We start from the raw sequence: 525399 nt of genomic DNA, 5'->3' as shown, positions 1-525399 counted from the left end.
CATGAAAAGTCATCAAAATGTGCACATACATGCGGAAAAGTGTAAATTTTGATAATTTTGCAACGTTGCAAAAAAATGTTACAAAATGGCTCAGTGGCGCCCCCTTGAAATTTTAAAATTGGCCTATAACATTAGGGTCTGTCAGCGTAGAGTGATTAAATTTGGGCAAAACTGCTCCAAAAAAGCATTTACACCCATATTCCAAACCCCACAGGAAATCGGTTATTTTGGATCGAATATGAAATATTTATCGATTTACAGTGTGCACATTTGAGACCTTTTTGCCGAGGGAGTTAGTTGGATCATCTTCAAAATTGGTGAGACTGTTCAGGAGACATGTGCGGTATCCCACCCTTAACACGAGTGCATTGAAATATTACCCATTAGGCCTAGCGCCCCCTAATGAGAACAGGTAATGCCTTTTTTACGAGACAAATTCCTCCTCCAAGGGAAAAAAATCTGTTGACCTCAAACCTGCATCGGGGAGCCTTAAGACCTGTGTTCAGATGCCTGATGAAAAATATTGGGGTTTCGTTGAAGCGGAGGGGTCCAAACAGGAAAGTGAAAATGACCGTCAACAATTTGTCACGCAAAAAACTTTGAAAAGTCATACCTCAGCAGACATACAACATACCTGCGCCAAACTTCCCGTGCTTGTTGAGAGTCATACCCTGAAGGGTCTTGTGGGGGTTATTTGCATCAACTCTACTGTGCCAACTAGTGGCGACAGAAAGGAGTTTTAAAACAGGCCTTTCCTATTGGGTTTTTTCAACATAGAGCAATGAAATTTGGGGAATCCATACCTTATGCAAAACTGTTCCAAAAGGTTTCTTGCACCCATTTTCCAAATCCAACAGAAAATCGGGTATTTTGGATCGAATGTGAAATTTTTATCTATTTGTAGTATAGTTTACATTTGGAGGCCTGAACATACACGAAAACTCAGCAAATTTTGCACAAACATGCGGCTTTGCATGGATTTCGATAATCTTGCGACATTACACAAAAATGTAACAAAATGGCTCAGTGGCGCCCCCTTGAATTTTTCAAAAAGGCGTTTCCTATTAGGTTTTTTTTAACGTAGAGCAATGAAACTTGGGGAGTCGATACCTTGTGCAAAACTGCTCCAAAAAGTCTCTTGAACCCATATTCCAAACCCAACAGGAAATCGGGTATTTTGGCTTGAATGTGAAATTTTTATCAATTAACAGGGTGCACATTTGAGACCTTGTCACTGAGGGAGTTGGTTGGATCATCTTCAAAATTGGTGAGACTATTCAGGAGACATAGGGGATCTAAAATTTTCAAAATGGTGCGTTTTAATTCATGGGTCTGACCTGGGCGTGGTGCCAAAGTCTGCCATTTTTTCGGCAAAATGACAAATTAAGTAAAACACAACTTGACACAACGTTCAATCTTTTTCATATCTGGCATGTATGTGCGGGATCCCACCCTTAACACGAGTGCATTGAAACATTACCCATTAGGCCTAGCGCCCCCTAGTGGGAACAGGAAATGACTTTTTTTTTTTTTTCACTAAACAGGCTCCTCCTCCAAGGAAAAAAATATTTTCACTTGAAACCTGCATCAAGGGAGCCATAAGACGTGTTCAGGTGCCTGATGAAAAATACTGAGGTTTGGTTGAAGCAGAAGAGTCCAACAGGAGAAGTGAAAATGACTGAAGCCATTTCGTCTCACCACAACTTTTGAACAGTCATAACTTCTACAACATATCTGCGCCAAACATCTCGTGCTTGTTGAGTCATACTCTGAGGGGTCCTGTAGGGGTCATTTGCATCAACCCTACAGCGCCAGCTAGTGGCAATAGAAAGTCACTCATTTTTCTAATATATGTCCAGTTCTTTTCAGGTTGGTCATTGTAGTTTCAAGACCTTTTGAAATACTTATTTTACAGCCCATGTCCACATTTCTCTGTCTGTTGCCGTGACGACCCTTTATTCGCTCCTTTTTTGTAGTACTCTCTCCAATAGGGGTTTTTATCTCTTTTAGGTGTGTGAATGTAAAGAGGCGACTTTCGAGCATGTTAGGTTCTAATGAGATGATTAGAGAGGACGATCTGCCACCACCCTGACCTGCACACTGTCCGAGTTGCGTGACGTCCAAGTTGCGCTAGATTGCGAGGGCCCGTTCAGTCCTACTTGCAGGCCTAGTTATATGCATTATTCAAAATGTCTGTCATTTTTAGCTTAGAATCAATAATTGATGTCTAATATTTCATTAAAAAAAAAAAAAGATTAAAAAATTATTCACTTGCATATTTTAAAATTATAAACAAATGACGTCACAATGAAAAAAAATGGCGTCTGTAAAAAAGTCACGGATATCTACCTCATAACTATCGCTTAATTGTCGGGGCGTAACGGTACACAAAAATCTCAGTTCGGTACATACCTCGGTTTTGAGGTCACGCTTCGGTTCATTTTCGGTACAGTAAGAAAACAAAATGCGAAATATAAATGTGCTAGCTGTTTATTACACACTTTTGTGCTTTCAACAATAGGAACATTAACCTATGCAAATCTAGAATTCTGCTAAAAAAGTAGCAGGTATTTAAAGACCATCCAACAACAATTTGCCTTTCAGACCCCGCGTATTGGTCAGCTTTCTTTCTAAAAGAAAGAAGAAAAAAGAAGTCCTGAAGATTTTAACATGTATTTTACGAATGAAATGCCTCAATGAAACATTTTTTTTCTTATGAACGGTTTTCAAAAGCTTTATTGGTGCATTTTCTCAAGTTGAAGCGCCACACAGAAATTAATAAATTTAACTGTGTAAGCAGGATGTGTGTTTTATTGTTATTATTTAATTACAGGTGTTTTAGCTCATTTCAATTTATTTAAATGGGCTATTATTTATTTTATTAGGTGTTTATAGTTTACAAATGTGATGTAGTATTCATTTATTTTGTATATTTTATGTTGTATAACTTTAGTTCCTATGTGAATATTAGTTCCTACTTGTTTTGTTGTGGTAGGAGGGTTTTGTATTGAACACAGGGCCGTGTTGGTTATTATTATAGCAGAGAAGACAGCAGTAAATCAACAAAGATAAGTCAACTGTGCCCCGATCTACCACTCAAGAGATCTGTTGGACTCAAATAGTAGGTTACGATTGCATATTAGTTTGAAAATTAATCGGATCCACCGTATTTCTACACGAGTGACTTCCGGCCCGATCCTAGCTACCGGTAGTAGTATTGACACAGGAGGGCCGCATCTCGCGTCAAATAATAAACTCTGCCGTTCTTTTCTTGTGCGTCGCGTTGCAGCCGCACTGCGACTGGTGTGCATTGGCTGAGTGACTCTAACGCCCGTGTTTACAGCGTTCTTGTGGCAGCCACGTTGTCGCGCCGTTGACGTTTCTGGGTTATACTGTCCTACCGTGTTGGTCCTCATTATAGTAGAGAAGACGGAGTTAATATAATTTACACTAGAGGTCACGGAGCCGCGGACCTCGGTCCGGTTCCGGACCCCCAAGCCGTCTGGACCGGATCTCAAGCTGTCGCGACTAATACACGTTGCAACAACAAAAATCATTTTTGTCTGCGGGTTTGCAGAGCAGAGGTGGGCAACAAACAAAAACCTTGGCGGTGACGCGCGTGAGCCAGCCAATCAGAGTGAAGCATTTGAAAGTTATTTTTAGGACAGCATGTCTCACACTCGCTTTCCAGACTCCGCGGAGTGACAGCCAAATACTGAGCCGAATGAAGTTGGAGGAAGATGTGAAAAAGGTACGACAGATGGCGTGCTCAAAACTACGCAAGATTGATGCAGAAAACAGAGTGTTTAAGGAGGAGTGGACCAACACATTTTTGTTCATTTTACCTGGCGGCAGCACAAGACTGCTATGGCTCATCTGTTCAGAGACGGTAGCGCTTGTAAAGAGCAGCAATTTGAAAAGGCACTATGAGACGAAGCACGCAGCTTTTTCGTAAAGTTTCCCTATGAACTCTGCAATCCGTTCTCAAAAAATAGCGGAATTAAGGGCACCTCAAGGCTCATGGTTCATTCATTCACTGCACAGCAACGAGCAAATGAATGCTACCTCAGAATAGCGTGGATATTGGGTCAAAACAAAAAGACTTTCAGTGACGCACCGATTGTCAAAGATTGTATGAGTGCAGTTGCTGAAACTTTGCTTAGTGGAAAGCAAAAAGAAGAGGTCGGTCAAAAAATAAAGCAAGTCCCCCTGTCAGCATCCACAATTAAAAAAAAAAAAAAAGTCTTGAACATGCTCTTATGTTGCTATTTAATGATTCAAATAAAGCACTTTTTTAGCGCCACGTACCAAAACGGTTCAATACTATTACATGTACCGTTACACCCTTACTTAATGTATTTTTTTGTTTCTGTCGCATTTTCTCCGATATGTTAGATGATAAACAATTGATCCAAACAAATAAAAATAAAAAATAACATGTTGAAGGGTAAATATATGAAAAAGAAAATCTCGACCACTCCTTGATGTCTGCGATTTCTGCATCGCGACCCTTGTTATATTGCCATATTTCACCCATAAAATCCCCAAAAATTCAGCTGTGGACATTCACAGCTGTGTATTGACACTCAGTGATACATGCGACATGGAGTTTTTGGATCGAAAAAAGGTAAGTACGCGATAATATCTCGTTAAAGTCATGGTGTCTGCAATTCTGCTCCTGTTCAAAATTTTTCTTCCCCCAGAAAATTGAGATTTTAAGCTTTCCAATGCTGTATTACACATGCATATAGGACAATTTAGAAATTTGGCCAAATTGGGGGTCTCAGAGCGGAACTTGTTTTCCGCCATAATTATTTGAAAGGCTAAATGATCAATGCAAAATAAATCTGTATTGACTTATACTAACTTTCATATGTATTAGTTCAAGTGATACATCGTTCGATTCAAACCTTTGTTTTCAAAAACTACAAAAGAAACATTTTGAAAACTTCCAGAATAAATGCCTGGATTTTTTGTTTGTTTGTTTAGCAAATTTAAATTTTAATATTTGAACATAAAACATCATTTCAATTATATTATCATACACAATAATGGCTTAACTATCCAGGAATGCAAAAAATAAACAATTGTCTTAAGACCACTTAACATTGTCTAAATAAATTAAATATAACTGAAAAAACGACTTAGTTAGGGAATACCAAAAATAGAACCTACCTTCAGGAAAAACACTACTGCTTTTGTCCACAAACACAACCAAACTCAGCAAAAAACATGTCATCAGCTATTCAAACGTGTTTGAGGGCGGAAATTGAGGGGGACATTCAGGAAGTGAAAAGGGGTAAATGTCAATCTGAACATAAAGAAGGTAATTCACTTAACAATGGTGGGGTCAATTCTATCCTTACAACATATGGGAGTCTGGATGTTCATCAATCGACAGTCAGAGAAGTTGTCTACAAATAGAGTTTGGCACTGTTGGTCCTCTCCTAAGGAGTTGCTATCCACCAAAGATGATGCTAAGAGTTCAGCGCAGAATACTCCAAGAGGTAAAAAAGAACCCTAGAGTGTCTTTTAAATACTCACAGAAATCACTGCCACAGTCCAATATTTCTGTGCACAGATCAACTAAATGTAAAACTATGGCCAGGAATGGTGTTTATGGGAGGGCTCGGTGAAGAAAGCCACTAATTTAAAATAAACAAAAAAACATTGTTGGTCGCCTAATGTTCGCAAAAAGGCACTTGGACACTCCACAGAAGTTTTGGCAAAATATTTTGTGACTGATGAAACCAAAGTTGAATTGTTTGGGAGTAACACACAACGTCATGTGTAGAGGAAAAATGGAAAAGCTCACTAACATCAACACCTCATCCCACCGTGAAGCATGGTGGAGGGAGCATCATGATTTGGGGCTGTTTTGCTACCTCAGGACCTAGAGAATTTGCAATCATTAATGGAAAAATTAATCCAAAAGTTTATAAGGATGTTTTGCAGAAAAACCTGAAGCCGTCTGTCAGACAGTTGAAGCTAAAAAGAGGATGGATGCTGCAATAAGACAATGATCCAAAACATAGAAGTAAATCGACTTCAGAATGGTTTCAGAAGTACAAAATACACGTTCTGGAGTGGCCAAGTCTAGACTTGAACCCCTTTCAGATGCTGTGGCATGACCTAAAGAAGGCGAATCATGCCAGACATCCCAAGAATCTGACTGAACTACATCAGTTTTATAGAGAAGAATGGGCCAAGATTATTCCTGATCCATGTGTCAGACTGAGCTGCAGCTACAGGAAGCGTCTGGTTGACGTTATTGCTGCCAAAGGGGGGAGGCACAAAATATTAAATGTGATGGTTCACTTAGTTATTTTTCCCCCTTCTGTCATTGTTTGGATACTGTCCTCATTAAAATATGAAACTTAGATATGTTTGGGTGGTTTTAGGTAAAGCAGACAGTGTTTTTTTTTCATCTGTGTGATTTTGACAAAGATCAGATCGCATTTAATGGTGATGTGAGAAATTCCAAAAGGTTCAGTTACTTTTTCATACCACTGTACATATAATCGGAAAGTTATTAATATTGTATCGAAATGTAAAAGTAAGTCATCAATGGATTATAATGATTTCAATGTTAGAAATAAAAAAGATTATATTAACCATTGCGAAGCCCTACTTTATGTCTGTAATTTATCATTTCAGTTCGGTTGTTTTCGGGGGGAAAAAAATTGAAAATTTCGAAAGTAATACCAGCATTCAAAAGCAACTATAAACACAATTTTACAACCTATAGACCAATTTCTTTATTGCCTCAATTTATGTAAGTTACATAGCAACACTTGGTAACTTCTCAGTTTTGGTCGATTTGAGGAACGCCGGTGGACAAACTGGTAGTGTTTCGCCCTAAGGTAGACTGGGTTTCCCATGAGGCCCAGCGCATGAGTGCAATGTGTCGTAAAATCCTCATATATCGTTCGCCTGCAGATGGATTAAACGACATTTCTGTTTTCAGTGACTGTGAGACGGAGGAATAGTACCGTATTGGCCCAAATATAAGACGGTGTTTTTTGCATTGAAATATGACTGAAAAAGCGGGGGTCGTCTTATATTCGCGGTCTAGACATTATACCCATTCACGACGCTAGATGGCGCCAGATGTCATTGAAGCAAAGTTCTGTTGTGACAGATCCCAGCTACTCTCAAGTTTAACCAGTTTGCATTATTTTATTGCAATGTTTTTCCTTATTCAGATTTGTTTCAATACTACAGTTACATTTAGACCTTACTTTGATGGTTAATGCAGTTATTGCAATTTTGTTGTTTTATCACAATAGATTGATTTACATTTCAAAAACCAGAAGCCATTCATTTACGAATGTGACTGCACTTTAGTTTACATATTTAAATGTTCAGATATTAAGATTTGAATGAGGCAAAATACCATGCTTTTTCTCTGAAATATATTGTTATAATCGTTTGTTTCAGATGTACTGTAATTATTTTTTGTATAAAAATTAATTTGGTGTTCAAAGTCTTTTTTTCAAACTTGAGTCTTGAAAAAGAGGGGGTCGTCTTATAATCAGGGCCGTCTCATATTCGGACCAATATACGGTAATTAGGTGATGAATCCAGTTGTGGCTAAACAATAGCATACGATGGTTAGCAACAGGGATGGTTAGCAACAGTGTGGCTTCGTGTGGGTAACCCCCTCCCCACCCAAAAGACATTTGATTAGTTGTCAGTGGACATATAATCACAAATGTTCTAAAAATATTTCATGAAGGCTGAAGTTACCTAGTGTTGCTATAATTAGATGCAATTTACTTCATTATTTCAAGTTTTATGGACTCAAATTAACCTTAATGATTAGATTATAAAATTGTTTATTTTGAGTTTTCACCAGTACGCAAAATAACTTTAGTGCTGCTCATTCATCATATGCATGTGAACTTCATTTTTTAACCTGAACTAATTCTAATTATAATAATTATTGTGGTTCTTATTGTATTGAACAGAACACATATGAGATACAACAGCAATCACTAATCTCAGTTGTGGTTGCCAAAACTACCCATCATCCATTGCAGTGGAACAGATCAATAACAGTCGTTACAATATTTTACTCTTTTATAAACTGTCCCCCGACGATTGGCTGGCAACCGATTCCGGGTTCCCCGCCTACTGCCCATAGTTAGCTAGGATAGGCTCCAACATCGCAGAAACTTTCGTGGGGATAAGCAGCTTGGAAAATGAGTGAATGAATGAATAAACTGTCGTGGTGCTGCAAAACAACAGTTTATAAAAGAGTAAAATATTTACTCACCAAATCAATGTGAAGTGAGTAAAATAAGTGAAAGTGCTGAAGAAAGCTTTGTTTAACAGCACGGTTCACTGTGGATGATTGCGGGAATGTTTTGGTGTCAAAAAAAACCCCGCGAAATAGACGAGGCAGATCTGAGCATGTCTGAAAGAACGCCCAAAGAACACTTGGTAAAAAAAATATTTTTTTTTAATTTGATTTAACTGAGGTACTGTACATCAAGTTAGGCATGTTTTAGAGGCCCAAATTACTACTTACTTGTTTTTAAAAAATAGTTTTGACAACAGGTTGATTAAAATTAATTTTGGTTCTCTTATCATATTTAATTAAGTTTTATATTAGCATTTACAGTGTAGTGTGTATAATTTATATGAATGAATGATCAAAAAAAATGAATGAATGACAAGAGGTTTTTCCAAACATAGTTCAATTAAGTCGATCAAAGAAGCAGCCAGTTTTATTTGATTGTACTGTATCATAATCATGGAATATAAAGTGAGCCTGATGTTTTACATTCACCATTAAGCCATAAGAGGGCAGGACTGCACTTTAATATATGGCTACCATCCCATAATACTCTGCAACGGAAAAGAATTTCAAAGTTGTCAGATAATGATTTTTTTTTTTAATTTACCTTCATTATGAACTACGATACATTTAAGAAACCTTTCATTTGACATTGTTTAAATTATATCCGTGAAGTCTACTTCGACACATGTATTTTCGTAAATGTGTGTGGGTGCACATGTGTGTGTTTGGGGGATGTCACACAGATAACGTCAGACAGATTAAAAGAGCAGCGGGTTCCAAGCTCAGTTCAAATATTGGAGAGGTTTTAAAGTTATCTTTTTGGGAACAATTACTGAATCTAAAAATACATTAGGCTATAATCATCAAAAATTATGAACAACAGTGCTTTGCGTTTCAGCTACCTCCTGATGGTACTAAGTGCAGTGGAAGCTGGTACAGGTAATTTGTATTCATCTTTGACTTGTATGTGTTTTTTTGTGTGTGTTTGTTTTGTTCTTTTTTGTATATTTAATTCAATGAAATTTGAATTTGTCGTGTTTGTATCACAAATTCAAAATACAAGTCAGAATCAGCATTGTACTCACTGAAAAGACGGGATCTCACATTTCCTGCTTTTAAATCTTCAGTTACCTATTTTGATCACTATAAATGAAAATGCATTGATGTTGATAATGTCTTTAGTATGATATTAATGTTTTATTAGCTGGGCTAACGCAATGAAGAATTGTGTTTTAGAGGAAATGAGAGTTGAAAATATAAAACAAGCACTAAATTTGTCCCCCAACTTAATGTTATTTAAGGTGCTGTGTCATTCTGGCGGGAGAGCTTCACTATGACATGTCCCGAAAATGGGACCTGGTTCAAATCAGATAACCCCGTTCACAGTGCCAGCAAGGACTTCACAGTTACTTATAATGGCAAAAACAAAGGCCTATACTATTGTGAATATGGTGAAAAGGTCAAATATTATTTCTATGTGGAAGGAAACGGTAGGTGCACCAAATGGACTGTATTTGCTCATGTGATCTTTGTATATGCTAACGTCTCTCTCACTGTCCATCCCTCCTCCAGTCTGTTCTGATTGTTTTGAGCTGGACGCAACACTGTTTGCCTTGGCCATTGTTGCAGACATGAGCATAACACTTATATTGATGTTACTTATCTACAAGTGCACCAAGAAGAAAATTTCAAAAGATACCAAAGGTAAGAAGCAGTGTAACAGAATGGCTTTTTAAAAATAAACTTGCGTTGAATCATCTTCCCCCCCCTACAAACAACTAAAATCCTAAAGTCGTAACTTGAAGAATCCAATATAGGGGAGACAATATTGTGGACTTTGAATAATGTAATTCATATTTAGTTTTTTACACAGTTAATTTCAAAGGCACTTTCAAATATTTGTATTTACACAGATTAAAAATTCAAGAGTTCATGGATATCTTTTTAATTGCATTTTTTTTTTCACATTGAAAACGTTGGGGGGGGTTTTCAAGTTTTTTATATATTTAAATATTTTGGGTTTGGATTGTGTCCAGGTTCATGATGTGTAACCACATTTCTGTGTTCTTCTTTTAGTATCCACAGGCCCGGCCCAGCCTTCTCCTGACTATGACGTGAGTAAAGGATTACATAACATATTTTCCACACAACATGTTCTCACAAGACTTCAGTTGGATACAACATGATCATTAAACTTTAGAATACTCCTCGATCTCTAAAGATGAATAAAATCAGCTCAGGGACATTCACGTTAACCTCTGCCTCCGGATTGAAAATGTTGGAAATGTCAAGCAGTTGTAAAAACACCTACCATTGATTGTTACATTAAGACTACAGAGTAAATATTCCTGATTTTTCTTATAACCTGCCTTAATGTTTATGCCTTCTGTGTGACATATGTGAAATTTCCATTGCTTACAGTGTATCATAAAAGTGAGTACACCCCTCGCATTTCTGCAGATATTTAGATACATCTTTTCATGGGACAACGCTGACAAAATGACACTTTAACCCAATGAAAAATAGTCTGTGTGCAGTTTATATCATAGCTAATTTATTTTCCCCTAAAAATAACTCAAAATATAGCCATTAATATCTAAACCCCTGGCAACAAAAGTGAGTACACCCCTAGAAACTACATCCCTAAATGTCCAAATTGAGTACTGTTTGTCATTTTCCCACCAAAATGTCATGTGACTCGTTAGTGTTACTAGGTCCAGGTGTGGATAGTGAGCAAGTGTGTTCAAATTTGTAGTGCAGCTCTCACACACTCTCATTCTGGTCACTGAAAGTTCCAACATGGCACCACATGGCAAAGAACTCTCTGAGGATCTTAAAAGACGTATTGTTGCGCTACATGAAGATGGCCAAGGCTACATGAAGATTGCCAACACCCTGAAACTGAGCTGCAGCACAGTGGCTAAGATCATCCAGCGTTTTTAAAGAGCAGGGTCTGCTCAGAACAGGCCTCAGGTTGGTCATCCAAAAAAGCTGAGCGCGCGTACTGAGCATCACATCCAAATGCCTTCTTTGAAAGATCGTCGCAGGAGTGCTGTCAGCATTGCTGCAGAGATTGAAGAGGTGGGGGGTTCAGCCTGTTAGTGCTCAGACCATACGCCGTACCCTACATCAAATTGGTGTGCATGGCTGTCACCCCAGGAGGAAGCCTCCTCTGGAGAAGGTACACAAAGCCCTCAAACAGTTTGCTGAAGACATGTCAACAAAGCGCATGGATTACTGGAACAATGTCCTTTGGTCTGATGACACGAAGATTAATTTGTTTGGTTCCGATGGTCTCAAGCATGTGTAGCGGCGACCAGGTGAGGAGAACAAAGATAAGTCTCTTATGCCTACAGTCAAGCATGGTGGTGGGAATGTCATGGTCTGAGGCTGCATGAGTGCTGCAGGTGTTGGAGAGTTACATTCCATTGAGGGAAATATGAATTCCAACATGTACTGTGAAATACTGTAGCAGAGCATGATCCCTTCCCTCCAGAAACTGGGTCACAGGGCAGTATTCCATCGTGATAATGACCCCAAACACACCTCCAAGAGGACCACTGCTTTACTGAAGAGGCTGAGGGTAAAGATGATGGACTGGCCAAGCATGTCTCCAGACTTGAACCCAATAGAACATCATTGGGGAAACCTCAAGCGGAAGGTTGAGGTGGCTCAAATATCCAGCAGCTCCGCAACGTTGTCATGGAAGAGCATTCCAGTGGCAACCTGTGAATGAAGCTCTGGTCAACTCCATGCCCAGGAGAGTAAAGACAGTTCTGGATAATAGTGGTGGCCACACAAAATATAGGCAGTTGACATGTTGTATGTTAATGTTGACAACTTTCACTAAGGGGTGTACTCACTTTTGTTAAATATAATATAAGAATAAATTAACTATTATATAGGATGCACACAAACTACTCTTCATTGTGTCAAAGTGTCATTTTGTCAATGTTGTCTCATAAAAAGATATACTTAAATATCTGCAGAAATGTGAGGGTGAGGGTGTACTCACTTTTGTGATACACTGTATATGTCTTTTCCCTGATTATTCTCCTTCATCTGACAAAAAAAAAAAAAAAAACATGCATATCAGTGTAGGTAAATTTACAGTACACTGAGGCCACAACTTTTTCAAAGCCTAATTCTAATTCCATGTCAGCATTCTATTTTCCCTTCTGCAATTCTTTTTTTTCAACGGTGACCTGGCTGCAGACCAGTGTTGTTTAGGCAGCCCATTTAATTTTCGACTTGGTCTTTTGGATGAAAATACTTTTTAGTCATAGTCATATTTTAGTCAGTAAAAAATGTGTTCGTCCTTCGTCTACTTTTAGTCAACGAAAACTCAGACAAATTCAGTCTCGTTTTACTCAACAATTACTCAAAATGTTTTTGTCTGTAAACTTGTGTTATTCTATAAATAAATAAAAGGTTTCCAACAACTTCAAATGAACATTGACAGACGGGCACATAATTGTAGAGTCTACAAGGACATCACCATCTTCGTGATGATAAAACAGTACATTATTTTCAGTTTATTAAACTTACCTGGACACCACGAACAGTACCCAAAAAAGTTTTACAAGAGTTTAAGACACTAACCGCGCTAAATGCTAATGCTACGCGAAGTCTTTGCTAACGCTACAAGTTACATTTAGTGTGTGATGATCACTCAGCACAGACCTTAAAAGACTAAAGCGACATGGCATATCCAGCCAAGAAAAGAAAACAAAACTTACAAAGCAGCATCTGACATGTTTCACAAAAGTCTGGAGCCTGGAGAAGACACCGGTGAGTAAGCCTGTGTGTGGGACCGGTGTGGTGGACGCAGCGTGAGTGATACGACCAAACAATGCTACGATGCATGCGAAGTCCACATACGATAAGAAAATGTCCCACATTGTGAAATTATGACGGAAACTATGGCGACTTTTCATCTCGTCTCGTCTCGTCAGACGAAAACTGGCATTCGTATCATTATGTTTTAGTCTCCCAAGCAGAGGTTGCGCTAGACTTTTTCGTTGTCTGTCATTTTGACTGACAGTGTCATAAAAATCCGGTCATAATCTATTTTTACCCGTCACTTACATTTTTAAAATGATTATAATGACATATTCAATAGTATTTAGTTTTCATTCATTTTTAATTAATATTCTGTCCGAACAAGCTTAACAAGAGGCAGACAGACAGCGGAGTGCACCAATCAGCGACGGGCAGACGTGCCGTTAGCAAAGCGACGAGGGCAGGATGAGGGACTTGCGCGCGGAAGTAAACATACGAGGAGAACGGAGTTTATTCAACATGGCTAGCGCGAGACAGACTGTTGTCAATGTCTCGTGTCGTTGTGTTTTAGCTCATTTAAAACTGAATTTACCGCGGATTGGAACATATTCTCGGCTCTCCCGCCATCCGTGTTGTTGTAGAGACGACTTTCGGCGCGCAAGAGTGACGTTGCTCGTGAAGAACACGTCACGCAAATAAACAAATCTGATTTGTCGATTGATTTTGTACCTACTCGAGGGCTGTGTCCCAGACTTTTCTCTCACTGTTTGAAAAATACAGGGAGAACATTCTGGCCGTGACAGGCAAACACTCAGTTGCCTTGACATTTTTCCGAGTAAGGCCAACGACGTCATGCATCAAGAGAGACAAAAGCTAATTAATATGCTCACTCGCCACCCTGTGATCTGGGGTGTGAATTGCAACCTGTCAAAATGACAGATGGACTTCAGTTTTTTCCGTCACCGTTTTAAAAAACCGGTCAACGACGGAAAATATTCGGTTAACGCGACCCCTGCTCCCAAGATACATTTTTAGCTCGCCATCGTCACATTATCGTCATCAAAAATTGTTCGACGCCAAAATATTTTCGTTTTCGTCATCATTGACGCAAACAACACTGCTGCAAACAGTAGAGTAAAACATGCCAAAATAAAATCAAACAAATCAGACAGAAGCACCACGGCAAAACGCCCCGCTAAAAAATGACTAAAAATATCAAAATGGCTTACGTCTTCGTCCTCTGCAGGACCATGACCCCCAACAAAATGTTTACTCCATATGAAGGTGAATGGCTTCACCTTGCTGGCGTTGGACATCCACACAAGTTGATCCATTGTTCACATTTTTTCCAACGTATGAAGAAAACATCTTTCATATGTTGTAATGTCTAGAGTCGTTTCTACAAGTTCCATAGCAGTAGTGTTTACTTGGTATGTTCTTTTTTGAAAAATTACCGGCAGAAAACAAGTGGTAATAATATGAGTTGTATGCGAGGGCGTATCTATGTTGACTCACTTCCGGGTTACGATGGTGACGTCACGGTATAAAAATAGCATTAACGCGGTACGCTATTACACAGAGCAAAAGAAATAAATTCTGAATAAAAATCGGAATATTAATATAATAATAGCAATGATAATAATAATACCTGCAATAATGAAACAAATCGGGTTCTAATGTGGCGGTTGTGTTTTACGTGGTGTACCTGAACACACCGCATGGCTGACTTGACAGATTGAGAGAGGACTTTTTACTTTCACTTTTCATGTTCAGCTGCGGCAGACAGTAGGCATGTTGTGTTACATAAGTTCTGAAATAAATAATTAAAAACCTGACAAAGCTGGTGATTTTACCACAATAATAATTGTCACTTTATGTTATAAAGACTTGGGAACGGAGGTCAGAGATCGTAGACATTCTACGGCCGTATTTTAAAGCCAGTTCGTTCAGCAAGCTCATTTGTCGAAGCGATCGTATGTCGAGGTACCACTGTATACAACCAACTGTATAATATGATGCACACAAAACTAGGTCACAGCAAATATTCAGCAGCAAGTTCAATAATGATTGTGGTGTTTCATGAGGAATAATGCAAATGTATTGCAACAATGACAATTCGATAGTATCGATCGCAACGAGACATAGGAAAAAAGTAAGGATAGAGTTGGTACCATAAAAATATTTTTTGGTCCAAAGCGTTTGAAGAGTCCTGGGTATGAGAATCCCAATGGCATGTCACGGTTGTATGAATTTTCTATTAATTTTTTTTTTAATCCCTTACTGTCATTATAATCCTTCATGGGAAACCAACTTACGCAGTGATGTATACAGTATTTATATTGGACACCAATTTAGAGAACAAGATGACTCACATGCAGGCACGCAGGGAGTGAAAAGGTGCGGCTGAACAATACTGCTCTTCGCAAGCTGTTGGCCAGGGTTTTTGAGGCTGAAATTAATCAACTACTGCATCTGTGGTGTATATTAGAGTGGAACCAAGTGACCTTGAAACTACTTGTTATGTACTCTGCCTTTTGAGCTGCTAACACTCTCCTTATGGTATCATTGACAGCGCCTGAACACCCACTCCCAGGATCCATATTCTTTTCTCAACAATAGCAAATCAAGATGAGGCACCTGTGACAGCTAACAAGTTGAAGCATTTCATCTGGGAAGACAAACAATTGAATATAAGAAGGGCAGCATTGCAACATTTTAATGCTAGAATTCTTTACACGCCATACAATTATATTCACTCGAGCAGTTGACTCATTTCATCATAAACAACATTAAGGTAAGCTCATGACAGGAAGAGGAAGTAAAGTTGGCGCCCAAATTGGTCCCATGGAAAAGTATTAAAAGTTAAATCTAATGTCAAAATTTGAATAGTTTAGCACAATATGAGTGCTCATCCATTTTCTACTGCTACATAATAAGTTAATGTTATGTCAATTTATTGTTGCTTTAGCCATATTGTTCTGAGCAGCGAGGACAGTTATGTCACTTAGACAACTGTTCCATGCCTCAAAAGTTCACAACAGAACGAGAGTGGATTGTCCATTATTGTATGCTGAGATGTATGTAATTATTAGTATGTTGTGTAAGATTATAAGTATTGTCGTTGGACCTCCTTCACTGATGTCCAAATCAGTTTTCCAAAGGGAAAGAGTAGTTAATCCTCATCATGGTCCTGTTTTATGAATGTGTGGCTATCATGACACATTTCCTCCTAGTTATCACTTTGCCTTATGTGGTGACTTAAAAAAAAAAATCTCCTGCAGTGTTAGTCCTTTAGATCAATGAACATCAACATGGCACCTGCAATCACCAGGAAGCCCCCAAAGGCCACATGAGTAGCCCTGTTCTAATGATAGCTCACCAGTGAGTGGTAGGACGTCCCTAGAAATGTTGGAGATGTGATTATTTAAGAAATAAAACAGCAAATTTACAAAAATCTACATTAAATGTTTTTTAATATTAATGCTTACAGCATCCGTTTTCAACCACATTAAATACTTTTATGATCAGTGTCTTCACATAGATAAAAATCACCATTTACTACCATTAACAAGTAATGTAAAGGAAATTTCAACAATTTGGTGTATATTAATCAGTACCAGGGGCGGAACTACTGTAAGTGTGCAACTGTACCCGGGTTGTTCAGAGCTGTAATATAGTGTTTAAAGTAGAGATGTCCCGATTGATCACGTCATTTTCAAAGTATCGGAATCGGCAAAAAAATATCGGCCATGCCTTTTTTAAATATACAGTATATATATTTTAATTAAATCGTTTTCTAATTGTATTTAACGTTACAGACATAATATGTTACACTCATCCAGCGTCTTTAGTTTAGGCTTAAGGTAGGGTTATCAAAAATATCCCGATAACGGCGGCAATAAATTTATTAAAATCTGTGTCACGTTAAAATATTTAACGCTATTAATATATGTGCTGCACGACCCTCTCACTCATTGTCGCGATCAATCTATATTGACACTGTTTTACCTATATAGAGAGATAAAAACAATGAGCAGAGAGAATTATGGCAGCCTTCGGAGCCTTTCTTTAATTGGCCATAACCTTGTAATCTCTCCCCCTATAATTAGAAAGATGATGGGATGAAATGTGGGGAAGCAAAGTGGCAAATGATCTGTGTCACATTACCTTAAGTTATTTCTCAAAGCAGAGAAGATATATCCATTGTTAGCACGACGCACAGTCATGGTTTTACTTCCCATCATGGTTCCACTTCCCATCATGCATTGGAGTATCATTTACTGAAAGCTCAACAAATACGCTAGATGGCAATATTTAGTCACAATATAATATGATTGTCACAATATGCAAAGTCACAAGTCTTTCTATCCATGGATCCCTCTCACAGAAAGAATGTTAATAATGTAAATGCCATCTTGAGGATTTATTGTCATAATAAACAAATACAGTACTTATGTACTGTATGTTGAATGTATATATTCGTCCGAGTTTTATTCATTTTTTTCTTAATGCATTGCCAAAATGTATATGATCGGGAAAAATTATCGGGAATGATTGGAAATGAATCGGGAGCAAAAAAAAGCAATCGGATCGGGAATGAGAGATACTCAAACTAAAACGATCGGGATCGGATCGGGAGCAAAAAAAACATGATCAGAACAACCCTAGTTTAAAGTGTTAGATATCTCTGCCAGACCCCATCCCCCGCTTGGCCGGTTGTCTGGAGGGTCCCACAACTAATTGTCCACTAGCACCACACTGAAAATCCACTCAGGGGGTCTCTTTAATTCTCATTGCACCCGGGCCCCGTTCACATTTGTTCAGCCACTGATCGTTACCCAAGATCTTGCTATGACCATTTGTTGGCTTAAATAGAATATGTTTTCCATAACACAAGATTTTTTTTTATTTGTAATTGCTTCCATTTTAAATCGAATCATGTTTTTTGCTTTCTTAAATGTAACAAATGTATTGAAATGTACATTTTATACTGTCTGTATCAAGTATTTCTCAAAATAATCTGCAATTTTTTTGTAGTCGGAAACATACCTCTGATACTTATCAGAAGTGTAGGTTCATCACGTGTGATGCAGCCTCAAAGCCGCAGCTCATATCCGTTACAGTTACACCCCTACGTTCACCCAGACATGCGGCCCATCACCTGCCTTTGTGAGGTGGAAAGAAGAGAATATTGCAGTAATGTTTTGTCTGCTTATGGCTTTTACTTACTCTTATACAGTGGGGCAAATAAGTATTTAGTCAACCATCAATTGTGCAAGTTCTCCTACTTGAAAAGATTAGAGAGGCCTGTAATTGTCAACATGGGTAAACCTCAACCATGAGAGATAGAGTGTGGGGGGGAAAAAACAGAAAATCACATTGTTTGATTTTTAAAGAATTTATTTCCAAATTAGAGTGGAAAATAAGTATTTGGTCAAGACCAAAAGTTCATCTTAATACTTTGTTATGTACCCTTTGTTGGCAATAACAGAGACCAAACTTTTTCTGTAACTCCACTATAGTGTATAAAATTGTATCCACCAGTGCATGTTTTCCCCAGTGCCTAAAACATGACATCATTTCAATGTCACAGTTCTCTGATTAGCTTACTAATGAATTATGAGTTATAATTAGAACTCACACTTGCTGCTTTGTTGCGTATGTAACTGTTTGCTTTTGCCATTATAAGGAACTGAAATATGTTAACAAGAAATATTTTGGAATTAAAACCACTCGATTATTTGACAAGGACTGACTTTATTTTTAAAACCATTTCTCTCCTCCCTCATTTTTCCATGTAACTCCCTCATTGTATACTAGTATGTTTGTTAACGCTAGAAAATCTACATCAGTATTTCCTTGTGTTCAACCTGTCCTATGTGTTTGAATGCATTTTCGCTCACATAGTTTTGTAAAACAACTAAAGGTTCTTATTTCTGGACAGGAAAACACTCCTTTTTGAGGATATTGTGTTATAATTTATATTTGTATTCTTGACAAGATGTGTTTTTGTGTATTTAATTGTGTCATGTGTAGTCAAAAAGCCCCCCTCTCCTTAAGTAAAACATTCCTTATTCATAGACGTCACTATCAGTTGACATGGCTTGGGGCCGATCCTCAGGGGGCCTATTTTCAAAAACTTATAATACAATTATTTTTTAAACCAAAGCCGCTAACGACCTAAAACAAAAACAGGCACCTCCCTTAGGCATTTATGAGTCTCCGTGAGCAGCGACATAAAAATATTCAAAGTCGTCCCCCTAATAAAATCCCGATTAATTATATGGCTATAAAATTCTCAAATTTTACACTAGTTGCACAAAAATCACCAAATGCAGAGATAATCACTTATATTTTCAGGATCAATAGCAATATTTAACATATCATATAGGTTTCTATAGATATTAACATAAAACAGTCTAGATTCTTGGTTAAAAGAAAAAAAAAACAGGCAGATACCATTCATTATACGTAAGTATTTCAAGCCAAAGTTACGGTATTGTGTAATCCAACATGGCGGCCGTCACGAAACAAAGTTGATTCCTGTAAGTAAATGCTAAAATTGCAGAATTTCTGCAGATATGAATGTTAAACACTTTAGATTCTTGGTTAAAAGTAAAAAAACAGACAGCTATCTTTCATTTTACATAAATATATCAAGCAAAAGTTACGGTATTGTCTAATCTAACATGCCGGTTGACAAAAAAAAAAAAGTTTTTTGAGTTGAAAATCCTTTTAAAGAAATGCTTAAATTGTGGAATTTCTATAGAAATTAATGTAAAAAAGTATAGATTATTGGTTAAAAGCAAAAAACAGGCAGTTATCATTCATTTTGTGTAAATATTTCTAGCCAAAGTTACACTAATTGTATCCATTGATATTTTTTCACATTTCAAAGTGCATGCATGGTGCTATTTGATATAATAATTCCTTGGAATTCTCGACCTAATCACTCTTGAGTTACTCCTGCCTGCTTCTACACAGTAAAACCTTCGTCCTATTTCCACCTAAATCCGGCGTTAGAACGCAGCGTGTTTGAGTTTATCATAGTGAAAGCCAACGGTCTGCCTGGGTCGGCCCCTTATGGGAAGGCGTGGCACAATGTCTGAGGGAGCAGTCTTGTCAACTGATGGTGTAGTCTATGCCTTATTTTCATCACATTACTGAGTACTGTCAGAACAACTCAATGTTATTTAGAGGAATATACTGTATATCTCTTTAAGAGCTATCACAGTTGCAAAAAAGGGTACATAACGCCAGCTAAAGACAATGTAACAACATCATTTAAAGGCGGAACAAAGTTAAACAGTATAATAAAAAATGAATAAATGAATACCCTGGATTAGGTGGTGGATGGATGGATGGATGGATGGATGGATGGATGGATGGATGGATGGATGGATGGATGGATGGATGGATGGATGGATGGATGGATGGATGGATGGATGGATGGATGGATGGATGGATGGATGGATGGATGGATGGATGGATGGATGGATGGATGGATGGATGGATGGATGGATGGATGGATGGATGGATGGATGGATGAATATACTGTATATACTGTAAGTGAGTGACTAAAAGGATGAATGAACAAATAAAGCTGTAATTGCCAAAGAATAAAAAATGATTTCACTCATAAAAATAGTGAAGGAGGCTTCTTTCCTGATGTGCAAAGGAAGGTTGTTTCATGGTTTTGGACCAGCAACAAAAAAGCTCAGTCGTCTTCGTGCTTCTGCTTAAATTTCAGAACCTCCAGAAGCAGCTAATCTGCTGACCTGAGGGATTGGCTTGAGCAAAGGGCAAACCATTTTTGAACTTAGAAGAAAAAATTTTAAAGAAAATTTTTAAAATAAACTCTTAAGTTTATAGCCAGCCAGTGGAGCGAGGCCAGAGCAGGAGTTATGTATTCCCTCTAACTTGTTCCTGTATAAGCGCCCACGAACAAAAAAAAACAATTAATTTAGGAAACTGAATTGCTGCGATTGGCTGGCGATCAAGTCAGAGTGTACTCTGCCTATGGCACAGAGTAAGCTAGGACAGGCTCCAGCACCCATGCAACCCCCGTGAAGAAGTGACACGGAAAATGAATTAAACTATATTGTTTCAAATGGCATAGTTCAGTATAGCAAGCCCACGTCATGATCATAGAGTGTGCAAGCTCTTAAAAGTATATGTTGCTGATGTCCTGGCAAATTAGGTTTTTTAGTTACATACTGCATAGTACCTGTAGCTTTTTCCCCCCATATTCCATTCATGTTCTACAGAACCTGTTCACATATAGAGTAGAGGAAACATGAAGACTTTTACCAGATGACATTACACGAGAGTCAAAGCACACGCTGGCATGGTCGCCAGTCAATTACAAGGCACACACAAACAACGATAATACACTAAAACACAAAGTCTTGGGGGTATTATGTTTATTAACATCACCACACAGAAAATGCAAGTAAAAATGGGAGTGAAACATCTACACAATTAAACAAAGACCTATTTGTATAAATTTGGACTCCAGAACTTGTATTTAGTTTCAAAGATTGACTATATTTTATTCAGTTGGGCAAGCAGGCTATCATTTATCAGAGAGTGTGTGGTATATTTCTCTGCGACCATCTTTGTATTTTAGCTGCGGGAAAACCAGACATGAACATCAGTTATTGCTTTTCCATTGAGAAAACTACAAATGACATTTTAGTGTTCTGGAATTTAGTTTACCTCCTGGTACCCCTCATTTGGGACTCGCCTCTGTGTCTCGTTTGATATAAGATGTTCCCTGTCAGATCCTGCAAGGAAATATTTATTTAACACAAAACAGCAGCGTCAAGGAATATCAACAGTTTTCAGCTCGATGAGTGACGTTGAATAATTGCAGTATATTTTTTTATCTATATGATGCACAGCAAGTGTATTCATTTTTATTTCTCATCTTAACCCTTTCAGGGTCAGTGGTCATTACATTAGAGATCTGTTCAAAAGTTTAAACTTATGACATTAAACTCTTTATAGAGCAAGACACCATTTTTGGTCATTAAAAAAATGCATTTATTTTTTTTTTGTTTAATATTTTATATTATTTTCATACGAGTATAAATACATTAATTAATTAATTAATTAAATTCATATTAATAAAAAACGAAATACACTTGCTACAGCCCCAAGATTTTTTTTTTTTTTTTTAGCTAATTGCATACCATTGACACCGACAAAAGTCCAATTCACTTACACCAGGACTAGCCATGAATGCTCATCTTTCAATGCCACTGACGGCGCTAGATGTCCAATCTATTTTGACTCGGAGAGATACATGAACGACCATTAATTCGCCCCTCCCAGACAAAATGGATCGGATGTCTAGTGCCGTCGATGGCTGCCAATGAGTTAAAGAAGTGCGTAAAACTAATGAAATATATATTTTTTTTAATTAAAAATCATAATTCATGTGTGAAAGGGCTAAACATCACAGAGGTGTAGATATTAACAGTTCATTTCTTAAAAGCTGAACTTTTTCAATGTTAAAAGTAGAACATACAGTATATGTGAAAATATTTACTTTTGTGTCGAGAGGTGGCTACAAAGGCATGAGTGTGTGATGCAACAAGATAGACAGCCACTCCGAGCACAATGGTAGCCATCAAGTCCCCAACAGCAAGACCTGATATGGAAACCAGGTCAAGCTCCACACAGTTTTCACAGGCTGGATACAAACAAACACAACTATCAATGCAACTGGTTTTGTAAGTAACACATCGGACTTAATTTGTCAATTATATTTTTTAGTAAAAGCCTTCATCTAATTTACACAATAAATAGTTTAGTAATTTAGTTGGTGCAGAACTTACTTCTGAACTTCACGTAGATTTTTTGTCTTTGTTTGCCTGTTCGATCAACACATTGGTACTCTCCAGTGCTCTCGTCTTTATACTTTAATGGGAATGTTACATTTTTATCATCTTTTGTCACTTTGTTGTTTTCACCACACAATAACGTAATCTCCCCGTATGTAGATCTCACAGTAAAATCTGTGTTCGATGCTGTTGAGAACAAAAATGATTAATTAAATCATTATACATGATACTGCCATTTAGTGTCTCTTTAAGTGACAATTTAACAGAATCCCACCGTTGGCTTTACCTTTATCACACCAAACAAACTCTGTGGGAGAATTTGGAAAGAATGAACGGTAGAACTCATTAAAATTGAATGAAGGGTTTCCCAACAGATAATGAAGAATTTAAAAAATGAATAATAACTTACCATTAAGTGTCAAAATAACAAAATAATAGAGTACAATTTTGCAGCCTTTCATTGTGTCATCTGAGTGGTGCTGTTTAAATAAGTAAAATGTGTTCATCATTGTGTGCTCATAAAATAGAATTCACCAAAACAAAAAGATACAACTATTTTCATATCAAGATAAAGTATTTATGTGAACAAGAAACTTATGAAAACACCGAAGTATTCCTTTAGAGTCATATTTAACAGTAAACAATTAAAAACAAATACAACATGAATAAAAATATTACCATTAAATATACTGTACAGCAGTCGCTCTCCTGGTGTTGTCACTCTATCTTGTTGAAGATGAAGAGTGGGAGTAGGAAGTGAGTGTGATTGGTTAACCCAGCAGCTTAGCTTTAATATACTGTATACTAGCGGTCTGGCCCGGCATTGCTTGGGTGAAAAAGTGCAAATTGGCATTTTCTATGATAATTTTTGGAGATTCAAATTAATTTCCTGCTCTAAACGGAGGCCTATAGAGATAAAATCCATCTAAGAACCCTCCCAGACACATGAAGTACAACTGTGTAAAATTTCGTCAAAATCCGCCCAGCTGTTTTGTAGTCCACAGGGAGCAAACACACACAGACACGCACACACAGTTCCATTTATATATAAGCAGAGGTGGGTAGAGTAGCCAAAAATTGTACTCAAGTAACAGTAGTGTTACTTCAAAATAATATTACTCAAGTAAAAGTAAAGGTAGTCATCCAAAAAACTGTACTCAAGTACAAATAAAAATGTATTTGGCGAAAAAAATACTCAATAATGAGTAACATTGTAACTGCTTACGAAGTTTGATGTTTTTTAAATAATGATTGTTTTTTTTTTTCGCAGCACAGTTATGAATTGTGAATTGTTCCTTCGTGAACTGTTCCCTCGTAGTTCCTATTATGCAATTAAATGGATCATATCTCCAGTTTTTCGTGGTCAATCGGTTCCAAACAAATAACTGGGAGAGAGGTTAAAATCCGCACTTTCGAGTCATGTTGAGGGCAGCGCTCTATTTCAAATACTTAATTTTTTACGGTGCTATAATGACGACACGTGATTGAACAGGTCAGGTTGATCATAGAACGGCAAGCTTGAGTCTGATTGGTATAATCGAGGAATGTGATTATTATTGCCACATCTCATTGGTGAAACTAGTAATGGTGTCGCTGGCAAAAAACAAAAAAGGAAAATCTAATATGTAGAATTAATATGTAGAATTAAGACGAAAAATGTAACAAGTAGTGCAGCCCAAAGTAATGGAGTAAGAGTAGCGTTTCTTCTTCTCAAATATACTCAAGTAAAAGTAAAAAGTATGGCTTAGTAAACTACTCTCAAAAAGTTACTCAAGTAAATGTAACCCGTTACTACCCACCTCTGTATGCAGTGTTGTCAGTTACGTGTTACTAAGTAACGTGTTACTGTAATCTGATAACTTTCTTTCCGTAACGAGTAACCTAACGCATTCATTTTTCCAAACCAGTAATCTGAATAAAGTTAGTTTCCTTAGTGTTTGTGCATTACTATTTTCTTATTGCCTCATAATGTACTGTATGTAGAATGAGGAATATTGTAGTCATGTACGAAGAGCATTTTGAATAGAAAATGCTGAAAAGGTTCCCGGAATGTTGATCTGTCTACATCTATGAATGAACGGGTGTATTTTTCCTCCATTCTGGAGGGTTCCAGTGATATGTTGGAACCGCTACATGCGCGGCCATTTTGTAGCTTTTTGCCTTTGCAATGACGGGTAGTCATCTCTCCAAGTTGGCAAGCATTGTTTACATCATATTCGTGTTGCACATGTACGTATGCCATGAGGTGATGTGTTCGTTCATAACAAAAAACATGAAAAGACGTGATCATAAACCTAGACAGGACAACACTTACCAGTGCTTGACAGTAATAGTTGAAAAAAAAAAACCTCAATAAATCAAACATTTCCAGTAAGCAGACAAAATAGCTGTTGGTTAACATTTTAAATGGCAGAAGTGTTTCAACCTAGCAAATGCGAGCATTTCAGATAGCTAGCCATCACTCGTGATGTAAGTTATACCCACAATTTCATAGGCTATTGAGATTGTGAAAATAAGAAAGAAAGAAAGAAAGAAAGAAAGAAAGAAAGAAAGAAAGAAAGAAAGAAAGAAAGAAAGAAAGAAAGAAAGAAAGAAAGAAAGAAAGAAAGAAAGAAAGAAAGAAAGAAAGAAAGAAAGAAAGAAAGAAAGAAAGAAAGAAAGAAAGAAAAGGAGAATGTTGTGTATTTTGTTTTACTGATGTTGGTGAAGTATGATCTAATTTGCCGTAGTTTGGATCGGTGTGTCATAATGCAAACTGCTGTGCTCCAAGTGGTGTAGTGTATTTCACACACTTATTTTACTATGGAAAAAGAAACAAACAACCATTCATGCACCATCTCATACCTAGGGACAATTTGGAGTGTTCAAGCACCCTACCATGCATTTTTTTTTTCCAGATGTGGGATGAAACCGGAGTCATCCCACACAGGCACAAGGAGAACATGCAAACTCCACGCAAGAAGGCATGTGTTATGATCGTGAGCAGAGAACCCTAAAGCAGGCATGTGAGCTGGCGTGGTTAGGAAGTCAAAAAGTTTACTTGATCCAGAGCCGTGGTGTTCTTCGATGTAGAGAGCCTGGGCAGAGATAACAAAGACGTGAGGCGTTGGCGAGATCCTAGGACAAAGCAAGGAAGGTCGATGATCAGATAAGGTCGCTCAGAAATATTTAAAACGCGAGAAGGCACTACCGTAATTTCCCGAATATAAGGCGCACCCGTGTATAATGCACACCCCAAATTTAATTGTAAAATCCAGGGAAAATTATTGTACCCGTGTATAATGCGCACCCTAATTTTAGCACCAATAAATAGAAGAATACAAGAAAACAGAGCTCGTGTACAGATACAGAAATGTCATTTTACTGACTGGTGAAACACAACACAAGCATAGCACATTGGTTGTTTAAAACATTACCATAAACTGACAATATGTACAGTAATAATATGATCTGATAACGTCTTCAACTTACCAGAATCCAGGAGAAAACAAAACAGATGTGATTTTTCTTTTAAAGGCTGCTGTATAACTTGCTCGTTTCATCATGATGAATAAATGTTTCTTCCATGGATTGATACGGTAAAATAAAAATGGTGATTTAAGTCAGAAATCAGAAGAGCGCATCGCTGTTGACTAGACTGTAACAATAGGAACTATTGTTATTTGGATTTGAGTTTCCCGAGGGACAGATATATTTGACGGGCACAGAAAGTCTGTGTTGTGTTACGTTTGTTACGGCCTGAGTTGCAGAGCTGCAATAAACGTTGACTCAAATGATTTCAAGAAACTAAATTCTGTGCTATATGAAGAGTGAAAAAAGCAGAATTTAACACAGACGAAATCATCGACCAATCAGAGTGAAGTATTACCATGTAGTGTATTATAACAGAATTCACCGGCGGAACTTATGTTGGCATGTTGTATAGTTCCCGGGGGAGGTATTTTGTTGAGGGAACAGCCGGAAAGATAGTTATATTCCGCGGGTTGCATGTGAGACGGACATTGCTAACGTATTTTGTTGCAGCCTAAACGTCAATAAAGCAACGCGTATTTGCTCCATTGCTTGATACTCCGCCTCCGCCTCCTTCCCTAGCTCGCCACAACCGAAACAAAATGGTGACGTCACGTACCGTAATGGTCGGCAGCGGATCGCCGCTTACGTTTCTTCAACACAACATGGCCGTGTCAATAAAAAAAAAAAAAAACAGTCTTTTTATATATATATATATATATATATATATATATATATATATATGTATATATATACATATATAATATATTTATAATTTTTGTCTCCATCCCTGTACCCATTTATAATGCGCACCATGATTTTACAAGTTGATTTTTGGGGGAAAAAAGTACGCGTTATATTCGGGAAATTACAGTAATAGTATACTGAAAGAGGCGATCCAGCGACGTGGTGGAGCTCTGGCTGGCTTATGTGGGCTTGTGATGGTGATTGCTGACAGCTGCCGTCGCTCCACTCATGAGGTGCTGGGCCTGTAATTGGATGACAGACACACCCACACACCTGCCCAGCCCGGGGCCTGACAGTACCCCCCACCTCTACGAGCCCCTGGCGCGTGACGCAAAGAATCTGGGTGGGCCCGATGGAAATCCCGGATAAGGGAACAACAGAGGATCTGGCGCGCTGGGACCCAACTACGCTCCCCTCGGGCCATAGCCCTCCCAATCCACCAAATACAGCAGGCCGCGGACATCCAGTAGCCCCTCTACCCTGAAGGCCGGATGCCCGTCGACCGATAGAGGAAGCGGAGGGGGCAGAATAGGGGGAGGGCAAGGGACTCACCCCGACAGGTTTCACCTGGGACACGTGAAGGGTCGGCTGGACCCGGAGGGCCGCTGGAAGCTTAAGGCGTATGGCGCATGGGTTAACCACCTTGACGATCTTGTAAAGGCTGATGAATCGAGGGGCCAACTTCCTTGATTCAGTATTGAGCGGCAGATCCCTGAAGGACAGCCAGAACTTTTGGCCAACTTTGTAGGCAGACGCTGGGGCACGGCGACGGTTGACCTGTTTCTGGGTACGTTTAGATGAACGACTGAGCACAGCACGGGCTTGATCCCAGACCTTGGCACACTCGGCAAGGTGTGCTTGTACTCAAGGTAGGGCTATGTCTGCTTCCATAGATGGGAACAAAGGTGGCTGATAGCCGAGTCAGCACTGAAAGGGGGGCAGATTGGAAGATGCGTTAGGTAGCGATTTATGTGCGTACTCAACAGTGTTAGGCACGTTACTTTAAAAAAGTAATTAGTTACATTACTCACTACTTCTTCCAAAAAGTAACTGAGTTAGTAACTGAATTACTCTATAGTAAAAGTAACTAGTTACCAGGGAAAGTAACTATTTCCGTTACTTTAAAAAGAACTTGTTGTATGTCAAAGAATTGGAAATTTTCTGAGCAGTAATCAAGTCAGTGGAATAGAGAAGAACAGACAGGTAGTTAACTTGTTTGTTGCTTCAGCAGATTTGAATTGCTTACCACAAAAGCTTTGCCCCGGGACATAAATTACACATTACACGCAGGTTCTTTCCTTTAATTTCGACAAACTTGAAATAGTATCTATATCTCCACCTCTTACAGGACAGTTTTTCTTCTGAATGCTCTGCCATCCCGACCCTGTGCATCTGTTTTGCGTGTGTGTGTTTGCCGCACGCGCTGTTCCGGTTTGCTTGTGAAATCACTGGCTCTGATTGGCTTACCACGACACATGACTCTAACCCTCAGCCAATCACAATCACTTCCATCGCATCTCTCGAGGGGCTGTATTCAGGTAGGCTCGTTTCCCGACAATTCACGTCACCTTCAAAGCGTCTGCCGTCCTCAAGATGGAAGCAGAATTATTGCTGGCTCACACTAGGAGAAGGGAACGAGGCTAGCATCAGGTGTAGCAAACACAGAAACGTTACCAAACTTTGGAAAGCATTGTCTAATCGAATGAGCTGGGACAAACAGCTTGGAGTCAGAAGTACGTGCGCTATTCTCGAACCTGAATGCACCCCAAGTCTTGGATGACAAATCAACAGAGCAGAGAGTCGAGAGTGGTAGTTTCTTCAATTTATTCAGAATAAGTAAGGCACCGCTTTTGACCGTCAGCAACGGTAACGGCGTTGTAACAGCAGAAAAAGTAATTAGTTAGATTACCCCGTTACTAAAAAAATAACGCCGTTACGTAACGGCGTTATTTATAACGGCGTTACTCCCAACACTGGTACTCAACCCAGGGCAGCTTATCACTTCAGGTAGTCGGACGGGCCTTGGTGGTGCAACGGAGCGCTGCCTCCAGCTGCAGGTTCGCGCGTTCACACTGTCCATCTGTCTGGGGGTGAAAGCCACAGGAGAGGCTCGTAGCAATACCGAGAGTGGAGCAGAAGGCTGACCAGACGTGGGAGGTGAACTGGGGCCAGTGGTCTGAGACTATGTCGACTGCAATCCCGTGTAGGCGAAACACATGCTCGACCAGTAAATCTGCGGTCTCCTTGGCTGTGGGGAGTTTTTGGAGGGCGACAAAGTGAGCAGCTTTGGAGAAACGGTCAACAATGGTCAAAATGACAGTATGACCCCAAGATGACTGGAGTCCAGTTGCAAAGTCTATGGCAATGTGAGACCAAGGATGGCTTGGTATCGGCAACAGGAGGGGCAGGACTAAACTCGGCTTGGTGGTCGACTTGCTACGGGCACACACGTGGCAGGCAGAGACGAAGGACCGGCAATCCTCCCTCATGGTTGGCCACCAGAAACGCTGGCACAAAACAGCCAAGGTTCGGGTGATGCCAGGGTGGCAAGTCAGGCGGGAGGTGTGTGCCCATTCCAGCACCTTGGGGCGGAGTGATTCAGGGACAAACAACAGATCACTCGGCATTGCCTGTCGGGGGTCCGGATACTGGCCGTGAGCCGCCAAAACCTCGGCCTCCAGGTCCGTCATTGCTGCAGCTGCCATGCAGTATGGTGGGAGGATAAGTGCGGGTACCTCTTTGGAATCGACGGGTTGGTACAGGCGGGACAGGGTATCAGCCTTCCCATTCTTTGAGCCTGGGACATATGACAAAATCGAATTAGCTAAAAAACATGGCCCACCTGGATTGACGGGGGTTCAGCCTGCGGGCTGGCTTGAGATATTCCAGATTTTTGTGGTCTGTCGAAATCACAAATGGATGTCGTACTCCTTCCAGCAGGTGGTGCCATTCCTCCAGGGCCAACTTTTCCGCCAGCAACTCACGATCCCCAGTGGCGTAGTTGCATTCTGCAGGAGTGAGCCTATGGGAGAAGTAGGCACAGTGGTGTACATTCCCATCCCCCAGCCTACACTGTGAGAGGACAGCACCCACCCCCAGCTCAGAAGCGTCCACCTCCACAATGTATTGCAGTGCGGGGTCCAGATGAGCGAGCACAGGAGCCGACGTGAAGCGGGCCTTAAGGTCACAGAAGGCAGTCTCGGCGGCATCCGACCACCGGTATGGAGTGTTGGTAGAAGTGAGGGCCGTGAGAGGGGCCACTACCTGGCTGTAGCTGTGTATGAATCGCCGGTAAAAGTTCGCAAACCCCAGGAAGCGCTGCAGCTGTTTCTGGTCGCCCGGCCTGGGCCACTGAGAGACAGCGGTCACCTTTGCGAGACATGGAAGGCACACTTCTCTGCCTTCACGTAGAGGCGATTCTCCAAGAGCCTTGGAGCCTGCTCGTGTTCTGCAGGCGTACGAGAGTAGATCAATATGTCGTCCAGATAGACAAAAACGAACCTGTTCAGCATGCCCCGAAAGGACGTCATGACGAGGGCCTGGAATACCGCGTGCGCCCCTGAGGGCCTCTGCCCAGCTTGGGGCCTGACAGCATGAGTCTGGGATTGAACTGGATTGATCTCAGAACTGTGAGGCAGATTTTTTAAACACATACACTCCAATGTGCCTCCTGGCGACAGCAAAGGGAAAGAAATGTTAACTTTAAAAATAATAATAAAATAAAAAGTGAAGAAATACATCTAAAATGATACCTTTCAAGTTAGTTCATAACTATCAAAGGCATAATTATACTGGAAACTGAAAAGAACACTTCTATCTGGTATCGCAAATACAAAATCAGGATGTGTGTTCTCATCATGACTCATAAATATTGTTTCCCCTTTGCATTTGTGGCAAAATGCATACAACCAGCTTTCCAAATTAGATGTGTTTTTTACATGAAGCAAAAACGTTCACCCACAGTACACACAAGCTTCCTGTCTCAACTGCTGCATTAAACCTTTTGTGCCACAAACAGAAAGCACCTGGTTGTCTGCTCACTCACACGTTGTGCATATCCCCTCATTTCAAACACATGGAATATTATTCTACAGTTCCAATTCTGTCAATATAAAGGCTCAATGTTTTATACACACAACGTATTGCAACGTATAAATCATATAGTTTTACGTTTCAAATTCACGTACTGCACAATAGCCACAATCGTCCCCCCTCTGATCACTTGACACAAGTGCGTAACTAGAGAAGGAAACAAAAAGATTTTTAGCACCCCCTCGTGGATTCTAGTTGGGCCATACTCCAGGCGGATCATCATTCATGTTCACTTTATTCAATACCATACCATGTTTTCTATGCATACATGTACATATGCAGAGTTATATACAGTGCATGTCATGTTATATAACATGTATAAATATATTTTTTTCTCAATTAATTTGTAAAATCCCACATACAGTACATGGCCTTGGATATTCTAGAATATGCATAGCAGAATAAATGCATTCCAGTAATAACAGCAAGAAATAGGACACTATGAAGAAGTGGTTATAGATGGTATAACAACACATGACTTTTAGAGTTCACACACATTTTGTTTTCACTTATGTTGAAGCAGTGATACTTTGTATGATCCAGAGACATATTTTATGCTGATTTGATGGCTGTGTAATGAATAACTGTTGCAGATTCTTTGTTATATTAGTCATGCATGCAATTTATAGCCAAGTGTCGTCTTTAAGGTCAGTCAGAGCCAGATCTCCTCACTGCTTGTGCTATTCACTTTGTAGATGTAGCCCACCATTGGATATCTGGCGAAGCCTGGCAGAAGAGGACAGCACCATTAAAGACACACATCTTAAAATAATAAATGCGAATGTGCCACCTGACCTCTGGCAGCATAGGCTAAAGACAGATCTTCATCCTCCTCATTTTTCTTCTTTTCTCCCCCACTGACTTGTGTGTTCTCTCGAGCTTTGGAAATCAACATATGAGTAGTGTAGCAATGGAGGAAATACGAAATGGAAATATATTACATTATTATTGGGAATATTCATATAAATATACATATACACTGCATACTGAATGGTCTACGTGCTTGTGTGGTTTTCTCAGAGTACAGTGGTACCTCTACATACGGAGTTAATTAGTTCCAGAACCTTGTTTGTAAATCAAAATGGTCGTATGTCGAGCAGGATTTTCCCATAAGAATACATCATAATTCCATTAAGTCATTCAACAGCCCGAAAACCTACACTAAATCCGTTATAAATACTGCTGGTACCATAAGAAATGGCAATTACTCATGGCAAAACAAATAAATTATGAATAAAAATTGGAAAAGTAATACAATAATAATTCCTGTAATAATGTAATGAATCAGGTTCCTATGTGGCGGACGTGTTTTGCGTGCTGTTCCTGAACGTAACGTAAGAAAGGTGCAGCTAAAATTTTACTTTCTCTTTTAACACTCTGTTGTTGCTGGTACCTGCAGCGGACAGTAGGTGAATTGTGTTCTGAGTTCTGAAATAAATAATTAAAAAACAGACAAAGCTGGCGGTCTCTTTGGCAATGGTACCACAATTATAATTGTCACCTTAACTTATGAAGACTGGTTAACGAAGGTCGGAGGAGGAGTGTTGTCGAGCCACACCACACTCATATTTTTCTATCATTTCCATCTTCACCTTTTTACTTTATTCACCACCTGCACTAACCTTCTTGGAACCCGTGTTGATTTCTCTCTCAAGAAAATCCGCCGTACGGCCGTCTTGCGGCAAAAGACACTGTGGCACTGTCATAAATCGGCGTATTTCGATCATGTCATCAGATGAAGAAAAAAATAGCGAGTCAAACTTTACGTCGGATGTCGAAAAGATCGTGTGTCGAAGGGACCGTATGTCGAGGCATTACTGTCTTCGGTTTTCTCTCACATCCCAAAAACTCAGTGGTGTGTAGATTTATATCCATTATAGATTTCAAAATAAATATGTATGCAAAGACAAATCATTGTTTAATTCAACTTTACTGTGAAAACCTCTTGAAATTAATAATTTAGTACATTAAATTAATAATAATTTAAAATTAAAATTAATATTTCTGTAGCCTATTACGTTCACGGTGCTCATGGGCGAAGTGGACTTTAATTTCATGACTTAGGGCGAGAGGCATTTTACAATTACACCAGTCTACAGTCAATTACTGAGTCACAGACAGACAAATAAAGATTCACACTCAATTAACTCACTGTACCTGTTCTTGGAATGTGGGATAAAACCGTAGTACTGGAGGAGCATGTGATGTTTGCATAACTGTGCAATTAATATGTTTGATAATGAGTAGAAAACATAATATGATGAATAGTTTACCCTTTTTTAAAGTCATAAGGTCGTTAAGCTGCATATTGGAAGGAAGAGACATGTTCTCTCTCGGGATGTGAGTTCTTTCTGCTTTCAAACTGGTTGAGTCACTGTGTCGATAACACAGACACAACAAATGAAGTTCAACTGATACTAGTCAGTTGAGGGTACACAACATATTCATACAATGACACGAATCTGTTTTAATCAGGACAGGGAAACCCTACAGCGCCGATGTACAGTCTATAGACCTCCGTGAAGTTGGTCCCCCTATCAAATGGAAATTTATAGAAAAATTATGTAATTCATTTTTGCTGGATTTGTGCTCGTTTGTGCTGAAAAAACATTTCATTTGTTCTGCTACCGATGATGAGATATTGATCATTTTTCTTTTATAGATCAATCTGACGTCAAATGGGGGGCAGTAAATGGGGGGCTTGAGATATTAATTTCGAATGATGACTCGCAGGCCCCATTTACTGGAAAATGGACCCGAAGGGGTGTCATTCATTTGTGCTACGTTTGCCCTAGTTGTTGGTACGCCCTTCTGTTATTGAGAGAGTTGGTACGATTCGTCAGCCGCGACGGAGGTGCTGCGATTGACGTCATCACTCAAAATTAATATCTCAATATCTATACATCGATAACAGCACAAACAAAAACTTTACAACACAAACGGAGCATAAATGAATGGCCCCGTTTCGGGTCCATTTTGCAATAAATGGGGGGCTGCATGACCTCATCACTCGAAATTAGTATCTCAAAAACGATAGCAGCACAAACGAAAATTTTTACAGCACAAACAAGCACAAATGTAGCACAAACGATTGACACAATTTTTAATCAAATTGAGGGGTTGAAGGTGGGGCCAACTTTACGGAGATTCAGTATAGCACTGATTGATAGTAAGAAAGTATGTTTAATTGGTAATAACATTCCCAGTACGTCTGATCATCAAGTACTTTTACACTTGTTGAGTTGATGTACAAAGAACGCAGTTGATCCCCAATAAGGAGCTGAACTACAAATTCCAAAACAGGTGTTTAGTCAAGCAATGCGTTACCTAGTTCAACTGGAATTCCTGGATTTAAATCGTAATCTTCAGAACCTCGTCATAGAGACGCTTTTAACAGAATGTTCGCATACTAAAGTGGTCACTGAGCTGATATAAAAAAATGTTAGAAATGCTAGTGTAAAAGTAAAAACGTTGGATATAATGACATTAATATTTGGCGGGTACTCAGAATTGTTGGCTGAAAATAAAATCACCTTTTCCTAGTCATTAGAATCTCCACAGGTTCATCTGCAACAGAAAATACAGTAAAGTATGTTGCACTACTAAAGCATTGTCACAAGCACACAAGGGACCGAATCATGTCTTACCAATGGACTTGCTTGTAGTTTTTTGCATGAGGCAGAGGACTATCAGGCTGAGGATAAGAAGGGCCATGAAGGCCATGGAACCTCCAGTTACAATTCCCAGCATTGGCACTTCCACACGAGACTGAAGGAACTCTGGAGAAGAGACAGTAGCCATTCAAAAAAAAAAAAGTACGTTAGATACAATACAATAACTCTTGTCCTCCCACCGCCAATTACCTGTCAGTGTGATATTGCTTTGCGTTGTGCCCACACTGTTAGTGGCATTCAGCGAGATATTTCCTGATAAACTACTGAGAGTGAGCCTCAGTGTGTGATTGGTCAGCCAGGGGTAATGGGGCGAGTCGATGATGAGGATGTCTGAGGTGTTAGCCAGCAGCATTCCGGACTGATCCGCAAAGGTGAAGATTGCAGGTGGGTTGGACTGAACCAGAGCAAAGAGTACTAACAAAAGGCCAGGGTCTGAGGTTTCACTGGATTGTGCGTTGACCCTGAGGATCTCAGGCTGAACTAAAAAATAAAGAGTTAAAGAGAAGAGATTACAGACCATGCCAACTGCTAGCCTATACAGTAGGGGTCCTCAAACTGTGATGGGGTAGGCCGGACAACAGAATTGTATGATGCCGATGAAACTGACCATTATCAAGCCCTATTGTGTTGTAGAAATTATTAAACATCGTTTATCGTTACTAGGTGTTTGCATAAGTAGTATGTACTGTACTTAACGCTTTGTTTATACAGTGGTACCTTTACTTACAAAATTAATTGGTTCTGGAAGTAGTTTCGTAACTTAAAATTTCTGTATGTAGAGTTACATTTTCCATGTAAATGCCCTAATCTGTTCCAAGTCCCCAAATATTCAGACATAAATCTTTTTATAATGCATAAAAATGCATCAAGACATGTAACAAATACATGCTACAATTAGATTGTTGCTCAATAAACATAAAATCAGAGTTGTGCATCATGTAAAACACCAAGAACAGAGTAAATAATAAAAGTTAATGAACTCATGTAAAGCTCTTGGAATGCGAGAGGCGAATAAAGAGGACGCTAGGATACACACATACACATAGAGGTCCCTCTTAGCCAATTGGATGCCAGGAATGCTATACAATAGCCAATGGCAGAGCAGCTTTAAGTATGTTATGTTCAGTAAACTCTGGGAGCTGCATGTACCAGCCATACTGTATCTTTGCCTTTGTTATCCTGAAATTTATTTCGTAACAATCTTCCCCTTGAGGCGTGTAAACCTGACCTGAAATTTCCTATGTAGATGTTCGTAAGAAGGGGTACGACTGTATTTTAATAAACAGATTTCCTATTCTTGTATAGAAGAAGAAATATCAAGGTTAGAAACTCAAGAAGCATGGTGGTTGACACTGGCAAAATTGAGTGAAAAAATACAAATTGCAAGTAGGCCTGTTGCTATAAACAATAATAAAATCAACAATTTTATTAATAATAACTGAATACAGCACTTCATAAAAGTCACATGAATTGGAATAATTGAAATTATAATCTGGAAAGTATGGTAGATTTGGAGTGTGAAGTTTGAAATCCTGCTGTCTAAAATCACCCGCAGTGCTATGAAGGCTTGCGGACCGTATTTTATGGATCCCCGCTAACCACAGCATACTATTTATCTTCACTCCAAGCCCATTGTGCATTAGTTACTCTGTAGCAGCGTACCTGCAAACGTTTACACATTTTTACCACAGACAGTACATTGGTATTAGAGATGTGAGAGTATATGTGATACGTACATCATGATAATTAGGATCCCAATAGATTATCGATATGCTCCTGCCAAGAATCAATATATCGTTTTAAAGAGGTGTCACTGTTTAATAATAGAACCAACAGGTTGCTATGGAAATTTTCCATGACAAGTGTCTATGTTAAGACTTAATGGTTTACGAAAATGCTGCTATATTATAGTGTTGCTGTATTTATTTACATAAATATTGCACTGAAATGTTCTCATATTCTATGAGGGAGACAGTTTTTGACAGATTGTCTGCAAAATTGCTTAAAATAAACATTGTTCATTGTTGCATTTATAAATACTGTAGCTTGTTTTTTTCTTCAATTGTTGTTTTGTAGAATATTATAGTCAGGGGTGCACATAAGTGGTCCGCATGCGCGCATGCGTACTGGACGTAGACAAACGCGCTGGCCCTCAACGGTTTCCATACGCTTTTGCGTACCGATGGCTGACCACTGTATTTGCGGCGGACACGAGAAAATAACTTCTCAAAATGTCGAAGAGGCAGGCCACACTGAGTAATTACTTCCGTGTTCCCCGACCCCGTCAAAAGACAGACAGACAGACGACAGAGACATCACCGGAGCTACCGAAAAAAAGGACTTTTGCTGAAAAGTGGCTACTGGAGGTACCATGGCTAGAAGCAAATGATGCTCGCACGGAAATGCGGTACAAAATGTGCCGTGAGAATCCCAATGTCGCCGATAAGAGCAGCACATTTTATGTAGGGTCAAAGAATTTCAGCCATCCAAACTTTGAAAAGCACGAAAAAAACAGAGCATGTGGCAATTAAGCAAACTATCGATGTCAAACAGGACCCCACTCGCCCTATGGACAAGTGGCGGAAAAGGGCGAAATAAAGGTAATGAACAGCGACATGCACTGACAAACGTGTTTTTGCTCGCATTTTACAAAGCTAAACATGCACGTTCAATGAGGTCTTATGAGGAGGACATCCCACTTTTAAACAGGCTTGGAGTTAATGTGGGAGTCGCATAATGCCCTTTATTTTGAATTGGTGCTTTTTATTTCTTTACATTTCACTTCAAAGTAATGGCAATTTTGTTGTGCCAGTTGATGTTAATCAAGCATTAATTGTTAATATAATTAATTAAAGTTAATTGGCTCTAAGTAAGGCTTGTCATAAATTTATCGCAACAGGCGGGTCGGCTCTCAAGCTCAATGAGGACCAAGTCACATCTCCAGGTCCTCCTCTGAGAACCTGGGCAAAAAAAATATGTGCACCCCTGATTATAGTAGACGTAGTAGTAGTAAAATATTGTAGATTGTTTCCATACCCAATTTATTGATAATTGTTACATCGTTATATCAAAAGATAATCTTTATCGTCAGCCTTGTATTGTATCAAACATATCGAGATGTCCCCAGAGGTTCCCACACCTGATTGGAATGATGGTCAAAACTAAAACAATGCATTATTGATATCTGCCTGATCACGACACGTAACACTTTTGCCTCACAGTTCTGAGTTGAAATCTCAGTTGCAGCTTTCCTGCGTGGAGTTTACATGTTCTCCCTGTGCTTGTGTGTAGTTTTTGTTTGTTTGTTTGTTTGTTTGTTTATCCGCAAAACACGCATTAAAGTTTAATGGAAGACTACATCAACAAAATGTACAGTATATACAGTGCCTTGCAAAAGTATTCGGCCCCCTTGAACCTTGCAACCTTTCGCCACATTTCAGGCTTCAAACATAAAGATATAAAATTTTAATTTTTTGTCAGGAATCAACAACAAGTGGGACACAATCGTGAAGTGGAACAAAATTTATTGGATAATTTAAACTTTTTTAACAAATAAAAAACTGAAAAGTGGGGCGTGCAATATTATTCGGCCCCCTTGCGTTAATACTTTGTAGCGCCACCTTTTGCTCCAATTACAGCTGCAAGTTGCTTGGGGTATGTTTCTATCAGTTTTGCACATCGAGAGACTGACATTCTTGCCCATTCTTCCTTGCAAAACAGCTCGAGCTCAGTGAGGTTGGAACAGGAGTCTTCAGCTCTTTCCACAGATTCTCGATTGGATTCAGGTCTGGACTTTGACTTGGCCATTCTAACACCTGGATATGTTTATTTTTTAACCATTCCATTGTAGATTTGGCTTTATGTTTTGGATTATTGTCCTGTTGGAAGATAAATCTCCGTCCCAGTCTCAGGTCTTGTGCAGATACCAACAGGTTTTCTTCCAGAATGTTCCTGTATTTGGCTGCATCCATTTTCCCGTCAATTTTAACCATCTTCCCTGTCCCTGCTGAAGAAAAGCAGGCCCAAACCATGATGCTGCCACCACCATGTTTGACAGTGGGGATGGTGTGTTCAGGGTGATGAGCTGTGTTGCTTTTACGCCAAACATATCATTTTGCATTGTGGCCAAAAAGTTCAATTTTGGTTTCATCTGACCAGAGCACCTTCTTCCACATGTTTGGTGTGTCTCCCAGGTGGCTTGTGGCAAACTTTAAACGAGACTTTTTATGGATATCTTTGAGAAATGGCTTTCTTCTTGCCACTCTTCCATAAAGGCCAGATTTGTGCAGTGTACGACTGATTGTTGTCCTATGGACAGACTCTCCCACCTCAGCTGTAGATCTCTGCAGTTCATCCAGAGTGATCATGGGCCTCTTGGCTGCATCTCTGATCAGTTTTCTCCTTGTTTGAGAAGAAAGTTTGGAAGGACGGCCGGGTCTTGGTAGATTTGCAGTGGTCTGATGCTCCTTCCATTTCAATATGATGGCTTGCACAGTGCTCCTTGAGATGTTTAAAGCTTGGGAAATCTTTTTGTATCCAAATCCGGCTTTAAACTTCTCCACAACAGTATCTCGGACCTGCCTGGTGTGTTCCTTGGTTTTCATAATGCTGTCTGCACTTTAAACAGAACCCTGAGACTATCACAGAGCAGGTGCATTTATACGGAGACTTGATTACACACAGGTGGATTCTATTTATCATCATCGGTCATTTAGGACAACATTGGATCATTCAGAGATCCTCACTGAACTTCTGGAGTGAGTTTGCTGCACTGAAAGTAAAGGGGCCGAATAATATTGCACGCCCCACTTTTCAGTTTTTTATTTGTTAAAAAAGTTTAAATTATCCAATAAATGTTGTTCCACTTCACGATTGTGTCCCACTTGTTGTTGATTCTTGACAAAAAAATTAAATTTCATAACTTTATGTTTGAAGCCTGAAATGTGGCGAAAGGTTGCAAGATTCAAGGGGGCCGAATACTTTTGCAAGGCACTGTATATTGTGGATGGTTGTTTTTCTACATGTGCCCAGCAATTGGCTTGTGACCAGTCCGTATTGTCCGCTGTGAGGGACAGCAACTGGGATTGACTCCAAACATACTCAGGATAGGCAGTATAGAAAGTCATGTTTTCAAATATTAATGAAGAGGGTAAAGTTATCAAATGTTGACATCATTTTGATGCACTCCAAAATTATTCTCAAATCAAAATGTTATGCTTTCCATGAATGCCTGTACATGCCTGTAAAATGTTTAGCAGTTAACAGACTTGCTTTGTCCTTGGCAGAGGTAAAATTGTCGTTGGAGGAGAAGAGTAGATAAATAGTTCCCTGCCACTCACATTGGACATTGAGTGTGACTGTGGCATTGTAGCTCTCCCCGGATTTGGGGTTTAATGCCACACACACCAGCTCTCTGTCCCATTTTCTGGCCCACAGGGAGAATGTGCTGTTGTGATTGACTCCAAGCTTTTTGCCCTTAGAGCCTTTTAGGGGTGACATCACCAGACCACCTCTGGCAGAGAGTGACCTCTGCCGCTCACCGTTCAGGTACCAGCTCAGCGAGATTGGTGCATGCGGATGCCAGCCTTCTGAATGACAGTTGAACCTGTGTATCATGTTTTCTCTTAATGTCATTGCTGTCTGACGATGTCCGTCAATTTTGGAGGTAGGTTCAACAGCACCTGTGGGCATTGAAACCAGAAGTTTTTTCCCCTAAATATTTATCTAAAAAAATTGTAAAATAATAAAAAATAATGTCAACTAATTTATAGTTTAATAATTTTATACATGTCATATGTACTATGCAATCCGCATGTGTGCGTGCATTTGTGTGTTTATAGGTATGTGTATGCGTGTGCATATAGAATGCGTGCAGTTCTTTACCTGCACAGGATAATGCAAGTGTGTGAAGAAACACCATGGCCTGGGAGCCTGATGACCACCTTCTCTTGCACACATTATCCATACTCCTTCAACATGAACTCATCTACCTGAGGGAGGGATTGAGTTGGTTCTTAAAAACAGGCTACTGCAGTGTTTTCACATTTTTATGCAGTCAAAGCATATTTTACATTAGAAAAATCCCTCTTGTAAACATAAAACAAAACAAAAATTGAGGTATAAAAATGCAGAAGTGACTTACTGTTTTTTCTGTATATCTGCTAAAATAGTAACGATCAATTTACTCACAAACATACCCAATGTCAAAACGGGCTTTTAAACATAAAAGTTGCACAAAAAGTAAATTGTGTTGCATTAATAGCAAGAGATAACCAAAATGGTTAGTGGGTGGTTAGTAATTAATGGTTCTGCTGTTTCAACTGGCATGGCTAGATCCAAGATACCTACGGTAATCTGTAACTATAGTGTAATAATCCCTTTTTGACTGATTAAATCAATAAGATGATTTCCTTTGACATTCTAGATGATCTTTAATGCTAAACAAATGCACCGCTGAAAGGTTTTGAGAAGCAGTGGGGAAAAACTGAAGCTTACTGAAAGTCAGAAAAAGTCCTTAACTCAAGTTTCCAATTTTGTCTCATGAAAACAATGAGTTGCGCTTTAAAAAAGCAAAAACAAAAATAATTGTGGAAAGTAAGTCAACCATTCTGTTTGAAAGAAGATAAAGTTTTTGTTGTTCTTTCATTATTATTATTAATATACTTTTATGAAACAACATATTAAACATTGCCAAGCAAACTTGTAGGGTGGAAGAATAGTTTTTAACCCAGAGTCATTAACTCTCTAAATGCAAACATGTAACCAATGACCTTGTTGCATTATTGTCGCTGGTGCTACTATGCTACTATTATCATGGACTGCTGCTATTAATGATTCCTGGTTATCATATCTATTTATTTATTTCAACATCAACACTGTACTTCCTTCATCACTGTACACTGTCTAGTTGTTTTATTTTATTTTTTAGTTTTAGTTCATTTTATTTATGTTATTTATTTGTATAAGACATTAATTCATTGTTCGATGCAGAGAGGGAGTTGCTTTTCATCTCATTGTACTATGTATAATCACAAATAAACTCTATTCTATTCTGTTCTATTCTATTCTGTTCTATTCTATTCTATTCTAAATTATGAAGGTTTTGAGTTTTGATTATGACAGAGTATGATCACATAACTCAAACGTATTGATGCTTACTCGAATATAGGATGACTCTGACTTAAAGTCTTTAGATACAATATTTTTATGGTGGTGACCTGATTTAGGTGTTACCATAATTTTCGGACAAAAAAACACTACTTTTTTCCCTCATTTTGAATCCTGCGGTTTATAGTCTAGAGCAGCTTATTTTGTTGATTTATTGGGTTAATAGATAACACTTTGTTTGATAGTGGCGTTATAAGACTGCCATAAGACCGTCATAGTAATGACACTATCGTGAGCATTAATGAATGCAAATGACAGATTATCATCACCAAATTATGTAACTAACTCAATTTATTTCCAGCTTGGATATTTTACATCCATTCAAAAGTGAGATAATTTGCCAGGTAACACAAAACGATATCTGTCATAAGCATTTATTAAGTCCCATGTCAGTGTCATGTCATAATTATGATGGTCTTTTGAGAGTCTTATGTCGCCACTGTCAAATAAAGTGTTAACAAATACCATAACTAGCAATGAATGAAACAACCGGAACAGTAACTGAAGTAAATGGCACAGAACATGTATTTTGATTGTTATTAACATCTGTATGGCTGCATTGCATGCTAGGAGGCATGTTGGACGACAACAGTGTTGGCAACTGGTAGCAGCAGATGTTAACCGAACTCCCTCAAGGGAGCAGTGATGGCCAAATGAAGCCTTGCAGCCAATTGATTCAAAGCTTCATGGTGGTTCATTTGGTCTTATGACAGTCTGATGACGCCGCTGGCAAATAAAGTGTTACCGGTTAATATCTTTTGGTGTATATATCGATAATACAGTGAGGACGGCTGAGGCTTATAGTTCAGTGCGGCTTATCTACGAACAAATGCCGTTTTTGTGTCAAATTTGGCGGCTTGTGGTCAGGTGCGCCTTGCAGTCCCAAAATTACGATATTTTTGCTTTATTTCGCAGAGCATTTGAAACCAGTACTCAGCAAGATTATGTAGGAAGCACATTATTCCATAGCGCAATGTTTTACAGGAGGAACTAACACCACTGGAAAAAAAAAATGCATCTGTGCATAATGTAATTGCAGTGACTCTCATTGTTATTTGGGCCATTTGTGCATTCGTAACGCACACCTAGTAAACATGATAATGAGCAAGTCACCACCACCCACTAGGCCTCCAGCAGTTAATGCTTGATTTACACACAATCAATATTGTCCCACACACATCCAGTACACAAGGCTGCATGCATGTTAGTACATCATGTTTGTGCTTTCTACATTTTAAGCCGAATGCTCCTCAAGCTCACACACAGTGTTACCTCAGCCCTTTCTGCAGACTTTGCTGTGATTCAGCCAGCCGGAGCTCCATGGCAGCAGAGGAGCGAAGGATGGTGATGAGAGGAAGGCAACCTTTCTGACTCATTCGCCCGCCCATCTGTGTCCACTCATAGCTGCACACACACAAACGTTTCTCAGCAGGAAATTGAACCTTCAGTAGCAGCATTCACTCACTGGTGAAGCTAGCTGACTCAGGCGGTCACGCCGCCACCGCTGAGAGGAGGGGAGAGTGGGAGGAGGGAAAAGGGAAGTTGATGATGTGAGTGAAAGGAAGAGGAGGAATGCATAGATGAAGAGATGGATGCTCGGAATTAGGAAGGAAAGTGAGTTGATGATGTGTTTAACTGTGACAAATAGAGGAATGTTATGAATATATTTTGTTTTCCTTTTTTTTTTTTTTTTTTAAACATCAGTAAACATGTTAAAGTAACAAGCAATAAATGGCACTCACTTGCTCGGTGTTCTATTATTTCGGGCTGCAATATGTATCTGCGGTGCAGTGCGGCTGAACAGACAGAAGCAGCAGCATGCAGAGCACCACAGCCTGAAAAGCTGAAGAGGTGCAGGCAGATCATTCTTTAGTTTGACTTTGTTGTCAGGTGGGGGCCCATTTTGTTATTGCAATCAAAAAATAAACCAAAGGAGAAAAGGATTTGTATCAGTCAACCCTGTGAGCATTTCGACTTCCAATAAAGATCATTTGTTCCCTATCCATCACGAGGGTCGTGTGTTGATTTTAGAATCTCACTTCATTCCCTCAAACTAGGACACTAATTCATTTTCCATTAACATAATCTATGTAAAACACACTTGTATGAATAAAAAAAAAAAAGAATCCAAAAGGACTGTGAGTCTCATAGTACGTATAGCAGATGCCTTAATACAGTGCCTTACAAAAGTATTCGGCCCCCTTGAATCTTGCAAACTTTCGCCACATTTCAGGCTTCAAACATAAAGATATTTAAATTTATTTTTTTTGTCAAGAATCAACAACAAGTGGGACACAATCGTGAAGTGGAACAACATTTATTGGATAATTTAGACTTTTTTAACAAATAAAAAACTGAAAAGTGGGGCGTGCAATATTATTCGGCCCCTTTAATTTCAGTGCAGCAAACTCACTCCAGAAGTTCAGTGAGGATCTCTGAATGATCCAATGTTGTCCTAAATGACCGATGATGATAAATAGAATCCACCTGTGTGTAATCAAGTCTCCGTATAAATGCACCTGCTCTGTGATAGTCTCAGGGTTCTGTTTAAAGTGCAGAGAGCATTATGAAAACCAAGGAACACACCAGGCAGGTCCGAGATACTGTTGTGGAGAAGTTTAAAGCCGGATTTGGATACAAAAAGATTTCCCAAGCTTTAAACATCTCAAGGAGCACTGTGCAAGCCATCATATTGAAATGGAAGGAGCATCAGACCACTGCAAATCTACCAAGACCCGGCCGTCCTTCCAAACTTTCTTCTCAAACAAGGAGAAAACTGATCAGAGATGCAGCCAAGAGGCCCATGATCACTCTGGATGAACTGCAGAGATCTACAGCTGAGGTGGGAGAGTCTGTCCATAGGACAAAAATCAGTCGTACACTGCACAAATCTGGCCTTTATGGAAGAGTGGCAAGAAGAAAGCCATTTCTCAAAGATATCCATAAAAAGTCTCGTTTAAAGTTTGCCACAAGCCACCTGGGAGACACACCAAACATGTGGAAGAAGGTGCTCTGGTCAGATGAAACCAAAATTGAACTTTTTGGCCACAATGCAAAATGATATGTTTGGCGTAAAAGCAACACAGCTCATCACCCTGAACACACCATCCCCACTGTCAAACATGGTGGTGGCAGCATCATGGTTTGGGCCTGCTTTTCTTCAGCAGGGACAGGGAAGATGGTTAAAATTGACGGGAAAATGGATGCAGCCAAATACAGGAACATTCTGGAAGAAAACCTGTTGGTATCTGCACAAGACCTGAGACTGGGACGGAGATTTATCTTCCAACAGGACAATGATACAAAACATAAAGCCAAATCTACAATGGAATGGTTCAAAAATAAATGTATCCAGGTGTTAGAATGGCCAAGTCAAAGTCCAGACCTGAATCCAATCGAGAATCTGTGGAAAGAGCTGAAGACTGCTGTTCACAAACACTCTCCATCCAACCTCACTGAGCTCAAGCTGTTTTGCAAGGAAGAATGGGCAAGAATGTCAGTCTCTCGATGTGCAAAACTGATAGAAACATACCCCAAGCGACTTGCAGCTGTAATTGGAGCAAAAGGTGGCGCTACAAAGTATTAACGCAAGGGGGCCGAATAATATTGCACGCCCCACTTTTCAGTTTTTTATTTGTTAAAAAAGTTTAAATTATCCAATAAATTTTTGTGGTTTTGTTTTCACATGAAATTTTATCAAATTTTTACATGGCAGCTTTATGTAAATTTGTGATAAGCATCATGTAAATACATGATACTGGACTTTTTTTTTTTTTTTTTGTGCGGCAGCAATATTAATCTGTACAATATATATGGCGGAAAACACTCAAGTGAGCTGAGTGTGAACGTCACAAAGGAGCTCTGAAAAAGTTGACAATTTAAAAGAGGTAGCGACTTAATGAATTTATCCCTGGCGATACATTCCCAGTTAGCAGAGTCAGCTTAAAAAGTAGAAAAAAATTGCCCGTCACCAAGATAAAATATATGGCGGAAAACACTCAGGTGACTTGAAGTTCCGCTCTGAGACCCCCAATTTGGCCATCTTTCAAAACTGTGCCATATGCATGTGTGATACATCATTGGAAAGCTTAAAATTTTTGAACAGGAGGGCATTCAAAAAAAAAAAAATTTAAACCCCTAAACCCTAGCTGGACGTGAGAGCATGAGAAAGCATTATTTAAGACACCATGATTTTAATGAGATATTATCGCGTTCTTACCTTTTTTCGATCCAAAAAGTCCATGTAGCATGTCTCACTGAGTGTCAAGACACAGCTGTGAATGGCCACAGCCAGACTTTTTGGGGATTTTATGGGTGAACCACAGTAATATAACAAGGGTCGCAATGCAGAAATCACAGACATCAAGGATTGGTCGAGATTTTATTTTTCAAATATTTACCCTTTTAAATGTTTGTTGGTTTTTCTTTTGGATCAGTTATTTATCATCTAAAGAAAGTGCGACAATAACAAAAAAATACAAGTAAGCAATAGTTATGAGGTAGATCTCCGTGACCTATTTACAGACACTATTTTTTTTCATTGTGACAAAATTTGTTTAAAAGTTTAAAATATGTGAGTGAATAATTTTTTTGTCTTTTTTTTTTTAAACTAAATATTAGACATCAATTAATGATTCCAAGCTAAAAATGACAGACATTTTGAATAATAAATATAATTACTTACCTTTTTTTTTTATGGCTGAGTTGAAACAAGCGGTTGCGCTGTGTCTGTAAACAGGGGTCTCCAGGGTAAAACGGACAGATTAAAAATAGTTCGGGGGCTTAATGCGCCATGAAACTACTCTGGCAGCATATAGACATATTTTCAATCAAACACAACCGTTCTTTTGGCTTGAAATACAGCAGTCTATTTTAAAGAGGGGTGTAAGAGCAGAAACTGCTTTTTCAGCCTTGTTTGTGTTTTCCGCCATATATAAGTGTAAAAGCTATTAGGCCCAAATATTTATATGTTAAGAGGATTTATTTGTTTCATTAATTTTAGTAGTTATTCCATTGGTTTACCAATATTCACATTTTAATGTGATGAATATAAAGTAGTCCCCCCAGAAATCCACGATTCCGCAATTTACAGCAGATTTCAGTTTCTGTTGAAATCAAAACAGGGCGCAGTGCAGAATATTAAATTTTACCTGTAGTTTTCATCACGGCAACAAGATATCGCCGTTAATTAGCAGAGATGTACCAAGGGTCCCCGGGGTCCCCAGGCAACAAGCAACATGGGGCCCTTCAAGCGTGTGTAAGTAGAGGGGGACAGTTGGACTTGGAGCAATAGCATATTTAATAAAAGTATAATAACGCCTCGGTCTCATAGAGCGCTTTTTAGGACACTCAAAGTGCCTGGCCTCTACTACATTAGGACATAAAACTAAAGTAACATAGTACACTCACTGCTGTCTTGCTTCCTTTTCGCCTCTTCTGCTTTTTTTTCTGTTGTCGCTTCCAGAAGGATAACTTCTCTTCATTTTGGATATACGCCAATTATAAAAAAGCCAGATCACTGCTCACTCTCACTCTGAGTCACGGGGGGAGGGTGGGGGTGTTGGGAGAGTGAAGAGCGAGTGAGGGGGCTCCTTTAGGGAACTCAGACACATGGCTTTCACTGGCACTGTGGCACTTGTCGCTCCGACAGTGCAGTAAAGCTGCATGTGCTAAATCTGTTGGCCCTCTGGGGGCCCCTGCTGGCTGGGGGCCCTAGGCAATTGCCTCGTTTGCCTAATGGGACGCGACGCCTCTGTTAATTAGTACCAGTCACACACAGAAAAGAAACTGCATTTAATTGCCGGACTGAATGTTTATATTTTTTGTAACAGTCAGGAGTAATCTTTATTTAAAAAATTTTAAAAAGTGGAAAATTACACTTAGTTTCAATCTTTCCTTCAATATCAATGTTTACACCTCTTTATAAGTAAAAATAAATCCGACCCAAGGTGAGATAAGCTAATATTGATATTTATTCACTTATAACCACAATGTTTCACAGTGATTTTGGTATTGCAAATAATTTCATAAGATAATTTTTACATCAATATTGTAAATTTTCTTTATAACTGGTCATTTTAGTTTTTTTCTTTTTTCAAATTGCCCATGAAAAAACAACTTTCAAGCCAAGTAATCAAAAACTGCTCCCTGCATAAACAGGATAGTTCTCTGCGGAATCAACATGTTTCATCACAGATTCCTGGGGGAAATAATGTAACAAACTGTAATTTTAAAAGTTTTTTTATTACCGTATTTTTCTAACTATATGTCGCACCTGAGTATACGTCGCACCAGCCAAAAAATGCGAAATGAAAAAGAAAAAAACATATATATAAGTCGCACCGGAGTAAAAGTCGCATTCTTTGGGGGGAAATTTATTAGACAGAATCCAGCACCAAGGACAGACATATCATCTTGAAAGGCAATTTAAAATACAATAGAGAACAACAGGCTGAATAGGTGTACGGTATGCTAACATTACATGACGCTAGAACAAATGCGGGGATGCGATGCGTGGTTGCATTTTGTGACATCACGTTTGTGACAATGCCGGTGCATATATGCATAATGATAACAAATAAAGCCTTTCTTTTGTAACGAATTCTTCCAGTTAAACAAGACTATAAGATGGATATTCAATAAACATTTATATCTTTTATATTTGCGTGTCTGTTCTAACAGGCGGATAGTGGATTTGACATTTATTTTAATCTCCTCGAGTTGGCAGAGAAAAAACGCAAATTTTCTCAATGTTTAAATAGTCTACATATTTTTTATGATCATTATAAAAGCATTTACACAACAAAATAACGCTGGAAAATTTGTTAAATATTTTCCTCGTGTGAGACCAAAGCACCACATTTGTTTACATTCAGCGAAGCCGGCGCAGGTTTCTGTATAGCATATTCAAGAATCAATTTGAATCCTTTCCATATCCCACTCCTACCGCAGTTGTTTGCTTTTTATTTCCCGTCTTTTGTTTTTCACTCCTATAGCGGCTCCATATCGAAAAGGAAATACCAGGATGCGCGCGGAGGGTGCCAGGGCACGGGAGCGGAAGATTGAAAAGAGAACGGGGCCACTGCGTTCACGTGCGCAGGCATGCACAGTGCCTCCTGTTTTATCCAAATTATTTGTTTTATTCAAAAATCATACATAATTTTAGTATAAATATATGAATATATATATTTATTTTTAAATAAGTTAGCGAGATAAGTCGGCCAGACCCGACCGTAAATAATCACACATAAGTCGCTCCTGAGGATAAAATGCACCCTCTGCCAAATTATGAAAAGAACTGCGACTTATAGTCCAAAAAATATGGTACTACAATTCAGTAAAAGGATCAATACCGATCACTTCTCTGGTAAAAAAACAAAAAAAAAACAAAAAACACTGTTCTATTAGGAGGTCAAATAAATTGAACAACCTTCTTGATTCTTTACATATCAAAATGGGTTACGCGCATTTCACTGAGCAACAATTCGGGGGAAAAAATGTTTTAGGTGTAACAGCTTTTGTAAACATAGATTTGGGTGAAGAATCATAAACTGATTTTAGTTCCTCACAAACACAAGTTCTTTCACTGGGTTACCTATTTAAATGTCATTACTGCATGCATACCACTAGCCACATCCTTTGTAAAAAACACATACCGTAGTTTTCGCACTATAAGGCAAACTTGACTGTAAGCCGCCACCCACCAAATTTGGCATGAAAATGGCATTTGTTCATACATAAGCCACACTGAACTATAAGCCGCAGCTGTCCTCACTGTATTATGGGATATTCACACCATTATATATTAACCGGTAACATTTTATTCGACAGCGACATCATACGACTGTCATAAAACCAAAAGAACCACCATGAGATATAATGAAGCTTCATTTGGCCATCACTGCTCCCTTGGAGGTGACAGTCAACCTCTGCTGCCACCTGCTGTCAACAGTTGTTGTCCAACATGCCTCCTAGCATGCTTTGATGCATGTTCTGTGCTAATTGTCTTCAGTAACTGTTCCAGTGGTTTCATTAATTGCTATAGTATTTGGTAACACTTGGTGCCATTAAGACTGTCACTAGACAATCATAATTATGACGTGACACGGTCATGAGCAACAATGAATGCTTTTAACAGATGTCATTTAGTGTTATCCGGCAATTTTTCTCACCATCGAATGGATATAAAGGATCCAAACTGGACGTAAATGGAGTTAGGGACATAATATGCCAGATGATACTTAATGACATCTGTCATAAGCATTCAGTAATGCCCATGATTGTGTCATGTCATAATTATGACGGTCATATGACGCCGCTGTCAAATAAAGTGTTACCGATTAACCCAAATAAATCAACAAATAAGCCGCACTGGACTATTAAACCGAAGGATTCAACATGAAGGAAAAAAGTGGCAGTTTATAGTCCGAATATTAAATTATGGTAAATAAAAACATGCACGTATATTTTGGTTCAGGTTTTTTTCCCTTGAATTTTCGGATCTAATAGTTAGCAAAACTTGAAACGAGGTAAAAACAGTTGCAGGGCCTAACATACCAAAAATTGTGTTCAAATCGTTTTCAGCTTAATTCTTGTCACAATTGTTCGGCATTAATAAAAAGCTGCAGAGCCATAGCATTTTAAAGTATTTCTTTATTTATATATATATTTTTTTATCTTAATTTGGTTGATAATCTTTTTAGACATTGTTGCAATTTAGTATTTTTGTACTCAACAAAAATGAAAAATAAAAACAAAGGCAAAATGAAAACAAAACAGAACCAAGAGCCTTGCAGAGAAGGAAAGGCTGAGATGAGTTACACATACACTAGAGGGCGGCATCAAGGAGGCAGAACAAAAATGAGCAATGAGTTGAATCAGTATGACGAGGCAAGCAGCACTCCCCCACTCTGCTGAATCACGTGCATCCCTGCAATTCACTGGCACTGAGCCTTTTTGTAGGTCTCCTTCCCCAGGTTTAATTTCTTGCATTTTACTCCACTCGTGTCCTTCTCAATGCTCTTGAACTTGACACAGAGGCCAGTCGCACAGATCTGATCAAGGAATCAAGGCCATTTGGAGGAACAGAGACCTTTGGAAATGTTCATAGAATCTTCATAGGGAGTTACAGAGTGCAAATGAAAAGCACAAGTGAAACATGACATGAATGTTTGTTGGTTGCAAAGTTAACTGTGCAGTCTGGTATTGTGCAATTGGGCCATTATAAACATTTACATTTAGATCTGAATGTCTATTATCTGCAGAAATCTGGAGTTGGCATGAAAGAAGGGAAAATGTGACATTCACACTTCAACATAGGAAAAGGAAGCGGTTGATACCAGTTATTTATTTTTTAATATTCTGCTGTGGTCCCCAGTGTGCTTAGCTTCCATCTGGCACTGCCTAAGACCGCCAAACAGCTTACTGCATATTAACGGCAGGCTCATATCAAAATGCCTAATATCTAAAACTCATGTGCTATTGAGATCAAATTTACTTTTAACGCATCAATCAACCTGCAATGTTTCTTTTTGATCGTTTGGAGAAGAGTGCGGAGTCTGCACAATTCCAAGTAAGAGAGAACGAGTGATATTTCAAATGTGATATCCATCCGGGCCAATGTGTAAAAGGAAGACAAGAGTGATCACAGCAGATTTTAAGGGTACAAAGAAGAGGAAAAAGTGTTCAGTCTTTATGATTTCTATATTTTGGAAGATATGTCAAGTTCCCTTTGTTAATTTTTGTATTTTTTCCCCGAGTATCAAGTCTGTAAACCTCAAACCAACCCGGACAAACCTGACCCTGTATAGCGTGCCACAACTATCTCAAACAAAAACAGGCGCAACAACAATACAAATGACAAACAAATGAAATACTTTATAAAGCAACAAAAATTATTACTCTCTTCTTATTCAAGTGTCTCGATATAATATTAAAACAAATACGAACAATCGCTTTAAGACATAGAAAGAGCACTGTCTCTCTTCTCTGTCCTCTTTTGGCAGGAAATTTCAAGGTTCATAAAGCAAAAACTCAACATTTTGAAAACATTGAAAAATAAAAATGACATTAAAAAAGCCTCTCTAACAACAACGAAAAAAGACAAAAAAACTGCAGAAATAGCAAAAGCGGTCTATACATGGTATCGCTGTACAAGGAAAGGAGCAAAAATCTGGTAAAACTACGCACAATGCAATACAATGTCACAGACATGAGAGAAGGTTGGGAGATATGGTAACACCAGGTGGGGAAAAATAAGGATGGAGTGGTGTTTGAAGGGATCCAAAAAGTAGTACGACATCATGAAAGAGAGGAATAAGGAATAAGGTGGGGTGAGTCCAAAGTGCAGAATTCAGTTTTTTCTCTTAACTGTTGTCCCCCTAACAACACATAACTGTTTTCCTATAATAATGTCACCTTGATAACATTTTACTGGAAACCGTGGTAACAACAGTAACGATATTGAACATTATGTCTAACATGGAACATTACGATTTGACAATAAAATATATTTAAAAATTAAAATAAAAAGAATAATAAAGAAAGGGGCGGGTTGACGGCGGGAGCAACATAAGAAATGAGCTGGTTTGTAACTCTGTGTAATGACACTGAGCTGAGTCTTTGGAGGGAGCAGAGGAGACAGACTCCAAAAACACTAATGCAGAGATTCTCGTCCAGTCTGAAAAGCTCTGCAGTCTGCAAGTAGGAGGGGAAAAGTGTGTGGGGGGCTGTGTGCAGCTTCAAGAAGCCTTTCTTTTCCACGCCCCTCAATGCGCAAGCGTGCACATAAATGATCTCACACACACAATGCGAATACTTTGGATCTGTTGCAGCAGTGTGTCCGTCTCACAGCCGGCCCAAAACAATGTGTGCGTGGGTGACGGGATATTGGTGAGGAGTGGGACAGTCTTGATAAAGAAGAATCCACTGGTAACAGATGATAGATGTTTTGTGCAGGAGATGGTGGCACTTTGACCTTTTTAACCCTGAATGCCCAAACTTTTATGTTTTTTTTTTTCAGCACCCACACTCTAGCAGAACACCATCCCTCCCCCTACAAACAGATGGTGAACAATGGATAGATGGATGATGTTGGTTTGGCATGATGCAGCGCAACTCAAGTCAACAAGTCAGGATGCTTGAATTTGACCTCTGTACATAGGATACACCACATCCTGTAGAGAACAAATGAGAAAAAAGGAAAACATTTAACATGAAAAATATTATTAGAAGTTTATACGGGCATATCGAATGGTTTTGGTGGTTCTTTTAAACAATATGATAGAAAAAAACAAAGGTGAAACAAGTGTACAGTAGTAAAATGCTGTTTGATCCCAGACCGAAAGTTCAAGTCAAGTAATGTATGGTAAAACCTCAAATTGACATCACAATCCATTTGATGCGTGACCAACAATTCTATTTTTAATTATACAGTGGGACAAATAAGTATTTAGTCAACCACTAATTGTGCAAGTTCTCCCACTTGAAAAAATTAGAGAGGCCTGTAATTGTCAACATGGGTAAACCTCATTCATGAGAGAAAGAATGTGGGGGAAAAAAAACAGAAAATCACACTGTTTAATTCATTCATTCATTTTCCATGCCGCTTTTCCTCATGAGGGTCGCGGAGGTGCTGGAGCCTATCCCAGCTAACTACGGGCAGTGAACTGGCTGCTAGCCAAATGCAGGGCACAAGGAGACATACAACCATTCACGCACACAATCATACCTACGGTCAATTTAGAGTGTTCAATCGGCCTACCATGCATGCTTTTGGGATGTAGGAGAAAACCGGAGTTCCCGGAGAAAACTCACGCAGGCACGGGGAGAACATGCAAACTCCACACAGGAAGGCCGAAGCCCAGGATTGAACCCTTGATCTCAGAACTGTGACGCAGACGTGCTAACCAATCAGCCACCGTGCCAGCAAATTGTTTAATTTTTAAAGAATGTATTTGCAAATCATGGTGAACGGCAATGGTCATGGTCATGGCAAACCATGATGTTAAGTATTTGGTCAATACCAAAAGTTCATCTCAATACTTTGTTATGTACCCTTTGTTGGCAATAACAGAGGCCAAACATTTTCTGTAACTCTTCACAAGCTTTTCACACACTGTTGCTGGTATTTTGGCCCATTCCTCCATACAGATCTCCTCTAGAGCAGTGATGTTTTGGGGCGGTCGTTGGGCAACACGGACTTTCAACTCCCTCCACAGATTTTCTAGGGGGTTGAGATCTGGAGACTAGGCTAGGCCACTCCAGGACCTTGAAATGCTTCTTACGAAGCCACTCCTTTGTTGCCCTGGCTGTGTGTTTGGGATCATTGTCATGCTGAAAGACCCAGCCACGTCTCATCTTCAATGCCCTTGCTGATGGAAGGAGATTTTCACTCAAAATCTCTCGATACATGGCCTCATTCATTCTTTCCTGTACACAGATCAGTCGTCCTGGTCCCTTTGCAGAAAAACAGCCCCAAAGCATGATCTTTCCAACCCCATGCTTCACAATGGGTATGGTGTTCTTCGGATGCAATTCAGTATTCTTTCTCCTCCAAACACGAGAAGCTGTGTTTCTACCAAAAAGTTCTATTTTGGTTTCATCTGACCATAACACATTCTCCCAGTCCTCTTCTGGATCATCCAAATGCTCTCTAGCGAACTGCAGAAGGGCCTGGACGTGCACTGGCTTCAGCAGGGGGACCCGTCTAGCAGGGCAGGAGTTGAGTCCCTGGTGGCGCATTGTGTTACTGAGCCTTTGTTACTATGGTCCCAGCTCTCTGTGGGTCATTCACTAGGTCCCCCCGTGTGGTTCTGCCGTTTTTGTTATCATTTTGACGCCACCGGGTAAGATCATGCACGGAGCCCCAGATCGAGGGAGATTATCAGTGGTCTTGTATGTCTTCCATTTTCTAATAATTGCTCCCACCGTTGATTTCTTTACACCAAGCGTTCTACCTACTGCAGATTCAGTCTTCCCAGCCTGGTGCAGGTCTACAATTTTGTCTCTGGTGTCCTTCGACAGCTCTTTGGTCTTGGCCATAGTGGATTTTGGATGGTGACTGACTGAGATTGTGGACAGGTGTCATTTATACCGTTAATGAGTTAAAACAGGTGCCATTAATACAGGTAATGAGTGGAGCCTCGTTAGACCTCGTTAGAAGAAGTTAGACCTCTTTGACATCCAGAAATCTTGCTTGTTTGTAGGTGACCAAATACTTATTTTCCACTCTAATTTGGAAATAAATTCTTTAAAAATCAAACAATGTGATTTTCAGTTTTTTTTCCTCCACATTCTGTCTCTCATGGTTGAGGTTTATCCATGTTGACAATTACAGGCCTCTCTAATTTTTTCAAGTAGGAGAACTTGCACAATTGGTGGTTGACTAAATACTTATTCGCCCCACTCTAAGAACGCAATAGAAATAAGTAATTCAGTTCCAGGATCAAACCATAATGACATTAGATGGTCACTATGTTATATTCAAATTAAATATTGGCAATACAGTTGTTCAAGTACAACATTTGTGAGTGAATTCGTCTCACAAGAAAGCAGGCTGAACGACTTTGGCTTAGGACTACTGAGTACACTGTAAATTTATAACGTCTTAATTTGATTATTTTTCTTGAATCTGGTCAAATAATTTTCTCCATCTTGTTTTGAGTGTTAAAGACTGGTTAACAGAATAATGCGTCAGATTATTCCACTTACTTTAGGTAAACATTATACTATTTGTTCTTATTAAGCCCATACATCTAAAAGTTTTTTCACCTAAATCGAGAAAAATTTGCCTTTAAATGTTTTGGACAATATCGATTCTTCAATTAAGAACATTTCTGAAAAACAAGCTTTTTTTAAAAAAATATTAAACATGGTAATTTATTGTTTAAAAGAAAAAAAGTCTTAAGCTTATTTTCAGCTAGCTATTTTTCTTATTTCAAGAAATATAAGAGTAAAATTCACTTGATGCACTGGCAGATATTTTCAATTATTTCTAGTAGATTTGAAAACAAGGGAATTCAACAGTTTTAAGTAGGTGTGTTTTTGCAGTGTACATTTGCGTGCAAATTGTATGATTTTTATTTACCTGATAAAACCCAACTCTGACCGGCCAGAGTTATTTTTCCCAATTCCCAAAACTTTACTACATTTCATAGATGTGTATTTTTTTTTTTTTTTTTTATATTAACAGTGGCTGCATTGGTCCTCCTGCAACAGAACTAGCTATACTGGACTGTTATTGAAATAGCCTCTAGCGTGGTCTAAAGTTACAAGCCCGCTGATGCCGTCTCGTGTGAAGAGCTATACAGTCTCGATGGAGAGGAGATGAGGGATGCGCAGCGGCAACTAGATGGGTTGAGTAGCAATACTTTTGACAACCCAACATATCGTATTTCCATGAACACAAGGCACACCTAAAAGTAAAATTCCATGTGGTGATATTGTGTGGACCGAGTACCAAGGCGGACGTAAGTGAGAGACGCATGCGAACCTTAAAGAAGGTTGCGTGTGATGGGGCATGTGGTTAAGCAAAACAACATCGGTTTGGCATAGGACCCCTGAAAATGGCTTCTACGGCAAAGAGACACACTTACGAAGCCCAGTTCAAACTTAAGACTATCACCTACGTGAAGCAAATTGGGAATCGAGCTGCTGCGAGAGAATAGAATATAAATGAGTCGATGGTTTGGAAGTGAACAAAGCAGGAAAATGAGCTTCGCCAAGTTAAGAAAACATAAAGCTGAGTTTCTGCTGAAATAAGGCAGGTGGCCCGAGCTAGAAAAATAATAGAACTCTTACGGACATCGGTTTAAACCGGGCATTTAAAGTCAAGTTGCGTGCGGCGAAGGAGCAGTGGATGATAGAGGTGTGCATCGACACCGCCCTCACGATTCGATTCGATTCGGAAGGCCACGATTCGATTCGATTCAGAGGGTCACGATTCGATTCGGTTCGATTCGGCAATGCATTGCGATGCATTAAAGCCTGGGATGCATTAAAATTCTAAAGCAAAGCATATTTTTTGTGAATCATGAGCCAACACAAGCGGACAGACATTAAACAACTTTTTATTGGCTCTTGTGTCACTCCTGGTCGAAGTCAAATGAAAATAGTATACTTTCATATATATCTTTAAAAAAAAAAAATCAGATCACAGCATTTAATTAGTTCTTATAATGAGACCAGGGCTTTCTCTTTTTTTATTTTTTACACACAGTAGCAGCCTTTCACACAGTGCAACATCTGAACTCCTGTGCAAAATCAGTAATAACAGTCACTGTATTTTAGTCACAACGACCCATCAATAAAAATATTCAAGTAAATATTAAAGAAAACGACAAAGAAAATATTGTAGTGCAGCAGCATCTTTATCGCAATGTCAATCCAGGGATCAGTTCAGTTGCAAACAAAACATCAACTAAATTGCAATGTAGAACAAAAGTAAAATGTAGGGCTAGCCAATCTTATATCTATAATACTTCTCGCTCCCTCTTTCTCCGTTTCAGCCATTGTTATGTTATGTCCTATCTCTCTGCTCTCTCGATTACAACTGCGCTTGTCTGTGACGTTACTCCGGTAAGGAAGCGGATTTGGGTTCCTCATCCCCCCTGCATAGAGGTTAGATCTTGTGCCCGAACCCGACCCGACCCGAAATGTTAAGCATTCACGTTTCGGTGGGTCGGGTCGGGCCGCCGCGCCGGACTAATAAAGTATTTAAAAAAAAAAAAAGAAAGAAAATGCGCAGAGGGCTGTGGCGCAGCCCTCTTTTTCTTCTTCTCCTCCCGTTATTTCGTTGTGTGAATGCTTTTATAATTCTCGTAAATATATGTAGACTATTTAAATATTGAGTAAACTTGCGTTTTTATCCTGCCAACTGACAATTCGTTACGAAAGACACTTTTATTTATGCACACGAAGGCAAATGTGATCCTTTTGAATCTTCTCCTCTGTGTCTGTAAAAACGTTTTTTTTTTTTTTAAATCAAACTTTCCCAGAGTTATTTCGTTGTGTAAATGCTTCTATAAATTTCATAAAAATATGTAGACTATTTAAATATTGAGTAAACTTGCGTTTTTTTCCTGCCAACTGAGAATTTGTTGCGAAAGACACTTTTATTTACGCACACAAAGGCAAATGTGATCCTTTTGAATCTTCTCCTGTGTGTGTCTGTAAAACCGTTTTTTTTTTTTTTTATCAAACTTTCCCAGCGTTATTTCGTCGTGTAAATGCTTCTATAAATTTCATAAAAATATGTAGACTATTTAAATATTGAGTAAACTTGCGTTTTTTGTCTGCCAACTGAGAATTTGTTGGGAAAGACACTTTTATTTATGCACACAAAGGCAAATGTGATCCTTTCGAATCTTCTCCTCTGTGTGTCTGCAAAACCGTGTTTTTTTTTATATTAAACTTTCCCAGCGTTATTTCGTTGTGTAAAGGCTTTTATAACTCTTATAAAAATATGTAGACTATTTAAACAGTAAGAAAACTTGAAGAAATGAAAATAAATTGCTGCTGCTGCTGCGTTTTTTTTTTCCCCGCATCACTCGGCTCGGGCATGCAAATCTATAGTTAATTGATCTGGCCGGTCGGGCTTCAATATCAACAGGCCGTGTCGGGTTGGGCTGGAATTTTTTAGGCCCGATCTAACCTCTACGGGCTTGCTTTGAATGTAAAGTAGCTCTCTCTACAGGTAAACATGAGAATAACAATACAAATGGGGAAACCAAATCCATTGCATCACCGGAATTGCGCAGGGAAGATTTTTGAACGTACTTATATATTTTAAAATGCGCTGAATCGATTCAGCGTGTTGCCCGCATCGAATCGAATCGTCCCTGCCCCGCATCGGGATGCATCGCCGCATCGATTATTGTTGACACCCTTAGTGGATGACGGATGGCGAACACAGCTTTATAAAGACTGGGAGGAAGCGTCCGGCGAGTTACACCACAATTTGCTAATGGATTGTGGACGCTTGGGCTAAGGTTTGTGTTTGCGCTGTATATGCTTTCGCCATTTCTGAGGAGGAGGAGATGCACGGCAAGGACACCGACTCTGAAAACGACGAAAGGGAATCTGCCGTGTTTATGGATACCTAGCCCAGCTGTTCAATTCGGATACAGAAGATGAGGAATTTGATGGCTTGATAAATATTGCATTGAGTACTTTGTGAAATTCTATAATAAAGTACATTTGAACTGTTTTGCTGTTGCTGCTCTTGCTTTAAAAAAAAAAAAAAACACTAGCGTGCATGCTAGCGTGTTTTACATGCTGCCAATAATACGGTGCACCTTGTGTGTGTCTTAAATACAAAAATATCACCTGAAATTGAGCCTCCGCCGTTTAATACGGTGAGCCCAATGGTCACGAAAATACGGTACATATACACTCACGAGCAACTCACAGTAGATCATCTTGACCATGCCTAAATGCCTGCATGTATTGAGTTTGCCTGGTATACCAGACTCACCGCTGTTCCAGCGATTGAGTCTGGCGATGGTCCAGCGGATCAAATTCTGAGGGCGGAGCAAGCCATAGCAAACAGAGAGCGGAGTGGACCAATCAGCGACGGGCAGACGTGACGTTCTTAAAGCGACACGTAATTAGCATGAACGGAGAATGGAGACGTTTATTCAACATGGCTAGCGCGAGCCATGTTGACTGCTGTCAATGACTTGTGTCGATGTGTTTTTGGTAATTTAAAACCGGTTTTACCGCGGATTGGAACATATTCTCGGCTCTCCCGTTCGCCATCTGTGTTGCTGTAGAGACGACTTTCGGCGCGCAAGAGTGACGTTACTCGTTAAGAACACGTCACGCAAATACACTAATCTGATTGGACGGTTGATTTTATACTTGTTCGAGAGGCCATTAATGGGCTGGGTCCCAGACTATTTCTCACAGTGTTTGAAAAATACAGGGAGAATAGTCTGGCGGTGCCAGGCAAGTATTGAGTTGCTCCCATGGTATGGGCTAATTAGTAATTTGCGTTAACGAACTGTTGGACAGAAGTGCCGAATAAAGTGGCCGGAGAGTGTACTTAGCAATTTTTTTTATGAATTCAAATATGGCATTCGTTGGCCCAATCAAACAGTTAATGTTAACTTCATTTGCACGGTCCCTTTAAGCTTTCATATTTCAGTCTTGATATTTAAGGTACGTCCACCTTTTTGATGTACAAATTCAAGCATTTTTTAAGGACTTTCAAGACCAATTTTCAGTTTTCCCAGAACCTTTTAAACATCCCTTTTTTATTATTATAATCAGGCAGATATAAAATTTAGCGCTTTTTCAGAAGTATGCAAACGTCTCCCAAAATGTTCTACTAACCCGGAGGCAGGAGAAATTTAGTTTCATAGGTGGCGATTCTGAAGACCCCCTAGGATGGTGCATTCCCAATGTTTTTTGACAAACTCTGACCGTATCCAATAGCAGGGGTGCTGGCGTAATGATTGAATGCTGTTCGGTAGACACAAAAGTCACCGCCGAGGACGCTCGAAATATGGCTCTCTCCTCCAAATGGTAAACTAAATGATATCTTCATGACTGTTTGTAGTTCACAACAACAACAAAACAAAACTATTGCGTTCTCGCCAAAACTAGTAAAGCTCTTTACAAGGCTGTTACTCTCTCCTACTCATTAAAAGAAGATAAGTGGCTACTTTGTTGTGCAACAAGGGGTGTCGAAAAGGTTCGCAACTGAATTAAACGGCGACTAACAGAGGGGGTGTTGAGCCTCCACACCTTTTTTTTCCCGCCGTCTCCACAGTTGAGGTCGCGAAAAAAAAAAATGACAAAAAGAGGAACTTATCGTGAGATAAAAGTATTGTACTAAACCAAAATAAATGCACGTTTATGCATTTAAATCCTATTCTATCTGTATACTGTTCGCTTGATTAAACTCCAAACTACTCACACACACACTCAAATGCACTGTACTCTTGGGAGCGATGATGTGACACGGGACAGGAAAAGCAGCTTCAGAATGAGCATGTAGCAGCAATGAAGCAGATTTATTTTTATTTTCCTTCATTTAATGATTTATATTTTTAGACAGGGTGCTGAGAAATATTGTGCGACTCACACTTCTATGCATTTTCAAGGAAGTTACGCAAAATGCAAGCATTTTTTAAACCCTGGAAACATGACAGCAAAATCCAAGCATTTTTAAGGATCTCAAGGACCCGTACAAACCCTGGATATTCTGGACCACCCTTTCCTGAAGAATTGTTTGTCGATCAGCAAAACTGGGAGATTAAGTCGCTTCGGATCATGGAAATTTCGGTACCTTTTTGAGATCTTCTGGGCAATTTATCTTGCTACACGGGTTCTTTCAGTGCTTTCTTGATTGAATAGGTCTGGAGGTAATCAGGCTTGGATGTGATCAGTGAAAATGAGCTCAGGTTTCCATGAAATATTCTTAGCAATGCCCAATTTATGACTGAATGAGGGGGGCAATTATTTTTCACATAGGGTTAGATTGTAATATTTTCATCCTTTGAAGAATAAAATTACCATTCAATACTGTTAATGCTTGGTTTAAGACCTACGGTTATCTATTTTCCCCCCTTAGCCCCTTTATGAACTACACATTTGAAACAACTTAATTAAAGTAATGCTAACTTGACACATAACAAATATTTTAAATCAGTTACAAAAATGTTGCACTTGGCCTGATGAATGGATTTACGTACCATTGCTAAACACCAGCCTGCTCCATGCTGTACTGCAGGTCAGGAGGCTTATAGCTGAGAAGCATATCAGTGGTGCAGGAAGAGGGATAGCAGGTCGTCGCATGGAGCTCACCTTCAACGTCACATGCTGCTTGAAATACACATTTTATTATTTTTAGTCAACATTAATTTAAGTTTTACTGCTGACCTGATTCTTCCCGCTGGTGCAGTTGCTGACTTCCTGACAGTGACGTCTGGCTAAGAATGTCTGACATACGAGCTGAACTTAACGCCTTCCCAGCCAACAGGCTCATCCCGGACATAGACTCTGTCTGGTCCTAGAAAGAAATGTAGTCATTCATGAGAAAAAAAATAATACAACGTCTCTATCAACGTTATTTTCAGGTTACGACATGTTTAAATAGGACAATGTTGCCTGTTGTAAAGAAAGAAATTTCAGGTTACGAGAGGCAAAAATACTATACAATATTTTAAAAGATACATTCCTGCTTAAAAAAGTTGCACCACAAGATCCTGCTGCCCTGTTGGTCATAATATTTCCCATCATGCCTCCGTAATGGGAGTCTCCTCTCCCATTGGCATATTGTTGATGACGTATCAATTTGGGTGTCACACTATGATAAGGTGTGCACAGGCGTAACGGTGTTATTGTGGCTATGAGCGAATGAGCACAAGGCTCCTCGTGCTCGTGTTTCTGTTGTTTTTTAAGTGCATAGACGGTTAAATACTGTCGTAGCACATTACAGCATAGTTCTCCTCACGTTTTTGTGTCACTCACGAAGTGTCATTGGCACCATCGATCTTGTGAAAGATATTTTTTTTCTTTGCATTTTGTTCTATTATATACATCACTACAGGTATGAACGGTTGGGTTAGAAATATGGAATGATTCAAATGTGTTTGGCTGTTATTTTATTCCTGTTTTACCCCAATTGTAAAATTTAATGTGGCGTGTCAGTATTGCTTGGAACAGATTAGGGCATTTACATGTAAATTTACAAAATTGTCAGGTTACGCGGCTACTTGCAGAACTAATTAATGTCATAACTGGAGGTACATCTGTATGTATATTAGACATAACGATTTGATTATGATTCAGAGGCTACGGTTCGATTACTGCTTTTAATGTTTCGTACATTAGTTCCAAAATTGTTCAAAAATCCTCTCAGGCTAAACCAAACTACGATTTCAATATCAAGTTAACAGTTCAAAATAGTTAATAAAATACTCAAGTCCTCATTCTGTATCAGCAGCTTTAAACTTCAATTAATTTAATGTTGTGAATCAACCGTTAAAATTGTTAAAGTTGCTCTCGTTATTCCATCATTTCCGTTCTGTTGACTTTCGACATGTGAACGTTTTAAAACAGTTTCATTATTTAAAGATAGAGTCAAGTCTAAGATTTTGCCGATTTAGGAGCATTTTAGATACAAAGTTAATTAGGTTAGCTACAAGAGAGCCTTCCAGAGAAGTCTACTGCTTTAAGACTGCTTTAAGCGGCTGTTTACTAATGTCGGCAAGTCTGTCATTTCGCATCTAGTTCTATATATATGTGATATCCACCATAGCATTATGTGGCCGTATGTTTGTACCGGCCATCGGCCGAAGTCAGGTGTTATTGTTTTTTAATCTAGCGGCATGAGTTGAACATGATATTTACTCTCGGTCCGTTCTTCATTGCGTCCCGAAGACCGCACTGACTGTGTTTTAGTTCCACTTTACCTGGTGTAATTAAATAATTGGAACTTGGATGTTTGTCTGAAGTATGCTCAAACTGTTAGCTCTTTTAAATCAGGGCTAAAAACGCTTTTGTTTAGCACTGCATATCTATAACTGTCTATATATTTCAATCTACCTGCTTTCTACTCCTCTTGTTTTTATTTTATTTTTATTTTATTTATTTATTTTTATTCTGTGATTAAATGCGATCTTCTGTCTTCGTTTCTACGTTGTGTTGATTTAAATGTGATTTTTATGATCTTCATGTGATGTAAAGCACTTTGAATTGCCTTGTGTTGAATTGTGCTATATAAATAAATTTGCCTTGCCTTGCCTTGCCTTTGTTAATCGTTCTCGAATCTTCCACGACTGAATCGCGAATAATCTAAGAATCGGAAATTTCGCACACCTCTAATGATATATATATATATTAGAGGTGTGCAAAATTTCCGATTCTTAAGATTATTCACGATTCGGCCGTGGAAGATTGGAGAACGATTCATAAACACCCAAATTCCGATTATTGAAATATGCCAAGTAAAGCGAAAGTACAACACACTCAGCGCGCCGCGCGGTCTTCGGCACAATGAAGAACGGAGCGAGAGTAGCTAAACATCATGCTTCTCATTACCCGGCCCCTCGGGTAATGCCAATGCTCAACTCACGGCTCTAGCTCAACTCATGCCACGAGATAAAAAACACAACAACATACCTGACTGCTGCCGAAAAGCTGCTACAAAGTACATCCACATAATGTTACGGTAGATATCATTTATATAGGACTAGATGCATTATAGATTCGATAGCGTTAGCAGCACATCTACAAAAACCTAGATGCGGGCGTTAGTAAACGGCCGCCATCTTAAAGCAGTACACTTCCCTTCAAGGCTGTTGTAGCGAACCTTCCAAGCGAACCTAATTAACTTTTTACCTAAAATACTCCCAAATCGGTAAAATATTGACTTGAATCTATCTTTAAAATAGAGCAATTTTAACAACTTTAACGGTTGATCCACAACATTAAATTAATTGAATGTATTTTAAAGCTGCTGATACAGAATGGGGACTGAGTTTTTTATTTACTGTTATTTTTGTATATTTGTTTACTGCTATATGTTAACTTGATACTGAAATAGTAGTTTGGTTTAGTCTGAGAGTATTTTTGAACAATTTTGGAACTAATGTACAAAAAATTAAAAGAAGGGCCGTGCATCAATAATCGTTTTATAATCGAATCGGAGCCTCTGAATCGTAATCGTAATCGAATCGTTAGGTGCCCAAAGATTCCCAGCTCTAACATATATGTGTATATATATATATATATATATATATATATATATATATATATACACATACACTGTATATACATGATACTGAACCAGAATCTTACATTTTTTTATATGACACAAGGTGACAGAAAAATAAAAATGTAAAAATCAACATGTTGTTTTTCACAGCAATGTTTCATCACTCACATATGCATCATCACAGGTCTGAATGGTGTGGTGGCGCTGAAGCTGTCCTCGGGACCTATAAGCTTCCCCCTGCTGACCTCGTGAATATCCCAAGCCATTATGATCAGGCACCTCCATGGATTGGCCCGTCTGTCTGCACTCTACATGTTCAGATTCTGATCATTAAAAAAACAAAAACAAAATCATAATAGACTTCTAGAATAATCCTCATAATGAGGAAAATTCTGAAAAACATTCCAATTAAATTTGGGTAAACCAACCTCTAGCTGCTGGAGGACTCAGACTAATGTAGCCACGTCTGTGTGTAGGGGAGTTGTAGGGAGGGGTGTTGCCTCTTGGAGGACCAAGGAGTTCATGACCTTCTCCAGCTTTAGCCAGCAGGCCCTCATGCGTGTGGTGGTAGCCAGATGGTACCTCATCTTCCTCCATGCTCTCTGAGTGGGGCAAGCTGGGACATGGTGATTGGGCAGGGTGCTGTGGCTGAACTTCTGGCGGTCGGATCTGGAGAAGGTGGTGGTAGTGTTTGCCTGCCGAAGGGCCTTGGGGCGGCTGAGGTTCCAAACTCTCACCCTGGCTCAGCTGACGCAGAAGTAACATCTCTCCATATTCCGGTGTAGTACTACTGGGTGGCGTTGGTGGAGCAGGGCATGAGCGGGGACTCTGCCTCTTCAGCAACGCAGCTAGGTCCTGTGGCGGTAACCGAGGATCTGTGTGGCCTGTTAAAGAGTGCCGCGGAGACAGGAGCCCCTGTAGAGTGGGTGTTACATGCTGTTGCGGGGGACGGTAGTCCAGTGGAGTTGGAGAGAGTAACGCTTGCTGTAGTGCTGATGGGGTGCCGTATGTCCCGGTCCCCAAAGCCCCACTCTGGTAACCTTCTAGGCTGGGTACGTTGAGCGAGGCCCCCTGCAAGTAAGGGCTATAGGAACCCAGCACTCCAGCGGTACCCCGTGTGGCTGCATCACCAGAAAAAAGGTGGGGATTGAACTGAGCCTGGTCATAGGCTGACGTGAAACGTCCGAGGCTACGACTGCAAAGAACCAAGAAAAAGGATATTCAGCAACTTGATTGTGAACATTTTATCAATCCTTCTCACACTAATAATCGACTGTGGTTGAAAAATAAAGCAGTTCAATACATAACTAAACAGGGGAAGGTTTCAGAATACGACAGATTTTCACTGAGAGACATTTGGGCCTTTCCAAAGGAGGCTTTCTCAGTAAGGACTGATGCAACGGTGGTTACACATTCTCTCAGTGAAGGCTGTGAAAGGGTGTGAATGTCAGGAACACCATACAGATCTCCTACTGAAACTATTAACACCTCTACATGTGCTACCACAGCACATACTGTACTCTCTCTGTGTAAACTCACCAAATACATGGAGGTGGAACAAAGAGCTGTTGTTGTCATCTTATCAATGTCCATGAAGCTTTTCCACTTACTGTTTTGTCAGTGATGGTAACTAATGTCCTTGCTACCTGTACTTGTATATAAAATGTATACCCTAAGTGAAAATGTTAAAGCATTGTTAAATTTGTGCTCATAAATTGAAATGTGAAACATAAGTCCTGTGAAATGAGTCCTTGAAGTTCTGATACACTGTGAAGTAAACGTCTTAGTCCTTTGGCATTGTAGGCTTTTGATAGTCACTGCACAGGAAGATTTTGCATGTCACCTGTGTGATTCTGCGTTGTCTGCACTCAGCTGCTTCCCGAGAACTCTGTGTCCACATGGTGTTGACAAAAAGTTTCCTTGTCTCTGTGGCCCACCTCCTAATTCAACTTCCTGTACCTGAATAGTCACCTGAATAAATTACACATAGGTAAATAAATAGATTAGATTCAGAAAACAAAAAGGAATAGATGCACATATTCAACATACTGAGTAAGTCTCATTGTTTTCAAAGAGCTGCCAAAACACATTCCCTGTGAGTTTTGAAGGATGCATTTGTACATGTTCCTGCCATATTTAATGCTAAACGCCTTCAAATGGTCACGGATTGATGAGGATGTACACTTCAACACAGCAGATCTGCATTTAGTCGTAATTATCATCATGCAGTCTACAAGAAAAGTTTTTACATTCAGCCAAATTGGATGAATCAAAATGATTTTATGTGGGGTGAATTCATATTAGATAAAGTAATCAAAAAATGAAATTTATGACCATTGACCAGATAACATAAAGCTCCCGTGATGGGGAAATATCATTTAATATGGTGCAATATTGTCGTTTAAGTTGTGTGTGTGTATTTGGGGGGGTCCAAATGTTGTGGTACTCCCAACTAGTGTTATCACAAATATTAAATGTTTGCCTTACTGTAGTATATTCCGTATACTCTAGACCAGGGGTCCCCAAACTTTTTCCTGTGAGGGCCACGTAACTTTTCCCTTCTCTGATGAGGGGCCAGGTCAGTTTGTAACAGAAAAAGTGTGACGATTGCAGGAGTGCCTAAATGTAAAAATGTATTGTTTTTCAGAAAGCCACAATCAAATAACCCTTTCTGGATTCTTCATGGAACAAAAGTAAATAAAATAAAAATATAATATAATATAATATAATATAATATAATATAATATAATATAATATAATATAATATAATAACACTATTAATTAGATAATTACCAAATAACCCTCTTTAGGTTCTTCACAGAAAAAAGCCAGGAAATAAATAACACTATTGAAGAAAAAAAAAAAAAATGTTCAGGGGGCCGGATCAAATTCTGAGGCGGGACGGCCAGATAGCCGTAGTTTGGGGACCCCTGCTCTAGACCTTCAAGGCAGGAATAAACTGGTAAATAGAAAACAAATAGAACTTTGTACAGTGTTACCTCGACATACGATCGTTTTAACATACGATATTTTCGACATCTGACGTAAAATTTGACTTGCCATTTGCCATTCGCCGACGACATGCTCGAAATGCGACAATTTATGACAGTCCCGCAGTTTGTTTTCCAACAAGACGGACGCACGGAGGATTTTCTTATGAACGAACTCAAAATGGGTTTCAAGAAGGTTAGTGCAGCTGGTAAAAAAAAAAACTTGACGCTTACCATTGAAATAAAAATGATAGAAAAATAAAGCGTGTTGTGTGCGTCCGCAAACTGGCTTAACAATAAGGCCGTAGAATGTCTACAATTTCGACTGTCCTCCTCCGACCTCCGTTTGCCAATCTTTATAAGTTAGGTGACAATTATTATTGTGGTAATATGGCTAAAGAAATCGCCAGCTTCGTCAGGTTTTTAATCATTTATTTCAGAACTTGTGCCACACAACACGCCTACTGTCCGTCGCAGCTGACGCCAACAAGAACAGAACATTAAAAGATAAAGTAAAATCTCTTCCGCATCTATCTTACTCTGTCACGTCAGCCACATGGTGCGTTCAGGTACAGCACGCAAAACACATCTGACACATTAAAAGCTGATTTGTTACATTATTACCGGAATCATTATTGTATTATTATTACGATTTTCATTCAAGGTTTATTTGTTTTGCTATGTGTAATTGCCATTTGTAATTGTACATGCAGTATCTGTTAAGGATTTAGTGTATGTTTTCAGGCTGTGGAACGAATTAATGGAATTATAATGTATTCTTATGGAAAAATCCTGCTTGACACACGACCATTTCGACATACAAATAAGTTCCTGGATGGATTAACTTTGTATGTAGAGGTACCACTGTATTTGTATTTTTTTGTTGTTGTCTTTTTATGTGTTTAGAATGCTATTCCTGGAGCATAGAAAATTGATGGTTCTCTTAATGCTATGGTGACTTAGAAAGAAGAGGCTATTAACATTTGCACTGAAATTCAGATCCATAGAAAAATCTTTGTCAAGGACTGAAACTGCATGGTTTAAGGCTGTGCACTGTGTTTAGCTATAACAAACAGTGCCTCTAAGAATAGAACAAATAGGAAGGAAATGTATCAATGCTAAATAATTCACATCGAGTTTGAAATACAGGGAGTGTGTGTGTAATGTAATGTAAGGTGTGCAATTTCGTCAAAATCCGCCCAGCCGTTTCAGCGTCCATAGAACATTAACATACATACAGCGACAGACAAAAATCTCCCTTGTGGAGATAATAAGATATCCGGCCGAAATGAATTTCTTAGTAATATTCCGGAAAATTGTACCTTTTTTTTTTTTTTTAAATCCAGCGCCTTGTTATGGAGTACTTAAGGCCACAACGGTTTAACAGCACAATAAATTAAACAATTAAATTTGTACATGAAGCCGTAAAGTTTGAAAGCCAACGGCGACACTGCAATTGCAAGAGATGCGTCTTCTGTCCAAAAGATGGCGCTGTCGCCTCAACAATCAGCGATTTTCTATGCTAATTTTTGGAGTTTCGCATCAATTTTCCACACTAAATGGAGGCCTACAAAGATCAAATCATCAAATAACATTCTCAGAAACAAAGTACAACTGCTTGCTATACATATTCACATGTAAATAGATAATAAAACTTAAAAATGATAATTAAACGGGAACTCGAAATGTCGCTTCGGTATTAGTACTGGTAAATGGTGCACTGTCATATGAATTTAAACAAACAGAAGTCTCACTTGCTGCTGTTGAGGTACACCCTGGGCCAATGGGCCCGAAGGGTGGACAGATGTTGACTGTTGATTGGCTGGTATAGACACTCTTGGAAGGGCTGTGGGAGGTGGGCTACCACTCTGGCCCTGGTACAGTGAAGGAGAACCATGTTGATACGGTACTGAGGCTGGACCTAAAGTGGGTGAGACAGAAATTGCTTGTTATAAAATTTCACATGAAATGGAGAAAGAAGGAAAATGTAACAAGGCAATTATTTCCTGGATTAATTCTTGAGAAGTGTTTGGTTTCAGAATAGAATACCAACTCCTGATTTTTTCTTTTTTTTTTTTTTTTTTTTTTTTTACCATAAAGTGCATACATACATACTACATGAATTGTCCAATAACGCAATCGTGTTCTAATATTTAGGTAAGTAAGTGTCAACTGCTGACACAGAGAAGTAAAAAACTCAGCACAAGCACATCTCTTGACATTACTCTTAATATGGTTTTAATTCCAAAATAACATTTCAAGTGGCCTCATTTTGGACAAATTGCAAGCACACTATTCTGTGTGAAATTAAGAACGCATTACATGAAACAGAACATGTACATTACTCCACAGACATCCCCAGAAATTGTAACAAGTTTGTAATTAATCACACTCTACTGTTCAAAAGTTTGTGGTCAAAGCAACCCCAAACTTTTGAACCGTAGTGTACATAATGAAAAATCCCATACAATACACTCAAAAGTGTGGGGTCATTTTGACCCCAAACCTTTGAACGGTGGTGTATGATTACAGTGTTACTACTAACCGTGCCCTTGCATTATGCCTGCAGAGCCAGGCGGAGAACTTTGATTTGGCTGTCTGAAGAGGTGGTTGCTCGGATGTGTTGGCGGAGGACTGGATGGCTGGATACGCAACCTGAGGGAGAACAAGAGGGAAGAGATAAACACCAATTGTGCACATAACACTTTAATTGAGAGCTGTGTTCCGTGAAGTCAAGTTAATTTTTTACTGGTTGCATAGTCAGGCCAAAAGTTGACTGCATATTTTACCTCTGGAGCTGGTGGGTTAGGTGACTTGGATGACTCTCTCCATGGCCTAAAGACAAACCCTGCGGAAAACATTTTTGAAATTATCTTTTAAAGCTGCTTCATGTGGCAAATTTAAGGATTTCAGTTGTCCAGTACCTGTGGAAAGGTAAAAAATACATACAAATTTCATGCACTTTTACCTTTCTTGTTTTCTATTGTAGCAGAGGAATTTATAGACTCATTTTTTGTATAAAATACTGGTGTTCAGATACGGTTCCTATCTACTATAACTAGTTTCTGGATAAGGACGTATCGAGCATACCTGGATTTGCTGGTGGATGATTTGTTGCTCTTGCTGGTAAAGGATATGCTGTTGCTGGGTGTGCTCCAAGAACCGCTCATCCTGCTGGGCTGCATACATTTTCTGCAACTGCTCACACTCCTGTAAAACAATCAGACAATTTATAACATTTACACTTGCATTGATAGCATGGGGTAAAGTTCAAATGTTCTCTTTTGTGGTCATACAATTTGACTACCAGTACATGATTAATTTTTTGAAATTATGCATTCTACTACATGTAGACTCTTTGCACAGAATGCCTTGACGTCACATCCGCTGCTCATATTTATTCATATTCATATATATTTTCAGTTTCCTCCCGCCACTGCCATTCGTTTTCTTGAGTTTGTAGTCGGGTTTGAGCCTTCATAAATACAATAGTTTTTGGGGGGGTTGTGTGTGTGTGTGTGTGTGTGTGTGTGGGGGGGGGGTTGTTAAAACAACAAACAAGTCTATGAATATTGATTTGTTTCAGTGTGCACATCGTCAACCGTTACCGCAATGTTAACATGCAGATTCCCAGCTGTGTCACATTCAAAAGTGATTGACTACACAGTGGGGCAAATAAGTATGTAGTCAACCACCAATTGTGTGTCAACATGGGTAAACCTCAACCATGAGAGAGAGAATGTGGGGAAAAAAAACAGAAAATCACATTGTTTGATTTTTAAAGAATTTATTTACAAATTAAAGTGGAAATTAAGTATTTGGTCACCTACAAACAAGCAAGATTTTTGGCTGACAAAGAGGTCTAACTTCTTCTAACGAGGTCTAACGAGGCTCCACCCGTTACCTATATTAATGGCACCTGTTTTAACTCATTATCGGTATAAAAGACACCTGTCGCCAACCTCAGTCACACTCCAAACTCCACCATGGCCAAGACCAAAAAGCTGACGAAGGACACCAGAGACAAAATTGTAGACCTGCACCAGGCTGGGAAGACTGAATCTGCAATAGGTAAAACGCTTGGTGTAAAGAAATCAACTGTGGGAGCAATTATTAGAAAATGGAAGACATACAAGACCACTGATAATCTCCCTCGATCTGGGGCTCAATGCAAGATCTCACCCGGTGGCGTCAAAATGATAACAAGAACGGTGAGCAAAAATCTCAAAACCACATGAGGGGACCTGGTGAATGACCCACAGAGAGCTGGGACCACAGTAACAAAGGCTACTATCAGTAACACAATGCACCGCCAGGGACTCAAAACGTGCACTGCCAGACGTGTCCCCTGCTGAAGAAAGTACACGTCCAGGCCCGTCTACGGTTCGCTAGAGAGCATTTGGATGATCCAGAAGAGGACTGGGAAAATGTGTTATGGTCAGATGAAACCAAAATAGAACTTTTTGGTAGAAACACAGGTTCTCGTGTTTGGAGGAGAAAGAACACTGAATTGCATCCGAGGAACACCATATCCACTGTAAAGTATGGGGGTGGAAACATCATGCTTTGGGGCTGTTTTTCTGCAAAGGGACCAGGACAACTGATCTGTGTAAAGGAGAGAATGAATGTGGCCATGTTTTGAGAGATTTTGAGTGAAAATCTCCTTCCATCAGCAAGGGCATTGAAGATGAGACGTGGCTGGGTCTTTCAGCATGACATTGATCCCAAACACACAGCCAGGGCAACGAAGGAGTGGCTTCGTAAGAAGCATTTCAAGGTCCTGGAGTGGCTGAGCCAGTCTCCAGATCTCAACCCCATAGAAAATCTGTGGAGGGAGTTGAAAGTCCGTGTTGCCCAACGACAGCCCCAAAACATCACTGCTCTAGAGGAGATTTGCATGGAGCAATGGGCCAAAATACCAGCAACAGTCTGTGAAAAGCATGTGAAGATTAGTGGTTGATTAAATACTTATTTGCCCCACTGTATATGCCCCGTGACGTACCCCTGCTGTGCATAATTATGGTTATTTCTCTACTATAAGACGTACCTGATTATAAACCGCTCCTACCAAATTTTACTTTTTCTTTCATTTATTACCCTCAGGAGTCAAAGCAGGGGGAAAACAAATAAAAGCTTATAGTCCAGAAATTATAGTAAATAAAATCGAAATTCGAAATAAGACTTGTTCAAGAGAGAAATCCCATAACATTTATGATAACATTTACCTTGGATTGCAAAGAAGTGCTGGATCCGATGACAATATGCACTGATGAAACTAGTTTATCATGAAGTGAAAATGCCCTTGATGTTATTCACACTGACTTTTTTTCGTGCTCCTTCATGGACACCTGACAGCCCGGTCACATCCTATGTGTATCTGATTTTGTTTTACATATCAAATACATTTTTCAATTATGTACAAAACAACTGTATGCATATTGTACTCAAATAATTGGAAATACAACACATTCTATCAGTAAACTGGATTGTTTATTTGCAATTGATCAGCATTAAGAGTAACGGCCATTTTTTGTTAAATTGAAAAATAAAGACCAAGCAGCTTTTGGACACTACGGGAATTTATGTGCAAAGTGCACATAATCATTTTAAGATTGGAAACATGCCAAAAAAAAAAACTAAAAAGACCTGGCGTAATCTCTGTCAGGCAGAAAGGAAATGATAAAGTTAAAATTTTACATTGGCAAAAGCCACATTTAAGACAATTTAAGATTAAACTTTGATGTACCTGCTTCAGTTGCTTAATGAGGCTACTGTTCTCTAGATGCGTTTTGAAGGCTTGAATGGTAGCGGCGCCGTCAGAGAATCTTCTGACAGGTGAAAAGCGTTCCATAGGAAGATGAAGTGTGTTACAGTCTTTATAGCTCGACCTGAGAAGCAGATAGAAGAGAACAAAACAAATCGTACAAGCACACAATAAGCGGGCGCACACACAAGACCACATATATCACACAAACATTTTCGTTCAATGACAAAGACAATGGACACAGAACACAATGGACACAAAAATGAAAATTAGGAGATATAATTCATGGAACCCAACATAAAATTCATCATACTATCAAAACAACTTATAACGCAATAAAGAAAAAAAAAAGTGACCCGAGTGTTTTTCTTTAAATCAGTTTAATAAATCAAGTAGCTGATGCTTGCTTTTATATGGTTAAAAAAAGTAGATAGATTTATCTTCACCCAAACACGTCTCACACTATTAGAGGTGGTTATTGTTAGGGACGTTCCCGATCCGATCACGTGATCGTAAATTGGGATTATCGGGCCATTTTTCAGATGATCGGAATCGGGTGAAAAGGATCGGGATTTTTTTTTTAAATGCATTTATTTTTTTAAGGGCTAAAAAGTAAATGAAATAATCCAGAAATACAACGGCATTGCCAAAAGAAACAAAAAATATACGTTTTATACCAGCGATGCACGTCTAATGCGACGCGATGTCACCGTTTTAACTAAATAGCTCCCGCGACGCCCTCTGATGTCTGTTGAATAATGTTCGCGCCACATGAAGATGACTTGCGTTCTTTGGGCGACAAATATCAGCGACGATGAGGAAACAGCCAATCAAATACTTTTTCTTATTCATGTGACTTCAGCTACCACGTAACTAGCTGCCACAGCAGGAGCACTGCCTCAATCACCGGTGAACAAAAGTTCAACAGTGCAACAGAATATTAGAGTGAATAAAAAATAGGAATATGAGAATAAAGTTGTAATATTATGAGATGCAAATAGCAATTACACAGAGCAAAACAAATTATGAATAAAAATCGGAATAATAATATATAATAGTCATAAGAATAACAATACCTGTAATAATGTAACAAATCGGGCTCCAATGTGGCGGATGTGCTTTGTGTGGTGTACCTGAACCATCGCGTGGCTGACTAGACACTTGACCGAGTGAGGGAGGACTTTTTACTTTCACTTTGTTTAGCTGGGGCGGGCAGTAGGCATGTTGTGTTTTACAAGTTCTGGAATAAATGATTAAAAACCTGATGAAGCTGGTGATTTTTTGGCGATGTTGCCACCATAATAATTGTCACCTTAACTTATAAAGACTGGCAAACGGAGGTTGGAGGAGGACCATCAAGATTCTGAACATTCTACGGCCGTATAGTCAAGCCATTTCACGGACGCGTCCACCATTCTTATATTTGTCTATCATTTCTACCTTCATTTCAATGGTAAGTCTTACCTTTTTCCTTTTTTCGCCACTTGCACTAATATTTATCAAACACATGTTGATTTCTCTCACAAGAAAATCCGCTGCGCGTCAGTCTTGCGGGAAAACAAACTGTGGCGTTGTCATAAATGGTCTTATTTCGAGCATGTCGTCGGATTTAGAAACAAATGGAGAGTCAAATTTTACACCTGATGTCGAAAAGATCGTGTACCTAAGCGATCGTATGTTGAGGGACCACTGTGTTACGAAAATGAAGTCATTTATTGTTATTCGACGAGATAAAAGTCGAATATTACGAGACAATCGTAATCGTAATTACGAGATTAACGTTGTTACATAATGTATTTTTACATTACATTATGAGAAAAAAGTTGTAATATTCTGAGTTCATTGAACTGGAAGTTGTTTAGTTTCACGCGCGTTGACTTAGGCGATGTGAGCTGTGTGTGAACACTAAACGGGTATAGCGTGAGCAAGGTGTTGTTGCGGTTTAGCTTTGGTATGCATGCAGCTTTAGATCTACAGGTCCTTCTAAAAAAATGTGCATATTGTGATAAAGTTTATTATTTTCTGTAATGTACTGATAAATATTAGACATATATTTTAGATTCATTACACACAACTGAAGTAGTTTAAGCCTTTTATTGTTTTAATATTGAGGATTTTGGCAAAAAAAAGTCAAGAAAAACCAAAAATCCCTATCTCAAAAAATTTGCATATCATGAAAAGGTACTCTAAAAAAGCTACTAACCTAATCATCTGAATCAATGAATTACCCCTGCGAAAGATTCCTGAGGCTTTTAGAAACTCCCAGCCTGGTTCATTACTCAAAACCACAATCATGGGCAAGACTGCCGAACCTGACTGCTGTCCAAAAGGCCATCATTGACACCCTCAAGCAAGAGGCTAAGACACAAAGAAATTTCTGAGCGAATAGGCTTTTCCCCAGAGTGCTGTATCAAGGCACCTCAGTGGGAAGTCTGTGGGAAGGAAAAAGTGTGGCAGGACAACCAGAAGAGGTGACCGCACCCTGAGAAATATTGTGGAGAAGGGCCGATTCAAGACCTTGGGGGACCAGCAGAAACAGTTGACTGAGTCTGGAGTAGAAACATCTAGAGCCAACGTGCACAGGCGTTTGCTGGAAATGGGCTACGGGTGCCGCATTCCCCAGGTCAAGCCACTTTTGAACCTGAAACAGCAGCAGAAGCGCCTGACCTGGGCTACAGAGAAGCAGCACTGGACTGTTGCTCAGTGGTCCAAAGTACTTTTTTCAATGAAAGCAAATTTTGCATGTCATTCGGAAATCAAGGTGCCAGAGTTTGGAGGAAGACTAGGAAGAAGGAAATGCCAAAATGCCTGAAGTCCAGTGTCAAGTACCCACGGCCAGTGATGGTCTGGGTGCCATGTCAGCTGCTGGTGTTGGTCTACTGAGTTTTATTAAGGGCAGGGTCAATGCAGCTAGCTATCAGGAGATTTTGGAGCACTTCATGCTTCCATCTGCTGAAAAGCTTTTTCAGCACGACCTGGCAACTGCTCACAGTGCCAAAACCAAATAGTAAATGGTATACTGACCTTGGCATTATTGTGCTCAATTGGCCTGCCAACTCTTCTGACCTGAACCCCATAGAGCAGGGGTGCCCAAGTCCAGTCCTCGAGAGCCCCTATCCAGCTTGTTTTTCATTTCTCCCTCCTCCAACACACCTGACTCAAATAATCAGGATCATTATCAGGCTCCTGCAGAGCTTGCTGATGAGCTGATCATTTGATTCAGGTGTGTTCAAGGAGGGAGACATGGAAAACAAGCTGGACAGGGGCTCTCGAGGACCGGACTTGGGCACCCCTGCCAAAGAGAATCTGTGGGATATTGTGAAAAGGAAGTTGAGAGACACCAGACCCAACACTGTGGATGAGCTTAAGGCCGCTATCGAAGCATCGTGGGCCTCCATAACACCTCAGCAGGCCACAGGCTGATCGCCTCCATGCCACGCCGCACTGAAGCTGTCATTTCTGCAAAAGGATTCCCGACCAAGTAATGAGTGCATAGCTGATATAATTAATTGAAGGTTGGCTTCTTTTGTATTAAAAAAAACTTTTTTGTATTGGTCGAATGAAATATTCCAATTTTTTGAGATAGGGATTTTTGTTTTTTCTTGACTTTTTTGCCAAAATCATCAATATTAAAACAATAAAAGGCTTGAACTACTTCAGTTGTGTGTAATGAATCTAAAACATATGAAAGTCTAACGTTTATCAGTACATTACAGAAAATAATGAAATTTATCACAATATGCTAATTTTATGAGAAGGACCTGTATTTACTGTACTGGTATGTTAGTGTATGTTAGTGATCTTTGTAGTGGTACTTTGAGAGCCAAGTATGTTTACTTTTTAATACTCGAAAGACATTGGAAACTAGTGATGTAAAACATCTACTGAGTATAAATTTCTGCATAATCTTGGAGAGTGGGAAAGAGGCATAGAGAGCGAGAGACTAAATGTGAGGGACAGACAGCGTAAGACACAGAAAGATATCTTTTGAAAGAAAAATGGTGGTGGGTTGACAAATTTTCCAACAAAAACATCTTTCCGATATCCACAAAAAGCCACCAACCTCGTTGGTAGCTCAAAACATTAATTTTGACAAACCAGAAAAGATCTATATGCGAGAGAAATTAACCAGACCAAACACCCAAAATGTCAGAAAACGGTATTAAATGAACTAAAAAAAAAAGTACATATGAAAGTTGTTTTTGCTAGAAGAAATTTCAATGCTGCTGTGGCAATACTTAAAACACTGCATCCAACCTAACTATTAAAAAATTCCTAACTGCATGAAAGATGCAGTCATTTTTCAGAAATGCGTGTGATCAGTACTGATGACTATGCTACTTTCTGCTAGAGCGACTACAGAGTGCTGGTTTGAGTGGGTTTGTGCATAACATAGCACGTAGTACATGCGTCCCCTCACCGGGTGTGCGTTTCAGGGGCCCAGGCCACCCTCTGGCGGGCGCCCTGTGACCGCTGGGGCTCTGCCGAGGGATCGCCATGCGATGTGCTCATGAGTGCGTGCGTCGTGTGCCGCTTGCAGCGGTTCGCCAGGTACCTGGGCCGCAGGGAGGGGGAGGATTGGGGTGCAGGTGGGAGACAGGAAGCAGTGCTGGTCAGCTCACTGCCCTTATTTGCAACTAGAGACAGGGGGATAGCCCTCCCATTCCCACCACTCCCAAATAGGGATTTCATAACATATTGCCAAACTGTAAACAATTGAAACCACAGATTGATGTTATAATGTATGAGCAATGTATACCAAATTTAACAAATAAAGAATTTATACTTGATAAGCTTTGCAAGCTTAGAGATAGCAAAGCTGCATGAGAAAGGGTGAAAGAGTGTCTCATTTTGTATATACTGACATAGGAATCAGATAAAGCGATGGCTTTAAGAGTTTGGCTTGAATTGTTGGCCGAGTTGAAAGCCAGAAAAGAAGGCACTTGCACGATGGTAAAAGGTATAGAGACAGGGTGAACGCCAGAGAAGAGTGGCCAGCACCCATGGGAAAAAGCAGAGCAGCCCAGAGGAACACACTCCCAGCAACCCAGGACACCAGCAAACGATACAGACAGCAGAACAAGGGCTTTACCTTAACCAAGATTCCAGCACTAACAAAATCCTAACATGCCACTGACACTATTCTGTGTTGACAGAGCCACTCTACACTATATCCCACCACCAAAGCCTGTCATGTTACCGTTGTACGGCTTCTTGGTCTGGTTCTCCATCTGATCCCTCTTCATCCACTGGAGCAACAGCAGGAATAGGGTGCTGGGGAGTTTTAAAGTCACAATAATATCTATTAAATTGCATGGCAACTTAACTACAATAAAAAAATTAATAAATGAAGAACAATAGGTAAAAATTACTCACTGGACTGGCAACAAGAGGCGAAGGCCCACGGGGCCTTTTGAGGAGCTGAGCATGTAGTTGGATATTGGCACCACCATCGGAAGCTCTTCGACCCAAGGGCCCCATGCCATTAAGTAACTGCAGAGTGGGTGGTTGCAGCAGTGATTGCTCCTGAAGTATGAACATAACAACACAATAGATAAATAAATGAATCATTCACTGAAGCTATTACTTTGTGTTTCACAAATTCTCTGACATTTCTAATTTTTAACTAATGACTTAAGGGGACTCAAATTGAAACGCGCAGGACAATGCAAATGTTTGTGCAGGCCGAGTCTGCCAAACTTGTTCATTTCATGCTGATGTAAACCAGACTTAAATTACTGCTCGCACCTTGTATTCCAACTGCTGTGTGGGCTGTAGGCTCTGTGTTGGCATGAGAGTATGCATTTGCCCCATTGTAGGCGTGAGTGGAGGAAAGTGGACCTGCTGTACTGCTCCCCTCGGGAAACCAGGTGGCAGTTTCTGGAGGTCTTCTTGCATTTCAGTCCTATAGTTACAAGAGAAAAATAGCCAACAGCTTTTAAAATCATTTTCATGACCAAGATCTATTTGGGTGGCTTAATTATGAATTATAATATGAAAAAGGTCATGTGAAAAATACAGTTGAAGCCAGAAGTTTATATACGCTTTGCAAAAACAGACTGGAGTCAAATCAGACTAAACCTATCCTGATTCATCTTAGTCAGGATTACCAAAATCATTTAAGTTTGTTGAAATGCCACAATAATGACTGAGAATTTCTTAGGGGATTTTATATTATTGTCTTCGAGGTCATAGGTTTATAGCCCTTTCCCTAGAATCGAGTAGCATTTCCTTTGAACTGCATGACTTGGGTGAAACGTTTGGGTTTAACATTCCACAAGATCCTAACAGTACTGTGCTGGAATCCTGGTCCATTCCTCCTTAAACAACTGCTGTTACTGAGTCCGTTTTTTTGGTCACTTTGCTCGCACATGGCTTTACAGATCTGCTCACGAATTTTCAATGGGATTTTAGATCAGGGCTCCAAAACATTGACTTTTTTATCCTCAAGCCACATTTTAACCACTTTGGCAGTCACCGTCCATTTGGAACGCCCATTTGCCTGAAGTCTGGATTGTCAAGATATTCCTTTCTTATCAGTCTACTATTTCTGTGTAACATTTCTGTAAATATCCCATATTATGATATTGAACCATGTGGATTAAAGTTTTATAGTTAAAGGTATAGGTAGAGCGTATATGGTTTTTTTCTTAACATTTGGTTAGTCAAGCTTATAGTCAAGTGCACTCTACAGTCCAGAAATTACAATAAGGACTAGCCACTGAGGCTGGTTCAGCAATAAAGGAATACAGTCGATAGCATTGTGACAGTTTCCACACTAACACTTTAGAAAGCATTCTTTGAATATTATTGTAGTACAGGGGGCGGCAACCCAAAATGTTGGAAAAAGCCTTATTGGACCAAGTAAACAAATAACGAAGATGTCTGGAGCTGCAAAAAATTAAAAGCCTTTTATAAGCCTTCTAATGAAAGCAACACATGCTGTTATGTGTTATATTAGCTTACTATCAAAATGACTAAAAGCTGGCAACAAATACATAATGGGCCTTCATGATTAAATGTTATTTTCCCTGCAGTGCATCCTATCAAGAATGACGCACCATGTGACGACTTTGTCGTACGATGCTGCCTCAAGTTTAACTTCATTACAATATTAATGAATTAGAAGAAAGTTTGTGTCATGTTTGTCCTCCTACAGAAACAATATTAAAACAAACATGTATATCCCTCCCCCTTCTTTTTCCTTTTCAAACATTTTTTAAGCTCCATTGAGCCACTAGGGCAGCGCTAAAAAGCCGCGGGTTGCTGACCACTGTTCTGGTCGCTAATACACTGCAGTCAATCCCAACTGATTGATCAGTCCATTAACTGACTGGTCAACAGTTATTCATAGGCAATAATTGACCAACAACCACTCACAAATTTACAACTACAGAATAAATTAGCATCTTCTATTAACTTACCTTTTTGTATTATGACTCAAGTTATTAACACCAACAATGCCCCTTGGGTGACTTTATTCGTAGCAATAAATTGTAGAGTGAAGGGCATCACTATTACCTTTGGTCTGGTACACCGACAGTGTGCCGCCTCATTGAGAGGTAACGAGCCATGGCTTCAGGAGATGGCTCTTCACCTTCATCACTGTCTAGTGCCATATTGCTATCCGGCTAAACAAACACAACAACATATATTTGATTATTAAATGATTTCTCTAAAACCTCTCAAAGCAAATATGCTATATAAATTAGGATGAACAAACTAAATCTGCTTGTCAAATTTCTTATTTCGAAACATGATTCTATGTCTGTTTAAGTTTTACTGCAGGTGGCTGCTCTTTAATGTTTATGTTCATGATATCAGGGACTTATACTGAATTATGAGAAAAGCTATCATCAGTTGTTACCTCTGGTTTGACATTTTTCCCCCATACAAATTCAATTGTAACATTTATGCAACATTCAAAAGAAAATTGACGTGGCATCAAAATGAAGATTCAGCGAGACTAAAGATTGATGACGAATGCGTAACTAGGTGTATACAGAAAATCCTCCACTCACCTCAACAATTTGGTTCTCCGGGTTGATAAGCTGGACATGAGGAACAGTTATGCTAACTGGATTACCCTGGGGATCCATCTAAGCAAGCAAACAGGGAAACACAAAGGTCAGATGAGGATTGCACTCATTTTTGAAACAATCCTCTTAGAGGGGTGGGATTGGCACATTTGCTTCAGGTCAGTCAAATCCTTTTAATACAATAGCTTTAATACTATCATTTGACAGCATAAGGTGATGCTGAAATAACCCTTTTTTGCGCAAAATCACACATATTAGTTGGTAGGCTCTGGTTATCAAAAAAAAAAAAAAAAGATCACTTTCACTAGGCATTCAGAAAACATACTATAACATGTGGTGCAAACTACTGGCACAACAACACAACAATGTGCATGGTTTGTAAAGTGGATTCCTTAAGAAATCATAAAAAGGTAATTATCTCCAAAATACATGTATTTGTAGTCAACATGTAGTTGAAAATTCCACAAGCAACGACACATTTTGAAGCATACATCATTCTTGGTGGGAACACATCTATAAACTATCGGTACGCAACGTATCATCATCATCTGTATCACCAAATATATAACCATATCAGGCGGAGGCAATTGCTCTAAGACTGCAAAGGAAGCTTAGCTTCACCCAAAATGTCAAAAAATAAGCGATAAAGTGTATACTATTGTGTGTACATGTCATTGACTAAATACTAAATATTAGCATATTGTGATAAAGTTCCTTATTTTCTGTAATGTACTGATAAACATTAAACTTTCATATATTTATATTCATTACACACAACTGAAGTAGTTCAAGCCTTTTATTGTTTTGATATTGATGCTTTTGGCAAAAAAAGTCAGGAAAAACCAAAAATCCCTATCTCAAAAAATTTGCATATCATGAAAAGGTACTCTAAAGAAGCTATTAACCTAATTATATGAATCAACGAATTAACTCAAAACCCCTGCGAAAGATTCCCAAGGCTTTTAAAAACTCCCAGCCTGGTTCATTATTCAAAACCGCAATTGTGGACAAGACTGCTGACCTGACTACTGTCCAGAAGGCCATCATTGACACCCTCAAGCAAGAGGCTAAGACACAGAAAGAAATTTCTGAGCAAATAGGCTGTTCCCAGAGTGCTGTATCAAGGTACCTCAGTGGGAAGGAAAATGTGTGAAAAGGTGACCGCACCCTGAGAAAGATTGTGGAGAAGGGCAGATTCCAGACCTTGGGGGACCTGCGGAAACAGTGGACCGAGTCTGGAGTAGAAACATCCAGAGCCACAGTGCACAGGTGTGTGTGAAACAGCGGCAGAAGCCCCTGACCTGGGCTACAGAGAAGCAGCACTGGACTGTTGCTCAGTGGTCCAAAGTACTTTTTTCAGATGAAAGCGAATTTTGCATGTCGTTCGGAAATCAAAGTGCCAGAGTTTGGAGGAAGACTGGGGAGAAGGAAATGCCAAAAGGCCTGAAGTCCAGTGTCAAATACCCACAGTCAGTGATGGTCTGGGTGCCATGTCAACTGCTGGTGCTGGTCTACTGTGTTTTATCAAGGGCAGGGTCAATGCAGCTAGCTATCAGGAGATTTTGGAGCACTTCATGCTTCAATCTGCTGAAAAGCTTTTTCAGCAGGACCTGGCGGCTGCTCACAGTGCCAAAACCACTGGTAAATGGTTTACTGACCATGGCATTACTGTGCTCAATTGGCTTGCCAACTCTCCTAACCCGAACCCCATAGAGAATGTGAGATATTGTGAAGAGGAAGTTGAGAGACACCAGACCCAACACTGTGGATGAGCTTAAGGCTGCTATCGAAGCATCCATAACACCTCAGCAGTGCCACAGGCTGAGTGCCTCCTTGCCACACCGCTTTGAAGCAGTCATTTCTGCAAAACGATTCCCGACCAAGTATTGAGTGCATAGCTGATGTAATTCATTGAAGGTTGACTTTCTTTTGTATTATAAAACTTTTTTGTATTGGTCGGATGAAATATGCAAATTTTTTTAGATAGGGATTTTTGTTTTTTCTTGACTTTTTTGCCAATTAATCAATATTAAAACAATAAAAGGCTTTAACTACAGTGGGGCAAATAAGTATTTAGTCAACCACTAATTGTGCACGTTCTCCCACTTGAAAATATTAGAGAGGCCTGTAATTGTCAACATGGCTAAACCTCAACCATGAGAGACAGAATGTGGAAAAAAACAGAAAATCACATTGTTTGATTTTTAAAGAATTTATTTGCAAATCATGGTGGAAAATAAGTATTTGGTCGATACCAAAAGTTCATCTCAATACTTTGTTATGTACCCTTTGTTGGCAATAATGGAGGCCAAACGTTTTCTGTAACTCTTCACAAGCTTTTAACACACTGTTGCTGGTATTTTGGCCCATTCCTCCATGCAGATCTCCTCTAGAGCAGTGATGTTTTGGGGCTGTCGTTGGGCAACACGGACTTTCAACTCCCTCCTCACCCCGTGGCGTCAAAATGATAAGAACGGGGAGCAAAAATCCCAGAACCACACAGGGGGACCTAGTGAATGACCTACAGAGAGGTGGGACCACAGTAACAAAGGCTACTATCAGTAACACAATGCGCCGCCAGGGACTCAAATCCTGCACTGCCAGACGTGTCCCACTGCTGAAGAAAGTACACCTCCAGGCCCGTCTGCGGTCCGCCAGAGAGCATTGGATGATCCAGAAGAGGACTGGGAGAATGTGTTATGGTCAGATGAAACCAAAATAAAACTTTTTGGTAGAAACAGGTTCTCGTGTTTGAAGGAGAAAGAATACTTAATTGCACCATACCCACTGTGAAGCATGGGGGTGGAAACATCATACTTTGGGGCTGTTTTTCTGCAAAGGGACCAGGACGACTGATCTGTGTCAGGGAAAGAATGAATGGGGCCATGTATCGAGAGATTTTGAGTGAAAATCTCCTTCTATCAGCAAGGGCATTGAAGATGAGACGTGGCTGGGTGTTTCAGCATGGCAATGAACACACAGCCAGGGTAACAAAGGAGTGGCTTCGTAAGAAGCATTTAAAGGTCCTGGAGTGGCCTAGTCAGTCTCCAGGTCTCAACCCCATAGAAAAACTGCGGAGGGAGTTGAAAGTCCGTGTTGCCCAACGACAGCCCCAAAACATCACTGCTCTAGAGGGGATTTGCATGGAGGAATGGGCCAAAATACCATCAACAGTGTGTTAAAAGCTTATAAAGAGTTACAGAAAACATTTGGCCTCCGTTATTGCTAACAAAGGGTACATAACAAAGTATTGAGATGAACTTTTGGTATTGACCAAATACTTATTTTCCACCATGATTTGCAAACAAATACTTTAAAAATCAAACAATGTGATTTTCTGTTTTTTTTTCACATTCTGTCTCTCATGGTTGAGGTTTAACCATGTTGACAATTACAGGCCTCTGTAATATTTTCAAGTGGGAGAACTTGCACAATTAGTGGTTGACTAAATACTTATTTGCCCCACTGTACTTCAGTTGTATGTAATGAATCTAAAATAAATCAAAGTCTAGTGTTTATCAGTACATTACAGAAAATAATAAACTTTATCACAATATGCTAAATTTTTGAGAAGGACTAGTATGTGCTACAACACGCTCAACTTTTAATTCAGAGTAAGATTATCGCTGGTTACCATGCGGCTTGCTTTTCATTCATTCGCGCAGCTTCACAGGCCTTCAACAGTGTGGAAGCTGTGCGTATCCATTGCTGAGAGTACATTGTTCCACTACAGTGAAACGAGACAAGTCAAAGGCTGGGTTTATCGCACCCAACGGAAGCTTTGTGTCTCTGGGGGCGTACGGACAGTGAGAGGATCTTGGCTGGCCCGCATGCTCTGGTTCTCTGCATGATGATTCGATGATCTGTCTTATGCTGAATCCCTTTTTGATTGACAGGTAAATTAGCGACTTAGTGATCTTGTCGTATTAATATCTGCGGGAAGCATTTATCAATTTCCATTCAGTTGTTCTGAGTTGAATCGGCGACTTTTATAATCACCGTAGTGACACTTGCTATGTTGAAAACGACTAGCGAAAAATTTAGCTTATTTTTGTGTGGGTTTTTTTTTTCCATTTCTATCTTCTGGCACTCTAGTTTCTTTCCCTACCAAGCAGCGGGTGCCACTCAGCCCCGCCACTGTTACATAGCACTCACAGGCGGACACACTTTGAGCTTCCCTACACTGAAAGACCTGCATCCACCACTGACATCAAGATTCTGTTATGCATGTAGTTACAGTACAATAATTCATATGATGGCAATGTTTTAATGTTACTATTGCTGATTTGAAATTCCGTTGATTATTTTAGAAACAATTTCTTGCAATTACACCAAATTATAAGTCTGCCTTTCTCACAAGGCAGATCAACTTTGGAGGTTCTAATGTATGAAATTGAAAGCATTTACCTGTACAGCATTAAGGGGATAGCTAATGGAGCGTGCTGTAGGTGGAGCAACTCGCAATGTCTTGTGTTTCTTGAGACGGTCAGATAGCAAACTGTAGATGGCACTGTAGTGATCATATGCATCGGTTTGTAGGGACTGCAGAGTGAAAAAGTGGTATATTTTTAACAAAATTATTACTTTTATTACCTAAACTCTATTTGATAAAAAAATACAGCATTATAGCCCAACTAGCCACAATACTGAAACCCAGTGCAATATAATTAATGTAAAACCTGAATAGACATTTTGTCTTTGCAACTATAACATTGTTTAGATCATATTAGGGGTATTTACTCAACAATGTTAATTATATAACTGTACTGCTGTGGCCAGTTAGTGTCATATTAATGAAATCTATAATTACAACATCTGACCTGTATTGTGCGTTCTCGGTCCAGGCCCATCTCAGACATAGCTATTAGGATTTGCTCATTGATAAGCTCCGTTTCTCTTTCAGTCTTAACCAGCTCACACTCTGTTATCAACTGGATGGGAGAGGGAGAAAATACATCAGGACTAGAATCAGGACATAAAAAGATAATCATGACCGTAAACAAAAAAGATTTGCTGTCAAAATTTCATGTCATTTGGAATAACAGTGTTGTAATTTTGTTATAATACAAAGCATCAATTTCAATCTTTTCCAAAGCAAATCGAAAAGGATACAGAAACAATGCTATGGCAAAATCTTAAAAGTCTAAGTCTCTTTTATTTCCGTCTGTCAGATACCGCAATACTTTTCCCGTATCGATATAAGGTGGTACTATGCTGTATAATTTCCAAGTGAAACATTCAGGATAATGCCAATAACATGGTTCTTCCTGGTATTCAGATACACAATAACGATAGTTTTTGAGAAATCACCCTGTCAAAATCAGTGTCTGGATCCCCTTGTCTCATCCATTTGTTCTTACAGATCTGTTCCATTGTCAGACGTCTGCTGGGCTCCAGTACCAACATATGTCTGATCAAATACTCACAATCTGTTAAAAAAATAGTACAAACACACACACGTAAGTATTAACACATTTAATTATATACAGTGGGGAGAACAAGTATTTGATACACAGTCAATGGGAAAACCCACTGGCAGTGTATCAAATACTTGTTCTCCCCACTGTATGTATATGTTAATTGTTAAAAGATTCCAAACATACAGTGCACATTGCAGAGGCAGGAAGATTAAAATTTGTGGATTTTGTTCAAATAAGTAGCGCAGGCTCGAGCCAAGCACACTTTGGCAATCTGTACTTTTAAATTTCATTCATTATGTGTTCGTCTACTTTATATGACAATGTTGAGTGTAATTTTTCACAGGACACAGTGAGGCTTTTGAGTTTTTTGTTGAATATTTGAAAAAGAAAAAACTGAAGAAATATGAGAAGATGGTTGATTTACTGATTGTTCCTAAAGATGGATTCACTAGAGCTGTAATCTACCATCATGTTGCGATTACATGTCAATGAATAGGAGGGCTACGCTTGGATTTTTATTCCTTTCTCAGCAACTACTTATTAAGTTCGAAACAGTATTTTGAAGACCCATGCTTCCCTGATGAAAAAACAAATACTTGTACAGTACTTAATCTTTTTAAAATTACGATGTAACATTTGCATACTGATTGCAATGTTTTCAAACTACAGTACAGGCATTCTAGACTACCACAGTCATATTACATTAAATCAGTTTACGCATCAATAACATGAATGACAACGACATCTTATGTGCCTGTGTTCACGTCGCGTACTTTATGATGTCTCATCACTGATGTGTGAGGTCATCCTTTGTAGAGCCACTGGCAGATTGACTGTATATGCCAGACTGTTGTTAATAGAGAGCTGTGTAGAACTAGCTAACCATCGTAATGATGCTGCATCTCAACGTTCCACTTGTTGTTCAGCCATCATTAATACAGTCTCTCACCATATATTCTTGAAATAGTTTGCATTGTGATCTATGCACTTCGTGTGCGCATGCAAATATCTAATACTATGGTGCAACTATTTGGTGTAGAATAATCCCTACCTGTAGACATAAAGAAGGGGATACGGAACTTGCCACTTAGAACACGTGCTCGCAAATTCTGTAGAGTGCTGCCGTCAAATGGTAGGGCACCACACACCAAAACATACAAGACCACACCTAAGCTCTGAACAGAGAAAACAGGTTTATTATATAGAAAATGATAGGGAGAAAAGTATCAATAGCATTCACAACTTTTAACTGTGAGGGACAAAATGTGGGGAAAAAAGTACAAGAAATTCAATCTTAAGAATTTGAGAGAATTTATTTGTAAGTTATATGAAATATTTATAATACTGATCATGGAAAACTTTAATGGTAAATGGAGTTAAACTTGTATAGCACATTTCCACCTTTAAGTTGCAGTTTTTCAAGCTTTTAAATATTAAATCTTTAGTACAATAAAATATATTTCATTTATGCATAATGTATCGTACCTGTGCATAAATCTGAATCAATGCAATAGAAACAACACTTACAGTTTCATATCCACTCTGAATTTAATTTCAAGGTTTGAACGAAGTAAATTTCACAACCTCTTTTGAAAGATAAGTGTGGAGTGTGCTAATGTATCAACTCACCCATATATCTACTTTCGGGCCGTCATACTCTTTTCCTTCGAATAGTTCTGGTGCAGCGTAAGGAGGGCTGCCACACCAGGTCTTTAAAAGCTGCCCTCGGGAAAACAGGTTACTGAAACCAAAGTCTGATAGGAAATGGAGGGGTGGTTAATTTAATTCCCTGGCCAGTGGCCACTTGCCTGGGCATATGGAAAATGTGAAACTGGTGCCATACTCACCGGCTATTTTGATGTTGAGATTGTGGTCCAAAAGCAAGTTCTCGGCCTTCAAGTCTCTGTGGACGATGTTACGGCAGTGACAAAAATGGACTGCTGCCACAATTTGTTTGAATTTCTTCCTGGCGTCCTTTTCTGCCATACGACCATGGGCCACCAGGTGGTCTGGACATGCAAACACAATTGAGTTGCGAAGTTCCCAAAATGATTCCTCTGTACAGCTAATGTAATGTCATTGTTTAAAAACAAAAAAATGACTACTGAATAAATGCTTGATAATTATTAAGAAGCAAAAATATTGCTAGATTTCCCATTTAAAGAAATATTTAAATAAATTAAAGCATGCAAGAACGCAAAAAAAATGCAATAGCAAAAGTAATTCAAAACATTGCCTTACCAAAAATCTCTCCACCACTAGCATATTCTGTTACCAAATAGATCATTCTTTCTGTCTCCATCACCTAAAGACAAGAATAAATAATGGATGGATATGGAATGGATATTTTATCAACAGAACATTAGGCAGAAAATGCCAACCCACCTGGTACAGACGGATGATGTGCGGGTGCTTCAGCAACTTCATGATTTGAACCTCCCTAAAGATTTTTTTCAAGTTTTCATCATCGAGCTGGGTCTTGTCCACGATTTTTATAGCCACCTAGAAATATAGAAAACAAGATCGGTAAAGATGAGAAGGCAATGGAGAAAGGAAATAGAAATATATATATACTCTTATATAATACTTGACCTCTCGCACACCAACATTTCTCACAGTCACTATTTCTGACAACAGGCTCAAAATTAACTTAAAAAGGCAATTTTGACTGGATAAAATGATAAATATAGAAAACATAACACATTAATGAATTCAGGAGTATCGGATGGATTTGGATCAGAGAAAGCACCCCAACTGAACTGCAATGTAACAAACAGGTAAAACCAGAGTAGGGCACACCTGAGATGGAGGTGTTGTGGGCTTTTCAACAAAACACCAATAAAGGAGGGTGCCCACCTGATGACCACAGTGAAGTCTTTACCCCCATTCTACTCCCAACCAAGTGCTTATTTTCTAAGGAATTGTACCACCAAGTCCTATTAGCTCAGGGGCTGTATTTCTGGAGAAATACAGTGACTGCACTTTCAGTGCAGTGGGCAACATGGGAAAAAGCCATGCGATGGCTGGGAAAGACAGCTGACAAGAAAGAAAGACTCCAAAGCGAATGTCATGGACTAGCTATCCATGATGGCAGACTGTATTTTAAAAAGTGTGCCAAGGCCACACATGGTTGCTACAAAAAATTCAAAGAGGAAAATACCCCTAGAGTCTGCGAGAGCGGGGACGAAAGATGACTCATTGGCTGATAACTCGGTAACTGACCCTGGAATGAATATTGTGATGGAACAGAAAATCAGCACAAAACCAGTAACATCAGCTGAAAGACATGAGCTCCAAATATTTAACTGCAGCTGGTTCAAGGTGACATCAATCAGTGGCCTAAAGGCTGATTTATGATTCTGCGTTGCAGTGACGGCGGAGCGACAGTATAGACCCTACGTCGTCATTGAGCATTCAGAGTAATTAACTGCCAAGCCACTAGAGGGGTGTGGCTTCGTCTTTGTACGGTTTTGGGGGACTCTTGTCAAATTCCTTTAGTTTTTTCACGTCATAGACAGCAATGGCAACAAAGATGGAACACATACGTATATTTGGAGCTGAAGCCAATCAATATTTTATAACAAATGATGTAAATTCAAATGTTAATTTTTTGCGTGTAGCTCAAGAATGTTTGAAAATAGTGTCGTTTTGCTGACCCATAAACAAAGTTCTGAGTGGACCAATCAGATTCCTTTGACGTTCACCTCACAATGCGTTGACTTGACGTGTAGTCAGGATTTTTTGAGGCGCACGTCAGGCTACGGCATAGGGTCCAAATCGGGGTCCGTGTAAACGGCGTAGGTCCGCCGTCACCGTATCGCAGAAGCATAAATCAGCCTGAAGAATACATCAGGGGTGGATGAAGTTTCATCTTGCAGGAGTTATGCTCGGTGATAAATGAAATGACAGCCACGTGGTTTTGCCAAGAATTTTGTTGGCCACGTATCTTATTTTCAACAACAAATGCCACTCGTCAATTTCTTCTGGGAATCTCAATACTTCTCTGTCACAACAAGCTTGTGGAGTTTAGTTGTGGAGACTTCAGCCTTCATTATTCCCACAGCCTTGTCTCCCTGTAATGCGCATGCGCACTGCCCACTTTGGCTCACGCGCATACGGCTCTGTTTATCTTGCGAGTCGACGCAAGCCAATATTACGTCGAGGCAGTATTGAGAAAGATGGGTGATTCAAGTGAGCCTGAAATTGAAAACCCTCTGTGCACATTTAGTTTTTCTCGGTCGCTTTAGTATATTTCTCAGATCAGCTCCGTTCAACCTTCATAAAATTGTGTCACTTATGAACATCAAAAAAGTAGTTTCTTGTTTCTTTGAACAAGTTGCAAATGCATTGGTACATCCATGCAAATGGTTCTGTATAATTCTCTGTTTTGAACATTATCTATTGCTTATGTCACATTGCTCAACCCGCCCCCCCCACACACACAATATTTAGACATTACTTCATTGCATGCGACTTCACATGCAAAATGGCTGAACAGGCTGTCATAATACATCAAGCATATTTCTTAACATTGTTATATTTTCTAAGTTGGTCATGAAGGGGTAATTTGCTCCCAGTGAATCTTAACTTCCTCTACTAAAGACAACCCAAAGCATTATGTTAAGTGTATATTTCTTTTTTTAATTATTCTTTTTTGGGGTGGGTGGAGAATTGTTATTTTTGCATTATTTAGCATATTAGTGGTAAATTCTCCGATGATTTGTTTCATAAAATGTTAGTATTAGTTTTTTTCCCCACATTTAAAAAAAAATCGTTCTGTGTATTGAATCGTTGTCCCAAAATCGTGAAATGAATCATATCGTGTTTTTGTATCGTTACAGCCCTAATAAACACAAACATAGATACAATCTTTCTTTGATGTTGTAAAGGTAGGAAAATTATAAAAATAAAAAACGATGCGTGCTCCCAGACCTCAACCATGACCTTTGACAGTGAGGTTATTGCGTAATTACAGAGTCCGCAACAATAGGATCAACAATGTGGAAGATGATGCTGTGTGACAAATATTTTCTCTGCCACTTAGAAATGGCAGGATTCCTTTCATGATTTAATCAAATGGATCTAATGGGATTGTTCAAAAACTTTCTGCTTAAAACAATTGCTTGTTGAAGTTTGAGAAAATTTAATGTGTCCAATGTTGAACACACATCACAAGCATCCTCTGTCAAATTCTGTTATGTGCCATTCCAACCTCTTTTCCTGAGAACCAAGGAACAGTGCACTGGCAGCCTGACAACACAGACTTCCTGTGGCAGACAGGAAGGGGATGTGAGGGAGAGTAGAGAGAGGGCTCCTGAGATACCAAAAAACGATGTGAAAAAATATGTATTTTTATGACATATTAATACATGACAATCAGCGACTCGTGTACAATGATAGTTTTCGTAAAAGAGAAATTGTGTACCCTTTAATTCGTGCTTCTCAGCTTTGGCCAAAAACCAGAAGGAATAAAAATGATTTGGCCTTGAACCAAAAAAAATGCACTCTCGGGATGAGGATTTGATTATTCTTTCACATGGGAAATGACAACTATATAGTGTGAAAAAAATGGTTTTGTTTAACTGCACACGCAAGACCAATTGCTTGGTGTCAAATTGTCAATGTTCCCCAAATATTACTGCAGGACTTTTAGATGACACAAAAAACTGAGTAGTGCATTTTTACAAAAATATTTTTACAACAATTATTGTTTGTAATGCCGAGGTCGGGGGTCAGCAATATTTTATTATTTTTTATTTTTATTTTTTTAGAGTCAGCAATAATTAACCCACTGCTCTGGAGCTGCTTTAGCTCTGCCTTAGAGGCTCCCTAGAGTTTTAAAAAAAATGTTAGAAATTGGAAAAAGATTGGGAAGGTAAATATATTTTTTGTTTTAAATTGGTTTCTGTAGAAGGACAAGCATGATTCGAATTCAGTAATATTGTAATGAAGTTGAGGTGGCATCGTACCACAGAGTTGTCACGTGGCGCGTCATTCTTTATAGCAGGGGTCAGGAAACTATGGCTCGCGAGCCAGATCTGGCTCTTTTGGCGGCTGCATCTGGCTCGCAGACAAATCTTTATTATTATTAAAAAAAAAAAAAAAAATTGTTAGACTCCTTTGCGCATTGCGCGAAACGGCGACGGTCACATGATGGTGTTGTGCAGTAATGAGCAGACGTGACTTTTGCAGTGTATGTTAACTTTTTCAATGCTCCGACAACACTCGCGCAAGTCGCACTAGAACAAACTAAACAAGCTTCTCTGGCAGGATTAAAGCTTCAACGCCTGTTAATCATCGGTAATTTTAACTCTAGCTGTCTGCTGACCAAGAAAAGCAGCAGGAGGGAAAGGGAGAGGCTGTACGAGCATGAAGCAGAAAAAAAAAAAAAATTAAGAAAAAAAAAAACATCCTTTGCACCAGATTCCGATCCCTTGAAAAATGGTGCGATCGGCCCGATTTCTGATCACATGATCGGATCGGGACATCCCTAATAAAAATATAAGGTTTCAGCTTTCAAATGATATAAAAAAGAAAAAATGAATAAGTATCAACAAAATTACAAGCAAGAGAAAATATATATAGTTTCTTATGGCAGAACCTGTAGCTTAATGATTGAATGGTATGTAGTGGCATGAAAAGGGTACTCAAACATTTGCTGTATTTATAGAAATTGAAAGTTAACAATGGTTCAATGAATGCCGAATGACCGCCAAAGCATTCTCTATGGCGGAATTGGACAAAGTCGTTCCGGAAAGGGAAGTCTGGGCTTCCCTGCTGAAGCTGTGACCCCTGCAACCGGACACGACCTTGGATAAACTCTAATGAATGAATAAATGGAGAAATTGATGGACGGACGGACAGTCCTCTTTGCCCATCTTTGCCATGTTTTTCATCCACGTCGCAAAGGCTAGGTACTTATTGCAGCCAACCACACTGAACATACAGTGGGGCAAATATGTATTTAGTCAACCACTAATTGTGCAAGTTCTCCCACTTGAAAATGTTAGAGAGGCCTGTAATTGTCAACATGGGTAAACCTCAACCATGAGAGACCGAATGTGGAAAAAAACAACAGAAAATCACATTGTTTGATTTTTAAAGAATTTATTTGCAAATCATGGTGGAAAATAAGTATTTAGTCAATACCAAAAGTTCATCTCATTACTTTGTTATGTACCCTTTGTTGGCAATAACGGAGGCCAAACGTTTTCTGTAACTCTTCACAAGCTTTTCACACACTGTTGCTGGTATTTTGGCCCATTCCTCCATACAGATCTCCTCGAGAGCAGTGATGTTTTGGGGCTGTCGTTGGGCAACACGGACTTTCAACTCCCTCCACAGATTTTCTATGGGGTTGAGATCTGGAGACTGCCTAGACCATTCCAGGACCTTGAAATGCTTCTTACGAAGCCACTCCTTTGTTGCCCTGGCTGTGTGTTTGGGATCATTGTCACGCTGAAAGACCCAGCCACGTCTCATCTTCAATGCCCTTGCTGATGTAAAGAGATTTTCACTCAAAATCTCTCCATACATGGCCCCATTCATTCTTTCCTTTACACAGATCAGTAGTCCTGGTCCCTTTGCAGAAAAACAGCCCCAAAGCATGATGTTTCCACCCCCGTGCTTCACAGTGGGTATGGTGTTCCTCGGATGCAATTAAGTATTTTGTTCTCCTCCAAACACGAGAACCTGTGTTTCTACCAAAAAGATTTATTTTGGTTTCATCTGACCATAACACATTCTCCCAGTCCTCTTCTGGATCATCCAGATGCTCTCTAGAGAACCGCAGAGGGGCCTGGACGTGTACTTTCTTCCGCATGGGGACACGTCTGGCATTGCAGGATTTGAGTCCCTGGCGGCGCACTGTGTTACTGATAGTAGTCTTTGTTACTGTGGTCCCAGCTCTCTGTAGGTCATTCACTAGGTCCCTCCGTGTGGTTCTGGGATTTTTGCTCACTGTTCTTGTTATCATTTTGAGGCCACGGGGTGAGATCTTGCACGGAGCCCCAGCTCGAGGGAGATTATCAGTGGTCTTGTATGTCTCCCATTTTCTAATTATTGCTCCCACACTTGATTTCTTTACACCAAGCATTTTGCCTATTGCAGATTCAGTCTTCCCAGCCTAGTGCAGGTCACAATTTTGTCTCTGGTGTCCTTCGACAGCTCTTTGGTCTTGGCCATAGTGGAGTTTGGAGTGTGACTGACTGAGTTTGTGGACTGGTCTTTTATACCGATAATGAGTTAAAACAGGTGCCATTAATACAGGTAACGAGCGGAGCCTCATTAGACCTCCTTAGATCTTGTTAGAAAACGTTAGACCTCTTTGACAGCCAGAAATCTTGCTTGTTTGTAGGTGACCAAATACTTATTTTCCACTCCAATTTGAAAATAAATTCTTTAAAAATCAAACAATGTGATATTCTTTTTGTTCCGCATTCTGTCTCTCATGGTTGAGGTTTACCCATGTTGACAATTAGAAGCATCTCTAATCTTTTCAAGTAGGAGAACTTACACAATTGGTGGTTGACTAAATACTTATTTGCCCCAATGTATGTCACACAGTACCTAGACTTCTTCGGACTTCTAAGCACCCAGTTGACGTAATTATGGATCATAGCAGGAGGGCACATACTGTACTAGTTACCGGGCATAATTAACCTGGCATGGCTAACGTTTTTTGAGGCACATTAAAATCAGTCAAACTAATATGCAGAAATGTAAATATTTTACCTTCTCTCGTGTCTTTCTGCAGCTTCATAGTGTGTATTCAGCAGCAAGCAACATCTATATTTCAAATCACAATCATTACATGTTCTTGTGCTCACCTTGTATTTTATTCTGAATCGATCCCACACGTTCGTTTTCTGTTTTGTTTGTTTTCCCCACTCTTAATCTTCAGTGCCATGTTCCCTCTCCATCACCCTAATAGGTTCACTTCCAACTTCACAACCTTTACCGTATTTTTCTGACTATAAGTTGCAGGTTTTTTTTCATAGTTTGGCTGGGGGTGCGACTTATACTCAGGAGCAACTAATGTGTGAAATGATTAACACATTATGATATCATTTCACATGTTGTTTTGGTGTATGGAGTGACACTGATGGTTTGGTAAACTTGTTAGCATGTTCTTTATGCTATAGTTATCTGAATAACTTAATAGCTATGTCCACATTCGCGTTCTGCCTTTGGCAATGTGTGTTCAATTGTATTATTGACATTTTTATATTGAAATGCATGCTTTTAGTTTGTGGTGCTTCCACGCCAACGTGGGGGCACACTCGTACTTGTTTACGTGAAGAAGAGCGCTCAGAGAGAGAGAGAGAGAGAGAGAGAGAGAAAGAGAGGGTGAGCGAGCAAGAGAGAGAGACACGGTTGCAAACCTACGTTCATTGTTTATGCTTGTAAAATATCTCTACAGAGGCAACGCCTGTGTGTATCGTCTGTTCTGTTGTTGTTGTGTGTTTTCCACCCACGATCGGACACATAGAGCCAGTTGTGTGGTTGTTTGAACGATGTGCTAATGCTAGCGAATGCATGCTAAGCATTTGTGTCATTGCTGTAATAGCACCTAATTATCATTTATTTACGTTGATGCGAACCTGTTTGGTGTCGAGGACGAAATTGATTCAGCAAATTATACGTACATGTAGCATCGTCATTTGGGAGTTTAGCTCGTTGTATAGCCAGGACGGAGCCGTAGCGTCCTGGTGAGGACAGTTTATTCGCATTTCCTTGTTCATTTTATGGCTGATGCGACTTATACTCCGGAGCGACTTATAGTCCGAAAAATACGGTAGGTCATATTATAGCACCCCTCTGCAGTTTTGCAATTCAGTGTGCTCGCATGACATGCAAATTTTGACTTATGAATTGTAGTGCAAGGCCGCTTATTTCCAGCCTTTTGAACCGCTAAAATAGTTATGTTTCTTAGATTTTTAGTTAAAACAACTGTTCTCTTCCATTCAACAGAAGAATACCATCCACTATCACATTTCAACAAGGAAAATGTTATTAGAATTTTGACATTTCTCATTGCAAGACACACCACATCATGGCAAGACACGCTACACAGTACAATGAAAGGAATAATCGCATTACATTAATAACATGCCTCACGGGCCTGTATAAACTTCAATCACACAAAAACAAAGTCTGCTAGTTAGTGTAAAAAATCTGAATAATGTATTGCAACGAATCACTCAATTAAAAAACAACCAGTAAATTTCACCCCACGTTCACCGCATTAGATCTCACGAGTCAAATGGTCTAACATTACTGTATGAGAAGGTGTTGCCTTGACCTTACAAGCCACAAATGCAATGCAATGCAAAACAGACTTGACCTACAGTATGTCGGTGTGCATATAACAAAAGCATGAGCATGACGGTTAGTACAAAGTGCCAAACGTAACTCTACATATAAAAACTGAAATTCATTAAATAGGTTAAGGAGGCACGAATGTCGTTTTTCAACATTTTAAACTGTTTCGTGCATAAGATGGGACTGCCCTGGTTGAAGTATTTTACGTGTGTAGTTTCTTATTTAATTGCAATCGTATTTGCAAGTTAAATTATTTTGTATGTTGTAGGTTTTGAAATTGGTCACGGTGTGACATCACACCGAGCCTTAATGCAAATGCCTGCCCTCTTCGTTCTTCCTACACGCCCCGTAAAAGCGGAAGCACCAAGGAGGCAGGCAAGCTTGCCGCCACTTTGAGGTTTAAACTGAGTCGAATCAACAAACAGCATATAAATAATGCAGTATTTAAATCATAGTTGTGCATTTACTGAGGTTTAGTACAATACTTTTGTCACATGACCAGTTCCTGTCTTTATCCCATTTTTTCCCAGTGACCTCTGTTTAACTGGCCAGGATCCACTTTTCTTTGCTTGCGGGCCGGCAAAAATCAGCCTTCTTCAACCAGGTCTTGGATCGACTTTATTTCCCCTCATATCTTCTGTGCATCGCCTCCAGACACCTGCAAGACTATAACCATGACCGACGGCCGTGCGAGTGTCTTAGCGTTAAGTAAGTGAATGTTTTGAGTAGTAATATTCAAAGAATACCTAAGCCTCTTGGAACCACAAGTCTTAGCAAAAGCTTGCCTCCCGATTTAAATACCCCTATCTGTGTGCGAGCGTGAACAAAAACCAACTCAAGCAGGAGTGTAAAGTAAGTGAATATTTAATCTATATATACTGTGAGTTAGGGCTGGGCGATATGGCCAAGAGTTAAGTGCCTATCACAGTAAATTGAGCAGATTTACCTCGATAACGATAAATTCGCCCAAGCGGACTGTTATGCAATTTGAAAATCTGAATCACTGCATGAGATACGATATGATGAAAAACTAACCAATCCCATTGATTTATTTACCAGCTTCCAATTTAACATATTTAACAATTATACATTTAATGTAAACATTAAGTATATAAAAAATATCTTGAAAACAATAAGCCTTCAAGTACAAAAATGTCATTGTAACACAAATGACTTACAGCAAGAGGGGCTTGAACAGTGCACAACAGTACAAAGAGAGGACCGAGTATCAGACAAGTTATTGTTAATGGCTGCTGTGACAGTCATGCAAGACAAGTGTTTACTTCAAGTTTTCAGGGTTTTTTCAGAGCTTTTTCTGAAATACATGCGCAAACATTAAGCTATACTGCTCTAACTTTTATGCCAATGAAACATCTAATATTTTATGATGGCAGTAATGACACAGTATAAAGCAAGTGCATACAGAAAAATAGCTGTGGCCATATTATAAACTACACTGTTGGATTATACTTTATGCTGAATTCTGAGCTGATCCATTGTAAATTGTACCATCATAAAAGTTATCAGAGAAGTCACACACACACACACACGTACTATCATAAAAGTTATCAGAGAAGGCACACACACACACAAATAGATACAAAATAACACAACATACTGATTGCTAGATGCAGTCCATGCCCAAAGCACTGCTCTCGCATCCACTCATTGAGTTCATCCGCTTCAACAAGGTTTGAGCCATTGTTGGAGGTGATGGCGTCTTCACATCCCATGCAGAAAGCATTGTTTCAGGGCCTGAGCGATTACTTCGCCGTGTGGTCGTCCGGGAAATAGGCTGTATCCTGCACCCGGTTGCGCAGCTCCCACATGTTGTCCATGAAATGGATCGTCAAACTGATGTAGGGCTCCATGGTTGTCCTTCGCGAATCCAATTTTTTTCCAAACAACTGATGTCGAGTTCTTCTTGGCACCAACGCCACATTAAGAATGTCGACTAATGCCATTACCGAAATGCCTGTGGCCAACCAGTAGCAGTTTCACTATTATCCGACTCCATCACGTGCACTTGTAGCGTTAGCGTACCAGTTGATAGCAACATGCTTCTCTTTGATTTTCTCTTGCTACATGACTTCACACGTAAGCACACAGGCTGTACTTTCTTAAAGGGGAAGGAGCATAGCCGAACAAAACATAGTCAAAGCGGGCTAAAAAGACTTATGTTTCCTTTCCTGTTGCACCAAATGTTTTATCTGCTGACAAAGCACAATACCTGTTGGTTTTTTTTGTTTTAGATCAGTGCTCATTGTTCAGGGGAACACATTGTCAATGCTATTGACTGATTGATGGTGATTCTCAAATTATATTCATTTGAAAAAAATAATATGGGCACTTTATTTGAAGTCAATACTGTTGTCTTTGTTTTGTTCATTATAATAATAATGTTCATGTCATCATGAAAATTCTGGTTCGGTCAAAGGCAAATTTATGCTGAATCAACCACTAGTATTTTTTTTACCTATAGGTGTTCAAAAACTATACATTATACAATACAAAATATACAAAATATATATTGAAAAATTATATATATATTATTGGTAATCGTATCGGTATTGGCCTTGAGGAGCAGGAAGTTATAGATATCGGTATCGGTTTCAAAAAATGGATATCGTGCACCCCTAACAATGAGTCAATGTCACCACATGCATTGCCAACGCCCACGACCTCCTAACCAACACATCCAATCCACCAATGGCCAATGAGAGCAAAGCGTATTCAAATTAGATCCAGTCAACTGCATAATGATAAGAAACAGCACATGAACAGAATAGCTCCAAAAGGACCAACTAAAGTAGCTTGAAAAATAAAATTCTACATTTAAAAATATAATTTTAAAAAATAAATAAAACATTAGTGCCAATTTAAATAACACTGGACTGTTGGTTTGGTTGTTGGCAAGAGGGCCCAACCAGCCCATCGCGAGCTACTAGTAAACTGTGGACGAATGCCAAATCAGCCACGGGCAGAGTATTATTATGACTTTTTTTTTTTAAAAAAGGGAATTGAAGTTTAAAGCAGAAATGTGAAGTAATTTCATAACACACCAAATAGGGTCACAATTAAAATACTTAAACATTGTCCAACAAATAAAGCATGAAAAAATAATTTATATCTTGTTGTATATTTGACAAAATAATCGCGTTTCCGAAGTTCGAGCCTGAAAGGGGATGAACCCAGAAGTGATACGTCACACCGAGAACAGCGATGGCAGCGCTCCATACATACGGCCGCCATACAAAGCCCTTCAAACAATGATTCAAACAGCGATATAAGCGATAGATCGAGCGCAAGGGAGGAGATCAAGTTTTTGAAGAATTGGAGGAAGAAGAGGAGGTTGGAATTTCATGTTGGACCTAACATGTATTAGCCAGACGCTAATCAGGATGCAAACAATGTGCCTAGACTATCTGACATGGAATGGAGACAAGACCCATCGAGATTACAAGATTGGTAGGATATAGGCTGTTATTATTTTCATGATTTGAAGATGCAGGCATTTGTACATAATTTTATGTTTTTGTCTATCTGATGACATTGTGTAAAAAAATAATAATCAGACTTCATGTTCATTTTGGCAGATCCGGCAGCTCTCGTGCATATAAAATAATAATATAAAAACGTTAGGGGGAAAGAAGGAGATGAGTCGTTGATGGCTTTTGCTTCTCGCTGATCTTCCCCTCGCCTCCTACTACTCACAGCTCTCCAGTCCCAACGTCTCTTAAACAGATCGTACATAGTGTCTTTGTATGAGCTTTTTGTTGACAAAGGCATCGAACACAAGACGTGCTGACAAATTTGTTTCTTTATTAACACATGGAGCTAACAGTACGAACACAGCTTGGGGCTCTCGGCAGGAAGTGGCATCTAATAGCGTGAGGAAATGTAGTTTTTTCACACAAGCAAACAGATTACAAAGCACCACTTCAGTGTTGTCCCGAGACTACATTTCCCATGATTCACTGCGTGCTCGCTGATTCGCTGCGAGACATTAAAACCAACACGCTTGTTCGTCAGCTGTCACCTGTCAGCGGCTCTCGTAAAACATAAACTAGAAGGCTATTAAGCGAAGAAACGCCGAACCGTACAAATGCAATGCAGTGCTTGAAGCATGAAGGTGGAAATACATAATACAAATAAATGTGCACAAACTCACCGGCGGTGTGTGTCTCTTACGGAAACGTGACCGTGAATTACCGCGACGCCGACCCGCTTATATGCACATCCACACCCCTTTCCCGATTGACAGTGGATTAACCCTTTCGGACAAGATCGTAGATGAAGCACAATTTAAGCACGCTTAATCTAGCGAACGCAACAACAACTATGATCGGGGATTGCCACGAGTTAGCTTTTGGCTAACGTCGCTAGCTTCTACGGTTCATTCCACAACAGTTGGCAGCTCTGCTTTGACAAAGTCATCAGTCATCTATCCAAAAATCACACTTACTTTTTGGCAAATCCTTGATCATAAGCAGACCGGTAAAGGAAGCAGGCATCTTCGAAGTGTTTGTAGCAGAGAACACTACTCGATGATGGCGTAAAATTCATTCGCTTCGTGCGAACGAAAGATGTCCATTTACGTGCCGTGCTATCCTTTGGCCGCTCATACAACTTTTCGTTTGAGTGAGAACAAAACATCGCCACACACCGCCGTGGCATCTTACCGAGAAGCAATGCAACAAACAATACTATTCTATGGCGGACTTCCCTCGCACTTCTCAGTGTGACGTAATTTCCGAAGATTTCCGAAGATTGCTGAAGAAAAGCATTTTCGTTGTCAAGGGCGTTGCTATGGGTTAAACAAAGAATCTGGAAGGGTTGCGTTAAAAAAAATAACGAAAATATGTTTATAATTGTTTAGCCATTGATATTATTCAAAAACATGGTTGGCCAACCTTCACATTTCCACTTTAAATTTTATTGTATTTATTTTTTCAAATATAATAATGTTTATCACAGCCTCTGCATCGTATCCCTCTCATGTTCACCAAACAAATATTTAAAAATATACTGTATATAAAACGGTGAACTATCTGCTGGACAGAAATTTGTCAGTGGCAATTAGGAGCATCGGCGTTATGAACATACAGTATGTCTGTGGTCACGAATACGCACTTTTGGTATGGCTGCGAAACAAGCCAAAACATATCATTTTCATGTCAAGTGGGATGAAGATGATTTTTTTGTTTATTTGCATTTGATGACCATTTGTTTAATCTGGTGAACAAAGAGAATCAGAAGCGCAATTTTGGAACTGTACACGGTCTGGTTTATTTTCAGTTTGGTTCTTAAGGTCAGATATGGCTATTGTTCATCATGAAGAATGGCATGTGTGTGCGTCCATGTGTAAGTATGAGATGAGCACACGGAGAGCGATCTGATGTCAAATTGGTTTGTATGAAATTTAAGAATTTGCTGAGTTTAGTTGCTGCAGTACAGGAATAATGTCTTTGGCTTTTCAATGTTGATACAGATTTGGTAGATCTCGTGAGGATGGCTACCTGGAAAATAGGTCTTGGGTAAAAAGAAAGGCCTCTTAGTTCCACGAGCAGGCTTCCTACTGTGAGCATCCAGCAATATCACACACTAATCACAAATTTGCAATGCAAAGCAGTTCTTTTGCGTTTGCATTATGAAACTAAGAATCTTGTCGAACAAAGCAATTATGTTGTCTTTTGAAATAAAAATCGTAGCCTGAAATCAAGCATAAAAGTCCTTCTTAATATGTCCCAGCACACCTTTGACGACCTCCTTTACTGGTTACAGAACAGAACACAGTTTATGAAATAGAATACAACACACCTATATGTCACAATATTTACAATATCATATATCAACATTTTAAAACTGCCTCAATATGGTCAAGGTCAAGGTCTTGTAGTGGTATAAAAGTAAGAGCCGTTGCTGTTTGATTTAGTAGTTTTGGGTTGGCTTTAGGTGAAAGCAGGCACCCTATGCAGGTATGCAACAGCACTCTTCTGTAGCAATAACAGTTTTGAAGGTAAAGCAAAGGAAAAACCTTTGGACACACCAAATTCATTGCAACACATGGTCCCAACCGAGTTGATAAAGCAAAGGCATAACTGTGAAGTCAGAATCGTTTCAGGTGACTACCTCTTCAAGTACAATGAGAGAATGCCAAGAGTGTGCAAGGCAGTAATCGGACTCAGAGCAAAGGTTGACTACTTTAAAGAAACTAGAACATAAACAATGTTTTCGGTAGGGGTGCAACGGTTCAGTCAGCCCACGGTTCGGTTTGAACCTTGGTTTTGGGATCACGGTTTCGGTTCGGTATCGGTTTGCGTTTTTTTTTTTGTTTTTTGTTTTGTTTTTTTAACTGCCTTTCTTTTGCTTTTAAGAAAATGAAATAAACACTTAAAATGTAAACATTTTTGACTGTTAAAATGCCTCTTAGCTCTTTGGCTAGTGTAGTGACTGACTACTGAAATATACACACAGTATCAAAAAAAATACTTGCCAAAGTAACTGGTGTTACGTTTCACCAAAAACATAGTAACCTTTGCTATGTTTGGAGGTCATTTAATGTTCTGAATCAACTGTTAAAGTTAATAAAATTGCTCCCGTTTTTGCATTACTTCCCTTCTGTGTCAGGAATGAACGGGCAGGCAGGCAGGTTGTTATGGACCCAAATGCAGGGAAAACGAAAAAGGCAGCGAGGCAGGTGGCAGAGAACTCAAAAAGGCTTTAATGATAACTAACAAAAGGCACAAAGTACAAAACAAAGGCTGTGGTGATCAAAAAACTATCAACAAATAACTTAGGTCACTAACAAAGGCTGAATATCAAAAACTTACTGAGACGAACACGAGGGCTAGGACAGGACTTCAACTTTGACGCAGGCACAGACATTGACATAGACAATGACGCAGCAAGGAGTGAACAGAAAATGGGAGCATATATACACAAGCAGACAAGGGATAACGAGACAAGGAACAGCTGGGTAACACAGGTGGATGCAGATTGCCGAATACACTGGGAAAACACACACAGGTGAGAGCAATGGGTAATCACAGGACAAGTCACACAAGGAGAAACCAAACACAAAACCTAACAGTACCCCCCCCTCAAGGGACGGATCCCAGACGTCCCGAGGAAACAAAAAGTCAGAAGGTTGCTCGGAGGAGGGAGCAACACCAGCCCGTCACGGCCAGTCAGGCGGGCGTCCAGGACGCCAGACGTGGGCCGATCGCACGGGTCGATCGGGAGGGCGCCCGGGGCGCCAGACATTGGGCGACCGCACAGGCAGATCAGGCGGGCGTCCCCGACGAGGTAGTGCTCGGTTGTCCATACCGCCACGTTTTGGCAGGAAACGGGGAGCAGCATCATCGGGGCGAGGGTCCGGAACAGAGTCGGAGTCGGAGTCGTCGTGCGGACCAGGAACAGAGTCGGAGTCGGAGTCGTCGTGCGGACCAGGAACAGAGTCGGAGTCGGAGTCGGAGTCGTCGTGCGGACCAGGAACAGAGTCGGAGTCGGAGTCGTCGTGCGGACCAGGAACAGAGTCGGAGTCGGAGTCGTCGTGCGGACCAGGAACAGAGTCGGAGTCGGAGTCGTCGTCGTCGTCGTCTGCTGGCGGGACAGCAGCGGTGTCGTCTGCTGGCGGGACAGCAGCGGTGTCGTCTGCTGGCGGGACAGCAGCGGTGTCGTCTGCTGGCGGGACAGCAGCGGTGTCGTCTGCTGGCGGGACAGCAGCGGTGTCGTCTGCTGGCGGGACAGCAGCGGTGTCGTCTGCTGGCGGGACAGCAGCGGTGTCGTCTGCTGGCGGGACAGCAGCGGTGTCGTCTGCTGGCGGGACAGCAGCGGTGTCGTCTGCTGGGGGGACAGCAGCGGAGTCGTCTGCTGGCGGGACAGCAGCGGAGTCGTCTGCTGGCGGGACAGCAGCGGAGTCGTCTGCTGGCGGGACAGCAGCGGAGTCGCAGGAGACTGCTGGCGGGACAGCAGCGGAGTCGCAGGAGACTGCTGGCGGGACAGCAGCGGAGTCGCAGGAGACTGCTGGCGGGACAGCAGCGGAGTCGCAGGAGACTGCTGGCGGGACAGCAGCGGCGTCGCAGGAGACTGCTGGCGGAGCAGCAGCGGCGTCGCAGGAGGCTGCTGGCGGAGCAGCAGCGGCGTCGCAGGAGGCTGCTGGCGGAACAGCAGCGGCGTCGCAGGAGGCTGCTGGCGGAACAGCAGCGGCGTCGCAGGAGGCTGCTGGCGGAACAGCAGCGGCGTCGCAGGAGGCTGCTGGCGGAACAGCAGCGGCGTCGCAGGAGGCTGCTGGCGGTACAGCAGCGGCGTCGCAGGAGGCTGCTGGCGGAACAGCAGCGGCGTCGCAGGAGGCTGCTGGCGGAACAGCAGCGGCGTCGCAGGAGGCTGCTGGCGGAACAGCAGCGGCGTCGCAGGAGGCTGCTGGCGGAACAGCAGCGGCGTCGCAGGAGGCTGCTGGCGGAACAGCAGCGGCGTCGCAGGAGGCTGCTGGCGGAACAGCAGCGGCGTCGCAGGAGTCTGCTGGCGGAACAGCAGCGGAGTCGCAGGAGTCTGCTGGCGGAACAGCAGCGGAGTCGTCGTCGTCTGCTGGCGGAACAGCAGGAACAGCAGCGGAGTCGTCGGGCACTGGAACGAAGGTCAGACGGCGAGGCGCCGGGACAGGGACTAGGCGACGAGGCGCCGGGACGGGCACCTCGGGCAGCTTGGACTTTGGCGCGGGCACTGGACTGCGTGGAATCAGCGCAGGCACTGGAACGGAGGCCAGACGGCGAGGTGCCGGGACAAGGACTAGGCGACGAGGCGCCGGGACGGGCACCTCGGGCAGCTTGGGCGCCGGGACGGGCACTGGACTGCGGGGAGCCGGCGCGGGAGGAACTGGACTGCGGGGAGCCGGCGCGGGAGGAACTGGACTGCGGGGAGCCGGCGCGGGAGGAACTTGACTGCGGGGAGCCGGCGCGGGAGGAACTTGACTGCGGGGAGCCGGCGCGGGAGGAACTTGACTGCGGGGAGCCGGCGCGGGAGGAACTTGACTGCGGGGAGCCGGCGCGGGAGGAACTTGACTGCGGGGAGCCGGCGCGGGAGGAACTTGACTGCGGGGAGCCGGCGCGGGAGGAACTTGACTGCGTGGAGCCGGCGCGGGAGGAACTTGACTGCGTGGAGCCGGCGCGGGAGGAACTTGACTGCGTGGAGCCGGCGCGGGAGGAACTTGACTGCGTGGAGCCGGCGCGGGAGGAACTTGACTGCGTGGAGCCGGCGCGGGAGGAACTTGACTGCGTGGAGCCGGCGCGGGAGGAACTTGACTGCGTGGAGCCGGCGCGGGAGGAACTTGACTGCGTGGAGCCGGCGCGGGAGGAACTTGACTGCGTGGAGCCGGCGCGGGAGGAACTTGACTGCGTGGAGCCGGCGCGGGAGGAACTTGACTGCGTGGAGCCGGCGCGGGAGGAACTTGACTGCGTGGAGCCGGCGCGGGAGGAACTTGACTGCGTGGAGCCGGCGCGGGAGGAACTTGACTGCGTGGAGCCGGCGCGGGAGGAACTTGACTGCGTGGAGCCGGCGCGGGAGGAACTTGACTGCGTGGAGCCGGCGCGGGAGGAACTTGACTGCGTGGAGCCGGCGCGGGAGGAACTTGACTGCGGGGAGCCGGCGTTGGCGGAACTTGACTGCGGGGAGCCGGCGTTGGCGGAACTTGACTGCGGGGAGCCGGCGTTGGCAGAACTTGACTGCGGGGAGCCGGCGTTGGCGGAACTTGACTGCGGGGAGCCGGCGCGGGAGCTTCGGGAACCCACGACGTCAGCACCGCCGCCCGCCGTCGGCGTTGACGGCCACGCCGAGGCTTTTGCTGAGGGCCTTCAGGTGGCAGGGGCGGCAGAATAGCCCCATTAGGCCGCAGTGAGCCTGGGCGTCCCCGCAGACCACCCCGGGGGGGTCCCCGATAGATGGCCCACCGGGATCCCAGGTAGGAGTCTTTGGCCAAGATTTCAGAACGGGATATAAAGTGCGACGGGTGGAAAGAAAAATTACCAGGGGAAACGGAGGGCGTGAAATCAAAATCCAGGTCGGAGTCGGAATCAGAATGGAAATCATATGAATCGTGATCTTCAAAATCAGAAAAATCTGAATCTAAAAAAACGTGGCGAGGCAGAATATAATCAGGGGAACATGCGGATGGTCGTCGGCGTGTACGCCGGTGCTGGATTTTTCCCGCTGGGTCCACTAGTGGCTGCGTCATTCTGTCAGGAATGAACGGGCAGGCAGGCAGGTTGTTATGGACCCAAATGCAGGGAAAACGAAAAAGGCAGCGAGGCAGGTGGCAGAGAACTCAAAAAGGCTTTAATGATAACTAACAAAAGGCACAAAGTACAAAACAAAGGCTGTGGTGATCAAAAAACTATCAACAAATAACTTAGGTCACTAACAAAGGCTGAATATCAAAAACTTACTGAGACGAACACGAGGGCTAGGACAGGACTTCAACTTTGACGCAGGCACAGACATTGACATAGACAATGACGCAGCAAGGAGTGAACAGAAAATGGGAGCATATATACACAAGCAGACAAGGGATAACGAGACAAGGAACAGCTGGGTAACACAGGTGGATGCAGATTGCCGAATACACTGGGAAAACACACACAGGTGAGAGCAATGGGTAATCACAGGACAAGTTACACAAGGAGAAACCAAACACAAAACCTAACATTCTGTCTACTTTCGACATGTGAAAAATTTTAAACTGTTTCATCCTTTAAAGATAGACTCAAGTCAAGATTTTGCCAAATTAAGAGTATTTTAGATAAAAAGTTACTAAGGTTGCTAGGAAGGTTCACTACAACAGAGCCATTCTGAGACGTTTACTGCTCTAAAATGGCAGCTGTTTACTAACGCTACCAAGTCTATCATTTTGCATGTAGTTCTATATGCAGGCAATATCTAGGCGTAGATTGTAGGCTGTTGGCTACAGTCATGAAATATTGGAGCCACCTAGCCCAGCATCGCGTTTGCTACAGTGTCACAAAGAACACTCTTCCCTCTCAGTGTCTCTGACTTTTTCTCGCATCATACAACCAACGTATTAACGCATATTGTCTCGTTGCCGAAACGTTGACAAAATCCGAAGGGAGGAAAAAAAAACATAATGCACGAAAAAGGTACAGGTTTTGAAAGTAACGTACGGCGTACACATTTAAAAATCAGTGCTCTCTTGTACAAATTACGACGAGACCGTTCAACTTGAAAGGTATGAATTATAGTGGACCGTCACAGTTAGGTAGTAGCACTCTGTAGCACGGGACGTCCAACTATCAGTGGTCAGGGCGAAACTATGTGCTTTAGCGAAATCATCTTCGATGGCTTTGCGTGCCATTTCATAAATGTCGGGGATTACGTTGTTGGAGAAGTATGTCCACGAGGGAACAATGTAACGCGGGTCAAGCGTTGCAAATAAATTAACGAAGCCCGCCGTGTGTTTTCACTGGTGTCATCTTCGGGGTTGTCCTGCTCTGAGAAAGTGATATCTGTGGGTGATGCCGGCTGACGTGCCGGGGTCATGTTATAAGTGTTGCCGTTAGCATAAGGAACAAGCGTTGAGCAATGCTTGCAAATTGTTTTTTTTTTTTTTTCCAATATTTTCTCTCTCCGCATTGTAGTCCACGGGGAAACCGAAATGTTGCCACACCGCAGATTTGAAAGAAGCCGGTGCTTCCTCAAAATTCGGTCTCTCCACTCCTCTGATCACCATAGCTTTTTGTTTTCTTTCTTGTTTCACTTTCCCTTCGCTCGTAAGCGAGAGAGGGTGTTACTCGGCTTCTATTACACAGGTGCTTGACAGCGATCGGACATTTACTTGCGGGGCGGGAATTTCTCCACAGCTCTGCTTTGCCCCACCTCTATGGTGAACTTTTTGCTTTCTCATAATAATCAAAAGAATTACTGTGTCATGAGATTCAAATCGTGACAATACAAAACCGTTAGATTCACATTTTATAATAGCCCTAGGTAGAACACAATAGGACGATCCACTAATTTAATTTTTTGGGTAATATGGTTTGTGCAGAATATACCATACATCATATCAAGTAGTCATTATTAGTGAATTTTCGACTTGAGAAGAAGACAACTCAGAGAAGCGCTGCTTATATCAACAGCTAGCATGCTTTTCTTTGGAAAGCCTAATTTTATCTACCACAGGATGTTTAGAGTGTTAATGCCCAATTTGTCGGGGGGGGGGGGGGGGTGTGAATTGTTACCTACAGCATAGGACAAAATCTTTCATTACGGACTGTGCCTTATTATCTGCTTGAACCCCTTTATACATATGACACGCATAATCAAAGTGAAAGGAGAGAGGAAATAATACCTTTGCTGTGGTGTGAACAAGGAAAAGTTTTCCTGTTTGACCAAGTTATGCAAACGTGAACAGCACACCGTTGACTTTTATCACATGAGCGTCAACTTAAATAAATCTTAAATTAGGCAATTCCTTCTTTATAAATTTGTTGAGTAATGACTATCAGTTCGCTGGTTGCTCATGAACTCTAATTTTTACCTATGATTTCTCCCATCACCTTTTCAGTCTGTGACCAATATTAATACTACTGTAATTCACTGTTGCTACTTTTCCTATTACTTTTTATTGGTTTTACAATAAGGCATCACACTTTTTCAAGATGGTCAGGCGCAATTGTGAGGAATGTTATTGCACGAATAAGTGTTATCATATATTTAGTGCGACTACATAAACGATGTTAACAAATGAGTCTCCTTTTCAGAAATGGTCAGATTTTTAAGAGTGATGGGTAACTTGATTCAACAGAATATTGATCACGTTTGAGTTCACAGTAGGAAAGCAACTTAAAATATATCTGCATAAGAACGCGTGGAAAGTTACATTGCTTTAGTCATATATCTCGATGCAAACAAACAGCTAATTCGCGGCTAAGCTAATAGCTACAGCGGGAACATTCTGCGTCTCCTCAGATCTTGGCAGTACCCTTTTCTCCGTCCTCTACACTTTGCCACGCGTTAATCGCAGGTTGTACTGCTTAGTAATCGTGCAATACCGCCGCCAGTTCATCTCTTCTATGTGCCTTAAATGTCAACAGTTTCCAGTGATGTTCTGCATTGAATGACCCTACGACAAACAGCAGCGGTGTCACCAAAACGAGCTTGACGTTGTGTCTGCTCGAAGGCCCCAGCTTCGTCCACAAGTATTCCGCTCCAAACTCTGATGCATTCGCCATGACAACTTGCCACCGGTGCCCATAAGCGCTCAGCTACGAGTTTCCTTACCTTTGCTTTGGTAATGATGTGGGTGGCCAGTTTGACGACCGCGAAATTTCCCTTGCCGATGGTCCGCTCAATCTCGTAGTGGCCCACTCGCGCAGGGGGGGGCCTGGTGTTCGAAGTCTGGACAGGATTGGGGATGCACCCGGTGGCCGCGCCTGGGCGACCGGGGTGGCTGATCCCGGAAGGTGCCTGGACTCGGTTTTGAGGCCCCATGCCCGAGTGGGTCGGCCGGGCAGAGTGCGCTATCCCGGCCACGGGAGTCCCAGCAGCACCTCCGCTTGACACGGCCGCCATCTTCTCGCCTCTCTGCGGGAACAACAAGCAGCCTCTACGCAGCGCGCGCACGCCCCCGCCCTGCGTCACTTTACGTGCAGCGCTCCTTCGCAGCGCCCTCTCTAGGTTGTTACTATGGAAACGATGAGCGTAACACATGACCTCATCCACAAAAACGTATTGTGGTCGCCAGGGCAACAAAGAACTGCGCATTATCGCTCTGGCTCCCATGATTCAGTTATAAAGTCAAGACGAGCGCGTTTTGCGGCGCCGGCATCTGTCGCAGCATGAATTCCGTCACATCCGATGATGTCGCGACATGATGGGTTTATTGTCGATTTGGTATTAAGATTACAGTACATGCTATTTGTGGCCCAAGATAATGGAAATGACGAAGCCTTGGGAACGCGTTGTGACGGCGACGGATGTCTACTCGAGCGCTTGCTTTTGAAATAATTTTCCAACCAGGTTGGATAAATTCCCTCAATTCATCTCCTACAATGACGTCTGTAGGCATACTGATTGGGAATCACTGCTCTCAATCACACCCTTGAAACATGAAAGGCACAACGCAAATGTACTTCCGTGTGTGTGTGTGTCTTGGCTTCATTAGACTTCATACGTTTATTTATTTTCAAGTTTGGAAGTGTATTACTTTACAATACAGTCACTGTTCTTTGCAGATTTTTCTCCAAACTGGAAAATTGTACAAGTTAGTATAAATTTTACAAATCCAATCCCGGAAATGTTAGGAGGTTATGTTAAACATAAGGAAAAATAGAACAAAATTCTTTTAAAATCATGTTCATCCTATCCCAGATGGCAGACCGACGTTGAAAAGATGTTGAATCAACATTCCGCTGTCGATCTTATATCGTAGAATAATGGTCATTTTTGCACGCTCAGTTAATGTTGTTTCAACGTTGAAATCCTTACAAAACCTAAACGTCATTTTGATTATTAATAATACTGGAACAACACTGAGTCAATGTTATGTTTTCGACCAAAACGCCCGCTCATCCATAATTCATTGACTTTTCAATCATATTTCCCAGTCAATCATAAATCAACTATTTGTCAACATTAGTTCATCAACTGTAAAACAATGTTAACCCAACCATCACCTGACTTACCATGGAACAACGCTGTTTCAACAATTTTCGATGTCAACCATACCGATGATTTTGATCGAAAACCAACGTTTATTCAGTGTCGGTCTGCTATCTGCAATATTTACCTGAAACACATCAAAGACAAGATTTTCAATTTTCGAACTGATAAATCATATAGGTTTTAGCTGATTGTATAGCTGCAACATGTTGCAAAAAAACTTGGACAGGGTAATGTCAATAAACGTTTGAGAAATTTGGATACTAATTGTTGAATCTTTGTAAGCGGAATTCTTGTCCATTCTTGCATGATGTACCACACATAAGAAATGGGAGACTGGTATGGACTGCAAACAGGCCAGTCTAGCACCAGTAATCTTTACTACGAAGCCATAATGTTGTAACAAGTGCAGAACATGCCTTGCTGAAATTAGCAGGGGCATCCATGAAAAACACATTGTTTGGATGCCAATATATGTTTGTCACAAACCTTTATGCACCTTTCAGCATAAATGGTGCTTTCACAGATGTACAAGTTACCCATTAGGTTGGCACTAACACAGCCCCAACACAGACGCTGGCTTTCGAACTTTGCAACGATAACGGTCCAGATGGTTCTTTTTCTCTTTGGCCCAGAGGACACAATATCCACAATTTCCAAAAACAATTTGAAATATGGACCCATCAGACCACATAACTATTTTCCACTTTGCATCATTCCGTCTTAGGTGAGATCCGGCCCGGAAAAGCTGGCAGTGTTTCTGGATGTTGTTTATATAAATTGCTTTTGCTTTGCATAATGGTAAACTTGCACATATGGAAGTAAACATATTACCGACATTGGTTTTCTGAAGTGTTCCTGAGCCAATGTGGTGATATCCCTTCCACATTGATTTCAGCTTTTGATTCAGTGCCGATTAGGGAAGCGAAGGTCATCGGCATTCAATAGTAGTTTTCGGCATTACATCTAGTGATTTCTCCAGATTCTCTGAACCTTTTGATGATATTATGAATCATAGATGATGAAATCCCAACATTCCTTGAAGTTGTGGTGGAATATTGTCCTTAAACTGTTCAACTATTTTCTCACACACTTGTTCACAAAGAGGCACACCTATAGCCCCAACTTTGCTTGCTTCAAAGAGGCATTTCCTAACCATTTCGGAACTATCTTTTGTGCCAGCTTGTTGGAACGTGTAGCAACCCTAATATTTTAAGTTACGAGTATTTGCTAAAAACTATAAAATTAATCAATTTGAACATTAAATACAGTGGCTTTGTAATCTACTCAATTTCATACAGTTTGAACATGATTTTGAAATCATTATAGGCTTATTCTGGTTTTACTTATGTTTAATACAACGCCCCACCTTTATTGGAATCGGCTTTTTAATTAATTACTTAAAAATATGTCACTTTTTAATCACTTTTAAAATATTTGTCGCTTGAAAAAAAATGAGTTTACCACGATAGGCTATTCAAATTGAGGTGCATCTGTATATTATGACTGCGTATTTGTGTCTCTTTCGATAGAAAGACTTGGTAATTATTTTTGCAAATACATTATGTAAGACCATGTTTACTTTGCTGTACGCGTATCATATTGTTTTGCGCAATGAAGTGTGTTTTGAATAAAGATGAAGACAAAACGTTCTGTCCTGGCGAGGGCGCTATTGCTATCCAATGTTTGTTTTCCCACGCAGTAAAGGCAAAAAGAGGATGGCTTCACGCTAAATCACTTAAACAAAACAAAAAAAAAACAAAAAACGAGAACCCACGACCACGGCACACACCTGGACGGACAACAGTCATTTAAGAAATCAAACTGAGTTGCTGGATTACTTAAACGACATCTTTGTCTTCAACCTCGAGATCCAAACATGGAGCTGCTGACTAGCCATCTGTGCTAACAGTAGCACAACAACTGAACAGTCTGTAAGGATTCGCCTATTTGTCTGATAGAGTATAATATTGTGACTTGACAGGGGACAGCGTGTGTCCCAGTTGTCCTTAGGAGGGGGGCAACTATAATGTTGTCGTCAGTGTTTCGATGCTAGCACTTGATATTTTGGGTCAAAACTGGACCTGACACAGTTTTCACAGTCAACCTGTTTACATGGGAGTCATTTGAATTTGAATGGAGTGGCGTGGCACAGTTCATTTCACAGTTTAATCACGGAACTGTGGTCTCGCTGCCGGCTTCAAGGACGAAGTTGAGAAACAAAATGCTGCTCGGGAGTCTCTGGAAATCTCGATATAAAACTACTTTTGGAACTGCTGCTGGATTCCTGCTGTTTTTGTGTGTGGCCCTGTTGGCTAGCGGTAGCGGTGCTCTGGGCGAAACCAAAAACGTGATCCAGAAAGACGGAGAGTTTGATGTTACCTACAACGACACAGTTACGAGTGAAAATCAGACCATCTATGCTTTCAATCACACCGTCTCCAGAACCAAGGTAGGAGAGCGCTTTCCATATTTTCTGATGTTGTGATTTGTGGTAGGTGTCAGCGTTTGTATTGGGTCCACAGACCGAAGGCGTACGTGTATCCGTCGATGTCCTGTCGCAGAACCACAAAAGTCCCATCCTGTTTGTGGTGCGACAGAAGCAAGCTGTGCTCTCCTTTCAGGTCCCCCTCATCCTCAGAGGCCTGTGAGTAAAATCACTCCTATCTATGATTTCACAAATGTTTTACTAAAGGAAACGTATGCAAATATGTAAAATATATATATATATATATATATGTACTGTATGTAATATTATTAGTATCATAATATATACCAGTACCAAATGAGAGGTAGATATATTTTTTAATCTGTTCGATTTTTTGTTTTAAGTTTTATACCTATTCAATACTGAACCTAGTAGTTTTGCTCAGTTTGTGTTTCTGATTTTGTTTCAATAAACCATGAATCACTTGTACATTTTGATGATCTGTAGCAATTTGTTTTGAGGAGCTATTTCAACAAAGCATACCTGAAAACCAGTGCACAGACCTTTTATGAGGGGTTAAGGGAACATTTGTTCAATGTAAATGGAAAGTAATTTTATTGACACTATTACAGTGTCCAAAGTGGTTTACAGGCATACATTCACACATATAAGTAGGTGGATTTGCTGTCATTCAAAGCACTATCATGCCCATTCATTCACTCATCTTCCGTACTGCCTATCCTCACAGGGGTTGTGGGGCCTTTTCCAGCTAACCGCGGGCAGGAGGCTTGGTTTACTTTGAACTGGTTGCCAACCAATGGCAGGGCACACATAGACAAACAACTAACACACCTATGCAGTGTAATTTTTTTTACTCAAGCAACCTAGCATGCATGTTTTAGAGATTTAGGAGGAAATCGGAGTACCCGAGGAAACCCACGCAGGCATGAGGAGAATACTCGAACTCTGCACAGGAAGGTCTGTGTGTGGGATACAACCCTTGATCTCAGAACTGTAAGGTGTCACGCTAAGTATTCCCTGCTATCTGCACTAGTAGCAAATTATTGTTCAGTGTCTTGACCGAGGGCACTTGAGTTGGCATTCAGAGCCAGAATTAGACAAACTAAGGAAGGGTCTACGCTCTTCCAACAATACTACAAAAGCCCCAATTACAGGCCATTGATAATTTTCATTTGGTAAGAAGCACAACTAAATTGAAATTAAAATGGCAGCTGTCATCGACAGGTAAATGAATAACAAATAAATCTATATAAGCCAACCCTTTCACCATTTCCCCTTAGGGGACAGCTAACAAATAAATCTATATAAGCCAACCCTTTCACCATTTCCCCGGACAGCGAAACCCTCACCAAATGTACTACATCAGTGTATTTTTAACCTTTTCTGTGTCACGGCACGTTATGACATTGGAAAAAATCTCGCGGCACACCACAAACAAAAATGTTTCCAAATTACTTTCTGTACAGTATATTTCATTATTAAAATAATTTCTTAGTATGTATACTAGAGATGTCCCGATCCAGGGTTGTGCACTTCCGATCCGATACCGATACTGGCCAATACTGATACCGGCCTATCTGAGCATGTATTAAAGTTTAAAGTTATTTAGCCTCCTTACTTAGTTGTCAGACTCATGTTGAAAAGGGTTTTAGTACTCTTGGTAACAACTAGCCAGCTGAATTAGGCGAGTTTGAATAACACACAATGGTTGGTAACAAGAAACTGACCTGTTTATTCAGTGATAAACACAAAACATTATAAATGGCAAACAAATGGCATAGTCAGTCAGTAAAACGTGCAAATAATACTGTAAACTGTCTTAAAAAAGCAAAACACACAAATAACCTCAGTGGAAAACCCCACTCACCCCCCAAGCTATTAGCTGCTTTTTATGTTTTAATGTGTGTTTTAATGTAAAAATTGTACAAAAAGCCTCTCAGGCTTAAATAAACGACTATTTCAGTATCAAGTTAACAGTTAAAAACAGTAAATAAAATACTCAAGTCCCCATTCTGTATCAGCAGCTTTAAACTACATTCAGTTTAATGTTGCGAATCAACTGTTAAAGTTGTTAAAATTTCTCCTGTTTTTCTATAATTTCTCTTCTGTCTACTTTCGACATTTGAAAGTTTTAAAACTGTTTTAAAGATAGATTCAAGTCAAGATTTTGCCGATTTAGCAGTATTTTTATGCAGTAAAATGCGGACCGGATTTTAGGGAAACCAAAGCAAAAACTGGAATGGATTATGTAAATCGGTGCGCTGGAAAACCCGGACCGGATTAAAAAACTGGACCAGGAGTCTGGATCGGAATTGTTCCGTGTCGGCCGATCCGATACCGATTTTTTTGGTAAATGGTAATGGTAAATGGTGTTATACTTATATAGCGCTTTTCCACCTTTCAAGGCGCTCAAAGCGCTTTACACTATCTCACTATTCACTTACTGGTGACGCAGCACCAGGAGCAACATGGGTTTCAGTATCTTGCTCAAGGATACTTAGGCGAGTTCATCAGGGCGAAGAATCGAACCCACAACCTCTGGGTTGGGGGACAACTACTCTACCACTGAGCCACGCCACCCCATTGCGCATATCGGCGGTTGATCCGATCCAAATATCGGATCGGGACAACCTTAATATATACTTATTTAGTGGGAAACGTGAGCCTGTTTGGATGAACACAAAGCCAATATCCTAGCAGGAATCTTCTTCAACAGTTCTCAATTTCTGTTTTTTATTTTTAGAGCAGTTAGGCTTGAAAAGCTCGGAATTGTGGCTGACCATCTCGCTGACAGTGGCTTTGCAGGCATGTCGTATTAATGTCTGTGCCACAGAGTGGGACTTTTTGGATTATGCCACAAGTTTAGCAACAAGGGCATTGTTTGTGGCTTTGAGGGCATTCTCGTTTACCTTTGTAGTTTTTCTCAAAAAAGTTGCCTTTTCTCTGTGTTTTCACGAAGGCGAACAAAGTAGTCCATCGACTTGTTTTGAAGCGACGGGTGTTTCGCTTGGAGAAGATGTTTAAGCTTGCTTGGCACCATGGCGCTGTTGGAGAGCTGCTCGTGTTGCGTTCAAGAACTGCTCAGATTTACTTTGCTGTCCAGGACAATGTGTTGGAATAAAACATGGGGAATATTGACTGTTGTCACATAGGGATAAAATTGAAAGGACACTTTCATGTATATCAACACTTGACAATTCTAATCAAATGATGTACAGTAGACGTGCTGGGGTCCACATTGTTGCAGACAGCAAGGTGGCTGATGGCTAGAAATCCGAGCAGTTCTTGAATGCGACATGAACAATACCTTGCTAATCTGCTCACGACTGAAATCTTCTAACTACTCCTTCCTTCATACTGCAACTCCGCCTGACGACGAAAAAAAAAGAAAAATGCGATATTGGATCATTTCTCGCGGCACACCTGACGAGGCACACCAGTTGAAAAACACTGCACTACCTGACACAACTTACATTTGGTAACTGAACCTGGGCCACCATAAATAGCAACGGGTGGTTCAGACCACTGAGCTAACACCCGGGTATAAATATATGTAATAAATAAAGAAATGGGTAAATAAATAAGTAACAATCAGCAATTTAAATCAAAAGACAGAAAAAACATGTACGAGCCACAGATTTATCCCCAGCAAACATCACAGAAATGGACAACAAGTTGCTACCAAAATCTTCCACCATAATAGTGTCTCAGCTCTATTGACGGCGCTTTACACCCAATCCATTAAAACTTGAAAGGCGTACGAAAGTTCGTTCAGTCGAAACCAGAGCATTCACAGTCACTTTTTCCGATTTTCGAGGCATTTACAGGTCACTTTCTGTTGATTTTAGGGCATTTACTGTTGAGTTTGAGTCACTGCCGATTCATTCCCAGGTCATTTCCTGTTCTGTAACCCAAGATCAACAGGAAGTGACCCTGAAATGACAGAAAATCAACAAGTAATGACATGAAATGGCCCCAAATGACCTCGTTTCCTGGCATTGGCTGCCACTGACTGCCATAGAAGTGGAAAGGACCCGTTTGAAGAGGGAGGGGTTCATTCGCTGCCACCCTCACATTTCAAATGTATTGGACATCTACAAATGATAAACTTAGAGCAGAAGGATGAAGATCGCATGTTTTTATGTTTATAAGTTGTTTTGTAGAATATCCTAGATTGATTTCCTGACCAATGTATCGATTGTTTTATCGCCATATGGTGAGCTTTGTATCACAAATCATCGTATCGTGAGGTGCCAAGAGATTTCCACTCCTAATTTAAATGCACAATTATGAAGTAATTCACCTCTCACCTTTAGATCTTCTATTTCCGCCCCTTAAGCAGCTAATAATGGAAAAACATGGCTACCAGGTTGTCTTTTGGGCTTTGGAGACTTTGATTTCGATGTGTGCCTACGCGTGGGCAACTAGGGGTGGGAATCTTGCAATACAACAAGGCTCACAATAACGATTATCTCACGATACGGTGATACAACATTTATCGATACATGGGTGAGGAAATTATTCTACACTATACAATGTATTGATTTTTGGTTTGCCTGGCACGGCCAGACTGTTCTCCCTGTATTTTTCAAACACTGCGAGAATAGTCTGGGACCAAGCCCATTATTGGCCTCTCGAGCATGGACAAAATCAACCGTCCAATCAGATTCGTTTATTTGCGTGTCGTGTTTTTAACGAGCAATGTCACCCTTCGGCGTTGGAAGTCGTCTCCACAGCAACACAGATGGCGAACAGGAGAGCCAAGAATATGTTCCAATCCACGGTAAAATCAGTTTTAAATTACCAAAAACACATCGACACAAGTCCATGACAACAGTCTGTCTCGGGCTAGCCATTTTGAATAAACTCCGCTCTCCTCATATGTTTACTTCTGCTCGCAAGTCCCTCGTACCTGCCCTCATCGCTTTACTAACGTCACGTCCACCTGTCGCTGATTGGTCCACTCCGCTGTTTGCTGTGGCTTGCTCCGCCCTGGAAATTGTATTCGCTGAATGGTGGCCAGACTCAATAGCTGGAACAGTGGTGAGCCTGGTGTACCAGGCTTATTTTTGGTCACCTAATGTTGATTTTGGGGCATATATGTATTACTTCTAGAGCTGGGAATCTTTGGGCACCTAACGATTCGATTACGATTCAGAGGATCCGATTCGATTATAAAACGATTATTGATGCACCCCACTCCTTTTTATTTTATTTTTTTATTTTTATTTAAAAAAAATTTTTTTTTAAATTTAATTTGTTTTGTACATTAGTTCCAAAATTGTTCAAAAATCCTCTCAGGCTAAACCAAAGTACTATTTCAGTATCAAGTTAACATATAGCAGTAAACAAATATACAAAAATAACAGTAAATAAAAAACTCCAGTCCCCATTCTATATCAGCAGCTTTAAACTACTTTCAATTAATTTAATGTTCTGAATCAACCGTTAAAGTTGTTAAAATTGCTCCTGTTATTCCATAATTTCTCTTTTGTCTACTTTCAACATGTAAAAGTTTTAAAACTATTTTAAAGATAGATTCAAGTCAATATTTTACCGATTTAGGAGTATTTTAGATAAAAAGTTAATTAGGTTCGCTTGGAAGGTTCGCAACAACAGCCTTGCAGGGAAGTGTACTGCTTTAAGATGGCGGCCGTTACTAACGCCCGCATCTAGTTTTTTGTAGATGTGCTGGTAACGATACCGAAGCTATAATGCATCTAGTCCTATATAAATGATATCTACCGTACATAATGTGGCTTGTAGCAGCTTTTCGGCAGCAGTCAGGTATGTTGTTGTTGTTTTTTTTTTTTTATCTCGTGGCATGAGTTGAGCTAGAGCCGTGAGTTGAGCATTGGCGTTACCCGAGGGGCCGGGTAATGAGAAGCATGATGTTTAGCTACTCTCGCTCCGTCCCTAATTGCGTACCGAAGACCGCGCGGCGCGCTGAGTGTGTCGTACTTCTGCTTTACTTGGCATATTTCAATAATCGGAATTTGGATGTTTGTGAATCGTTCTCGAATCTTCCACGGCCGAATCGCGAATAATCTAAGAATCGGAAATTTTGCACACCTCTAATTACTTCCTGTTGATTGTAGGGTTTCTGAAGGGGAAGTGACCTGGGAAAGTGCCCAAATAAATAGGAAGTGACTCAAAAGTAGTGCTGCGACGATTGATAGATTAACTCGAGTAATTCGATTAGAAAAAAGCTTCAAATCAAATTTTGCTGCTTCGAGTATTCGTTTAATTAGAGTGGCATTGTAATAGTTTGTTTTAAAAGTGTTTGTATTTAGTTTTATTCATTTGGGTGAATAAATTGTCCTCTAGTGGCAACAGTGAATATGACATAACTCATTTAACATAGCTGAATCGAGCTGCTCCCTGTTAAGACCAACATAAGGTAAGTTTTGTTTGCGCTAATGTTTGTTATGCATTCATAATTTAGTTTAAAGGTATATTTATTTGATTTATATTTATATCTTTATGTGGGAAAATGTGTTTGAACGATTTATTTAGAGCATTGTAAAAAATAAAAACATTTCATAGCATTTAAGATAGCAGACTTTTGCTATGCATGTTTGCCAATTGTTCTCTTGTTGTACTTAGATCCTCGTTTTTTTTTATATATATATACCCTTTGAAACTAAACCCAGGTATTTTATTTTATTTTCAATAAAAGTGTTATTTTCTATTTACATTTAATGTTCTTTTGAAAGTGCAATCTTAGCAAGCGTATGTATTGCATCTCGTAAAATTCATTCTGCAACACAATAAATGTTCTTAATCCGATTACTCGATTATTGGAACTAACTAGTTGATAGATTAATTGACCACTAAAATAATCGATAGCTACAGCCCTCCTAAAAACAACAGGAAGTGGCCTGTAAATGTCCTCAAATGAATATATCCTATAAATGCCCCCAAAACCGGGAAGACTTGGTGTGAATGATCTGTTTCATTGCCTTTGGCCGTGGCTAGATATTCAATCCATCTCCGACTTTTCTAGTCAAAATGATTAACAGCCACTGAGCAACAACATGGACACCATTCTTTAGCCTGGTACTCCAGACTCACCGCTGTTCCAGCTGTTGAGTCTGGCCACCATTTAGCAGATAAAATTTCCAGGGCGGAGCAAGCCACAGCTAACAGACAGCAGAGTGGACCAATCAGCGACGGGCGACGGAAGTTAGAAACGTGACGAGGGACTTGCGCGCGGAAGTAAACATACGAGGAGAGCAGAGTTTATTCAACATGGCTAGCGCGAGACAGACTGTTGTCAATGACTTGTGTCGATGTGTTTTTGGTCATTTAAAACTGATTTTACCGTGGATTGGAACATATTCTCGGCTCTCCTGTTCGCCATCTGTGTTGTTGTGGAGACAACTTCCGACGCGGAAGAGTGACGTTGCTCGTTAAGAACATGTCATGCAAATAAACGAATCTGATTTGACGATTGATTTTGTACTTGCTCGAGAGGACGTTATTGGGCTGGGTCCCAAACTATTCTCTCAGTGTTTGAAAAATACAGGGAGAACAGTCTGACCGTGCCAGGCAAACTATTCTTAGCCAAACACCATGGATTCGTGTTTTTGTAAAGACAAGAACATTAACTTTGATTATCCGAAGCAAAGCTCTAACAACGGCTTTCCAAAAAGTAGACCATTTAATCTGAGTCAAGAATAGTAAAAAAACAAACAAACAGGAACAACAAGAAAAACTGGCAAGTACACAGAGGGGAAAAACTGGGCCGAGGGTCCCATTCCAACAGCACGCCTCTCGGCATCCTGAGAAGTGATAACCTCTGATGGAAATGTTGTGCGGGTAGGCAGATCGGAGGGGCTGTCGAGGCAGAGCCCAGGTGTGTTGCGAGTCTTTGATTGGTCAAAAGAGTTGTGTGGCCACTGCTGTCAGGAAGACCTTCTTTCAGCATCAGCCAGGAGTGGGCTGACTCTGCGTATGACGTCACCTTGGAATTATCTGTCCGTCCGTTATGATATGGCGAGGGTGTGACATGGATCGTCAACTATCTGCATATTGGCCTGTACTTACAGTTGGGCAAATAAGTATTTAGTTAACCACCAATTGTGCAAGTTCTCCCACTTGAAAAGATTAGAGAGGCCTGTAATTGTAAACATGGGTAATCCTCAACCATGAGACACAGAATTTGGGGGGGGGGGGACAGAAAATCACATTGTCTGATTTTTAAAGAATTTATTTCCAAATTAGAGTGGAAAATAAGTATTTGGTCACCTACAAACAAGCAATATTTCTGGTTGTCAAAGAGGTCTAACGAGGCTCCACTTGTTACCTGTATTAATGGCACCCGTTTTAACTCACTATCGGTATAAAAGACACCTGTCCACAACCTCAGTCAGTCGTACTCCAAACTATGGCCAAGACCAAAGAAATGTCGAAGGACACCAGAGACAAAATTGTGACCTGCACTAGGCTGGGAAGACTGAATCTGCAATAGGCAAAACGCTTGGTGTAAAGAAATCAAGTGTGGGAGAAATTATTAGAAAATGGAAGACATACAAGACCACTGATAATCTCCCTCGATCTGGGGCTCCATGCAAGATCTCACCCCGTGGCGTCAAAATGATAACAAGAACAGTGAGGAAAAATCCCAGAACCACACGGGGGGGACCTAGTGAATAACCTACAGAGAGCTGGGGACGCCAGGGACTCAAATCCTGCACTGCCAGACGTGTCCCCCTGCTGAAGAAAGTACACATCCAGGCCCGTCTGCGGTTCGCTAGAGAGCATTTGGATGATCCAGAAGAGGACTGGGAGAATGTGTTATGGTCAGATGAAACCAAAATAGAACTTTTTGGTAGAAACACAGGTTCTCGTGTTTGGTGGAGAAAGAATACTGAATTGCATCCGAAGAACACCATACCCACTGTGAAGCATGGGGGTGGAAACATCATGCTTTGGGGCTGTTTTTCTGCAAAGGGACCAGGAGGACTGATCTGTGTAAAGGAAAGAATGAACGGGGCCATGTATCGAGAGATTTTGAGTGAAAATCTCACTCTATCAGCAAGGGCATTGAAGATGAGACGTGGCTGGGTCTTTCAGCATGACAATGATCCCAAACACACAGCCAGGTCAACAAATCGTGGCTTCGTAAGAAGCATTTTAAGGTCCTGGAGTGGCCGAGCCAGTCTCCAGATCTCAACCCCATAGAAAATCTGTAGAGGGAGTTGAAAGTCTGTGTTGCCCAATGACGGCCCCAAAACATTACTGCTCTAGAGGAGATCTGCATGGAGAAATGGGCCAAAATACCAGCAACACTGTGTGAAAAGCTTGTGAAGAGTTACAGAAAACGTTCGGCCTCCGTTATTGCCAAAAAAGGGTACATAACAAAGTATTGAGATTAGAGATGTCCCGATCCGATATTTGGATCGGATCGAACGCCGATATGGGCAAAAAAATGTGCATCGGTATCGACCAGTTTTTTTGAAAATCCAGTCCGGGTTTTCCAGCGCACCGATTTACATAATCCATTCCAGTTTTTGATTCGGTTTCCCTAAAATCCGGTCCGCATTTTACGGCACACCTTCAACAAACTACATTAGTCTCCCAATTTACCGAGAGACTTTATCGGTAAAAATGTCAGCTGTGTGGGATCATTTCACCTTAAAGGACGACGAAGAGGCAGAGTGCAACATATGCCACAATAAAGTCAAGCGTGGTGGTAGAGCTGTAAGAAGTTTTAATACAACCAACCTAATCAAGCATTTAGCGAAATACCACCGCAAACAATATAAGGAGTATGTTTAGAAAACCGAAGACAAAAAGAAAGCTCCTATGCAACTAACACTGGCAGAAACTTTTGCTATGCGTGACAAACTGGCACTCGACAGTCCCAAAGCCCAGGGAATAACAAGAGTCATTGCCGAAGAATTCATTCTGGATGACGAGCCATTATCTCTCGTAGGTAAAGACGCACCATCCAACACTTACAACCACGGTACAACATGCCCAGCCGTCATTACATCCTTGAGCGATTCGGCCGTGGAAGATTCGAGAACGACTCACAAACATCCAAATTCCAATTATTGAAATATGTCAAGTAAAGCGGAACTAGTACACAGCGCGGTCTTCGGGACGCAATGAGAAACGGACCGCATTGCGTCCAGAGAGTAAACATCATGCTTGTCATAGACCCGGGTAAAGCCAATGCTCAACTCACGGCTTTAGCTCAACTCATGCCGCTGGATAAAAAACACATGAATACCTGACTGCTGCTGACAGCCGCTACAAACTACGTCAACGTCGTTTTACTGGAGATAATAGATATCATATGTATATAGAACTAGATGCAAAACGACACTCGACTGCGTTAGTAACATTAAAGTATTGAAAACTAGATGAGTTAGTAAACAGCCGCCATCTTAAAGCAGAAGACTTCCCTTCCAAGTGAACCTAATTAACTTTTTATCTAAAATACTCCTAAATCGGCAAAATCTTGACTTGAATCTATCTTCAAAACAGTTTTAAAACTTTCACATGTCGAAAGTAGACACAAGGGAAATTATGGAATAACGGGAGCAAGTTTAACAACTTTAACAGTTGATTTGCAAAATAAATGAATTGAATGTAGTTTAAAGCTGCTGATACAGAATGGTGACTTGAGTATTTTATTTACTGTTTTAAAATGTTAACTTGATACTGAAATACTCGTTTATTTAAACCTGAGAGGCTTTTCATACAATTATTGTAAGTAATGCACGAAACATTAAAAGCATCTAATAGCTTGGGGGATTTGTGGGATTTCCACTGAGGTTGTTTGTGTGTTTTGCTTTTTTAAGACAGTTTACAATATTATTTGCACGTTTTACTGACTGACAATGCCATTTCTGTTATGTATAATGTTTCGTGTTTGTCACTGAATAAACAGGTCAGTTTCTTGTTACCAACCGTTGTGTGTTATTCAAACTCACCTAATTCAGCTGGCTAGTTGTTATCAAGAGTACTAAAACACTTTTCAAAATGAGTCTGACAACTAAGTAAGGAGGCTAAATAACTTTAAACCTTAATACATGCTCAGATAGGCCGGTATCAGTATCGGCCAGTATCGGATCGGAAGTGCAAAACAATATCGATATTGGATCGGAAGTGCGAAAACCTGGATCGGGACATCCCTAATTGAGATGAACTTTTGGTATTGACCAAATACTTATTTTCCGCCATGATTTGCATATACATTCTTTAAAAATCAAACAATGTGATTTTCTGGATTTTTTTCTACATTCTGCCTGTCATGGTTGAGGTTTACCCATGTTGACAATTACATGCATTTTCAAATGGGAGAACTTGCACAATTAGTTGTTGACTAAATACTTATTAGCCCCACTGTATTACTTAGGCATTCATTTCTTGAATGAAGGGCTGTTTTTTTTTCTGCCCACACAAATATTTCTCATGCACTCATATTTTAGATGTCTTTTTTTCTTGGATGCACTTTTTTTCAGTTTTATTTTATTTTGTACTAAAGGAATATAAACAGGCATGCCAATGATTAACAATTAGCATGTTAGCAAAAATACCATTTTTTTTTTTTCAGCAACCACAACCTCCTACCTCTCTTTTCTCACGGTCAGTTGACACTGGGTGTGTTACGTTCAAGGGTCATTCCAAGAAAAGAGTTTCGTAATGATCCTTTCAGTTACCATCCGGAAACATAAATGAGAGTTACAGAACATTAAAATATAGTACAAATGGTGAATCTAAAGTACAAAGGAGGTGTCTGTACCAATCGAAACTTTACATAAAATGCTGAAAAATTTAGAACTTAAATACAACAACAAATCTCTCGAAACAGATAATGCTAAAAGGTTTTGCATAATCAGGTGGGTTTTCATAAGAGGTTAGAAGTCTAGGCCACTCACCAATTGTGCATTTGTAACGTGATTATTGTTTTGCTCACCCTCGGGAGTTGTGCAACAGACCGGTGAGTTTGACCTAGTCTAGGCCTTTGGCCAGACATCATTGGGTCGAATGTCATGATAAGTCTTTGGGATTTCACATCCCAAAGATTCCAGATACTGTTAATTGATTTCCTCGTCACAAGCACGGGAAAGTTATTCACGCATGTTGTTTCTTATACATTTTGTAGGAAGCATTTATCCACATGAATTCAACGTTGTCATACCTGACTTTTAGAAATGATCCTTGCAAGTCTCTACCAGAGTATTGCATGTCTTGGCCATTTTTTAAAAACTTTTATATGCTTCTTAAAATCATCCATGATGCAACGCTATATCAGTGGGTCATCGTTCATGTGGTTTTTACTTTTGATACTTATTGCTGGCTACATATGGTATTGTATTGGTAACAATTTTTTTTCAGTTGTACCATATACAGTGGGGCAAAGTAAGTATTCAGTCAACCACCAATTGTGCAAGTTCTCCTACTTGAAAAGATTAAAGAGGGCTGTAATTGTCAACATGGGTAAACCTGAACCATGAGAGACAGAATGTAGGGAAAAAAGCCAGAAAATCACATTGTTTGATTTTTAAAGAATGTATTTGAAAATCATTGTGGAAAATACGTATTTGGTCAATACCAAAAGTTCATCTCAGTACTTTGTTATGTACCCTTTGTTGGCAATAACGGAGGCCAAACGTTTTCTGTAAATCTTCACAAGCTTTTCACACAGTGTTGCTGGTATTTTGGCCCATTCCTCCATGCAGATCTCCTCTAGAGCAGTAATGTTTTGGGGCTGTCATTGGGCAACACAGACTTTCAACTCCCTCCACAGATTTTCTATGGGGTTGAGATCTGGAGACTGGCTCGGCCACTCCAGTACCATGAAATGCTTCTTACGAAGCCACTCCTTTGTTGCCCTGGCTGTGTGTTTGGGATCATTGTCATGCTGAAAGACCCAGCCACGTCTCATCTTCAATGCCCTTGCTGATGGAGTGAGATTTTCACTCAAAATCTCTCGATACATGGCCCCATTCATTCTGTCCTTTACACAGATCAGTCGTCCTGGTCCCTTTGCAGAAAAACAGCCCCAAAGCATGATGTTTCCACCCCCATGCTTCACAGTGGGTATGGTGTTCTTCGGATGCAATTCAGTATTCTTTCTCCTCCAAACATGAGAACCTGTGTTTTTACCAAAAAGTTCTATTTTGGTTTCACAGACCATAACACATTCTCCCAGTCCTCTTCTGGCTCATCCAAATGCTCTCTAGCGAACCGCAGACGGGCCTAGACGTGTACTGGCTTCAGCAGGGGGATACATCTTGCAGTGCAGGATTTGAGTCCCTGGCGGCGCAATGTGTTACTGATAGTAGCCTTTTTTACTGTGGTCCCAGCTCTCTGTAGGTCATTCACTAGGTCCCCCATGTGGTTCTGGGATTTTTGCTCACCATTCTTGTCATTTTGACGCCACGGGGTGAGATCTTGCATGGAGCCCCAGATTGAGGGAGATTATCATTGGTCTTGTATGTCTTCCATTTTCTAATAATTGCTTCCACAGTTGATTTCTTTACACCAAGCGTTTTACCTATTGCAGATTCAATCTTCCCAGCCTGGTGCACTCTACAATTTTGTCTCTGGTGTCCTTCAACAGCTCTTTGGTCTTGGCCATAGTGGAGTTTGGAGTGTGACTGACTGAGGTTGTGGACAGGTGTCTTTTATACCGATAATGAGTTAAAACAGGTGCCATTAATACAGGTAATGAGTGGAGCCTCGTTAGACCTCGTTAGAAGAAGTTAGACCTCTTTGACAGCCAGAAATATTGCTGGTTTGTAGGTGACCAAATACTTATTTTCCACTCTAATTTGGAAATAAATACTTTAAAAATCAAACAATGTGATTTTCTGGGTTTTTTTCCCTCCACATTGTGTCTCTCATGGTTGAGGTTTACCCATCTGGGTTTTTTTCCACATTCTGTCTCTCATGGTATAATTGGTGGTTGACTAAAAACTTATTTGGCCCACTGTATGTACTAGTATACGTATATACATACAATTTCTTACTTTTCGGAACAACTAAACTTTATACCATGCATCGAGACCATGGTAATCTCAGGACCCCCTGTATTAGTTATACAAGGCAATAGACATATAATGTAATCTTCTTGGATAAAATTGAACAATATTTAGTTGGAATTTTGACGTGTATAAATATTTAACGTCTATTTTTTATTATTAGTTTTCAATTTTGTTTGTCTGTCTTGTTTTATGTATTTATTTTGAATACTTGTATATGTATTCTCTACTCTGTCCAGATACCAGAGAAAGTACCCGTACAATCATTTAGGCCGCACATTATGCCAGCCTCCGACACGGGCTGCATCAGAGACCCAGTACTTCTTTGTGGATGTGTCAACACTTTCCAGCCAGGGTACTAACTACCAGCTTAGAGTCAGCCGAGTTGAAAGCTTTACATTGCAGTAAGTGACATTATTTTATACCACATAATATGCAATATTCCAGGCCATATGGTGTGGTTCAGCACTGTCACACACACTTTTTTTTTTTTTTTAACATATTATATGATGGAGGGGTGGATGTGAAGACTTGTTCATTAATTGGTCAGCATTAAAACTCCACTTTGTTGTTACAATTGAGCGTAAAAATCAAGTGGAATTAAAATGCATTGCTACAAAAGTAATCTGAAAGTTTCATAATTTATCTGTTAGATAATGTGAGCAGTAGGATTATAGTGGTATTTTGCACAAATTTGGCCAAAGTTATTTAATACTAATCGATCACAATATGCAATGACATCATTCAAACCTAAATTTTTCTGGGGGAAAAAAAAATCTATGAGCGAGTCATAGCACGTAAGTACAGACAACCATTTAGTCATATAAAACACTATTAGCACATTAGTACTGAACAATGAAAGATATGCAAGTGATGCTGAATTTCTCAACAATGCAGTGTAAAGGGACCAAAATTGCAGTAATTGTGATAACATTGTTGAGAACTGTACAAATGATGTAGCCTTTATGCAATACAGTATAATCTGACAAGTCGTCTGATTATATAGATGTGCAAATAATTCTCGAACATTTAAAGTGTTCCAGTTTTGTGTATAGTAATAGCGTGGGATACTAATCAACAACAATTATGTACATTTCTGAAGGTGAGCCTACAATAGTTATTATGGTAATACTGTTAAAACAGATAGGAAAAATGTTGTCAAGGAGCTGCTATAAAATTGGAAGTCAAATGTTTAAAAAGTTTGGAGGAAAGAAGCTGTAGGAGTACCTGCAGGTTTTTCTGTGTATGGATTGACAGCGCCTACCTATGGTAAAGAGCTGAAAAAGGTATTATAGACAATGGTATTTGTCTGCAGCCTGCAAGACAGCGATGTGACTTGTGAACTGGGGCATGTCGTGCTAGGCGTTTCTAGCAATGACTCAAGGCGGGGATGTCTTTGCTAGGTGGGTGAAGCAATAATGCAAGAAATTATGTGGTTGAGGTTAGGGCAGGGGCGTACTTGAGGTAGAACTATAGACCATGCCACTTCACGCCGATCCAACTATGTGCTCGTCTTGCAAGCTGCACTCTGGCACCTCTTAATGTAGAACATCCAAAAGTAGTTTGCTTGTTTTTATCTAAGTTCAGTGTGCAAGTCCTCAAAAGTGGGTAAGAGGCCGCTGATAATTTTGCAGTCAGATTTTGTCCCTCTCACAGCATCAAACCAGACTGTGATGGATGAGCAAAGCATGATTCAATATCTGCTTTACAGAACGGGCCGTTCGAAGGTTGGAGTTGACATTGGCCTCCAATTCATGGTCTTTAGAGATTATAATACCCAGAAACTTAAAGGTCTCGATGATAGATAAAGGGCAGTTGAACAGCGTGAGGGGCGGCTATGGCAAGGGTGTCTTCAGTAGCCCGTAATCATCTTTTCAGTCTTGAGCGTTTTCAGTCTGGTTATGTTGGTTGCACAAGAGCAACAATTGCTCCGCCTCCTGTTGATGTGCAGACACTGTCTTCAATGAGGCCTGTCTGCAAACTGTAGTTTGACAGCTGGGTTCGTTGAGGTGCAGTCATTAGTGTCGCGGGAGAATAACAATGGAGGAAGGACACATTTGGAGCACAGATTGCTTGATAGACAGGGTGCCCAGCTGAAGTCCTTTGATGCTCTTGAGGTGGTCCAGCATGAGGCAAAGGCACTTCATGACCAAAGATGTCCATGTGATAAGCCTGTCGTTTAGTCTGACTAGTGCAGGTTTCCAGGGTACTGGAATGAATAGTGTTTGACGCAAGCAAAACGCACTCTGGGTATGCACAAACGTTTTCTAACACTTTACCAGCTTCACGCCATAATGGAATTATCATGCTGTACTATACTGCCAAATAAAACTTGTTCTTGATGGGAAAAAGGGTGTGAGGTCTTAACTGCAATTGAATTGTCTAACTTGCTTTTTATAACTTTGTTTCAGGACAGACACAACATTCAGCTTCACTGCATCGCCGTCTCAACCTCAGGTATTCATGGCTCTGGTTGGAATTACTGTATGAGCAAAAAAAAAAGACAGTGAAGGACGTGCAGTTTCAGTAAAAGGATGTGGGAAGATTTAACGTTACACTTGAAGCAAAAGAATGTGGGAAGATTTAGTGTTACACAATAACAGGAAGTCATACTTATTTGAACTTGTGCCTCAAAAATTGAGCTGATGTTGTAAGTTGCTCTTTGGGACAGTTTCCGTATTCTGAGGATTTAACATTTTATGTGAACTTGAAACCCAATTCTTTAGTTATTCTGTTTCTGACATAATATTGACTCTGTTCTAGGTTTAAGCAACTTAAAGGGACAGACAACACCTGTACATCCCAGTGAAAATACTCTTGTTCAATTCATTAAAAAAACTCAGCCAATTAACAGTTTGCCCTCCTTTTCTCGTATTGTTAGTAATATCCATTGTCCCAGGCACCTGTGTTCGAGTCTATCAGTGTTGCGTGTCACAATGTCTTCTCTAAAACACGAACGATTTAACAGCATTTGCAAATGAATAAAAAATTGATTACTGACACCACATGCAATGGCAAAAAGTGCTTTATAGCAGAGTGTAAAGCTTCGGGTTGGCGATTTAGCGAACGTACTTCAGGTAAACATTTAAAAATAAAAGCATGTCATGTCTGTCATATAAATAAAGATTTCTGGAGTTAATCCCACATGCTTCAGAATTTAGATTCAACACTAAGAATAGCTTTAAAATGACATCCTTTATGAAAAATGTGATTGGAAATGAATAATTATTATAACACTAGTATATATAGTAGATAATATTAATGCTAGATATTTTTTTGTGTAATTGTTTTGAATCATCTTGGAAAGGTGAAGTCAGTGTTCTGAATCTGTTTACATTCCATTCTTTTGCACTAGGTAATGCTCTCAGCAATTTGCCTCATTGTTTATTTGTGATTTATTGTTGTTGATTTACGTGTTTATTTGTACTTTAATAAAGAATTTAAGTTTTCCAAAATAAGCGCCATAAAAAATTTCATTGCTAAAATAGTAAAGAAAAATGGGGGGGGGGGGAATTATCAGATTAGTCGGCTAATCGTAAAAATAGTCGGCTGACTAATCAGGAGAAATTAGTCGTTTGGGTTCGCACCTTTTTAACCCCTGACCCATTTTCATGCCCGTTGCAAGTCAGGCCATTTTTTGCATATAAACAGTACTTTCTCCATTATCAGAGGTCTTAGAAATCTGCCATTTGCGTACTTCAATCCTTTAAGCAACTTTTTTTTCCACATGGAGGTCATTTGTAATAGGTGTTGTTTGTCCGTTCAAAGGTAGACAAGCTCTAAGAGAAAGCGCTATTTCCGCAATGCAGCATATGTAGAACATGTTTAACACCCCCTCTCTTTCAAAAAATCTTTGTTGCTAATTCTTTTGACTCCTCTCTCAGTACTTCAAGTATGTATTTCCTGAAGGGGTGGACACTGTGATTGTGAAGGTCAGCTCAGACATGAATTTTCCCTGCTCTGTTATGTCCATCCAGGACATCCAGGTACAATGTCTTGTAGCTCCCCCTGTTCTTTAATCTCTTTAATTATTTAATTGACACTCCTTCGTTTTTCTTTCTATTCTAGTGCCCTGTTTATGACCTCGACAACAACGTAGCCTTCATTGGGATGTATCAGACTATGACCAAAAAAGGTGCCATCACAGTGCAGGTACTTCTGAAATTAGGAATCACTAAATCAGAATAGTGTTGAAAAATTCTGGTAATTTTAAATATTGCAAACTTTCCAAGGGAATATACAGGACTAGAGGAACATTTAAATTTTTATATTAAAAACAAACTGGGAATGGAAAAATGGAATTTACTTTTTTGCTCTGTGTTTGGAACAGAAGGAAGGATAAATGGAATCTAAATGTGGTATCTTTATCACCCTCAATTTACCAGTTAAATCACAGAAATTTAACTAATTCTAAAGGAAAGTTTTTAATCTGCAGTATTTCTAAAACTCACCATCCCTTTGTAATCCTAAATCCCACCACATTAGAAATACTTTAACAAAAAATAAACTAAACTTTTGTCAACCACTCTGCCTTTTTTCCAGAGAAAAGATTTCCCTAGCAACAGTTTTTATGTGGTGGTAGTGGTAAAAACAGAAGACGAGGCCTGTGGTGGACCATTGCGCTTCTACCCATTACGCCCAGATGAGCTGATCGATGCCGGTAACCGCAGCAAAACCCTCAATGTTGTGGTCTCCCCGGCTATAAAATGTAAGATACTTTTTTTGCAAATGTGACATTCTGTGAATGTATTGTGATTTCATGTAATATGTAGACTGTGCTTTTTTTAATCTGACATATTCAGAATTTGATAATGATGAATGTTAACAACATGTTTGTAGATGTCTTCAGTATTAAAATGTATCTGTATTCACTTTGCACAGCGGAGGTATATGTGATGGGCATGCTGTTTTGTCTGGGTATTTTCCTATCTTTCTACCTGCTCACTCTACTGGTGGCCTGTCTGGAGAAGAAACGGTAAGAGTAACAAAACAATAACAAAATCTAAGTTTTCACAATATTTGGATTTGCCACAGTTTGCAAATGCCTGATAGCGCAGATCACAACGCTGTACTATTGTAAGCAATAAAACCACAATTTTTCCCCCTTGTGGTTTATGTAGAGCCAAGAGGAGGGAAACTTTCCAGAATATTGTTGACACATCACCTGCTGAGACAGGTAAACCTGCTCTAATGGACCAGTCAAATAAGGATTCTAATGAGTGTGTGGGGAGTATTTATTAACTCTACAATCTCTTTTATTCTCTCTCTCCTGCTAACGTGTGCTGTAGCTTCTCTGCTTGGGAAAAACACAGATGGTATTAACACACTTGTATTTTGCTTGTTAGTTAATGCAGTGGATCAATTAATTTTGTACAGTAACATGGCTTTCAAAACCAAAGCATTTACTATATTCTCACTCTGAGCAATGAATGAATAAATTGTTGTAGTTTGTTGGTTCATAGAGGGCAACAGTAATTAGAGACACTAGTAGCATAATTAACAATAGTTTACATGCATAACCACTCATTTTGCATTGGCCACTGATGATTTTTTTTGTAAGATGAACACAGCTGTTTAAACTTTCATCATCCTGCCATCAGTTACCATCTCACATCGTTCTGCAATCCCATTTCTGATTCAATATATCAATATATTCTGTATTCTGATTCAATACGAAGCCCCTCATGTCTTCAGCTATCAGATACAATGGCTTTCTGGTCAATCTAATCTGTTTATAGATTGTGGGGAATAATGTAACAGTGCCGTACGACAAATAGCAAAAATCAGTGAGTAGTTGATGAGCGCTAAATACGGTAGTTTGTATTTGCCTAGTGGTACCACAAGATGGCAGCAAAGTAACTTTTATTTTAGATGGGCTTTTCACCTGTACTATCAAACAGAGGTGGGTAGAGTAGCCAAAAATTTTACTCAAGTAAACCCGGTAATGTACCAGGCGCATCTGCGGCACGTGAGCGTTGCCGGCACGTCAAGGCACAGCTCACACTCTCCCCCAATTTCCACAGGATGTGTTTTACGAGCAGAGCGTCTGTGGAGCGGCTCAATCAGTTCATGCAAAGATTGCAAGAACGCGTGAGAGTAGTGGGTATTTAAAGATAACAATACAACAATTGTTTGCCTTTCAGATCCCGTGTATTGGTCAGCTTTTCTTCTGAAAGAAAGAAAAACGAAGTCCTGTGCTAAAGAGAAAAACAATTGCAATGACAAAGATTTTAACATATATTTTACAAATGAAATGCCTCAATGAATAATGTTTTTTCTTTTAAACGGTTAAAAATTTTATTTATTTATTTATTTATTTTTCAAGCTAAAGTGCCACGCAGAAATTAATAAAATTAGTAGCATATTATTTTGAAAATTGACTGGATCCACCGATTTTTTACATGAGTGATTTCCGGTCTGCCAGATCCTACCTAGTAGTATTAACACAGGAGGCTTGCGTCTCGTGAAAAATAATAAACTCTGCCGTTCGTTTCGAGTGCGATGCGTCGAACCGCTTCTGGGACGCGTCTGAAACACAGCCGCCCCACAACTAATGAGCATTCGCTTCTTGACTTTAACGGCCGCATTTCACTGTGTTGATGCGTCGGCAATGCTGACGCGCCTGGTGTAGTCCAGCCTTAAGAGTAGTGTTACTCCAAAATAATAATACTCAGGCAAAAGTAGTCATCCAAAAAATGTTCAAGTACAAGTAAAAAAAAGTATTTGGTCAAAAGAATACTCAAGCCAAGAGTAACATTGTGAGTCACTCCTTATGATGTTTGATTTTTTTTCTGAACAATAGCCTTTTTTTTTCTCAGCACAAAGTTATCTATATGAACTGTTATCATTATACTGTAACTATAACCTATTACATAACCACATAAACTAAAGGCATAAAAAACAATCATTCAGAGAAAAAAAAATCTTCAGAAATGAAGCATCATTCTTCCAACGAGCTCGAGGGCCCCCTTGTGGAGAAAACATACATACTATTATGAAACTAAAAGGATCATATCTCCAGTTTTCCATTGTCAATCTGTGTCAAATAAAAAGTTGGAGAGAGGTTAAAAGCCGCGCTTTCGACTCATGTTGATGGCAGCGCTCTATGTTAAATACCGTATTTTCCGCACTATAAGGCGCATCTAAAAGCCTTAAGTTTTCTCAAAAGCTGACAGTGCGCCTTATTATCTGGTGTGCCTTATACTAGTATATGAATCAATATTGAGCCGCAACAGTTTTTTTCGTGGCAGATTTATACAAATTTGCAAACAAGAACGGGCTTACAAAATTGCACCATTATATTAAGAAAACCACAAATAACACTATTGTAATATACCCACCTAACACAAAAAGGGTGACTGTGGAAAAGAAAAAGTTCCCCTCCACTATGTGATATACTGTGTCCACTATGTTGCACTACATGTTTTGCCTTGCTGTTGTATTCCTGTTTTGTTGACATTCCCTTTAGCGCAGCACCGTCTAATGGATGCATAAAATAACCCCAGCCTCTACTGTAGCGTGTATTCTATGCGCCTTATAATGCGGTGCGCCTTATATATAGAAAAAAGTTTTAAAATATGTCATTCATTGAAGGTGCGCCTTATAGTGTGGAAAATACGGTACTTCATTTTTACGGTGCTTTAAAGACTCCACGTTATTAAGCAGGCCGGCGTGATTATAGAACGGTAAACTTGAGTCTGATTGGTATAATGGAGTCATGTGATTATTGTTGTGACGTCTCATTGTTGAAACTGGTAGAGCCACTGTGCATCTCTGACAAAAAAAAAAAAAGGAAAATCTAATATGTAGAATAAAGAAGAAAAATGTAATAACTAGAGTAGTCCAAAGTAGCGGATTAAAAGTTTTTTTCTTCACAAATCTGCTCAAGTAAAAATAAAAAGTACGGCTTAGTAAAACTACTCTTAAAAGCACATTTTTCTCAAAAAGTTACTCAAGTAAATGTAACACGTTACTACCCACTTCTGCAATCAAAGCTCTTACTCATCTAAGACAATTGTAGGTAATTGACACATGTTGCAATGTGGCACCAAGGCATGAAATAAAGTAAATGGCTTTGTCAAGCACACGAAACAGAAATTGATTAGATTTTAATGAAGATAGTAATAAAAAAAATGTTTTGCTTTAACAAATCACAATACAATCACTGAGTATGTGTCAACATCTACAGGCAAGATTGCAGCTTCACCTAATGAATATGGCTCCCTTGGTGAGTTTTGCTTTTGTCTTTAGTTTTTGATTAATTTTTTTTTCTTTGGGAGCTTAAATTGAGTCATTGTTTCCTCCAACAGACAGCACCGTCAGTTCAGAAGCAATCACTGAAAGTGCTCCCTCAATAGACAGTGCCACTTCAGCTGACAACTACATGGGTATGTACATTGTTACTAAATCCCCTTATCACTTTCTACAGAAGTCTTTCCCGCAGAGTGTCATCAAACTGAGCATATGAACTACTTGTTTGGCGCTTTGCTCCCTCCTGTGGTACTTTTCATTAGGAAGGAAGCCTTTAAACATTGACCAGTCCTCACTCAAATTCTTTGGTGATACTATGCTACATACGTATTTGTCACAGTCAGTTATACGCCAAACCTAATTGCCGTAATGTCAATCAGTGTGTATTGTTGAGAATGAAAAACTGGTCCTCTAATCGGGCTACACTGAAATAAATGTGCTTGAAAGCAGATGTTGTGTCTGCAGGAAACTTAATGATATGTGGTGTCTTTAGAATGCCTTGTCTTCAATCTTAATCCTGTCAGAATTAAATCCATTATCTTGGTTAACTAAAAGCTGTTTTCCTTTCCATTAGAGCGGTCTGGTTGGAAAAATATCGGAAGAACAAGACAGGAGTCATTGAGCTCCATAGAGGAGGATGACTATGACACACTGGATGACATCGACTCAGACAAAAACATTGTTCGCACGAAGGTAAGCACCGTTTTGATGTGAGTTATGATCTCTTGAAAATTTGGCAAGGTGGGAGTATACAAGGTGTTATTGCAAAAACTGGGTTAACATTACCAAAAGGTCAATGTGATTATTTCATGAAAACAATATACAAGGTATTATTGCAAAAACTGGGTTAAAACCATCAAAAGGTCAATATGATTATTTCTTGAAAACAGTGCGAGTTTTATTTTCAAATCAAGAACTTAGTTAAAACTACAGTAAATCCAAGTCAAAACATAGAAAATATTATTTTTCAACATTGGCATTTAACAAGACAAAATGTTCTGCATTGTTTGTTCTTTGTTTACAGTACAACAAGTGTGAATTTCCAGATAATTTCCATTGAAAAGTAGACTCCTGAAACAACACAAAAATTTCAAATATTTCTACCTCCATCTAACAAACGTTGAATCAATAAAATGTGTGCAAGGGACGCGCATTTGACTAGTGTTATGCTTTTTTTAAAAAATATATTTTGTTTGTTTTGTATTTAAGCTTTATCTGTAAAAATCAGCTGAAAAAAAGATTCTCATTATAATGATCAATTGGCTGCAGATCTGGATTAGAAATGCATGACATGCTTTTTTTTTTTTTTTCCTCCTTGTTGTTCAAAATGTGATAAATTCACAATCAGCTCGACATAATGAGCCAAATACTTTAAATTGATCATTTGTCATTTCCATCCCTAAAATTTGGGACTTAACATCATGATACAGAGGAAAAAATAAGAAATTACATTTCACGTCAGCATTACTTTGAAATTTATGTAATGATTTTACTGTATGGCTACCAATAATTGTGTCCCTGTGTCCTGTACTAATGACAGAAGTACCTTTGTGTGTCTGACCTGTCGCGCAAAGACAAGAGGGTGCTGAGCAAGAAATATCAAATCTACTTCTGGTGAGAAAATGAGAGTCATACCTACCCCAATTTTTACACTATCATTGTTTTTAGTTAACATCCAACAGATAATCTAAAACAATTTATGACTATATTCCCATCAGGAACATCGCTACCATTGCTGTGTTCTATGCTTTACCAGTTGTCCAGCTGGTCATTACATATCAAACGGTATGCTAAGGGGGTAAAAACACATAAAGACAATATGCAACGTATTATTTATACTATAAATGTGTCTTTTAGGTTGTCAATGTCACCGGGAATCAGGATATCTGCTACTACAACTTTATGTGTGCCCACCCTCTGGGGGCACTAAGGTTTGTATCTGCTCAAACAAACCATCACTTCAGCATTATTTCAGCTATGTTATGATGATTGACACTCAACCGCTGCACTACGCAGTGCTTTCAACAATATCCTCAGCAATCTGGGCTACGTGATGCTGGGCCTCCTCTTCCTCCTCATCGTTCTGAAGAGAGACATCGTCCATAATCGAGCCCTAGCCTGTAGTGAAGTCAATGCGCTGGTAAATTGTGATTTATATACTCTACTTTATCTGCTCAGCAAATTGGTTAAAGTGCTTGTCATAAGGATGAGAAAACGTAAATATAGGGTTAGGTCAAATGCTCTGGTGCGTAGGCCTATTGTTTTATTTTCAGTTAGCTTTTAACAATTTACTAATTTCAATCATTTTTCGAATAATTAATAACAAACTGGGGGGGAAAATAATTCCAAATTGGCTTGTTATGACATGCATACATACAGTGGGGAGAACAAGTATTTGATACACTGCCAATGGGTTTTCCCATTGACTGTGTATCAAATACTTGTTCTCCCCACTGTACATATATGTCTTTAGAAAATAGAACAAAAAAATCAAATTAAATGGTAAACTCCGTAACATTAACCATTAAAGACATTACCTTATAGCTTTACCACATTACAGTTGTACCTCTACTTGTGACATTATTTGGTTTTGGGAAAAGTCTTGTAACCCGAAAATTTCGTAAATAGAGACTCGTTTTACATGTAAATGCCCCAATCCGTTCCAAGCGCTACTGAGACGCCACATTAAATTTAAAATTGGGGTAAAACCAGAATAAAACAACAGCCAAACACATTTGAATCATTCTATATACCTAACCTCACCCAACCGTCAATACCTATAATGAAGTAGATAGTATAAGAAATTGCAAGAAAAAAAAGACATATATACAGTCATCGCTCGCAACTTGGCGCCCTCAGTCCATTGCAGATTTTTTTTAAATAAAAAAGATATATATTAATGAATACAGATGAGCTGTCCCGAGCTGATCGCCTAGTCTCACCCTCCACCCATCCCTCTCCCTGCTCTTTTTTTACTCAGGCAGTGCACTGAAGTTGCTTATTAAAGTTTACGATGATTGACAGACGTTTAATGTTTGATCTTGACACAGATGCCTTGAACCCGAAGCTTCAAAGCGCAGCATGCGTCAAACATCGTTTAACTTGTTAAACAGTTGCTGTGGCAACTCATTGTGTGTAAGTGAGCTGCATGAGCAGATTTGAGTTGACTCACTCAATGAAGCATTTAATAAAGACTAACCTTTTTATGCTTTATTCTTGTTTAAAAGTAATTCGGTGGGACAGTAACATGTTTAAAACTTCACTATGATTACATTTGAAGTGCTTAAAAACCATTTATTAATGTGTATATATATATATACAGTGCCCTCCTTAATTATTGGTATTATAATAATTATGTGTTTTTTAGCGTCTATTTTTTTTTTTCCTAAATAATATGGAAAAAAGTAAAATCCAACCTTCAATACAAGTGCATTTATTCAGTGGGGAAAAAAATCCCACATAAAGAAATAATTATTTGACATCAAATAATGTGTGCCACAATTATTGGCACCCCTCATGTTAATACTTTGTACAACCCCCTTTTGCCAACAAAACAGCAGCTAATATTCTCCTATAATGTTTCACAAGATGGGAAAAGACACAGCGGGATCTTCAGCCATTCCTCTTTGCAGAGTCTCTCTAAATCATCCAGAGACCTGGGTCCTCTCCTCTGTACTCTCCTCTTCAGCTCACCCCACAGGTTTTCAATGGGGTTGAGGTCTGGGGACTGAGATGGCCACGGGAGGAGCTTGATTTTGTGTCTGGTGAACCATTTCTGTGTAGATTTGGCCATATGTTTAGGGTCATTGTCTCGCTGAAAGACCCAGTGACGACCCATCTTCAGCTTTCGGGCAGAGGGCAACAGATTTTGATTTAAAATGTCCTAGTATTTCAAAGCATTCATGATGCCATGCACCCTAACAAGGTTCCCAGGGCCTTTGGTAGCGAAACAGCCCCACAGCATCACTGACCCACCCCCATACTTCACAGTGGGTATGAGGTGCTTTTCAGGATTGGCATCTTTCATGGCACGCCAGACCCACTTAGAGGGTTTGTTGCCAAAAAGCTCAATCTTGGTCTCATCTGACCAAAGCACACGTTCCCAGTTGAAGCCCCAATACCGCTTGGCGAACTCCAGACGTTTGCGTTTATGATTATGAGTGAGTAAAAGTGTGCATGCCTCCGAAACAGCTTGTTGGCGTGTAGACAGCACTTCATACCCACTGTGAAGTATGGGGGTGGATCAGTGATGCTGTGGGGCTGTTTTGCTTCCAAAGGCCCTGGGAACCTTATTAGGGTGCATGGCATCATGCATGCTTTGAAATACCAGGACATTTTAAATCAAAATCTGTTGCCCTCTGCCCGAAAGCTGAAGATGGGTCGTCACTGGGTCTTTCAGCAAGACAATTACCCTAAACATATGGCCAAACCTTTTTTCATGGACCAAGACTGCAAAAGCCTCCTCTCCTATTACACCAAATGTTTTATCTCCTGACAAAGCACAATACCTGTTGGGTTTATGTTTTAGTTCAGTGCTCATTTTTCAGGGGAACATATTGTCAATGATATTGACTGATTGATTGTGATCGACTCAAATTATATTTATTTTAAAAAATAAATTTGGGCAAAACTCGTCTTTTTTGTTCATTATAATAATGTTCATGCCAACATGAAAATTCTGGTGAGGTCAAACGCAAATCTATGCTGAATCTACCACTAGTATTTTTGATCTACAGGTGTTCTTAAACTCAGGTTAATATACATTTAAAAATTCTAGATATATTACCGGTATCGGCCTGGAGGAGCAGGAAGTTATCATTATCGGTATCGGTTTCGAAAAATGAATATCGTGCACCCCTAGTATCTACAAAGTTCATGTTCTTTGTAGTGAAATTAAAGCTTTGAGATTTACAAAGTTTGATCAAATTACTATCAAGTGGGGAAAATTTTAGATTAGTTTCGTTGGGTGACTGTGATGAATTGTTTCATTTTCTTGAAAATAGAACCAGTAGTCTTAGTATATTATGAATTCAATTCAGGTAGATTAAGGATAGAATCTGGACTTTGACACAAAGGTGAAAAATTTTGGGGAAAAATAGCAGTAGTATTTGGCTCACATTGTTGTTCATTTCTTCTTTTAGGAATGTGGCATTCCAAAGCACTTCGGTCTCTTCTATGCTATGGGCACTGCTTTAATGATGGAGGGCCTACTCAGCGCCTGCTACCATGTTTGCCCCAACTACACCAACTTCCAGTTTGGTAACATGACACTTTTAATGACACTGCCACTACGGTGCATGGTGTGCACCATTTTTCTTCCCTGCTTAGTTTATGGAGAAAGATTAAACACTTGAAACTACAGTACTGTCAACTCTGTACATAATTAAAATCTTAAGTTTATAAAGTCTTAACATGTCATCACCTCACGTCATTATCATTTTTAGATCATATTTACACGCATATTATTTACAGGCAGTCATCCAAATAGCAGCATAATTTAGGAAGATATATATTAATAGTGAACAATTAAAAAAAACATCCACTCCCTGTTCTTTAGCTATGCTGGCTCTTTTTTCTAGCATTATTCTTTTGAGTCGTATACTGTAAAAGGGATGTGTTTAGTCATGAATATTTGCATGGTTTTAGATATCCATTATCACTTTTTCATTATCACTTTTTCATTATTCATATTGACTGACTAGTGAATGGAAAATACCGTTAAATCTTGAGCTTAACCCTAGCCCCAGTATCACGTGAAGAACAGTTCAACATATTGACTTCATTTTATTTTGAAAATCAATCTGATGGAAAAATAAAACTTCTGTACCCCAAAAACCTAGTGTGCTCTCAACTAGGCCTGAACGATATATCGTTTTAAGATCGTCATCGAGATGTGCGGATGCACTGTACTCGCACTGCAAGGACATGCGATTATTATTATTATTATTTATTTATTTATTTATTTATTTATTTTTTGAACGGTCAAGCTTGTTTTTCTGCTTCATGCTCTGCTCGGCTTCATGCTCAGCCCCACAAATTCACTCACATTTTGACTCTCACGCTGCCGAGAACAGCCTCTCAGTTACACAATTAATTAGTTGTCTTTGATCTTAGAGCAACTGAGCCATATATGGCAAGATCAAAGCTACAAACCTGTCAATCATCATTAACTTTAAGAGCCAAACATAGCTGCACTGTTGACCAAGAAAAAAACTAGTCGCGCTGCTTAGCAGGAGAGAGGTGTGAGAGGCTGAGTGGACTCGTGAAGCGTTTAATAAAGACAAACATTTTTCTAAGTTATTCTTGTTTAAAAATCATTTACATTATGAAGGTGGCACAATGGTTAGCACGTCCACCTCACAGTTCTGGGATCATGCGTTCAATCACGGCTGTGGCCTTCCTGTGTGGCGTTTCCTGTGCCTGCGTGAGTTTTCTCAGGGTTCATGCTGACTAGTAGATTACGTGCGTGAATTGTTGTGAGTCTATATGTGCCCTGCGACTCGCTGGCAAACACTTCATGGTGTACCCCACTTTCTGCCTGGAGTTAGCTGTCATAGACTCCAGCACACCCGCGATCCTCGTGAGGAGATGAATAAATTACACAAATGTTATGGAGAGTGATTAAAAGTGTGGTGTTAAAGGTGATGCAATGAAAAATTGTTGTGCGCCTAGTGCCTACATTTTGTACTATTGGACCTCAAGAAACTAGTTAGGCACACCAGTGCAACCAATGCAAAAAGTAAGTGTCGAGCCTTGGCAATATCTATCGCCATGTTAGGTTTTTCCAATATCGTTCAGGCCTATCCCAAATTGAGCTATTCAAGATATCTGGGGAAAATTCTTCTAGCTTTAATATCGCAATATTATGCCACATATATCGCAAAACCTCACAAAAAATCACCATGATAGTTTTTTCCAGAATCGTTCAGGCGTACTGCCAACCCTGAGAATTTGATGTTTTTGCAGACACATCCTTCATGTATATGATTGCTGGTCTGTGTATGCTGAAGCTGTACCAGAAACGACACCCTGACATCAATGCCAGTGCTTACACCGCTTATGCCTGCCTGGCAGCAGTCATCTTCTTCTCAGTGCTTGGAGTGGTACGTGTGCACGAGCCGGCAACAACAGTTTGGAGGGGGGGATACATGTGCATTGGTGATAATGTTTGCAGGTGTTCGGGAGAGGAAACACTGGGTTTTGGATCGTTTTCTCAGTCATCCACATATTGGCCACACTTCTCCTCAGCACGCAGCTATACTACATGGGCAGGTGGAGGCTTGGTAAGGTTTTATACTCGCTGTGAGTAAACGTATGTGTTTAAGGGTTATATTTGTTTTTGTTTTTTTCAAACTGAGACGAGCTCTGCCTGCCAAGCCTTTGCTGGCATTAGACTTCATTTGACGTACGAATCATTTTTGTTTTAGACTCGGGCATTCTGCGCAGGATGGTTTATGTGGTCTACACAGATTGCATCAGACAGTGCACCGGCCCCATGTACATTGTGAGTGTTCCTTGCGTGACAGTGTTGTAAAATTGTTCACTTTTAGTTTAGTAATGAAGAGAAGTAATCCTGTTGTGTGTGTTGTTAGGATCGCATGGTTCTGCTTGTGATGGGGAACATAGTAAACTGGTCCCTGTAAGTAAACAGGCTTTTATGTGTTTGGTATGTAGATACTGAAATATGTTTTAAGAAGTATTCCTTCTACTGCAGGGCTGCCTACGGTCTGATTGAGAGACCTAACGACTTTGCATCCTACCTGTTGGCAATCGCCATTTGTAACCTTCTCCTGTACTTTGCCTTCTACATCATTATGAAGGTGCTTCTGATTTCGCACTTGCGTGTCTGTACTATCATTGTGTCTGAACCTGCCATTTGTGTTACAGCTACGCAGCGGAGAAAGAATCCAGTGTCTGGCACTGGTGGCTATTGTCTTCACAGCTGTGGTGTGGGCCTTTGCGCTTTATTTCTTCTTCCAGGGTCTCAGCACATGGCAGGTTGGTCAATTTACACACTTTGGAAAGCAATTTCAGCATATATTTCAAACCCTTGATATCCATATCCAAGTCTGAATTATCTAATTATACATTAAAAAATTGCAATGAATGTTAGACAGAAATAGGAAGAGGAAAGTTTAAATCTTGCCCAAAATTGTTCTGATTTCTGACCAACCAAAATAGCTTGTGCAAGTAATGGCCTGTATATGGCACAGTGAAAAATTTAATTAAGTAATGTTTGTTATATTTAAAACATTATCAACCGCAGAGGAAACTTTTTGCCACACACATTTACTCACCCTTCTCCCATTAAGTAGGAGATAGAGTAGACAAGATTTATTTAAAAAAAATAAAATAAAAAATAAAGTGATCACGCTGCCATAGCGGAATTTCAAAGTCTGTGACTAAATGATAATCTATTGGTCTGTGTAGTTGCACAAACTACAATGTGAATACCCGTTCTATGTAGTGACAGGACATTGTACGTCCCACCCAATTTCAAATAAAGATGCCGTCAGCTAGTTCAATTTTGCCTCACTTTTAAGATGTAATCCTACAGTGCCCTTTGCAATGTTCTGCAACAGAAAACACCGGCAGAATCACGCGAGCACAACAGAGACTGCATCCTCCTTTCCTTCTTTGATGACCACGACATTTGGCACTTTCTCTCTTCTATTGCCATGTTTGGATCCTTCCTGGCAAGTACAATCTTTAATGTTGTCTTTGAAGGAAAAAGAAAATAACTCCTTGTTCACTTCAGGTTTTGCTCACAATGGATGATGACCTCGACACTGTCCAGAGGGACAAGATCTACGTTTTCTAGATCGAACCGACTTGTGAAACTTTCCTCATTTGCCTTACTGTCCTATTCTGGTGCGTCCATGTCAAAAAAACTGAACCAGTAGCCTTCCTGGCCGTCAATTGTGCACGGCCTTTTCAGCTGCTCAGGGCAGGGTAATGTCACCCCCTCCCTCCAATCAGCAGTTAACTGATGAACATTTTTTCTCATCTCGCTGCCATGAATAATCTTACTGTTGTACTTAATGTTTACCGTCCGCATTTAAGATCCTACTGCAGCTTGAATCCATTGATTATTTATTGTTCACAAAGTATTGAAACAGTTGACTGAAAATGAATGTTTATACGCTCTGTGTATTTGTCAAAGTGTTTTTATAAAACAGCAAAGGCATCAGTGTTGTGATTTTGTGAGTCACAAAGCCAGCCAGTCAATGCAAATATATTGCCATCATGAATGACATGATTGTATCAGATTTTTTGTTGTTGTTGTTGGCACAGACAAAAGGCAATGTCACCTACATGGCAATCAGCAGTGAATAAAAGTTCCTTGTTAGAAATGCAGCCCATTATTTATTTTGCACTACAATATATGGTAGAATAAACTCCCCATATCCATATTGTAATGCCACACTTTTCTGATGGGAAACAATTGACCAATTACCCCAGTTGGGAGTGAGGAACTTTTGGGACTGAGACAATGTGCTTGTACTGTGCAATTAAACTGGGAAATGCTTGGATTGGCTGTGTTTGAAAGCTCAGGTTAAACAGCACACCAACATTAAAAGTAGGTGTTTTTAAGCTTTTGCTGGCACTTTTGTAGTTGAATATGACAGGCAATTTGGGGGTCTCATTGCTCAAAGGTGTCAGACGGGTACAAATGAACTAAAAGCATTAAAATACGACGGCAGAGGCAGTCACCAACTGTAGACCTGAGTCTGATCGAACATCTGTGGGGTGATGGGAAGGAAATAGGGGCATAGGAAATGAAGGCATATGACACACAACTAATTTAAAATGCCAAAGGTCATATGTGTGCTCATTTATGCAACCAGGTTATTACTATTTAAGCATTTGTTTTCATTTGAGGTGTGCAAGTTATGCTACTGATAATTTTTTAAAACTTTCTTTTATTAAAAAAACCATACATTTGGATAGAGGTGTGTAGACTTTATTATTCACTCAAGCATACTGAATTTTGCTGCTTTTATGGTGTGTTTGGTTGAGTCACACCAACATATGCAACTTGGATGGTTGACCACATTGAGTTAATGACATAAATGCCACATGCCAAAGAAATAATGAAAATAAGCACCAGTTCACAAGAGACATTTTTAAGGCAGTTTTAGGTACAGTATGCATCAAGTTTAGAAACCACACTCCTCTACATTAAGAGATACATAATCCTGCAATGAGTAAGCACTGGGCAATTACAATTTTTCTATAAAATATATTTAGAACAGACTGCAAAATTACGTCTTAATCAGATAATCTAGAGGAAAAATATTATTTTGAGTGTTAAAGACTAGTTAACAGATTGATGTGTCAGATTATTCTAAAGTAAATATGACTATTTGTTATCAAGCCCATAGATCTAAAGGTTGGTAATTTTGTCACCCAAATCAAGAAAATCTTGCTTTCAAATTATGTTTTTAGCAGTATCTATTTTTGAATTAAGACATTTCAAGAGGTTTTATTAAGATTAAATATACTCATTTATTGCTTAAAATAGGTCTGTTAAGCTTATTTTCAACTTGCTATTTTTATTTAAGAAAAAGGTGGGTAAAATCTACTTGAAGTACTGGCAGATAATTTAACATATTTCTAGTAGATTTGCACTGAAAACAAGGGCATTTACTAGTTTTGAGGAGGTAGGTTTTTGCAGTGCAATTAATACTTCAAGAGAATTAAGTATGTGAACATGATCTAATTTAATATTCCTGAAAATGTGAACCAACACATCCTGGTTTTGAATTCCTGCATGTGCATGACAGCATTAATACAATTTAATCCAATATGTGGTAAGAGCCATTATAGAACATAAAACAAGACTCCTACAAATAGAAAAATGACACATTGACAGGAAGTGCAAGTTGCACACAGACGAATGAATCGGGCGGTGACAAAATCCTTCTAGCATAGAAAACTTCTAAGCAGAGTAGAAACAAATACACAAAAAACACAAGCCAGTGAAGGTGTTTTTCATCTTTGGCACCCAAGGACAGCAGATCTGATGTTGCTACTTTGGCCATGTGGGCAGGATGACCTAATGAAACGAGAATAAACAGAGAATGAATAAAATTATTCATCAAGGATGAATAATTGTTGATTAATAAAGGTGTACTACCGGTCCTTTCAGATCAAGAGTTCCGCTGATGATCGATTCGGTCAGACAGGGGATATTCATGTCTCCAAGCTGCTGACACACAATTAGCAAATGTGAAACATGTTTGAACCAAACGTTTACATAATGTATATAGAGATACAAGCAGGGATTTATTCCATCAATGAAAAGCAATGAAATTTTAACTTTAAGTCAATTAGGATGACCAAAATTACTTTTCATTTATTAATCTTGCATACTGCCTATCATCACGAGGGTAGCGGCGGGTGCTGGAGCCAATCCCACTAACGGGCTAGAGGCAGAGCCAATCGCAGCCCAAATTAGGGTAATTCTATTTGTTGAATGTCAGAGTAATGATGAATTTTTATGTGTGTATGTTTTTTTATAGACAGTGTCACTGTCTTTGTATAAGTTCGTCAATAGGACAGTGATTGCCACTTCAAGTAATTGACTTTATCTTTCATGTAACCAATTTGGTAGTATGCTTCAGGTCAATATTTATTTTCCCATATATACACATTTTGCCCCCAAGTTTCCATTTTCTGCCCCCTTGAGAAGTTGTTTCAGTATTTTTAAATTATGTTCTCTATTCATACTCCCCATCTATTTTGTGAATAGCTGTCATGTCAATTTTTCACATTCTCAAGTTCTATTATCATGTTCTCTGCCCTAGGTACTTTACTACTGTTCTTTTTTTTTTTTTTTTTTTTTTTTTGCTAGCTTAGTTTTTCTTACCCTGACTAGATGAATTACTTAGTTTTCAAATTTCTTACATTGTCCCTGGCTTCGTTTATTTTTGTTTACTCAGTGTACAAGTATTTGTTCACACCAACTTGTCTCCATCTGTCCGTCCGTCCGTCCATCCATCCATCCTCTTCTGCTTGCTCCGGGATCAGGTCGCGGGGGCCCAGCCACTTGAACCAGCTCCTCCGGTGGGATCTCAAGGCGTTCCCTGGCCAGCAGAGAGACATAGTCTCTCCAGTGTGTCCTGGGTCATCCCCGGGGCCTCCCGCTGATGGGACATGCCCGGAACACCTCTCCAGGGAAGCTTCCAGGAGGCATCCGCCTCTCAGTGTGAAGGAGTAATGGCTCGACACCGAGTCCCTCCCGGATGACCGAGCTTCTCACCTTATCTCTAAGCGAGAGCCCGGACACCCTGCGGAGGAAACTCATTTTGGCCGCTTGTATCCGGGATCTTGTTCTTTCGGTCACGACCCACAGCTCGTGACCATAGGTGAGGGTAGGAACGTAGATAGACTGGTAAATCGAGAGCTTTGCTTTTCGACTCAGCCCCTTCTTCACCACTACGGACTTGTCACCTCACCTTTTTTTTGTCCTTTGCCCTGTTGTCTCCTTGATTTAATTTGTAATTATTGTGTGGAGACAATAACCTCGAATGGAAATTATTTTGGTAATCCATTTTAACTGAAAACAGTAAAAGTTTAGTCTGATTTCATGAAAACTCGTGAAAGTAGTTGTCTTCTATAAAGTGCACGTCCTTATAATTTTTACTGTACCTTTTTTCCCCTTATTGATTGGTAAAATAGGTCAATACATCTCACACACACTGTCATTGTCTGAAGAATCGTTTTGGGTGTACCTTGAAAAATTAGTTGGAATAGGCACCAACAATGAGGACAAATGTCATAGAAAACAGAAATTTAACCTACCTCTGGTTTGAAGAAACTGACATCCTTCATGCTGTAGTCCTGATGTTTGCTGTTGTCTTCCTTCAGCTCCCCTTCAGACTCTCCCTTCAGATGTTCAAAGTACTGCCTCCTTTGTTTTGGCTCACAAGAAAGATCCACATTTGAATGCCTATACAAAAAATATTTTTTCTCAACATGTGAAATTTTAAAAACATTCTTCAGAATCCAACTACAATTTCACTTCTTTGCGGACGCTTTGACGCACGAGTTCCAGCGGTCACAAGTCCATTTTTCCATTACTCTTCATGCAGTAATTGGACATGCTTAGTTATCTTTGCTTAAAAGCTTAAAAGACTTTAATGAAGACTTAGAAAACGGAATGTTGCTGAGAAAAACATGCAATCTTTCTGGTGAATATCAATAGAAATTGACAGTTTGCTGATGAATAAACAAATAATGATGATAGCAATAGGTTTCAGGAAGTGGTGCGGAAATATGTACTGTATGTACGAGGAGCATTAAAAAAGTAATGCACTCATGTGCATTGCTCTTACATGATTTTACCAATCTTGTTTATATGTGGCACAAATATGATAGGACACAGCTTTTTGCGATTGTTATATGTGTTTTTCTTATTTTCAGATGTTTAAAGCTTAAACTAGCTTCCAAAATGGCTGCCCCTCCTGAAGCTCGTCAGAGGTGGATGGGCGACCACTATGGGGCTTATCGGCTATGCTGGCTTTACCCACTTCTTCATGGTGTTCAGTACTGTTTTTAAATCGCTTTACCCATCTTTTTACAGTACTATAGTCTATGGTATCATCCTTGTAGACATTTTCCAGCTGGTTGTGAATCCTCAGAGGGGTGTCTCCCTCTGCAACAAGGAATTCGATTACAGCTCTTTGCTTCAAGAGGGGCAGCCATTTTGGAAGCTAGCTAAAGCTTTAAAAAGAAGAAAAACACATATAACAATCGCAAAAAGGTGTGTCCTATCATGTTTGTGCCAAATATAAACAAGATTGGTAAAATCCTGTACGAGCAACGCACTTGAGTGCATTACTTTTTGTATGCCCCTCGTATAATACATTTTTAACATTTCTTTTGGCAATACTCCAAGACATGCTAGGATGTTGATGCTGGCGTGAGATGAAGGCATCGAAACTAAGGCCAGACATTCATCTGGATCGATATAGTAATTTGTCAAGCTCTATTTAATGTCAGCAATAAAATTGTCAAAAACATCTAAATTACTTTGTATTTTTGGTCAAATGTAACTGTTAAATATTCCATCCATTTTCAGCACCACTTATCCTTGTCAGGGTCGCCGGGTGCTGGAGCCTATCCCAGCTCACTTCAGGCAAAAGTTGGACAACACCCTAAACTGGCTGTCAGTCAGTTTGCCCGAACAGACAAAGGCAGACAGCCATCATACTCACAATCATACTGCCACTGGGTGGGAATTGATTCTACACTGCCTGTGCCAAAGCCAGGCGAATATAGCATTGCACCATCAGCAACAGCTCTAAAATATGCACAATAAATATCATATTAAATTGGATCTCAGGCTAGGTTAAGCTCCTCGGTGGCAAGGCCCCGGGGGTCGATGAGATCCGCCCGGAGTTCCTAAACGCTCTGGATGTTGTGGGGCTGTCGTGGCTGACACGCCTCTACAACATTGCGTGGACATCGGGGACAGTGCCTCTATATTTGCAGACCAGGGTGCTCCAATTATAGAGGGATCACACTCCTCAGCCTCCCAGGTAAAGTCTATTCAGGGGTGCTGGAGAGGAGGGTCCGTCAGGAAGTCGAATCTCAGATTCAGGAGGAGCAGTGTGGTGTTTGTCCAGGCCGTGGAACAGTGGACCAGCTCTACACCCTTGGCAGGATCCTCGAGGGGGCATGGGAGTTTGTTCAACCAGTCTACATGTGTTTTGTGGATTTGGAGAAGGCGTTCCCAGTGAGGATTGGACTCTCCCTTTGTCACCGATTCTGTTCATAATTTTTATGGACAGAATTTCAGGCGCAGCCGAAGCTTTGAGGGTGTCCGGTTTGGTGGCATCAGCATTGCATCTCTGCTTTTTGCAGATGATGTGGTGCTGTTGGCTTAATCGAGCCGTGACCTCCAACTCTCACTGGGGCGGTTTGCAGCCGAGTGTGAAGCGGTTGGGATGAAGATCAGCACCTCCAAATCCGAGACCATGGTCCTCGGCCGAAAAAGGGTGGCATGCCCTCTCTGGGTCGGGGATGAGATCCTGCCCCAAGTGGAGGAGTTCAAGTATCTTGGGGTCTTGTTCACGAGTGAGCGTAGGAGGGAGCGGGAGATTGACAGGCGGATCGGTGCAGCGTCTGCTGTGATGCGGACTCTGCACCGGTCCGTTGTGGTAAAGAAGGAGCTGAGCCAAAAGGCGACGCTCTCAATTTAACGGTCGAGCTACGTTCCTACCCTCACCTATGGTCACAGCTGTGGGTCATTACCGAAAGAACAAGATCCCGGATACAAGCGGCCGAAATGAGTTTCCTCCGCAGGGTGTCCGGGCTCTCCCTTAGAGATAGGGTGAGAAGCCCGGTCATCTGGAAGGGGCTTGGTGTCGAGCAGCTGCTCCTCCGCGTCGAGAGGAGCCAGTTGAGGTGGCTCGGGCATCTGGTTCGGATGCCTCCTGGACACCTCCCTGGAGAGGTGTACCGGGCATGTCCCACCGGCGGGAGGCCCCGGGGACGACCCAGGACACGCTGGAGAGACTATGTCGCTCAGCTAGCCGGGGAACGCCTTGGAATCCCGCCGGAGGAGCTGGCTGAAGTGGTATGGGAGAGGGAAGTCTGGGCTTTGCTGCTGGGGCTGCTGCCCCCGCGACCCAACCCCAGACTAAGCGGAAGATGATGGATGGATGGATGGATGGATGGATGGATGGATGGATGGATGGATGGATGGATGGATGGATGGATGGATGGATGGATGGATGGATGGATGGATGGATGGATGGATGGATGGATGGATGGATGGATGGATGGATGGATGGATGGAGGCTAGGTTCAGACTTCAGACCACGGGTTTTAAGTCGCATAGAAGTGAACCATTTAAAACCCGATCCAGGTCACTTTTGTACGTGGTTAAAATCCGTTTTGGGCCACATTTTTCCAGAATGTGGCTACGGTCTCAAGTCTCCCAAATCGGAATTCATGATGCAATTACGTCAGCAAAGAGCAAAAGAGGCATTGAGGACGTTAGCGCATAGCTTTTAGGCAGGAGGCGGGCTTGGCTCGGTTTTCTTTCTATGTGCCAAATGAGCAATATTTTAATATTGGTTAAATGGCCGACAGTCGGGGAAAATTGACCGTATGTGTGTGGTTGCATGCGTTCCAGCTATCCATATAAACTTTGAATATAAGACTAAACGGAGATTGTTTGTGCCTGTTATTTGTGTCCTATTTTGGAAATCAAAATATGATCACCTTAGATGATGTAGAGTCAGTAAGTCAATTGTTTTGATGCTTCTGAGCATGCAGGTCAGTTTGCTCAGCGGATGTCGGACTGCGAATTAAAGCGCATGCATAATACTTGAAGGGGCTCAATGGAAACAGGAAGTCTGAACAGGCACACTGAAAAACCGGAATTGTGAATAAAGATCTGTGGTCTAACTGAATCGTGGCAGGACTTTTTCATATCATTGTCCATCACATGGATATTGTATCCTATTATTAGGAAACTGGTGATTCGCACCCCAAATCAAAAACCATAAAAACGAGAAGCAAATCAAGGTCGCTGCATGATGTTTGACAAAGCATGGAAGAAAAGGGAGATTTGAGTGATTTAAATGGGTTCCAGATTTTTCATTGACCTCGACATATTTCTACTTTACAATTGTTCAAGGAAGTCTGATCCCCTGAAAATAGGTTTCAGCATAAAATGGCTGTTTCTCAGTATTATACATTATGCAATGTGACTGCTATTGTGATACTCTTCCATTTAACTGCTTATGATAGCAAATGGAGGTCTAGTCCAAATACTTTATAGAGGTCATGAATAAAAAAAACGGTTGCATATTGTTTTTGCTACTTTTAAGCAATCTGCCTCTTTTGTTCAACTAACCTTTCTTTCTTCCACTGCAATGCAAAGAGCCCTCAACATGGCTTCAGGCTATTGCCTATACATACAAAAACACACCTGCTCGCACACCCACGCATGCTTGTACAAATACTGCGTGGTGTTGCATGTACATAATTCACTTAGAGGAACATGTTGTGAGTGAGTTCCGCCCGGACCGTTTTAGGGCATACTCTCGGCTTTGGTTTCCCATGTGCCTTACGTTTGCTGTGTGAGTTCTGTGCTTATGATAAAATAAATGTTTTCAAATTTACTCCGCCTCCTTCCTGGCACTACACTAGAGACCCCGACAGTGAACCAGCAGTCTCCAGGACCACAACGAACACGATGGCTGTGTGGCCGAGGCGCAGTGCGGTCTGCAAGGCATTGAAGTTCTGGAATGTTGTCACAGCGCTGAGCAACAGGACAGCGTCCCAGGTGGCCTGTTTCGTCACCTCCCCTCTGGCCAGAAATAAGTATGGCGCGCTGAAGGACCACCTTTTGAGGGTGCGCGTGCACGTCAGCTACTGTACATCAACGGACTTGGCGAGCGCACGTCGACACAGCTCATGGACGTCATGCTGAACCTTTTAGGCGACCAGGAACCAAATTCGCTCTTCTTGGAGCTGTTCCTGCGCCAACTACCTGTCCACGTGCGCACCGCCTCGGCAATTTCGAAATCTCTAACCCTTGCGCACTCGCAGAAGAGGCCGAGAAATACTTCACCGTGACGCCGCGAGCAGCACGCGAAAACATGGCGCCGGTGCAGGCTCCTCCAGATTTCCAGACAGATAGCCGGCTATCCGGCGTGGAAACCGGCAGGAACGCTAACAACACGACAGCTGGTGGTTTTATCATGCCCACTTCGGTGCCAAGGCGAAGTCGTGCCGGACGCCTTGCACTTTCGATGCGGTATACGGCAGAGCCCGCCCCCTGTAGTGGCCGGGGTGCTGGACGCTCCTAACCAGCTGCTTTTCGTGGTGGATACAATCTCTGGTCAAGTTTTTGTGTGACACCAGCGAGCAGAACAGTGTAGTACCAGCGGTTCCCGGAGAGGCCTCTGTGGATACCACCGGTCCGGTGCTGCGTTCGGGAGAAGACAAGTCCATACGGACGTATGGGCTGAAGACTTTAAACTTGGGTTTTGGCGCACAGCGGTTCGTGTGAAGGTACGTCGTCGCGGACTTTCTCTGCGCACACAACTTGTTGGTGGACGCTTTGCATGGACGTTTGGTGGATGCTCAGACCTTCTTTTCCATTCCAGGAGTCAGGGGTATGGGCGAGCCCGTCTGTTTTTCTAGCTTTCTCGCGGAGGACAATGTGTTTTGCCGACTACTTAGTGAGTACCCGAGCCTCACGCGTCCCACCTTCTCCACTGTCTTCTCTAAGCATGGTGTTGAGCAACGCTTTGAGACCAAGGGCACCCCGGTCCACGCTCGCGCTCGCCGCCTCGATCCTGCTAACCTATCTGTTGCCAAGGCCGAATTTGAGAACATGGAGCGGCTTGAGATTGTTAGACGCTCTATCAGCCCCTGGTCATCTCCACTACACATTGTTCCCAAACATGACAGTGGTGGAGGCCGTGCGGGGATTATTACCAACTTAATAACAACACCACGCCCGATCGGTATCCTGTGCCTCACGTGCAGGATTTTTCGTCTCCCCTTGCCGGTTGCGTGGTTTTCTCTAAGGTGGACCTAGTGCACGATTATCATCAGATGCCCATCATCCGCCCGCTATACGAGGTGCTCAAAGGTATATCTCCCATCCATGTCATTGATTGATCAGAAGAACGGTTAGCTGCATTCGAAGCTACCAACGCTGCACTCGGGCAGGTAGGGGTACGGGATGCCCCCTTCGCGCCCAAAGCGGTACAGGCAGAAAAAAAGGGGCATCCCCAAAACTCCTACCATGATTCGAAAAGTATCTATTCATATTTATTCCGTATTAGTTCAATATGGAACGCAACATTTAATTCCCAATTACGGATCGTTCCTTATTTCAAGGGACAGGTGGCAACCCTACGGGCAGGCGATGTTGCTGGCGCACCCTCTGCCCCGGGCACCCGTTGCCCTAACCACGGATGCGTCTGATTTTGCGGTGAGAGCAGTTTTTGAGCAATGGGTTTCAGTCGCCAATTAGTTCCTTGTGAGTGCAAGAATAGTGCTTTTGACAGGGAACTGCGGGCCCTCTGGTTGGCGGTGCGCCATTTCCGTTTCCTCCAAGAGGGCCGCCCCTTTACCGTGTATACCGACCACAAACCCCTCACGTTTTCAATGTCTCGCACGGCTGAGCTATGGTCTGCATAAAAGCAACGGCAACTCTCTTATATTTCCGAGTTCACCACTGACATCAGACACGTATCAAGAAACGTGGTAGCTGACGGTTTATCCTGGTCATCCGCCGGCGTAGTTCAGCTCGGTTTAGATCCTGCCGCCATGGCAATTGACCAGGAACTCGAAGAGAGCGTTTGCACGCTCAGGTCTACGGTCTCGGCCTGCGCTTGCAGCGTGTTCCAGTGGGCGACATGGGCGTCACCTAGTGGTGTGACGTCTATACCAGAATTGACCGGCCCTTGGTTCCTGTGCGCTGGCGACATGAGGTGTTCGACGCGGTACATGGCCTTTCTCACCCCAGTTGGAAACTGTCCGCTAAGCTTGTCTCGCAAAAATTTGTGTGGTGGGGCAGGCTGGCGCTACAACTGTATTTTTCTCATCAGCCATCAAAGAGTGGAGGTTTTCTCAAGGTTTCCAAATGAGCACAGATTTTGTAGCGGAAAACCAAAATATTAAGTAAGAATTAAGAACAAAGAAATAAAGTACTTCCATTTAAATTCAACAAAAGCGATGCATTTGAGTGCATCTGACCTGATCTTAATTTGCTCCTCTTCCCTCTCTTTCTGGACAGATTCTGTCAGCTCCTCCTTCTGGTTAGCAGTCACCGAGTCCTCCTTGTGCCTCTTCGTGGCCAGGAGACACTCCCGCAAAGTCCTCAGGAGATGCACAGATTTGGTATTTGTGAGATTTTAAAAAAAAATGTATTTAGTTTGAACATTTCAGATGCAGTTTGCGAGGTTACACACTGGGCTTGGATGAGAAGGCCTTGCTCTTAGTTTCTGCTCTAAGCAATACTGAAGGTGTTCAGTCAAGTTAGGTCGCGATTCTGTATGCTAGTTAAATGAATCCACTGTCAAATATCAAATTGATCGACTGTTAATTTTTTAGTGATTGTTTGGAGATATTTAACCTAAAATTGTCCAAATCATTTCAATTTCATCCTGTGAATGGTAAACTTTCCTGTAGTATTTGGGTGTTAGATCCAAGCTTTTAAGGAGTGTGGCCGAGTTATCTAAATGGAACTGAGGTTGTGTTGGCTGGTTGGTCTGAAAGTGAGTCGGTGTGAGCTGTGGCCTATAGCACCTCGTTATAAAATGGTAAAGCATATTGGTAAGAATGTGCCAGTGCATTGATTATTGGATGCATTGCAATGCTGCACGTGATGATCCAGTAATGATTGAAGCACTATGACAAATTTCAGCCTCTCTCAAGTCACCAGATAAGTGTAAGGCAAAAATATTGTCTTTACATTGAAAAATAATGTATAACCTACTTGATTTTTAGCACGTCCTTGTATTCACTCTTCAGTTTCTTCTTCTCTTCTCCCCTGACGTCCACATGACGAAGACGCATTTTCTTTTCTTTCTTGTTCACCAATCTGTCCATCTGCTCTTTCCCACGCCGCAGATCCAATTGGAAGAGCCCCGTGTTTTTATTCCTTAAGTGATCCAACTCCTCCTCCTCTTCTCTCCTCAGCTCCTCCTGGCGAAGATGCATTCGTTTTTCCTTCTTCCTTTTCAACCTCTCCATCTCCTCCTCCTCTTCTCTCCTTAACGTCTCCTTACAGACTCGCACTCTTTTTTCCTTTTCCCGCTTTAACCTCACCATCTCCTCCTCTTCTTCTCTTCTAAATTCATCCAGACAGAGACGCATCCTCTTTTGCTTCTCCTTTTGTAACCGCTCTTCCTCCTCCTCCCTCTTGAGATCCTCCAGGAGAAGATGCATTCTTTTTTCCTTTTCCATTTTTAACCTTTCCGCTTCTTTTTCTTCCTCTTTCTTCAAATCCTCTTGGTGTAAAAGCAGTCGCTTCTCCGTTTCCCTTTTCAACCTCTCCGCCTCTTCCTCTTCCTCCTTACTCATCTCCTCCTGGCGAAGACGTGTTCGCTTCTCCTTTTCCTTCTTCAGACACTCCTCCTCCTCTTCTCTAATCAGCTCCATCTCACGTAGACGTGCTCTCCTCTCTTTCTCTCTGTTCAACTTCTCCTCTTCTTCTTCTCTCCACAGCTTTTCTTGTAGAAGACGTGTTCTCTTCTCCTTTTCCCACTTCAGCCGCGCCACCTCATCTTCCTCCTCCCTTTTCAGTTGTTCCTGGCATAGACGTGTTCTTCTCTCCTTTTCCTGTTTCAGAAGTTGTTCCCTCTCTTCTTCCTCACCTCTAAGCTCCTCCTGACGTTTGAGAATTCTTATTTCCTTTTCCCTTTTCAACTGCTGCACCTCCTCATTTTCTTGTCTCCTCAGTTCCTCTTGGCGGCGATGTGATCTTCTCTCTTTTTCCTTCTTCAGTCGTTCTATCTCATCCTCTTCCTCTTTCTTCAATTCCTCCTGACGAAGGTGGCTTCTTTTCTCTCTGTCCCTCTTCAACTGATCAGTCTCCTCCTCTTGCTCTTTCATCCATTTGTCCTGAATGAGATGCAACGGCTCCGGGTTCTCTTGTTTCAAAAGCTCTTCCATCCTTTCCTCTCCCTGGATTACAAATGTTTTCTCCTCCATGTCCACTCTTTCTCCATCCTCCGAAATCATTTTCTCCAGATGGAGATGTGTTCTGTTCTCAGTCTTCAACCCTTCTTCTTCCGACCATTGCCACTCCTCGAGAAAACAATTTTTTGTTACACAATCGCTCTTAAGTTGCTCCATTGTGTCATCTCGTTGTGGCATCTCCTGCGGTAGATTTGCTTTCATATCTTTCTTTGAAAGTTCGGTGTCCTCTTCGTCTCCCAGCAGTTCCTCTTTGCAAAACTGTATTAGTTTTTCGCTCCTCAGTAGTTCTGTCTCTTCATTTGACTGATTTTCCTTTTCCATTGCTAGCGACTCTGTTTCTTCCTCTTGGAGTTCTTCCTCCTGGAGCGCACACGTTCTCTTGTCCTTCTCTGTTTCCTGATGAAGACAAAATCCTGCCTCCATCTCATTCTTTAATCTCTCCACATTCTCTTCGCTCTCTATCCTCGGCTTTTCCTGTCGCACTCGAATATTCTTCACTTTGTCCCTCTTTGACCAGTCCTCTTCCTCTCTCTTCAGCTCATCCCTATGTTGACAAATTTGTGCGTTCTGCTCTCTCAAAAGTTGTGCCTCAACATCTTCCTCCTTCCTCAATTCCTCTTGGGAGAGATATAGTCTACTGCCCTTGTCTCGCTTCATACGCCTCACCTCCAGCTCTTCTTCTCTCCTCAGTTCTTCTTGGTAAATAAGGATTCGCATCTCCTTTTGCCTCTTTAACTTGTCTGCGTCCTCTTCCTCCTCTCTTCTAAGCTCCTCCTGGAAAAGCCGCATTCTTTTATCCTTCTCTGCCTTTAATCGGATCTCCTTTGCCTTATTCAATTGCTCCAACTCCTCTGCTTCTTTTTTTCTAATATCTTGCATGTGGAGCTGTATTCTGCTTTTTTTTTCTGTCTCCAGAAGCTCTACTGCCTCTTCCTCCTCTCGTCTAAACTCCTTCTGATGGATGAGCATCTTCATTTCTTTCTCCCTTTTCAAACACTCAATCTCCTTCTCTGCCGTACTGCGCAGTTCCTCCAGGTAGACTCTCACTCTTTCCTCCTTTGCGGTCCTTAACTGCTCCAACTCCTGTTCTTCCTCTCTCATTGCCTCCTGCTGGTGACGATGCATTCGCATCTCAATGTCATTTCTTAAACGCTCTATCTCCTCCTCTTCCTCTCTCCTCAGCTCTTCCATGCACTGACTCATTCTCTTTTCCTTTGCGGTCTTCAAACGCTGCAACTCATCTTCTTCCTCACGCCTCAGCTCCTGCTGGCGAAGGCACAATCTCATCTCGTATTCTTTCTTTCTTCTCCTCTCCTCCTCCTTCAACTTCTCCACCTCATCTTCCTCCTTTCTTATCTCTTCCCGGCTGCGACGCATTCTCATTTCTTTATCTTTTTTAAAACGTTCCAACTCCTCTTCATCAAGTCGAGTCAGCTCTTCCAATTTCAGACGCATTTTGATTTCCCTTTCTTCTAGCAATTTCTTCATGGTCTCCTCTTCCTCTTTACTCAACTCATCCCTGCGAAGATGTATTCTTCCCTCCTTGGCTGTCTTCAACTGGTTTACCTCCGCCACTTCCTCTCTTTTCAGCTTATCCCGCCGAAGGCGTATTTTTCTCTCTGTCTCTGTCCTCAGCCTTGTTGTCTCATCTTCTTCCTTTTTCTTCAGGCTCTCTTCGTAGAGGCGCAGGTTCATTTCTATCTGAGACTGAAATCTTGTCTCCTTTTGTTTGAACTCTTCCAATGCTTTTTCTTCAGCTTTCTTTAAATCTTCCCTACAGCGGCTAATTCTAGCATCTTTTTCTGTCTTCATCCGTGCAACCTCCTCCTCTTCCTCCCTTCTTAGCTTCTCCTGGTACAGTTCAATTTTAACCTGCTTTTCAGTATTCATCTTTTCAATCTTTTCCCCTTCCTCTCTTGTGAGTCTTTCCTGGTGGTCACACAGTCGCGCTTCCATACGATTCTTGAATTGTTCAATCTCCTCTTCTTCCTGTGTCCCCAGCGTCTCTCGAAGGAGATGAATTCTCGTTTCAGTTTCAGTCTTCAACCGCTTCACCTCCTCATCCTCCTCTTTTTTCAGTTCCTCCAAGTATAAGCTCATTTTTGTTTCCTTTTTCCTCAACTGCGCTGCCTGATCATCTTGCTTTTCCTTGCAGAGCCACATGTCCATGCTCATTCTCATCTCCTCTTTTCTCGATCCCTCAAATTCCGCCTCTTGGTCTCTCCTCAACTCATTTTGGCGACACTGAATTTTTGCTTCTTCTGTCTTCTTCTTAATTTTGTCCTCTTCCTCTGGAATCAGCTCCTCATTAAAGGGATACATTCTAGACTCCTCATGTTTAAATCTCTCTATCTCCTCATCTTCACTTGTCCCCAGCTCCTCTGAATGGAGGGCCACTTCCCTGTCCCTATCTATCAGCATTTCTCCCTCTCCCATTAGCTCCTCCATGGAGAGATTTTTCCCCCCATCCTCCATTTCTGAGCTAATCTCCTCACTCGTCAACATGTCATGGAAAACCACTATATCTCTCCGCTGCGATTCCAAGTACTGACACATTCTAATGTCTTTGTCTGCCTTCAATTCCTCCAACTCTTCCTCTTCCTCTCTCTTCAACTCCTCCTCCCTTGCCATTTCTTTCTTCCATCGTTTGATCTCCTCCTCTTCCTCTTGTATCATCTTTTTTTGAAAAAGATACATACTGGTCTCCATGTCCTGTTTGAACTTATCGGCCTCCTCTTCCTCCTCATTTATCCTTTCCTCCAGAGGAAGACTTGTTCTCATCTCTTTCTCTCTCTTACAACTTTCCACCACTTTATCTTCTAATTTCAGGAGCTGCATTCTTGTTTCCTTTTCTCTTTTTAGCTGTTCAACTTCTTCCTCTTCCTCTTTCCTCAGTGCCTCTAGAAATATCTGTTTTCTTATCTCTTTCGCCTCCTTTAATTGTTGTATTTGCTTTTCTTCCTCCCGCTTCTGTTTTGCTAGCTCCTCCTGCCAGAGATGCTTTCTGCTCTCCTTGTCCTTTTTAAATTGTTGCATCTCTTTCTCTTCTTTCATACCCAATTCCTGCTTATAGTGAGCTGTCCTAATTTCCATCTCCCTCCTTAAACGCTCCATCTCATCCTCTTCCTCCCTCTTCAGTTTCATCTGGTACAGCTGTGTTCTTGTTTCTTTGTCCCTCATGAGGCTTTCTGCCTCCAACTCCTCTGCTCTCCTTTGTTCTTCATGGTAAAGTTTTCTTGTCTCTTTCTCAAGCCTCAATCTTTCCATCTCTTCCTGTTCCTCTTTCTTCAGCTGCTCCTGGTAGCACCGCAATCTCAGCAGACTTTGCTTTTTCAACAGCTTTATCTCTTCCTCCTCTTCTCCCTTCTGGTGCTCTTGATTGAGTTGTCTTATTGTCTCTGATTTACCAGTTAAACACTTGAACACTTCGTTCCTGGGGTCTTTCTGTGGTGGATACTTTTTCTCCATCTCACTTTTCAACTGCCACTTCTCCCCCTCTTCTGCTCTCTTCACCTCAATTTGGAAAACTTGCGTTTTTGTTTCCTCCTTCCTGATGAAAGGTTCTGCGTCATCATTCCCATTAAAACCAGCCTCTTTCCTCTTGTCTTTCTCTCCATTTCTCGCTATCTGATCACCTTGCTCATTTTCACCCCTGAACTGCTCCCTCTCTTCGGTCTCTTCTTCTGGTCTGGTTGGATGGATTTGATTTTCTTCTAACATCCTTTCAAAATATGAGGAATTAGATAACTGACTACTAAATGTGTCAGTATTCAGAGAGGGTTCTTTGTCTGCAAGCTTATTTTGCCTGAAGAAAAGGAAGACAATGTCGATTAATATCCTCTAGATATATTCAATTGACAAACCTCATACAGATATAACCACAAATCTTGTCACAAAAACAGACCTGATGGAAACAACTGCCTTTTCACTCTTTGGCTCTTTGTCCCCTTCTTTTTCAGTATCTGTTGCTAAAACTTGAGCATCCAACAGCTCCTCCAACAGCTTTTGGAGAGAAAACAAAATCACGGTTGCATAATTGTTAGAAATCAATTTTGGATTAAACCCAATGCAAATACGCTCACCAGTCTAGCAAAAATACAGCGGATATTGCACTCAGTGCATGTACCTGTTGCTGCTGGGATTCAGTAATGGGCTTTGTAATCTCTTCTGTTGAATCCAAATGAATACTGCATGAATTCTTTTTCTGCAAAGTAACGATGTGCATTAAAAAAAAACATATCAAGCAGATCAAGTGAGATTATGTAGAGTGCAATACATAAGGTTTTGGCATTAAAAAAGACTGGAGATACATTTACCACACACCCATCCCAGGTTTTACACCTGATTCAATTCACTACTTATTAGTGGTGGATGATTTGACAATATACTGTCAATAATAAAAACCATAATGAACTTTTTTTTTTTTTTACTATTTTCTTTATCGTCACTATAATAATTTATTAATTATAATTTATGTATGTTGACTATTCAGAACAGAAAAGCAGGAAATTCTACCAGCTAACGAGCAGGAGAGCCACACGATTACATATATAAAACAGCAGGGCTATACGAAATCACCAACATTAAAAATGATTAAATTATGAGGTACATGGATAGATTGAGTTATCTTTTTTTTTTTTTTTTTTTTTTTTACATGGGAGGGGGGTATTAGCCATAAACAAGGAAAAAAATGTTTAAGACTTAAGTTTTTACAAAAGGCCACCACAAGGTATTCAACTTCAATTCCTACTCATTGTATATACAGTGGTACCTCTACATACGATCGCTTCGACACACGAACTTTTCGACATCCGACGTAAAATTTGACTCGCCATTTGTTTATACATCCGACGACATGCTCGAAATACGACGACAATGGCAGCACCGCAGACAAATGCACGGCGGATTTTCTTGTGTGACAAATCAACACTGGTTTCAGAAAAGGTTGGTATAGGTGGTGAAACAAGGAAAAAGTTGACGCTTACCTTCTAAATGAAGATGCAAATGACAGAAAAATATGAGCGTAGGGTGGGCATCCGTGAAATGGCTCAAAAATACATCTCCACGGTCCTCCTATGACCATCGTTCGCCAGTCTTTATAAATTAAGCTGACAATTCCTTTTGTGGTAACATCTCCAGAGAAATCGCCAACTTCGCCACGTTTTTATCATTTATTTCACAACTTATTCAAAACAAAAACACCTTCTGTCTGCCGCAATTGAGGTGTTCTCAAGAAAACATTCAAAGTGAAAGTGAAACTCAAGCTCACCGGTCTGTCTCTGGCACGTGAGCCCCGCGGTGCGTTCAGGGTCAGCAAAAAACGTCCGCCACATTAGAACCCGATTCGTTACATTAATACAGGAATTATTATTATTATTATTCCGATTTTGATTTATAATTTATTTGTTTTGCTATGTGTAATTGCCATTTGTAATAGTACCAGCAGTATTTTTTAAGGATTTAGTGAAGGTTTTTAGGCTGTGGAACGAATTAATGGAATTATAATGTATTCCTATGGGAAAATCCTGCTCGGCATACGACCATTTCGACTTACAAACAAGGTCCTGGAACGGATTAACTTCGTATGTAGAGGTACCACTGTATTTCCATTTATTCACACAAATACATATCTGTTCATTTCACATGGTTGTACATAATATTTTCGAAGCTGTATGTTTTGTCTACAGTACAAGGACTTCCGCCTTTTTTTTTGTTTTGTCTAGCTGTGGGCAGCGGGCCGAGATACGGGGCACATCTTCTGGGGTCACCTTGTGATTTTTTGGAAGATGTGTCCTGATCGATCAGCTTTAAATGGCTCCTTCCTTAATGAATGTATATATCTTAGGTGATCAATGGTTTCTTTTTTTTCCTGAATTGTGTGTCATCTCCTGTAAAATGGAAACATTGACTTTCTTTTCCTTCATTACAGTACATTACAGTAGCCTATATGTTTTTGTCAATATGCATGCACTCAGTTTATCTAAGTTGCATGCAGAACGAGTAACACATCGTAAAATTAGAAATCATGAGTATGACTAAATCACCACAATATTTATTGGTCATGTCAGAATTAGGGGACATTTGGGCTTCAGTGGCCTATACTACGAACTGAGTTCAACCTCCCCAGAAGTAATCCAGTTTACCAGCGGGTAACCAGAGTTGACAAAACCTGGTTGTCTAGTTTGTGGTCAGTCGGTGCTACGACGCTGATTATGAGGTTGATTAGTCTAACCTGTGTCAACCCAGTCAGAGTTACTGCGCGTTCACATAAAAGGGGGCGGAGACCAGAGTCAAACACTACTTGTGACGATGGCTGGGCACCTTACTTCACGGAGGAGGAATGCGCGATGATCATGCGGAGTTATGAGGAATTAAAATCCACCCTCACCGTGATATCGAACACCGTTTCAGCGAGTAGAGCGCGACGGGTCTGTTGACAGCGAATTTACAGATCGTGTGATTTGTGAATGAGTCAATATGCCAGTTTACTTATGTCCATGCAAAGAAATAAAGCCTGCTGTCAGGACAATAAAATAAGATTTGGTACGTTAACAGTAAGAAATAATTTATCGCGCATCACCACATGAAGCAGGATAATTGTATGTTTAGTCCCATTGACTGTATGAATACGTATGTCCTTTTTTTTCCCCTTAGTTTGGGCCTAAAAAATCAAGCCCGACCCGACCCGAGCCCGATCAATTAACTTGATTTGCAGGCTCGAGCCCGACCCAAATCCAAAATTTTATGTTATCTTTGTTAGGACTCAGGAGAAGAAGGAAATGCGGGGATGCCATGCGTTGTTGCGTGAATTAAAGCCCGTCTTTTGTAACGAATTTTCACAGTTAAACAAGACTGTAAGATGAGTATTCAATAAACATTTATATCTTTTATATTGTGCGTCTGTCCTATCAGTGGATTTGACATTTAATTTAATCTCTTCGAGTTGGCAGAAAAAAACGCAAGTTTTCTCAATGTTTAAATAGTCTACATATTTCTATGATTATTATTAACTCATTTACACAACGAAATAAAGCTGGAAAAGTCCGTTAAATATATTTCTTGTATATGAGAGCAAAGCTCCGCATTCGTTTACATTCAGCAATTTCAACGATCAATTTGAAGCGTTTCCATACCCCACTTCGAATCGCACGGCATACAGTTTTCTTACGCAGATATTCAGCATCACCATTGGAATGCATATATTGTCCCTGGCGAAAGAGCGCACAGAGAGGCACACAATCTGCCCGTTTGTGAGGGCCTGACTTCGGCGGGTTACATTATAGTGACGTCCGCTTCGATCAGTTGGCACAGGTAAAGAATTCCCTCAGCTGAAAATCTACATCTTTCATGGAGAACATCTTCCGGGTATGCCAGCGGATTCTGGCGGTCTCCAAAAACCTGTGCACTCCGAAGAGAGCCCCTCACAATCCGCGCGCCAATGTCGTATGGGTCGTCCAGGTACGCTGTCATTGTCAGGAGGACACGTCCGCGGAGGAGTGCTGTTTAATTATAGCGTGGTTAATTAGAATTCTGGGGTTAAGCAAGATCTACCTCTGAGACAACCAGGTTTGGCGTTTGGCGTGTGTTGCCATGGCAACACTTCTCGGTTCCAACATATCCACCTTTCGTAGTCTCGCTTAGCTGCGAATTTAGGTCGCACGTGATGAAGTTACTCTCGAAGTTACCCTGCTAAGCCAGAAAACTGGCTTCGTAGTATAGGCCACAGAAGCATTGAAAAATAAGCCTTTCTGAATCTTTGCTCAATCATAATCATCTTCATCAATAATAGTTAATAAAATATAGATGTCTTGATAAGCTCATCATACAGATAGAATTTGTGTGTTTTATTTAAACTGCTTCTTTAATTAATCTGAAATCTTGACTGTTTTAGTTTTATTTCAATTTGGTAATGGGGAGGGCAAGGTTAGGTATTTTAGGGCCTACTACCGAATATATTCAAGCTTTCTTTTCTCTTTGCTTTATTATTATTGCCGATTTGGTCTCATGACAGGTAAATTTAATGAGAAATGGCTTGTTTTTTGTATTTTAATATGGAGAATTTAAAAGTTGAAGAGTGATTATAATGGTAAAAAATGAAGTGTAGCGTGTAAAATGTTCCTTCTAGAATGACTTACTGTATTTGCTTCATTGTACCAATGCATTTGGGGAGGAATGTATGTTTGTTAGACTCACATGTGCACTAACATTAACATGTTTCTTGAGTGCAGCCTTAGTCTTTTTCCTCTTGTCCTTTTCCTCCTGTTTTTCTTTTACTTTCTTCTTGCTTTTCTTTACTGTAGACGCCCCATCGACAGTCTTGCGCCGAATACGCTGGCGCTCCTTAATGACCAGCTTACCATAGTGCACTTTCGAGGGATGCTCCCAAATGCATGTGTCTAATTGGCAGTTGTGAAAATAAATGTTTCCACTCTCATCTTCTCTGGAGGGATCAAGTCAGAAGAGAGGATATAAGTGAGCGGGGATTTTGCTTTTTGTTAAAAAACAAATAATACATTTTTATGGGTGCAATGGATAGAATATTCAATGAGGTGAATACTTCATCTCATTGAATTGATCATTTAATCTTTCATCAAATTACATATATAAATAATGAAAATATAAGAAATATATAAAAATACTTCCAATGCATAAATGAAAAAACATTTGCTACAGTCCCGGGTTACGACATACTCCACCTATGTGATTTCAACTTTACAATGCCAGAGTCTTGTCCGCCATTTTGTCTCCAGTTATTGTCATTGTTAATAATAATTTATTTACAAAAATTTTGAAACTATAAGTTTAATTGCAGTGAGCACTCACCCAATTGGGTTGCTTTCTGTTTTTTACTAGCAGGCCAAAGTGTTACAATTGTGTCCTTAGTTTAATGGTAAAACTACAGTAAACATCAGTGAAACAAGAATTCATGTGTCTCCACTTGTGAACGAGCTGGAATACTCAGTGTACCTTTTTCACGATCCACCAGCACTGATGGTAAGTACAGTATATATAGATTTTATTTATTTATTTTTATTAATATTATATGTAATACATGTTTTTGGATAGTCTTTTTGGGGTTTACGGGGTATTTAGGGGTATTTAATTAATTTCGACATGCGTGGAAATTAGGGTTACGTCGCCAGTGTAGGAACAGAACTCGTTTGTAAGATAGGGATTACCTTTACTGTATTTGTTGTATATGACACCAGTAAATCAGTGGTGAACAAGTAGCATTATAAATGAGTCTTCACCTCAGCCATCAGTCAAAAAAAGACGTCATAACTAGGGGTATGACGATATATTGAAATGGTGATACATTTATCCCGGTAAAACATTGTATCACAAAAGGTTATCGACATGCTCCCGACAAAATCAATACAGGTAGTCCCCTGGGTACGAACAAGTTCCGTTTAACCCTTTAAGTACCTCTAAATACCCCCTAAGTCTCAAAGTAACAATCCAAAATCATGTTTTATACGTCATATTAAAAAAATAAAAAATAAGATACTGTAAGGTATGTTGTTTTAAATGCTGGAATATTCAATGAATATTCAGGCTTTACTCGCTATGGAGTCACCTTGCTTAGAGAAAAGTGTGCTGTAGAAAGAGTAGAGAGGCAAGAGAGGGGGATATCATGGCCGCTTAGGTCGCCAACGTTGCCTCTCTCAACGTGAGCCCGCCGTCTGAACTTCAAAGAAACGGATCAGGACTCGCAAGAGGAGTCGGCGCCAGGGGGGACGCAGCAGCAGCAGCATGAGAACAAGGAAGCGGGGCCTGACGGCAGATCTCCCGGACGAAAGGAACAGCAGGATAGTGGCGACGCTGCTGGAGGAGGGGATTCTGACATGGAGAACGGCAACGGGAACGAGGTACTGTTTATGTGACTTTTAAAAAGACCCAAAATGACTGGAGACAAAACAGCGGACAAGACGCCGGTTCGTAAAGTCGAAATCAATTAAGTCGGGTATGTCGTAACCCAGGGACTACCTTTACTGTATGTTGTTTAAAAATGGTGCCACTATTTAGACAAAAGGAACCAACAGGTTGCTAACAAAATCTCCACTAGAATAGTGTCTATGTTAACAAATTGGTGGAAGGTGTATTTTGTGGTGTTTGCAAAAGTTGGCCTGGCGTGATGGACCAATTGAATTTTTAAAAATTATAACTGCGCTGATTAACCACTGTAGGAACAACAGCGCTTGGTCTTCTGACAAAATGACATAACACAAGTAACCTACCTCTCTAACCATCCTGGGGGCAGTTTGGCAGTTATGGCTTGCTTGGCAAGCCACATAAGCTCAGGTTCACTCTCTGGATCTATACCTATGTCCCGTGCGTACTGCTTAATCTCTGAAAAGAAAAACCAAATTACAGCAAAACTAGTAGTTAGTAATGATTTCTGTTATTTCCTTTCCAGTAAAACTAAAGCTAGTATTATTAATTTGATGTATGGTACAAAATCACCAAATGCATCTAGTCTTAGATAATGTACTTAAAATCATATCAACTCAAATTTAAATCACCAATAAATATTTGATTTAAACAATTACCTTCTACTGTGTTCCTGTCAATGATATGAATTAGCTCAAATGCCTGAAGAATAAAAATTGTAAACTTTTTTACATATTTGAGAATCATTTTTCTGATAACGATATTTCAGTATATCATGGTTCTCAACTCTCATGCATTGAGTGTCTCTCATGTATTTCATACCATTCTGACACCCTAAACCACACCTTAGATTTTTCATGCTCCCTCAAAATATAACTTGACCATTGTAAAATTAAGATTAAGGCGCCAGATCATGAAACCGGTCCATTTACATTTGCATTTACAAGGCTAGATGTCCAAAGGCGGAGTTGGCGGCCTAATTAACCTGCAGGCGTCTTGCTTTGGGATACTTCTCTTGTGGGCTCTATTGTAGCGGGGTTTCTCCACTAAAATACGGGTAGTCCCCGGGTTATGAACGAGTTCCATTTCTTGCGCTGGCGACATTACCTGAATTTCCACGTGAATCAGAATTAACCATTTAAGTACCCCTAAATACCCCCTAAATCTCAAACTAATTATCCAAAAACATGAATTATACATGGTATTAATAAAATAAAGTAAAAAATAAGATCGCAACAGTCGGCAAAATGGTAGACGAGACACTGTTACGTGCCTAAAAAAGACAACATAAAAAACAACTGGTGACAAAATCGCGGACGAGACCCCGGCGTTATAAAGTCAAATTCATGGAAGCCGGACACGCCGAAGTCAGACTGCCTGTACTCACCTTGCTGGATTCTTGACAGATATAGAAAAGGCTCGTTTGTGTCAAACTGTATTAACGTGGCTATGATTCTAGCTGATTAACAAAAAATATATACGTTCTTAACTTTGCAGTAAAATTCCTGCCTCTTTGAAGTTTATCATAAACCCAAACATTTTACAATGGGTTGAATCTGTTATTGAATAATCTAGTTATTTCTTATATTATACTGTATATGAAAAATGGCCGATTAGTAACAAGAACCCTGCATGTCACTACATATTAGTATTTGATGACATGATACTGGAATTTTAATGACATGACAAAATAATGTAGAAACACAATACAACAGATCAAATTTGGTTTTCAGTAGGAAGTTGTAAAAATAATACAATGTATTCAGTGCTGGCAGTGTTGAACAATTTAAGAATATACCTTCTTCAGTAAAACTAATTTCTTCGTCTCTTTGCTCCCCAGGGATCTGTAGGCTACACGTGCTTGTCACAGACAGAAAATGGCTGATAAAAGAAGGGTTATATTCAGTTTAAACGGGAAACGATAAATAACTTAATTGCTGTTCCACTGCCAAAAGGGACAATAAATCCAATTATGATACAGTTACCCATTAGTAGAGGTAGATCAGCAAACCTCTTTGTAGATTCACTGTCTATTTTTTCTTTAGCATCAGTCTCCAGTTGACTGTCAAGACAAGAAATCCCGGACTCAGCTTGAAGCTTTGAGACAGAACAAAGGACATTGAAACGTGTTAGTTAACAGCAGTAGTTAGAGTTGTGAAAAAAAAAAACTGGACAACTGTTTAACAGACACATATAAATGCCCGATTAAAATAATAGGAATGAAATAATAAATATGAGCCGCATACCAACAAAACATGTTATTTATTTGGTTTATAAAGTAGCTAACACAACAACTACCTTTTGCTGTGGCGTTTCACTGCTGTGGTCCTCAGAATGGGTCTGCGTCATGCCAGTCTTTTCTAGTTTGGGTATCTCCTCTGTTGAATCAGCATTAGTGCCTCTCAAATCCTTTATTGCAAACATATAATATCGTTAAATTGCCTTAAAGGGTGCCATCTTGCCAAAAACATACGGCAACAACCAATGCATATTTATGACATCAAAGTTACGATCGCCTTTATGTAAAAAATTATTTAAGCACTAAGCCAGAGGACTAAAAACCAAAATTTTGCATATCTATCTCACTTCAATGTATTAGATCATCAAGGCATTTTCAATAAAGTTGTCATCATGGGGATTATGAAGACAAATTCCATAAAGTACCAACAAAATATTCATATCACACTCAGTATTATAAAGAATAAGTAATTTTAAATTTCATACGTATGAATAGCAACGCAAAACAAACAAGAAGATATTCTGTCTTTCTGTGGAAGTTTAAAATGGCAGATTATGTCTAGGACTCATGGACCCATGGTTAACGCATGGTTAACTCACTGGCTACAGCTGACGGCAATAGACATCTAATCAAGTTGGACTGGGTGAGCTGGTAGTGATTATTTACTTTAAATTTATAGAAAAATGATGTCATTCGTTTATGCTAGGTTTGTGCTCATTTGTGCTGCTATGTTTTCTGAGTTATTAGCAATTCTTTTTATTGGTCAATCTGAGGTCAACCAGCACCCCATTTTGATTAAAAATGACTAAAATGGTGTCAATCGTCTGTGCAACGTTTGTGCTGGTTTGTGCCGTAAATATTTTTGTTTGTGCTGCTATCGTTTTTGAGAAATTGAGATAATAATTTCAAGTGATGATGTCACGCAGCCCCCCATGTATTGCAAAATAGACCCAAAATGATGCCATTCATTTATGATTAGTTTGTGCTCGTCTGTACTGTAAATATTTTCGTTTGTGCTTCTGTCCTTTTACAGATATTAAGATATTAATTCCGAGTGATGACGTCAATCGCAGCACCTCCATCGCGACTGACTAAGCATACCAACTCTCTCAATAACTGAGGGGTGTCCCAACAACTAACACAAAGTAGCATAAACAAATGGCACCCCTTCAGGTCCGTTTTGCAGTAAATGGGGGGCTTGAGATATTATTTTGGGGGATAACATGACACGCAGCCCACCATTTATATCTATGAAACAATAGCAGCACATTTTTTTAACAGCACAAACGTAGCATAAACGAATCGAGTCACTTTGCAATAAACGGGGGGCTGCATGACGTCATCACTTGAAATTATCATGTCCATATTTCAAAAACAATAGCAGCACAACTGAAAGATTTTACAGCACAAATCTGCACTAATATCGCACAAATGATTTACACCATTTTTAGCCATTTTTTAATCAAAATGGTGCTGGTTGACTGCAAATTGACCTACACTACAGTATAAAAGAATTGTTAATATATAAAAAACGATAGTAGCACAAACAAAACAAATGAGCATAAACCTAGCACAAACGAATTACATAATTTTTCTATATATTTGCGTCTGATGGGGGTCAGCTTCTCAGAGGTTATTTAGTCACTTGCAAATGAATGTATGAGGATATCCAGTTGGCCAGGTGTAACTGGCTAACCCCGGTAACACACTTGGCGTGTCTGTGGCGCGTGAGCGTTGCCGGCGCATCAATGCACCGCTGACGCCCGCCCCCAATTTCCGTAAGATGTGTTTTACGTGCAGAGTGTCTGTGGAGCGGCTCATTCGGTTGCAAGAACGCCCGAGTGTATAAAAAGATAACAATACAACAGCTATTTGCCTTTCAGACCCCGGATTTTGGTTTGCTTTCTTTCTGGAAAAAAAAGAAAGAAAAATGATGTCCTACGCTAAAGAGAAAAACAATTGCAATCACAAAGATTTTAAGATGTACTTTACAAATGAAATATCTCAATAAATCTTTTTATTTCTTATGAACGGTTTGAAAAAGCTTTATGGATTAATTTTCTCAAATTAAAGCGCAACGCAAAAATTAATAATATTGCATATTATTTTGAAAAACGATTGGACCCTCCAAATTTTTACACGAGTGACTTCCGGTCTGCCCGATCCTATCTTGTAGTATTGACGCAGGAGGCTTGCGTCTCGTGATAAATAATAAACTCTGCCGTTCGTTTCGAGTGCGACGCGTTGAACCGCTTCTTGCATGCGTTTAAAACGCAGCAGCTCCACAACTGGTGTGCACTCGCTGCTTGACTTTAACGGCTGCCTCTTACTGCGTTGAGGCGCCGCCATACGCGTCCGGTGTATTTCAGCCTTTAGGCATTAAGAATATAACTGTACTTTATGTATATTTAAAAAATATAATAATAATAAAAAAATTAACAGGTAGTACTGTACAGTGGGGTAAATAAGTATTTAGTCAACCACCAATTGTGCAAGTTCTCCTACTTGAAAAGATTAAAGAGGCCTGTAATTGTCAACATGGGTAAACCTCAACCATGAAGGACAGAATGTGGAGGAAAAAAAAACAGAAAATCACATTTTTTGATTTTTAAATAATTTATTTCCGAATTAGAGTGTAAAATAAGTATTTGGTCACCTACAAACAAGCAAGATTTCTGGCTGTCAAATAGGTCTAACTTCTTTTAACGAGGTTTAACGAGGCTCCACTCGTTACCTGTATTAATGGCACCTGTTTTAACTCATTATCGGTATAAAAGACACCTGTCCACAGCCTCAGTAAGTCACACTCCAAATTCCACTATGGCCAAGAACAAAGAGCTGTCGAAAGACACCAGAAACAAAATTGTAGACCTGCACCAGGCTGGGAAGACTGAATCTGCAATAGGTAAAACGCTTGGTGTAAAGAAATCAACTGTGGGAGCAATTATTAGAAAATGGAAGACATACAAGAATACTGATAATCTCCCTCGATCTGGGGCTCCATGCAAGATCTCACCCTGTGACGTCAAAATGATAACAAGAACGGTGAGCAAAAATCCCAGAACCACACGGGGGGACCTAGTGAATGACCTACAGAGAGCTGGGACCACAGAAACAAAGGCTACTATCAATAACACAATGCGCCGCCAGGGACTCAAATCCTGCACCACCAGACGTGTCCCCCTGCTGAAGCCAGTACACGTCCAGGCCCGTCTGCGGTTCACTAGAGAGCATTTGGATGATCCAGAAGAGGACTGGGAGAATGTGTTATGATCAGATGAAACCAAAATTGAACTTTTTGGTAGAAACACAGGTTCTCGTGTTTGGGGGAGAAAGAATACTGAATTGCATCTGAAGAACACCATACCCACTGCGAAGCATGGGGGTGGAAACATCATGCTTTAGGGCTGTTGTTCTGCAAAGGGACCAGGACGACTGATCTGTGTAGAGGAAGAATGAATGGGGCCATGTATCGAGAGATTTTGAGTGAAAATCTCCTTCCATCAGCAAGGGCATTGAAGATGAGACGTGGCTGGGTCTTTCAGCATGACAATGATTCCAAACACACAGCCAGGGCAACAAAAGAGTGGCTTCGTAAAAAGCATTTCAACGTCCTGGAGTGGCTTAGCCAGTCTCCAGATCTCAACCCCATAGAAAATCTGTGGAGGGAGTTGAAAGTCCATGTTGCCCAACAACAGCCCCAAAACATCACTGCTCTAGAGGAGATTTGCATGGAGGAATGGGTCAAAATACCAGCAACAGTGTTGAAAAGCTTGCGAAGATTTACAGACAACGTTTGGCCTCCGTTATTGCCAACAAAGGGTACATAACAAAGTATTGAGATGAACTTTTGGTATTGACCAAACACTTATTTTCCATCATGATTTGCAAATAAATTCTTTAAAAATCAAACAATGTGATTTTCTGTTTTTTTTTTTCCACAATCTGTCTCTCATGGTTGAGGTTTACCCATGTTGACAATTACAGGCCTCTCTTGCACTTGCACAATTAGTGGTTGACTAAATACTTATTTGCCCCACTGTATATGAGCACAAGCAAGTATTCTCCCTGCAGCCAAAGCTTCCAAGACTGCCTCTGGAAAGGTAACACACTAGAAAACAAAATTTAAAAGTTCCTACTTACAGTAATTCTCTTGTCCATTTTCTGTTTGACTTCTGACTCCAAAGGAGGAGCAGCCTGCTGTAGGCGCTCGCGTTCCCGAGCCACCATTTCGCGGTACTGAACATCACAAGGATGTTCCCACGAGGAAGTGGTTGAATGAATGTCGTAATAGAAAACATCACCAGTTCCATCTTGGCTGTGAGGAACCAGTAGAAAAAGTTCCAGTCAAAGCAGTAATGACGTTAGTTTAAATTTTTATAGCTCGGGGTATTAACTTGGGCAAGGAAATGGACCAGACGTAAATCCAATTGAAAATCTGTGGTTTTTCCGTTGCTGTGCAGAAGTTGGGCTATTCAAAAAACTGCAGTTGTTTTGCCAAGTAATTTCTGTGTATTTTATGTGCTTATTTCTCTACTTATATTGCTTGAGTTGCAATTAATCAATCTAGCGCAAACAAACTTGAACTATGATTCAGTCGTAATCAAGGTTACTTCTGTTTTTTTTTTTTTTTTTTTTTTTAAAGGTGTGCCATTTACATTGAAATTCATGAATACTCACCAAGGAACCCAATGTGGAGGAAGTCGGGCCAACATTGCCTCTTTGGCAAGCCACATGAGCTCAGGCTCTTTCTCTGGATCAATACCCATGTCCCGTGCATATTCCCTAATCCCTGTGGATATGTGTAGAAAAACAGAGCAAATTGCAGCAAAACAGTAGACTACCATGTTTTTTCAAGTACAGTGAGGAAAATAAGTATTTGAAAACTCTGCGATTGTGCAAGTTCTCCCACTTCGAAATGATGGGGGGGTTTGAAATATTCATGGTAGGTGGTTGTCCACTGTGATAAAAAACAATCCAGAAATCAAAAGTTGTGAGAGAATCTAAAAAAAAAAAAAAATCCAGAAATCACAGTATATAACTTGTGTTTTTTAACAATTTATTTGCATTATACTGCTGCAAATAAGTATTTGAACACCTGAGAAAATCAGTTAATATTTGGTACAGTAGCCTTTGATTACAATTACAGAGGCCAGACAGATCTTGTCTAGATCAATCAGGTTTCTGGGCTGTCAACTTGAAACGAGTTTGAGCTTCCTCCAAAGTTTTTCTCTTGTGTTTAGGTCTGGATACTGGCTAGGGCCCTTCAGAACCTTGATATGCATTTTACGAAGCCACTCCTTGGTTATTCTGGCTGTCTGCTTGAGGCCATTGTCATGTTGGAAGACCCAGTCACAACCAATTTTCAAAGTTCTAACTTAGGGAAGATGGTTTTTCCCCAAAATCTCACGACACATGCCCCGGTCATCTTGTCCTTATTACATTGCAGTTGTCTAGTCCCATATGCAGAAAAACAACCCCAGAGCTACCACTCCCATGCTTCACAGTTGGGATGGTGTTCTTGGGATGGTACTCATCATGACAACACTATGAGTGGAATTAAGACAAAAAAGTTTTCTTTTGATCTCATGTGACCACATGACTTTCTTTCATAACTCCTCTGGATCATCCAAATGGTCACTGACAAGATTAAAACAAGCATGGGCATGTGCTGGTTTAAGCAGGGGAACCTTCCATGCCATGCATGATTTTAAACCATGACATCTTAGTGTATTACCAACAGTAACCTTGGAATTGACCTCCTGTGTAGTTCTAGGCTGATTCCTCATCATTCTTAGGATCATTGAGAACCTACGAGGTAGATCTTGCATGGAGCCACAGTCTGAGGGAGATTGACAGTCATGTTAAGCTTCTTCCATTTTCTAATAAATGCTCCAATGGTGGATCTTATATAACCAAGCTGCTTAGCAATTGCTCCGCAACCCTGTCCAGTCTTGTAGAGGTCTACAAATCTGTCTCTGGTGTCTTTGGACAGCTCTTTGGTCTTGACCATGTTAGGAATTGAGAGTTTTCCTGATTGTATGGGGTGGACAGGTGTTTACAGTGCCTTGCAAAAGTATTCGGCCCCCTTGAATCTTGCAACCTTTCGCCACATTTCAGGCTTCAAACATAAAGATATAAAATTTAAATTTTTTGTCAAGAATCAACAACAAGTGGGACACAATCGTGAAGTGGAACAAAATTTATTGGATAATTGAAACTTTTTTAACAAATAAAAAACTGAAAAGTGGGGCGTGCAATATTATTCGGCCCCCTTGCGTTAATACTTTGTAGCGCCACCTTTTGCTCCAATTACAGCTGCAAGTCGCTTGGGGTATGTTTCTATCAGTTTTGCACATCGAGAGACTGACATTCTTGCCCATTCTTACTTAAAAACAGCTCGAGCTCAGTGAGGTTGGATGGAGAGTGTTTGTGAACAGCAGTCTTCAGCTCTTTCCACAGATTCTCGATTGGATTCAGGTCTGGACTTTGACTTGGCCATTCTAACACCTGGATACGTTTATTTTTTAACCATTCCATTGTAGATTTGGCTTTATGTTTTGGATCATTGTCCTGTTGGAAGATAAATCTCCGTCCCAGTCTCAGGTCTTGTGCAGATACCAACAGGTTTTCTTCCAGAATGTTCCTGTATTTGGCTGCATCCATCTTCCCGTCAATTTTAACCATCTTCCCTGTCCCTGCTGAAGAAAAGCAGGCCCAAACCATGATGCTGCCACCACCATGTTTGATAGTGGGGATGGTGTGTTCAGGGTGATGAGCTGTGTTGCTTTTACGCCAAACATATCGTTTTGCATTGTGGCCAAAAAGTTCAATTTTGGTTTCATCTGACCAGAGCACCTTCTTCCACATGTTTGGTGTGTCTCCCAGGTGGCTTGTGGCAAACTTTAAACGAGACTTTTTATGGATATCTTTGAGAAATGGCTTTCTTCTTGCCACTCTTCCATAAAGGCCAGATTTGTGGAGTGTACGACTGATTGTTGTCCTATGGACAGACTCTCCCACCTCAGCTGTAGATCTCTGCAGTTCATCCAGAGTGATCATGGGCCTCTTGGCTGCATCTCTGATCAGTTTTCTCCTTGTTTGAGAAGAAAGTTTGGAAGGACGGCCGGGTCTTGGTAGATTTGCAGTGGTCTGATGCTCCTTCCATTTCGATATGATGGCTTGCACAGTGCTCCTTGAGATGTTTAAAGCTTGGGAAATCTTTTTGTATCCAAATCCGGCTTTAAACTTCTCCACAACAGTATCTCGGACCTGCCTGGTGTGTTCCTTGGTTTTTCATAATGCTCTCTGCACTTTAAACAGAACCCTGAGACTATAACAGAGCAGGTGCATTTATACGGAGACTTGATTACACACAGGTGGATTCTTTTTATCATCATCGGTCATTTAGGACAACATTGGATCATTCAGAGATCCTCACTGAACTTCTGGAGTGAGTTTGCTGCACTGAAAGTAAAGGGGCCGAATAATATTGCACGCCCCACTTTTCAGTTTTTTATTTGTTAAAAAAGTTTAAATTATCCAATAAATGTTGTTCCACTTCATGATTGTGTCCCACTTGTTGTTGATTCTTGACAAACAAAAGATCTTCAAAAAAATCTTTATGTTTGAAGCCTGAAATGTGGCGAAAGGTTGCAAGATTCAAGGGGGCCGAATACTTTTGCAAGGCACTGTATATACAGCTAACCGCCTCAAACAGGTCAAAACTCCACTTATTCGTCTTTGAGGCTCACAAATCTAGCTAACAGACAGGTGCGCAAATACTTATTTGCAGCAGTATAATAAAAATACATTGCTAAAAAAATTATGCACTGTGTTTGCTGGATTTTTTTTTTCTTTTGATTGTCTCTCACAGTGGACAAGCATCTACCATGACCATTTCGAACCTGCCCATCATTTCTAAGTGGGAGAAGTTGCAAAATCGCAGGGTGTTCAAATACTTATTTTCCTCACTGTATAACCCACATAGTTCTACATGTGAGTGGGTGAAACGGAGGCAGGATTTATGTATTCGGTGCCAAACGTCTGTATGTTGGTGTGTGTGTCTGTGCTTTTGTAACATTAACTCAAGACTGAATGAAGGGATTATTATTAAACTTGCAGCTAATACTGGTAATTATTGGTGATTAATGATGTAATGCCTTTTTTGTCTTCATACCCTTCTTGAACAAATTATAGAACATTTTAGACAGGTCAGATTGTGATTTAGCCTTCTGAACACCAATGCTAATCCGATTTCAGAGCTGCATAAATGTCAATCAGTTAACATTTGATATGAGTTATTTCTCTCAACAGCCTGGACCTTTTCAGGGGTTAACTTGGTAGTTGTTTGCTCTGGCCATTCAGTAAACATCCAGGCAGGGTTGCCAGATCCGAAAAATCAGTCATCCAGCCTAGTCACACTGCATCCCCCCAGTTAAATAAAAACCATCCCAATTTACAACTTCCCGCTCAAGATAAAACATTTACCTCATACAACTCTATGCAAATTTTGGTATTATAACCAGTAAAAAAAAAAGTCAACAGTGGGGGACATATAGTGATGGAATCAATGCTGTTTATCCGATATGCATCAGGGGATGATGTAGTTCTTCTTATAAAAAGAATGTATTATTATTTTAACTTTTAATTATAATTAACTGTATTTTGTTTTCATTATTAAATGTCAAAAATACATGTTTGTCAGCAGAAATCACTGTCAAAGTACAATTTGACATTATTTTTCAGTTCGAAAGTGCAGTCTGGGAAAAGTATTTCTATTGATGTTTGTGTCAAAAACAGACGCAAATCCACCTTTCATGGGGAAACGAATTGAAACACACCATAATATGCCAAAATAAATAAATAAATAAGTAAATACAGTGCATCTAATGCATTTTAATGTAATCGAATTTGGAGAATTATTTTGCTGAATTTGACTGTGTATAATATATATAATTATTAGAAATGACATGTAGATCACAGCTCATGCGTGTGTGAGACGCTAAAATGCCAGTTCAGTAGTCTCAATACTTTATAATTAGGGCCAAGATGCTGCGTAAGAAGGAACGTAGCTGAACTTTAAGGTGTACACACCAGTTTACCAGTTAAAACATTACAACGTTCATTCCGAAACTGCTAAATTTGTCAAAAGTAGCCCAAATTTTATCAACCTATCCAAAGAGTTTCTCTCCTTATCCGAGTCTTTGAACATTGCCTAATTGGATAGGAACCTGCCAAATTTGGCAGCACAGAATCCAGAGCAGATTTAATACAAAGTAAAGTTGTTGCATTTCTAGGTTAGAATCTTAGAAATGTGGATGTATACAGTGGGGCAAATAAGTATTTAGTCAACCACCAATTGTGCAAGTTCACCCACTTGAAAAGACTAGAGTGGCCTTTAATTGTCAACATGGGTAAACCTCAACCATGAGAGACAAAATGTAAAAAAAAACCTCACAAAATCACATTATTTCATTTTTAAATAATTTATTTCCAAATTAGAGTGTAAAATAAGTATTTGGTCACCTACAAACAATCAAGATTTCTGGCTGACAAAGAGGTCTAACTTCTTCTAACGAGGTCTAACGAGGCTCCACTTGTTATCTGTATTAATGGCACCTGTTTTAACTCATTATCGGTAATAAAAAACACCTGTCCACAATCTCAGTCAGGCACACTCCAAACTCCACTATGGCCAAGACCTAAGAGCTGTCGAAGGACACCAGAGACAAAATTGTAGACCTGCACCAGGCTGGGAAGACTGAATCTGCAATAGGTAAAACGCTTGGTGTAAAGAAATCAACTGTGTGAGCAATTATTAGAAAATGGAAGACATGCAAGACCACTGATAATCTCCCTCGATCTAGGGCTCCATGCAAGATCTCACCCCTTGACGTCAAAATGATAACAAGAACGGTGAGCAAAAATCCCAGAACCACACGGGGGGACCTAGTGAATGACCTACAGAGAGCTGGGACCACAGTAACAAAAGCTACTATTAGTAACACAATGCGCCGCCAGGGACTCAAATCCTGCACCGCCAGACGTGTCCCCCTGTTGAAGGAAGTACACGTCCAGGCACGTCAGCGGTTCACTAGAGAGCATTTGGATGATCCAGAAGAGGACTGGGAGAATGCGTTATGATCAGATGAAACCAAAATTGAACTTTTTGGTAGAAACACAGGTTCTCATGTTTGGAGGAGAAAGAATACCAGGATGACTGATCTGTGTAAAGGAAGAATGAATGGAGCCATGTATCGAGAGATTTTGAGTGAAAATCTCCTTCCATCAGCAAGGGCATTGAAGATGGGACGTGGCTGGGTCTTTCAGCATGACAATGATCCCAAACACACAGCCAGGGCAACAAAAGAGTGGCTTCGTAAAAAGCATTTCAAGGTCCTGGAGTGGCCTAGCCAGTCTCCAGATCTCAACCCCATAGAAAATCTGTGGAGGGAGTTGAAAGTGCGTGTTGCCCAACAACAGCCCCAAAACATCACTGCACTAGAGGAGATCTGCATGGAGGAATGGGCCAAAATACCAGGAACAGTGTGTGAAAAGCTTGTGAAGATTTACAGAAAACGTTTGGCCTCCGTTATTGCCAACAAAGGGTACATAACAAAGTATTGAGGTGAACTTTTGGTATTGACCAAACACTTATTTTCCACTATGATTTGCAAATAAATTCTCTAAAAATCAAACTATGTTATTTTCTATTTTTTTCCCCCACATTCTGTCTCTCATGGTTGAAGTTTACCCACGTTGACAATTACAGGCCTCTCTAATATTTTCAAGTGGGAGAATTGACTAAATACTTATTTGCCCCACTGTATTGTACCTTCTTCGGAGAACTTAAGTTCTTCATCAGGGTGCTCCTCAAGGATTTGAAGGCCACTTATAGCTGCTGCATGCTCCAGGTGACTAAAATAAAAACCAGAACATCATATATTTGTAAATTTCAAATCATCACACCAGTCTTCTGGAAGATAAGATTGAAAAATATGACCACACAACAAACAACAATGTTTCATGGAAAAAAAAAAACACAAACGTTTTAGCAGCTTCAATATTCTTGTTGTCCAACAATCTACGTTCCTCTTCATCAATAATTCCCGCTAGATGATCAGGGCAGAGAGGCTCCCCCGAAAGCTTTACAACACAAAGAGGAGGAAACAATTTAGATGACGATAAAACGTGGATATACACGAATATGGGTTGAGGGTTGAGACTATAGAGAAAACAAAACAAAACAAAAAAAAGATGCAAACTGAACTTTTATTGAGTAGACAAGGCCAAAGCAGAGTGAGCATGTCGTACTGTCTTTGTTAACGTACCTGTTGCTGTGGTAAATCACTACTGTGATCTCCAGAAATGGCCTTGGGCAGATCTTCTGCTGGTTTCGGTTCAAACTCTCTCAGATTCTAAGGTATACCCAGACAGTCAATCATGTGCAAGCATCATTCTTGTAGTGGTTTGAAATTAGCATAATAATCCAAATGTACCAATTGGGTAACCATAGACTTCACCATCAGTTGACTCCACAGCTCCTCCAGACATTGTGCCATGCTTTCCTGTAGGGAGCCAGGCCAGGTAAAGCGTTGTGCAGCTTTCACTACTATAAACTCAAAAACGCGCTGCCTTCAAACGCCGAATTGAGGTGGAAAAGGACCAAAGTTTTACTGCACACAAGCAGGCAGGAGTGTCTCAAGAGTGATTTGGTCGAGGATTCAAGGTAGTTCATGTCTAAAATTGCACTTTGAAACGTTGTGAAAACGTGAACGGGAAAGAAATTGTGTAACTTAAGCTTGAAATAGTTACAGAAAAGCAATGATAACTACCCAGTTTTTTGCTTTTAATTTAGACTGTTTTACGTTCAAATCCATAGAAATTCTGGAATTTATGCATTTATTTACAAGGATTTTCAATTTAAAAAGCTCTGTTTTGTGACGGCTGCCAAGTTGGATTACACAATAGCATATCTTTAGCTTGAAATATTTATGTAAAATGAATGATAACTGCCCATTTTTTTGCTTTTAACCAAGAATCTAGACTGTTTTATGTTCATATCTATAGAAATTACAGGATGTACGTATTTATTTACAAGAATTTTCAATTTAAAAAGCTCTTTGTTTTGTGATGGCCGCCACGTTGTATCCATACACAAAGGTGTAACTTTACATTCTAATGGTTAGGTAATTTGCGGCCAACTGCCTGTTTTTTGGCTGTAATTTTGTCATCTCTGCGTCTATACAACCCCCCCCCCCCTTATTTTACGTGTTTTATTTTATGTAACATTTCAATCTAAAAACAATCAGGGCTAGATAGCTTACAAGACGTGCTGAGGCAATAGTAACATCGGAATTAAACCTAAATAAGTTGTGATCATATCAAGAAAAATGCGAATTTTGCTATTGTTGAGTAAAATTACGAAGATGATTCTGCATGCTTTCCTCAAGTATTAAGTTTCTGATGTAAAATTGAGTGATTTATTAATTGTTGAAAACTTGCACTAAATTAAAAAAAAAAAAAAAATCGCTATTTCGGGGAAAAACTTATATGATGTTAACTATTGCTATGGATCCTGAAAATATCGGTGATTAGCTCTGCATTTGGTGATTTTTGTGCATCTGGCGTAAAATTTTACAGCCATCTTAGGTTTTGTTATACTTATTGAAAAAAATGTGATTTTATTAGGGAACAACTTGACTCATGGAGACTCATATATGCCTAATGGAGGTGCCTGTTTTGGTTTTAGATCGCTAGCGGCTTTGGTTTTAAAAATATTTGAATTTTAAGTTTTGAAAATAGGCCCCCCAACGGATCGGCCTCGAGCCCCTGGTCCCGTCAACTGATCGTGAAGTCTATGTGGGTAACATCCAATTAATCATAGCTTGAAGCAATTGAGATAATGTGCAGTAGTTGCTGCATCAGTTACACTGACACATAAGCTAGAGTTTGAATTTTTTGAAAAACTCCCACACTGTAAATGCTAATATACAATTTCATTACATATGACAAGTGAACCAAACTCAATTTATATCAACCTGCTGTTAACACTAATTTTTAAAAAGTAAGTAAAATAATTTGGGGCTGGAAACATGCCTAACTTGATGTATCTCAGTTAAGGCAAATTAGAAAAAATAATTTTCTGTACCTAGAGTTCTTAGGGCGTTGTCTCAGACATGAGCAGATCTGCCTTGGATATTTCGCGCTTTTTTGATCCCAAAACATTCCCGCACACGTCCATGATGAACTGTACCGTCAACCAAAGCTTGCTTCAGCACCTTCACTTACTTCACATCGATTTAGTAAGTAAATATTTTAAAGTAACGCGACAGTTTATAAAAGAGTAAAATATTGTAGCAACTGTTATTTATCTGTTCTGCCGCAATGGATGATGGGTAGTTGTGGCAAACACTACTGAGAGTAGTGATTGCTGTTTTTAAGTCATGTGTGTTCTGTTCAATTCAAGTGTGTTGTTTCTTGGAGGCGTGCGGTGTATGGGGCACAAGAACAGCAAGTGTTAAAAACAAAAGCCAGTCTCTGTCATTCTTCTCCACGTCACTATTTACTTACCAAATCGATGTGAATTAAGTGAAGGTATTAAAGAAAGCTCTGTTACTACTGATTGTTCATTTCACACCAAGCATTAACAAAACAATCAGCAGCATGTCAAGAGGTAATGTCTTCTGCCTTAAATGGATTGTTGAGCATTTTAAAATAGTTTAAGTCCCATGAGTTAATCCACTGATTGTTCTCATATGTTACTTAAATTAGCAGGTGCTGTTTATATTGTAGAATTATTTCAGGTTATAAAAAAGTTCACCTGCATATGATAAATGAGCTGCACTAAAGCTATCTAAGGTATCGCTTCAGTACTGGAGAGTCACAATAAATACAGTACCCTCTATAATTATTGGCACCCCTGGTTAAGATGTGTTTTTTAGCTTCTAATCATTTTTTTTTAATTCAAATAATATGGGACCTTAATGGAAAAAAAGGAGAAAAATCCAACCTTCAATACAAGTGCATTTATTCATTCATTCATTCATTCATTCATTTTCCATGCCGCTTTTCCTCACGAGGGTCGCGGAGGTGCTGGAGCCTATCCCAGCTAACTACGGGCAGTAGGCAGGGGACACCCTGAACTGGTTGCCAGCCAATTGCAGGGCACAAGGAGACATACAACCATCCACGCACACACTCACACCTACAGACAATTTAGAGCAGGGGTCTCAAACTCAATTTACCTGGGGGCCGCTGGAGGCAGAGTCTGGGTGAGGGTGGGCCGCATAGGGGATTCCACAAAAAACAAGTTAAAAAAAGTCCTCAAATGTCATTAACAGTTTTAATGATTTCTTCTGAACATGAAGTGTCCTGAACGTGAATGGAACATTGAGTGAAAATCATGAACGGTTCTTCTGAACATGGCTTCTGTTGCCTACTCCTTGCTGCCAGAGACTTGACAGCGCTTCTTCTCACAAATCTGAACCACATTTGGCTTGAGAGAGGAAGCAGTTGAGACCCTCAGTATGGCTTGAAGATGATCATCACTAAGTCTGGACCTGTACTTGGACTTATTGAAGTTCAAGGTGGAGAAGAACTTTTCACACAAATATGTGCTGCCAAAAAGGCACATGGTCCGCTTGAACATTCGGGAAAGCTCAGGGAAGTTGGGGGGCAATTCCCTCAAAAATTGCCCATGCTTGTCTGCTTTTCCACTCATCTCCCTGAACTTGGCTTTGAGGTCAGAGTTGCATTGCAGGTCAATGAGCTCCATTTGAAGCATAGGTGGGGCATCTTGCACATCAAAGGTAAAGGGGTCCGCAAAAATTTGAAAAGTGGCTCTGTGCGTCTTGAAGTCTGCAAATCTGTGATCAAAGTCCTTCTGTAGCTTCAAAATAGCATCAACATATTTCTCACCACTGAATGATGTGCCTGCATCCACAAGTGCCTTGCATGCTGGGAAATGGCAAAGGTTTGTATGAGAGAGCTGGGCTTTCCATAACACAAGTTTTGTGGAGAATGCTCTCACGTTGTCATAGGCAGCGCTGACGAGCTGCCCCTGGCCTTGTAACTTCTTGTTCAGTACATTCAGCTCATGTGTGATGTCAACAAGAAAAGCTAAGTCCATGAGCCATTTGTGATCACTCAACTCAGGAACAGCCTTCCCATCCTTCTCCATGAAGGCTTTTACTTCTTCTCTCAACTCAAAAAATCTTTTCAAGACATTTCCCCTACTGAGCCAACGTACCTCGGTGAAATAGAACACATCTTCATATTCTGACTCCATTTCCTCTAAAAAAGCACGGAACCTCCTGTGCTTTAAGCCCCTGGATCTGATTTGGTTGACGCAATTCACAACAACAGACATCACATTGTCACACCTCAGGCATTTGCTGCAAAGGGCCTGCTGATGGATAATGCAGTGCAGAGCAATGGCCTCCTCTACACCCTCCTCTTCCAGTTTTCTTTGAACAAGTGCCACCAGTCCATTTTTCCTCCCTGTCATTGATGGCGCGCCGTCAGTTGTTATTCCAACAAACTTCTTCCATGACAAACCGGCATTCTCAATGGCATCACACAGCTGACGAAATATCTCGATAGCGGTGGTCTGGCCATGCATTGGAATTACTGTGAGCAGCTCCTCTGTCACTTCAAAATTGCTATCAACACCACGGACATAAATTGTGAGCTGAGCAGTGTCTGTTATGTCTGTGCTCTCGTCAAGAGCGACTGAGTATGCATCAAAACATTTTGCTTTCTCACACAGTTGATGATAAATGTCACTTGACAGGTCAGAAATGCGCTCTGCCACGGTGTTGGCAGAAAGGCTCATGTTGCTAAACTGACTTTTCTTTTCCTGACAGACAATACTTGCAGCCTGTAATATGCACTTTTTAATAAACTCGCCTTCTGTGAATGGTTTCCCTGCCTTAGCAATCATCTCACTAACCATGTAGCTAGCTTCGACTGCTGCAATATTCTCTTTGGTTGCTTTCTTGAAGAAATCTTGTTGCCTCAGTAGACATGCTTTAAGACTGGCAAACCGCTTGGCTCTCTCATCCCCCTGGTATTTTGCACATTCCTCAGCATGTTTAGTTGAATAATGGCGTTTAACTTTGTATTCTTTGTGCACTGCAACTTTCTCTGTGCAAATAAGACATGTGGGGATGCCCCTGTGCTCAACAAAGAAATACTGCATCTCCCACTTTTCTTGAAATTGTCTGTGCTCGTCACCAACCTTTCTCTTCACTGCAGGCTTTGATAAAGACATGACTGGGGTATGACAAAATCTAATTGATTCCGCTCAGTGGCGCTCTTGTTTCACGTTTCAAACAAGTATTTAGCTAGCTAATTGCGCACAGAGAACGTCTTAACACAAAAACGTAATTTCCGCTTTGTGACGGAGCGCGCCTTCACTGGGAGCGCGCTCTGCCGCGCTCTCGAGCCAGAGCGAGAGGCGCCGGTCGGGAGCTCACTGAGCTCCGGTAGCTGAATGTCATGGCAGCTACAGGTGATCCGTCACACGCTTCTATCTGTAACAGCAGCATAGACGATAAACAGCCCGCTAACAGTCGCCGTTCTTTTTGCGCTCGATCATGACATTTGTGGTAGAAAGTACGATAGATGGCAAGCGCAAAGGCGACTGCTGTCTGGCTGTTCATCACACGCCGTGCTGTTGTTGCAAGCGTCAAGTGCACGAAGCTGGTGTAGCTTATCCTAGCCCCGACAAGGTACGGCGCGCGGGAGCTGGCTGATTGGCCCCTCGGAGGTCCACTTTCTCCGCGGGCCACACTAATATTATACTTTCATATTAAGGTGCGGGCCACAAAATATTGTACTGCGGGCCGCACTTGGCCCCCGGGCCGCGAGTCTGAGACCCCTGATTTAGAGTGTTCAATCAGCCTACCATGCATGTTTTTGGGATGTGTCGAGGAAACCGGAGTTCCCGGAGGAAACCCACGCAGGCACGGGGAGAACAATTATTCAGTGGGGAAAAAAATCCCACATAAAGAAATAATTATTTGACATCAAATAATGTGTGTCACAATTGCCAAAAAGCTCAATCTTGGTCTCATCTGACCAAAGCACACGTTCCCAGGCTTCAACTGGGACCGTGTGCTTTGGTCAGATGAGACCAAGATTGAGCTTTTTGGAACCAAACACTCTAAGTGGGTCTGGGGTGCCACTAAAGATGTGCATGCTGAAAAGCACCTCATACCCACTGTGAAGTATGGGGGTGGGTCAGTGATGCCGTCGGGCTGTTTCGCTTCCAAAGGCCCTGGGAACCTTGTTAGGGTGCATGGCATCATGAATGCTTTGAAATACCAGGACATTTTAAATCAAAATCTGTTGCCCTCTGCCCGAAAGCTGAAGATGGGTCGTCACTGGGTCTTTCAGCAAGACAATGACCCTATGCATATGGCCAAATCTACACAGAAATGGTTCACCAGACACAAAATTAAGCTCCTCCCATGGCCATCTCAGTCCCCAGACCTTGTTTTGTTGGCAAAAGGGGGTTGTACAAAGTATTAACACCAGGGGTGCTAATAATTGTGACACACATTATTTGATGTCAAATATTTTTTTTCTTTATGTGGGATTTTTTCCCCACTGAATGAATGCACTTGTATTGAAGGTTGGATTTTTCTCTTTTTTTCCATTAATGTCCCATATTATTTGAATTTTTAAAAAAATTATTAGAAGCTAAAAAACACATCTTAACCAGGGGTGCCAATAATTATGGAGGGCACTGTACATTACTATAATCTAATCCAATCAGGTTATATTCAATACCGCAATATCAAAATAAATTATTGTAATCTAATTCATTTAAATTAATTTGACTACTAAAAACTCAATTTGAAAAAAAAAACAAATCCAATTTTTAAGGTTAATTAAGTTCCTAAAACTTGAAATAATCACGTAAATTGCATCTCGTTAATTTAAGTAACATAAATTACATTAAGACAGCAAGTTTGCATTAAAAAAAAAAAAACAAACTTATATTTGATAGTGCAGGGCATACAAATATTTTACAATGTATTGTAATCATTCAATAAATTACCTTTCGTAAGGTGAATCAAGGAAATCCAGTCTTACCCATCCCTTGTGGACATAATACTTTAAGCAATAAGAACTCACTTCTTGTGTTTCTTTTATCCTTTTTTCTTCCTCCTGTTTCTCTTTCAACTTCTTCTTGTACTTCTTCACATCAACTGGTGCTTGCTGGATGCGCTCACGTTCTTGAATCACCAACTGAGAGTGGTGCACTTTGTTGGGATGTTCTGAAGTGGATGTGTCTAATTGGCAGTTGTAATAGTAAGTTTTTCCCCTCTCATCTTTGCTGCAAGTAACAAAAGGTTTAAATCAAACAGTCAAGTCTATATATTAACATCTGGTGAAGTTTGCTCGGCTTCAATACAAAACATAATGTTTTGTTTCCCTGATTTTAGTCAAATAATCCAAATTTCATCAAATTTTATCACATGGGGTCGGAAACCTATGGCTCGCAAGGCAGATCTGGCTCTTTTGAAGACTGCATCTGGCTCGCAGACAAATCTTTCATTATTCCAAAAAAAAAAAAAAAAGTTTTGTTATACTCCTTTGCGCATTGTGTGAAACAGCGACTGTCACTGGCGACTAGAAAGCCTGTTCGCAGTAATTATAGTGGGAAAGTAGCGAACATACATGTTGTTGGGTCTGTCTATCTATCAATCTTTCAATCACATAGGCAACACGGATGAGGCAGAGCCAATGTTCAAGTGGGGGTGCTGTATTTTGCTGTTGAAAATAGCGGCCGATGCGCACATTTGCGTGAGATGAGGAAGTAAACTTCCCTCGTGTTCAGTTTCGTTTTCCGCGTTGTCATCAAATTTTAGAAACCCCGTTGAGAAGATGGCAAAAAGAAAACCAGACGAGGAGTATCGTATTTTTCAGCAGGACAAAAATGCAACACCGCTTTTTTCTCTCGCTTTGGATGAGTCAAAAAACGTAAGCAATTTATCCCAGTTCAGTGTGATTGCAAGGTTTTGACTATGAAAGGGACAACCAGAGGGGAGGATTTATTCAAGACCTTCACTGAGTTCGCAAAAAAAAAAAAAAATCTACTGATGGATAAACTTGTTTCGGTGTGCACTGATGGTGCTCCATGCATGGTGGGGAAAAACTATTCTAAAAAGTATTCGTGGCGCTTCTTCGTCAACACGAAAAGAGACGCATCATAAGTTTCTCAACACCTGCATGAAGCTTAACCTGACTACGTATCAACCAGACTACAAAGCCATCAGCAAAACCATGCAGCACCAGAAGTTGCATCAATGGTAAGAAATACTCATCTTCAAGACATATTGTACTATAAAAGTGTTGAAATGACATAAAATGCACACATGACTTGTATTTTTAGTTAAACATAATGTGTGGCTCACACGGAATTACATTTAAAAAAATATATGGCTCTCTCAGCCAAAAAGGTTCCCGACCCCTGCATTAGCCTGAAAGCTACTGGATTAATTTCTTACACAGCACTTAACATTTTTATACCATGTATTTTACATCAACATACAAAAATACATCTTGTGCACATTCAAGAATTCTATTGTGTAATAATAGTTTAACACTGTTAAGAGTTCTTTTTTTTTTTTTTTGTTACTGTGATTTTACCAAACCAAATACCAAACAATTAGGGACGTTGCGTAAAATGTTAAAAAAAAAAAAAACAATATAAAGACTTTCAAATTCTTTCAAACCTATATTCAGTTGAATACACTGGAGACAATATATTTCATTTCCCATTGAGAAGAGGCTTAATGCCCAGCGTTCACATTTCGGTATAAAATCGGCAATAATTAAATCCTATGACGAGGATGGTCTTAATTTCCTGGACCTTCATTAAATTTAGTGCTGAAGCTTATTTCACTCTAATAGATGGAGTACAAGTACAGTAGTACCATGACATATCAACACCTTGATTTTAGATCCTTTCGACATCAGACATAAAATTTGACTCTTCATTTGTCTTGACATATAACGACATGCTTGAAATACGACGAATTATAACAATGCCACAATTTCATTGTTGTCCGACAAGATGGACGCTCGGCAGATTTTCTGGTGAGAGAAATCAACACAGGACCCAAGAATTGCAGGTGGTGAACGGAGGGGAAAAAGAAGTGACGCTTACTATTGAAATTAAGAAGGAAATGATAGAAAAATATGAGCGTGGTTTGCGCATCAGTGAACTGGCTGGTCAATATGTGTACTATTTCGACGGCCCTCCTCCGACCTCCGTTCGTAAGTCTTTATAAGTGAAGGTGACAAATATTATTATTGTAACATCGGCAAGGAAGTCACCAGCTTTGTCAGATATTAATCATTTATTTCAGAAATTGTGCAACACAGCTGTCCGCTGTAGCCGATGCCAACATCAACATTACAAGAAAAGAAAAAGTAAAAACTTCCCACTCTTTGGCTCCTCTGTCACCCTTTTGTCAGACACACGGTGCGTTCAAAAGCATGCAAAATGCAACCGCCACATTAGAATCTGATTTGTTACATTATTTATTATTACAATTATTCCTATTTGTATTTATAATTATTTTGTTTTGCTATGTGTAATTGCTATTTTAAGTTTTACCTGCAATATTCATGAAGGATTTAGCATAGGTTTTTGGGCAATGGAACGAATTAATTGAATTATAATGTATTCTTATGGGAAAATCCCGCTCGACATCCATTTCGACTCACAACCCTGGTCCTAGAGCGAATAAAATTCATACGTAGAGGTATGTTTGTGTTCAAGGTAACTGAAGAAGCCATAAAGGGATTCATATCAACTGCGCAATATATATATATACAGTGCCTTGCAAAAGTATTTGGCCCCCTTGAATCTTGCAACCTTTCGCCACATTTCAGGCTTCAGACATAAAGATATGAAATTTAATTTTTTTTGTCAAGAATCAACAACAAGTGGGACACAATCGTGAAGTGGAACAACATTTATTGGATAATTTAAACTTTTTTAACAAATAAAAAACTGAAAAGTGGGGCGTGCAATATTATTCGGCCCCTTTACTTTCAGTGCAGCAAACTCACTCCAGAAGTTCAGTGAGGATCTCTGAATGATCCAATGTTGTCCTAAATGACCGATGATGATAAATAAAATCCACCGTTGTGTAATCAAGTCTCCGTATAAATGCACCTGCTCTGTGATAGTCTCGGGGTTCTGTTTAAAGTGCAGAGAGCATTATGAAAACCAAGGAACACACCAGGCAGGTCCGAGATACTGTTGTGGAGAAGTTTTAAGCCAGATTTGGATACAAAAAGATTTCCCAAGCTTTAAACATCTCAAGGAGCACTGTGCAAGCTATCATATTGAAATGGAAGGAGCATCAGACCACTGCAAATCTACCAAGACCCGGCCGTCCTTCCAAACTTTCTTCTCAAACAAGGAGAAAACTGATCAGAGATGCACCCAAGAGGCCCATGATCACTCTGGATGAACTGCAGAGATCTACAGCTGAGGTGGGAGAGTCTGTCCATAGGACAACAATCAGTCGTACACTGCACAAATCTGGCCTTTATGGAAGAGTGGCAAGAAGAAAGCCATTTCTCAAAGATATCCATAAAAAGTCTCGTTTAAAGTTTGCCACAAGCCACCTGGGAGACACACCAAACATGTGGAAGAAGGTGCTCTGGTCAGATGAAACCAAAAGTGAACTTTTTGGCCACAATGCAAAATGATATGTTTGGCGTAAAAGCAACACAGCTCATCACCCTGAACACACCATCCCCACTGTCAAACATGGTGGTGGCAGCATCATGGTTTGGGCCTGCTTTTCTTCAGCAGGGACAGGGAAGATGGTTAAAATTGACGGGAAGATGGATGCAGCCAAATACAGGAACATTCTGGAAGAAAACCTGTTGGTATCTGCACAAGACCTGAGACTGGGACGGAGATTTATCTTCCAACAGGACAATGATCCAAAACATAAGCCAAATCTACAATGGAATGGTTCAAAAATAAACGTATCCAGGTGTTAGAATGGCCAAGTCAAAGTCCAGACCTGAATCCAATCGAGAATCTGTGGAAAGAGCTGAAGACTGCTGTTTACAAACACTCTCCATCCAACCTCACTGAGCTCGAGCTGTTTTGCAAGGAAGAATGGGCAAGAATGTCAGTCTCTCGATGTGCAAAACATACCCCGAGCGACTTGCAGCTGTAATTGGAGCAAAAGGTGGCGCTAAAAAGTATTAACGCAAGGGGACCGAATAATATTGCACGCCCCACTTTTCAGTTTTTTATTTGTTAAAAAAGTTTAAATTATCCAATAAATGTTGTTCCACTTCACGATTGTGTCCCACTTGTTGTTGATTCTTGACAAAAAAATTAAATTTCATATCTTTATGTTTGAAGCCTGAAATGTGGCGAAAGGTTGCAAGATTCAAGGGGGCCGAATACTTTTGCAAGGCACTGTATAATATGAAACGGAAGAGGTGATTAAGTATGAGGATAATAAAGTCAAAGATCACACAAGACAGAGAAGGAATTTTATGGTAAACTGACAACGAATTTGCCAGGTAGGTGATGTGATTAGTGAAAGGGTTAAAGGTCACCAGGGCCGGAAAAGGGATCCCACTCTAGTAACATATCTGTATCTGTGTTCGATGTAACTGAAAAACAAATTGTAATCAAACCTGCAAGATATTTTGGTAATATGAAAAGATGTTGTTACATTTTGGGAAAGAAAGGTCAAAGATCAGAAAAGGAATTCTGCGATAACTTCTTTTTCTTTCTTTTTGACTAAAACAAATTTAAAATGTAGATTTTAGCATTAACCAATGACTGATTTGAAATGATGACTCCAAACCTAGCAAGGGGGTAAAACTCCTCATTAAAATGGGAGTATCTGTCCATTGTTTGCTCAGAGTTCTCTGAGAATGTACTGCAATTGCTCCACTTCAATATTTTTTTTAGGGTTCCATTAGGATCTCTGAAAGGATTCACAAAATCTTTGGGAATACAGGCAGGTTTGTGTCACTAAAAGCACAGAAATTACCATGTGTTTTCAAGGGTATTTACTTAGTATTTAATATCTGGTTTCTTTTCGGTATATGCTAAGTTCAATGCAATATCTTGTTTCTTTTCTGCATACAGTCTGCTGCAGTTCTATATATATGTTTTTTAAAGCCTGGTATCGCCATTCATGTTGTTGTTGGTAGTCGTATTGTGTACACTATCATTTTTAATCTATTCCTCCGCTATTTGTGGATGGATCACATTGAAATTTGGTGGGTATATTGAATGAATTAATGAAATTTTATTGTCATCATCATCGGTATCAATGACAATCATTGACAATTACAAAATGTGATATGATTTGCCCGAAGGAACCGAAGAAGAAGACAAAGGCAGACGGGAGGAAGCATATGCTTATCAGTTTCCCGTCCCCCATAATTATGCGTATATATTCTAGGAATATATACGCACTGATGATCGGAGCTTGATTTATTGTCTCGGGTCTCACTAACTCCAGACTTATTTTTGCCTACAGGTTAGGATTTAGCCAGTAGAGGGCATGCACGCTCTTCAGGTTACAGCTTTCAGCCTGTAGCACATGATTGCTTGCTTAAATGGAAGTCTTTTGGACCCCAGTGACTTACCGCACCAACCATCCTGTAGGCAATTCAACAACCAATGCCCTGGCAAGCCTCATAAGGTGTGGTTCTTTTTCTGGGTCAACGCCTATCTCCTCCGCATACTCGTTGATCTCTGGTGACAGTGGGATAAATACTAGATATAATACAACTGATTATTAATAATGACAAATGTTATGCACGAGGGGAGATTAAGCTGTTGATAATTAGCCTGAGGATATATAATTTATTGAAAAATGGCGTTGACATGACTTCACTTGCTTGTATACTATCAAAGTTATTTATTTTGTTATTATTATTTCAGGCTGCTTTCACACATGATCCATTTGATTATTTCAGATTTAGTGGCTAAATCCATACAGTCACACATGATCCATTTGATTATTTCAGATTTAGTGGCTAAATCCATACAGTTGTCTTTTTCTTTTGAAGCATTTGTCTTTAGAAGGCATCGTTGTATCCTGATTTAAAATCTAAACAAGTGCCATGCGTGACCATAGATATCACATGCATCACCAATTTTTAAACAGCTGGGTTTATCAAAATCTTTAGAGAAACAATAATTTTACTCCTGATAAAATACATTTGGGGAAAAAAAAGTTCTCAAAATACACCCAAATAGCCACCGTAAGAGGGAAAATGAATTCCAGAATTGAATTGAATCAACACCTCGTCTCCTCGCTATGACAGTGGTATGAAAAAGTATCTGAACCTGTTGGAATTTCTCACATTTCTGCATAAAATCACCATCAAATGTGATCTAATCTTTGTCAAAATCACACAGATGTAAAAACAGTGTCTGGTTTAACTAAAACCACCCAAACATTTATAGGTTTTCATATTTTAATGATAGCATGCAAACAATGACAGTGGGGGGGGGGGGGGGGGGCTCTGCCTAAGAAGACTTAAACAGCAATTGAAACCAATTTTTACCAATCATATTGAGTCAGGTGTGCGCCCAATCACTGCTGAGTGGTTTATAGCTGCCCTGCCCACTATAAAACACACACCTGGTAAGAATTGTCTTGATGAGTAACATTGTCTGATGTGCATCATGGCTCGGTCAAAAGAGCTGTCTAAAAACCTGCGAAGGATTGTTGGATTTGTATAAAACTGAGAAAGGATACAAAACCATCTCTAAAAGTCTGAATGTTCATCTATCGACAGTCAGAGAAGTTGTCTACAAATGGAGGGAGTTTGGCATTGTTTCTTCTCTCCCAAGGAGAGGCTGTCCACCAAAAATGACGCCAAGAATTCAGCACAGAATGCTCAGAGTGTCTGCTAAAGACTAACAATCACTGGCACAGTCGAATATTTCTGTGCACAAATCAACTTTATGTAAAACTATGGCTAAGAATGGTGTTCATGGGAGGACTCCGTGGAGGAAGCCCCTGCTGTCTAAAAAAAAAAAAACATTGTTGCTCGTTTAATGTTCGCAAAAAGGCACGTTGAACTCCACAGAAGTGTTGGCAAAATATTTTGTGACTGATGAAACCAAAGTTGAATTTTTTGGGAGTAACACACAATGTCATGTATGGAGGAAAAATGGAACAGCTCACCAACATAAACACCTCATCCCCACTGTGAAGCATGGTCGAGGTAGCATCATGATTTGGGCTGTTTTGCTACCTCAGGGCCTGGACAACTTGCAATCATTAATAGAAGAATGAATTCAAAAGTTTATCAGGATATTTTACAGGAAAACCCAAGGCTATCTGTCAGACAGTTGAAGCTAAAGAGAGGATGGATGCTGCAACAAGACGATGATCCAAAACAGAAGTAAATCAACTTCAAAATGGTTTCAGATTAAAAAAATGCACATTCTGGAGTGGCCAAGTCAAAGTCCAGACTTGAACCCCATTGACATGCTGTGGCATGACCTAAAGACAGCGATTCATGCCAGAGATCCCAGGAATCTGACTTAACTACAGCAGTTTTGTAAAGAAGAATGGGCCAAGGTTAGTCCTGATCGATGTGCCAGCCTTATCCGCAGCTACAGGAAGCGTCTGGTTTAAGTTATTGCTGCCAAAGGGGAGCCACAAAATATTAAATGTGATGGTTCACTTACTACTTTTTCCCCATTCTGTCACTGTTTCCTTGCTATCCTCATTAAAATATGAAAACCTGTAAATGCTTGGGTAGTTTTAGTTACAGCAGACACTGTTTTTTTAATCTGTGTGATTTTGACAAAGATCAGATCACATTTGATGGTGATTTTATGCAGAAATGTGAGAAGTTCCAAAAGGTTTAGATTAGGGCTGTCAAACGATTAAAATTTTTAATTACAGCTTAAAAATTAATTAATCGTAATTAATCGCAATTATTCGCAATTCAAACCATCTATAAAATATACAATTTTTCTGTAAATTATTGTTGGAATGGAAAGATAAGACACAAGATGGATATATACATTCAACATACGGTACATAAGGACTGTATTTGTTTATTATTACAATAAATCAACAAGATGGCATTAACATTATTAACATTCTGTTAAAGCGATCCATGGATAGAAAGACTTGTAGTTCTTAAAAAGAAAAATGTTAGTACAAGTTATAGAAATTTTATATTAAAACCCCTCTTAATGTTTTCGTTTTAATAAAATTTGTAAAATTTTCTATCCAAAAATAAACTAGTAGCCCGCCATTGTTGATGTCAATAATTACTTACACAATGCTCATGGGTGCTGAAGCCTATATGATCAGTCGCACCCAAGTGCCAGCAGAGGGCGGCAAAACTCCATAAAACACAATTAACAAGTGAGCATTTCACTGTACCATCATTTAAATCTGTCTGAGCGGGGCATCTGCGTTAATTGCGTCAAATATTTTAATGTGATTAACTTTAAAAATTAATTAATGCCCGTTAACGCGATAATTTTGGCAGCCCTAGTTTAGATACTTTTTTTATACCACTGTAACTGTCTGAAATTGGTGTGCTCACTGCATACACACTTTGTTTTACTGCTTTAAATTATTTTTTTCATTCTATTTATACAATGCCCACGACTGAGAGCTGTTGGAAAAAGATTTTTAGAGTTTTCCTTTTTTTTTTTTTTTAGCAAAATTGGGATTCATTGGCACAATTCCGATCACTTCTATCATGAGGTTTGAAATACCGCTCTCTGGTGGTCAAGTTATAGCAAGCGTGACGACCAACCCTTTTCTCCCCTACATGTAACAAATATTGTTCCTGACCTTTAGCAGATTTATCAACATGTTTTTTTTCCATTTTACTCCTCAGATTTCTAAACTTTACTTTCTTCCCCTTTATGTTGTTTAAATAATAATATTAGAATATTTAAAAAAAATTAAAAAAAAACAACAACCAAAAAAAACACCCCTCCCCGAAAAGACAAAATCAAAATATGACAAATATTGAGATATAAACCAACCACATATTCGCTCTTGAAAGGTGATTTGGAGAGTTTAGCTTGCCTAAAAAGGGCTCTAACATTCAAAAGATGTTTATTAAAAAATAATTAAACACTAATTTGTCAAGCTACTCTATCATGTCGCTTTGATTAACTGAAGCAGTAACCCTTAATTAGCTGCAACGTGAAGCAATTTTCAGAGAATCCAAAAATTTGAAAAAAATGGTCCTACTGAAAACTTTTCAAATTTGTAAAAAAAGAAGTCAAAATGAATATGTGTAATAAGCGCGGTGTAATACGCAGTGTATCAAATGTGATACATTTAGCAATATAGGGTTAAGTCAAGCCGACCCCAGCTAGCTTTTCATTAAAACGAATGTTAGAGAAACATTTTGTATGCAGAAAGTTATTGACAGAAGGTGGACCTTCATATTTTGTACCTTTTTCAGAGAACTCCAATTTGTCATCATGCTGTTCCAAATCCTCCATGCTACTCATGACTGCTCCATACAGAAGCTATTTTGTACAATTCCGTAACTATTTCTCTAACATTGTAGTGAAATTAAGCTTGAATTACATTTGAAGAGGACAGACTCCAAGCATAAAAGTGCCTTTCAGAGAAATGAAGCTTTCTGATGTCAAAAGCAATATGTCATAATGTCATAATGGTGCTGTCACAAAGAAATAACTCTTTGAAATGCAAAGATTTAATTCCATGCGTCATTGCCACAATACACCTAGCTGCTCCCCTATGACAGTTTGTTTTGCAGACGGAACAATTGATCTGTATAAAGTATCCATCCATCCATCCATTATGTTCCGCTTAGTCCGGGGTGGGGTCGCGGGGGCAGCAGCTTTAGCAGGGAAGCCCAGACTTCCCTCTCCCCAGCTACTTCAGCCAGCTCCTCCGGCGGGATTCCAAGGCGTTCCCAGGCCAGCCGAGTGACATAGTGTCTCCAGCGTGTCCTGGGTCCCGGGGCCTCCTGCCGGTGGGACATGCTCGGAACACCTCTCCAGGGAGGCGTCCAGGAGGCATCCGAACCAGATGCCCGAGCCACCTCAACTGCCTCCTCTCAACGCGGAGGAGTAGCGGCTCGACACCAAGCCCCTCCCAGATGACCGAGCTTCTCACCCTATCTCTAAGGGAGAGCCCGGACACCCTGCGGAGGAAACTCATTTCGGCCGCTTGTATCCGGGCTCTTGTTCTTTTGGTCACGACCCACAGCTCGTGACCATAGGTGAGGGTAGGAACGTAGATCGACTGGTAAATCGAGAGCTTCGCCTTTTGGCTCAGCTCCTTCTTCACCACAACGGACCGGTGCAGAGTCCGCATCACTGCAGACACTGCACCGATCTGCCTGTCAATCTCCCGCTCCCTCCTACCCTCACTCGTGAACAAGACCCCAAGATACTTGAACTCCTCCACTTGGGGCAGGATCTCATCCCCGACCCGGAGAGGGCATGCCACCCTTTTCCGGCTGAGGACCATGGTCTTGGATTTGGAGGTGCTGATCTTCATCCCAAACGCTTCACACTCGGCTGCGAACCGCCCCAGTGAGAGTTGGAGGTCATGGCTTGATGAAGCCAACAGCACCACATCATCTGCAAAAAGCAGAGATGCAATGCTGAGGCCACCAAACCGGAAACCCTCAACGCTTCGGCTGCGCCTAGAAATTCTGTCCATAAAAATTATGAACAGAATCGGTGACAAAGGGCAGCCTTGGCGGAGTCCAATCCTCACTGGGAACGAACAATCCTCACTGGGAACGAATTCGACTTACTGCCGGCAATGCGGACCAGACTCTGACACCGGTCGTACAGGCACCGAACAGCCCTTACCAAGGGGCTCGGTACCCCGTACTCCCGGAGCACCCTCCACAGGATTCCCCTAGGCACACTGTCGAACGCCTTCTCCAAATCCACAAAACACATGTAGACTGGTTGGGCGAACTCCCATGCACCCTCGAGGACCCTGCTGAGGGTGTAGAGCTGGTCCACTGTTCCACGGCCGGGACGAAAACCACACTGCTCCTCCTGAATCCGAGATTCGACTTCCCGACGAACCATCCTCTCCAGCACCCCTGAATAGACTTTACCGGGGAGGCTGAGGAGTGTGATTCCCCTATAATTGGAACACACCCTCCGGTCCCCCTTTTTAAAAATTGGGACCACCACACCGGTCTGCCAATCCAGAGGCACTGTCCCCGATGTCCACGCGATGTTGTAGAGGCGTGTCAGCCATGACAGCCCTACCACATCCAGAGCCTTTAGGAACTCCGGGCGGATCTCATCTACCCCCAGGGCCTTTCCACCGAGGAGCTTACCAACCGCCTCAGTGACTTCAACCCCAGAGATCGAAGAGCCCACCTCGGAGTCCCCAGACTCTGCTTCCTCAAAGGAAGGCGTGTCGGTGGAATTGAGGAGGGCTTCGAAGTATTCTCTCCACCGACTCACGACGTCCCGAGTCGAGGTCAGCAGTACACCATCTTCACTATACACAGTGTTAATAGTGCACTGCTTTCCTCTCCTCAGACGCCGGATGGTGGACCAGAATTTCCTCGAAGCCGTCCGGAAGTCGTTTTCCATGGCCTCACCGAACTCCTCCCATGTCCGAGTTTTTGCCTCGGCGACCACCAAAGCCGCAGTCCGCTTGGCCAGCCGGTACCTGTCAGCTGCCTCCTGAGTCCCACAGGCCAAAAAGGCCCGATAGGCCTCCTTCTTCAGCTTGACGGCATCCCTTACCGCTGGTGTCCACCAGCGGGTTCTGGGATTGCCGCCACGACAGGCACCAACCACCTTACGGCCACAGCTCCGATCTGCCGCCTCAGCAATGGAGGTGCGGAACATGGCCCACTCGGACTCTATGTCCCCCACCTCCCCTAGGGACAAGGGGGAGGTTCTGCCGGAGGTGGGTGTTGAAACTCTTTCTGACAGGGGATTCTGCCAGACGTTCCCAGCAGACCCTCACAATACGTTTGGGCCTGCCAGGTCTGGCCAGCAACTTCCCCCGCCATCGGAGCCAACACACCACAAGGTGGTGATCAGTTGACAGCTCCGCCCCTCTCTTCACCTGAGTGTCCAAAACATGTAGCCGCAAGTCCAATGACACGATTACAAAGTCGATCATTGAACTGCGGCCTAGGGTGTCCTGGTGCCAAGTGCACATATGGACATCCCTATGTTTGAAGATGGTGTTCGTTATGTACAAACCGTGACGAGCACAGAAGTCCAATAACAGAACACCACTCGGGTTCCGATCGGTGGGGGCCATTCCTCCCAATCACGCCCCTCCAGGTCTCACTGTCATTGCCCACGTGAGCGTTGAAGTCCCCCAGTAGAACGAGGGAGTCCCAGGAGGGGGCGCTTTCCAGCACACCCTCCAAGGACTCCAAAAAGGGTGGGTATTCTGAGCTGCTGTTTGGTGCATAAGCGCAAACAATAGTCAGAACCCATCCCCCCACCCGAAGGCGGAGGGAGGCTACCCTCTGGTCTACCGGGGTAAACCCCAATGTACAGGCACCAAGCCGGGGGGCAATAAGTATGCCCACACCTGCTCGGCGCCTCTCACCGTGGGCAACTCCAGAGTGGAAGAGAATCCAACCCCTCTCGAGAGGATTGGTACCAGAACCCAAGCTGTGTGTGGAGGAGAGTCCGACTATATCTAGTCGGAACTTCTCTGCCTCACACACCAGCTCAGGCTCCTTCCCTGCCAGAGAGGTGACATTCCATGTCCCAAGAGTTAGCTTCTGCAGCTGGGGGTTGGACCGCCAAGGCCCCCGCCTTTGGCTGCTGCCCAACTCTCTGCGCACCCGACCCCTTTGGCCCCTCCCACAGGTGGTGAGCCCATGAGAAGGGGAACCCATGTTGCCTTTTCGGGCTGTGCCCGGCCGGGCCCCATGGGGACAGGCCCGGCCATCAGACGCTTGCTTTCGAGCCCCACCTCCAGGCCTGGCTCCAAAGGGGGGCCCCGGTAACCCGCGTCCGGGCAAGGGAAACCTGAGTCCATTAATATTATTCATCATAAGGGATCTTGTGAGTCATGCTTTGTCTGGCCCCTCACCTAGGACCTGTTTTCCATGGGTGACCCTGCCAGGGGCTTAAAGCCCCCAAACAACATAGCTCCTAGGATCATTGGGACACGCAAACCCCTCCACCACGATAAGGTGATGACTCACGGAGGAGCGTATAAAGTATTTGTACTAAAAATCGCACTGCCATCAAAGTTGGTGAGAGGGTGCATCTCGGGAAAAAGACGAAAGAGTATAATATCTTTTGGAGCAAATGGCCTCAAAATAGCTAGAAATTTTGTGAATCTGATACAAATAATTGCTTCTGCGTTGCCATCAGTTGACTCATTAGTAAAGAGAACAAGTTTATATTTTGTATACAGTGGTACTTCTACATACGAAGTTAATTTGTTCCAGTACCTTGTTTGTAAGTTGAAATGGCCGCATGTTGAGCAGGATTTTTCCATAAGAATACATTATAATTCCATTAATTCGTTCCACAGCCCGAAAACCTACACTAAATCCTTAATAATCGCTGCTGGTACTATTGCAAATAACAATTACAGAGAGCAGAATAAATAATGAATAAAAATCGTAATAATATAATTGTATAATAATAATAATACATGTAAAAATGTAACGAATTGGGTTCTAATGTGGCGGATGTCTTTTATGTGGTGTACCTGAGCGTGGCCGACTTGAAAGAGAGAGAGAGGACTTTTTACTTTCACTTTTTATGTTCAGCTGCAGCGGACAGTAGGCATGTTGTGTTGCACAAGTTCTGAAATAAATGATTAAAAACCTGACGAAGCTGGCGATTTTTTGGCAATGTCACCACAATAATAATTGTCACCTTTACTTACAAAGACTAGCGAATGGAGGTCGGAGGAGGATCGTCGAAATTGTATACATTCTACGGCCATATTGTCGAGCCAGTTCACAGATGCGCACACCACGCTCATATTTTTCTATCATTTCCATCTTCATTTCAATGGTAAGTGCTACGTTTTTCCACCACCTGCACTAACATTCTTGGAACCCATGTTGATTTCTCTCACAAGAAAATCTGCTGTGCGTCCATCTTGCGGGGAAACAAAGAAACTGCGGCGATGTCATAAATTGTCATATTTCGAGCAAGTCGTCGGATGTAGAAACAAATGGCGAGTCAAATTTTACGTCGGATGTCGAGATGATTGCGTGTTGAAGCGATCGTATGTCGAGGTACCACACTGTATGTGATTAGTACAGAAAGAAATGGCCTCAAAAGAACCAAAATCACTGTATATGATGGTTGGCAGCATATGTATGTACAGAAATAGAGTCATGTGAAAAAATAAGGACACCCTAGTACCTAATAGCTAGTGTTACCCCCTTTGGCTGAATTAACTGCAGTGAGTAGCTTTTTGTAGCCATCTACCGGTCTTGACATCAGTCTGAAGAAAGTTTGCCCCACTCTTCAACGCAGAATACTTTAAGCAGTGGAATGTTCTGGCATGTAGAAATTTGCATGAAGAAATTTGGTTTAATGAGTAAAACAAGGTTAATTTTGTTATTTACCTGCAATTAAATCACTTTCTTCCACCCTCACCCTATTGTTTCTACAAAGAATATTGGAATGGGAATGTTTCGAAGTGGAAATTTTCAGTGTGATATTGAAATTGGCACTTTTTTTGGGGGGTCAAAAAAAAAAAAAAATGAAACGTTGGAAGAACTGTGAATTTGGGTAGAAAACTGAACAGAAGCCTGTGAGGCATGAGCATGTTGAAGGAGTAGAGAAGGTGAGGAAAATAAAATTTAAGATGAAGAAGAAAGGAAGGAAACACTTACGGCTCAAGGGCCCATGACAGTTATCAGCGGTGTTTGTCAAGAGGTTAACCAACATGAATTAGCAACAGTGATTGAATTTAAATGCAATGTGACACAAGATGGAAGGAAAATACAATCTGTCGTCAAGTCAATATATTTAGCAAAACCTGCAGTAAAGAAAAACACAGCGCCACCCGAAATATGCCCTCCCTGCTGGAAAAAAAGGGAAAAAAACAACCGAAAAATTGAGGCTGTGGTCCAGGTATTTGTTTCCTTAATACTGTAACAACAACAAGGAAGTTGCCAGCTTAGTCAGGTTTATCATCCTTTATTTTAGAACTTGTGCAACACAACACGGCTACTGTCCGCCGTAGGTGAGGTCAGCAACAACAGAACATGGAAAGTGAAAATATCCTGCCCTTGCCTGGTATACCAGACTCACCGTCCGGTGGATCAAATTTTTAGGCTGGAGCAAGCCACAACAAACAGACAGCGGAGTGGACCAATCAGCGATGGGCAGACGTGACGTTGTTAAAGTGACAAGTAACTAGCGTGAGCTGAGAATGGATAAGTTTATTCAACATGGCTAGCGCCAGCCATGTTGACTGCTGTCAATGAATTGTGTCGATGTGTTTTTGGTAATTTAAAACTGATTTTACCGCGGATTGGAACATATTCTCGGCTCTCCCGTTCGCCATCTGTGTTGTTGTAGAGACGACTTTCGGCGCGCGAGAGTGACGTTACTCGTTAAGAACACGTCACGCAAATAAACGGATCTGATTGGACAGTTGATTTTGTGCTTGCTCGAGAGGCCGTTAATGGGCTGAGTCCCAGACTATTCTCACAGTGTTTGAAAAATACAGGGAAAATAGTCTGGCGGTGCCAAGCAAATCCTGCCCCACTCTTTAGCACCTCTCACACGGTGCATTCAGTAACAGCATGCAAAACACAACTGCCACATTAGAACCCGATTCTGTGTATCAAATGCAACTGCTTAGTGCAGCACAACAACAACCATGGTTAATCGTCTGTCCTCTTGCCATTGTTGGTTTTGAATAGCGTGTGCTATGTACTTCTGCTTCCAAGGATGCACTGCGTGTAGCGTCACAGCCTGGAGCATCACAGCTCCAAGCAGTGACGCTGCACAGAAAGAAGCAAAAGCACACTCTGCTACGGTTACATACACAAGCGAAGCAGGGTACGCTTAAAGTGGACCAAGACCAACGATTCTAAGCAGACCAGAGCTTGTGTATTTGGTCTGAACTAGAGTTCGGACGTGAGTTCACATTTACAAAACGAGGCGGACTATCTGAGAAAAAGAACTCTGGTCCGTTTAAAAAGGACCAAACGGTGCTAGTGTGAAAGCGCTTTACTGATTCTTAAATCTCCAATAAATAGGAACTGCCAATTCATGGTATTCAGAGCCTAACCAGACTGATATTGAACAGAGAAAGACAAAGACAGAACAATTACAATGCATTAAATAAACAGTTTATTGTATGGTAAGAATGTGTTCACAAGGTGGGTTTTGTCTTCGGAAACGATAAACCGTGATCTCATTGAATTTATTCAGACTCAGCTGATTGCAGAATCCAGGGGGAGGACTGGCGAGATATGTTTCTCTCAGAGGTGTGGTTGTGAATGGATCTACAGGTACTGCTGCTCTCGGATGACAGAACAGTGATTCTGGTGTACTCAGTGCAGGATGTGTGGCAAGGTTGGTAGTCATTGAAGGAGACGCTATGGGACTTGGTGTCAAGGTTGTGAAATGTGTGCTGTGCGTCCTCTCAGGAGTTAGTCGGAAACCACCAAGTTTCTCAATTTGGGGTTCAGGTGCTATGGATACAATATAAAACAGATATATTGATATGCTCCTTTGGTATAGTCAATAATAGGTGCAATAATATGTAGGAACAATATTACCTGCACCAGTCGATAGGTGGAAGGTGCTGAAAAAGACAGAATCCAAGGTCTTCTCTTGTGCCTGTTGAGAAACATGACCTTACTATACATTTCTATACAGCTTGAAATTCACCAATGCGGAATGACTTACTGATCACCTCTATTAAGATTACAGTAAAAGATTTCATTTTTGACTGACAGCAATGTATAGTATGTGGGTAAGTATCAGGCAATCTCCACGATGGCCGACAAGAGCAAACTGGCTGTAAAAGGGCAAAATTTGCATTCACAATTGTTATGTAAACGCAAGAGAATGTCATAAAGGCCTGAAGAACTTCCATATTCCTTCCCTGCAATAATTTTGAAAATTTGTAATCTTTGTCTTTTGCATTCGTGTTGTGAATTGCAAGTTTTTGTTTCATTTTAGTTTCGTTGTTGCAGCATTTTTACATTGGCATTTTTCTGTTGTTTTGTGTTAGCATCATCAGTGTGTTCGCGGTGTTTGCCCTGGTCGGCCACCGTAAATATTCCATGAAGCATGTTTATCGCAAAAATACACAAAAGTCCTTAATAGCTACCTCAGGTGTCATAAAGTTCAGGTTCTCCCCAGCGCATTCCTGGAGTCTTGTTCGCAGTGCATGCAGGTCCTCTTTTGACTCTGCCTTAAGTTGCTGCAAGAATTGCCTCCTTTGAGCCTTAAACCTGTCACGTTTAGCTTCCCGTTCTTCTTCAAGAGCATGGCAAAGGGCTCTTAGGGCAGCTTCACGGTCCTGTCTGAACACACAAACACACCAGCTCTCTATTTTAATTATATTATATAATGTGCACTGCCTACAATACTTTTATTCAGTTAATGTCTCAAAATCTAGCTAGCTGTGTTGCTTAATGCTTTCCCCAGAGTACACAATTTTTTTAGTCATGCCCGACAATCACAGCGTCAGATTACACAACATTGTGTCATGATGTCGCAGTGTGTCTGGGAACAGATGAGTTGTCACACTACAATACCAGAGCATGCTTGATCATCGCATATTGCCGCGAAGAGCACCGTCCAACATATAAAGTCGTTGGGAGGCGGGACAAGCAGCCGTGAATCAGTAATGGCCACGGAAGCACTATGTAACATATAGTGATAGTCGTCTGCCATGTTTATTTTGTCTGCGTGTTGCGGAGGAACATAACTGTGTGTGCCAGTCAGCAGGCAACTTGTACGTGTTACACGCTGCTAGTGAAAAACGAGAGAGAGCGCACGAGCGAAAGCTCACGCCAGAACACGTGTAACACTATGAAGCAAGATAAGCATAAATTCTGACACGCCACACTACCTGTCACATAGAGAGAGAGACACACACACACACACACCCCAAATGTCGGCCATGACAGTCAACGACTCTCCTCAATGTGTCTGTCAGGCTATAATCGGTCTGAAATCATGCAGTCTGTGTCAGGCATAACTTGAATTAGTAGGCGCAAGAACATTCATAAAACTGGATATCAACGTTGTAGTTATTGTTATGGTATATTCCTCCGAAGTCATTGCTAAAACAGTTTAGCTGATTCATTAGCTTATGTTAGTAGCCTTCATGTATTCATTCACAGTTGCTTTCCTCTCAGTTCTATGAGTGCGCTAACATTAAAGCATAGCTTTCTCTTTTTATATAAACACAGCATCCTAAAAAGCGCCTTGAACTTATTTTCTTTGTATTTTTCATGTAGCATTTTGTGAACGGACACCCTACACCATAGTCAGTGGCGGTTCTAGGATTTTTCTGAAACGGGCCAAGAAGGTGCCACATTTAACCCTCAAGGATCAAGTGTCTCTGCCATCTTTGTTCGGTGTTTGTTTTGGTCAACAAGGCAATACAGTGATCCCTACTTCGGGCTTCAAACTTTGCACCCTCAGACCATCGCGGATGTTTTTTTTTCAGTTGAGAAAAATAAATAAATAAATATGGCGGAAAACACAGACAAGAGTGAAAAAGCAGTTTCTGCTCTTGCACCCCTCTGTAAAAGAACCTGCTGTATTTTAAGCCAAAACAACTGTTGCGATTGATAGAACAATATGTCTATATGCTGCAATAGCAGATTAATGGAGCATTAAGCCCCCGAACTATTTTTAATTTGTCCGTTTTACCCTGATAACCCCCGTTTTGAAACAAATTACGTCACAATGAAAAAATGGCGTCTGTAAAAAAGTCACGGATATTTACCTCATAACTATCGCTATTTGTATTTTTTTTTGTTACTGTTGCATTCTCTCCCATATGTTAGATGATAATATTCGATCCAAATAAAGAAAAATTGAAAAAAAAAAATGTTTAAAAGGGTAAATATATGAAAAGAATATCTCGACCACTCCTTGATGTCTGCGATTTCTGCGTTACGACCCTTGTTATATTCCCATGTTTCACGCGTAAAATTAAAAAAAAAAAAACAGCTTTGGCCATTCACAGCTCTGTCTTGACACTCGGTGATACATACTACATGGGAGTTTTTGGATCGAAACAAGGTAAGTACGCGATAATATCTCGTTAAAGTCATGGCGTCTGCAATTCTGCTCTTGCGTGCTGTCACCTCCAGAAAGGGTTTTGCTGTTTAAAATGTTTTTTGTTTTTTTTCTTAATGCCCTCCTGTTAAAAATTTTTCTTCCCCCAGAAAATGGAAATTTTAAGCTTTCCAATGATATATAACACAATTTTGAAATTTGGCCAAATTAGGGGTCTCATAGCGGAACTTCAAGTCACCTGAGTGTTTTCCGCAATATCTTTTCATGGGACAACACTGACAAAATTATATAAAATATGATATAAATTGATATATATATATATATTAGGGCTGTCAAACGATTGAAATGTTTAATCGAGTTAATTACAGCTTAAAAATTAATTAATCGTAGTTAATCGCAATTAATCGCAATTCAAACTATCTATAAAATGAGCAGACATCCATCTGTTCGCCTGTCATCGGCTCCAGCCTGCTGTCTGCCCTCGAGTGGATGTCTGGGGGTGGACTGCCGTCTTTGTGGGGGTTCGCGATCGTTCTTGGCTGTGCGGCTGTCATCCATCGTCGTTCGCCGGGATCCTGGCTAATGGCTAACACCGGTGCTCCTGGCCACTCCTCCGTCGTTTCTGCGCCGCTTCAGAGCTCCCGTCAAACCGGCACCTCTTCTGATGAGTTCCATCTGCCATGCCGACCCCGCTACATCCATAGAGGATCCGGTCGCCGGTTTGTTTTGTCAAATCTCGGTGACCATGCCGGACAAATGACATCCCTCTGGTCGGCAGTGCGCGCCATCGCTTCGAATGCTGGAGGTGGGGGTTCGTGCGGCTCGACGGCGAGAAAATCCAGAGTGGATCACAGCGTCCTTCGCCGACTAACTGGACCGGACTCTACAAGCCATTCCACACTGGAACTACTCAATGTGCAATCACTGTCTAACAAAGTTGGACTCATCCAAGATCATATCACAGACAAGAAAATAGACATTCTCTGTTTTACTGAGACCTGGCAGCAGCCTGATGTTTATTCTGCCCTCAATGAGGCTTGCCCCCCTGGATATAACTACCTCAGTAAGGCCCGCACCACTGGCCGGGGGGGTGGCCTTGCTGTATTTCACCATAGCACCATCCAAACATCATTACTGTCCATCCCACACGTCAACACTTTTGAACACCTGGTATTCAGCTGTAAACACATCAGTTCTCATCACACCAATTCTGCAACCATAGCAGTTATTTATCGCCCCCCAAAATCACATCCATCATTCCTCTCTGAAGTTCATGATTTTCTCATTTCACTCTGCACCATACACTCTAACATACTGGTACTGGGCGATTTCAACATTCACATGGACTCACTTTCCTGTCGACTGGCTACAGAATTCAAACAGATTCTGGACTGTCTCAATCTCCACCAATCTGTTGATGGTCCCACCCACACCAAGGGCCACACTCTGGACTTAGTCATTACAGATTCCATTAACATTTTAGATCTTCACATCCAGGACATTGGCATTTCTGACCACCATGCAGTCACCTTCAAAATCCCTCTCTCTGCCCCCCTCACCAAACAACATTGTCATATATCCTTCAGGAATTTCAAGGATATCGACTCCACATCCCTCATTCAGCACCTGCAGCTCCTTTCTCCTCCTCCAAATACATCAGTCACTGGACTCATGGATTATTATAACCACAATCTCCTGTCTATCCTTGACACTCATGCACCACTAAAAAACCGGACAGTCACCTTCACCCGTTCAGCTCCCTGGTTCACAGGGGAGCTGAGATCACTAAAAAGGACTGGCCGAGTCCTGGAGCGGGCCTATGTTACATCAGGGCTGTTGGTGCATAAGTTGGCCTACCGGGAACATCAACGGAAATATGCCAAAGAACTTTCCAAGGCCCGGTTAGCACACTACTCCAACATTATTAACAGTAACCCAGGTAACTCCAAACAACTCTTCACCACCGTCAAACACCTCCTCAAACCTCAAACTACAGCACACCACAACCAGACAGCCTAACAGTGCAACAAATTCATGGACTTCTTCACTTCCAAAATACACAATATTCGCGCGTCTTTCCCCCACACTTACAGTTCTGTCACCTTATGTGACATTGCACCCGTCACCCACGATCCGTCTCACTTTTCCCCCACAGTGCAGCAGGAGGTCGAGAAGGTCATCAGTAAATCCAAACCATCCACTTGCTCCCTAGACCCCTTCCCTTCCCCTCTGCTTAAAGCACACTGTCACTCCGTCAGTCACTTAATAACAACAATTATCAATCTTTCACTTCAAACCGGGTATGTTCCGGCCACCCTCAAGACAGCTATCATCAAGCCCCTCCTCAAAAAAGCCACTCTTGATCCAGATCCTCTGTCAAATTATAGACCGATCTCCAATCTCCCCTTCGTTTCCAAAATTCTTGAAAAAAATTGTATCCATCCAACTTCACAACCACCTGAAATCAAACAGTTTATATGAAAAATTCCAATCTGGTTTTCGTCCATCCCACAGCACCGAGACAGCGCTCATCAGAGTCACAAATGACCTTCTGATGACCTCCGACTCCGGTTCTACTTCCCTCCTTATCCTTCTTGACCTCTCTGCTGCATTTGATACTGTTGATCATCACATCCTCCTTCACCGCCTCCAACACTATATAGGAATCTCTGGCACTGCCCTTCAGTGGTTTAACTCATATCTCACGGGAAGGACCGAGTTTGTAGCCCTGGGGGATGCTAAATCCCGCCCTAACACTGTCATCTGCGGAGTCCCCCAGGGCTCTGTGCTCGGTCCAACCCTCTTCACCATTTACATGTTACCCCTCGGTCGTGTCGTCAGCAGGCATGGAATACAATTCCATTGTTATGCTGACGACACACAGCTATATATCAAGGTCACTTCGTCCTCCACCCCCTCCTCCTCTGTTTCTCACCTTGACTCCTGCCTGGAGGAGATAAAGGCCTGGATGAGTGAAAACTTCCTGCAGCTGAACAGCTCCAAAACAGAAGCTATTCACATAGGTACTCCTCACCAGCTCCGTTCCGCCCCCATTGCCTCAGTCTCCTTTTTCGTCCACAAATTTTCCCTCTCCCCTTCTGTGACTAATTTGGGAGTCAGATTTGACCCCCATCTTAGCTTTAACAATCACATCAATTACATTTGCAAAACCTCCTTCTTTCACCTCCGCAATATTGCCAAACTCCGGCCATCTCTCTCCCGTCCTGCTGCAGAGAGACTCGTCCATGGCTTTATCTCCTCCAGGTTGGACTATTGTAACGCACTCCTCATCGGGATCCCTGGCAAGAGCCTACAAAGGCTTGAGTATGTCCAAAACAGCGCTGCCAGGGTCCTGATGAGGGTGCGTAAACACGAGCACATCACCCCCATCCTTCACACCCTACACTGGCTCCCTGTTCACCTCCGTATTGAATTCAAAATCCTCCTTCACACCCATCACTGTCTACACGGTGTAGCCCCCACCTACCTCACCGAACTCCTCACATCACATAATTCAGCTAGAACCCGGTCAGGCCAACAGCACCGTCTACTCCCGCCCAGGACTCGGCTCAAGACTATGGGCGACAGGGCCTTTGCAGCTGCTGCTCCCCGTCTGTGGAACGCCCTCCCAGACCACCTCAGAGCCCCGCAGACGGTGGATGCATTTAAAAAAGGACTAAAAACTCACCTTTTTAAAAAAGCTTATTCTAGCTAATTTTATTTGACTATCTTATTTTTATCTGATTGGTATCTGATTTTATCTGTGCTTCAGCCTGTTTTGCTTTTCCTCTTTTATTCTTAGTCTTTTTATTTATTTATTTTTTTTTTTCTGGCGATGTGCACTTTGAGATTTGTTTTCAAATGTAAAGTGCGTTATAAATAAAATGTATTATTATTATTATTATTATAAAATATGCCATATTTTTCTGTAAACTATAATTATATTCTGTAAAATAATTTGTTGGAATGGAAAGATAAGACACAAGATGGATATATACATTTAACACACGGTACATAAGGACTGTAGTGGGCATTTCACTCTACTGTCATTTAAATCTGTCTATGCTGTCCTCACTCCGAAGCATCTACTTTTTTCAAAGCTAGACAGCTAGTGAACGACGCCTTAATAATAAGACTTCTTCCTTTTTCATCTGATTTATTAATAAAATGGCCTCAAACCATTGTCCTCTTTAGACCGTAGTGAAACTACAAAAAAAAAAGTACACAAGCATTGCATTAGCAACAACGTTAGCTTAGCACGCTATACAGGTTCACTAAACATAAACAAAAAGCGTCTCATACAAAAAATATAACATTTCGCTTACTAACATAATGTGTACATTCTTTACAACAACCATACTTACGGACAAATCTTGTCCAAGGATCATATAAGCACAACATTACAACGTAGGCGTCAGCTCGAGACGTCGTGCAGCCATATTGAACTGGCAAGAAAGCAATAAACCATGTCGCAAAGCGACCACAAGAGTTCGCTGTTACACAGCACAAAAAACCTTGCTGTAAAACTTACCAAAAGGCAGAATACTGTCTGAGCGGGACATGTGCGTTAATTCTGAATAAATACATTGAAAACACAGGGTGCGCTACTTTTCACTTATCGCGGTGGGTTCTGGTCTCCCTTAACTGCGAAAGACGAGGGATCACTGTACACGGATTAGCTTCCATTTGGCGGTAAAAACTACTTAAGTTTGCAATAATTTATATTCAATCAAACTGCGTGCCAGTAAGGATACAATACATGGAACAATACTTTTTATCACTTTTCTGAAAAGCCATTTTGAACACGAAAAGCAGCATTAACATTTAACATACTCTAGAAACAACATTATTTCATTCTCTCTTACTTCATAAAACGATTTGCCGATTGCCACGCTTTGTGCTAAAATGGGAACAGGGGCACTTCAGGGACCATTCAAATTAGAGGTGGGGCCAGTGCCCCTGTGGCCCCACCCCTAAAACCGCCACTGACTAGTATCCTAACCCTGTGCTTGCTGTACAAGTGTTGAACCAGTATGCTTTTGCTTCGATAGTTGTAGTTTTCCCTTTGCAACAAATTTATATATTTCGCCAATATAAACAATGACCACCCCCCTTGTATATGTCTCCCTGCCATTGCTTATGCCGTCGGAGTCAAAGAAGCTTGACAGTCTCTAAAGGAGGTGTACACGTTGCAAAAGGTCAATTGACAGTAGGTGTGAAAATGAGCGTGAGTTGTTTGTTCCATGGCTGGCAAGAAGGGTAAATCCTGCATCCTGCCCACAGTCAGCTAGGATAGGCTGCTGCACCCCCGTGACCACCCATGAGGATAAGCAGTATGGAAAATGAATAAATAATCACACATTCAATGAATTTTCTGAGAAAATTAGTTAAGAGCTTATTACTCTTTTTAAGTAATTTACAATAGAATGACCATCACCCTTTCAGTCACTCTGCTCCTGTTTTGTGTTTGTGTGAAATTGTACTGTTGGTCAAACCTGAGATTGTATCGTTCATCCTTTCTTTCCACCCGTACAGAATCTGTCAAGTTCTCCTGCTGAAATAGTTTGTTGAACAGGATCTCCTCATCTCTCCTCTTGGCCAGAAGACACTGTCGTAAAGCTCTAAGGAGGTTATGGAAACAGAATAATGATTAGACGCACAAACTACAGTAAGTTTTAATTTAATAATGCCAGAATGATTAGCAAAAGAGCCATAGCAATCATTAAAACCTGCACCTGCAAACATGCTGTCATATAATCTGTTATGATCAGTGAAAAAGAAAAGAACAAATTCCATACAAGTATCTTTAAAAATGTAATAAAAACTAGGAGAGAGTTTGAAATCTGCACTTTCATTACTTTTGATGGCAGCGCTCCATCTGAAATGCTTTCTTTTTGACGGTGCTTTAAATGATGATGTTAGAGCACCGGCGTGATCATAACACTCGACCGCAAGGTGGTGCGCAAGCATAGGCGGAGTTTGACTTTTGGGGCAGAGGGGGCACAACATGTTGATGACCCCGAAATGTAGTGTCAGCAATAAAATTAACTTACAAGAACATTTATAATAATAAGTTGACAATGAGCGTTTTTTGTTTCCCATCATTCTTGAGGGGAATTCTAAATCAGGCTGCTTAGGCAGTAGTTTTAACCAAGATCGTCACCCATTGAATATGGTATGCCCGGTGTCGTGCCAATGTAGTTACCCCAGTCAAAAATTGTGTCCCGTGGGCGGAGCCATATGGAGTTCGATTTGTGTCTTTATTATTCAATTTAAAAATGAGTTGTACCAATAAAAAAAGTTGCTTCAATCAAAATATATATTTTCAATAAAAAGTGGCTTCAATAGAAAAAAAAAAATGTGAGTGCAAAAATAAATTTGAAACTCAAAAACATGCATTTGAAAGCTATCTTTCTTTGATTGTTTTTTTTTTTTTTTTAATTGAAGCAACTTTTTTGATTGAAGGAATGATTTGTGTTTGGGCAACATTTTGGCTTGGACATTTTTGTCTTTATTAATCAATCAAAAAAACAGGTTGCTTGAAAAAATACATATTTTCAAAAAGAAAAATCTTCAATCAAAAAAAATAAAAATTTCAATCATAGAAAACGTTTTTGAATGTGAAAAAATATTTGAGATTGAAAAATTTGCATTTGAACACTTAATTTTTCATTGAAAAAGTTCTCTTTGATTGAAGCAATCTTTTTTGTGTTTGGGCCATATTATGGGTAGGACATTTGTGTCTAAATCATTCAATCCACCAAAAAGTTGCTTCAATCAAAAAAAAATAATAATATTTTTTTTTTAATCAAAGAAAAAAATATTTGAAAAATAAAATCGCCCTTCCCTATTTCTTTTTCTTTTTTTGGGGGGGGGGAAATTATATGCAAAGCAAATAATCGTCTAAGGTGCTAGTCACATGATCTGTTCAAAAAATAATTTTGCTCCTATTATAAAAATGTTTTTTTTTTTGTTCATTTAATTCATTTTTGTTGTAGTTTTATTGCTTTACAACTTTTATATACACTCACCGGCCAATTTATTAGGTACACCTGTCCAACTGCTCGTTAACACTTAATTTCTAATCAGCCAATCACATGGCGGCAATTCAGTGCATTTAGGCATGTAGACATGGTTTAAGACAATCTCCTGCAGTTCAAACTGAGCATCAGTATGGGGAAGAAAGGTGATTTAAGTGACTTTGAACATGGCATGGTTGTTGGTGCCAGAAGGGCTGGTCTGAGTATTTCAGAAACTGCTGATCTACTGGGATTTTCACGCACAACCATCTCTAGGGTTTACAGAGAATGGTCCGAAAAAGAAAAAATATCCAGTGAGCGGCAGTTCTGTGGGCGGAAATGCCTTGTTGATGCCAGAGGTTAGAGGAGAATGGCCAGGCTGGTTCGAGCTGATAGAAAGGCAGCAGTGACTCAAATAACCACCCGTTACAACCGAGGTAGGCAGAAGAGCATCTCTGAATGCACAGTACATCGAACTTTGAGGCAGATGGGCTACAGCAGCAGAAGACCACGCCGGGTGCCACTCCTTTCAGCTAAGAACAGGAAACTAAGGCTACAATTTGCACAAGCTCATCTAAATTGGACAATAGAAGATTGGAAAAACGTTGCCTGGTCTGATGAGTCTCGATTTCTGCTGCGACATTCGGATGGTAGGGTCAGAATTTGGCATCAACAACATGAAACCATGGAGCCATCCTGCCTTGTATCAACGGTTCAGGCTGGTGGTGGTGTAATGGTATGGGGAATATTTTCTTGGCACTCTTTGGGCCCCTTGGTACCAATTGAGCATCGTTGGAATGCCACAGCCTACCTGAGTATTGTTGCTGACCATGTCCACCCCTGTATGACCACAATGTACCCAACTTCTGATGGCTACTTTCAGCAGGATAATGCGCCATGTCATAAAGCTGGAATCATCTGACTGGTTTCTTGAACATGACAATGAGTTGACTGTACTCAAATGGCCTCCACAGTCACCTGATCTCAATCCAATAGAGCATCTTTGGGATGTGGTGGAACGGGAGATTCGCATCATGGATGTGCAGCCGACAAATCTGTACCAACTGTGTGATGCCATTATGTCAATATGGACCAAACTCTCTGAGGAATGCTTCCAGCACCTGGTTGAATCTATGCCACGAAGAATTGAGGCAGTTCTGAAGGCAAAAGGGGGTGTGCTAGCAAAAATAAAGTCAAAGAAAGAAAAAAACAGCGGCCATAGTGCATCCCAAAGTAGCGGAGTAAGAGTAGCGTTCCTTCTTCACAAATCTACTCGATAAAAGTAGAAAGTACGGCGTTGTAAAACTACTCTTAGAAGTACATTTTTCTACGAAAGTTACTCAAGTAAATGTAATGCGTTACTACCCACCTCTGTTTATAACACATATTTTACATCTGTGTGTATTATTTGAGTCAATCATAGATTAATAATCATTTTTGACAAATATTTTGACACTGTTAAACTACAACTGATCAAGATCAGTCAAAATGCCTGTAATTTATTTGCAATCATATTGGAAAATAATCGGCACTGAAATAGATAAAGCGGCTTCCTTTAGCTGTTTCATATTTGTACGTATAGTGATTGCCTTTCATGGATAAATAAGGATGACAATGAATAATCTTCCTACCTCAGCCTATACTTGTACTCAGCCTTCAGTTTTCTCTCCTCCTCTTCTCCCCACAGATCTATTTGTCGAAGACGCATTCTCTTCTGCTTCTCAGCCTTAAATTTGTCAATCAACTCCTCTGTCCCTCTCTTCAGCTCATCCTGAAGACATGACATTCTACTTTCCTTTTCGATCTCTAACTGTTCTGCTTCCTCATCTTCCTCTCGCTTCAATTCTTCATTTTCCCATTTCAACTGCTGACCCTCATCCTTCTGCAGCTCTGTACTGCGGGGACCAATTCTCATCTGTTGCTCTCTCTTTAACTGTTCTGACTGCTCCATTTCCTCTACCATCAGCTCTTCCTGGAGGGCACGTATTCTTTGCTCCTTTGCTCTCTTTAAATTGCCCGCCTCAATTTCTTCTTCTCTTTTAAGCTCCTCTTCATATTTGTGCATCCTTATCTTCTTTTCTCTCTGTAATTGTTCAACTTTTACCATTTCATCACTCTTCAGTTCTTCAATGCAAACGGACCTTCTTTTCTGCTTTTGTCCCTTTGAAACGTACACCTTTTCCTCATCTTTTGATTTCCTTAGCTCCAATTGGAGAGGAGTTTCAATCTTTGTTAAATGCTCTACCTCCTTCTCCCTGCTCTTTAGGTTCTTCTCTTTGGGTGTTGACTTTTCTTCACTTTCCAGCCCTTCAGATTCTTCCTCCGTGCTACACTCCTGGCAGAGCCATGACATTCTTTTATTCTCCATTTTTTCTTTGTGATCTTTTTCCATTTTACGGAGCAACATTCGGATTTCCTCTTTCAACCAATGTTCCTCGTCCTCACTTTTCAGTTCCTCTTCATAAAGGATTGTTTTTTTCTTCTCCCTCAAAAACAGTCCATCCTTTTCTTCTGTGCTAGACTCCTGGCAAAGCAATGATGTTTTCCTTTCTCTCTTCCTTTCCCCTTGCAATCGCGCTGTTTCCTTTCCCTCATTGCTCACACCCTGGAGATTTTTTTCCATGGCATTTTCCCTTTTTAGTTGCTCAATTTCTTCTTCACGTAGTCCTTTCAGTAGGTTCTGTTCTGTTTTTATCTTTTCCCTCCTTAGTTTTTCCAATTCATTCCCTTCTCTTCTCAGTTGTTCTCGGCAGACATGCATTCTTTTCTGTCTGTCCCTCTGTAACTGCTCCATTTCGTTTTCTTCTTCTCTTCTAAGTGCCTCCTGGTGAAGACTCATTCGTGCCATTTGCTCTTTCTTCAAAGATTCTATCTCATCTTCTTCCTCTCTCCTCAGTCCTTCCTCATAAAGCCTGATTCTCACCTCTTTGCTCCTCTTAAGCCACGCCACCTCCTCCGCCTCTCTGTTCAGTTCATCAATCAAGAGAGACTTTCTCAATTCCTCTTTCCTCATTAACTGCTCATTCACCTCTTCTCTCCTCAGCTCCTCCTGCTGCATCTGTAGTCTTCGTTCCCTCTCCAATTTCTCTTTTTCCTTTTCAAGTGTCTTGCGTTCTTCTTGTTGGCGTAATTGTTTTCTCATCGCCTTTTCCCTCTTAATGTTCTCAACCTCCTCTTCCTCCCTGCGAAGCTCCTCCTCAAGTTGACGCTTGCAACTTTCAATGTATTTTTGAAACTCTTCCTCTTGTTCCTCCTTCTCTCTCGTATGTTGTTCCTGGCAGAGAATACATCTAGCATGCTTGTCCTTTCTCAAAATATTTGCCTCTTCCTCCTCCTCTCTCTGGAGCTCATTCAGGTGGTTCTGGATTCTCATCTCCTTGTTATGCCTCAGTTGTTCCGCTTCCTCCGCTTCCTCTCGCCTCAGCTTTTCAAAGCAGTGGCAGATTCTTTGCTCAATCTCCTTCTTTAGTTGCGCTATCTGATCCTCTTCCTCCTTCATCAGCGCCTCTCTTTGTTTGCGGATTCTTATTGCCTTCTCTCTCTCCATCTGCTCTGCCTCCTCCTCTTCTTCTCTCCTGAGCTCCTGCAGGCAGGATTGCATTCTTATCTGCCTTTCTTTCAAGTATCGCTCTGTCTCCTTTCGAGCCCTATTAAGCTCCTCCTGGAGGAAACATTTTATGTTATACATTTCCCTCTTTAACCATTCCTCTTCCTCCTCCTCACCTTTCTTTAACTCTTCCCGACGGAGACGAAGTCTCTTTTCTTTCTCTTGCTTCAGTTGCTGTGCCTCTTCCTCTTCCTCTCTCCTCAGTTCGACTTTTCGTCGACAGATTCTTGTCTCTTTCTCCCTCTTCAAACGCAAATATTCGTCCATTTCTTCTTTCATCAGCTCCTCCTTTTGACAATAATTTTTTATCTTCCGATCAACCCTCAAATGTTCAAATTCCTCTTCCTGTGCTTTGCGCAACTGCTCTATACAGAGGGGTATTTTCATTTCCATCTTCTTATTGAACTGCTCCGCTTCTTTCTTTCTCATCAGTCCTCCCTGGGAAATCTGATTTCTTGTCTCCTTCTCCCTCATTAATTGCAATGCCTCCTCTTGTTCTCTCCTGATCTCCTTTTGTCGCTGTATACGCATCTCCTCCCTCCTCAGTTGCTCCATTTCTTTCTCTTTCTCCTTGCTCAACCTGTCCCGGTGTTGATGCATTCTCATGAGCTCCTCCTGACTGAAGAGTGTACGCAACTCTTTTTTCTTCGTTAATTGATCCGCATCCATACAGAGTTTCTTTTTCTGGAGAATCATTTTTTTATCCAGCTCCCTTTCAAACCGCTGCATCTCCTCTTCCTTCTTTTTCAGAGCTTCCAGTCGGAGCTGTAGACTTTTCTCCTTCTCCTTTAATAATTTCCTTGCTTCCTCCTCTTCCTCCCTACTCAGTTTCTCCTCATACGAAACTAATCTCATTCCAGTCTGCCTAACTAGGCATTCTTCTATATAAAGGTTGTCTTTTTGGTTGTGTTCTTTGCTCAGCTTATCGTGAATTATTCTCTCCTGTCCCAATAACGGCTCTTTCAAAACCTGTGGCCAAGGGAACATAGTATGATTTACATAATGTGGTTTCATAAAGCAAACTAAACAGTAAATTGTTGGCTAGCCCTTGGAGCTTCCTATGTGGAGTGTGCATGCTTTACCTATGCTGGCATCAAGCACCCTGTCATGCACTGACGGGTCATATGTTTGATAACTAACCAAGATTGGGACTTGGTAAAATGAGGTCTTCAATTAATGTCAATTTATTTTGTTTTTGCAATCATTGGCATTGCCACGGTGCTTATGTTTTTGTTTCTAAAAACAAAGGATTTGAAATGAAAAGACCAAGACGTGCTTTAAATGCAGACTTTCAGGATTAGCAACCAAGTACAGTGCTACCTCTACTTACGGATGTCTGTACATCAGTGTTGGGAATAACGCCGTTATAAATAATGCTGTTACATAGCGGCGTTATTTTTTCAATAACAGGGTAATCTAACTATTTTCTCCGCCGTTACAACGCCGTTACCGTTACTGACAGTCAAAAGCGGTGCGTTACTTACTTTAAATAAATTGAAGAAACTACCAGCCGTAGCAAGTCTACTCTGCTCTGTTTATTTGTCATTCAAGACTTGAGGTGCATTCAGGTTCATGGCAATGAAAATAGTAAACACACATAGCCTACCTTTGCAAGAACGATGGAGCTGCCGTTTGATACGGTCATAATGTGCAGGTCCTGCACCCATCCTCAGCAAAACTGTTCGTAGCTTTGCAGCGATTTGTAATTTCGGAATTGCTGATTAGTTTAGTAACATACACCAAACAATAAATACAGCAGAATGTCCATTTCGCGTAATTGTGGAAGCCCGTCGACATCTTTACTCCATTTCAACATTGTTGAAATTTACTCCAACATTGTTCACATCCTTAAGTTTGATCACATATCTCTTCTTTGCCTTAGTAACGAGTTTGTCTCTTTATCGAACTGGCAAGTTAAAGTTTAATGTCCCGCGAGCCAGACCTGCTTCCAATATGGCTGCGTTGTTGTCAAATCTCACGTGATCCCCCATTCTGTGACGTAAACGCTCGAGCCTAATAGCACACGTACTTCAGAGCTGGTGTTTGGCAAACACACACACGCAAATCAGATGCAGAGGCATATGATGGCAGAGCATTCAGAGGAAAATTTGTCCTTTACGAGGTGGAGGTATAAACACTATTTCAAGTTGGTTGAAATTGAAGGAAAGAACGTGCATGTAAAGTGTAATTTATGTGCCGGGGCAAAGCTTTTGTCGACATCTGTGGTAAGCAATTCAAATTTGTTTATTTTTGTTGCACTTCAAGTGTAGGATAAATCTGTTGCATGTGAGGTGCAATAAATATTACAAGGTTCTATAACAAAACTACCTGTCTGTTCTTCTCTATTCAACTGACTTGAATACTGCTCAGAAAATTTCAAATTCTTTGACATACAAGAACTTCTTTTTAAACTAACGGAAATAGTTACTTTCCCTGGTAACTAGTTACTTTTACTACAGAGTAATTCAGTTACTAACTCAGTAACTTTTAGGAAGAAGTAGTGAGTAACTATAACTAATTACTTTTTTAAAGTAACGTGCCCCACACTGCTGTATATAAGGAATTTTCAGGTTAAGACACGCCTCAGTGGGCAAATATTGCATTTCGTTACAAATGAAATTTCAGGATACGAAAGGCAAAAATACAGTATGGGCTGCTACTCGCAGCTCCCAGAGTTTAGTGGACTTAACATACTTATAGCTACTCTGCTATTGGCTATTGCCTAGCATCTTCCTGGCATCCAATTGGTTAAGAGGGACCTCTATTGTACAGTATGTGTATGTCAAGTGTCCCCTTCGCCCCTTGTGTTCTGACAGCTTTACGGGAGAATATTTGTTCTGTAATGCATTAAGGTTTGTTGGGGTGTGTACCTGGTTTTTTATTGTGTTCATGTCTTATTAGTGCCATTTAGTGGACATCAGGGGTGAAAGTGGGCTGGAACGGGCTGGAACTACAGTTCTTTGATCCCGAAAATATGATGACAACCGTCAAAACTCCATGTTTAAAAAAAACCTGCCCCGCTACCACACAAACATCTCCAAAAAGAACAATTTACTAACGTCAGATTTACATACACAAGTGTTAACAACAAGCCTAATAAAGTGCTTGTGTAGCGTAATCCATTTCCACCTATATTTACTATCCATTTATTTATTCTACGTTGTTCTCCCCCGTGTCTCTCTGTATCTGACAAGTCGCGTTGCTGAGTACATGCAGGCAGGGAAAAAAAAAAAAAACTGGATTCTGCTATCCGTTCAACTGGCTGACATACTGACATGTGATCAGCATGGATAGTTTGCTATTTTTAAAAAAAAAATATTTATTTTAACAACAAATAGAGGGAAAAAATAAGCTTGTTGAATTAAAAGAGCAAGACAAGAGAAAATTGATCAGATCTTTAAGAAAAAGGAAAGAGTTGATAAGGTTCATTTTATTTCATTTTATTTGAGAGGCTCAGAACATCTATGTTAATCTGCATTTTGGACTTATTTTTGTTCATTTATGTAAGGTGAATTTTTTCCTTATAATTAAAAAAAAGCCAATGTTTGCTTTATCTTCAAAATATATTCCATTTCACTGTGCATAATGTAAGTCATTTGTACTTATTTTTTGTTATTTTATGTTACTCATATCTTTATTATTATAAAAAAAAGTCAATCTTTACCTTATCATCTGTTTTAATGTACATCCTACGTTCTTGAATTGTTAAAATAAAGGTTTTGCATTTAGATTTGAGGTATTGAGGGAAAATAGAAATTAGATGGAATTTTAAATGGAATTTTGTAAATGATAGGAAAAAAATGCAATTTTAAATGGAAATCTCATTTATGCCCTGTTTCAGTGTTATGCAGTAGCCTAATGCATGTGAAACCTTTCATTCATTCATTTTCCAAGTCGCTTATCCTCACAAGGGTCACGGGGTGCTGGAGCCAGCCCCAGCTAACTATGAGCAGTAGGCGGGGTACACTCCAAATCGGTTGCCAGCCAATCACAGGGCACAAGGAGACCAACTACCATTCATGCACACACTCATACCTAGGGAAAATTTAGAGTGTTCGAACACCCTTTCATGCATGATATTTGGACGTGGGGGGGGGGGAGCGGAGTACCCGGATAAAACCTGCGCATGCGTGGGAAGAATATAAAAACACCACACAGGAAGGCCAGCGCCTTTGATTGAACCCTTCATCTCAGAAATGTGAGGCAGACGTGCTGTGTGAAACCTGTTGTGATTTATTGTTGTATTCATAACTGTTCCAAAAGCAGTTTTTGCATTTCGGTTGTTTTATGAGGTTTAAACCCCCCCCCACCACCACCACCACCACCACCACCAAAAAAAGGGCCTCGTGCCAACCTTCATGTAAGGGAGTTCCGGCAAGAAATTCTAGCCAATTTCAACCCTGGTGGACGCCTAAATTTGTTGCAGCTAACCCACAATTTATTTTAAAGAAACCGTAGCACAGAAGTGCCGTTGTTCGCTGAGGAATCAGTCAGTTCGTGCCGTCTCTGGGACCACATTGTCTTAAAATTTGAGGTTGCATGTATTGCTTGAATGTGTTTAGCAATTTTGATATGCAAACTGTGTGTGCGTTGGTGCATAAGCGTGAGACAGATCCGCTTAGCATTTGACTTTGTGTTATGCTAATTACCCGCGAGTTAGAGGTTCAGCAAAATAGTGTCTCAGGCACTGCTAATTGTTCATTCACATGTTTAGATTTAGTTTGCTACAGAGAGGGCAGTACATTTGTAATTTTATATATTGTACACTTTGTAATTGTGTTGTCTGCTTTCACCCTTTTAAAGTGTCAATAAACCTGCCATCTATGTCTACAGAGTAGCTGATACAAGAAAATTGTTCATAGCCATGATTAAATTATCCTAACGGCACAGTATTAACTTTTACTCTTTATTTGTTTATTACATTATGCACAATGTGCAATAACCTAATTGTAACATGTTTTGTTACGTTTCGATGCATTTTCATGCTTTATGAAAAAATTATGTATATATATCTATTTGTGGAATTTTCACTTTCCTAAACTACTTCCAGAACTAATAAATTTCGTGAATAGAGGTGACACTGTATTAAAATGTGAAGGTTTGATGATTTTTAAATTGTTCCGTTTGGCATGAGACAAACTGTTGGAATTGAAACACAAATCACCCAATTCAGATGTATGTACAGTAGATCAAATAATCTCACATTAAAGCTGAAAGCAGATAAAGCACCTCTTGCTTGTTTTCATTTAACTTACAAATCAATTGTCAAATCAAATCAAAAAAATGTCAGAATTGTGTTGAGGATTAGGGTTTATTTTTAGTATGAATCCAACTGCTAACAGTCACTCACTTCTGGTGTCTTGATAGGCTTCGCTTTTTTCTTGTCCAGTTCAGAACCAGAACCCTCAATGGAATGTGTTGATTCATCTTGACTAATGGAAGGAGCGGTATAAAAACAATTTATATAATTTGTTATTCCATTGAAAGAGGACAATTTGGGAAATTATCTTTTTAATTGTTAGCACACAAACATGTTTCTTTGAACTGCCTGCCTATTCGACAAATGCAATATTACAGAATTAAATTTTGGTGAGCTGTCCCAGCCTTGTCACGCCCTCCTACCTAGGACATTGATGCAGCCCTACAGGCAGTTGGCATGTAGCTCGTGACTGTGAGTATGGGAGAACGGTTCTTGTTGGGAAGGCATTTGGGGTGAGCGAGTTTGTTGGAGGGATCTGGAAGGACGTAGTCCCACTTGTTGACATGGCTTGATTGCAAAATAAATCCACTGTGCCTAATAAGTTAACTAACGACAGCGATTAGTGTTAAATAAGGCCCTATCACAAATATATCTCGGTAAATTCCCGTGTAAGTTGACGCGGGATTTACTCGCGTCATTGCTTTCACACATGTAGACACATCCCGGGAGTGATGTGGGTTGGAGACTTTCACAGTTGCCCACTGGCGCTCTCTGTCATTATTGGTTGGCATCGGCTGTCACAATATTGGTCAAATCGTGTTTTGATGTGGTGATTCAAGAGAAGGCTGCCGAGATATTAACTTGCTGGGCGCCATTCGACACCTCTGCCGCATTTGTTCCCCTTAGTTGTGCTGGTATTTGAGTGTATTTCTTTTGTTGTCTTATTGGTCTTATTTTCCGCGATCATGTGTATTTTTGTTTATATTTAATAAACTCTTGAACGCATACCTCCGTTGTTTTCTGCATTGAGGTACAACCTTGTTTCCGCACTTGCGGACCCTAACATGGGGACCAACATAAACCACACATTTCCAAAGATGGACTATGGACTTTTTTTCTCGGCTCTTCCATCCAATAGCAATTTTTGTTGGTTTCAGTTTAATTGAGCTATTTCCAGCTTGCTATGTTGATGATTGCGATGTTTGTTTACCACTTTTCATCTTACTGCAAAGAACGAGGAAGTGACGATCAGCCCACCATGATATTTACGTCATCATCGTGCTGTGACACGTGGGAAGTCAGTTTAATCTCCATGTCAGTTGACCCAGGAAATTTCTTTCAATACAAGTTCTGCTCGTTTAAATCCCGGGATTTTAACGGTGATTAGGCATATGTGAAAGGGGCTATAGTAGAAAAGGCAGGCCAGAAAGCACGGGGGTAGCTGATGTCACCAGATCTCTTGTCTAGGACCACCCAAAAAGTCCTCAGGAGGTGGAAAATATTTCTTGGCTTGAGGACATGTTTCCAGGATCTTCAAATATACTGTATTTCATGCAATAAGCAAATACACAAATTGACTGCAATTCTTTTAAGACTCTCTTTTTTAAATTACACATGGAGTAAGGTTGTCTTTGGTTGACTTGTTCCTTACAATTGAGTTCTATATTATCATACCTATAAATCCCCAACATGCAGCAGGTACCACATTGACTGGGATATTTGGTTTCAAGGTTATTGTAAGCAATATTTTCCATGACCAACATGCAAGTATAGTTGAGGAGAAAACCATACAAACCTCTTAGAGTCCTGATCTGTCTCTGTCTGACTGTCAGTGTCGGAAACAGAATCATCTGAGTCGAAAAAATCTGTCAACAGCTTTTGGGCAGGAAAAAAAGTGAATTAAAAATCAGGTTTCAATAGAAATCTATCACATGCAAAGGCTGCATAATTTATCCATATCGCCAAATGCCATACTGTTAATATACAGTATATGCTCTACCTAGTTGTAAGCAAGGCAAAGCAAAATCACAAACATTTCTGTAAAGTATTATTAGTTACACTTCCCTTTTAAAAATACAACATCATTTGAATTTGCAAGACTTATGAACACTTCAATATTCAAACTGTTAAAATTACGAACCATGGACTGAAATAAAATATTGCCGGATGTTTGAACATTGTCTCAGTAAGCTAACATTTCATTGCAGAAATTGTGTGCCCGGCATTGCATCCATTTGAAACACGGGCAGGTTGGGGGGCAACCTGTGGGTGTGCAAGTGATTCTCTCCTTCAAAATCAAAGCACGAACACATATTGATAGGCAGCTGGATAGATTCCAAGATCATAGGTTTCTAGTGAATATATTTACATATTCACTAAAAGTGCTTGGTTTTATAATGATAACAATTTGTTTTTTCTTTTTCACCCCAAACATCTTAGACAGCCACTTACTGCAGTTGTTGTGATAAGTTCCTTTTTGTCCTTGTCTAGTTCTACCTTTGAGACCCCAAGAAAATCCTTGCACTGGATAAATTCATGACCACTGGCATAGGACGTTGAGAATATCTGACAAACAAACAGAATGGTGAAATTCCAAGAAATTCTCCCAACGGCTGTAGGGCAGAGAAGGTTAAGTACTATTCTTGACAGAATTATCATAGAGCCATGTATTTGTTCTGACATGCCTTACACCTCACCATAGAAAGCATTTAAAACCCAGGAAGGCAAGGGGGTGATGTTAGAGTAGTCTGACGCCCAATGGAGTTCTGCCCCTAAGCAGTTAGAGGGATTCAAAACACGTCATACTGTAAATCTAGAAAGTATTCTGAGTTCTTCTGTCTTGTGACATTGCTGCTGTATTCTACAGCCTTAGTGGAAACGGGGTGAAGCATCAGTCATAAGTCAGGCTGCGTGTAGTGGTGCCTCACGCAGCAATGGCCGTCAGCAGATGTGAACAGTTGGCTAAATTTCAGCAGGTTCATGGCGATACTGTAGCTGGCCGCATGCATTTACTGACTGGAGCAGCTCTACACCCTTGGCCTAACCAGTCGTTATTGTCAATGTGGATTTGGAGAAGGCATTCAACTGTGTCCCTTGGGTAGGTTATCCTCTGTGAGTATAGTGCACTTCAGTGCCTTGCAAAAGTATTCGGCCCCCTTGAACCTTGCAACCTTTCGCCACATTTCAGGCTTCAAACATAAAGATATAAAATTTTAATTTTTTGTCAAGAATCAACAACAAGTGGGACACAATCGTGAAGTGGAACAAAATTTATTGGATAATTTAAACTTTTTTAACAAATAAAAAACTGAAAAGTGGGGCGTGCAATATTATTCGGCCCCCTTGCATTAATACTTTGTAGCGCCACCTTTTGCTCCAATTACAGCTGCAAGTCGCTTGGGGTATGTTTCTATCAGTTTTGCACATCGAGAGACTGACATTCTTGCCCATTCTTCCTTGCAAAACAGCTCGAGCTCAGTGAGGTTGGATGGAGAGTGTTTGTGAACAGCAGTCTTCAGCTCTTTCCACAGATTCTCCATTGGATTCAGGTCTGGACTTTGACTTGGCCATTCTAACACCTGGATACGTTTATTTTTGAACCATTCCATTGTAGATTTGGCTTTATGTTTTGGATCATTGTCCTGTTGGAAGATAAATCTCCTTCCCAGTCTCAGGTCTTGTGCAGATACCAACAGGTTTTCTTCTAGAATGTTCCTGTATTTGGCTGCATCCATCTTCCCGTCAATTTTAACCATCTTCCCTGTCCCTGCTGAAGAAAAGCAGGCCCAAACCATGATGCTGCCACCACCATGTTTGACAGTGGGGATGGTGTGTTCAGGGTGATGAGCTGTGTTGCTTTTACACCAAACATATCGTTTTGAATTGTGGCCAAAAAGTTCAATTTTGGTTTCATCTGACCAAAGCACCTTCTTCCACATGTTTGGTGTGTCTCCCAGGTGGCTTGTGGCAAACTTTAAATGAGACTTTTTATGGATATCTTTGAGAAATGGTTTCCTTCTTGCCACTCTTCCATAAAGGCCAGATTTGTGCAGTGTACGACTGATTGTTGTCCTATGGACGGACTCTCCCACCTCAGCTGTAGATCTCTGCAGTTCATCCAGAGTGATCATGGGCCTCTTGGCTGCATCTCTGATCAGTTTTCTCCTTGTTTGAGAAGAAAGTTTGGAAGGACGGCCGGGTCTTGGTAGATTTGCAGTGGTCTGATGCTCCTTCCATTTCAATATGATGGCTTGCACAGTGCTCCTTGAGATGTTTAAAGCTTGGGAAATCTTTTTGTATCCAAATCCAGCTTTAAACTTCTCCACAACAGTATCTCGGACCTGCCTGGTGTGTTCCTTGGTTTTCATAATGCTCTCTGCACTTTAAACAGAACCCTGAGAATATCACAGAGCAGGTGCATTTATACGGAGACTTGATTACACACATTTGGATTCTATTTATCATCATCGGTCATTTAGGACAACATTGGATCATTCAGAGATCCTCACTGAACTTCTGGAGTGAGTTTGCTGCACTGAAAGTAAAGGGGCCGAATAATATTGCACGCCCCACTTTTCAGTTTTTTATTTGTTAAAAAAGTTTAAATTATCCAATAAATGTTGTTCCACTTCACGATTGTGTCCCACTTGTTGTTGATTCTTGACAAAAAAATTAAATTTCATATCTTTATGTTTGAAGCCTGAAATGTGGCGAAAGGTTGCAAGATTCAAGGGGGCCGAATACTTTTGCAAGGCACTGTAGATGCCCTGATATGGGATTTTCAGTCCCTGTGCAACCAGTGTCAACCGAAGAGTTTGGTCTGGGTTGTCAGCACTAAGTCAGATACGTCCGCATAAAACAGGGCTGCTCACAATATTTTCCTTCAAGATCTACTTTTCAAGGAGACTACCTACTGTGTTTCAAATTTCAGACATCATTTGACTGGCTGCCCTGTTTATCAATCAAGTAATTGGATGGATGATAGGCTTATGTCTATTCGTTTAAAGATCAGCAGTAATGTTTCACAACAAAAATAATAAAACCTTTTTTGGGCCTTAAAAAAAAAAACAAGATATTTTATGCCGCGATCTAACCACATTAGCATTACGGTCGACGTAATGAGGCCCCCTGCCTTAGAGGGTTGGACTCCACCAAGGTCACCCTTAGTCATAACCCTGAACGGAATTTCAAGGTGTAGCTGATGCGTTGAGGGGGCCTCAACACTTGAAGGAAAAACAACTTAAGCTCTTTAAATGGCACAATTTTGTATAACATAGAGCTTTCTGGTGATCATGCAATCCTCTTTAACAAAACAAACCCATGCATTGTTGTTCGAAGTTCATATCATCAAAAATCCACTCACCCCAGTTGTGCTGGTAAACTCCTCTTCCTTCTTTACTTTGTGTTTGGCTTCCGAATGTCCATCAGTACTATCACACAGTATGTGTTCCTGAGCCACAATGTCACTGTAGACCTCTTCAACAGAAGAATCGTTCCCTGACTCACCTTGGCTACGTTGAGGAGTGGGACAAGGAGAGAATGGAACAGAGATTGCTTAAGTGAACAAAGGAATAATTATTTTAAGGAATTATGCAATTCGCTAATTTACTTTTATCGATACTTATTGTTTTTTGAATGTGAATATTGCCATTCATTCAGGTAATTTCTATCTCGTGCCATTAAATAACTAGTAACTGGACTGATCTGGTTAGAACGCAATTCGCCTCTCATTCAAGCAGGATTCATCATAGACTAGATAGGATAGCTTATGCCAGAGTTAGAGCCACACAACAACTAATAGGGGTATAATGTACTGTTACTTTTTGATGAAAAATGTTCTTCATTAAGAAGCATTGGAGGTAGGCCTCTGTCCATGAACAAGTCATTTGAGTGGAATCACTCTCATTCCATTGACTCCACTAATTTTGAAGTCCTACTCCTTTGGCATTTGTGAGCTGATCGTCTTGAAATTCAGTAGCTACGTAGCATTGTTGATGTCGAAGACTTGTTGGCTCCTGCGTTGCCTCCAGGTCACGGGTTAGCCAGTAGAGGGCATGCGCACACAGCCTTCAGCCTGTAGTGTATTAGGACACACTCTTGCTTGTACTGGTTATGAGTTGAGCTGTCTTTGTTTTTTTTTTCTCAAATTGTTACCACATTTGAAGTATATATGAATGTTGTTTTGTTAGAAATTCACCTGAATTTCTCAGAGAGGCTTGATACATAAGAAATGACAATGTTGTCTCGTCCATCACGTTGTTTTCTGAACTACAGCTAGATGCACTGGTTTTGAGGGCTTTTCTCATCCCTACTCGCAACTTATTGTTGTCTGTGAGACATCACCTAATTCCACATTCGTGTTGGAGGGGTTTGTGCGTCCCAATGATCTTAGGAGCTATGTTGTTCGGTGCCTTTGCTCATAACAGGGTCATCCATGGTAAACAGGTCCTGAGTGGAAGACCAGACCAAGCATGTCTCACCAGACCTCTTATGATGACAAACCTTAATGGAAACACGTTTCTCTTGCCCAAATGCAGGTCACCATGTCCTTCAGGGAGTCTTGTGGGAAGTGCTCTGAAAGTATAGGGTACCGGACTCTCTGATACAGACGGTTTGGTCCTTGTATGACCAGTGTCAGACTTTTGTCCGCATCGCCACCAGTGAGTTGGATCTGTGGATTGGTTTCCAGTAAGGGTTGGACTCCACCAAGGCTGTCCTTTTTTACCAATTCTGCTCATAGGTTTTTGGGACAGAATATCTGGGCGCATCCAAGCCGTCGAAGCAGTCCGCTTTGGTGGCCTTAGTATTGCAACTCTGCTTTTTGTAGATAATGTGGTTCTGTTGGCTTAATCAAACCGCAATTTTCAACTCTCACTGGAGCGGTTCACAGCAGAGTCCGAAGCAGTTGGGATAAAAATCAGTACGTCCAAATCTAAGACCATGGTCCACAGTTGGGAAAAGGTGGAAAGCACTTTCTGGGTAAAGGATGAGGTCCTTCCCCAAGTAGAAGTGTGCAAGTTTCTTGGGGTCTTGTTCCTGATTGGGAGAAGAATCGATCGGGAGATCGACAGGTGCCGCATCTGCAGTGATGCGACTCTGTATCGGCCCGTCGTGGCTATTTACTGGTCAATCTACATTCCTACCCTCACCTATCGTCATGAGCTGTGGGTCGTGACCGAAAGAACAAGGTCTCAGATACAAGCGGCCGAAATTACTTTATGCTGCAAGTATCCGGCCTCCTTTCAGAGATAGGGTGAGAAGTTCGGTCATCCGAGAAGGGTTTAGGAGAGCCGTTGCTCCTCCGTATCGAGAGGAGCCAAATGAGGTGGCTCAGGCATCTAGTTAAGATGCCTCCTGGACGCCTCCCTGGTGATGTGTTCCAGGCAAGTCACACTACCAGGACACCTGAGTGTCGACCAAGGACACGGTAGGAAGAGTCCCAGCTGGCCTGGGAAAACATTGGGATTCCCTCGGAAAGCTGGATGAAGGGGCTGGGGAGAGGGAGTCTGGGTCTCCCTGCTGAAGCTGCAGCCCCCATGACTCGACTTCGGATAAGCGAGAGAAGATGGATAGATGGATAAACTTAATGTTTTAACATAAACTAGATAACTGAACAAATCTTGGATAAGAGGCAAAAAACCCTAATGAACCAGGATAGTCCTGTTGTGATCAATTAAGATGATAGTTGCTGTTTTTCATGAATTAATTTAGAAGTACAAACCTTTTACTACTAGTCTCTGTCTCAAAAACAGAATCGCTGGAGTCTCTCTCTGAAACCTTGAAACCACAACAAGAACAAAATAATATGACAATTAACTAGCTTTGATTAATCTAAAAAGCAATTCAGTGTCAGATTCTGTGCTCTCATGATGCACACTTCTACAAAGAGGAGGTTTCAAAATGAAAGATGGCAAATACTGTTTATTGTCTACCTCCTGCTGTAGTGTTTCAGGGCTCTGAGATTGTGCCTCAAGCTCGGTTAGCTCTTCCGCTAGATCTCCATCTCTGATGGCCACTGCTGAATCCTAAAGTACAAGTATAAACAAAAATATACTATGAACACATACTGTATGTCACATACACCATATAAAACCAAAAGCATTGGAAAAAATACAAACCCCTATCCAACTTAGTATTTAAAGACCCAGTGCACTAAAGTGATTTTCAAACTTCTCACATCATTTAATTGAACTGAGCCCTCCTATCTACTTCTACTTTCGGTCATGTATGACTGTCTTCATAAAAGCGGTTGCTCATCATCAAATATATACAGTAACTCCAGGCACCTTAGTGTGTTTGGCTGTACTGTGGGTTAGTAATGGTTCCATGGATGTAGATTCATGCCAGAACGAAAAAAAAAAAAAAGTGTGGTCTGCAAACGAAAACTATCATTCTATTGTAACTCAGTGACATGGAAAAAGACTAAACCCATCTAAACCCAAAGTCTAAAACCATCTTACGGTGCCATCAATTCTCTTCCATAACAGCAGATGCCGTTGTTTATTATTCAAAGGCCACCAAGAAGAGATCACGTAAAAACCCGAATTGCATTCCAGGCATATCTGTCTGCTTCATTTGCGATGGGCATTTGGTTGAGGTTAGGTAAACCCACATTACGTCTCCCGTGAAAATCACGGAAAAAAGCAAACATTTTTGGCTTTTATTTTCCTTGATGCTAAGTTACAAGACAATGCACTTCAGTCTGCAAGCAAATGCTCTTCCATCTGCACGCAAATGCAGTCAGAACCGTAAGAAACCACTCTTAGCCAGTCTTGTTTGATGGCTACGCTTTGTATTCGCAAAAGAAAATGCATTATTTTTTAAGTTATATTTTTTCAAGTATCTTTGGGTCTTGTTCACGAGTGATGGTAGGAGGCAGCAGGAGATCGACAGGCGAATCGGTGCAGCGTCTGCAGTAATGCGGACGCTGCACCTGTCCGTAGTGGTGAAGAAGGAGCTGAGCCGAAAGGCAAAGCTCTCGATTTACCAGTCGATCTACGTTCCTACCCTCACCTTTGGTCACGAGCTTTGGGTCGTGACCGAAAGAACAAGATCCCGGATACAAGCGGCCAAAATGAGTTTCCTCCGCAGGGTGTCCGGGCTCTCCCTTAGAGATAGGGTGAGAAGCTCGGTCATCCGGGAGGGACTCATCGTCGAGCCGCTACTCCTCCGCGTAGAGAGGAGCCAGCTGAGGTGGCTCGGGCATCTGGTTCGGATGCCTCCCGGACGCCTCCCTGGAGAGGTGTTCCGGGCATGTCCCACCGGGGGGAGGCCCTGGGGACGACCCAGGACACGCTGGAGAGACTATGTCTCTCAGCTGAGCTGGGAACGCCTTGGGATCCCGCCGGAGGAGCTGGTTGAAGTGGCTGGGGAGAGGAAGGTCTGGGCTTCCCTGTTAAAGCTGCTGCCCCCGCGATCCGACCCCGGAACAAGCAGAAGATAATGGATGGATGGATGGATGGATGGATGGATGGATGGATGGATGGATGGATGGATGGATGGATGGATGGATGGATGGATGGATGGATGGATGGATGGATGGATGGATGGATGGATGGATGGATGGATGGATGGATGGATTATATTTTTTATTTGCAAACCAAACTTTTACATTTTTTTTTTAGTTTTGTTATGATTCTACCTCTATATGGTTCCTCCCGTTTTTAAGGTCATTAAGTGCATCATCAGTAAAACACATTTTAATTTATGGTTGCGTAGCTTTAATAACAACAACTCACTGTAGGTGTTTTACTTGACAGATCCTCCAGTTTGGCAACTAATTGTCCAACAGACTCAGTACTGCAGTTGCGAGAAAGACAGAGATAATCCAGCAAGGGATTATTACAGAAACAACAATAAACAGGATAAATGTATCATCATTTTCTGTTCAGAGTAAGAATTACAAACCTTTTGGAAAGCACAGTCGTCTCACTATCCTTTCTTTCTATGATCTGAATAAAGTGCTGACTGTCATGGAAAACACAAACGTTGTAGTCTGCAAGCTTCAGGATGCGAAGAAAGGTATAAATAACATTTTAAAAGCCAAACTTCAAGTGAAAGTCTTGATAGAAACTTGAGTAAGTGTTCACATTAGGGCTACTGCCATATTTTAATACATACACACACTGCACTTCCCTTCCCACACTGTTTCTTCACGGTGTTGGGGTTAAATGGCAACCATGACAATAGAATGGTAGGGGGACCCACTTTTCTTTTAGCATGGCCCTTGGTGCTGTGGTGTGGTGTGCTGATGGGCTGTGGTACGGATACTGCTCCATTGGCTGCAGGCTTAGGGGCATTTTGAGCTTGATCCTCCCTGGAATGGCTGGGGCAACATCTGGTTTGCCTGTCACTCTCCACATGACTAACACGCATGTTAGAGTGGGCATGACTAGGTGGCACTGAAGGTATTCTCAGATGTCGATTGATTAATACTCATAGTTGATTTGTTCCCCACTACACACAACTAACATTTTTAGTGCATTTACCCACACACTTTTATCTGCGCTAACATCCCTCTTCCTCTCTTGTGGTTACTTGGTATCCCTTTCCACATGGTGTCCCCTCGGTACGAATACATATTTAACAATGGGGTTTTTTGAATCACTATTCCTTCTGTTTTTTTTTTTTCTTTTCTTCCTTTCTTTCTGTTCCTCCCAAAACCCTTTTCTGTCTACCTGTTTTCTCTGAAAAAACAACACAATATAAACATTCGCAATGGAAGTACACCAAACTCCCGTGTGGCACAAACTGTTCAGCTGATAGACACTCAGAATCCCATTCTCCGTGTCTTCATATAAGCAAGTGCCCCTGACCCGCAAAAATATACAGTGGCTTGAGGCACCTTAATATGTTTACTAGTACTGTGTGTACTAGTAGTTCCTCCTGATTTAAGGCTATTAAAGGGATCCTCTAGTTTTAAGACAAGTAATTCTTAAAACATAAATGTTAGTATGAGTTATAATAATTTGATATTAAAACCCCTCTTAATGGTTTTGTTTTAATAAAGTTTGTAAAATTATTTTAAGTGATAGGACGCCATTCTTGTTACGTCGCAGTGCGTGACGTCACTGGCCCCGAATGCCGAAATTCCAGCTTGTCACTCGTTAGCTTTCCCAACATGTCGTCAGTTCTACCCTTCCTATTTGAACCAGATCTGAAAAGTGAAGAGCAAGACAGCACTGTCGGTCGTTCACAAGACGAAATTCAGGGAAAAATGCGCGCAGCAAATACCTGATAAGACAAAAGTTGGGCAAAACTGGTGATGCGAGAGAGTCCTGTTGGGAGCGAGAGTGCATGCTGTTGGGATTCGGGAACTCCGGTTTTATTAGCAGATATTCAAGGTAACCATATTGCATTTTCAAACGTTTTCCCAATATAATTATGTAGATTGTTAGCATCCAGAGCTGTCGTGTGCTTTACATACAGTACAGGCCAAAGAGCACATCTTGTGTAATCCAGGTCTTGTACATTGTAACGCGTGGTAGCTAGGATACGTGTATAAAAGTACCAGAAAGGGGAGAAGCTTCCACTTATGCACATTTATTCTCAAAAAATAATATTTCCACCTTGACCACTCTTCACTCGGGAGCTCAGCAGTACGCAAACACGCATTCCCTGACGAACTCCAACATTGTTGTAAGGTCCACATCAGAGTCACTGTCGTCAATGTAGCATGCCATAGTGCTTTAATTATTTAGTATGATTTGGGGAAAACTCCCACGAAGAATAGTCAACAAAAAAGATAGCAATACTAATCCAAATCCGTGTTTTTTTACTCACTCGAAGATCCAGGAATTAGACCGATCCCAAGGCAGTATCGCAGCCACGATATACAAAATAGACTGATCCGAAAAGCCGCTGTGGGACCGACGAATAAAAATAAATGGACAGATCCAAAACCATTATTGCAGACGCGATGGGACCCTTACTTGACTGAGGATCCAGGAAAAATGTTCGGGCGCCACTTGTAACGTGGGTGGGTAGGATACATGCATACAGGGACCAAAAAGGGGGAGAAGCTTCCACTTATGCACATTTATTCACTAAAAATAATAATTCCACCTTGACCACTCACTTCATTCCCCTTTTTTCCATTTGACTGGAAATTGCATCCAAAAGCAGCACATCGTGGCATTTTACTTCGTGAGTTTAGGCAGCAATAAGCAATTGTTGAACACGCTACACATTTAGAAAGATACCAATTACGTCATCACTGCGAGCCCGCAAACCATGGTGCCAAATAACGGTCAAAATATGGACTAAATATTATAAAATATTGCCATTGATTTAACATTTTATGTGTTTCGAACAACATATTTTAGTACAAGAGAACAATTGTGGTTTATTAGAGCCTACATGTATTTAAATCAGAGGATCACTTTAAATACAAAATCTCAAAAACTAATTATCAATTATGTTAGTGTAACTATTCATGACAACCACTCACTGTATGTGCTTTACTTGGCTGGTCCTCCAGTTTGGCTCCTAATTGTCCAACATCCTCAGTACTGCAAGACCGAGTGCGACATATAAAAACCAGCAAGGCATTTTTTATAGTAACAACAATAAACCGGATAAATTTATCATTCATCATCACTTTATGCGAAGTGTAAGAATTACAAACCTTTTGGAAACCACTATCTTCTCAGAATCTTTCCTTTCTTTGATCTGAATAAAGTGCGTACTGTCATGGAAACCACAAGCAATGGAATCTGCAAACTTCAGAATGCATTAAAAAAAAAAGGCATAAATATCATGTTTTTAGTTTGAAGTCAATGTCTTATTAGAAACGAGTATACATTGACACTAGTGATAGTGACAATAATAAACCAACATGTAGCATAACTATAAAATTATGTCCAGGGAAGAATAAGTCGCAGTGCAAGTACCGGTGGCTTTTGCGATCCTCGACTGCTGTCCAAAGACCAGGTCTTGTCCACAGTTGTTTGGGCTGGCATCAATTCTGTCTTGGACAGTTTGGCTCCGACAGCGGAAACATTATAGCACTGGAGGTGGCAATTTTTCTGATCTGTTGAACAGCTGAGTACATCTTCATCAGAAGACTCGTTCTCTGACTCATATTGGCTGCACAAAGGTGTTTTAATAACAAAAGAGAACAATTCAAAAAGAATGTTTGCTAGCCTTACATAAAGCTTTCTCCTCTTCTGATCCCACCAAGAGACAACATTTTGTGCCCTCTATAGACAAGTTTCCGAGGTACTTCCTCTTTACTTCCTTATGTCTGCTAACAACTTCCGTTTTAGGAGCTAGAGTAACTTTACTCATCAAAATCCCTCAAAAAAGACAATTTGGAAATACAACATTCATTTGCCATCATTACGACAGGGGAGGACAACATGTTCATGAAAGCAGGTGCGGAACCAAGCTCGTGCCACCACAAGGACCGGGTATTTTTGTAGCCATGTTGCCACTGTGTTATGGAAGGTGTGTTCTTCCTATCCCTGCATTTTCATGTGTCCTGTGCTAGAAAAATCTTGCGCATAAAACGACTCGTTGCCTTTGATATTGTTATTGCGATGATGATTGTAATTATGATCATCTTTAATATTATTTACTACAACTACTGTATCTGCTGCTAGCCTGTTGCTAATCAGTATGTGTAGACGGCACAATTATCTCAACGCATTAATGCAAGTGTTACAAGTTTTTTTGTTAGTTTGTATATGAGTGGAAAACACTGTTAAGCAAGGGAAGATAAGTTGATGTGCCTCACAGCAACATTTAATGTATGTTGAAGGACATACAGTGGGGCAAATAAGTATTTAGTCAACCACTAATTGTGCAAGTTCTCCCACTTGAAAATATTAGAGAGGCCTGTAATTGTCAACATGGGTAAACCTCAACCATGAGAGACAGAATGTGGGGAAAAAACAAACAAACAGAAAATCACATTGTTTGATTTTTAAAGAATTTATTTTTAAATCATGGTGGAAAATAAGTATCTGGTCAATACCAGAAGTTAATTTCAATACTTTGTTATGTACCCTTTGTTGGCAATAACGGAGGCCAAACGTTCTCTGTAACTCTTCACAAGCTTTTCACACACTGTTACTGGTATTTTGGCCCATTCCTCCATACATCCATGGGGCTGGCGTTGAGCAGCACGGACTTTTAACTCCCTCCACAGATTTTCTATGGGGTTGAGATCTGGAGACTGACTAGGCCACTCCAGGACCTTGAAATGCTTCATGTGAAGCCACTCCTTTGTTGCCCTGGCTGTGTGTTTGAGATCATTGTCATGCTGACAGACCCAGCCACGTCTCATCTTCAATGCCGTTGCTGATGGAAGGAGATTTTCACTCAAAATCTCTCAATACATGGCCCCATTCATTCTTTCCTTTACACAGATCAGTTGTCCTGGTCCCTTTGCAGAAAAACAGCCCCAAAGCATGATGTTTCCACCCCCATACTTAACAGTGGATATGGTGTTCTTTGGATGCAATTCAATATTCTTTCTCTTCCAAACATGAGAACCTGTGTTTCTACCAAAAAGTTCTATTTTGGTTTCATCTGACCATAACAAATTCTCCCAGTCCTCTTCTGGATCATCCAATTGCTCTCTAGCAAACCGCAGACGGGCCTGGATGTGTACTTTCTTCAGCAGGGGGACACGTCTGGCAGTGCAGGATTTGAGTCCCTGGCGGCATATTGTGTTACTGATAGTAGCCTTATTTACTGTGGTCCCAGCTCTCTGTAGTTATTCACTAGGTCCCCCCGTGTGGTTCTGGGATTTTTGCTCACCGTTCTTGTTATCATTTTGACGCCACGAGGTGAGATCTTGCGTGGAGCCCCAGATCGAGGGAGATTATCAGTGGTCTTGTATGTCTTCCATTTTCTAATAATTGCTCCCACAGTTGATTTCTTTACACCAAGCGTTTTACCTATTGCAGATTCAGTCTTCCCAGCCTGGTGCAGGTCTACAATTTTGTCTCTGGTGTCCTTCGACAGCTCTTTGGTCTTGGCCATAGTGGAGTTTGGAGTGTGACTGACTGAGTTTGTGGACAGGTGTCTTTTATACCGATAATGAGTTAAAACAGGTGCCATTAATACAGGTAACGAGTGGAGCCTCGTTGAACCTTGTTAGATCTCGTTAGAAGAAGTTAGACCTCTTTGACAGCCAGAAATCTTGCTTGTTTGTGGTGACCAAATACTTATTTTTCACTCTAATTTGGAAATAAATTCTTTGAAAATCAAACAATGTGATTTTCTGTTTTTTTTCCCACATTCTGTCCCTCATCGTTGAGGATTAGCCATGTTGACAATTACATGCCTCTCTAATCATTTCAAGTAGGAGAACTTGCTCAACTGGTGGTTCACTAAATACTTATTTGCTCTACTGTATATCGAGACTATGTCGTTCTACCCAGGGCAGCAGAGAGGCTGGGGCTGGAGGCGGTGGCTCGCCTCATGACGAACCGTCAGCTCGATCCCCGAGATCCAACTACGAGCCTTTTAACTGCAGCAACTTTAAGATACGCTAATGGAGCTGGAATTATCGAGGACAGCGGGAGAAAGCCTCTCTGGAGACCGTAATGTCGGGTGTCGGGAGGCTCCGGAGCTCTGCTGTCTGATATCACATTCTCGTATGCTATTTTTCTAATAATTTGAAAAATTGTGATTTATTGACCTGTTTTGCATTCCACCAATCGTTTTAAATAAAACAAGAAATGAAATCATGTCGTCCAAATGTTTTATTGCAATCAATATCTACAAAAAAATATTGATATACTATTTTGTTTGTATATACATACCTTTTAGTATTTCCTTATAACAACAAAATCTGTTTCAGCCCTTCTGCATTTGGTAAATAAGATAAATAAGATAAGATAAATTGTAATTTTACCTCATTTTGGTCACTCAAGTGGCCAGCGTATCAATCTATACCTCACGTCAACACAGGCTGACAGGTTGTTATAATTTTGCCCACTAATGATCAACGAAGTGATAAGAACAATCATACAATCTCATCTACGTCATGCTGAATCCATTTTTGTAGATTTTGTGGGTTCCTCTGGCTTGATTTTGCAGTTTCAACTGTCAACACACTGCGTACTTCAACCACAATTCATGTTGTTCTTTCTAAACCAGAAGTTCAGCTCAGACATTTTCCTAGATGACGCCCATATTTTTGCTCAGGAAACTTGTCTATAAAATATGTCTCAATTTGACATCCTTACTTATAATCACTATGGATGAGATGCCTATTTCTTTCCTCAAGATTGTCTCAAAACTGCATCTTTTCTGTTCTTACCAAGAGACAACTATGAGATCTTGTGTCAAATTCAAATATTTCTCAATTTGATCTCCTTACTTGGTAGCACTATTGTAGTTGTCTGAGGGAGAACTAGCATGATCTTTCATTATCAAGAATAGCATCCTGCAATTGCGCACTCTTTGGGTTCTCAATAACTCTTAGCATCCTGCAATTGCGCACTCTTTGGGTTCTCAATAACTCTTGTCCCTTTAGCAAAAAGAAATGAGTAGTGAAAGCTCTAAAGTGAGTTTATAAACTCCCTTAAATGCATCTTAATTGACTGTATGCCAAAAGTTGCCGGAAGGGACCCTTAGGAGCAGTAACTGAGAAACAAGTGAGCAGAGAATGAAGACAAATATGAGGAACTTAAATTCAGCTCATGGAATGAGATTGGGCAACAGATAGCCGCAAGCATTTTCTGAGAAGGAATTCACATGTTCAATTATTTTAAAATTCTGGTATGGAATGGGCCTTTAACCATTAGGAGCACAAAACTAAGCTCAGTTAGTGTTTTCTGAGGAGGAAAAAACATACCTCTTAGTAACCTCGGTCTCCTCGCTCTCTCCCCCTTTAATACTCATCCCCACAAAACTGGTAGAACTGATGGAATACGAAAATTCCCCAGATAGCTATAAGACAAGAGAACATTCTGAATTAAAATGACAATTAAGAATTCAGTTTCAACCCAAAGACAGTTCAGGGAATCACATATGCCTAAAAAGTAAGGTGCCATACAAAAGACATTCAGAGACAATAAAAAATTATATTTTTGTTGATGTCAACTGTGGATCTGTAATGCCCTTAAAAACTGGATATTAAAGGCTATTTAGTGTGAATAAATATGACTTGACAAGGTCAGTACAATAAATGGGATGCACAGTGAAGAGATGCGAAGTTAATGGCAATTGGGATAATGTATATGTGGTGATGTGTAATTTTGGTTGGGGATTTTCTTTTTTTTTTTTTTTTTTTAATTGAAAGGTTTTCTCAGTTTATCGTGATGGTTGATTGAATAAGAATTTTATGGAGGTGGCAGTTGTTATTCGCTGCTTACTTCAGGTGAAAAATTGATAAGATCCACTTCCCCCTTGACCCTTTCACCTTCCAATCTCCCGACATCGTCAGTGCTCTTGAGTAAATGAAACTGGACTTCTTCACGAGATTTCTGCCGTAATTGACCATGGCTGCAGAGAAGTAGGAATAATTAATAAAACATTCAGCAAAGGTCTGAATTATTTGTTGTTAGATTACTTTAAAATATCATACTTGATTGAAATATTAAAATTGATGCAATGAAATATACAGTGAGGAGCAGAAGTATTTTCACCCCTTGTGATTTTGCAGATTTTGAAGTTCATGCACTTAGAAAATAGGTAGAGGTCTGACATTTCAATCTTAGACGCATTTCCGCTCATGGAGACTAGTGATGCACGATAATACGTTTTTCATCCGATACCGATAACCGAGAAATGCCTCCTTGTTCTAGCCGATAACCGATAATGTCAAGCTGATAATTCATTTACAAGATATAAGTAAAATTTTAAAATATACACAAGAGCAAATATTACTGTGCAAACATAGAATTTATTGATCTTTTTTCTGCATCAAATGTGATCAAGTAGTGAATTCCAACATCTAAACAATAACACTGTCTGACATTGTGTAATGGTAAACCTTTGGCAACGATTACTTACTGAGTAAATACCCAAATTGCACAAAAATGCCTTTAAAACTAATTCATTCCTAACATATACAATATATCATTACTACACTGCAAAAACAGACCTCCTTAAAACTAGTTAAAATTCCCTTGTTTTAGGTGTAAATCTATTGTAAATATGTGAAATTATCTCCCAGTGTCTCAAATAAATTTCACTTAGATTTCTTGAAATAAGAAAAATAGCTAACTGAAAATAAGCTTAACAGCCTTATTTTAAGAGATAGATTATTATATTTTGTACTGCAATACTTTGTTCAAGAATAGATATGGTTCAAAACATTATCTGAAAGCAATTTTTTCTTTATTTAGGTGCTTAATGAGTTGAGATGAGTGTGGGTGGCGCTGCCCGAGACCGAGCGGCTGCCAAAAGCATTTCAAATCATCACAAACCCCGTAGTATGCTTTCCATTTGTTTACTATTAGCCTTCGCGCTAGTGGTAGCCTTGTATTTGTATCACAAAAAATTGTGATGTAGCTTTAATAGGCTGATCAGGTTAGTGGTGTTGATTGAGGATGCTTTCTTTCCACCTCGTGGAACTTCTTCACACACGGAAAGGTAATCGCACACTTGTGACGGAGCCGCCATGATATCAAGCATTTCATGTGACGTCACTCATGTGATGGGCTTCAGAGGGGTGAGGGGTTAAGGCGGCGATGCAGAATTAGACAAAACTGCATCAATTGCGCACATTTGGAGACTAAATGAAGTATATAATTATCGGATTTGATTATCAGTTGAATTTTTTAAAAATATGGATTATCTGTGTGACGTCATAACTGCCATTATCGGCCGATAATTATCGGTAATCGATATTATCGTGCATCTTTAATGGAAACATAATTTTTTTTTTTTAATCCAGAAGTCACATTGTATGATTTTTAAAATAATTTATTTATAATTTACTGGGGTTACTAAGTATTTGTATCCCTGAGAATCCACAATAATTATGACACTCAAAGAGTTGTCAGTCTACCTTAAAAAAAGTCCACCTTTACCCCATGAGTAACCACCCACCAACCACATGTTTGACCTCATTATTGTCATCTGTACATCCCGCAGTCAGTCATAATCCAACTGCTACCATGTGCAAGACCAGAGAGGTTTCGAAAGACACCAAAGAAAAAACTGTTGAGCTCCACAAAGCTGGAAAAGGCTATGGGACAATTAGAAAGCAGGTTGGTGAGAATTAATCAGGGGTCAGCAACCCTGGTCCTCGAGTGCCACTATCCAGCTTGTTTTTCATGTCTCCCGCCTTTTGACACACCTGAATCAAATGATCAGCTAATTAGCAAGCTCTGCAGGAGCCTGATAACGATCATGAGTATTTGACTCAGGTGTGTTAAAGGAGGGAGACAGGGAAAACAAGCTGGATAGTGGCACTCGAGGACAGGGTTGCTGACCCCTGGAATAAATCAACAGCTGCAGAAATTGTTAGAACATGGATAAGGCTAAACATGACTGATAATCTACCTCAGCCTGGGGCTCCATGTAAAATCTCTCCTCGTGGGGCATCACTTGTGATAAGAAAAGTGAGGGCTCAGCCTCGAACTACACGACAGGAGCTGGTCAATGACCTGAATAGAGCTGGATGCACAGCCTCAAAGGCTACTGTCAGTAGAACACTACGTTGCAATGGTTTAAAATCATGCATTGCTCAGACGGTTTCTCTGTTGAAGCCAGTATATGCGAAGGCGCGTCCAAAGTTTGCCAGGGACCATCTGAATGATGCAGAGGGGTAATGGGAGAAAGTCATGTGGTCAGATTAGACCAAAGTAGAACTTTTTGGACTTTACTCGCCGTGTGTGGTGGAAAAAGAAGGATGAGTACAATCCCAAGAACACCATCCCCACTGTGAAGTATGGGGGTGGAAACCTCATGCTTTTGGGCTGCTTTTCGGCAAAGATGAAATGTATCATCAGATTATGAGCCACAACCTACTTCCCTCAGTCAGAGACTTGAAGATGAGTCGTGGCTGGATCTTCCAACATGACAATGATCCCAAGCACACACCTAAGCTGACCAAGGAGTGGCTGCGTAAAAGGCATATCAGTTCTGGAGTGGCCTAGCCAGTCTCCATACCTCAATCCAATAGAAAATCTTCAGATGGAGCTGAAACTTTGTTTCTCAATGACAGCCCCGAAACTTGATCTGTTTCCATATGTGAAAACTTGGTGAAGAACTACAGAAAGGGTCTGATCTTTGTAATTGCAAACAAAGGCTTCTGCACTCAATATTAGCATGGATTTTCTCAGGGGTATAAATACTTATGGACCCCAGTAAAATGATTGAAAAATCATACAATCTGAGTGTTCAGGACTTTTTTTTTTAAGATTATGTCTCTATGAGTGGAAATGCATCTCTGATTGAAACTTCAGACCTCTACCTATTTTGTAAATGGGTGAACTTGCAAAATCACAATAGGTGCAAATACCTCTGCTCCTCACTGTATTTATAGTGGATGCAAAAAGTCTACAAACTCCTGTTAAAATTCCAGTCTTGTGATATTAAAATAGACCCCCATAAATAATTTGAATACTGTATTTTTACTATAATTGTGATTTTAGTGCATGGAAGGACTTTCCAAATCATTAATTTTCTCCTTGAAGTAAGTGACACATGATGACGACACATGGCCATGGAAATAAGACAATGTATATGTGACAAGACATGCAAGAACCGACATGACCAGTGGATTCACTAGGCAAGGTGAAGTGTGTGTAGAAGGTTCCAGAATTAAATATTGCAGGAATTACTCCTGGTTAGACTTAAAAGGAGTCCCCCCTCAGTTTCGCGACCCTTCTAAAATGTGCTAGATTGTCTCCGGCGCATCTTTGCACAGCCAGCACCTCTGGTCTGATCTGCTCTTGTAGATCTTGGCCTCTACAGCTCTTGTACTTAGGAACTGTTATTGTCCTGCAATGATTAGAGCCTCTGTGCTGTCTGTTAGTCCAGCTTGCGCCAGTCACCAGTGGGAATTCTTGATGTCAGCCATTTCTTCAACTTTCCTGTGCTACATTCCATGTATGGAACTTGTCCCTCCAACTTGTCTGGTCCTCCTCTTCTGCACACTCATAGGGTCTCTGCTGCCCGAAGCATTCACTTAGCAGCTTGTCTTTTGGAGATATTTTCTTGATGTGTTTTAGGATTTTTTTTAATGTTTTATCCTCGACAATAGACTTTACGCTCTCTAGTAGAGATGTGACCGAAAATCAGTGTCGAAAACTTTCGACTGAAAATAGCTAAAATTTCATTTTACTTTTCGGTTAAAAGGCCAAAAGTTTACCACCGAATAGTGCGAAGAACCATAGTCCTCTTGTGATGACACAATCAAAACGCGGTGAGAAGCAACACTACTGGCTCATAGCAAACATGTCCGCAGTTTGGAAGTGTTTTGAGGTATCTAAGATTAAATTATTAAATGAAGAAAAATAAATTTGCTTCATCGCTGCTACACGCTAGTTCTAAAGTTGCTTTCCACTGGTGTCTCGGGCCACATCGAGTACAGTGCATTTGAGCCCATGCATGCATGAGCAGTTTGGAGTTTTATCAAGTGAGCAGTATACACATAAAGTAGTATTTAAATGAATTTGCTGTGTTTTAGTACAACAATGCCATGGTACGAACACTTCCTCTTTTTGTCACATTTTTTCCGCGACTTCTACACCCCCTCTTCCAGTCGCGTTTAATCCGGCCGGGAGCAACTTTGCATGGCTTCGTCGCCACTAGGACCTCAGCCCGCTTGCCTGGCTCTCAGTCGCGTCTGCTTGTTGCACAAGGAAACACCACATTTTATATTAAGGAGTACAAGAGATTGTCATAGCCTTGTAAAGAGCTTTACTAGTTTCGTCAAATAGTTTTTTGTTATCGTTATGAAATTCCACACAAACATACATCGAGATCTCATTTAGCTTTGCAACTGGAGGTGTGAGACCCATTTTTTGAGTGTTCCAAACTTCCGAGAAAGCGCATTTATCAAGGTATCAACGGCCATGAAGCCCACCAAACAAAATGCTACAACGACGGCGGCACATCTGCTATAGACCGCGTTCAGAGTTTGCTTTAAAATGCTCACTGCCGCAGGGAACGCACCCTCTGAAGGGGTTTCAATCTGCACCTTTCAAACCAAATTTCTCAAGCCTCAAGGGCCGTAGAACATTTTGGAAGATGTTTGCGTACTTGTGAGAAGGGACCATATTTTATTTCCGCCTCAATGTAATTAAAAAAAAAAAAAAAAAAAAGGCCAAGGCAACGGGCATTAATCGGGAGATAATAAAAATGATTTAAAAAATGAAATAAAAAATAATTGTATGCATGTGTATTATTTGGCTATTCAGTTTTTCGGCCAAGTATTTCAATATTCGGTTTTCGGCCAAAAATTTTGCTTTCATCCCTACTCTCTAGTCCTTGGCCTCCCTCCTTCCGCTTGGTGTATAATCTGAGGGTACTGGATTTAGGGTAAAACCCTCCGTGCATAGTGAGGAGCTTTCTGGTGTTGATGTCTTTGGCCTCAGTCCCCTCTTTGCATACTGTATGTGTTGATATTCATAAATATACACACACAATAAAAAAAAACAGCAACAAAACAAACCTCTTCGAACTTTCTGGCCTATCATCCTCCCCTTGAACATCCATCCCCTGATGACTGTCAGACAAAACAGAATTGCTGGATTCCAAAAACCGTTCCGGAAACTTTAGGACACACACAAGAAAAGAAAATACTGTAACTCCTCAATAACAACCATTCCACTCAGGTCTCAGTCTTGTTAACAAAATTGGATTAATGCCACAGCAAACCTAGCTAGTGTGCGCCAATATAATAGAACCAATACCAAACACCATGGTTGAGGCTGGAGTCCACTGTTGAAGGGAACCTCAGACTTAAAGACTTGTAGGGTCTAATAAACCAGAATTGTTCTCATTTGCTAAAATATGTTACTAAACCCTACCTGCAGGTGAGAGCATGAAAGAGCAGAATTAAAGACGGCATGACCTTAACAAGATATTATCGCGTACTTACCTTGTTTCGATCCAAAAACTCTATGAAGCATGTATCACTGAGTGCCAAGACACAGCTGTGAATGGCCACAGCTGGATTTTATGGGTGAAACATGGTAATATAACAAGGGTCGTGATGCAGAAATCGCAGACATCAAGGAGTGGTCCAGATGTTCTTTTTCATATATTTACCCTTTTAAACATTTTTTTTTCAATTTTTCTTTGTTTGGATCGATTATTTATCATCTAACATATCGGAGAAAATGTGACAGTAACAAAAAAAAAACACAATTAAGCGATAGTTATGAGGTAGATATCTGTGACTTTTTTACAGACACCATTTTTTTCACTGTGACCTAATTTGTTTAAAAGTTAAAACTATGCGAGTGAATAATTTTTTTATTTATTTAATTTTTTAAACGAAATATTAGACATCAATTAATGACATCAATTAATGATTTTAATGATTCTAAACTAAAAATGACAGACATTTATATATTTATATATATATACAGTGCCTTGCGAAAGTATTCGGCCCCCTTGAATCTTGCAACCTTTCGCCACATTTCAGGCTTCAAACATAAAGATATGAAATTAAATTTTTTTTGTCAAGAATCAACAACAAGTGGGACACCATCGTGAAGCGGAACAACATTTATTGGATAATTTCAACTTTTTTAACAAATAAAAAACTGAAAAGTGGGGCGTGCAATATTATTCGGCCCCTTTACTTTCAGTGCAGCAAACCCACTCCAGAAGTTCAGTGAGGATCTCTGAATGACCCAATGTTGTCCTAAATGACCGATGATGATAAATAGAATCCACCTCTGTGTAATCAAGTCTCCGTATAAATGCACCTGCTCTGTGATAGTCTCAGGGTTCTGTTTAAAGTGCAGAGAGCATTATGAAAACCAAGGCAGGTCCGAGATACTGTTGTGGAGAAGTTTAAAGCCGGATTTGGATACAAAAAGATTTCCCAAGCTTTAAACATCTCAAGGAGCACTGTGCAAGCCATCATATTGAAATGGAAGGAGCATCAGACCACTGCAAATCTACCAAGACCCGGCCGTCCTTCCAAACTTTCTTCTCAAACAAGGAGAAAACTGATCAGAGATGCAGCCAAGAGGCCCATGATCACTCTGGATGAACTGCAGAGATCTACAGTTGAGGTGGGAGAGTCTGTCCATAGGACAACAATCAGTCGTACACTGCACAAATCTGGCCTTTATGGAAGAGTGGCAAGAAGAAAGCCATTTCTCAAAGATATCCATAAAAAGTCTTGTTTAAAGTTTGCCACAAGCCACCTGGGAGACACACCAAACATGTGGAAGAAGGTGCTCTGGTCAGATGAAACCAAAATTGAACTTTTTGGCCACAATGCAAAACGATATGTTTGGCGTAAAAGCAACACAGCTCATCACCCTGAACACACCATCCCCACTGTCAAACATGGTGGTGGCAGCACCATGGTTTGGGCCTGCTTTTCTTCAGCAGGGACAGGGAAGATGGTTAAAATTTACGGGAAGATGGATGCAGCCAAATACAGGAACATTCTGGAAGAAAACCTGTTGGTATCTGCACAAGACCTGAGACTGGGACGGAGATTTATCTTCCAACAGGACAATGATCCAAAACATAAAGCCAAATCTACAATGGAATGGTTCAAAAATAAACGTATCCAGGTGTTAGAATGGCCAAGTCAAAGTCCAGACCTGAATCCAATCGAGAATATGTGGAAAGAGCTGAAGACTGCTATTCACAAACACTTTCCATCCAACCTCACTGAGTTGAGCTGTTTTGCAAGGAAGAATGGGCAAGAATGTCAGTCTCTCAATGTGCAAAACTGATAGAAACACCCCAAGCGACTTGCAGCTGTAATTGGAGCAAAAGGTGGCGCTACAAAGTATTAACGCAAGGGGGCCGAATAATATTGCACGCCCCACTTTTCAGTTTTTTATTTGTTAAAAAAGTTTAAATTATCCAATAAATTTTGTTCCACTTCACGATTGTGTACCACTTGTTGTTGATTCTTGACAAAAAATTAAAATTTTATATTTTTATGTTTGAAGCCTGAAATGTGCGAAAGGTTGCAAGGTTCAAGGGGGCCGAATACTTTTGCAAGGCACTGTATATATATATATATATATATATATATATATATATATATATATATATATATATATATATATATATATATATACATATATAAACAGGGGTGCACATATTTTTTTTGCCTAGGTTCTCAGAGGAGGACCTGGAGAAGTGACTTGGTCCTCATTGAGCTCTAGAGCCGACACGCTTGATCCGATAAAATTATGACAAGCTTTACTTAGAGCCAATTACCTTTAATTAATTATATTAACAATTAATGCTTGATTATCATCAACTGGCACAACAAAATTGCCATTACTTTGAAGTGAAATGTAAAGAAATAAACATAAAAGCACTATTTCAAAATAAAGGGCATTATGCAGCTCCCACATTAATTTCAAGCCCTTGTAAAAGTGGGATGTCCTCCTCATAAGAGCTCTTTGAACGTGCATGTTTAGCTTTGTGAAATGAGAGCAAAAACACGTTTGTCAGTGCATGGCGCTGGTCTTCATTAACTTTATTCCGCCACTTGTCCATAGGGCGAGTGGGGTGCTGTCTGACATCGATAGTTTGCTTAATTGCCACATGCTGGTTTTTTCGTGCTTTTCAAAGTTTGGATGGCTGAAATTCTTTAACTCTACATAAAATGCGCTGCTTTTATCAGCGACACTCGGGATTCTCACGGCAAATTTTGTACCACATTTCCGTGCGAGCATCATTTGCTTCTAGCCATGGTACATCCTGCAGCCACTTTTCAACAAAAGTCCTTTTTTTCCGTAGCTCCGGTGACGTTTCTGTCGTCTGTCTTTTGTCGGGGGTGGGGGAACACTTGCCTGGCACGGCCAGACTGTTCTCCCTGTGTTTTTCCAAACACTGAGAGTATAGTCTGCCAGCCCATTAACGGCTTCTCGAGCAAGTACAAAATCAATCGACAAATCAGATTCGTTTATTTGACGTGTTCTTAACGAGCAACTTCACTCTTCCGCGTCGGAAGTCGCCTCCACCATAACACAGATGGCAAACAGGAGAGCCGAGAATATGTTCCAATCCACGGTAAAATCAGTTTTAAATTACCAAAAACACATCGACACAAGTCATTGACAACAGTCTGTCTCACGCTAGCCATGTTGAATAAACTCCGCTCTCCTCGAATGTTTACTTCCGCGCGCAAGTCCCTCGTCCCGTCCATCAATGATTGGGCCACTTCGCTGTCTGTTTGCTGTGGCTTGCTCCGCCCTGGAAATTTTATCCGCTTAATGGTGGCCAGACTCAATAGCTGGATCAGCGGTGAGTCTGGAGTACCTGGCTAGGGGAACACGGAAATAATTACTCGGCGGGGCCTGCCTCTTTGACATTTTAGAAGTTATTTTCTCCTGTCCGCCGCAAATACAGTGGTCAGCCATCGGTACGCAAATGCGTATGGAAGCCGTTGAGGGCCAGCGCGTTTGTCTACGTCCAGTACGCATGCGCGCATGCGGACCACTTATGTGCACCCCTGTATATAAAAAACTTAGCTGGTAGTTTCTTAAAATTAGGGATGATATTATATATATATATATATATATATATATATATATATATATATATATATATATATATATATATATATATATATATATATATATATATAAAACTTAGCTGGTAGTTTCTTAAAATTAGGGCTGATATAATCAGGGGTCGCGTTAACTGAATATTTTCCGTCGTTCACCAATTTTTTAAAACGGTGACGGAAAAAACTGAAGTCCATCTGTCATTTTGACAGGTTGCAATTCACACCCCAGACCACAGGGTGGCGAGCAGTGTTGTCACGGATTACTTAAAAAAGTAATTTAATTACTGATTACTGATTACACCTCAAAAAAGTAATCTAGTTACTTTACTAATTACTTTATTATCAAAGTAACTAAGTTACTTTAAAAGTAACTTATCAGTTACTTTTTACCAATTTTTACTTTTTACCAACCTTTTGCTGCCTCAACATAAAAATAACAGAAAATTTTCATCACGTGTAATTGAGTTTTTTCACATAAGGCTTAATCTTTGAGTTAGCGGGGGTTTAATTAGTCGATGGAGTTGATTTCAACCACCATTTACTCGCCCTAGCTTAGCCATCCCGGAGCCTTAAAGCTAACAAATAACTGACAAACCGCACGAAATTTGTTTAAATAAAGTCCAACGACTAATTAAATCCCCATCTCCAAGATGAAGCCCAATGTAAAAAATTCTGAACTTCCCCTTTGAAATAAAGACCTAGCCATTAAAATGTTGTCTATAAAAGTTGTAAAGCAATAAAACAACAAAAAATGATGACATTAACAAAAATCCTACAACGTACAGTTTTCATAATGGGTCAAAATCATTTTTCGAACAGATCATGTGACTAGCACCTTGAGACTATCCTTCGCTTTGCTTAGCCAAAACTACACCAGAGGAGGCAAGATGGATATTTAGAATTTCTTTAAACCTAAGCTTTCAAACGCTACCAACAACAACTTCAACAGCTGATTGAACTCGAACAGTATCAAGATGTGTGTGTGTATATATACTGTATGTATATATATATAAGTTTGGAGACACCTCAATGGTGGATACTTTGAAGAATGTAGAATACAAAACCTGTTTTCAGTTATTTCACTTTTTTTGCCATCCCACATGTTCGTTCATAGTTTTGATGTCTTCAGTGAGAATTTACAATAGCAGTGAAAATATATAAAATGCAAAAATTATGAAGTGTGCCCAAACTTTTGACTTTCGTTTCAGTCTTCAACATGCTTCTCCCCCCAGTCCCACAAATGTAAAACTCCGCCTACGATTACAAACTCTAACTATAAAATGTACATAATTACACATATTATAAAGGCTAGTTGCTGGCTGTCTCGTTACCTGTCGTCTTGTTTTGAGTTTTTTTCGCGACGCGTTGTGCTGTAATTCCAAGTGCTTCCTTGTTGAATTGGATGTCGAGTATATAGCGGTCAACAGTACATCTGAGCCAGCGCAGAGTTTGCAACGCACGGAGATATTTTTGTCATCTTTACTGGACGGATATGTGAAGTAATGGCTGTATCTCCAGTGAGCAAATGCAGCCGTTTGTTGTATCTCTCCGGCTCCTTTACTGTTAGCATCCTGATAGGTAGCCAGGCTATTTGGCAGACGGCGCGCATACAGCATGGTACTGCACGTGACCCGTTTTTTTTCGATGAGAAAACGTGAGATGTGATGTCACTCCCAAACTCAAATGCGGTATTTTCTATTCAAATGCTCTTCGGACATGACTACAGTATTCTTCATTCTACATACAGTATGAGGCTAAAACAAAATAGTAACGCACAGTTACTGAGGAAACTAACTTTAATCAGATTACTGGCTTGGAAAAACTAGCGCGTTAGATTGCTCGTTACTGAAACAAGTAATCAGATTACAGTAACGCCTTACTTAGTAACACGTTACTGACAACACTGGTGGCGAGTGAGCATATTAATTAGCTATTGTCTCTCTTGATGCATGACGCCATTGGCCTAACTCTGAAAAATGTCAAGGCAACTGAGTGTCCGAAGTTTCTTCAAAAAGCCCCAAAACGACGATGGTGTTGATAAAAGAGGTGAAAAAACAGGGACTGCACAAGCGGGCACGCAATTCAAGTCCATGCGCACCAGGAGGAAGGTGTAAGACTCCGTTCAGGCCACAGCAGGTGAACTGTTAATTTCATTGTTCCATATGTAGCCTACCTACCTACTGGGGCCACAGTCAGCTGTTTTTGTCACTGCGGAGAAAAAGTTACATATTCATCTGCTTGATTTGTGATGGCACGGTGTGGATTCTCTGTTAAGCTTGTTCGGACAGAATATTAATTTAAAATGAATGAAAACTAAATACTATTGAATATGTTGAAGCGGTATGCAATGTTAAGAGTCTTGTTAGCTCGAATTGCTGTGTCCAGCCGCTGTAGCTCTGCTGCTCTCTGTGAATTCTCTATTCAAGCCGGAACGCGCGCGGCTCTAAGTGTCTCTGTCACGTGACTGTGTCGTAGCCGCTAACGCGCTCGGCCAAATGGACACACAAGAACGGAAGGTGAATTATGCCAAACAAAGGGTCACCACAATGTCTTTATCATCATTTTAAAAATTTAAGTGACGGGTAAAAATAGACTATGACCGGATTTTTATGACCCTGTCAGTCAAAATGACAGACAACGAAAAAGTCTAGTGCAACCTCTGATACATATATACATATGTCCCGATCGATCAGATCCCATCACGTCATTTTCAAAGTATCGGAAATGGCAAGAAAATATCGGCCATGCCTTTTTTTAATATATATATATATATATTTATATTTTAATTAAATCATTTTCTAATTGTATTTAGCGTTAACGGCAATTCATTTATTTTAAAATGTGTCACGTTAAAATAATTAACGCAATTAATGTATGCGCTGCATGACCCTCTCACTCATTGTTGCGCTCAATCTGTAATGACGCCCTTTTACCTATATAGAGAGATAAAAGGCAGCACTAAATGAGTAGAGTGAATTTTGGCAGCCTTTGGAGCCTTTCTTCAATTGGCTAAAGCCTTGCACTCCCTCTCCCTATGACTAGAAATATCATGGGAAGCAATGTGGGGAAGCAAAGTGGCAATTGATCTTTGTATTAACACCTTAAGTTATTTCCCAAAGCAGAGAAGATATATCCATTGGTAGCACAACGCACAATCATGGTTCCACCTCCCATCATGGTTCCACTTCCCATCATGCATTGGGACATGGCTGCATTATCATTTACTGAGAGCTCAACAAATACACTAGATGGCAATATTTAGTCACAATATACAAAGTCACAAGTCTTTCTATCTGTGGATCCCTCTCACAGAAAGAATGTTAATAATGTAAATGCCATCTTGAGGATTTATTGTCATAATAAACAAATACAGTACTTATGTACTGTATGTTGAATGTACAGTGCCTTGCAAAAGTATTCGGCCCCCTTGAATCTTGCAACCTTTCGCCACATTTCAGGCTTCAAACATAAAGATATGAAATTTAATTTTTTTGTCAAGAATCAACAACAAGTGGGACACAATCGTGAAGTGGAACAACATTTATTGGATAATTTAGACTTTTTTAACAAATAAAAAACTGAAAAGTGGGGCGTGCAATATTATTCAGCCCCTTTAATTTCAGTGCAGCAAACTCACTCCAGAAGTTCAGTGAGGATTTCTGAATGATCCAATGTTGTCCTAAATGACCGATGATGATAAATAGAATCCACCTGTGTGTAATCAAGTCTCCGTATAAATGCACCTGCTCTGTGATAGTCTCAGGGTTCTGTTTAAAGTGCAGAGAGCATTATGAAAACCAAGGAACACACCAGGCAGGTCCGAGATACTGTTGTGGAGAAGTTTAAAGCCGGATTTGGATACAAAAAGATTTCCCAAGCTTTAAACATCTCAAGGAGCACTGTGCAAGCCATCATATTGAAATGGAAGGAGCATCAGACCACTGCAAATCTACCAAGACCCGGCCGTCCTTCCAAACTTTCTTCTCAAACAAGGAGAAAACTGATCAGAGATGCAGCCAAGAGGTCCATGATCACTCTGGATGAACTGCAGAGATCTACAGCTGAGGTGGGAGAGTCTGTCCATAGGACAACAATCAGTCGTACACTGCACAAGTCTGGCCTTTATGGAAGAGTGGCAAGAAGAAAGCCATTTCTCAAAGATATCCATAAAAAGTCTTGTTTAAAGTTTGCCACAAGCCGCCTGGGAGACACACCAAAAATGTGGAAGAAGGTGCTCTGGTCAGATGAAACCAAAATTGAACTTTTTGGCCACAATGCAAAACGATATGTTTGGCGTAAAAGCAACACAGCTCATCACCCTGAACACACCATCCCCACTGTCAAACATGGTGGTGGCAGCATCATGGTTTGGGCCTGCTTTTCTTCAGCAGGGACAGGGAAGATGGTTAAAATTAACGGGAAGATGAATGCAGCCAAATACAGGAACATTCTGGAAGAAAACCTGTTGGTATCTGCACAAGACCTGAGACTGGGACGGAGATTTATCTTCCAACAGGACAATGATCCAAAACATAAAGCCAAATCTACAATGGAATGGTTAAAAAATAAACATATCCAGGTGTTAGAATGGCCAAGTCAAAGTCCAGACCTGAATCCAATCAAGAATCTGTGGAAAGAGCTGAAGACTGCTGTTCACAAACACTCTCCATCCAACCTCACTGAGCTCGAGCTGTTTTGCAAGGAAGAATGGGCAAGAATGTCAGTCTCTCGATGTGCAAAACTGATAGAAACATACCCCAAGCGACTTGCAGCTGTAATTGGAGCAAAAGGTGGCGCTACAAAGTATTAACGCAAGGGGGCGAATAATATTGCACGCCCCACTTTTCAGTTTTTTATTTGTTAAAAAAGTTTAAATTATCCAATAAATTTTGTTCCACTTCACGATTGTGTCCCACTTGTTGTTGATTCTTGACAAAAAAATTAAAATTTTATATCTTTATGTTTGAAGCCTGAAATGTGGCGAAAGGTTGCAAGGTTCAAGGGGGCCGAATACTTTTGCAAGGCACTGTATATATTCGTCCGTGTTTTATTCATTTTTTTCTTAATGCATTGCCAAAATGTATATGATCGGGAAAAATTATCGGGAATGATTGGAATTGAATCGGGAGCAAAAAAAAAAGCAATCGGATCGGGAAATATCGGTATTGGCAGATACTCAAACTAAAACGATCGGGATCGGATCGGGAGCAAAAAAAAAACATGATCGGAACAGCCCTAATATATATTGCACTTTGATAAAAAAAAACCTAAGTATTGAGTGCCAGATTATGACTGGATAGAGCCAAAAGGTCAAATACCTGTTGCAGTAGTAATTCACTACTTTGGTACGTAGAATGGGTGCTATCCTGCATTTCTGACCTTGTCACTTCTGTTTGACTGCTACTAACAGTAACTCCAAAGTCCTACGATGGAACAAAGCACACATACAATACAAATTTTATCAGAAATCAGACAAGTACAAAGCGAAAACAGTAAAGTTAACTTTGAGGCATGGTATATTGTACATATTAAAATTACTGATACAACTGATTATTTCTGTGCAAGCCAATTTTAACCAGAAAATTGATCGGTGTAATGGTAGAGACAGGATCAAAGAGTGATGCTAACACCATTTACAGCAAAATATCATGTCCAACTCATTTTAAGTATTATGAGTTAGAGTTGTGTGCTTGTATTACTGTACCTCCTTTTCAGATGTTACACTGTTTCCTTCATCATCGAAACTCAGTGTGAAAGGTGACTTTTCTTCGTACCGGCTGTCGATTACACTCACGAATCCATTGCAGAAAAATCCCTGACAAAACAAGAACAATAACAGTATTACTTAACTGTATTTGAGAGGATAGAACTCAGCAGCATATAGGATTTAAATGTAGAACAAGAATCTATAAACTGAGTGTGTCCCAATAAAGATGTTTTGAATACTAATCCAATTTTTTCACTAGATATTTTCCTGGCACCAATCTGATGTACTGATGATATTTTTGGACCTTTAAAAACTAATGCTCAAAACAATTTTACCCTTATTGTGGTTTGTATATCTTTTTTAATATTGTTGACTAACGGATAGGTTTGAATAGGGACAGTAAACTAGCAACTTTTCAGGATGCTCAAACCTTTGAGCAACCTTACTTGCATTATATAATGAGTTCAGTATATAGGAAATGTTGATTGTCTTCCCATATTTTGTAAGGATAGAATTGATTGGCTAATAAGTATTTATTTAAAATGTATTTATCTATTTTCTATATTATTTATTTAAAAATTAGGGACGCCCCGATTACATATTTTTACACCGAAGTCGGAGTCACCTGATTTTGAGAATCTGCCGATACCGAATAAACTGTGTGTTTTTTGTTTTTGTTTGTTTTTTCAAACATGTTACATCACTGTACTAATTACAGTACTTTCTCTTCCGCTATGTAGTGTTACGGAGTATAAAACATATTTTTTGTTTCTTTTGTGAATGCCATAGTATTTCTGGAATATTTTGTTACATTTTAGCCCTTTAAAATTAAAAAAACTTTTGAAAATTAAAAACTCGATCTTTTTCACCCGATTCCGATCCTCTGAAAAATGGCCCAATTTCCGATCACGTGATAGGATCGGAGACATCCTTATTTAAAATATTTTTATTTGCAGCCAATGCAGACATTTTTTTCAGCTAATTATACATTAATCGTAATTGAAGTAAAAAGTTTTCATTTTTTGTTGAGTTTTGCTGTACTTGTAAACAGTCGTGTTTTACCTGAAGGAAGGCTCCATTTTGATTTATTTTTGCTATACCCTGACTAAGAAGTTTAATATTGAATTTATTTATTCAAACAGACAATGTTGATTGCTCTTAAGACAAATGTTTATTTTTTGCATTCTTATTTAAGAGATTATCAACAAGTTTGTATTTATTGTGTATGTTAATATAATTTATGTTCAATTATTGCAATTTAATTTTGCAAATAAAATCCAGACATTTATTGCGGAAGTTTTCAAAATCTTTCTTTAGCAGTTTAACTCGAACGGTGTATCACCTGAACAATACATGTGAAAGCTAGTATAAGTCAATTCAGATTTCTTTTGCATTGATCATTTAGCCTATCAATTAATTAGGTTTATATTCGTGAGAAATGCAGCTCTGACCCCCGTTCAATAATGTGTTTGGTCTCATTAATGTCTCATCCCTTAGAAAAAAGTGTACATGTAGGTTATGCTGTTATATCGTCCCTACCAATGTTAAATAATTGCATTTGCAACAAACCATCTCTGGCAAGCTAAACAACTAAAAATAACTTTCATAACTCCCAAATAACTCAGATTGAAAAGCAGTGGTATCAAAGAAGAAATGGGGAAAAAAATACATTAAAAAGAAACCTTTAAAAGTGCTGGTGCCAAACTCACAAAAAATACAATGAAAGTGCAGCGTATAGGGAGATAAACATTATTGCAACAAACTTGCTCTTTAGAAAACATTTCCAATTCAGGTGCGCCTAAGCTGCAACACCCATTAATTCCAAGGTCCACTTCATGCTATCACTTATTGATCTAGCTTTCCAGCGATGGCAAAGGGGAGGTCTATCTTGCATTAAAGATCTTTAGAAATGACAAATTTGTTGCTTTTAACCAGCTAAGAAAAGATTTCGGCCTATCACAATCGGATTTCTTTCGATATGTTCAAGTTCGCAGTTATGTGTGTTCTCACTTATTTTTTCCCCTAAAACATGGGTTGACGACTTTAGAATTGGACCCCTCCATTAAAGGTGTCGTTACAGCTCTTTACGACAGGATTCAAAGTGCGGCATCTCCATCATTAAATCATTTGAAACACAAATGGGAGGAAGAGCTGGGCGAGCAGTTTACTGATAACCAGTGTTGTTAATCTTAATGAAAAAAGTAATTAATTATAGTTACAAATTACTTCTCCCAAAAAGTAATTGCGTTAGTAACTCAATTACCTGAATGTAAGAGTAATTAGTTACTTGGCAAAGTAATTGGTGATAATTACTTTTTTTTTTTTTTTCCTCAAAAAAAAAAAAAAAAAAAAAAAAAAAAAAAAAACATTGGCCACACTATGTGAAGTTTTTTGTGAAGGTTTTTGGTACAATTGGCCCGAGCCCAATTCTTTACCCTAATTTACCCTTTACCCTGAATCAACTGTTAAAAGTTGTTAAAATTGCTTCCATTATTGCATTAGTTCCCTTCTCTCTACTTTCGACATATGAAAGTTTTAAAACTGTTTCAACATTTAAAGATAGATTCAAGTCAAGATTTTGCCGATTTAGAAGTATTTTAGATAAAAAGTTACTTAGGTTCGCTAGGAAGGTTCTCTACAACAGAGCTGTCCTAAAAAGTCTACTGCTTTAAGATGGCGGCTGTCTACTAACTCATTTAGTGCCATGTCTGTCATTTTGCATCTAGTTATATCTATGTACAGTACATGTGATATCTACCATGTCTACCATAACATGCGGGCGTATTTTGTAGGCTATCGGCTACAACATGTATTATAGACCCTACCCACGTGACGTCACAACTCCGCCCTCCTGACTGGTGCCGCCCAATTGTCCGTCAACACATCGTGTTTACCTGTTACGGCTACGTACATTCCTCCTATTTACGGCGTGTTTTTCTGCTCGTTAACATTAATAATCAAAATGGTGAAGGCGTGTGTGGCGGTCGGTTGCAATAACAGAGAAGATAGATGGAGAGACTTGAAGTTCTACCGGATTCCGAGAGACCCAGAGAAGAGAGAGCGAGATGGGCTGCTGCAATTCGAAGAGAAAACTGGGCTCCAAACGATTACCACAGATTATGTAGTAGTCATTTTATATCTGGTAAGATGCATTTAATATATATTTAGAGGGTTTTGGGCTGACAACCACAATTAAGATCATTGCTAGGCTAATTGCCGACAACATACACGTATGTATGTAGTGAGAGTGCTATCGCTAAACCATATAAACATTAAAAGCCCTAGCTCCATTGACAAATGACATGAAATACATTAGACTTGACAGTGGATGTTAGCAAGAACAAAAGATTTTGAATTGAAAATTTCGTAACTCACCTTTCCAAGCACAAGATAGATTCCTGCCGAATTTTCGTGGACGAGGACCTGTTTCACCCAACCAGCAACGAAGTATTTATAAGCCTCCAAGCTCTTAAAGTTTTTCAAACTTTCGTGAGAATAGGCTGATTTTGTGTGGACAAGATAGTTGTAAATATCAGGGTAGCTAGCAGATGTCAGGCAAAGACGGCGCAGACAGCGGGTCGAAAAACATCGATTTAGGCATCAAATATGGATCTGGCGAATGGATAAACTGAAGCTTTTCCACATAACGCCTTTTATGCAACGCATCCAGTGAGTTTACGGCATCCGAAAGCACCGGGTCTTCCATGAAATACATTATAAATTGCTCGATCAATTGAGACCATTGATAATACAGACACAAAATGACGGACAAGGGGGCGGAACAATACAGCGATCACGTGATTTTGTGACGTCGGTGGGTAGGGTCTATTGGAGCTACCTAGCATCGCGTTTGCTCGGCGTCACAACTTTCTTGCCTCCTCCCTACTCCTGCTCTGCTCTGTCGTCTCGGTGAGTCCGTCTCCCTCAGACTTTTCGACCAATATAGTAACGCATAGGAACGCATGCCTTTCCGTCCTCAGTAACGGTAATGGCGTTGCCAAGATGAGAAAAGTAATTAATTAGATTACCCACTACTGAAAAAAATAACGCCGTTAGTAACGCCGTTATATTGTAACGCCGTTATTAACAACACTGCTGATAACACTTGGCAATCTGCTATTAGGTCAATTTATTCATCTGCTATATGTATAAGACACGGATTAATACAGTTCAAGATTCTTCATAGGTTACACTGGCCACCAAGTAAAATTGCAAAACTGTTTACAGGTGCCGATCCAGCATGTCCAAGATGTGGCCTCACCCCAGCTAATTTGAGCCATATGTTTTGGCTGTGTCCCAAGCTTTATACATTCTGGAGAGAGATTTTCACTGCACTGTCCTCCTTATGTAACAAGGATATTACGCCAAACTGTACAAACTGTACTGTGTTTGGGATTGTCCCATCAAATATGTTGGTTTCATTTCACCAGGCCAGCGCAATAGCTTTTATTACTTTACTCGCGAGGCAAATGATTCTATTCAATTGGGGAAAAAAACAGCCTCCATATTTTAAGAGCTTGGTTGAAGACATTATGGCCAATCTAAAATTGGAACATTTAAAACATGTTGCTAATGAAAAAACATGGCAGCCATTTATAATGTTTTTTCAGACTAATTTAAAACAGCTCTAACGACCATCCAATCAGTTACAGCCTCGCTTCACCTTTAGTTATTCTATAAGCAGGGGTGCACATAATTTTTTTGCCCAGGTTCTCAGAGGAGGACCTGGAGATGTGACTTGTTCCTCATCGAGCTTGAGAGCCGACCCGCCTGATGCGATAAATTTATGACAAGCTTTACTTAGAGCCAATTAACTTTAATTAATTATATTAACAATTAATGCTTGATTAACATCAACTGGCACAACAAAATTGCCATTACTTTGAAGTGAAATGTAAAGAAATAAAAAGCACCAATTCAAAATAAAGGGCATTATGCGGCTCCCACATTAACTCCAAGCCTGTTTAAAAGTGGGATGTCCTCCTCATAAGACCTCATTGAACGTGCATGTTTAGCTTTGTAAAATGCGAGCAAAAACACGTTTGTCAGTGCATGTCGCTGTTCATTACCTTTATTTCGCCCTATTCCGCCACTTGTCCATAGGGCGAGTGGGGTCCTGTTTGACATCGATAGTTTGCATAATTGCCACATGCTCTCTGTTTTTTTCGTGCTTTTCAAAGTTTGGATGGCTGAAATTCTTTGACCCTACATAAAATGCGCTGCCTTTATCGGCGACATTGGGATTCTCACGGCACATTTTGTACCACATTTCCGTGCGAGCATCATTTGCTTCTAGCCATGGTACCTCCAGTAGCCACTTTTCAGCAAAAGTCCTTTTTTTCGGTAGCTCCGGTGACATCTCTGTCGTCTGTCTGTCTTTTGACAGGGATCGGGGAACACGGAAGTAATTACTCAGTGTGGCCTGCCTCTTCGACATTTTGAGAAGTTATTTTCTCGTGTCCGCCGCAAATACAGTGGTCAGCCATCGGTACGCAAAAGCGTATGGAAACCGTTGAGGGCCAGCGCGTTTGTCTACATCCAGTACGCATGCGCGCATGCGAACCACTTATGTCAGTACTTCTCAAATGGTGGGGCGCGCCCCCCCAGGGGGGCGCAGAGCGATGCCAGGGGTGGCGCGAGTGACCTCGGGGAACATGCTTTTTTTTTTTTTTTTTTTTTTTTTTTTGCCGTACTAGAATAAAGTGTACGTGCACATCCACTCCGTGGGTGGCAGTGGCGCTCTCATTTTCAAAGTGCGTGCAGTATTTTTGATGTAAGCAAGAGCACACGGAAGAGACTCATGCAGAGCTGGACTCACGCAGCGACCCACTGTCTTCTCCGGTTCTCACGTGTCCGGTGTAGGTTCACTATCCTTGCGTTCGCTTAAAAGTGCCCATTTAAAAAGGAAAAGCGATGGATGATACTCCACGCAGAGCGTATTATTAACAAATGTTAAAGTTGTATAAACATATAGCTTGAATAAGGAACGTCACTGACAAAGCGCAGGCCCCCGCGAGTGGATAGTGAGGGGAATAGGATAGTGCACCTACACCGGCCGAGAAGTGCCGTTTTCGGCTTGGGATTGTCACGACCACCACCCTCACCTACGGTTCTCCCTCGGCCGCCGAGAAAGCGCTTTTTTTCGGGCCGTTTGCCTTTTGGCTTTGACTTTTAATATAGTGGGAAATGAGGAAAGACCACTGTTTACTGAGTCTAAAAATGATTATAGGGGAGAGTCTGAAGCCAAATCAGTTAAGACGCCACTTAAAGACATTAGACCTCAATCTCATTGATAAGCCGCTTGATTGTTTTTCAGCGAAAACGTGCCAAATATTGCCAATTGTCACAATCGTCCCGCTTTGTCAGTGTTATATCAGTAAACCAGTGAGCGCTGTGGTGAATCAGCGAAAATAAAAACTTTCCTTCTGTCCAAAGACACTACCCCCCCCCCCCCCTCTATTCAGTTTTGGTTTTTTTTCGGTCAAATTTTTTGGCATGTTGTCCTGAAGAGTAAATGTTTCTAATCAATTTGAATGTGTTATTATTTACTGATTTTATTACATTTTATTTTTCAGTATCGAATGGTCAAAAATGTACCTTGAGTGTATTTTTACAGTTTGGTTGTGACTCTTTTTTTTTTTTTTTTTTTTTTTTTTTTTTTACTTCAGGCAAATTGATGCGCGTTAAGTCTTTTCTGTTACAAGCAAAACAATGTTAATAAAGTTATACTTTATTATAAGTTGATCTATGTTACTTTTTTTCTTTAATAGAAAAAAAAGGACACAATGTTAGGCTGAGGCGTACTTATAATAGTAATATTATAGACATGATACTATTTACAGTGGTGGCAGAGAGTTGGGGGGGGCGCTAAACATTTACCTCTTCCTTGGGGGGGGCGTAACAGAAAATAATTGGAGAAGCACTGACTTATGTGCACCCCTGTCTATAAGCCTTCTTCCCCTTCAGCTTCAATTTCAATTTAACCAGATTTCCATATCCTGTTTTCAAAACAATGATGAATTTATATACCTTTCATAAAATGCGTTCCGGTGCTGCCCAGTTTTGCTTACCCACCTACCCATAGAGCCTGTGTTCCCCCTGAGTCTTTGGAGTGGAAACTCCAAACCAAGTAGCCGTATTTTGTATTCCAGACTATGTACTTGTGTATGATTTGTCTATGTTTTTTTTTTTTTTTTTTTTTGGGGGGGGGGGGGGGGGGGGTTGTCATTGAGTGTGTGTACGGACTGCTGCCTCTATGTCAATTTTCGGATAGCATTAATATTCTGTTTTTGTTTGTTCGTATACATGCTGTTATATGTTGCTTTGTTATGATAAAACCATTAAAGATTCAACTACAACAAACTTGCTCTGCCAGCCAGAATTCATTCATTCATCTTCTGTATTGCTTATCCTCACAAGGGTCATGGGCATGCTGGAGCCCATCCCAGTTAACTATGAGCAGGATGCGGTGTACGTACTGAACTGGTTGCCAGCCAATTGCAGAGAGTCAGGGATTGAACCCTTGATCTCAAAATTGTGATGTGAACGTGTTAATCACCTACTGTAAATAAGAAATACCTGTACATAAATCCTAAATAGTTCAAAATCAAAATCCACAACAATATTCAGTTTTACAAATTTTTTTTTTTTTAACTGTTGATTATATTGTTGTTATATTATTTTGTATTAAAGTGAACCCTGTATGAACGGCCCCGAGAAGTTATCCGTTTACAAATATTATACAATGCTCTATTAATGTCATTACTTTCTAAAGAAAGGTTGTCCCACACAGCGGATATGTTTGACTAGTGCATTGATTTTCAACAGTCAAAACCCCCCAAATACATGAGTGAACTTTGGATTGGGTCCAATCTTGTGACATAATTTGTTATTATTCGATACTCCAGAAATAGTGGCATCCGGCTCCAATACCGATACTGAGTATCAGATTGGGAAAGCACTTACATGAATGGTTGATTAAAATATCAAAGTATATAGAATATAAAATATTAGTTCCCAATCCCAACTCTGGATCAAACTATAGTACAGTATATTTCAATTCAATCTCAATGTGAGGAATTTCATTCATGCCTATATGTCAGGAGCAACCGGCAAATTAAAATAAAATAAAATAAAATAAAATAAAATAAAATAAAATAAAATAAAATTAAATTAAATTAAATTAAATTAAATTAAATTAAATTAAATTAAATTAAATGTTCTGTAGTATGTAGCCTTGCAAGCAACACTGTACTTCCTGATTTGTTGATCATGTCGTACTGTCTTGCCCTGACTGTCCAAGCACTTCCCCAGTCATCTGATATTCGAGCCAATCAAAAGAAAGGGGCGGGAGCTACAGGTTTGACCAGGAAGTGACTATCTGCTGGAATAATATGGCGGAATGCAAGGCGTTTTTTCCCAAGTTTTGTCTGAAATACACTTAATTTCCTCATTAGTAAAGGTCAGGTTGACGAGAAGAGTTATCCAATCAGCAGCCGTATATTTTTATAAACGTTTCTCCCATTAAACAGGTCTCGATTGGAGTTTTCCCAGACTGAAATGTGGAATATATACTGTATGTAGCGGATAATTGGAACAGTCAGTCTGGCGTGCCATCTTAATAGCTATACTGACCTATAGTTAAAAACTATGAATAATTGGCAAAGGTCACTTGTATGTTTAGGACAATGGAATATCCATCAACAGGCAGAATAATCATATTTAACATCTACTCACTGATTGTATGTTATTAGCCTCCTCGTTCTCTTTCTTTCCCAGTTGACCACCTCCAACAGCAGCCATGCGCTGTATTCGCTCACGTTCCTGGGCCACAAGCTGACGGTACTGCGCTTTGCAGGGGTGTTCATTAGTTGATGTTTGCAAATAGTGGTTGTGGAAGATTGGCTTCCCAGTCTCATCCTGGCTGAAAGGACAAAGTAGAGTCATAAGGACAACACAGAGAACTGTAATAAGGATTTTATAGAGATGTCCCATCCGATCACATACAGCCAAATGCCAGACAATTGAGAATCTCCATTGAAGCTAATAATTACACACATAGTCGAAATTGCCGACACCCCTTTGTTGAACTTTCGACCTTGGAACTGTGAAGTGCAGTCTTGCTAATTAATCAATCATGGTGGCGCCCAAAACGGTGCGCATTCAAACTCAAGTAATCCAGGAATGACAAACACAAAAGCTTAATTTATTTAAAGCCTTGCTCTTTGAACTGACAAAAATAATAATAATAAAATAGTGATCACTAAATAAATGAAATAATTGAGTACACTTTAAACTACAGAAATTTATGAATGGAGGCCTGTACCAACTACAGTCATTTACCTCTTAGCCCAGCCTGGAGGCAGTCGGGCAAATATAGCTTCTCTGACAAGCCACAAAAGCTCCGGTTCACGCTCCGGATCGATGCCAATGTCCCGTGCATACAACCTGATATCTGATGGAGAAAATATTATTAATATTATGTAATATTATAACAATATTGAACTGTGGTGACAATGTTATTCGAGCAACAACAGCTTCCACCAAAACAATACAAAAACTGTATGAGACAGAATCAAATAAGCGAAGGACACAGGTCAGAGCTCATTAGCTGCATGCGATTGTCACAATTCGTATGAACTGAGAGGTCTGGCAGGGAGTCCTACTAATTTGAAAGGGTGTGACATCTATTCCTGTCTGAATGCATAACTATATACTTTTTATTCATATTTTATTCTTGGGGTTGCAAAACAGACGCTGCTAAATTAGGACCGAATTGCAGTATTATTGCCTTGCACATATTTCAGTCTAAGCAAGCTGTAATTATTCACTTATAGCTCTAGAGCAGGGGTCCCCAACCTTTTTTGCACCGGTGTGATTTGGGTCTTTTTTTCATGAACCGGTGTTGTCAAATTTTGCACCTTTATGAAATTTTGCTCACAAACCTTTTGTGGCGGTGAAAAAAGACCTCTTTTATATTTAGTGGACTCTCAATGTTATCCAACGGTGCTAAAAAAAACTATTTACATCATCAACATACATGTGCAACACGAAAATGGCGTAAATTAATGCTTAATGACAAGGCGAAGTCGTTAAGTGAGAGAGCTGCGTGCAGTTTTAGTATGCAGCTAACATGGTAAACGTAAGTTAATATTCATTTCTTTAAAGAAAGTTTGTCGTGTGTACTTTGGAAACGCTGCATTCTCGCAGTCGGACATCCGGACATTAATGGCGTCACCAGCCACAACAAAGTGTTGCCCTATTGAAATGGCGGCAAAACACGAGTCACAAGCAGTTGCCCTGTCATGCATTGTAATACAAAAGCATTGAACTTATGTCTTATTTGCCGTCTTTTTTTCCGTCGGAATGACTAAAAGTTCAAAAGTCATTTTTCTTTTCAGTCCACTTCTAGGGAGGTTAGCCACAGTGCCATGGGCTTTAAACCTATTGATGACACTGCGCACGGTAGACACAGGAACATTCAGGTCTTTGGAGATGGACTTGTAGCCTTGAGATTGCCCATGCTTCCTCACAATTTTGCCTCTCAAGTCCTCAGACTGTTCTCTTCTTTCTTTTCTCCATGCTCAATGTGGCACACACAAGGACACAAGACAGAGGTTGAGTCAACTTTAATCCATGTTAACTGGCTGCAAGTGTGATTTAGTTATTCCCACCACCTGTTATGTGCCACAGGTAAGTGAAAGGTGTGGTTAAATACACAAATTAGAGAAGCATCACGCGATTTTTCAAAGGGCGGCAATACTTTTGTCGGGCCCAGTTTTGAAGTTTTGCGGGGGGAGGGGGGGGGTGTCAGTCATGCTCTGGGGTTGTTTTGCTTCTTTAGGTACAGGGAATCTTCAACGTGTGCAAGGTATTAAGAATTCAGTTCAATACTGTACCAGGAGACCTTGGATGCAAATGTCATTTAGTCATTGACAAAGCCGAGGCTTTGGTGATGCTGGACCTTCCAACAGGACAATGATCCTAAGCATACCTAAACATCTACCACATCTTGGTTGCAAAAGAAGTGATGGAAAATTCTGGAGTGACCATTGCAATCACCAAATTTAAATCCCATTGAAAATCTCTGGTGGTACTTGAAGAAGGCAATTGCAGCACACTAGCCCAAAAATGGTAATGAAGGAATGGGCAAAGATTCCTGTGGATCACTGCAAGGAACTTATGTCAAGCTATGCTTCACGTCAAACGGATGTTATTGTTGCAAAGACTGTTGTACTAAGTACTAAAGTAATCATACAGTAGGGCAAATAAGTATTTAGTCAACCACCAATTGTGCAAGTTCTCCTACTTGAAAAGATTAGAGAGGCCTATAATTGTCAACATGGGTAAACCTCAACCATGAGAGACAGAATGTGGAAGAAAAAAAAAAAGGAAAATCACATTGTTTGATTTTTAAAGAATTTATTTACAAATCGGAGAGGTAAATAAGTATTTGGTCACCTACAAACAAGCAAGATTTCTGGCTGTCAAAGAAGTCTGACTTCTTCTAACGAGGTTTAACGAGGCTCCACTCGTTATCGGTATAAAAGACAATTGTCCACCATCTCAGTCAGTCACACTCCTAACTCAACTATGACCAAGATCAAAGAGCTGTTGAAGGACACTAGAGAGAAAACTGTAGACCTGCGCCAGGCTGGGAAGACTGAATCTGCAATAGGTAACGCTTGGTGTAAAGAAATTAACTGTGGGAGCAATTATTAGAAAATGGAAGACATACAAGACCACTGATAATCTCCCTCGATCTGGGGCTTCATGCAAGATCCCACCCCATGGCGTCAAAAAGATAACAAGAACGATGAGCAAAAATCCCAGAACCATACGGGGGGACCTAGTGAATGACCTACAGAGAGCTGGGACCACAGTAACAAATGATACTATCAGTAACACCAGACATGTCCAAAGTCCGGCCCATGGGCCAAATGCGACCCGTGGTCAAATTTCATCCGTCCCCCAGCCTCTGTCATAAAATAAACAACGTCTGGCCCGCACACAGACTTAATAAATTGGCCAGCACTACCTGCTACCAGCATATGAAGTAGCTTACACACTAAATGCTGCTCCTCACAAAAACAAGCTGGATAGGGGCCCTCAAGGACCGACGTTGGCTACCCCTATTCTAAATAAAGGACATCAGCCAAGTTCGGCCCCCCACATTTTTACCACACCAAATCTGGCCCCCTTCGCAAAAAGTTTGGACACCCCTGAGTAACACAATGCACCGCCAGGGACTCAAATCCTGCACTGCCAGAGGTGTCCCCCTGCTGAAGAAAGTACACGTCCAGGCCCGTCTGCGCTTCGCTAGAGAGCATTTGGATGATCCAGAAGAGGACTGGGAGAATGTGTTCTGGTCAGATGAAACCAAAATAGAAGTTTTTGGTAAAAACACATGTTCTCGTGTTTGGAGGACAAAGAATACTGAATTGCATCCGAAGAACACCATACCCACTGTGAAGCATGAGGGTGGAAACATCATGCTTTGGGGCTGTTTTTATGCAAAGGGACCAGGATGACTGATCTGTGTAAAGGAAAGAATGAATGGGGCCATGTATCGGGAGATTTTGAGTGAAAATCTCCTTCCATTAGCAAGGGCATTGAAGATGAGACATGGCTGGGTCTTTCTGCATGACAATGATCCCAAACACACAGCCAGGGCAACAAAGGAGTGGCTTCGTAAGAAGCATTCCAAGGTCCTGGAGTGGCCTAGACAGTCTCCAGATCTCAACCCTACAGAAAATCTGTGGAGGGAGTTGAAAGTCCGTGTTGCCCAACGACAGCCCCAAAACATCCCTGCTCTAGAGGAGATCTGCATGGAGGAATGGGCCAAAATACCAGAAACAGTGTGTGCAAAGCTTGTGAAGAATTACAGAAAAAGTTTGGCCTCCGTCATTGCCAACAAAGGGTACATAACAAAGTATTGAGATGAACTTTTGGTATTGACCAGATACTTATTTTCTACCATGATTTGCAAATAATATCTTTAAAAATCAAACAATGTGATTTTCTGTTTTTTTTTTTTTTTTTTTTTTTTGACGTTCTTTCTCAAATGGTTGAGGTTTACCCATGTTGACAATTACAGGCCTTTCTAATATTTTCAAGTGGGAGAACTTGCACAATTAGTGGTTGACTAAATACTTATTTGCCCCACTGTACCTAAGGGGTTGAATAATTTTGTCAATGAAGTAATCACAGAAAGGCCATAAATTGGAATATTCCAAAAAATATTTTTGTTATTTCGGTTGTATTTGTCTATTTCACATTATTTAATGTGATTATAAACAAGATGAAAAATAACTGCCACACTTGCAAAGAAAATTATCTACTGTGGGGGTTGAATAATTTTGAACGCAGGTGTATTGCAGTCTATTTTATTCTATTCTGTTCTATATCACTCTCATACCTTGTTATGGCTGTAGGGAAATATGAATGTGTACAGATTATGCTTACCTTCTTCAGAGCAGTCGGAGGCTTCACTTTTCCCCGAACCACTCATAGCTACAGCTGCACCAAGTTAGTAAACAAAAACAATCATTCTTTAATAATAATAATAATATTAATAATTAAGTATTTAAAATATTAATTTAAAAATGTATTATTTATTTTAAACCTATAAGAACACTTAGAACATCATCATTTGAAAGCATAATGAAATCGCTGTAGTTTGAGAAGACCAACTGTCATGTCGAACACATTCGTCATGCACGTCGTCACACACGGTGGCGTACAGCTGAACCCGTTCATCGTGGATGCACGTTTTTTTTTTTTTTTTTTTTTATTAATAACAACAGCAAACGATTATAAAAGGCGATCTCAGAGTTGCTGTTGTAATCGCCCTACACTTACATGGAGGTCAAAATAAAACAAATATACAAAGAAGAATTAGACCCGACTTTCCAATAATTTGTAGTTTTAATTGCCGTGCATCTTTCGTGAATGAGAAAGAAATGATTCTGTGTTGCGTGACGTCATGCTTGAACGCGACGTCGTCACCTTTCATTCATTTTTAATTCAATTGTAATGTAACGTAATTAATTTTTAGTTTTTTTTTTTTTTAAATATATATATTACATGACTGTGTCAGCGTTGGTAAGTGATTGATCACATTGACAATTACGAAATAATCTGTGTTCTCACCACCACACGGATTTATGTCAGTATCAAGCGTCTCTATTTCTAGACGTAGTGAGACCTTTTGGACACTAGAGGGTACAATACAACAATAAGAATACAGTACAATACAAGTACAATATTAACGTCACTATTTCTTTGACGACGTTGACAGTTTTATTCATTTCTGATCATCGGCGGCTCAATTTTACTGGTGTAGTGATTAATCCACGGAATCCAGATTGTCATCTAGTTTTCATCCGTAGTCATCTTCTCGCGACCTTGAACGGGATAAAAATCAGAAAATATATGACTGCATGCTCTACTTTAAAGTTTGGGCAACCAGAAGAAACACAGCAGACAGCCCTCACAAAAACACGCATTGTTTCCCAAGTAAAAACAGTTTACATTTTCTTCATGTGGACTGCTGTTGAGATCCAATTCCTCAACTCCATTTCATTGTCTATTTAAATGATTCAAATTTTTTTTTTTTTTTTTTTTTTTTACTTCTTATTTCACGTATTTATAGTTTTTTTTTACTGTACAGGGCAAATTTGTACCAGCTCTCTACCAGTTTTCTACATCCTAAAGTTGGATAGAAACTCTAGAAAATTAAAAAATAATAATAATAAATAAATTAAGGCAGTAAACACACGTCGCCAACATCTATCGAGCATCTAAAGTGAAAAAATCATTGCAGGATAAGTCAGTCCTGCTTTTGAAGCAACACTTTGTAATTTTTCAGTTTTAGTCAATTCTAGCGGCGCCGGTGGACAAAAGCTGTAGTGTTTCATCTTAACCCTTTTAGACGCGCATTTTTTCTGCTGGGCAAAAAACAAAACTTTTTGCTCATTTTTACTCTACTCAAATGCCAGAATAAAGTGCGATTTTTTGGTCAGGGATATTTCATGCTTTTATTGGTTATTTTTAATGGTATTGTTACATTGTTTTGGACGAGAAATGAGCACGTACGTTTGCCTTTTTGAAGTTGCGTTTCCCATGAGCCCTAGCACACACCTGCATAGTGTCTTAAAATCATGATGGTCGCCTGCAGATGGAATAAACAACAGTTCTGTTTCCAGCAGCTGTGTGAAGGATGAAAAGTAATAAGGTAATGAATACAGTTGTAGCTAAACAACAACAATAGCATATTACGGTTAGCAACCCTGTGGCTACCCCCCACCCCCACGAGTTCGGTTGGGGGGCATGGGGGCATTGTCATGCCAGCGAGTGACAGCTGGGCCAATGTTTATTATATCCTGGTAGCAGTCCATTCTTTTTCCTCATCAGACAAAACTTTTTGTCTCTGTTGCTTTGCCATTTTTGCAGAATTAGCGCAAAAGTGTTAGCATTGACTTCGGTCTTTATAATCAATGGGGAAAGGGGGAAGTGACGTATGCTGGACAGCAGTCGGCACATTTGTAGGAGTTTTATTGTGTGTGGCAGGCTTCCTGCCACCCTCCTCAAAGTTAATTAGTGCCGGTGAAAGCAATACAGACCTCGTGAAGATATCAAAGAAGTGTGATTCAACTAGTCGTCAGTCGCATTTGTTGTTGTTTTTTTTGTGTGTGGCAGGGTCCTGCCACCTTCCTCAAAGTTAATTAGTGCCGGTGAAAGCAATACAGACCTCCTGAAGATATAAAATAAGTGTGATTCAACTAGTTGTCTGTCGATATATCAAATGTAATTTATATCTAAAGCCCTTTACAAAAACCCGAAAAGTCCTCAAAGTGCTTTACAACAAAGACATACATGGTTCATGATAAATAAATAAAAGGCAGGAAAGTATTATACAATGATATTAAGAGAAAAAAAAAGAAAAGAAAACAGCACATCGCGATAAAACTCAAAACAGCAAATAAAACAATAAAACAGATAAAATCCGAAAACATGAAATTCTTGAAGAAATAAAACCATTCAAGCATATCATCACAAATGTTATGGAAATACAGTATTTTATTAAGGTTGAAAAGTTACCTAGTGTTGCTTTACATTAATTTAATTTGAACATGTACAAAAAACACATTTACGATGTGGGCCCGGGACAAAAAAAAAAAAAAAGAGCTTCTCCTCCTTGAATGACAAGCAGCCGCGACTAGTGCTAAGTTGCTAACCAATCACCCACCGTACTGCCCCACAAGATGTGGTATGGATTCATTATTTTTTTCATATAAAAATAAAATAATAAGGAATGATGACGACAAAAGCTTAATTAGGGCCCGAGCACTAAGCGTGCGAAGGCCCTATTGTTTTGCAAAGGATTATTTTTTTTTTTATTTTTATTTTTTTTTTTTTTTTTCAGGGCAAATGAAAACGGCCAATTTGGAGGCCTGAACATGCACGAAAAGTCACCAAAATTTGCACATACGTCCGGAAAATTGTAAATTTCGATAATTTTGCAACGTTGCAAAAAAATATAACAAAATGGCTCAGTGGCGCCCCCTTGAAATTTTAAAATTGGCCTATAACATTAGGGTCTGTCAGCGTAGAGCAATGAAATTTGGGGGGTCTATACCTTGTCCAAAACCGCTCCAAAAAAGCATTTACACGCATATTCCAAACCCAACAGGAAATCGGTTATTTTGGATCAAATATGAAATTTTTATCGATTTACAGGGTGCACATTTGAGACCTTTTCGCCGAGGGAGTTAGTTGGATCATCTTCAAAATTGGTGAGACTGTTCAGGAGACATATGAAATCTTAAGTTTTGAAAATGGTGCGTTTTCATTCACGGGTCTGACCTGGGCGTGGTGCCAAAGTCGACCATTTTTTCGGCAAAATGACAAATTCAGTAAATGACTTATAGTTCCTTGACACAACGTTCAATCTTTTTCATATTTGGCATGTATGTGTGGTATCCCACCCTTAACACGAGTGCATTGAAATATTACCCATTAGGTCTAGCGCCCCCTAGTGAGAACAGGAAATGCCTTTTTTTACGAGACAGGTTCCTCCTCCAAGGGAAAAAAATCTGTTGACCTCAAACCTGCATCAGGGGAGCCTTAAGACCTGTGTTCAGGTGCCTGATGAAAAATATTGAGGTTTCGTTGAGGCGGAGGGGTCCAAACAGGAAAGTGAAAATGAACGTCAACAATTTGTCACGCAAAAAACTTTGAACAGTCATAACTCGGCAGATATACAACATATCTGCGCCAAACTTCCCGTGTTTGTTGAGAGTCATACCCTGAAGGTTCTTGTAGGGGTCATTTGCATCAACTCTACAGTGCCAACTAGTGGCGACAGAAAGAAGTTTTAAAAAAGGCCTTTCCTATTGGGTTTTTTCAACATAGAGCAAGGAAATTTGGGGAGTAGATACCTTATGCAAAACTGCTCCAAAAAGTCTCTTGCACCCATATTCCAAATCCAACAGGAAATCGGGTATTTTGGATCGAATGTGAAATTTTCATGGGTTCACAGTAGGAGTTTACATTTGGAGGCTTGAATATGCACAAAAACTTGTACAAATTTGCACATACATGCGGCTTTAGATAACGTTCGATAATCTTGCAATGTTACGAAAAAATGTAGCAAAATGCCTCAGTGGCGCCCCCTTGAATTTTTCAAAAAGGCGTTTCCTATTAGGTTTTTTTAACAGAGAGTGATGAAATTTGGGGAGTCGATACCTTGTGCAAAACTGCTCCAAAAAGTCTCTTGCACCCGTATTCCAAATCCAACAGGAAATCGGGTATTTTGGATCGAATGTGAAATTTTTATCGGTTCACAGTAGGAGTTCACATTTGGAGGCTTGAACATGCACGAAAACTCACAAAAATTTGGACATACATGCGGCTTTGCATAACGTTCGATAATCTTGCAACGTTACGAAAACATGTAACAAAATGGCTCAGTGGCGCCCCCTTGAAATTTTCAAAAAGGCCTCTCCATTTAGGTTTTTTCAACGTAGAGGGATGAAATTCGGAGAGTCGATACCTTGTACAAAACTGCTCCAAAAAGTCTCTTGCATGCGTATTCCAAACCCAACAGGAAATCGGGTATTTTGGATTGAATGTGAAATTTTTATCGATTTACAGTGTGCACATTTTACACCTTGGCACCTAGGGAATTAGTTTGATCATTCTCAAAATTGGCGAGACTGTTCATGAGGCATATGAAATCTTAAGTTATCAAAATGGTGTGTTTTCATTCACGGGCCTGAGCTGGGCGGGGTGCCAAAGTCGGCCATTTTTTCGCCAAAACACCAAATTCAGAAAATGACTGATAACTCCCTCATACAACGTTCAATCTATTTTAAATCTGGCATGTGTGTGAGGTATACCTGCCTGAGCAGGACTGGATTGAGAATTTACCATTTGTGCCTGGCGCCTCCTAGTGGGAACAGGAAAAGCCCTTTTTTTACGGGACACACACCTCCTCTAAAGGGAAAAAAACAATCTACCTCAAACCTGTATAAGGGAAGCCTTAAGACCTGTGTTCAGGTGCCTGATGAAAAATATTGAGGTTTCGTTGAAGCGGAGGGGTCCAAACAGGAAAGTGAAAATGACCGTCAACAATTTGTCTCGCTAAAAACTTTGAACAGTCATAACTCGGCAGATATACAACATATCTGCGACAAACTTCCCGTGCTTGTTGAGAGTCATACCCTGAAGTGCCTTGTAGGGGTCATTTGCATCAACCCTACAGCGCCAACTAGTGGCAATAGAAAGTCACTCGTTTTTCCAATACATATCCAGTTCTTTTCAGTTTGGTCATTGTAGTTTCAAGACCTATTAAAATACTTATTTACGGCCCATGTCCACGTGTCTGTCTGTTGCCGTGACGACCCTTTGTTCGCCATTTAAAGGAAATATTTTTTTCCAGAGAGTCAGGCAGCTTATAGAGCCACAATATTTGGCACACTTGGTCAAATTGGCCCAGTTAGAAGATTAATTTTGGTTTTGAATAAGGGCTTGGCTGCACAGCTCAGTAGTGGCTCCTTTTTTGTAGTAATCTCTCCAATAGGGGTTTTTATCTCTTGGGTGTGGTAATGTAAGAGGCGACTTTCGAGCATGTTAGGTTCTAATGAGATGATTAGAGAGGAGGATCTGCCACCACCCTGACCTGCACACAGTCCGAGTTGCGTGACGTCCGAGTTGCGCTAGATTGCGAGGGCCCGTTCAGTCCTGCTTGCAGGCCTAGTTATTATTTTTTTTTTTTCATGGCAAATGAAAATGGCCAATTTGAAGGCCTGAACATGCTCAAAAACTCATCAAATTTTGCATATACATCCGGCTTCGCGAAAATTTCGAAAATTTAGCAACGTTTTTTAAAAAAATCAAACAATGGCTCAGTGGCGCCCCCTTGAAATTTTAAAAATGCCCTTTGCTTTGATGTTTTTCAACGTAGAGCGATGAAATTTGGGGAGTGGATACGTTGTCCAGAGACGCTTCAAAAAGTCTGCAGCACCCATATTCCAAACCCAACAGGAAATCGGATATTTTGGATTGAATGTTGAAAAACATAGCATTTTGGGCGAAAACCAGCATGCACGTTTCAGACCATTGCGCCGAGCCAGTACGTTGGATCTTCCTCAAAATTGGTGTACGTCTTCATGAGACATATGAGATATTAAGTTGTGAAAATGGTGAGTTTTCGTCCACGGGCCTAACCTGGGCGGGGTACCAAAGTCGGGTGTTTTTTTGGCAACGCGCCAATTTCAGTAAATGATTAATAACTTCCTGATACAAGGTCCAATCTTTTTCATATTTGGCATGCGTGTAAGGTGTCTTAACCTGAACACGACTGCATTGAAATATTTTCCATTAGGCCTGGCGCCCCCTTGTGGGAAGAGGAAACACCCATTTTTACGAGAAAGGCTCCTCCTCCTGGTGAAAAACATCAATTGACCTCAAACCTGCATCAGGGGAGCCTTAAGACATGTCTTTAGGTATATGATGAAAAATATTGAGTTTTCGTTGATGTAGCAGTACCCAAACAGGAAAGTGAAAAGACCCTCGGCATTTTGTCACAAAATGGCCAATTTCCAGGTCTGAACATGCTCGAAAACTCACCTAAATTTGCACATACATGCGGCTTCATGTAAATTTCATGAATTTAGCAACATTGCCAAAAGATGTAATAAAATGGCTCAGTGGCGCCCCCTTCAATTTTTAAAAAAGGCCTGTCCTATTAGTTTTTTTCGACGTAGAGTGATGAAATTTGGGGAGTGGATACGTTGTGCAAAACTGCTCCAAAAAGTCTCTTGCACCCATATTCCAAACCCAACAGGAAATCGGGTATTAGGGATTGAATCTTGCACAACATGGCATTTTTGTCTAAAACCAGCATGCACGTTTGACACCATTACGCCGAGGCAGTAAGTTGAATGCTCCTCAAAATTGGTCAGACTATTATTGACACATATGAGATGTTAGGTTATCAAAATGGTGACATTTCATTCACGGCCCTTTCCTGGCCAGGGGAGCAAATGTGTCTTATTTTTGACAATACAATTCAGTAAATGACTATAAGTCGCGGTTTTTTTCATATTTTGCTTTGGGGTGCGACTTATACTCAGCAGCGACTTATGTGTGAAATTATTAACACATTATGATAAAATTTCCCATGTTATTTTGGTGTTTTGGACTAATGGTTTTGTAAACTTGTTAGCATGCTATAGTTATCTGAATAACTCTTAATAGCTATGGCCACGTTCGCGTTCTGCCTTTGGCAATGTATGTTCAATTGTATAATTGACTTTTTTAAATTGAAATGGATGCATTTAGTTTGTGGCGCTTTCACGCCCACCTGGGAGCGCACTCGCACTTGTTTACGTGAAGAAGAGCGCTCGCACACCAGAAGAAGACAGACAGCTACGTAGCTTTGAGTGAGTGAGTGAGTGAGTGAGTGAGTGAGTGAGTGAGTGAGTGAGTGAGTGAGTGAGTGAGTGAGTGAGTGAGTGAGTGAGTGAGTGAGTGAGTGAGTGAGTGGGCGAGTTAGCGAGAGGGAAAGACGGCTGCGAAGCTACGTTCATTGTTTATGCTTTTAAAATATCTCTACAGAGGCAACGCCTGCGTGTATCATCTATTCTGTTGTTGTTGTGTGTTTTCCACCCGCGAGCGGACACTTACAGCCAGTTGTGTGGTTGTTTGAATGGTGTGCTAATGCTAGCGAACGCATGCTAATCTGTTATGTTATTGCTGCAATAGTACCTAATTATCATTTATTTACGTTGATGTGAACCTGTTTGCTATCGAGGACCAAATTGATTCAACAAATTATGCGGACGTCCAGCATTGTCTTTTTGGAGTTCGCTGTATATAGCCAGGACCGAGCGGTAGCGTCCTGGTGAGGACAGTATATTCGCATTTCGTTGTTTATGCACTGTACACTGTACATTTATTCAGCATGTTGTTCTCTATTGTATTTTTATATTAAACTGCCTTTCAAGATGACATATCTGTTCTATGTGTTGGATTTTATCAAGTAAATTTCCCCCAAAATTGCGACTTATACTCCGGTAAGACTTATATATGTTTTTTTTCTCTTTGTTGGGCATTTTCTGGCTTGTGCGACTTATACTCAGGTGCGACTTGTAGTCCGAAAAATACGGTAATAACTTCCTGATTGAAGGTGCAATCTTTTTCATATTTGGCATGAATGTGAAGTATTTCAGCCTGCACATGACTTTATTGAAATATTACTCATTACGCCTGGCGCCCCCTAGTGGGAACAGGAAACACACTTTTAATTAAATAGAAAGGCTCCTGCTTCTCAGGGTCAAAAATCAATTGACCTCAAACCTGAATCAGCGGAGCCTTAAGACATGTGTTCAGGTGCCTGATCAACAATTTTGTTTCGTTAAAGCAGAGGGGTCCAAAAGGAAAGTCATAATGACCGTGTTCAAGTGCCTAATAAACAATTTTGTTTTGTTAAAGCAGAGGGGTCCCATAGGAAAGTCATAATGACCGTCGCCATTTTCTCTCCCCACTAATTCTGAACATTCAGACATGCAATATATCTGCCTGGATATCTGTCTGTTGTCGACTGCCACCGCCCCGACCTGCCTGCCCTTCGACTTTGTTTGACGTCCGAGTTGCGCCATACGCGAGGGCCCGTTCAGTCCTGCTTGCAGGGCTAGTTATTAGGGCCCGAGCACTCTCAGCGTGCGAGGCCCTATTGTTCTTCGAAGGATTATTAGGGCCCGAGCACTCTCAGCGTGCGAGGCCCTATTGTTCTTCGAAGGATTATTAGGGCCCGAGCACTCTCAGCGTGCGAGGCCCTATTGTTCTTCGAAGGATTATTATTATTATTTTTTTTTTTTCATGGCAAATGAAAATGGCCAATTTGAAGGCCTGAACATGCTCAAAAACTCACCAAAATTTGCACATACATCCGGCTTCGCGAAAATTTCGACAATTTGGCAACGTTTACAAAAAAAATTAAAAAATGGCTCAGTGGCGCCCCCTTGCAATTTTCAAAATGCCCTTTGCTTTGATGTATTTCAACGTAGGGCGATGAAATTTGGGGAGTGGATATGTTGTCCAGAACCGCTTCAAAAAGTCTAAAGCACCCATATTCCAAACCCAACAGGAAATGGGATATTCTGGATTGAATGTTGAAAAATATAGCATTTTGGGCGAAAACCAGCATGCACGTTTCAGACCGTTGCGCCGAGCCAGTACGTTGGATCTTCCTCAAAATTGGTGTAAGTGTTCATGAGACATATGAGATACTAAGTTGTGAAAATGGTGAGTTTTCGTCCATGGGCCTGACCTGGGCGGGGTACCAAAGTCGGGTGTTTTTTTGGCAACGCGCCAATTTCAGTAAATGATTAATAACTTCCTGATACAAGGTCCAATCTTTTTCATATTTGGCATGCATGTAAGTTGTCTTAACCTGAACACGACTGCATTGAAATATTTTCCATTAGGCCTGGCGCCCCCTTGTGGGAAGAGGAAACACCCTTTTTTACGAAAAAGGCTCCTCCTCCTGGTGAAAAACATCAATTGATCTCAAACCTGCATCAGGGGAGCCTTAAGACATGTCTTTAGGTATCTGATGAAAAATATTGAGTTTTCGTTGATGTTGCAGTATCCAAACAGGAAAGTGAAAAGACCCTCGGCATTTTCTCTCAAAATGGCAAATTTCAAGGTCTGAACATGCTCGAAAACTCACCAAAATGTGCACATACATGTGGCTTCATGTAGATTTCATGAATTTAGCAACATTGCCAAAAGATGTAATAAAATGGCTCAGTGGCGCCCCCTTCAATTTTTAAAAAAGGCCTGTCCTATTAGTTTTTTTCGACGTAGAGTGATGAAATTTGGGGAGTGGATACGTTGTGCAAAACTGCTCCAAAAAGTCTCTTGCACCCTTATTCCAAACCCAACAGGAAATCGGGTATTATGGATTGAATCTTGCATTTTTGTCAAAAACCTGCATGCACGTTTGAGACCATTACGCCGAAGCAGTAAGTTGAATGCTTCTCAAAATTGGTCAGACATCCCAAAAACATGCATGGTAGGCTGATTGAGCACTCTAAATTGTCCGTAGGTATGAGTGTGCGCGTGAATGGTTGTATGTCTCCTTGTGCCCTGCAATTGGCTGGCAACCAGTTCAGGGTGTCCCCTGCCTACTGCCCCGAGTTAGCTGGGATAGGCTTCAGCACCTCCGCGACCCTCGTGAGGAAAAGCGGCATGGAAAATGAACGAATGAATGAATGTTCATGACACATATGAGATGTTAGGTTATCAAAATGGTGACATTTCATTCACGGCCCTTTCCTGGGCAGGGCAGCAAATGTGTCTTATTTTTGACAATACAATTCAGTAAAAGACTACTGTATTTTTCCGACTATAAGTCGTGTTTTTTTTTCTTCATATTTTGGTTTGGGGTGCGACTTATACTCAGCAGTGACTTATGTGTGAAATTATTAACACATTATGATAACATTTCCCATGTTATTTAGGTGTTTTGGACTAATGGTTTTGTAAACTTGTTAGCATGCTATAGTTATCTGAATAACTCTTAATAGCTATGGCCATTTTCATTTGCCATGAAAAAATAATAATAACGAGTGCGCTCCCAGTTGGGCGTGAAAGCGCCACAAACTAAATGCATGCATTTCAATATAAAAAAGTCAATTATACAATTGAACATACATTGCCAAAGGCAGAACGCGAACGTGACCATAGCTATTAACAGTTATTCAGATTACTATAGCATGCTAACAGGTTTACAAAACCATTAGGCCTGGTGCCCCCTGGTGAGTGAAATTATTAACACATTATGATATAATTTCCCGTGTTATTATGGTGTTTTGGACTGATGGTTTTGTAAACTTGTTAGCATGCTATAGTTATCTGAATAACTGTTAATAGCTATGGCCACGTTCGCGTTCTGCCTTTGGCAATGTATGTTCAATTGTATAATTGACTTTTTTATATTGAAATGGATGCATTTAGTTTGTGGCGCTTTCACGCCCACCTGGGAGCGCACTCGCACTTGTTTACGTGAATAAGCGCTCGCACACCAGAAGAAGACAGACAGCTACGTAGCTCTGAGTGAGTGAGTGAGTGAGTGAGTGAGTGAGTGAGTGAGTGAGTGAGTGAGTGAGTGAGTGAGTGAGTGAGTGAGTGAGTGAGTGAGTGAGTGAGTGAGTGATTGAGTGAGTGAGTGGACTAGTTAGCGAGAGAGAAAGACGGCTGCGAACCTACGTTCATTGTTTATGCCTTTAAAATATCTCTACAGAGGCAACGCCTGCGTGTATCATCTTTTCTGTTGTTGTGTGTTTTCCACCCGCGAGCGGACACTTACAGCCAGTTGTGTGGTTGTTTGAATGGTGTGCTAATGCTAGCGAACGCATGCTAATCTGTTACATTATTGCTGTAATAGTACGTAATTATCATTTATTTACGGTGATGTGAACCTGTTTGCTATCGAGGACCAAATTGATTCAACAAATTATGCGGACATCCAGAATTGTCTTTTTGGAGTTCGCTGTCTATAGCCAGGACCAAGCGGTAGCGTCCTGGTGAGGACAGTATATTCGCATTTCGTTGTTTATGCACTGTACACTGTACATTTATTCAGCATGTTGTTCTCTATTGTATTTTTATATTAAATTGCCTTTCAAGATGACATATCTGTTCTATGTGTTGGATTTTATCAAGCAAATTTCACCCACAAATGCGACTTATACTCCGGTAAGACTTTTGTTTCCTTAAAGCAGAGGGGTCCAATAGGAAAGTCATAATGACCGTGTTCAGGTGCCTAATAAACACTTTTGTTTTGTTAAAGCAGAGGGGTCCGATAAGAAAGTCATAATGACCGTCGCCATTTTCTCTCCCCACTAATTCTGAACATTCAGACATGCAATATATCTGCCTGGATATCTGTCTGTTGTCGACTGCCACCGCCCCGACCTGCCTGCCCTCCGACTTTGTTTGACGTCCGAGTTGCGCCATACGCGAGGGCCCGTCAGTCCTGCTTGCAGGGCTAGTTATTATTATTATTTTTTTTTCATGGCAAATGAAAATGGCCAATTTGAAGGCCTGAACATTCTCAAAAACTCACCAAAATTTGCACATACATCCGGCTTCGCGAAAATTTCGACAATTTGGCAACGTTTACAAAAAAAATTAAAAAATGGCTCAGTGGCGCCCCCTTGCAATTTTCAAAATGCCCTTTGCTTTGATGTATTTCAACATAGGGCGATGAAATTTGGGGAGTGGATATGTTGTCCAGAACCGCTTCAAAAAGTCTAAAGCACCCATATTCCAAACCCAACAGGAAATGGGATATTCTGGATTGAATGTTGAAAAATATAGCATTTTGGGCGAAAACCAGCATGCACGTTTCAGACCGTTGCGCCGAGCCAGTACGTTGGATCTTCCTCAAAATTGGTGTAAGTGTTCATGAGACATATGAGATACTAAGTTGTGAAAATGGTGAGTTTTCGTCCATGGGCCTGACCTGGGCGGGGTACCAAAGTCGGGTGTTTTTTTGGCAACGCGCCAATTTCAGTAAATGATTAATAACTTCCTGATACAAGGTCCAATCTTTTTCATATTTGGCATGCATGTAAGTTGTCTTAACCTGAACACGACTGCATTGAAATATTTTCCATTAGGCCTGGCGCCCCCTTGTGGGAAGAGGAAACACCCTTTTTTACGAAAAAGGCTCCTCCTCCTGGTGAAAAACATCAATTGATCTCAAACCTGCATCAGGGGAGCCTTAAGACATGTCTTTAGGTATCTGATGAAAAATATTGAGTTTTCGTTGATGTTGCAGTATCCAAACAGGAAAGTGAAAAGACCCTCGGCATTTTCTCTCAAAATGGCAAATTTCAAGGTCTGAACATGCTCGAAAACTCACCAAAATGTGCACATACATGTGGCTTCATGTAGATTTCATGAATTTAGCAACATTGCCAAAAGATGTAATAAAATGGCTCAGTGGCGCCCCCTTCAATTTTTAAAAAAGGCCTGTCCTATTAGTTTTTTTCGACGTAGAGTGATGAAATTTGGGGAGTGGATACGTTGTGCAAAACTGCTCCAAAAAGTCTCTTGCACCCTTATTCCAAACCCAACAGGAAATCGGGTATTATGGATTGAATCTTGCATTTTTGTCAAAAACCTGCATGCACGTTTGAGACCATTACGCCGAAGCAGTAAGTTGAATGCTTCTCAAAATTGGTCAGACATCCCAAAAACATGCATGGTAGGCTGATTGAGCACTCTAAATTGTCCGTAGGTATGAGTGTGCGCGTGAATGGTTGTATGTCTCCTTGTGCCCTGCAATTGGCTGGCAACCAGTTCAGGGTGTCCCCTGCCTACTGCCCCGAGTTAGCTGGGATAGGCTTCAGCACCTCCGCGACCCTCGTGAGGAAAAGCGGCATGGAAAATGAACGAATGAATGAATGTTCATGACACATATGAGATGTTAGGTTATCAAAATGGTGACATTTCATTCACGGCCCTTTCCTGGGCAGGGCAGCAAATGTGTCTTATTTTTGACAATACAATTCAGTAAAAGACTACTGTATTTTTCCGACTATAAGTCGTGTTTTTTTTTCTTCATATTTTGGTTTGGGGTGCGACTTATACTCAGCAGTGACTTATGTGTGAAATTATTAACACATTATGATAACATTTCCCATGTTATTTAGGTGTTTTGGACTAATGGTTTTGTAAACTTGTTAGCATGCTATAGTTATCTGAATAACTCTTAATAGCTATGGCCATTTTCATTTGCCATGAAAAAATAATAATAACGAGTGCGCTCCCAGTTGGGCGTGAAAGCGCCACAAACTAAATGCATGCATTTCAATATAAAAAAGTCAATTATACAATTGAACATACATTGCCAAAGGCAGAACGCGAACGTGACCATAGCTATTAACAGTTATTCAGATTACTATAGCATGCTAACAGGTTTACAAAACCATTAGGCCTGGTGCCCCCTGGTGAGTGAAATTATTAACACATTATGATATAATTTCCCGTGTTATTATGGTGTTTTGGACTGATGGTTTTGTAAACTTGTTAGCATGCTATAGTTATCTGAATAACTGTTAATAGCTATGGCCACGTTCGCGTTCTGCCTTTGGCAATGTATGTTCAATTGTATAATTGACTTTTTTATATTGAAATGGATGCATTTAGTTTGTGGCGCTTTCACGCCCACCTGGGAGCGCACTCGCACTTGTTTACGTGAATAAGCGCTCGCACACCAGAAGAAGACATACAGCTACGTAGCTCTGAGTGAGTGAGTGAGTGAGTGAGTGAGTGAGTGAGTGAGTGAGTGAGTGAGTGAGTGAGTGAGTGAGTGAGTGAGTGAGTGAGTGAGTGAGTGAGTGAGTGAGTGAGTGAGTGAGTGAGTGAGTGGACTAGTTAGCGAGAGAGAAAGACGGCTGCGAACCTACGTTCATTGTTTATGCCTTTAAAATATCTCTACAGAGGCAACGCCTGCGTGTATCATCTTTTCTGTTGTTGTGTGTTTTCCACCCGCGAGCGGACACTTACAGCCAGTTGTGTGGTTGTTTGAATGGTGTGCTAATGCTAGCGAACGCATGCTAATCTGTTACATTATTGCTGTAATAGTACGTAATTATCATTTATTTACGGTGATGTGAACCTGTTTGCTATCGAGGACCAAATTGATTCAACAAATTATGCGGACATCCAGAATTGTCTTTTTGGAGTTCGCTGTCTATAGCCAGGACCAAGCGGTAGCGTCCTGGTGAGGACAGTATATTCGCATTTCGTTGTTTATGCACTGTACACTGTACATTTATTCAGCATGTTGTTCTCTATTGTATTTTTATATTAAATTGCCTTTCAAGATGACATATCTGTTCTATGTGTTGGATTTTATCAAGCAAATTTCACCCACAAATGCGACTTATACTCCGGTAAGACTTTTGTTTCCTTAAAGCAGAGGGGTCCAATAGGAAAGTCATAATGACCGTGTTCAGGTGCCTAATAAACACTTTTGTTTTGTTAAAGCAGAGGGGTCCGATAAGAAAGTCATAATGACCGTCGCCATTTTCTCTCCCCACTAATTCTGAACATTCAGACATGCAATATATCTGCCTGGATATCTGTCTGTTGTCGACTGCCACCGCCCCGACCTGCCTGCCCTCCGACTTTGTTTGACGTCCGAGTTGCGCCATACGCGAGGGCCCGTCAGTCCTGCTTGCAGGGCTAGTATAGAGTTGCTCTCTTTTGGACAGACATTATAAAACACAATTATAATAACTAAATAAACAAAACATTGTATAAATATGCAAACATAAATTAAAAAAATATTTTTTTTTCACCTCCAGAATATTTCTGACCTTTGTTCAATGTTATTCCATTCTGAACTAGAAATAATCTGTGCTTTGCTTCCCTCACATCTTGACTACTGCAATGTTCTCCATTTCTTTCAGCAAACCTTCATTCGACTGTTTCTAATTAGACCACAATGCCACCACTAGGGTTTTGTCTATATCCCAGAGCCTCATCCATATCCGTCCCATCTTGTCATTCTTTCAATGACTTCGTTAATTTTAGGATTCAGTAGAAAATGTCATCAGTGTCTTGCTCACTGGTTAGCCTCTTCATTATGCATTCATTTTGTTATTATTATTGTAGGTCACTGGTAGTTTTTTTTCTGTTTTTTTCCTTGTAGTAATTGTATATGTAGTGTGAAATTGGGAAATTTTCCACTCTGCTTTTGAAGACTGTTAATTAGCACCAAAGCCTCAAACCTGTTAGGGGCACAACATCACTGCACAGTAATAAAGATAATGTGGCCAATTTTGTTCCTGATTTCCCCCGTCCTGACCAAAGTCAGCAAAGTTGTAGTTATCTAGTGGCCCAAGAGATTATCCCAACAGATTAAGCATAGATCAAAGTGAGATGGACTTCAGAAACCAAGGACCAACTCCAACACTAATGTACTCCAAAGTTTACTGGAGATAAGATGGCAGTTGACTTCCTTTTGTTCAGTTTGTTTTCATCTCCATCTTAATGCCTTGCTGTGCCTCACTGGTCGGTTTGTTAACTATTACTATAGAAATTCTTGGAAACTTTATAAAATGTTGTACATCAGCTATAATGCAGTGCATTCACACCTGCTGCAACATGACTGCAACAGCCTTCATGTAAAATAAGAGTTAAAAAAAAAAAAAAAAAAAAAATGCCTGAAACATAAATCATGACTTGGGTAATCTATAAAAGTTTCTTTGATAGATAGCATACTCCAATTGCTCAACCACAAGAATATTAACTTAATATAGAGTTGTAACAGTGGCGGATGCTGGCCTTTCTTCTTTTTTAAATTTTATAAACATGTCCTGTTCGGCTGTTTGACATGGAAAATGAAAGTCTGAGTGTCCAGTTGATCTGAACAGTTTTAATGTTTCACCATAGCATATACAGTACTTCACTGTTTCATTGGCTGTAAGTCCCTCAAAGAACTTCTGTCCTCAATCCTGTTTTACAGAGCACATTTAAAACATTTGAAATACTTAATATTATGGCATGTGATTTGAGTTTCCAGACTCTGGACATAGTATTCAAGATATAAGTGTGTTGCAAACAATGGAACTTGATACCCCGTTTTGTGGTTGTTGGTTGACAGTTTCCTAATTATGTGCTCTACTGTGCCTATAAACAGGCCTGCACTATTCAAAAGTTGAGTAATTTGTATGTTTTTGAAATAAGGAATTTTTGGTTCCCTATCGTCCACAAACAACTCTTTCTTGACATGTAGCTTTCACAGCTGAGGATTGCAATCTCACCGCAATGTCAATGACTAAATTGTACCTGTGGTGTAGGGCCAGACTGTGATTTTACATTATTGACGTTCTTTCACACAGACGTTGTCAGTGGCGCGGGAAGTGGGGTGCTTAGGGTGCCGCAGCACCCACTGGTGTTGCGGAGAAAAAAAAGTGTTTTGGTCAACCTTTTTTTTTTTTTTGGGGGGGGGGGGGGGGGGGGATAAATCAATAAATAAAACAATGGTATATTTATTTTGGGGGATTAAATACACAGTGTATGTTAAAGAATTTTTTTTTTTTTTGTTAATAACATGGTCACCACCTGACACCTTGACTGCTACCAGGTCACGTTGGATAAGGCGCTATTGGCTAACGGAAAAGTTAACTTTTCACAGGGGAAGCGTTAACTTGGCACAAAAACAAATTTGCAATTGTTTCCTTACAAAAACCGCAATTTTCAAAAATTTAATTCGAGGTCGAAAATGAAGATTATAATATTTTTTAATAGTGCCCAGATTTGTATGTCACTGCGGGGATTTGCATTATAATACTTATATATTATATTCTATTATTTCCAATACAAAAACTCCAACACACACTGTAAGTGAAATCGAACGCTGTCTTTTTAGTAGCCTAGTGGTAGTCCGTAAACTGTCTAGTTTGCGTGTGTACTGCCATTGTGCACGCCTTGTATGGAGAAAAAGCGCGAGCATGACAAATTTGGACCGAAACGGCTGTATTTGGATGGGAAAAACAGAATAAGATCCTCAGCACCCCTGGAAGTTGTAAACAGACAACGCTCCAAAATCAGGAATATTCAATTAAAACAAATTATAGTGTTTTCTGAGCGAAACATGGTCAGCGCCATCTTTGACATTTTCTGCCTCGGTCTTCCGGTTTAGACAGAACAACATGAAGTAAGCAGTGTATTGACAAAGTTAAAACTGCAAAGTCAAACCAGAGGAAGCCACGGAATCTCCAAAAATGGATTCAGCACGATGTAGATGAAGCTCCAGGACTTTCTGTGTTGCTCGTTTTTTATCACTTCGTTGATCGGTCATGGACAAAATTCTGACAATCTGTGCAGCCTGTGTTAACATGAGGTGTAAATTGATACAACGGCCACTTGAGTACCCAAAATGAGGCAAAATTACAAATAGTATCACAGTTGCCGAATGCAGTAAGGTTAATAAAGATTTTTTTGTTACAAGGAAATACTACAAGGTATTGTTCATCTGTTTAGATCAGGGGGTCGGGAACCATTTTGGTTTAGAGAGCGATAGACACCACAAATTTTGAAATGTAATTCCGTGAGAGCCATAAAATACACTGTAAAAAATTGCTGTAAATTTACGGCCAATTTTGAACACTAAAATACCGTTTTCATGTTAAACAGTTTATTACTGTAGTTAGCAATGCATTGTGGGTAGTTAGCAATGCATTGTGGGTTACCAACATTAAAGCAACAAGACAAATGCTGTAAACGGTATGTTAATGTTTCAGTTACATGACACTACCGTATTTTTTGGAAACTGAGTTTCGACTGGAAATTTGGAGCATTGTGGCAATATAGACTATGTTTTTTGCCAATTTAAATTAAAATAACTAGACACCGCAAATAATTTGCCATCAAATCCTGGAGGACCTAATTACCCATAATTTGGATGTTGGAGACTCTTCAGAGGATGACTTTAGATAACATTTGCTGCTCTTCATTGCTTGTTGTTCAACTTATATTGGGATTTATGTGTACCAATTTATAAACGGTAAGTTAATTAATTCTTACTCATATTACCTAAAATGTTTTATATTAAACTAAAGTTCTGAGGATGCTGGATAGCGATATATAATATTGATGTTAATTCCTCTGGAGTGCCAGTAGAGGGCAGTTTTCTATTGTTTTGCAAAAGATGCAGCTGAGAGAATTTTTGGGGGGAAATAAATAAAAGTGTCTCATTTGTATCCAACAGTGGAGTTACAATATGATAACATTTATTTCAATTATTTGTCTATTTATATCTATATTTATTTAATACAGTTATTATGTTTATGTTTTGATTGTTTGTAGTTTAAAATGTTGATGTTGCAAATGTTAGCTAAATGCATTAGCGTTAGCTGTACCGGATGATGTATGGGTGTTGAGCCTCAGACTACAGCACAATCACATCGACGCAAACACCAGACTGGATGTTTGGGTGGCCTATACACTATATTATTATATTATTTGACGTCGCCTCCATTCTATTCTACTCATATGTTATGTTTCTTGTCCCACTCCCCACTCTGATCTAAACTGGCCCTTCTCCAAAAATTGTAGCATTCCACCACCCTGAAGGCTGATTTATGCTTCTGCGTAGCGGTAACGGCAGACCTACGCCATTAACGCAGACCCGATTACGACCCTACGCCATACCCTGATGTGCACCTCTAAAAAGTCCTGACTACAAATCACATCAACGTGCGTGACGTGAACGTCGAAGGACTGTGTTTGGTCCGCTCAGAACATTGTTTCCGGTTCAGCACAACAACAACACCATTTTCAAACATTCGCAAACGACTTCTGTGTCGCCTACGCGTCAACATTTATATTGACAACATTTGTTGTTTAATATTAATTAGCTGCAGCTGCAAATGCACACGTTCCATCTCCATTGCCATTGCTGTCACTTGCCACGTTTACATGGAGCCAAATATTCCAATTACAATCGGAATATTTGTTCAAACCGAATAAATGTGTTCCATATAAACACCTCATTCGGAATGAACAGGCCCAAACCGAATGGAATTTCATTCCGATTCACAGGGGTGGAATATTCCTTTTCCCAAACCGATTAGAAGTAAAATTATATCATGTAAACAGGGAAGCGGAATGGTGTCTGGTTGCGTTCTTTCTGCACATGCTCCGTACTGACATGGTGACGTCACTCGGTGACGTAAGTAACGTCACTTGCAACATGGCTTCCAAGCACACGCACAGCGCACCCACACAACTTTTTAAATGAACGGCGTGTCATTCTGAAGTTTTGTTTCCACTCGAAAAGTTAAAACAGCAGCTGATCTGACGATCGATCTCCATGTTTTGCAACGTGACGCTTTGTTTTGATTAATCTGCGCATGTCAGACGGCAGTTGTCAAACGTTCTTTCGGAATAAAGGCAGACACATGTAAACGCTGGATTGGAATAGATGAAGTGACATGTAAACAGCTGATCTGAAAATTTCCATTCGGAATGATTTGAATCGGTATGAACAAAAGTCAGCATGTAAACGTGGCTAATGACCAGTGGAAAATTAAAGGAATTCAACAAGAGTCCCCCAAAACCATACAAAGACAAAGCCACTCCAATCTAGTGGTATGGCGGTGAATTACTGTGGAAACGTCACTGGCTGCGACAAACTTTGTCCCCACATCACACATGTGACCAATGTTTACATTTGGAGTAAATTAGACTGGTGCTTTTTTGCTTCATTTTTTTTTTTTTTTTACAAACTCTTACTTCTTCATATTGAAGAGCAACATGGACAATTATTTTTCAACCATTGGAAAGTCAAACCCTGACAAACATCAACAAAAAAGCCTTGCGCAGACAACCAGTGGCCTATACTACGAAGCCGGTTTTCTGGCTTAGCAGGGTAACTTCGAGAGTAACTTTATCACGTGCGACGTAAGTTCGCGGCTATGCGAGACTACGAAAGGTGGATATGTTGGAACCGAGAAGTGTTGCCATGGCAACACACGCCACACGCCAAACCTGGTCGTGTCAGAGTTAGATCTTGCTTAACATCAGGATTCCAATTAACCACGCTCTATTTAAACAGCACTCCTCCGCGGACGTGTCCTCCTGACAATGACAGCGTACTTGGACGACCCATACGACATTGGCGCGCGGATTGTGAGGGGCTCTCTCCGGAGGGCACGGGTATTTCGGGACCGCCAGAATCCGCTGGCGTACCCGGAAGATGTTCTCCATGAAAGATATAGATTTTCAGCTGAGGGAATTCTTTACCTGTGCCAACTGATCTAGGCAGACGTCACTAATGTAACCCGCCGAGTCAGGCCCTCACAACCGCGCAGATTGTGTGTGCCTGTCCGTGCGCTCTTTCGCCAGGGACAATATATGTATTCCATCGGTGATGCTGAATATCTGCGTAAGAACACTGTATGCCGTGCGATTCGGAGTGGGGTATGGAAACGCTTCAAATTGATGCATTTATAATAATCATAGAAATATGTAGACTATTTAAACATTGAGAAAACTTGCGTTTTTTTCTGCCAACTGGAGGAGATTAAATTAAATGTCAAATCCACTGACAGGACAGACGCACAAATATAAAAGATATAAATGTTTATTGAATATGCATCTTACAGTCTTGTTTAACTGTGAAAAATCGCTACAAAAGACGGGCTTTTATTTACGCAACAACGCATGGCATCCCCGCATTTCCTTCTTCTCCTGAGTCCTCACAAATATAACAAATTTTTTGGGGGGGGGGGGGTTGTCGGGCTCGGGCCTGCAAATCAAGTTTATTGATCGGACTCGGCTTTTTTTAGGCCCAAACTAAAAAAAAAGAACATACGTATTCGTACAGTCAAGGGGACTAAACATACAATCATCCTGTTTCGTGTGGTGATGCGTGACAATTATTTCTTACTGTTAATGTACCAATTCCTATTTTATTGTCCTGACAGCAGGCTTTATTTCTTTTTATGGACAAAAGTAAACTGGCATATTGACGCATTCACAAATCACACGATCTGTAAATTCGCTGTCAACAGACCCGTTGCGCTCTACTCGCCGAAGCGGTGTTGGATTTCGCGGTGAGGGTGGATTTTAATTCCTCATAATTCCGCATGATCATCGCGCATTCCTCCTCCGTGAAGTAAGGTGCCCGTGCCATCGTCACAAGTAGTGTTTGACTCTGGTCACCGCCCCCTTTTATGTGAACGCGCAGTAACTCTGACTGGGTTGACACAGGTTCGACTAATCAACCTCATAATCAGCGTCGTAGTACCGATTGACCACAAACTAGACAACCAGGTTTTGTCAACTCCGGTTACCCGATGGTAAACTGGATTACTTCTGGGGAGGTTGAACTCGGTTCGTAGTATAGGCCACAGGGCGTGAACTGGAAAATCAACAGCATGCAAGCACTATGGAAACGATGCACAGCTGGAAGAGAATGGCCAATCAACCCATAAGCAACCCAGAGCTATAAACGAAGGAAAGGAAGATGGCACCCTGGTTTGGCTATTGAAACTTGCAGTCCTGTGCAGCTGGAGACGTTGGCAAAAGATAACCGGAGAGGCAGCCAGTAAGCAGCAGAATTAAAAGATGAAATGTGGCAGCAGCGGCAATTACCACATGGCTTGACTCACCGGTGGAAATGTTTGGACAATTGTAGTATATATTTTAGAGGTAATTTGGGATTTAAGACACTGGATTAATATTGACATTGACAATTAATGTATTCTAGCTTCCACTTTTTGTTGTGTTAATTAAAACAATGTAATTTAATGAATTTGTCCTTTTATGGTATAAAAGTTTAAATATTTAAAAAAGTGAGATTTAAACACTGTAATTTGAAATTAGTTATTGACTGTGTGCAATTTAAAGTTAATTGACTGTTCTAAAATAGTTGTAGTTTAAGTGCTACAGATTCAATGTTAATGTTGAATTGTTTAGTCAAATTCAACTGCTGACATTTTTGTATTGTTTATTGAAGGTTTTCACCTAATGGAGAAAGGTTTCCACATTGCTCAAATAAAAGAAAAAAAGGCACGGCCTCCCAAAGTCTGTATCAGTTCGTCAACAATTCAGCACATTCCTGCTTGTTGTTTGTCCTTGACCGATCACCACTTCTGACCCAGCCTGTCCTGCTTGACCCGATTACGCCAGATCTTCAGCCTGACCTACACGACCTGACTGCACCATCTCTCTAGTTCCTGTCCATTTTCACTGCCTGCCAACACGATGAAATAAAACCTGTTTTGTTTCGAACCTGACATCCGCATTTTTTTCTGTACTAGACGGAAATATATGCATTCATGGAGTGTAAAGTCATTTTCCCAAATAATACTGTTAAAACGCAGTATATCGTTAAAAATGCAGCATACTGCAGCTCCTCACTTGCCTGCTCTTTACTGTGAATTCTGGTGATACAGGAATATACAGTTTTTCCTGGATTACAGACAATTAAATATTTTTACATTACCAAGACTGTAAAATAAGTCTGGTAATGGCAATCCTGCTGACGGACTTTTACTGTGTTTTCTATAAATACAGGAATCAACAGTTTTTCTAGATTACGGACTATTACTGTGAAACATTTTTACAATACCAGACTGTAAAATAACAGTCTGGTAATGGCAATCCTGCTGACGGACTTTTATTGTATTTTCTATAAATACAGGAATCAACAGTTTTTCTGGATTACGGACTATTACTGTGAAACATTTTTACATTACCAAGACTGTAGAAGAACAGTATATAAATGGCAACCCTGCTGCCAGCTCTTTACCGTTATTTTACGCTGAAAATTTTTACAGTGTATGTTTAAAACTAAAAATGCAAGTAATGTGCGCATTTTATGTAAATTCACTTTTAAAGTATAAGTCTCGGAATTATTTATAATAATAATATGCTGTTGCTAATCAATGATGAGTATTTCTTACCATTAATGCGACTTCTGGTGCTGCATGGCTTTGCTGATGGCTTTGTAGTCTAGTTGATACTTAGTGGGGTTAAGTTTCATGCAGACATTGAGAAACTTAGGATGCGTCTCTTTTAATGTTGACGAAGAAGCGCCACGAATCCTGTTTTTCTCCACCATGCACGGATCACCATTAGTGCTCACCGAAACAAGTTTATCCATCGGTAGATTTTTTTTCTTTAGCGAACTCAATGAAGGACTTAAATAAGTTGTCCCTTGTTGTTGTCTTGTTGTCTCTTTCATAGTCAAAACCTTGCAATCACCCTGAACTGGGATAAGTTGCTTACGTCTGTTGACTCATCCAAAGCGAGAGAAAAAAACGGCGCCGCATTTATGTCCTTATGTCCTGCTGAAAAGTATGATACTACTTGTCTTTTTTACTTCTTCCCATCTTCTTAAAAGTGTTTTTTTTTAATTAGCTGACAAAGTGGAAAATGAAAACGAGGGAAGTTTACTTCCTGTTCTCATGCACATGCGCACATCGGTCGCTATTTTCAACAGCAAAATACAGCAACCCCACTTGAACAGTGTCTCTGCCTCATCTGCGTTGCCTATGCAATTGATAAATAGATAGACACAACGACATGTATGTTTGCCACTTTCCCACTAAAATTAATGTGCTTTCTAGTCACCGGTGACCATCGTCGTTTCGCGCAATGCGCTGCTACCAATCTGAACTGTTTGGTAATGCAGTGCTTTCAACTCGGAACTGTAGTTGGGAGTGGACCAGCTATTTCCTTGGCTCATTCGTCATCGCTCCTCCGTCGTAAAAAAACTTAACAGGTTATATATTTTTCCTTTTTTGTTTGATTGACCTCACAGTCATTTGTTGAAATCCTATTTGTTTTGTGTCGTGGGTGGTTTGACTTCTTGGGTAATCGGGTGAACAACCTCTATTTCTTGGGCAATTGTAGTATTAGACACCCACTGACCTTGAGTCCGAAATGATTCACCAAATCACATGTACATAAAACTGATCAAAACAGACGGAATGGGAATTTACGTGTCAAAAATAATAATTCAAGATTGAATTGACATGTGTTTCAAATAAACCATAGCTTCCGACTCTAATTCAGTCTCAAGCCATTCAATTTTGAAAAAAACTAAATCAATACAAGTCTTGCCATGAGTAAAGTCCCATGTTATCTTTATAATGCAGTTTTACATGTGGTGTCAGGTCCAAAACCCTAATTAGAATGTAATTACTGGTCAGGAGAAAGCTATGTGTTATATTAGTCCCCCCCCCCCCCCCCCCCCCCAAAAAAATAAACGTATTATTTTACTCGAGTAACAGTCACAAGTTATTCATTCATTTATTTATTTATTTTCCCTTCAGGCATGACAAATCCGAGCATTTATATGTGTTTACAATTAATTCAACCCGAAAAGAAAAGGGCAGACAGGAGAAGCCGAAGCTTATTGAAACCCGCCCCCAGTTACTGTCATCATTGCCAACGATGCCGAATGCACAAGAACTTGATTTTTTTCCACTCAGCTTCTTTGAGTTTGATAAAAAAAAAAAAAAAAAAATAAATTAAGAAAAAGGAAGGGTGCCCTTGATGACCCCAATTTTCATTGAAAAAATGCTTGGGTATTGGGGCCAAAAATGCTGCTCATAAACAGAAATGATAATGTTCACATGTCCACGTATAGCAGGATATGTTATTTTAGAACAATCCTCATGACCTGATTTCTAAATGAGTTTGTTTTCCCTAATCAAATACAGTCAAACATCCTACAGTGACACTTCAACCACCGCTTTCACCTTCATATTAATGCAAAAGCGACCTCAGCAGATGTGACATAAAAACATAATCACAAGAGTTGAGCAGATTTATCTGAAATGTTGTGTGCCGGGGAGAGAATTGAGTCACTGTTGCTCACAGCTGAGATAACCTCCCCTGCTGATTGTAGAGCAGTGCTCCATCATGAAATCAGCTGGAACAATGAAGTGAACTCTGACCCTCAGCTAGACACCGATCAAGTGGTAGATTTGCCGATTAAATATTTATCAGCTCCAGGAAATCATCTCACACCTGTCTGCCTGTTTCGTGGTAACAGTAAAACAAGTGTTCCAGCGCTGTACCATTTAAAAAGATTATTAGGAGATGATCATGTCAAATTAAGTCAATTTTATTTGAGTAGCCAAGGATCATCTCTGTTCTTTGAATATTCTTCTTGCCAATGCTGGCAGCTTTTTCTCACCATTTGTCATTAGTGACGGGATCTGTCGTTCACTTGAGTAAACGAATCCATTCCGGTTCGTTCAGTAAAACGATTCGTTCAAACGAATCGTTCAACGAATCGTTCGCCCCCCTCATCTCCCTCCCCACCCAAATGAATCGTTCGGTTAGTGAACGGGAAGTGACGTTGCCGAACGAATCACCAAAGACCGCTTCGCAGTATAACTGAACGGGAAGTGACATTGCTTGGTCCCTCCCTCTCTTGCACATTGACCACTCGTCGTAGTTTCAGAAATGAGTGACAGGCGATATCATTCTGCTCTCAGAGACAGCCTCGTCTCCCTCCCGCTGCTGCAAAAGCGAGGGAGAACTTCCGCGTCGTCTGTCCTAGTTCTATGGGCTCAAAGTCATGGCTCGTGCTTGCATTTCGAATTAGGACACGGTTAAACATTTTCCTTTTGAGGGGGAAGTCGGGGTTTGGGGTCGGGGGCGCACGGACTTTCTTTAGCATGATCTTGCTCACATATACAATGCTGCTGCAGTGCTGCTACCAGCCAACGCGGCATGCTTGCTGTCACGAAAATAAAAATAAATCGAAAGTTTAATTTCTAATTATGGAACGGCCAACACATCATATTAACCTCTCGCTCTGTTGTATTTTTGTTTTTTTATTATTAAGATGATCGTTTTGAATTTTTGCACTGGTATTAATAAATAAAATAATCCGGTCAGCTCCCCTGTCGTCCCCGCATCTCAGATCGTCAAATGCTGACGAGAAATAATTGTTTGCTTTATGATTTCGCCTTTCTACTCTCATTAGTCTGTTAAGAAAAATGTAGACATATTGCGACATCTCCCGTGTCCGCGCGCTTTGTTTTTGGGGCGCTTGAGTAGCACATGATGGACGGATTGACATAATTTGTCAAACCAACCGACACCCTCTGACACGAAAAAAAAAAAAAAACACTCGGAAAAAATTGACATGTATATACAGTTTCATTGCAAATCAGTATTATTGTGATCATACTAAATATTATTTTTTTTCTGTGCACATATGAGGTACATATCGCTGCCATGAAGCCTCCATATAGTGACAGTTCTCTGCCCGCTTCACTGCCGTCACGCGACCGCAGCTCAGGTTTTGCTTGCCTCGTAGCTACGCGTTTTAAATTACTGTAAATTTGATAGTATATCGTCATAGGCACAGTCCCGAGCAGGGCCGGAGTGGGACTCATTTTCGGCCCTGGAATTTCATGCCTCAGACCGGCCCACTCATTTAAAATTATGTCATTATGCATACACGTGTTAAGTTCAGTGTTCTCTAAAGCCGTGTACTGTAATTCTGTGTATTCCAATTCAGTGCAGGTCATGGTTGTTTAACAAGGTGGCTTTATTTTAACAAGTGCAACACAACATATTTTGAACAAATTTTAAAATGGATTTTAAAAAAAACTATATTAAATGATACATTTGAAAAATAAATTAGGCCTGTCAAATGATTAAAATTTTTGATCGAGTTAATTACAGCTTAAAAATTAATCGTAATCGCAATTCAAACCATCTATAAAATATGCCATATTTTTCTGTAAATTATTGTTGGAATGGAAAGATGAGACACAAGATGGATATATACATTCAACATAAGGTACATAAGGACTGTATTTGTTTGTTATAACAATAAATCAAGATGGCATTAACATTATTAACATTCTGTTAAAGCGATCCATGGATAGAAAGACTTGTAGTTCTTAAAAGATAAATGTTAGTACAAGTTATAGAAATTTTATATTAAAACCCCTCTTAATGTTTTCGTTTTAATAAAATTTGTAAAATTTTCAATCAAAAAATAAACTAGTAGCCCGCCATTGTTGATGTCAATAATTACTTACACAATGCTCATGGGTGCTGAAGCCTATAAAATCAGTCGCACCCAAGCGCCAGCGGAGGGCGGCAAAACTCCATAAAGCACAATTAACAAGTGGGCATGTCATTGTACTGTCATTTAAATCTGTCTGAGCAGGGCATGTGCGTTAATTGCGTCAAATATTTTAACGTGATTCATTAAAAAAATTAATTACCGCCCGTTAACGCGATAATTTTGGCAGCCCCAAAATAAATGAATAAATAAGACCTTTTCTGCAACATCAAATATTAACAAAATGAGTGCTTACAGATAAAACAAACATAGCAACATAACAATATGAAAAATAAAGAATACGTATTGCACATTGTAACAACTTCTAATGATACTATTATCCATTTTCCATTTCCACTTTAAAAACGCCACGTAATTGATTATATTAATTCTAATGTTCACTCGCTGAACGACATGGCAATCCTACCTTCCAGCTCTGCACCTGTGGTGTGTTCATTATGGCTAATGCTTGCTGCTACATATCCCTTGTGAGGTGCTACAAGAAGCCAAAGTTTCCACAATTACATATTGTCGTATCACACGGTGCAAGTTGCATTTTATTCGCCATCTGGCCTTACCACTTTCGTTGTAATCCTCTGTAGTTTGAGGCAGCAAGGTCGTTGCATGAAAAAAATTAGCTATTTTCGCGCATTTTGCCGATTCTTTCACGAGTGCTTTTCTCTTTTTAATTCTTATTTTTCAGCGCCACCCTTACTCTTTTTATCCATCCGAGCACCGAGATAGCAGCTAATTTGGCTCAATACAGACTACAATTAGGGGGCGGAGCTGCATGCTGTATTTTTCGTCTGCACACGTGAGGATGAGTCTGGAAAAAAAAATAATACCGTTTTTTTTTTTTTAAGACGGCCCACAGGGACAGCGGTAACAGAATGTAAGTTATACTCAGTGACACTGTCATAAATAAATACCAAACAAAAAATGATAAGTGTAATTTTTTTTTTTTTTTTTTTTTAATAAAACGCGGACCGGCCCATCTGGCCGGCCGGCCCTTCTGGAATCGTCCAGAAGCTCCCGATTAGTCACTCCGGGCCTGGTCCCGAGTCTGTTGAGAAAAGTAGAACACTAAACCATGCTCACTAGATTTGTGTGGTGTTTTTGTCTTTTTGAGCAGCATTTGATAGGCTCCACGTTAACAAATATGTGACAAAGTCGTTTCCTTTCATTTTATGACTCGTTCACCGCATAGCCATTACTGGAAAGTCAAGTTAGCAGCAAGCTAGGTCAGGAACCGGAGGACCGAATCACTGAACGGGAAGTGACAAAACTCAGTCTTTCCCCCCTGCCTGCACGCTGGCTGCTTATTGGCCACACGTGGAAATGAGTGACATACGCCATGATTCTGTTTCCGCTCCCTCCCCTGCCCGCGATGAGGCTGGCGTCTGATTGGTCGTGTGCGATGTCAGAAGACGCTGCCGCTTGCTCAACGCCCTCCCACGCAGCGAACAAGCGCCACCAACTTCATAGAACGAATCAGTGCAGATGGTGATTAGTTCGGTCTCGTTCACCCAAACAATTCGTTCAAAAAGAACGAATCGTTCGCGACCGATACAACACTATTTGTCATTGCAGTAAAGTATTATGAAACAAGCAGATCGGAGCACTGAGTTCCTCTCGATAACAATTATGGCGGTTATCTACGGTAGATAGAAGGATAAGTGTGGATGCCAATCAATGAAATGCACTTCATGCCGTCTCAAAGGTTGCTGTTCCAGATAAACGTTATTCCTCTGTGTCTTGGTCAGCAGCTCTGAAATCAGCAGCTGATATGTGGATCATGCTTATCAGTCTAGTCTGTACAATGTGGTACAGTGACAGGACAATCAGGAGCTGTGCATGGGTCAATGTTCACTCAATTTTAAAGCAATTTTATTACATTGTTGTTGTTCCAAATTATACCTCAATTACTCTCACTCAATATGTCTCTGTCTTGCCCAACTCTCCCTAAAAAATGACATAAAATGGATATGTGGAAAAAATATTTGAGGTTTTTTTCCTTTGTAATGTGACATGTCAATCAGGAGTTGTGCATGGGTCAATGTTCTATCAATCACTTTTAATATAATTTAGTGATATTGTTGTTATCAAATTATACTGGTAAATACTAAAAGAGGTTGAAACACAGCACAGTCAGTACAAAAACTTAAATTGTCATTCATATTTTCCCTGTTATGACTATATTCTTATTTATTGTGGTTTTTGCAGTTGGCTGGAAAAACTCACATAGTATGGCCTAGATTATAGGACACAAAGTACCTATATGAATCCTGTATGCATACCATTATTAAAATGGTACAACTATCAGCTACCACACCTTATCTCCGGAGGAATACATTGTTTTCCAGTGATTACACCTACTGTATTAGTGGTTGATTAATTGGTGTCAAACAAATGAGTGATGCCTACCATCAGCATCAGTTAAGCTAGCCGTTAATTGCTTGATGACAATGATTTACAAAACCTAATACTCAACAACCATACTCAAAAGCTAAGCTTTCATGTAAAAAAAATAAAAAATAAAAAATCATAAATTAAGACATACTGTATATAGATAAACATTTCTGCAATATGAACACAACAAATTATAAAACACACCTGACCCTTATGTCTAAACATTTATGTTTAGAAGACACTTAGTTAGTTGTTATGTAATTAATTGGATCAAATTCCAACTATAGTATTATTTTTTTGTGAGCATTTTATTAGTGAATGGTCCGATTTTGTATAATTATTCTAAATGTGAATATCTGTTGCGAAACACATTTCAACAGACACACTATTGGAAAAATATGCTCATCCTTATTCCTTGAATCGAAGTGCATGAAGCCACTGCGACAAAGTCCTCTACCGATAGGACAACAAACAACATCATGGCACACACCACTCTTTGACCTATTAATCAAATTTTGGCACCCACACACGCAAACACAGAATTGCGCTCACATAGAAGCCAAAAACAAGTTTTTAGAATGTTGATCTTTTATAGACTAACGCGCAGCAGTCACAATTTCTGCAAGACTAGCCACACAGGTTAGAGTGGGCATACGCATACCTAGCATACACATTGCAGGATGTCGATTGAGTAACACTCACAGGTGATTTACTAACTTTTTTGAGCACTTACTTGGTCATACACTTTTATCTGTCCTTCCTTCCCTCTTCCCATCTTCGAATACTAGGTTTCCCCTTCCTACATGGTGTCGCCTCGGTAAGTGTAGACAACAACGCTACTTGTATTAGGTAGCTCATTGCATATATTTAATGATTTTTTTAATATTACTATTCCTTTTGTTCTTATGTCTGTTCTTCCCTTCTGTCTTTCCACACAAAACCCTTTCCTTTCCAACTGCTTTCATTGAATAAAAGACCAACCAAAGTAGGAGTACACTAAACTCCCATGTGGTACATTAGCCTATAAAGACACACAGATTCCCATTTTCCGTATCTAAACAACTGAACAGGATAAATTAAAAGGGGGAACAATAAAAATTGATCATTTTATCTTGCTTCATGACTTATGCAACCTGCCACTGTGTGTTCATGAAAGTATTCACCTTAATGCAAGCAGTCATTTTGAGAGGGAACATTGGATCCCCTCAAATGCAAATATTCTACTGCACTGAGATGTTCTAATGAAGTGCATCTTTTAATTATAAAACGGGGGTAATTACTCACTGTGTTTTTTCATATTACAGGTACATAAAATCATATTTGGTGTATGTGTCATGCCTGTGTTTGTATCAAGGTGAATGTCTCCTCTGCTGAAAACGAAATAGCTAAACCAACAGATAGTCCTCTGAACTTTCACCTTCTTTTCCAAACTTAAACTTTACTTGTCCTGTATTCAGTCCCGCAACACTTGAGTTCAAATTTTGTGTGATAAATACGTACTTTTACAGCATGATACTTTATCATAAAGTATGCAGCTATTGTCCGTGTGTATAGCTTTGTTAAAGGGAAACTAAAGACCCAATTTGTTTTGCAGTAATACATTATATGCACCATTACTGGCACGTTGAATTGTTTTTTGGAGTAAAGATTTAACAGGATAATGAAGGACTTCAGGAGGTTGCCATGTTTTATTAAAATCATAGCAAATTATATGTGCTTCTGATGTCGGTAAGACATCCTAAGATACCAACTTAAATGAGAACAGCTATCATATGTGAATATTTTTGGTGTGTTTTATGTGTGTGTGTGTGTGTGTGTGTGTGTGTTTTTTTTTAAAGAAGTACTTTCTAGATTAAGATAAACAGTATCAGAAAGAAGATGTTAATACGATTTGCGCACTTGAAGTGCAACAAAGTTTAACAGATTGAGTTAAGTTTCTCCTCTTATGAAATGATAAGACATTTAGCGAAATTTTAATGTCACATGCCCTATTCTTCCAGAAGAATTGCAAAGTTGGAGTCATTTCTGAAAGAGTGCTCGACTGCTGACTGATCTCTGGCAGGTGACCATTGAACTCTCAACTTAGTTCCCTGCCGAGTGAGATGGCTGGGGGTGAGGTCCACTTCCACGGCAACACGCAGCGCTCACGTCTTCCCCCACCTCCATGCAAGGACCCATCCCATATCTGAGCACTATATAAGGACTACTTTTGTTCAAGTTGGCAGTTTCGTCAAGAACTCCACCAGGTAGGACAAGCTTTAGCCGCAACCGGGAATAGGGGATTTAGAAAGGGGCACTAGGATGTATTTTCTTCTGAAGCTTAATTTTGAGCACTGAAAAAAACCTAGTGAAAATGTCTGTTTCAGGAAAAAAAGACAGGCTAATATTATTATCCAATTCAAGTTTTTGGATGTCTTTTTATGGACAAACGTAATATTGGTTGCGCTTTGATGTTTAGTTTTTTTTTTTATATAAATTGTCTTCGTTGATGAATTACATCTAAGGACTGGACTAAAAAAATGTGTAGCTTCTTAGCAGGGTTTTATATAACTAAACAACTGTGTGAGGATAATATGTACAATATATAGTAAACCACACTTACTATTTCATTTTAGACCTCCATCATGAAGTTTGCAACTCTCGCTCTCACCTTGCTTCTGGCCATTGGTGAGTACTACACTGAATACAACTATGAACTGTAGATGCACTGTGACTCCGTGCTCTGGACTTTTCATTTGCTCCCTTCAACAGTGTTTCTTGATCTCTATTACTTATCTTAGCACATAATTTATGTTTTCTTGTACAGGTTCTCAGGCTGCTTCCCTGCAGGCTGATGCACCCATGCCACTTCAGCATGCCCGGGCTGTTGTGGACCTCTATGTGACTCAAATTAAGGAAAGTGCCAAAAGAGCGCTAAATAACCTTGATGGTACAGAGTACGAAGGTTACAAGTAAGGCCATTTCATTGACATTTTTCTGGTCAACCCAACATTCTCTTTGCTCTTGCAAGGGAATTATGCTAATAATCTCATGTTGCTTTATTTGCCTATATAACCTTCTAATGTGGTGGAATGGGTTCTGAAGATATTTTATGCTTGATTTTAAAAAGGTATTCTTCTCCTCTTCTCTGTTCTTATTCAGGCTTAAGATTGCTGAAGGTATTGATGAACTCCACACTAAGCTCAAAGCCATGCAAGCGCAAGTTTCTCCCTTAACGGACAATGTGGTTCAGACAATTGCAGAGGCTACTCAGGATTTCAGAAACAAAGTTGAGGCTGATATAGCTGCTTTGCAGACGCAACTTGAACCAATGAAAGCCAACCTCAACGCAGTCATTAATAAGCACATCGAAGAATACAGTGAAGTTCTTTCGCCTGTCATTAGCGAATACCAGGCTAAGCATGCGGCTGAAATGGAGGATCTGAGAGTAAAGCTGGAGCCCATTATGGAAAACCTGAGAACAAAGATAGCTACAAACGTTGAGGAGACCAAGAGTGCTCTAATGCCCATAATTGAAGCTGTGAGAGTGAAGGTCGGTGAAAACACTGAGGCCCTAAAACAAGCTGTTAGCCCATATGTGGATGAATATAAAGACCAAATTATGAAAGCCAAAGGTCAAATACAATCCATGAATGGAGATGAATTCACTGCACTGACAGAGAAGATCAGTCCCATGTTTGGCGAGATAAAGGAAAAATTCCAAGCCATCTGCGCAGCCATCATGGAAAGCTTCAGTAAGAACTAAATTCTGGGCCAGCTGTCCTGTCAAACTGACCTCTTTTATACCTGTCAGGTCTAGACAATATATTCACACTTTATAAAGTATCAATTTTCTTCCAGTGCAAGTATCTACATTATAAACCCTCAAGAAGCAGAAGCCTAACTGATGCACTTTCTAGCAACACAATGGCTGGACTCTTTCTTTCTCTCATGTAAACACATTTCTTAATACGCTCAAGGTCAAGCACCACATTTATGAATACATACACACTAAGCACAGGCATGCTTTCAATGTCACAGACCTATGCCAAATACTGACCTTTTGGTGTATTCATTTTATATGACTTATCACAAGCAACTGTGTGATGGTGCTTGTTTCATGTAAATTGCTTTGGCAAAAGACAGCTGAATAAACATCTTCCTGTTTATTGAACAATTTCTCCATTTCGTTGACTATCTGGTTGTTGCAATGTTTAGTGGAAACTATAAACATAATTGGTTAGATGGTGCAGTTCTCAGTTAAAAAATCTGCATAATTAGATACTAAAGTTAAATAATTTGTGACAGGGTCAAATCATTATTCCTCACACTAGTCATTATTATGTATCATTTTGGCAGTCATGAATGAATGAATGCATTTATTGTCATTGTACAATTGTACAATGAAATCGAGCAGCTCTTTACAGTGCATATAGTAAAAATGCAAAATAGTAAATTATGGAAATCTTAAAATATTTAAAAAAAAAAAAAAAAAAAAAAAAGATAAAATAATAATAAGGAAATGTTGCAGAGTCAAAAGAGATATCATACAGAGTATGTTACAAGTCATAATATCCAAGTGACGGGTTGCAGCTCTACATGACTGTTGGTCCAAACTTCACAGACACTCAAAAGGACTGCAAAAACTGGCATTTATTTCGGCAACACAGTGCAAGAAAATGAACTGGTGGACTCACATTCAAAAACATGTCATTTCAGTCTTCTCCTCGCATCTGTCTCAATAAAATAACTCCAACATGAACATGAATAAAAACATATGATTGTATATTGATATTAAAATAAACAAATAGCACAACAATATGTAGAATTTACATTTTCATACCTTAGAAGAGAACACAGTCACAAATTGTACGCTTATAATTACAAAATGTCCCAAAATGCATCACATCGTTAAAATATATACTGTATAGCGGAAAACACTGAGGTGACTTGATGTTCCGCTCTGAGAGCCCCAATTTGGCCAAATTTCAAAATTGTCTGATATGCATGTGCATCATTGGAAAGCTTAAAATCTGTATTTTCTGGGGTAAGAAAATTTTTGAACAGGAGGACATTTTTTGACACCTTAAAAGTAAGTCAAATAAGGTGAGCGAAAAATAGACGTTTTTGAAACCTTTGAAAGTTTCTCATTTTAAAAAAAATGGTTTTGGACACCAATATGCATGCACTAAGACATGTAGTTGGACATGCAATAATAAAGGAAATTGGTGTGTGAGTAAATGCAGATTTAATTTAGCCCTGTGTTTTATTGTGTAAATAAACTTATAAATAAACAGGGATTTAGCTGTATAGTTAATGACAACTTTACTGCATAGTTTTTGATTTGGCTTGACTTTAATCTGTGCAAAGAAAAACATTTCCAGGGGAATTTGAGGGGTTAATTCCAATACTATAATATTTCAATTTTCGCAGTGGGCATTATAATATTTTTTCAATTATGATTAAAGAATGTGAACGCGAGATACTGAGTGTAAAAGGCTCCACATGCATAAAGGGAACATATAAATGTGAGTACATAACACTGTCTATTTATTGTATTTGGCCTTGAAGCCTCGGAACTAGGCTTTATGAATTAAGCATCGGCCGACAAGATAATGGACAGCACGCTAGTCAGTTTGCCTGCTGTGTCCATAGTTCTCGTGCTAGCGTTCGACTGCAATGTATGTCTTTTTGTGGCTTTCCAGTAACTTGAAGTGAGAGCATGAGAGAGCATAATTAACGACACCATGATTTTAACGAGATATTATCGCGTACTTACCTTGTTTCGTTCCAAAAACTCGGTGTAGCATGTACAATGTGTCACAAAAGTGAGTACACCCCTTGCATTTCTGCAGATGTTTAAGTATATGGCCGAAAACACAGACAAGACTAAAAAAGCAGTTTCTGCCTTTGCACTCCTCTTTAAAAGAAACTGCAGTATTTTAAGCCAAAACAACTTTTGTGTTTGATAGAACAATATGTCTATATGCTGCCATAGCAGATTCATGGTGCATTAAGCCCCCAAATTATTTTTAATTTGTCCGTTTTACCCTAAAAACCCCCGTTTACAGACGTGGCGCAACCGCTTTTGTTTCAACCTAGCAATAAAAAGAAGGTAAGTATTTGTATTTATTATCCAAAATGTCTGTCATTTTGTAACTTAGAATCATTAATTGATGTCTAATATTTAGTTGAAAAAAAAAACTTTAAAAAATTATTCACTCGCATATTTTAAAGTTTTAAACAAATTACGTCACAATGAAAAATTTGGCTTCTGTAAAAAAGTCACGAATATCTACCTCATAACTATCGCTTAATTGTATTTTTTTTTTTTTTTGTTACTGTCGGATTTTCCCCGTTATGTTAGATGATAAATAATCGATCCAAACAAAGAAAAAATGAAAAATAACATTTAAAAGGGTAACTATATGGAAAAGAAAATCTCAACCACTCCTTGTTGTCTGCGATTTCTGCATCGCGTCATTGTTATATGACTCTGTTTCACCCATAAAATCCTCCAAAAATTTGGCTGTGGCTATTCACTGCTGTGTCTTGACACTCAATGATACATGCTACATGGATTTTTTGGACCGAAACAAGTACGCGATAATATCTCGTTAAAATTGTGGCGTCCTTAATTCTGCTCTCACGTGCTTTCGCCTCCAGTTAGGGTTTTGCTGTTTACAAATTTTTTTTTAAAATGCCCTCCTGTTCAGAATCCCCCCCCCCCCCAGAAAACTGAGATTTTAAGCTTTCCAATGATGTATCACACGTGCAAATCGGACAATTTTGAAATTTGGACAAATTGGGGGTCTCTGAGCGGAACTTCAAGTCACCTAAGTGTTTTCCGCCATACCTTTTCATGGGACAGCACTGACAAAATGACACTTTGCCACAAAGAAAAGTACCGGTCTCATCAGACCATAAGACATGGTTTCAGTAATCCATGTGCTTTGTTGACATGTCTTCAGCAAACTGTTTGCAGGTTTTCTTGTTTACCGTGTTCAGAACAGGCTTCCTCCTGGGGTGACAGTCATGCACACCAATTTGATGGAGAGTGCGGCGTATGCTCTGAGCACTACAGGCTGACCCCCCCACCTCTTCAATCTCTGTAGCAATGCTAACAGCACTCCTGTAACGAGATATTTTGGAGGGAAAATGACAAGTAGTACTCAATTTGGACATCCAGGGATGCACGTAGTTTCTAAGGGGTATACTCACTTTTGTTGCCAGGGGTTCAGATATTAATGGCTATATTTTGAGGTATGTTGATGGGAAAATAAATCAACTCTATTATATAAGCTGCACACTTACTACTTTTCATTGTGTCAAAGTATCATTTTGTCAGTGATATCCCATGAAAAGATATACTTAAATATCTGCAGAAATGCGAGGGGTGTACTCACTTTTGTGATAAACTGTATCACCGAGTGTCAAGGCACAGCTATGAATGGCCACAGCCGGACTTTGTGGGGATTTTATGGGCGAAACGCGGTAATATAACGAGAGATTTTCTTTTTCAAATATTTACCCTTTTAAACGTTTCTTTTTTTCCTTTTCTTTGTTTGGATCCATCATTTGTCATCTAAAATATCGGCGAAAATGCAACAGTAACAAAAAAATATTATGATAATTATGAGGTAGATATTCGTGACCTATTTACAGACACTATTTTTTTCTTTGTGACGTAATTTGTTTAAAAGTTTAAAATATGCGAGCGAATAATTTCTTAAAGTCTTTTTTTTTTAACTAAATATTAAACATCAATTAATGTTTCTAAGCTATAAATGACATTTTGAATAATAAATATAATTACTTACCTTCTTTCTATAGCTGGGTTGAAACAAAAGTGGTTGTGCGGTGTCCGTAAACAGAGGTCTCCAGGATAAAACAGACAAAATAAAAATAGTCCAGGGGCATAATGCGCCATGAAACTGCTATGGCAGCATGTAGATATATTGTTCTATCAAACACAACAGTTCTTTTGGCTTCAAATACAGCAATTTATTTTAAAGAGGGGTGCAAGAGCAGAAACTCAGAACTCTGATCGACGTTAGACAAAAAACAAATGTAAAACACATAAAATGACACTGCTTTTGAGAGCAGCTCTTGTGTGACAAACATGACTTCAGCCACGCAACGTGCGTACAGCACTTAAACGCTGATACACTTGCAGCCTTAAAAAAGGCACACATCATATAGTGTCTGTACCTGTGCAATACAGTATGTCTCCGTCTTTCTCATTTCACTGCCTGAGACTCAGACAAAGCCTTTTTCACTGCCTCGGTCCATCAAAGCGTGTACAAGCCATTCACGGCAGATAGCACAGGTATTCGACGAGTAGGCGGGACAATCTGAGATACTCATATTTGATTGGTTAAAATAGTACTGGTATTTGATAATATCTGACTCTGACTGTTTTGCCTACTTTTTTTTCCAAATTGTGAAGAGAGATTCTTTCTGCTAGGATGCATTTGATCAAAACCTTTTCTGTCCTTTAAAAAAATGTAAAATGGCTGGCACAAATTCTCTTTCCCTCATCATAATATTCAATAGTGAAACCTGCATGCAAGCTGGTGCCTTTTTCTCCTTCAAATCCTTTGCCCGTTGTAGTGGTCTATTACGTTTTAGAGCTCCACTTTTGACACGCACACAGTGTCAATGCAAAGAACAAAAACAGCCATCCAGAAGGTTGTATTGTACCATGCAGAGTGTACTGTACAATCCCATACTTTCTCCCGTTGAAACATTTTCAGAAATGTAACATTGTGTCCTTTTCTCCTCTCTAAGGTCATACAGACAGCCTCATTGTTGATCACAAAGCTGTGAGCTGTGATTAATGAGCTGATTAATCCTCAACATGACCTGGTCAATTGACAAATTTCAGTATGTTCTTTATTAGGGTACTAAACACCCCGCAGGCTTAAAACCTTCAACACTACCAAATTCTAGTCTCGTGTGTGTGCACACACACGCATATACATGCACATTGCAAGGAGGGAAAAACAACAACGAACCAAATCCTGACTTTAATAGTTATTTCAATGAATTGTAAAGAATTAGTGGCGGTAGAATCAGCTGAATTATGAAAATTAACTTTAGAAGAATAGCACCAATTTATTTCCATCCATCTGTTCACACTAATTAACTAGAAGCTTGTTTGAAAGTTAATACTGTGCTTCTTGCCAACATTTAGGCTTTGGCATAAGTTAAATAGTATTTAACCTAAACACGGTTTCAAGGTGCACGTTTGTGTGAACAAACAAACAAAAAAAAGAGGTGCGTTTAATTTGCAGTCTAATAAAGACAGGTCTTGGGGCTACATGCCTGTGTGCAGCTGTGACTGCTGCATGTCAGAGGCGTTATGTATATTATAATGGATGAGGAAGGCACTGTGGTCCCCAGCGAGAGTCACAAGATGTATAAAGCCTGCTTGCACTATCATTATTTTCTCACAAACGCTGGGATGTGCATTTGGAAGGGAATTAACATTTTTTTATTCAACGCTACATTGTTTTGGCACGCTGTTCATCTCGATGTAAGGGAAAGAGCTGCAACCAGACAGACAAAAATTGTGGGGGGAAAAAAAGACTGTATACAATACTGACGTCAATCTTTATGAGAATGTCTTCGCAGATAAGTAATGGTAGGTCTGAACAAACAAAGCAGATATTAATGTGATAATAATTAACATATCATTTTGTCCCTTCAGGTTTGGGCTCTAAATTATCTTCAGGTTGTTGCACAAATGGTCTATTATTACCCAGCATTAAGGTCCCGCCAGTCAGTAGGGTCAGGGTTCAACTGGAGATGCATTCACTCTGGCAACAGTTTGATCAACTAGGCACTGAAATGATCGTCACCAAGGCCGGAAGGTAAGAGTCATATGCTTATACTTCTTGATTCTATTTGAAATTCCCTGTGATCCCTTTTTCTGATCAAAAACCGCAGGAGAATGTTTCCAACATTCCAGGTACGAATCTCAGGAATGGATCCTGCTTCTGAATATGTTCTGCTCATGGACTTTATTCCTGTAGATGATAAAAGATACAGGTAAATCTTACCTGAAAAATATTATGTGTTTGAGAACAATAAAATGATTCTCTTCTGCCCATTTGCAAATTCATGTGATTTTGATTCTAATCTGTGGCAGTATGTGTCAGATATGCTTTCCACAGCTCATCATGGTTAGTGGCCGGTCGAGCAGATATCGCGGCTCCAAGCCGTATGCACTTCCACCCGGACTCACCAGCTCGTGGAGCCCAGTGGATGAAGCAGACTGTGTCCTTTGATACTCTCAAGTTGACCAACAACCTGCTTGATGACAATGGGCATGTCCGTTTGAGTCATTGTATTTAAAATGCTGAAATTTGGATTCAAATTATACAAGTCCAACTTTCAAGGTAATTTTCTCCTTTTACCCGCCAGATGATACTGAATTCTATGCATCGCTACCAGCCACGTTTTCACGTCGTATATGTGGATAGAGCGCCCAACAGCCATTTAAATGCCCACAGAAACTTTTGCTCCTTCTCCTTTCCGGAGACACGCTTCATGGCAGTCACTGCCTATCAAAACCACAGGGTAGGTACACCAACTCTTGCTTGGAGTCAAATATTTCACAGCATTATTGGACTTTTCTTTGTCGTCTATTACTGAAAAATCTAATCTATATCTCTGCCAGATCACTCAGCTGAAGATAGCCAGCAACCCATTTGCTAAAGGCTTCAGAACAACAGACACACAGGATTGGTTAGTAGCACTGAATACCTAATTACGGGTACAACTGGACTCATTGATAAGTTGATTGTTTTATGTCAACACAGGGGTGACATTTCGAAGACGATCGGAGTGTGGCATTCACCAGAGGAAAGGACTGATGTCACGAAAACAGTCAGGAATAGGGATGTAAAAGAATCAAAAAGTGAGTCTAAAAATATATTTCTACTGTACATGATATTTAATAATAATACGCTGCACATAATGCTTCATCATTCAGCGCAGGAGGTTTCACAGCTCATGGAGCACAGTGGAAATTACTGCAACTTTACAAATGCAGTGGTAGCAAGCAACAATGGAGACATTGCTTTTGGAACACCATCTTGCTTCCTCAACCCATTATCTTCTTACTGGGACTGTGCCAGATCGAATCAGAGCAACAACCAGTTGTAAAAGGAGAAGATCAGTTATTGCCACATATTCAGTTGTACATTTGCTTACATCAAGTTGCGGCATAGCCTATGTCGCATAGGCAGTGTTGGGAATAACGTCGTTATAAATAACGCCGTTATTTTTTCAATAACGGGGTAATCTAACTAATTATTTTTTCCGCCTTTACAACGCCGTTACCGTTACTGACGGTCAAAAGCGGTGCGTTACTTACTTTGAATAAATTGAAGAAACTAGCAGCCGTAGCGAGTCTACTCTGCTCTGTTTATTTGTCATCCAAGACTTAGGGTGCGTTCAGTTTCATGGCAATGAAAACAGTAAACAGACATAGCCAACCTTTGCAAGAACGATGGAGTTGCCGTTTGATACAGTCATAATGTGCAGGTCCTGCACCCATCCGCAGCAAAACTGTTCGTAGCTTTGTAGCGATTTGTAATTTCAGAATCGCTGTTTAGTAACATACAACAAACATAAATACAGCAGAATGTCCATTTCGCGTAATTGTGGAAGCCCGTCGACATCTTTACTACATTTGTCTTCGGCTTGCTCGTAAGGGTCAACATTGTTCACATCTTTAAGTTTGATCACATATCTGTTCTTCGCCTTAGTAACGAGTTTGTCTCTTTATCGAACTGGCCAGTTAAAGTTTAATGTCCCGCAAGCCAGACCTGCTTCCAGTATGGCTGCGTTGTTGTCAAATCTCACGTGATCCCCCATTCTGTGAAGTAAACGCTCGAGCCTAATAGCGCACGTACTTCAGAGCCGGTGTTTTCACACACAAACCAAAACAGCGCGTGCGGCAAACACACACACGAAAAACAGATGCAGAGGGATATGATGGCAGAGCATTCAGAGGAAAATTTGTCCTTTACGGAGTGGAGATACAAACACTATTTCAATTTGGTCGAAATTAAAGGAAAGACGTGCATGTAAAGTGTAATTTATGTCCCGGGGCAAAGCTTTTGTCGACATCTGTGGTAAGTAGAGATGTCCCGATCCGATATTTGGATCGGATCGGATGCCGATATGGGCAAAAAAATGCGCATCGGTATCGGATCGGAACACGGGAAAAATTCCGATCCAGACTTCCGATCCAGTTTTTTTTTTTTAAGTCCGGTCCGGGTTTTCCAGCGCACCGATTTACATAATCCATTCCAGTTTTTGCTTCGGTTTCCCTAAAATCCGGTCCGCATTTTACGGCACACCTTCAACACACCATATTTACATTACCGTCTCCCAATTTACCGAGAGACTTTATCAGTAAAAATGTCAGCTGTGTGGGATCATTTCACCTTAAAGGACGACAAAGACGAAGAGGCAGAGTGCAACATATGCCACAATAAAGTCAAGCGTAGTGGTAAAGCTGTAAGAAGTTTTAATGCAACCAACCTAATCAAGCATTTAGTGAAATACCACCACAAACAATATGAGGAGTATTTTATGAAAATTGAAGACAAAAAGAAAGGTCCTACACAACTAACACTGGCAGAAACCTTTGCTATGCGTGACATACTGGCACTCGACAGTCCCAAAGCCCAGGGAATAACAAGAGTCATTGCCGAAGAATTCATTCTGGATGACGAGCCATTATCTCACGTGAGTAAAGACGCACCATCCAACACGCGATTCGGCTGCATTGCGTCCCGAAAGTAAACATAACTTGTCTTAGACCCGGGTAATGCCAATGCTCAACTCACGGCTTTAGCTCAACTCATGCTGCTGGATAAAAAACACAAGAATACCTGACTTCTGCTGACAGCAGCAACAAACTACGTCAACGTCGTTTTACTGGAGATAATAGATATCATATGTATATAGAACCAGATGCTACACGACAGACTCGACTGCGTTAGCAACATTAAAGTATTGAAAACCAGATGCGTTAGTAAACAGCCGCCATCTTAAAGCAGAAGACTCCCCTAGTAGGCTGTTGTGTACCTTCCAAGCAAACCTAATTAACTTTTTATCTAAAATACTCCTAAATTGGCAAAATCTTGACTTGAATCTATCTTCAAAACAGTTTTAAAACTTTTACATGTCGAAAATAGACAGAAGGGAAATTATGGAATAATGGGAGCAATTTTAAACCCTTTAACAGTTGATTCGCAAAATTAAATGAATTGAATGTAGTTTAAAGCTGCTGATACAGAATGGGGACTTGAATATTTTATTTACTGTTTTAAAATGTTAACTTGATACTGAAATAGTTGTTTATTTAAACCTGAGAGGCTTTTTATACAATTTTTGTAACTAATGCACGAAACATTAAAAGCATCTAATAGCTTGGGGGATTTGTGGGATTTTCCACTGAGGTTGTTTGTGTGTTTTGCTTTTTTAAGACAGTTTACAATATAATTTGCACGCTTTACTGACTGATTATGCCATTTCTGTTTGTTATTTATAATGTTTTGTGTTTGTCACTGAATAAACAGGTCAGTTTCTTGTTACCAACCGTTGTGTGTTATTCAAACTCACCTAATTCAGCTGGCTAGTTGTTATCAAGGGTACTAAAACCTTTTTCAACATGAGTCTGACAACTAAGTAAGGAGGCTAAATAACTTTAAACTTTAACACATGCTCATCGGTATTGGCCAGTATCGGTATCGGATCGGAAGTGCAAAACAATATCGGTATCGGATCGGAAGTGCAAAAACCTGGATCGGGACATCCCTAGTGGTAAGCAATTCAAATCTGTTTATTTTTGTTGCACCACAAGTGTAGGATAAATTTGTTGCTGGTGAGGTGCAATAAATATTACAAGGTTCTATAACAAAACTACCTGTCTGTTCTTCTCTATTCAACTGACTCGAATACTGCTCAGAAAATTTCAAATTCTTTGACATACAACAACTTCTATTTAAAGTAACGGAAATAGTTACTTTCCCTGGTAACTAGTTACTTTTACTATAGAGTAATTCAGTAATTCTTTTTGGAAGAAGTAGTGAGTAACTATAACTAATTACTTTTTTAAAGTAATGCGCTCAACACTGCGCATAGGTAACGAAGTACAAATAGTTATACTATGTTACTGTATTTCAGTACATTTCTCAGGCATCTGTTCTTTTTACTTCCACTCCCTTCAAAATAAAATGGTATACTTTGTACCCATTTTTCAAATTAAGCATTGTAGGGCATTGTTGGATGTGTTGGCGACAGGAGTGCTTCATGGCCGATATGTTGTTTTGCTTCAACTTAAAAACCCACCAGCTTTGGCATTTATTCTGTCTAATCTGCAAAAAAAATATTAGATTAAAAACACACAAAAAATATAGAGATCCCTCGTTTTTCGTGGGTAATAGCCACAACCAAACATTTGAACCACAGAATTTGGACGCTGGAATTTGGTTTGTATGGAACCCCAGAACGATCCAAATTAAATGAATAGAAATAACATTTTGAAATGATAAATAACAGACAAATTGTGTAGTATGGCCCTTAAATCGTTAAATAAGATTTTATGAAAAAGATTTTACAAGATAAAAGTCATTTTTTTCATAATGTCTTTTTTTAGATTTAAATTTCATGTCATTTTCCACCACAATGAAGCGCGTGCTGTAAATCAAAATACATAAGGAAAAGTCAGTTAAGTGATTGGCTGGCCCATGGAGTCTGGCCAGAGCACTGAGTCTGGCTAGCTGCGCTAGCATTTGGTAGCGTCACTTTCAGAGTTACTCAAAGAAGTTTCGAACCGGCTGGATAGTAATGAACGGCGTTTACCTCAGCCTAATGCCTAATCTCAGCAGTAGTGTGTTTTTGATTAGATGCTTTCTGGAAGTTTACCCAACAGTTCATCTTCGCTACTAAACGCTACTGAAGCTAGCCAGACTCCATGATCCAGCCAATCACTTAACTGACTCCGCCTTACATATTTGATTGACAGCACACGCTTCATTGTCCTGAAAAATGACATAATGAAATAAAAAGGCCATCGTGGAAAAAGACATTATGATAAAAATCTTTGTGAAAAATGGTTTTTATCTTGTAAAATCTAATTGTGCTGAAAAACAACATTAGGACATAAAAAAAGCTATTGTAGTAAAAGGCTATATTAAATAAAAAATATATACATACTTCGTGAAAAATGCTTTTTATCTTGTAAAAACCTTTTCATAATAATACTACCTTATTTTACAATTTAAGGGCCATATTACTCAATTTGTTTTATATTCATCAAAACTGTATTTATTTCAAAATGTTGTTCTTATTTATTTAATGTTGATCCTTTTGGGGTTCCATAATTAAATGCTTCATTGAGTGCTCCCAAGCTTCTCTGGCAATATCAAAGCTTCAATGCCTGTCAATCATCACTAACTTCAACAAGCAAACGCCAGCTGCCTGCTGAACAGGAAAAGCAGCGAGAGGGAAAGTGATATATATATATACAGAGTATACAGTATATATATAAATCACTGTATAGACTATGTACACACGTTTATTTATTTATTTATTTTTTTTCATTGTGCCAAATCATCAATCAAAATATCTCTAATAAATAATCGACCACAAATTTCTGAATCCGTACTTTTTTACTTTTAAAGTACTGGAGTTTATATATGCATATATTTTTTTTTACACATGTAAGTAAATATTTTTATATATTCTCTAATTCTTCACGTACTAAAGAGAGTATCGTTAAACACACGTGGTTTGCATGACTATACTTTTCGTTTGGCTGGCTTTCAAATCTGGGTAGCTATCGTACAAATACCGAGGTCAGCTGAGAATATAGCTCCAGCACCCTCGTAACCAGTGTTGTTAATAACGGCGTTACAATATAACGGCGTTACTAACGGCGTTATTTTTTTCAGCAATGAGTAATCTAATTAATAGGGAATGGGACGTACTACGTCATTGTTTGGACCGCCTCCATGCTGGCAATATAATTCACTTCCGGGCCGGCAGAGTCAATGCGGATTGTAACGTGTGGTAGTGCTAAGCTAACTCTTTCGGTGTTTTAGAAAGAAAATATGGGTGCTTATTGTTGCGTTACCGGGTGCAACAGCGTCTCCTACGACAAAAAAAGGGGTTAGGAAAAATGGACTCACTTTTCACCGTTTTCCTGCATGGAGGACCAAATATCAGATCACGAAGGTACGACGGATGGCTGGATTGCAGCGGTTCGTCGGAAAAGCATTTCTTATGATCATATTTCTGCTGGAATGAGAGTGTATTCCCCTCATCTCTACTCTTGTAAGTTGAACGATTTATCCGTTTTGGTTTCAATACGTTTTTTGTTTTTTTCTTTACTGTTGTGTAAATCTGCCTCGGTAGCAATGCTAACCTACTCCTCCTCATCACCTACCTGTTGTGTTACTAGGAAAACCTGCATATGAAATGCTGACAACACATCCCGATTGGTCACCATATCTCTTCTTGGGTTATTCTGAGGTCAAGCGCACCACATCGGAGCGTTGAGAGGTTGGAAAGGCGAAGAGTGCACGCTGAAACTTCAGTTTGCTCTGCTCTTACAAACACGATCCCAAGTGTTATGAAAAGTCAATAAAATATGAATACCAAAACATGACTTGAACAACTTCTTGACAAACTGTAACTGCTTGTTGTTTACTTCAGGTCTTCATAATAAACAGGTGTAATAATTACAAAGTCAGGTGACTTAATTTTGTTATTCTATTTGGAATATGCATTGACAATTTTTGGACAGTGTTGTAGACAAGAACTGGGACTGATAAGTTGCAATAGATTTATTTCAAGTAATGCAATTTCTCCAATACGATATTTGAATTGACAGTTTAAAATCTTTAAATTAGTGCAAACAAGGCCCACCCTCTGACGGTGGCAGCAAATATTATATAATTATAAGTAATACACAAATACAAGATCACAATAAACGTGTCTTTGTCAAAGCAGTTTAAAACACTATTTACTGGCCTTGGGTAAATTGCCAGACAGGATAAATATGTGCTTTAAAGTTCTTGCATTTCCATTTTAAGTATTGCAAGTACTAGTCTCCAACACAGTATTTGAACTGACAGTTTAAAATCATTTTAGTACAAAATGGCCCACACTCTGGCAGGGGGCAGCAAATATTATAATACATAATACATTATAAAAAGCTATATACTATATAAATACAAGATCACAACAAAACCTGTATTTTTCAAAGCAGTTAAAAAACATCCAGTGGCCTTAGGTAAATAAAGGTGTATAAATATGTACTTTACAGTTCTTGCATTTCTATTTTAGGTATTGCAACTTTTCCAACACTATTTGAATTGACAGTCTAAAGTCTACATAAGTGCAAATAAGAATATTATAATTTAAAAATAATAATAGAATATATAAATTCAACATTACAATGAAAGGTGTCTTTGTCAAAGTGGTTAAAAAAAAAAAAAAAAAAAAAAACGTCACTGGCCATAGTTAAATAGCCAGGCAGAATAAATATGTGCATTAAAGTTCTTGCATTTTCACAAGTTAAAAGCCCGCAGTTCATCGACGAGAAGGGCAGACCCAGATGGCGTCTGCTGCAGGGGCTTGTTTGAGTCCGACACAGGACAAATGGAACCACTCCATTGAACAAATTTTCTTTGTCAAATGATCCAAGAAGAGAGATGGTGACCAATCGGGATGTGTTGTCAGCAGGTTTACCTAGGAACACAACAGGTAGGGGAGTCGTAGTAGGCGAGCATTGCTACCGAGGCAGATTTACACAACGGTGTAAAAAAACAAAAACGTATTGAAACCAAAAGTGGATAAATCGTTCAACTTACAAGAGTAGAGATGACAGGAACACACTCTCATTCCAGCAGAAATATGATCATAAGAAATGCTTTTCCGACGAACCGCTGCAATCCAGCCATCCGTCGTACCTTCGTGATCTGATATTTGGTCCTCCATGCAGGAAAACGGTGAAAAGTGAGTCCATTTTTCCTCACCCCTTTTTTTGTCGTAGGAGACGCTGTTGCACCCGGTAACGCAACAATAAAGCACCCATATTTTCTTTCTAAAACACCGAAAGAGTTAGCTTAGCACTATCACACGTTACAATCCGCATTGACTCTGCCGGCCCGGAAGTGAATTATATTGCCAGCATGGAGGCGGGTCCAAACAATGACGTAGTACGTCCCATTCCCTATTACTTTTCTCATCTTGGCAACGCCGTTACCGTTACTGAGGCGGGAAAGGCGTGCGTTACTATGCGTTACTAAGTTGGTTGAATAAAACAAGTCTGAGAGAAACGGACTCACAGGGACGAGAGCAGAGCAGCAGTGGGGAAGACGCCGTTGCAACCGCGATGCTAGGTGGCTCCAATAATACCTGACTGTAGCCATAGCCGACAAACTACGCCCACATGACACGGTAGATATCATATTATAGAACTAGATGCATAAACTGACACAGCTGCATTGCCAACATGTTTTAAGGACTACATGCGTTAGTAAACAGCCGCCATCTTTAAGCAGACCTCTCAGGAAGGCCCTGATGTAGAGATCCTTCCTAGCGAACCTAAGTAACTTTTTTTTTTTTTTTTTTTAATAATCTAAAATGCTTCTAAATCGGCAAAATCTTAACTTAAATCTATCTTTAAATGATGAAACACTTTTAAAACTTACAAATGTTTAAAGTAGACAGAAGGGAACTAATGCAATAACGGGAGCAATTTTAACAACTTTAACGGTTGATTCAGAACTTTAAATGACTTCCACACATAGCAAAGGTTACTAGCTAGTTATCGCAATAGGGAATGGGACGTACTACGTCACTGTTTGGACGCGCCTCCATGCTGGCAATATGATTTACTTCCGGTTCGGCAGAGTCAATGCGGATTGTAACGTGTGGTAGTGCTAAGCTAACTCCTTCGGTGTTTTAGAAAGAAAATATGGGCGTTTATTGTTGCGTTACCGGGTGCAGCAGCATCTCCCACAGACAAAAAGGGGTTAGGAAAAATGGACTCACTTTTCACCGTTTTCCTGCATGGAGGACCAAATATCAGATCACGAAGGTACGACGGATGGCTGGATTGCAGCGGTTCGTCGGAAAAGCATTTCTTATGATCATATTTCTGCTGGAATGAGAGTGTGTTCCTGTCATCTCTACTCTTGTAAGTTGAACGATTTATCCACTTTTGGTTTCAATACGTTTTTCTTTTTTTACACCGTTGTGTAAATCTGCCTCGGTAGCAATGCTCGCCTACTACGACTCACCTACCTGTTGTGTTCCTAGGTAAACCTGCTGACAACACATCCCGATTGGTCACCATCTCTCTTCTTGGATCATTTGACAAAGAAAATTTGTTCAATGGAGTGGTTCCATTTGTCCTGTGTCGGACTCAAACAAGCCCCTGCTGCAGACGCCATCTGGGTCTGCCCTTCTCGTCGATGAACTGCGGGCTTTTAACTTGTGAAAATGCAAGAACTGTAATGCACATATTTATTCTGCCTGGCTATTTAACTATGGCCAGTGACGTTGTTTTTTTTAATCACTTTGACAAAGACACGTTTCATTGTAATGTTGAATTTATATATTCTATTATTTTTAATTTATAATATTCTTATTTGCACTAATGTAGACTTTAGACTGTCAATTCAAATAGTGTTGGAAAAGTTGCAATACCTAAAATAGAAATGCAAGAACTGTAAAGTACATATTTATACACATTTATTTACCTAAGGCCACTGGATGTTTTTTAACTGCTTTGAAAAATACAGGTTTTGTTGTGATCTTGTATTTATATAGTATATAGCTTATTATAATGTATTATGTATTATAATATTTGCTGCCCCCTGCCAGAGTGTGGGCCATTTTGTACTAAAAGGATTTTAAACTGTCAGTTCAAATACTGTGTTGGAGACTAGTACTTGCAATACTTAAAATGGAAATGCAAGAACTTTAAACCACATATTTATTCTGTCTGGCAATTTACCCAAGGCCAGTAAATAGTTTTTAAACTGCTTTGACAAAGACACATTTATGTTAAACTTGTATATATTACTTATAATTATATAATATTTGCTGACCCCGTCAGAGGGTGGGCCTTGTTTGCACTAATTTAAAGATTTTAAATTGTCGGCTCAAATACTGTATTGGAGAAGTTGCATTACTTGAAATAAATCTATTGCAACTTATCAGTCCCAGTTCTTGTCTACAACACTGTCCACACATTGTCAATGCATATTCCAAATAGAATAACAAAATTAAGTCACCTGACTTTGTAATTATTACACCTGTTTATTATGAAGACCTGAAGTAAACAACAAGCAGTTACAGTTTGTCAAGAAGTTGTTCAAGTCATGTTTTGGTATTCATATTTTATTGACTTTTCACAACAACACTTGGGATCGTGTTTGTAAGAGCAGAGCAAACTGAAGTTTCAGCGTGCACTCTTCGCCTTTCCAACCTCTCATAACGCTCCGATGTGGTGCGCTTGACCTCAGAATAACCCAAGAAGAGATATGGTGACCAATCGGGATGTGTTGTCAGCATTTCATATGCAGGTTTTCCTAGTAACACAACAGGTAGGTGAGGAGGAGGAGTAGGTTAGCATTGCTACCGAGGCAGATTTACACAACAGTAAAAAAACAAAAACAAAAAAAACGTATTGAAACCAAAACGGATAAATCGTTCAACTTACAAGAGTAGAGATGAGGGGAATACTCTCATTCCAGCAGAAATATGATCATAAGAAATGCTTTTCCGACGAACCGCTGCAATCCAGCCATCCGTAGTACCTTCGTGATCTGATATTTGGTCCTCCATGCAGGAAAACGGTGAAAAGTGAGTCCATTTTTCCTAACCCCTTTTTGTCTGTGGGAGACGCTGCTGCACCCGGTAACGCAACAATAAACGGCCATATTTTCTTTCTAAAACACCGAAGGAGTTAGCTTAGCACTACCACACGTTACAATCCGCATTGACTCTGCTGAACCGGAAGTAAATCATATTGCCAGCATGGAGGCGCGTCCAAACAGTGACGTAGTACGTCCCATTCCCTATACCCTTGTGTCTAGTTAAGTGGAGGGTAAAGAATTGGGCTAGGGCCAATTGTCCCCCAAATCCTTTAAACTTTACATTGTGTGACCTGTTTGTTTTTGTTTGTTTTTTGTTTTTTTTGTTTCTTGTTTTTTTTTGAGAAAAAAAAATTATCACTAGTTACTTTGCCAAGTAACTAATTACTCTTACATTCAGGTAACTGAGTTACTAACGCAATTACTTTTTGGGAGAAGTAATTTGTAACTGTAATTAATTACTATTTTAAAGTAAAATTAACAACACTGCTCGTAACACTAACAAGGACCACCACAGGGGCGAAGTTTGGGAGGGTGCTGAAAGGTATGGAGTAGGGTTATGCCCCTGTGTTGTGCAGTTCAGTGTAGTTTGGGGAAAAAAATCCTTTTTTTTAAATTTGTGGTTTATAGCACCTCTCAATTTAGTCAGGATGAGGGTGTTAACGACTGCAAGAAGTAATGTGCATTGCACTATCACTCTTTGTAAATCATGGGTGGTTAAAGCACCTCTCAATTTAGTCAGGATGAGGGTGTTAACGACTGCAAGAAGTAATGTGCATTGCACTATCACTCTTTGTAAATCATGGGTGGTTAACACTAGAAGTCCCAGAGAATTCTGCTACTCCTAACAGTCCCAAGCAATGGCCAATTTGGCCTCTCCTCCAAAAAAACCCAGAGGTGGCCTAAATGACCCAAGTGCTTTTGAATTAGCAAGTCGTTGTTGGACAGACAACAGCCGTTCATATGGAAATGCAACCACTTGTGTTGGTATGCGGCCCAAATGGAGGGGAACACACAACAGTAGTACTATTCATGTAATATTATGTGTCAGTTCAAGTCAAGCTACATTTATGGGGTTTTGCACATTTTAATAATGTGTATTGTTTTACGATTTTACTGTCGGAAAAAATATCTCTGACAGTGTATTTGTGGGGCCTTTATATGCTAGCAATATTTGTTATAACAGTATATTTGTGATGCCTGCAGAAAATAGAACATTGAATCAGTATCAAATGTAAAACTGAAATGAGAGTCTGACAAAGTTAATTTTTGTCTTTTCTTCCTGGTATTTATTGATGCACAGGATTCAAACAAGAGTAATCATATCAAAGCAAAACTATCAAGTCAAAACGATGAAATACTATAGAAAACACACATAAATGTACCTCTAATACACCCTCTATCCTCTATACTGGACTTGTTGAAAGGTTATCAAGAATTTTTTGTTTTACTGGGACTACTTGGTATACAATGAGGAGCAATTATTTGCACTCCTTGTGATTTTGCAAGTTCGCCCACTTTGAAAAGAGGTGGAGGTCTGAAATTTCAATCATAGATGCATTTCCACTCATAGAGACAATCTAAAAAAATCCAGAAATCACATTGTATGATTTTTAAAATTTATTTGCTATATATTTTTATCTACTGGGGTTCAGTTCATGTATTTGTGCTCCTGAGAATCAGCAATAATTATGACACTCAAAGAGTTGTCATTCTACCTTAAAAAAAGTACCCCTTTACCCCACCCGTTTGAGCTCATCATTGTCACCTGTGCACCCCACAGTCAGTTATAATCCACCCGCTACCATGGGCAATACCAGAGAGATTTCGAAAGGCACCAGATAAAAAAATTGATTAGCTCCACAAAGCTGGAAAAGGCTACGGGACAACTGGAAAGCAGCTTGGTGAGAATAAATCAACAGTTGCAGCAATTGTTAGAAAATGGAAAAGGCTAAACATGACTGATAATCTACCTTGGAATGGGGCTCCATGTAAAATCTCTCCTCGTGGGGCATCACTCATGGTGGGAAAAGTGAGGGCTCAGCCTAGAACTACATGTTAGGAGCTGGTCAATGACCTGCAGAGAGCTGGATGCACAGTTTCAAAGGCTGCTGAAGCCAGTACATGTAAAGGCCTGTCTGAAGTTTGCAAGGGACCATCTGAATAATGCAGAGGGTCATGGGAGAAAAAGTAGAACTTTTTGGTGCTAACTTTACTGTCGTTTGTGAAGGGAAAAAAAGGCAGAGTACAATCCCAAGAACACCATCCCCATTGTGAAGTATGTAGGTGGAAACCTCATGCTTTTCGGCAAAGGGGACAGGACGATTCTATAAATCAGAGGATGAATGGTGCAATGTATCGTCAGATTTTGGGCCATGACCTCCCTCCCACAGTCAGGGACTTGAAGATAAGTCGTGGCCGGGTCTTCCAACATGACAATGATCCGAATCACACAGCCAAGCTGACCAAGGAGTGGCTGCGTAAAATGCATTTCAAGGTTCTGGAGTGGACTCCAGACATCAATCCAAGAATCCAGATAGGATAGAGCTGAAATTTGGTGTTTCTCAACGACAGCCCCGAAACCTGACTGATCTAGAGAAGATTTGTGTGGAGGAATGGGCCAAAATCTCTGTTTTCATATGGGAAAACCTGGTGAAGAACTACAGAAAGCGTCTGACCTCTGTAATTGCAAACAATGGCTGCTGCACTAAATATTAGCAATGATTTTCTCAAGGGTACAAATACTTATGAACCCCAATAAATTACGAATAAATTATTGAAAAAAAAATCATACAATAAGAGTTCCGGATTTTTTTAAGATCATCATGAGAAGTCAATGGGGTTTTGGTGCTCTCTAATATTACCAAGGGTGTCCCATTTTGGGACGCCCTGGAGATCCGCCCCGAAGCCGAGCCTACCCTACTGCCTACCGCAAGCCGCATCCAATTTCTACCCCTTGGCCCACCCCTTGGCCTTTCAAACGAAGCAATAAGGGGTAGGGCTTGAAACATCAGCCCTACGAATTGGGACACCTCTTTACACTCACGTACGTCATAAGTCCGTTCGGAAAGTTGTTACATAACCAAAAGCAACGACAAAAAGTGCACTGAAAAACAAAACAAACATTACAAATGAAGAAACACAATAAACAATGAACTAACATTACAATTAGTGGTGTCGATTTTTTATTTATTATACCCCTAATTAGTGCAATTTTATCGTGATTAATCTTTTTTTAACTATTACTTTTCTGACTGAAGAAAACGCATTGAGAGTAGATAATACTGGTCATCAGCTGTTAGAATATTGTTTGGATGTATCAAGCTTGTTTCATTTAATTTAAGCAAAGCAAACAAAACAAACACTGGTAACTAACGGAAGGGTCCACAACACATGCACATAGATGTGGAGCACTAGTTCAGTTTAATTTAATTTGGTTTCAAATTCAATGTAATATTTACACCATTGTATGAAACCTGAATGATGGCTTGTTTCTGAACCAAGAGTGGTATTTACTAATCTTGCATATTTTTTTCCCAGCAATTTCATGTGTTGTGCTCTTCATTTCACCACGGTGTTTTGGTGTGCTTAGTTGTATTATTTCTAAATATCTATGCACATAAATGTATATCCACAGCAAATTGTTAATTGATCTTTTTGAAATTGTTTTTTTTAACATGTAGAGGGTATTCAAACAAATACATCCGAATGAATTAGAATTATTAAAATACTGTTATTAAAATATTCTCAGAAGTTTAGCCGTTTAGTGTCAAGTAAGAAATAAGTGTCTGAGTAAGTCAGGCTACTTTAGCTGAGGCGGGGGTTGGGCGAAAAAGGCTCAAGTCAGGCTACTTTAGCTGAGGAGGGGGTTGGGCGAAACCTTGCTGAGTGAGGCTACTTTCTCTTTCGCCCCAACCCCCTCCTCAGCTAAAGTAGCCTGACTAGTAGACACTTATTTGTTACTTGCCTACTGTAGGTTGATAAATTTGTAGGTAGATTTGTGTATGCCTTAGTCAATCCAAAAAAAAAGGTTCCTTCAATCAAAGTATATATTTTCATTCGAAGAGCACCACACATGAAATATATATTATATATATACGGCATATATGTATGTATGTATATATATATATATATATATATTTTTTTTTTTTTTTTTTTTTTTTTAATGCAATTGCTATGTTATGACAAAATAAACACCTGATCATTTTACCACCTTAGGAAAGAATCGGCATACATATTGTTCCTTTGTTTTTTGGTGAGACTTATTAATTAGGACTCAAAATAAATAATTGAGGAGGGCGTAGGGACCAGCCCTGAGCAGTTGCTTTTGAACACACTGAAACAATGACTGAATGTTGAATTATCAGTCCTACTTATGAAGATGGTATGTCCTGTATCAGAATTTAAACAAATACATATAAAAACAAATTTCCCAGTTATTTTCAATGGCAAGTAATCAAAGCCCCTGTGATTTTTTTTTTACCATTTATCATGACAGCCCAATGAGATTGTATACCACTAACTCTCATATAGGTGAATTAAAAAAAAAAAAAAAAAAAAAATCTGACCTACGTTTTTTGGGGGAGGAATGAAAAAATCAATTCAATCAGTTAAAATAAACATCTTTGATGTGAAATGTTTTCTAATGTATATTTGTAATAACGTGTAGAACATGAAAAGTAACATGAGTTTTTTTGCTGAGTAACAAATTACTCTTACAATGAGGTAACTGAGTTACTTCTCCCAAAAAGTAATTTAGTTAGTAACTTGTAACTAATTACTTTTTTAAGTAAGATCGACAACACTGTGCAGTATATATTCCCTTCATAATAATTAGTGTTGTGAAATGTTTGGTTGAAATGCATAATTGAATTCATAGTGAATAATTGTTCAGTTTAAAACAAGCTAAAAGAAATAGTTACATTATAAAACGTTTCTATTTACATTATTTACATTGAAAAGTGATAAATACACAGCTAAAATTATTCTGATTATTATTTCCTAAACAGTTAATATACTGCTAGAGATTTGACAGGAAGTGCTTTTATTTTCAAGTGCGACAGAGGGAGCTGTTGTATTTTATGTTTCCTTAAGGGGGAGAAAAAGAAAAAGCAAGCTATGCTGAATGAGCCCTTGTTATGGCACAATGCCTTTGTTTCATGTTAAACTGCAGCATTTTAAGCAGTAAATGTTCAAGTTCAAAAGCGAGCGTCTTGGTCATCATTGAGAAGCTTCCACTACCCTTACAATTAGGAATATTAGGACATTCAGTCATTGTTTCAGTGTGTCAAAGAAACTGTTCAGGGCCGCTCCCTTCCACCTTCTCATGACACAAATTCTGTTTCTGTTTTTCTCAAAGGTTTTCTACACGTTTTCTCGTCCTAACTTCAAACAAAATGGCCACAATTCATGCTCCATTAGATCCAGTCATTCTAAACTATATACATGATCTCGCTTTAAACTCAAATTGCAGTTCTAAAACGTTTTTTTTTTTGCAAAAACAATGTACACATTTGGGCCATTTTTTTCTGTTTTTCTGTGTGGAGTATAGGAGAATTGAGTTAAAAGTTTGTAAGTAGCGTAAAACTCCATAAATAAATGTAAATTAATAAATGTAGCTTGACTTGAACTGACAAAAACTATCACATTAAGTGTGCAACCGTGGTGTGTTCCCCTCCGTTTGGGCCGCATTCTAACACAATGTATGTCTAGTGGTTGCATTTACATATGAATGGTTGCTGTCTGTCGGACAACGACTTGCTAATTCAAAAGCACTTGGATCATTTGGGCCACCTCTGGGTTTTTTAGGAAGAGAGGCCAAATCGGCCATTGCTTGGGAATATTAGGAATATTTGTCTTGAGGAAGGGCCGAGTCGGCCTCTGCTGGGTTTTCTAGTGTTAAACAACATGTGTTCGTAATGTGTTTTCCTATTGTTTCTTTACTCTTGTTATTCTTATTAGTAGAGGTCGTAGTACAAACCCTGTTGTTGCGAACATGTCATTTTCTGGTCTGGTTTAAGGAGCCACCCTAAAAAAGAGCATGCCAGCTCACTCTGTCCTGTCTGGAAGCAGCCATTTGGGATTGATCCAGCACATTACATCGCATGTCCAAATAGAAAAAAATTGTGATGACTCTGGGTCTTGTTACACATTATCATGGAGATATTTATATCTGAAAGCAGTTTCAGGAAGACACATGTAATCATCCATTATTCTCACCAAAATTAATGTTGTATTTACTCTCATCTACTAAAGTATGTAACATTGAAAAGGAATGTTTAAAATTATTCATGGTCCACCACTGGCAATGTCCTTTCATCCAGCAATTTATTTCATAGTTTAAAATATTTTACTTGCAAATCATTGGAATAAACTATTACTCTCACAGTCATGATAAAAAAAAGATTGTGGTTGCCCTTTTTAACTTAATTCTACAATGCAATGGTTTTTAATTGTGAGGCACAGAAGAATCCGCAGATGGGTAGCAGCAAATGGAGAAAATGAAAAACGTTTTCAAACCTACTCAGCTAACTTCAGCATGAGTCTCATTGCAAAGGGATGTCAGGAATTTGAAGAAAACTTAAGAAAACCTTTGTCAATTGAAGATTCAAAACAACAGCAATGTCAGATTTGTTTTTCTTTGCAGGCTGTTGTGTGTCAAACATTATTACATGATGCCCACGTGAGGTAAAACACATTTTAACCTGACAGATATCTTAAGTGGAAGATAATGGATGGATGGATGGATGGATAGATATCTTAAGTTTGGTGACAAGGTTGTTATTTTATTTGCTGAATTTCATGTATTTAGAAACAAATCATAAAAATGATTGGAGTGTCCCTTATAACATAGATAGATGAATGAATGGGTTGTCAAGTACAAAAATGGCAAATACTGTATTTACAAACAACCTTCAGCACAGCATCCTTTACAACAGAGGTGTCCAAACTTTCTTCTCCAAGGGCCACTTTCAGAAAAATCAAAGGATGCAAGGGCCAATTTGAAATCATTCCACTTTCAATTAATGAACAGATGATCGGAATCAGGTTAAAAAAAAAAAAAAAACGGCATTTAAAATGCATTCATATTTTAAGTGTGAACTCATTGGCTGCCATTGATAGCGATAGACGTCCATTCCACTTGACCAGTCGAGTTTGATTAAACGTCTAGCGTCGTCAATGGCAGTGAATGAGTAAAGGGCAACAAGCAACAAATCCAGAGGTATAAGGATATAGGTATTTAATGTGTCGTCAATGGCAGTGAATGAGTAAAGGGCGACAAGCAACAAATCCAGAGGTATAAGGATATAGGTATTTAACATTATATATACATATACATTGTTGGTGTTGGCTCTTGACCTCGTACCCACAATGCTGCGTGCTCGTTTTCTGTTATGGAGGCTTGAAGAAAAAACAAAGTCTACACACAAATATTGAGAGTCTCGGGGTGCAGTCAAACAAACAGCCAAAGCTTCAATGAATGAGGCACACACACGTTTCAGAATCTGACTCCAATAGACAGTATATCTGGCGTTTTGCAATCTAGTGGGGGGCGTTAACTTTAACCATTCAAGCCATTTGTCAAGAAGGAACATTTCTGTGGGTTATCTGTGACTCCTCCTAATTTGATGATCAAAGGCATGAGAACTTAAAGGCCATGTCTACACTTTGCAGTTTTTGTTTTTGTTAAACCGAGGATCCTGCCCTAATAGATCCGGAGAAAATAATTACGTCTACACGAGCACGTTTGTAAGGGGAAAAAAAAGCTTCCACAGCCAACCGCGTTCATTCATTTTAAAGTACATTCATAACAATGCCTGAAAAATAATTTTCCATAATACCCCCATCCTTCGCATGTGTTCTTCAATATGAAGCACTGCAAGAGTTTATTAATGAATGGAAGCATAAAGCACCTGTCTAGTAATTATATCTAAACCCACTGCAAAGGAATGCATGTTTACTCCAAATGTAAACATTGGTCTCATGTGTGACGTAGGAACAAAGTTTGTCGCAGTCAGTGATGTTTCCACAGTTAAATCTTCGATTATCCGTGTCCACACGATGGCGCGACAAACACAGGATTCGCACATCTTCACTTTGGAAAGAGTTTTTAGGAACTCTAGTATTCAATGCCTAAAATGTGCGTGTGGATGAGTGGCTAAACCACAGAAGAAGTTCGTCCTTTTGCCAAATACCCTGCCACGTGTAGACATGGCATGACATGGAGGGGAAATGTTACACCTAAAGAATTGCGATAACCTGGCTTCCTTTTACGAAGCCAAATGATATATGTAAAACTAACCAGAATATCAATGCATGATTACATTAAATAACGCATAAGAGTGAACATATAAATGTGAATATATACAGTATATATATATATATTCATTCATTCATTTTCCATGCTGCTTTTTCCTCACGAGGGTCGCGGAGGTGCTGGAGCCTATCCCAGCCACCTATGGGCAGTAGGCAGGGGACACCCTGAACCGGTTGCCAGCCAATCGCAGTATATATATGTGTATATATATATATATATATATGTAATTACTAGCAGTATGGCAGTTGCTCGGGAGAGAAAGTGAAAATTGCATTTTCTATGCTAATTTTTCAAGTTTCAAATCAATTTTCCACACTAAATGGAGGCCTAGAGAGTTTAAACCCATTTAAGAACACTTCCAGACACATAAATTACAACTGTGTAAAATTTCATCAAACTCCACCCAGCCATTTCAGCATCCTAAAACACGAAAAACACATACAGCCACACAGACAAATTTGCCTTTTTTGATATTACAAAATATCCAGCTGAAATGATTCCCTAAGTAATATTCCGGATTTTTTTTTTTTTTTAATCTAGCGACTTGTTGTGTATGGAGGACCAAAGCTGCCGAAATTAAAAATAAAAATAAATCAATCAATAAAAGGAAAAATAAAAACAAATACAAATATAAGAAATATGATACAAAAATTAAATATAAATATGAAAATAAATAGCTAATTAAATAAAAGTAGAACTAAAAATGAATATATATACAAAAATAAGAAATTACATTAAAAATGTAAGGAATACAAAAATAAATGTGGACATAAATGCAAAAATATATTGATTGAAATGTCAATCAATAAATAAAAGCGCTTTGCCTTATATTTACTTATTTGTCAGCACCAACGTTCAAGTGGAAATGTACAGTGGGGAGAACAAGTATTTGATACACCTCCAATGGGTTTTCCCATTGACTGTACACCTCCAATGGGTTTTCCCATTGACTGTGTATCAAATACTTGTTCTCCCCACTTGATACACAGTCAATGGGAAAACCCATTGGAGGTGTATCAAATACTTGTTCTCCCCATTGTAATTCAAATGAGGGGGCGGTCCTACATGTGTTGAACCATTCACCCATTGGTCGATCGACACGCTAGTGCAGCGATCCTCTCGATTGACTTTGCCTGCCGTTCTGCCTGGTTACCTGTTGCTTGCTTCGTAAAATAATGGGAGTCGACGAGTAGGTCGGCGTCCAAGCGGCTACGGGAACGGGAAGCTGGCAATCGGTTGAATGAGGACAAGGTACGTATTAAATTGGTAATTTGGTGTATTTTCTTTAACTTTTTACTTAAGTCCAGTTGAGGTATGTTGAATCTACAGTATATCTACATCATTTTCCATAAGCTAATACGGCATTGGGTCTCAGGAAGGGGAGGCAAGGCGGGACACGGATAAATTTGCTAACAACATTAAACTCACAAGGAATAGTTTAGCATTAGCACAAATTAGTGAAGCGAAATTTACACATTCAAGTTCCTTTGGTTTACGCTCTTAAGGGCTCAGGTAGACTGTTTGCACCGGCTGGTGTCTCGTTTAATGCTTTTGTAGCTATTTTTTTAATACCATTTTGCCTTTGTGTTGTCATCTGTTTTCTTCTAGATACTTCCGAAGAAGGTTGGGGTGTCGTTCCTCAACAATAACAGACATCTCTCGTCCTTACTCGCGTGCGTTTTACCCTAAAGCTCCCCGAAGACAATTAATTTACATTTTAGGGAATGCTGATGGTGAGCAGTTGGCCAGTATTAGGGGAAAAAGTTACTAACCTTAAGTGGCTCATTTTGGTGTCCAGCGGACAGTTTTTATTTTTTTTTGCATTGATGAACAAGTTAGTTGTGCTGGAAGTCCTTTTTTGTACATCAATTACCTGTTTATTTTTTGTGTTGTATTACACTGGTCATCAATAAAATGTTACTTTGCAGAAAAACAATCATTGCCTTTATTATTTCTCCACATTGCTGATGTACTGTCACATTAACCATAACTAACATGCTATGCTGTCATTTCAAACAAGTCCAAATATTTGATGCAGGATGGATAGTTTCGCTGAAGACATTCAATAAATTAGAAAATTCTGACATCTGCTGAATTTCTTCAGGAGTCGAGGCTTGGTGTCGCAGCTGCACTTCAGGGACTGACACCTATAGACCCTACTCACCAACGTCACAGAATGACGTGTCGCTGTATCCGGCCGCCATATTGTCCGTCTTTGTTTATCCGTATTCTCAATGGTTTCAATTTGTCGTGCAATTTATAGTGCAATTCATGGAAGCCCCGGTGCTTTCAGACGCTGTAAACTCATTGGATGCGTTGCATAAAAGGCGTTATGTGGAAAAGCTTCAGTCTATCCATTCGCCAGATCCATATTTGATGCCTAAATCGATATTTTTCGACCCGCTGTCTTCGCCCTCTCTGCCTGACATCTGCTACCCTGATATCTACAACTATCTTGTCCACACAAAATCAGCCTATTCTCTCGAAAGTTTGAGAAACTTTAAGAGCAGCACTCTAAGCAACATTACCCCGTGTGACCCTTTACTTCCAATTTTCTAAAATGGCGACAATCAATAAAAAAAAAAGGTTGACTGCGATGGCCGACGCTTCAAGGATAGGTGGATATTGAACTATTTCTTCAATAAAACACGCAACAACTGTGTCTGCCTCATTTGCAAAGAGACAGTCGCTGTTTTCAAAGAGTTTGATGTGACGCAATAATGATATTACCGAACAAGACACGCTGACATGTACGACAACATTACAGGGAAGATACGAAGCGAGAAATTATAGCAACTTGAATCTAGTTTAATTTCACAGCAGCAGTATTTCGCAGGAGCCCGAGTGTCGAAAGAGAACGCCACAAAGACGAGACTGTTGAAATTATGAATTTAAAAAAATAATAAAGCAAATGTGACACACAGAAGGGCTTGCCAAAATTTGTTTAAATATATTGTTCTATGTAAATCAGCCAAGGTAGCCCCCCGCATTTTTACCACACCAAATCTGGCCCCCTTTGCAAAAGGTTTGGACACACCTGTTTAACTGATGATCCGTAGACGAGGCCAGCTTCTTTCACTTGGTACCAGCTAAATATTATTCAAAATGTAATGATGGTGGAAGAAATAAGCATCTTGAATTTGAAGCTGTATGTTGTCGGCGATTAGCCTCGCAATGATCTTAATTGTGGTTGTCAGCCCAAAACCCTCTAAATATATATTAAATGCATCTTACCAGATATAAAATGACTACTACATAATCTGTGGTAATCGTTTGGAGCCCAGTTTTCTCGTCGAATTGCAGCAGTCCATCTCGCTCTCCTCTCCGGGTCTCTCGGAATACGGTACAACTTCAAGTCTCTCCGTCTATCTTCTCTGTTATTGCAACCAACCGCTACACACGCCTTCACCATTTTGATTATTAATGTTAACGAGCAGAAAAACACGCCATAATAGGAGGAATTTACGTAGCGGTAATGCGTCAACACGATGAGTTGACGGACAATATGGCGCGGGGGCGTAGTTGTGACGTCATGTGAGTAGGGTCTATATGGGGGTGATGACCATGTGGACCATCTCATAAAACTCCAAATATGTAATTAAAAGTTTAACCAACTAGTCCTGAAATATAACTAAACATGCACACATCCTATATGGCAAATTTATTGATTAGCCTAACCTGTATGTGCCTAGACTGTGAAAGTGTTTATTTATAGAATTTTATTAAGAAAGGGGAAAAATGGTTGAGGACAATGGACAAGACTGCAAAATGGAAAGGGTGACACTCAATTGTTACTTTTAGGTCATTTTACACATAACCCTAAGGTTGAAGTTCTGAATTTTTGACATTAGACTTAAACCATTCAGACGTGCATTTTTTCTGCTGGGCAAAAAAAAAAAAATCTAAGCTCATTTTTACTCAAATACCAGAACAAAGTGTAATTTTTTGGGTCGGGGGATATTTCATGCTTTTATTGGTTATGTTTAATGTTATGTGTGAGAAATGTGCACTTAACATTATCCTTCTTGAAGTTGCACTTGTTAAACAATTTTCAAAGCGGCAACAAGAAAAGGGTCATGATTTGATTTCGATGGGTAAAATTTCATCCAATCATCTCCCAGAAGCAGCAACTAAAACTATACCAACATTTCTGCAATAACAGATGATGTGTTGCAAGGCCCAAAAAATGTTTTTTTTTTGTTTTTTTTTTTTAATTCTGAGACATTAAACTTGAGGGTTTCTTATTTTTGCAAGCCATTAACATCAACATTTAACTCATTGGCTACCATTGACAGCGCTTGACACCCAATCCATTTTGACTTTGAGAGGCTGGCAGCGAAAGCACGCCCAATCAAAATGAATTAGATTCCTAGCGCGTACTAAAAAATAAAAGCATGAAATATTTAAACTTCATTTAAAATGGTCTATATAATATATGGGTTTATCTTCCAAAATGGGTGGAAAAAATATGGTCTTAATTTATTTTAGTACTTCCTTCCTAGTTCCCCAACGTAGAGCCTTAATTTATGAGTTTATGGTTACCATAGATATGCCTTGACTGTTGGGAGGGTGGCACAGAAATCTTCTACGCCGAACAGTTTGTAGTTGTAGTGTGTGGACAATTCCCAGACCTGGATTCTTGCACACAAAGTCCTCCAAAGTCCTCCATGAAAAAAAAGGAAAACAAGTTGCATTTAAAAAGTTGCATTGCATAAAAGCTGAAGAAGTAATTTCTAGTGTTTAAACAGGACTTGAATTAACAAAATGGTTTAACCCTCATGGCAAAATCATGATTCGGCTTGTTTGTTATTTTTTTTAACACAAATATTTCCACTTGACACTTCATTTGAATGAATGAAAACTATAGTCCAAGTCAAATTAGTTAATGACATTCACTTACTTTGAACCTTTGTACGTATGTCCTCGCATCATTTTGAACCCAGAATTTTGATGAGATCCTGGGATCTCTGTAATCACCCAGCATCCAATGTTGCGATGTCAGTGGAATTATTCAGGTCAGAAACTCTAAAAACAACGTTACATGGTGAGCAGGAATATCGTTTGCTTTCATGAAAACTTAGTTGTAACTTCTGCTACACTGGAGCAGTTACAAATAGCTTTGATACCTGTAGTAGTCAGATATATATAGAGTGCAGCATGACATACAAATAACCCAGTTTTCATTTGAAAATATACCACTGACATACTAACTCACCTTATACCATCCTCTGACATTCGACGGTGGATATTCACTTCACACCAAGTAGGTCGGCTATTTCGCTAACTGTAAATCTCCACGTCTTTGGTGGCAGGCATGGCTAATAGATTTCAGAATGTCAATCAACTAATAAGCGAATAGTTCAACCCATGGCACCCATGGAGGCATTGGAACGTCTCCTCATTTGAATAACATTTCCACTTGAACGTTGGCGCTGACAATGAAATAAGTAAATATAAGATAAAGCGCTTTTATTTATTGATTGACATTTATTTCAATCAATATATTTATTTTTGTATTTATTTCCACATTTATTTTTGTATTTATTCTTACATTTTTAATGTAATTTCTTATTTTTGTATATGTATTCATTTTTATTTGTACTTTTATTTAAGTAGCTATTTATTTTTGTATTTATTTTTAATTCGTGTATCCTATTTCTTATTTTGTATTTATAGTCATTTATATTTAGCCTTTTATTGCTTTATTTTTAATTAGTTTTATCATTAATTTTGGCAGCTTTGGTCCTCCATAGTTGTGGGGTACTCAAAGCCACAATGTATCATCACAGCACATTTAAATTTGTACATGAAACCATATAGTTTAAAAGCCAACTGTGACATTGCAATTGCAATTGCATTCAAAAACATGGTGCTGTCACCTCCACAATAAGGGATTTTCTATGCTAATTTTGGGAATTTCAAATTAATTTTCAGCACTAAATGAGAGCCTACAGAGATCAAACTCATCTATGAAGACTACCAGAAACATAAAGTATTATGTAAAATTTTGTCAAAATCCACACAGCCGTTTTGGAATCAATATGGAACAAACACACACACCCACACAAAGTTCCATTTATATTTAAGAATGTATACATATGCGGAGTTTAAGAGGGGACCGGGGGGGGGGGGGGGGGGGGTCAGGCCCCCCCTGCTGTCCGAAACGTGTCATTGCATGTAATTGACTTTCCTGTATATGATTTTTAAATTAAGCGTTTTCCTGTAAAATATTGTCTATAAAAATTGTAAAGCAATAAAACAAACAACAAAAATGAATGAAATGAACAAAAAAAAGATATTTTTATAATGGCTCAAAATTTGTATGAGCCAAATTCCTGATTTGTGTTATTATTGTAATTTTAATCCTTGCCACTAGGGGCTGTCAAACGTTTCTTTCCAATGACTTGGAGTCAGCCCCAGTACACTCAAAATGATAGCTAATCATGACACAGGGGTTGGTAGTTAGGAAGGCAAAACAGTTTTTGACTGTGGCTTAGTGCATTGTGTTCGAAAGGAATGTACTCATTTTGTTTGTTCCATTGTGAATACGTTTTTGAGTCTTTTGATTTGTTACTTTTATTTGGATAAAGAGCATTTGAGTTAAGTTGCAAGACGCCACCAAAATAAACTATGCATCGGTTCTTCAACTGCACTGGGTGCACGTCATCACAAAATTATTTTTTGAACTGATCATGTGACTAGCACCTTAGCCGGTCATTTGCTTTGCTTAGCCAAAACCACCCGAGGACCGAAGAGGCAAGATGGATATACGTAATTTTTTCAAACCTAAGCTTTCAAAAGCGACAACAACTGCTGAGAGAGAACCAAGGATTGAAAATGTGGACCATGAACCTCATGGACAATTAGAGAGCACCGCCAAAATGGTGAGTGGAGTTTCAATTTGCCGCACTAAAGATGCTAATTGTACAACACAGCCACCTTGCCAATGTAGTTACCCCGCCAAAAATTGTATGCCATGGCCGCGGGAGCGCGCACATACACACACATTAGTTGTGAGTTATGTCGACTTAAACAATTAATTGAAACCAGAAAAGAACCACGGATATATATTTTGGACATCGATCTTTATTAAACTAGAGAAACTCCATACAAAACTTAAATTAGAGTAAAAACAGTTGTAGGTCATCGTACGAGAAAAACAGTAAAACATTTTCTTATATTCATTACGTATGTTACGTTATACGACGGAAGAAATTTTTTTTTTTTTTTATAATGGGTGGGCCATGTTTTAAAACCTCGCAAATAACTACATCACTAAACCATGGAAATCAAGCAAATCATTGCAGCGCAGTGCAGACCCGGCTGCAGAAAGAAATTACAGGGGGGGCATTACATTTTTTTGGGGGGGGCACACTTCTTCAATGTAAATTTAGCCGTAACAGTGGCGTTTTTACCCGTTATATTTTCTGATGATAGTGTCAGTCAGTGAAACTGCAGGAGGTGGCAGCGCTATCCCTTCATGTTGACTTTCAGCCGCGTCTTTGTCATGGCTTGAGTTCGTCTTTAGTTTCTTGAAAAAAATACACGGATGCCCATTCCAATTTGAATTAGCAACGGAGGAGCCGCTCAATCGCCATTTCTGTAACCGGAGCAATCCCTATCCAATCGCAGTACACAATAGCAGGTGTTGTGCCGAAAAATAGCCGCCCCGCGTGAAATGTCCCCCCTGACGGGAACGCTTATTTATAACGCTTTATTGAGGTGAAAACATCAAATGTTTTCATGGACTCGTTACAGTAATGGATTTACGACTGTAAAATCACTTTTAAATAAATAAATTAGACAAAATACTAGTACTTTATTTTACTAACAAATCGTGGACTGGGCCACATAACCATCTTTGAACAGAAATGTATTAGTCTACAGGTTTTCACGACCATATCTCAATGACAATCACACAGTTATGACATTTAGTTCAAGCAGAGTAAAATAATACATATATTCACGGTATAAGAAAATCGTTTCCATGTCCATCGATTGGTAAGAAAAAGCTGTACGAGTGACGTGTGGGCGCTCAACAATAAAATAAATAAACAAATAAATCAAATAAACGCTCAATAAAGCGTTATAAATAAGCGTTCCCGTCGGAGGGGGACATTTCACGCGGGGCGGCTATTTTTCGGCACAGCACCGGCTACTCAGCCCGCCCCCCTTATTTGTGATTGGCTAGAAATTGCCTACATTCGCTGCTGTGATTGTGATGACAGATCAAGGTAGGAAGACTAGAGCAGTGTTTTTCAACCTTTTCTGAGTCACGGGACGTTTTTACGTTGGAAAAAATCTCGCGGCACACCACACCAAAATGTTCCAAAATTACTTTCTGCATAGTATATTTAATTATAAAATAATTTCTCAGTATTTATATTTACTCAGTGTGAAACGTTTAGCAATTAGGCTTGAAAAACTATCAGACAGGGGACTTGAGCAATGCATTTAAGCACATCAGGGCTGGTCGTCTCGCTGACAATGGCTTTGCAGACAGGTAGTATTAACGTCTCTGCCACAGTTTGGGACTTTTGGGATTTAGCAACAAAGTAACTGGCTTTCAGGGCGTTCTTATTTACCTTTGTAGTTTTCCTCAAAAAAGTTGCCCATTTCTCTGTGTTTTCACGAAGGCGTACAAAATAATCCATCGACTTGTTCTGAAGCGACGGGGGTTCATTTGGAGATGAGTTTAAGCTTGTATGGCGCCATGGCGCTAGATAGCCGCTCGTGTCGCATTTAAGAACTGCTCGGATTTCTAGGTATCTCCCACCTAGCTGTCCTCGATAATGTGTTGGAATAAAACAAAAAGGGAGGATTAACGGTCGTCACATATGGATAAAATGGAAAGGACACTTTTGTATATATCGACACTTGACGAGTCAAATAATGAACAGCAGAAGTGCTGGGGTCCACATTGTTACGGAGAGCAAGGTGGCTGACGGCTAGAAATCCGAGCAGTTCTTGAACGCAACACGACTCATCTGCACACAACCGAGAACTTTTTCCACATTCCTTCCTTCCTTCCTACTGCAACTTTGCCCGACGATGTTAAAAAAAAAGCGACATTGGTTAATTTCTCGCGGCGGCGGCACAATCGATTGAAAAACACTGGAATATAGGGTTCATTCTCCCCGTGTGTGTGTGTTTTTGTGGAAGATTAAAAAAAATAAATTAAAAAAATTACACAGTACAGTTTAATCGAGCTAGGGCGGGCACAGCCGTCCCTCAGGGCGGGCACGGCCCCCTAATGCCCGCCCATGCCGCCGGGTCTGGCGCAGTGGCTCCGCCCAGGGGGTACAATTTTTGCCGAGGGTAACTACATTGGCACGACACCGGAGGGCGTACCATACGATCTTGGAGAAAAGTATAGCTGTTTTAAGCAGCCTGATTTAGAATTCCCCTCAACAATGATGGTAAACAAAAAACGCTCATTGCCAACTTATGATTATAAATATTTTTGTAAGTTAATTTTATTGCTGACACTGTGTTTTGGGGTCATCAACATGTTGTGCCCCCCCGCCTCAAAAGTCAAATTCCGCCTATGGGTGCCGCCCATGTTTCACTCAGGAAACTTGTCTATAAGAATGTTTATATGTACTATATACAGTGGGGAGAACAAGTATTTGATACACTGCCGATTTTGCTGGTTTTCCCACTTGCAAGCCATGTAGAGGTCTGTAATTTGTATCATAAATTCTCTTCAACTGTGAGGGACATAATCTAATACAAAAATCCAGAAACACACATCATCACATTGTATAATTTTAAATAATAAATTTGTATTTAACTGCATGAAATAAATATTTGATACATTACCAACTAGTAAATATTTCGGCTCTTAGTTCTTATTTAAGAACCCCTCCTGTTCTCCACTTATTACCGGAAGTAACTGCACCTGTTTGAACTTGTTACCTGTATAAAAGATACCTGTTCACATGCTCAAACAAACAAACTCCAACCTCTCCACAATGGCCAAGACCAAAGAGCTGTGTAAGGCATCAGGGATGAAATAATAGACCTGCACAAGGCTGGGATGGGCTGCAGCAAAATAAGCAAGCAGCTTGGTGAGAAGGTAACAACTGTTGGAGCGATTATTAGAAAATGGAAGAAGTTCAAGTTGACGGTCAATCTGCCTCGTTCTGGGACTCCATGCAAGATCTCACCTTGTGGGGGATCATTGATCATGAGGAAGGTGAGGGATCAGCCCAGAACTACACGGCAGGACCTGGTCAATGACCTGAAGAGAGCTGGAACCACAGTCTCGAAGAAAACCATCGGAAACACATTACGCCGTCATGGATTAAAATCCTTCAGCGCACGCAAGGTCCCGCTGCTGAAGCCAGTGCATGTCCAGACACGTCTCAAGTTTGCCACTGACCATCTGGATGATCCAGAGGAGCAATGGGAGAAGGTCATGTGGTCGGATGAGACCAAAATTGAACTTTTTGGCTCGTCGTGTTTGGAGGAAAAAGAAGGATGAGTACAACCCCAAGAACACCATCCCAACCGTGAAACATGGAGGATTTTTTGGGGCTGCTTCTCTGCCAAGGGTACAGACGACTGCACCGTATTGAGGGGAGGATGGATGGGGCTATGTATCGCCAGATCTTGGCTGACAACCTCCTTCCTTCAGTGAGAGCCCTGAAGATGGGTCGTGGCTGGGTCTTCCAGCATGACAACGACCCAAAGCACACAGCCAAGGCAACTAAAGAGTGGCTCCGTAAGAAGCATCTTAAGGTCCTGAAGTGGCCTAGGCTGTCACCAGATCTGAACCCGATAGAAAGTCTATGGAGGGAGCTGAAAGTCCGTGTTGCCCGGCAGCAGCCCAGAAACCTGAAGGCTCTGGAGAAGATCTGCATGGAGGAGTGGGCCAAAATCCCTGCTGCAGTGTGTGCAAACCTTGTCAAGGACTACAGGAAACGTTTGGTATCTGTAATAGCAAACAAAGGTTTCTGTACCAAATATTAAGTTCAATTTTTGTGATGTATCAAATACTTATTTAATGCAATTAAATGCAAATTTATTATTTAAAAATCATACCTGATTTTCTGTTTTTTTGTATTAGATTCCGTCCCTCACAGTTGAAGAGAACTTATGATACAAATTACAGACCTCTACATGCTACAACTAAGATAGCTCAATTTATCACATCGGATTTTTTTCCCCCTTTTTTTTTAACATATAACTTTTTTCCTGTAAAGCAAAATAGGTCAACATGTCAGGTTTTGACATCTAGGCTAATGGATAGGCCCTGTTAAAGTGATTAGCTCTATGTAGCGTTAAAGCTGAGAAGTGCAATAGAATGTAGGTTGAATTCATTCATATTCAATAATATCTTCATAATTTGCAGCAGCAGGCCAACAAAAACTGGGCAGTGGTCCGCCGTTGGCCAACGAGCTGTCGTACGGACACCCATTTTCGCAGTCGGCGTGATGTAACGATGCCTTAACCGGTAATTCGCCTCCAAGCGTTATTTAGCCGTGAACTGTGGTAGTAGAACTAAAAGGGGTGTCACGAGGCAAGAACACAGTGCATGAGTCACGTCACAGCAAAATAACCAATTCCATCCAGGCCAATAATATACCGATTGACCAATCAGAGCAGTTCACGGCAAAAGAAAAATAACGCTTTGCGAGTTGTCGGTTACGGTAACCCCGGTAACACACCAGAAACGTGAACGTCGCGTCAACGATTCCGCCGTGATAACGCACCAGTCACGTTCGGCGTCAATTCCCATACGACGCATTTCACGAGAAGCGCGTCAGTGGAGCGGCTCGATCGGTTCACGTGAGGATTGCAAGATCGCGCAAGAATAGCGGGTATTTAAAGATAATAAAACAACAACCATTTGCCTTTCAGACCCCGCATATTGGCCAGCTTTCTTTTTGAAAGAAAGAACAAAAAAGAAGTCATGCGCTAAAGAGAAAAGCAATCCCAGTGACAAATATTTTAACATGTATTTTACAAATTGTGACATATTTATGTCACACTGCTGTTGCCATAGTGTGCACTTCCTGTGGGTGTGGTATTACAGTATAAAAAGGAATCTCTGTTATGTCTCTGTGACATATATGATGAGAGACGAGCGGAGTTTTCAAAAGGAGCTTGAAGGTGCTATATAACCAGGCGCTATGGCGGGAGTTATCGGCTCTGTTGGTCTTTTTGATGAGCTTGTGGAACAGTGGAGCTCGTTCACAGAGCGGTTCGGCTATTTCGTGGAAGCTAACGAAATAGCGGAAGAGAAAGTGGTGCCCACGTTTTTGAGCGTTATTGGGCCAAAGACTTTCAATTTACTGAGAAACTTGCTTCAACCCGATAAAGCTGGTAGTAAAACGTACAGGGAAATCGTGGAAACTCTTAATGGACATTTTTCACCCAAGCCCTTGTGATAGCAGAGAGATTCCGATTTCACAGGAGAAATCAGGAAGAGGGGGAATCTGTCACTATGTTCGTAGCGGCGCTGCGGAAGCTGGCTGAACATTGTGAGTTTGGTGATGTTTTAGAAGACACATTAAGAGACAGATTGGTATGTGGACTGAGAAACGAAGCAACACAAAAGAAGTTACTCTCAGAAAGTGGACTGACATTAAAGAAAGCCTTTGATGTAAGCGTGGCTATGGAAATGGCTTCAAAGGAGGCTCAACAACTGAACATTACGAGCAGAATACACCAAGTGGCAAGTACCCAAAGCAATGTTGCTGGTCCCTGTTTTAGGTGTGGTAAAACAGGGCACCTTTCCTCCACCTGCTGGTGCAAAGAAATGAACTGTCATCATTGTGGGAAGAAGGGTCATGTTGAGCGTGCCTGTCGGAAAAAAACAAGCACAGACAAAGATAAGGAAATGAATGACAAGAAGAAAACAAAGAAATATGTCAAAGCGGTAGAGAGTGCCTCTACTTCCGAAGATGAAAGTGACGTGCACACCGTGCATGTAATGAGCGTGGACGGGAAGTCAGGGTGTTACTGGGTCACACCAAAGTTAGAGGGTCACCCAGTCAAAATGCAAATGGATACTGGATCACAGGCATCGCTTGTGTCTTACCAAGTCTATAAACAGTGTTTGAGACACCTTCCATTAAGACCGTCAGACACTGTGTTCAAAGCGTACACTGGACACAAAGTGCACATGAAAGGAATGACTGACATTACTGTGCAATGCAAGGATCAAACTGCTAAACTTCCAGTGTATGTCACAAAAGGGAATTTTGCTTCCATAATGGGACGACTGTGGATTAATGCACTTCGTGTAAATTGGCTAGAAGTTCGGCAGCTGTCAGACGGTTCTTCACAACTACAAGTCATACTGGACAAGAATGAAGAGGTTTTCTGTGAGGAATTGGGCAGCATGAAGGACATTACAGTGAAATTGCACAAACCAGGAAGCAAACCTGTGTTTATGAAGGCTAGGACAGTGCCGTATGCTATTCGTGACAAAGTCGAGGCTGACCTGGATGCGTTGGTCAAAAGTGGGGTTTTGGAACCAGTCACCACCAGCGAATGGGTGGCACCAATGGCGTACCTCAAGCAACACGTCACTTCCGCTCATTAATATTCATGGCATTAGCTACAGTTGCCAAGCAAGGACAAGCCATCGTTTGTCCCTAATAGGAAATGAATGGAAATCGTGTACGAACGAGATGTTTACAGCGCTAAACCTACCAATTCTCTCCGAAAATGATGTGCCTGGTGCCAAATTGACTGGCATAGATGTGGAAGAACATAAAAATGTTCAGTTAAAGAGATGGCTTTAGTGTCAAAGGCTGAAAAAGACGAAAAAAACGAGCCGACCTAAGCATAGCTTTAGCTTTTTTTTTACCGTCGCGACTGACAATGACATTCTCCGGTTTCAACAAGCTATCCTTTACCATCAGCCCTGTCTTTCTTATATATCCTCTGGTTGTCCTACGTCTCTTGCCGTTCTTGGGGGTAATTTAGTTAGCTTTGTGTAGCGATCGCAAATGCTACTCAGTGACAGCCAACGAACACTTTTAATTTTTTCATTGATAACACATCTTAATCCTATAATTTAGTTACACTTCCCCCATACTAAAAAGTTGTTTTATATATATATATATATATATATATATATATATATATATATATATATATATAACAGAAACGGTAACAGTGGCAGTCAGATACCATTGTTATTTTTTTCAGGTCATTCATTGTCAGACAGAAGCAGTACGGCACAACGTTACGCTAAAAAAATAAAGTAAAAATATAAAAATGGCTTACCTCTTTGTCCTCTGAAAGACCATGCCAACCCAACATAATGTTTACTGCATATGAAACTTGAATGGATTCGCCGAGCTGGTGTTAAAGTCCGCGCAAGTTGATTCGGTTTTCACATTTTTTCCTCCCGAGTTTTTGGTTTCCGGGAACGTATGAAGAAAACATCCTTCATGGTCGTAATGTCTAGAGTCGTTTCTACAAGTTCCAAAAAAGCAATGCGTGATCGGCATGTTCGTTTTTGAAAGATTACTGGCGAAAAGTAGCACTTTTTACGTTGGGTCTATGCGAGGGCGGGTCTATAATGTCCCACTTCGGGTTTACTTCCGCTTTACGATGCGACGTCACGGTCTAAAAATAGCCTGCGTGCGGTACGCCATTGTGCCGGTTCCGAAAAAGAATGGCGGAATTCGCACATGTGGCGATTTTAAAGTGACTTTGAATCCGGTGCTTTGTGTGGAGCAGTACCCACTTCCATTGATCGATGATTTGTTTGCAGGTCTGAGCGGTGGTCAAAAATTCAGCAAAATTGACCTCAACCAAGCTTATCTGCAGATGAATGTGGATGAAGAATCACGGGAGTGGCTGACAATTAACACGCACAAGGGACTTTTCAGATATTGCAGATTACCTTTTGGCATCACATCTGCTCCTGCTCTGTTTCAACGGGCTATGGATCAAATTTTGAGTGGATTGCCAGGAGTACAATGTTACTTGGATGACATTCTCTGCACCGGATCCAACGACGAGGAGCATCTTCGCAACCTGGATGCTGTCTTTAAAAGGCTAAGGCAGTATGGTCTTCGAGTGCGCAAGGAAAAATGTGAATTTTTGAGACCATCGGTGGAGTATCTCGGGCATGTGATAGACCACGAAGGACTACACAAGGCTCCATCAAAGACAAAGGCAATTGTGGATGCACCCGCCCCAGAAAATGTGAGTTAGCTTAGATCTTTTTTAGGTCTATTGAATTATTATGGACGGTTTATTCCCAATTTGGCATCACTTCTTAAACCATTGCATGAGCTGTTGTGCAAAGATTTAAAATGGAAATGGACGAATGAGTGTAACAAAGCTTTTCGAAATGCGAAAAACGCCCTGATTTCATCAGATGTTCTCACTCATTTCAACCCTTCATATCCAATACAGCTGGCATGTGATGCTTCACCCTATGGGGTGGGTGCTGTCCTCTCCCATGTGTTCCCGAACGGAGATGAAAGACCAATTGCTTTCGCATCGAGAACACTTAACAAAGCAGAGTCAAACTATGCTCAATTGGAACGAGAAGCATTGAGCATTATTTTTGGTGTGAGGAAGTTCCACCAATATTTGTATGGAAGGAAGTTTACTCTGTTAACGGATCACAGACCACTGACAACGATTTTGGGACCTCATGCAGGAATCCCTTCGCTGGCTGCTGCACGTCTTCAGAGGTGGGCTTTGTTGTTATCAGCTCACTCATACGACATCAAGTATCGTAAATCTGATTTGCATTGCAATGCTGATGGACTTTCGGGGTTGCCGCTTCCTGTCACAAAACATGAACCTACCTCGGTGGACATATTCTATTTCCGAAATGTTAAACATGCACCAATTTCAGCGTCGCAAGTAAAACGTGCAACTCGGAACGACCCCGACCTGTCAGTCGTCATGGACATGGTAATTAAAGGACAAACCAAGTGTGAGAACACCGCTCTCAAACCTTTTTTGGACAGGAGGCGGGAACTTTCTGTTCAATCAGGTTGTTTGCTGTGGGGGAGGAGAGTGATTGTGCCACAGTCATTGCGTGCTAAAATGCTTGTGCAACTGCATGCAGGTCACAGTGGTATTGTTAAAATGAAAGAAATGGCGAGAAGTTATTTTTGGTGGTCAGGATTAGATAAACAGATCGAAGAGACGGTAAAAAGTTGTTCGTCTTGCCAGAAGATTTGCAACAATCCACCTGCAGCCCCACTTCATCCTTGGGATTTTCCTCAGGACCCTTGGCACCGCATTCATATTGACTTTGCGGGGCCTTTTGAAAATCGAATGTTTCTGGTTGCTATCGATGCCCATAGTAAGTGGCCAGAGGTAGCTATCATGAAATCAACCACATCGGAAAAGGCAATTGAGAAGTTAGGGGAGATGTTTAGTCGTTTCGGAGCCCCTGCACAACTCGTCTCAGACAATGGCCCCCAATTTGGGTCAAAAGAAATGGTTGAATTCCTGCAAGCCAATGGGGTTCAACACATTAAGTCGGCTCCCTATCACCCGGCAACCAACGGTCTGGCAGAGAGGTTTGTGCAGACCCTCAAACATGCTCTCAAAGCATCACAAGGGCAAAGTACACTCCATCAGAGACTACACGAATTTCTCCTCAAATACCGAACATCTGTGCATGCAACTACCAAAGTATCGCCAGCGAGCCTCTTGTTTTCTCGAGAGATACGAACTGGCATGGATCTTCTGAAACCACCAACCCTGAGTGAGATTGTTCAAATGGATCAACGGAAGCAAGTCAAGTACAGAGACCTGCATTCCAAGAACCGAGATTTTGCACCTGGTGACTCTGTTATGGCCCGGAGTTACCAGAGTAAGGAAAAGTGGGCCCCTGCCACCATCATTGCTCAAACCGGACCTGTTTCCTACACCGTTCAGACAGCTGATTGTGTTTGCTGTCGCCATGTGGATCAATTGTTGGGAACATCAGACACTACTCCAGAACTGTCTATTGATTGTGATGATGCTAGCAGTGTAATTATACCAGAAATGTCTAGCTTACCGGATGTGCCAAAAATACCAGAAATGTCTAGCTTACCGGATGTGTCAAACCCAAACAGTCCTGCTGTAATTGTGTCTAATTCAACCAATGCACAAACGGAACCTGAAACGGTATCGGAACCTGTTTCCACAAGTGGGAAATCGGAAGTGACTGTTGAATGTCGTTATCCTGCACGTGACAGGCGACCGCCTGATAGATTGGATTTATAAGTAATAAGTAATGAGGGGAAAACAGGAGGTATTTTTGTGTTTATTTCTGGGACATGTTATGTAAGGGGGGAGGAGATGTGACATATTTATGTCACACTGCTGTTGCCATAGTGTGCACTTCCTGTGGGTGTGGTATTACAGTATAAAAAGGAATCTCTGTTATGTCTCTGTGACTTATATGATGAGAAGCACACTGAATAAAGAAGTGTTGTTCCATTCAAGTCTCGGCCTTACATGTACTTAGATCAGGAAGTACATAACACAAATGAAATGCCTCAATGATTTTTTTCTAATGCACATTTTTCTAAGCTTTATTGATGGTTTTTCTCAAGTTAAAGCACCACACAGAAATTAATAAATTTAACTGTATAGCAGGATTTGTGTATTATTCGTATTCATTAATTACAGGTGTTTTAGCTCATTTCAATTTATTTTATTTATATGGGCTGTTATTTATTTTATTATGTATTTATGTTTTACAAATGTGATGTAGTATTCATTTATATTCTATATTTTATGTTGTATTACTTTAGTTACTATGTGAATATTAGTTCCTACTTGTTTTGTTGTGGTAGGAGGGTTTTTGTCACATTCTGCTGCTGGTTAGATTTTGTTTTCCGTTACAGAGCCGGTGAACAGGTGTTCGGCCATTCCCTACTACGCGGCGAAACGTCCTATACAATGCTCAGCGCGCTTGCACAAGCATCCGCACGCATTCGCACATCGGTTAGAAGCGGCGAGAACTCAGTATTTTTGTTTTTATTTAGGTTTTTAGAACCTTTTTACTGCCTCAAAGATACTTTTTGCATGTATTACCCTCTAATACTTTTAACCATTGTTTTTTTTCGTGTTAGCTTTGAAGCAGTTGACCACATTAGTCACGTAGCAAATTTAAACTATCCTTATTTGATATAACTACATTTAAGTATTTTCTTCAGGCATTTTTTTAGTATGTTATGCCTGTATGCATCTAAAAAAAACAAGTTTAGAGCGCACGGTAGTACTTTGGGTGTCAAATTCGACTAATGTAGGACGTTTCGCCGATGTAGAAGATTTTGGCAGAACACCGGTGGTGTGGGCGTTCCCATCATCGCACCTGCGGCTAATTCCAGCAATTTAACATTAGTATATAACGTCGGCGATCCAAGCCAACGTTGCCGAGATATTTGCTTGCTGTTCGCCATTTGACACCTGTACTTTCGAGGCTCGCTGCATGCCCACTGCTTAGTTTAGTGTTATTTGATCCCCGTCGACCTCTTGTCACGGACTCCTTTTGTTATTCTCTCTTTTTCCGCGATTGCGTGTTTTTTTCGTTGTATTAAAAAACTCTTGTTACTATTCCGTCAGTTGTTGTCTGCTCTTGGGTCCAATCTTGTTTTCCGCGTTCGTGGATCGTAACAGTTTTGTACTGAACACGGGGGTACTGATGCGCCGAGATTAAAAGCAGAGTTGATACTGTCCTGCCGTGTTGGTTATTATTATAGCAGAGAAGTCAGCAGTAAACCAACAACAAGTAAACTGTGACCCAATCCAGCCACAGCATCAAGAGAGCTGATGGACTCAGAAAAGTTACATTTGCCAATTTGAAAATTGACCGGATCCACCGTATTTTTACACGAGTGACTTCCGGCCTGCCCGATCCTACCTAGTATAATTGAAGCAGGGGGGCCGCGTCTCGCGTCAAAAAACAAACTCTGCTGTTTTTTTCGCGTGCGACGCGTTGAGCGCTTCTGGGACGCGTCCAACACGCGGCCGCACTGCGACTGGTGTGCATTGGCTGATTGACTTGAACTGCCTTGTTTCACTGCATTTCGCGGCGGGATTGACGGGATTGACGCGACGTTCACGTTTCTGGTGTGTTACCGGGGTAATAATAACCACTGCCTAGTCTATTGAATCCTAGCAGCTAATTGGGGCAAAAACTAATCGATTAAAGTTTACTCACCGTCACCAGTAATAAAATGTCAGCTGCAAACATAAATGTGCCTGGATTTAGGTTCCCAGAGGCAAGAATGGTCCACAGAACCGTCTTCTTTTACTGTTCCTCGATTGATTGCTTTCAGCCATTTGCTTCTCCTTTTCTTCTCACGAGGAAGAATGAAAACCTTTAAATGCGGCTCCGAACTCTTCCTTTTGTTACAACCCGCAACAACGTTTAGTCATTCCGACGGAAAAAATGGCCCCAAATAAGACAAAAAGTTCAACACGTTTGTACTACAATGCACGACAGAGCAACTGCTTGTGAGTCGTGTTTTGCCCCCTCTTCAATATGGTGACGCTTTGTTGTGGCTGGTGACTAGCAGTGCAACGGTTTGCGGTTCAAAGCCGAACCGTATGGTTCGCCATGTAGGGTTCAATACGCCTTTATGAACAGCACCTTTTCAGTTTTGCAATTAATGTATTCCGAACGCTTGTGAAATGAATTGATCGAGCTCTGTGTGCCTGTGTGTGACGTGAAGCACCGCTGTGGAGAAGTGGCAAGTAAATGTCAGATCGCTGTCAAGCACCTGTGTAATAGAAGCCGAATAACGCACTCTCTCGCTTACGACTCAGCGACGTGAAAGTGAAACAAGAAAGAAAAAAAATAGCTATGACGAGCGGAGGAGTGGAGAGACCGAATTTTGAGGAAGCACTGGCTTCTTTCAAATCTCCGGTGTGGCAACATTTTGGTTTCCCCGTGGACTACAATGCAGAGGGAGAGAAAATATTGAAAAAAAAAAAAATTGCAAGCATTGCTCAGCGCTTCTTCCCCATGCTAATGGCAACACTTTTATGACATGACTCCGGCACCTCAGCTGGCATCACCCACACAGATATCACTTTCTCAGGGCAGGACAACCCCGAAGATGACACCAGTGAAAACACACGGCGGGCTAGGTTAATTTATTTGCAACGCTTGACCCGCGTTACATTGTTCCCTCGCGGACATATTTCTCCAACAACATAATCCCCGACATTTATGAAATGGCATGAAAAGCCATCGAAGATGATTTCGCTAAAGCACATGGTTTCGCCCTGACCACTGATAGTTGGACGTCCCGTGCTACAGAGTGCTAATACCTAACTGTGATGGTCCACTATAATTCATACCTGTCAAGTTGTACGGTCTCGTCGTAATTTGTACAAGTGAGCACTGATTTTTAAATGTGTACGCCGTACGTTACGTTCAAAATCTGCACGTTTTTCGTGCATTACGTTTTTTTTTTTTTTCATCCGTTCGGATTTGGTCACAGTTTCTGCAACGAGACAATGTTCGTTAATACGTTGGTTGAATGACGCGAGAAGAGTCAGACACGGAGAGGGAAGAGTGTTTGTTGAGACGCTGTAGCAAACGCGATGCTAGGCTAGGTGGCTCCAATATTTCATGACTGTAGCCGACAGCGTACAATCTAGCTATCTCATGCATATAGAACTACATGCAAAATGACAGACTCGGTAGCGTTAGTAAACAGCCACCATTTTAGAGCAGTAAACTTCTCAGAAAGGCTCTGTTGTAGTAAACCTTCCAAGCGAACCTAAGCAACTTTTTATCTAAAATACTCCTAAATCGGCAAAATCTTGACTTAAGTCCATCTTTAAAGGATGAAACAGTTTTTAAATTTTCACATGTCAAAAGTAGACAGAAGGGAACTAATGCAAAAACGGGAGCAATTTTATCAACTTTAACGGTTGATTCACAACATTAAATGAACTCCAAACATAGCAATGGTTACTATGTTTGTAGGTTTGTTTGTTTTGTTTTTTTAATTAAAAAAAAACGTGAAAGGTATCACCAGTTACTTTGCCAAGTAACTTCTTTACTACTGTGTGTGTATTTCAGTAGTCAGTCACTACACTAGCCAAAGAGCTAAGAGGCATTTTAACAGTCGAAAATATTTACATTTTAGGTGTTTATTTCATTTTTTTAAAAGCAAAATAAAGGCAGTTAAAAAAAAAAAAAAAAAAAGCAAAACGCAAACCAAAACCGAACCGAAACCGTGATCCCAAAACCGAGGTTCAAACCGAACCGTGGGCTAACTGAACCGTTGCACCCTACTAGTGACGTCATTAATGCCCGGATGTCCGGCTGCGAGAATGCTCTAGAATCGTCTGTTAAACACACATCATGTTCTTCTGTATTAGGCTCGCGCGTATGACGTGGCACTTGCGAGGTTTCCGCCGCTATCGCCATTGTGGAAGCGAGAAACATAAACAGTGAGGCATTTCAACACAGGTCGCTCTTTAAAAATGGTTGGAAATTATTGTGCGGTAAAGAATTGCAACAACCGATCGAATAGAAAGGAGAATTTACAGCTCGACGGAACACCATTGAGTTTCTTCCAGATCCCTACATGGAGAAAAGGCGAGGGAAAGGTAATATCTGAACTTACCAAACGTCGAAGAATGGCATGGGTGGCCTCAATCAGAAGGAAGGGCATAACGTTTGATTCTCCAGTTACACACAGAGTTTGCTCTATGCACTTCCACTCGGGTAAGTTAATTTCGTTTGTTTACACAAATTTCGGTAACTTTATGCCCTAAGTCGGCCTGTTGTTAGCTATAGCTACAGCTAAACCACTAGCATGCATACATGTGCATTGGCTTCATAAGACATAATTCCTGTCGTTGCTAAATGAAAAAGCTGTAATATTTTGACGTGAGAGAGTGGCAAAGAATTTGTACGCAGGCTACATTTTCTGCAACAAAAAATTTGTACATCCGTGGTCACAGACTAATGTAAACACACATTGCCTACCTTTGCTAGAAAGATGGTGTTGCTGTTTGCTATGGTCATAATGTGCAGATCCTGCAGCCATCCGCAGTAAAACTGTTCGTAGCTTTGTAGCGATTTGTGGTTTTGGAATTGCTGATGAGTGTAGTAACTTACACCAAACACTAAATACAGCATGATGTCCATTTCGCGTAGTGGTGGAAGCTTGTCGACATTTTTATTCCATTTGTGTTCGGCTTGCTCGTGAGGGTCAACATTGTTCACATCCTTAAAATTGCTCACATATCTGTCCTTCGCCGTGGTAACAAGTTTGTCTCTGTATCGAACTGGCAAGTTTTCCCTACATTTTTCCATCTTTGACACTCGTAGTTGAATTGTATTTGCAGTTAAGTTTAAATGTCCCGTGATGCAGACGTGCTTCCGAAATGGCTGCGTTGTCGCAAATCTCGCACGATCCCGTGCTGCTGTGACGTAAACGCTCGAGCCTAATTGATTTTGGTCGCGGGAATGAGGCCAAATTTCATTTTACGTTCGGCGTGGTACTACACCTTTATTTTGAAAATGGATTTTATTTTGCAAAAAGCTCGCCGGAAGTCAGTGCCCTTTTCTCCTGGTGGTGAGTGATGCTGGGCTCTCGAGGCTAAGGATGCAGCTGCCAGCAGAGGGGCGGATGGAGGAAAATGGAGAGGTGACCGGAGAGAGGTGAAAAAGATGAACGACTCGGAAAGGGTCACGGGTGCTGATGCCAATGCGTCAAACCGCCGGCCAAACTCCTTTTTGGACGCTGCGTTCGGTCGTCTGACGCAACGATACCTCAGGCCTTCGATTGTTGATGCCCCGAATATCTCCTTAACACTGAGAGTTGCCTAAAGATGCTGTCCACAATTTGATGCAAATTTCAACAGTGTGAAGAAATAATTTCTCTGTCACCATTTTATTCTTACGTAAATACGTCATGGCAAAGCACAGCGAACTGTGACATGGATTTAGCCGTCATTTTAGCACGATCGCAACCTCCGCGCGCTCCAGTGTCACCGTAAATACAGTGGGAGCTCATTTTGAACGGCAACAACCATAATCTTAAAGTCGCAACGATGCTGTGTTTCAACATGGAGTCGTTCAGAGTGCGACCTCGCTTGTTATCAGCGTTTCTGGCCTGGACAGTACTGTGTCAGCTCGGCGACGGTCAGTTGGCTCCGGACGCCTCGGGCCTGCCCGGAGCTATTCGCCTTCCTCTTAGCCAAGGAGCTCGCATCGAATCACCGCCGACGCCGCTTGAGCGCAGTCACGGGGGGAGGCTGAGTCGTCGCTGGCGGAGAGCAGTGACAGCCAGCGGTATCAGCTTTGTGGACATGGTCGATAACCTGCGTGGAAAGTCCGGGCAGGGCTACTACGTGGAGATGGCGGTGGGCTCTCCTCCGCAAAAAGTAAGTGCCGCATTACACCGCATTAAGGTGAGGTTCGTGGTTAGTGAGGCACTGATATTGAGGACAAATTATACATACTAAAAACATTCTAACATTCCCCGTAGAGGGATTTTTTTGTTGTTGTACAAATTGAATTAATTATAATATGGTGTAATTTTATAGTGAAATATATATCGACTGCTATTGACGGTGACGGTTTTCATGAAGAGAATCATTAGACGTCATCCACTGCCTATTAAAATGCTGCGTATAAAGTGTTAATTCACTTCAGAACTAGGCTGTAGCATAGCAAAGTGGAAAACGGCATATGGTTCACAATATACTTAACATACCAATGTTGATGTTCCATGTAACCCTTTTCTTACTGTGCAAAATGTGATACTTACATCAAGCTATAGACCAGGGGTCCTCAAATACAAATATTGAAGGTCCACAATTATTTTTTTCATACAAGCATGGGTCCATTTATTAATGTCTGTCAAGTACAAGGCAAGTTGAAGGTGGTAAAGGTGGTTTTCTTTTGACCAAACAAAAAGACAATGTACATTCTGATTAAAAATAAATAAATTAACTTTTTTTTTAACTTAAAAATACAAAACAAAAAAACATGCAAGTACAATGTACACATGGACACTAATTGACTAGATCAGTCATTAAGGTGCAAACAATAACTATTGACAGTACATTTTGTAACTGTAAAACACTGCTGGACAAAAAAGAAAACGTGCAAGTAGTACAGTACATGTTCACTTGTTCAGAACATAAATGACAACCTCTGTCATTAAGGTGCAAACATGACAATTATTGAAAGTAACTTTAACTGTAAAAGAATGCTTAATGAGAGAAATGGCATTTGGGGGTCACAAAGCTGTTTACTCACATCATCAGCCAGTACCTCAGTGCGTCTTGTGGTTGATAAATCTGAGAGTGAGATTTGATTTTTGTTGTCACTTCCTCTTTTTCTTTCTCTTTGAACATTGCTGTCATCATTTCAGTCATACACTCTTTTATTATTATTTTTATTTATCCATCAGAGAACGGCTTCTTATGTTTTGCCAACACCCACGATACTCTGAGTGAGCACTCCGTTGCAATTTGTTTTTGTGTCATAGATTTAACAATAACTTTGCTTGACTCTTGATATGACTGTTTCAACCTGTTAATTTTTTTGCCTTCTCAATTCTGATTTAGGAGGAATCTTATCTTCAAAAGAGCTGTGCTCTTTAACATAGTGGCGTTTCACATTTTTACTTTTTATCAGAGCAACTGTCTTTAAGCATATTAAGCACATAGGTTTGGTACTTGCAAATGGTAAAATGGACGCATATTTTTCATTCCATTCCTCATTAAAACGTCATTCCATTCCTCATTAGAACGGCGATTTTCGTGGTCCACTTTTCTTCTCTTGGTCAACTTTGAGCATGCCATTTTGTTAGATTCGGTCTTCTATATAAAAAAAAAAAAGATTGTCTTCTACTGGTGGCATGTATGGTGTTAGTGAACGCTGCTTAACGTTGTGATCTTGAACGTTGCCCACATGCAGCGAGAGTGCCGTGGTATAACACGGGGAAATAAATCAATAAATCACGTTTGATCACAGTATGACTCACGTTCTTGAATGAAAAATAAAGTACACGACAGCGTGTACAAACAGATTGCAAAGTGCCGGGTGCGACTCGTGTTTGAGATGGCTGACACTGCTGTGGTCTGTCCACGCTAGCTAGTAGCATGCAGGCTCTCTCAGCCACTCAACGCATCCATGCACGCTCTCGCAGCCAATCAGCGCATCCACGCAGGCCCAGCCCATCAGCACATCGTTGTCATAGAGATGTCAACAGAAGTGAGCACATGGAAGATACTTGACTAAAAATGAAACAGAATTTAGAGATAGAATAGTAGCGCATAGCGATAGATCGGCAATTCATACAAATGATGTATGTTGAAAAAAAGTTTTGTTTTTGTTTTCTTCGTTTTTTCGTTTGTCCGTGGGTCCGCAGAGAGGTGTGCCTTGGTCCGGTTGTGGACCGCGGTCCACTAATTGAGGACCCCAGCTATAGACTGAGGAAGAGCTGAATCAAGAAACAGGAAATGTTTCACATTACTGTCTATACTATTGGACAAACCAGATGGCAGTTTCAGAGGTGACGAGTTGATGTAAATGCAGTAAAAATACAGGGACTGATGTGCCTACTGCTGTAACGTGAACTTACAGGGGTTGGACAAAATAATGAAAACACCTTAAGAAATTTAACAAAAACTAATTTAATATGATGTAGGCCCGCCTTTTGCGACAATTACAGCCTCAGTTCTCTGAGTATTGATTCATACAACTTGTGATTTTTTTCCAAAGGAGTTTTAAGCTGTTTTTCAGTTCGAAAGTTAGGGAACTATATGTAAAAATAGGCTCTTATTCATCAAATCTGTCACTATGTTCGTAGCGGCACTGCGGAAGCTGGCTGAACATTGTGAGTTTGGTGATGTTTTAGAAGACACCTTAAGGGACAGATTGGTATGTGGACTGAGAAATGAAGCACACTGAATAAAGAAGTGTTGTTCCATTCAAGTCTCGGCCTTACATGTACTTAGCTCAGGGAAGTAAATAAACTGGGTATTTCATGTGGGGTTCCACAGGTTTCAGTGTTGGAGCCTAAACTTTTCTCTGTGTATAGACCGTATTTTTTGGACTATAAGTCGCACCTGAGTATAAATCGCACCAGCCAAAAAATGCGCAATGAAAAGGAAAAAAAACATATATTAGTCGCACCGGAGTATAAGTCGCATTTTTTGGAGGAAATTTGTTTAATAGAATCCAGCACCAAGAACAGAAATGTCATCTTGAAAGGCAATTTAAAATAAAAATTCAATAGAGAGCAACAGGCTGAATAAGTGTACGGTTTGCTAACATTACATGACGCATAAACAACGAATTGAGAACGTGCACGGTTTGTTAATGTAACATAGCTATTAAGAGTTATTCAGATAACTATAGCATTAAGAACATGCTAACAAGTAACAATGATGTAATAATGTGTTAAGAATTTCACACATAGGTCGCTCCAGAGTATAAGACGCACAATCTGCCAAACTATGAAAAAAACTTATAGTCCGGAAAATACGGTAAATGATATTTTTAATGTATCCCAAGTAATAAAACTCATTCTGTATGCAGATGTTATATTTTTACAGGAGTGATAGTTACACCAAACTTGTAACTACTGTGAAAAAGGAAATAAACATATAATTAGTAATAAAAAAGTTATCATTGAATATAAGTAGAACTACAGCAAAGAATTTTTTTGAATGAGAAAATATATATTATGGCAAGATAGGCGAAGCCAGTCCGGACCAAAGTGTGACCCAGAAGCTGAAGAAGAGTGAAGTGGTATTTATTAAAGACAGGCAAGGTGTTGGGTGGCTGGCGGGGGTGATGATCCAGTGAATGGCTGTGGCAGGTGGCTTCGTTCTGATAGGAGGCCTAGAAGGGTGGGTGTCCAATGTCGAGAGGCAGAATCATCTGGCATCTGCTTGCTGCCCAGGATGCTCCTTAAAATCAGTGATGATAGCTGATGAGCTGCAGGTGCACTCCCAGGTCTACCACACCCAGCCCGTCAAGTTTGAACTGATAGCACATGTCAAAACAGGAAGTGTTACAACAATAAAGGTCAGAGTAGAGGGGAGTGTGGGCAAGGACCAGTACAATAGACACTGAACTAAGATTTAATATTGAAGGTGTACAAATTGAAAATGTTGTTGAGAACAAATTTTTGGGAGTTATAATTGATAACTAACTGTCTTGGAAACCCCATGTTAGACTTATAAAAACCAAGTTTTCAATTTTAAATAAAGTTAAAATATATCTCGATCAGAAATTCAGAATGCACTCCGTACTCTGATTATAACAGATCTATAATTCTGTATAAAGCTTTTAACAATATGTTACCGGCAAATTTACAAACACATTTCACCATTTCAGAAAGAACTCAGAAATTAAGATCTTACAGGGAGTTCACACTTCCTAAATTTAGAACAACTCGCAAAAGCTTCTGTGTGTGTGTGTGTACGAGGAGTTAAGTTACGGAACGGTCTGAGGTCATCATTTAAACAGTGTAAAAATATTCACATATTTAAATTGCACTATAAAAATTTCATTTGGTCAAAATATAGTCAGGGAGGGTCTTAAATCTATATCATTCTTTAACAATTATGTTCAGTGAGTATGATGCCAAAATGTTAGGTGTTTCCATTATTATGTCCAACCCTTGTATTTAATAATTTGTGGCATTTCTCTCTGTTCACTAGCTGAACATCCTGGTGGACACAGGAAGCAGCAACTTTGCCGTTGGAGCAGCTTCTCATCCATTCTTGGGCAGATACTACCACCGTTCACTGTGAGTACAGACAATATTAACAGTAGTAAAAAAGATCGTTTGATTTCTGGTCCTGAGCAAGCTGGAAATGTCACCGTTCGTGGAACGGAGGGGATCCAAATGCAGATACTGGGACGACAGACAGTGATGAGAAAAACGTTTATTTGTTGTGAGACAGGAGAATGGTTTGAGCACACTGATGATAAAGTCAAAAGGAGAGGGTGAGTTGACAGCAACAGGCGAAGAGGGAGTGTGGAGTTTCCAGTTTGGTGTAGTTGGACTGGCGAGAAGCAATCAAGACTCCGGGAAGACTCGGCCTTGAGGTTCAGACCTGGGGCGTGCAAAAGCACTTTTTGGGACGAGAGCAAAAGTCGTGATCTGTGAATGACACAAGAATCAAAATTAGCAGGGCATTATGCAACTGCCAGTGGAACCAGACGAGGTGATCAAGCGCGTTCACTTGGCTTTCTAAGGCAGCTGATGGTGATAGTCTGCAGCTGTGTCCGCTCCACCCGCCCCCCATCCAATTGGCAATTGATAAAAACGCGCCCAAGGTAGGCCAGGACTTAGACCAGGAGTAGAGCTGAAACGAATACTCGAGCAACTCGAGTAACTCGAGTTTAAGAACTGATCCGAGTAATTTTATTCACCTCGAGGAATTGTTTAATTTTGCCAGCTCTAAGCATCACGTTTTGCCCGGACTCCTTTTAATGCGGGACAACGCGCTGACGTATCATGCTTAGAAGAAGAAGCAATTAAAAAATACCTTACTGCAGCCGACAGCCGTTACAAACTGCGCCGACGTTGCTAAAAACTACTCCCGCGTGTTGCTACGGTGGTAGCAGGTAGCGTCTGATGCGTGTCATAGATATCACATGTACGTAGAACTAGATGCGAAATGACCGACTCGGCGGCGTTGATAAAACAGCGGCCATCTTAAAGCAGTACACTTCTCAGCGCTCATAAATAAGATTAACGTTACTGTCACTCGCTCACGTAACGTTATCCCTGCGGAGGGCTAGGTTTCTATTCATTATGACCACTGTCGATGCGTGGCTAGCTCTTACATACAGGGTTTATTTAATCTGTGAAAACAGCGCTGTAGAGTGATTAGGCTGTAAAATAAAAACTTAATAATGCTAACTCTCAACTTTAGCTCAGTAGTCATTGCTGGATAAAACACCAAGTAGCACTGGTGCATAATGTGCTCCAATACAGCACAGCATTTATTTTGAACACTGCAAAAACTCAAAATCCTATCAGGACTTACAGTTTAGACTACCTTAAAACTTAAGTACAATTTATAGCTTGACACAAGTGGAAATTCAATTGAAACACGTGGGAAAACACCTAACTTTTTAAGTGATGTGTGTTATCAAGCGTAATGACGTTTTTAGGTAAGAAATGTATTTTTTTTTTTTATAAGCTCTAAAAGTTTTTTGAGTGAAAGCAGTGAATTAGTCTTTCTTTCTTTTTTTGTTGTCACATTTGAGATGCATTTGTTGGCTGTTTTCAACAATGTACATCGAAAAATGAAGACATTGATTGACTGAAAATGATTCAATATGAGATGAAATGTTTTGTTTTCCCATCTACTGTATATTTATAATTTCTCTTTACCTAAAAAAAAAAAAAATGTTTTATCCGATTACTCGATAAATCGATAGAATTTTCAGTCGATTACTCGATTACTAAAATATTCGATAGCTGCAGCCCTACTTAGGAGGGAGAGGAAGAGGCCCTAACAGGAAAAATATTTTTTCTGTTAACTAATTTTCACAGAGAGAAATGTTAAAAATTACTATTTTGATTTTTTTCTTGCGCTTTTGAAAAAAAATCTCAATTGTCAAAACGTAACTCTTTTATGTGTTCTATAGTTAAACATATTAGAATAAGATACCAAACTGTATAAATGGAAGAGTAATGCCGCAACCCCTCCAGTCTCTCAGTAGGTATGTTTACATGGAAACCATTATTTGGATTAAAAGTCTGGTCGGAATAAAAATGCTTCATGTACACACCCCATTCGGAATATTGTAATCTAATCTAACCCATTCCGATCAAGATTCCTTTCCGAACAAGAGGGGTGGTTTATGCTGATCAATAATCCGGTCGGCGGGCATGAAAACACTTATTCCAAAATTTTGGAACAAACCGTCCTTACCAGTGACATCAGTAAATGTGTTTCTGTTATTACCGGAAGCTGGTAGAAGCAGAGCGAGCTGAAGACAGGGTAGGCGAAACTTGCGCAAGACTAAACTGACCTGTATATGAGACGAACACGTTGCTGGAGTTATTTAAATGTCCTAAAAATGTTGATAGACTTGGTGGTGGAAAAATGGGAAAAATACGCAAAATAACACTAACGTTTAATGTAACAACAACAAACAAGAACAAATTTATATAAAAATCATAGCATCGCATAGTCAGCTGTCTGTATGGTTGGTTATGTTGTAGACAGTACACATGGGTTTAATCCATGGAATTGATGAACATGGGTAAATCTATAGCTCTGTTTACTATTCACAGCTCGACTTCTTACCATGACCTTGGGAGGAGCGTGTATGTTCCATATACCCAGGGTCGATGGGAAGGCGAGTTGGGTACAGATGTAGTCTCTGTTCCTCATGGTCCTAATGCCACCCTCCGAGCCAACATCGCCGCAATCACCCAATCTGATCGCTTTTTCATCAACGGATCCAACTGGGAAGGAATCCTTGGACTGGCCTATGCTGACATAGCACGGGTATGTGCTAGTGCTATCATTATACCAACATTTTAACTTCGTTATAATACTGTACGGTACCTTGATACCGATTCCAAAGCAAAAACAAACGAAATATTGGCTGATATAATAATTTTTTTATTTGTATTGATTCCTCCAAAAATAATTGTACAATTTTTTTGTTATTTGAAAATTTTTAAACAGTAGAAGAACTGAACACAACCCATTCAACAATTTATGTACAGTGTAGTTAGTAGTGTTACGCAATGTTGTTTTTGGCAGCCCTTTTAATTTTCGTCTTCGTTTTTTTGGCAAAAATACTTATTAGTCTTCGTCATATTTTAATAATTTCAAAATGTGTTTGTCTTAGTCTACTTTTGGTCAACAAAAACTCAGACAAATTTCATCCGGGTTTAGTCGACAATTACTCAAAATGTTTTCGTCTGTAAAATTCTAAAGTTTTACTCCAAAAATAAATAAATGAATAAAGGTTTCCAACAATTTGGAATGAACATTGACAGACGAGCACATAATTATGTCTACAAAGAAATCAACATCTTTGTGATGATAACAAACACTAAGTAGGAAAACCCTACATTATTTTCGATTTATAAACCCACCTGGGCGCCACGGATTGTATGTAAAAAAAAAAAAAAAAAAATCTTTTTTTTTTTATCCAACACTTTAAGACGATGCTCACCACGCTAAATGCTAACACTAACACTACAAGTTACGTTTAGTGTGTGTAAGATGTGCTTTAATGCTTTTGCACAATAACAGTATTTACAATAACAGTATTTACAATAATTAATGCAATTATGTGTGTTTAAAACTAATGATTATGTTTTCTCTATTCACTTATGCTTTAGTGTTTACACAATGAAAAGAGTAAAGTTTCTGTTTTCAGTAAACGTCACCATAATGTTTCATTCTGGTTTCTGTTCTCAGTAAATGATACAATCTCGATAAAACAAAACTTACGCATGTGCAATGAATGCTCTCCCACTTCTTAATAAAAGGCTGCGCTCCTCAGGGGAAGGTCAGATAAGCTTGTTGTGAGCCACTCGCTCCGCATCAACCTTCTCTCCTGACGGCCGTTAGCGTTAAAAACTTTATCTTCGTCTCAAGTCTGATTCTTCCTCCGTCCCTTCCTAGGTCTTTTGTTGTTTTCTTAGTTCAAGTATTAAGTTTAGACCTAACAGTGTGTAATGATCTCTCAGCACAGTCGAAGGCATAAGCAACATGGCATATTCTCTCTAGCCAAGATAATAAAACAAATCTTACCATGTGTTTTCAAAACAAGCAAGTTTGGAGCCTGGAGAGGAAACCATTGAGTAAGTGTGTGCTTAGGGTGAGGGACGCGCACCACGTGACATGAGTAACATGAGTGACATGACCAAACCATGACCATATTGCCTCTGCAAAGCCCTTTGAGACAACCTCATTGTGATATAGGGCTATACAAATAAAATCTAATTGAATTGATTTGAACCAAACACTGCTATGTTTTAGTCTCCCAAGACACATTTGTAGCTCGTCATCGTCACATTATTGTCATGAAAAAATATTGTTGTTATCGTTGAAGAAAACAACATTGGTATTACGTAGTAGTGTTAGTCCTCTAAAATATTTGTTGTTATGTCATTGTAATCATGATCTTATAGAACTAGAAAGCTATAAAGTACTGTATATCATGCACTTTTACCAAGGTTAGAATTTGAAGAAAAAAAAATCAATTGCGTATACATACAGTGTATCACAAAAGTGAGTACAGCCCTCGCATGCAGATATTTAAGTATATGTTTTAATGGGACAACACTGACAAAATGACACTTTGACCCAAGAAAGCCCGCAAATAGATTGCTGAAGACATTTCAACAAAGTACGTGGATTACTGGAACCATGTCCTATGGTCTGATGTGACGGGCGGGCTTTCTTGTGTACCGTCTTCAGAACAGGCTTCCTCCTGGGGTGACAGCCTTGCACACCAATTTGATGTAGAGTGCGGTGATGGTCTGAGCACTAACAGGCTGACCCCCCACCTCTTCAATCTCTGCAGCAATGCTGACAGCAGTCCTGTAACGAGTCACATGACATTTTGGAGCGAAAATGACAAGCAGTACTCAATTTGTACATTTAGGGATGTACGTAATTTTAAAGGGGTGTACTCACTTTTGTTGCCAGGGGTTTGGATATTAATGGCTATATTTTCAGTTATTTTGAGGGGAAAATAAATGTATTATATAAGCTGCACACCGACTACTTTTCATTGTGTCAAAGTGTCATTTTGTCAGTGTTGTCCCATGAAAAGATATACTTAAATATCTGCAGAAATGCGAGGGATGTACTCATTTTGTGATAACACTGTATTTTCATTGCAAAATAGCACTTAAAATGGTGTTACCGAGTCCCATTTAATTCCTGTACTGATACTGGTGCTTGCAATACTGGTATGTGCGGCGATTGTTGATTTTGGTTGATCAAGGAATTGGTTCTAAATTCCATTCTCAGTTTTTAAAAGCAATGGCTACAAATACTTTTTTCTGCTGACAAGATATGTATTGTAATGAAAATCTACCGTACCTATCAAATAAAGACAAATATCTCAGAAGTGAATTTCAACATGTTTCTTTCCTCAGCCTGATGAGAAATTGGAGCCTTTTTTTGACTCCCTGGTTCGCCAGACGCCTGTTCCCAATCTCTTCTCTCTTCAGCTTTGTGGGGCTGGCTTTACCCAAAAGGACTCACTGGGCAGTTCTTTGGTTGGCGGAAGCATGGTAAGACACACACAGTGATACAAATACTATCACACTAAGTATCAGATATATGGCCAACACATTTGTTATGTTTACCCTGTAGATCATTGGAGGCATAGACACATCCCTCTATGTGGGGAAGCTTTGGTATACTCCGATCCGTAGGGAGTGGTACTATGAGGTCATTATTGTGCGTATTGAGGTGAATGGACAGGACCTGAACATGGACTGTAAGGAGGTAAGATGTAATGCGTGTGATGTTGTTGCATTAAAGTATTTTTCTGTCTGCTGATTGTAAACATGATTTTTATGTCTCTATCCTTTACAGTACAACTATGATAAGAGCATTGTGGACAGTGGCACCACCAACCTTCGACTGCCCAGAAAAGTTTTCCAGGCTGCTGTCAAGGCTATTGAAGCAGCTTCTTCAGTTAGTCCATAGTATATATATCGTGAATGGCAAAATGGTCTGACATATGAGTTACCTGATTTGGTGACTGAAAGTGACCCCAGACTCTTTCTTATTAATTGATTTTCGGATTATGACAATATAATATCAACCCTTTTTTTTTTCTTTTTTCTTTTTTTTTTAAAATCTTTATAAGGTTCTTTATTACTTAAAGAGGCACTAAAGTCATTTTCCATTTTTTTCAACTTCTTCATGGATAATAAGATAGGTCGAAATGAGTGTGCCTTGATTGAAGTGTCTTATTTGAGTAGTTTGTTTTTGATTGCAATTGCATTTACAAATAATTCGTTCGGCAATGATAGGTTTTTAAATTGGTCACGGTGTGATGTCATACAGTGCATTAATATGCAAGTACTATTCCATTTCGTTGTTCCTCCATGCTCCATAGTATCGGGGGCACTGAACACTGAGCACTGAGAAAAGCAGTCTGGATGTTGACAAGAAACGTGCCTCATTAAGCATACTGTTTATAACTAAAGCTTTATTTAAATATACATGTGTATTTGCTGTGGTTTAGTACAATACTTTGGTCTTTGTCGCTTTTTCCCCCACAACCTCCATCCCCTCACGGCTGCTCGCTGTCTAGGAAGCTAAGAGGCACTTTTCTCGGCTTTCTCGCCAGCCTCCATGCATGGTTCTGGATCGACCCCGTAGTACATCGTACGTGTCTCTGCAATTGATCAAAGTCACCACATGCCTTGTCAATGCCAACAGGCTTCCTATAGACACACCCACTCCACCAAACACCAATCACAGCAAATAGTTGAAATTTAAATCTTGAATATACAAATTAGATCCAGTAAGCTGCATTTTAATGATAATTTTGCATTTGCTTTTGAATTTGAATTTTGCAGAAAACCAAGCCTCGGGGACCAGCTAAGTAGCTTGAAAAATTCCGATCTGGTCATTTTCATCTCCGTTGTCGTGCAAACCTGGTAAAATGGCTTTTAAGGTTATGAAAATGATGTTAAAATATATATATAACTTTAGTGCCACTTTAAAAAAAAAAAAAAAAAAAAGTTTTGTAAATTTAATATTGTATAAAGCAATGTTACCAGCCAAATATTTGAGCATACCTTTTCATTCAGTCGCATTATAGTGTGTTCAATCTTTTGAGGGTTACTGGAGTGTAGGATGTTGAGTTTACAGTATGTTGGAGGTATTTAAGTAGTATTTGCTGGTGTCTTCCTCTTCTGTTCCTGTCTCTCCCATATACTCAGTAATACATACCAGTACATTGATTGATTGTTTACTGCTCTGTATTCCAGACAGAACAGTTTCCACCTGAGTTCTGGGTAGGCGAACAACTGGTGTGTTGGCAGGCGGGTACTACACCTTGGCATATCTTCCCAGTCATCTCCCTCTACCTAATGAGTGAAAACCGTAACCAGTCCTTTAGAATCTCCATCCTGCCCCAGGTAAAGATCCAGAACTATTGTTTCACAAGTAGCTTCTGAACTTTTGCCTTTAATTTACTTAAAATTCAAAGGGAAAGACACCCTTTATGAAAAGCCTTCATGTGAAAGATTGGTGCTCTTAGTGATTAAGTATGCAAATCGCAAATTCTTAAACTTATGCCAATGAAGAAAACGATACTTAATAATTAAATACAAAATTACACTGGCACTTAGTATTCCCATTGCTGTGACAACAGTGACATCATTTGTCCCCAAACACATAAACAGGGATGGAAGCAAACACAAGGGTAATGAATATAGTGAAAACATTTGGCAAACACTTTATAGTTACTGTACCTGTTAATTTGGCATCGCCCTCTCCTTTTCATTCACATTGTAAATGAGTTGTCTTTTACCTTATGTGTACTGCAATGAGAGTGGTGTTGTTTTTAGAATCGATATCAGGCGCAAAAAAAAAAAAAAGGCGATGAGCGATGGCGAACGTCATCACCGTTGAGTTGAAAGCCAACGCATGGGGTGCGATGTGACTCCAGCGGCAACCGACAGCGACACGCAGCGCCCTCTGCCTGTGTGTCATCACTAGTCTCTGATTGGCTATGAATTTGGATGGCATTTCAAAATGATTTTCAAGTCTTTTCTGAGCGCGAACAACTTCCCATACTGCTGCTTTTTTATTTATGCCCTGGAAATCAAGCCAAGAGGTATTGTAAAGTATGAAAGTATGTATATATAAAGTATGTAAATGATACGCTCCTCAATGTTGAGTTTTTTTTAATGACAAGCAATGTTATAAATCATTGAAACTTGTAAAGAACAACAACAAAGAAACAAGAGATATGAGAGAAAAATATCCATGTTGAAAAAGGTTTTTCCTATGTTGACAAAGTGTGGCGTGTTGATGTCAATTTCCGGGTGGGCCATTGTCCTCGCAGGTGATTTGTTGATCAATAAATCCTTTGCTGTTTGTCTGTAGTGCCAAGCGACAGCGACAAAAATAGAACCATTTCCTATTTTCGTATATTGCGTCGCTGGTCCATGTGTGCATGTATACGCGCATGAGCACGGAATTCCACGTGCACGAATGTGTCGCTTCGCTGCAAGAAGGTTTGCAATTTTCACCTCGTCGCGCTCGGTTCATAGAAAATGTATTGAACGCGGCGAGCGATGTCGCCTCGCCCCTCAGTCATTTTAAGCTATAACCAGTTTGGATGGCCCCCATGCCCTGTGAGGATAAGATGTACAGATCTAAGATGCACATCTGCCTCACAGTTCAGAGATTATGGCCATTCTGAACGGAATTTGCACGTTCTTTGTCCTCTGATCTCGACTGGTGACCAGTTGATGCTGTAGCCAACCTCTTTCCCAAAGTCAGAGTAGGGTAACATTGTATGAATTAGTTTATGTAATTAACTGTATGTTAAATGGACCACTTATAACTCACCTTTGAATAGTCATTTATCATCCTTTATTTCCATACAGCAATACCTGCGGCCAGTTGAGGATGTAGCTTCTGCTCAGGAAGACTGCTATAAGTTTGCAGTGTCCCCATCTAGTACTGGTACAGTGATGGGGGCAGTCATCATGGAAGGCTTCTACGTGGTTTTTGATCGAGAGAAGAGCCGAATTGGTTTTGCTGTGAGCACATGCCACGGTAAGTGAGGCAAGATGGAGTCATGAGGAAATGAAGTTTTAAGAGGGGATTATTGTTTTGCTTTTTTAAAAGATGATAGTATTTGCCAAAAAAGACAGTACTTGCATATTTAATAAAATCATAAATTAACTGTGACTAACCACAGTTATTGAAAAGATAAGTTATATTTCCCTGGTGACATCTACATTTGTGACAGGTTTGTTGAATCTTATCAGACAAAGGGACATGTTTCAGAATAAAAATTTTAAAAATCAAAAGAAACTTACATGTCACAATCGTAATGAATGTTGTCATAAACTCAGAAACAGTTAGAAGGGGCATCAATCTGTTACCAAGGCTTTGAGATTCCAGCAAACTACCTTAAGATCCAATATCCTTAGTTCAGTGTTTTTCAACCACTGTGCTGCAGCGCACAGCGTGCTACGGCGTAGTGTGTGGTCACTCTGGTGTGCCGTGGAAAATCCTCCACTTTCATTATTATTTCATTATTAGGTGAAAATCAACCTAATTACTAGGTGAAAGTGGATAATTTTCAACAGCTCACCAGACACTACGCCACGGCACCATGGAGGAAAAACACTGCCTTAGTTGGAGAAAACAGTGGTAAACCTTCTCATAGGTGCTCAGCAACTAAAATTACTCCATGAGGTCAACGATGACTCATCCAGAAAATAAGGTTGTCAAAGGTATTGAAGTATCGATATGAAAATGTTGTATCCGAATACGGTATTTGAATACAAAGGTCGATATGAGGTATGAAGTTATTTGATTTAGAAGTACCACAGGTCACCAGAAATTTGTTATCATGGGGGACATTTGATTTTGCAGTACTCTTCGTCGAAATTATAATTGAGGATATTTTTGGATTTCCCCTGCTAATAATAAAAGTATTTAATTCTGTTTTTTTAATTCATGTATTATTGAAAATTGTATCGCATAGAGAATATAAGTATTTTTTTTAGTACCAATATTGAGTTGAAAATTTGAGTATCGGGACAACGGTACCAGAAGATAACAAAACAAGGCAAAACTGCTTTTAAATATATTTAGGCCTCGCTAACCTCAGTTACAGGACACTGAGGAGGAAAAAGTAACATCCATGGAAGAGTCCCAAGCAAAGAGATTTTGCTGATAACTAACACAAAGGAGTGGCTCTCATTTGCCAAGAATAATACCCAAGACTTTTGATGAAACTGACCATGATTGAACACTAACTATTGTAACATGTATCACCTGTTACATCTGGCTTTAAAAAAAAAACAAAAACAAAAAAAACTGTTGATATGATGGCCAGATGCTGCTACGGGACATTGGTAATTAATATGATAATGAAATATACCAAAGTCCACTACTGACTAGCTCAAATCCCAAAATGAACTTTTGCTGTGTCCAAGCCTAAGTGTGGTGCAAATGACCCAGCACTGTATATCTTTAGTATTTAATCAATATTTGCCTAATCACAGACCACCCCATTTTGTTATTTTCAGTCCATGACAATCTTCGCACAGCTTCTGTGGAAGGGCCATTCTACGGTATCGACCTGGAGGACTGTGGCTACAACATCCCCCAGACAGACGAGTCCACTCTTATGACTATTGCATACATAATGGCGGGTATCTGTGCTCTATTCATGCTGCCACTGTGTCTCATGGTGTGCCAGTGGCGCTTTGCTCGCTGCCTTCACCCGCAGGGGGACTTCTCTGATGACATATCACTTCTTAAGTGACTTGGTGAACTGGAGGCCAAAGGGAACCATGGCGCCCTCGACCTGAAACAAATTGAAAAAAAAAAAAAAGACATTTTTACAATGATACAAAGGGAAAATATTTTTCAGCAATATAAACTGGAAAATAGAAGCGGATGTGAAGTGAATATACTATTACACACTTGGACTCTTCATTTGGTACCTGGATTCCTCCATTTTTATGGCACTTTGGTCATGCTGGATGTTATTGCAATGCTAAGAGAAGCTGCTGTGCTGTTGCTGAAACCTGGGGGCCATTTGTGTGGCAAAGCAAAAAGGTTAAAGAGGCATTTGTGGGGGTAAAACTGAACCGTTTAGATATGTGTCTTAGCTTAAGGTACAGATGGCAAAAATGGTGGCAAAACATTATATTACATTCATCTCAGACTTTTTACTTGTTCTAATGTGGTGCAGAACAAATGTAACGGTTCCAGTTTCATATGGGCTGGTATGCAAATCAGCTTAACGTAAATGAACAAGGGCCAAAAAATATCCCAGAAATGGAAATGGATGGCTTTCTTTACCAATTATCCATAATTTGAATTTGTAACTATCAGATGTATTTGCTGGGGAACCAAAAAAAAATATATGTAACAGCTTCACACACTGAATTGACGTGGATGTTTACACAGTTTCTGAAGCCATAATTAAGATCGTGGGCAACAGCATGATTAACTAAATGTGGTTTTGGTGTGTGTATTTTTTTATAGATCTACTGTAAGTTGCTAATGACGAAAAGGAATGAAATTTGAGCATGTCAGCGTGTATGCGGTCACGTATAGTCATAAAAAGCAGACAGATTATAGCAAATTAAAGTACTAACACTATAATATCATCTATTAGAATGACACTATTTCGCAATCTCCACCAAAGAATTGTTACCATTTAAGGGAAATTATGTATTCTTAAAAGGTCTGATAGTATATCAGTCTATAATCATTTTTGCTTGAAACTACTGAACATCATGTCAGTATCTGATGTCACTTATTGTACTGTAATCGCAAGTGTCTCTTGTACAGAGGATTGTTTTACAATTCTTCAGTTTGTGCTGAAATACATATTGTTATTGTTGCAAAGAAACACTGCATCATTGCACATCATAAATGCTGTATGTTAAATGTTACCTATGTAAAACACATAGGGCTTTATTCACGATCACACAGGAAAAGAATGACTTAAAAGGCCCTGAAACCAGCTCCGGATACTGTTGTTCTGAAGAAGTCCTAATGTACACAAGGTGTTTTTTGGCACGGCAAGAAATGTGTGCAGTCACAGCATATGCAAAGCTCAGACATGCAAATATTTGAAATAAATAAGAATTGGAAACTATCATATTTAAAGGTAATGTCTTGTGGCATCGTCCTTACCTAAATGACATGACAATGTTTGAAATAATTATTTGAAGCGATTATATTTTAGATTAAAGTCTTTGTGACACCATCCTTACCCAAATTCACGTGATCTCTAAGTGTATATGTCGCCTAGCTGTGTATAACTTGTAAGGACATTTGGTGTTCCAATCTGACCCCTAAAATATTTATATGTATTTCTATACACACATTTTGACGTTTTATATAAAAAAGTATAAAGGATATAAACCCCACCTTTTTTTTTTTTTTTTTTTTAATAATGTTCAAAGAGCACACACCTTTCGTAAAAACTATTTGTATATGAAAGACACGTATGACGTTTTGTCTGACGTTTCGACGTAAACTATTATTTTCAGCCAATCAGAAGACACGTATGACGTTTTTGTCTGACGCATAGACGTACAAGAAGCAACCTAGGGGATGACCTATTTACGTATTGCGGAAATGAGTAAAGCAATGGTCAAGCGTAGTGCAGTACATCAAAAACATAAATTTTACCAGAAACATACGAGAAGACCAAATTGGATTTTAAGGTATATGTCTATATGGCTTTTATACTGTAAACTATCATGACTAATTCTTTGTCAGTTGAACGATTAGGAAATGGACCACGCTTCTATGCGTGATCTAGTACTTCACTGTTTTGGTACATTATATTATATACTGATGAACTTCCGCATTTGGACCTTTGAAACGTTTTTTATTTTTTAAATAATAATAACTAATTGGTTTGCTTACTGCATTTAGCTGCTCTAGCTACTTGATTTCTTAGTTGGCTCTTGCATTAGGAGAAAAAACAAAATGTACCAGTCGGCTACATTCGGGGCTAATTTCTGTACTCACTTAACTTAACGTTACAGTGGGATGATAAGTTAGTGAATTTATCTCGTTTCTCTAATATTATACCACGTAGGTTGAAACAATTACTTTGTAGACTTTGCTTGACAATACATGAAGTCATTTTCTGTTGAACGCTTCTAGAACTGGGCAGCCTATACAAATGTTGATGTTAGCTTTATTTTTGCAGTTATATATTCACCCGGTTTAGTATACGCGCTTTGAAATGATGACATCTGAATAAAGCAGTAAGCTGTGCCGAATGTTGATCCAGCACGTATTTCCAATTGCTAATGACAAGCACTTTTCTTTTCTCCACACATCCAGCTCGGTGGTCAGATGAGGAGGGCCTGCAGAGTTTTCCCTTGTTATCATCCTTTGTTGTGATGGCATTCCTCCACATTCCTGGCATAACCACATTCCTTCTGCTCCTCATTCTATCATATTTTGCTCTTTTACTTTTGACACATCTGCCATTTGATACCCCTACATTTCCTTTTCCTCATTTACCTTCCTCACCATCATGCGGTCCAGGTCAGTCATGGGCTGTCCGGATCCATGCTGAGCCACATCATGCACATGAACAGAACTCTGAAGAACTACATGTAATTGCCAACCAGGTACTGTACTTTATTCACAAAATGTAATGAAAGTGCAATGTCAAGTGCAATGTCAACTTCAACTTCTCTCCGATGTTGTAATATTACATCTGCTACTTACTCATAGTGTTTTATAAAGGTGTGTGTGTATAAATATTCTAAGAGGGGTTGATATTACAATTGAGTTCACTGTTGTACATGGGGAGCAGTGCAGACTGCGTGCAATTTTTAAATACTCATTACTCATATTCAAACATTGTGGCAGTTTTTGAGAGGTAGTTTAATGTCCCAAAAGCAGTAGTAAATATGAATTCTAAGCGCAAGAGATAGAGGGGGATGTTATTGTTTAGGTATGGTCGACGAAGGGAACACATCCCTTTGGTTAGGCCCAAACCTATGTCCAAATTCTGTGTTTCTTATTTTTTTTCATAAATTTTAACTACTGATCTTTACTCATCGCATGTGTGTTATTATTTACTTATTTTACAAATGATCAACCAATCTAGAACATCTGCTGACGGGTTGTGGACTTCATACAGTGTATATCTCTCCTAACCACTGTTTGTTGCTGTGCCAGCCACCTTACTCATTTTAGAAAAATCTAAAGATGCACTGGTTGTTAAGCGCCACTGACGGAAATAAAGCCAGAATAACATGAAACAAGGAAATTCCACTCCTGAACATTAATTTCGGATAGTTATATTTGCTTATCTTTATAGTATGGCGATGATGAGTCACAAGGATGAGAGGTGCAATTTAGCTTTGCTTAAAGGATGCACGGATAGAAAGACTTGTAGTTCTTAAAAGATAAACGTTATTATCAGTTAAAGTAATTTGATATTGAAACCCCTCTTGATGTTTTCGTTTTTATACAATTTTGTAAAATTAGTTTAACTAGTAGGTCGCCATTGTTGTTGAAGTCACAGGGCGGTGACATCACATGGTTCCGCTGCCCGGCTTCCAGAGTATGACTTTAGTGACATAAACATGTCATCAACCCTTTCAATTTGAACCCGAGAGGAACGTTAATGAGCATGACAGCACTGTCGTTATTTCAAAAAACAAGCAGCAAAATCAAAATGGACAGGAAAGACGGGATTAGATGGGACAAGAGCAGGAAAAAAAAAACTGTTCTGCCAAAATGTGCTACACCGGCGAAACGTCTTTCAAGATGCGAATTTGACACCCAAAATACTACCGTGCGCTTTCAGCTTGTTGTTTTTCGATGTATTAAGAAAATACTTAAACGTAGTAATATCAAATAAGGGTGATTTAAATACGCGACGTGACTAATGTGGTCAACAGATCAACAATCTGCTTTGGAGTGGAAACACATGCAAGAAGTATTTTAAGGCAATGAAAAGGTAATAAAAGACTCAATTAAAAACACAAATAGTAAGTACTCGCTGCTTTTAACCGATAAGCGCATATGTTGGACGTCTCGCCGCGTAGAAGAAATTGCAGTAACCCGGTAGTATTCGTCGAGTGACGTTGACAATCTAGGTCATTACCCTGAGTGTCCATTGTGCTCTTAAAACATGGCTTCCTCAGTAGGTCAAAACACGTACTAAAGATTATAAATTTTTATATCAATGGCAATAATTTAGGTTTCTAATAACATATTGTAGTAAAAGAGAACAATTGTCGCTTACGGTATTAGAGCCTATTAGTCTTAAAGTCCGAGGTTCCCTTTAAGAATAACCAGTGTTGGGCACGTTACTTTAAAAAAGTAATGAGTTCGTTACTCACTACATCTTCCAAAAAGTGAGTTAGTAACTGAATTACTCTATAGTAAAAGTAACTAGTTACCAGGGAAAGTAACTATTTCCGTTACTTTAAAAAGAAGTTGTTGTATGTCAAAGAATTTAAAATTTTCTGAGCAGTATTCGAGTTAGTTGAATAGAGAAGAACAGACAGGTAGTTGTTGTGTTATAGAACCTTGTAATATTTATTGCAACTCAACAGCAACAGATTTATCCTACACTTGAAGTGCAACAAAAATAAACAGATTTGAATTACTTACCACAGATGTCAACAAAAGCTTTGCCCCGGGACATAAATTACACTTTACATGCACGTTCTTTCCTTTAATTTCGACCAATTTGAAATAGTGTTTATATCTCCACCTCGTAAAGGACAAATTTTCCTATGAATGCTCTGCCATCATATCCCTCTGCATCAGTTTTGCGTGTGTTTGCCGCATGCGCTGTTCCGGTTTGTGTGTGAAAACACCGGCTCTGATTGGCTTACCATGACACATGACTCTAACCCTCAGCCAATCACAATCACTTCCATCGCATCTATACAGGGGGTGCATTCAGGTAGCCTCGTCCCCCTACTCCTCCCGTCACCCTCAAAGCGGCTGCCGTCCTCAAGATGGAAGCAGCATTCTTGCTGGCTGACAGTGGTGGGTGGGAACGAGGCTAGCATTCAGGTGTAGCAAACACAGAAACGTTAGCAAGCTTTGGAAAGCATGTCTAATTGAATGAGCAGGGACAAGCAGCCTGGAATCATAAGAAGTACGTGCGCTGTTCTCGAACCTGAACACACCCCAAGTCTTGGATGACAAATAAACAGAGCAGAGTAGACTCGCTACGGCAGGTAGTTTCTTCAATTTATTCAAAGTAACGCACCTCTTTTGACCGTCAGTAACAGTAATGGCGTAGTAACGGCGGAAAAAATAATTAGTTAGATTACCGTGTTACTGAAAAAATAACGCCGTTATGTAACGGCGTTATTTATAACGGCGTTATTCCCAACACTGAGAATAACTAATACTAAGATGGTAGATTTCTCCATTAGCTCACAGCCTTGAGCAACAGGAGGCTGGTAACTAAAAAAGACACTGACTATAGTAACAAATATTAAATCAAATTTCACAGAATTTTACAATATTGTTGTTTAACTAAAAGGCACACAACTGAAAACTACATTATAGAACTCGTGAAATAAAGGGAAACTTAGCTCTTAGGAGTGCTGCAATGTCAATTCAATTCAACGAAGCCATAGTGGTGTAAATCAAAAATATTTCACAAACTAATCCTTAAATGCCAATGTATTATACTATTTCACACACTTGTAAACATCTTTAAACTTTGCCGTACATATGCATAAATCAATTACAGTGAAGTACGCATGTCTTAGGGTGACATGTGGTCAAGTTGTCACCTCCCAGTCTCCATCCACTTCTGTACTTTTGGTACCATGTTACAAATTTAACAGCTTCCACAAACTAAATTCCTCCTCAGTCTCTGCACCCAGTTAACAGTATATTAGATATCTAGCCTGCCGGCAGCATTGGTACTTCAACACTTACTTGGCAGATACCAGTAGATTGATAATTACAGGTGAACCGAGGCTTAATTGTGTTGCAGGGGGTGGTCTCCTGCTGAGTAAAAACGTGTGGAACTGTGAAATGGCGTAATGACTGCAAAGTTAACAGGATATTCTTCTTGGCTTGTTACACTAAAGTGAATATAAGCTATAGGCCCCTAACCTTTATTTGAATGTATTTTAATCTGTAATATGTGATACTGCGACACATCCCTAATCGTAGCAGAAGTGTCTTTACTTTGAGGGATATGGGAAAAGCTTTTTACTTGTCTTTACTTTCGTTATTCCAGGTAGCAGAACAGGCTGGGCTGCATAACCAGGGCCAGATTGGACAGTTAGAAGGCCACTACTTGCTTTGTTCTTCTCAATCAGATGATAATATTTGGAAGAATGATCGCCATCCTGTGAATGTGCTAGCAAGCCACCCAAATGTCCTTTGGTACTCCCAAGAGAGGTTGTTAAGCCGCTCCAAAAGATCGATGGCCTTCAATGACCCTCAATATCCTAAACAGTGGCACCTGGTAAGGTTCTATTATAAAATATTTTACTTGGTGACACCATATACTGTCTAAATAATGGAGCAATGTACAGTAGAAAGTTGCATTTTAAATGAAGTAAAACTAGTTTGAAATGACACAGATTAAAGTTAAACCGAGTGATTATACAGCTTGTGAACCATTTGTTACATTTTGTTCTTCAAACTATACATTCACCTTGTTATTTTAATCTGTCATGCCATTTGTTCAGCTTGTTCTTCAAACTATACTAGTACATTCACCTTGTTAATTCTAGTCTATCATGCCATTTGTTCAATTTGTTCTTCAAACAATACATTCACCTTGTTGATTTTAATCTCTCCCATTTACATTATATGCTTGCATTGAAGCACAATGATGTAAATAAGGGCATGGACATCAATGTGACCGGTGTATGGGAGCGCAACATTACTGGCCAAGGAGTCACCGTTGTGGTAGTTGATGATGGAGTACAACACACGCATGAAGACCTAAAACCAAACTATGTAAGTCACTGTGAATTTATTCATATACACCTAACCACTTGCAGACTTCAACCGTTTATAGGCTGAAAGCAGTGTTGTGCATAAACATGTTCAATGAACGATCGTTCATAAACACGTTCATATTTTGGGCAAATGTGAATTGAACGCATCACACATACTGTATGTCTCATCACATGAACTTTGCTGTGACCGCGCTCATTCTCGCAGTTGTGAGCGGCGTTTATAACCTCGTTCATGATTTCAGAATTAGAGCCTTTCCGACAAAGCTGCAGATAAAAGCCATAGGCTAAAACCACTATTAAAAAAAAAACCTTAATAGCAGAAAACTATCCAACCTGGCAACCCTAGCAGCCTGTCACGGCTGTGTTGTTTTAGCAAATACAGCAGCATGGTCACACGAGACGACAGCTGTCGTAACCCAGTGTTCTGTCTGATTTTGCTCCCGAAGCTTGGATGGTGGCGAATAAGCATTCTTTTACATTCAGTTGGACAATATTATTCAAAGGTGCCAAGTAAACAAGTTACATCATTAACATACATGTGCAATATGAATGCATGGTAAATAAATGCTTAACGGCTTGGAGATGTTAACTGTTAGAGTGCAGTTTTGCAGTCATGAATGCCCCGTCCCGGTGAAGTCCCGGACATTATACAACCCCTAGCAACAAGTATGGAATCACCAGTCTCGGACAAGCACTCACTCAGACATTTTATCATGCAGAACAAAGCTTGTAAAAATAATTAGTTCAAAAGTGCAACTCTTTCGCATTTAGGAACACTGAAAGAAATGAATAAAATACATTGTGGTGGTTAGTAAATGTTACTTTTATAGAGCAAGTGCAGGGAAATATAGATGGAATCACTCCATTCTGAAGAAAAAAGTATGGAATCATGAGAAACAAACAAAGAAATAACAATCAAAAGTTCAAAACATCTCTATTTAGTAGCATCACCTCTGGCTTTTATGACAGCTTGCATTCTCTGAGGCATGGACTTGATGAGTATTCTTCATCAATTTGGTGCCAACTCTCTTTGATTGCAGTTGCCAGATCATCCTTGCAGGTCGGAGCCTTGCTATGGACCATTTTTTAAAATTTGCACCACAGGTTTTCAATAGCGTTGAGATCTGGACTATTTGCAGGCCATGACATTGACGAATGAGTCTTTCTCCAAGGAATGCTATAACAGTTTTAGCTCTGTGGCATGATGCATTGTCATCTTGGAAAATGACAAACATATTTTCAGTTGAAGGGATAAGAAAGCTATTTCAAATTTTAATGTAAACTTGCGCATTTATTGAAAATTTAACCACAGTCATCTCCCCAGTTACTTTGCCTGACAAGCAGCCCCATATCATCAAGGACTTTTGATGTTTTCTTCACGCAGTCATCTTTGTAAATCTCACTGGAACAGCACCACACAAAGTTCCAGCATCATCACCTTGTCCAATGCAAATTTTTGACTCTTGACACCTTGTCCAATGCATTTTCTTGACTCTTGACATGATAAAATGTCTGAGTGAGTACTCGTCCGAGACTGGTGATTCCATACTTTTTGCTAGGGATTGTACTAGGACGCCACCCTGTGAAAGTCCATGTCAGTTGAATTGGGAAATAGCTTTCAGACATAAGGGCTACCCATTTAAATCCCAGGACCGGCTAGTAAAATACAAAACGTTTAATTATGAGTAGGCGGTTAAACGATTAAAATGACTAGTCGTGCGCATTCATAATCCCAACTATACACTCTGTATATGGACCACGATTTCCCCCTTTTTTTTTTTTTTTTTTTTTTTTTGCATTGTCCCTAGATATGTTTGCCACACATGGAAATTATGAATAATAGAATAGAATAGATGAGAAAAAATAACCATTTCACTTGAATTTCACGTATGCATTTTCCCCACAATTGATTTTGCTTTAAAGAGTCCAACGGGCAGCTATGATCTGAACTCCAATGACCCGGACCCTATGCCCCACCCAGACGTTCATAGTGACAACCACCACGGGACTCGATGTGCTGGCGAGATCGCTGCTGTTCCAAATAACAGTATTTGTGCTGTGGGAGTGGCCTATGGTAGCAAGGTGGCAGGTACACTGTTGAAATTTAATCTCCGGTTAAAGCTTTATTCTATTGTGCTGTATGAGGTATACATTGAAACAACAAAATTCTTCCATATCCAGGTATAAGGGTTCTGGACGGCCCACTGACAGATAGCCTGGAGGCCATAGCCTTCAACAAACACTACCAAGTCAATGACATTTACAGCTGCAGGTAACAAACATACTTGTGTCACTGATTATTTTGTCTTTTTTTTTGCAGGGCGTCTGGGGTGTTACTTGATATCAAACAATAAACAGTGGTACCTCTACTTAAGAATGTCTCTTCATACAGAATTTTCAGATTAAGACACGCCTCAATGGGAAAATATTGTCTCTTCTTAAAAAACAAATTTCAGGATAAGAAAGGCAAAGGTACTCGCAGCACCCAGAGTTGACGAAACATAACATACTTATAGCTGCTCTGCCATTACCTAGCATTACTGGCATCCAATTGGCTAAGAGGGACCTCTACTGTATGTGTATGAGGGTATACCAACGTCCTCTTCATTCACCCCTTGTGTTCGGACAGATTTATTTGAGTGTATTAACTTTGATTCTTTACTCTATTCTTGGTTTTTTACATTATGCACAACTCAGATTTTACATTTGTTGTGGAATAATCTAATTGTAACCTATATTTGTTGCATGTTTTATTGCATTTTTATTCTAAATCAACCGAAACAGATTATAGTAGTTAGAGGGGCCGATAACCGATTTTTGGAGCCCATATTAATTAGAGTAAAAGTGTTAAAATTGGCATAAAAAATGAGTAATGCAAACACTGAACTTCATTGAAATGCCTAAAGCATGTTTATTGAATTACACAAATAAAAAATAGTAACTCCAGAAGTGCCTGAATTTCCTAGACTCAGAAACATCTCAAGTTCAATAAAAGGTTAAATTAATAGCTCTAAAGGAAAAAAAAAAATGTTCCAAAAAAAGTTTTTTAAACCTGTTACTGTTGCACCGTGCCGCCTTCATTATGCAAATTATTTTTAAACAAGAATAATGAAAAAAAATGCTAGTCTTTATTAAATACTTCATTCAGTGAGTCCAGTCAAATCCGCTCATTGCTGAGAACAATCAATGAGATCAAGCACACACACAATGAGTTGCCACAGCACACTAGTGTTTCACAAGCTAAAACGATAATTGACACATTCAATGTGATTGAAGGTAGCGCTGCCAAGCTTTTCCAGCAAGATCAAAGCTTCAATGCCTGTCAATCATCGTTAACTATAACAAGAAAAACTCGCAGTGCACTGCAGACCATGAAAAGCAGCAGGATGGAAACTGAGGCTGTACGAGCATTAAGCAGAAAAATATTTTAAATGAAGAACCCGATCCTTTTCACCTGATTCCGATCCTCTGAAAAATGGCGCGATACCTAGTCCCTATCCCTAGTTTTAAATTAACTTTTTCATATCTGTCGGCCGGATTTTAAAAAAGGCCAATACCGATATACGTCAAATTTCGAAATATCAGCTCGTCTCTAATTTTTATGCATTATAAAAGGTTTGTGTCTGAATTTTGGGGGGCTTTGAACGGATTCAGGCATTTACATGGAAATCGAAATTACATGCAGCATTACACTGCTGGCCAAAAGTATTAGCATCCCTGCAATTCTGTCAGATAATGCTCAATTTTTCCCAGAAAATGATTGTCAGTACTTTTGACCAGCAGTGGAGATGTTATGTCCACTGAAGTGACCACTGTTCCTGAAAACAATAATTCATGAATTTATCAATCCATTGTACATTGAAAGTTATGTAAATTGGCTTTTCCCTAGTTGGGGTCCCGATGATGATGGACACACCGTGGATGGGCCCCATCCTTTGGGCAAGGTGAGAATTTTCAAATGTTGACGTTAGTGCTTTTTTCCTTGTTATATTTTACTACATCCTACATAATGTCACTCACTACCTTTTACTTATTATATTTGTTATTAACTCATTGGCTGCCACTGACAATGACAGACGAATCAGAGTTGCTCTAAAAATGAACTTTTTTTTTACACTTATCTTTGACATATACAGTAAGCACTTTCGCCACTGATTATAAGGAAAGAGATCAGCAACCTTTCCTGCTGCTTTAAATTTAACTAATTCATTATCTGTCATTGACGGAGATGGACACTAGGCATGTGCCGGTATGAGATTTTGACGGTACGATAACCGTGAGCAAAAATACCGCGGTTTCACGGTATCACGGTATTGCAATTATAGCTCCAAAATGTGTTATTTTGAGATGTATGGGTTAAAAAAAACAACAACTTATTTCCATTGAACAGGATTTTTTTTTTTTTTAAACATAGTTGCAAATTGGAATATGAATGTATTGTTAAAATATATAAATTATCAATTTAAAAAAAACAAATTTTAAATAAAATTAAAATATAACGTAGACTATACCCACAGCCACAGCTCAAGTTGCTCAAGTTTAGAGCAAGAACAAAATAATTTCTATAAAAAAAGTAAAAACTCTTTTGAATAAAATTTTCAGAAATTTATACTGCATAATTTTTTTTTAGGCTTGAAAAGCTCAAGTGAAGTTTCGCCATTTTCAGCCACTGTGTCAACTCTAGTCTACATGATGTCATGCCTTTGTGTTAGAAAGAACAAAGAATTCAAAAGTTAATAAGTTAGTTAAAAATGTATAAGTTAGTTAAAATGTAAATATTGTTGTGGAAAGGTTTCATCTTAAAAAAAAAAATAATAATAATAATTGGGAGTGAGACCTCTCCTTGATCCAGCGAACGTGGATTTGTGCGTAGGGCATGATCATCTTTCCTCAATTAACGATCTTTGATGCTATGCCTTTTTTTCCCCCTTCATTCAAGAGAATCAAGCTTGTTTTCTCACTCTGCGGCTGTAACACTCGACGAAGTTGCTCTCCCAGCTAAGTCAGGCTAACATTCGTCTTTTATAAGCTTTTAGTTAGTTTGTATATCGAATTTCAAAGGAAAATATGTGTTTTGTTTTTGGCGAACTCATAGTGCTAATCTGTTTAGCTACTCACACATGGAAAAATACAATTGTACAACGTTTTAAATGTATTCATTCTGTGTATTTCACGTACCACGATTTGAGAGCTCAATAAATTGAAGAAAAGAACGCCTTATGTTTGGAGTATTTGTTTCGGGTTCGCTGGCTGTTTAGCCGATAATCACTTTCACACGCAGCAACAAACGGGAGGGGGTGAGCGCTGCCGCGCCACGCCACTTCTGGCTGGATTTTTGACACATGAAAAATGGCGAATACCGTACTACGGTCTGACAGAAAATTTTAGTGGTTTTGAAACCGCGACGTTTTCACACCACGGTAAACCGTGAAACCGGTAACCGGCACATGTCTAATGGACACCCAACACATTTTGACTGGAAGTGAGGCCTTATCAGTGTCACCCTTGTGTATCTTGATGAGGATTTTTATTGACCAAAAATTACACCCTTGCAATTCCCCATTTTAGACTCCTGCTATATTTTTTGGTTCATCTTCTTGCCCTTGTGATTAGCACCACTCAAATTGTTCTTGTGGAATTTGAACTTTGAAATCGTAATCCCCAGTCAATCGTGAACCGATCGTCTTAAAACTTTTAACTATGCAGCATGGGCCAGTATCCATCAATCCTTGGAGCCCGATTAAAATTTTTTGTATAGGGCTGATTAATTAATTTCAGATTTATTGGTGCCTGGAGGTTACGAGTTAGCCAATAAAAGGCATGCACACACAGCAGAGGTGGGTTGAGTTGCCAAAAATTTTACTCAAATAAGAGTAGCGTTACTTCAGAACAATAATACTCAAGTAAAAATAGTTATCCAAAAAATGTACTCAAGTACAGGTAAAAAGTATTTAGTGAAATGAATACTTGAGTAATAAGTAACTATATGAACTGTTATTATACTTTAAAGACCTTTAATCTACTGCATAACCATTTTAAGGCAAAGAAATACAAAAAACTCAATGAATTCCAGTGGGAGAAAAAAAATACAGAAATGAAGCAGCATTCGTCCAAAGAGCATGAGTGCACTCTAGTGAAGAAAATATATTTCCTCTAATGAAACTAAAAAGATCATACTTCTGGTTTTTCCGTGGTCAGTCAGTTCCAAGTAAAAACTGGGAGATAGCATAAATTCCGCACTTTCGAGTTATGTTGAGGGCAGCGCGCTATGTCAAATACTTAATTTTCTACAGTGCTTTAAAGACGCCACATGGTTGAACAGGCGGGCATGATCATAGAACAGCAAGCTCCAAGTCCGATTGATATAATGGAGTGATGTGATTATTGTTGCGACCATAGGCGGATCTATTATGAAGGCGAAGTAGGCGATCGTCTTAGGCCCCCAACCAGTCGGGGGGCCCCAACCAGCTACCCCTGCCCCAACGAGCAAGGGCCTGGACCACCGGAGCCAGCAGCACCCCCAACTATTTGTCATGGGTGGCGTAGCTCAGTGGTAGAGTAGTTGTCCCCCCCAACCCAGATGTTGTGGGTTCGATTCTCTGCCCTGATGAACTTGCCCAAGTATCCTTGAGCAAGATACTGAACCCCACATTGCTCCTGGTGCTGCGTCACCAGTAGGTAGATGGCGATGTAGTGTAAAGCGCTTTGAGCGCCTTGAAAGGTGGAAAAGCGCTATACAAGTATAACACCAACACCATGTGTTATTACGTCAGCATACCAAACAAACAAATAACAAAACAAAAAAGAAAGGCATTTGAATGCTGCATTTATATTATTCCCCCCCCCACACACACACACACACACACATGCACTACAATGGACTGTTCCATGACTACGGACTGCATAACAATACAATAACAGTAAAAATGTTTAGGTGGGGGTCGCATGTCTAATTAACAACATGTTTTATTGAAGTTGCTAAGCCTGTCACGATATGCAATGAGTCCATTTATCGCAAGGTAAATAAAAATGAGGGTGGCAATTTTTACGGCTGCGTTTTATTACCTCGTGTGTGCGTGCATACATTTTTGCGTCTGTATAGATGACATATGAGACTCCAGTTCCTTTCACAAATGTTTATTGGTCAATCAACACGCCGTAGAATTACAGTTCAGTCATAAAAATTAGGAAACACATCTATATTAAACACTGTAAACGTTAGCATTGCTACATTGAGGCTAATGGGGAAAAAGACAACCTACTTAAAACATTGTCAGTGTTCTCCAAAACGCAAACTTGCGGTTAAAAGTTGACACTTCAAACATGAAAAATAGCTGGTTAACAGTGTCATAGCTGGTGATGTGATGTAAAGAGCAGACGTGACTTCTGCGACGTATAATAACTTCTTTAATGCTCAACAACACTTGCGCGCTTCACACTAGATATCATGAACACGCAACCTAGATGCGGTTTGCTAGATCACTCCAAGTCCCATGCCATTGGCTGCGTTAGCCCGGTTGATCATGGGACACGTAGCCTATATACTACAAACAGCATTTGCTAACAAAAAAATGAAGAAAAAAAAAATCTATTAATGACACCACAAGCAATGACAGAGAGTGCTTTTTACGGAGTGTAAAGCTTTTGGTTAGGGGTTTAGCGAACGTACTATCGGTGAACATTTCAAGATAAAAGCACGCCATGTTCGTCATATAAATATGGTTTCAGGAGTTAATCCCACATGCTTCAGAATTATAATATGTAAATACTATAATACTACAGAATACAGATTCTACACTAATAGCTTTAAAATGACACCCTTTATGAAAATATGATTGGCAATGAATAATTACTATAATATTATTCAATAATTTTTTTTAAAGAATTGTTTTGAATGTTGGAAAGGCAAAGTCAGTTTTCTGAATCGGTTTACATACAATTCTTTTGCACTGGTAAATGCTATCAGCATTTAACCTCATTTTTTGTGATTAATTATTGTTATTTACATGATTATTTGTACTTTAACAAAGAATTTGCATGTTCCAAAATGTTTTTGTGAATTCATAAACGTCAACAAAAATGTCATTGCTAAATTTGTAAAAAAAAAAAAAAAAAAAAAAAAAAAAAAATTAATTAAAATAAATGATTAGATTAGTCGACTGATCGTAAAAATAGTCTGCTGACTAATCGGGAGAAAATTAGTCGTTTGGCCCTAGTGTACTGGAACATATTTCCTCCACACCCTTCTCACCTTCTTAACCCCTGACCCATTTTCATGCCTGATTTTAGTTGTTCATCTTCAGCCTCAATATATAGACACAGTCTCTTTCTCTGATATACAATCTAAATGAAGTTATACAGTGCCCTCCATAATTATTGGCACCCCTGGTTAAGATGTGTTTTTTAGCTTTTAATAATTTTTTTAATTCAAATAATATGGGACCTTAAAGTGCCTGTGACACGAAAAAGCATGTTTATTTCATAATACACGCGGTATTTTATGCCGCTGAATGATATGGGCCGCTTGGATGTGTGTGGAAGCGATCGCTATTTTTATTTCGTTTTTTGAATCCCGCGCCATGAAAATGAGTGACTTCCGGCTTCGGTCTTGCATTGAGGAGGAGGGCGCTGTGACGTGTACGGTAGAAGACGTCCTCTTCACGCTACAGTGTACTGTTGTGTATGAGGACGAAGGATTCAGCTGATTTTGCGGATTAATACGTTTATTTTTCGCATCACGCCAGCCAAACGGCTGCAGAAAAATCATTCTGTATGAGGGAGAGGCGTATGCGCCTTTTTGGAGTTTCAAAAGGTTCCCATTCACCGTGGATATTTACTGTGGGACCATTGGACTTACGAGGAAGTGAGTAAACATCTTGTTTTGTATTATGTCAAATACGAATACAGCGATTACAAAGTAAACACTACAAACTTCCTTTAAATGAAGGACTACTTACGTTTGATCATTGATAGGCATGTAAAAAGCTCTCCTAATGCATTAGCAGCAGCACTGTTAGCTACACAACAACTCCAACCACCCTCCTCCGGGGAACGAACTGTAAATTGCTCTCTGCCGGGCGTTTTGCCGATCCACTAAGACATTCGACAACCGGGTCGTCATGTCAAATAATCCAGGATAGCTATGTGTGATTTTCCGCTTTGAAGACTTTGAAACATCACTCGGTTCGGGTTAGCATGTCGGCTAGCTGTCACGCCTTCTGGTTTGTTTACATTCTCCGAAGCCGGGGAAGGGAAATGACATATGTCCGATTTAGGTGTCATAAAATATCGTTCGGGAGGTGCGACAGTAAAGGTGAAGTCGACAGTTTTGACCATTATGGAGTAATTTTGCCATGTCGTCCTGAATAAATGCATTTTTATTATTTCATATTCCATTCAGCACAAGACTGTTATTTGTCATGACCATGCCATTTATTTAGCAATTGGGGAAAATACTTGGATAAAAAGAGTATCCTGTAAAAATATTGAAGTAAAGAGACAGAAACAATGACATTTTGCCGCTCTCTTCGTCGCGTTTTCCTCATTGCGAATAGTTCCCCCTCAACGGGCTGACTGGTCCTTCTCAAGCCATTTATATAGCTATTGGGGAAAAATACTTGGGTAAAAAGAATATCCTGTAAAGATATTGGAGTAGAGAGACTGAAACAATGACATTTTGCGGCTTTCTTCGTCGCGTTTTCCTCGTTCTGAATAATTTCCCCTCAATGGGCTGAATAGTAAAATCGATGAGCCAAGTCTACCGCTGACGTCATCCACCTGTTGGGGACGCTAAAGCCCTATAATGGTAGGCGTGGCTAACCGGCAGATTAAAAGACTAATTTCTCGTCATCTGTGTTTTGCTAAATTGTTGTATATAGTCGAATCGTCTCAAAATATGATTCTAATTCACATAATAATGCCATTTAAGACTTTTTTTCTCGTGTCATATGCTCTTTAAGAATTGGCTGGCTTCTATAACACAACAACTTATGAAGTTCTGTACATATGACCCTTCACCACAGAAGTGAACATATATTGCACATCCATATGTTATAGTAAACCGTCAAATACTTACAGACATATATTTCCGAGGTGGAACGCATTCACAATTTTCAATGCTACCGGTAGACACCACACTGTGGAAGTGAATGAGTTTGTGAGCAAAAAAAAAAATAGATGCAGCGAATTATTCTGACCGGCAGGTGGCAGCAATGCCCCACAAATGGTCAACTGATTTCCCGTACTGGTGTATAGCGCAGCACAGTACATACAGTATTATCGGTCCTATTAATAATGTTATCGGATTTATTGGGGTGACGTCATAATTCCAATTATCGGACCGATAATTATCAAACCAATAATTATCGTGCACTAGTAAAAATAATTATTTGACATCAAATAATGTGTGTCACAATTATTAGCACCCCTGGTGTTAATACTTTGTACAACCCCCTTTTGCCAACAAAACAAGGTCTGGGGGCTAAGATGGCCATGGGAGGAGCTTGATTTTGTGTCTGGTGAACCATTTCTGTGTAGATTTGGCCATATGTTTAGGGTCATTGTCTTGCTGAAAGACCCAGTGACGACCCACCTTCAGCTTTCGGGCAGAGGGCAACAGATTTTGATTTAAGATGTCCTGGTATTTCAAAGCATTCATGATGCCATGCACCCTAACAAGGTTACCGGGGCCTTTGGAAGCGAAACAGCCCCACAGCATCACTGACCCACCCCCATACTTCACAGTGGGTATGAGGTGCTTTTCAGCATGCGCATCTTTCGTGGCACGCCAGACCCACTTAGAGTGTTTGGTTCCAAAAAGCTCAATCTTGGTCTCATCTGACCAAAGCACACGGTCCCAGTTGAAGCCTGGGACCGTGTTTGCTTATTTGAATTAAAAAAAATTATTAGAAGCTAAAAAAACACATCTTAACCAGGGGTGACAATAATTATGGAGGGCACTGTATTTCCTCACTCTTGTTCATGTTGTATTAATGTAGTGAAAGGTTGTATGTAGATTGGGGCCTTTGAGGCTGCCTTTCCTGCTTCTTTTGTGTTAAAGGAACATATAAAGAGGGCCCCTGGTTATGTTCACCTTCGGCCCCTAAATTGCCAAGTCCGCCACTGTTGTTCATTCCTGTCTAACGGGAATGAAGAATTCCACATCAATTTGCCTCACCTGATGAAACAAAAGGTTTTACCCTTTAGACATTTTCACCTTGAAACGTACAGTGACCAGCCTTTTGAGTTTCCATTCTGAAAGCAAGTACTGTCGGTGAATGTGAGGGATCATTGTGCAAATTCAAAGGATGCAGTCTTACTTTTCTCCAACAGAGGGCTGTGCTCCTAAACATTTATCCGGCAAGCTTCATGACATCCAACATTCCATTCTGTCTTACTTGTATAACAGAACATTTAGTCTGTTTAGCTGATGAATTATAGTCTCTTTTCTTCACAGGCTGCACTTCAGCATGGAGTCATTGCTGGAAGACGGGGTTTTGGAAGCATCTTTGTGGTTGCCAGTGGCAATGGAGGTCAATATAATGACAACTGCAACTATGATGGTTATGCAAACTCCATATACACCATCACTATTGGTAAAATAGTTTTTAAGTCTAATCTTTGCAAGCTTGTAATTACATTGTCTTAGACATGTCCATAACTAATTTTTGTATTGTACTGTATTGAATCAAGGAGCCGTTGACGAGATTGGCAGAATGCCCTATTATGCGGAGGAGTGTGCATCCATGTTGGCAGTCACTTTCAGCAGCGGTGGAAACAAGCTGAGAAGCATTGTAGGTCTTACTTGATAACACAAAATGCATGCGCAAAATTGTTGTTTACCATAGATGGAAAATAATAAACTCACTTTTTAAAGGATATACAGTGAGGAGCAGAAGTATTTGCACCCCTTGTGATTGAAAGAACACCCACTTAGTAAAAACAGCGCTAATATTTAGTGCAGAAGCCTTTGTTTGCAATTACATTGGATGTTTTCTGTAGTTCTTCACCAGGTTTTCATATATGGAAACAGGGATTTTGACCCATTCCTCCACACAAATCTTCTCTAGATCTTTCAGGTTTCGGGGCTTTCGTCGAGAAACACGAAGTTCCAGCTCAATCCAAAGATTTTCTATTAGATTGAGGTCTGGGGACTGGCTAGGCCACTACAGAACCTTAATATACTTTTTATGTTGCCACTCCTTGGTCAGCTTGGTTGTGTGCTTCCGATCATTGTCATGTTGGAAGATCCAGCCACGACTCATCAGTCTGACTGAGGGAGGGAGGTTGTGACTCAAAACCTGACAATACATTTCACCATTCATTATCTGCTTTATACAGTACAGTCGTCCTGTCCCCTTTGCCAAAAAGCAGCCCCAAAGCATGAGGTTTCCACCCCCATACTTCAAAGTGGGGATCATGTTCTTGGGATTGTACTCATCCTTCTTTTCCTCCAAACACGACGATTAAAGTTTACAACAAAAAGTTCTACTTTGGTCTCATCTGACCACATGACTTTCTCCCCTGACCCCTCACCAATATTTAGATGGTCCCTGGCAATCTTCAGACGGGCCTTCACATGTACTGGCTTCAACAGAGAAACCTTCTGAGCAATGCATGATTTTAAACCATTGCACATTAGTGTTCTACTGACAGTAGCCTTTGAAACTGCGCATCCAGCTCTCTTCAGGGCATTGACCAGCGCCTGATGTGTAGTTCTTGGCTGAGCCCTCACTTTTCTCATCATGAGTGATGCCCCACGAGGAGAGATTTTACATGGAGCCCCAGTCCCAGGTAGATTATCAATCATGTTTAGCCTTTTTCATTTTCTAACAATTGCTGCAAATGCTGATCCAAGCTGCTTTCCAATTGTCCTATAGCCTCTACAAGCTTTTTGGAGCTCAAGAATGTTTTCTCTGGTGTCTTTCGAAAGCTCTCTGGCCTTGCCAATGGTAGCAGTTGGATTATCACTGACCGTGGGGTGCACAGGTGACAATATTGTGCTCAAACGGGTGGTGGGTGGGTGGTTACTCATAGGGTTAAGGTGGATTTTTTTTAAGGTAGCCTGACAACACTTTGAGTGTCATAATTATTGCTGATTCTCGAGGGTAAAAATACTTACGAACCCCAGTAAATCACAAATAAATTATTTAGTAAATAATACAATGTGAATTCAGGATTTTTTTTAGATTATGTCTCTATGAGTGGAAATGCATCTATGATTAAAATTTCAGCCCTCTATTTTCTAAGTGGGTGAACTTGCAAAATCTCAAGGGGTGCAAATACTTCTGCTCACTGTATTTCAACACTCCATTGATTTCGATCAACTTAAAATAGGAACCACAAATTTTAAACCTCTTATAATAGCAAAAGATGAGAATGTTTATTTAGCTTGTTGTTTTTACTAAAAAAAAAAATGCATCAGAACATGAATACAGTAATCTTAGAATTCTAATGTAGAACACTACAGATTTGGTCAGCCGTGTAATAGTTACCCATTTGTATTTTGGTACTGTTTGTCCTTTGTCGCTACGGAAACAGTTTGGACTAAAAATGTCATTGCCTGCGGGGAAAGAGATTCAAAAGAGAGAGTCGAAATTGCCTCTCTCCAGAGGAGCGTAAACCACAAACTGACCTCAGTGGACACATAGGCCAAGTACTTACCTCTTACTGCATTTTTCTAAATTAACTATAGGACCCATTTGAAATTGATACAAGAATTTCTATCTTCCCACATTATATTTCTATGTAATTGAAATAAAAGCTGTTTCCACAAAAAAAAAAAAAACGAAAGAAAAATGGTTTACGTAATGTGATGATGTCCATAATGTTTACTTTTTGATCGTTTTCTCTTTTTTTTGACTATGTGAGTCTTAAACAGCATTTAAATATCGGCAGGACTCATGATGAAACTACATAAACTATCACCTGCATTATGTAAACATAAAATGCAATGGTAATGTTGTGTACTTTCGCTATTTAGAAGACTGCCTTATCAGGTGACAACAAACATATGCAGGCAAACACAGCAGTGACTAGCAGTTTGAAATGTTCTCGAACAGCTGTTCGGAAGAATGTTTACTCCATATGTAAACACGGACTGCTGAGAATTCCTCTGTCTATCATTCTGTTGTTAACTGTACATAGCTGTACACCGCACCAATGAAAAATGTTTTAGTTGCACGTAATGAATGTGTATGCTCTTGACTGTGAGCATAATATAAAAACCATTTGTTTCTTCAGCTACTGACAGTGACAAAAACGAAGGGTTCACTTCCTGATTCCTGCTATTGCAGTTTTCATTTGTCATACACTAGTACAGTATGATGAGGTTACTGATCTACAGTGATACGAATTCACGATCACTGTTGTAGTTAACCCAAAAAAGTAAAATGGAGCTAAGGTGAAAGTTTGGAAAGTGTCTATTAGTAGTTCTCCTATATTTTAGGATGAAAAGTTATTTGGGCATAAAATGAAACTTAGTTAGTGTGAAAGTTATGCATCCATTTCTATATGTTTGTATGTTAGTTAAAAATAACTCGAGAACAAATATAGGAATTATTATCAAACTTTCAGGATGTGTTTATCTGTAGATTCCTAATCAATTAGTTTACTTTCTGATCCTATGTTACAGTAAGTTTACCTTACGGCTCTTCATATTCATTTGGACAAATTCCTGGGCTTAGTTTTTTTTTGTTTTGTTTTTTTGTAAAGTTAGCGGTCCTCGCACCCTTACAAAAACAACAATATTTCACAATATGTGGGAAAATATTATGCAATACATTAAGCAAAACTGCCATGTGTGTGATATAGTCAGGGGTGCACATATTTTTTTTGCCCAGGTTCTCAGAGGAGGACCTGGAGATGTGAGCTTGAGAGCCGACCCACCTGATGCGATAACATTATGACAAGCTTTATTTAGAGCCAATTAACTTTAATTAATTACATTAACAATTAAGGCTTGATTAACATCAACTGGCACAACGAAATTGCCATTACTTTAAAGTGAAATGTAAAGAAATAAACTAGGGCTGTCAAACGATTAAAATTTTTAATCGAGTTCATTACAGCTTAAAAATTAATTAATCGTAATTAATCGCAATTCAAACCATCTATAAAATATGCCATATTTTGCCTTTTTTTTTTTTTTTTTTTTTTTTTTTTTAATAGAGAAAAAGCCATATTTTTCTGTAAATTATATATATATTCTGTCAAATAAATTGTTGGAATGGAAAGATAAGACACAAGATGGATATATACATTCAACATACGGTACATAAGGACTGTAGTGGGCATTTCACTCTACTGTCATTTAAATCTGTCTATGCTGTCCTCACTCCGAAGCGTCTACTTTTTCCAAAGCTAGACAGCTAGTGAACGACGCCTTAATAATCAGACTTCTTCCTTTTTCTTCTGATTTATTAATAAAATGGCCTCAAACCATTGTCCTCTTTAGACCGTCGTAAAACAACAACAAAAAAGTACACAAGCATTGCATTAGCAACAACGTTAGCTTAGCACGCTATACAGGTTCACTAAACATAAACAAAAAGCGTCTCATACAAAAAATATAACATTTCGCTTACTAACATAATATGTACATTCTTTACAACAACCATACTTACGGACAAATCTTGTCCAAGGATCATATAGGCACAACATTACAATGTAGGCGTCAGCCCGAGACGTCGTGCAGCCATATTGAACTGGCAAGAAAACAAACCATGTCGCAAAGCGACCACAAGAGTTCGCTGTTAGACAGCACAAAAAGCCTTGCTGTAAAACTTAACAAAAGGCAGAATACTGTCTGAGCGGGACATGTGCGTTAATTGCGTCAAATATTTTAACGTGATTAATTTAAAAAATTAATTACCGCCCGTTAACGTGATAATTTTGACAGCCCTAAAATAAACATAAAAGCACCAATTCAAAATAAAGGGCATTATGCGGCTCCCACATTAACTCCAAGCCTTTGTAAAAGTGGGATGTTCTCCTCATAAGACCTCATTGAACGTGCATGTTAAGCTTTGTAAAATGCGACCAAAAACACGTTTGTCAGTGCATGGCGGTTTTCATTACCTTTATTCCGCCACTTGTCCATAGGGCGAGTGGGGTCCTATCTAACATCGATTTTCGATAGTTTGCTTAATTGCCACATGCTCTTGTTTTTTTCGTGCTTTTCAAAGTTTGGATGGCGGAAATTCTTTGACCCTACATAAAATGCGCTGCTCTTATCAGCGACATTGGGATTCTCACGGCACATTTTGTAAATCCCGGCACATTTTGTACCGCATTTCCGCGCGAGCATCATTTACTTCTAGCCATGGTACCTCCTGCAGCCACTTTTCAGCAAAAGTCCTTTTTTTCCGGTAGCTCCGGTGACGTCTCTGTCGTCTGTCTGTCTTTTGACGGGGCTGGGGGAACACGGAAATACTTACTCAGTGGGGCCTGCCTCTTCGACATTTTGAGAAGTTATTTTCTCGTGTCCGCCGCAAATACAGTGGTCAGCCATTGGTACGCAAAAGCGTATGGAAGCCGTTGAGGGCCAGCGCGTTTGTCTACGTCCAGTACGCATGCGCGCATGCGGACCACTTATGTGCACCCATGGATATAGTATTTGTTTTCAAGTTGCAATACAGTGATCCCTCGCTACTTTGCGCTTCAAACTTCGCGCCCTCAGTCTATCGCAGATTTTTTTTTCTTTAAAAAAAAAAATAATAATGTAATAATAGTAATTAAAGGTGTGTGAAATTTCCGATTCTTAGATTATTCACGATTCGGCCATGGAAGATTAGAGAACGATTCACAAACATCCAAATTCCGATTATTGAAATATGTCAAGTAAAGCCGAAGTAAAACACACTCAGCGCGCCGCGCGGTCTTCAGGACGCAATGAGGAACGGAGCGAGAGTAGCTAAACATCATGCTTGTCATTACACGGCCCATCGGGTAATGCCAATGCTCCACTCACGGCTCTAGCTCAACTCATGCCGCGAGATAAAAAAAAGCTGCCAACAGCTGCTACAAAGTACGTCCACATAATGTTGCGGTAGATACCATATTTATATAGGACTGGATGCAAAATAGACTCGGTGGCGTTAGCAGCACATGTACAGAAAGCTAGATGAGGGCGTTAGTAAACGGCCGCCATCTTAAAGCAGTAGACTTCCCTGCAAGGCTGTTGTAGCGAACCTTTCAAGCGAACGTAATTAACTTTTTATCTAAAATACTCCCAAATTGGTAAGATATTGACTTGAATCTATCTTTAGTTTTAAAACTTTCACATGTCGAAAGTAGACAAAAGGGAAATTATGGAATAACGGAAGCAATTTTAACAACTTTAACGGTTGATTCACAACATTAATTGAATGTAGTTTAAAGCTGCTGATACAAAATGGGGATTTGAGTATATTATTTGTTTTTAACTGTTAACTTGATACTGAAATAGTCGTTTATTTAAGCCTGCGAGGTTTTTTAAAAAAAGTTTTTGTAACTAATGTACAAAACATTAAAAGCAGCTAATAGCAGGGGGTGTCATCAATAATCGATTTAGAATCGAAACTTATTTAATGTAAATGATGATTGACAGACATTTCATGTTTGAAGTTCGGTTCTCTGGCAAAATCACAGCGCCGCATGCGTCAATCATCGCTTAACTTGTTAAACAGTTTCTGCGGCAACTCATTGTGTGTAAGTGAGCAGCTGAGCGGTTTTGAGTGGACTCACCCAATGAAGCATTTAATAAAATCAAGCATTTGTCTGCTTTATTCTTGTTTTAAAATAATTCAGTGGGACAGTAAAATGTTTAGAACTTATCACAATTAATACATTTGAAGTGCTTAAAAACCATATATTAAAATATACACTCACCGGCCACTTTATTAGGTACACCTGTCCAACTGCTCGTGAACACTTAATTTCTAATCAGCCAATCACATGGCGGCAACTCAGTGCATTTAGGCATGTAGACATGGTTTAAGACAATCTCCTGCAGTTCAAACCGAGCATTAGTATGGGGAAGAAAGGTGATTTGAGTGACTTTGAACGTGGCATGGTTGTTGGTACCAGAAGGGCTGGTCTGAGTATTTCAGAAACTGCTGCTCTACTGCGATTTTCACACACAACTATCTCGAGGGTTTACAGAGAATGGTCCGAAAAAGAAAAAATATCCAGTGAGCGGGTGGGCGGAAATGCTTTGTTGATGCCAGAGGTCAGAGGAGAATGGCCAGACTGGTTCGAGTTGATAGAAAGGCAACAGTGACTCAAATAACCACCCGTTACAACCAAGGTAGGCAGAAGAGCATTTCTGAACGCGCAGTACGTCGAACTTTGAGGCAGATGGGCTACAGTTGCAGAAGACCACGCCGGGTGCCACTCCTTTCAGCTAAGAACAGGAAACTGAGGCTACAATTTGCACAAGCTCATCGAAATTGGACAATAGAAGACTGGAAAAATGTTGCCTGGTCTGATGAGTCTCAATTTCTGCTGCGACATTCGGATGGTAGGGTCAGAATTTGGCGTCAACAACATGAAACCATGGATCCATCCTCCTTGTATCAACTGTTCAGGCTGGTGGTGGTGGTGTAATAGTGTGGGGAATATTTTCTTGGCACTCTTTGGGCCCCTTGGTACCAATCGAGCATCGTTGAAAGGCCACAGCCTACCTGAGTATTGTTGCTGACCATGTCCATCCCTTTATGACCACAATGTACCCAAACTTCTGATGGCTACTTTCAGCAGGATAATGCGCCATGTCATAAAGCTGGAATCATCTCAGACTGGTTTCTTGAACATGACAATGAGTTGACTGTACTCAAATGGCCTCCACAGTCACCAGATCTCAATCCAATAGAGCATCTTTGGGACTTGGTGGAACAGGAGATTTGCATCATGGATGTGCAGCCAACAAATCTGCACCAACTGTGTGATGCCATCATGTCAATATGGACCAAACTCTCTGAAGAATGCTTCCAGCACCTTGTTGAATCTATGCCACGAAGAATTGAGGCAGTTCTGAAGGCAAAAGAGGGTCCAACCCGTTACTAGCATGGTGTACCTAATAAAGTGGCAGGTGAGTGTATATCCATAAAAGTTTGTTTTTTTTAAATATACTTTGGGGAAAAAGTGGGAAAAAAACATGTCATATATATAAAACACACACATTTTTTGGGGGGGGGGGGGCTACTTTGCAGTTTTTCACTTATCGTGGTGGGTTCTAGTCCCCATTAACTGTGGAAAAACGAGGGATCACTGTATTTGCAAAACAATCGTTTATACTGGACAAGCATTCAACATGTTGTATTGTTGTGCCCTGTCAAAGCGATTTAATAACATAGATTTTCATACTCCATACTGTGAGAGCTACCTTGAGTTGTTGTTTACTTGGAGAGCCATTACCACCTCTTCGCAGTTTACACATTTGTCAACTAATTTTTAGGGGATAGCTGCTTTTCTGGGGGGGAATGCGGGGGGTGCGATAAAGACTAAAACATAGTTGCTAATTTCAAAAGTCAAATGTGTTCTGATATCAACAATGTTGTCATTCGATCTCCAAATGTTTAACTCAACGGCGAGAGCGAATGATCGTGTTTCATTGCCACTGACGGCGGTAGTTGTCCAATCCATTAAACTGCGTGGAGCTAGCAGTGATAATTCACAGTGACCATTCACTGCCAGCCCCTCCCAGTTCAACTGGATTGGACAGCTATCCCGTCAAAGGCAATGAGTAGAGAGTCATTTTTGAGTATGTATATCACTCTACAAGTTACCTATCTTTAACTTCTGCAACGCTATACGTTTTTGTAAAAAGCAAGAACTGGTCTGAATATTTTAACAGCTCCATTCAAAATCCATAGATCTGTGACAAAGGCTGTTAATGGAATCATTCTTAGGTCTTGAAGTCACTGCTAATGGTTTGGGTGGTCTGTGACACACATAGTATCCAAGGGATAATTCTTTGAGCTTCTGTTTGGTCACTGAGCAGATCTATTATCACCTCTTTGCTGTTTATACCATAGAAGGATTTTTATGTCATGTATAGCATCAACCCATCTTTCTCTGTAGGTAACATCGGACTGGTCCATGCAGCAGGGGACTGGCTGCACAGAAGGCCACACTGGCACGTCTGCTGCCGCCCCCTTGGCAGCCGGAATGGTGGCCCTCATGCTGCAGGTCCGGCCCTGCCTCGGCTGGAGGGACGTGCAGCACATCATCACTTTCACTGCCACCAAGGTAAAATCTGTGGTGCATCACGCCACTCTTTGCAGTATACTTGTTTGTAAATGCTAACTTCTACATAAAAGCAAAATGGTAACCTTGATTTTTATAACAGTGTGATAACAGTTCTGATTGGAGAGAAAATGGGGCAGGATTCCATCACAGCCATCAACATGGTTTCGGGCTCCTAAATGCTTGGAAACTTGTTAATGCCGCTAAGGTATACAAACATGAATATGTTGAGCACATATACACACATACATAAGGGGTTTCACTCAGTGTAAAAAAAAAAAAAAATGTTCAGGAAAATGTTTTGTTTAGTTTTTTTGTTTGTTTTTTTATGGTTAATAGGTATGGGAGCCAGTGCCATTTCTTGTGTCCTATCAGAGCTCAGTGATAGGGGACAAAGTGTCCATTCCATTATATCCAAAGAAGCTGGTTCGCACTTGGGAAGGTAAAATATAGCTTTCTCCTTCTTTCTCTGCTTGCCATTTAATGGTTAAATATTACATTGCGTCATATAGCCACCTCCCTCTATTTTCCTCGCCTGAGTCTCCATATTAGGTAATGTTTGTGAGCTGAGGCATCCACATTACATAGTGAGCCTCCACGTTGCCTCTGTCTCTCATTTCATACTTGTGGTCATTTGTAGGTCAGAAACTACTCTGTGATTTGATTGTTCTATCTAACCTTGTGTGTTAAAGCTCCCCTTCAATTTTTGTGTGTGTTTTCACATATTGAGCTTGTGGTTTCCTAACTGCAGCAGCTACATTTCCTCTCCCTCATCTCTTTTTATCTCCCCTTCATCTGTCTGTATAGTGCTTACGTTTTCACATTTATGGGCTTTTAGTCTTCAGGCCCACTGCCAGATGGGCTTCGTGTTCAGTATAATAAGTACCCTATATTAAGACAGTTACCTCTTCCCTTAAACCCACCCTCTCTAGTTCTCATAAACGTTCTCAAATTGAATCAGTGTAAAAAGTAACCATCGATGTCAACGTTATATTTTTTCCTCATCCCTCTGGTCATATTTAACACACCCCAGAATTTGTTTACATTTCCCAAGACTTTTAGAGTATTGCCACCCGTTGACAACAATTCTGTACCTCCGTTTATACTCTCGATCAAGTTCAACTCAAGCCCAAGGGTGTTTGCAACCTTACATGGTCATAGAGCTGATTGACTCATTATTTGTCATCATCCAGGAAGTACTAAAAGACCATCTACAAACAGTATCTCTATCATGGGGTAGCGCTGAGTAGTAGGTTAGATGAGATCAGGTGATCCAAACGCTGTATGTGTAAAATGTGAATCTGAAAAGAATGACCTCATTTAGAATGCTTTACAGGGTAAAATGTCATCTCATTGTGGTTTGTTTACTTTAGTTTTCTGGCTATAAGAGTTTGGTTGCCTGTGTTGTTGCTGACTGCTCTTCTTTGGAAACTGATTGTTGAATGATGAATACTTATGATAAATCAGACGCAAAATAACTTCCATTTTGTTTGTATATTATTCTAAAATGTTTGAAAAAAAGATGCTTACATCATACAGCCTTTTCAGAATGAATCTTCAAACCAAATGCATAGTAGTTAAGCTGTTATTTTCATTTATAAATCATTGGGTGTTCGGATCAGCAATTTCATTTTGATGCATCAAAAAAGAGGAATATTTCAGCAGTCAGTCATGACTTGAATGGAATAATTTGGAAGTGTGGCCTTTGCAATGGTGTCGTGTTACGTAACACTCTTGTTGCTCACTGAGGCAGGTGCACTTTAGATGTCAAATTGTGTCAAAAGTACTGGACAGATTGAAACTAAAAATTGCTAGTATAAGAGTACCAAGAACTGGAAGGTACCATTTTAACTGGAGTCTCACTTTAACACTTATAGTCTTACAAGATCACACAATCTTTAAAAACAGTTTTAACAAAAAATAATAATACAATGCAAAGATGCCTGGGACAGGCTTGTTCACATATTGACCATAAGTTTTCAACAATGTGCTTTCAAGCTTATCACGAGACATTGTTGAAATACTGCTCAGATATGTATACCTTAATTTTCGGACTATAAGCCGCTACTTTTTTCCCGCATTTTGAATACTGCGGTTTATAATCCATGGCGGCTTATTTGTTGATTTACTGTATTGGGTTGATAGGTAACACTTTATTTGACAGTAGTGTCATATGACTGCCTTAAGACCGCCATAACTATGACATGACACTATCATGGGCATTAATGAATGTTCTGTTGTTGACGATGACCATAAAGACCTATTCTATTCTATTCTATTCTTGTGACAAATGTCATTAAGTGTCATCTGGTAAATGATGTCACTAACTCCAATATGTACAGTTTGGATCGTTTACATCCATTCAAAGTGAGATAATCTGACGGATGACACAAAACGACATCTGTCATAAGCATTCATTAATGCTCATGGCAGTGTAACGTCATAATTTTTATGGTCTTTCGACAGTCTTATGGCGCAACTGTCAAATGTGTTACCAAAATACCATACTAGCTATTAATGAAAGAACTGGAACATTAATTGACGAAATAATTAACAATCAAAATTCATGTTTTGTGCTATTAAAATCCCCAGCGCTGCAATGCATGCTAGGAGGCATGTTGGACGACAACAGTGTTGACAGAAGATATTGACTGTCTCCCCCAAGGGAGCAGCGATGGCCAAATGAAGCTTCCTGAAGCAATACAGCTTTGCAGTCAATTGGTTCAAGGGGTCATGGTGGTTCATTTGGTCTTATGATGCTGCTGTCAAATAAAGTGTTGCCGGTTAATATATTTTGGAGTAAATATCCCATAATACAGTGAGGACAGCTGCGGCTTATAGCACAGTGCAGCTTATCTATGAACAAATGCTGTTGTCGTGTCAAATTTGGTGTGTGGCGGCTTATAGTCGGGTGCGGATTATAGGCCAAAAATTACAGTAATTATTATGCATCTGTTTTTAGCACTGTTTTAACATGGGAAAGAGTGTTTGATGGGTCCATAAATGAAGCAATGAGGGGAAACCCTGCGTATTAGTAGGCATACATAAAATTTAATCCTCTGCCTCTGAACTTCCAGGATGATCTGCTATGTACATTTTCCATTTAAGAAAAAATGTACAGTCTTGCAGGCTTGATATATTTTTGGGCATCCATTTTTGCATTTTCAGTGGAATATACTGAAGCTCGACAATGTTGAGAAAGTAAGACACCCTGTCCATTTGCCCCCTCCCTAGTCACTGCTGCTGACTTAGAACTGTCTGGGATGGAGACACTGGAGCATGTGGCTGTTACAGTGACAATAAACCACCCTTGTCGTGGCAACCTGGAGATTGTGTTGTTCTGTCCCAGCGGGATTCCGTCAGTCATTGGGGCTCGACGGGCTATTGACAGGTGATCATCTTCCCTCGCAGCATATTGAATGCGTGAGTAGAGCATCCAAACCATGCCTGTGATGAAAAAATGAATGTGCCTCTCCATCTTTCACACAGAGACTCGGCAGGATACCAAGACTGGACCTTCTCCACTGTGCGTTGCTGGGGGGAAAGGGCTCAAGGCCAGTACCACCTCAAGATATCTGATCATAGTAAGCTTCTGCTGTTCTCGTCACACACACTTTGAATTGCACACATTTTTGCTACTCCATGTAATGACAGACTTCCTCTGTGCTCAATTAGAGGAACCATCGTCTCAACAATGTGCCAGTGTGGGAGAGTTAAAGCAGTGGAAGTTGACACTGTATGGTTCTTCTATGACATTCAGGGAAGTCAAGGATAGACAAATGTAAGACCTTGGAATCAGGGGCGCTGCCAGGGATTTTGGGCCCCATGAAAAGATATCACTTTGGGCCCCACCACCAGTGCCGGGACACACACACACATTTAGAGTATCAACTATGTAATTTCCTGCATTCTGGTGAATCTTTACACACTAATTTGTGCATTTTCTGCATTAATTTAAGATGAAAATATATTTATGTAAACATACAGCGTATAGAGCAATAATGAATAGACTGATATCATCTTTAAGAAATGTACTGAAGCCCATCTTTTACAATCTAAATATATTTTTATTAGAAATATTCTCAAATACCACACTGAATGACAATACTACAGCATACATTAACGCCAATCAAAAAAACAATCTTTAGAATGATATAACAAAGCGAACACCACACATACACACACACACACACACACACAAGCAATCACACTCACAATTACAAACAAAGCGAGCAGATTGCAGGTTGCTCAGCCTTAGTCACCAAGAGCCCAGCGCCGAGCCTTCTTGATAGCAAAGTCAGTGATCAAATCATTAAAGTCTAGCTTCCTAGCCAACTGACTTTCAATGGACAACATGGCAAGACTAGAAAGCCTGTCCTGACACATAGTGGACCTCATATAATTTTTTATGAGTTTTAGCTTACTAAAAGCTCTCTCGTCGCCTGCAACCGTTACGGGGAGTGTGCAAAATATTCGTAAAGCGATGCACACTTCTCCAAAAATGCTTTGCAGCTGCATCTTAAAAATTGCATTCAGGAGACCAAGAGAGGACAAGTTAGGGGGGAATGTAGCAGTATACACAGAGTTCAGGTGTCTTACTGAAGATGGTCCTGGCTCTGTAGTGTGCATAAAATGACAAATATAACAATATCTTCTATATTATTCTAGTACCTTAATTTAATTATTAATTATGTATCATTAATTAATAATAATAATAATTATTATTATTAATTATTATTACTTATTACTATTTGTCTCTTAGCCACTGATATTTTATGTGTGGTGTGGCAGTGTTCAAGTTGATTCCTCACCTCCTTCAGTTGGGAGTAAAGATGAGGCTGGCTCATAAAGGGTGTCAGGAGACAGGGCTGCTGAGCCAGACGCAGCAAGAGGAGTTGTGCTTGTGCCTATTACAACAGGCGAGGGCAGAGACAACTGTTTTGGTGTGGAGAGCTTGCGAAAGGGTTAACCTGCTGTACTAATTAAATGTAAGCTAAAAGTGGAGCAAACACTAGCTAGCAAACAATTACAGTATTTCATTATGGAGTAGGCTTAGCCCCATTTGAAAACTTACAATCTCCACTATAGGCTACAGCTCCGAAGCCAGGTCCCTTCCTTGTTAACTAACTAAATTTAATTGATGACAAACTAAATTCAATAAATTCTTGACAAACTGGATTCAACCAGATTTTAAAAAAAAATCCACACCAACTTTCAACATCTGTATGATACCAAAAAATGCCGTCATTATTTGGAATTCATGTTCTTGAATTGGTCAATGTCGCTCACTGAGGTCGGGAAAATCCCGTATTTCTTACGGAGTGAGCTGGGACCTGCTTCTGAGCTTTCTAATAGACGTCGCGTGAGCTAAAATAACAGGTTAATTTTCAGCACTACACTGACACAATTTACACCAACCTTCCTTTGTGAAGTACTTTTTCACATCCTGTTGGCCTTTTCTACCCCTCTACACAATACTCAGAGTCATTGACTGGTGTAAATGTGCACCGCTGCTCAGCCTGCGCGCGGTCTGATCAAAGGAAGGGCGGACGAAACCAATTAATGAGTATTGCGGTTGCTGGCAATACATATGCTCTCTGGATGTTTACTTTTTGCCAAAAACAAAACAAGAAAAAGAAACCCTTCATTTTATACCTTTTAAAATTATAATGATTAATATTTAAATTTGCAAACGATTACCTAATGCTCTAATTTTCTTTGTGGGCCCCCTCAGGCCATGGGCCCTTAGAATCAGTACCACTTTTCCCCCCTATACGGCGCCCCTGCTTGGAATTACTTATCATCTAGAACAGGGGTCGACAACCCGCGGCTCCAGTTCTTTGAAGCCTCTGATGCGATGCAGTTTCATATTAAATTAATGATGGTTGGTTTAAATTTAACTTAACTAGTTAACTTTCCTTCAGTAGGCAGATCAAGTCAAGACTAACTGCTTTGTGTGTTTGTTAACAGAACAGTTACATAGATCATGACTTCACCAACTAAAGTCACGGTTGCCACTCAGAAGCAATGTTCTTTTTGGCAGCCCTTTTAGTTTTCATCTTAGTCTTTTGGACAATAACATTTATTTGTCTACGTTATATTTTAGTTATCTCAAAATGTGAATGGCTACGTCTAGTTTTTGTTGATGAAAACTCAAGACTAATTTCGTCTAGTTATAGTTGACGTTTACTAAAAGTGTTTTCGTCTGTAAAGGTTTCCGACTATTTAGATTGACAGATGAGCAGTTATTGTAGTGTTTACAAGGACAACGCCAACTTGGTGATAATACACACTAAGCGGGAAAACATTACATTATTTTCAATTATATATACTAGTGCTGCAACGATTAATCGATTAACTCGAGTATTCGATGAGAAAAAAAATATTCAAATTAAATTTTGTTGCTTTGAGTATTCGTTTAATTAAAGTGGTGTTCTAATGTTTATTTTGGAAGTTTTTGCATTTAGTTTTATTGATTACCCTGCCGTTTTATTGATTACACTGCCCTCTGCTCTGCTTCTTTTCACATGGCTGATTCCAACTGCTCCCTGTTAAGACCAACGTAAGCTAAGTTTTTGTTTGAGCTAATGTTTCTTAATGCATTCAAAATTTAGTTCATAGGTATATTTAGCCTTTTTTGTGGGAATGTGTCTGAACCATTTGTTAAGAGCATTGTGAAGCATTTTATAGCACTTAAGCTAGCGGACTTTTTCTATGTAAATTAGCCAATTGTTCTTTTGTTGTACATAGATCCTCATTTTTAAAAAAGTTTATACCGTTTGAGGTTCAGCTTAGGTGTTTAATTTTCATGTTCCTTATCCGATTACTCAATTATTCAAACTAACTAGTCCATCGATTAATCGACTACTGAAATATTCGATAGCTGCAACCCTAATATATACCCACCTAGACACCAAGAACTGTTTGTTTAAAAAAAAAAAAAAAAAGTTTGAGGACGCTTGCCGTTAGCATTAGGCTAATGCTAACGGCAAGCGTCCTCAAACTCTCAGACACCTTTTTTTAATTAGGCATTAGCCTAATGCTAACGTGAATGCTATGCTAACGTTGCCAGTTACATTTAGTGTAGTCACTCAGCACAGACCTTAAAGGCTAAAGCAACATATAGCATATTCTCTCTTGCCAAGATAAGAAAACAAATCTTGTGTGTAAGCCTGGATGCAGACTGGAGACGACACACTGGTGAGTCGGGGGGGAGTGACACAACCAGACACTGCTGCGATGCAGGCTAACTACACATTAAAATGTGCCACATTGTGGACAAGTGACGGAAACTATTGCGCATTTTCGTCTGGTTTTCTTCTCGTCCGATGAAAACTGGCAGTCATCGCGTTATGTTTAAGTCTCCCCAAAAACATTTTTAGCCAGTTATCATCTCGTCATCGTCATGAAAAAAGTGTCGGTTGACGAAATATTTTCGTTATCGTCATCATTGATGAAACAACACCGCTCAGAAGGTGAAACTAAATGTGCTTGCGGCATTCACCGATGCAAAGACTTTTGGGCACACCTTCCGAGTGTCAACCCTAACTTCACATAGTTGGTGAATTCATTACTTGTGTGGGTGTTCTGAATGGAAAATACCACTTATTCAACCACTTAGTCAAAATGGCTCTGAGCGTTCGAGAGTAACCTGAATTTAATTCTATTTAAAAGTAACCCCATTATAATGAGTATTTTGCAAAATGTTCGAACCTTAACCACATTTGGTAATGAACCAATAGAACACAAAACAACAATTGTAATCTAAAACACACCATGAAAATAAAAACGCTCCCTTGGAAAAATAAGCTTTTATCAATTACTCAGAGCAGATGAAAAGGTTTTCTAAATTTCTTGCAAGATAAAATGTTTTGATCTAATTTCAAGCTTTATTTGACATTCATTGGTGTGTACTTTTGCAATATTGCAAAATTAAATGAATCTCAGCTATAGCGTCTCATTTGCGGTGTAAGAGTTACATCTGTTGAGGTATATTATTGTATTCATTAATTTCTTAAATATAATGCATTTTATGTTTAAAAAAAAAAAAAAAAAAAAAATTGGAGGTGGGAAGGTGTGTGTAATACTTAGGTGCCCACACATTCAAGACAATTTGTCAACTTGTATAAATGTTTACAGGTACCTAGGGTTTAATAAAAAGTTTAAATTTGAAAAATCTCATGACAGGCTGGTGGAGGACGCCATGAGTGGCAAATACCTGGACAGCAACTTCTCTTTGCCTTGCTCTCCAGGCCTTGATATTCCATCTGAGATTATCAGTCCATTCACCTCAAGCAGCCTCAGGGTAAGTTGCTTCGAAACCAACCTCAATTATATTTAGAATAGAACTTTATTGTAATTGTCAGCAAAAATGTTGTCAACAACGAAATTTGATGTGGCACTCCGGTATAAAAATATGTATTAAAATAAAAAAATAGAATAAACAAAAGGAAAATAGATACTCCAGGGATATAAGTCAGTAAGTATAGCTTGCTTGAACTGAATACTGTATGTGCAACACAGGAATAGTGCAATACGGTCCTGAAGTTAGCAGCGTCATTTGTGCAGAACAAGAATAAAATGTGAATAAAAATGTTCTATAAATAGAAAAGTTGACAGAGTAATGTTCAAGTTCACAGTTTAGTGCAGGTTACAAATACCAGTTGAAGAGCGTTTATCGAGAGTTCAGTTTTTGTGCATATTTAGGGTAGTAATTGTGCTGTACATTCTTGGAGCCAGCCTCTGATAAAGCTGCATTAAAAAGTTTTAGGTGTGTATTTTTTTAAAGAAAAACTAAAGCCTTTATTTTTGCAAAAATGCATGGTACATGTAGTAATGGGAGTCAGCATACACCTACCGTAATATAACTTTTGTTTTATTTATTTTGTTTCCCCTCTTTTTTTCCAATTCAATTCAATTTGATAGATTAAGTCAATATGGTAAAATTTATTAAATAATTTGTCCCAAACATATTTGCATTTCAACAGCTATGTGCAGAATTTATTTTTTTTTTTTAATCCACTAAATCCATAAAAATCTTAATCAACATCTATCTCGGTTGGCTTTACTGTTTTTGATTTGTCTTTTTATGGCGCCTTGTCCTAATCCTTGTCATTAAATTGAAAAGTCTTTGTAGGGAAAAGTAAAAATAAGAAAGTAAATCTGTTTTTATAATTTAATGAAAAAAAGTCAGACATTGTTAATTTGTTATTGTTACTTAATTACAGTTTATGCACTAGTCTTGTTTAAAAAGCAGGCTCATTTTCAGGTGAGATTTTTGTATTTAACACACGCAAGGCGTGCCACATTATTGGGCGCATGAAAAACATGGTGGCATGCCCGCAAGCGTTTTTTTTTTTTTTTTAAGGCAGTGGGAACAAAACAATTGTTGAATTGTACTTTATTAAAGAATTTAACAAAGTACTCATATCAATTTTAATCAATCCAAAAATCCATCCAAGTCATCGTCTGTATCCAAATTTAACAGCTTGGCTAGGTCGACATCAAACACTGCAGCACAACTTTTCTTTCGGCAGCGTCTTCATCTTAAAAATCAACTTAGGTGGCAGTTTCTTTTTGTTTCGTGTAGGTGATAGCCTCGAGTTTGAACTGGGCTTCGTCTCATAGACTTCACTATCAGTTGATGGGACACTGGGCTCAGGGCCGATCCGTAGGGGGCCTATTTTCAAAAACTTAAAATTTAAATATTTTCAAAACCAAAACCGCTAGCAGCCTAAAACCAGGCATATGAGAGTCTCCATTAGCAGCGACATAAAAAAATTCAAAGTAATTCCCTAATAAAATCCCGATGAATTATTTTTTATACAAGTATAACAAAACTTAAAATGGTTATAAAATTCTCAAATTTTACGCTAGATGCACAAAAATCACCAAATGCAGAGATAATCACCTATATTTCCAGGATCAATAGCAATATTTAACATTTCATATGGGTTTTTGCCCAAAATGGCAACTTGATTTAAAAAAATATATATATATATTTTGTCCAAGTTTTCAACAGCTAATATATCACTCAATTTTCACATCAGAATTACCCTCCCAAAGCTTTTGTGGCGGTGAATAAGCCCTGTTTTACATTCAGTTGGACGCTGAATGTTATTCAAAGGTGCTAAATAAATAGGTTACATCATAAACATACATGTGAAACACGAAAATGGCTCAAATTAAAGTTCCCGTTAACAGTGAGAGAGCAGAGTGCAGTTGTTGTGTGCACCTAACATTGCAGGGTGGCTAAGAAGAACTTTTCTTCATGTCCGTCCATGATCAAACATAAATTAATATCCTTTTCTTTAAAGAAACTTTGTAGTGTTTACTTTGGAACCGCTGCATTCGCGGCCATGTTTAAGATTACGAACATTCACAGAAGCGCAAAGTTGCAATTTCTGATGGGGTCCAAAATTTGACAGAACACCGGTTATCTGTCTCTCGTTGTTTTTAGATTGAAATGTTACATAAAATAAAACAAGTGAAAGGCGATTTTTTTCTTTGTATGGACGCAGAAATGTCTTAATTCCTACTTTTTTGCCAAAAAAAAGGACAGTTGGCCGAAAATTGCCTGATCATTTGAATTCAAACTTACGGTACTGTGTATGGATACAACATGGCGGCCATCACAAGACAAAGAGCTTTTTAAGCTGAGAATTCTTGTAAATAAATGCGTACATCCCAGAATTTCTGTACATCCCAAAATTTCTATAAATAGGAACATAGAACAGTCTGGGATTGTTGGTTGAAAGCAAAAAAACGGGCAGTTATTATTTTACATAAATATTTCAAGCTAAAATTACACTATTGTGTATGGAATCCAACATGGTGGTCATCACAAAACAAAGCTTTTTAAGTATAAAGTGCATGCATGGGGCTCTTTTATATAATAATTACCTTGAATCCTCGACCAAATCACTCTTGAGATACTCCTGCCTGCTTTTATGCAGTAAAATATTTGTTTTGTTTCCACCTGAATTCGGCCTTTGAACGCAGCGTGTTTGAGTTTATCACAGTGAAAACCAACCATCCAACCAAGGCGTGGTGCAATGTTTGTAGGAGCTGTCTTGTCAACTGATGGTGAAGTCTATGCGTGTCTCTTCGCAGGAGATGCCATTTTCGAGGGTCCTTCACCAAACCAATGTTGTTTAACCAAACGCACACACTTACAGCTACTGGGGGCATGCCCCTTATCACATGCAACCTTCTCCCTTTAAGGTTCTCATACAGCTCTCACTTAACGCCGCCTTTTCAGACATTGCTCATTCAGACAGATACATTTTGGTGCTCAGTCCACACAATAGGCGCACCGTCCATTTTGGATAAAAATCTTTAGCTATTAGGTGCGCTTTATGGTCGGGAAAATACGGTAATTGTTTCATAGATACGTTTTTTTGTGCTCTTTATATTGTATCTTTTAACCTCCATCGTTCAATTTTTCTTTCCAGTTTCTTCTTTTGCTTGGCTGCTTTGCACTTTTCTGGTCGCTCTACTACATACTTGAGGCCACCTTAGGCCACCTGGATCTCACAGGCCTCCAATGCCTGTCTTGGAGGCAAACAGGTCACAGAGTCAGGAACGGTCGTCGAGCGAGAGGAGTTGAGGAGGCATTGGATGATGAGGATGAAGGGCATGAGGAGCAAGAATCTGGGCTGGAGCTGCGTGCAGTGCTGGACTCTGAAACCAAAGTCTTACTTATCAATGGAGAGAAGACATGATGGAGAGTTTAAAAAAAAAAAAAAGGACCAAAGTGCTCTTTGGTTGTCTCAGGCTTACACTCCCAACTTTTTTCATTCAGGTCACTGCAATTTGTTTTTTTATGTGGTGTTGACTGGTCAAGTGGTTAATTCTGAATTGAATTGGGGATGGAATTTGTTGTAGTGCATAGTATTGAAATGTAAGGACTTAAGTGAACTTTTCAAGTCTTGGTACAATTGTTTATTGAAGAACACTGGGCTACTGTTTGTGAGGAATGTATTGTAAGCACTTTATGAAAGCTTGAATCTGCCGTGATTAGGTGGGCTGTGCCTGTATGTGTGTGTGAGTGTGTGTGTGAGTGGGGGGGGGGGGTGTTGGGGGTCAACTAGGTCTTCCTCTGAAGTAGCTTCAATTTCCAATCCAATTATGATACGGATATATTTTAGGAATACAAGTGATTTTGAAAGCAGACACTTTTGAAATTATTCGAGAGGAGTTCTCCTTATGGGTTATCAACCAACTACTGAAAAAACTTGACGTGGATTCTTCCATTGTGGAGTAAAAGTATATTCTTATGGAAGTGTTACTTATAACATGCCTTATTCACTGTACAGAACTTGTGCTGCCTATTAAAGAGTGATAAGTGTTTTTATACAAAAAGGTTTTATATACTATAAGTTCTCTTTCTCCTGCTGTACAATTGAAGACAGGAGTTGTAAGTTGTGTTTTGCTGTGCAAGTCACATGATTTAGTGATGACAATAAAGGACTTGATGAAATATTTTCTCGTGGTTAATTCTGTGGTACTCTATTCAATCAATCAAAGCCCTGTTATTTTAAAAAAAATGTCAGTTTTCTACCCGTGACAAGAACAATGTCGATAATAAAACAATATATGGGTGGTGTAACTGGTATTACCAATTACTTTTTTGTGTTGCACAAATCACACGGTTTATGCACACATGTAGTTCCAAGTCTTTTAATATGAAAATGTACAAAACATCAGTGCTGATACAGCAGGCATAGATAGCTGGAGGTATGGAAACTTTTTTTTTTTTTGTAAAATGGTCAATTCCCTTTGCTGATATTTATTGCTCTAATAGTGTTGAAGGTAATGTGTTACTTCTTGCGATCAAACCAACAAGTTGGCTTATCACATAACCTGATTCCCCCCCTCCCCCCTCTCCTAAGCAATGCTTCAATTTTGTATTATGCATACAAGTCTTCATTAATTGAATGGGAGTGACAACAGTGCAGGCGAGGCTCTGTGAAAGTCAATGGAGTGTTTTTGTGTTAAAAGTTGAGACTTGGGGCCATTCATTAGAGAGTAGGTATTCTATGAAACAAGCGATTTCTAAATTAAAAAGAATTCCCAGAGAACCTTTTTACCAAGGTCAGTGTTTACAGGCCTTATGATGATGTAATGGGCAACAGACGTGTAATTTCTGTGTCTCGGGGATTTTTACAGGATTTGTCTCGGTCTTCCATAGCTCATCCCTTCTTGACTGGCTCCCTTGTTTGACCCCATCTGGAGTCCAATCACATTTTTGCCCGCCTTCATCTGATCATCTGAAAATTCTCGCTTGTTCTCCTGTGCTTTCCTGAAGGGCACGTGAACACACGCACAAGAAAAAAAAGACATTAGTATATCATGTTTGAGTGAAAAGGATTCAATTTACAACAGAACGCACTTGAAAAACCAGTTTGGATCACCCTGGTACGTGCCCTCATCCTTGGTGACGGCCAAGCTGCCAAGAGCTGACAGGGTCCTCTGCACTGCTGCCAGATCCTTACCTGCACACAAGTACACATTGAACTAGAAGCCAGACAGCCATATACATTGTAACAAGGTAGCATTATTATTATTATTATGTAGTATTCTAAGACATGTTCATCACAAAGACAAGATCTATGATAGACCGTATCATGATTTAGGCCTATTTGGAAACATTTATTGAAGAAGATGGATTTTATTTGTTGTTACATTTTTATTTATTCATTTACCAATGCACTTCTTGCAAAGTGTAGTCCCACAATGCGGAACATTTATGGCTTTGTGCAAACGAATAAATTTGTTCAAACAATTTAATGCAAATATACAAATCCCTGTTTTGTTTTTATATTTAGCAGAAAATTGTGTGACGGTATTTACAATATTTTCCAAAAGACAAAAGAGTCCAGCACCAACTACAGCTACAGCCTAGTCCAGAGGTCGGCAACCCAAAATGTTGAAAGAGCAATATTGGACCCAAAAAATTAAAAGCCTTAAATAAGCCTAATTTTGAAGGCAAAGCATGATGTATGTATCTGTATTAGCTATATTAGCCTACTATCAAAATGACTAAGTTGGCTAAAAATACAAAATGAGCATTCATGATTTAATATTTATTTTCCCTGCAGTGGATTCAATGCACTACGTGACAACTCTTTTTTGATGGCACCTCTGAAGTTTAACTTCATTACAATATTAATGAATTGTATCATTGCGTTTATGAAATTATAGAAATGCAATAAAGAAATCCGATTTTTGATGTCATTTTTATTTTGAGGTTTCGAGAAAAAAAAAAAAATGGAACGTGCATCACATGCCCCTTATCTGGGCATGTCTTTGATTTTCTTTATTATCTCTGGGGGGTTTTTTTTCAAGTCCGCAAATAGGTGTTTTGATATGTTGGGAATGTCTCCTTCATGTACTCACCATCTGTGAACGGTTTTCCATGCTTTGTTATCTCCCGGGTTGCCACAAAACGTGCAGCACTAGTGTGGTTTGGCGATGCAATCCACTTCTTAAATCTATTTTTGCGCTCCTCTAAGTTCTTCAGAAGTAATGGAATCACACTTTTTCTCCCACTCCCAACTGGGTACTCGGCTGCCGGTTTGTTTAAAATAGCCACCTGCCTGGCATACCGCCTTGCTGATAGAAACGTGTGTCGCAGGCTATGACGCAAATCTCCGTTGACAGAAATGTTAAAATTTAATATTTATTCTGCACATTTTTACAGCTTTGGAAAAGGTTAAGAATGTTTGTGTCATTTTTGTGCTCCTACAGAAACCATATCAAAACAAAAAATATATTTCCCTCAACCATCTTTTTCCTTTTTCAAACATTTTTGAAAATGCTCCAGGGAGCCACTAGGGCAGCGCTAAAGAGCCACATGCGGCTCTCAGAACACAGGTTGCCGACCCCCTGCCTAGTCCAACTGGGTAAGCGTCTAAACCACCAGTTTGCTAGTACAAACAACAACAATTAAAAGATGCACAACAATAGCCTTTTGTTAACGGTCACGGCAACAACAGAAAATTACTCCTCAGTGGCATCGGCGCCTTCATGTTGAGAGCATATCAGATGTTAAAGTAGAATAGCACTTTCCTCAGTACTTATCATTGTCTAACTGTATCTGCTCATAAAATAGCAATGACTCAAAGATCCACTGGAGTGTGTCGCTTTAAATTCCATTTCCAAAAATGATAACAAATAAATGTCCTGCAGGACGAGGCAGGGCGTATGGCTACCCTACCTCTGCATATATTTCAGAATTTCATCTCTCATTTTTCATCAATATTAAGAGTGAATATGGGTATGTTTTGTTTTTGTGGCCGTGGCGCAGTAGGTAGCCCGTGTTGTCCCGAGACTGATGGATCAGCAGTTCGATTCCCGGCTACGACTGCCCACTCTCAAAGTGCTCTTGGGCAATGCACTGAACCCTAATTTGCCCCTAATGGGTTGGCAGCGCCTTGCATGGCAGCAGCACCACTGGTGTGTGAATGTGTGCGTGAAAGGGTAAATGTGTGCTAATGTAAAGCGCTTTGGGAATTGTAACACTGTAGATACAATGGGGCAAATAAGTATTTAGTTTAAGTTTAACCATGTCTCTCCTCAAGTTACTACTACAGCTAACAAAAGAAATACTAGCTAACTAAGCTAACTAACACGCACAGTATTGTTGTGTGGTTTACTGCCAATAAAAAACATTTTATGTTTTCATCTACAATATTATGTACAAAATATTAAAATATACACTACAGAATGCATTAATTCTACCTTGGGTTATTTTTCTAAACCCAGAGCACTGTAGGTGTTAATAGCTCATGGATTAAGGGAAGCAATGGCTACATTATTTTTGCTCACTGTTGATTACGACAGTAGCAACCGCAAGCAGCAATGTTTCTGTACCTTCCCAGAGGTCCACAGTTTGGAACATGTCAGTCTTTGTGACACCATATTTCTCAGCAGCACTGAGGAACTGAGAGATCTGCTCCATCTGTTTGAAGGCCATGGTTGAGGTCTGGATCTTCTTCACAGGTTTGTCTCCAGTAAAAAGACTGTTTATTAGTTCACTCAGGACCTGAACCAGACAAAAGTTGTGATGCGCAACAGAGGCAAAATAAGCAAAGAAAAAAGTTAACTTTTCTCATTCCACCAAATCCATCCGTACTGTAAATTAAATGCACTCACACATCCGTCTTTCAGCCAGGCCTGGAATCCAGTTTTGCCTGACTCTGGCCTTCCAACGCCAGAGCCACACTGGCGGCTGATCCACTCCACCAGAATCTGCTCCAATTCCTGGTCATACTTGCTCTCGATCTTATCCTGAACCTGTCGGCTCATGCCGTAGGATGGGCCTTTGTTTGCCATGCCAGCTCCCTAGTGAAGTGGAACAAGTGAATGTGATTTTGAAATAGGACCAAATGTTTAAACACATGTACAAATAATGTATTTTCTGTATTTTGGTGAGTAACCGTGCCTTGACCAGTGTGCTCAACATTGCAAACAAGCGAAATTTCCCTTTTTCACATTACACGACTTCAAATTATTTGGTGAAAAACTTATTTATGGTGCGTTCAATTTGGGCAATGGAAAATAAAAGCAAACACAGATATGATTCTATTAAAACTGAATTTTAAAAGCTCAAACATGCACAATGTGGCAATACCCATTAGCATTTAATACTGTAAATGTCAATAAATTATAATACAAAGTACATCCATTTAAACGTCTTTAACATGCATGTCATAAGCGTGTAATGAAGCAAGGATGCTCAGCTGCTAAGGTGGATCTCCTGGTTCCCAGGAGAGTGACAATAACAGCATAGAGAGTCCCTACTGCACTCCATTTAGGCATCTTCGGCATCATGGTGTACATAGGGAGCTCTAAATCAGCCATCACTGCATGTTTCTCCTATGTCGTAACATACTTGTTGCTCTCTGCCAACATACACATTTATGCTTGCCAGCGTTTTTCATTGCTCCTGTATTGCTTTTTGTGCAAAAACCATATTAAGGTACTGTCTAGACCACCAAACCTTTGCTGCCATCTTGCTGTCAGGTCACTTCACCTTCCTGTTCCTGGGAAGGTTTAAATTCAAATAGTAAGGGTTAAAGAAGCAAAGATTAACATGGGAAGGGTGATGCTGCCTCGTTACTTATACTGTATGTAGTGGTGAAAAATGCTTTAGACTTCTGTTGACTCAAGGGTTTTTGAAAACCCCTGTTCATAGGCGGAGTTTTACTTTTGGGGCAGGGGAGGCACAACATGTTGATGACCCCGAAATGCAGTGTCAGCAATAAAATTAACTTACAACAATATTTATAATAATAAGTTGAAAATGAGTGTTTTTTTTTTGTTTCCCATTCCCATTTTTGTTTCAATCTTGAGGGGAAATCAGGTTGCTTAGGCTATAAGATTGTCATCCATTGAATATGTTACACCCACCGGTGTCGTGCCAATGTAGTTACCCCAGTCAAGTTACCCCAGTCCAATACAATTTTTGACGGTGTAACTACATTGGCAAGACACCTGTGGAGGCTCTTTTGTACAATTAGCGTCTTTAGTGGGGCAAATTGAACTCCTCTCACGATTTGACGGTGGTCTCTAGCGTTTCATGGTCCACATTTTCAATCTTTGGTTCTTGCTCAGTAGTTGTTGTCCCTTTTGAAAGCTTAGGTTTGAAAAAAATTACGTGTATCCATCTTGCCTCTTCGGTCTTCAGGTGGTTTTGGCTAAGCAAAGCAAATGACCGTCTAAGGCACAGGTGTCAAACCAGAAAGGGCCAAGTGGGTGCTGGATTTTGTTCCAACCGATAACGCACAGAGTTTAACCAATGAACTTCCTGCTGAAACAAGCAGCACCTGACAAAGTTTAACTGATTACACATGTAAAAGATCTAATTGGTGAAAAGGTGTCCTCTTCATTGGTTGGAAAGCAAACCTGCACCCACTTGGCCCTTTCTGGAATCGGTTTGACACCTGTGGTCTAAGGTGTAGTCACATGATCTGTTCAAAAATATTTTGGCCCATTATAAAAATATCTTTTTTTTTTGTCCATTTCATTCATTTTTGTTGTTTGTTTTATTGCTTTACAACTTGTATTGACAATATTTTACTGGAAAATTATTAATTTTAAAATCATGTACTGAATAGGAAAGTCAATTACATGCAATGACACTTTTCGGCCACCGGGGGGGGCCTGGCCCCCCTGACCTCCCCCTTAACATCTGCTTATGCCCCTGTTCCACTCTTTGAATGTAATGTGTTTTCGGTATTCTCTTATGTTTGTTTGTTTTGTCGGGGAAAAGTATTGTACAAAACCTCAGCACTTCTTAAATGGTTTTGATTTTGAGATTTAAGATTTATTGGGGGGGGGTGACACATATCACCCCATTGAATAACTTACCGTAGCATAAAGTTCATAAACTGAACATAACTGGAGGTTAAAATATGTTTTTGTCATTTATGTAAGAGTTAGATACATCATGGTTTGTTGATTTGTACGTCTGGAAAGAATATTGCTATGTTTGTGATGGAGTACAAAAAACGTTCTTCAATGAGGTCTGGCTACATCCCCAAATACTAGACATATCGTAGAAAGCATATCAATCCCACATCAATGGAATGTGGTGCAGTTTTATTAAGTGTTTTAAAGGTTCTGCTTATAATTCACAATCTGCTACATCCCACGGCTGGGACTTGTGCCACTTCTATTCGTTATTTTCCTTCCAATCCAGCTGCGTTTCCTGCAGTGGTTAGTTGTTGCCATGTTCCCGTCTGCCTACAGCCAGCACAGGAAACCAGCTTTTGCAGCTGTGGAAACTGTGGCACTCTGTGGGGACATAACGTCATGCAGCCCAAGCACCACAGTTAATCAACTCCTGATGATCTGATATGATACTGTATGTACAGCGTGTGTTTAACAGAAGTCGTAATGACCGTCTAAATGTGGACATGGAAAATTGTGGGTGTTGGCTATCCTCTTTACTCCTTAGAAGTGTGGAAAAAAACTTGACGTAATGCGTTTTCTTGATTAACTTTTAAGGATATTCATAGTCATTTTCACAATCATTGCCAGTTGTTAGCAAAGTGGTGTGCTGTTGAGTCAATCTAATTCTTGGACAGTTTTATTTGAAAAGCTAGGTTGTAGATACTGTTTTATTTGAAGTTAAATTCCCAGTCATTGAAACCATACACATCTGCATGTTTAGTCAGGTCATTGCGTTGACACCGTTAACACCTAAATGCTACATTGCTTGGAAAAGAGAAAATGTGCAAGACGTGAATAGTATGCCTACTCAGGGTTTAATAATACGGACAGTTAAGTAAATAGCACCGTTGTACAGCTGCATCATTATAGTAAGTATTTGATAGAGAATTGCAGCCTCCTTGGGTGCGATCCTCTGAAATTGGATAACATGTGGAGTAATAAATTCAAAGTATACTCACTGTGAGGGAATAAATCGGTTCTCTTCTGGCTGAACGTGCAGCTGATAGTGGATATTTTGTTTGAGGAGATCTTCCTCCTTAAAAATGCTGGCTTAAAAGGGGCAGACGATTTAATGACAGTAACATTTGAGAGGTGGGTGTGGTGGACGGAGGGCGTATCAAGGGGAAATAGGAGGGCTCAATTGGAAGAGAAAAAAGGAAAGTTAATCCTAAAAAGGGCATGGCCTTTAGCAGCTCCCTGCCACTGCTTCCCACTCCATCAGCACAGTTAAAAAGCCCAGCCTTATTTGGGTAGAGCTCCTCTACACAGGCAGAAGCCACGGACTCCCAGTTTGCTCAGCTGGAATTCTCCACATACTTTCACCGCATCCCTCATTTTATTGAGAGGGTGTCCTAAGCGACTTGGTGGAAAAAAGTAGTACAGTAAATATGTATTGGAAATTTAAATGCAGAATGAAACTGAAGCACCTTTTTTTTTTATTCTTGTGTTGGAATAAAATTATCAAAGACAAAATTGAGTGTGTGTGCTCAAAAGCTATAATGCTGTTTCCATTTCCATTCCATTGCAGGGATGTCGTTGCAAAAAAAAAAACAAAGAATAAAGAATAAAGAGGAAGTTGAGTCTACCACGGTGGACTAAACATTACATATCAAATCCATCCTGAACTGAGCACCTACCTGTCATACACGGGGGCAATAAAGACAAACAACCATTCACATTTACACTGTCAGGAAATTCAATGTCTTAAGTAAACCTCAGGTAATGTTTAGGAATGCAAAGCTGGAGAACAAAACGTTACGACTTTTTTATTTTTGTTTGTGGATTTTTATGTATTATTATTTCTAAATTAGACTGTGACATAACCAAAAAAAGGGGGGAAAACAAAGCACTGTAATAACTTTCCCGATCCACAGTTACAAATAGCAAATGTAGGGAAAAAAAATACTGTTCTATTACGAAACTAGCCACAAAATTGATGATAACCAATGCAGAGACAATTATGTAATATGATGAGAAAATAATTAGCACTCAGCACTGAACATATTAGGTAAAGAACTAGAAGTGTAACTGCCTCGCACTCAACCTGCATGCCTATAGTACGTAAACAAACTCAGTGCAGCTCAGTTTCTGGCAAGCGGATGTCACGGCTTGTGTGCATAAGACAAAGACAAAGCAATAACTAATGCCATTATAGATTTTTCTTTTGTAATAATTCAAAATGTTTAAACTGCCTGCATCCCTTTTTTTCTAAAAGACAAATTATTGATGTTGCAGTTGCCTAAAAACAACAGATTTAAGATGTTGTTTCATTTAAGTCAGTTAATCTAAAGTCAGTTAATCTAAATAAATCTATCCCTGTTTTTACAAAACTTAAATCGTGTTCATGTGTGTAGATCGCTAGACACAAACCTACTGTAAGTGATAGACTGTAAACGCTAATATACAACTTAAAAATGATGAGTGAACCAAATTCAATTTTTATCAACCTGTTGTGAACACAATAGTAATTTGGGGCTTGAGCACATGCATAACTTGATTATCTCAGTTAAGTCAAATTAGAAAAATAAGTTTCTGTACCCAGTGCACTTACAGTGCCTTGCAAAAGTATTCGGCCCCCTTGAACCTTGCAACCTTTCGCCACATTTCAGGCTTCAAACATAAAAATATAAAATTTTAATGTTTTGTCAACAATCAACAACAAGTGGGACACAATCGTGAAGTGGAACAAAATTTATTGGATAATTTAAATTTAACAAATAAAAAACTGAAAAGTGGGGCGTGCAATATTATTTGGCCCCCTTGCGTTAATACTTTGTAGCGCCACCTTTTGCTCCAATTACAGCTGCAAGTCGCTTGGGGTATGTTTCTATCAGTTTTGCACATCGAGAGACTGACATTCTTGCCCATTCTTCCTTGCAAAACAGCTCGAGCTCAGTGAGGTTGGATGGAGAGTGTTTGTGAACAGCAGTCTTCAGCTCTTTCCACAGATTCTCGATTGGATTCAGGTCTGGACTTTGACTTGGCCATTCTAACACCTGGATACCTTTATTTTTGAACCATTCCATTGTAGATTTGGCTTTATGTTTTGGATCATTGTCCTGTTGGAAGATAAATCTCCGTCCCAGTCTCAGGTCTTGTGCAGATACCAACAGGTTTTCTTTCAGAATATTCCTGTATTTGGCTGCATCCATCTTCCCGTCAATTTTAACCATCTTCCGTGTCCCTGCTGAAGAAAAGCAGGCCCAAACCATGATGCTGCCACCACCATGTTTGACAGTGGGGATGGTGTGTTCGGGGTGATGAGCTGTGTTGCTTTTACGCCAAACATATCGTTTTGCATTGTGGCCAAAAAGTTCAATTTTAGTTTCATCTGACCAGAGCACCTACTTCCACATGTTTGGTGTGTCTCCCAGGTGGCTTGTGGCAAACTTTAAACGAGACTTTTTATGGATATCTTTGAGAAATGGCTTTCTTCTTGCCACTCTTCCATAAAGGCCAGATTTGTGCAGTGTACGGCTGATTGTTGTCCTATGGACAGACTCTCCCACCTCAGCTGTAGATCTCTGCAGTTCATCCAGAGTGATCATGGGCCTCTTGGCTGCATCTCTGATCAGTTTTCTCCTTGTTTGAGAAGAAAGTTTGGAAGGACGGCTGGGTCTTGGTAGATTTGCAGTGGTCTGGTGCTCCTTCCATTTCAATATGATGGCTTTGCACAGTGCTCCTTGAGATGTTTAAAGCTTGGGAAATATTTTTGTATCCAAATCCGGCTTTAAACTTCTCCACAACAGTATCTCGGACCTGCCTGGTGTGTTCCTTGGTTTTCATAATGCTCTCTGCACTTTAAACAGAACCCTGAGACTATCACAGAGCAGGTGCATTTATACGGAGACTTGATTACACACAGGTGGATTCTATTTATCATCATCGATCATTTAGGACAACATTGGATCATTCAGAGATCCTCACTGAACTTCTGGAGTGAGTTTGCTGCACTGAAAGTAAAGGGGCCGAATAATATTGCACGCCCCACTTTTCAGTTTTTTATTTGTTAAAAAAGTTTAAATTATCCAATAAATGTTGTTCCACTTCACGATTGTGTCCCACTTTTTGTTGATTCTTGACAAAAAAATTAAATTTCATATCTTTATGTTTGAAGCCTGAAATGTGGCGAAAGGTTGCAAGATTCAAGGGGGCCGAATACTTTTGCAAGGCACTGTATCTGACACCAAAACATTCCTACTCATGCCCACGGTGAACCACGCCGTCAACCAAAGCTCTCTTCATCACCTTTGCTACTTTACTTCATGTTGATTTGGTAAGTAAATATTTAATTTTTTTTAGAAACTGTCAAGGCAACGCAACAGTTTATAAAAGAGTAAAACATTGTAGAGACTTATTGATCTGTTCCGCCGCAATGGATAATGGATAGTTGTGGCACCCACAACTTAAAGGGTACCACGGAGAGAAAGACATGTAGTTCTTAAAAGATAAATGTTAGTACGAGTTATAATAATTTAAATATACCCCCTCTTAATTTTCATTTGAATAAAATTTGTAAAATTTGAAATAAGAAAAATAAACTCGTAACTGGCCATTGTTGTTGACGTCGCAAGGCGGTGACGTCACATGGGCTCCCTGCCGTATTTCCACAGTGTCACTCTTTAACTATGTAAGGTAGTGATTTAAATACAGTACAAATTAAATTAATTCGAAATCAAGCCAATGAGTGCGTTTTGTCCCTCGACTGACACCGTAGTTTCCTGTTTACTGCAGGTCTATTGTACTTTTCGTTCATTTGAGTGTTGTCTTCACAACGTACAAGACTCCTGATAATGGCTCCCAGCATCATAGTTTGTATATTGTGACTAAATATTGCCATCCAGTGTATTTGTTGAGCTAAACAAGTTGCTAAAATGTTTAAATACAGTTTGTCCAAAGTCTAAGTTTTATGTGTATTTTGTATATCTATTTTGATTGTGAATGCCAGTTCTCTTTGCATTTTTAACTGTGAGAAAATAGGGCCTCATTAATACAGATTGAATCGCTTTTCTTTTTGTGAACAATATTTTTTTGAGAGATATGTAATGTTTGTTGTATTTTCACAATACATGATACTTATTTTTGTTGTGAAGGAGTTGCTGAAGCTTATACCAATAAACGGCGTGGTCCGATGAACGCGTGTGTCCACTTGCCTTTCTGTGCCTCATAGATCTCAATGTGCAAAATATGGTGTCATTATAATCTGTTGGGCATTTATTCATTCATTCTTGTTCCTTGTCGATTATTCACCGGGAAGCAACCGGCATGTTGATCAACAATCTGGGAATCTGCTATTACGTGATAAAAATAAGGTAAGACGTCATTAGACGCCATTAGACGTCTTGGTAGAGGCAAGATTAAAACCATTTTAAGCCTTAGTTATGCTGCTGTGTTGCGCTGACGGCGTAGCGACGATGTAGACCCTACGGCATCAATGAGCATTAGGTAGTTCTGCGGCAAGGGAACGTGTTGCTCTGTAATTCACCGCATAGCCTATAGAGGGGTGTGGTGTTGTGTTTGTACAGTTTTGGAGGACTCATGTCGACTTCTAGTTTTCTTCCGGTTACACAACCATGTCAACCGAGCAGGATCGCTTGAATCTTCACCTCATCAACATTGAACAACAAATGTTGATCACATAAATGTTAAAGCGCAGGCGACGCAGAAGTGTTGCGAAGGTGGTCTGTCCGACTGTTGATGCCGCACAGAGACTGGCAGTCACATTACGAATTTTACCATCGGATGGATGCCAGCAAGCTGCATTGTCCAGCGTTTTGTCCAATTTCTTTGCCGTGTCCCACGACCAGCCAGTGGGAAGTCATAGATTTCTGGCAGCTATGGAACTTCCCAAACTGCGTTGGAAGCCTTGGTGCTAAACACGTTATCATAAAAGCACTGAGGCATTCTCAATCACTGATGATGTACCAAATCTGTGAACTGTCTGTTGAAAATCAAGCATCAAAACAACTCTTTTGACACCAAACCTGTGCTTTATTCTTCATATACTTGAAGTGTAAAATGTAAATAAGTCACAGACTCACAGCAAACATATGTACACAATAAATGATAAAGTGCACCAACCAAAAATACGACATATAGTGATAAAAAGCAGGCAGTTTTTGGCCGACTTTGTTACCGCTTCTGAGCACACACACGTACTTACTTGTCTTGGAGGTTCTTCCAGTTTTTTATGCAATTGCTGACCTCCACTCAAGCCCTGTATTTTCAGCAATCTCCTTCCACGAATTGCTTGCCATTTGGCAATCTTTATAATGTCTTGACGAGACATTGTAGAGGTTGTCGTACTTGCGGACGTCTGTGATGATACTCTCGTCAGCGTGGTCCATTTTTGCGTGTAGCTCAAAAACGTTTGAAAATGGCAGTGATTTCGCACTGAATTGGAAACAACAGTCTGAGCGGACCAAACTCAGTCCATTTGCGTCACGTCACCACGCGTTGACGTGACGCCTTGTCAGGATTCTGTGGAGGCGCACGTCAGGCTATGGTGGAGGGTCGTGAATCGGGTCTGCTTTGACAGCGTAGTTCTACCGCAGAAGCATAACTCAGGTTTTACTGTTAGATGTAGATTAAAATTGCAAATCAACATTACATTAAAAAAATAACAATGAATAATGTTTTCATACTTGCAGTACTTTTAACACCCTACTTTTATATATTTAAAAAATCTTTATTAGTGTCCCATTATTTAGTTGTTTTTTTTCTCCTTCAACAAAAGTGTCTTAGCAGACTTTGGACAAATGACAAACCACAGCGTTGTCACGGGACGGGGACATGGAGGACCCAAATGCAAGGAAAACAAGGAGGCAAAAACGCAAAGGCAAGGCAGGGTGGTGGAAAACTAAAAAAAATACTGTAATGATAATTAACACAAAAAAAAACAAAGTACTAACAAAAGGCTGGGGATCAAAAGGCAAGGTTCAAACAAAACTCAGTGGTACTGACAACAACAACAACAAAAAAACAGCAATCATAACTTACTTGGGCAAGAATCAACTCTAGGGCTTGTACCCAGTTAGACACTCAGAAATACAATGACCCAACAAGTACAGACAGCACATGGGGAACCTAAATACAGACATGGGGTAATGAGACAATGAGACATAGGTGGTTGATAGAAGAGGCAGCGAATTGGTCAGGACACAAGAAGCAGGCCACAACAGGTAAAATCAATGGGTAATCACATGGACAAGAAACACAAGGGCACAAACTGAACAGAACTTAATTCAAGCCATGACAAGCGTGGCCTGTCAATCACCGGACACAAAGACAACCATTCACACAATCACTAAGTGGGAATTCAAAGCAAATTGCCAGTTCCAGTTTGTAAGTCAAGTAAATATAACACTCTTGAGTCAGTTAGACATAGACACTTCATTTCATAATATTTTTTTTCAATTCATCTTCTATTCCGCATATCCTCACGAGGGTCACGGAGGTGCTGGAGCCTATCCCAGCGAAGTATACCTACTATTTACACCCTGCTAACACCCTTCTACTTACACTCTGAATTGGTTGCCAGCCAATCGCAGAACATTGAAATCACCCCCACACACACACACACACACACACACACAAACGCAATAAAACAACAGTGACAGATAAAACAGAGGAAAATTATAGGAAAAGGTTAAACGGAGTTTTGAACGATTGGGTCTTGAGTGTGGATTTGAAAAATGGGAGAGAATTTACATTTCTGAGGTCTGGCAGGATGTTATATAAAACTCACATTTAGTGCTAAAATGTGATATATTATGTTCATTTATTACACAAATGTCAATTTTGCAAGCATTTCCAGCAAAAAACAAATTCCCACATACAAAATACACGGTTGACCCAGTTTTCTCAAGGAGGCAACTTTACTTTTTTTCATTTTGAGCATGAAAATAATCTCAAAGAGAAGCATAGACAATGTAACCAGTAAAGGTATTCAGCTCGAGATGTTTACAGAGTTTTCTTCCAGATTCCAATTCCATATAGACCTGATCGCCTCTCTGCATCTCCACAGTTAGAGTCTATGAGGCACATAACACAAAACAAGCTGAATAATTCATCAGCTCCCCCAACCCTCATTTCAGATCAATTTCAGTAATTACCTGGGTACCACTGTCTTCACCATCCTCTCGATTGTCCTCCCAAATGCTTGTCATCACCTCTCCATTCTTCATCATCTGGACCTAGAAGAAAACACCAACAAGAAAAAAACAATGGTTTCCAATTGTCAACCAATTAAATTCTTTCAGTAATAGGATATTTATCTTTACTTTGTGGTAGAGCCGTTGGTATGCCTCTACATATGAGTAGGCCGTGTAGGAGAAGACATAAACTCCAGCATGTGGTGCAGTAAATACACCTGCAAAAGATAAAAAGTTAAATCAAGGACAGCAAGAACATTGGGAATAAATAATTTTTGAAAGATGTATTCCCCACCTAGGGAAGGGTTGTATCCATTGCCATCATTCAAAGTGACCCTAGTGTAAGCTATTGGTGCATTGGTATTGAAAGGTCCGAAGCACCTCATAGCAGAACCAGTGAAAAGTGTTGGGTCCATATTTGCTTTGAAGGCGACCTTAATGCCAGCTGAGAGGAGGAACATGTGTTAACCTTCTGTGCCATAACCAGATCAATAAAGGTTTTGGTACATTTGATCCGAAATGCTTACTGCTTAACACGCCCACTTCATTCTTCAACATATTGATGCCATCCCACAAAGAAGTCATCCTCTCATAATTGTCATCCTCTACTTGGAACATTTCGTTGGCTGCACAACAGCACCCGCGCTGATGATTTAAAGCACAGTCGCAATCCCACTTGTCACAAATGACAGTTTCTTTCAGGCTGACTGAGATGGGATGGAAAGAAGGGCAGAAGGTTAAAGGCTTGTTATTTGAAAGCACTTAAGCACTGCATTTTCAATCTTAGGCCACAAAATTTGGGACAATTAAAGGCTTATACATGCTATTTGCCAAGCAGTAACAAAACAAAAGCTTCCATAGGGATAACAATGCACATTTGTTAAACTTAACGAAGCATTCATAATTGTGGTTATGGTTTGCAGTGGCAAAAAACGATACTGTGACGTACTGAGATTGTCTAGTTTTGCTCTCAGGTCAACTCTACTGCATAGCAGACACGACACAATAATCAACGTATTGTCAAAGAAATACAATTAATTAAATATTTAATTTGTAAGTATAAAGTGTAAGCAACATTATGTCATTGTTTTGCAAATGGGTTATACCAACTATTTATATAAATAATATAGCAATAAATCACTGATTATTAAATAATTAATTACAGCGTAAATACATCATTGAGAAACACTGTTCTATTTACAAATATTTACATTTACATCATGATGTTTGGCAAGCCCTCTTTGCTATTTTTGGCTCTTTGAAAACTCTGACCAAACACAAAATCAAAAAAGGTAATGGTATAGTGCTCATGTCTCATCAAAAATACATTAACATTTGCATTAAAAATAACCATAAAAAGCATGAATTATCTCCGACCAGAAAATTGCACTTTCTTCTGGTGTTTGAGTAGAGTAAAAATCAGCGCAGATTATTATTATTTTATTTATATTGCCCGGCTGAAAAATTGCGTGTCTATAGGGGTTAAATTTTGCACTGGGAACATATTAACAAAGCAATGTAAACTTGAAGAAAAAAAAATTAAATTCTATCATTTAGATTCCATCCTGTTAGGCTTACAGGGTGCAATAATACCATCCAATACACGTTTCTGAGGGTTTTACATATCCTTTGGCTGATCTCTATAAATAAAACTTTCAAAAATGTATTTTTTCTCTTTCAAAATTATAACCCCGAAAATTCCCAATAGTCTGGAATGACCAATAAATGAATGATACTGTACAACATGCAGTGTGTCTGCATAATTTACCCGCAATATCTTTCAGCATTTGGTTGATTGACTGGGTCGCAACACAGCCATGGAAACAGAGCGACCCCAACAGAATCAAAGCTAGGACCATCTGAAATCAAATGATCCCTCGGTAAGAGAAAAATAGTGAATATAACATCGCAGACCAAAATTTCTCTGCCCCAACCCTAAAAAGTGCAATAACAATTGATCATACACTTGTAATTGTGACACATTTTTTTCATATTGTCAAATGCAAGTAAATAACTTTACTCATGACTTCTACTTATTGTTGCAATTGCAAAACATTTGAGTTGGAAAAGAACCTTTTTCACCAGCATTGTCTAAGTAGCAATACACATCAAGTACATATACTAATGCCAGTCGACACAAACAGTTAACTTACTGTTGTTGATCCTCCTGTTTTTTCACCGAACTGGTCTGCAAGTGTTTGAAACTGTCTTTTGTGCAACAACATCCAAGTGACTGTTTCCTTTTGAGGAGGTTAGTGAGCCAATCAAGCACCACCTCTTAATATTACAGAACATGTCACCTGTGTTGACATAAAAAAGGATTCTCCACTTCTTCAATACATTTCCCTCTGTCAGAGATCACGATGAATGGTTTTACTTTACAATTGAATGAAAGGGTGATCGTCAATTAGCCAACCTACCATTATTAGGAGGGGGTGCGGTTCTAACCTTACCAGAGAACTGATCTAACATACAAATATATGGCCCAATTCTCACACTGAAATGAGGTCAGTCTTACAACATGACAAAACGACTATAATACAACAATACTGTGCGTATAGATGTACACCGTAAGTTGCTGACATCATGATGTCTTGTTTTTTATGGGTCAATAGTTTGTTACTCTCTTTTAGGGTCAAACTTTGTTAAAGGGTTATTAGACAGTAATGACCCTGTTTTTGGAGCACGGAGTTTGTGGTAAATGAGTTCATGGGGATCAGATGGCTCAACACCAGTGGTTCTTAACCTTGCTGAAGGTATTGAAACGTATGCTTCACATGTGGATTCATCGAACCCTTAAGAATTAGATTTTTTTTTTTTTACTCAAATTCTAAACCAATATATCTAAGCTAGCAAGCTATTAATTTGGCAAATTCCCGTTCAAAAATTCTACTCATTTTGACGACATGTTTTATAAGCAGGTCAAAATTTTAGAACACGGTGCCCATTGGTCTGTTGTATATCCTCATACTAAGTGCGAGTCAACCTTCCACTTAGCAAACCAGTTCCTCCTCCCATTAGATCAAGGACTAGCAGTTATAAGAAATGGATTAAGCCTGTAAATTGGGAACAAACCAGTCCAAAACCTGGTTTAAAAAGTCCCTTTGCTTAGATTTATTTAGAGTACAAAAATAGGACTCTGTGTTTCTTTACCTTCGCTGAACCCCTTAGAATGACACACCAAACCCCTGGGGTTCAATAGAACCCAGGTTAAGAACCACTGCTCTAGACAATGCATCTTCAATTTTGTTCACTACCCGTCCATCCATCCGTCCATCCCTCCCTCCATCCATCCATCCATCCATCCATCCATCCATCCATCCATCCATCCATCCATCCATCCATCCATCCATCCATCCATCCATCCATCCATCCATCCATCCATCCATCCATCCATCCATCCATCCATCCATCCATCCATCCATCCATCAGTGTTGTGTTGCAACTTAGAATTCCGGTCTCGAGACCACATTTTGAGTGTATTGGGCATGTCGTGTTCTCGGACTGTATGTTGGGGCAGACTCAGTATTTTCTGCCAAACCCTGTCAGGACCATTAATGGTATGTTATTCTTCAACTTCAATAATCTGATATAAAGGAAATGCAAGCAATCAACAAATATCTTCACTTCTTGTATTACTAATGATGTGTTTGGTTTTCAGAGGTGTCCTTGGTCATCAGGATGGCGTATAAAGGTGAACGAAGATAGGCATCTATCCGATACCAAGATTGACATCCCCTTAAGGCTGAGTTATGCTTATGCGGCAGACCTACACCGTCAAGGCAGACCCGATTTACGAGCCTCCGCCGTAGCCTCACGTGCACCTCCACAAAATCCTGACTAGGCGTCACGTCAACACGCGGTGACGAGATGCAAATGGACTGTGATTGGTCCGCTCAGACTGTTGTTTCTAGTTCAGCGCGAAATCACCGCCATTTTCAAACGTTGTTGTGCTACACACAAAAATGGACCAAGCCGACAAGAGTATCATCACAGACGTCCGCAAGTACGACAACCTCTACAATGTCGCGTCAAGACATTATAAAGATTGCCAAATGGCAAGCAATTTGTGGAGGGAGATTGCTGAAAATACAGGGCTGGAGGTCAGCGAATGCATAAAATAATGGAAGAACCTTCGAGACAAGTATGTGTGTGTTCGGAAGTGAATGGCCACACGAAGCGGTGATCCAGCCGGCCAAAAACTGCCAGCTTTTTATGACTTTATGTCGTATTTTTGGGTGGTGCACTTATTCATTTATGATGTACATATGTTTGCTATGAGTCTGTGACTTTAAAACTTTATAATAACAATCCATTTTACTAGTTAATAGATCATTAGTAAACTGTTGATAAATGATTTATTGTTGATTTGTGAATTTGTTAACAGTTTGTTAAGCATTTAAAGGGTATTCCAATATGGTTGACCCCATTCTAAATGCCCATGCTAGTTGATGGATCTTAATAAAACTATCTATACTTTATGTTGAAGGTCATAAGTTTTATTGGTTAAATATAAAAAGAAAAGTACAAATATTTGTTCTATGGCAGATTTTCATAAATGTGCAACATGAGCGCTGCCTGCAAAATGCCTTATTAAAATGCCTTTTCTTTTGAAATGAATGGCATTTCTTAACTTGAAAAGATAGAAATGCCAAACGTTACACACAAAAACTTGAAATGTTTCTACACAAACTGTGTTTCAGGTTAAGAACACCCTGTAAATGCTTAACAAACTGTTAACAAATACTTCACAAATCAGCAATAAATCATTTGTCAACAGTTTACTAATGATCTATTAACTAGTAAAACGGATAGTTATTATAAAGTGTTACATTTTACACTTCAAGTATATGAAGAATAAAGCACAGGTTTGTGTCAAAAGAGTTGTTTTGATGTTTAATTTTCAACTACAGACAGTTCACACACTTGATACATCATCACTGATTGAGAGTACCTCATTGCTTTTATGATAACGTGTTTACCATCAAGGCTTCCAACGCAGTTTTGGAAGTTCCAGAGCTGCCAAAAATCTGCTACCCCTTCCCACTGGCTGGTTGCACAACACGGCAAAGAAATCGGACAAAACGCTGGACAACATAGCTTGCTGGCTTCCACCTAATGCTAGAATTCGCAATGTGACTGCCAGTCTCTGTGCGGCATCAACAGTCGGACAGACCACCTCCGCAACAGTCTTCTGCGTCACCTGCGCCTCAACATTGGTATGATCAACATTTGTTGTTCAATGTTGATGAGCTGAAAATCCATATTCAAGTGTCCCATCTCCATTGCCATTGTTGTCTAACCGGAAGAAAACTCAAGCAATTTCGACAAGAGTCCCTAAAAACTGCAAAAATACAAAGCAACACACCTCTAGTGGCTTGGCGGTGAATTATAGAGCAACGCGTTCCCTTGCTGCAGAACAATCAAATGCTCATTGACGCTGTAGGGTCTACATCGTCGCTACGCTGTCAACGCAACGCAGAAGCATAACTGAGGCTTAAGACTGCATACCAGAAACGCAACATGAGTCAGTCCAAGGCCGAATGCCAACATCAACCAACATCACTGCAGCATCAGATAGTCAGCACAGGGAAAGGAAAGACGCTCTCGCTTGAGAGAGACAGTTCAGGATACTCGAATTTAATACTTTTACTGACTCAAAAAATATAAATACAGGGAACATAATTGCAATCTAAGTTTTGGTCTTTCATTTACTGCTTCTTTAGTGATGATTAATTAACACCCTCTTAAGAAATATAGCATTTGCTGAATTCAGAACCAGCATGACCAGTACCAAAAGACAACACATCAAGCAACTGCTGGATGTATTGTGTTTTATTATGGTCTTGATAGTATAGAAAAAAACATATGCTGGATTTCTTACCAGGGCACGCTAGTGAATTGAGTTCCCACATAATATTATCTCGGGCCCCCTTGATGTTTTAAACTACATCACCAACTTCACAGCTCATATTCATTATTCTCAACACATTTTTCACGCAAAAAAAAAGTGCATGCTAACATCCTTCTTGCCGAATAATACAATGCTATCCGCCATACTTAGGGTTGCCAACCGTCCCTTGAATATATGAAATCATATCGTATTCAACAAACAAAAGAATGAGTCCTGTATTGAGCTTTCAAGGGATGCGATTTGTCCCTTATTATCATGAAACTCGAAAATAGTGTCTTATTTGTAGAACGAACGAATACTGTAATACAGGTGCTTTCCAAGAATATGCTGGGAAACGCATTCCCCCACCTCTACGGCTTTTTGACCAATGAGCTGATGGAACAATGGCAATACGAAATCCCACTCATTTCATTGGTTGAGGTACTGTCACTTTCCATGATGAAAACGGAAGACAACATAAGAGTATGGGAGATAAGAGGTTTGAGTGTATAATATATATAATATATACAGTATATATATATATATATATATATAATATATTTTTGTGTTCTGTCGATTCCATTTATATTTTCACATTACAGTGGTACCCCTACTTAAGAACGTCTGTACATAAGGAATTTTCAGGTTAAGACACACCTCAACGGGAAAATAGTGCCTCTTGTTACGAAAGAAATTTCAGGATACGAAAGGCAAAAATACAGTATTGGCTGCAACTCTCAGCTCCCAGAGTTTACTGAACATAACATACTTATAGCTGCTCTGCCATTGGCTATTGCCTAGCATCTTCCTGGCATTCAATTTGCTAAGAAGAACCTCTACTGTACTGTATGTGTATGTGTATATCCCAGCATCCCTTTCATTAGCTCCTCGTGTTACGACAGTTTTACATGAATGTATTAACTGTTATTCTTTTTTCTTTGTTTTTTTTTACATTATGCACAACTCTTATTTTATGCTCTCTAAATGAGTTGTCTGCATTTTGGTGGGCTTGGAACGGATTATGCCATTCATGTGGAAAACGTGTCTCTTCACACAGAATTTTCACTTCACGAAACTACTTACAGAACCAATTAATTTCATAGGTAGAGGTACCACTGTATATTTTGAGTGAGAGCAAAAATGTTATTGCTGACGGGACTGAACACACCTAAATTGTTTTTAAAAAAAACTAAGAAAAATGTTTACCTCAGAGTTTATGTTTGCACTTTTTTAAAAAAGTATAAAAAAATTAATAAAAATAAATAAATACATAAATAAATAAACAGCGAAAAACACACACACACAAAAAAAAAAAAAAAACGCTCAAGACCTTAAGGGTTAAATTATTTTAATTGTATTTTTTCATTTTAGTTATTATATTATTTTAAATTAAGCATGACAGATTTTAATTTTATTTGAGCATGTTTTGTATCAAAATACATTACTGATCAATGTTTTTCCATGTGTTTATATCACTCAAATATGTACCTGATTCAGGTTTGAGTAAAATTATAATTATCAATTAATAACATCATTTTTCACTAGGGCTGTCAAACGATTAAAATTTTTAATCGAGTTAATCACAGCTTAAAAATTAATTAATCGTAATTAATCGCAATTGAAACCATCTATAAAATATGCCATATTTTTCTGTAAATTATTGTTGGAATGGAAAAATAAGACACAAGACAGATATATACATTCAACATACTGTACATAAGTACTGTATTTGTTCATTATAACAATAAATCAACAAGATGGTATCAATATTATTAACATTCTGTTAAAGCGATCCATGGATAGAAAGACTTTTTTAAAAGATAAATGTTAGTACAAGTTATAGAAATTTTATATTAAAACCCCTCTTAATGTTTTCGTTTAATAAAGTTTGTAAAATTTTCGATCAAAAAATAAATTAGTAGCTCACCATTGTCGATGTCAATAATTACACAATGCTTATGGTGCTTAAACCCATAAAATCAGTCACACCCAAGCGCCAGCAGAGGGTGGCAAAACACCAAAAAAACACAAGTAACAAGTGGAAATGACACTGTGCTGTCATTTTAATCTGTTTGAGCGGGGCATGTGCGTTAAATGCTTCAAATATTATAACGTGATTAATTTAAAAAAATAATTACTGCCCGTTAACACGATAATTTTGACAGCCCTAAATCACATACAAAAAATAATTAAGGCATGACGGTTATCAGGACGGCCGGTGGCACTACAAATATTTTTTTTTTTCAGGGAGTTGGCAACCATACCTAAACTGCTAACACCATGACCCCCAGAAGGTTCAACTCTCTGTGATGTTATTATCCTACCGGTGTTCTGCAAATCCTTACACGGTGTAGTGGACCAAAATACACATAGACACTGGTGTTTCAACTTAGGTGAAAATTCAATTTAATAAAAGTCTTAAAAGAAACAATTTGACAAAATATCTTGGGCCCAACACAAAAGAGGTCAACAACAACAACAAAAGGCTTCAACCAAACTGACCTCCAGACACATTTCTGTGGCTGTTTAAACTAGGGCGGACTCTACTAACAACCACCTGAAGGAGGTATGACAAATTAACCAAACATTGTTAACTTAATAAAACGACAACAGATGGAAAATATACGTACTGTGCATATAGTCAAACAATAATGAACGAATGTGCATTTAAACGAACAGTGAACGCTTTACTCCAAACGGTCATAATTACATCAACAGATCTTACACAGCTGTGGTAGTTACCTCAAATTGGCAAATAAAATACGATGCGATACGTCCTACGCAATGCTAAGTGCGCTTGCGCAAGCATCCGCACGCATGTACACACCAGTTAAAAGCAGCGAGTACACACTATTTTTGTTTTTATTGTTTTTTTTTTTTTACCTTTTCATTACCTCAAAAATACTTTTTGCATGTATTCAGCTCTCATACTTTTAATCATTGTGTTTTCTTGTGGTAGCTTTAAAGCAGTGTTGATCTGTTAACCACATCAGTCACGCAGCATATTTAAACTGTCATTTGATATAACTACATTTAAGTATTTTCTTAAGGCATTTTTAAGTAAGTTCTGCCTGTATGCATCTAAACACAACATGTTGAAAGCGCACGGTAGTACTTTGGGTGTCAAGTTCGCCTCATGTAGATGTTTCGCAGTTGTAGGACATTTTGGCAGTACACCAGTCAACTGATTTTTTGCTAACCACTGAAATCCATTTTGCCACGGGCCTAATGTTGTCACTAGCTTAGCAGGTTTGAAAAAAAAAAAAAAAAAAAGTTTCATTTTCCACTATTGTTCTCCCGAGGTATGCTTCTGCTCCTCATAGTTCAAGAAAAATTGCATTATTGAATAGAGTTAAAAAGAACAAACACAAGTCTTTTAATTGTGAAAGTTTGTGATTGTGAAAATAAGACTTTATTCCAATGATTTCCAAGTACCATTTATACATTTCTGAAGGAAAAGGCTGGATTTAAGTTAGGACATGGAAAGTAGTGAAGCATTTTAAACATTTTTCAATGTTACATGCAATAATAGATGACAGTAAAGACCACCTTTATTTTGGTGATGAGGACATTTGTTAGCTTAGTCAGTCGAATATAGAAGAATGCCAGTAAAAGTATTGTAGTGACTTTTGTCATCACAAAGGAAGCACCCGATGGGTAGATTAACGGCCACCTTGTCACCAGCCGTCAGATGGAGGGCCACAACAATTGAAGCACTATCTTCTTGGTCTTGCTTATTTTTATCTTTTGGGCCTGCCACCACTTGACCATTGACTTGCAGACTGCCGCAAGCAGCCAGGCTGTTACCGGGGGAACCGGCATCGCTGTAGACAGTCAGGGCAAGGCTGTATACGCCATCACGAGGAACAGTGAAGATTCCAGTGTTTGCATTGTAACCCATTCCCAAATTGATGAAAATATGCTTATAGGTGATGAGCGTGTCATCACGAAATGGTCCAAAACAGCTCATAGAGTCACTGTTAGTTAGAGCAACAGAGAAGGCACTGCGGCTCGCTGAAAAAAGACATATTGGAAAGATGAATCATCATTGGGAAAGTGTTGTTACCTATGTGTAATTAGCATTTTTCTAACCTCTAATATTGTTGAGGATGTTTTTTGTTCTTTCTAATTCCATCTCCAGCTGGTTGAGGCTCATGTTGAAGAACGTCTTCATCCTGTGTATCTGTTGCTGCATCATGCAGCATCCACATGTAGCCTTGTCGGTCACACATGCTGAACACACACACACACACACACACACACACAAACAAGTTAAAACGCACAAGTCTATGAGGCATGTCAGAGGAGTTTCACCATTTTCATAGATTCTTACCCTCCTCTCGGCTACTTTCTTCTTCAGTTTCTGAAGGAATCGACCATTCATATTGGGAACTAACTAACCCCAGAAGACAAATGAATATGATAGCTGGAAGACAAAAAGTATGCATTATAAGTTTGACATCTATCTTTTTAAATTAAAATCAAATCTGATCCCATTTAAGGATTGGACATGCTTTACAATTCCATCCCATCTCACCTTGCATGATGTCTGCAACAGGGAAGGTCGTCAGAATTATCAGCTAGTTTGACCAACTGATGTAGTGTCAAGACTGGCAGCTACTTAAATGCTAGCCATACAGCCCCACCTCGTTTCAGCTTTTGTATGTCTTGTACTGTCCTGCTATTTGTATCACGTCAATCTAAAATCTCTTTTGTGAAGTTGTAGGTCAGGTTGTAACATGAAACACACTGATTAGACTCTATACAGAAAAAGAAAGGGTGGGAGGATGTAAATGTGTCAAAACTTTGAGACTTAAATATTTCATGTCAACAATATTGAGGTTAATTTTCTCTAGTACATTATAAATTTCACTGGCATTATTCCACTTTGCTCAGTAACCCCCAAACTTGTGATAGCTGCAAAACACAAGAGATGTCATTTAACATTTTTGTTGTAATAAATTACACACTGCAAATACTCATGCTATGTGGTTTATTTTTATTATAAATTTATATTTGTATTAGAGAGGACACCATTTTGTGAAGGGATAAAAACCATCTAATGATTGCAAACAAGTAATCAAATAATATAGTTACTTCATTGTATTTCAGTCCAACTGACAGATTGTTACAGTAGAACCAGCTCCACTCCAGAACCGGAATCCTGGGTAGAGTGGCCCGCTAAACTGGGTCACATGTCTGTGGATGAGGTGAGCCTGGTCGTTGGTGATGCGGTAAAAGGCCAAAATGCCTGCATGCTGGTCCAGGTAGGTGCCGATCCGTCTTGCTTTGGGTGAGCCCAGCAGTTTTTCCTGGCTATTGTGCCAGAATGAGAAACCGGTCCCAGACCAATACAAGCCCCAGGAAAGGGGATTGTGGCCCAAACGGCTTTGGTCATCGGAAGACTGGCGATCCATATCCTTGTACGCTACCCCAAACGTAATCTGGATGATACAGGAAGATACATTTTAGTTTGTTTGTTTTTTTAAAAACATTTATAACCACCTACACGAACAAAAGGTTTGTATTGACTTGTTATGAGTTTTGAGTGCATGGGATCACCTTCTGGCCAGTCCACTCCGCCTCCCAGTAGTAAGGGCTGCCTCCTAGTGGTTCTTTGCATAGAAGCTGTCGCCAGTAGAGGAAGCGTTCTGGATGGTCCACTGGGTTCAGGTTCTCTGCGCGCAATGTGGCCTTATGACCGCCATCTGACAGCAGTATATGGCGATAAACAGTGTTCGGGTCCATTGTGGGCACAAAGCGAACTGCAGCAAGATACAGTTTAGTAAAGACCTTGGAATCACATAACGATTGTAAAAATATAGTTTGCATATTCCCTCTCAGAAAATTTGGCTCACATTTCAACAATTCTTCCCTCATCTTTGGTTGTGGGCTTACAAGTCCAACTGTTGTTACAGGAATTGCTAAAGCCGAGAACAGAAGGAAAAAGGTGAATGTGTGATGAAAATGTCATAAGACCGGTTCATTACACATGGTCAGTTACCTTGAAAGAATGGTGGAGGCGGCGCTGAAGCTTCAGTAGCTGAAACTGAATAAATTGGAAGAAATTGCAAGGCAATGAGGAAAAATGCTGAAGATCACAAAGTATTCCACTCCCCTTATCTCCGTTTGTCAAATGTCATGTTCATATCTCAAGTAGTTTGTAATGAAACTCAAAAAATCTCACTGAAGTCTCTCCACCCTTTACATTTGTATCTTTTCATGATACAAGATATACTTTTCTACAATATCAATTAGTCTTTGTCATTTAACTTCACAATTGCGTAAACTTATAAAAAAAAAAAAAAAAAACAAAAAAAAACTTTACAATAAACCAATGCCTGAAAAAGGTCTAACACATAGCATGCATTTTTGTGACACATCACAGGATGCAATCTTGTCAATGTTGAGATTTTAAGCGCATTTCTGCTGCATATTGTTAAGGATATGCCGCAGAGCCCAGATCCTTATTGTAAATGTAAACTAGTAAAGCAAAACTGACCAAAGCAACAATATGTAAATCTTTGTTGAGAATATTTTGCATTTGTTCAAGTGCTTCTGTAAAATAAACATCAATCAAATGAAGGATAAAATGAACCAAACACGACAGTGAACGATGTAGTCTTGGATGAGACTACGTGGCAAGAACGACAAATAGAAAGTCAAAAAATTTTAAGTGCTGCGATAAGACAATTAGTAAAATAATTCATTATTTAAAGCAAGACTAGGTAACTTTTCAACCTTTAAAAAATACTTTCATAACATTTGTGATAATAAAGTATGTCGACTGACAACTAGTTGAATGACACCTCTTTTATATCTTGAGGGGGTCAATTGCTTTTACCGGCACTAATTAAACTTCGAGGAGTGTGACAGGAACCCTGCCACACACACAAAAAAACTACAAATGTGCTGACTGCTTTACAGCATACGTCACTTCCCCGTTTATTATAAAGACGGAAGTCAATGTGAATGCTTTCGCGCGAATTCTGCAAAGATGGCAGAGCAACAAGAGATAAAAAGTTTTCCGAGGAGGAAGAAAAATAAAAAAAAAAGGTTACAAGGATACACAGAATAAACATTGGCCCGGCTTTCACTCGCTGGTGTGAACCCATTGATGTTTTTACGACACTGCGAGGGTGTGCGCTGGTCCTCATGGGAATCGCAGTCTTCCTTAAGGCAAAACACTACAGCGTTTGTCCACCGGCGTCGCTAAAATCGACCAAAACTGAAAACCTCCCAAGTATTGCTTTAATTAAAAAAAAAAAAAAAAAAAAGCTGACCATACTCGTTAGTGTATTAAGTGTTATTTTCACTTACCAGTACTTTGTAGTTGTGGCAAGGGTAAAGGTGCAGGATTTTGCGTCTCATAAACTACAGGAATATAAATTGTAAACAACTTATGTTGTTTAACTTTATAATATTATAGAGAGAACTTGGTGATGTTTAGTTACTCCAACCTGGGTTCTGCACAGTAGGAAAGCCATTCATTGAAACATCACTGGGCACTGTTGCACCTTTGGTGGTCAAGACCACGGTGTCCTCATTCACTAAAGCAAAAAAAAAAAAAAATTAATCAATTTTTAATTTTAATTTTTTTTCTTTCTTTAAAGCACTTAATAGCAAGACCAAAGAGATGTTGGGTGCTAAACTTAACCAAACTGACCCAAAATAGCAACTTTGGTCAGACTGGATTTGCAGAGCTCCTTTACTGACTCTTGTAGCTCCTTTAGGGTTGAGCGGACTTCGGATACCACCGCTTCCTCTTTGTTCAGTATTGCTTCCTGTGTTGCATCAGTTGGACCTGATTGTTCCATTGTGAGGAAATTCTGAACAAAATCATCACACAATAGGACAATCGTTTCATTATCTCCTAGCAACAGTCCATTGACTGCTAGATGTCAGTGACAGCCAACTTCTCACACCTCTACCTTTAAAAAGCAGAAATGGTCCTGCATGTCTGCCAGCCTGTTTAGCTCCTCTCGCTTCCAGCGAAGCTGTACCACTTCCTGCTCCAGTCTGTGGATATGCCCCTCAATCTGGCTACCTAAAGACTGCTCATGCGTGCCGAGAAGCTCACCGACTTGAGAGCTGGTAAAAGCAATGATGTTGACCATTTCGGAAAACAAATCTGCTCTCTCTTGCTGCAGAGCCTGGACCAAAGCCTGTAAACAGAAAATGATAAAGAAGATGAAGTAGACATAATCCATCATTTTGTTTATCAGTGATGAAAGAGACCCCCCCAGCAGACTTGAGGCAAAAGGTGGGTTATAACCTTGTTTCACCAGTTGACTTGAGCAAGCGATTAATAGTCAGCCATGTGAACAAATACACTGATAATGGTATTAGAATTTAAAAAATAATTTGTTATTAATTACATTTCGTATCATACCTTATGTTGACGAGCAACATCAGGGAGTTCCTTCAGAGTTTTCTCTGTTTCATGGCTACGTCTCTCAACCTCTGTCTGCATCTTCATAAGCTCTTTCTAAAATAAATAAATTAGTGAAAATAAAATACACACCATCACTTGTAGTTTGGAAGGGAATTGAAGAAATACACATGAAAATTCTTGAATATGCACGTACTTGTCTCCTTTGCCTCTCTTCTTCCAGCTTGAGTACATGGTGCCCCTTGTGTCCATGCTGACAACAGTTTACACAAACACTCTCCCTATCATCATGGCAAAACAGATCCAAGGGCTTGTTATGTTGAGAGCAAGTTCTAGCAGCCACGTTGGGAAGCTGGGGGTACACACTACCCTGCCGTGGTCCGACATCTGGAAGAATCTCCAGGTAAATAGGATCTGACTGCGCTGCAGATGAGATAGCTGTGGAACTTTTAACCCTAAGCTTCTCCATAGCCTCCACGAGGACTGTGCTCTTTGCTAAGGTAGGTCGAGGAGTAAAGGTTCGCCTGCATTGGGGGCAGCTGTACTGGCCCTTGTTGCTCCCTTTGTCCCAATGACTCTGTATACAAGTCAGGCAATACGAATGTCCACAGGGTAGAGTTGCTGGATCCTTTAGGGTCTCCAAGCACACTGAACAGACAAACGTCTCCTCTTCAGACCAGGCTGAGGCCATGATGTGCCAGACGATTGTTGACCAAGGTCAGAACTTACAGGAACTATACTGTTCCCTAACAGAGGCACAATGAACAGTGACTTATGGTGAGGCTTAAAATGCCAGGCTGTATGATTCACATTCTGCGTAGAAACTGCAGCAGGTTCTACTTGGGGTGAAACTGGTAAAACCTGTTCTTCTGAGTTTCTCTCAACAAATGGTCACCTGTTTCTTTCTGACAATAATGTTAATTTAGAGGGGGGTGGGTACTTACTTTGGTGTTACTAATGAGGCAAATGGCAATTTTTGACATCTTGTGCACATTTTTTTTTTTTTAACTTGAAGCTTTTTATCATGAGTACATTTAATTTCTCTCGCTGTTGGTTAAACAGATGTATTTTGATATTTGTCCGCGCTGACAAATTTTATTTTTTTATGTATTATATACACGTTGTACATGTGTAAAGTACTGCTCATTTACACAAATTTAGATTAGTGTTTTCTAATCTTTGAGCCAAGACACCCATTTCACATCAGAAAAATTACACAGCACATCACTAAACAAAATTGTAATTTAAATATTAAGCCACTGCGGTCAAAATTCTGTCCTGTGTGCCACAAGTTTGAGACTCATGTCCTATGAATATAATTAAAACCTTTAAGAAGATAAATAAATAAATAATAATGAAAGTGCGTGAACGTTAATAACCAACTTAAAACAAATTTCCTCCAGTTTTAAATTTAGATGAGTGTTTTCTAATCTTTGAGCCAAGACACCCATTTCACATCAAAAAAATTACACAGAACATCACCAAACACAATTGTAATTTAAATATTAAGCCAATGCGGTCAAAATTCTGTCTTGTGTGCCGCAAGTTTGAGACTCATGTTCTATGAATATAATTAAAACCTTTAAGAAGACAAATAAATAAATAATATTAATGAAAGTGCATGAAAGTTAATAACCAACCTAAAACAAATTTTCTCCAGTTTTTAGCTATTTATTAATGCATTTTTAAATTGTAAGTTATCTTTTTTTTCCACGTGATGTGATCTAACGTTCCATTCTTTTTTTTTTTTTTTTTTAAACTGTATTATATTTTCTTACACGGCGTAAACTGTGCTATGTAAATAAAAATGACTCGATCAGAACTTTAACATGCTGTAAAACAATTTTTGCGTCACGACTGCGCATATCGGTGGCAGCAATGACAATCATGATTGTTCGCCGCGCCATCTCGATAGATGGCAGCCGGCTGGCCGGCAAGCTAAATGTTGTGAATCAATGTTCAAGGTGAGTATCCTTCAACGTGCATTCCTTTCTGGTTACTAGATTATTATTGTCAATTGGCCAGTGTAAGAATTTTGCAGTATAAGTATACCGCACATAACCGTATTTTTTGTCGTCGTTAACTTTGTATTATCTTTGCATTATGCTAATCCGTTGTCCAGCTAGTTGGCATCAACAAGTACACCAGTTTTGAATGTAAAAGTGAAACTGTGTGGGAATACATAGACATACACACGTGTCCTGCGTTCCGGTCACATATTTTATACAGGATTTTAGAAAATGTATTGTATTGTGTAAAGGGCAAACGAGTTTACCACTATTTGCCTGCTTTGAGAATTCATTCAACTCACCTGTTCGGGTGGACATGTAATCAATCCCACTCGTTGGCATGTGAACACTCTCGTTCTGCTTTTTAAATGATTGCCAATCTCCCACTCGTTGGCTTAGAAACAATCAAATGTGGGTAAAATATTCACAATGTATACTTAACAAGCAAACGTACTTATGTAGAAAAAACACTGGTAATAAATGGATTTCCTCATTTAAATCTGTTTTTGATAGTGCAAACTTGCTTCTCAATAGTGTTGTTAATGACAACTTAATGCCATTGATGATTTTTTTACTCAACAATACTTGTTTTAACTTGTTTCTTTTTCTAGAATGTTTCGAAGCTCCCAGCTGGGGATCGTCTCTTGTCCATTGAGGTCACTGCTACGATTGAATGAGTCTTACTATACTCGGGCTCAATGGCACATTAATGAAAATAGGAATGACTGTGTCAATGAAAAATTGAAGTGTTCGTCACCCTCAACAGAGACTGCATTATGCCTGACAAAGCATAATATTTTTACCTCACAGTGTGACAATGAACTAATGAAGGTGGTCCCATCAGAAAACCTGAACTCCAAACCCCTCGCTCAGTCTCCTTGGATGGACCCCAAAACTGTGAAAACTCAGGAGTGTTTATCAAACGCAACGCGCCATCCGCCTCAGAGATATGGACATTTTTGTCATCTTTCACACAGTTTAAAGAACAAAACTTATTGCCATTCTTCCTGTTACAGGCAGAAGTTTGTTAGCTCCTTAAATGTTCACACAAGAGCACAAGCCTACAGTCTGTTTTCTCACCAAGCCAGAACAGTTCATGGAGCTTGGAGTGAGTGTCTAACACTGGAAAATGAAAATAGGTGTCGAAGGGAACTTGCACCCAATTTGAAGATGTACGATGTGGAAAGGGGGAGAAAAGCTCAGAGCCAAGACAAGAATAAGGGAAGGTGGGCATCCATTCTGGTATCACTCTGCAGTGTGAAGGAACAACCAGCATTTCTCTTCACGCTGCGCTCCAGCATGTTGAAGGGAAGGCATAAGGGAGATGTCAGGTTTGTTGCAGCGTGTGTGAAATGGACTGCAGATTTCTTAGTGTGTGTTCTCATTTCCAAATATCTATAGCTTTGCAGGAGGAAAGAGTGATCCATCAGACAATGATGTGGTGGCCACTGCATTGAGGGAGGCCAGGGAGGAGCTTGGCGTTAATGTGTCAACAGAAAGCGTATGGGGTGTCCTCAAGCCCCTCAGGGACATGGTGAGTTAAGACCAAGTTTAGATTTACCAGATCAGTTTAGAACACATGGGACAACCCCCCACCCCCACCACCACACAATGATTTAAAACCAGCTTGTACCACCCAAAGGGTGATTAAACAGAATGAAGTATTTGTTAACGGGAAAGACAACACTCTATCATGTCCATCCTAGCAGAAAGAATCTTTTTTAATCAATCGAAAAACACAGAATTTCATTTTTTCTGATGTCTAATAATGGTGGAAAAGGTAACTAAAAGCCAGTATTTCCAGGATGGGGCAGATATTTTATTGATGCCGGTAGTATTTTAGCCAATCAAATGTGAGTATCCCAACTTTCCCCGCCCCTACTTGTTATGTCATCAATACTCAAATTTAACTCATGCAGCTGTGCTTGAGACTAGAGTTGCAATGATTAATGGATTAACCAGAGTAATTTGAGTAGGGGAAAAAAAAAAAGCTTCGAATAAAATTTGCTGCTTCGAGGATTCGTTTAGAGGCATTGTCATAGTTTGTTATAAAAGTGTGTGCATGTAGTTTTATTGATTTGGGTGGAGACTCATTTAACATGGCTGAATCCAGCTGCCCCCTGTTATTTTGAACAACATAAGGCAGCTTTTTTTTTAAGGTAATGTCTTTTTTTTAATGCATTCGTAATTTAGTTCATTGGTTAATTTAGCAGTTTTTTTGTGGAAATATGAGTTTGAACGATGAAAAAAAAAGCATGTTATCGCATTTAAGCTCGTGGACTTTTTCTATGTAAGTCAGCCAATTGTTATTTAGTTGTACTTTTTTGTTTTTTGAATACCGTTTGAGATTAAGCTCAGGTATTTGAATTATTTCTCTTGTGAAATGACAGTACGATTTTGCGTAGTTTCAAGAAACACTTAGAATTATATTTTGTATTCGCATTTAATAATCTTTTAAAAGTGCAATCTTATCAAGCCTCTGTTTTACATCTCCTAAAATGTATTCTGTCATGCATGAAATGTTCCTAATCCGATTATTCGAACTAACTAGTTGATAGATTAATTGATTGCTTCAATAATCAATAGCAACAGCCCTACTTGAGTCTACGAGTGTGTGCGTGAGTATAACTGACATCACAAAACGTTATTTTGTGTGCGTGTGTGTTTAAGCATTAGTTTCTCCATAATCTGATGTCTAAGAAATTCTCAGGTTGCATACCTAAATTCTTAACTATAAGCAACTGTCTTTCATACCAGGTTTTGTCTTGCGCTTTACGCCATATTTCCACACAATTTACAGTGCCTTCCATAATTATTGGATTTATAATAATTATGTGTTTTTTAGCTTCTAATAATATATGGGACCTTAATGGAAAAAAAGAGAAAAATCCAACCTTCAATACAAGTGCATTTATTCATTGGGGAAAAAAATCCCACATAAAGAAATAATTATTTCACATCATTTCACATCAAATAATGTGTGTCACAATTATTAGCACCCCTGGTGTTAATACTTTGTAACACCCCCTTTTGCCAAAAAAACAGCACCTAATCTTCTCCTATAATGTTTCACAAGATGGGAAAAGACAGAAAGAGGGATCTTCAGCCATTCCTCTTTGCAGAATCTCTCTAAATCATCCAGAGACCTGGGTCCACTCCTATGTACTCTCCTCTTCAGCTCACCCCACAGGTTTTCAATGGGGTTGAGGTCTGGGGACTGAGATGGCCATGGGAGGAGCTTGATTTTGTGTCTGGTGAACCATTTCTGTGTAGATTTGGCCATATGTTTAGGGTCATTGTCTTGCTGAAAGACCCAGTGACGACCCATCTTCAGCTTTCGGGCAGAGGGCAACAGATTTTGATTTAAAATGTCCTGGTATTTCAAAGCATTCATGATGCTACGCACCCTAACAAGGTTCCCAGGGCCTTTGGAAGCGAAACAGCCCCACAGCATCACTGACCCAACCCATACTTCACAGTGGGTATGAGGTGCTGTCTACACGCCAACAAGCTGTTTGGGAGGCATGCACGGAGAAAACCTTTCCTCACTCAGGCATGCAAACTTGCCACCTTTCGGCGAAATTTCGCCGATTTGAAATCAAAATGGGTCATTCTTCTGAATCACGTAGATCCGAGGAGAAAAAAATGGGACGGGGGTGTGGGGGTTCGGGGTTGGGGGCTGTCATCGAGCGAGTGAAACCGTTAACTTCAAAACCGTAGTCATTGCTCAAAACTACACTCTTGTCTGATGACAAAAAGTGGAGGAATATGACAGACTAAAGATAAGGTAGTCATAACATGCCTTAACAATCACCTCTGTCACAAAGACAGAACATTATCCATCTGCTGAAATACGCGAATGCTGTCTAGTTCTGATTAAATCTGTACCAATTTTATGTGTCATGGAACTGCTTAACTGGTCACTAAGTACCTTGGACAAGATTCTCAACAATGTGACCTACATTGAGCCAACGCCCATGTCCGGGCAACACTTTCACGTCTGGATAATGGAAGATCTCTTAGCAGAAAAACTCCAACCTAATTAATGAGCAAACGGATGATTGACTGCTTGACCCAAGTGTCACGTCTAATCAGTGACTTGTGGGAAAATAATTCAAGTGTTTAAAAAAAAAAAAAAAAAAAAAAATACTGGTATCACAGTGTGAAATACCTACGTTATCATGCGAAGATTTGCGTCATTTGGGTTAATGGGGACGGGATTTAATAAGCCGAGGCTTCTCCCGTCAGCCCTTGTCTTTTCTTTGGGTTAATTAATCTTATCACAATGCTATCTTGTAACTGTCAATGATACCGATTAGGCCTGCAGCTATCGAATATTTTAGTAATCGAGTAATCAACTGAAAATTCTATCGATTAATCGAGTAATCGGATGATTTTTTTTATAGGTAAAGAAAAATTATTAATATACATGAGAAAACAAGACATTTCATCTAATATTGAACCATTTTCAGTCAGTCAATGTCTTTATTTTCGATATACATTGTTGAAAACAGCCAACAACTGCATCTCAGATGTGACTAGAAAAAAAAACTAATTCACTGCTTTCACTCAAAAAATTCTAGATCTTATAAGTTTTTTTTTTTTCTTAACTAAAAATGTCATTACGCTTCATAACACACATCACTTAAAAGTTAGATGTTTTTCCCACGTGTTGCAATTGAATTTCCATTTGTGTCAAGCTATTTTAATTTCTAGTTAAGTTTTAAGTTAGTCTAAACTCAAAGTCCTGATAGGATTTTGAGTTTTGCAGTGTTCAAAATAAATGTATGATACCTGCTGTATTGAAGCACATTAGGGACCAGTGCTACTTGGTGTTTTAACCAGCAGTGACTAACTGAGCTAAAACTGACAGTTAGCATTATGAAGTTTTTATTTTACACCCTCATCACTCCACAGCGCTATGTTTTCATAGATTAAATAAAGCCTGTATGTAAGACACGTTAGCCACGCATCGACAGTGCTCATAATTAATAGAAACCTAGCCCTCCGCAGGGCTAATGTTACGTGAGCAAGTGACGGTAACGTTCATCTTATTTATTAGCGCTGAGAAGTATACTGCTTTAAGATGGCGCCTGTTTACTAACGCCGCCAAGTCTGTCATTTCGCATCTAGTTCTACATACATGTTATATCTATTAGACGCTACCTACTACCACCGTAGTATCATGCGGGCGTAGTGTTTAGCAACGTCGGCGTAGTTTGTAGCGGCTGTCGGCTGCAGTAAGTTTTTTTTTTTTTTTTTTTTTTTTTAATTGCTTCCTCCTCATACGTGAAGTCAGCGCGTTGTGCCGCATTAAAAGTAGTCCGGGCAAAACGTGATGCTTAGAGCTGGCAAAATTAAACGATTCCCCGAGGTGAATAAAATTACTCAGATCAGTTTTTAAACTCGTGTTACTCGAGTTGCTCGAGTATTCGTTTCAGCTCTAATACCGATGATGATGACAATAAACAACAACAACCACTTGAAATTGGCGACCTCCTAGCATCGCCTTACAGGGTTCCCGCAGGTCCTTAAAAGTCTTAGATTTATAATCCGAATAATCAAGGTCTTGCATTGTTTCAAATTTAATGGAAAAGTACAGTAAGAGTTAAATTTACAGACGATGCATTTAATGCAAGTGAAATCACTGTAGTACGCCGTAAAACTTTAAATGATACGTATTTGTTTTATTAATGACTGTACACTGAATATGAGCATTTGGGGATATGTAATACCATATGTATAATACTATAATACTACAGTACATCAGTGACTTGAGTTGTCACCATGACGCCTGGTTATTCGTGGTTGTAAAGGTGAGTGAGAATATGCAGAGATGGGGAAGTGTAAATTTAATCAAAAACGGATGGAAGATGGTTTATTTAAGAGGTGGTTGACCCCTGGTGAAAATAACAAGAGTGCGCGGTACAAAGACTTTTTCGTTAGGAACTATGTGGGTTAAAGCCGTCTAGTTGCACATGAGAGAAGAAAAACACCCAACAGTTTGTGGCAGCAGTTCTGTGTTTACAGTGAAATAAAATGTTTTTTTTTTTCTTCATCAGAAATTATGACGTTTTGGTCTTAAATCATGTTTTTAAGGTCATAAAATGTCTTGAAAAGCATTACATTTGACTTTTAAATTGGTGTAAGAACCGTGGCCTTAGTGTGCTAGTAGTTGCCCACTTCGTGCTTGAATTACTCCATGTCAACTGGGTGAAAGCATGCATAATGCTTCATGAGGTAGACAGAACAACAGTCATGATGACATTCTTTCACATGAGTTGAACTTCTATCCAATTCAACACCACTTATCCTGGTCAGCATCACAGGGTGCTGGAACGGCCTATTCCAGATGATTTTGGGGTGATATAGTTAAATTTATTATTTGAAATTTGACCTTTCTTTAGTCAGGGATGTTGGTGGCTCCTGTGTTGGCTAACCTGGGTCCTCTTGAGGAGCTCTCTTTCAAACCAAACCCTCAAGAGGTAATGTTTTTACGTGATTGTTGCTGAGAGAATATTGCAAACATCTTTGAGTTCTTTAAATGTCATCAAGTAGGGACGTCCCGATCGCATATTTTTGCACCCGAGTCACCTGATTTTGAGAACCTGCCGATACAGAGTACCGAGCCACCGTGCCGCCTTAATCGTGTGAGTTATTTTTAAACAACAATAACGTAGAAAAATGCTTGTCTTTATTAAATGCTTCATTGAGTGAGTCCACTCAAGCTTTGACGCTCACGCTGCTGAGAACAGCCTCTCACTTACACAATGAGCTGCCACAGCACACTAATCCAAGTTCATGTGATCGGATCGGGACATCCCTATCATCAATGGTTATGAACAAGGGTCTTTTATTCATTCTAATGACACCTAATTTATTTTTTTTCTCTTTGGTTCCCAGGTGGAGGAAATTTTTAGTCTTTCTTTGTCCCATTTGTGCGATCCTCTAAACCGTGGGTACACACACTTTCGCATAGGGGACAGGTATGGATACACGCTGCCAGTGTTTCGTAATGGGAAGTATCCTGTGTGGGGCCTGACCGCTGTTGCCTTAGATCATACACTAAAACTTCTTACCCCATCACATCTGGAGTGATGCTTATTTAGTGTGTTGATCATATTCAGTCATGTGCAGTCGATCTACTTTTCAGGAGTACCTATTTAATGCTTATCCAGAGATTCTTTGATTTAAAGGTTTTTTTTTTTTTTTTTTTGTCCTTCAATACACCTGCAGTTCTATAAGTTGTCTATTGTCTGAATGGAATGAATTGATCATATGAGTTCCCATGGGTTATTTACAGATGTTGGCTATCTAAGTTAGACAATTTGTATGATTCACAGCTATTTATTACCGGTATCATGTTTTTACCTCATTTAAGCTCAAACATGTGCTGTTCAAGACTGAACAAATATTACAATTTGGTTTGAAGTACAAATGCAATAAAGTTCATCTGAACACTTTCTGCATTTTTTTTTTTTTTTTCATACATGAACACAACAATAAATTATGCATGTTGACAAATATCAGTGGGGTTTTAATTTACATTTAGGAGAATATTGGTCTTTAAAATTGTATCTTTGCCAAAATTACTTTTGAAACACTTTGCATCAGTGGTCAGAATCAAATTTCGCACCTATTTATATTGGTGGCCAAAGATGACAAACCAATATTAATACATACCCAAGTTCTGTACAGCATTCTTTTTGTCTCTGTCTAATCTATTGGAAATCTCAGTTTTGGGAGTTATTGCCGTTAGTTACAGTCAACCCACATTAGTTTTGTTGTGTCTGCATCGTTAATTGGCCACAGTATAATTTGCAATATTAACACCGCTTGAAAGCATTTGTAAAGGACTATCTTTGTGAAGTAATTGTCAGTGACGGGTCAAGACCTTTTTATTAAATAGGGATAAATAACTCCGCAGGAGATATGTGGCCAGGTAAGGTGTGTCGAAGCAACATTTCTCATCATCCCAGTTCTCATGAGGCCTTTGAATTGCTTAGATGTCACCAATACATATTTTAAAGTGCATGTGACACAAAAAAGCATGTTTATTTCAAATTACACTTGTTATTATATGCTCCTGAGTGAAATGGACCGCTTGGATGTGTGTGGAAGCGTTCCATATATTCATTTTTTTGAATCCCGCGCCATGAAAATGAGTCACTTCAGGCCACCGTCTGAATTGAGGAAGGAGGCGAATGTGACGTTAGTGATAGAGCTCATCTTCACAATGCAGCCATCACTGTAGCATGCAGAAGGACTGCGGATTCCACGGATCAGCTTTTGTGGATCAATTTATTTTTTTGCGTCACGCCAGCCCAATGTGTTGCAGGCTTTTTTTGCTACACCAGGGAGATTGGTGTGAGGCTTTTTGGATTTCCAAAAGATTCTTGTTCACCGCGATGGGCAAAACAAGTCCGACAATCGAGGAACCATTGGACGGACATGGGAGCGAGGAAGCTTCGTGTTTTATATAATGTCAAATACTGGGATCATGGCAAACGTTTTAATAAGGAGGTGGCTTGCATTTTGTGGATGACAAACCACCGAGAAAGCCACACGACCGGCGGCTTGTCGCACACCATGATTACCGGCTGGTAAAGGCGTGCCCACCGTGAATGCGCTTTCCTCGGCTTGACCATGAGCAGCCCCCCGCTTCAACGTTGGCAGGTTTGTCCGCCAAGAATTAGCTATTTTCGGCGTTCATTTCCGGCAACGAACACTGCCAGCCCACCGTCTCCGAAGCCAGGTCAGGGAAATGACAAAACTAACTCTGGTGGCATAAAATACGGTTCGGGAGAGGAAGACGTCGGCAGTTTTGACCATTATGCAGTAATTTTGCCCTGTCGAACTGAATAAATGCATTTTTAATCTTTCATTTTCCATTTATCAAAAGACTTGTCATGACCATACCATTTGTTTAGAAATTGGGGGAAAATACTTAGATTGAAAGAATATCCTGTAAAAATATTGGAGTAGAGAGCTTGAAACAATGATGGCATTTCGCTCCTCCCTGTCTCATTTTCCTCGTTCGGATTCTTCCTCCTCAATGGGCTGATATCTACATAAACAGAAATCCTTACCCTGCCGACGTCATCATCCAGCTGGGGAAGCTAGAACGCTATAATGACAGGCGGGGCTAAACGGCAGATTAAAATACTAATTTCTTGTCATCTGTGCTTTGCCAAATTGTTGTATATAGTTGAATCGTCTCAAAATATTTCAATTCACATAATAATGCTATTTAAGACTTGTTATCCTGTTACAGGCATTTTAAGTTCTCTCAAGCCTTATCTGGTCTTCAGATGTTAAAAGTGTTTGTATATTAGAGTTTACGCCTGTTCTTTATTGTGTCACATCTTTACTGCCCGTCATTATGGTTGTTTTTTTTCTTGCCACCCAACCAACTGCAAATGCGACAAAAATGTCAACTACTCCTATTAAGTTGAAGACAGTTCTCAAGTTTTTTTTTTTCCTCAAGACAATGGTCTTTAATGTGCGGCAATTAGGGGAGTGAGCACTCCATTGGGTCCTGTGTGTCAGGCAGAAGGTGGCAGTTGAAGGGCCAGCTGAAGGAGAAAAGGTCCAAGGCTTGACTGCACTGCTGTTCAGCCGAGGTGCATACGGAACGGCAGGGTTGCAGGACCCCTCCATGAGGGCTGCACTGTGGCAAGAACATCCCACAAACAAGTCTCCGTAAAGGCTCGAAGCAGGCCAGCTCCATTAGAACCTTTGACAAGGCAAAGAGTATAAAGTTGTTGATGCGCCACATGTCATGACTGGAGCACATATTTGCAAAAAAAAAAAAAAGTCGAATTTAATGAGAAGGGAACAATAACTGATATACCCTATATTGCCGCAGAAGTGTGGTGGCTTCCCTCTGATCAGCAATGGAAAGCCATATGTTGGGGAATGAGGTAAAGTTGTAGCTGAGGCCCAGACACATCTCTACCTCAATGGACTCACATGGGGAAGCTGGTGGAATCAAGACAATAACACTTTTATCCAAGCATAGACCTCTTTGGAGTCAGCAGCTACATTTATTTCCTTGTACATATCCAGAAACCAAATAGAATGGAAAAGGGGGAAAAAAAGCTCTATTTGTGATGGTCACGCCTATTGATCAAGGTGACAGATTGCATCCACTCACTGAAGGGAGGGTAAGTGGAGTTGCCACAATCCTGTTCATCTGCTCCGTCAGGGCAGTCATTCCAGCCGTCACACAACCACTGTGGATGAAGACACTCGCCCGTATTGCAGGCAAACTGCTGTGGACCACATGTCCCTTTGAAAGAAATGTATTGTCAATTATTGTATCAAACATCTGGTTTTGCAAAAAAAAACATTTACAAAGCTGTAAAGGTGCATTTGAGGTTCATCCAGTAATTTCATCCAAAAGCTGTAACTTTTATTACTACCATACTATATATTCACCGAGATGATAAAAGCAACCTAAGAATAGTGTTCTAGAGTAGGCCTTAATGAACTGTCTTGGGAGGAATAACTCACTATCCAGCAGGGACACAGAGTGATATGATGCATTAAAGCCGCTGTCAGCCACTCCCTCATCAGCAACAAACAGCAGAGTCATGTCCTGGCCAGATGAGGTCAGGTCTGGTGGGAGGGCTGTGCCACAAAACCTGACACAGAAAACACAATTTGCTGGAGGCTAACAATCCTTGGAGCTAAGGTTGCAGTATAAATCTAAGTACGTGGAACATGCATTTTCAGCAGAGCTGTCATAACAAGGTGACCTAGGATTAGAGATCGACTGATATGGGTTTTTCAGAACTGATACCGATTATTAGTAGCATACGCGGAGTTTAAGGGGGGCCAGGCCCCTCCTGTTGGCCAAATAATGCCTTTGCATGTAATTGACTTTCCGATATATGATTTTAAAATGAGTTATCAGGTAAAATATTATCTATAAAAGTTGTGAAGCAATAAAACAAAACCCAAAAATAAATGAACAAAAAAAGATATTTTCATCATGGGTCAAAATTATTTTTTGAACAGATCATATGCTTAGCCCCTTAGACAATCATTTGCTTTGCTTAGCCAAAACCACCCAAGGACCGAAGAGGCAGGATGGATATACGTAGTTTTTTTTCCAAACCTAAGCTTTCAAAAGCGGCAACAACTGCTGAGCAAGAACCAAGGATTGAAAATGTGGACCATCAAACGTCAGAGACCACCCTCGAAATGGTGAGTGGTGTTTCAATTTGCCCCACTAAAGACGCTAATTGTACAACAGAGCCACCACCGGTGTCTTGCCAATGTAGTTACCCACGTCAAAAGTTGTATCCACTGGCTGCGGGAGCGCACACACACACACACACACACACACATTAGTTATGAGTTATGTCGACGTAAACAATAATTGAAGCCAGAAATGAACCGCAGTTATATATTTTGGACATTGACATTTATTAAACAGGAGAAACTCCTTACAGGACTTCAATTACAGTAATAACAGTTATAGGTCATCCTACGAGTAAAACATAGCCTTTTTTACGTTCAATATGTATGTTACGTTATGCGACAGAAAAAAAAGTTGGTTTTTTGATGGATGGGCCAGGTTTTAAAACCTCGTAGATAACTATATCACCAAAACACGGAAATCAAGCAAATCAGTACAGAGCAGTGGCTCCGCACAGGGGATACAATTTTTGACGGGGGTAACTACATTGGCACGACACCGGCGGGCATACTATATTCAATGGATGACGATGTTGGCGAAAAGTATAGCTGTCGAAAGCAGCCTGATTTAGAATTCCCCTAAAGAATGATGGGAAACAAAACACGCTCATTTTCAACTTACCGGTATTATTCTAAATATTCTTGTAAGAAATGTTATTAACACTTCGTTTTAGGGTAATCAACATGTTGTGCCCCCCCCCACCCCAAAAGTCAAACTCCGCCTATGGTTAGAAAGGCTGATAAGGAAAAGGCCGTTTTTGGAGCAGATATTCAATTGCAGTAACAATAAGAATTGACGTAAAAAAATTGAATAATGCAAACACTATACTTCATTGAAATACCTAAAATAAAGCAGGTTTATTGAATCACACAAATAGAAAATAATAGCTTCAGAAGTGCCTGAATTTCCTTGACTCAAAAACATCTCTTATAAAGTTGAATAAAAGGTTAAATAAATAGCTCTCTGAAATTTTTCCACAGAAAAGAAAGCCCTGGTGACCTTGTCTAAGTATCTTTGAGCAAGATACTAAACCCCACGTTGCTCCTGGTGCTCTGTCACCAGTAGGTAGATGAGGATATACGTAGTGTGATGTGCTTTGAGGGCCTTAAAAAGGTGGAAAGGCGCAATACAATTGTAACTCCATTTACCATTACCATTTAATCAATCAGAGGGCGGGATGAATACTAGTGCAGGAGAGAGAGGCACGGCTGCATCTGAGCAGAAATAACAGAGTTTTAAATTGATTTTTTTCATATCGGCCGGTCAAAATTAAAGAAAGGTCAATACCGATATACGTCAAATTTCCAAATATCTGCACCGATAATCGGCCCTGCCGATAATCGGTATATCTCTACCTAGAATATACCTGCATGTTAAGAAGCAGACCCTCTTTCACCTCAAACATTCCAGAACTATCTGGCACAAATGTTCAGTAATTATATTATAAATAATTCAGTAGTATACACTCAATCAACTAAAAGATTTAAGCCCCTATTATTTCATTTTGATCCTGTTCACACAGGTTGTTGTTGTTTTTTTTTTTTTTTCCAATCCCGACACGAATTTTCTCAACAAATTGTATTTACATATTAAACCCACAATATGTTGTACCTTCCCAGAACTCTTCCAGCTCCAGTGGTGCTGCTGTCATGCACCTCCACATAGTCAAATTCACACACATCCTGTGTCTCCAGGCTGAAGTTATTGAAGCGCAGCATGATGACGTGACCCTCCTCAACAGATATGTGCCAAACACAGAACTAATGACAAACAAGGAGATTGAGAATTGCATAAAATGCCCTGAAATTTGTTTAGAGTCTGGTGACCAGCAGAGAGTAATTTTGATTGTACCTGCTGGTGAGGGTATGGCCTGGGGTGGTTTGGACTTGCCAAGAATCCAGATGGTCCCAGTTTTTTCCCACCACATTCTGTAGCGAACAGGTATTTTTTTAAGATGACTTTATTATTTTTCAACATTTTGTAGAGAGGAAAAACACGGAAAATGTTTGGTCCTGTCTGAGTGACCTTGATTACACAATCCAGGAATTTGTAGAACGTACAATACTGAGCAAAAGTCACTACATGTGTGTGCTTTTGTATAACAAATAAAAGGTATAATTAACATGTAGCATAATTAATATTAGAGTTGTCCGATAATGACTTTTTAACTGAAAACAGGATATAATGATGTCAAATTAAAAAAGAAATCTGATGCTGATATCGAACCGGAACCTACAGTGTAACACAAAAGTGAGTACACCTCTCGCATTTCTGCAGATATTGATCTTTTCATGGGACAACACTGACAAAATGACACTTTGACACAATGAAAAGTAGTCTGTGTGCAGCTTATATAATAAGAGTTGATTTATTTTCCCCTCAAAATAATCAAAATATAGCCATTAATATCTAAACCCCTGGCAAAAAAAAGTGAGTACACCGCATGGGAACTACATACATCCTTAAATGTCCAAATTGAGTACTGCCTGTCATTTTCCCTCCAAAATATCATGTGACTAATTACAGGAGTGCTGTCAGCATTGCTGCAGAGATTGAAGAGGTGGGGGGGTCAGCCTGTTAGTGCTCAGACCATACGCCGTACTCTACGTGAAATTGGTGTGCATGGCTGTCACCCCAAGAGGAAGCCTCTTCTGAAGACGGTACACAAAAAAGCCCGCAAACAGTTTGCTGAAGACATGTCAACAAAGCACATGGATTACTGGAACCATGTTCTATGGTCTGATGAGATGAAGATGAATTTGTTTGGTTCAGATGGTCTCAAGCATGTGTGGCGGCGACCAGGTGAGGAGTACAAAGATAAGTGTGTCATGCCTACAGTCAATCATGGCGGTGGGAATGAACCCCGCCCCCCCCCCACCTCTTCAATCTCTGCAGAAATGCTGACAGCACTCCTGTAACGAGTCACATGACATTTTGGAGGGAAAATGACAAGCAGTACTCAATTTGGACATTTAGGGATGTACATAGTTCCCATGCGGTGTACTCACTTTTGTTGCCAGGGGTTGGGATATTAATGGCTATATTTTCAGTTATTTTGAGGGGAAAATAAATGAACTCTATTATATAAGCTGCACACAGTATACTTTTCATTGTGTCATAGTGTCATTTTGTCAGTGTTGTCCCATGAAAAGATTTAAATATCTGAGAAATGCGAGGGGTGTAATCACTTTTGTAATACACTGTATCGTATATGCGGGCCTGGACTTAATATGTTATTGCTATTTGTACTGTGATGCACCATCGGATGCTTTAATAATGATTACTGCAACAACTTCAAGGTTTTCCAAATAAAATAAATATTCTGTGGAAAAATAAGAGAACTATTTAAAATTACGTTAGAGAAAAAGTGCCAAAATGATGAATAAATTAAATTGAAATAAACCAAAATGTTCGTAATTGAATAAAAGGAATAATTGAATAAATAACGTTTGCACTAATAAGAGCCACTAGGGGACGGCCAAAGCATTACAAATATAGACAGGCAATCATAGGACATGCCAATGAAATGACAATTCCCAAGATGCATTTTGCTGGGCTTTTGCATGGATTTTTAATCATAATTATGTGTTTTATTACTTTTTTAAAAAGTTATTATTTCTTTCTAGTGACGAGGTAGTTATATGTGATGAATTTAAAATTCATTATTTTTCTTTTATTTCATTTGTGCACGATGAGTGATTATAGGCTGTATTGGCACCATGGAAAAAGTGCTTAGAAAATAGATTTCGTTCCACTGAAATGGATCTACATGACCGCTGCATTATAATATACATACGTTGCTAACTAGTACCAAAAAAAAAGTTCTACTCACGGTTTCCAGTCATTTTTTAGTAATTAGCGTTTTTGTGTCGGTCTTTTTTTTCCCCGTGGCGCAGTGATATTGATACGGCGGAGTCGTATCGTCAGTGTGTGAAGCCATTTTAGGTCACGTGCACCAATAGGAGACGAGGATTGTTGCTATGGGTTTGGAAAACAAACAACATGGCGGCGACCGTGTCAAGCTACGACACGAGCGAAGATGAACAACAGATAAGAAAACCGCATTCGAAATGTAGTCAAAAGGCATGGAAACGATGCTATATGCATCTCTCATCTGTCCAAGGGCGAAAAAGGGCAGGAATTTGGCCGAAACGGCATGCAACTTGCTAAGCCTTCGTGGCTACGTCAGACAATGGCTTTCTCTCCAGGCTCCGTCGAAGGATCCTGCTGAAAATGCGTCGACTGGGATTTTTAACGACATTGACTCCAGGTAAGCCACACACACACCTTTTGTTGTGAATAACTATGGGAGTTGGGGGGCTTCTGGTCAGATCACATATGAAGTTAAGACTTGCAATGTGAGTTCTGGGCTGTAGCGGTCATTATTATGATGTTAGATTGTTAACTTTGAGCAAAAAGTTTAGCTTGACAGATAACATAGGTTTTTCATAGCATTTAGTTTGTATAAACTGTAGTTCCAAAAACCTATTTGATAATATTATTCAGGAAAAAATGGCAGAATAGACAAGCCTAGATAATTTGAATTGGAAGATTATGTAAATATGATATACATGAAACAGTTCACACATGGTTTATGTGTGTGTGCGTGTTTTTCAGAACTGAAACACCCTTCACTGACAGCTACAACTTCTTCTATGGGACCGTCGTCCATTAAAAGATTAGAGTTGACCAGGATCTGCTGCGAATGGACAAGCTTGTGGAAATATGGCTTTATTGGGACCATGGAAAAGTGCTTAGAAAATGGATTTCATTCCACTACGCTGGATCTAGGCGTTCAAAGCATTTTTTCTAAGCCAATACCCTTCTAACTTAGTCACCAGCCAGAAATGTATTTTGATGTGAATACACAAAAATACAGATCTAGTGTTGCTGTTTTTGCTTGTTTTAAGTGTTATATTAATTCTGGCAACACAAAATCTTTATCAAATGTCAATAAACACATCTACCAAACATTTGAAACAAGTATTGGTGCCTTAGTATACACATAGGTGAATTCATGTGAATGAAATCAAATGAAATGAAATCAAATGCAAATGTAGCTAATTTCTTGAAGGAAACACTTCAACATTAATGATTTGCACCCAGCACAATGAAATATATATTGAATTAAGCTAAAGGCTTATGTATCATATATTAAAAATATCACAACCTACTATGCAATGAAATATATAAAATAAAAAATGCACACCATGATCATAAATGGCTGAAAATCAACCGAATTGCTACCACACCCTCCTAAATGTGAATCATGGCAAAAATGGAATAAGACAAAAAATTATAGGGTGATCAAAAAATAATGTGCCAAAATCATAAGGTGATACTTAAAAAATAAAAGACATCACAAAAGAAGTGATGGACACGTGTTGAAGATAACTTCCAAGTTTTATTTCATGTTTCACAAGTGCTCAAATGTGAGCACACCCAGCAGCACGGACAAAATCAAGCCACGATGAGAATTCCTCTCAAACTTGTGCATGTCGCAGTTATTGTCTTGATTGCAACTGTTGTTCGATATTTCACATCATCAGTACTTGCTGGACGTGTTGGTATGTTAAAGACAAAGTTCATTATCCATCTTTATGGCACATAACGTATGTCATACACTAAGTGTATGTTCCACCACTTCCAGCAAATATTGATGACATGAAAGATCGAATAACAGACTATATCAACGCGGGAGGGAGGAATTCTCATGTCAACTTGGATGTTGTCCATGCTGCTGGTGATGGCCATATTTGAATACTATGAAAACATGAAATTGAACATAGTTACTTCCTACATCTGTCCAAGGTGGAGTTTTTTTTTTTTTTATGTTTTTTGTTTTTGACATGGCATTACGATTTTGGCACAGCCTTATTTAATCACACTGTATATACACAAAAGGTTGGAATCATTCAAGTATGGTACTGTTGGTACACAACATTTATTTAAACATGGAAGTGTCTCATACTATAAAAATACACATACAAATATTGAAAAACGAATTTAAAAAAAATATATATAGAAATAAAAAATAGTAAAACTGTACATGACAACATTACTCCTCAAAATCGCTTTCATCAAAGTCATCAGCCCATCCAAGTGTCTTCTGTTTCTTTGGAAACATTCTCGCATGCTTGGCACCAATATAAATCAGTACAAGAAAGTTTTGCAGACATATGGGAACATCTTCCCGTGTCACAATTGGTTGCCTTTCAACTACAGTTGACTACTTGCAAAACAGTATCAGGGGCAGGATTTTTAGTCATCCATGTCACTGCCAACTGCCCATCCTCAATGTCCCACCCATTCCCAATGGGTGAAGGGGCACACATTTTACCTGTCAGACAACGTTTCATGATTGCTGCTTGATAGTTTGCTGTCCTGCAATGTTGGTACAGAGCATCAGTTTTTGGGGGAATAGAATGTTCTGGCAAGATTGACGAGGCCATACAGAAAAATCTGCATTTGGCATCATTTTTGGAATATAACTGGCCAAACAGGTGGCACACGTATTTCCACAACGTGTTAAATGTTTGTAGGTCAAGTTTAAAACTGCTGCCCAGCTTTGCAAACCCAGTCAGGTACTCTTTTTTTTATGACGTGCAAAAGAATTTTTTCCCCCCCTTTGCCATGAAAGGCACAAGCAGAGTCACAACCTGTGAATGTATGGATGCCAATGAATGCTAAACACACACTAGTGCCAGGAGCTGCAGAGACCTCAGAGACGTCAGTCCTCGTTCTGTTGCCTCCTCCTGTGAAAAAATGCAATTTACACTGTAAATCTATCTGCAGACTTACAGCAATCACTGCCACGTCAGTATCAGGGCTTTTATTGACTACAGCTTGATGTTCTTGAGCCAGAAGGTTTATTTAACCATCGTCACCCATAACAAGTATGCAATAAAAAGTTCTACTGGATTCACTTTCTATACACTGTACATACATTTTATAACAAAGTAGTATTGATATCTGGGCTAAAAAATGGCATCGTTACAACACTAGTTTAAATAAGATTTTTGTGAGCATAGGTTAATAACAATTAACCTTGTAGCAAAGGCGTGCGTGTGGCTTACCTGTAGTGAATGTCGTTAAAAATCCCAGTCGACGCATTTTCAGCAATATCCTTCGACGGAGCCTGGGGATAAAGCCATTGTCTGACGCAACCACGCGGCTCTGCACGTTTTTTCCAAATTCCTGCCCTTTTTCGCCCTTGGACAGTTGAGAGATGCATATAGCATCGTTTCGATGCCTTTTGACTAAATTTCGAATGTGGTTTTCTTATCTTTTGTTCATCTTCGCTCGTGTCGTAGTTTGACACGGTCGCCGCCATGTTGTTTGTTTTCCAAACCCATAGCAACAATCCTCGTCTCCTATTGGTGCACGTGACCTAAAATGGCTTCACACACTGACGATACGACTCCGCCGTATCAATATCACTGCGCCACGGGGGAAAAAAAGACCGACATAAAAACGCTAATTACTAAAAAATGACTGGAAACCGTGAGTAGAACTTTTTTTTGGGTACTAATTAGCAACGTATGTAAATTACAATGCAGAGGTTATGTAGATCCACTTTAGTGGAACGAACCAACACAATTTTCGCTCAGCCAATACAGCCTATTAGGCTCTTTCCCTCAGTTAACAAATCCCGAGGATCGGAGTTTGAGAGCCTTTAAGGTCTCTCTAAGCACTGCAGATTTCAGCAGCCTATTCCCAAAAGGCTGGCTGGCAGATTTATTCATGAATTTATAACCCAGGATATACACAGATGCAAAACCAATCTTGATGCTTTTCTAAATTATTTTTCATGGTTTTTTTTTGGCCGATATTATGTATAATAAATGAATGAGCTTTCTTTGGCAATCTCTCACCACTGTGTTTGCGGCTGCAGTTGGCCTCATCTTTTTGGTCAGCACAGTTCGGATGACCATCACACACGGAAATGGGCAGCAGACAGTGGCCGCTATCGCACATGAACTCTTCTTTGGAACAACTTCCTGAGAAACAAACAAATTACCAGACGGACACCGGCACATAAACACGTTATAGAAAGACAGCAAACAAATTAAAGGAAGGGATCTCCTTTTGTTTGCCATCCATGTACACAAACCACTAACTGTGTCCTGGCAGCAAGGCCCTGTACTGAGCTGTGAAGCCATTGCCTGCAATGCTGCCATCAGAGTGGAAGGTCACCCAAACTGTGCTGCTGTTTGTATTGACTGTTGGTGGAGCAACGGCACCACAGAACCTAAACGGGAGAAATACACAACTTGGTCACCATGTTACACTGGTTACAAGTGGGCCTCCAACAAAGACTTCGATTACAAATTTACCATTCTAGAACACTGGTGTCAAACTCAAGGCCCAGAAGCCAGGTTTGGGCCACTTAATTATTAAATTTCTGTTGTCCATGATCCCTGCAGACAACAATCAATATGTGTCAAGTGCCAGTTTTGTCACTAACTCCATTGATCTCCAGCTTGGATCTTTTACATCCATTCCAAAGTGAGATAATTTGCCAGATGACACTAAATGACATCTGTCATAAGAATTCATTAATGCTCATGACACTGTCATGCCATAATTATGATGGTCTTATGATGCCGCTATCAAATAAAGTGTTACCGGTTAAATATTTTGTGGTGTAAATATCCCATAATACGGTGAGGAGAGCTGCGGTTTATAATTCAGTGCGGCTTATCTATGAACAAATGACATTTTCGTGTCAAATTTTGTGGATGGTGGTTTATAGTCAGGTGTGCCTTATAGTCCAAAAATTGTGATAATCAATAGATGAAGGCAAGGAAAATGACAAATATCTATGACAATATGTGCTATCAAATAGAGTATTTGGACATTATTTTAGACAACAATGTCTCTAGAAAAATTGACTATCAAAATAGTTGTCTATTTGATCATCAATTAGTGGTAGATTCATTGATTAATCATTATAGCCCAAGTTGGCAGACATAGGCAAGGTTCATACCGCATGTCTTAATGCACAAATCCGATTTTTTCGTGTTTTTCCGACTCAAGTGAGGCATTAACCTGACGGTCTGAACGTGACATAAAAGTCGCATAGAAGTGGACCATTTTAAATCCGATATGGGCCACTTTCGTATGTGCTTTAAATCCGATCTGGGCAACATTTTTCCAGAATGTAGCAACGGTCTGAACTGCTGCTAGTTTGAACGCGGCTTTTGGGGAAGGGTCGGGCTTGACAACAGTCATAAAAAAAATAAAATTGGTTGAGGATAAGCCTGAGAATGCTCGGTTTTCTCCCTGCTCCATATGAGCAATATTTCAAGATTGCTTACGCGGCCGAGAGTCAGGGTAAACTGTCTGCATGTGTGTGTGTCATGCACGGACAGTGCGTGCATGCTATCGATCCATATAAACATTTAATATATGACTAAACTGGGATTATCTATGTCTGTTATTTGTGTCCTCTTTTTGGAAATCCAAATATGATCACCTTTGAATGATATTGAGCCAGCATGTGTGGTCATTTGTTTTGAAGCTCCTGACCCTTTTACTTTTGGTCATTCGTCTTTGTTTCTCTCCCTGTCATCCAGAATTCCATGCGGTGTTTTTTTTTTTTTTTTTTTTAACAGTTATTCAGTAGCAGTGGGGTTGTATGTTCACCTTATAATATATTTTCATTAACATTTTCATAATTTATTTCATTATTTCATTATTTAAAGTGCGTATGACAGCATGTTTATTTCATATTTTACACGGTATTTTATGCTCCTGAATGAAATGGATGTGTGTGGACGCGATCAATATATTTATTCCATTTTTTGAATCCCACACCATGAAAATGGGCGACTTCCTGGATTGACGAGGATTCCGAATGTGACGTCAGCGGGATAGTCATCTTCAGTATACATCCAATACTACAGTATGCAGAACGACTGCGGATTCAGTTGATTTTTTTCGGATTAATTCGTTTATTTTTCACATCATGCCAGCCAAATGTGCTGAAGAAAAATTTTGCTGCACAAGGAAGAGGCGTATGAGCCTTTTTGGGTTTCCAAAAGTTCCCGTTCACCCCGAGATTGGCGTAAACAATTCTGACAGCTGTGGGACCATTGGACTTACGAGGAAGTGAGTAAACATCGTGTTTTGTATCATATCAAATACTGGGATCACGGCACACGTTTTCATAAGGAAGTGGCTTGCATTTTGTGTCCGGCGATTGGCGGCGTGTCATCCCCCCTCCCCCGGTCCTCTTTGCGTGAGAATGTGCTTTCCTTGGCTTGGCCATGAGCAGCTCCGTGCTCCGATGTCAGTCGAGAATGGGCTATTTTCGGCGTTCATTCCCAGCGACGAGCACTGCCTGCCTGCCGTGGCCCCAGTAGAACGGCGAGCTGTATTTTGCTTGCCCGGTCCTCTTTGCGTGCCCGCCGAGAATGCGCATTCCTCGGCTTGATGATGACCCCTGGCAGCCCGCCGTGGCCCCAGTACATCGACGGGTTGGCTGACCCATCCACGCGTGCCCGCCGAGAATGCGCTTTCCTCGGCTTGGCCATCGAGAATGGGCTATTTTTGGTGTTTATTCCCGGCAATGAGCACTGCCAGCCCGCCGTTGTTTACGCTCTTTCTTCCGTCTCGGAAGCCGGGGCGGGCAGGGAAATGACAAAAGCCGGTGGCATAAAATATAGTTTGAGAGGTGCAAAAAGTGGACAGTTTATACCATTATGGAGTAATTTTGCCATGCCGTACTGAATAAATGCATTTTTAAAGTGATCCTCTACCTTAAATACTGTACATGTAGGCTCTAATAAACCACAATTGTTCTCTTGTACTAAAATATGTTGTTAGAAACACATAAAATGTTAAATCAATGGCAATATTTTATAATGTTTACTACATATTTTGACCGTTAGTTGGCGCCATGGTTTGCGGCCTCACAGTGATGACGTCATTGGGATCTTTCCAAATGTGTAGCGTGTTCAACAATTGCTTATTGCTGCCTAAACTCGCGAAGTAAAATGCCACGATGTGCTGCTTTTGGATGTAATTTCCAGTCAAATGGAAACAAGGGGAGTGAAGTGAGTGGTCAAGGTGGAATTACTATTTTTAGTGAATAAATATGCATAAGTGGAAGCTTCTCCCCCTTTTTGGTCCCTGTATGCACGTATCCTACCCACCACGCGTTACAACTGGCGCCTGAACATTTTTCCAGGATCCTCAGTCAAGTAAGGGATCCGTCTATTTTCTGGATCCGACGGTCCCACCGCGTCTGCAATATTGGTTTCGGATCTGTCTGTTTTTTTATTCGTCAGTCCCACAGCGGCTTTTCGGATCTGTCTATTTTGTGGAATCGGCGGCCTTATCGCGGCTGCAACATTGCCATGGGATCGGTCTAATTCCTGGATCTTCGAGTGAGTAAAAATCGCGGATTTGGATTACTATTGCTATCTTTTTTGTTGACTATTCTTCGTGGGAGTTTTCCCCAAATCATACCAAATAATCAAAGCACTATGGCACGCTACAGTGACGACAGTGACTCTGACATGGACCTTACAACAATGTTGGAGTTCGTCAGGGAACGCGTGTTTGCGTACTGCTGAGCTCCAGAGTGAAGAGTGGTCAAGGTGGAAATATTTTTTGTGACTAAAATTTGTATAGGTGAAAGCTTCTCCCCTTTTTTGTACTTTTTTACACGTATCCTACCTACCACGCGTTACAATTTTACAAGACATGGATTACACATGGTGTGCTCTTTGGCCAGTACTGTATGTAAAGCACACGACAGCTCTGGATGCTAACAATCTACATAATTATATTGGGATAAGTTTGAAAACGCAATATGCTTACCTTGAATATCTGCTAATAAAACCGGAGTTCCCAACAGCATACGCTCTCTCGCTCTGTTGTCACTGAGACTTTTGCCCAACTTTTGTCTTATCAGGTATTTGCTGCACGCATTTTCCCCAGAAGCTCATTTTGTGAACTACCGACAGTGCTGTCCTGCTCCTCACTTTTCAGATCTGGTTCAAATAGGAAGGGTAGAACCGACGACATGTTGGGAAAGCTAACGAGTGACACGCTGGAATTTCGGCAACGGGCCCGGTGACGTCACGCACTGCAACGTAACAAGAATGGCGACCTATCACTTTTTCCTATCACAATTTTACAAACTTTATTAAAACAAAAACATTAAGAGGGGTTTTAATATCAAATTATTATAACTCATACTAACATTTATCTTTTAAGAATTACTTGTCTTAAAAATAGAGGATCCCTTTAATGTGTCATATTCCATTTAGCACATGACTGTTATTTGTCATGACCCTACCATTTATTTAGCAATTGAGGAAAAATACTTGGATAAAAAGAATATCCTGTAAAAATATTGGAGTAAAGAGATTGAAAGAATGACATTTTGCTGCTCTCTTCGAGGCATTTTCCTCGTAATGAATAATCCCCCCTCAATGGGCTGAAGTCTAAATCAGATCAAACCATTCTCCTGCCGACGTCATCCTATAATGGTAGGTGTGGCTAAACCGCAGATTAAAAGACTAATTTCTTATCATCTGCGCTTTGCCAATTTGTTGTATACAGTCGAATCGTCTCAAAATATGATTCTAATTCACATAATAATGCTATCTAACACTTTTTTAAAATCCTGTCGTATGCACTTTAACACCATAATTGATCAAAGTATGGTGAGAAAAGACACCCCTGATTTGCAGCAAATGCAATTACATGTGCAATAATAATGTTGCTGCACTGAAAGATAAATCCTCTACATGTCTGGGCATTGTTAGAAATGCAGTTATTACAGTTACATATTATAGTTACAAATATGATAAAAATGTGGCCATTCCCTAGCATTCCTCCTGGGGAGCCATGAATATGATAATAAGAGAATAAAGATAAGAATAAAGCTACTGAACCCCACATTGCTACTGGTGCTGTGTCACCAGTGGGTAGATGAGGATATAGAGCGAAGCGCTTTGAGGGCCTTAAAGATGGAAAGGCGCTATACAAGTGTAGCTCCAATTACCCTTTACAAGTTAGCATATTCAAAATCCCAGAGATAATAAAGCTGGAAGTTTTAAAAGCTGCAACAGTGTACATAATAAATTGGATTCTTAAGCCTTAAATGGACCATTTGATTTGGTGCCCCTTGGAACATGTGGGGGACCAATGAGCGGAACTTTTCCTGCCTATATGATGCAACGGCCCTGCTGATGTACTTATGTTAATTATGTCTGTCCACTCACCTTGTGACCGTGGAGCTATGCTCTGCATGCTCCTGTACCTCTAGCCAATCAAACAAACAGGGAGAAGGACCCTCCACGTTCAAAGAGGACACATGGATCTGAATGAAGTGAGGGGGCATGACTTGGATCACCCACACACACAAGGTGTTGGAGGGATAGGAGCCAGGGTGGTTTGGTGAGCTGAAAAAGCCTTCAGAATCAGTCAAGACTCCGCCACAACCTGTGAGGAAACAGCAAATAACTTCTTAATCTAAAAAAATGTAACAGTGAAATCATTAGTAGGTGTCGGCTGCAACAGGCATGGTTTACTTGTTTCAGTCATGGAAACGGTAACAGGGTGAGGTATTGTCGTACTGTCCAGCTGGCTTCTATTTGCAGAAATTGTTGTGAAATCTCCACCACCTGCAGTCAACGGGTCAGATGGGCTGGTGGACAACAGCTGCTCCCCAACCTTCTGACCTGTAATCTCTACATGCAGAACACAATGTAGTGCACCATTTAGATGTAATTTTACAACGTAAACTCATATATTACTATATCAACTCAATAAACATAGACTGAAATATTTTAAGCCTTTGCCTCCTGTAATTGAGCTGATAATGTTTTTCAGATCACTATAGCCCAAAATTTAGTGCATCGAAAATAAGAATATTGAAGGGGGATCATGATTAAAACTCATTATGTCACACCCTAATTGGTTAAATAAATGAAACTACACTTTTGAGTGAAACTGACAAATTAATTTTATATCCTCCTGACTACCAGGTAAAAAAATGTTGTCCAATCACATTTATTTTGAAATTCCCCAATCCATGTGAAGTAATTAGAATACAGCAAAATAATTTTTTGAAATTTTTACTTTTGTTTTTAAGCTTTGATGTGTCCTCTACAGTGGACATCGGAACCCAATACAGGGGAAACAGAACTTCATTGTCAAACAGTTTGTCCAACAGAAAATATCAAAGAGTCAACTTGACAAAGGGTTCAAAATAAACATAACTGTCCATCATGTCTTTTCTTTTGTTTCACTTTTTCTTCTATTGTGTTTGTTTGGTAGGATACTTCAAAAGCAATTCCCTTCCCTTGGTAACACAAAGGAAATCTTGCATTCGGAGCCTGTAACATACTGTATGTTTTACAGCTGCAGCCAGATCGGTGACACCTTGATGCATGTATTTCATCCACCATCTCTGGAAGATGCACAGCACCATAGTGTCTCAGAGCTGCATTTGTCTGTTGTTTTCATTTTTGACATGGGGGTGTGAAGTCATCTTCACTGTCAATTGCTACACGTCCTGCTTGGGCTCGTGCAATTAATCCTTCACCAAGGAGCAGTTTGAAGACAAGGAACTTCTGTGGTTTCTTTACCAGACACTGGCAGTCACTCTTTTACTGAAGCCATGAGTTGTCTCCCAACCATCTCTAGTGACCCTTTTTAGTCCTTTTTGAAGAGCTCATCCCCTCTGATCTTGCAGTCTTTTGGAACCCTGTTATTCATGAGGGTTCCAGTCCCTGTCGGTCCTTTTGTCATCAGGGTGTCAAGGAGGCTGATTGTTGTAAAGTACCTGTCAAAGGACAGGTGGGTGCCTTGAGAACAGACTATGTCAATTGAATAATAATAATAACTAGGCCTGCAAGCAGGACTGAACGGGCCCTCGCAATCTAGCGCAACTCGGACGTCACGCAACTCGGACTGTGTGCAGGTCAGGGTGTTGGCAGATGCTCCTCTCTAATCATCTCATTAGAACATAACATGCTCGAAAGTCGCCTATTTACATTCCCACACCCAAGAGATAAAAACCCCTATTGGAGAGAGTACTACAAAAAAGGAGCCACTACTGAGCTGTGCAGCCAAGCCCTTATTCAAAACCAAAATTAATCTTCTAACTGGGCCAATTCGACGAAGTGTGCCAAATATTGTGGCTATATAAGCTGCCTGAGTCTTTGAAAAAAAATATTTCCTTTAAATGGCGAATAAAGGGTCGTCACGGCAACAGACAGAGACACGTGGACATGGGCTGTAAATAAGTATTACAATAGGTCTTCAAATTACAATGACCAACCTGAAAAGAACTGGACATGTATTGGAAAAACGAGTGACTTTCTATTGCCACTAGTTGGCGCTGTAGGGTTGATGCAAATGATCTCTACAAGGCCCTTCAGGGTATGACTCTCAACAAGCACGGGAAGTTTGGCGCAGATATGTTGTATATCTGCCGAGTTATGACTGTTCAAAGTTTTTGGAGAGAAAAATTGTTGACAGTCATTTTCACTTTCCTGTTTGGACCCCTCCGCTTCAACGAAACTTCAATATTTTTCATCAGGCACCTGAAGACAGGTCTTAAGCCTTCCCTTATGCAGGTTTGAGGTCAACAGATTTTTTTTCCTTGGAGGAGGAACCTGTCTCGTAAAAAAAGGCATTTCCTGTTCTCACTAGGGGGCGCTAGGCCTAATGGGTAATATTTCAATGCACTCGTGTTAAGGGTGGGATGTCGCACATACATGCCAGATATGAAAAAGATGGAACGTTGTGTGAAGGAACTATTAGTCATTTACTGAATTTGTCATTTTGCCGAAAAAATGGCCGACTTTGGCACCCCGCCCAGGTCAGGCCCGTGAATGAAAACACACCATTTTGATAACTTAAGATTTCATATGCCTCATGAACAGTCTCGCCAATTTTGAGAATGATCAAACTAATTCCCTAGGTGCCAAGGTGTAAAATGTGCACACTGTAAATCGATAAAAATTTCACATTCAATCCAAAATACCCGATTTCCTGTTGGGTTTGGAATATGCATGCAAGAGACTTTTTGGAGCAGTTTTGTACAAGGTATCGACTCTCCGAATTTCATCCCTCTACGTTGAAAAAACCTAAATGGAGAGGCCTTTTTGAAAATTTCAAGGGGGCGCCACTGAGCCATTTTGTTACATGTTTTCGTAACGTTGCAAGATTATTGAACGTTATGCAAAGCCACATGTATGTCCAAATTTTTGTGAGTTTTCGTGCATGTTCAAGCCTCCAAATGTAAACTCCTACTGTGAACCGATAAAAATTTCACATTCGATCCAAAATACCCGATTTCCTGTTGGATTTGGAATACGGGTGCAAGAGACTTTTTGGAGCAGTTTTGCACAAGGTATCGACTCCCCAAATTTCATCACTCTCTGTTAAAAAAACCTAATAGGAAACGCCTTTTTGAAAAATTCAAGGGGGCGCCACTGAGGCATTTTGCTACATTTTTTCGTAACATTGCAAGATTATCGAACGTTATCTAAAGCCGCATGTATGTGCAAATTTGTACAAGTTTTTGTGCATATTCAAGCCTCCAAATGTAAACTCCTACTGTGAACCCATGAAAATTTCACATTCGATCCAAAATACCCGATTTCCTGTTGGATTTGGAATATGGGTGCAAGAGACTTTTTGGATCAGTTTTGCATAAGGTATCTACTCCCCAAATTTCCTTGCTCTATGTTGAAAAAACCCAATAGGAAAGGCCTTTTTTAAAACTTCTTTCTGTCGCCACTAGTTGGCACTGTAGAGTTGATGCAAATGACCCCTACAAGAACCTTCAGGGTATGACTCTCAACAAACACGGGAAGTTTGGCGCAGATATGTTGTATATCTGCCGAGTTATGACTGTTCAAAGTTTTTTGCGTGACAAATTGTTGACGTTCATTTTCACTTTCCTGTTTGGACCCCTCCGCCTCAACGAAACCTCAATATTTTTCATCAGGCACCTGAACACAGGTCTTAAGGCTCCCCTGATGCAGGTTTGAGGTCAACAGATTTTTTTCCCTTGGAGGAGGAACCTGTCTCGTAAAAAAAGGCATTTCCTGTTCTCACTAGGGGGCGCTAGACCTAATGGGTAATATTTCAATGCACTCGTGTTAAGGGTGGGATACCACACATACATGCCAAATATGAAAAAGATTGAACGTTGTGTCAAGGAACTATAAGTCATTTACTGAATTTGTCATTTTGCCGAAAAAATGGTCGACTTTGGCACCACGCCCAGGTCAGACCCGTGAATGAAAACGCACCATTTTCAAAACTTAAGATTTCATATGTCTCCTGAACAGTCTCACCAATTTTGAAGATGATCCAACTAACTCCCTCGGCGAAAAGGTCTCAAATGTGCACCCTGTAAATCGATAAAAATTTCATATTTGATCCAAAATAACCGATTTCCTGTTGGGTTTGGAATATGCGTGTAAATGCTTTTTTGGAGCGGTTTTGGACAAGGTATAGACCCCCCAAATTTCATTGCTCTACGCTGACAGACCCTAATGTTATAGGCCAATTTTAAAATTTCAAGGGGGCGCCACTGAGCCATTTTGTTATATTTTTTTGCAACGTTGCAAAATTATCGAAATTTACAATTTTCCGGACGTATGTGCAAATTTTGGTGACTTTTCGTGCATGTTCAGGCCTCCAAATTGGCCGTTTTCATTTGCCCTGAAAAAAAAAAAAAAAAAAAAAAAAAAAAAAAAAAAAATAATCCTTTGCAAAACAATAGGGCCTTCGCACGCTTAGTGCTCGGGCCCTAATAATAATACATTTTATTTCTAGAGCGCTTTTCAGATACACAAAGACGCTTCACAAGAGGCATGGAATTACAGTACGATAAAAAGGTATTAAAAGGATCGAAAACTTAAAAGCACAATAAAAAGAGGTAAAAAAAATATGACAGCTAGGGGTTATGGTGGGTAAGATAAAGTGAACAGGTGTGTTTTCAGTCGAGATTTGAAAAGTGATAGAGTAGATATGTTGCAGAGGTCAGGGGGTAGGGAGTTCCAGAGCTGGGGGGCGCAATGACTAAAAGCTCTGGAACCAAAGGTGGAGAGGCGGACACGGGGGACGGAGAGGGGGGGGAAAGTGGTAGGGCGAAGTGAACGGGTTGGATTGTTTGGATGGAGAAGATCGCAAAGGTAGGGAGGGGCCAAAGCACGGAGTATTTTGAAGATGATGATGAGGATTTTGTAATTGATTCTTTGTTTGACGGGAAGCCAGTAAAGTTGACGGAGGATGGGGGTAATGTGGTGTGTTGCGGGGGTTCGTGTGATGAGGCGTGCTGCTGAGTTCTGGAGGAGCTGCAGTTTCTGGAGGGACTTATTAGGGAGACCGAAGAGCAGTGGGTTACAGTAATCGAGCCGGGTGGTTATTAGATTACAGACCAGGGCGGAAGCGGTATGGCGGGTGAGAGAAGGGAGGAGGCGAGAAATGTTGCGAAAGTGGAGATAGGCTGATCTGGTGATGCTGTTGATATGTGACCGGAAGGAAAGTGTGCTGTCGAGGATGACACCCAGACTCTTAACCTGAGATGAAGGAGAGATCGGTAAATTGTTGATTGTAATAGAGAAGTTATGGACATTAGAGAGTGTTGCGGTGGTACCAACCAAGAGGACTTCTGTTTTGGAGCTGTTAAGTAGGAGGAAGTTGGAGGAGAACCAGGAGTTAATGTCATCTAAGCAGAGGGTGAGGGAGGAAGGTGGGAGGGAGGCGGTTGGTTTTGAGGATATGTAGAGCTGGGTGTCATCCGCGTAACAGTGAAAGTGAATGTTGTGTTTGCGGAAAATGGAACCGAGGGGTAGAATGTAGATGATGAAGAGAAGCGGCCCCAGGACTGAGCCCTGGGGCACGCCAGAGGAGACAGGGAGGGAACTGGATTGATGGGGGCCAAGTTTGAAGGACAGCTTAATCCCCAATGCTCTTTCCTCCTGAAACTGTGAAGGTTGTCTTTCCTTTGTAGACCATCAAATCCAAAACTAGACCAGTTGGTGCACCCAAGACAAATATTTACCTTGAGTCTACTTGGGTTTGGTTTTCCCCTTTACATAATGGCACACTGGGCATCGATCAGTCAAAGGAACCATTTGCTTGTCACAATTTTCCTGTTCTTGGCAGACTCAGACGTCCTTGCCGTACTTTGGTCAAGAGGGCCCTGATTCTCCACAAGACATCACTTGTTTTTTCTTCATTTGAAACATCAAGGTCGTTAACAAGCTTGATGGAGTTTCTCAATTTGTAAAACCGATTTCTGGTCTGCTCTGCTTGAATTTCCTCCTCAGACATCCCTGAATCATCTTCCTCTATTTCTGCCTCAAATAGTGGATCTTCATCATCTTCATCAGATAACTCAATGTCTGAGTTTCCATCAACAATCTACAGTAAAATTCACTCTGCTCCTGAAAATGACCTTTCTCGTCATTTGGGAAAGAGTAAAATGTACGAAAGTACTTCAAATGTCCGATACAGAGGACATTTTTTAAACACTCGAATACTCTGCTAAAATACACTTAAAATAACTCAAACAACACTTAAATGTGTTCTTAAGAGTCTTATAGACAAAACGCCAACAACATTTTAAGACAAAATGTGTTCGATAAAAAGTATTAAACACTTACTTTTCCTCTTCCCATAAAACGTTCTTGCATTGACGGAAGCCATTTTCTTCCATGGTAGAGTAAAGCTTAACAAAACCCCACCCCTACACATTTGGTATCAATGGAAAGCTCTGAATGTCCCCTATAGAGCACAAAAGGAATGAACTCAATTGGATGCAGTGGGTGGGAGATATTTAGGTTTATAAATGTCCTGTTCAGAGGACAAATTTGAACTACTGGTAGTCAGGAGGATATAGTGTAGTTGTACTTCTCATTTGTTTGAATGGTTAACCCCTATTTAATCATTCCTTCATCCAAACAACTTTGATCACATTTGGATCTGGGGTGTGAAAGTGGCAACCCACAGGCTGAAACCCAGGTTCAAACTGGCCCACGAAGCTGTCCTGCCTGTGGGCTATGTTTAAGTTTATTCAAACATACAGAATCTTATTTTGAAACTCATATTTTGCTTATACCAATCCATCCATCACGTCGACATCATACGCTTTTCTGTTGTCACATCAAAGGTTAAAAGCTAGCCTTGCCCCTTACCTATCAGTATAAATCAGGCCTATATTACGCTTAAGCAGTATCACATATTGATCACATCCATGCCATGGCGCGTTGATACAGTAATCATGTTAAAGGTGGCCTAACCAAGCATTTAATGTATAAAAATAAACCTCCTTTTCACAAGCTTGAAATTTGTGCTGTAAAAACATTATTTTTGACTGGTCTCGGGGAATTATGGAATATCTGATTTTAGGTTTTCATCAAATGTTAAATTGTAAGCCATGATCCTCAAAATAACAAGAAATAAAAGCTTGGCTAGAAGGTGTTTGTGATAAGGTTGGTACTGCATTCTGTCCATCCATTTTAAACACCACTTATTAGATTATTCGACATTTTAAACATTGAGTAGCAAACACTCACGTGTGAGGATGAGGGCCAGCGTCAGGCCGAGAGCAGCAAGCAGCAGAAGAGCAGCAGCAGAGACCACCACCTTGCCCCAGCCACAACCAGCAGCCCGTAATGGAAGAACACACACAACAAAGAGACCCCACCCTCGGCCTGAATGATTGCACAAGAACATTCACTTTTATGAAACATGGAAAGATATTTGAAAGAATGACCTCATTCTAACAGTTTTCTTCCGTAGACACTAAAAGCCTAACGATCGTGGCCAATTTAATTAATTTGGGGGGATCAGTGATCAGTCAATCACCCAAAATATAACCGATATCGTTTGCTAATCATGTCTAGCGTAGCTGCGTAGGCCTGTGCCGGTTAACAATTTTAAGGTTTGCCATGGTTTGAAAACGTCACTGTTTCAAAACCACTCAAATTTTCCGTCAAAAAGGTAGCGAGAAATCCGTGGCTTGGAGCGGCAGTGCTCACCTATCCCCCTCCAGTTATTGCTCTGTCCTGTGTCTGTCAGTGACGCTACACCTGAGCTTTCTCCCCCCGCAAAAAAAGACAAAAGTCGCTACTATGGGAGTACATCGGCTACTGAAAAGAAACAGACGGCCACGGCTTAGAGGAGGAATGTCAATCGACGTGCAGACAACACGATTTCACATTTACGTGACCATCAACGATCACTTTACACAAAATGTAAGGTAAGTAAACGCTGTCATGAACATTTCCAACCAGCTACGAGAGTTCACTCAAGCTGGTTTAGTGTGTCTAGCGATGATAAAATAAATACTACAACATAAGCTTGTTAACAAGGCAGACAACTTGGCTAGTTAGCATGCCAAAACGACTAACTAGTTTTCTGTCTAACATTAGCCTACTTTCGTAAAGTCTTCCGCCATTGTAAACATCTGCCAATTGGCATATATGTTGATAATAATAAAAAATTATTAATGGAATTTTCTTTTAAACCATACATCACAAAATAACACATTTTAGAGCTATAATTGCAATACCGTGATACTATGAAACCACGGTATTTTTGCTCAAGTTTATCATTCCGTCAAAATCTCATACCAGCACATGCCTAATCTAGCGTCGGTTAGCTAAATTAGACAAGCTAGCATTTGGTCGCAGACATTTGTGCTCATTACATGAGCATATATATATATATATATATATATATATATATATATATATATATATATGAACTTTTTTGGTATTTTCTTACTTTCACAACCCCAAAATAATGTTTACGGTTGTAACATCTGTCGCTCTTTGCTACAATAGTGTGGGAAGGAGTGGAATTTGAATTGAGGTTTCATATTATAGTCACTGTGTGGTAATTGTTTTGTAGCCGCTAGATGGCCTCATTACGCTTTCTTTGTGACTGAATTCAGTCAGGTAATATACGTTGTTTGGTGAATGGACACATTCGGCTCACATTCAGATTGTTCCAGCATTAAAAGGTATTATGATGTTGAAAGACCTGATACAGTTTAGAACTTCTCCTCTCCAGTGAATTAATTTATCAGTTTCGTGAAACCTTGTGATTTTCTTTTTGTAAACAAAATACTGCTACATGTTATTTTATTTAGTAAAGCAAGATATAATTCTGGAGCTTGAAAAGAAAAGTTTTAAACATTCCAATTACGTTTTAGAGAACTACTGCCTTTGTAGTTAAAGAAATACAGCACTGGCTCACAAGTCATTTTAAATGTTTTACAATGAAACAAGATTGATTTGAATGTTAAATATTTACAATTTAGTAAATACTTCTTACGTTTTTTATGAGGGGGGAAAAAATTCGGAACTGGCAGATAGGCATTTTCAAAAATCGTTGTTCAGCAAAAAATTTGTGATTTGTGCACCCTTAAAAGATATCGTAGACAACACTGTTTACCCACTGCAATTGTATGAATGTAGATGAGTTAAGACACAAATAGTAACTAGTCATTCTAAAATTGTTTTCATTTGTTTGTATGCAAAAATACACATGATCAGATTTTTGGGGATATGTAACACAGTTTCTGAACTTGCAAACCCATTAGTTGTTTATTTATTTTATTTATTTATTTATTTATTATTCAAACTTGACGTTTACATACATATGTTTCAAAAACAATTGACAGATGTATACAGATGTACAGTTGTGGTCAAAAGTTTACATACACTTGTGAAGAACATAATGTCATGGCTCTCTTGAGTTTCCAGTTATTTCTACAACTCTGATTTTTCTCTGATAGAGTGATTGGAACAGATACTTCTTTGTCACAAAAAACATTCATGAAGTTTGGTTCTTTTATGACTTTATTATGGGTGAACAGAAAAAAGTGATCAAATCTGCTGGGTCAAAAATATACATACAGCAGCGCTAATATTTGGTAACATGTCCCTTGGCCATTTTCACTTCAATTAGGCGCTTTTGGTAGCCATCCACAAGCTTCTGGCAAGCTTCTGGTTGAATCTTTGACCACTCCTTTTGACAGAATTGGTGCAGTTCAGTTAAATTTGATGGCTTACTGACATGGACTTGTTTCTTCAGCATTGTCCACAAGTTCTCAATGGGGTTTAAGTCAGGACTTTGGGAAGGCCATTCGAAAACCTTAATTCTAGCCTGATTTAGCCATTCCATTACCACTTTTGATGTGTGTTTGGGGTCATTGTCCTGTTGGAACACCCAACTGCGCCCAAGACCCAATTTTCGGGCTGATGACGTTAGGTTATCTTGAAGAATTTGAAGGTAATCCTCCTTCTTCATTATCCCATTTACTCTCTGTAAAGCACCAGTTCCATTGGCAGTAAAACAGCCCCACAGCATAATACTACCACCAGCGTGCTTGACGGTAGGCATGGTGTACTTGGGGTTAAAGGCCTCACCTTTTCTCCTCCAAACATATTGCTGGGCATTGTGGCCAAACAGCTCGATTTTTGTTTCGTCTGATCACAGAACTTTCCTCCAGAAGGTCTTATCTTTGTCCATGTGATCAGCAGCAAACTTCAGTCACCTTAAGGTGCCGCTTCTGGAGCAAGGGCTTCCTTCTTGCACGGCAGCCTCTCAGTCCATGGAGATGCAAAACACGCTTGACTGTGGACACTGACACCTGTGTTCCAGCAGCTTCTAATTCTTGGCAGATCTGCTTTTTGGTGATTCTCGGTTGAATCTTCACCCTCCTGACCAATTTTCTCTCAGCAGCAGGTGATAGCTTGCGTTTTCTTCCTGATCGTGGCAGTGACAAAACAGTACCATGCACTTTATACTTACAATTGTTTGCACTGTTGCTCTTGGGACCTGCAGCTGCTTTGAAATGGCTCCAAGTGACTTTCCTGACTTGTTCAAGTCAATGATTCGCTTTTTCAGATCCATGCTGAATGTATGTGTTGCTGTATGTATATTTTTGACCCAGCAGATTTGATCACTTTTTCTGTTAACCCATAATAAAGTCATAAAAGAACCAAACTTCATGAATGTTTTTTTGTGACAAAGAAGTATCTGTTCCAATCACTCTATCGGAGAAAAATCAGAGTTGTAGTAATAACTGGAAACTCAAGAGAGCCATGACATTCTGTTCTTCACAAGTGCATGTAAACTTTTGACCACAACTGTATTTAATACCGGTTACATTATCATTACAAAATATTAGACAATATTAAAAACAATAATATACACAGTTTAAGATGTAAAAAGGATACGTAAACGTTAAGCCAGCGGCTTCAGGGGAAAAAAAATACATAATGAATGTATTCTCATCATCATCGTTTTAAAAAAAAATTGTTGCAAATTAGTCCTGTCGATTTTGTGTATAATCCATTTCTGATTGGAAAAATGCAATGGAACTTTTGTTCGTGAAAAAACAGCATAAATAATTATAAAATTTATTAAATATTCAAAACTAGTATCTTTTGGGTAAGTGTAGAAACAAAATAATGTCTTAAAAATTCAAGTTATAGGGGCCAATGGAATCATGAAAAAAAAAAAAAAAAACAGGTTTCAAAAGCAAATATGTCTCACATTTAAAAAATTAATGCATAATTGCTTCCATGTCGTTTCCACCGAAACATCATTAATTAATATCAAGAAATGGAGCACCTACTAGTTGGTGGTTTGATAGGCTCGGGGGTGGATGAGGTCATTCTCAAAGACTCCACCCGGTCCTCTCGCTCCTCCTCCAGCTCAAAGGCAGGATTGCAAAACACATTCTGGACCAACAAAATCAGAAAATCTCTATTGTTCAAAACGCTTGGGTGGAAAAATGTGTTACTCAGTACCTAATTGCATTATTAAAATTATTGTATTCAATATTATTTTATCAATTTGGCATCGTCAGTTGGATACAAGAAGTCTTGTGATTTTCTGGTCTGAAGCAGCTCAACTGTAAATCCAGTATTTGCACCACTGCACACTTGTATGACAATAACAGGTAGCGCAAGTTTGATTTCCAATAACTGAGCTTTATTATGTTCATGAGGGAACAATTTTTGATAGCTTCTTTTTAATCTCTCTAATCATGAGGTCAGAGATATTACTGTGTCAGTGAATCACAAAATCAGATTTGTGATTTGGATTGCATAACCTGAACTACAATTGATGTAGCTGTCAGCTCATTGGTTTTTTCTCCGATTGAAGACCTCAATTACTAGTATGTATTTATTTTTTTGTATCTAAGAAAGGGCAACCAAACCCAGATGGTCGGCCAAAACATTAATTTGCCTAGTATAAAGGTAGAAAATATCAATCAACATCTAATAACAATTTTATAAGCAAGCACAATCAATGTCATAATTCAACTTTCTCACCTTGTAAATGTCTGAGTCATTTGAGTCAATGACTACTTGGCTAAGATCAGACATCTTGGGCCCACTGCTCATCTGTTAACGAACTTAGACGCACTCCATGCATCCTTTAGAATTCGTTATAGAATTACCGTAGTCCGGATAAGCTTTGGAAGATAACAACGTTGGACATCCATCTCATCAACATGCTCCAGGTGTGTAAGAAATATAAAATAATCCTTCAACCTCCAAAATAACTGCACTTGTCATGGTTCGTACTTTTGCGTGAGAGCTCAGCTTACAAAATACATTTTAAAACTTTCCCAGTGTTGAACAAAGCCGAGTCAGCTGAGAGGACTAAGCACTGAAAGAGAGGGCACAGTAAGGTGGGGCTCCCCGTTAAAGCCCAATAATCCTGGGCTATAACTGATTGGGGGATTTCAAGTTCAAATACACCAATAAGCACAATAAGCAAATATGGAAAAAGTACTTCATTCAAAAATAAAACGGGTATAAATGGCATGTACTCATAGGCAATCATTTCCATGTTACAAAGTTGATTTTCAAACTTCTTTCAAGGTGATGATATTTAGAATCTCGGGGAGAACAAGTTCTCCAAATTCTCTTTTAAAAGATGTTTTAGGGCAACAGAATCCTTCAATCTTAAAACAGTGTCATAACAGGCCAGAACTATAATAGAGAAAAATAAAATGTGCTAAAGTCTCAAATTTCAGCGTAACTCCCTTGGTAAGGGAACAAGGTAATTTTTCCATTTGCTTATGAAAACATCATTTGCTTCATATAATTTTGGAAACGATGTACAATTTTAGATTGTGTCTGCTGCTGCCGATCTGCAAAATAAAGTGAAGTACATGTCTGAAAACATCTGTTTGTTAAACTCAGGGACGGCTGCAACTAGGATTGGAGACAAAGCACTTATAACTACAACAGCAGTCATTTTGCGATCATTTTCCCAACACTTAAGCGTTAGTTGAAAAGAAAAACAGCCCACTGATATTTTCCCACAATTGCAATGATCCCTTTTGAAACACAATGTGCACATTTCATAAAATACATTTGGTTTATACTCTCTAGCAAGCCAACGTATATTAAATGAATTTGAATACTTAAAATCCAATAATTTTGGGGAGCCAGCAACCATAAAAAAATCCACTTTTGTATGACTTGGACTTTAAAAACAAATTGGCCTTGCACGGTATGGAGAGGGGTGTCTTGTTGCCTACTTGTCAGTCCTATGTCATCAAAATGATCCCAAAGTCTCTGTGTAATTGCTCATTTTTGGGGTTTGGAAGAGAACATATTTTCTTACCGGACTCTTTCGATGCCCTGTAATTGGAATGAGCCCGCTCTAAACAAGTGCTGCAATGGTTAAACGATTAACTCGAGTAATTTGATTAGAAAAAGCTTAAAATTCAATTTTGCTGTTTCGAGAATTCCTTTAATTAAAGTGGAGTTGTAATGGTTTGGCGGCACGGTGTGGCCGAGTGGTTAGCACGTCAGCCTCACAGTTATGAGATCAAGGGGTCAATCCCGGGCTACGGTCTTCCTGTGTGGAATTTGCATGTTCTTCCCGTGGCTGCGTAGGTTTTTTGCGGGGACTCCGGTTTCCTCCCACATCCCAAAAACATGTGGTAGGCTGATTGAACACTCTAAATTATCCTTAGGTATGAGTGTGTGCGAGACTGGTTGTATGTCTCATTGTGCCCTGCCATTGGCCGGCAACCAATTCAGGGTGTACCCCGCCTACTGCCCGTAGTTAGCTGGGATAGGCTACAGCAACCCCGCGACCCTGGTGAGGAAAAGCGGCATGGAAAATGAATGAATTGTAATGGTTTGCATTATTTCTTTTGATTTGGGTGGATACACTGCCCTCTAATGGCAACAGTGAATATGACATAACTCATTTAACATGGCTGAATCCAGCTGCTACCTGTTAAGACCAACATATGGTAAGTTTTTGTTTGAGCTTATGTTTTTTTAATGCATTCGTAATTTAGTTTATAGGTATATTTAGCTGTTTTTTTGTGGGAATATGTGTTTGAACGATTTGTTAAGAGCATTCTAAAGAAACATTAGCATTTTATAGCATTTAAGCTAGCAAACTTTTGCCATGCAGGTTAGCCAATTGTTATCACTTATTATTATTTTACACAGTTTGAGGCTAAGATCAGGTATTTTAATGTTTTATGTTCCTAATCCGATTACTCGAGTATTCGAACTAACTAGTTCATAGATTAATTGACTACTAAAATAATCGATAGCTGCAGCCCTACTAAAACCTATACCGAGGACCAATTGGAGGGCAAGTCTGGTGCCAGCAGCCGCGGTAACTCCAGCTTCAATAGAGTATCTTAAAGTTTCTGCAGTTAAAAAGCTCGTCGTTGGATCTCTGGATCAAGCTGACGGTCCGCTGCGAGGCGGACCACCGTCTGTCCTAGCTCCTGCCTCTCGGCTACCCTTGTGATGCTCTTAGCTAGCTGAGTTAAAGTGGAAATGAATGAACAGTATATACCTGGACAAAAATACACATTCTCATGTCTTTAAATGTAGGGTAGTGTCCAATTTATTGCTCATCAAAGTGGGATATAAAAACTAACAGCTGAATTGTGATTCACGGGTTTAAGAAATAATGCACAACATTTTGTGCAAACTTTACTACTAATCTATAGCTGCATGAGACACCTGGCCATTTTTTCTTAATTGTGCCCTGCATTTTGACACAACTTTACAGTTTACACTCATTGTTCTTTCGTTGCTCATACACGTTCGGGCATCATCAGCCTTCAGAGAACTGTCTGAACAAGATTTCTGATTGGCTGTCTTTGAAGTTAGGGACAAAATGGATGCTGAGAATCTCTGAGAACCCCTCAGAAAGAGCTGGTGCCACAAAATGTTTCCTGTTTATCGAGAGAGAGAGCAAGAAAAGAGAGAAAAACTCATTAGAAAGGATTTACGCTTACATGGTGTTGAATGTATTCTATGCAAAGCCAAGACTGGGCTAAAACAACAAATGTAATTGTTCTTGGGTTCTAGTGTCACTTACTTATAGCTCTGGAAAATCATGTCATTGACTTTCATATGTTTGGTGTCTGAAGGTGCCATTTCACGGAACTGGTAACAACAAGAATGCATAATGAAAGAATGTTCTGGGAACTGTTTTATCAACAAAGCACATCTGACAATGTGGAGAGGTGAATCATACTCTGTTGTTGTGTTTGGCTTGTTCCATAGAGGCTGAGAAGTGAAAACAACGACAGGACACACCCGCAGCTTTAGCCACTTCCAAATAACTGGAAACAAACACAAAGACATTATTTCCATTCATCCTCTGGCAACCAGGATTCTGCAGTCAGACCAAATGATAATCAGTACACACGTCATTTTGAATTTACCTTTATTTATTAAACATTTCTTCATCCACTGCTTTACTGTATATCAGAGTCGATTGTAATGAAAACTTGCAAGATAAAATCATTTTGCATTTTTTCCCAGCATAGAAACCTTTCATAACAGTTAGAGAAGTCCGATATTATCAGGTAACTGATATTATCGGCCAATAATAGCATTTTAAAATAATAATGAATAATAGTGACATCGGTTTTGGGCCAGTAAGCATTTAGCAGTGCTGTCATGTCTCCTTATTGCCTCCCTGTGTTACTGGTGTTTGTTTTTTAACCCCCTGTTGGCCCTTAGGTGTAATTAGTTTGATTGGTTCCAGCACTTTCGGCTAACTTAATCATATATCGACGTGAGCTCATTGTGATAGAGAGCTAAATGGATGAGCTAATGTCTGCAGGCAATTTATCATAGCAGTTCTTGCCATCTCACCATATTGTTTGCGCCTTATACAAGCTTACACTTTTAAGTTATATTCTTCCTTTGTTTTACATACACGAGTGTTGTGTAGTATATTAGAGATGTGGGGTTTTTTTTTCATTTTGAATTTGTGGTAAAATGTGGTTACGTTATTTCATTGCTTGCAAGCTGTACCGCCAGTTGCTATTAAAATTGACACGTGACACATACTTTGCTTTATTTCTTTGTTGTTGATTTTTTAAAGTATCAGTGCTCTTGCCAAGAGAAAGATGACAAGTAAAGCCAGTTCAACTTTATTCCAGCATCTGACTTCTCTTAGAGCCTGATTTCTTTGCCATCTGTCGATTTTTTTTTTTTAACTAGAAAGTAGGAAAATATAAACCATTTCAAAGGCAATACTTATTTCTCAACATGCCTATACAATACAAAGCTGACCTTAAGCTGCTCTTTTTCATAAGAAGGTTCAAAAACATTAGCTGTTTCAAAGGCAGTACTTATTTCCCTCAATAATACAATGAAATTTACACTGGTGGAATGAATTTCACACTTTCTGGAAACAAACAAAGTGACTTTAGAAATAAACTAAATTTAAGCAATATACTTTGTTTTCATAGATTTCTGTACTATTTCGCATGTTTGTAGTGTTATCACTGTACTTAATCCTGGTTTTACACGTTTTGCATCTGCAGTAACTTTTGTACACCACCAAACAACGCACAAATTGACATGGAAATACATGTTAGCGAATTCGCTAAATAGCATTGTGCTCGGCGCAAACTAATAACATTTCAAAAACATCAATAATAAACACTAAACAGTACAATAGGGTTTGTGGACTCACCTCTTATGCAATGGGAATGGCGAACACGCGACTGAACAACACACTGGCGACATTTTCCAATTAACACGACTTGAACCTACTGCTGGACAACTGAAAGTCAAGGAGCAACAACACTCTCTTCCTCTCTCGCTCTAAAAAATAACGCGCACAGAGGAGGACCAAAAGCGCGACCGAGTGCTTGCCTGTCTCATACACAAATTTATTTTCGAGTCTTTTGAACAGGAGTGAATCTCTCGCTCAATAACTTCCGCTACAGCCATCCTAGCCTTATGCATCCTTTAAGGTGTCCGGGTGGCAGACATGTCTTGAATTTCATGCCGCTAGCAGCAGCTGTCATTAAGTTATTATGTTTTTGAACATTTATGAATTGTAATCGACTCGTCACGTGTCAAATCTTGATGAATCTAATAATCTGTGTATTGGCACGATGTATTGGCACATTGATTTCAACAATAAATATAGTTGTGGCATTTTTTCCACAACTACAGTTGAAGTTGTTCGTATTCTTCACAGAATGTTTATTTGAAAAACCTTGAAGTTGTCACATACAGTGGGGCAAATAAGTATTTAGTCAACCACCAATTGTGCAAGTTCTCCTACTTGAAAAGATTAGAGAGGCCTGTAATTGTCAACATGGGTAAACCGCAACCATGAGAGACAGAATGTGGAAAAAAAACCAGAAAATCACATTGTTTAATTTTTAAAGAATTTATTTCCAAATTAGAGTGGAAAATAAGTACTTGGTCACCTACAAACAAGCAAGATTTCTGGCTGTCAAAGAGGTCTAACTTCTTCTAAAGAGGTCTAACGAGGCTCCACTCGTTACCTGTATTAATGGCACCTGTTTTAACTCATTATCGGTATAAAAGACACCTGTCCACAACCTCAGTCAGTCACACTCCAAACTCCACTTTGGCCAAGACCAAAGAGCTGTCGAAGGACACCAGAGACAAAATTGTAGACCTGCACCAGGCTGGGAAGACTGAATCTGCAATAGGTAAAACGCTTGGTGTAAAGAAATCAACTGTGGGAGCAATTATTAGAAAATTGAAGACAAACAAGACCACTGATAATCTCCCTCGATCTGGGGCTCCATGCAAGATCTCACCCTGTGGCGTCAAAATGATATCAAGAACGGTGAGCAAAAATCCCAGAACCACACGGGGGGACCTAGTGAATGACCTACAGAGAGCTGGGACCACAGTAACAAAGGCTACTATCAGTAACAAAATGCGCCGCCAGGGACTCAAATCCTACACTGCCAGACGTGTCCCCCTGCTGAATAAAGTACACATCCAGGTCTGTCTGCAGTTCGCTAGAGAGCATTTGGATGATCCAGAAGAGGACTGGGAGAATGTGTTATGGTCAGATGAAACCAAAATAGAACTTTTTGGTAAAAACACAGGTTCTCGTGTTTGGAAGAGAAGAATACTGAATTGCATCCGAAGAATACCATACCCACTGTAAAGCATGGGGGTGAAAACATCATGCTTTGGGGCTGTTTTTCTGCAAAGGGACCAGGACCACTGATCTGTGTAAAGGAAAGAATGAATGGGGCCATGTATCGAGAGATTTTGAGTAAAAATCCCCTTCCATCAGCAAGGACATTGAAGATGAGACGTGGCTGGGTCCTTCAGCATAACAATGATCCCAAACGCACAGCCCGGGCAACAAAGGAGTGGCTTCGTAAGAAGCATTTCAAGGTCCTGGAGTGGCCTAGCCAGTCTCCAGATCTCAACCCCATAGAAAATCTTTGGAGGGAGTTGAAAGTCTGTGTTGCCCAACGACAGCCCCAAAACATCACTGCTCTAGAGGAGATCTGCATGGAGGAATGGACCAAAATACCAGCAACAGTGTGTGAAAAGCTTGTGAAGAGTTACAGAAAACGTTTGGCCTCCGTTATTGCCAACAAAGGGTATATAACAAAGTATTGAGATGAACTTTTGGTATTGACCAAATACTTATTTTCCACCATGATGTGCAAATAAATTCTTTAAAAATCAAAAAATGTGATTTTCTGGGGGGGGGGGGGGGGGGGGGGGGGTTCACACTCTGTCTCTCATGGTTGAGGTTTACCCATGTTGACAATTACAGGCCTCATTATTATCAATCATTAAAACAAAAAATAAATAAATAAAATTTATTTTGCCATGGTGTCAACGTCATGGTGACTTTGCCACTGAGGTAATTTCTCTAACTAATGAACGCGCGAGTGTTCTATAATTTATGAAAACATCCTTGAGTTAGCATTCCAACTTTCATAAACTCAGTTGGTGAATAGGACAGCTTTTTCCATGTAAATACCAACATGTCAAGAGAATACCTTTGGTGCCATCATAGAAGAACCATTTAAGTCAAATCATAAGATTGTTAGACATTGTTTGACAGCTACTATTAGACCCGACAAAGCCTGCCAGCCACCTCATCAGGCTTTTTGTCTATGAAGGCTCCTTTTGATGCTTGATTCCACAAATAGAAGACTTTTTAAGGCTTGTCGTGGATGTCTTCACGGGTTATAGGAGGACAGGTAGCCACAATGTGCTACAATAAAGTTATTATGCTAGCGCTGATAGCCGTTAGACCTGAGTTAATAATTAAGACTGTAAAATAATAAAAATAGCGTACCAAGGGGATTTTTAATCGGATTTCGTCCACTGCATGAATAGAGATAAGGGTAAAGTGAATTTTATTTTTTGTTCTTTGTAAATGTATTGACTTTTTTGTTGTTGTTTGTTTTTAAACTCAAGTGTTAATGGTATCAGACTGAGAAAGATAAGTGGGACTTTTAGTCAATGAAATGTATCTGTCTAACATCTCTCCAAGTAAATATCCTATATTATGACATGGACACACGTGACTTATAGTCAGGTGCGGTGTATATATGGATTTTTTTCTTCAATTTTGAGAAATTTGGGCTGACCAGTTGATAGTCAGGTGCACTCTATAGTGTGGAAATTAAAGTATGTACGATTATTATAATAAAGACACTTTGTGGGTTACCGTTTGCGAGACTCGGGATCTGGGTTGGTGTTGTCTATGGCGACACTGCGGCCCTCCTTCAATGCCTGCTCACATGCCGCCACACATTTCTGCCATGAACCAAGCGTGTCCTAAAGAAACATCCCAAAAATTAACACATGGCAGGAGAGACTTTTCCTAGACTTGGTGAGGATGTGAAAAGTTGTACCGTATTTTTCGGACTATAAGTCGCAGTTTTTTTTTTTTTTTTCAGTTTGACAGGGGGTGCGACTTATACTCTGGAGGGACTTACATGTGAAATTGTTAACACATTATTATATCATTTCACATGTTATTTTGGAGTGACACTGATAGTTTGGTAAACTTGTTAGCATGTTCTTTATGCTATAGTTACCTGAATAACTCTTAATAGCTATGTTACGTTAACATACCGGCCACGTTCGCATTTTGTTGTTCATTCATCATGTAACAAGATGACATATATGTACTACGTGTTGGACTTTATCAAGTAAATTTCCCCCCAAAAAGTGCGACTCATACGCCGGTGTGACTTATATTTGCTTTTTTCCTCTTCGTTGGGCATTTTATTGCTGGTGCGACTTATACTCAGGTGCGACTTATAGTCCGGAAAGTACAGTAGGCCTACTGAAATTACGTGACTAGAACATAAGTCCGAAAGTACTGTAGTCTACAACTAGCCTACGCTAACACAGGAGTAAAACAATAATCCAAGTGCCTAAATATTTTGAATCCAAAAGAAAAGCTATAGGAAATAAACATTAGTCATCGGAGTGAAAATCATCAAGTATGTAAATACAAGAGCATCTCCTCTTGTGCTGTATGACCATTAATTCTTTTTTTTTGTGAGTACAGTTTCTAACCTTAAAATAACGTAATCCATAGTCTATGCGTAACCACAGCAAATATTGGTATTAACACTCCTAGGCCATTAAAATATTATCATCTAATGGAAAACCAGTATGTACACTATTTCAGAGTGTCTTCATGAGCACTTTCATGATGTTCTTATGCTGTGCGCTATCGGGAACGTCAAATGGTTGTACGTCATATACTGTATACTGAGGACTTCCTGTATGTTAAATTTAATTCACACCCAGGATTGAGAATAATTCTGAACACAGCACAAGTAAGGAGTTTCGGTATTGTGAGGAATGTACTCACCCTGTTAACGTACACATAACCCTTTGGAATAACATGGGTTTGGAAGAATGTGGACTTGCCCGCTGCAAAGGAAAGATAAGCGATCAGAAGGATATTTTTTAAAGTGTTGATAAAGGCAACACACGCAAAGAGAATACATGCAGCAACATTCACCTACATGCGGGGAAGCCCACGGCAACAATGACCTCTCTCTTGCTTGAAGTGAGGGATGCAGATGGCGGGTCATAGAGCCTGGCTGTAGAGTCGAGTTTCCTCTAGAATTCAAATCTTAATTTTAAATGCAAATCTACACAATTTGAATAGTGCAGTGTAATGAGACAATTGACCAGTAAAATACTAACTCAGCATTCTTTGATCAAGTCTTAATCTAGAGATTACAGATTGCTGTACATTTTTTTTCTCTTACAGGGTCAAATTGTGGTAAATTATAAGAGGCAGTCTTCCAGCCCAGGAAATACTCCTCTGGGGTGTGGAACAGCAGGCCGAGATTCAGAGCAAACTGCGGGTAGAAAAAACACTTTGATACACCAAAACGTATATTTATTCACCTTTGCACAAATTTGTTTTTCATGTTTTGTTATTATAATTTTATTTTTTAAATTAAGAAGAGGTCTAACCAGCCGGTCACTGCAAGAGAAGTCTTTCTTCTTTTTCCCTGGAGCCCAGTTCTCAGGTCTACCTGCAGCATCTTTGGGTAAAGTCATAAGATACATTTGTTTGCTGGCACCCATACCAGTATGCAATGAACTATGTAGTAAATTAAAAAAATACTCTTTAATAAACTATAATTATCTCATATTACGCTTTATGGATGTGTGAGCATGAGAGAAACAAAATGATGCTATGATAATTAGGGATGTCCCCGATCCGATTAGGCCATTTTGCAGAGGATCGGACATGAGTGAAAAGGATCGCGTTTTTAAAAAATAAAATAAAATAAAATAAAATAATATACATTTATATATACAGTGGTACCTCTACATACGATCGCTTCGACACACGAACTTTTTGACATCCGAGGTAAAATTTGACTCGCCATTTGTTTCTACATCCGACGACATGCTCGAAATACGACGACAATGGCAGTACCGCAGACGAATGCACGGCGGATTTTCTTGTGTGACAAATCAACACTGGTTTCAGAAAAGGTTGGTACAGGTGGTGAAACAAGGAAAAAGTTGACGCTTACCTTCTAAATGAAGATGCAAATGACAGAAAAATATGAGCGTAGGGTGGGCATCCGTGAAATGGCTCAACAATACATCTCCACGGTCCTCCTCCGACCATCGTTCGCCAGTCTTTATTAGTTAAGCTGACAATTCTTATTGTGGTAACATCTCCAGAGAAATCGCCAACTTCGCCACGTTTTTATCATTTATTTCACAACTTATTCAAAACAAAAACACCTTCTGTCCGCCGCAATTGACGGTGTTCTCAAGAAAACATTCAAAGTGAAAGTGAAACTCAAGCTCACCGGTGTGTCTCTGGCACGTCAGCCCCGCGGTGCGTTCAGGGTCAGCAAAAAACGTCCGCCACATTAGAACCCGATTCGTTACATTAATACAGGAATTATTATTATTATGATTATTATTCCGATTTTGAGTTATAATTTATTTGTTTTGCTATGTGTAATTGCCATTTGTAATAGTACCAGCAGTATTTTTTAAGGATTTAGTGAAGGTTTTTGGGCTGTGGAACGAATTAATGGTATTATAATGTATTCCTATGGGAAAATCCTGCTCGACATACGTCCATTTCGACTTACAAACAAGGTCCTGGAACGGATTGACTTCGTATGTAGAGGTACCACTGTGTATATATATATATATATATATATATATATACATATATATATACATATATATATATATACACAGTGCCTTGCAAAAGTATTCGGCCCCCTTGAACCTTGCAACCTTTCGCCACATTTCAGGCTTCAAACATAAAGATATAAAATTTTAATTTTTTGTCAAGAATCAACAACAAGTGGGACACAATCGTGAAGTGGAACAAAATTTATTGGATAATTTAAACGTTTTTAACAAATAAAAAACTGAAAAGTGGGGCGTGCAATATTATTCGGCCCCCTTGCGTTAATACTTTGTAGCGCCACCTTTTGCTCCAATTACAGCTGCAAGTCGCTTGGGGTATGTTTCTATCAGTTTTGCACATCGAGAGACTGACATTCTTGCCCATTCTTCCTTGCAAAACAGCTTGAGCTCAGTGAGGTTGGATGGAGAGTGTTTGTGAACAGCTCTTTCCACAGATTCTCGATTGGATTCAGGTCTGGACTTTGACTTGGCCATTCTAACACCTGGATACGTTTATTTTTTAACCATTCCATTGTAGATTTGGCTTTATGTTTTGGATCATTGTCCTGTTGGAAGATAAATCTCCGTCCCAGTCTCAGGTCTTGTGCAGATACCAACAGGTTTTCTTCCAGAATGTTCCTGTATTTGGCTGCATCCATCTTCCCGTCAATTTTAACCATCTTCCCTGTCCCTGCTGAAGAAAAGCAGGCCCAAACCATGATGCTGCCACCACCATGTTTGACAGTGGGGATGGTGTGTTCAGGGTGATGAGCTGTGTTGCTTTTACGCCAAACATATCGTTTTGCATTGTGGCCAAAAAGTTCAATTTTGGTTTCATCTGACCAGAGCACCTTCTTCCACATGTTTGGTGTGTCTCCCAGGTGGCTTGTGGCAAACTTTAAACGAGACTTTTTATGGATATCTTTGAGAAATGGCTTTCTTCTTGCCACTCTTCCATAAAGGCCAGATTTGTGCAGTGTACGACTGATTGTTGTCCTATGGACAGACTCTCCCACCTCAGCTGTAGATCTCTGCAGTTCATCCAGAGTGATCATGGGCCTCTTGGCTGCATCTCTGATCAGTTTTCTCCTTGTTTGAGAAGAAAGTTTGGAAGGACGGCCGAATCTTGGTAGATTTGCAGTGGTCTGATGCTCCTTCCATTTCAATATGATGGCTTGCACAGTGCTCCTTGAGATGTTTAAAGCTTGGGAAATCTTTTTGTATCTAAATCCGGCTTTAAACTTCTCCACAACAGTATCTCTGACCTGCCTGGTGTGTTCCTTGGTTTTCATAATGCTCTCTGCACTTTAAACAGAACCCTGAGACTATCACAGAGCAGGTGCATTTATACGGAGACTTGATTACACACAGGTGGATTCTATTTATCATCATCGGTCATTTAGGACAACATTGGATCATTCAGAGATCCTCACTGAACTTCTGGAGTGAGTTTGCTGCACTGAAAGTAAAGGGGCCGAATAATATTGCACGCCCCACTTTTCAGTTTTTTATTTGTTAAAAAAGTTTAAATTATCCAATAAATGTTGTTCCACTTCACGATTGTGTCCCACTTGTTGATTCTTGACAAAAAAATTAAATTCCATATCTTTATGTTTGAAGCCTGAAATGTGGCGAAAGGTTGCAAGATTCAAGGGGGCCGAATACTTTTGCAAGGCACTGTATACATATATATACACAGTGGGGAGAACAAGTATTTGATACACAGTCAATGGGAAAACCCATTGGCAGTGTATCAAATACTTGTTCTCCCCACTGTATATGTATAGATAGATAGATAGATATGTATATATTTATTTACAAATTTTTAAGGGCTAAAAAGTAACAAAATAATCCAGAAATACAATGGCATTGCCTAAAGGAATAAAAATATAGGTTTTATACTCCGCAACACTCCCAGAAAAAGCGGAAGAGGAAGTACTTTAAACAGTACAGTACTGTTACATGTTTGGAATTTTTATTATAAAAAAAAAAAAAAAAAAAAAAAAAAAAAAATTAAATTGACTTTTTTTCCCGGTACCGAATCGATACCCTGTATCGACAGATTCTTAAAATCAGGTGACTCGGACTCAGACGCAAAAATATTCGATCGGGACATCCCTAATCATAATTATTTATTACTTTGTATTGAATCAAAATACTGTATGTAGTAGGAGAGTTATTTGCACCAGAGAGCTCCCTACAGTTGTGAATTCTAATTTTCTAATACAATTTGTATACAGTAGTTGTACACATAGTATCAAGATCTACAATGGTAGCCCTAAAATTACTGAAGAGGTATCCATAAATAGATGATTAAGCGTCGCGTGACAATGAGAGATATACCGTTTTTACATCCTTTCTTTCTAGTGATTTTTAATCCTGTAAATTGTTTCAGGTAAAATAGCAATACACTGTGTGATGCCTTGTGATTTTTATTACGTGTACTACGATTTAGTTGAGATAGGCAAGGGTCAAAGTTTTTTTTTTTCATTTAGAGGAAATAATTCATATTGAAGACACCAATGATACCGAAAGAATTGTGATGCAAACAGGATTAAACACTTTCGATACAGACTCACCTCCAACATAAAAACTCTGCGCATTGTCCACAAGAACACCATCATTGGCCTAAATTGGAATCATACAAAATAATAAAAAAAAAACTTTATAATGTTAAACTGTTTTTCAGGATGCCACCCAAAACTAATTTGAGTAGTTGTAAAACATTCTTTGACCTGCGACCTGTTTCAAAACTTTTTAAATGTACCTTTTCACACAAATGAGTCCACATTCCCACCACTGGTTTCCTGTATATTCCCGGACCAGTTGCTACAAACACCTATGAAAAAGACCGCAATCCACACATTAGCTTTGTGCAGACTGAGAAGGGAAATAAAATTTTGACTGTAGCAGATCATTATATTTTATGTACAGTACACACCCAGCCGAAACGTTGAATAACCATGTACAGTACATACAACAACACTATTCCAGGGATTAGCAACACCCAGTAAGCATTTACAATAATGCATTTACCCAAAAATGAAATTGTGTGTGTAAAGAAGATTCAACTTGGTACAGACAAGGTTTACCTAATGAGGCACTCGTCAGTATGAATGACCAACTGGCCACAATCTAAAAGATATTATTGAAAGGTATTCAATAGTTTCATTGGTGAACTGAATTTAGAGTTGTTTCTAATAGTGATGTACTTTAGCTAACCACAGGGGTGAAAATCGATTCTGAGATATAATGCGACATTACGCCACGCAATTCTCGTGTCGTATCAAAATCCGTCTGTATCGATCTTTACTCGTGTGTTTTTGGTAGAAAAAAACAATTTAATGGCTGCACTTCTACTACTAGTTGGCAGCGCGCAATAGCATTGCCTTGCAGTCTTCTGAAGTAACAACATTAGACTAATCCAAGTAGAGATTTGTGTATGTGGCCTCTAGTGGTTGGCTGCCATTACTGGGGTGTTTGCACACCTATAGCAGCCCAGAGTCATTCAATGTAAAGAGTCACATTAGCTGCTGTTGGCTGTGTGTGACCTACCTCAGCAATGGCAGATGGGGTAGTTCTGATCGTTTTGCTCGGATTATTCATCTGAAATTTGGGCTCATTTTGGATTTTAATGCAAAAACGGAGGCATGGAGTATTTCGAATTCTACCTTTAAGCAGGTATGGACTAAAGCATAAACAAACATAAAACAAGAACATTTTTAATAGAGTGCTGGATGAGGTTTCAGGAATAAATTGATATAAATGTACTTTTATGCATACGGTGAGATTGAGGGGAGGCAGAGGAGGCAGTGCCCCCTCGTGGCTGAAATATTTCACTGTGACTTTACTAGAAATATGAATTTAAAGACCTAGCAGGTAAAAATGTTTTGTATAAAAGTTGTAATGAAACAAACAACAAAAATCAATGAAATGAACAAGAATCCTACAAAGTATTCCATAATAGGTCAAAATTATTTTTCGAACAGATCATGTGACTATCACCTTAGAGACGGTCCCTTGCTTTACCAAAACTACACCTGAGGAGGCAAGATGGATAATTAGAATTTCTTTCATGTTTTGCCCTCCACCCCCTTCTCCCAAATGACAAACTCAGTCTATGCTTTTATGTCCATTTTGATTTGTTTTTTCTAAAGTGACATAAAAATATCGCAATAATCGTCTTTAAGTGTCGTATCGGGATTAATCGAGTCCGATCATGACCTGTGAATCATATCGCCAAATATGAGTCAACAGGAACACCTATTAACCACAACATTAGAAATGCCTCCCTATGAAATGAGCTCCTGTTTTTCCCCACTTGAAAAAAGCAACTGTATTATTGTTCAATTAGAGTTCATGTGTAAATTAAAACTAAGCATAATCTTTTGTATTGGATCTCATATGGTCATACAGTATAGATGAGTCAGAGATGTGTAATATCTGGATTCACCCTTCACCTGCACAGGTAGCTGTAATGTTGTGAGGATGTCCTCCACTTTTGATTTAAACACTTCTGGTCTCAATTTTCCTTTAGCAATCCCCATTTGGTTGGTAAAAAATACCACCTAGAAAAAGAGAAATTGGGACAACAAAAATAACAAAATAACATTGTTTTAGGTTTGTCTGTCTTGAATCTTGATTATATCTAGTATAACTATGTCAAGTGAAGGTATCATTTTGCTCCTCCTACCTTGTATCCTTTCTTGATTAAATTGGCCAACCGAGGTTGAATTTCGGGGTAGAGAATCCTGTAAGGGATACACACAAAGCAAAGCACCCTCCACTTGGGAACATTTGGATTTTGGGGGCTTCAGGGAAACAGACATACTTCCAGTCATCTGGTGCGGTGGGAAAGACTTTGCCAGACTTAGTTGTGATGATGCAGCCATCTATGTCAAACCCAGCAATCTGCAGTGGAAGGCATTCCAATTCTTACAATAATTATTAAAAACCCTAAAATCTTATAAAAAATGGCTTGGTAAATGTGGGAAGTAAACAAACTTCTCATTTTGATGAGAAGTTGACAACAAACGCTGAATGTTTAATGAAAATATCTATCACACTACTCATTCAGCTCAATAGTTCCACTTTTATTCACATAAATGAATAACTGTTTTTGATGACCAATGCCCACCTTGTCACTTCCTCTGACGCCTGCCGCCGTATAAAGCATGAGGCTGCCAATCTGCTGCCAAATGCTCTTCACGCAGGCTGAGAGAGCAGTAGACGCAGGTTGGCTGCGCTTGTTACAGCTTTCACTCATGGCAGTCTCTGCCAAGTCCTGGAGCTGCCTGAGCTTTTCTTCTGCTCGTTTCTCGTCCTCATCTTCACTTGCCTCCGCCTTATTCCCAACTTCCTCATCTCTGTAGCGCTTTGCATCACAATGCCCTTCCACTGGGCTAAGTGGCCTTTTTGATGACTAGACAGAGCCTAAAGTCACAAGTCTGCCTCACAAATGCATCGAAATAGGCAAACAAATGAATTTACCTTCATGGGAGAGGAAGAAAAGAAATCTTTAATACTGCGCTTAGGTGGGCTCCACGGTGACCCTTTGTCGTTGCCATTCTTCCCATCTTTTTTTCTGTTTGCATCTTTGATCCCTCTTTGTACCGTAGTGGAAGAAGCTCTAGCTAGGCTCTTAGTAAAGCACACTTTAAATTGGTATTGCTTGTTTACCAGGTAGAGGGTTCCACCATGACTGAGTTTACCAGAGTGCCCACGGCCAAGCTTCTCACCCTCCAAGAAACTAGGATTAGGACCCAACTGTTAAAGAATATCAATACTTGTGTTATTCATTTAATACAATTATAAAATTGACAACATGCAGGGTAGATGAAGGCACTACAATCAAATGTATGATTACCATACTTGTTTAGACACATTGACACCTAAATTGAAGTTACATAAAAAATAACTATGTTGCTTAACAAGAGACGTGGATTGTTTTTAAAAAATTAACAAATCCACAACTGAGTCCATGATAGGATGGGCACACCATAACTCTACTAATAACTGTTTGTTTTATACCTGAGTAATAACCACATCCTGGTCTGCAAAGCAAGCCACCACCTTCACTGCAACAAACACAGGACACGGTACGTCACAAATCCCAATAATACATACACAGACTAAAGCCAACAATATGTTCAGATGGTATTGTTATGGATTAGATGTTTTATTTTGGGCTGGAAGTATTTTAAATACAAATGTTTAGTCTAGAGCTGTCCCGACAAGTCGACGTCATTGACGTAAATGAGTCGACGAGCACACCATCCTGTCGACGGTTAATAAAGGGTTAAAAAATATATGCATTGAAAGTTGAGAATGGCGGACACTCGGTATTCAAGTGTCGTAAGCGGCACAAAGCCAAAAAAACGCACCAGAATGACTAAAGTATGGATTTATTTCAGTGAAACAAAGGAGGGTACACTGCAATTCCAAGCTTGCATACCACGTCAGCCACGTCGGCCCTGAGTGATCACCTGAAGAGCCGTCACCCAGGTATAATTTTGGAAGACGACAGGAGACAACAAGCTGGCGGAGCATTAGTCCATATAACAACATTTTTTATTGAAGTTGTCTTTATGTGGGTCGTACGACAGAGTATTAGGTGCCAATGTCGGGCTAATGTACAGTGGGGCAAATAAGTATTTAGTCAACCCCCAATTGTGCAAGTTCTCCTACTTGAAAAGATTAGAGAGGCCTGTAATTGTCAACATGGGTAAACCTCAACCATGAGAGATAAAATGTGGGGGAAAAAAACTGAAAATCACATTGTTTGATTTTTAAAGAATTTATTTGCAAATCATAGTGGAAAATAAGTGTTTGGTCAATACCAAAAGTTCATCCCAATACTTTGTTATGTACCCTTTGTTGGCAATAACGGAGGCCAAATGTTTTCTGTAACTCTTCACTCTTCGCTTGGTGTAAAGAAATCAACTGTGGGAGAAATTATTAGAAAATGGAAGACATACAAGACCACTGATAATCTCCTTCGATCTGGGGCTCAATGCAAGATCTCACCCCGTGGCGCCAAAATGATAACAAGAACGGTGAGCAAAAATCCCAGAACCACACGGGGGGACCTAGTGAATGACCGACAGATAGCTGGGACCACAGTAACAAAGGCTACTATCAGTAACGCAATGCGCCGCCAAGGACTCAAATCCTGCACTGCCAGACGTGTCCCCCTGCTGAAGAAAGTACACGTCCAGGCCCCTCTACGGTTCGCTGGAGAGCATTTGGATGATCCAGAAGAGGACTGGGAGAATGTGTTATGGTCAGATGAAACCAAAATAGAACTTTTTGGTAAAAACACAGGTTCTCGTGTTTGGAAGAGAAGAATACTGAATTGCATCCGAAGAATACCATACCCACTGTAAAGCATGGGGGTGAAAACATCATGCTTTGGGGCTGTTTTTCTGCAAAGGGACCAGGACCACTGATCTGTTTAAAGGAAAGAATGAATGGGGCCATGTATCGAGAGATTTTGAGTAAAAATCCCCTTCCATCAGCAAGGGCATTGAAGATGAGACGTGGCTGGGTCCTTCAGCATAACAATGATCCCAAACGCACAGCCAGGGCAACAAAGGAGTGGCTTCGTAAGAAGCATTTCAAGGTCCTGGAGTGGCCTAGCCAGTCTCCAGATCTCAACCCCATAGAAAATCTTTGGAGGGAGTTGAAAGTCTGTCTTGCCCAACGACAGCCCCAAAACATCACTGCTCTAGAGGAGATCTGCATGGAGGAATGGACCAAAATACCAGCAACAGTGTGTGAAAAGCTTGTGAAGAGTTACAGAAAACGTTTGGCCTCCGTTATTGCCAACAAACGGTACATAAGAAAGTATTGAGATGAACTTTTGGTATTGACCAAATACTTATTTTCCACCATGATTTGCAAATAATTTCTTTAAAAAAATCAAACAATGTGATTTTCTGTTTTTTTTTCCACATCTTGCCTCTTATGGTTGAGGTTTACCCATGTTGACAATTACAGGCCTCGCTAATATTTTCAAGTGGGAGAACTTGCACAATTAGGCTAGGTTCATACTAGAGGTCTTAATGCATGAATCCAATTTTTTCGTGTTTTTCCGACTCGAGTCAGGCATTAACTTGACGGTCTGAACGTGACATGTCGCATAGAAGTGGACCATTTCAAATCCGATCTGAGTCACTTTGGCTACGTTCATACTACAGGTCTTAATGCACGAATCCGATTTTTTCGTGTTTTTCCGACTCGAGTGAGGCATTAACTTGACGGTCTGAACGTGACAAGTCGCATAGAACTGGACCATTTCAAATCCGATCTGGGTCACTTTCGTATGTGGTTCAAATCCGATCTGGGCCACATTTTTCCAGACTGTTGCGGCGGTCTGTACTGTCCACTCTCCCAAATCGGATTTCATGCAGCAATTACGTCATCAAATAGCGAGAGAGACGCTTAACGTAGCGGTGCCGCTGTGCGTTATTAGCGCCTAGCTTGCAGTGAAGACGCCTTTTGGGGAAGGGCTGGGCTTGACAACAGTCATAAAAAATAAAAATGGGTTGAGGATAAACCCGAGAATGCTCAGTTTTCTCTTTGCTCCAAGTGAGAAATATTTCAACATTGCCTACACGGCCGAGAGTCGGGGCAAACTGCGCATATGTGTGTGTGACATGCAGGGACAGTGCGTGCATGCTATCGATCCATATAAACTTTGAATATAAGCCTAAACGGGGATTATTTATGTCTGTTATTTGTTTAAGCAAAATATGATATCCCTGGAATGACGGATGACGTGTGTCATTTGTTTTGATGCTTCTGCGCATGCGGGTCTTCATGCTCAGCGCGTGTCGGACTCCGAATTAGTGCGCATGCGTAATACTTGAACGGTCTCAATGGACAAAGTCAGTCTGAACGGGCACGCCAAAAAAACGGATATGACAAAAAATCGGATTCGTGCATTAAGACCTGTAGTATGAACGTAGCCTTTCGTATGTGGTTCAAATCCGATCCGGGCCACATTTTTTTAGAACGTGACTGGCGGTCTGAACTGTCAAACTCCCAAATCGGAATTTGTGTTGCAATTACGTCAGCAAAAAGCAAGAGGTACGGAGGACGGCAGCCATGTAGGCATTAGCGCCCAGCTTGAACTCTGCTTTTAAGCATGAAGCGGGCTTGACCACAGTCATAAAAAAATAAAACGGAGGAAAGAATAAGCCTTACAATTTTCGATTTTCATTCTGTGCGCTGAATGAGCAATATTTCATTATTGCCCACATGTCCGAGTCGGGGCAAACTGAAGCACCCACGTCATTCCACGCACACAGGTCAGGCTCATGTGTGTGCGTGTATGCGTTCTATCAGTCCATAGAAACTTTGAATATAAGACTGAACGGGGATTATTAATGTCTGTTATTTGTGTCCTCTTTTTGGAATGCATAATACAACTTTAAATTTGTAGTCCTTTTTTTTTTTTAAATGTATTTATTTGGCCCTGATACATCGACATATCAACGTGCATCATTAAGTTTTTTTCACGTACTTCACTCTGGTGAATGACATTAATTTGCTCAGCTGGTGCTCACTCTAATGCTGAGAACAATATAGACGTACCAAAGAAAGACAACGTAAGAATTGTTTTGAATCCTGTTGGAAAAGTGAATCTGTTTACATTCCAGGGGTGTGACAAAATATCGAAATGGTTATATATCGTGGTACTTTGCATCCTAAAAGGTCATAGATACGTTCATGCCAAGAATCAAAATATCGTTTTATAAAGGTGTCAATGTATAAAAATAATGTAAGGAACCAACAAGTTGCCTCCAAAATCTTCCACAATAATAGTGTCTCAGTTAACTCTATGGCTGCCAATGACGGCGCTAAATGCCCAATCCATTAAGACTGGGAAGGGTGAAAAAACGTCCGTTCATTCAAAGCCAGAGCATTCAGAGTCACCCTTTCCGATTTTCGGGGCATTTACAAGTCACGTTTTGTTCATTTTAGGGTGTTTACAGATCTCTTCCTGTTGAGTTTGAGTCACTGCCGATTCATTCCCGGGTCACAACCTGTTCTGGAACCCAAAACTTATAAAACTCATAAAATGCCTCATAATATGCCCCAAAATCAACAGGCCCAAAAAGACCTCATTGGCTGCTCCTGACAGCCCTATAGAAGTGGGAGGGGTCCATTTGAAGTGGGAGGGGTTCATTTGCTGCCACACTCCCAGTTCAAATGGATTGGACGTTTTTCTGTTTATTAGTTGTTTTGTAGAATATCCTAGGATGATTTCCTGACCAATGTATCGATCATAGTTGTAACAGCATATCGTGAGATCATCGGTTTTGTGAGCTTTGTATAGCAAATCGTCTTTTATTATGAGGTACCAAGAGGTTCCCATTCTACGATATTCTAAAAACAACTAATAAACAGAAAAACAAGCTTCTGCTGTGAATTGGAATGAGTTTATCACTAGTAGACGTCCAATCCATTTTAACTGGGAGGGTGGCAGCGATTGAACCCTCCCACTTCAAACGGATTAAACGTCTACGGCCGTCAGTGGCAGCCAATGCCAGGCAATGAGGTAATTTTGTGCCATTTAGGGTCATTTACCTGTTGATTTTCAGTTACTTCCTGTTGATTTTGGGGTATTTTATGGGTTACTTCCCGTTTATTTTGTGTTACAAAACAGGAAGTGACCTGGGAATCACCAAAATGAATAGGTAGTGACTCAAACTCAACAGGAAATGACCTGGAAATGCCCTAAACTGAACAGCAAATGACCTGTAAATGCCCTGAAAATCTGACAGAATGACTGTGAATGCTCTGGTTTCGAATGAACAAACGTTCCCAGTCTAAATGGATTGGGTGTCGAACACCGTCAAGGCAGCCTTAGAGTTAACTTAACACTATTATGGTGGAAAATTTTGGTAGCAACTTGTTGGTTCCATTTTTAAAAAATTTTTTTTTTGATATTTTGTCACAGCCCTATTCCCACCCCTTTTACATTCCATTCTTTTGCACTCGTTAATGCCATCAGCATTTGACCTCATTGTTTATTTGTGATTTATTATTGTTAGGTAGGTATTTATTTGTACTTTAATAAAGAATTTAAGTGTTCCATAATGTTTTTGTGAACTAATAATCGTCACCAAAAATGTAATTGCAAGATTGCAAAAAAAAAAAAACGACTAATCGTTAAAAAAGTCTGCAGACTAATCAGGAGAAAAATAATCGTTTGGGACAGCCCTAGTTAAGTCTAATTGCAACATTAGTTCTGTGCTAGTTTAGGTTAGTGATAGACCAAGGCATGTGCTGACTTGCATACTAAGGGGAACCGGGAGCAGTGTCCAGCCCTGGCTGTTTACTTGGAAATTAATGTGATTTTTACAGAGGGAAATCTGAAACATTATTAGTTTGACTGTCAACTCAACTTCCAGTGACATACAAATAGTTTCTCACGGCGAAAAATATGTTACTTGTTGTTTTAAAGAATAATAATCCTAACTGTTAAAACTTTTACTTTCTCGGGAGTATTTTGTTGAGTTCCATAAAATGTCATGTACAGTGTTGGGAATAACGCCGTTATAAATAACTCCGTTAAATAACGGTGTTATTTTTTCAGTAACGGGGTAATCTAACTAATTATTTTTTCTGCTGTTACAATGCCGTTACCGTTACTGACGGTCAAAAGCAGTGCGTTACTTACTTTGAATAAATTGAAGAAACTACCAGCCGTAGCGAGTCCATTACTGTGCTCTGTTTATTTGTCATCCAAGACTTAGGGTGCGTTCAGGTTCGAGAATAGCGCAAGTGTTTTGTTTTTTGCTTTTTCTTAGCAAAGATATACCACACAGGACGTGCTGGCACTGTTTCTTTAATACTACATATAACTTCAACATTAACACAAACGTACGGCTCTCAGCAGGCCGTGTCGCTAACTCACTCCCGCATCATGTGAGCAAAACAATATTGGCGCCGTGTGCACTTTAGGGTGCCTCGGATAATTCTGTATCTGAATATTACAGCACAAACTTCTTGTGACTCCAGGCTGTTTGTCCCTACTCATTCAATTAGATAATGCTTTCCAAAGCTTGCTAATGTTTCTGTGTTTGCTACTCCTGAATGTTTCTGTGTTTGCTACACCTGAATGCTAGCCTCGTTCCCATCCCCCACTGTCAGCCAGCAAGAATGCTGCTTCCATCTTGAGGACGGCAGACGCTTTGAGGGTGACAGGAGGAGTAGGGGGACGAGGCTACCTGAATGCACCACCTAGATAGATGCAATGGAAGTGATTGTGATTGGCTGAGGGTCAGAGTCATGTGTCATGGTAAGCCAATCAGAGCCGGAATAGCACGTGCGGCAAACACACACACGCAAAACAGATGCAGAGGGATATGATGGCAGAGCATTTAGAGGAAAATTTGTCCTTTGCGAGGTGAGATATAAACACTATTTCAAGTCAAATTACTTGAAGTACAGTAGGCTATGTCTACTTGACCAGTTGTCTCAGGTTGTGAGAGATTTAATTGATTAAACTCACTTTATATTGTTTACTGCTGATTGTTATTTTCTTATATTGTTTACTGTTTATTTTTGTTGCACTTCAAGTGTAGGATAAATCTGTTGCTGGTGAGGTGCAATAAATATTAAAAGGTTCTATAACACAACTACCTGTCTGTTCTTCTCTATTCAACTGACTCTAATACTTATCAGAAAATTTCAAATTCTTTGACATACAACAACTTCTTTTTAAAGTAACAGAAATAATTACTTTCCCTGGTAACTAGTTACTTTTACTATCAGGGTCCCCCCAGGATTGATAAATCTAAATTCAAGACTTTTATGACCTTTTTTAATGCCATTTCAACTGAAAATTAATACTTTTCTCGCACCCATTATTTAGATAATATTGAATCATATTAAAAAAAATAAAGCACTGAACATCAAATTTAACCTCAATTACTAAGTGTGTTTGACAAAAGAATGCACATTTATTGAAGATACAATTAAAACACATTTAAATATAAGGTCTTTCAGAATTTTTTGTCCCAGGATAAAATGGATTTTACACTAGTATTGTAAAGCAACTTCAGAAATTACATTTGCAATACAACAGGTTTCCCTTTTAAGAGGACCTAGTCAAGGTGGTAGGTAGGTGATTGTCAAGTTGGCCACCTTAACTGTAAAGTGCTTGCAATTGGCAGTGAAAGTTTAAAAAACAGCCACTAAATGGCAGTAGTTTACCATTAATTACCACAAAATAAAAAAGCTACACATGACCATTTCCCTTGGTAATTGTTTTTTTTCTAATCACATTACAAGTATAAAAAACACGTTACTCCTTTGTTAGCTATTGAATACATTTCTTTTAATCAGATAGAGAAAATCCATACTCTTGTTTAATCAAGAAAAACATTCAAATATACCAGGAAGTGTTTTCCCATCACCTACATTATAATTTGCCTACCACCATGCCATGTTATTCAGATCAACGTTAGTACGTTACCCCGCACTCGTTCCAATAATAGACAGTGTCAACCGTGTTGTGTATCTGAGAGTGATGGTGAATCTACAACTCCGGTTTATCCATGCTAAAGCTAGTGCATCTGCCAATACCCCATTGAACATGGCTAACTCTTGAGTTAAAACTGCGAAATTCACATTCATTCGAAAGGCAAACCGTGCAGAAATACATTATTGCATCTAACACATTTTAATTGGAGAAACTGGCAACTTACTTTGAAATGTTCAGCAGGTCCACTGCCTTCACATGACCCATAAACTGCGACCCAAAGTATCTGGATGCGACTTGGTCGCCGATCCAATACCTCACATTCTGGTCCAACGGTTAGGACTCGGTTGTCTTGTTGAGGCTTTCGTCGAACATAACAACTAAGGCATCTGAGCAGTTCCTTGCGTTAGCACACTGTGCGATTGCCTGCTGTTGTGATGCTAATGATGCTAACGGCGCGCACGCACGAGGTGCAGCGCATGTAAAAAGTCTATGTGACATCTTCGTTATGGATTAAAAAAAAATAAAAAAAACTTCGTCACGGATATAATTTAGGTTGCACTGAGATGTTGTTGAAAATTAAAACCACGGTGAAAAAATTCCAGACTTATGACAGCTAATTTAATGCTTTTAATACCTTTAATAATGGAAAACTAAATTCAATGCTTTTTTAATACTTTTAATAACCCGCGGGTACCCTGACTATAGAGTAATTCAGTTTAGAGCTGAAACGAATACTCGAGCAACTCGAGTAACTCGAGTTTAAAAACCTGATCGAGTAATTTTATTCACCTCGAGTAATCGTTTATTTTGACAGCGCTAAGCATCACGTTTTGCTCGGACTACTTTTAATGCGGGACAACGCGCTGATGTCACGTGCGGAGAGGAAGACGGGGGGAAAAAAAAAAAAAAACTTACTGCAGCCGACAGCCTCTACAAACGAAGCCGACGTTGCTAAATACTAGCCCGCACGATGCTACGTTGGTAGCAGGCAGGGTCTGATGCGTCTAGAGATCACATGTATGTTGAACTAGATGCGAATGACAGACACGGCCGCGTGTGGGCAGCGTTAGTAAACAGCCGCCATCTTAAAGCAGTAGAGCGCTCAGCACTAATAAAGAGCGCTAAACGCTAATAAATAAGATTAACGTTACTGTCACTACTAGCTCATGTAACGTTAGCCCTGCGGAGGGCTAGGTTTCTTTTAGTTATGACCACTCACTGTCGATGCGTGGCTAACGTGTCTTACATACAGGCTTTAACATAACATAGCATTGTGGAGTGATGAGGGTGTAAAATAAAAACTTAATAATGCTAATCATCAATTTTAGCTCAGTAGTCACTGCTGGATAAAACACCAAGTAGCACTGGTCCCTAATGTGCTCCAATACAGCCTGTATCGTACATTTATTTTGAACACTGCAAAAACTCAAAATCCTATCAGGACTTACAGTTTATATAGACTAACTTAAAACTTAACTAGAACTTAAAAATGGCTTGACACAAATAGAAATTCAATTGAAACACGTGGGGAAAAAATCCTAACGTTTAAGTGATGTGTGTTATCAAGCGTAACGGCATTTTTAGGTAAGATATATATATATATATATATATATATATATACACACATTTTTTTAATAAGATCTAAACGTTTTTTGAGTGAAAGCAGTGAATTAGTCTTTTTTTTTTTTTCTAGTTACATCTGAGATGCAATTGTTGGCTGTTTTCAACAATATACATCGAAAATAAAGACATTAATTGGCTGAAAATGGTTCAAGATTAGATTAAATGTCTTTTGTCATGTATATTTGTAATTGCTCTTCACCTAAAAATATATTTGTTTTATCCGATTACTCGATTAATCGATAGAATTTTCAGTCGATTACTCGATTACTAAAATATTCGATAGCTGCAGCCCTAATTCAGTTACTAACTCAGTTACTTTTTTGGAAGAAGTAGTGAGTAACTATAACTAATTACTTTTTTTTAAGTCACGTGCCCAACACTGGTCATGTAAATGTGCAAACAGCTTCTATTAGTATGTTAGTTGCTATATTGTTTTATTAATCATTGGGCCTCCATTTGACATCCAATTGTAGTATTAGTGTTGCCTGTACGTATTTTGCAATGGGTAATTAAAAAATACTTTAAAAGGATTCATTCAAAAAATCAATTATTTAAATTGTAATAAATAAAAAATAATTTAAAAGCATGCAAATTTTAAATAGAAGTATTAAGAAAAAGGCTATAAATAATTTCAAATAAAACCAATTTAATTGTAAAAAATGAAACATTAAAAAATAAAAATGTAAATTCAAACGAATTTTAATACATTGAAAAAAGAAGAAGAAAGACATACATTTCATAAGCGTAGCCCGTGTGCGTTTTGCGACAGGAATTTGACTTTTTGTTTTGTGACCTCGCATTACTGATTGGCTGCAACAAACGTCCCATTCATAATAACTGGGAGGTGCTGGAAGCGATCGAATCGAATTTTTACAAAAATAAGTGGTTTCCATCAAGAAGGGCATAAAACTGTGCCAAACTAGTGAATCGCTGTTGCGACCCCTGACAAGAGAAGAGCCGACAGTCACTTCTTTTCTGTTCAATCCTGTTTCACGTAAACGTTGAACTCCTACAGCTTTAAAAACATAACTTATTGTACTGATGAGCAGGGCGGTGTAAGCATGTAAAGGCGTGAGTGTTAAATTCACCCTGGTGTCTTGAGCACTTCTTGTCGGCAACTCCGGTGTCCGGACCGCGACCCAACAACACGGCTCGTCCATCCTCCAAAAGCACCTGGACTCCGGTCGAACTAACCAGAACGCACGACATTTCGACAACCAAACCTCAAAGTAAGAATAAAAGTCGCGGAAATTTGGACAACCAAAGTTTATTTTCTAAATATTGAACGTGACGTATTTTAAATAGAACGTCTTGAAGACAACATTGATTTGTTTTGTACTATCGGTCCTTTCCAATTACGGGACCCCCTTGAAACGTGTTGAGTTTTTGGTTCCGACCACATCTCAACGTTACATTTGTTTGTAACTTTGTACGGGGCGGATACGCATTTGTTCGCTATATAAGTATGAATTCCTTGATAATGTTATCTTTAACAAGTAAAACACAACGACAGAGACAAGGGAGGGGAATTATTTAGCCAAGTAAGTTTATACTGTTAAACATTTATTTTTCAGCGCTTCACTCGTACACAACCAAAGACATAACAATGTTGTTTACGATGTTCACCTGCACATAACTAAAGATCGGAAAAGAGTAGAAACAACCATTATTTTATTATGAAAGAAATATAATCTTTCTTTTGTACGTCCTGTGTTCATGCAGCCTTAGAACACAATATTCTGTAGCGCTTGAAAGGGGATGACTTGTGAAAAATAGCTGGGAGTGAATGAATTAATATATACGTAGTTTACGAGACAACTCTTATATTTAGATGGGAAGACCTTGTCAACCTGTGCAATATTCTTAAAGACAGTTTTGATGGTCACTGTCAGAAAGACAATCATTAAACAAGACTGCAGCCCTGCAAAGCTTATTGCAAATTGTATTTTTGGATAGCTAGTGCTGGACTTCATTGGAAGACTGCTTTATGTGCATTAGGCTTGCTCCACGACAGTACATTTATTGGACTGGTTTAGCAAGTTTACTTGGGCGTATACCTTGAAGAAACAGATCAAACTGGAAGAATCCTGATAGACATGGTATTTGTCCAATATTAGCCTTTGTCATTTGGATGTCTGTGGTTCATGCTTACTGATGTCCTGCCCTTCTTGCATTGCTTTAAATTCTAATACACACATGACTACTGTAAATTTCCTGGCTTCAGATGCGAATTGACGGGTAACGACATGTATTTGTAATAAAACTTTTAGTGTAACCTAAGTTCTCAGTAAGATATGTATTGGACTGTGTATTTTAATATATTTTACTAAATCCTGTTAACTATTATTCATTTAAATTTCGTTCAACCTCTTTTTTTCTTTTTGAACTATTTGCAGAGATTCACTTCACGCCATGTCGACCGAACAAAGTGACCATGAGGGGGCTTATTTGTCCCTGATGAAAGGCTTGAAAGAGCTGGACTTCCGTGGTTCTTCTGTTCCCGGTGCCCTGCTGCTGACAGGAGAACATGCATTTCCTTTGGTAATGAACAGCCAAGGCCATGTCCTGGTGGCTGCCTCCAAGTATGGCTCTGGAAGAATTGTGGTCCTGGGACATGAGGAGTACTTGACAAAGTTTGCGACTCTGGTAGAAAATGCTCTGATTTGGCTGAGAGGAGATGGTTCGCGCAACACGTCTGTGGGGGTCAACAACAGCGTTAAAGCAGTTGCTGATAATCTCAGCAAATCCCGCTTCCAAACTAAAATTGTGGGTGCATTCCATAAGAATCTGGATGTTGGTGTGTTTGTAACAGACACCTACAGCCTTAATAAAAATGAGAAGGACCTGGTGGCATTTCTGAAAAATGGTGGTGGAGTGTTGATTGGAGGGCAAGCATGGCATTGGGCTGCAAACCACCCCAAGGAGAACATGCTGCTTCGCTTTGGAGGAAATAAAGTTTCTGCTGTGTCTGGGATATATTTCTCTGAACATCCAGCTGAAGATGAACTGTTGCCAGTTTATCCTCAGATTCCAGCCTCATGGATGCGTGTGGTGTATGTAAATATGAATATTTCCTTGCTGTAAGACATATAGTACACTGGAACTCTGAATTTTGGACACACACTTTTATTAATAGAATATTATTAAAGTGAACTTCTCTTCAGCATGCTGAATACGTATTCTATTTTCAGAAATATTACTAACCATCCATCTCTTAAATTATCCTTTATTGTTACTGTTTTGCAATTGCAAGAGACATAGGGCTGTGCATGCTCCGAACTAAAATCTTCAGTACATACAGTACATGTGTTCTATTGTATTTTGTTTCACTGTGCTTATATGGAGTAATTGTGTTCTTTATTTTAATGGCCTTCTGACTGATAAACGTTTTGTTATTTAAATACAGACTGGGAAAGGAAGTTGAGGTGGATCTGGAGTTCCTACTTCAAGGCATATCTGAGTTTGATATCACGGGTGGTGCGCTGGCTTCTGAGATTCTAGTTCACGGACGGCTCGCCTTCCCTATTGGAATGACCGAAGACAAACGGCCATTCCTGGCAGCCACCTATTATGGACTTGGACGTGTTGTTGTTGTGAGTCATGAAGGATTTCTTGGACGAAAGGTAATGTTAGTCAACATTGATCATGTCCGTGTTGTTAATTAGTATGCACTATTTCTATATTTGATGATCTGTCAAATGTTGTGATTAACTTTACTTTTTGGTTTACCACAGGAACTCTCTGCATTTTGGACCAATGCTATCCACTGGTTGGATGACGGCCGAAGAGGCACTGTTGGCGTTCTGCAACATAACGCCCTCGACATTCTAAAAAAATCTGGGTTGAAGTGTGAAAAGAGTGATTTCAGGAAAGACCTGAGTGTGTTTGTGTGTTCAGCTTACAGTGACAAACACATGCATGAGATTCAAAATTTTGTGGCAGAAGGAGGAGGCCTTCTGATTGGTGGCCATGCTTGGTGGTGGGCACAGTCACACAATGGTCAAAATCCATTGACAGATTTTGCAGGTATTGCCACAAGAATAATTAAGATGATCTCACCCAGTTTGTAGTAGCCTACTTTTATCTCGTACAGTACATGCTGAACATCCACTTGTAATTGCAGGGAACAAGATCCTGAACAAAATGGGCTTGAGCATTTTGCGTGAAACCATACAGGGAGGTCACTATAAAGCCCCTGTGCCAAGACAGATTAGCAAAGACAACTACCACTTCCAACATCTTCTACAGCGCTTTGCTGCTCATGTAACTGAAGGAGAAGATCTTACCAAACATGAGGAACAATGCCTTAAAAAACTTGGAAAGGACTGTGCCACGTTTCTAAAAATGGACGCTCATGACCGTTGTTCATACGCGCAAGTCCTGTCCACCCTTACACACATCCTCGAGAAATCAGGCATTCCTCAGGTTGGTCGATAGCATAAAGAAAAACTCATTGGACCAATCATGGTTTTAATCGTGGATGATTAATATATAGATTAATCATATACTGTAAAAGAATTGTCCGTTCATGCAAGCATTTAACTACCACCCTGGTGTTCTGTTTTTTAGGTATGTGATACCTGCCCAGTGAAAAGTCCCAAAGACCATCTCCTACTCAAAGTGGGCACAGAGGTGTATAAGGTTTGCCCTGATCCTGACAGGCTGCTGCCTTACCTCATCAAGCAGAACCCTGTGTTACCTGTTGTATATAATCATAGGATTCCGGTAAACATAAGCACGGCAGGTAAGCCCTTGTCTGATCATTTGAGGTTGCACCTAAAGTATATACAGGCATGAGAATCTCTCACCTTTCCCGAAATTCGCCATTTTGAAGTGAAAAGGGGTGACCTACGTGAATTGTATAGATCTGAGGAGAAAACGTTTGGGGGGGTTTGGGGGATTTTATTAATGTGGGACGCTTGGTATGCAAGCGGGGAAAGCGGCACATATGGCGTTTTATTGTTGCCTCTATTCTGAGTGAGCAAAAATGGATTTTGAGAACACCTTCTATTCCAGCTAAATTTCTCGACTCCTGAGCTTGTCAGTTTTTTTGCTCTGCGCGCTCAGTTGAGCACACGCTACTAACGTGTCACGAAGCCAACCAATCAGAGAACTAGCGGAGGGCAAACAGCCAACCAGTGTACGTCCGCTAGCTTTGTAAGTCCATTTAACTAACTAACGACATGTTTTATTTAAGTTGCTATACCTGTCGCGATATGCAATGAGTCCATTTATTGCACAGTAAATGAAAATGAGGGCGGTAATTTTCACGGCTGCTAGTGATCGCCGCGCGTGCATACATTTGTGCGTGCATGCTGATGGCATATAAGGCAGCAGTTCCTTTCACAGATGTTTATTGGTCCTCAGCACGCCGTAGAATTAAAGTTCAGACATACAAAATAATGAAACACATCTATATTAAACACTATAAACTTTAGCATCGCTACGTTGAGGCTAATGGGAAAAAAGGCAACCTACTTTAGCCTGCTATAAAACATAGGCAGTCTCCTCCAAAACTAAAACTTGGAGTTAAAAGGTGACACTTCAAAAATGAAAAATCGCTGGTTAACAGCATTTGCAAACGAAATAAATTAATTACCGACATCACATGCAATGACAAAAAGAGCTTTTTTGCGAAGTGTCAAGCTTACGGTCAGCGGTTTAGTCAACGTACTTCTGGTGAACATTTCAAAATAAAAGCACGTCACGTTTGTCATATAAATAGCGATTTCTGGAGTTACATACTTCAGAATTCAGATTCTACACTAAGAATAGCTTTAAAATGACACCCTTTATGAAAAATCTGATTGGCAATGAATAATTATACTACTATTATAGTATATAGTAGCAGGGGCGGACTGGGACCAAAAAGCAGCCCTGGACTTTGACTCAGCCCAGCCCACAAGAATCGCTGTACGAAGGGAAACAGACCCTCTAGGGGGGTCCGGGGGCATGCCCCCTGGGAGAATTTTTTTTTTTTTTTTTTTTTACATTTTATTGTAAAATGCATCAATTTCGTGCACTTTGAGAAAAAATGAAGCGGCTATGAAGAACTACACATTGCATTGTTATACATATACTATATAGTTTATTATTTTCTTCGCAGTATGTTAGCCATTTTCTATCTGTGCCATCTTTGCGTATGAATACTCTTTGTACAGTCAGGTGTTTTGTCTTCTGAGGGTGGTAAGTAAAAAATGTGTCTAGACTGTGACTGTCTGACTTGGGGCGCTCAAAGTACTACAAGGCTGAACTGGAATTGGATTCATCTTCTGCCCTAGCTCTGTGATCAACCTGAATAAACAAATTAAAGAATTTATATTTTTTAAAGCAAGTTTTATGTATCCAATTGATTATAATAGCACCTATCCCCCGTGTCTATACAATGACTTCATTGTTTATGCCATAATTAATCTTACCACACAAATAATAAATTTAAATGAAAATACAATAAACATTTGAAGACAAATCCTTTATACATAACCTTCATTGAAAAGTATTAACCAGAAAACAACGATATATAAATGATTAAAAATATATATCAATTTAGCTACCTAAACTTTAAAGTAAAACCATTCATTTCATTAATATTTTATATTTCTTATGAATTAATATTGCTGCTGTGTGTGCATTCGTTGTTTTAAAGCTAAAATATTTTTTTTGTAGGACTAGCATACTGTAACTTGACACGATTTAAAACGGGTACATGGACTAGCTGGCACTAACCCTATAATTGTCATTTATTTCATTTAAAATGGAGCTACCTGGTGGATAACAATTGTCAGTATACCGAGCAAATAAACCTCTTCATCCCTACTTACTTGCTCTGCGCTTGTTTTGGGGAGCTTCCACCAGTTTATCATTACCACCTCCTTCTCCGCGCCACCCATCTCTTTTCTTTTTTTTGCCACCACCATCCATATTGTGCATTAACGCTCGTCGCTATCAGATTGGCGGTGAAGAGCCAGGCGCATTGCTGCCACCTGTCGGATAGGATGCGAACTGTACATAATCAGAGGATAGGGGGGATTAAAACAGTGATGTATAATGAATGGCGGCCACCGGCCGTCCAGGGCACCGGCCGTTCTGTGATCCTCCAGAAGCCACAGATTACCAGTCCGCCCCTGTATAGTAGTACTGTATACTATAATATTAATGCTAGATATATTTTTTTAAGAATTGTTTTGAATCATGTTGGAAAGGCAAAGTCAGTGTTCCCAATCTGTTTACATTCCATTCTTTTGCACTAAAGCTATCAGCATTTGACCTAAATGTTTATTTGTGATTTATTGTTGTTATTTGCGTGTTTATTTGTACTTTAATAAAGAATTTAAGTGTTCCAAAATGTTTTTGTGAATTAATAAGCGTCATCAAAAACTTCATTGCTAAATTAGTAAAAAAATATATATATATAAATAAATAAATTTTAAAAAACTATTATTAGATTAGTCGACTAATCGTAAAAATTGTCGGCTGACTAATCGGGAAGAAATTAGTCTTTTGGGACAGCCCTAGTTGTACACTGTACCGGAACATATTTCCTCCATACCCTTCTCACCTTTTTAACCCCTGACCCATTGTCGTGCCTGTATATACAGTGCTATAGTATATCAAATTGCATGTGTTGGTGTTTATGTGTCAGATCATGAAGAGTGGATCAGTACTGGTCTCTACCTCTCTCATGGTATGAGGACCTACATAGCAATGCCTCCGCAGATTGTGAAGAAGGGATGGAAGGTATGGCTCACAAACAAACAAATCCAAATGGTTATAATGATGTATTATTCATATATAATATATGTTTTTCATGATGCATTTCTCAATTCAAAATCAAGGAAAAGTGACAGCTTTATGTTATGAGCCAACATTTGTCATCAAGCTCTGGAGGAGCCTGATAACAATCCTGATTATTTTATTCAGGTGTGTTAAAGGAGGGAGACATGGAAAACAAGTTTGATAGCGTCTCGTTGACCGGACTTGCAGACCCCTGCCATATGCTATAGTAGTATCACCAATCAGCTTCAAGTTGTACCTACCAATTGGTTCTTCCTGCCAACCATACATGAGTAATGCATGCAAGGCAATTCAAAGTACAAACACATATAATCCACACAGAACACAGACAACACAACTCGCTCCAATATCAATACTAGTATTAAGGAAATTAGGCTAACTTAATATACACCAGTCTTAAAATTCAGTACCAGAAGTCACAGGTACAAGTAGATAATAGACATCTTTACATTTGGGAAGAAATATGTATGTTATTGTGCTGCTTCTGTTTACACTAGATAATTGCACTATTACTTAATGCATTTAACATTTTAGCTGGTCAGCTTCATATCAGTTCAAAACTAGAGTGACTGGGAGGGGGCTGAGGGGCTGACATAATATAATATACTGTACGTCACCAAATAATTAAAAATGTATTGCATCGTGGGATATCGATATCGTGATATAAAATGGCTTCAGCTCACCTGCAACTCTCATAAGACAAGCAGTACAGAAAATGAACGGATAGGTTACATAAAAAATCTCAGTGTGCGTTGATTCTGAATAATTTCTGGAAAATAATCCTTTCTCTTCCACCACAGGTCCAAATAGGTTGCCAAACAGACTACCTTAAGCATGCCGAATTGAAGAGAGCCCCTAGTGTTCATGAGCGATTTCCCATTGACACTGAAATGATGCAGGTTTGGAACTTGTGGGGAGGTCTCATCTACTTAGTGGCCCCACCTAAAACTCAAGTCAGAGGGGTTGAGATCATAGTGCAGATAGCTGTGCCAGCACCCTATTATAAATCTGGTGAGTATGATGTGATTGGTCTTGTCTGACTTTTCTACTTGTACTTGACCACTTCTCGTTCATAAATTTAAGACAATCAAATGAAAAACAGTCCCCAAATTTTGGCCTAGCATGGACATTACAAATTTCTCAGTTGCTCTGCACATACTTGTTGCATGTTTTTTAAACATACTATTTACATACTGCTCTTTACAGGTGTGACAAAACTGGCTGATTGGGCTGTGCTGCGAACAGCTCCTTCCCCTTGGGCAGAGTTGGAGTTTGAAAATATCGTACTCACTGTACCGTCAGATGTCATCAGGGAACTGGATAGACCAGATACGCTGGCAGCACTTTGGGACGCAATCATGAGAAGCATTGCTGATCTGGCTGCCAAACCACACAAATTTCCTCGCAAAGAACGCTTTGTAGCAGATGTGCAGATTTCAAACGGTACGATAAGCGGTTCAGAAGATGGATGAAAAAAAGTATGCAGTGTTGCGAAAGTTAATTAATGCTAAAGTTCACTTTGGTCTAAAGTTCATGATTGAAAATTTTCAACTAAGTATATTGTTCCAAATATGAACTAGGTCATTGTTTATTTACCTATTTATTTATGTTGTCTGTTCTTGTGAGTTATTTTACGTTGCAAATTTTTGCAAAAAACCCAAATACAATACACTCCGTTTACACATGCCTAAAATGTAAATAGTTCATTAAGTTTCATTAGTTTATCTCAATTTGTAAAATTAGTTTGACTAGTTGGTCACCATTTTTGTTTCTGTTGCAACGCGGTCACATCACTGGACTACGCTGCCGGGCTTCCAGAGTATGACAAGCGACATACTGTATACATGTTATCTGTTCGGCCCTTTCAATTTGAACCCGAGAGGAACATTAATGGGCATGACAGCACTGTCGATATTTAACAAAACGAACAGCAAAGCAAAATGAACAGGAAAGACGGGATGGGATGAGACGAGATGAGAGTAGGACAAAACCGGTGTTCTGCTGAAATGTGCTGCACCAGCTAAACGTGCTAAAAGAGGCGAATTTGACACCCAAAGTACTACTGTGCGCTTTCAGCTTGTTTTTGTTTTTTTTTAGATGCATACAGGTAGAAAATACTAAAGATGCCTTAAGAAAATACTTAAACGTATTAACAGCAAATATGGGTGGTTTAAATATGCTATATGACTAATGTGGTCAACAGATCAACAATCTGCTTTTAAGCTACTACAAGAAAATGCAATGCTTAAAAGTATGAGAGGGAAACACATGCAAAAATTATTTTGAGGCAATGAAAAGGTAATAAAAGACTCACTTAAAACACAAATAGTAAGTACTCACCGCTTTTAACCGATGGTCGCATGTGTTGAAAATCTCGCTGCGTAAAAAACCAAGGCAAGCAACGAAGGGATCGAAAATACAAACTGTCTAATGGCAGCAAGTCAATATCTCGGCAACCTGCCTAGGATCGGTTTAAAGGCATTGTTGATGAGCTGAAATTGACTGGAGGTACAACGTTGGGAACTCATCCCACAGCTCTGTAACAAAACAAACTGACCAGCAGCAGAATGTGACAAAATCATGCCAGTCGCCATACTAGCTTTGCTTGCCAGCTAGCATAGCTGTTCTCCCAGTCCAGGCTACGTCATCACCCTAAGCATCCATTGCGCACAAAAAACATGGTGCCCTCCGTAGGTCAAAACATGAACTAAATATTATAGATTTTTAAATCAATGGCAATATTTTATGTGTTTCTAATATTAAAAGAGAACAATTGCAGCTTATTAGAGCCTATATGTCTTTAAGTGTGAGCTTCCCTTTAATTCATGATAATAAAGGGAACCAACAATTGTAAACCAACTTCATGGATTGTTGAACAATGTTGGCTTTACAACATATACCATTGTTGTTTTTCCCCCCACTCTTTAGGCTGGATGCACTCGGGATACCCCATCATGATGCACAAGGCCTCGGCCACTGAAGTGGTCAAAATTGAAAATATCAAGTCTAAAGGCATGTGGGGACCAATCCACGAGCTTGGACACAACCAGCAGAGAGATTGCTGGGAATTTCGGCCACATACCACAGAGTGCACATGCAATCTTTGGTCAGTATACATACATGAGGAAGTGTTAGGAATCAACAGGGAAAAGGTGAACAATAGTTATCTTTTTCGAATGAGCCCTTCGATAGAATTGTCATTTTGCATTTTGTGAATATCAATGATTCTTCAATACAGGCTCATGGAGCTGTCAGTTCTGAAAAAAGAAAGAGTCGATTGGAGGAATTTGTGAAAGGGGGCAGGCAACTCAGCAAGTGGGAGGTGTGGGTCGCTCTTGAAACATACCTGCAGGTGAGTGAGCGTGAAGAAACCGTGTCATCACTATGTTTAACTTGCGTTCCATCAAGAATAATTAGGTATACAGTATGTGACTGAAAAGCTTTACCACACCTGTTCACTTCAATCTGAACTGATGTTGATGGTTTAAACGTGTGCCCTACCTTTCATATAGCTCCAGGAAAGATTTGGCTGGGATGCCTTCAAGAAGGTGTTTGCGGCCTACCACAAAATAAGCAATTATCCAAAGGACAACAATGGAAAGATGAACCTATACGCAGAGACATTCTCCAAAATTGTTGGACTGAACCTGTGTGGATTCTTTAAGGCCTGGAGCTGGCCAATAGAGAAGGCTACTGAGAAGACACTGTCCAACCTTCCTACCTGGGCGGACCACCCAATGGTCCGGTTTGGTTTAAGGGTTTTGCCTCTGGATTGAAATGCAGAGAGAATATGGCACAATTGTTGAGCTTTCGTCTTCCCCATTGAAGAATTCACTCCTTTTTATATTTTGATGTGTATGTTTCACTACCTCAAAGTAATAAACAGGACAAATGTATTAAAAAATGAAATATGTGAGGGAGTAAATTTGCCCCTTTCTCAATACTTTTGGGTAAAAACCTGGGTTTATTAAAAGACTTCAGAATAATTATACAATTGCAAAAAAAAAAAAAAAAAAAAAAAAAAAAACTAATCTGATTTCAAATGGGTATTTTGCATGAATTTAAATGTTTTTTTTCCCTTTGAAGAAGGACCAATAAACATTTATGTAACGCACAAATATTTGCTTCTTCATTTTTTTAAGTAGAACATGGATGGCAAAATTTGTATTGTAGTGTCTGTAAGATTTTTAAATGTAAGGTTAAGAGTCACTCAACACAGAACTTCACAACTAATATTAGCCTTGCATGTACTTCTGTAAGATTTTTAAATGTAAGGTTAAGAGTCACTCAACACAGAACTTCACAACTAATATTAGCCTTGCCTGTACTTCAATTAGGTTAGGTTCAGTTAAGGACCACTAAAAGTCAGCTCTACCGAAAAAGATTACAACGAACCAATTTTTTATGTTGAAAGATGGGAATCTAATCTTTCTTTTGTACGGCCTGTGTTCATGAAGCCTCAGAACACAATATTCCATAGCGCTTGAAAGGGGATGACCTGTGAATAATGGCTGGGAGTGAATGAATTAATATTAACCGGTAGTTTACAAGACAATTCTTTGACCTTGTCAAACATGCACAATATCCTTAAAGACAGTTTTGATGGTCACTGTCAGAAAGGCATTCATTTCACAAGACTGCAGCCTTGCAAAGGTTTTTTGCAAATTCTATTTATGGATAGGTAGTGATAGACTTCATTGCAAGTCTGCTTAATGTCCATGAGGCTTGCTCCACGGTAGTACATTTATGGGACTGGATGCTTGGGTGTATCCCTTGAAGAAAAAGATCAAATTGGAAGAATCCTGATAGGTTTGTTATCATCTGTTTTGTCCAATAATAGCCTTTGTTGGAAGGCTGTCTGTGGTTCGTGCTGACTGATGTCCCGCCCCTGTTGTACTGCTTTAAAATATAATACACACATCACTGCTGTAAATTCCTTGGCTTCAGGTGCGAGCTGACAGGTAACAGCATGTATTTGTGATAACTCTTTTGGTGTAACTTCTCAGATATGTATTGGGCTGTGTATTTTAATATAGTTCACTAATATCTGTTAACTATTCTTTATCAATGTTAATTCCTCGTTTTCTTTTTGAAGTACTTGCAGAGATTCACTTCACGCCATGTCGACCGAACAAAGTCACGATGAGGGTGCTTATTTGTCCCTGATGAAAGGCTTGAAAGAGCTGGACTTCCGTGGCTCTTCTGTTCCCGGCGCCCTACTGCTGACAGGAGAACATGCAATTCCTTTGGTAGTGAACAGCCAAGGCCATGTCCTGGTGGCTGCCTCCAAGTATGGCTCTGGAAGAATTGTGGTCCTGGGACATGAGGTGTACTTGACAAAGTTTGACACACTGGTAGAAAATGCTCTGATTTGGCTGAGAGGAGATGGCTCACGCAATACGTCTGTGGGGGTCAACAACAGTGTCAAAGCAGTTGCTGATAATCTCAGCAAATCCCGGTTCCAAGCTAAAATTGTGGGTGCATTCCATAAGAATCTGGATGTTGGTGTGTATGTAACAGACACCTACAGCCTTAATACAGATGAGAAGGACCTGGTGGTATTTCTGAAAAATGGTGGTGGAGTGTTGATTGGAGGGCAAGCGTGGCATTGGGCTGCAAACCACCCCAAGGAGAATACGCTGCTTCACTTTGGAGGGAATAAAGTTTCTGCTGTGTCTGGGATATATTTCTCCGAACATCCAGCTGAAGCTGAACTGTTGCCAGTTTATCCTCAGATTCCAGCCTCATGGATGCGTGTGGTGTATGTAAATTTGAATATTTCTTTACTATAATTAATATAATACAGTAATTTTTAAGTGAACTTATTTTCAGTATATGGTGTATGTATCATTATTTATTCATTTATTTATTTTATTTTATTTATTTAGTAATTTTACTATTCATCCAACTCTTAAATTATCCTTCATTGTTACTGTTTTGCAATTGCAAAAGAAATAGGGCTGTGTATGCTAAGATTTACGGCACATACATATGTTCTATTGTATTTAGTTTTACTGCTTATATAGAGTAATTGTGTTCTTTGTTTTAATGGCCTTCTGACTGATAAAATTTTTGTTATTTAAATACAGACTGGGAAAGGAAGTTGAGGTGGATCTAGCATTCCTACTTCAAGGGGTATCTGAGTTTGATATTACGGGTGGTGCGCTGGCTTCTGAGATTCTAGTTCACGGACGGCTCGCCTTCCCTATTGGAATGACCGAAGACAAACGGCCATTCCTGGCAGCCACCTATTATGGACTTGGACGTGTTGTTGTTGTGAGTCATGAAGCATTTCTTGGACGAAAGGTAATGTTAATCAGTATTGATAATATCAGTGTTGTTTATTAGTATGTGCTATTTCTATATGTGTTGATCTGTGAAGTGATGTGATTAACACACTTTTTGGTAAATCCCAGGAACTCGAGACATTTTGGACCAATGCTATCCAGTGGTTGGATGACGGCCGACGAGGCACTGTTGGCGTTCTGCAACATAACGCCCTCGACATTCTAAATAAATCTGGGTTGAAGTGTGAAAAGAGTGATTTCAGGAAAGACCTGAGTGTGTTTGTGTGTTCAGCTTACAGTGACAAACACATGCATGAGATTCAAAATTTTGTGGCAGAAGGAGGAGGCCTTCTGATTGGTGGCCATGCTTGGTGGTGGGCACAGTCACACAATGGCCAAAATCCATTGACAGATTTCGCAGGTATTACCGCAAGAGTGATTAAGTTCTTCTCACCTCTGATTTTAGTAGCATACTTTCATCTGATTCAGTACATGCGGAACATCCACTTGTAATTGCAGGAAACAAGATCCTGAACAAAATGGGCTTGAGCATTTTGCGTGAAACCATACAGGGAGGTCACTATAAAGCACATCTGCCAAGCCAGATTAGCAAGGACAACTACCACTTCCACCACATTCTACAACGTTTTGCTGCTCATGTAACTGAAGGAGAAGATCTTACCAAACATGAGGAGCAATGCCTTAAAAAACTTGGAAAGGACTGTGCCGCCTTTCTAAAAATGGATGCTCATGACCGTTGTTCATACGCTCAGGTCCTGTCAACCCTTACACACGTCCTGGAGAAATCAAGCATTCCTCAGGTTGGTCTATAGCATAATGAAAAACTCATTGGACTAATCAGGATTTTAATCGTGGATTATTGATGTACTGTATAATCATATACTGTAAAAGAATTGTCCGTTCATGCAAGCATTTAACTACCTCCCTGTTAATCTATTTTTTAGGTGTGTGATACCTGCCCAGTCAAAAATCCCAAAGACCATCTCCTACTCAACGTGGGTGCAGAAGTGTATAAGGTTTGCCCTGATCCTGACAGGCTGCTGCCTTACCTCATCAAGCAGAACCCTGTGTTGCCTGTTGTCTATAATCGGAGGATTCCAGTAAACATAAACACGGCAGGTAAGCCCTTGTCTGATCAGTTGAGGTTCCAACTAAAGTATATATACATTGCTATATTATATCAAAATGCATGTGTTTGTGTTAATGTGTCAGATAACGAAGAGTGGATCAGTACTGGTCTCTATCTCTCTCATGGTATGAGGACCTACATAGGTATGCCTACGCAGATTGTGAAGAAGGGATGGAAGGTATGGCTCACAAATACACTAATATTAAAGATTACTATGATTTATTATGTTATTTTTTTTCATGATGCATCTCTCAATCCAAAATCAAGCTAAAGTGACAGCTTTATGTTATGAGCCAACATTTTCGTGCCATATTGATATTGATAGCGTTTTCAGAAAAGTTGTTATTATAGCTCTCGTTATTTGGCGATATAAATCTTTGTATCAAGATTTTACATGTCTATCATTATTATTGCCATAAATAGACCTGTTCCTTCAATGTACATTCTAGCCACCAGATGACACCCAATTTGGGCTGACGTGCCACATTAATGGGATTATCATGCCATAGTAGTATCACCAATCAGCCTCAAGTTGTCCCTACCAATTGGCTCTTCCTGCCGACCATACATGAGTAATCCATGCAAGGCAATTAAAAATAGAAACACATATACCCCCACACAGACAACACAACTCGTTCCAATATCAATATTAATTCATTGTTAATGATATTAAGCTAACCTAATATACAGCAGTCTTAAGATTCAAAACCACAACTCACAAGTACGAGTAGATAATTAAATATCTTTACATTTGCAAAACAATATGTATGCTACTGTGCTGCTTCTGTTTACACTGGATAATTGCACCACCACTCACTGCATTAAACAATTTTCACAGTTCAGTTTCATATCAGTTCAAAACTAAAGTGAGTGAGAGGGAGCTAGGGGGCTGTCATAATATACTTTACCAAGTAAATAAAAATGTACTATGTCGTGGGGTATTGATATCATGATATGATGATGATAAAATGTCTTCAGCTCCTGCAACTCTCATAAGACAATTAGTACAGAAAATCTATGAATGGGCTACATGAAAAATCTCAGTGTGCATTAATTCTAAATAATTTCTGGAAAATAATCCTTTGTCTTCTGCTACAGGTCCAAATAGGTTGCCAAACGGACTACCTGAAGCATGACGAATTGAAAAGAGCCCCAAGTGTTACCGAGCAATTTCCCATTGACACTGAGATGATGCAGGTGTGGAACCTGTGGGGAGGTCTCATCTACTTAGTGGCCCCGCCTAAAACTCAAGTCGAAGGGGTTGAGATCATAGTGCAGGTAGCTGTGCAAGCACCTTATTATAAATCTGGTGAGTAGGACATGATTGGTCTTGTCTGACTTTTCTACTTGTATTTGACTACTTCTCGTTCGTATGTTTAAGACAATCAAATGAAAACCAGTCAAGAATCCTGGTAACGGAATGTGCCTCACCAAATTTTGGCCTGTCATGGACATTACAAATTTCCCAGTTGCTCTGCACATACTGTACTTGTTGCATGTTTTTTTTTTTTAAACATACTGTTTACATACTGCTCTTTACAGGTGTGACAAAACTGGCTGATTGGCCTGTGCTGCGAACAGCTCCTTCCCCTTGGGCAGAGTTGGAGTTTGAAAATATCGTACTCACTGTACCGTCAGATATCATCCGGGAACTAGATAGACCAGATACGCTGGCAACACTCTGGGACGCAATCATGAGAGGCATTGCTGATCTGGCTGCCAAACAACACACATTTCCTCGCAAAGAACGCTTTGTAGCAGATGTGCAGATTTCACATGGTAGGAAAAGCAGTTCAGAAGATGAATGAAAGTACGCCTTGTTGTGAAAGTTAATTTCCTATGCTAACTAGTTTAAACTTCAGTTCCCAAATGTGCAAATGAGCTGTTTTAGGCTATAGTTCATGGCTGAGCTTTTTCAACTCAGTATATTGTTCCAAATTTGAACTAGTTAACCCTTTAAGGTCTGGGCCTATTTTGTCTGATTTTGCATGCCTTTGAAGTTGCCTTTATATTTCAAAGAATTGTTTACGATGGCCTGGTTTGGTCCCTTTTTTTGTGACACCTTGAACTTCATGTCCAAACTGTTGTTTCCTTCACTGACCAATTATAAATCATCATTTTGGGCCCAAAAAGACCAAAAATTCCAAAATCGTTTTGTCAAAATGTTTAATATTGATGTCCAATTGACAACCAAACATGCGTAGCGAACCGTTTTGAAACTTTGTAATATTTATTCAACATGTTAGGATGAACATTCAACCAAAAAAATTTAGAATAAATAGTCTTATATTTGACAATCCAACATAAACAACAGGTATAGCCATAGGCGTTTTTTGCCTTTATACATGCTCTAGTCAAAACAGGTTATATACAGCAGACCAAACAGTGAAGAACAGTGAAAAAATATATACCATCTAACACAAAAAGTGTTTAGAGGCCATCTCTTTATGAGTTTAGGTATTGCGGCCCATCACCTGATGAAAACTATGTACCCACAATCAAGTTTCTTGAACACACATTTATATACACAAATTGAGAAGACTGATTGTGGGAAAAAAAAATATATATATATAACATTGGGAAAAAAAGTATTTTCAAAAATATTTACAATAAACAAGTTAAATTTTTTTCAGGTATGCCACTCCTAAAAGCAGTTTCGTCCTGGAATTAGACACAGGGCTACATCACACAGCCCACACTTCCATGGGGTGTCGGTCCTCTTTCCACCCTTCCATTTTCATTTCACTTTACTTTCATTGTCACTATAAATGTACATGGAAAAAAAAGTTAGTATTTATGAAAATAATAAAGTATAAAATAAAAATATATACAGCAATAAATAATAATGGAAATCTATATGTATGACAATAGAAAGAATACCATAGCTGAATATGTGCTACATCCCTAATCTTCATATAGAAAGAAGAACACCACAAATTATAAATTCCTGCCTGGGATACACACAGTGAACGTACGACTTTGGTCTGATATGCACATTTTATTATTATATACACAAACACACACTTATATTGCATCAAAATTAACTTTGTCTTGCAATATCAAAAGAAATTTTCAAAAGAAACTTTTTCAGCAGAAAAAAAAAAGTGAGTGTGCTTACCTCTGCTCGTCGATGGCGTCACCCACGTGTTCAAATCCGTCACTATCTTCACTCGAGGACTCTTCCGAAGAAGACGATGATGACGAATTTGGACCATCCTCTTCCTCAAGTTGATCAAAAAGCACAATTGCTTGCGCTAAATTTAGTTTTCCGTTCATTCTCAAAGTCACACAAAGTCGCTGCTCGATCCAAACGGCTGTCGCTTTCCACCTCGCTGCTTCAGAACACTCCTCCCTCTCGTTCGGTGGAACCTCGCACGGCAGTTATATTTATAAAAAAAACGCATTTTGTGCTTCCACTGTGACTTCGAAAGGGTTCGTTTGATTTGTGTTTTTTTCATGGAGCTTCCGTTTTGAAAAAGGACAAGAAATGATGGAAATATAGACATAAACAAATGATCCATGCAGCGTTTTAATGTTTTTTTGAGAGGACAATAAAACTATAAAACTTAAATGACAATATCTCACGTTTTACTTGGTCGATTGACTTCAAATAATAACGAGAGTAAACCGCAACTTCCGCACTTTAAAACGAGACCAACCAACGGCATGTGGGTGACGTAATTAAAACGTGAGGGCGCGCCAAAGACGACGTGCGCTGAGGACGCGCCGGCGCGTCCTTCGACTCTCAAGGGTTAATCATCTATTTGTTTATTTTTATCTGCCCCTGTGAGCCCCTCTGTGAGTCATCCCCTTATTGTGGTGGAGGGGTTTGCATGTCCCAATGATCCTAAGAGCTATATTATCTGGGGCTTTATGCCCCTGGCAGGGTCATCCATGGCATTCAGGTCCTAGGTGAGGGACCAGACAAAGCATGACTCCAAAAACCTCTTATGATGATGAACACAAATGGAGTCAGTGTTCCTTTCCCTGGACAAGGGTTACCGGGGCCCACCTCTAGGGCCAGGCCTGGAGGTGGGGCTCGAAGGCGAGCGTCTGGTGGTCTGGCCTGTTCCCTTGGGGCCCGGCCGGGCACAGCCCGAAAAGAAAACTTGGGTCCCCCTTCCCATGGGCTCACCACCTGTGGGAGGGGCCAAAGGGGTCGGGTGCTTTGGGAGTTGGGCGGCAGCCAAAGGCGGGGGCTTGGCAGTCCGACCCCCTGCTACAGAAGCTAACTCTTGGGACTTGGAATGTCACTTCTCTTGATTGGGAGGAACAGCCCCCTCTCTATCAGAACCCGAGCGGTGTTCTGTTATTGGACTTCTGTCCTCGTCACGGTTTGTCAATAACGAACACCATGTTCAAACTTAGGGGTGTCCATATGTGCACTTGGCACGAGGACACTTTAGGCCACAGTTAAATGATCGACTTTGTAGTCGTGTCATCAGATTTGCGGCCTCATGTTTTGGACACTCTGGTGAAGAGAGGGGCAGAACTGTCAACTGATCACCACCTGGTAGTGTGTTGGCTCCAATGACGAGGGAAAATGCTGGCCAGGCCTGGCAGACACAAATGTATTGTGAGGTTCTGCTGGAAACATCTGGCAGAATCCCCTGTCAAAAAGAACTTTACCACCCACCTCCAGCAGAACTTGTCCCGGGGGAGGTGGGGGACATTGAGTCCGAGCGGACCATGTTCCGCACCTCCATTGTTGAGGCAGCCGATCGGAGCTGTGGCCGTAAGGTGTTTGTTGCCTATCGTGGCGGGGATCACTGAACCAGCTGTCCACCAGCGGTAAGGGATGCCATCAAGCTGAAGAAGGGGGCCTACCGGGCCTTTTTACCGTATGGGACTCCGGAAGCAGCTGACAGGTACCGGCTGGCCAAGCGGAATGCAGCTTCGGTGGTCACCAAGGCAAAAACTCGGACATGGGAGGAGTTCGGTAAGGCCATGGAAATGACTTCCGGACGGCTTCGAGGAAATTCTGGTCCACTATCTGACGTCTAAGGAGAGGAAAGCAGTGCACCATTAACAGAGTGCATAATGGCAGACCTGTTAAGTTTCACGATTTGGTCGGGAGACTCCCGATTTTGACCCCAATGCTCACGCCTCACGATTAGAAAGCCAAATCTCCCGATTTTCCAAAAATGTCAATTTTTTTTTTTTTTTTTACGTTTTTGTTTGTCACCGTTTTGTAACGATACCATTCGGCCCGATTCGGAAAGTGACCAACAACGAATAGCCTGGCTGTCTCCGACTTCCCCGCCCTCACTCCCCTTCAGAGCTGGAAAAGCCCAACCAATAATCTGACAGAGAGGGAAGAGGCGAAGCACCACCGACTTCCCAAGATGCTGGCACTAATAAACCGGCTTTTAGACTGGTTCAAGTCTTTATTTTGGAAGGAAGAGATGGAGCTGACCCTGGTCGGCCTCCAGTATTCGGGAAAAACGACGTTCGTCAACGTAATTGCCGTAAGTCTTACCGGCCAGCGATAGCTAACTAGCCTAATGCTAATAGCATTAGAGCTAATGATGGGAGAACGATGAGGAAGAAGTCGCTGCTTTACTCTGTGTTTTCGTGGATCAAACATCATGGAATATTAAACCACTGCGGTCCTACCCCCACAATATATGAATTTAAGTGAGAAAGCATATCGTTACTTACTTGAAGTTTAATCATTTAGATTCGCTATTATGCTAAAGCTAAAGTGTATACTATACACTTTATTACATTATATCATTATTACTGTGCTGAAACAAAAAATATAAAGTTTCAATTCTAGGTTACAATTCAATTAAAAAACTGCCATGACAAAGATACTTTTAAAAACAAATATGATTAATTTTCTAAATGATGTAATTAATGTTTTTAATCTTGCTGATTTAGTCTGACGAAACCCTAATTGGAGTGATGGTTGATGAGATGAAGAGGCTGCTGAGGAAGCTGATGTCCAAATTTGTGCAAATGGATGTGATCAGGAAAGCTGAGGATATCCTAGATGTTGATTACAGGAACAAAGAGAACTCGCATGACACAGGCAACATAGCAGTATCACATGATGCCAGACAATACATGGAGCAAGTTGAAGACTATCTCTGATGCCACCAAAAAGAGGTTCTTTGACAGTGTAGTTAATTTTTACACAAGTGTTGTGACCAAAATGAACTTGAAAAAAAATGGTTGCATTTTGTCTTAGCGATTGTCGCGCGCGCGCGTCATCGGGGTTGGCAAACAGAAATCTCCCTATTTGCAATTTCTACAACTTAACAGGTATGTAATGGAGATGGGGTACTGCTGACGTCAACTCGGGACGTCATGAGTCGTCGGGGAGAATACTTCGAAGACCTCCACAATTCCACCGACACACCTTCCTTTGAGGAAGCAAGAGTCTAGGGACTCCGAAGTGGGCTGTCCTATCTCTGGGGTCAAAGTCACTGAGGAGGTTGGAAAGCTCCTCGGTGGCAAAGCCCCAGGGGTGGATGAGATCTGCCCCGAGTTCCTAAAGGCTCTGAATGTTTTGGGACTGTCGTGGCTGACATGTCTCTACAACATCGCGTGGACGTCGGGGACAGTGCCTCTGTATTGGAAGACCGGAATGATGGTCCCCCTTTTTAAGAAGGGGGATCGGAGGGTGTGTTCCAATTATAGAGGGATCACACTCGTCACCTTCCCAGTAAAGTCTATTCAGGGGTGCTGGAGAGGAGGGTCTGTCGGGAAGTCGAATTTTGGATTCAGGAGGAGCAGTGTGGTTTTCGTCCTGGCCGTGGAACAGTGGACCAGCTCTACATCCTCGGCAGGGTCCTCGAGGGTGCATGGGAGTTCACCCAACCAGTCCACATGTTTTGTGGATTTGGAGAAGGCGTTCGACTGTGTGCCTCGAGGAGTCCTGTGGGGGGATGCTCCGGGAGTACGGGTTACCAAGCCCCTTGTTAAGGGCTGTTTGGTCCCTGTACAACCGGTGTCAGAGTTTGGTCTGCATTGCCGGCAGTAAGTCAAATTTGTTCCCAGTGAGGGCTGGATTCCACCAAGGCTGCCCTTTGTCACCGATTCTTTTCAATTAGTTAATTAATTAGTTTAATTAATTTTTATGGACAGAATATCTAGGTGCAGCCGAAGCGTTGAGGGGTCCGGTTTGGTGGCCTCTGCATTGCATCTCTGCTTTTTGCAGATAATGTGATGTTGTTGGCTTCATCAAGCCGTAACCTCCAACTCTCACTGGAGCGATTTGCAGCCAAGTGTGAAGAGGTTGGGATGAAGATATGCACCTCCAAATCCAAGACCATGGTCCTCAGTCTGAAAATTGTGGCGTGCCATGCCGTGCCCTCTCTGGGTCTGGGATAAGATCCTTCCCCAAGTGGAGGAGTTCAAGTACCTAGGGGTATTTTTCACGAGTGAGGGTAGGAGGGAGCGGGAGATTGACAGGCGGATCGTTGCAACGTCTGCAGTGATGCAGATTCTGCACAGGTCCGTAGTGGTGAAGAAGAAGCTGAGCTGAAAGGCGAAGCTCTCGATTTACCAGTCGATCAACATTCCTACCCTCATCTATGGTCATGAGTTGTGGGTCATGACCGAAAGGATAAGATCCCGGATACAAGCAGCCGAAATGAGTTTCCTCCGCAGGATGTCCGAGCTCTCCCTTAGAGATAGGGTGAGAAGCTCGGTCATCCGGGAGGGACTCAGTGTCAAGCTGCTACTCCTCCGGGCTGAGAGGAGCCAGTTGAGGTGGCTCGGGCATCTGGTTCGGATGCCTCCTGGAGACCTCCCTGGAGAGGTGTTCCGGGTATGTTCCACCAGTGGGAGGCCCCGGGGACGACCCAGGACACGCTGGAGAGACTATGTCTCTTGGCTGCCTGGGAAAGCCTTGAGAACCCGCTGGAGGAGCTGTTTGAAGTGGCTGGGGAGAGGGAAATCTGGGCTTCCTTGCTAAAGCTGCTGCCTCTGCGATCCAACCTCGGATTAAGTGGTAGATGATGGATGGAGTTCATGTGAGTTATTTTACTTTGCAATTTTTTGCCCAAAAAACACAAATACACTGCACTCAGTTCACATTTGCCTAAAATTTGAAGAGTTCATGAACTTTCATCCGTTTATCTCGTTGAGTGACAACACAGTGTGTTAAGTGCCAGTAATGTTCTCATTACTCACAGCAAAACCAAAATCTTTACTAGCCAAATAGTCTGTTTTATGCTGTCCATTAAAAGCATAACATAACATACTCCCATGTGATACATAAAAACTGTTCGGACCAATAGGACACTCAGATTTCCATTCTCAGTGTCAAGCAGCTGACCAGGATTTTTTTTTTTTTTAAGTAAAACATAAAATAACTATAGGACTAACCCTATAACTCAATACTAATGATAAAATAGGGAACCAAACATTGTAAACCAATTTTATGGATTCTTAAACAATCTTGGTGTTACAACATATACCATTGTTGTTTTTTTCCCCCTACTATTTAGGTTGGATGCACGCAGGATACCCCATCATGATGCACAAGGCCTCGGCCAATGAAGTGGTCGATATTGAAAATATCAAGTCTAAAGGCATGTGGGGACCAATCCACGAGCTTGGACACAACCAGCAGAGAGATTGCTGGGAATTTCGGCCGCATACCACAGAGTGCACATGCAACCTTTGGTCAGTGTACATTCATGAGGAAGTGTTAGGAATCAACAGGGAAAAGGTGAACAATTGTTTTCTTTTTCAAATGATCCCTACGATAGAATTGTTATTTTGCAATCACATTAATGGTTCTTCAATACAGGCCCATGGAGATGTCAGTTCAGAAAAAAGAAAGAGTCGATTGGAGGAATTTGTAAAAGGGGGCAGGCAACTCAGTGAGTGGGCGGTGTGGGTGGCTCTTGAAACATACCTGCAGGTGAGTGAGCGTAAATAAACAATGTTTAACTCGCATCTCATCATGAATAATAAGGCATATAGAATGTGACTGCAAAGCTTTACCACAACTGTTCACTTCATTCTGAACTGATGTTGATGGTTGAAACCTGTGCCCTATTTTTCACATAGCTCCAGGAAAGATTTGGCTGGGATGCCTTCAAGAAGGTGTTTGCGGCCTACCACAAAATAAGCAATTATCCAAAGGACAACAATGGAAAGATGAACCTGTACGCAGAGACCTTCTCCAAAATTGTTGGAATGAACCTGTGTGGATTCTTTAAGGCCTGGAGTTGGCCCATAGAGAAGGCTACTGAGGAGACACTGTCCAACCTTCCTACCTGGGCGGATCACCCAATGGTCCGGTTTGGTTGAAGGGTTTTACTGATATTGATTGAAATGCAGAGAGAAACATGGTCACAGTTGTTGAGCTCTCGTCTTCCCCATTGCTGAATTCATTCCTAATTCTATTATGGTGTGTGTGTTTATGTTTCACTACTTTAAAGTAATAAACGGGGAAAAATCTAATTAGGAATGAAATATGCGAGGGAGTAATTTGCCAATTTACCTTTTTTTTCCCTCTCTCTTTCGGTGTAAACTTGGGTTTATTAAAGCACTTCAGAATAATTATACAATTTCAAAAACCTAATCTAGTTTAAAATATGTATTTTTCATGAATTGAAATGTCTTTTTTTTGTTTGTTTTTTTTTTTTGAAAAAGGACCAATAAAGATTTATGTAACTGACAAACATTTGCTTCTTCATTTTTGAAGTACAAAATGGATGGCAAATTTAGTACCGTAGTGTCTGTAAGATTTTTAAATGTCAGGTGAAGAGTCACTAAAATGTTTGATATTTAGAGTTCATTGATGAAAGAACTGTTGATGTCTGAATTTCATTAAGACTTTTTTTCCTCATGCAAACTAATAATAATGTTGTTTTACCTATATCAATGGCTTTTGATTATTGGCCAGGCAATTGAGTTTCACAGGAAGCTGCAGTGAGCCATCTAAGAAAACCAAGGTTCTATATTTTAAAGAAGGGGTGTCAAATGTCGCGGCCCGCCAGGGGTCCAGTCCGGCCCGCAGGGTTGTTCTGCATGACAGGCTGGCTCATTTATACTGTACAAATAAAATCGTATGCTATTTTGACATTGGCACTTTTAAACTGTAAATTTAATGTCAATCTACTGCACTTTGCTCACTTTCGTGTTCACAGTTACATTTGTTCATTCGCCCCCTCCCAGTCAAAATGGATTTAGCACTGTCAATGGCAGCCAAGAAAGTGACACAAAAATGCCCCAAAACTAACAGGAAGTAACACCAAATGAACAAAAAGTAGCCTGGAAATGCTCTAAAAATCAACAGGTGACCTGCAAGTATCTTAAAATTAGAAGGAAGTGACACAAAATTAACTAACTGCCTGTCATTGACAACGCTAGACATCCAAGTCACTTAAACC

General features: G+C 39.9%; 22 protein-coding genes and 2 long non-coding RNA genes across 42 annotated transcripts; 11 read left to right on the top strand and 13 right to left on the bottom strand.

Moving 5' to 3' along the window:
- Positions 1-9000: 9000 nt before the first annotated feature.
- Positions 9001-20434, top strand: LOC130917055 (T-cell surface glycoprotein CD3 epsilon chain-like). Its single transcript, XM_057838111.1, has 5 exons — positions 9001-9244; positions 9607-9795; positions 9878-10009; positions 10382-10419; positions 15660-20434. The coding sequence occupies exons 1-5, from the start codon at positions 9178-9180 to the stop codon at positions 15717-15719; spliced, it is 486 nt and encodes a 161-aa protein (XP_057694094.1). The 5' UTR covers positions 9001-9177; the 3' UTR covers positions 15720-20434.
- A 1027-nt stretch (positions 20435-21461) lies between these two features.
- LOC130917783 (T-cell surface glycoprotein CD3 delta chain-like) lies at positions 21462-23883 on the bottom strand. 4 transcript variants are annotated; one of them, XM_057839468.1, is made up of 7 exons: positions 23614-23882; positions 23345-23414; positions 23210-23242; positions 22930-23121; positions 22641-22784; positions 21806-21873; positions 21462-21716 (listed from the first exon to the last, which is right to left on the bottom strand). In XM_057839468.1, exons 1-7 carry the CDS (start codon positions 23614-23616, stop codon positions 21663-21665), a joined length of 564 nt encoding a protein of 187 aa, XP_057695451.1. In that variant the 5' UTR covers positions 23617-23882; the 3' UTR covers positions 21462-21662. The 4 variants fall into 4 exon arrangements, with proteins under 4 accessions (XP_057695451.1, XP_057695453.1, XP_057695449.1 ...); XM_057839470.1 differs by having other exon boundaries at positions 23222-23242; positions 23614-23877; XM_057839466.1 differs by having other exon boundaries at positions 23345-23883.
- Positions 23884-29849: 5966 nt separating this feature from the next.
- LOC130917054 (transmembrane protein 25) lies at positions 29850-43649 on the bottom strand. Its single transcript, XM_057838110.1, has 11 exons — positions 43398-43649; positions 40842-40948; positions 40298-40639; positions 35148-35438; positions 34932-35063; positions 34818-34851; positions 33558-33658; positions 32080-32163; positions 30286-32010; positions 30121-30214; positions 29850-29989 (listed from the first exon to the last, which is right to left on the bottom strand). The coding sequence occupies exons 2-9, from the start codon at positions 40921-40923 to the stop codon at positions 31937-31939; spliced, it is 1140 nt and encodes a 379-aa protein (XP_057694093.1). The 5' UTR covers positions 40924-40948; positions 43398-43649; the 3' UTR covers positions 29850-29989; positions 30121-30214; positions 30286-31936.
- An 8328-nt stretch (positions 43650-51977) lies between these two features.
- Positions 51978-111019, bottom strand: sik3 (SIK family kinase 3). Of its 4 annotated transcripts, none has more exons than XM_057838362.1 (26): positions 110675-111019; positions 89447-89563; positions 89303-89366; positions 88909-89070; positions 88691-88815; positions 88113-88236; positions 86952-87070; positions 86462-86572; positions 86049-86183; positions 81624-81701; positions 81124-81233; positions 79351-79507; positions 78979-79128; positions 78803-78876; positions 78023-78157; positions 73585-73726; positions 70929-71048; positions 70628-70686; positions 70384-70493; positions 69593-69759; positions 66692-66819; positions 65277-66043; positions 65017-65156; positions 62010-62139; positions 61823-61949; positions 51978-53299 (listed from the first exon to the last, which is right to left on the bottom strand). In XM_057838362.1, exons 1-25 carry the CDS (start codon positions 110963-110965, stop codon positions 61828-61830), a joined length of 3837 nt encoding a protein of 1278 aa, XP_057694345.1. In that variant the 5' UTR covers positions 110966-111019; the 3' UTR covers positions 51978-53299; positions 61823-61827. The 4 variants fall into 4 exon arrangements, with proteins under 4 accessions (XP_057694345.1, XP_057694344.1, XP_057694347.1 ...); XM_057838361.1 differs by having other exon boundaries at positions 65017-65171; positions 110675-111018; XM_057838364.1 differs by lacking the exon at positions 78023-78157.
- Positions 111020-113598: 2579 nt separating this feature from the next.
- sidt2 (SID1 transmembrane family, member 2) lies at positions 113599-146362 on the top strand. 2 transcript variants are annotated; one of them, XM_057838365.1, is made up of 26 exons: positions 113599-114506; positions 114580-114701; positions 128746-128910; positions 130918-130963; positions 132391-132492; positions 132575-132658; positions 133049-133214; positions 133388-133481; positions 133627-133682; positions 133795-133821; positions 136695-136733; positions 136816-136893; positions 137331-137449; positions 138297-138370; positions 138475-138541; positions 138614-138687; positions 138773-138896; positions 141898-142015; positions 143723-143859; positions 143931-144039; positions 144184-144260; positions 144349-144395; positions 144471-144576; positions 144644-144754; positions 145339-145452; positions 145515-146362. In XM_057838365.1, exons 1-26 carry the CDS (start codon positions 114279-114281, stop codon positions 145575-145577), a joined length of 2547 nt encoding a protein of 848 aa, XP_057694348.1. In that variant the 5' UTR covers positions 113599-114278; the 3' UTR covers positions 145578-146362. The 2 variants fall into 2 exon arrangements, with proteins under 2 accessions (XP_057694348.1, XP_057694349.1); XM_057838366.1 differs by lacking the exon at positions 133795-133821 and having other exon boundaries at positions 113600-114506; positions 145515-146361.
- LOC130917205 (trichohyalin-like) lies at positions 145971-198238 on the bottom strand. Of its 3 annotated transcripts, none has more exons than XM_057838360.1 (20): positions 198039-198238; positions 194232-194340; positions 188715-188916; positions 181901-181987; positions 181618-181715; positions 181405-181487; positions 175248-175359; positions 174711-174885; positions 170627-170737; positions 170340-170425; positions 170127-170209; positions 168676-168787; positions 166643-166877; positions 162564-162641; positions 162342-162439; positions 157233-162242; positions 156491-156613; positions 149564-149711; positions 147897-147968; positions 145971-147815 (listed from the first exon to the last, which is right to left on the bottom strand). In XM_057838360.1, the coding sequence occupies exons 1-20, from the start codon at positions 198094-198096 to the stop codon at positions 147789-147791; spliced, it is 7107 nt and encodes a 2368-aa protein (XP_057694343.1). In that variant the 5' UTR covers positions 198097-198238; the 3' UTR covers positions 145971-147788. The 3 variants fall into 3 exon arrangements, with proteins under 3 accessions (XP_057694343.1, XP_057694340.1, XP_057694342.1); XM_057838357.1 differs by having other exon boundaries at positions 145972-147815; positions 166631-166877; XM_057838359.1 differs by having other exon boundaries at positions 145979-147815; positions 147897-147965; positions 166631-166877; positions 198039-198237.
- Positions 198239-204903: 6665 nt separating this feature from the next.
- Positions 204904-351268, bottom strand: LOC130917081 (trichohyalin-like). Its single transcript, XM_057838167.1, has 24 exons — positions 350691-351268; positions 265330-265441; positions 264724-264910; positions 255985-256095; positions 255599-255703; positions 246231-246331; positions 240976-241105; positions 240456-240550; positions 236536-236731; positions 236271-236365; positions 236094-236154; positions 233552-233646; positions 233383-233443; positions 231577-231669; positions 231366-231421; positions 229008-229155; positions 226097-226210; positions 225441-225520; positions 223796-223877; positions 216470-219414; positions 213315-213440; positions 205892-206087; positions 205335-205395; positions 204904-205247 (listed from the first exon to the last, which is right to left on the bottom strand). Exons 1-24 carry the CDS (start codon positions 350749-350751, stop codon positions 204904-204906), a joined length of 5655 nt encoding a protein of 1884 aa, XP_057694150.1. The 5' UTR covers positions 350752-351268.
- On the top strand, positions 301677-303692 carry LOC130917214 (apolipoprotein A-I-like). The gene is made up of 4 exons (XM_057838375.1): positions 301677-301782; positions 302152-302203; positions 302343-302487; positions 302678-303692. The coding sequence occupies exons 2-4, from the start codon at positions 302161-302163 to the stop codon at positions 303279-303281; spliced, it is 792 nt and encodes a 263-aa protein (XP_057694358.1). The 5' UTR covers positions 301677-301782; positions 302152-302160; the 3' UTR covers positions 303282-303692.
- LOC130917213 (T-box transcription factor TBX1) lies at positions 309114-313394 on the top strand. Of its 2 annotated transcripts, XM_057838374.1 has the most exons (7): positions 309114-309390; positions 309467-309568; positions 309679-309850; positions 309944-310099; positions 310200-310267; positions 310342-310439; positions 310515-313394. In XM_057838374.1, the coding sequence occupies exons 1-7, from the start codon at positions 309326-309328 to the stop codon at positions 310685-310687; spliced, it is 834 nt and encodes a 277-aa protein (XP_057694357.1). In that variant the 5' UTR covers positions 309114-309325; the 3' UTR covers positions 310688-313394. The 2 variants fall into 2 exon arrangements, with proteins under 2 accessions (XP_057694357.1, XP_057694356.1); XM_057838373.1 differs by having other exon boundaries at positions 310342-313394.
- Positions 317013-317700, bottom strand: LOC130917217 (uncharacterized). The gene is made up of 2 exons (XR_009063435.1): positions 317416-317700; positions 317013-317293 (listed from the first exon to the last, which is right to left on the bottom strand). It is a non-coding gene; the product is annotated as an uncharacterized LOC130917217 (long non-coding RNA).
- On the bottom strand, positions 329989-338295 carry LOC130917216 (uncharacterized). Of its 2 annotated transcripts, none has more exons than XR_009063434.1 (3): positions 337333-338295; positions 333648-333772; positions 329989-333410 (listed from the first exon to the last, which is right to left on the bottom strand). It is a non-coding gene; the product is annotated as an uncharacterized LOC130917216 (long non-coding RNA). The 2 variants fall into 2 exon arrangements; XR_009063433.1 differs by lacking the exon at positions 337333-338295 and adding an exon at positions 333963-334158.
- Positions 336180-346292, top strand: LOC130917209 (uncharacterized protein K02A2.6-like). 2 transcript variants are annotated; one of them, XM_057838369.1, is made up of 3 exons: positions 336180-336981; positions 343485-343921; positions 344135-346292. In XM_057838369.1, exons 1-3 carry the CDS (start codon positions 336969-336971, stop codon positions 345953-345955), a joined length of 2271 nt encoding a protein of 756 aa, XP_057694352.1. In that variant the 5' UTR covers positions 336180-336968; the 3' UTR covers positions 345956-346292. The 2 variants fall into 2 exon arrangements, with proteins under 2 accessions (XP_057694352.1, XP_057694350.1); XM_057838367.1 differs by lacking the exon at positions 336180-336981 and having other exon boundaries at positions 342885-343921.
- Positions 340739-342789, top strand: LOC130917212 (uncharacterized protein K02A2.6-like). The gene has a single exon (XM_057838372.1). It carries the CDS (start codon positions 341199-341201, stop codon positions 342300-342302), a length of 1104 nt encoding a protein of 367 aa, XP_057694355.1. The 5' UTR covers positions 340739-341198; the 3' UTR covers positions 342303-342789.
- On the top strand, positions 350626-368839 carry bace1 (beta-secretase 1). Its single transcript, XM_057838371.1, has 9 exons — positions 350626-352093; positions 356393-356481; positions 358990-359206; positions 361825-361962; positions 362045-362179; positions 362270-362371; positions 363679-363828; positions 365308-365479; positions 366967-368839. The coding sequence occupies exons 1-9, from the start codon at positions 351761-351763 to the stop codon at positions 367203-367205; spliced, it is 1575 nt and encodes a 524-aa protein (XP_057694354.1). The 5' UTR covers positions 350626-351760; the 3' UTR covers positions 367206-368839.
- A 151-nt stretch (positions 368840-368990) lies between these two features.
- Positions 368991-407919, top strand: pcsk7 (proprotein convertase subtilisin/kexin type 7). The gene is made up of 17 exons (XM_057838370.1): positions 368991-369126; positions 369758-370050; positions 373653-373883; positions 374249-374383; positions 376309-376474; positions 376567-376657; positions 378275-378329; positions 385841-385979; positions 386077-386177; positions 394447-394614; positions 394715-394819; positions 394951-395053; positions 397846-398002; positions 398101-398195; positions 398287-398392; positions 402799-402916; positions 406065-407919. Exons 2-17 carry the CDS (start codon positions 369817-369819, stop codon positions 406332-406334), a joined length of 2274 nt encoding a protein of 757 aa, XP_057694353.1. The 5' UTR covers positions 368991-369126; positions 369758-369816; the 3' UTR covers positions 406335-407919.
- tagln (transgelin) lies at positions 407277-414190 on the bottom strand. Of its 2 annotated transcripts, XM_057838377.1 has the most exons (6): positions 414030-414149; positions 411617-411659; positions 410770-410958; positions 410488-410659; positions 408005-408107; positions 407277-407914 (listed from the first exon to the last, which is right to left on the bottom strand). In XM_057838377.1, exons 2-6 carry the CDS (start codon positions 411626-411628, stop codon positions 407776-407778), a joined length of 615 nt encoding a protein of 204 aa, XP_057694360.1. In that variant the 5' UTR covers positions 411629-411659; positions 414030-414149; the 3' UTR covers positions 407277-407775. The 2 variants fall into 2 exon arrangements, with proteins under 2 accessions (XP_057694360.1, XP_057694361.1); XM_057838378.1 differs by lacking the exon at positions 411617-411659 and having other exon boundaries at positions 414030-414190.
- Positions 414191-420980: 6790 nt separating this feature from the next.
- On the bottom strand, positions 420981-423247 carry cbln18 (cerebellin 18). Its single transcript, XM_057838166.1, has 6 exons — positions 423244-423247; positions 421751-421930; positions 421519-421668; positions 421353-421441; positions 421185-421265; positions 420981-421103 (listed from the first exon to the last, which is right to left on the bottom strand). Exons 1-6 carry the CDS (start codon positions 423245-423247, stop codon positions 420981-420983), a joined length of 627 nt encoding a protein of 208 aa, XP_057694149.1.
- Positions 423248-430582: 7335 nt separating this feature from the next.
- On the bottom strand, positions 430583-431935 carry cbln20 (cerebellin 20). Its single transcript, XM_057839828.1, has 4 exons — positions 431654-431935; positions 431450-431542; positions 431209-431349; positions 430583-431130 (listed from the first exon to the last, which is right to left on the bottom strand). The coding sequence occupies exons 1-4, from the start codon at positions 431658-431660 to the stop codon at positions 430697-430699; spliced, it is 675 nt and encodes a 224-aa protein (XP_057695811.1). The 5' UTR covers positions 431661-431935; the 3' UTR covers positions 430583-430696.
- Positions 431936-432077: 142 nt separating this feature from the next.
- On the bottom strand, positions 432078-437946 carry ftr86 (finTRIM family, member 86). Its single transcript, XM_057839825.1, has 11 exons — positions 437820-437946; positions 435705-436254; positions 435509-435604; positions 435048-435281; positions 434783-434945; positions 434577-434666; positions 434437-434490; positions 433121-433165; positions 432975-433040; positions 432679-432881; positions 432078-432560 (listed from the first exon to the last, which is right to left on the bottom strand). The coding sequence occupies exons 2-11, from the start codon at positions 436197-436199 to the stop codon at positions 432225-432227; spliced, it is 1782 nt and encodes a 593-aa protein (XP_057695808.1). The 5' UTR covers positions 436200-436254; positions 437820-437946; the 3' UTR covers positions 432078-432224.
- On the top strand, positions 437318-444715 carry nudt8 (nudix hydrolase 8). 2 transcript variants are annotated; one of them, XM_057839826.1, is made up of 5 exons: positions 437318-437472; positions 438129-438848; positions 438919-439051; positions 443925-444002; positions 444421-444715. In XM_057839826.1, the coding sequence occupies exons 1-5, from the start codon at positions 437387-437389 to the stop codon at positions 444613-444615; spliced, it is 1212 nt and encodes a 403-aa protein (XP_057695809.1). In that variant the 5' UTR covers positions 437318-437386; the 3' UTR covers positions 444616-444715. The 2 variants fall into 2 exon arrangements, with proteins under 2 accessions (XP_057695809.1, XP_057695810.1); XM_057839827.1 differs by lacking the exon at positions 443925-444002.
- Positions 444716-446071: 1356 nt separating this feature from the next.
- Positions 446072-475024, bottom strand: mfrp (membrane frizzled-related protein). 2 transcript variants are annotated; one of them, XM_057839922.1, is made up of 13 exons: positions 474067-475024; positions 473364-473469; positions 469288-469425; positions 462274-462432; positions 461965-462184; positions 456844-456974; positions 456598-456723; positions 450575-450651; positions 450335-450483; positions 448033-448163; positions 447674-447808; positions 447371-447498; positions 446072-447253 (listed from the first exon to the last, which is right to left on the bottom strand). In XM_057839922.1, exons 1-13 carry the CDS (start codon positions 474136-474138, stop codon positions 447029-447031), a joined length of 1797 nt encoding a protein of 598 aa, XP_057695905.1. In that variant the 5' UTR covers positions 474139-475024; the 3' UTR covers positions 446072-447028. The 2 variants fall into 2 exon arrangements, with proteins under 2 accessions (XP_057695905.1, XP_057695907.1); XM_057839924.1 differs by lacking the exon at positions 469288-469425 and having other exon boundaries at positions 446073-447253; positions 474067-475021.
- A 1518-nt stretch (positions 475025-476542) lies between these two features.
- pnkp (polynucleotide kinase 3'-phosphatase) lies at positions 476543-501167 on the bottom strand. The gene is made up of 17 exons (XM_057839060.1): positions 500902-501167; positions 490723-490769; positions 490183-490458; positions 489830-490114; positions 489524-489603; positions 489386-489443; positions 489153-489260; positions 487460-487531; positions 487272-487320; positions 483499-483569; positions 483288-483380; positions 483039-483135; positions 482882-482943; positions 481721-481830; positions 477266-477353; positions 477107-477174; positions 476543-476960 (listed from the first exon to the last, which is right to left on the bottom strand). The coding sequence occupies exons 1-17, from the start codon at positions 501020-501022 to the stop codon at positions 476840-476842; spliced, it is 1806 nt and encodes a 601-aa protein (XP_057695043.1). The 5' UTR covers positions 501023-501167; the 3' UTR covers positions 476543-476839.
- Positions 500678-511632, top strand: LOC130917537 (TRPM8 channel-associated factor homolog). 4 transcript variants are annotated; one of them, XM_057839055.1, is made up of 12 exons: positions 500678-501042; positions 502210-502866; positions 503220-503436; positions 503548-503839; positions 503937-504238; positions 504383-504557; positions 507456-507550; positions 508408-508618; positions 508814-509050; positions 510536-510759; positions 510846-510959; positions 511120-511631. In XM_057839055.1, exons 2-12 carry the CDS (start codon positions 502226-502228, stop codon positions 511381-511383), a joined length of 2772 nt encoding a protein of 923 aa, XP_057695038.1. In that variant the 5' UTR covers positions 500678-501042; positions 502210-502225; the 3' UTR covers positions 511384-511631. The 4 variants fall into 4 exon arrangements, with proteins under 4 accessions (XP_057695038.1, XP_057695039.1, XP_057695037.1 ...); XM_057839056.1 differs by lacking the exon at positions 500678-501042 and adding an exon at positions 501177-501354 and having other exon boundaries at positions 511120-511632; XM_057839054.1 differs by lacking the exon at positions 500678-501042 and adding an exon at positions 501926-502051 and having other exon boundaries at positions 511120-511632.
- An 867-nt stretch (positions 511633-512499) lies between these two features.
- On the top strand, positions 512500-524679 carry LOC130917538 (TRPM8 channel-associated factor homolog). Its single transcript, XM_057839059.1, has 12 exons — positions 512500-512568; positions 512703-513368; positions 513697-513913; positions 514024-514315; positions 514414-514715; positions 514860-515034; positions 515128-515222; positions 516143-516353; positions 516587-516823; positions 523504-523727; positions 523809-523922; positions 524072-524679. Exons 2-12 carry the CDS (start codon positions 512728-512730, stop codon positions 524312-524314), a joined length of 2751 nt encoding a protein of 916 aa, XP_057695042.1. The 5' UTR covers positions 512500-512568; positions 512703-512727; the 3' UTR covers positions 524315-524679.
- Positions 524680-525399: the final 720 nt, after the last annotated feature.

The sequence above is a fragment of the Corythoichthys intestinalis genome, chromosome 6 (genome assembly GCF_030265065.1).
Source record: "Corythoichthys intestinalis isolate RoL2023-P3 chromosome 6, ASM3026506v1, whole genome shotgun sequence".
In the NCBI taxonomy this organism is placed as follows: Eukaryota; Metazoa; Chordata; class Actinopteri; order Syngnathiformes; family Syngnathidae; genus Corythoichthys; species Corythoichthys intestinalis.
This window is presented reverse-complemented; position numbering and strand designations above follow the sequence as displayed.

Excerpts from the sequence above, each read along its gene's own strand:
- LOC130917055 (XM_057838111.1), top strand. The coding sequence starts at position 9,178 with ATGAACAACAGTGCTTTGCGTTTCAGCTACCTCCTGATGGTACTAAGT. Across the intron at positions 9,245-9,606 it reads TGCAGTGGAAGCTGGTACAG|GTGCTGTGTCATTCTGGCGG; the intron begins GTAATTTGTATT and ends ATGTTATTTAAG. Across the intron at positions 10,420-15,659 it reads AGCCTTCTCCTGACTATGAC|CGCCTGAACACCCACTCCCA; the intron begins GTGAGTAAAGGA and ends TATCATTGACAG.
- LOC130917783 (XM_057839466.1), bottom strand. The coding sequence starts at position 23,444 with ATGATGAACACATTTTACTTATTTAAACAGCACCACTCAGATGACACA. Across the intron at positions 22,785-22,929 it reads AATCTACGTGAAGTTCAGAA|CCTGTGAAAACTGTGTGGAG; the intron begins GTAAGTTCTGCA and ends GTTTGTATCCAG. Across the intron at positions 21,717-21,805 it reads CAAATGAGGGGTACCAGGAG|CTAAAATACAAAGATGGTCG; the intron begins GTAAACTAAATT and ends GTTTTCCCGCAG.
- LOC130917054 (XM_057838110.1), bottom strand. The coding sequence starts at position 40,923 with ATGGATAATGTGTGCAAGAGAAGGTGGTCATCAGGCTCCCAGGCCATG. Across the intron at positions 40,640-40,841 it reads ACTTGCATTATCCTGTGCAG|GTGCTGTTGAACCTACCTCC; the intron begins GTAAAGAACTGC and ends CAATGCCCACAG. Across the intron at positions 35,064-35,147 it reads AAGCAATATCACACTGACAG|AGTTCCTTCAGTCTCGTGTG; the intron begins GTAATTGGCGGT and ends TCTCTTCTCCAG.
- sik3 (XM_057838361.1), bottom strand. The coding sequence starts at position 110,965 with ATGGCGGCCGTGTCAAGCGGAGGTGCTGCTGGGACTCCCGTGGCCGGG. Across the intron at positions 71,049-73,584 it reads TCATTAAGCAACTGAAGCAG|GAGTGTGAGCAGTTGCAGAA; the intron begins GTACATCAAAGT and ends ATTGTTTTACAG. Across the intron at positions 61,950-62,009 it reads GCACCAGCGGGAAGAATCAG|CATGTGACGTTGAAGGTGAG; the intron begins GTCAGCAGTAAA and ends TATTTCAAGCAG.
- sidt2 (XM_057838365.1), top strand. The coding sequence starts at position 114,279 with ATGCTGCTCGGGAGTCTCTGGAAATCTCGATATAAAACTACTTTTGGA. Across the intron at positions 144,040-144,183 it reads CATGGGCAGGTGGAGGCTTG|ACTCGGGCATTCTGCGCAGG; the intron begins GTAAGGTTTTAT and ends TTTTTGTTTTAG. Across the intron at positions 144,755-145,338 it reads AGGGTCTCAGCACATGGCAG|AAAACACCGGCAGAATCACG; the intron begins GTTGGTCAATTT and ends GTTCTGCAACAG.
- LOC130917205 (XM_057838357.1), bottom strand. The coding sequence starts at position 198,096 with ATGAGTAGCATGGAGGATTTGGAACAGCATGATGACAAATTGGAGTTC. Across the intron at positions 170,738-174,710 it reads AAATGGACAAGAGAATTACT|GATTTGAGAGGCACTAATGC; the intron begins GTAAGTAGGAAC and ends TTTGCAATAAAG. Across the intron at positions 162,440-162,563 it reads CTGAATCCCAGCAGCAACAG|CTGTTGGAGGAGCTGTTGGA; the intron begins GTACATGCACTG and ends TCTCTCCAAAAG.
- LOC130917214 (XM_057838375.1), top strand. The coding sequence starts at position 302,161 with ATGAAGTTTGCAACTCTCGCTCTCACCTTGCTTCTGGCCATTG. Across the intron at positions 302,204-302,342 it reads CACCTTGCTTCTGGCCATTG|GTTCTCAGGCTGCTTCCCTG; the intron begins GTGAGTACTACA and ends TTTCTTGTACAG. Across the intron at positions 302,488-302,677 it reads ACAGAGTACGAAGGTTACAA|GCTTAAGATTGCTGAAGGTA; the intron begins GTAAGGCCATTT and ends GTTCTTATTCAG.
- LOC130917213 (XM_057838373.1), top strand. The coding sequence starts at position 309,326 with ATGCATTCACTCTGGCAACAGTTTGATCAACTAGGCACTGAAATGATC. Across the intron at positions 310,100-310,199 it reads CTGCCTATCAAAACCACAGG|ATCACTCAGCTGAAGATAGC; the intron begins GTAGGTACACCA and ends TATCTCTGCCAG. Across the intron at positions 310,268-310,341 it reads ACAACAGACACACAGGATTG|GGGTGACATTTCGAAGACGA; the intron begins GTTAGTAGCACT and ends ATGTCAACACAG.
- LOC130917212 (XM_057838372.1), top strand. The coding sequence starts at position 341,199 with ATGTTCGTAGCGGCGCTGCGGAAGCTGGCTGAACATTGTGAGTTTGGT.
- LOC130917209 (XM_057838367.1), top strand. The coding sequence starts at position 343,217 with ATGTTCGTTTTTGAAAGATTACTGGCGAAAAGTAGCACTTTTTACGTT. Across the intron at positions 343,922-344,134 it reads ATGCACCCGCCCCAGAAAAT|CTGGCATGTGATGCTTCACC; the intron begins GTGAGTTAGCTT and ends TATCCAATACAG.
- LOC130917081 (XM_057838167.1), bottom strand. The coding sequence starts at position 350,751 with ATGGCTGCAGGATCTGCACATTATGACCATAGCAAACAGCAACACCAT. Across the intron at positions 240,551-240,975 it reads TTATCAATTTTTCACCTGAA|CTATCTGGGGAATTTTCGTA; the intron begins GTAAGCAGCGAA and ends CTTGTCTTATAG. Across the intron at positions 205,248-205,334 it reads CCACCTATCGACTGGTGCAG|CACCTGAACCCCAAATTGAG; the intron begins GTAATATTGTTC and ends TTGTATCCATAG.
- bace1 (XM_057838371.1), top strand. The coding sequence starts at position 351,761 with ATGCTGTGTTTCAACATGGAGTCGTTCAGAGTGCGACCTCGCTTGTTA. Across the intron at positions 352,094-356,392 it reads TGGGCTCTCCTCCGCAAAAA|CTGAACATCCTGGTGGACAC; the intron begins GTAAGTGCCGCA and ends TCTGTTCACTAG. Across the intron at positions 361,963-362,044 it reads CTTTGGTTGGCGGAAGCATG|ATCATTGGAGGCATAGACAC; the intron begins GTAAGACACACA and ends TTTACCCTGTAG.
- pcsk7 (XM_057838370.1), top strand. The coding sequence starts at position 369,817 with ATGGCATTCCTCCACATTCCTGGCATAACCACATTCCTTCTGCTCCTC. Across the intron at positions 385,980-386,076 it reads CATATACACCATCACTATTG|GAGCCGTTGACGAGATTGGC; the intron begins GTAAAATAGTTT and ends TATTGAATCAAG. Across the intron at positions 398,003-398,100 it reads GCTCGACGGGCTATTGACAG|AGACTCGGCAGGATACCAAG; the intron begins GTGATCATCTTC and ends TCTTTCACACAG.
- tagln (XM_057838377.1), bottom strand. Across the intron at positions 410,660-410,769 it reads CCTGGCTGAAAGACGGATGT|GTCCTGAGTGAACTAATAAA; the intron begins GTGAGTGCATTT and ends TGTCTGGTTCAG. Across the intron at positions 407,915-408,004 it reads GATCCAAACTGGTTTTTCAA|GAAAGCACAGGAGAACAAGC; the intron begins GTGCGTTCTGTT and ends CGTGCCCTTCAG.
- cbln18 (XM_057838166.1), bottom strand. Across the intron at positions 421,442-421,518 it reads TGGATACAACCCTTCCCTAG|GTGTATTTACTGCACCACAT; the intron begins GTGGGGAATACA and ends TATCTTTTGCAG. Across the intron at positions 421,266-421,352 it reads ACCAACGGCTCTACCACAAA|GTCCAGATGATGAAGAATGG; the intron begins GTAAAGATAAAT and ends GTTTTCTTCTAG.
- cbln20 (XM_057839828.1), bottom strand. Across the intron at positions 431,350-431,449 it reads AGAAAGTAGCCGAGAGGAGG|CATGTGTGACCGACAAGGCT; the intron begins GTAAGAATCTAT and ends GTGTGTGTTCAG. Across the intron at positions 431,131-431,208 it reads CATCCTCAACAATATTAGAG|CGAGCCGCAGTGCCTTCTCT; the intron begins GTTAGAAAAATG and ends GTCTTTTTTCAG.
- ftr86 (XM_057839825.1), bottom strand. The coding sequence starts at position 436,199 with ATGGCCTCAGCCTGGTCTGAAGAGGAGACGTTTGTCTGTTCAGTGTGC. Across the intron at positions 435,605-435,704 it reads AAGAGAGGCAAAGGAGACAA|AAAGAGCTTATGAAGATGCA; the intron begins GTACGTGCATAT and ends TATTTATTTTAG. Across the intron at positions 433,041-433,120 it reads GCCTCCACCATTCTTTCAAG|CAATTCCTGTAACAACAGTT; the intron begins GTAACTGACCAT and ends TCTCGGCTTTAG.
- nudt8 (XM_057839826.1), top strand. The coding sequence starts at position 437,387 with ATGACAATCATGATTGTTCGCCGCGCCATCTCGATAGATGGCAGCCGG. Across the intron at positions 439,052-443,924 it reads TCAAGCCCCTCAGGGACATG|TCAGGGATGTTGGTGGCTCC; the intron begins GTGAGTTAAGAC and ends ACCTTTCTTTAG. Across the intron at positions 444,003-444,420 it reads TCAAACCAAACCCTCAAGAG|GTGGAGGAAATTTTTAGTCT; the intron begins GTAATGTTTTTA and ends TTTGGTTCCCAG.
- mfrp (XM_057839922.1), bottom strand. The coding sequence starts at position 474,138 with ATGAGCAGTGGGCCCAAGATGTCTGATCTTAGCCAAGTAGTCATTGAC. Across the intron at positions 456,724-456,843 it reads GGCCTTGCTGCCAGGACACA|GAAGTTGTTCCAAAGAAGAG; the intron begins GTTAGTGGTTTG and ends TTTGTTTCTCAG. Across the intron at positions 447,254-447,370 it reads CACTTCTGCGGCAATATAGG|GTTCTAATGGAGCTGGCCTG; the intron begins GTATATCAGTTA and ends GCCTTGTCAAAG.
- pnkp (XM_057839060.1), bottom strand. The coding sequence starts at position 501,022 with ATGTCGTGCGTTCTGGTTAGTTCGACCGGAGTCCAGGTGCTTTTGGAG. Across the intron at positions 487,532-489,152 it reads CATTACAGCTACCTGTGCAG|GTGTTTGTAGCAACTGGTCC; the intron begins GTGAAGGGTGAA and ends TCTTTTTCATAG. Across the intron at positions 481,831-482,881 it reads GTTATGTGTACGTTAACAGG|GACACGCTTGGTTCATGGCA; the intron begins GTGAGTACATTC and ends ATGTTTCTTTAG.
- LOC130917537 (XM_057839054.1), top strand. Across the intron at positions 504,239-504,382 it reads AGAAATCAGGCATTCCTCAG|GTATGTGATACCTGCCCAGT; the intron begins GTTGGTCGATAG and ends TCTGTTTTTTAG. Across the intron at positions 508,619-508,813 it reads AGCACCCTATTATAAATCTG|GTGTGACAAAACTGGCTGAT; the intron begins GTGAGTATGATG and ends TGCTCTTTACAG.
- LOC130917538 (XM_057839059.1), top strand. The coding sequence starts at position 512,728 with ATGTCGACCGAACAAAGTCACGATGAGGGTGCTTATTTGTCCCTGATG. Across the intron at positions 513,369-513,696 it reads GCCTCATGGATGCGTGTGGT|ACTGGGAAAGGAAGTTGAGG; the intron begins GTATGTAAATTT and ends ATTTAAATACAG. Across the intron at positions 523,728-523,808 it reads TAGGAATCAACAGGGAAAAG|GCCCATGGAGATGTCAGTTC; the intron begins GTGAACAATTGT and ends TCTTCAATACAG.